The sequence below is a fragment of the Rhinoraja longicauda genome, chromosome 28 (genome assembly GCF_053455715.1).
Source record: "Rhinoraja longicauda isolate Sanriku21f chromosome 28, sRhiLon1.1, whole genome shotgun sequence".
NCBI classification, from domain to species: Eukaryota; Metazoa; Chordata; class Chondrichthyes; order Rajiformes; family Arhynchobatidae; genus Rhinoraja; species Rhinoraja longicauda.
Window position 1 is genome coordinate 27,666,282 of NC_135980.1, and position 487,595 is coordinate 28,153,876.

General features: G+C 42.2%; 12 protein-coding genes across 17 annotated transcripts; 7 read left to right on the forward strand and 5 right to left on the reverse strand.

Annotated features, from left to right (window-relative positions):
- Positions 1-3,214: 3,214 nt before the first annotated feature.
- On the forward strand, positions 3,215-19,493 carry r3hdm4 (R3H domain containing 4). Its single transcript, XM_078423680.1, has 8 exons — positions 3,215-3,387; positions 8,178-8,332; positions 10,548-10,663; positions 15,681-15,804; positions 17,195-17,280; positions 17,726-17,811; positions 18,201-18,256; positions 18,352-19,493. The coding sequence occupies exons 1-8, from the start codon at positions 3,332-3,334 to the stop codon at positions 18,453-18,455; spliced, it is 783 nt and encodes a 260-aa protein (XP_078279806.1). The 5' UTR covers positions 3,215-3,331; the 3' UTR covers positions 18,456-19,493.
- A 409-nt stretch (positions 19,494-19,902) lies between these two features.
- Positions 19,903-28,204, reverse strand: LOC144607091 (iron-sulfur cluster assembly 1 homolog, mitochondrial-like). The gene is made up of 4 exons (XM_078423681.1): positions 28,080-28,204; positions 26,221-26,274; positions 21,876-21,981; positions 19,903-21,536 (listed from the first exon to the last, which is right to left on the reverse strand). Exons 1-4 carry the CDS (start codon positions 28,158-28,160, stop codon positions 21,388-21,390), a joined length of 390 nt encoding a protein of 129 aa, XP_078279807.1. The 5' UTR covers positions 28,161-28,204; the 3' UTR covers positions 19,903-21,387.
- A 2,695-nt stretch (positions 28,205-30,899) lies between these two features.
- med16 (mediator complex subunit 16) lies at positions 30,900-55,543 on the forward strand. 2 transcript variants are annotated; one of them, XM_078424323.1, is made up of 14 exons: positions 30,900-31,192; positions 33,246-33,353; positions 34,698-34,867; positions 35,926-36,357; positions 39,980-40,085; positions 40,455-40,607; positions 41,723-41,934; positions 43,056-43,262; positions 43,944-44,154; positions 45,251-45,384; positions 47,994-48,186; positions 53,093-53,309; positions 54,068-54,151; positions 55,102-55,543. In XM_078424323.1, exons 1-14 carry the CDS (start codon positions 31,057-31,059, stop codon positions 55,226-55,228), a joined length of 2,490 nt encoding a protein of 829 aa, XP_078280449.1. In that variant the 5' UTR covers positions 30,900-31,056; the 3' UTR covers positions 55,229-55,543. The 2 variants fall into 2 exon arrangements, with proteins under 2 accessions (XP_078280449.1, XP_078280450.1); XM_078424324.1 differs by lacking the exons at positions 54,068-54,151; positions 55,102-55,543 and having other exon boundaries at positions 53,097-53,233.
- A 1,656-nt stretch (positions 55,544-57,199) lies between these two features.
- LOC144607286 (uncharacterized) lies at positions 57,200-70,926 on the reverse strand. Its single transcript, XM_078424014.1, has 9 exons — positions 70,586-70,926; positions 69,304-69,525; positions 68,619-68,863; positions 67,213-67,371; positions 63,343-63,445; positions 62,769-62,915; positions 58,837-59,031; positions 58,127-58,302; positions 57,200-57,827 (listed from the first exon to the last, which is right to left on the reverse strand). Exons 1-9 carry the CDS (start codon positions 70,806-70,808, stop codon positions 57,678-57,680), a joined length of 1,620 nt encoding a protein of 539 aa, XP_078280140.1. The 5' UTR covers positions 70,809-70,926; the 3' UTR covers positions 57,200-57,677.
- An 84,107-nt stretch (positions 70,927-155,033) lies between these two features.
- lonp1 (lon peptidase 1, mitochondrial) lies at positions 155,034-186,005 on the forward strand. 2 transcript variants are annotated; one of them, XM_078423999.1, is made up of 18 exons: positions 155,034-155,522; positions 158,334-158,422; positions 159,454-159,573; positions 160,275-160,512; positions 162,280-162,341; positions 163,471-163,600; positions 165,873-165,956; positions 166,375-166,595; positions 168,805-168,943; positions 171,611-171,789; positions 172,911-172,998; positions 173,275-173,397; positions 173,734-173,850; positions 174,628-174,768; positions 175,376-175,541; positions 177,239-177,447; positions 180,659-180,823; positions 181,504-186,004. In XM_078423999.1, the coding sequence occupies exons 1-18, from the start codon at positions 155,040-155,042 to the stop codon at positions 181,651-181,653; spliced, it is 2,904 nt and encodes a 967-aa protein (XP_078280125.1). In that variant the 5' UTR covers positions 155,034-155,039; the 3' UTR covers positions 181,654-186,004. The 2 variants fall into 2 exon arrangements, with proteins under 2 accessions (XP_078280125.1, XP_078280126.1); XM_078424000.1 differs by lacking the exon at positions 158,334-158,422 and having other exon boundaries at positions 155,396-155,522; positions 181,504-186,005.
- On the reverse strand, positions 185,322-190,436 carry rpl36 (ribosomal protein L36). 2 transcript variants are annotated; one of them, XM_078424001.1, is made up of 4 exons: positions 190,349-190,436; positions 187,789-187,883; positions 186,271-186,405; positions 185,322-185,454 (listed from the first exon to the last, which is right to left on the reverse strand). In XM_078424001.1, exons 2-4 carry the CDS (start codon positions 187,879-187,881, stop codon positions 185,365-185,367), a joined length of 318 nt encoding a protein of 105 aa, XP_078280127.1. In that variant the 5' UTR covers positions 187,882-187,883; positions 190,349-190,436; the 3' UTR covers positions 185,322-185,364. The 2 variants fall into 2 exon arrangements, with proteins under 2 accessions (XP_078280127.1, XP_078280128.1); XM_078424002.1 differs by having other exon boundaries at positions 190,345-190,393.
- A 14,033-nt stretch (positions 190,437-204,469) lies between these two features.
- lmnb2 (lamin B2) lies at positions 204,470-226,612 on the forward strand. The gene is made up of 11 exons (XM_078423603.1): positions 204,470-204,934; positions 214,201-214,357; positions 214,805-214,930; positions 215,780-215,953; positions 216,086-216,211; positions 216,653-216,873; positions 219,192-219,411; positions 219,716-219,823; positions 220,392-220,508; positions 222,522-222,611; positions 223,824-226,612. Exons 1-11 carry the CDS (start codon positions 204,585-204,587, stop codon positions 223,863-223,865), a joined length of 1,731 nt encoding a protein of 576 aa, XP_078279729.1. The 5' UTR covers positions 204,470-204,584; the 3' UTR covers positions 223,866-226,612.
- A 4,182-nt stretch (positions 226,613-230,794) lies between these two features.
- Positions 230,795-247,360, reverse strand: LOC144607311 (ras-related protein Rab-11B). The gene is made up of 5 exons (XM_078424060.1): positions 247,184-247,360; positions 238,167-238,362; positions 235,580-235,773; positions 233,949-234,029; positions 230,795-233,070 (listed from the first exon to the last, which is right to left on the reverse strand). The coding sequence occupies exons 1-5, from the start codon at positions 247,221-247,223 to the stop codon at positions 232,925-232,927; spliced, it is 657 nt and encodes a 218-aa protein (XP_078280186.1). The 5' UTR covers positions 247,224-247,360; the 3' UTR covers positions 230,795-232,924.
- A 285-nt stretch (positions 247,361-247,645) lies between these two features.
- On the forward strand, positions 247,646-284,303 carry marchf2 (membrane-associated ring finger (C3HC4) 2). The gene is made up of 6 exons (XM_078424082.1): positions 247,646-247,757; positions 262,812-262,941; positions 268,152-268,367; positions 272,944-273,139; positions 274,437-274,646; positions 277,797-284,303. The coding sequence occupies exons 3-6, from the start codon at positions 268,198-268,200 to the stop codon at positions 277,947-277,949; spliced, it is 729 nt and encodes a 242-aa protein (XP_078280208.1). The 5' UTR covers positions 247,646-247,757; positions 262,812-262,941; positions 268,152-268,197; the 3' UTR covers positions 277,950-284,303.
- A 2,238-nt stretch (positions 284,304-286,541) lies between these two features.
- On the reverse strand, positions 286,542-306,548 carry LOC144607408 (ras-related protein Rab-11B-like). Of its 2 annotated transcripts, XM_078424250.1 has the most exons (6): positions 306,373-306,548; positions 294,082-294,277; positions 291,670-291,863; positions 289,067-289,147; positions 287,114-287,303; positions 286,542-286,872 (listed from the first exon to the last, which is right to left on the reverse strand). In XM_078424250.1, exons 1-5 carry the CDS (start codon positions 306,410-306,412, stop codon positions 287,161-287,163), a joined length of 654 nt encoding a protein of 217 aa, XP_078280376.1. In that variant the 5' UTR covers positions 306,413-306,548; the 3' UTR covers positions 286,542-286,872; positions 287,114-287,160. The 2 variants fall into 2 exon arrangements, with proteins under 2 accessions (XP_078280376.1, XP_078280375.1); XM_078424249.1 differs by having other exon boundaries at positions 286,543-287,303.
- A 15,488-nt stretch (positions 306,549-322,036) lies between these two features.
- Positions 322,037-348,842, forward strand: LOC144607366 (myelin expression factor 2-like). Of its 2 annotated transcripts, XM_078424154.1 has the most exons (18): positions 322,037-322,213; positions 323,305-323,489; positions 328,387-328,439; positions 330,388-330,395; positions 332,235-332,328; positions 333,350-333,553; positions 335,145-335,298; positions 335,603-335,652; positions 336,231-336,291; positions 338,154-338,270; positions 340,331-340,384; positions 341,112-341,222; positions 341,799-341,861; positions 343,247-343,375; positions 344,087-344,149; positions 345,354-345,706; positions 346,933-346,984; positions 348,258-348,842. In XM_078424154.1, exons 1-18 carry the CDS (start codon positions 322,104-322,106, stop codon positions 348,419-348,421), a joined length of 2,025 nt encoding a protein of 674 aa, XP_078280280.1. In that variant the 5' UTR covers positions 322,037-322,103; the 3' UTR covers positions 348,422-348,842. The 2 variants fall into 2 exon arrangements, with proteins under 2 accessions (XP_078280280.1, XP_078280279.1); XM_078424153.1 differs by lacking the exons at positions 322,037-322,213; positions 323,305-323,489; positions 328,387-328,439 and having other exon boundaries at positions 328,842-330,395; positions 338,151-338,270.
- A 3,185-nt stretch (positions 348,843-352,027) lies between these two features.
- On the forward strand, positions 352,028-430,207 carry timm44 (translocase of inner mitochondrial membrane 44 homolog (yeast)). Its single transcript, XM_078423607.1, has 13 exons — positions 352,028-352,068; positions 364,518-364,625; positions 365,880-366,050; positions 366,131-366,211; positions 369,715-369,855; positions 380,734-380,873; positions 382,889-382,974; positions 383,086-383,178; positions 391,983-392,107; positions 402,007-402,057; positions 406,391-406,480; positions 418,499-418,609; positions 429,855-430,207. Exons 1-13 carry the CDS (start codon positions 352,039-352,041, stop codon positions 429,972-429,974), a joined length of 1,347 nt encoding a protein of 448 aa, XP_078279733.1. The 5' UTR covers positions 352,028-352,038; the 3' UTR covers positions 429,975-430,207.
- The last annotated feature ends 57,388 nt before the right edge of the window (positions 430,208-487,595 follow it).

Here is a 487,595-nt window from a genome sequence, read left to right on the forward strand (position 1 = left end):
CCTTTGTAGAAACGCACTTGGATCTGCAGCACGTCCCTTTGGTTAGTTATAGTGTAATTCCATCATCTGATTTATCGCTGCATATAAATAATTAAATGAGTATAGTTTAAGATATATAAAAGTTTAAAACCATTTCCAAATATTAAAACCACTACGAAAACATCAACAAAAACATATAAAAACTATAACTCGATAAAAACCTATAAATGTTCATGGTCCAATGGGTGGGAACTTGGTTAAATTGGATCTATCTATCTATCTATCTATCTATCTATCTATCTATCTATCTATCTATCTATCTATCTATCTATCTATCTATCTATCTATCTATCTATCTATCTGTCTATCTGTCTATCTGTCTATCTGTCTATCTGTCTCTCTGTCTCTCTGTCTCTCTGTCTCTCTGTCTGTGATCTTGTTTGTTTGGCTGAGGTTAGTTAGTTTGGCCGTTAACCGTGTCCGAAGCATCGTAAATTGGGGAGCATCTGTATTAGATCAACGGGCCCCAACTGCGCAGGGCGGAACCATTAGGTTCCCATTGTGACGTCGAACACGGCACGGTTGCAAGTGGAAAAGGGATTTATTAAAGTTGAATAACTTTTAAAATATAACAACCATTTGAACCGCAGGCCAATGGTGAGTAAGGTGGGCCTAAGATTGTTGCGCTATCGTGTACCGTTTTGGCTGTATTTCGGGAACAAATCTATCCACAAACCCACAAATATACAAGAAGAGAATTTTAGTAATATAAAATAATATAGATAGTAGATAGATGTTACGAGTAACCTAATCCAACACAAGGGGGCAGCAAAGTTGGGGCATGAAGTAAGATTTGAAAATCACAAAAGTTCTGATAATATCCTTAAAAACAATGCCAAAACTCTCTGGGGCTGTCTATCCAAGAAGGTTAAAAAGTAAAAGTTTGTATTATAAAAGCAAGTAGCTCTACCGTTAATAGAAATGTAGAAACATAGGTGCAGGAGTAGGCCATTTAGCCCTTCGAGCCAGCATCGTCATTTAATATGATCATTGCTGATCATCTAAAAATCAGTACCCCATTCCTGCTTTTTCCCCATATCCCTTGATTCCTTTAGCCCTAAGAGCTAAATCCAACTCTCGTGAAAACATCTGGGTGAATTGTGCTCCACTGCCTTCTGTGGCAGAGAATTCCACAGATTCATAACTCTCTGGATGAAAAAGTTTTTCTTTAAACCCTTCATATTCCTCAACCCTTCCCTCAAGTATACCATGACCTATGCCTACCTCAATATCAGTTACAGGTGGTGGAGATGCATCATCCACCCTGGGAGTCAAGATGTTATGAATTAAAACTAAGTCATCCAAAGCGGTTTGAGCAGCTGAGGTTCTGGCCAGCTCAAATGGGCTTAGGCCTGCCCATGGTGTCTGCATTCGTAACAGAGTGGTGCCCGCAGCATCCCTGCAAGGATATTTTTTTTACCACTCGTCATCCCACAGTTGTGGGTGCCCCACTAGAGACCTCCCCCATCGTGACTGTATACTGTTACTCATGCCAACAAAGGATTTCACTACACCCTGTGAATATGACACTAAACAAATCTAAATCTAATTATCCACATCAACCTAAAATGCTGCTGACTACTGAATATTTTCAGCATTTTTTTTAAACTTCAAAAATATGAGAACAAAATGGGATGGGAAGTTAGTGGGAAAACGTGTGCTTCATGATTGCCAAAGATTTGTTTGGCCATGTTGCATTTCTCTATTTACAGTATCTGCAGTTTTTTGATCTCCCATCTACCTCGTTGGAGACCATCAAACTATCATTAATCAGACTTTACCTTGCACTAAATGTCATTCCTTTTATTCTGCATCTGCACACTGTGGATGGCCTGATTGTAATCATGTATAATCTTTTTGCTGGCTGGATAGCACCAAAGAAAGCTTTTCACTGTACCTCGGCACACATGACAATAATAAACTAAACTAATCTTTGATTGCCATTACTTCATTCTTGTCAAGTCAACAACTCCCTAATCAACGGCACCACAGGGCACCTTCACCACAAGGGCTGCAACTGTTCAAGGTGCTCATGGTAACCTTCTCAATGGCAATTCCGAATGGGCAAAAGTGCTTATCTTTTGTTTGAAAACTTCAAATTTGTAACAAATTATTTCCAGAGGAGGTTTACGAAAATTATCCTGGGAATGACTGGATTAACATATGATGAGTGTTTGATGGCACTGGGCCACCATTCGCAGGAATTTATAAGGATGAGGGGGGGAACCTCGTTGAAACATATTGAATAGTGAACGGCCTGGATAGAGTGAAAGTGGAGAGGATGTTTCCACTAGTGGGAGGGTCTAGGACTAGAGACAATAGCCTCAGAATAAAAGGGCGTACCATTAGAAAGGAGACGTGGAGGAATTTCTTTAGTCAGGGGTTGGTGAATCTATGGAAGTCATTGGTATAGATGGCTGTGGGGGCCAGGTCAACGGCCTAGTTCTGCTCCTAAGAGTTATAAGTATTATAACTTATAAGTTACAAGTTTCCAATCTTCACCATTCTCCCAAGCCTACAATCTCCACCCCTTGTCGGGAGTGCCCTGTTTAATCATCAAACTCTTGGCTACATCTTTAAATTAGATGAATGATAGACACAAAGTAATGGAGTAACTTGGCGGCACGATGGCACAGCGGTAGAGTTGCTGCCACACGTCGCCAGAGACCCGGGTTTTTGATCCTGACCTCGGGTGCTCAGTCTGTGTGGAGTTTGCACGTTCTCTCCATGGCCGCCTCGTGGGTTTTCTCCGGGTGCTCCGGTTTCTCCCACATTCCAAAGATTCTCAAGAGGTTTGTAGGTTAATTGGCGTGGTATAAAATGTAAATTGTCCTTAGTGTGTGTGGGATAGTATTAGTGTGCGGGGTGGGGATCGCTGGTGGGCCGAAGGGCCTGTTACGGCGCTGCATCTCTGAACTAAAACGTTCCAGAGCTGCGGCTGCAGGGGGGGAGGGGGCAAATTCGACCTGACGATCAACGCAGCAAGTCCCAATGAGGTCGAGATCGACTTCAACTGCGCTCTCGTAATTTAGTCCGGATTAAAGGAGGTGTCCGGAAAACTGGGCCTGGATTGGAAGCCTGTCCACCCCAAACCCCCGCCGAGCGCCAGGATGACGTCACCACGCACGCAGCCGTCGACCGCGGATTACGTCACACGGCACCGTCCCCCCCATCCCACGTGACGCGGCGGGGGGCGGGAGTTGTGCGAAGGAGGCGATTGTCCGTTGTGGTCGCTCGTCGTCGTCGTCGCCGCGGTTCGAGGGGGTGGGGGCGGAAGAGCGGGAGAATCACGATGGTGATCGCGAACCGGAACGACGTGGCGGAGCCAGCCGACTCTGAGGACTACGTGTGAGTAAACCGTGCTTCGTCCTGTTGTCGGCGCCGCAGACGAGAGGCAGGGGGCGTGCTCCTGTGTGGAACGGTGGCTGGTTGACAGGGCGGGAGACTAATCCCAGCGCCAGCTGTCCGCCGGGGGATGATTGATGGCAGATCTGGACCAATCACATTGGACCAGAGGCGGGACCTAGGACTTGGACAGGACTCCTCTCCCTCTACTCCCACCCTCCAGGGAGGGGTGACTGCCAGCGACAAACAAGGGCAGGCACAAAAATGCAGTCACTCAGCAGGACAGGCAGCATCTCTGGTGAGAAGGAATGGGTGACCTTTCGGAGCGAGACCCTCCTTCAGACTGAGAGTCAGGGAAGAGGGGGAGACAGAGTTCGGGGAGGGTAAGGTGTGAAAACGAGACATCAGAGGGGGTGAAGCTCTTGGATGGACAATAGACAATAGGTGCAGGAGTGGGCCATTCGGCCCTTCGAGCCAGCATCACCATTCAATGTGATCATGGCTGATCATTCTCAATCAGTACCCCGTTCTGTTTCCACGAGTGGGAGAGTCTTGGACTAGAGGACGCAGCCTCAGAATTAAAGGACGTCCCTTTAGGAATTTCGTCAGTCAGAGGGTGGTAAATCTGTGGAATTCATTGCCACAGAATGCTGTGGAGGCCAAGTCAATGGATATTTTTAAGGCAGCGATAGATTCTTGATTACTACGGGTGTCAGGGGTAATGGGGAGAAGGCAGGAGAATGGGGTTAGGAGGGAGATTGAATGGCATAGTAGATGGGCCATATGGCCTAATTCTGCTCCTATCACTTATGACCATAAGACAGTATAATATCAAGGAAAATGTAGAATAGATCGTTGTTAGCTAGGAGAAGGTGACAACGAAGCTTCCAGAGATATAATTTAATCGAGGGACAGTCAGACTGGTCGGAGAACTAGGGAGGGATAGAGAGAGGGGAAGGCATGGGTTACATGAAGTTAGAGAAGTCAATATTGATACCGCTGCCGTGTAAGCTGCCCAAGCGAAATATGAGGTGCTGTTCCTCCAATTTGCGCTGGGCCTCACTCTGACAGTGGAGGAGGCCCAGGACAGAAAAGTCAGTGTAGGAATGGGAGGCGCTGTTAGGGTGTTTAGCAACTGGGAGTTCAGATAAACAAGGGCAGCATTTGTAGTTCCTTGGTCATTTACAGGCTGTTGATTGTGGGAGTTAGTTTTCAAAACATTTTCTGCTGGCACATTCCAAAGTCCCATGTTTCTTGCTGAAGTTTGCACTGGAGCTTGGATCAATTGCCATAGTGACATTCTGCAGAAAGAGCCAGTTTCTGGGTCTCCTGCACTGGAAGGGTGGGACCGATAAGAACGGAAGAATTCATATCATGATATGTTAATCCTGCACACAGAATCATCCGCCCTTTGCAGTGGATGTTAATGGATTAATATGTTGTATTGTACTCCAAATTAGCAACTTAATTGGGGGGGGGGGGACTGCCACCTTTACCAGAAAGGAGGTGAAAGCTGGTTTAAAGTTTTTTTTCCAAAATTGAAGCAAAGAGTGGAAATCTAAAGTAAAATATTGCATGATTAAAATACTTGGGGTAAGCACCATCTTTTAGAGAGGGAGACTGTTATAGTTTCAAATGCATTTTGTGACTTATTTTGTGTCTGAAGAAGGGTCTCGACCCGAAACGTCACCCATTCCTTCTCTCCCGAGATGCTGCCTGACCTGCTGAGTTACTCCAGCTTTTTGTGAATAAATCGATTTGTACCAGCATCTGCAGTTATTTTCTTATATATTGTGACTTATTTGATTTATTTGTTTTGGGAAGGATCTCTAGATGAAGGGTGCCATATAGTGCATATTGAAGTGGCAAGGAGTAAAATCTAAGAGTTTTCAGGTCTGCTTTTTTTCCTTTGAGCCTGCCAATTTATTTTTGTAAGGCATCCAAAGAGGTTTTCTTGCTAAATCCCTTTTGATGTCAGAAGGAATAAAAGGCATTTTTTCAGGGATGTCAACTGGGTGTACACCTCTTTCAAACTGGAACAATCAGGTCTTACAAATAATACAGCATGTTACAGAATGAACAAATACTTCTCATTTGTGAGTTTCTCAATGTAAAAGACAATTGGAAGTGTTTCAGATAAACTGAGAGCTTTTAGTTTTGCAACGTAATATTCAACAGGTTAAAATGGGGTAGACCTAAAAATACATTAAATCGTGGAGAAGAAGGGTCTTGACCCATTCCTTTTCTCCAGAGCTGCTGCCTGGCCTACTGAGTTACTCCAGCTTTTTGTGTCTATCTTCAGTATAAACCAGCACCTGCAGTTCCTTGTGTAAGAAGGAACTGCAGATGCTGGTTTAAACTGAAGATGGATACAAAATGCTGGAGTAACTCAGTGGGACTGGCAGCATCTCTGGAGAGAAGGAATTGGACTTCAGACTATGTCTATCTGCAGACTCTGTCTATTGGCATGGTATAAATGTAAATTGTCCTTGGTGTGTGTAGGATAGTGTTAGTGTGCGGGGATCACTGGGCCTGTTTCAGACTCTGTCTATCTGCAGTTCTTCAGAGTCTGTCTATCTGCAGTTCCTTCCTATACACATAAAATCATTTCATTTTGTCATGGTCTTTGTTGCAGTATCATTTTGTCTGGTGTACACCTACTATTCCTTTAATGTTGCTAACCTTGCAGGAGTAGGACATTTGGTCCTTAGTCCCTGTGCTGGTTGTTTTATTGTTCCCACAGCTCTATAAAGGTTTTTTGCTTCCAACGAGTGATGCTTCTGTGGGAATTTAAAAAAAACTGCTCAAAGCAGATCAATATAATTAATGAATGAGGAGATGCAGTTAGTAAACTTATTCGTGAAGTTATACACCTCCATGAAATCATTTAAAATTTTCCTGCCACGCAAAAAAGCTACTTTAACTTCAGTCTCTCGTCACGTAACAAATCTTTTGCACTTGGGACCAATATAGTCAATCTGTTCTGCACCATCTCCAAAGCCTTGACTTCCCAATGCCTGGTTTAGCGCAATAGTGTATCTGAGGCATCAACGATATTTTTAATCCATTTTACTTTTGAAAATTTGGATTGTATCAGCTGTCCTTTTCAGTCAATGTATTCCAGACAGTTTTCTGCATGTAATTATTGGAAAGGCCTTAATGTTGGTCCAACCTGCAAACTCCATCTCCATTTCTGTTTAATTGTGTGGCTAAACCAGAAGATTATCAAATGAACATTATTTGTCTTTAAGATGAACCATCCTTGCCTTCACCAAGACCATCTATTTCTACATCTACAGTATTGTCTCACTCTATCCTGCCTCAGTTTATTTGTTAACACCCTACTCCACCCCTTTCATTTCTAATTTCTTCTTCAGACTAATCTACCACAAACCTGCCTGATCTCCTTCGTTCAACCTTCTGTAAACTTGACATCAATCAAAACTCTGCAATTCACCTCCAATCTCTCACTCAAACCCTTTGCCAATTACTACAGTGCTTTATGACTCTGATCAAAGGACATCTTTTTTAATCCATCGTTGTTTTCAATCCCTCCATGAAAATTACAACCTCCCTCTTCCTGCAAGGTCTTCTAGACATATAAAGTTCCAGTTCTGCCTTCTTTAGCATTCACTTCATTTCAGATGGGTTTTTTCTTTAGCTGGCAAGGTGCCAAGCTGTAGAATTACTTCTCTAAACCTGTCTGCCTCAGTTTCCTTTGAGATGTTGCTGTCAATTGGTATCACATTTTGTTTGATAATGACCCGGCGAGGCAATATGGGTTCAAAGCAAAACATTATAATACATATGCAAGCTTTTGTTGCTTTACAAAGATTTAACATAACTTCCCTTGCTCACACTCAGCCTCTCTTATAGCCATAGGTCCCTTATGTTTTTATCACGCAGTGTTCTAAGCTTCACCTGTCAGCTTCACAGATTGTATACTCCAGGAAGTAAGTTTAACATTGCACCAAAGATAGACACAAAAAGCTGGAGTAACTCAGTGGGACAGGCAGCATCTCTGGAGAGAAGGAATGAGTGACGTTTCAGGTCGAGACCCTTCTTCAAGATTGCACCATTCAGTTTATATGGCCTCTTCTTGTGATATATCACTTTATGATTCTAAATTTTAACTGCCATGCCAACCTAGCCGAGTAGCCTACTGATGTCCTTCAGAAGGATGGCATTCTTCTTGTTGATAAATATATATTCATCGCCCCTGCAAAACTGAAATTATACGTTATATAACTGATCCAAGCCGTCAATAAATATCAATAATTAATTTTCCTTTTTTTTCTCTCTCTTCCATCTGCATTTCCTCAAACATCACCGTCCCATTATACTACAGTTCTTCCATGCAGCCTGAAACCCGACTGTTCACCAAGGCATACCATTCTGTACAGGTGCTTTTTAAAAAAAGATTTGGAATAATTAGTTTTCTCCTCGAGAATCTAGCCTTCCTTGATTGATTCTTAATAAGTAAAGAGGTGATAGGTTACGAGGAGTAGGGAGGAATATGGTTATAAGGTTACAGCCATGACATTATTGAAAGGCTGAGCAGGCTCAGGGGCCAAATGGTACGCCCAGTGCCAAATTCTTATGTTCCGTTTTTCTAATGGGAATGGTTCTTCGATGAGTTAAGAGATTTTGCCTTCTGGAAAGGAGGAAGTATCGAACCTCTGTACATTCCACACCACAGCTTGATGAACGACGCATCATGTGTAATTGCAAGTTGTGAAATAGATTTTAATTCTGCCCCAATTTAATTAATCTTTCCTTTTTAATATTCTCAGCTTGATTGAAGATTGCCTTCCTCCTCTGCAGTACTCTCCTGCAAAGCGTATATCACCTGCAAAACGCAAGCAATATTACATCAATCAAGCAATCCGTAACTCTGATCTCATTCCCAAGGCAAAAGGCAGAAAAAGTCTTAGGAGACTTGAGAACAGTAAGAAATAAACTTTAACAATGCACAATTTTCACTACACTTGTTTTATGTTGGGAGTAAGACTGACTTGAATGCAAACAAGTTGTTTTACTCAATTTCCAGATGCGGTTTGTGAGTAAATCCACTTCCTATTGTGCAAGATGACATAAAGTTCTATTTCCACAGCTGATGAAGCAAATGTAGTCACTTTGAAATACTGTCACATTTACATGTGGGCAATCCGATCAGTTAAAATGTCTACAGCATTGTTGAGAAACTTGGAGTTCTGTTTGCAGTTAAGAGATCAGGTCGACAGACCCTTTTCTTAAAGAGCAGACTGTGCTTAATCTGACCTGTCCTCCCGCTCGTTCCCTGTTCTTTTTCTGCAAGAGCCACAGTTACCAATTGCAGTTCTATGGTTCCAACTATGCTTGAGAACTGGATGTTGTAATTTTCCTTTGAGGTGGTATGGGGAATGAGTCGTGAAAAGACATCAGATGGTGGATCCTGATGCACTGGCAGCCTTTTATCAGCTTGTTGTTGTTGAAGGTCTTTATAGTTTTTAAATGTCTTTGATAAATCAGAGACATTTTAAAATGGGTCAAATAGATTTAAAAGTTTGAATTAGTTAAAATTTTAAGTTTATTTAAATAGCTAGTTTAAGCTACTAGAGATTAATTAAAATTGTAAAGTTAAAGAAAATAAAAATAAATAAACCATTTACATTTTTAAACATTTTTAGTACCCTCATTTTGATGTGTAAGTAAGTCTGAATGTGATCACACTTCTTTCAAAAGCCACCCTGATGTGAGGTTAACTGGCTCGGATCAAAGTGCACTCAGCTCAATATGTTTGTTCTCTGTGGGACTGCCAATATCTAAAGCCCTGGAAATCCCTTAGAAGTGCACACAACAGTTAGGTCTGAAGCTCTCCTCATATCTCTGCTACAAGAGGTGATCTCGGCTGGGTAAATGTTTGGGTTTTGCATTTGATTCTGCTACTCTGGGAACTCGGAGAGAGTTCTGTCAATCACAGATATGTGCAATTATCCAAAATGTACGAGTTTCTCATGTAGAGTTGGGTATCTGGTTAATTCTTTGTTGTATTCCTACTGCTCACTCTACGTACACTCACTTTCAGTCTCTCCTTTTCCACTTCCATATCTCTCTCCCTGTCTTTCCCTCCATCCTTCTCCCTTGCCTTGTTTCCTCATTTTCTTGCAGCATCCTCTATTGCTCCTCTACAAAAGGTATTTTGATACAAGTTTTGGAAACGATTGGCATTTTTTTGTGATTTTTTTTTTGCATTTTATTGGCAATACCTGTGATCACCATTTTTCTAGTTATAGTTTCAGCTGCTGTGATTGGGCTTGTTCCTAATAATTCAGCGATGGCCCTGTTCATCTGTTCAATGAGTGACTGGAAATAGGTCCTGAATTTGTAAATCCAAGCAAAAGATAAAACCTAATTTATTCATACAAATTTGTAATTCTGATTATGGATTATTCCATCTAAATTGTGATTGTGTATATAAACAGAAAATGTTAGAAATACAATGTGTGAAGAAGGGTCTCGACCCAAAACGTCATCCATTCATTCCTTCTCTCCAGAGATGATGCCTGTCCCACTGAATTACTCAAGCATTTTATGTTTCTCTTCAATATAATTGACTACTTGGCTTTCATAATGAGAGCATTGTGAATGGATACCAGGGATCTTTTTGCAATGTTGTCTGACAGGAATCAAGATAGGATGGTGTTATGATAGAGTTGCTGCCTTACAGCACCAGAGACCCAGGTTCGATCCTGAATACAGGTGCTGGCTGTGTGGAGTTTGTACGTTCTCCCTGTGACCGCGTGGGCATTCTCCGGGTGCTGCGGTTTCCTCCCACATTCCAAAGACGTGCGGGATTGTATGTTAATTGGCTTCTGTAAATTGCCCCCAGTGTGTAGGATACAAAAGTGGGAAAACAGAACTAGTGTATGGGGATCGTTGGTCGACGTGGGCTTGGTGGGCCGAAGGCCCTGTTTCATTACTGAATCTCTAAATTAAATTATAGCAACATTGAAGTTGGTAGATCGATATGAGAACCCTTCTTCAAGTCACTGTGAACACTGTTGCATAATCGTGGCTACAAAATCTAGTCCTTCATGATCACATTTGTAACAAATTGTGCTTTGTGTTATTCTGTTTGCACAGTGAAAGCCAAAATTTACTTTGATTCATTTACTTTATAGCTCATTATTTGATGAACCTTGTGGAGAAAGAGGAATGCGTCAAAGATGTAGACCAGGCAGATCCAGCTTCCCCAACAATTTTCACAGAGGCTTGTTGTAACGATGATTATATTGAGGTATTCCAATTTATTAACAATCCATGAATTTCGATTTAATTAAAAAGATTCACAATTAAAATGTGTTTGAATAAATGTGATTCTATTTTTCCAATTAATTCTGTGTTTTTCATTTAATGGGTCTAATGGAGATGGCATGTCATTCAGCTGTAAATGACTAATCTATATACTAAAACTCTTGTTTGTTTGTTCATGAACGACAGCCAATAGTGCGACAATTTTAGGCCCACCTAACTCACCGTCGTCCCTGTGGTACTAATGGAAGAAGTTTCTTTGAAATTAGTGTTATATTTTTTAAGTTATTCACATTTTAAAGTTTAAATCTATTTCCTAGGGAGGGAGGGGGTGGAGGGAGGGAGGGGGAGGAGGGAGGTTGAGGGGGATGGAGTGGGGGAGGGAGGGTGGGGGAGGGGGAGGCAGGAGGGGAGGGGGTGGAGGGAGGGAGGGGATGGAGGGAGAGGGGAAGGGGGAGAAGGGAGGGGGAGGGGGGGAGGAGAAGGTGCTGGACCAATGCAGGAGAGGTTTGGGCCCAACGGGTCCACTTGGTCTAGTAGTATATAGAATTCCTCAGGGCCTGGCCGAGCTCCAGTAGTCTCTGTACTTCATTGGTGGCCTTCTTTACATACAGGGTCGAATATGTGTATGTTTGCACAGTATTTATTGCCATTTATATGTCTTCTAATAGGGAATCAATGAATTCCCACATTCAGCAAGACTTGAAATGAGATGTGACAAATAACACTTGCACTCCATTGAGAAATGGTTTAACCACCAACTCTTGACATTCAGTGGCATCATCATTGCCAGCCCTTAACCCACATGTCTGGCGAGTTGCCATTTATGGGAAATGAATACAGTGCTTACAGTACAAGAAGAAATCAGAGGCTGACTCGTCTGAAGCCTCCTGACTTTACTCATCCTGACAAATTTTCACTGCAGAAACTCTCTTCCACTCCCCGCTCCCACCTCTCCCATCAGGCAAGAGGTACAGAATTATGAAAACACAATACCGCCAGATTCAGGAACAATTTCTTCCCAGCTGTTATCAGCAATTATCCTATCACCAACTTGAGAGCAGTCCTGAGCTACTATCCTTCTCACTGGAGATCCTCGGACTATCTTTAATCGGACTTTACTGGACTTTATTTTGCACTAAACATTATTCCCTTTATTCTGTATCTGTACACTGTGAACAGCTTGATTGTAATCATTTATAGTTTTTTCACTGACTGGATAGCATGCCACAAAAAAGTTTTTCACTGTATTTCAGTACACATGACAATAAACTAAACTAAACTAAGTAAGTGCTAATGGCTGCGTTCTGCAGCTGCGGCTCACCGGCAGTCTCTGGTTTTTTTTTGGTTTTTTTGTCATTGTCGTTGTTAAATGTACGTTTTGTTTTATTTTTAATTCTGTGTATGTAGGGGGGTGGTGGGGGGGTTGGGGGAAACCTTTTTTCAAATCTCCTCCTCAACGGAGATGCGACCTTTACTGTGTCGTATCTCCGTTCGCGCTATGGCCTAACATCGTGGAGTCGGCGGCCTCCAGCTGGGATCGACCTCAAAGACTCCGGTCGCAGGGCCTGGACTTACCATCTCGGAGGCTTCGGCCGTGGGCCCTGCAGACCGCAACATCGGGAGTTCGCAGGTCCCTGGCTGGCGACCTGCTTTTGGGAGCTCCAGCCGTAGCAGCTTCGACCGCCCCGAAGCGCGAGGTACGATCGACCCGCCCGCAGGCCCTTCATCGCCCTGCGTGGCTCGGCCGCAGCACTTTCCATCGCCCGGTGGGGGCTCGGGACTTTCATCGGCCTGCTTGGCTCGGCTTGGCCCTGGGACTTTCCATCGCCCGGTGGGGGCTCAGGACCTTCATCGGCCTGCTCGGCTCGGCCCTGGGACTTTCCATCGCCCGGTGGGGGCTTCAAAAAGTTGGGAGCCTTGATCACCTCGTGGCACCACGGGAGAAGAATGAGGAGGAGATAAGACTTTGCCTTCCATCACAGTGAGGGTGTGCCTAGAGCAATCACTGTGATGGCTGTTTGTGTAAAAAATTATATCTGTGTGTCTTGTGCTTTTTAATGTCTACTGCCGGACCCTGACGTGAGAGGACGCTGGCGTTGTGTATTCGCCGCTTTTCCGTCAGGATAATTTGTCTGTTTGTTTCTATGTTAATTGTTTTTGTAAAGCGCTTTGAGCATGTGATAAGGCGCTATATAAAATAAATGGATTATTATTATTAGTATTAAACTAAAGTGCCAATAGGATTATGATGCAATATGCCACATTTGTCAATGCAGCTCTAACATAACTCAAAAGGCTTGACTATTCAGGACAAAGCCTGCTTGCTTGATACCCTTCCCTCACCTTAAACATTCCCTCCATTCACCAACAGAACATGGGGTGGCTGCTCGATGAACAATTTATAAGATGCACTCTAGTAATTCGCCACGGTTTCTTTGAGAGAACTTCTCCAGCTTGTGCCCTGCATGGGGTGTGCAGATTGCTGGGAGAAATATGTAGGTACTCCACCAAGTCATGCCCATTGTGATGTGAAAATGTACTTCTGTTTCTTAACAGTATTTAAGTAAAAATCCTTTAAATTCCTACTTAGCAGCACCTTCCTGGGATTGTTCCTAGCACATGGACTGCACCAAATCAGAAAGGCATCTCACCAACTTCTAAAGGGTTGGAAGACACCGGGAATGGCATTAATCTTTTTTTTCATACTGCTACATTATGAAAGAAAAAGTAAACAATGACTCCTGTTTATGATGTCAAGTCAAATTGCCATCATTATGGATTTTGAAGATTCCTTATTTATTTTGTCAATTTTTTCTTGTGTGCTACTCAATCCTTAACATGACTCATGCATCAAAATTTTACATATGTAACTTTAGTTCTCAGACAACTGATATTGTGCAGTGTGAAATTGCTGTCTATCTGGAGCAGAGAACAACTAATGTGAAAACTTTCTTTTGGAATTTCATTTAACTTCTATAAATAACAACAAACAAGCTCTAAGAGGACCACTATCATCCGGGTGCTGAAAAAATAGCAAGGTGGCGTACCTTAATGACTACTGAACAGTGGTTCCAGCATCCACCATCATGATGTCCTTCGAGAGGCTGGTCATGGTGCACATTAACTCCAGCCTCCCATTCAGCCTTGATCCACTACATCTCAAGTACTGTCAAGTTTAAAGATCCATAGCAGATGCCACTTCCGTGGCCCAACTCTTATTATTAAAATCATCTGGATAACAAGGACACCTACATCAGACTCCTATTTGTTGACTATAGCTCTGGCTTCATACCATAATCCCCATCATACTCATCTCCAAACTCCCGGACCGAGGAAACAGCCTGCTCCATCTGCAACTGGACCCTCGACTTCCTGACCCATAAACCATAATCAGTGAGAATAGGCGATAAAATATCCTCCAAAATAATTCTCAATACCGGTGCCCCACAAGGCTGCATTCTCAGTTCCATTACCATACTCCCTTAACATTCATTATTGTGGACAAATTCTGCTCTAACTCTACATATAAGATTGCAGATTACACCATGGTAGTGGGCTGGATGTTGAACAATAATGAGATAAAATACAGGAAGGAGATAAAGAGCTTAGTAACATGATGTCAAGACAATAACCGCTTCCTCAATGTCAGGCAGATAAAGAACCTAGATATTGACTTCAGAAAACGAGGTAGTGTACATGCCCCAGTCAGCGTAAGTGTTGCAGAAATGAAGATGGTCGGGAGCTTCAGCAAAATATCACCAAGAAAGCACACCAATGGAAGTTCAGCATGTCTCCAATGACTTTTACCAACTTTTATAGGTGTACCTGTAAAACATTCTATTGGGATGCATCCCAATGTGCTCAGCTCATTAGCTCAATAAATTGCAGAGAATTGTAGATGTAGTCCAGTCCATCACACAAACCAATCAACTCCACCCATCAACTGCATCTACATTTCACGCTGCCTTGGGAAAGCAGCCAACACAATCAAGGACTACTTCATAGTAATTCCCTATTCTCCATTCTCCCATTGGGCAGAAGATACCAAAGTTTAAAAGCATGCCCACCAGATTCAAGAACTGTTTATTCCCTGCTATTATCAGATTACGGAATGATCTCATAAAATAAGGATGTAGCTCTGATCTCCCAACCTATTTCCTTTGGGCTTTTGCACTTTTTTTTATCTGCACAAGTTTCTATGTTGCTGTAATATTAAAATGTGACACTATATTCTGCACTCTGGTATCTTTCCCATTGCCATTCCTGTTATCATATCATATCATATATATATACAGCCGGAAACAGGCCTTTTTGGCCCACCAAGTCCGTGCCGCCCAGCGATCCCCGCACATTAACACTATCCTACACCCACTAGGTACAATTTTTACATTTACCCAGCCAATTAACCTACATACCTGTATGTCTGGAGTGTGGGAGGAAACCGAAGATCTCGGAGAAAACCCACGCAGGTCACGGGGAGAACGTACAAACTCCTTACAGTGCAGCACCCGTAGTCAGGATCGAACCTGAGTCTCCGGCGCTGCATTTGCTGTAAAGCAGCAACTCTACTGCTGCGCTACCGTGCGTATGGATTAATCATACTCGTTAGAAGTATGATTTGCCTGGAAAGCACACAAAATCTTTCAGTATATGTGATGATAATAAACCAATACCAATACAAGAATTTACCCATGCACCATAATAGTATTTCGGAAGAATTTTGAATTTAAGCTGGCCATCTGAAATTGTTGTCTGTGAAGAAGTATTCCAAGACCATATTACTTTTTAATCTAATGTTTGAAGAAGTATTCAGATGATTGTTCTTGTAAAACTCTGCCAGGATCTCCTCATTTGAGCAGAGATTTTACAATTTAATAGGTAATCACAAAGTTAAATGATATAAGCAATGACAGCCTTTTAGAATTGAATCACCTGTTAGATGATAACTGCGGTATCATGTACCTGGTAGATGTATTACACAATGGTGATTGTATTTTCAGATCTGGAGTGATTTCATGAACCGTTCTGGTGAAGAACAAGAGAAGTTTTTACATTATCTGGAGGAAGAGGCAAAGAAGAAGGGCAAAAGGAAAGCTTGCTCAAATTCTCAGGATACAAAAGAAGGTACGGAATTATCCTTAAGAATGGGAGGACCTTTCGGCCTTCCAAGTCTGCTCCGTCATATAATTAGTCTCATGGCAGATTTGCACTTCAACCTTCCTTTGATACCTCTAACTGGCAAATTGATTTAGGTCTTGAAAATTTAAATTTGCCTGTTATCTTGTCTTTTGGTGGAGAAATTCTTCCATATTTCTACTCTCAAATGTGCAGTCATACTTCCAGATTTCACCCTTGATGGCTCTGATCTTAATAATGCCCTTGTTTTTGACATCTGGTTTAGAAGTATTAGTTTCTCTATCATTATAAATTCCTTGAATAGATTGTGTCTCCATCCTCTCCTCAAGAGAATGTTACTGAATTATTTGACTGACTCTTATAACTTAATACTTTAGCCTCGGTATTATTCAGTTGAATTAATGCTGCACTTTTTTCAAGATCAATGCAGAACTGAATACATTACTCTCAGATGAAATATAATCAATGATCCATACAATTGAAGCAAAGTTCCCTCTTCTTTGCCCATCAACCCATTTATAATAGCCAGAAGCTCACACGCCATTAGAAAAACATATAACTCTTGGGTATTTTTTAAGTTATTTCTGTGCATGTAATTTTCTTGGATGTTCCAATTCCTGGTTTCTCACCATTTACAAAGCATCCCCCACTTTCAAATACTAGCCCCAATTTGTTGGTTTTGGCTGTTCTACAAATCTGTAATTTCACAACATCCTGCTCCTCACCACACCACTTACTTTGGCTCTGACCTCTTGACTTATCTCTAGATATACACATAATCCACTGCTGGATTATGCGGAAGGCACGCAGCATCATCAAGGACCACAGCCACCCAGCACGCAGGCTGTTCTCCTTGTTACCGTCAGGCAGACGATACAGGAGTATGGCTGCGCATACCACCAGACTTAAGAACAGTTTCTACCATCAGGCCATCAGGCTTCTGAACTCATAAACACATTTCAAATCATATATGTTGATTATTTTTAATATTGTCTTTTTATCTATTTTTAATATTGTCTTTTTACCTTATTAATGCCATTTATAAAAATCTTATTTATCCTTGGAATATTACTGCTGAGGTGACCCGTTGTCTTGTCAAATATATTTCATTGTACCGTTGACCCTGTGCCAACCTACATATGACAAATAAAATGTATTATTATTATTATTAAAACCTGAGGCACCAAGATACAGCTCCTGGGCAACATCATTTAACATATCCCACCATTCAACAATGTAGTCTTTCACATTTCTGTTTCCATCCACTCATCAATTTCGAATTGGTGCAGCAAGATTGCCTAACAATTTTACTCTGTAAAATAATGACATTGGTGCATAATTGTTTTGTTTCATATGTTTAAGTTATACTTTCTTACAGGGCACTCAAGTTGCACGGGAAAAGATTGTTTTCAGAGGATTGACCGAAGATTGCGCATTGCTCTAAGACGTCGTCAGATCCCCATGGTTAGCACTGCTGTTTAATCAGCTTTTAGTTTGTTGTGTAGCTGTTTAAAAGCATCCTAAAGGAGTATTTGCTAGAACATCCCATACGTTAAAAAAACCAGACAAATATTGATCTTAAAGATGAATTTTTCCTAATATTTTGCTAATTGTAGGGAAATATTTTTTCTTTTCTATGAAAGAAATATAATAATTTGCAATCATGATTGGATTGTCAGCACTTGAGTAACATTTTGTTTGAATGTAGAATACCTGCAGATTCCAATTGGCTTTTATTTCAGAGGCCCAGGTATAAAAGTAACTTTTCTATTTACATAATTCCTGCAAATTACATCATTTGCTAGCATCAGTGAGAAAATTATATGTTTTAAATGATCTTGGTTGAGGAAGCACATGTTTCAATTCCAGTGCTGTGATGAGCACAGTTTTGGACTTTTCCTTCATTCAGGGTACCGTAGAATTTTTGGAAGAGGAGTTGACTGGATTCTTTGCCATAAAACCACAATCTGTGTACAAGGCAATGCTGGAAAACAGGTAACATTATTTTTTTGAAAGAAGTCTGCTACTTCTTTTTAAAATACTCTCTTGGCATGCAACAAGGGCTTTATCTTTTACCCCTGTGCACCATATGGTGAAATATTTTGTTAATATAGGAAGAATAAAGATGGTTTGAAATAATTTACAAATGTATATAGTGTAAATACCGTCTTATTTTTGGTTGATACTCAGTTAAGCCATGGACTTGAAATGTTTATATATCAAAAGTGAACAAATTCATAAGCTTCTTCCTTGGATGGGAAGGAAAAGACTGGTTGAGAGTTCATTTATGGTTTATTTTGAAAGCTGCGCCAAGTATCTTTAGATAATTGTGAATATTTGCTAAGGAATCTGGAAAGTATGCCTTAAATGTTTTCCTCTTTCAGCTATGAGAGGTTGTTGCTTCATGCTCTGTGTCAGTATCTGGATCTCATCTCACAAAGTAAGTAAAATTCGTAACAGTTTAGTTATTATGGCTAGTTGGTATACTATTGAATCCTACGTGCATTCCAACCAATATTTGTGCATTTGTTACAGGTTCTGACTGCAATGGAAAAAGACAGACTGAGGTTAGCAACAAAAGCACAGATTTCCTACCCCCAGTACCACTATTATCTGTCTACCTGGAACAGCAGAGTTGATTGGTACAAAGTCTGTCCCTTTCTAGCTGATCCATAAATGTCGTGTGAACATAATCAGCTGCAGCCAAAAGACTTGTGTGAAAAACATTTTCCCTGTTGTTCAGTCACAAATCCATGGTTTCTGAATTAAAATATTAGTGTTTTTAACCGTAGTTTTGCACTTCTTGAAGATTCAAAAAAACATATTTCCCGCAAATTTATTTTGTTAGTCTTCCTAGTGTTTTCAAAATTGAAATTGCTTTCAGCAGATGTTTTGTGATTTGAATGTGCAATTGAATATTCTGATAATTTTAAATATTACAATTTTTGTTACCCATCCTATTTTCGCCCTGCCTTCTTATCAAAGTTGCCTTGCATTGTCTATTCCTTTAGTCCACATGTAAACCAGGAAGAATCCTCGTGTATGTGTTAAGAGCAATTCAGGAATTATAGCATCCTCATTATTGCCCTGGCTTTCACTTATTTAACTTCATACAGATCAGGGTTGGAAACTGATATTAGTTAGGGAATTACAGCATTAAGTGTGTTTTGTTTCGGAGATAAGGTTGCTGGAAAATTAGTTTTAAAATGTGTGTGTAGCAAATTTGGCTAAAGTTATGTGTAAGAAGGTTAGACATCGTGGAAAATAAATGAATTGACGTAGGATTTGATCTTATAAAGATTTGTTTTAAACTTTTACTTGTGAAAGATCTTATGATTTTGTGTGCATCTTTAAAGAAAAAAAGTTGGAATTAAATGGTATTGTGTTGATGGTATTTTGTGAATCGTGCTGTATGGATATTGTTACTCAGCCATGATTGAATGGCAGAGTAGACTTGATGGGCCGAATGGCCTAATTCTACTCCTATCACTTATGATGATATTGATACTTTGGAATACTTGCTTCACTTTACCATGGTATGAGATTACCAGAGGTTTTAAGAATGCTAAAGGCGATGCTATGTCTTATTTTATGGGGTCTGTGCTATTTAATAAAGTTTGTCAAAATAATAGGTGAAGCTTCAGTTTGATTTTTCCATTGTGTGGAATTTTACTTTATTTTCAATCTTCAATTTTTCTCTACTGCAATAAAAACGCCCTCTTAAAAATATCCTGTTTAAACAAACTGTTGTTTCTGTGGTTACTGGCGGCCAGAATAATTAGTCACAAATGTGCTATATTGTAACAAATCTTTACATCATTATTCATCTTCTGTTTACTTCTAGGCAAAGCTAGTTCACTTTTGCCTCATGCTACCTACAATCAACATTGCAAAATCAATTATAGTTGCTCAGACTTTGGAAGATATCAGTGCTGACTGACTCACAATATCTAGGGTGGTACAGGATAGAGTTGCTTTACAGAATACAGAATACAGAGCTACAGAGCTTTATTTGTCATTCGGTACCGAGGTACCGAACGAAATTACATTACAGCACCAGAGACCTGGGTTCGATCCCAACTACGGGTGCTATCTGTATGGAGTATATACGTTTTCTCCGAGATCTTTGGTTTCTTCCCACACTCCAAAGACGTACAGGTTTGTAGATTAATTGGCTTGTTATAAATGTAAAATTGTCCCTAGTGTGTGTAGGATAGTGTTAGTGTGTGAGGATCGCTGGTCGGTGCGGACTCTGGGCCAACGGGCCTGTTTATGCACTATCTCTAAGCTAAACAAAGAAAATCTACCTTGGGTGCATTTTCTGAAGGAATTATTTCATAATTAGATTGCATGCTCAGGGAGTAATGAAATTGGCAGCAAAGGTAATATATTTTTTAAGCTTAGGCAAGAACAGAAAGCATTGCTGACTTATCCATGCACCAGAAAACGAAGAGAGAACACAGGACTGAATTGACAATATACCAATATCTCCATGTTGCAGTTCATAGCTTGGATCCATAGCTTCTCAAAACAACCCTTTTTTATTTGTTAAGTAAATTCTCATTCCTTACAGAATATTAAGATACAACAATGTCAAATGTAGCTTCCAGATAACAAATTAAAATTTTATTGCAGATTATATTTCTATTAGATTACATATTTGAAATGTATGTAACATACCCATCAGCCACTTAGCTCAGAGTTAAATGTTCCATTTTATTTGACAGATGAGGTGGTTCTGAATATACAAATATTGATTTCTCTAACTTCAAGTAACCCTTGCAATCCCTGTCTGTCCCTCCCCCACCCTAGTCGTCCTGTTGAGTTCCACTTTCTGTATTAACTCATTAGTACTTATCCCACAGCCAACAAGGAACCATTGTGGGCTTCACATTTCATGATTATTGTTCCCTTCTGCATATCTTCCATTAATTTGCTCTAATTATCATCTATATCTCTCTTGTTCCCCTGACTCAGCCTGCAGAAGGGTCTCGACCCAAAACGTCACATATTCCTTTTCTCCAGAGCTGCTGCCTGACCCGCCGAGTTACTCCAGCTTTTTGTGTCTGTATTTGATATGAACTTCAAGGTTGTGCAATGTTTATAAATGATCAGCTGTGATTCTTGGAGAAAAGCACTTCCTAACTCAGATACAGTGCCTGTTTTGGAGGTGCTCAAAGATTTCCCCACCCCCATATTAAATTTAATATTTAGAATTTTTATACACTTTACCTCTGATTTAGCAAGATAGCAACAATAATCAAGTATTTACACATAGGATTTATATTTTATACAATTGTACAATTCAATTGAATACCTACAAATTAAAATCATATCAATAATACAAACACTCCCCAATGAAAATTGGGGACAACAAAGGAGCTTCAAGTAATAATGCAAGTCAAATTTGAGCGATGGGCACAAATATCAAAGATTTAAATTGTTACCCTTTCTCCACAATTTTAAGACATGATATCCAAAATTGAGAGTGTTAAACGCTCAACCACCTATCCATTTTTTTGTGAATTTCAGTTATCTATACAGTTCCACACAGCTTACAATGTACTTAACTTATACAGTAAAGCTTTCACCACATCCACATGTCCCCTTAATATTTGGGTTATTGAAAACAAATTCACTGGAGAGTTTAGATTCAATAAAATCCATCTCAGTTCCAAGCAGGGTTAACTGTGCTTTCTGATCAATGAACACACGTACACCTGTGAAGAAAACAAAAATTGATGAATAGACTGGATGGAAACAAGCTAGATTGTGTTATTTCCTATGTTAGACCAGTCACAAGTTTCACTGAAATTGCACAATAAATTTAAATCAGTTAAAAAAATCAACTGTTAATCAAAAGGTGGCGACTGAATCTCCCAAACTCAAATTTATTTATTACAATTATGTACCCTAATGCAAGGTACCTGTTCCCTCTTAGCAGGCCAAAATGAGGCAAATTAAGTCATAAATCTAACATGTAAAAGTACACTCCTAGCAAACAGAATTTTCAGTTAATTACGTGCAATATTAATCCACAGATTGCTGATATTCCATACCATCCTGATTTACTTCTTCATCAAATTTTCCCTTCTCCGTTGCATAGTCTATCACATATGAGAGTCCACTGCAGCCACGAGTACGGACTCCCACCTTCAAACCAACCTGAAGTACAAGAAACAAAAAAAAACAAAAAAACAAATGTAAATAAATGTATTATTAAGAAACAAAATGGTCTAATGGTATCAAAGCAATAAATACTTACAGAACAATTGTCAAAATGAAATCATAGAATGCAATTTAAAAGTTGCTGATTCTGATGACATTGTATGGTTTTATAAAATTAAGCACAGGAATATCATAAATGTTGATGGTTTATTCTACATTACAAGTTAGAAATATTTGCTGTAGGGTGGACCTATCATGTCCCTTTTTAAACATTTACAATCAAATAAGTACTTCTTGGAATGCCTTAACTCTTATAGTGGAACACATAAACACTGCAACTCTTCATAAATAGCAGGATGACACTGGCTAGATTATTTTTTAAGTAACTTAAAGTGAAGAATAAATATTCGCCAGAAACAATCATTCTCATGAAAAATAAATAATTCTCTTTTGAAAAAGAATGCCACAGAATCATTTGAGCTCAATTGAATAAAGAAGGCACTTCCAAAGTGCAAGACTCTCATAAAAATGGTACAAGAGTAACTTGCAATTTTTGTCCTGAGTCTCTTGGGTGAAATTTGAACCTACAAACTTATGACCTGTTGTTAGCATTACAATTTTAACTTTGACATTGAAAGTGACATTAGTGGAAGTGAACGAAGGTCTTAGTTTATAGTATCTAAGTTTTCCCATTTATCTTTGACAGAAAAAGTGATTTTCACTCCCTGGTTCACACTAGCATCAGCATGCGAGAGAATAAAAGATTGTTGACCAAAGGAAAAAAATCTCAATTTTGCAATGTAATTCAGTAGTAATCAAGAGTCACATTTGCCTGCAATGGAAAATGTAAAGAGAGGCTTCAACCTATAGAGGTTCACACAAAAACATACAACGCCAAGGACTTGCTGATTTTTTACATTTCTTATTCAAATAATAAATAGGTGGCACGGATTAAATTACTCAGCCCAAAAGCAAGAGAAAACTGAATAAACAAAATACTTGTAGGGAGGGGTTGACAAATTGGGAATATGAAGATGGAGTTAAAGGGGAAGCGAATACAGGAGAAATTGCAAAGGACTCTCGAATAAATGGGAAGGGAAGTTCTAGAAGGGATAAGAGAGCAAGGTCAGGGCCAATTGTGACCGGTGTGAGAGGGGAGGTGAATACTGAAGTTAAAGTGTTGTATTTAAATGCGCGAAGTATAAAAAATAAAGTGGATGAGCTTGAGGCTCAGTTAGACATTGGCAAGTATGATGTTGTGTGAATCACTGAGACATGGCTACAAGAGAACCAGGGCTGGGAACTGAATATTCAGGGGTACACAACGTATAGAAAAGACAGACAGGTGGGGAGAGGGGGTGGAGTCGCTCTGTTGGTAAGGAATGATATTCACTCCCTTGCAAGAGGTGACATAGAATCAGGAGATGTAGAATCAGTATGGATAGAAATGAGGAATGACTCTAATGGGAGTCATCTATAGGCCCCCAAACAGTAACCTCGACATATGGTGCAAGTTGAATCAGGAGCTAAAATTGGCATGTCGCAAATGTAATGCTACGGTGGTTATGGGAGATTTCAACATGCAGGTAGACTGGGAAAATCAGGTTGGTAATGGACACCAGGAAAGAGAGTTTGTGGAGTTGGATTCTTGGAACAACTTGTACTGGAGCCTACCATGGAGAAGGCAATTCTGGATTTAGTGTCGTGTAATGAACCTGATCTGATAAGGGGACTCGAGGTAAAAGAGCCATTAGGAGGCAGTGACCACAATATGATAAGTTTTACTCTACAAATTGAGAGGGAGAAGGGAAAATCGGAAGTGTCAGTATTATAGTATAGCAAAGGGGATTACAGAGGCATGAGGCAGGAGCTGGCCAAAATTGACTGGAAGGAGGCCCTAGCAGAGAAGACGGTGGAACAGCAATGGCAGGTATTCCTGGGAATAATGCAGAAGTTGCAGGATCAATTTATCCCAAAGAGGAGGAAAGATTCTAAGGGAAGTAAGAGGCACCCGTGGCTGACAAGGGAAGTCAAGGACAGCATAAAAATAAAAGAGAAGAAGTATAACATAGCAAAGAAGAGTGGGAAGCCAGAGGATTGGGACTCTTTTAAAGAGCAACAGAAGATAACTAAAAATGCAATACGGGGAGAAAAGATGAGGTACGAGGGTAAACTAGCCAATAATATAAAGGAGGATAGTAAAAGCTTTTTTAGGTATGTGAAGAGGAAAAAAATAGTCAAGGCAAATGTGGGTCCCTTGAAGACAGAAGCAGGGGAATTTATTATGGGGAACAAGGAAATGGCAGACGAGTTGAACCGGTACTTTGGATCTGTCTTCACTAAGGAAGATACAAACAATCTCCCAGATGTTCTAGTGGCCAGAGATCCTAGGGTGACGGAGGAATTGGAGGAAATCCACATTAGGCAGGAAAAAGTTTTGGGTAGACTGATGGGACTGAAGGCTGATAAATCCCCAGGGCCTGATGGTCTGCATCCCAGGGTACCTAAAGAGGTGGCTCGAGAAATTGTGGACGCATTGGTGATCATTTTCCAATGTTCTATAGATTCAGGGTCAGTTCCTGTGGATTGGAAGGTAGCTAATGTTATCCCACTTTTTAAGAAAGGAGGGAGAGAGAAAACAGGAAATTATAGAGCAGTTAGTCTGACATCAGTGGTGGGGAAGATGCTAGAGTCAATTATAAAAGACAAAATTGCGGAGCATTTGGATAGTAGTAACAGGATCGTTCCGAGACAGCATGGATTTACGAAGGGGAAATCATGCTTGACTAATCTTCTGGAATTTTTTGAGGATGTAACTAGGAAAATTGACAGGGGAGAGCCGGTGGATGTGGTGTACCTCGACTTTCAGAAAGCCTTCAACAAGGTCCCACATAGGAGATTGGTGGGCAAAATTAGAGCGCATGGTATTGGAGGTAGGGTACTGACATGGATAGAAAATTGGTTGACAGACAGAAAGCAAATAGTGGGGATAAATGGGTCCCTTTCAGAATGGCAGGCAGTGACTAGTGGGGTACCGCAAGGCTTGGTGCTGGGACCGCAGCTATTTACAATATACATCAATGACTTGGATGAAGGGATTAAAAGTACCATTAGCAAATTTGCAGATGATACAAAGCTGGGTGGCAGTGTGAACTGTGAGGAAGATGCTATGAGGTTGCAGGGTGACTTGGACAGGTTGTGTGAGTGGGCGGATGCATGGCAGATGCAGTTTAATGTGGATAAGTGTGAGGTTATCCACTTTGGTGGTAAGAATAAGAAGGCAGATTATTATCTGAATGGTGTCACGTTATGAAAAGGGGACGTACAACGAGATCTGGGTGTCCTAGTGCATCAGTCACTGAAAGGAAGCATGCAGGTACAGCAGGCAATGAAGAAAACCAATGGAATGTTGGCCTTCATAACAAGAGGAGTTGAGTATAGGAGCAAAGAGGTCCTTCTGCAGTTGTATAGGGCCCTAGTGAGACCGCACCTGGAGTACTGTGTGCAGTTTTGGTCTCCAAATTTGAGGAAGGATATTCTTGCTATTGAGGGCGTGCAGCATAGGTTTACTAGGTTAATTCCCGGAATGGCGGGACTGTCATATGTTGAAAGACTGGAGCGGCTAGGCTTGTATACACTGGAATTTAGAAGGATGAGAGGGGATCTTATCGAAACATATAAGATTATTAAGGGGTTGGACACTTTAGAGGCAGGAAACATGTTCCCAATGTTGGGGGAGTCCAGAACCAGGGGCCACAGTTTAAGAATAAGGGGTAGGCCATTTAGAACGGAGATGAGGAAAAGCTTTTTCAGTCAGAAAGTTGTAAATCTGTGGAATTCTCTGCCTCAGAAGGCAGTGGAGGCCAATTCTCTGAATGCATTCAAGAGAGAGCTAGATAGAGCTCTTAAGGATAGCGGAGTCAGGGGGTATGGGAAGAAGGCAGGAACGGGGTACTGATTGAGAATGATCACATTGAATGGTCTAACATGGTCCTGCGAAACAGATTCATTATTGTAACAGGAGGTGCTCTTCCACAGCTGGGCAGTTAAGACTACATGTACCACCAGTCAAGTACCACACCTGACCACTACAATCTCACCCACACATATACACAATCTACTCCTTCACAAAAGGATTTACAGTTAGTTTGTCATTGACATAATGAGGGGGAACAAACTGGACATTTTTCTATTTGGAATGCAAAATCTTATTTGATAAAATTCACTTTTACTTACACATTCTGGTCTCTCTTGCAGAAGATTTTTTATTCTGTTTACAGCCGACAAAGTCTGAAAATGAAAAATAAATGTATGGAGTCAAATGTTTCAGTAAAATATAGATTAGATAATATCAGTGTGGCATAGTGGTAGAGCTGCTGCTTTACAGCACCAAACACCTGGGTTTGATCCTGACTACCGGTGCTGTCTGTGTGGAGTTTGTACGTTCTCCCTGTGACCGTGTCGGTTTTCTCCGCTTTCCTCCACACTCCAAAGAAGTGCAGGTTTGTAGGTTAATTGGCCCTCTGTAAAACTGCCCCTAGCATTTAGGACAGAACTAGTGTACATGTGATCATTGGTCGGCATGGACTCAGTGAGTTGAAGGGCTTGTTCTCACACAGTCTCTCTAAACTAAAATCAAGATAGCATCAGTAAGGTCAGAAGAGACACAAAAAGCTGGAGTAACTCAGCAGGACATACAGCATCTGGAGAGGAGTCTGAAGAAAGATCTTAACCCAAAAAGTCACCCATTCCTCCTCTCCAGAGATGCCGCCTCTCCTGCTGAGTTACTCCAGATTTTTGTGTCTCTCTTTGGTTTAAACCAGCATCTGCAGTTCCTTCTTACACATCAGTAAGGTCAGTATGTATATCTATCCTTATTAGTCCTTAAAGTGGTGGTGGCGATGCTGAGCTACCTTGTTGAATCGCTGCAGTCCGTCTGTCCAGTAAACCTATTCGCACTATGCTCTCAGATTTGGAATTCCAGAATTTTAACGCAGTGACGAAAAAGGAAACATTTTTTCCAAGTCAGGATGATGTACAACTTAGAAGGGAACTTGCAGGCAGAGGTGTTTTCCATCCCACTGTACTTATCTTTCATGTTGGTAGAGGTTAAGGGTTGGGAGGTAACGTCAGAGCAGCTTTGGCAAGCAACTGCAGTGTATTTTATAAATAGTATAGACTGCAGCCTTCAAACTGAAACGTTGACCTTGTTTTCCTCCACACAAACGCAGCCTGATCTGATTATTAACAGCATATTGTATTTTTGCCACTCTAGCAGTAGACAATATCAATAGGTGCAGGAGTAGGCCATTTGGCCCTTCGAGCCAGCACCGCCATTCAATGTGATCATGGCTGATCATTCTCAATCAGTACCCCGTTCCTGCCTTCTCCCCATACCCCCTGACTCCGCTATCCTTAAGAGCTCTATCCAGCTCTCTCTTGAATGCATTCAGAGAATTGGCCTCCACTGCCTTCTGAGGCAGAGAATTCCACAGATTCACAACTCTCTGACTGAAAAAGTTTTTCCTCATCTCCGTTCTAAATGGCCTACCCCTTATTCTTAAACTGTGGCCCCTTGTTCTGGACTGCCCCCAACATTGGGAACATGTTTCCTGCCTCTAACGTGTCCAACCCCTTAATAATCATTTAGCTAAGATGATTTCAGTGTAGCAACATGCAATTACAGATGCTGATTTACCCAAAAAAGACATTTATTCACAAAATGCTGGAGTAACTCAGCCGGTCAGGCAGCATCTCGGGAGAGAAGGAATGGGTGACGTTTCGGGTCGAGACCCTTCTTCAGACTGAAGAAACGTCACCCATTCCTTCTCTCCTGAGATGCTGCCTGACCTGCTGAGTCACTCCAGCATTTTGTGAATAAATACCTTCGATTTGTACCGGCATCTGCAGTTATTTTCTTACACTACCCAAAAAAGACAAGTAGTGCTAGAGTGACTCAGTGGGTCAGGCAGCATCTCTGGAGGTGAACAGGAGACGGAGACGGAGACGTCCCTTCCTCAGATGATTTTTGGTCTACATTCTTCAGTTACATTTTAACAAAATGATTGGCGCTCAGGTGCCGCGTCCCGCCTTACCAGCAGCAGGGCGGCCCGGGTGGGCAGGCGCAGTCTCCGGGCGCTCACCGCCCTGACACTCGCCTTCACGGCCGCCGCCATCTTGTCCTTCCAATAACAACAACACGCCTCCCTCCGACAACAGCCCAACCTCCAACCACATGTCTCTGCTCTGCTCTGCACTGCACTGGCCGAGATGGAAGCCAATCGCACCCAGTGCCCGAGTCCACCACTAACACGGCGGGAGTTTCGATGCGAGCAGTTTAATCTGAGAAAACGTCGGGAATCCAAACATCATCTCAGGTGCAGGCTGCCCCGAGCGCAAATATCGCCTCAGCCAGGTAGTGCCCGAGTCCAAAACATCTCCTCAGGATGGTGGAGATGTGGGGGACCATTGGTGGAGATGTGGGGGACCATTGGTGGAGATGTGGGGGACCATTGGTGGAGATGTGGGGGACCATTGGTGGAGATGTGGGGGACCATTGGTGGAGATGTGGGGGACCATTGGTGGAGATGTGGGGGACCATTGGTGGAGATGTGGGGGACCATTGGTGGAGATGTGGGGGACCATTGGTGGAGATGTGGGGGACCATTGGTGGAGATGTGGGGGAACATTGGTGGAGATGTGGGGGACCATTGGTGGAGATGTGGGGGACCATTGGTGGAGATGTGGGGGACCATTGGTGGAGATGTGGGGGACCATTGGTGGAGATGTGGGGGACCATTGGTGGAGATGTGGGGGACCATTGGTGGAGATGTGGGGGACCATTGGTGGAGATGTGGGGGACCATTGGTGGAGATGTGGGGGACCATTGGTGGAGATGTGGGGGACCATTGGTGGAGATGTGGGGGACCATTGGTGGAGATGTGGGGGACCATTGGTGGAGATGTGGGGGACCATTGGTGGAGATGTGGCGGCCATTGATCTGTGGGCGTACGACTTGACCACCAGTGAAGCGTACCCCCCCGCAATGCTGCAGAAAGGATGGATGGAGACACCAAGAACTGCAGATGCTGGAATCCTGAGATTAATACAAGTCAAGTCAAGTCAATTTTATTTGTATATCACATTTAAAATCAACCCACGTTGACCAAAGTGCTGTACATCAGTTCAGGTACTAAGGACGAACATACAATGGCACACAAACATAACAGCACTTACATAAACAGTACACAGCGGTCCCTCAGAGGGCCTCAAACGCTAGGGAGTAGAAATAGGTTTTGAGCCTGGACTTAAAGGAGTCGATGGAGGGGGCAGTTCTGATGGTGAGAGGGATGCTGGAGTAACTCAGCGGGTTAGGCAGCACCTGAGGCGATGTGTGTAGGAAGCTGCCCGGCCTCAGGTATTGCCAGTTACAACAGCACTTTGTATCTATCTTCGTATAAACCAGCATCAGTAGTTCATTTCTACACACATCACCTTCGATGCTGCCTGGCTCTTGGAGTTACTCCAGCACTTTGTGTTTAGCTCTGGATTCCAGCATCTGCAGTTCCTGATGTCTGCATCCATTCTTTCTACAACATTGCGGGTGTTCACTGGTGGTCAAATCGCATGGCCACATCATAATGATCGTCTGATGTTCTCCCCATATCCCCGTCAACTGGCTCTCCCAGCGGTTTGCAGTTAGGACTTTAGAGCGCCTTAAGGGTGGCACAGCGGTAGAGTTGCTGCCTTGCAGTGCCAGAGACCCGGGTACGATTCTGACAACGGGTGCTGTCTACAGAGAGTTTGCCCCATGACTGCGTGGGTTTTCTATTCCTCTCATCATCTTGTACACTTCTATAAGATCACTCCTCATCCTCCTGCGCTCCGGCAGTCTTAGCCTTCCCAACCTCTTCCTATAGTTCAGGCCCTTGAGTTCTGGCAACATCCTCGTAAATTATATCTGCACTCTTTCCAGCTTTGACAACGCCCAAAACTGAACACAATACTCTAACTGCAGCCTCACCAACATCTTATACAACTGCAACAACAACATGATCTCTCAACTTCTATACTCAATACTCTGACTGATGAAGGCCAATGTGCCAAATGCCTTTTGACCACCCCATCTACTCGTGACGTCACCTTCAAAGAACCATGCACCTACATGCCAAGATCCCTCTGCTCTACAACACTTCCCTACAACTGTGTACCTGTACTCCTAGTTTGTACATTTGAGGATAAATAATCAGAAATGTAGAATAAAAATTGGACATGAATTAAGAGATCAACTAAATTCAGTCTGAAGAAGGGTCTCGACCCGAAACGTCACCCATTCCTTCTCTCCTGAGATGCTGCCTGACCTGCTGAGTGACTCCAGCATTTTGTGAAATAAACACCTTCGATTTGTACCAGCATCTGCAGTTATTTTCTTAAACTAAATTTGGAGTTGTAAGGATTTAGCAGTTTTCACTTTCTTGCAGAGATCAGCGTGTATCTGACAATAGGTGCAGGAGTAGGCCATTCGGCCCTTCGAGCCAGCACCACCATTCAATGTGATCATGGCTGATCATTCTCAATCAGCACCCCGTTCCTGCCTTCTCCCCGTACCCCCTGACTCCGCTATCCTTAAGAGCTCTATCTAGCTCTCTCTTGAATGCATTCAGAGAATTGGCCTCCACTGCCTTCTGAGGCAGTGAATCTGCAATTGAGGATATGGACACATCCTTTTAATTGGGCAACTCAACTTTTTAAAAGAACTAAAATTAACGGCATTGGAGAAAACAAACCTAATCCCACGTACAATGAAGGAGCAGCGTTTAGTAAAAGTTTAAATGGATTTTATTTTTAAATGCTGAATCCTGGCAGCTTCCCCTAGTGGTGGCGCATGCGCAGTGCTGGCCTGCCTCCTCGGGTAGAGAGGCGGCGGCGGCGGCGGCGGGTGGACTCCCCTCAGGCGGAGAGATGGCGGCCTAGCAGAGACTGACTGACTCCCGCCGAGTAGAGAGTCGGTGGCTGAGGTGCTGCACCTCCCTTCAGGCAGATAGATAGTCGGTGGCGGCGACGGCATCAAACATGGATGTGGCCTACGTCTGTGAATGGGACAAGCAGCCCAAGAGCAATTACTGCCCCTCCGTGCCACTCGTGTGCGCCTGGTCCTGCAGGAACCTGGTTGCCTTCACCACCGACCTGAAGAACGAGGAGGAGCAAGGTGGGGGCTGGGCCCGAGATCGCCGGCTGACAATCTTCCCAGCACCTTGTTGTGTCTCTTTTTTTGTAGCGCGGCATCTGCAGTTGCTTGTTTCTCACGTTTGCATGGAGTGTAGTGATGAAGTTTGCATGGAGTGATGAAGTTTGCATGGAGTGTAGTGATGAAGTTTGCATGGAGTGTAGTGATGAAGTTTGCATGGAGTGTAGTGATGAAGTTTGCATGGAGTGTAGTGATGAAGTTTGCATGGAGTGATGAAGTTTCACATTCTATTTATTCACAAAATGCTGGAGTAACTCAGCAGGTCAGGCAGCATCTCGGGAGAGAAGGAATGGGTGACGTTTCGGGGTCGAGACCCTTCTTCAGACACATTCTAGTTTACTACAAGGCAAGAGTTGTCCCGAAACGGAACAATGAAATTCTTACATGCAGCAGCACAAGAGATGTGTAAACACTGTACTGTGTTAGCACCATAATAGTTCATAAGTTGTAGGATCAGAATTAGGCCTTTCGGCCCATTAAGTCTACTCCGCCATCCAATCATGGCAGATTTATCTTTCCCTCTCAACCCCATTCTCCTGCCTTCTCCCCATAACCACTGATACCTTTACTAATGAGGAAAAACGTTTTCAGTCAGCGAGTTGTTAATCTGTGGAATTCTCTGCCTCAGAAGGCAGTGGAGGCCAATTCTCTGAATGCATTCAAGAGAGAGCTAGATAGAGCTCTTAAGGATAGCGGAGTCAGGGGGTATGGGGAGAAGACAGGAACAGGGTACTGATTGAGAATGATCAGCCATGATCACATTGAATGGTGGTGCTGGCTCGAAAGGCCGAATGGCCTCCTCCTGCACCTATTGTCTAATCAAGAATCTATCAATTTCCAGTAAACACGTTTAAAAATAAATGTTTGATAATAATTGAGTATACTGCAGCAATGTAATAAACAGCACCTTTCATTGAGTGGGAGGACTGCAGATTCAAATTCTGCTTCCAAGGACCTGACAAAATTAGTTTAGTGCTCAATAGTGCCACTGAAGAAGATGCTTTTTTTTCAGATAAGATGATTACGCTCTCTGAGATGGATGTGATGACATTTCTTCGTACATTAGATATTTGGACAGATTTGGAATGGGGGACAGAGGAACAGGCCAAATGCTTTAGAACATCGAACAATGCAGCACAGGAACAGGCCCTTTGGCCCACAATGTCTGTGCAGAACATGATGCCAGGTTAAACTAATCTCTGCCTTCATGTGATCCATAGTATTGCAAATGTATCTAAAGGCCACTATTGTATATTCCTTCATTACCATCCCTGGCAGCGAGTTCCAGACACCCACCACTCTTCAAAAAAAAAGTACCAACATGTGTCCTTTAACTTTTCCCCCTCTCACTTTAAGGCTACTCCCTCTAGTATTTGACATTTCCACCCTAGAAAAAAAAGGCTTTGATTGTCTACCCTATCTTTGACTCTCATCATTTTATATATTTCTACCAGGTCTCCCCGCAGCCTCTGGCGCTTTGGGCTTCCAATATGTGGTTTGCGATTTTAAATGTTCTCTTCTGCTATTTTAAGCTGACATTTTTATTAAACGTTGGTTAACTGAAATGAAATGATGTGTAGTATTGATATAAATAGTAAGTAGATTAATTAGTTGAAAAACTAAATATCAACTGAAGGGAAACCACTAACTGAATATATTAAATGGCATTTGATGTCGGTGGCAGGCCAGGTGATATGCTGTCAGCTGTGGGAGTTTGTAGTTTCTTTGGAATTACTCTCTTTTGATACTTGTTAAGTGGGAGTCAAGTTCTTACAAAGTGAACCATTTTAAGATTTCCAGCATCTGCAATTTTTCCCTTCCTAAATGAAGTCTATTTGGTCCTACTTAGAATACCTTGTATCTGCTGTCTGATGTGTTGTCTCTTCACACAGGTTATTTTTAAATAAAGGCTGAGTAAATTGAGAATTATTTAGAATGCGATCTAAGCAATATTCACTAAAATTCTTAGGTGCGGCTAAGCAATATTCTCTAAAATCCTGTTTTTTATTTACAGATCTTACTTATATGATTCACATTTTGGACACTGATCATCCTTGGGATGTTTACTCCATCAACTCTGGACACCATGAAGTTATTACCTCTCTTGAATGGGACCAATCTGGTAAAAGTTTGCTTATATGTGCAAGTGTCGGATGGGAATTAAAAAACATCAAGGGAAGTCTCCTCGGGTGCCACAAATAATAAATAAAGTCACAGGACAATAAACAGATTTAAAAAAATGTATTAATTGGTTATCTTCCCTGGAGATTACGTGACCCATGGTTACTGAAGGCCTTGAATAGAATAAATTAATAATTAAATTGTATTAATGACATTTGCAGCATGATGGACTTTCTCATTAGCTCTCATTCATTTCTAAGTGTGCCGGAAGATGAAACTCTTCAGCAGTGTCCTTGTTCATCACTTCTGGGTGTTCTTGTTCATCAGTCACTTAAAGTTAGCATGCAGTGAAGAAAGCTAACTTTATGGCCTTTATGACAAGAGGAGTTGAGTATAGGAGCAAAGAGGTCCTTCTGCAGTTGTACAGGGCCCTAGTGAAACCGCACCTGGAGTACTGTGTGCAGTTTTGGTCTCCAAATTTGAGGAAGGACATTCTTGCTATTGAGTGAGTGCAGCGTAGGTTCACTGGGTTAATTCCCAGAATGGCGGGACTGTTGTATGTTGAACGACTGGAGCAACTAGGCTTGTATATTTTTACAAGAATTTACAAGAATGAGAGGGATCTTATTGAAACAAGATTATTAAGGGATTGGACACGTTAGAGGCGGGAAACATGTTCCCAATGTTGGGGGAGACCAGAACCAAGGGCCACAGTTTAAGAATAAGAGGTAGGCCATTTAGAACGGAGATGAGGAAAAACTTTTTCAGTCAGAGAGTTGTAAATCTGTGGAATTGTCTGTCTCAGAAGGCAGTGGAGGCCAATTCTCTGGATGCTTTCAAGAGAGAGCTAGATAGAGCTCTTAATGATAGCAGAGTCAGGGGGTATGGGAAGAAGGCAGGAACGGGGTACTGATTGTGAATGATCAGCCATGATCACATTGAATGGCGGTGCTGGCTCGATGGGCCGAATGGCCTACTCCTGCACCTATTGTCTATTGTCTATAAATCAAAATATTAATGGGGGTTTTCTGGAACATGTTATGTGGTGAAGATTTAAAACACTTTATGGAAAGCATGCGTGTGTTTTTGCTATGCAGTGCAGAGGGGAAATATGTTTTTCTACATTTAAATTCTCACCTTGTATGAAAGTTTTTAAAGCATAAATTATGTGCATATTTCCTATGGATAACAAATAGATTTTTGACAGATTTATCTTTTGGAATGAATCTAAAAACAATGTACTCATTAGGAGTTTTCCCCCCCTAAATTACTGGGTTCTAAAGTGTATAATTTAGAAGTGATATATCTCCAAAAATATTTATTCCATCTGTTTTATATTTGTAAGGTTCTCGGCTGTTGTCGGCAGATGCTGATGGTCAAGTGAAATGTTGGAGCATGAATGATCACCTTGTAAATAGCTGGGACAGCATAGTCGGGAGCTCAGTGGATGGAGATCCTATTGTAGCCTTGTCGTGGCTGCACAATGGTGTCAAGTTGGCCTTGCATGTGGAAAAGGTTTGTGCTGTAATCTAAAACTTGAGTAACGTTTCAATTATTTGAAAATAATTAAATATGTTAATAGCTAAATCTGACACCTTTGTCCCTCACAGTACTATAGGAGTCTGTGGTGCTGACTAAGAGGTATATTGAATTAAGACAGACCAAATCTGTATGCTCAGTTTTCGTTTTCAATTGTGTGCAGTGATTCAGATTGACTTCATCCTCATTTCTTTCATTAGGTATTGTGCAGTGATCTAGAAAACTGATCAGTTTAAATGGCATATTATAGCTTTGTTTACATCCATGTTATGTGGTTATATTTAACTTTTCAGGCTGGTTTTCTATAAATTATGATGCAGTATCAAACTTGCCTGTGTGATACACATATGTATCACCCCAGGACAAAATTCATTTGGCAGCAAAGTGACATGGCTGGCAGAGCTGCTGCTCACAGCTCCAGAGATTTGGGTTCATTCCTGGCCTCGGGTGCTACCTGTGTGGAGTGTGCACGTTTTGTTTGTGCCTGTGTGAGTTTCCTGCCACATCCTAAAGCTGAGAGTTAGTTGGCCACTAAATTGCCCCTACAATGTAAGTAAATTGTTGCAACTGGGAGAACTGATGGGAATGTGGAATGAATATAATAGGTTAGGAAGGATTAATCTAAAAATGGGTGCTTGATGATTGGCGTGGACTTAGTGGATCGAAGAGCCTGTTTGTGTGCTCTGTCTCTAAATCTAAATCCTAAAATTCAAAGTTATTCCCCATTCTGGAAGTAAACAGATTTGAAATAAATGTAAACAGAAATGCAGGTACAATGCTTGCCTTTTACTTCAATTTTGGTGTAACTATCAATGATTCATTCCAAAACATTAACTTTAGTGGTTGCTTGAATTATAGCCATGAAACTAGTTGAAAATGCGGATGGTGTGCCCTGGATAGTACAAGCTCATTGGCATCCTATTCAACTTCTATTTCTGTGTTGCTTGATATTTTGTTGCCAGAATATTTTTAGCCAGTGGTTTGATAGCTTTAAGGATGATGTGCTTTCCTGTTTTCTTTCCCGTGCCTATCAGTCTGGAGCATCCAATTTTGGTGAGAAATTTTCCCGGGTGAAATTCTCCCCGTCGTTGACGCTGTTTGGAGGGAAACCCATGGAAGGCTGGATTGCAGTAACCATCAGTGGTCTAGTGACTGTGTCGTTATTGAAGCCCAGCGGACAGGTTCTCACTGCCACGGAAAGTTTATCACGGTTGAGGAGCAGAGTTGCCCTGGCAGACATTGCATTCACTGGAGGAGGAAATATTGTGGTGACCACGTCAGATGGCAGCAGCTCGTCACCTGTTCAGTTCTATAAGGTCTGTGTGAGCGTTGTTAATGAGAAGTGCAAAATTGATACGGAGCTTCTGCCATCACTCTTCATGCGCTGTACAACTGACACTGCTCGGAAGGAGAAATACCCAGCCGTCACTCACCTGAAGTTTTTAACAAGAGAAACCTCGGAGCAGGTAGGGGATTGAAGTTGTATTTCTCATTTCACTGCTCCTCTGCCATTTCTTAAATGTTGCCTCTAATGTCAAATGTTTGAACACAGTTTCCTTATGAAGTCAGGTGATGTTTCAAGTCAGAACCTTCCTTCAGACCTGAAATGTCACCCATCCTTTTTCTCCAGAGATGCTGCCTGACTGGTTGAGTTATTCCATCATTTTTTTGTGTATCCTCGATATAAACTAGCATCTGCATTTCCTTAGTGCACTTCCTTATGAAGTCAGTATTTTGGTTTGAAGCTTGCTTGTCATGTTGTCTCATCTTGTGCAGCATTCCTACACTGTTTTATGCACTGCGTGTTTAGCTGATGTTAGCGATTATATAAATTCTGTCATATATCTGAAGAAACTCTTACCAATAATATAAAACAGGATAGCAAGAGTTTCTTCAGATATATAAATAGTAAGAAAGAGGCAAGAGTGGATGTTGGATTGCTGGAGAATGATGCAGGAGCGCTTACTGCTGAAGCTCAAGTATTATGGAATTAGGAACAAAACATTTCTGTGGATTAAAGGATTTCTCACTGACCGTCTCCGGAGGGTTATAGTTAACGGTTATGCATCAACATGGAAACCAGCCCTCAGGGCACTGTATTGGGCCCGCACCTTTTTATCCTATTCATAAAACACATTATTGAAGTTGTTAAATCTACCACAAGACTGTTTGCAGACGATTGCATCTTATATAAAGCCATCAATTCTCAAGAGGATGAAACTTCTCTTTAGTCTGACCTCACAAGCCTTGTTAACTGGTCCCAAGAATGGGGCATGAGTTTTAATGCATCAAAATGTAAAGTGATGAGGGTGTCCAGGAAATGTAAACCAGGATCAGCAAAGTATTCACAAAATGCTGGAGTAACTCAGCAGGTCAGGCAGCATCTCGGGAGAGAAGGAATGGGTGACGTTTCGGGTCGAGACCCTTCTTCAGACTGATGTCGGGGAGCGGGACAAAGGAAGGATATAGGTGGAGACAGGAAGATAGAGGGAGATCTGGGAAGGATGAGGGGAAGGGAGGGACAGAGGAACTATCTAAAGTTGGAGAAGTCGATGTTCATACCGCTGGGCTACAAACTGCCCAGGCGAAATATGAGGCGCTGTTCCTCCAATTTCCGGCGGGCCTCACTATGGCACTGGAGGAGGCCCATGACAGAAAGGTCAGACTGGGAATGGGAGGGGGAGTTGAAGTGCTCGGCGACCGGGAGATCAGTTTGGTTAATGCGGACCGAGCGCAGGTGTTCAGCGAAGCGATCGCCGAGCCTGCTCTTGGTTTCGCCGATGTAAATAAGTTGACATCTAGAGCAGCGGATGCAATAGATGAGGTTGGAGGAGGTGCAGGTGAACCTTTGTCTCACCTGGAAAGACTGTTTGGGTCCTTGGATGGAGTTGAGGGGGGAGGTAAAGGGACAGGTGTTGCATCTCGTGCGGTTGCAGGGTAAAGTGCCCGGGGTTGGGGTGGTTTGGGTAGGAAGGGACGAGTGGACCAGGGAGTTACGGAGGGAACGGTCTCTGCGGAACGCAGAGAGGGGAGGGGATGGGAAGATATGGCCAGTGGTGGGGTCCTGTTGTAGGTGACGGAAATGTTGGTGGATGATATGTTGGATCCGCTGGCTGGTGGGGTGGAAGGTTCGGACCCAACCCGGACTACCGGCACCAACAGTCCATCTGCCACTTAATCCTGCCCTCAGCAAAGTATTCTATGCTTGGTGAAACCTTACAGGAGGTCACTGAAAACAAATATCTCTGTGTCCTTATGCAAAACAACCTGAAGTGGGATAAGCAGTCACATTATGCTGCAAACAAAGCCACGAAGATGCTCAACTTCGTCCAGAGAAACTTCCACCATTGTTGCAAAACTGTTAAAAAATAATTGAACCAAACAATAGTCCAACCGCACTTGGAGTATGCCTCCGCTGCTTGGAACCCCGGTACCAAGAAAAATAAAGATGTTCTTCAAAATGTTCAACGAAGTGTATGGCGACGTCAGACGACAATCCAGTGTAACCAAAATGCTCACTGACTTAAACTGAGACTCCCTTGAAACCAGATACCAGATGCTCAGATTGATTGTCCTTCACAAGATCGTCAACCAGGACATCGACCTCGATGCTGACTCATACGTCAAAGAGAAAACAAAAAGATTCAGAAGAAGCCACAGCAAGCTACTTGTAGTTCAACAACACACATCTACTCCCTACATCCAGTCTATTTTCCATGAAGCAATTTCCCTCTAGAATGCCCTCCCACAATCCTCTGTTGACATGCCCACCTACGCAACCTTCAACACCTCTATCCAGGCCCACAGATGGCAAAGCCCCTGCTGGACCAAACCCACCTCTTGTCAACTTCCAGTATAGTCCCTGGTGGACTCTTCGGAGGTGATGATTACAAGATGCAAGAAGTAATAATGGGGAATAAAGAAATGGCAGAGGAATTGAATAACTTTTTTGCATCGGTCTTCACAGTAGAAGGCACCAGCAACATGCCTGAAAATTCAAGAGTTAGGGAGTAGAAGTTAGTGGAGTGGCCGTTACTATGGAGAAGGTGCTTGGGAAACAAAGATCTGAAGGTGGATGTCACCTGGACCGGATGCACTGCAATCCAGGGTTCTGAAAGAGATGGCTTTAGAGATTGTAGACGCATAAGTAGTGATATTTCAAGAGTCAGGAGTGGTCCCAGATGATTGGAAAATTGTGCATATTACCCCGCTGTACAAGAAGGGAGCAAAGCAGGAGAGTGGAAACTATAGGCCAGTTAGTCTGATTTCAGTGATTGGTCCATTATAAAGGATGAGGTTATGGAGTACTTAGCAGTTCATGATAAAATAGGCCGAAGTCAGCCTATTTTGTATTTTGTAAATACTTGCATGTCTGGCGTTTGTATGTATGGTATTTTCTTATGATAGTTTTTTCATTCTAAACTGATGCTTCCATTTATCTATTCACAACCATGTAGCAACATAAGTCCAATCAGCTGACTCTTTCCATTCTGCAAAGATCTTCCTTGCCCATCTATTTCATCCTCAATGTTTTGCACTTCCAATCCCCAGTGCAGTGAATTTAAGATTATCATCATCAAATCTATCTGAGATCTATCACTGCAAGCTCTTCCAAATTTTTCACCCACTCTGCTTGTTTTTGGAGCTGCAGTCTTCTACATTAAATGAATAATCAAAGGGATAAATTCTATGCCCAAGCCAATCTCCCTCCCACTTATTTTGCTATCTCTACAATATGTTGAATATATTCTTCACTCAGGCTCTCAATCTCCGATGGCTGGATGGCACTTCCAATCATTTTCCCCTCTCTGAGAATGTTCGCAGTTAACAGTACTATAAGTCGTCTTCTCCAACTCATTAGTTGTATCAATAAAAGCCTCAAACCATTATCTTCAAACTGCTAGTATGCTGTGGCATTGGAAGCACTACAGAGACCAACAGGAGAACTGTAAGAGTTACAATACTGAGCTTCTCTGGGTGATGAGCAGTGGACTTCTCGGTTGACGTTTGTGAAATTTGATCAATGATAAGTTTTATTGTTGGCACAGCTAGATGTAAGAGTAATTTCCATGCTCTTGCCTCCTGCAGGTGTTGCTCTGTGCTTCCAGTCTGACGGGCAGCATCGTAGAATGCTGGTCGTTACGGAAGGAAGGCTTGCCAGTAAACAATATTTTTCAGCCAATTTCTCCCGTGGGTGAGTATGGAGGTGGCTGCTCTCAGTGGGACTTGATAGTTATAAATTGCAGACAGCTCAGATTAAGGTTTAATTTTCAGTTCTCTCTGGGTTATAATATTAAAGATATTCTCCATTTTTGTATGATGAGATTGAAAAAGGTTGGTGTTCTTGGGAATCTGGTATTGTTACACAAATCAATGCAAGTTAATGCCTGCTTAGGAATGTATAGGATTACACAAACAAATTTATTGTGTGTGAAATTGTATTACGAAGTGAATACATCGATAACAATTATAGTTAAATATGAAATGTTATTTGTGATTGGCTGTAGGATTTTTGTTTTCATTTAGTTTTCCCTTCCCTTAAGTGTGGTTTCTATTTTCTTAGGTGATAAACAGCCAAGCATCCTGAAGTGGAGGATTCTAAGTGCAACCAATGACCTAGATCGTGTAACAGCTGTGGGTTTACCCAAACTTCCCATCTCTCTTACCAGTAGTGATCTAAAGGTGGCAACAGACACCAAATTCTTTCCAGGCCTGGGTTAGTATTGTGCTTCATATGGAGTCCACTTTGGGGGACAAAAACATGAAACGTGTCTATCCTTGCTACTGTGATGTAAGGAGCCATTAAAAACAAATCACTGAACAGTGCTCTGCATCAGGCCACATTTCCCAGAGAGAGTGGAAAATCAGACTGATTGGAAAGTATCATCAGTAAGATAAAATTGGGGAATGCACAAAAAGCAGATTCAGCCTCCAGCTTGTCACCTACTGAATAAAATCACCAAAAATAGAATCAGTGAAAGATGTATGTATAAATTCTTATGGCCTCTTTTGGGGATTTACTTTGTTGTTCCATGGTGTTTGCTCAAAGGACCTTGTAAATCGAAAAGTCATTTAGATGATTTGGGTAGGATGGTTTCTCCTCATTGCACCTAACCTAGGCATTTGAGGAGAGCAGGGCATTTGAGGTGATTCTATTTTGCCATTTTTATTAAGTAGGTGACGGGTTGATGGCTGGATCTGCATGCTTTTTCAACCCCCAATTTTATCGTATTGATATTACTTTCCAATCGGTCTGACTTTCCACTCTCTCGGGGAAACATCTTGAAGCAGAGCACAGTTGAGAGAATTTTTTAATAGTTTCTTCCATCACTGGCGAGGATATACCCTTTCCATATAGAAACAAGGAACAGTAGATGCTGGTTTACACACAAAGTGATGTATCAAAGTGATGGAATAACTCAGCATGTCGGGCAGCATCTCTGGAGAACACGAATATAAAGAAGCGTCCTGACGCGAAATGTCACCTATCCATGTTCTCTGGAGATGCTGCCTGACCTGCTGAGTTACTCCAATACTTTGTGTCCTTATTTTGTTATTTTGTACCCCTTTCATTTTTTCCCCCTCCACTCCACTCCACTGTTAATGAATTCTCGTATGCATTTGGTTTATAGGTTATTTTCAGAACACTGAAGTGATTGCTTATTATTCTTTAGCTCATGGATTTGAAGTGACCGTTTACTCAGTCTATTGTCTTAAACAAGCATCTTGCCAAATAAGCTTGAACTATTGTTGTGATCATTGGGTTGTGAGAGTGCATTTGGGTCTGCTGTGGAGGATTGACTAAATTCTAGTTTTCCTTTCTATCTCTAGGCCTTGCATTAGCATTCCATGATGGAACTATTCACATTGTTCACAGGCTTTCGCTACAAACAATGGGAGTTTTCTACAGCATTCCCTCCCAACGACCAGCGGACGACCAGTCTATTAAGAGACAGCGTACAACTGCATCATCTGTGCACTTCAAAGCACTGCAGCTGTCCTTGACCTCATTGGCATTAGTTGGAATCGACAGCCAGGGAAAGGTAACAAATAAAATAAAAAGAAACCATTGTTAAATTATATTCTGTATTTAATGTAAGAAAATAACTGCAGATGCTGGTACAAATCGAAGGTATTTATTCACAAAATGCTGGAGTAACTCAGCAGGTCAGGTAGCATCTCAGGAGAGAAGGAATGGGCGACATTTCGGGTCGAGACCCTTCTTCAGAAGGGTCTCGACCCAAGCTGTCGCCCATTCCTTCTCTCCTGAGATGCTACCTGACCTGCTGAGTTACTGGAGCATTTTGTGAATAAATACCTTCGTTCAGTATTTAATAATACATTTAAGCAGATTTGTCTGTCCTTTCAGTTCTTTAACTTCAATGATGCAGCCAAAGTGCGAAAAACTGTATAAATATTTTCCTTCCCTCCCTTCCCATCCTTGCCATTTGTGGTCTGTTTATATTCCATCTTTCTCCTGCAATTGAACAGATTTTCTTGTATTAAAAAGATTGAAAATAACTTTGAAGTTTGTTTTCTTCAGGCTACTGTAACTGGACTAAATGTGCACTGCTTGTCTTCTACACTGCTCCCCAATTCCCCCCCCCCCCTCTTTAAAGGTAATGGTATAGGAAAATGTGCTGTATAAGGAACTAGGGGACATGAATATGGAGACAATAATGCAGTAGTTAAATTACTGGAAGAGCAGCCAGAGTTTTGACTGGTTTATCCAGATGTACAAGGTCAATTCAACCATGGCTGCTGGAGAATTCAACTTCAATCCGAAATCAAAAGTTAATTTCAGCAATGGTGCAATGCAACTTGCATGTGACTCATGACTCAAGAATGTGATTGATTATTAAGTGCCTCTCAGTTCACAAATCATCAGGGATGGCTGTTAAATGTTGGGATTTCCAGCATCATCCACATCCTTTAATTGAATTTATAATAATCACCAATTTATTGATTCCTTTTAGGATCTTGTTGCAGTTTGAATATTTAATTTGCATCTATCCAATCATAGCAATGTCAACATAACAGTAATTTAGCCACTGTGCCAGTGCAGTTTAATTTCTAACTCAGATAGTACATGTTTTCTAAAATGCAATGTTACTTACATTCTTATTGAAATCTTAAAGGTTGCCATTATTTTGTTCCCTCCTAGCTGAGCATGCTAAGGATCTCTCCTTCAATGGGTCACACGTTAGACATAAACACATCACTGCGTCATCTCCTTTTCCTATTGGAGTACTGTATGGTGACGGGTTTCGACTGGTGGGACATCCTTTTGCATGTACAACCTAACATGGTGCAAAACCTAGTGGAGAAACTACACGAGGAATATACACGCCAGGCTCAGGCTTTGCAACAGGTAAAGGTTCACTGGGGTGGCAGGGTGTGCATTTTTTATGTTTGATAATGTTCACTTGTTTTTATAATGTTTACTTGCTGCTCTTTTTCAGTTATTAGTTCAGAATGCAAGGCAAAAAGCTTGCGTGACTCAAGCTCACAAAATGGAAATTTTAACCTGGAGTATTGTGACATGGTGGAGTTTAGAATCTTTCTGACAGAAACCATCACTTGTAGTTGCTTCCAATTTATTAATGGCTTTAGTTGAGAAATTAATGACTGCAATTCTTTATGTTGGGATGCAGCTCAGTGGAAGAGCACAGGCTTTGCATGCATGAGGCCCCGGGTTCAATCCCCGGCATCTCCACACTGATGAAGATAATTTTAAACTGGATGGCTTGATTGTAATCGTGTATAGATTTGACTGGATAGCACACAACAAAAGCTTGTCATGGTACACATACAATCATAAACTAAACAAAAAAAATGCTAAATGCTTCTTGACATGTAAAGTGGTGTTGAACAAAGGATTTTATATGATCTGGCACCTTGCCTGCTAAAAATACTCGTCATTCAACTTGCCGTGAATGATAACATGGGAGAGCTATGGTTTTGTTCAATTTATTGTTCCCACTTTTGAGGTCTCAGAACTATTCTTTGTGGGCATGTGTTTAAATTGCTTCCACCCTTTCCCTTTATTAAGGTTCTGTCCACCCGAATAGTCGCCATGAAAGCATCTTTATGTAAGCTGTCAACAAGTACGTTGGCCAGAGCCTGTGATTTCCATGCAAAGCTGCTGCTGATTGCAATAGGTTCCACACTTAAATCACTTCTTCGACCACATTTGTTGAACACACCAGATAAAAGCCCTGGAGAGCGACTGACTGAGATCTGCTGTAAAAACACAGACACTGGTACGTATCCTATTTTGCACGTGGACCAAATGCAAATGCTTGAGGTGGCTGAATAACGCCTTCTGATTCTTCAGGTAGAGTGTTCTTGTGAAAATGTCAGTATGATACAGATTACTTAGTTGAAGGAATTGAGTTTTCCTTTCATTATTCCAACTGTGTTGGTTATGATACTCCATCTACACTTCACGATGCCAATGGAAGGCCACCAGCATAATCAAGGATCAGTCTCACCCCGGTTACTCCCTCTTCTTCACCTCTCCCATCAGGCAAGAGATACAGAAGTTTGAAAACGCATGCCTCCAGATTAGGGGACAGTTATTATCAGGCAACTGAACCATCCTATTACCAACGAGAGTGGGGTCCTGACCCCACATATACCTCATCGAGACCTTTGCACTATCTTTAATAATCAGACTTCATTGGACTTTATACTAAATGTTGCATCCTTTATTCTTTATCTGTCCACTGTGGATGGCTTGATTGTAATCATGTATAATCTTTTCTTTGACTGACTAGCATGTAACACAAAGCTTTTCACTCTACCTCCGTACACGTGACAATAATAAACTAAAATTCAACTGGTAGAGCTCCCTTGTTCTTTATTAAGTAGTGTTGTGGGGATCATTTACATCTATCCCAAGAGGCACGAATTTATTATATAAATTCATATATAATAGAAACAGAATTAGGCCCTTCGGCCCATCAAATCTACTGCGCCATTCAATCATGGCTGATCTATCTTCGCCTCTTAACCCCATTCTTCTGCCTTCTTCCCATAACCCCTGACACCCCTCATCCAAAATATAGCATCTTCAAGACGGCAGCAGTTCCTTAATTGTACACAGAAATACCGTGTAAATCTCTGCCATATTATTTCTCTAGTGCATTTTTATTTTTTAATGTGGATTACTTGCAATTATGCACATCCCTTTATGCTTGTCCTTTCTTAATTTAGTGACCAGAGAAAAAGATTTTTGACAGGAACATCAATGTATTTAACAAATGTTTATTTTTATTTAGTTATTGCTATTAAATCAGTATTTCAGTAATGTTAGTAAAGTGTCCAGTTGATTAACGATGTAATTTATACTTTCAGATATTGATAAAGTTATGATAAATTTAAAAACGGAAGAGTTTGTTCTGGATGCCTGGGTGTTGCAGTCCCTGCAGCAGCTCATTCAGTGGGTTGGAGACTTTGTGCTGTATCTGCTGGCTAGTCTGCCCAATCAGGTGAGTTTATTGTCACATGTACAGTGAAAAGCCTTTGTTGCATGTTAACCAGTCAGTGGAAAGACTATACATGATTACAATCATGTCATTAGCAGTGTACAGATACGTTATAAAGGGAATAACGTTTAGTGCAGTAAAGTCCGATTAAAGATGGTCCGAGGGTCTCCAGTGAGATAGATAGTAGCTCAGGACCACACTCTAGTTGTTGATAGGATGGTTCAGTTACCTGATAACAGCTGGGAAGAAATGTCCCTAAATGTGGAGGTATGCATTTTCACATTTCTTACCTCGTGTCTGATGGGAGAGGGGAGTCTAAATAGAAGCATGCTTACGATTTATTTTTACCATGTGGATGGTGTAGATATAGCAAAAAAGAGAACAATTTCTCCAAACTCTTTAGAAATCATCCTCTAAAGAATGAGCATATTACAAGGCTTTTAAAGTTGGCAACCTATTTCAGTGCATCAGCAATAATCTTGCAGAGTAATTTCAGTTTATTTTACAAGATGCTCAGTCTCTCATGTATCTATTTTCACAATATGAGGTATTTATGTTTTAAACCTTTGTACCTCGGTTTGGCACTGTTGTCAGGTAGAAAGTGGCCTTAACTTGTATATGGTGTAAAGATCTATTTGTCAGAACCTTGACACAACCTCCACAACTCATTCTGAAGAAGGGTCTCGACCTAAAACTTGTTCTCCAGAGATGCTGTCTGACTCGCTGAATTACTCCAGCGTGTCCTTTTTCTCCACAAACCAAGTATTGAATTGCAATGATGTATTACCCTCCAAGAAATAAGTTCCTTGTCATCTGTCTCTTAACTGGATAATTCCTTATTCTGAAAACCAGTTCCGTGGTTCTAGGTTCTCCTATGAATGGAAACATTTTCTCATCATTTACCCTGTCAGGACACCTCAATTTCGTTTCATTCACTAATTTCCTCTGTTCAAACTGAATAAGTATAATTCCAGGCTCTTTAGACAATCACTTGATCTGAGGAATCAGAGTAAACCATCTCTTAATCGCCTCCAATGCAATTAATGGGGCAAAGATGATCAACATTGTGTGTAATCATACTCATTCTCTCGTGCAGTAAAGGTCAACGTTACATTTACTTTCCTAATTACCTGTATGCCAACTTGAATCATGTTTGAGAACAATCAACCTAACAACAGTAGGTTCCATTTTTGACTTTTCCTGCAAAACGTGGATAACCTTGCATACTATACGCCATACTATATATATATATATATATATATATATATATATATATTCCCCATACTATACTCCATTTTGCTGTTTTTGCCCACTCGCTTTAACCAAATGAAAACAATGTTTAAAAACTTGGCAAATGAAGCAGCATCTGTGGAAAGAGAAGCAAGTTAATTTTTCAGAACAGGGGACAAAGAAAGTGAGTTGGTTTTAAACTGCAGCCAGAGTGAGGCACGAATGAATAGAAAAAAACAAATATGTCTGACAGGATGAAACCAGGGGCGTAGCTATTGGTAAAGCTGTATCATTGATGGGTTAATAAAGGAATTTGGAGAGAGGGAACACAAAGGAATATGTAAAAGCTGTGAAATGTAGCGCTACAGAAATTGCAAAGGGAGAGAGAATGAGTCAATACTACTGGTGAACGACTTGCAGCAGAACTGGCGAATTCAGATTCTGACAGACGAAGCATGAATTCTATTTCGAGTCCAAAAGGCATCTAATGCAAGATGAGTTGCTATACTGCGAGAGCATTGGATCATGTTATGCTGATGCATTATCCACTGACAGGAGTGGAATAGTCAACAATTAACTGAAAATTCAGGGTCACTCCTGGAGTCATTCAGTTTCTTGAATGTACAGGTGAATATATTTATAAACATTGAATGCTTTACACTAGATTGGAAGAATTATTTTACCTCAAAGGACAGATTGAGACCCTGGAGGTTGGAAAGGGAAGAGATAGAACGGCAGATGTTGCTTCTCCAATGGTTGCAGTGTGTTATTTTGTAGACAAAAAGCTGTTGGTACATAATACAATTCACGCGACACTTTGGCTGCTTTATGTCAATCTAGTGTTTAACTTTTTAGAGGTGCCAGTATGTATTACCAGCATGTACCATCATGAAAAGCACTGGTTATATGGAGCAGTGTTTTAAGAAGGAAAGTGGTTGTTGCTGGGGGAATTGGTGATTTAAAAATCACAATGGAATGGTTTCTGCATTAGTTGAAACAGAAGCGGTAGGATAAAGAAGTTGGGACTGTTGGTGGAATCTTGTTGAAGATGGCAGCAAATGCAAACTCTGTGTCCTCCTCCCCGTCCTTCTGCCTATCTTAGTATTAACAAACTTGGCTGTAATATATTAGGTTGCTTGAATTATGTCATTGAGTAGATTGTAAATAATTCGTGAAGCCCTATTAGTTGCCAATGTGAAAATAAATATCAAACTTGTCTAATTGGAAAAGACAGATACTTGGATCATCAAGTCAGCACAAATATTTACAGTATCAACAGTTGCTAACAATGTACTTTGAACAAATTTGTTTTCCCTTTGCAGCTTCACTTTTTAATATCATTCAGTGGATTTGTTTTGCTGATGGTCAATCTTCCCTTTCAGGGTTCTCCTGTTCGTCCAGGATTTAGTTTTCTCAGAGATGGAACCTCACTTGGCATGCTCAGAGAACTAATGGTGGTGATACGAATTTGGGGTCTGCTTAAACCTGGTTGTTTGCCAATATACACTGCTACATCAGACACCCAGGATAGCATGTCGCTGCTTTTCCGACTACTCACCAAACTCTGGCTCTGCTGTAAGTTCAAATCACATACCTTCATTCCGAAGTGAAAAACTTGTTTTGTTTCTTTAAGTATATAAATTTTAAAAATAGGCATCAGAAATATGGCATCAAGTTCAAGGATGTGCTCTCACCAAATTCCTATGCATTCCCCATATATGTTGATTCTCTGAGTCTCCCTGCCTTCAGTTTACGCACTAACTGCATATACAGCCCTTGGTGGAGAGAATTCTAAAGACTGACAATCCCTGTTTGATGGAGTGGGATGTACAAAATTATTACGACAGAGTAGATGTGAGGTTGTTTCTCCTGTTTGGATATATTTGACAGAAAACAGTAGGAATAAAGGGATGATTTTTGGTTTAGAAGCTGTGCTCAGTTGGGATGCTGCACCCCGAAACCCGAGCTCTCCTCAGACTTTAGACTCGTACAGCGCGAAATGTGCCCTTCTGCCCAACTCATCTGTGACAATCAAGATGTCTGAACTAGTCCCATTTACGTTCATTTGCCCCATATGCCTCTAAAATTTACTATTCGTGTAATACAATCCATTCTGCCCATTTTATCATTGCTTTTGGTCAGGAGAACCGGTATTAAATGTTGTATATCCATGATCGCTGAAGATAGGTGGCATGTTAGTGCTGCGGGTAGTGCAACCATCTCACCATTCCAGTGGCCTCGGCTTAATTCTGAGTTTGGTGCTGTCTGGATGGGGAATGATTTTACTTGTGTGTTCAGGTTTCCTCCCATATCCCAAAGATATCTTGGTGTTAGGTTGATTGCCTGTTGTAAATTGCCTCCAATTTAGGTGGGTTAGGGAGAGTTCATGGGTGTATGTGGGGAACAAATAGGTTAGAGGGTAATAAAAGGGGGAAGGGGATGACTGGCGTTGATAGAATGGATTGAGTGGTCTACGTTGTGAGGAAGTACAAAGCTAAGTGGCACTGAGAAATATGAGAATGATGCAGACAGGTTTCAGAGGAAGATAGACAGTTAAAGTAAATGTGCAAGGATATGCAAATGGAATTTATATGTGGAAATATGATCATCCACTTTCAGAGGTAGAATATTTTTTAAATGGTAAGAAATTGAAAGGTTTAAAAAATATATATTTAAAAAATAATATGGGTGCCCTCTTTATAAATTACTGAAGCTTAATGAGCAGATTCAGCAAGCATAAGAAAAAGCAAATTATGGCCTTTTGACCTTTATTAAAAGAGGTTTGAAGAAGAGAATGATGGCATTTTGTTACAGTTATAACTTTTCTGTTCTAGTACAGATGTAGTAGATTTCTTGATTACCAGAATACAGTACAGTATGTTCTAGCTGAGTAGGCAAAACAAAAAACTTTTAAAGTTACAAATAAAATATGAATGTTCACACACTTCTCGGCCAAAAAGAAACCCTGAGTTTGTATTTCCTCAAGTGGGTATTAATTTGCACAGCTCTCTTGAATTAATTGAGACTGTAACTCAGCACTGAAATTTAATCTGATCACTTGCGAATGAGGTGATACATTTGTCTGAGGGCTTGTAATAACTTTTCCTTTTGAATATTTCTTGTCGCATATCCTCAGTGGCTAATTCTTGAATGGTTCTTAAATTGGGATAATGCAGCACAGCAAATTTGGAATAATAATAAAAGAAGGCATGAAATACTTAGGGGTTAAAGTAGATAATAAGTTAAATAATCTGTATAAACTAAATTATAAACCACTAATTAAAAAAATTGAGGAGGACTTGAAGAAATGGATGAATCTTCCAATTACATTGCTAGGGAGAGTGAACTGTATTAAGATGAATATTTTTCCGAGGTTACAGTATTTATTCCAAAGAATTGAATAAAATTGTGAGAAATTTTCTTTGGAAAGGTAAAATGCCAAGAGTGTCTATGGAAAAATTAACATGGAAATTTGAATTAGGTGGACTGCAATTACCAAATTAAAAAAATTACTATCTGGCAGCACAAATGAGTTTTATTTCATCCTTTTGTCAAGAGGGTGGAAAAACAGCATGGGTTAAAATTGAAATGGATAAAATAAAAGAACTATGCCCAAAAGAATTTATCTATAAATGGGAAGCGAAGCTATTAGTTAAGGATCAAGAGTCACCTTTGCTAAAACATTTAATTAATATATTGTTGAAAACAGTTAAAGCTAATGATAAAAGATTTTTTCTAACAGCTAAAACTCCATTAGTAAAAAATAGATTACTGCCGTTTGCTTGGAATAATCAAATATTACAAGTCTGGGAACAGAAGGGTATTAAACATATGGGAGATTGCTACGAAGGAAATAATTTTTTGACATTTTCTCAATTGAGAAACAAATATCAAATTCCAGGGAATAGTATTTTTTTCTATTATCAATTACAATCTTTTTTAAGGGAAAAGTTAGGTAATTCAATGTTTTTATTTCAAATTAAAGGAATTGAATCCCTGATTCAGGGCAAGGGAACTAAAAAATTTATATCTTCAATGTATAAATTGTTACAAAAATCTAGTCCAAAGACAGGAATTCAAAAATCAAGACAAAGATGGGAAACAGATCTGAATATTAGCATTGATGAACCAAGTTGGGAAAGATTGTGTTTAGAAAGTATGAAAAATACTATTAATGTGAGATATAGTCTAGTATAATACAATTTTTTACATCAACTATATTTAACTCCGAAAAAATTAAACAATTTAAATCCAAATTTACCTGAAATTTGTTTTAGATGCAACCAGGATGTGGGTACTTTTTTACACTCCACATGGGCATGTCCTAAGGTAACTCCTTTTTGGAAAGACCTAAAAAACTTTTTGGAACAATTGATGAATAAGACCATACCATTGGATTCAAGGTTGTTTTTATTGGGAGATACTAAAGGAATATTACCAAGATTAATTTTAGATAAATATCAGGAAAGATTTCTCAAAATAGCAATAGCAAAAAAATGTGTGGCGGTCACTTGGAAAGATCACAATGAAATAAGAATTGCAAGTTGGTATGCAGAAATGCGTAGTTGTATCCCATTAGAAAAAGCTACTTATAATCTGAGAAATAAATATGATTTATTTTTGAAACTTTGGAACCCATTCACTTTAAAACTAGGATTAAGAATTGGAAATATTTAATTTTAGGATTGTTTTGATACCCCTAAAAAGAATTTAATAAGAAATTAGCCGAAAGTGTTTCCTTCTTGTCTCCAGGTTCCCTTCTTTCTTCTTTCTTTCTTTCTTTCCTTTTTTAAATTTTTATTTCTTCATCTTTCTTCTTCTCCTTTTTCCTCTTTTTTCTAACTGGGGGGTGGGTGGGGAGATAATACAGAACAATACAGGTATAATCAAATTTATAATGTAGGTACCATCGCGTACTATGAGTTCATACATGTATTTGTTTTGTTAAAATTTAAATAAAAATTTAAATTTTTTTTTTAAAACAATATTTCTTGTCGCATATCCTCAGTGGCTAATTCTTGAATGGTTCTTAAATTGGGATAATGCAGCACAGCAAATTTGGAATAATACTCTGTGCGGTGTCCTCTGGCCATCATTTCCATTTAGCCTAGATTGATTATGAGTGATATTTGATCTGACTGATCTGTATGAATGCTACGAATGAATATGGAGGCACAGGACAGACCACAGCAGAAACCTAAAAGACACAAAATGCTGGAGCAACTCAGTAGGACAGGCAGCATCTCTGGAGAGGAAACCTAATTGAACAGCAGAAACCTAATTGGTATGAATGTGGGAAACATTTGAAATGCAATAACTGATGGTTTTCAGAAAATGATAAGTCATATTGGCATAGAGTAGGAAATGTAATGCATGGATGTACTTAAATATGAAAAATGAAGCAGTTTATTGAATCTTTTTGTTTTTATTTGTATGGGGTTTTATGTGTTGTTGACAATTGGGATTGTCCATCCCACATTATCATATCATATCATATATATATACAGCCGGAAACAGGCCTTTTCGGCCCTCCAAGTCCGTGCCGCCCAGTGATCCCCGTACATTAACACTATCCTACACCCACTAGGGACAATTTTTACATTTTACATTTACCCAGCCAATTAACCTACATACCTGTACGTCTTTGGAGTGTGGGAGGAAACCGAAGATCTCGGAGAAAACCCACGCAGGTCACGGGGAGAACGTACAAACTCCTTACAGTGCAGCACCCGTAGTCAGGATCGAACCTGAGTCTCCGGCGCTGCATTCGCTGTAAAGCAGCAACTCTACCGCTGCGCTACCGTGAGAAATTGAAAGCTACCGTTAGCTCTTGAGAAATTAGTAGCAAATTACTCCTGGGACTGCCACATTCTCAGCAACGTACATGTTTTTGACAGTTTGTTCATTACTTATCTTTGCCTTTGCACTAGTCAGAAGAAAATATTTTATTGTCCGTTAACTTCCAAGCAGCTGATTACATCCTCGAATCCCAGAAATGCACATCATTTAGACCTCCACTTCACTCCTGTAGATTATTGGAGCCTTTTCAGTGAGAGCCCCTCACTGGTTAATGCCCTTTGTAGAGGGGAAATGAGAGACTAAATACCAACATTTTATGAGCACTGATTGAGATTGACTAATTATGGTTTTCTGAAGAAGTCACATTATTGGGAGAGAGTTGAAAACATAATGCGACGATGTACCTGCTGCTTCATATTTCATACTTAATTCCATTGAACCTTTTGTGATTTTTGCTGACTGTCATGCAATGATTTCCACTGATAGGATCTGCATGGATAACCACAAGCAAATTAAAATGGTGCTTCCCCTTTTCTAATATTTTTCATCTCAATTGTGACATCCATATTAAAGGTTTGTTTTGCATGTGTGGAGAACCAAAACTTGGTTGAGGTCAATAAGTTCATATAAATGTATAATATTTTTATAAATGTTAATGTTTCTCATCGACCATTTTTTCCAGGTAGAGATGAGAACCATATGACTGAACCCGATGACAATCTGATCGATGAATGTTGTCTGCTTCCCAGCCAGTTGCTGGTTCCCAGCATGGACTGGCTGCCAGTGAATGATGGAATTATTGGCAAGTTACAGAGCAAACAGCCACTAAAGCTGCAGTTTGGAAAGCCAGTCAGCGTGCCTAGCCACTTTGCAACCACACAGCTTGATATCTTTGCAAGGTAATTGGAAAATATTATTTACAGAGCGAATCCTACCCCATTCTGGCTATGTTGACTTTAATGTATTATCATCACAAATACCCATTGAAAGCTTTGATATTGTCAATTAATCAATATTGATTATATCATTAAAAATTAGCCAATGGTGTTAGTTTTGTGATGACTTTGGATATGTTAATTAGTTAATAGTGACTTCCATAGTTTTGGGAACTAGTTTAAATAATCTTCATTGCCTGGGAAAGAAGTGGCAACAGGTAGTAGCATTGATGTACGTTGCAGATTTTTGCATTGTAAACATTGCTCTCCATTCCAGTTGAGATCTATTCATTAAAGTCTGGGAAGAGGCATCCCAGTAGGTATGATTTCCATTTGCCTGTTCCACAATGTGACATTCTCTTAATCTTCCCTGTCCACAAATACTCATTCATAATGTTGTGGAGAAGTGGGTTTGAGGAGTAGTTATGGGGGAGGTGCAGCCTGCAAGGTTCCATAACTGAGTCTGTCTGACCCTAAAAATCTGATTGCATATCTGCAAGATATATATCAATCACCTTGGGTAAACTTTATACTAATGCAATCAGAATCGCTTTCACTTGTCAGCCTGGCCAACACATTGAAGCAGGAATAAATTTCCTTCATCCAATTGAATTGTGAAGTATGATTTAAAAAGTGGGGATGGGATAGGTAGACTATTACACCATCAATGTTCTACTTCATGTGAATGCAATTACTACACTATAATTTTACCTGATGTTCAGGTCACCTGGGTATCAGAAGATGGACAATTTAAGACGACTTAATTTAGGAGTGTGCCCAACAGAAGAAACCAAATCCTGCACCAGGTAAGCAAATAAATATAAAAGAAAAGAATCTTATTTGTGGAAGAGTTCAACTTGATCAGTGACAAATTGCAGATCACACTCAATCTCTGACAGATCAAAAACATGATGAAGGTTCTTATGTTAAAGTTGATAGCCAAGTTTGATCGGGTATGGAAAGTATTATAACTGCTTTCACTCGGGTTGGATTTGGATTGCCTGTATTAGTCGGGTTTAAAACGGGTTTTCATTTTGGTTAACCAAACGGACTTCTGGTGTGTCCATCAGTGATGCCCTCTCGGTCGGTGCCTTTCAAGCTGTCATTTTGCAAATAAACTGTGTTACAATTTGTAGATAGTATTTTTAAAATGGTCAAATGATCAGTCTTTATGGAACTGAATTAATTTGTATTCTTCACTCATTTGTGGTCAGGAATTTTCAGCCACCCCCTGCAGGACAATATTGAATTCAACAATTTCGGATAACCAGCCTTACCTGTTTGCTTTGGAACTGATCAGTTTAATTTAAGCTTATCTAGATGTAAAATCAACTCTTCTCTCCACAGATTCTGCTAAGTAGTTGCTGTATTGCCTTTTGTTTCAGCACTTCTGATAACTGCAACATTCTGCCCCTCTCAATTCCAGCAAGTTATTTTGATTTTCTTCTTTCTAACCGTCCTCAAACACCTCTCAGATGGCTCGGAAACCATTATATCACCTAGACAACCGTGGTCTGCACCCTATTACAGATATTGCCTCTGCGCTCGACACACCCCTCCCTGTCGCCGCAACTTAAAGCAGACTTGTTTTCTCACTAGATTGGGATTAGTGTAAATAGGGAACCTTGGTCGGCGTGGGTAAGCTGGGCCGAAGGGCCTGTCTCCATGCTGTATGACTGATGCTAGAACACCTTTTTATTATTCCATTCTCTCTAGATTTTTGTGTCTCTGATTAGATCTTCCATCTTTTAAATAGATGCGGATGCAACACCATGCTGAAATCACCAAACAAATCAACAGCGGTTAAACAGTGGGAACAACGGTGGATCAAGAACTGTCTATGTGGTGGACTATGGCGTAAATTCCCTATTAGTCTCGCCTGAACAACAGCAGTTAATTTGTACTGGTAATGAAGAAATACACAGCTGAAAATGTTCATTGAAAATTTACTGATTTGCAAAAGACACTGTATATATTGCTTATAATCTCAGTTCAAATTTTTTCTGAATGTTTTAATAGAATTTTTCAAGTAAATGGACTTATTTTCCATTCAGGGCTCAGATTTTTGTTTTACAGTTCACTTTGGTTTTCTCTTGTATCTTCTCCTGAGGTGATTGGACTCCAGGGTTTTGATGGATGGCAGCTGCTTTTTCTTCTCTTTGCCCAAGTTGTCCATTATTGATGCGCAGCCTGTCTCCTAGCCGTCTCGCTCGGGGTGTAGTATTTCATTAGAGTTTAATTTCTGTTCTTGCTCAAAGCTGCACATTGACTTTCAGTAGGCTTGAATTTGGAAACTAATAAGGTTTTGAAATGGTGCTATATTGTCGAATAGAATTATAGAGCTGTACAGCCCTTGGCCCACCTTGTCTACACTGACCTGGTTAGTATTCTGGACTTGTCCCATTTGCTTGACTTAGACACAAATCCCTCTAAACCCTTCCTACCCCTATCTGTCCAAATGTCTTTTAAAAGCCGTAATTGGATCTACTTCTGTAGCTTGAAGATAAACACAAAATTCTGGAGTAACTCAGTGGGACAAACAGCCCCCTGAATAGAAGGAATGTGTAACGTTTTGGGTCGAGACCCTTCTTCAGGCTCTACCCAAAACATCACCCATTTTGTGACTTTCAGCATTATGTGCCCTCCAGCATTTTGTGTCTACAGCTTCCTCTGGAAGCCCAGTCCAGATAGGAACTGAGTCGTATACCATCTGAGTGAAAAAGTTGCTCTTGAGGATCCTCTTAAATCTTTTTCCTCTCACCTGGAGCTTATGCCTTCTAGTTTTAAATTCTCAACTCCAGGTGAAAAAGGCTGAGCATTCACTTCACCCATGCCCCTCAGCCTCGTACACCAAAGAAAATAGTCCCAGCCTATCCAACCTCTAGAATTGTGAAATTCAAAAGATTTAGGAATTATTCCTTCACATTTTAATAAACAGTTAACTGCTTTTAGTATTTTGAAGAACAGCCCTATGTGGTTTTCATAACTATTATTTTGAATATCTCAACTATTATTTTTATTTATTAAAAATTTAATGTTTTTTCCTTCCATCTTCTTTAGTCCCTTGATCTTCCAGACTAGAGTAGCGGATACAATTATGACATTTGAATAGATATAGATGCCAGTTTTCCACCTAAATTACAAGCCTGTGGTCGAACATCCTGATTCACTCAACATCAGTCTCTAGTTACGGACTCTGGAAATGTACTCAATTATTCTGAAGGTTTTCAGTGAATGGTAATAGTACCTGCTTAGTCTCAGTCACTAAAGCATTCAGAAACTGTTGTTAATATAAATTCCTCAGATTTGCTCTATATTAATTAATGACAATGTCTTGTTCCAAACTACAGCTTTCTTGCAATTGCCACTAGCTCAGATTAAGATTCTATGTTATCCACATGAGCAAATCATACCTGTGGAAACAAAATTTATTCTGAAATCTGTTCGCTGTAAGTACTGCATGTTAGAAAACTAAGACTTTAATCTCCCATTACGAGTGCATTTATGCTGGTCAGTAATTTGAGTAACCCTCCTCCATCAAAAAGCCACACAATTACAAATTGATTTGGAAGTAAGTTTTCAGTTTGTGTACAGAACTGTACAAGTTGTTTGAACAGAGACAGATATGTTTTATAGTCCTGAGATTTGAAGTGTCTACAGTTACAAATACCAAGTACAGAACAGTTATAAACTGTTAAACTTCTAAGATTTCTCTCAAATTGTGGGGGGGGGGGGGGGGGGGGGAGCAGTATTCCAGTGATTTCATTTTGAATGTAGAAATAAGGAACTGCAGATGCTGGTTAATACACAAAAGAACACAAAGTGCTGGAGTAACACAGCAAATCAGACGGCACCTCTGGAGACCATGTATAGGTAACATTTCAGGTCGGAGAAGAAATAGGAGGGAATCCCTTTGTTTAATTTTGAATGTTGTTCATTCCTAGATCTCATGAATATACTTTCAATAGTCTACAAATAAGTGTAGGAGCATGTATAAGTTAGAGTTTGGTATAAAGTCAGAGGTAGAATGGGATTTAAAATTGTGCACTGGTGTAAATACAGGCTCCAGCACTGACGGTTGAATTAAAATACTTGAGCTGTTAATGATACAGCTAATCAAGTTATAAATATGATACAACTCTGAACTACCTCACAGCCAAATCTCAGCCAGTGAGATGTTGAATAGTTCCAGTAACATTTGCTGTTTTCAATCTAAAGAGCTGTAATAATATTATATTGGCTCTGCTGCTACAGCAAAAAAAAACAACAGGTTTTCAGTGATTAATAACTTGTTTACAACATATTTTGGGATTTGCATTTTCATCTATGTTGTTAAACTAACTTCCTGTACAAAGCAGTCGCTCCATACTCTTCAAAGTCTTGGCGAGCTACACACATGTGGTGGAAAGTGGAGAGACCTGCCAAAATGGATGCTCCTTTCCACGAAAGATACTTCCTGTTGGAAGGTGCAAGAACCTTCACCTATCAAAGGAGAGGAAGAAATATGTCAAAGGAGGGATACTGATATTTACAAATAACAGCATTTTGGAATGCATCTTAAAGGATTGACCTTTGACTTTTTAATTTAACTACAGTATACAAATATGCTTACAGTAAGTGACTAGCTGAAATAAATGCTGTTAAATAGCTTACAGTAGCTTACTTGCTTGGCACTTGCTGGAAGAATGATAATGTAATGAAATATAGCAGGAGGTCCAGAAATCATACATATCAAGGCACTGCACATTCCAGCATTTAAAGGGAAAATTACAGCAAGGCACCTTCTTTCCTGGTTTTACAAGGTCTGTCATCTCCTGTTGAATTCTCTCTCCCATGTTTCTGAACATCGTATTACCACCAGCGAGGACAATGTTGGCGTACATCTCATCGCAGGTCTCTTCTTTACAATGCTCAATCACAGAATGTGCCAATGAAGGCAAGTTCTGAATGTCCTTGCCTGAAATACAAGGGGATTGTACCAATAAGATGTAGTTTTTACAAATGCAAACACTAAAAATAACAGAAATGCTAGAAAGCAGATCAGGCCACATCTGTTGGAAGAGGAGACTCAATATTTCAGGTCAAAAATCCTCCCACATTTAATTTAGATTGTGTAAAAATACACAAGTCAAGCACATCTGAAAGCATAGCAGCAATTAATTTACCTTCTAATAAATGCTGCATATGGAATGGCTATGATCTGATAACTACCTGTATTACAGAGATGTGGTTACAAAGTAACCAGTACTGATTTTATACTTAAAGGGAAAGGAGCCTTGATTGGCCTCAACCATCATGATGGAGAATCAATCAACTGTATCTGAAAGCATAGCAGCAATTAATTTACCTTCTAATAAATGTTGCATGAGCCACAGGTACTCTATGCCCAGAGACCAACCAGTGTGACATTTGAGCTTCGAGTTGTTACAGAGTTAACAGTCCACAAACAAGGAAAAAACAGGATGAAATGGGGTCAAACATTCTCAGTTACCTATTAAAAATGGCTTGAACATGACTTCAGGACAGCTGAATTTCTGGTTTGTGATGATCATATTTTGCCCGTCTGGAAGCTCATATTCTTCCTTTATTGCATCTGGATTATTCTTGAAGTTCTGGAGCTCTGCTTCATAATCCAGGGCCACGTAGCAAAATTTCTCCTTGATATTTCTGATAATATCCAGGCCAGCTGAGGGGAAATAAAAATCACAAAATGTAAAAAAAAATGAAGCACCAATCAACTACAGGTTTAGTAGTAAATAGAAGGTAAAGATTTCTCAAAGCCAATGAGACATTTAGGCAGCGTTGCATGTCTAGTCTGAAGAAGGGTCCCGACACAAGACGTCACCTATCCATGTTCTCCAGAGATGCTGCCTGACCTGCAGTTCCTCGTTTCTATATCAGGCAGTTAGTGGTTGGTTCTTGGTCTAACTCCTCTTCCTCCACATTTCGCTTAGTTTTACTTAAATATCTTTAAAGTGACCTGCGTGGGTTTTCTGCGAGATCTTTGGTTTCCTCCCACACTCCAAAAACGTACAGGTTTGTAGGTTGGTTGGCTTGGTATAAATGTAAATTGTCCCTAGTGCGTGTAGGATAGTGTTAGTGTGGGGATTGCTGGTTGGTGCAGACTTGATGGGCTGAGTGGCCTGTTTCCGTGCAGTATCTCTAAATTAAAATAAACTGTTTAAAGAAACAAATCACTCCACTGACTCCATGCAACCCAGACAACATTAAGGCATGGGGTGATGTAATATTTTGATGATATAAGTGCAAGGCAATGGCCAGATACAATGGGAGAGGGTCCTGCCACTTACTCATTGATTCTCCACATCTATTCACCTGGAGTTCACCATTGACCAGAAACTCATCTAGAACAGCAGATAATATTAGTCACAGACTGGATATCTCCATGATAAGGGGCTCTCCATTTGCCATACAAAGCCATTTCAGCATCTATCACACTCCAAATAAACTTCGGAGTGCATTATTCCAAATACACTCCAAAGTATTCAAAGGTTCAAAGGTCTGTTTATTGTCACATGTACCAACTAAGGTACAGTGAAACTCGAATTAAGAGTGCAATCAAATCCTTCCTTGAATGCACAGATGCAAGGACATAGAAATAACCTGACAATTTAAAACTTGATTGGCACTTCATACAACCTAAATATCAATTCCCTCCACTGCTAGCACATTGTGGCTGCAGTGTGCACCATCTACAAAAATGCTGCAATTACTGCAACACCTTCTCAATGAGATGAAGGCACCTGATGCTTGTGAATATCAGCGCTCCAATGTTCCTCTCCAAGTTGACTTGTTCCTTTATGATCATGGGTTCCAGTCTGGAGCACTCTCCCTTACAGCAATATGTGAGCATCTTTATCTAGAAGACTGTCGTGATTCCAGTAGCCCATCACCACTTTTCAAATCAATCAGGGATTCCACGTTCTGAACAATGAATCAAAAATATTCCTCTCTCCATTATGCCATCCACCATCATAGTTTTGCCTATTAAGCTGTTTATATAATTTTGCATACCTTATGCGACTTCCTAAATTTGCTTTCTCTTCTGTTTTTGAAAATGCAACATTGAAATGGGAGCCCTTGGGACTCTATGCTAGTTCGCATTGCAATGCCATTCCCCAATGAATTTTCCCTCTAACCTATCCTCTCTACATTCCAATCAACTCCACCCCACAGTTTATTGCTTTCCTCTACCCGAGCAGCAATATAGATTGGACAGTTAATTTGTATCTGTAAGATGTGGTAAGAAATCCACAGGGTCACAGAGGGACATGCATGTTCCACAGAGACAGAATTGAACATCGAGAGCAAAACTGGACCGCTGACACTGAAGCACTAGCACTACACGCGCCTGTGCCACCCAAATAAATTGGTTCCTTCATCTAAATCAATATTGTTGAGGCCACAACACTGGGTCTCGAACCACATTAGATAAAATCAGTCAACCTGAAATGGACCCATTTATCGCTTCCCTCAGCTTCCCAATAGTTTACCAATACTCCAACCACATTAATATATTTTTGCAAATATACCCACTGGTTCCTGGTATCCTTTCTGCTAATTGCATCCTCAATTTAGATCACTAAAATAACAAATCAATTTTCCATTCTCATACAGGTTGATTTTACCTGATTTTATTACGACATTCTAAATATCCTACTATCTACACAGTAATTATTTCCAACGTTCCAAAAGGCAGATTGTGCACTACATGACTTGTAGTTTCCTGTTTTATTTGTCCTATTCTTTCCATTTATTGTTTCAATATTCACTGTGAAGTTCCAAAATTCTGCCAAATTGTGGACGATCACCACCAATGCTTCTGCTATCTGCGGAGCCACTTCCCTTAAAACCTTAGAATGTAGGCAGTCTACTAGTCCAGTAGATGTTAGCCTTCAATCAATTTAGTTTGGCTTATACATTTCTGCTAATAATAATGTAGGAAGGAACTGCAGATACTGGTTTACACCGAAGACTCCAAAGACGTACAGGTATGTAGGTTAATTGGCTGGGTAAATGTAAAAAAAAAAATTGTCCCTAGTGGGTGTAGGATAGTGTTAATGTACGGGGATTACTGGGCGGCACGGACTTGGAGGGCCGAAAAGGCCTGTTTCCGGCTGTATGTATATGATATGATATGATAGACACAAAATGCTGGAGTAAGTCAGCGGGACAGGCAGCATTTCTGGATAGTAGGAATTACTTCTATCCAGAGATGCTGCCTGTCTCGCTGAGTTACTCCAGCATTTTGCGTCTACAGCTAATAATAGCGATTGTTTCAAATTCCTTCTGTCTTTTTTATCTTTAATTTCTTCTTATTCTTTTGGTGTCTTCTACTGAAGAGAGGAGGGTGGCACAACAGGTAGTGCTACTGCCTTATAGTTTCAGGGACTGGGGGTTGATCTGACTGCCACTGATGAAGCAGATAAGATCATTGGGCCCATGTCATTGTGTTGAGGAACTCTTGCATTAAGTGGTAGAGCTGAGGCGATCAGCCTTGAACACTCGCAACCATCTTCCTTTCTGCTAGTCACACGAGCGTTTTCTCCTTGATGTTCTTCCCCGAGCCCATTGATAAATTTTATGAGGGTCGAACCTGCTGATTATTTCTGGCATTTTCTGTTTTATTTGAGAATTCCAGTACTTGACTTTTGGAAAGCTTGAGATTCAGCTGATAAACTTTATAGTTTCTGCTACTGAGGTCCCGATCTGCTAATAGCAGGTGGTGCAGGGAGAGGAGGCTTTCATTTGCAGCTAAATTACAGCCACATACAATTGGGCCATTTAGCTTGTTTATTCACTGTAATTTTTAAGTAATACAAGAAACTCCAATTAAAATAAAACAATTATCCCGTGCCAAATTGACTTCACCTTGGCCCATACTTCTCATGTTTTTAAGAGGACAAAGTGAATAACAAGGGAATGCAATATTAATTGACCCATTTTACGTCATAGTAGAGTTTGTTGTTTCATTGGACCCGACAGATGCATATTTGCCAATACACAAGGATACGCCAATGCATAAGAATAAGGGGTCGGCCATTTAGGACTGAGATGAGGAAAAACTTTTTCACCCAGAGTTGTGAATCTGTGGAATTCTCTGCCACAGAAGGCAGTGGAGGCCAATTCACTGGATGTTTTCAAGAGAGAGTTAGATTTAGCTCTTAGGGCTAAAGGAATCAAGGGATATGGGAAAAAAGCAGGAACGGGGTACTGATTTTGGATGATCAGCCATGATCCTATTGAATGGCGTTGCTGACTCGAAGGGCTGAATGGCCTACTCCTGCACCTATTTTTCTACGTTTCTAAGATATTTTCCGTCTGATAAATAAATCCTTGTCCTGTCATATACTGCTGTAAATGGACAGGTTGAGTTACCAACAATGGACGGTTGGTTACTACCTTTGGAGGTGAAAGACCAACTGTTGTTTTCAGCCAAGGATCTCATCAAATGTTCCGTCAGGTCCTCTCCTCCCAGGTACAAGCGCTGGGCGATGTTGTTCAAAGCACCTCCTTCAAAAATAGGCACCACATGTGTCACAGCAGATCCTTCAATCAGAAGGAAGAAAATTTGTTTTTACTGAAATAATTGTTTTATTAAATGTAGACGCATTGCATTGTTTTAAACTAAACACCCCCTAGCAAGACGTAAAACGCTTTTTACCTTTACATAGATGCTGGTAGACTCAGTGTGAATCTTGATAACTAAGTAAATCAGTAACAATGTAGTTAATTGTGTAAAAAAGGGCACACGGTGCTGGAGTACCTCAGCAAGTCAGGCAGCATCTCAGGACTACATGGATAAGTCAGAACCCTTCAGACAAAAATGTTGATTTTTTTTTTCCAGCCACCTGTCACTGATTGAGACCACACCTCCAAAAGGCATATCCTGCCTGAGGTACATAAGGCAGTCTGCACCCAAGTACAAAATAAATTACAGAAAAGTATCCCAATTCACTTGGTGAGAAGATGCTACCTGAATCAATGACTGTCCCAGTAACTCTGCCAGTGGAGTGTAAAGCCAGCACTGCCTGGATCCCCAGAAGTAGAGACGGAACTTGAAATGTTTCAAAAAGAATCTGTTTTTAGATAAACAAAATGCAACTCAGTTAGTTATAACCCTGGATGAAAGTAACTGAATAACTGCATTATTTTTCAATTTGGTAGCTAAAGTAATGTGGAAAATCAGCTCCCACAGCACCATCCTCGAGAGTGATGGGATGTGTGTGCATTTACAATCTTGGCAATAGTTTCAGAGGGAGAGAGGCAAACACAGTAAGAGAAAGTCACCTCAAGCTGATTGTCTGTCCAGTGCACATGAATTAATATGAGATGCAGGAATAGGAAATTATATATCCTGACGTGTTGTTAACAAGGAGGAGATATAGCAGGCCGTGAGGGCAAGAGTAAGAACTTAAGGATTTAGATTATGTGGTAAAATCACAACCGATTAAGTTTCCAGCATGTTATTCCAGCTAATTTGATTTTAAATTGTGAATCACAGGCTGTGAAGGTCAAAAGGTTTACTAATTGCCTGCATGTATATGCAAAGAGTAAATCAAACGTTCATGGGTGATTAGCCTTTATCTCAATGGGGATGAAAATAAAAGTGAAGGAATAATACCGACATTGTACAGAGCCTTGATCAAGGCACATTTGAAATGTAGAGAAGATGGACACGAAATCCTGGAGTAACTCAGTGGGTTAGGCAACATTTCAGGAGAAAAACAATAGGTGGCGTTTTGGGTGGGAACCCTTCTTCAGGCTTTTCAGACTCTGACAGGAGTTCTGCAACACCCTCTCTCACTGCTCCCTCTGTGATTCTTATTGCTCTCTGGCTCTACGACTACGTTTTAACCCGGACTCGCTGCCACAGCCACATTTTTTGCTCCACTTTGAAATATAGGTGATGTGGCATCAGGAACATTTAGTACAGGTCTGGTCTCCCTAACCAAGCAGGGTATATATTAGCGAATAAATATTGATCCAACAAAGAATCGCTAGATTGATTGATGGAATAGTGGAAATTGTCCTGCAAAGGGATTAAGCAGACTGGGCCATGCACTTTAAAGTCGAAGCATCCAAATTCGTTCGGGCTTGAAAGAATAGATACAAGGATGATGTTTCCCTGCTGTCGAGAGCCAGGGTCACCAGCACAATATAAGGGATCAGCCAAGAAGGAATTTCTTGACCCACAAGGTGGTTAATCCTTTGAATTCTCCACTCAAGAGGATTGTAGAGGCTCAATTACCAAGACAACTGAAGATACAGATTGATAGATTAGTCATAGAGTGATACAGTGTGGAAAAAGGCCCTTCGGCCCAACTTGCTCACATTGGCCAACATGTCCCAGCTACACTGGTCCCACCTGCCTTCGTTCGGTCCGTATCCTTCCAAACCTGTCCTATCCATGTACCTGTCTAACTGCTTCTTAAACATTGGGATAGTCCCAGCCTCCATTACCTCATCTGGCAGCTTGTTCCATACACCCACCACCCTTTGCGTGAAAAGGTTACCAATCAGATTCAATAGACAATAGGTGCAGGAGTAGGCCATTCAGCCCTTCGAGCCAGCACCGCCATTCAATGCGATCATGGCTGATCACTCTCAATCAGTACCCCGTTCCTGCCTTCTCCCCATACCCCCTCACTCCGCTATCCTTAAGAGCTCTATCCAGCTCTCTCTTGAAAGCATCCAACGAACTGGCCTCCACTGCCTTCTGAGGCAGAGAATTCCACACCTTCACCACTCTCTGACTGAAAAAGTTCTTCCTCATCTCCGTTCTAAATGGCCTACCCCTTATTCTTAAACTGTGGCCCCTTGTTCTGGACTCCCCCAACATTGGGAACATGTTTCCTGCCTCTAACGTGTCCAATCCCCTAATTATCTTATATGTTTCAATAAGATTCCCCTCATCCTTCTAAATTCCAGTGTATACAAGCCCAATCGCTCCAGCCTTTCAACATACGACAGTCCCGCCATTCCGGGAATTAACCTAGTGAACCTACGCTGCACGCCCTCCATAGCAAGAATATCCTTCCTCAAATTTGGAGACCAAAACTGCACACAGTGCTCCAGGTCCGGTCTCACCAGGGCCCGGTACAACTGTAGAAGGACCTCTTTGCTCCTATACTCAACTCCTCTTGTTACGAAGGCCAACATTCCATTGGCTTTCTTCACTGCCTGCTGTACCTGCATGCTTCCTTTCATTGACTGATGCACTAGGACACCCAGATCTTGTTGAACTCCCCCTCCTCCTAACTTGACACCATTCAGATAATAATCTGCCTTTCTATTCTTACTTCCAAAGTGAATAACCTCACACTTATCTACATTAAACTGCATCTGCCATGTATCCGCCCACTCACACAACCTGTCCAAGTCACCCTGCAGCCTTATTGCATCTTCCTCACAATTCACACTACCCCCCAGCTTAGTATCATCTGCAAATTTGCTAATGGTACTTTTAATCCCTTCGTCTAAGTCATTAATGTATATCGTAAATAGCTGGGGTCCCAGCACCGAACCTTGCGGTACCCCACTGGTCACTGCCTGCCATTCCGAAAGGGACCCATTTATCCCCACTCTTTGCTTTCTGTCTGTCAACCAATTTTCTATCCATGTCAGTACCCTACCCCCAATTCCTATTAAATCTTTTGCCCTTCACCTTAAATTAATTTTTTGCTCTGAGAGTAACCAAAGGAAATTAGGTTAGTACAGAAAAGTAGCATTTAGGTGAAAGATCATCCTCGTGTTATTAAATGGCAGAGCAAATATAGGAGCCAAATGGCTTACTCGTGTTCTATTTCTAATGCTACTGTACGATGTTCAGTTTTGGCAACAAAGTCCTCAGCAGGGTTAGAATGCTGATTCACCAAAATGTTAAGAGGACATGAGTTATTAAAAAATCGCATGTTCCCTTACATTTAGAATATTTACAATACAATACAATATATCTTTATTGGCATTGTACAGGGGTACAACGAGATTGGGAATGCGCCTCCCATACGATGCAATAATTTAATTAGCTAGTCAGTATTAATTTAAACAACCCAATGAAACAAATTGTAACAGTTTTAAAACAGAATAAAGTGCAAGTAGATCTGTGCCGGATCACTGTGCGATGTGACCATCCGGCTAAGCAGGACCGGTTCATAGCAGCTGGTGAGAATCTGGTGAGAGCTGGTGAGCACAGGGTGAGAATCTAATCAAACATTTTTAAATGATAAAGTTCAATTTTGTATGCATCAATTAAACATTCCTCAGCAGGCTGCCCAGAATGAGGATGCATTAGCATCCAATGGTCTGCCTCCAATATTATGTGAAATGAGGAAACTGTTTACAGACAGAAAATAGTGGAAATCTGAAGCTTACTTCCCCCAAAAGAATCTGGGCGTTGAGATAATCAAACATTTTACGATAGATTAATTAATTTTTGTTAGGTCAGGGTATCTCGGGCTGGGTCACTCAGGCAGGTAACTAAATGGGTGAACAAGCTCCAGGGTCTGAATGACTCTGTGAACGACATAATTCAAGGGCGGTGCCAAACAGTTGCTTCAATGAAAAGGAAAAAAAATGAGGAAAATGTTCCCGATTACTTTCTAGTCTATCATGTGGAGCTTTATTCCATAAATTTAATTTAAATAGTCGTATGGATTTTAAAATATGTTTCAAGCAAGACAACCTTTCTGGATTGGATCTCCATGCAAGTCTGAGGGGAAAGGGAAATGTTCCATCATCAGCACATAAGCATTCATACCAGATTTTAAGGATCTACTATATTCCAGAAGGGTTTAGAGATAACGTCCTTCTGTCCAGCTCATCTCAGCAGTAGCTGGCTAGTTACCTCAGTTGTTTTCTCCCTATTCTTCTGGGGATTGTTCGCAGGTTCCGTCATGACAACTGGATGGTTCTGAACGTCAAGACGTAGTTCGTTTTCAAATGTGTGCTCCCAGAGAACTTCCATTTCTGTCCAATGTGTAATCAGTCCATGCTGAATTGGATACTTCAATGAAACACAGTCAAACATTTGAATAGACGTCCACCTTCCACACTCCCCACAGCAATTGTTCAGCACTTCAATTCACTTGCTTGTACTTTACCAGTGAATTTGATATTTTTGGTAAATCTTTGGTTCTTTATGTTGAGAATTATAGTAGCTAGTTAATCAAACGTCCTTCACATTCTACATTCATGGACGAGCATAAATTAACCCCCCCCCATGGATGGGCAACATTGAAATATTGTATTTCAGGCGGTTCCCATTTGGCACAAGAGTACACCAGACACTTGCAGAGCAATGCAGTCAGTCCCCAAAGTCCCCATGTTTCCATAAAGTCCTGCAATTATTTCAACTACATATTTCTTCTGAAAATCATAGTTAAATCTATATCCACTGCACTTTCAGGCAGTGCCTTCTATGTTATGACCATTCATTGTGTATGTTTTCATTCATCTCATCACTAGATATCTTGTCAAGTGCTATAAATCAATTTCCCTCCTGGGATAAATAAAGTTCTATTCGTATCGTATCTATCTGTATCCTCTGGCCATTAAGTCCTCTTTTAATGGAAATAGATTTTCTCTTTTAAACTGGAAAGATTTTAAACTGGAACACTTATCAAACTTTCTTCTCAACTTCCTTTGCTCCAAGGAGCATAACCCCTTCTGTTGGTAACTACAATTTCGCATCCTTGGAACTACTGTACTAAAGTTTTCTGCAATTCCTTTTGGACTTACACATCCTTATTAAAGGACTTTCGGTCAGAAGGTGGTGAGTTTCTGTAGTCAGAGGGTGGTGACTATAACCCTTTTCTCCCACACCATGGCACATGGTTTAGGTAATGATCAGGAGACCGCATACTCCAACTCATTGACCCTGACCAAAGTCCCTTGAGCAGCCAATGCTTGCTGCAGATATCCAGTAATCACCGTTCAACACCATGAGGTCCGCCAATTCCCACACCTTGCAACTACAACACCTCGCACACAGGCCATCTCTTCAACTTAATTAGCTAATGTAGTACTCAATTTGTACCCAAACCAGCGTTCAAATTTCTTTTTTAACCATGATTTTGCATTAACTTCAAACAAGTTTGCATCCATGGATGACAATTTTTTTGATTCCGCTCAAATCTCCATGGTCACGTGAGATCACAAAGGGATCAAATTAAAATGGAAGGAAAATTGGGTAGGATAAGAGAAAAATTATGAAATATTATTAGTATTTTTATGCACAAGGTTTCTACTTACAATCAAGTGAAGAATGCTGCGTTTCCTTTGGGCTTCCTCTCCGACGTATGTGTCTCTCCCAGATGATCCAAAGATGTTCATTGTTGTGTTCTTTGGCCTTCCCACCACACTTGGGAAAACGAAAGCTGGAGAATGATTTCCTGAAAGTCCGGCTTTGATCAGCCCACTGCCATTATCGATTATAACCGGAGGGCCCAGGTCACTGGGCAAGCTACATGTGTCGATCACCTGTGGCAATGAACTATCTGGCAAGGAATTTGGATAATAAAAAGGTAACTAAGACATGAAATACCTGTGGTTGTTCATGGAAGAATCTAATGGTAATCCAATCAACATTAAATTCCACTCTGCTCATCCGTTACATTGAGATAAGAAAGTTTAAATGTAAGTGTAAAAGAACACACGGTAAAAACAAGCTGTCTTAGTTGAAAATAATGAAAAAATAAGAAGCCAAGCCTGAGCTCATCATGCTGCCAAATCTATGAAAACATGCTTAAACCTATGTATAATGGTTTGATTAATATTCTCGATATACATTGTGCTTATGAAGAGACACAGGCCACTTGAATAAGGAATGCAAGAAGGCATTATCCATAGCATCTTCAACAGATCGGTATAAGACAGAGAAAACTAAAAATAGTAATACCTTTTGTGTCAGATTTGATAACACGAACCCATTTCTCACCTTCATGTCTCATCAACAGGTCTTCCTCACAATGTAGCATCAGATTGTGCAGTTCAGAGTCGGGGGGTCTGGTTGCTTCTGTGTGTGTTGGATCACTCTCATCCTCCTGAACTATCACCGTAACCTTGCTGACTGATTGCTCCTGTACTGCAGAAACGGAGTCAATCTCCCTCACGGCACACTCCTCTTCTCCCAACGTCTTGTTATTAACGTTGCCGTTATCTGTTAATGAAAAATTATCACATGACAAAAGGAGGCTGAAAGATACGTGCAATACACTTCTTGATTTATGGTCTTTATCATCCAAGATCGATTGAAAAAATGATCGTAGAGTCCTCTATGGTCTAGTTGAACATATATGCTTTAGATAAGTTATGTAAATTAATATATATTATGGGAGGATGTCACATAATATTAAATGTTTAGGTTGATCAGAAGCATTGTAAATTATGCTCCCCCCCCCAAAAAAAACTGAATGTAGTAATTTGCAGCTATTTTGATGCTGAAGAGGATTTTGAGAATGTCACTCCATCAGCTGACACAACAAAAACACACAAAGTAAAACAAACTGCAGATGCTGGAAATCCAAAATGAAATCAGAAAATGCAGGAACAGATACTGTCCGACCTGCTGAATGCTTCTCACATTTTATGTTTGTACTTTGAAAATGCACACTGTAGTTAAATATTTCTTTATTATTTATGATTTAGGAGGCTACTATTTTAGTTTAGTTTATTGTCAGGTGTACTGAGGTACAGTGAAAAGCTTTTTTTGTTTATTTAGCCCATTGGGTACTATTTGAGTTTGTATTGGTACGAATTATTTGAATAATAAATACAACCAAATATCATATTCATTGTTGAGCAAAATTCCCAAGGAACAATTTTACAGAAGTCGATGAACCGACAAACCTGTACACGTCTTTGGAGTGTGAGAGGAAACCGGCGCACCCGGAGAAAACCCAGGCGGTCACAGGGAGAACGTGCAAACTCCGCACAGACAGCACCTGTTGTGAAGGCAGCAACTCTACAACTCTGGGCCGATTGTATGTGGGACCCAGCAAGTTAAGAGTTGTGATGAACAGTCAGTGCCCTGAAACATCGACTACCTTTCACTCTCCACCGGCGCTGCTCACCCGAGTGTTTCCATCAGTTTCGTTTATGTTTCAGATTTCCCACATCCCCAGTATTTCGCTTTGTCGCTCCACCTTTGAGCTATTTTGTCTCCAGGAGCAGGTTTAATTGTATAACCAGTGGTTTTCTGGCTCTGGCGTGACACTTACCGCGAGGGCTGGGGTCGGCGGTGCCCTGGGCCGGCGGTGACCGGGATTGACTGCACACTTCCCCGGTCTCCTCGTCCGCCCTCGCCCGGTTCCATGCCAAGCCCGGGTGGCCCGGGTTCGGAGCGGGAGGATGCAGTAGCGCCTGTGTCTGGTCATCTCCCACAGTGAGCGCGGGGGACGAGGCGCGGATCGTCTTGCCCTTGACACTGGAGGCGCAGCCCATCGCGCTTCACGCCTCGGCGCTCAGGAGGTTTCTGACCCCCAGTCCCGGGCTCCCGAGTCGGTGCACGAAGGTCTGTCCAAACCTCCCGTTGTACATCTCGAGAAGGGCAAAGAGGGTTGCAATTGGCGAGGCAGACCGAAGCGTGGCCGTTGCCAAGCTACATGGTTGCGGAGCGATGTGTTCAGGACAAAAACATACTTAAAGGGGCAAGGCTCGTTAATAAACCCTCGCAAGTTCACACCAATTATTTCCAAGTACAGATATATTTTTAGACAATTATATCGGTACATATAATGATGCAGATTAACCGGATTTAAACCAATATAAACAAATTGACGGAAAAAAAGAAACACTAAAATTAATAAAGATCCGAGTCCACGTTGCATTTTTATAACTTAGTATCATCAGTTTGTAATTCAATACATTCATGCGATTTGATGCTTCCCTTTCAGAGTCTTTTCAATGTAAGAGAACGGCGCTCGTTTGTTGCTCGTCTTGGTTCCTGGTTCAAAATATTCCAAATGGAATTTAAACTGGAGTTTCTTAATTGTTTGCAAACAAATGTATCAAACCACGGATCCTTTGAAAAAAAATGTTTCTCTAAAGTTCAAAGATGTTTATCATTTTACTTTTACACTTGAGATACATCGCGGAAACAGGCCAGTCGGCCCACCGAGTCCGCGCCGACCAGCGATCTGATCCTCCTACATAACTAAGGACAATTTTACAGAAGCCAATTAACCTACAAACCTGCGCGTCTTTGGAGTGTGGGAGGAAACCGGAGCACCTGGAGAAAGCCCACGCAGGTCACAGGGAGAACGTACAAACTCCGTACAGACAAGCACCCGTAGGCTGGATCGAACCCGGGTAACCTGCCTATCACATTCAGTATCCCTGAAATAAAACAGATGAAGATTTGTTCATTCGTTTTTGAACCACAATATCAGATTACATGGATGGGTACATGGATTGGATAGGGTTAGAGGGATATGGGCAAAACGCAGACAGGTGGGTCCAGTTGTAGATGGGACATGTTGTCGATTTGGGAAGTTGGGCCGAAGAGCCTGTTGCAACGCTGTATGACTGACTACTTGGACTGGTCTTGCTTGCTTTAGTAATTGGCGCCTTTATATGGACCGGTCGCTCCCCTGTGGGCTTGAAGGAAACTGAAGCTCTGTTTACCTGCATTCCTAATAATATATTATATTAGTGTATATTTATCGGTTGTGTTGTTGCATTAATGGTCCTGTAAAGCTGCAGCAAGTCTGAATTCCGTGGCTCGGTCTCCGGTGTATGAGACGATTGAACATTCTTGCCGGTTGTGTGGGTTCCCGGAAGGTTGATGATTCTGCAGGTCCCACATCAAGGGGCACTTGAGCTGGGAGCGTAGAGTTTGCGAGGTGAAGCTTTCCTTGCCAAGGAAGCGTACAGGATAGTGACTGATTTCCCAGTGCTCCTGCTATTCCACGCCACAACGCGGGCTGGGAGCAGGGTGCTTGTTACAGGAGTCATGAGCAACTCAATGGACAACGTGGGCAACCCAACAAAGCCATCAGAGTGGAAATAGGGCCTTAATGCTGGGAATTATAGAGGAGGGGGGGGGGGGGGGGGGGAGAAGATACTGATGTCGATTTGCTTATCCTACCACAGGATTTAGAGAATTTAGCAGAGGCACCATTTCTGTTGCACCCAATGCCTTATGACTTGTGACTTCTGCTACAGCAGCCCAAGCCCACATTTAAGAGATGCAAGATGGAGTCAAATTACCGGAGGCAGTTCCACAGTCCCTCTCAACTGATGCACTGAGGCTTCTGTAAGGTCACGAAAGGCCGTGCGTTGTGTTCAATGTTGCTCGTTGCATCTCTCCGCGGGAGAAAAGGAGGAAAGAAGATAAGATTTTATTGCCTTCCATCACAGTGGGTAATGGGGAGGAGCCGCTGTGGTGGATGTTTATGTCAGATTTTTATGTAGTTTTGTGTCTTGTTGCTTTTTGGTATGACCGTATGGCAAACCAAATTCCTCCTATGTTGCAATACATACTTGGCTAATAAATTACAATTATGATTATGATTTTCTCCACTCAGTTATGGATTTTCTGTTGGACCTTGGTCTAGAACTGTTTATTTTCCCTTGAAAAAGGCACTTGTTCAGAAAAATCAAACTGCAGATTCAAAGATCTTCGGTGATTGTTGAAAATCAGAATGAAAGCATCTGCATTGGTGAAAAATAAGGCAAAGATCAGTCATGTATGGAGTGTTGAACCAATGATTGTGGTGGGTGTGTCCGAGTTGTGATTGAAATGCATTGCAAGTCAGTATCAAAATGTATTTAAATAGCTGCAAAAGAGGGAGAAAATAAACACTTTGACAATCAATTCCTCATTTAAACTCGTGTGTTGATCTACAATAAAACATCCAAGAGTGATTTGACCAAATTAAACATAGGTTATTTAGTAGAAACAAAGACCCAACTGCAGATGCTGGTTAATACACAAAAGGGCACAAAGTGCTGGAGTAGCTCAGCAGGTGAGACAGCTTTTCTGCAGAACATGGATAGGTGGAGTTTTGGGTCGAGACTCTCCTTCAGACTGGAGAAGGTTCTCGACCTCAAAACGTCACTTATCCATCTTCTCCAGATATGCTGCCAGACCCACTGAGTTATTCCAGCACTTTGGGTCCTTTTGAGGTTATTTTAGTGATGGATTTAGTTCATTGGGCAGCAAGATCTTAATTTCTTTCATTTGACTATAAATTAAGTATTTTATACTGTACAGCAGCAATATATCAAATGATTTGATCTGCAAAAGTATTACTGAACACTTGAAACGAACAAGTTTCCACAGCGCAAATTTACTTTAAGTTACTTTAAGACACAGGCACAATGGAAATGGCAGCTTTTATTTGGGCACATTTGATTACGTGGAACATTCAACGATATTTTAAGGAGCTGCCAACACCAGATGTTTGTCAACAACCACTTCTTAGAGTAACGGACACAATACAACACCAACCACGATGGAGAGAGACCAACACATAACCAGCAGATGAGATCTCCAATACGAGGGAAAGTTGACCATTACTTTTATTAATCAATGAAGCATAACTCAAAAGGAGAAGAGGGCTGAGTAATTCATATTTTTGAAGACAAGGCATACAGGTAAAAAAGGCAAGGGAAAAAGGAGGCAGCAGAGCAGTGCTTCAGGGAAATTATGACATTGAGAACCAAATGAATGAGCAGGATACATCACACTATTGAGGATATTCTGTTTGCCAACAAATAGTGATGAGAAGATAGAGCTCCAAATCTGCAAGGAAATTATAGAGATGCGAAAGGAACTTTAGAACACTATTATTGGGTTTTCTATTACACCTAAATTATGCGAGTTAATAACTTAAATGATAAAGGGTTGGAATTGCCGTACTGGTGAGTAAGGCAAGGCAGCGCCTTTACCACCTCAGACAGTTGAAGAAATTTAGAGTCTCTCTGAGGATTATTCAGTGCTTCTACTCTGGGGCTGTAGAAAGCATCTTGTCCGGGAACATCACAATCTTGTTTGGGAACAGCTCTGCCCAGGACAGGAAGGCTCTGCGGAGAGTAGTGCGTTCGGCTGAACGCACTATGGGAACTACACTCGCCCCCCTGCAGGACCTATACATCAGGAGGTGCAGATCCAGAGCCAGCAACATTATGGGGGACCCCTACCACCCCAGCAACGGACTGTTCCAGCTGCTACGGTCAGTCAAACGCCTCCGCTGTCACGCTGTGAAAACAAAGAGGATGAGATGGAGTTTTTTCCCACAGGCCATCAGGACTGTCAACTCTCATATCACCAGGGACTAATTTAATTTACTGTATTAATTTATTTTTTGTGTAATTTATTTTTTTTCTATTCTGTTTTGTAGTTTAGCACAATCCGCAGGCATTGCCACTTTCATTTCACTCCACATCTTGTATATGTCTGTGACAAATAAACTTGACTTGACTTGAATTTTGAAATGTATTAAGGAGAATTTCCCTGATCAGTATAGTTTTTCTCAACCATGAAAGGTCTTGTCTGGGGAAAGCAATGGGACAAATAGAACACGTGTCAGTGACAGAACAACTAGGGAGCAGTGATGATTGGATCATAATGATTAAATTATCAGAGAGTAATTTAGGGCAGAGCTTCTTCATTTCAGGAACACCAACTACGATGAATCAATGAGGATCTGGTGAGGATAAAGTGAAACCAAAGATTGAAATCGAAAAATGGGTGGTGTTTAAAACAGACAATTCAGATAATTCTTGTAATTTACCCTGGCAAGAAACAAGGTTGCAGATGTGCTCCAAAATCACAGTAAGACCACTAGTTTTAAAATCTGCTAACAAATGTTTACATCCAGCATCGGCAGTAAAAAAATCTCAGAAACTTTAAAAATTATGGCACAGAAGAGCACATGCAGCCCATAGCACCAGTCGAACGAGAGCTACACATCTTTCAGAACAAGTTTTACAGCTTTGCAGATCAAGAGATATCCAATTACTCTTGAAACATGACAAGGGTTTCTACTTCTACCACCCTGTGAGACCACAAGAACCAGAGCCTGACCACCCCTTGGTGCATTAATTTCACTCTTCCCATTGATCATTTTTCAATCACTTTACATTTATTCATGTTACTTTTGACTCCTCTGCGGTGAAATAGGGCCTTCCAGCTTAATCCCCCCCCCCAATAACTTTAAGCACCCCAAAGTCTCATCTTACACTCTTGTGCTACCTCATGGCCACAACTGGCCAGTCTTGGCATCATGCTGGCAAATCTCCTTTGCACACTCACCAATGCAATAAAACATCTTTCTTACCTCCAGTCTCCTGCTCCTCAAGTCTGATGAAGGGCCTCGACCCGAAACGTCACCTAAACATTTTCTCCAGAGATGCTGCGTGTCCCGTTGAGCTATTCCAGCTTTTTTTGGTGCTTATCTTCGGTGTAAACCAGCATCTGTAGTTCCTTCTTACACAAAACATCTTTCTCTTGAATGATTGAAAAATTGACAAATTAAAAGAGCTACATGCTTCAGGATTATGGATCATGGTCATGGATCAATGGTAGAACGCTTCTCGGTATCAAATTGTACAAAAATAAAATTTCGGAATAAAATACATTTAATACTATGTCTGACGTTTTATTCTCTCTATAACTAACAGCGCTTAGATCGTGATCCGCGCACAACAAACGCAGCGAGGAAGTTCAGTTAATTGTTGACGGAGGGAATTTTCAATTAGTGCTTAGAATGCGTCGGTTCTTCCTTAGAATTTTTAATTGTTCATTTTCCGAATATTTCGTTATATTTTGGAACATTATCTCCCTGGAGACATTAGCATAAACATTGGTGTTATCTTAAGTAATTAACACGTTAAGTGTCTTTCTCGCTGAATTTAAAAAAAAAGTGGGCTCAAAATGCAGCGTTCGACAAGGTTTCAGAAGGAGGGCTTGTCACAAAGGTCTGGGCTCACTGGCCCCGGACAGCCGGCAGCCCAGTTCTCCTCGGCCTCGGCAACAAGGAGATACGTTCTACAGGAACACCAAGGTCGGATTTCTTTGGATTACACTCCTACATTTCTACAAGTCAACCCCTTTAACATTGATACTTTATCTTTTAGTTCCCCCTTTTCGAATTTTGCTCTTTTAAAAACTCAACAACTTTCACTTTCCTTCCACCCCCCCCATCTCCCAAGCGACCGTTTTAGGGTACGGTATAAACATCCACAAAGCATGCCCCTAATGTAACCACTGATGTTAAAGTGGAAAAGATTGTCATTTATAAAGCGCAGGGCTTATCACTCCCCTCCGCGCCTGTATGTTTCAAACAGTTGGACTGTCGGTGGAGTACATTCCAGGTGTACTGACAATGATAATGCAGTCGTTAATTTGAGCACAAACTTCAACAGAGGGCAGCATGGCGTCAGGGTTCGTCTTTATGAAACGCTGGAGGAATAAATACTGTTCAAAAAGGCCAAAGAGAGAAACAGGATGGGGTGGGAGAAATCTACTTGATCCTTTGAGCTTGTTGATTCATGATTAGTGTAGGAAGGAACTGCTGGATGCTAGTTTAAACCGAGAATAAGCTGGAGTAACTCAGTGGGACAGGCAGCGTCTCTGGAGAGAAGGAAAGAGTGATGTTTTGGGTGGAGACCCTTCTTCAGACTGTAATGATTAGGCCTTGACTGCCTCCATTGTAGAATATATCACTCCTTGGGTGAAGGCAATTCTCCGCATACCATTCCTGAATGGCTTACTCCATATCCTTGCGCGATGAGCCCCATTTTTGATTTTCCCAATATCAGGAACATCTCATCTATTTAGTCCCATCGGGATCTTGTTTCACCAAAGTACTTCTCACGCGCTCCCCAATCCAGGAAATATAAAGGGGTGTCTAAAAATAGAGGGTAAGAATGGAAGGCGAGAGTGAGGATGATCAGAGGGGTAAATATTTCATGCAAAGAGTGGTTGGTCTCTGGAATGAGTGGCCAGAGGAAAAAACAGCAACAACATTTACGAGGCAGGTGCTTGAATCAGCACGGCGCTGAGGGAAATGGAACTAATGCAGGCACGTGGGATTAGTGAAGATGGTCATATAGATGCAGTGGGCCAAAGGGTCTGTTCCTATGCTGTCCAATTCCATGCCTCTAAAAGCTCAATCATCTATATCTCTCTTCATAAGTTAATCCTCCCATCCCAAGAAATAGTCTGGCAAACCTTTGCTATATTCCTTCTATGCTTCCCAAGATAGAGGACAGAAACCGCCCAGTGCTCAAGGCGTGATCTCACCAAGGTGCTGCAGGTTTGCAGTAAGACATCCCTGAACCTAGTCAAACCATCTGCTGCATCTACTCACTTACAGCAACTGGTGAGCAAAGGCACTTATGCAGCCCACCTTTCCAAATATATTGCTCGTCAGATAATAACCTGCTTTCCTGTATTTGTAAATGCATCTACCACTCACTTGACCAGTCCAAATCACATTGGACCTCACTGCATCGTCCTCAGAACTCACACGTTCACCCTCTCACCCACACGCGCTTGCACAACTCGCACACACCTCACTCACGCCCCCATCCACCCACCCACCTCACTCGCGCCCCCACCTCACTCACGCCCCCACCCACCCACCTCACTCACGCCCCCACCCACCCACCTCACTCACGTCCCCACCCACCCACCTCACTCACGTCCCCACCCACCCACCTCACTCATGCCTATCCGGTTTTGCATGGTCCTGGCTTTTTTACAAAGTAATGTCACATGCTCATTTATATCTACCCAAGATAACAGAGAGTCTTGGTTTAGGATTGTGTTCATGAGACAGCACATTGACAGTGCAGCAATACTGTGAATGTTCTCTCCAACACAGGAGTACTCCCCTAGTGCTGCACTAGGTGTCAGACCAGGTCTGTGCTTGCTGGACTAGGATTTAAAAACACAACCTCCTGACTTAGTGTTATAAATACTACCAGCTGAGCTGCAGTCAACAATCCAGTGCAATACAGAAATAAATTCTGATATTATAGCAACCTATATCACAATCCCAGTGAAGGGCTATTAATGAATAATATTTTGATGTGCTTGTTTGGAGATGAATGTTGACCAAAACACCAGTGGAAATTCTTCCTCTGAAGGTGATGCCACATCATCTTTTACAATCCAACGAATAAATAAACTGAACCTCTATTTAACATCTCATTCACACTATGCTACCTTTCTGTACCCCCTCAGCAGTGTACTTATGGATCATCCGCAGTGAGCACTGGTAACCATAACCAGATTTGAAGATAGACACAAAATGCTGGAGTAACTCAGCGGGACAGTAGGCTCCCTGGAGAAAAGGAATGGGTGATGTTTCGGGTCAAGACCCTTCTTCAGACTGAAGTCTCCCTGTCCCGCTGAGTTACTCCAACATTTTGTGTCTATCTTCGATTTAAACCAGCATCTGCAGTTCCTTCCTATACATAACCAGATTTGAGTTTATTTTATTTTAGTGTCACGTTTACTGAGGAAACATTTTTGTTGCGTGTTATCTAGTCAGCAAAAAGACTATGCATGATTACAATCCAGCCATCCACAGAGTACCAATACAGGATAAAGGGTATAACGTTAAGTGCCAGACAAAGTCCAGTAAAGTCTAATTAAAGATCGTTCGAAGGTACTTTGATAGTTTGAAAATTTACAACTTTCGGGCAGGTTGGCCATACAATCTGAGCCAAGGCAATGTAATTGAATAACTAATGGCAAAAAGAAAATAAGATCATACGAGCATAAGATTTAGAGGCAGGTGTAGGCCACCTGGCTCCGAACCGTGTGCCACCTTTGATCACGATTTTCCTTCAAAACTCAGGAGATCAGCAGATCCTCAAGATTCATCAGCTTTCAAATTCACCAGCAATCTCCAACTATTGTATGAAATGGCATACCAAAGATCTTGCAAAGCATATTTTCAATAAAGGAATTTGAAAAAAATTAAGATATTGTTTAAAAAGTGATGAACTGGTAAAATTACATTGGTACATAAACAAAAATGAATGCACTGTGTGGGTAGTAGCAAGTCAAATAACCCAGGAACACCCCATCCAAATCCCCTACTAATATGCTGATTAAACCACTCATCTGGGTGGGCAAAAAAGTTCAATTATTGTAAAGTAGCAATCCAGATGGAATAAATTTATATCATCAACTATTTTCAGAATGATCTAAAGGATGAGCTCCTGCTTGATAGACTAATTGAAAAACAATGTCCATGGTGTTCTGTAATTTAGATTTTTGATCTTGTGGAGTTGTACGAAACAGAATCACAAAATGCGGTAGAATTTGTATCCTGAAAACCACCTTTAACTACCATGCTCAGTCTGACAAGTCCCACCTCTGAAATAGGGATGCTACATATTCTTATAGCGCAACAACATAAGATGTTGCTACCAAAGACCAAAGTGGGCGATGTGCCCAATCCAATGGCAATTCTGAAATGTGATTGGTTGAGCGGGAGAGCTCTAAAGGAACCGAACAGACTGCTCAGTAATGTTCAAAGAAGAGTCTATGGTGGTGATATTTTGCACGTGAATGTGACTTCTGATCCCACAAAAATAAATGGTCCTTTTGCTGGGATCCAAATATTCCGAAGACCTTCTGAATTAACATCACATCAACATGTGAACTGCTAGCTTGTCTGTACAAAGCAGCCTCTAGGTTTCCTCATTCAGGGAGATTCTTGACTAAGCTCATTCATTGCCCTTCAACTGCAGGAATCAAAGCCTGACTACAAAAACTATGAGCCGCTTTGTCGTGCCCGATATGGGCAATGTGAAATAACTGATAATCAGTACCTTTATGATACTGAACATGCAAAATAATAAACGGGAAGTATACAACAGCTGTGTGCAAAGTATAGACAAGTACCAGAAAATGCATACATTTTGGAATACACATGCAAGATATACACTGAGATATTTACGTATATTTCTGAGTCAAATTGAGAAAATTGTTCTATTGGAAAGTGAAAGCAAATTGACAAGTTTTTGTTCTTCACTTTTACAGGTTTCCATGTAGCACCGTGTGGTTGCCTGTACGACCCCAGAATACACAATATTGGAAGTAATGGAACTCACTGCGAATTGCCTCCTCGACTTGCTTCACCATTTTACGGTCAAAACTTCATTTTAAATACCGCAACAATTCCAACGCACCATGACTTTCAATACCTTTCCCCACTTTACTGTTCGCCACCTGATCACAACAGTAGCATTTACCAACCACCCCCCGTCTACTATCAACAAACTCCAATTTTACTTTCAGGAAGAAACCAAGTTTCATATTCTGGTCCATTATTTCCTATCAATAGTAAAACTCACGCATCTAATGTTCCTGCAAGGTTTCAGACTGAATTGCCAAATCATCAGATTCAATTGCAACAGCATAACCCAAGTCAAAACCCAAATGACCAGCCTTCAAAAGATTTGAAGTCCGAAGATGCAGGGAGTAAGGCAACCCCATTGCCCACAGATACAGCAGTTCATGAAGGTCTTTCCGATCAAATGACCTCAAACCTCAGCCCTACCACTACCGAAGAACAGGAAAAAACAAGATATATTGATTCTTCAACTTGTGATAAAACCCAGTTAAAGGACGATGAAGAACAAATGCTTGCTGCACTGGATGCAGTGAGTGAAGAGGAATTAAATGAGCTAATTGCCAATGAAAGAATAGCAAAAGGCAAAGATTCCACAAGTCCAATTACCAGTCCAGATGCATTGCCTGATGAAGTTTCATTAGAAGATGCCATGAAGATGTTTGATTGCATCCCTTTTCACAGTGCATCATTGAACAATTCACCTGTTGCAATGTCAGGAAAACTTTCCAATAGTGCAGATCTTAATGAATTCAGCACAGATATTGAGATCGGCCAGGAAAGTTCAGAAGAAAACATAGTTGAAAATGTCTCAGATGCCACGGAAATACCTTGGGATGAAATGTCAAGTCTGTCTCTGACGTTTGAAAGAAGCTTGGAAGACAACATGGGACTTTTGGCACTACCCAAGGAGTTGATGTCCCCTGATTACGAGGTCCCCGAGCTTGCAGATATCATCACGACCATGGACTACTTTTACAGCGTCAGTATTTACGATCTGTTCAATGATGAGTTATCAGACTGGAACCCACATGGGCCATTATTCAGCTCTGCAAAAGACAGCAGCTGCAACCCAGGCGTGAACACTTTACCAAAACCTGGAGAGTTATCTCCAGTAACGGACATTTCCACAAAAATTCTCGATTCAGTCAGAAAGGAAAAACGACATCCCGCAGACATGGTCTCACACCCTGTTTCCAAGAAGTGCAGGATTGCAGATTCTGCAGCTCTGGAAGCAGTTCAGGAGTTCTGTGCAGTCTCAATGTCTGCTACAATGAAGAAACGTCTAGGGATTGAAGACTAATGAACTTGGGATCAGACTGACTTTATATTTCAAAATTCACTCCAATACAATATTTAATTGTATATGTGCAAATAAAAGTTATTATAAATTATAAGGTTGATTCTTAATTAGTGGCAAGCAAAGAATGGCTTCTCCAATCACAGAAGTTAGAAAACAATGGCCAAGATCTTCTGTTGAGAGGTCAAAGCTGCTTCTCCAAGAACATCAAGGTATTTTTCATCTTTATAGGTGTTTTTTTTAAAAGATGTGTGATACCATATATATTGTTGATTGAAATGACTAAATTGAGACTTATCCATTTTCCAACTATTCAAAACTACCTCCTCTGGCAGTTCGTTACATATACCCAACATCCTTTGTGTGGAAAATGTTGCCCCTCAGGTTCCTACTAAATCTTTCCCCTCTCACCTTAAGCCTACGTCCTCTAGCTTCCCATAGCGAATGTCACATTAAGGTAACAAAAGCTGAATATTCCTATTAAAAATTTTCACCAATGGTACTAGAATGATTTCATACATTCAAGTTTAATAAAGCTTTGATTTGCAGGAAACACAAATAAGCTATAATTACAGCTAGACCAGCAGTAACTTGTCTCAGTTTCTACTACCGTTGACTGAAAAAAAAGGTAGTCTCTTGCAAGCCACACTCATACAGAAGGTTAAAATCTCCCTGTGCGAGTTAAATGCTGATTTAGAGAGAAATTTCTTAGAAGCTATAGCTACCATACTAATACGATACTGCTTTCCTGACACTTGAAGGTTGGAAGCTAGTTTTATGTTCTGTATCAACATATCTGCAGTTCAATTATTTATTAAAGTCATTTAAATGATATTTTTTGATAAACATTGATAATGTTGGATGTCAAACGTCCAAAAGATGTTCAGTGCATGATTAGGTGGTGGAAACTTGGTTAATTTTAGGTCTCGACAGGAAACGTCACCCATTCCTTCTCTCCAGCGATGCTGCCTGTCCCATTGAGTTACTCCAGCATTTTGTGTCTATCTTTAATTTTCCCTCATTCTCTGAGTCTGGATTAATCATCCTGCCAATACTGGAGTGTTTCAAGATCTACTGGGGTGTTTCAAGATCTACAAATTCAGCACAAAAGCTGGAAGTGAATCTTTATTCCAATTTAATCAGTTTTGCTTCAGATTTTTCTGTGCAAACATCAACGAGGTATGTGCGTGTGCACATAAACATGGAGGTATTTGTATGTGTTTTTTGTCTAAGGGTAAAGGTGGTCTAATCATTGCATCTTCTCTTAAAATGACATCTTCGTCTCCCCATCATGGAGAACTGTGACAATAGAAAGGGGCTACTAAAATTGCATTGTCAAATTTAAAGAATGGGGCCCAGCTGTAGAAAAGAGTAACGTTGACTTTTTAAATTTGGTGTGGACCACAATTTGCTAAAAACAAGAGAGTGAGCAGATGGCACATGATTGATTAAAGGTCTGGTTTCCACCCTCACCCTCCATCTGTAGAATGGTACCAACATCCAGCTCGATTCAATCTTAGGAGCTGGCCCACTGTAGGCTGCCAAATTTATTCAGTTTGGTTTATTGTCAAATGTACCAAGGTAGTGAAAAGCTTTTTTTGTTGCATGCTAACCAGTCAGCAGGAAGACAATACATGATTACATCCATTTACAGTGTATAGATACATAAGGGAATAACATTTAGTGCAAGGTAAAGCCAGCAAAGTCTGATCAAGGATAGTCTGAGGGTCACCAAACAGGTAGATAGTTCAGCACTGCTCTCTGGTTGTGGTAGGATGATTCAGTTGCCTGATAATAACTGGGAAGAAACTGTCCCCGAATCTGGTGGTGTGTATTTTCACACTTCTACACCTTTTGCCTGATGGGAGAGGGGAGAAGAGCGAGTGGCTAGGGTGTGACTCATCCTTGATTATGCTGCTGGCCTTGCCAAGACAGCACGAGGTATAAATTGAGTCAATAGAAGGGGGGTTGGTTTGTGGGATGGTCTGGGCTGCGTCCACAATTCACTGAACTTTCATAGAGTCTTGGGTGGAGCTATTCCCAACCATGCAGTGATGCATCCTGATAAACAGCTTTCTATGATGCATCTGCAGAACTTGGTGAGAGTTCGTAGGGGACATGCCAAACGTCCCAAGCCTTTTAAGGAAGTAGGGGCATTGGTGTGCTTTCTTGGTCATTGCTTCAATATGGGTGGTCCAGGAGAAGTTGTTGGTGATATTACTATCACTTCTTCGGCACCATCAATGGAAACTGGGGTATGTGTATTGCTTCACTTCCCGAAGTCTATCACTATTTCCTTTGTCTTGCTTACATTGAGATAACAACCTTTCTCTCAACACCAGGTTCTCAATCTCCTTCCTGTACTCAGTCTCATCATTATTTGATATCCAGCACGCAATGGTGGTGTTATCTGCGAATTAGATTTGTACATGGCTGCACAGTCGTGGGTGTACAAGGAGTAAAGTGGTCTGAGAAAACATCCTTGCAGAACCCGTGTTGGGGATTATTGTGGAGGATGATTTGTCCCCTATCCTCACTGATTGGGATCTGTTGGTCAGGAAGTCGAGGATCCCGTTGCAGAGATGAGTGCTGACACCAAGTCCCGCGAGTTTGGCGATAAGCTTGGATAGTACAATGGTATTAAAGGCAGAGCTGTAGTCTATGAATGGTATTAAAGGCAGAGCAGCAGTGTGTGAGCCCTAACACCCACTAACCTGTAGCTGACCCTTTAGCAGATCCACTATCCCGCACTCTCCAGATTGCCAACATCTTACACAGCTCATCCTCCCTTCCTCAGGCAGCTGTTACCATCTCTTCCAGCAGAATTTTCTGCACAGAGAATGGCGACTTGTGAAAGGAATCCACAATTTCCATTTTTAGGTTTTAGATGCATCATTTCCACCCCACCCTCACCGCCTTCCTTGTACTCATACTTGTCTACACAATTCACTTTTTTTTTTACAAAAGGTTGAATTGCAAAACTGCTTATCCTTCCAATTTATGAACCAATTCTCTAGGCGCAATGTTCAGACATCAGAGAATGATTAATATTAAATTAAATTGTTGGTTTGGATAGCAATTTGACAAGGTACAGTATTAAAATCTATAGGAGATAGCATATGTGTTTAGAACATATTGTTTTGAATTGTTGTCACCTTTAACAATTGGCACACTTCATCTTAAATACTGCTTTTTGATAAGGTTTAAAAAATTGAATTAAAAAAATATTTTTTAATTGGAGTTAGTGCATTAAGGTTCACGACTTGTCAATTATATTTCAGGAAGTGAGAGTTGAAGCTGGTTAATGCACTTTTTAGCTAAATTAAATGTTACACTCCTTGTAATTGAGAACATCTCTACATCTTTTAACCAAGGGAGTGTTGGATGTGGGTTTGCTCTTGGGTCTTGTTCGTTGGAATGCCCAGTGATTAGTATTTTAAACATACTTTTAGAGCAGTTGGAGGAAGTTCAGAAGTCAAACTGCCAGTTGATTAGTACGTATGAAAAGGTGATCTTGTGATTTAAAAATCACAATTTAAAACAAACATGATTTAAAACAAAATAGCTTTAATGTTTGATGAGAGCTTTTATCCTATATTGACGTATTAATGTTGGAACTAACAAACTGAATTAACAGATCAAATGAAAACTGCATTTGTAGTTAATGTACCACTGTTCCATACGCCACAGCGAATAATATTTTAGTAATTTACAATCAGCATAACACTTCAGTATGCAAATATTTATTCATAAATGGTATATTAATGCAGATCATCATCATAGCATGTTAATCATCAACCTCAAAAAATAATTGATCCACAGTGCTTCATTATATTATACACAATGACATTCCATATATAGTGATAGTTTACCCAACATTGTTACCCTAATTGCTGAGGAATTGCTTGGTGCTCTCCCACAGCAGAGGCACTCTGCAGCACATGTTATTTTAACATTAACATACTCTGGAAGAAAATAAGTGTCAAGTACAATACATGCAAAAGATATTTTGTACATAAACTAAAGTTCTTAGTGAACTACATTGCAAATCCATCATTCATTGTCAATGGACCATGGCAAATGTGGCCTTTAACAATTGAGCCTTGGCCTCAAGTCACCCTGACACATTAACTTCAAATACAAATCAGTGTCTAAGAACTATTCTCCCTCTTCCAATGCTATTATGAAAGCCTTTTGTACCATCTGGGCCAAAGGGAAGACGGATCAATCCAGGCGGAAGGCCTGTAGAACTATGAGACTTCCTTCCTGACTGCCTACACGTGGCCTGGGTGACCTCTAAAGACACAGATTTACAAGCAGCTAGCCTGCGCCGTTGCACCCAGGGACTTCCTGAACAATTCCCACTATCAGATGAGCAGTCATGGAATCTTTTGGTTGGCTCTGGATTTGTACTTGAATTTGACCAAAGCCCTTGTCCAAAATCTGTTAGGGGTGATGGATTATGATAAACTAAACCCCTATGAGGAATTGATGGGCTGTAATGAGACCTTGAAGCCAAGCATGGATTCAGCTTTTGACTATTGCCATCATGGACATCACAGATTTGGTGCTGCAGATACCTTTGGCCAAAGGCAGGTGGTGCAGCACCATCAGATTCTGAAGAACTGTACAAAGACTCTTCCATAGCAGATTGAATTTGCTCTCTTTTTGTTAGTCGTCTTGAAGGCTTTTTATAATTTGATTTTAAATCCTCCAATTCTTTTGTATCCATGTCACTGAGTTTTTTGGCACCTTTTCCTGTCAGTACGACAACCTTTATACTCTCACAGTTACAGTGGTGCCTTTGGCCAAGTTCTTCATAGGCCTTTCTGGCTCCTTCATGATTTTCATATTCAATCAAAACACAAACTTTGGTCCCAACCTCTGGATATTTCAATGTACATTTTTTCAATTCAGTTGGAATTTCCTTACCTGGCTGCAAGAGGCGGATTGAACTGATAGAACCATAAATAGAAAAAGTTTTCATTGCCATCTCCATGTCATTTATTGGAGCACGTTTTTCACCACCATCCTCTGGAGAATCCTTGCGAAAGTTCCATGCCAATATACGTTTACTTGACGGAAGCTTCAGGAGGGATTCCGGAACAGGGTTTCTTCGCCGAACTTTTGTCCCTTCTTGATTTATTTCCAGCAAATTGGAATAATTAAGAGCATAAGCCGTTACCTTCCAATCCTTCGTTAAGCTCTTGATCTACAAGGGAAACAATAAGTGTAACTTTTAAAATTGATGCAAAAATGATTGCAATGGATTCAAGTTTAAGTTCACAATTAAGGGTAAGATAGTGCAATTAAAGGGGTGTATATTGCACAGATTGTAAATACTACTCAGAGTTTTAAATGACAATTAGCTGAAGTGTATCAATGTGATTAATCTAAAAAAATCAAAAACACTGCTAAATATTCTTTACATGCAATCAAGATTGTCTTACATTCTTACACCCTTTAATTCCAAGTATTTATTATCCAGTGCCAAAGCACAAAAGCATCTCTGAACTATGTGTGGCCCACAACTTCTGTCTTAGTGCAGGCAGGACTCGCGGCACAGCATCAGTCTATTTCAGCTGCAGTCCACCAAAGATCAGAAACTCACTGAGAATTGAAAAGTGAAAAATAGACGATAGAGAAGAGTGTTAAAAAATTAGTCTTGGTTAAATTAAGCAAGAAACAAATAATAAACAAGTAAAGCAGCCACGCTTAAAGTGTTGATCCAAGAGCTTTGGATGTTAAGTTCTTATTCGAGTAAATAGAAGGAGGGCAGATCTGTACAGTTAAATGCACATTCTACACCATTGCAAATGGTTCGCAAACACTGGATAACAAAAAAGATGGAGAAAGAAATAGAAGATTCAGCAATTCGAGGCAGGGCGAATGCAGTTCCAAAATATTCCAGGAGAGGATGGATAGCCAGAAGTTGTGCTCAGCATTGGTCCCAATGAACATGGTAGAAGGATGAGATCTTGCAGACAGATTACAGGTAGCTCCAAAAATAAAAAATGATCAAGAAGTAGAAGCATAAAAAGATCTGTATTATTCCGTATCACATGCTAGCAAATTCAAGAAAGGTACAGATGCATATATTCATGTTGTGTGGCATTATTGCACTAATTGGGATAAAGAATCATGCAATTTCAAAACCAGGTACTTAGGAATTACAATGGTTCATCATCAGCAGAATTAAATTTTACCAAAATCTGTTAACTCATTGCCTGACACATCTCACTATCACAACAATCAAGCCAGTAATCAACCCTGTCTCAATGACAATGATATAGAGTACCAACAGGGCTATCTGAAATGAGTGCCCACCTGGCAAAGTTGCATACAAAAGTCAGCGAGATAGAGCTGAACAGTTCTACAACTAGACAGATGAAAGCCCTTAATAAAGAACTGATCAATGGTCATAAAGAGGAAAAATCCCACTCCAATGGTTGGAGTCACAACTTGCATTGACAGAGTTGGGAGCAGTAGTTCAGAGTCTATCATTCCCACAGGTCATTACTATAGAGTTTCTCAGAGCAGTGTCCCAACCCAAGTTACCACCAAGTTTCCATCATTAAAGGTCAGAACTGGGTTATGTGTGCATAGAGTTCAGTTCGATTTGTACTTAAAATGAAGAGTGTCACTGCATGCATGCAGCAGAACTAAAACATTTAATATGGAGACAGGATGCTGCAGATGCTGGAATTGAGGCAAAAGAATGGCTGATATTTAAATTGGCAAATGTCAATCTAGGATAGTCAGCATGGATTCAAGATAGTATCCAGCACAGCAAGTATCCTTTTGAGCAGGTGTCAATGTTTGTTGATGCGTGGCTGCATTTGATGCATAGCAAAACATTGACAAAAAATGGTAGATTATGATGCTTAGGTTTTGTTACATCCCAATGCCCTCAGCCATTTAAAAATATATGTTGAGACCTCAAATTTATTACAAGACTTTAAGCCACTGAGAAAGTCTTACCTTTTTGAAGGAGGTGAGAAGTTTGATGCTGATGTAGCCCAATTTATTCCTCTTCATGTGCTTTAGCAGAAAACAATCGGATGCCAAATTTTCATCAGACAGGTAAAATTCAACCTGGGATATTATTTGTTGAATCTTGTCAGAGTCAGGGGGAATCCATTTATTAGATTCAATGCAATCATCATTGGTATCACTTGGGTCATAAGAATTCCTGTACAAAAAAAAAGGAACAGGGTATTTCAAAGTGAAATCAGAGTCGATTTACAAATTTTATAAAAGCAAAAAATCTTTCCCTGTAGGATTTCAATGTTCTAGATCCTAATTTTTTTTCCAAATCTTTGAAAGAAATCATGGAGGATTTTTTAAAAAATTCATAACGGTTAAAAAAACCCATGTTAAGATTTCCCCATTCCACACTGAAATGCTCCATTAAACTGGTATTACCAAACTCTCAATTGTTCAAAATTTAATAACATACACGTTTGCACAATAATGATTCCTCTTTTCCTGCACTTCACAGTTATGGAAGGAAAAAAGGTGAAACTGTACACTTTGGCAGGAAAACTAAAAACTAAGTGGCGAGAGAGTGTTGGGCTCAGATGTAGATAAATCTTGGCAGTGTGACAATTCACTTAATGGTCAGTATGTAGTTACCCTCTGCACCATCTGACTGTTAAAGGAAGTCTCTCAAAGCACAGTGGCCATTACCAACTAAACACTGCAAAATTCTCAACTCATAGCAGGAGCTGCTAGGTTTATGTAATTAGGAAAACAGAACGTTACTGTTGGAGGAAAACTATGCTAGGGCATGATTGAAACCACATATAGAATACCATGTGGGTCTCTATTCAAGGAAGAGTACGAATTATGAAAGCTAAATACATTGCGTTCCTTCATCAGCAGGTATCATAGGGCTAAGTGAGCAGTGTTTTGACTGTTGGATATATTTGAATATTAATAACCAACCTCAAAAGGCCTCGCACACCACTTTAAGATGTAATTCACAGAATATTATGAAAAGGAAAATCCTACAATTAAAGAAGACAATTTGTTTCAGTTAAATGAATTAGGTAGATCCAGGGGTTACAATTTTAAGGCTAAATCTAACTTGCTATTCAGAAGCAATTCTCTTTTCCAAATAGTGGACCTTTGGAATTGGCTGCTAACATCAGCAGACAAACATTTGCTTGTGACTTCTACAAATGTTTCTTCCTGTGGCAAACAGTAGAGGGTTTTTGTTTCTCTCCACCACTTCAACAGCCATTCCTAGTTAGGGCATTATAATTGTGCAGGATAATCTAGACAACACACAAATAGGATGGTGGGTATGTGGAACGAGCTGCCAGAGGAGTTAGTTGAGGCAGGTGCTGTTACAATCTTTAAGAAACATTTAGACAGGTATATGGATAGGTTAGTTTTAGAGGGATATTGGCCAAATGCATTTAGGTTGGGCTGGTGTAGACAGGACATGTTGGTCGGCATGGACAAGTTGAGCTGAAGGGCCTGTTTCCACGCTGTATAATAGATCAAAATAACACAGATGGGGCTGGGGGGCATGAATCAGGCATGAAAAAAGTGAAGGTATTATAAGTGACCCCACTCTTCCATTTGAAAGGATGTTAAATGTCTGAGTTCCACTTACCGTTGGTTACCATCGCATTGGAGCTCTTCAACATCCTCACTGTTGGTTCTCTTCCGAAAGCTCAGTGCTTCCCCACTGACTTGCATTGGCAAACTACATTCAGGTGAAACTAAAGGAACCGAGGAATCCAAAGACATGGCAAAAACCTTGGAAACAAAAAGTCTATGGGAGGAAAAGAACATCAGGGGAGGTTCAAAGCTAACAAAAACAAAGTTCAGAATGAATGCAAATAGAGCAATGGGCATATCAAAGGTTTGACTTTAGACTTTACTTTAGAGATACAGCGTGGAAACAGGCCCTTCAGCCCACACTGACCAGCAAACACCCCGTACACTAGTTCTATTCTACACATCAGGGGCAATTTACAGAAGCCAATTAATCTACAAACCTGTGCCTCTTTGGAATGTAGGAGGAACCTGGAGCCCCCAGAGAAAACCCACACGGTCACAGGGAGAATGCACAAACTTCATACAGACAGCACCTGTAGTCAGAGTAGTCTCTGCGAAGCTGTAAGGCAACAGCCACTCTTTCTTAAAATTAAATATGCAGTTAAAAAAAGTGGGATGGATGCAAGACATTACAACTGCAGAAAACCAAGACAACAAAACATCACCTCGGTATCTTGAGGCCCAACAAGAATATAGCTGTGCAAAAGGCTCTTGGCAATAGAGAATATTGTCCAAGGATATTCCAAACTGCAGAATATCAAATTAATGCTAACTGTTTCACAATGGAAAAAAGTATAGCATGCAAATTCAAGAAGAAAAGGACAAATCACAAAACAAATATCAGAAGTAAAATAGGCTAGACAGAAACAGTATCATTCTCAAATTCAAACATGGTCTACCCTCTTTCTAGGCCATTAATTTCCTGCAGAAGTGAGTTTCAACAGGCTTCTAGATGGTGTATAATTTGTTAGTTTATTAGAGAAAAAAAAGTTGTTACATTATAAACCACAAATGCAGCCAAGAAAAAAAAACTAAGGTTAAATAACAAACATTTCTTAAAGATATTCAGTAATATTAAGATACTCAGTAAATGTAAAAAAAAACTCACCTTCATACCACACCCCTGGAACTATTGTCATAAGACAAATAACAAATGATTAGAGAAAAAACATTCAGGCCAGCAATTAAATACAAACATGCAAAGTGAATGCAGGTGTGAACAAATGCTTCCCCATACTGAATGTAACTTTTTACATTTATTGATTTTCTGAAAGTTCTTAGAGGGGGAAGAAAAAAAACTAATATTATACAAGAAAAAAGTCACTTTAAAATTGTTAAATCATTCCCAAGAAATCCAACAATCATCTTAATTTCAACCGCAGATCAAAACAATTCTTGAATTTTAATTAAAGAAGCAGAGTGGGAAAGAAGGAATACCCAACAAAGTCAAGAACATCAAACAGTGGAGTCTAATTAGGGCACAACTGAAAATTAGAACGAGGGAGGTGGGGTTCAGGTGCAAGCAATAGCAGCTAATTGTGCAGATTAAATCCCAATTAGTTTGCAGCCTATTACAGATGTCCACATTATTCTGCATTTAGTTGGTAATTCATCATTCTTCAGTAACATTGTTATCCATATACAAGAGACTAGTCAAAACTTACAAAAAATATCCAGTAAAAGACATCAGTTCCTGTTTTTTAGATGCTTTTCGACTGAATTTGCATCGCAGTGCAGGGTACATAAAACTTATGCATTCTATGGGCTTAAGAATGGTCACAACCCAAAATGCTGTCGTTCAAATCCTTCCACAGATGCTACCTGGCCTGCTGGGTTCCTCCAGCACTTTGTATTTTGTTCAGGATTCCAGCATCTGCAATTTCTTCTGCCAGTGTTCATCGTTGCTATGAAGATGTATTGGTCACCCTTTGTAATTGCTTTGCGCTCTGATTGATTCAACGGTGCAGCAAAGATACAAGCCCTTCAGCCCACTGTGCCCACACAATAGCGTCGATCACCTGTTCACAATAGTTCTATTTTATCCCACGTTCGCTTCTACTCCTTACACACTAAGGGCAACGTCCCAAGGCTAATTAACCTACCAACACACCCGTCTTTGGGATGAGGGAGAAACTGGAGCACAGGGAGCAAGCCCACATGGTCACGGGGAGACTGCAAATTTCACACAGACAGCACCCGCAGTCGGGAATGAATCCGGGTCTCCTAATATGAGGCAGCAGCTCTAATTGCCGCGTCAGTGTGCTGCCCCTGTATGATTTTGCACCTAAACAGACAAATAAACAGGTAAATCATTATAGACAAAAAAAGCTGGAGTAAATCAGCTGGAGAAAAGGAATGGGTGACGTTTTGGGTTGAAACCCTTCTACAGACCTGACCCGAAACGTCACCCATTCCTTATCTCCAGAGATGGTGACTGTCCCGCTGAGTTACTCCAGCTTTGTGTGTCTCTCTTCGGTTTAAACCAGCATCTGCAGTTCCTTCGTACACAGGTAAGTCATTATTATGGACCAAGCAGCCAGCATCATCAGAGACCCACACCTCTCTAACCACCCTCTCATTTCACTATTGCCATCGGGAATAAGGTATAGGAGCCTGAAAACTGTAACATCCAGGTTCAGGAGCAGCTTCTTCCCAAACATCAGACTATTAAACACCACAACCTCCAAATAAGCTCTGAATTACAAAGACCTGGGGACAAGTCTATATAGATACTGAACTTTTGTTTTGTTGTTATTATGGTGTTTACACAGTACTGCATTTACAATCTGTTGTGCTGCTGCAAGTGGGAATATTATTGTTCTGTTTTGGGACATGACAATAAAACACTCTTGATTATCTATTACATAGTTATTATACTGCCATGTCAGATGTTTTCAGCATTTTATGGTATTGGAAGTTTGATAAGATCAGGAAGTTGCACTATTTGGTAAGTGTTTTTATTTATATACGCTTTCTTTTACTCTACATTAGAAATGTACTCAAAGGTTATTCACCTTCATAAATTTTTTCAGACAATTTATAACATGAAAATTTTAATATTAATGTTTTATTGAATACAAGTATAGGATTATGCACCAAATGTTCTCAGATAACAATAACTGTCTAATTAGAATCAACAAGAATAGCCTTTTCTAAAGACACAGGTTAGAGAGGGCAGAGACTTGCAAAAACTTTACGAACATAAAACTTCTTACCAAATGGATATCAAACAAAATCTCAGGACATTTGCAATTCCATTTTTAAAACTTAGCTCCGATGTGCATTCATCGAAACAAATAACCAAAACATATTATTATAATTAATACCGAAATAAAAATTCCAAGCAGCATTTCTGAAGAATAAAGAGGGTCAGGATAAGCTCCGTATACAAACACGCTGAACATGGTGGAAAGTTCACAGAAGCTGAAAAAGAAGAGGAAGAAAAAAGGCAAAAGTGAAAATGTTTACTGCGGTTCTCCAGAATATGTATGCACGTGTTTTATAAATAAGCAGCATCTATAAAGATACATATTTTGCAAATTTATGATAGGAAATGAGAATTATATCCACAGAGGGCATTGGTGTTACACGAGCACACAGAAAGGTTTGTGGGCATGTTCTAAATTGAGGGAATCAGTCTAGCATAGGAGGCCGAGCAGGGCTATCTGAGAACGAATGAGTCATGGTTCCCAGGTGCTTAGCTCTTTTAATTAAGACAGTTTGATGATAGTGACACACTAATTGAATATTCAGGAAGCGTTGGCCTTTTCTATTAATGAGCAGTTTGAGGATCACATGTGGATCCCTTAGCATCAAATGCTTGCAAACTTCCCCTCCATGAACCTTCAGGAATCTCATCATCTGGGCACATCTGTGTTGCTCTCTGCGTGAGAGGAAACTGATGAGTTTGAGTGGTGAGCCTGGTGAAACTTAGCAAAGTGACATTTGGCAGACGTCAGGCTGCCTCTGCCTGGACTAATCAGGAGCTATGAAGTTCAGGGCCATTGTATACTTTATTTCCATGAACAGAGCTTGTCATGGAGGCATTGGTGGATGTTGGTGACCAGTTATTTAAAAAATCTTAGCATCTTGATATATTCTTTCTCAGGTATGTGGAGTCAGGAGAATTGCTCTTGGAAGGATAGATCTTCCTGGCCATAGCCCTTTCCTGGTCTTTCTTCAGCTTCCTCTGGCATTAACACCTTACGTTTCACACAGGACAAACTGAAGGACCTAACTCTAATCTAGAAATGACATTACATGATCAAATTTTTAGGCCTATGTTTTCTCAAACTAATTAACTATTATTTTGTAACTCAATATTTCAACAAGTGATTGTGATTCAAATGCACAAAAAACTCACCAAATATAGAACATTCTACTAAAATATCAGATAGCTTAAACTCACTTAATTCTTTTGGTATACCATCACTTGACTATAATGTATTTTACATATTGATAGCAGGTTGTAAATGCTGGAAATTTTAAATGAAAATAGAAATGCTGGAAATATTCAATATTTGGGAAGAGAGAAATATGTTGATAAAATATTGAGAAGTAACGTAGATTATTTCCAGAACAAGAAAAGCTGAGGTGACCAGTACTTTCTAAACATACCTGTATTCGTCGTTTACCACAATTGCCTTGAAAATATAAATCCCATTGCGTCTTGGAAAGAGGATTCGGTTACTGACCCCACCACCCATAATTTGGTATTCATCGAAAACACTTGCAGTTAGTGGTGGACCAGGTTTCATACAGCTATGGTAATTCTTCAAGTGAATGCAACAAAAGAGCGTTAGTTTAGCTTAGCCATTCATCCCTATGGAAAACAATTTCTCAATCATAATTCCTTTTTTTTCTCCAGAGGCATCTGGTAGACATGACCGGACACAATATGTTCATGTTCATAAGCCATAGGAGCAGAATTAGGCCATTCGGCCCATTGAGTCTATTCCTCCATTCAATCACGGCTGATCTATCGTTCCCTCTCAACCTCATTCTCCTGCCGTCTCCCCATAACCCTTGACATCTTACTAATCAAGAATCTGTCAATCTCCACCTTAAAACTACCCAATGACTTGGCCTCCACAGCCATCCGTGGCAATGAATTCCACCGATTCATCACCCTTGACTAAATAAATTCCTCCTCGTCTCCTTTCTAATGGTGTATCCTTTTATTCTGAGGCTATGCCCTCTGGTCCTGGACTTTCCCACTAGAGAAAACATCCTCTCTGTGTCCACTCTGTCCAGGCCTTTCACTATTCAAATAAGCAGGAATTTAACAATTGGCATTTATCAGAAGTAATTAAAGTTGTGGATGAAAATTACACACTGAGGAGGTTACTCTGAAAATGTGGATAATGTGAGAAATTTATCAGATATAACCGGTTAGTAACTGACTACCTTTGCATTCCACGCAGTGTGAGGATTTGGTTTGGACTGCTTGCTTAACATCTTTGTCCAGTTTTGTACTTCAGAGACACAATGAATTTCGTGTACATGAAGATCATAGCTGTAATCGTTTATCCCATTCACTTCAAACATTACATATTCCACTTCAACGTCCTCCACGAATTCACCAGAATACCACCTGAAACATTGAAAGTTAGGAGATTAACACCGGAGAATCTGATCAAGACTAAGTAAACTTGCTGCTTTTTGAAACTATTTACTGGACTGACAGATGAAACCTCAGTTTAATGTCAGAAAAACTGCATTGCAGCTGAACCTCCACAAAGCACTGAAATTTCATCTGAATTACATTCAAGTTGTAAGCTAGATTGAAACCATTAGCTTGCTAACTTGGCGTCACATTGTTATAACAATAAAAACTTGTTGAAATTCACATAATCAATCAATTCACATCAATCAATGATCGGTTTCTAGCACAATACTTTCTCCAGAAAGAAAATGCCTGTAACCATAATATTATGAAAAATGTCATAACCAAATCAATATCAAATCAATGGCATCAAATGTAATTACTGTTCTTGATATATCTCAGTTTTTCCTGAATTAGAAAGTACAGTGAACCCTGTATAACGGATTTTGGTTACAGCGGAAGGACCTCCTGCCTGGCAGGCCTGCCAACACCACCCCGGCCGGCACTGTCTCCCCAGCTGCTTCCAGGTCGAACCTACTGCCGCCACTGCCAGCCCACACAGCTTCCTCAGCTATTGCCAGGCCGTGCCTGCCACTGCCACAGCCAACTCTTACCTGCGCTCTGGCCTCCTGCCAGCCACGATCAATGACTCTGCCGATCCTCGCCTCTCCTCTGACCGCCAGCGGGCTGGGCTGTCAACTCACCTGGATTCCAGGCCCAGTTCCAGATGAAGAGTCTCAAGATGGGCTTGACCTGAAATGTCACCTATGTTCTCCAGAAATGCTGCCTGACCTGCTGAGTTACTCCAGCATTTTGTGTCCTATTTTGCATTAACCAGCATCTGCAGCTCTTTGTTTCTACTACTTATATTATGATACTCTATTAGTCAGTAATCCCTTACACGGTTATAGCAGACAATCGGCAATAATGTTTACTGTACTTCATTCTCCTTATAATATACTTAGCTAATTATCTCTTCCATGAGATTTTCCACAAACAAGTTGTAAAAAACTTACAGCTCAAGGTCTGGACTCCAAAAGGTTGCATAATATGCGACCAATGGGCATCCCAATGAAGCATAGTCATAGTGCACAACTAGATCTTCTTTTGCTATTCCATTTTGAAAAGGAAAAGAATCATAGAATTCCCTGAAATTTTAACAGATAAATAAGAATTTAAATAAAAAAATATTATCAGTCTTATACAACAGCAACATGACCTCCCAACTTCTATTCTCAATGCTCTGACTAATGATGGCCTGTGTGTCAAAAGCCTTTTTGACCACCCTATCTATCTTTACTACAGTATCACTTTCAATGAACTATGTACCTGTACTCCTAGATCCCTCTGCTCCTCAACACTCCTCAGAGCCCTACTGTTCACTGTGTAAGTTTTGCCTATGTTAGTGCTCCCAAAAGGCTCCCAAAATCGAGAACCAAAGGTGAGAGGGAAAGATTTAATAGGTACCTGAGGGGCAAATTCTTTTGCACAAAGGGTTGTAGGTATATGCAATAATCTGCAAGAGGAGGTTGTAGAGGCAGGTACTAACAAAAAGTTTAAGAAACATTTAGACAGGTACATGGATAGGATAGGTTTAGAAGAATATGGGCCAAATACACGCTGGTGGGACTAGTATAGATGGGGCATGTTGGTTGGCGTGGGCAAATTGGGCAAAAGGGCCTGTTTTGACACTGTATGACTCTATGACTGTCTGGAATATAGTGTACAGTGTTGGTTCCTTATTTAAGGAAGGATGATAATGTATGTTTTATAAACTAAGACTTGAAATGAGTGGGGTGACTTGAGGAATAGCAGGGCAGGCTAGGTTTTGATCTACTGAAATTTAGATGATTGAAAGTGGACAGAGACCTCTAAGATCTTAAAGGGTCTTCACAGGGTGGACGAAGAGGAATTGGGTCCAAAGTTTAAAATTGAGAAATTAGCAAGTTTTTCCTCTCAGCAGGTTGTGAATCTTTGGATCTCTCTTCCTCAAATGGTGGTGGAATTAGATCCTTTGAATATTTTTAATGTAGAGGTAAATAGATTTTTGTTAAATAATGGGTTGAAAGGTTATTGAGAGAGACTAGAATGTGGAGTTGGGGGTTATGTTCAGATCAGCCATAATATTATTGAATGACAGAGCAGTCTCAGAGGGCTGTGGCCAACTCCTGCTTTTAATTCGTATGATTATATGAATAATACCCAATACTCACTGTTTAATGACATACGTGTAATTATTCTGAAGCTCGAATGGGTCAAGTAACCCTTTGCTACATGCAGTCACTCTTCTATTTTGTAAAATAAAACAAAAAGAGAATTATTTTGTTCCTATTTTGTCATAAAACCTATTAATGTTAATAAAAATGTTACTACTATAAAGATAAAGCAATTTTTTCTTGGCTTTTCCGTTATTAGACTGGAATCTAGTGGCTTGACAAAATGGAGAAATTATTAGCAAATTTAACAGCCATTAATCCTAAAGAACTGTGGCAGGAATGAAATGGGTTAAAAGCTTTAAAAAGTACTTCTATATCTTGGATAAAAATTGTCTCTGTCTTTCTTTAAAAATGGTTTAGAGATATTTTTTAGCATTTTAAAAGCTAGAAAGAGGCTGGCAAAAAATAAGAACAGGCAACACAAAAGTCAAGAGAGGAAACTGAGTTAATTGGCAATAGATCTAGCAAAGTACATCCACACCCAATCATACTGACATGCTGCCATTTATGTTTTCCAAATAGAAACCAAGGTCCACGTGTGTCCATTTGTAATCCAGCCATAATCAGAACTGACCAGTTCTGACACAAAATTGAAAGGGTGAAATTGTTGAATCCTGATGCTGTAACTGCCTTGTCCTTGAGGTGCTGTTCCTCCAGCTTAAGTTGGACTTTTGGAAGAGGCTGAGGATAGAAAGGTCGGAATAGGAGTGGTTTGGAGAGTAAATGGAAACTCATATTTACCTGTGAAGACTAAATGGAGATGGTCTGCAGGATGGTCAACCAATCTGAGTTTATTGTTATAGTGTAGAAATGACCACATCATAAGCACTGAACTTAAGATAGTCTAAAAAATAATCAGTGTAGCTTCCAAGGTTGCATTTCCAGTGCTAGCTGCGACCACGAAAATTAAGCCCTTTTAAATAGTGTTCCTACCTCCTATGGAAAAATAGTTCATAAAGTCATAAGGGATAGTATAATGAGTCCATTGGCCCATCAAGTCTACTCCGGCATTCAATCATGGCTGATCTATCTCTCCCTCCTAACCCTATTCTCCTGCCTTCTACCCATAACATCTGACACCTGTACTAATCAAAAATCTATCTATCTCTGCCTTCAAAATATCCATTGATGGCCTCCACAGCCTGCTCTGGAAAAGAATTCCAGATTCACCACTCTCTGACTAAAGAAATGTTTCCTCATCTCCTTCCAAAAATAACGTCCTTTAATTCTGAGGCTCCGACCTCTAGTCCTAGACTCTCCCATGAGGGGAAACATCCTCTCCACATCCACTCTATCCAAGCCTTTCACTATTCTGTATGTTTCAATGAGGTCCCCCCTCATTCTTCTAAAGTCCAGCAGGTGCAGGCCAAGTGCCAACAAACGCTCATCATAGGTTAACCTAATCTAAGTAAACAACATCGATGACTCTCCTTTGTCTGTCTTGCTATTTACTTCTTCAAAGAATTCCAGCAAATTTGTCAAGCAAGACCCCCTCTTCACAAAGCCATGCTGACTTCAGCCTATTTTATTGTGAACTTCTAAGTACTCTGTAACATCATCCTTTATAATGGAGTCTAAAATCTTATCAACCAAAGTTAGACTAACTGGCCTATAGTTCCCGCTATTCTGCTTTACTCCCTCTTCTTGTGCAGCGGGGTAATATTGGTAATTTTCCATTCATCTGGGACCTCTCCTTTCTGTAGTGATTCGTGCATTCGTGTTAATGCTTCCACAATCTCTAAAGCCACCTATTTCCGAACCCTAGGGTGCAGTCCATCTGGTCCAGGTGGCTTACCCACCCTCAGTTGAACTGGGAATGCCCATTAACAGTGCTGTTCAAAATAAGATCAAACTTCTCAGGAATTCTCATTGATGTGAGCCCATGTATGACTAATGGAGAAATCTAATCAGGTGAAGGAGGGTGAAGTGTGACTGGAGATTAAAAAAACTGCTGAAGGAACTCAGCAGGTCAGGCAGCATCTGTGAAAGATTTGAAAATAACAAATAAAAACACGTCAATAAGAAGTCCCTGCACCATTTAAATGTGTTATGATGTTTAATCTTTGCTAGATTTGAATGAAAATAGATTCAATTAGCCCACAAAACTTGAGATTCTGATGTTAAGTCTTCCTCTGTTTCTTTCTTACAGATGCTACTTGACCTACTTAGCATTACCGTTTTTCTGGATTGAAAGCCATGCTTAGCAATTGGCAAATGTAATTCTGTAACCCATGTTCTTAAGCAACCCCAAAAGTCAGGGTGCTGACATGATACCTGTTTTATCTTTGAAACTGAGGCTAATCATTTTGGAGGACTAACAAAAAAAACTGCATTATATATGTTCTGATGTGATATTCATAAGTTCTAGGAGCAGAATTGGGCCATTCAGCCCTTCAAGTCTATGCCACCATTCAATCAGGGCTGATCTATCTTTCCCTCTTAACCCCTTTCTCCTGCTTTTGCCCCATAACCTTGACACCCTTACTAATCAAACTATATATATAAACTAAAAATCCCATATTACGCATTAAAAAATACTGAATACAATACAATACAATATATCTTTATTGTCATTGTACAGGGGTACAACGAGATTGGGAATGCGCCTCCCATACGATGCAATAAATGAATTAGCTAATCAGTATAAATTTATACAACCCAGTGAAACAAAATTAGAAACAGTTTTAAAAGAGTATAAAGTGCAAGTAGGTCTGTGCCGGATCACTGTGCGATGTGACCATCCGGCTCAGCAGGACCGGTTCATAGCAGCTATGGCCCTGGGGATGAAGCTGTTCCTGAGTCTGGAGGTGCGGCGTAGAAGGCCTTGTGGCGTCTGCCCGATGGTAGAATTTCGAACAGACTATTGCAGGGGTGTGAGGAGTCTTTGTGAATGATGGTGGCTTTTCTGAGGCATTCTATGTTGTAGATGTCCTCCAAGGCTGGTAGCTGTGTTCTGATAGTCTTCTGAGCTCTATGGACTACCCGCTGAAGAGCTCTCCTCTCTGCCTCCGTGCAGCTGAGGTACCACATAGGGATGCCATGCGTTAGGATGCTCTCTATGGTGCAGCGGTAGAAGGTCGTCAGCAGCTGTTGGGGCAGACCAGACTTTTTCAGTGTTCTCAGGTAGAACAGTCGTTGCTGCGCCTTCTTGACCAGTGCAGCGGTGTTAGTGGTTAATGTGAGATCCTCCGAAATGTGAGTGCCCAGAAACTTGAAGCTGGACACTCTCTCCATACTGTCCCCATTGATAAAGATTGGAGCGTATTCCCCGTTGTGTGATCTACGGAAGTTGATGATCAGCTCCTTGGTCTTGGAGGTGTTTAGGGACAGGTTTGATATTCCTTTAATTATTTTACAGTATGCACCAAACAAATTCATCTGTTGAATTGAAATAGTGTTGCTATGTTAAAATGTTCAAATACTTACTTGGATGCCTTTATCTCTTTGGTTGGGGGACATCCTATCACCAAGTATGTGGACTGCAAAAAAAAGATAAATTGTTCTGTAAAATGAGAGATGGATCAGTACTTATTTATAAGGCGCTGGTCACACCGCATTCAGAGTATTGTGAACAAGTTTGGGCCCCATATCTGAGGAAGGATGTGCTGAGGGTCCAGAGGAGGTTTACGAGAATGATCCCAGGAATGATGAGCGTTTGATGCCACTGGGCCTCTCCTCACTGGAGTTTAGAAGGATGAGGGGGGACTTCATTGAAACTTACCGAATAGTGAAAGGCCTGGATAGAGTGGAAGGGGAGAGGATGTTTCCACTAGTGAGAGAGTCTAGGACTAGAGGTCATAGCCCCAGAATCAAAGTACATTCCTTTAGGAAAGAGATGAGGAGGAATTTATTTAGCCAAAGGGGGTGAATCTGTGGAATTCATTGCCACAGAAGGCTGTGGCAGCCAAGTCAATGGATATTTTTAAGGCAGAGATAGATAGCTTCTTGATTAACATAGAAAATAGGTGCAGGAGTTGGCCAATCCTCTAAGAATTTTATATGTTTCTATAAGATCCCCTCTTACCCTTCTAAATTCCAGCGAATACAAGCCCAGTCGACCCATTCTTTCATCATATGTCAGTCTCGCCATCCCGGGAATTAACCTGGTGAACCTACTCCCTCAATAGCAATAATGTCCTTCCTCAAATTAGGAGACCAAAATTAGTGCAAAATCAGGGGGTATGGGGAGAAGGCAGGAGAATGGGGCTAAGGGGGAAAGATAGATCAGCCATGATTGAATGGCAGAGTAGACTTGATGGGCCGAATAGCCTAATTCTGCTCCTATTACTTATGAATTTATGAACTTATGCACAAATTCCTTGCAGAATTTGTTCATCTTTATAAATTAAACTGAATTTCAATTATTAAAACAGAGGGGGTGATCATGCTAGACTATACCCTTTACCCGGAACTATCAAACATAGGTACTTGCATTTCAGTTATCTCAGCCAAATGGGGAGGGCCTGTCCTGTTGGCCCTCTGTACCCATAAACCCAAGAGCGAGATCCAATGGAATAGTATTACTACAAAGCACCTGACAGCAGGCAAAGCTGAAGATGAGGCTTTGATGGGTGTGATTGTTGTCATTTTAAAAGTTGGTCAATGAGATTTCAGATCTATTTATAAAACCATGTATGATCCACTGTTGGAAGTGCATAAAAGAAATGCTTTAAACAGGCTCTTTGGTAAATATAGTGAAGTTGGATAGCAGGACACATTGACAGATTCCCCCCTTTTTTCTCTGATTAACTCCAGGACCCACATTAATCAGTGCTTCTGCATAAGTTCGAGACTTACTTTTTTGAGTATATGTGGGAAGGAACTGCAGATGCTGGTTTAAATTGAAAATAGACACAAAAAGCTGGAGTAACTCATCGGGTCAGGCAGCATCTCTGGAGAAAAGGAATGGGTGATGTTTCGGGTCGAGACTTCTTGAGACTGAGACTTACTTACCTTTTTGATGTTGTTAGACGCTGGTTTCGCTGGGAAGTCAAGGAGAGCATAAAAATAAAAGAGAAGTATAACATAGCAAAGAAGAGTGGGAAGCCAGAGGATTGGGACTTTTTTAAAGAGCAACAGAAGATAACTAAAAAGGCAATACGGGGAGAAAAGATGAGGTACGAGGGTAAGCTAGCCAATAATATAAAGGAGGATAGTAAAAGCTTTTTTAGGTATGTGAAGAGGAAAAAAATAGTCAAGGCAAATGTGGGTCCCTTGAAGACAGAAGCAGGGGAATTTATTATGGGGACAAAGAAATGGCAGATGAGTTGAACCGGTACTTTGGATCTGTCTTCACTAAGGAGGATACAAACAATCTCCCAGATGTTCTAGTGGCCAGAGATCCTAGGGTGACGGAGGAACTGAAGGAAATTCACATTAGGCAGGAAATTGTGTTGGGTAGACTGATGGGACTGAAGGCTGGTAAATCCCCAGGGCCTGATGGTCTGCATCCCAGGGTACTTAAGGAGGTGGCTCTGGAAATCGTGGACGCATTGGTGATCATTTTCCAATGTTCTATAGATTCAGGATCAGTTCCTGTGGATTCGAGGGTAGCTAATGTTATCCCACTTTTTAAGAAAGGAGGGAGAGAGAAAACGGGAAATTATAGACCAGTTAGTCTGACCTCAGTGGTGGGGAAAATGCTGGAGTCAATTATAAAAGACGAAATTGTGGAGCATTTGGATAGCAGTAACAGGATCGTTCCGAGTCAGCATGGATTTGCGAAGTGGAAATCATGCTTGACTAATCTTCTGGAATCTTTTGAGGATGTACCTAGGAAAATGGACAGGGGAGAGCCGGTGGATGTGGTGTACCTTGACTTTCAGAAAGCCTTCGACAAGGTTCCACATAGGAGATTAATGGGCAAAATTAGAGCACAAGATATTGGGAGTACGGTACTGACATGGATAGAAAATTGGTTGGCAGACAGAAAGCAAAGAGTGGGGATAAATGGGTCCCTTTCAGAATGGCAGGCAGTGACTAGTGGCGTACTGCAAGGCTCGGTGCTGGGATCGCAGCTATTTACAATATACATTAATGACTTGGATGAAGGGATTAAAAGTACCATTAGCAAATTTGCAGATGATACAAAGCTGGGTGGCAGTGTGAACTGTGAGGAAGATGCTATGAGGTTGCAGGGTGACTTGGACAGGTTGTGTGAGTGGGCGGATGCATGGCAGATGCAGTTTAATGTAGATAAGTGTGAGGTTATCCACTTTGGTAGTAAGAATAGGAAGGCAGATTATTATCTGAATGGTGCCAAGTTAGGAAAAGGGGACGTACAACGAGATCTGGGTGTCCTAGTGCATCAGTCACTGAAAGGAAGCATGCAGGTACAGCAGGCAGTGAAGATAGCCAATGGAATGTTGGCCTTCATAACAATAGGAGTTGAATATAGGAGCAAAGAGGTCCTGCAGTTGTACAGGGCCCTAGTGAGACCGCACCTGGAGTACTGTGTGCAGTTTTGGTCTCCAAATTTGAGGAAGGAAATTCTTGCTATTGAGGGCGTGCAGCGTAGGTTTACTAGGTTAATTTCCGGAATGGCGGGACTGTCATATGATGAAAGACTGGAGCGACTAGGCTTGTATACACTGGAATTTAGAAGGATGAGAGGGGATCTTATCGAAACATATAAGATTATTAAGAGGATGGACACGTTAGAGGCAGGAAACATGTTCCCAATGTTGGGGGAGTCCAAAACCAGGGGCCACAGTTTAAGAATAAGGGGTAGGCCATTTAGAACGGACATGAGGAAAAACCTTTTTCAGTCAGAGTTGTAAATCTGTGGAATTCTCTGCCTCAGAAGGCAGTGGAGGCCAATTCGCTGAATGCTTTCAAAAGAGAGCTAGATAGAGCTCTTTAGTGGAGTCAGGAGGTATGGGGAGAAGGCAGGAATGGGGTACTGATTGAGAATGATCAGCCATTATCACATTGAATGGTGGTGCTGGCTCGAAGGGCCGAATGGCCTACTCCTGCACCTTTTGTCTATTGTCTATTTAAGAGAATTATCTGTGAAGTAGATATGTAACTTTGTTGAGCAGAAACGTGTGTAAATGTACTGACAAAAGGACAAATACATTTCATGGTTCACTGTTCTGTTGAAGTTTTGGAATCTGTTCTGGATGAGAGTGATGCAGCTGATACAGCTGCTGCCTAACAACTCCACCATATCATGTGCCAGCAGTACTGTTTGTGCTTTCTTTCTGTGAGTATGATGTTTTACCCTTGGTGTTCTGGATTCTTCCAATGTTCCAAAGATGTGCAGATTGAGGATTGAATTGGGCTCTGTAAACGGTGAATGGTAAAGATCTGGGGACAGTTGATGGGAGTGATGGATGAATAAGGTGGTATCAGTGTAAATAGGTGCTTCATGGGTTTTTTATGTGAACAGAGTGGGCTGAAGGGCCTGTTTCTCTGCTTTGTGACTCACTATTTACCAAAGAGACTGTTTAAGCATTTTGTTTAGAAGCTCACTTTTGGGATTTGGCTCTCACTTGCATGTTCAGCATTTACTGCCCATCCCTAGTTACCCATGAGAATTCAATGGTGAACTACCTTCTTGAACATTAAAATCTTTCTTGGTATAGAACTTCAAGATTTAGACCCAGTGATGATACAGGAACTGCAATATAATTCCAAGTCAAGTGAGGAGTGAACTGGGGAGATTTCCTGTACTTCTGACGAATGGGTGATATGCCCCTCCGGTGAATTCCCAAAGGAGGTGAATGTATCATGAGTAGAGTCCTGGCAGCATCAGTAACAAGAGCAACAAGAGTCTGAAGAAGGGTCTCGACCCGAAATGTCACCCATTCCTTCTCTCACGAGATGCTGCCTGACCTGCTGAGTTACTCCAGCATTTTGTGAATAAATACCTTCGGTTTGTACCAGCATCTGCAGTTATTTTCTTATATTATAGCAACAAGAGCAGGATCCAGCTCCAAAGGCAGTGGCAATAGGCTGCGTGAGGTGGCAAAGGAAGAAACAAGGTGTGGGTGGGGGGATGGTGCCAAGGAGTATTTGACTGATGAAGTATTAACATGTTCAATTAACTTACTATTTCAGGCATGCTTCTGCAGACAACATCTTTATATAACATGTCCACGGTAATTGTCGAAAGTTCACTTGGGAACATCCTAAACAGAAAATGACATTGTACAATCATTGTTTTTTTCACACTAAATTAGACACTGAAATAGATTAAATCACACGCAATAGTTGACTATATTAACCTCATCACGGCTCAAATGCAGATGAGATTTTAGTTAGCCAATAAACTTTAATAAGCATAAGAAGATTTTATATCTTCAGGAATATATGTTCACATTCAAAAACTTACAAACCTACTTTCATCAGTGAATGACCATTTCCTGGTCTATACACTTCCCTCTTTAACTGGGCATAAAGGTATTAAGAGTATAAGATGGGACTCCCATCATTTAATGTGAGATACCCCTTGCCAGCACAGTGGTGCAGCTGGTAGAGCTACTGCCTCACAGCACCAGAGACCTGACTGCGGATATGTCTACGTGGAGTTTGCACGTTTTCCATGTAACTGCGTGGGTTTCCCCCGGTTGCTCGTCTACTTCCAGCTAGAGTCATACAGCATGGAAACAAGCGCTTCGTCCCAACTTGCCCACACCAACCAACATGCCACATCTACACTAGTCCTACCTGCCCACGCTTGGCCCATAACCCTCTGAACCTATCCTATCCAAATGTCTCTTAAATGTTCTGATCGTACCCTGACAAGTACTTCCTTCGACAGCTCGTTCCATATAACCACCATCCTTTGTGTAAAAAGTCCCTATTAAATCTTTTGGCCTTCTCCTTAAACCTATGTTTTCATTCCCCTACTCAATTTCCCTACTCTGCGTAAAATACTCTGTGTATTTTCCCGATCTATTCCTCTCACAATCTTGTACGCCAAGGTGTACCAGATGTGCCAAAGACGTGCAGGTTTTGTAGGTTAATAGGCCTCTGTAAATTACCCCTCGTGTGCAGGGAGTGGATGAGAAAGTGGGATAACATGAGACTAGTGTGATCAGGTGATCGATGGTCGAAGGGTTGACGTGGGTTGAAGGGTTATTTCCCATTCTGTATCTTTAAGTAAACTAAATTGTGGGAATGGTGAATTTTCCCTACTTTTTCAGATGCTTAATGTCATTTTTTTGTGCAGTAAAGCTCCTCTGGAGTTTAATAGAATATCTTCTTATAAAATCAAAGAGCAAATTGTTGTTAACAATATGAGGTTCTGTGAGATGAGGATAGTTACAGAGTGAGATAATAGATAAGGAGAATGCCAAAATGCACTTATGTGGGAAGAAAATCTGATCCAATATCATAGATGGATTAGAGCAGAAAGGGTCACTTCTAATACCAACTGACAAGCAATTTGCCTAAATTTGAAACTGAATCCAGAAGAATCACACAGCTAACAAATTTATGCTTTTAAGTATAGTCACATACAAACACCAGCTAAGTTGCACATATAGAACCTGCAAACAGCATTAAAATGATCCAGATTCTGGCAGAATTCTATGCCCTACTTTTAATCAATTTTTTACATATACCTTGGTATTTTTGTTACGAGTTTAGTTTAATATGTCATAAGACTGAGCATCATTATGCACTGAAATGTCAAGCTAATTTCTGGGTTCATATTTTTTAGTAGACCTGAACCTTCAGCTTTCTAATTTAGTGATGATAGGCAATTAATGATAGACATGTTGGCACTGTACATATATTTATGATCTTTCCCTCTTTCCCAATAGAAAGCGGTTTACTATCAAGAATGCTATCAAACATTCAGCATAAGGTTAAAATGTCAATATTAAAAAATGTCAATTAAAATGTTTATCTGCTGTTAATTTAATAATGGAGGTTTTATTTTGCTAATCCACAAGCCATGTAAGATTAAAAAAAATATTCAAGTAAAAATCTAAGATACCTTTCCATGAAATCATATTTTATTTTTCGAGTAACTGGAAGCAGATCCACAGATACATTCTAATTAGGAATAAAACAAACAATAATGAAGCAATCTATAACATGATAAAGTAATCGCTTAACATATTTTTAATCTGTTGAAACATTCTATTTTAACATTGGCAATGGCATTGGTAATATTAAAATGATAGTGAACTGCCTGGAATCCCTCTTATGGTTTTAAGTTGTTTCTTTAATAAACTTTCAGGACTAGAAGCTCTTTAGCAGCATTTTTTCATTATGATAAAGGTACAGACCCTGCTGCATTGAAAAATTCCTAAGAAGATTGTGTAAAATAAATAAAGTGTTAGACACACAGTGCTGGAGCAACTCAGCGGGTCAGGTAGAATCTCTGGAGAAAAAGGATGGATGACATTTCGGGCTGGGACCCTTCTTCAGACTGAAACGTCACCCATCCTTTTTCTTCAGAGATCTGCCTGACCCGCGGAGTTACTTCAGCACAATGTGTCTATCTTTGGTATAAACCAGCATCTGTAGATCTTTGTATCTACACTGCTTCTATAAAGTGTTGTTTGCCTAATTTGTTTAAAACCGCGCTGCTTCAATTTTAGCTGGCGTCAGCGAAAAACTTCAGTTGAATTTATTGCAGCAAATGATACTTAACAATAAGTCGAGACTTCATCAGTCAGTCCTTAAGGTACATGCAGCAATACCCACTAGTACATTTCCAGCCACTGAACACTACAGATTACATGGACATGGCTGCACCTGTATCGTAAGATGGACATGGTATGGCTGGTGATATGATATATCAGGAGATACATCCTGTGTGTAAAGGGATCATGCAGACCCTCCAGGGAAAATGGCAAGTTGCAATGGTCTCTATGAAAGGCAATGTTACCCGTGGTGCCGACCAGTGTCAAAAACCTCCCACAAGATTTACTATAGTGAACCCTCAGTATTTAAAGCTTCTTCATACTTAAACATGTTCACACTTTGCGCATACCTTTTCTTACAATACATTCAATCTCTCACATATAATAGCTGCTTCTGCCCCCTTTTTCCCTTTCGTTTATCTAACTTCACTTCTCTCCTTGTGCTCCTCTTTTCCGACTGCTTTGCATGAATCTCTCTTTGCTTCATGTCTCGGCTGCTCTGCATTCCTCTCCCAGTGCAGCAATTAAATTGTCTATGGCTCTCTCCCCTTTCATGCCTTACTCTGCAGCTCTGCTTCTCTCTCTCTCTTTATATATCCCTCATTCTCATTCTTCCCTTGGGGTTGAAGGAACAATATCCTGTACACAGCACCAATGGTTCCAACAAATGCAGCTGTGGCATTGGCAAGAGCCACACATTGTGTACTGGAGGTTGGAGTGAGCTGGAGTGGTGGAAGGTGATTATTGGTTGTGCAGCAGGGAGCTCAATGGTATTGCAGAGACCAGAGTTGGGGTCCATTGGGAAGGGTTGTGAAGGCCTTGGAAGTTGGATATTCTCACAAATCAAATTATATAATTTGCAATTCAGATTCTATAAAAGGTCAAAGGTGTTGGAGTAACCCAGCAGGTCAGGCAGCATCTCTGGAGAATGTGGATAGATGACGATTTGGGTGGAGACCCAATAATACTCATTCACTTCTCAAGATTTTATGAAGAAACTCTTAATGTCTTAATGTCCACTTGTCCTCTACATTCTCTCTGCCCATCGCTGGTATTCTGACTCTGTCTCTTACTCTCCCTGTATCAAGCAGTTTCTGTCCCTTACCCACATCCTGCAGACAGTAGAGTGAATGAGTGTGTGTGTGTGAGTGTGCACACGCATGTTTGAATATATACCATGGTAACAGGGCAGTATTTAATAGCATTGCATAATTCAGTTTAATATATTAAGCGAGTTCATGTTCATGCTCTAGGAGCAGAACTAGGACATTCGGCCCATCAAGTCTACTCTGCCATTCAATCAGGGCTGATCTATCTTTCCCTATCAACAACATTCTCCTGCCTTCGCCCCATAACCCCTGACATCATTACTAATCAAGAATCTGTCTATCTCCATTTCCATTTCCATTGACTTGGCCTCCACATCCTTCTCCACATCCAATGAATTCCACAGATTCACCGCCCTCTGACTAAAGAAATTCCTTCTCATCTCCTTTCTAAAGGAACATCCCTTTATTCTGAGGCTATGACCTCTGGTCCTCGACTCTCCCACTAGTGAAAACATCCCCTCCACATCCACTCTATCCAGGCCTTTTACTATTAGGCAAGTTTCAATGAGGTCCCCCCTCATCCTTCTAAACTCCAGCAAGTAGAGGCCCAGTGCCATCAAACGCTCATTATATGATAACCCACTCACTCTTGGGATCATTCTCGTAAACCTCCTCTGGACCCTCACTACGCCAGCACATCCCCAAAATTGCTCACAATGTATTGAAGAGAAAGTAAATATATTATCACTAACCATTGTGAGTATCCTGGAAAGATCAGATGTCTTTCCAAATTGCTGAACATCTGCTTTAAATGTCACTAAAAAAGGATCCGTTGCCATGATCTGAAAGTAAAACGATGTTTACGTAAGAGGAACAAATCACTTATGAATTTCAAAAATACCAAATTTTCACGTATTGAAGATTTATGACAGTAGACGATAGGTGCAGGAGTGGGCCATTTGGCCCATCGAGCCAGCACCACCATTCAATGTAATCATGGCTGATCATTCTCAATCAGTACCCCGTTCCTGCCTTCTCCCCATACCCCCTGACTCTGCTATCATTAAGAGCTCTATCTAGCTCTCTCTTGAATGCATTCAGAGAATTGGCCTCCACTGCCTTCTGAGGCAGAGACGTCCACAGATTTATAACTCTCTGACTGAAAAAGGTTTCCCTCCTCTCCGTTCTAAATGGCCTACCCCTTATTCTTAAATGTGGCCCCTGGTTCTGGACGCCCCTAACATTGGGAACATGTTTCCTGCCTCTAACGTGTCCAACCCTTTAATAATCTTATATGTTTCAATAAGATTCCCTCTCATCCTTCTAAATTCCAGTGTGTACAAGCCTAGTTGCTCCAGTCTTTCAACATACGACAGTCCCGCCATTCCGGGAATTAACCTAGTAAACCTACGCTGCATGCCTTCAATAGCAAGAACATCCTTCCTCAAATTTGGAGACCAAAACTGCACACAGTACTCCAGGTGTGGTCTCACTAGGGTCCTGTACAACTGCAGAAGGACCTCTTTGCTCCTATATTCAACTCCTCTTGTTGTGAAGGCCAACATTCCATTGGCTTTCTTCACTGCCTGCTGTACCTGCATGCTTCCTTTCAGTGACTGATGCACTAGGACACCCAGATCTGGTTGTACGTCCCCTTTTCCTAACTTGACACCATTCAGATAATAATCTGCCTTCCTATTCTTACCACCAAAGTGGATAACCTCACACTTATTCACATTAAACTGCATCTGCCATGCATCCGCCCACTCACACAACCTGCAACCTCATAGCATCTTCCTCACAGTTCACACTGCCACCCAGCTTTGTGTCATCTGCAAATTTGCTAATGTTACTTTTAATCCCTTCATCCAAGTCATTAATGTATATTGTAAATAGCTGCGGTCCCAGCACTGAGCCTTGCGCTACCTCACTAGTCACTGCCTGTCATTCGGAAAGGGACCCATTTATCCCCTCTTTGCTTTCTCTCTGCCAACCAATTTTTTAGGTACACTACATCCACCTGCTCTCCTCTGTCCATTTTCCTAGTTACATCCTCAAAAAAATCCAGAAGATTAGTCAAGCATGATTTCCCCATCGTAAATCCATGCTGACTCGGAACGATCCTGTTACTGCTATCCCAATGCTCCTCAATTTCGTCTTTTATAATTGACTGCAGCATCTTCCCCACCACTGATGTCAGACTAACTGGTCTATAATTTCCTGTTTTCTCTCTCCCTCCTTTCTTAAAAAGTCAAATCTGGCCAGCTCCTGCCTCATGCCTCTGTAATCCCCTTTGATATACTATAATACTGACACTTCCGATTTTCCCTTCTCCCTCTCAATTTGTAGATTAAAACTTATCATATTATGGTCTGCCTCCTAATGGCTCTTTTACCTTGTTCCCTTATGAAATCGGGTTCATTACACAACACTAAATCCAGAATTGCCTTCTCCCTGGTAGGCTCCAATACAAGCTGTTCTAAGAATCCATCTCGGAGGCACTCCACAAACTCCCTTTCCTGGGGTCCAGTACCAACCTGATTTTCCCAGGCTACTTGCATGTTGAAATCTCCCATAACCACCGTAGCATTACATTTGCAACATGCCAATTTTAACTCTTGGTTCAACTTGCAACCTATGTCACGGCTACTGTTTGGGGGCGTGTAGATAATTCCCATTAGGGACTTTTTACTCTTACAATTCCTTATTTCTATCCATACTGATTCTACATCTCCTGATTCTATGTCACCCCTTGCAAGGGGGTGAATATCATTCCTTACCAACAGAGCGACCCCACCCCTTGTGCCCACCTATCTGTCTTTTCGATAGGTCGTATACCCCTGAATATTCAGTTCCCAGCTCTGGTCCTCTTGTAGCCATGTCTCTGTAAGTCCCACAACATCATACTTGCCAATGTCTAACTGAGCCTCAAGCTCATCCACTTTATTTTTTATACTTCACGCATTTAAATACAACACTTTACCTTCGGTATTCACCTCCCCTCTCACACCGGTCACCATTGGCCCTGACCTTACTCTCTTATCCCATCTACAACTTTCGTTCCCATATATTCGAGTAATTGCACATGAAATTACTATTGCTGCTTTGCTTTGAGGAACCATTGTGTAACAGTTTAAACAGCATCATTGGGGAGGTGGGAGCTTTGGGAGGTACATTCCTCTTAATAAACATGAAAATGGTTATGGTTTTTGAGGCCCCAGGAACTCGCTGTGGGAGTTCTTAGAGCAATCTTCTAGGCCAAAACATTTTCAGCTTCTTCATCTTCTTCCCACCATATCCCACCGGGAATCACGGCGAGCCACACATGGTGAAAGGAATCCCCACAAGTTGCGGCCCATCCCAACGGCAGGCGTGGCTCGCACGCCGCTGAACCAAGATCCCGCCTGGTGAGGGAAGCCCGGAGGAGCCATGGCCGTATCCCAATGGCAGGCCTGGCTCGCCGGCCATGGAATCAGGAACTGCCCGGAGAGGGAAGCTGTAGAGAGGAGGATAGAGTGAGACGGCGGCGCACGCTGGACAAAGGTAAGAAGAACTTGGATTGTTTTCCCTTTTGGCCCTTCTAATCACCTGCTTGAGTTCAGTCCTCTTTTCTTCATGTTCCTTCAAAAGCCCTGATTCCATCTTCTTAAACCTTGTATGTGCTTCCTTTTTCTTTTTAACCAAATTTACAACCTCTTCCAAGGTTGATTTACTTTGCAATCCTTCTCCGTCCTCCTTACTGGAAAATGCCAGTTTTGAACTTTGATCAAATGGCCTTTAAATGACTCCCACATGTCAGATGCAGAATCATTCATTAATAGCTCCAAGCATACAGTCCCGAGCTCCTGCCTAATAACGTTGTAGTTTGTCTTAGTCCAATTTACTACCTTCCTGTAAGGTCCAGCCTCCTCCCTGTTCAAAACAATCTTAAAATTTACGGAGTTGTGATTACGATCACCAAAATGCTCTTGCACTGAAACACTAGCCACCTGGCTGGGCTCATTTACCAACAGGAGATCCTTATTCGGGTGGGACTATCCATACATTGTTTCAATAAATCCTCTTGGATACACCTCACAAATTCTGCCTGTCCAAACTGTTAGCACTGAGCCAATATCGGGAAAGTTAAAATCACCCACTGAGACAACCCTGTAACATTTAAAAGGCATTTTGACAGACAATGAATGGGCAAGGAATAGAGGGATATGGACCAAGTCCAGGCTGAAGGGATCCTGTGCTATGTTATTCTATGTTCAAGAGCACTTGCCGTGAAGAGTCCACCATTTCCCATCTTTGGCACATAATGAATCACGTAAAAGGAACTTTCGTTCATGTCTATATACTGGACTTTATTTTTATAAGGACTATAGAACCACTGAACCTGCAATAAAAAGAGAAAACCTTCTTTAGAAGTTCAATGAAATAGCAAGAGGTTACACCCGAGCAAATACCACACAATGAGACAGCGGAATCTCCAATTTTCTAAAGACAGTTGTCAAATGATTAATATCATGAAACAATAAAACAATTTGCATCTTGGCACAAGGCGAAAATGTTCAAGATTTAAATTTTATAATGGAATGACTACCTGTTGGTGTATTATAATTCCCATAAATTACTAAAACATGTTTCAAACAACATTGCATGCCTCAAGCACCTGTCCAGTCCCATTGCAGTATTGCAATGGCAGGGGAGATCTTAAATATTTTTGATTTGTCTTAAATTGCCAGTTAATTACCGAAATTTCATTGGCTTTGCTACACTAAAACAAAACATAAATTTGGGCGGCACAGTGGCATAGCAGTAAAGCTGCTGCCTTTCAGCGCCAGAGACCCGAGTTCGATCCTGACTACGGGTGCAGTCTGTACGGTGTTTGTACATTCTCCCTGTGACTGCATGGGTTTTCTCCGGGTGCTCCAGTTACCTCCCACACTCCAAAGACATGCAGGTTGTAGGTTAATTGGATTTGGTAAAAAATTGTAAATTGGCCCTAGTATGTAAGATAGTGTTAGTGTACGGGGTGAACACTGGTTAGCATGGACTTGGTGGGCCGAAGAGCCTGTTTCCATTCTGTATCTCTAAAGTCTAAATTCTATTGTGTAATGCAAGAAAGCACACGACATCTCTACTTCCTTAGAAGGCCACGGAAGTTTGGCATATCCCCTATAACCCTTACCAACATCAACAGATTCCCCACAGAAAACATTTGATCAGGATGCATTACAGCTTAGTTTAGGAACAGTCCATCCAAGACCACAAGAAATTGCAGTGAATTGTGGATCTTACACCAACCAATCTTCCTTCTATTGACTCCATACCCCACACTGCCTCTGCAAGGCCAGCAGCATAATCACGGAAGAGTCGCACCCTGGCCACTACCTCTTCTCCCCTCTCCCATCAGGCAAAAGGTATAGAAATGTGAAAACACACACCACCAGATTAGGGACAGTTTCTTCCCAGCTGTTATCAGGCAACTGAATCATTCTCCCACAACTTGAGAACAATGCTGAACTCTTTGGTAAACCCTTGAACTTGATCGTACGTTGCTGGCTTTACTTTGCATTAAACATTATTCCCTTATCATGCATCTATATACTGTAAATGACTCGATAGTAATCATATATTGTCTTTCTGCTGACTGGATAGCATGCAACAAAAGCTTTTCACTGTACCTGTACACATGACAATAAACCAAATGAAACAAAAAAAATCAGTCAAAAATTTGGTATTTTGGAAAACATGTTAATAATTATGTCAACATTCACCTAATTCACTAAAGTATTACGTATATCTATATTTTAGACTATTGTATTTTGCTTTTTTCTTGCAGTGTTTAAAACGTGTTGATTTTTTGAACATTTTCTGCCTTAAGCTCAAACAACCTAATTCACAAAGCCAAATCCACATATTTCTCTCTAAATTCACACTATTTCCCAATCTTGTGCCCTATTAATGATGCACATCATTTAATAAAAGATACATTCATACATATTAGTAGTCCAGATAGAGCAATAAGATCCTAAATTACTAATGATTTTTTTTCTGGAACACGTTATACATTTCTTTAAAGTTTAGGAACTAGAATACAAACCATGCATGGTCTCAGGTGTGACTCGAAATGCGTAATTTCCTGTTCGACCCCAATACTGCAGTGAAGAAAGTCGTAAATGTCTTGGAAGTAACCAGATTTGGGCTCGACTATGGTCAAATCTCTGGAATGGTCAAATAACAGCAACCCAAGAGGAACTTCTTTTAAATCTTTAATCTGTATGAATCAAGATATTTAGAAGTATCAATTATGTTACGTAAAAATGAGGCAGCAGATGTATTCATTTTGAAATTTTGATTTAAACAAAGAAGAAACTAAAACCCTCAAATCAGAATATAGAAAATTGATTTTTGTAATAGTAATGGCAGAAAAGAGTATATAACAGAATAAACGGCAACACTGAGGGGGAATGAATCAGATGGAGATTGTCATTCATGTGTGAATCCATTTCAAATAATTTGTTGTGTTATACCAGGGATTGAGAAATAGGACATCACATACAACATCAAAGAATTACCAATGGTATAATATGCTACTTGGTGATGGACATGCTAAGAAGTTGTTTTTGAAGCTCAAGGTAGATGCATGGACATTTGACATCGATGAGAAAGATTGAAAACTGCAGGAAAGGTGTAGTTTAGATCAATGGGAAACATATCTGAAGAGATGTTGCCTCTTTTAGAACTGCAAGAGAGTGCCATTAATATACAGTCCAGAGCATATCCTGTGTCGTTACTAATTTCATTTCATCTTCAAAGTGCCATTCAACATGTAAAAACACTGTTTCATTAGCTAACAGAGAAAGGTAGGCGGCAGTCAAAAAAGGTCATCTCATCCATATGCGACATGATGCCTTGATACTTCATGTCGTCTGGACTCATTGAGGATTTTCTCTTGTGTTGATAGATCATTCAACTGCCCCATCAGATGAGTTTGAGCTGATATTGGGACAGAACATGCACAAAGATGGCATTGGAGAATCCTGGCATGTTGTCTGTAAGGTACGATTTTATGAGCAAAATTATGACAGAATGTTGCTTGACTCATCTATGGGGCAGTTTTTCTAGTTTCGACAGCAATCCCTTGATGTATGTGGGGGAGAAACTGGCAAGGTAACTGATCTGGCAGTGACTTTACCATTTGAAAATTCAAGCCAAGGTGAATGTCTGGATATCCAATTAGTTTTATTCCTACTACATCTTCTGAAAATATTAGTGATCCAGATAAGTTTTTATATAACAATTTAATAGTTATGAGCTGACCATTATTGAAGAGAATATTTGTATTCCAAATTCCAGATACCTGTTTTCTTTCTGATGGGTTTATCTCTTTAAATGGACATTTATAACTGATACACAATTGTTACACTTTTTTAATGTTGGTTCCCAAAGTAAGATAGCCAATACATTACTCATGCCTATGTAGTTGGCTTTACATTGTTTTACACTGAATGAAATCACATCCAATATTTTTACAAAATTCTAAAAATTACTGCTCCCTGAAGACCCATTACTATCAGATCATCAATTAACCTTCACTCATTTACTGTACACAATACTAGATCTAAAATAGCCAGTTTCCTTTTAGTTTCTCAACATGATTTTAAAAAAACTGTGATAAAAGAACTTCTTGAATTCATTCTATACACCGCCTTCATTAACTTCATTAAAAAATACTGCAAAATATTTTTGATTTAATGTACTTTTCAAATAATTTTATCCCATAATTTAATCCAAACTGCTGCTGTTACTTAGCCTTCAGTTACTGAGTCTATCCTTTTCAAACAACTGCACTATCTTTAAGTTTTCAGTCTTATGGCTCAATGCCTAAAGCAAAAGGACATTGGAAAATAAAGGTCCACCTGTGCAATTTACTCTTTTGGGGGAGTCCAGAACCAGGGGTCACAGCTTAAGGATAAGGGGGAAGTCTTTTAGGACCGAGATGAGAAAACATTTCTTCACACAGAGAGTGGTGAGTATGTGGAATTCTCTGCCACAGAAGGTAGTTGAGGCCAGTTCATTGGCTATATTTAAGAGGGAATTAGATGTGGCCCTTTTTGCTAAAAGGATCAGGGGGTATGGAGAGAAGGCAGGTACAGGCTACTGAGCTGAATGATCAGCCATGATCATATTGAATGGCGGTGCAGGCTCGAAGGGCCGAATGGCCTACTCCTGCACCTATTTTCTATGTTTCTATGTTTCTATGTTTCTTTACGCCTTTGGATATGTTTGTCTAGACTTAGCGACTTGTCCACTTTTGAAGACACAGTACTCTCTGCGTTTTCCATTATTCACATTCTTCGTCAACGCCAATGCCTTTATGATTCCCACTTCGGAGAAGATAGATGCAAAGTATTCTTTCAAAATGTAATACAATTTATGCTTCAGCAATCGGGCGATTCTTTTCACTCTGAAAATATCTACTCTTTCCTTCCCAATGCTGATTTTCTTCACATATTTAATGAATAACTTGGGGTCTTCCTTCATTTTGCCTGTCATTTTTGTGTACTTGTTTTGTCTTTTTAAAATCCTTTATAATTTTACATTTTATATTGTAATTACTCTTTGACAAATTCCTGTAGTTGCTAAGATTTCCATCTTTTGCATGCTGTAGAAGCTGCGCTTGACACAGCACACTATTGTGATGAAATGTTCTTCAATTGCTTCAATCCCAGCCCAGTGCTTGGTACAATGGGGAGTCAATGGGTCATGACCAGGAAGTACAGAAGTCAGGCCTAAATAGACATCAGAAAAAAGTAAGTTCTCAATTCCTGGCTATTCAGTTTTTTGTAGGGGAGCTTACTTCAAGGTCAAGAGTCAAAATGGCAAATCCAGGACCAATATTTTACTCCATTCAGAAGAGATTAAATAAACAAGTACAGATGATGAAGTACCTCATAAAACCTGATGTGGATAGTAATTCAGATGCCATAGTGCTCAATCCAACAATACAGGGTGTCTCTCTCTAAAGTTGACTTCAACTAGACACCAGAAAACATATAAAATTCTTAAGGGAATAGGCTAGATGCAGGAACAATGTTTCCGATGTTGGGAGAGTCCAGAACCAGAACTGTGGGTCACAGTTTAAGAGTAAGGTGTAGGCCATTTTGGACTGAGATGAGGAAATACTTTTTCACCCAGAGAGTTGTGAATCTGTGGAATTCTCTGCCACAGAAGGCAGTGGAGGCCAATTCACTGGATGTATTCAAGAGAGAGCTCTTAGGGCTAATGGAATCAAGGGATATGGGGAGAAAGCAGGAACGGGGTACTGACTTTGGATGATGAGCCATGATCATATTGAATGGCGGTGCTGCCTCGAAGGGCCGAATGGCCCACTCCTGCACCTATTTTTTATGTTTTTATATTTCTATGTTTCTAACAATTCTTAATGGTAAAAGAATTTATAGTACATTCTTAAAAAATGCTGGGACATTAATTCATTCTCTGTTATATATAACAAATGAGCAATTGTGCCTGACGATGGCAATTGACTGACAATGTAGAGTCACTGTAGATAGAATTAAGGAATTGTAAAGGTAAGCAGACACTAATGGGAGTTATCTACAGACCCCCAAACAGTAGCCTGGATATAGGGTGCAAGTTGCAATAGGAGTTAAAATTGGCATGTAACAAAGGTAATGCCACTGTGGTTATGGGAGATTTCAATTTGCAGGTAGACTGGGAAAATCAAGTTGGTTCTGGACCCCAAGAAAGGGAGTTTGTAGAGCGCTCCGAGGTGGATTCTTAGAGCAGCTTGTACTGGAGCCTACCAGAGAGAAGGCAATTTTGGATTTAGTGTTGTCCAATGAACCAGATTTAACAAGGGAACTCAAGCTAAAGAATCCAAAGTGGAAGAAAGATTCTAATGGGCGTAAGAGACAACCGTGGCTGACAAGGGAAGTTAGGGATGGAATAAAACTAAAAGAAAAGGTGTATAACCAAGCAAAGAGTAGCGGGAAGCCAGAAGATTGGGAAACTTTCAAAGGACAACAGAACGTAACAAAAAGGGCAATCCGGGGTGAAAAGATGAAGTATGATGGTTAGCTAGCCAAGAATATAAAGGATATTAAAAGCTTCTTTAGGTATGTTAAGAGAAAAAGATTAGCAAAGATAAATGTGGGTCCCTTGAAGGCAGAAACAGGTGAAATTATTATGGGGAACAAGGAAATGGCAGAAGAGTTCAACAGGTACTTTGGATCTGTCTTCATGAAGGAAGATACAATCTCCCAGATGTACTAGAGCAGGGGTCTCCAGCCCGTCACGAGATTTTATCCGGCCCGCAGCAAGCTCTTAACACATTCCATGCGGCGGGCTGTAGGGGGATTGCATGGCAGGCGAGGTCACGATCCCTGATCCATACTGTTGCCACGCAACCCCTTCTGGATTGCAAGCGGTGAACTTCAGGTAAGCACTTACTATGGCTGCCATTGAAGAGTCGGGTCGCCGACCTCCAGCGCTCACTGCTTCTGCCCCTGCAGACCCTCCAGGCCCCTTGACTCGGGTTCTTCCCGCTGCTCCACCCAGCTCGCTCAACCCCGTCCTTTCCTCCTTCTCCTCCTCTTCTTCTCCCCCCGGTCGGCGGCTCTCTGCTTCTCGGCCTTGCTCTCCTGCCTCCCTTCCCGGCCGCGTTTCCCCTTCTCCCATCGGCTGGCCGGACGTCTTCCTGCATCCGCGGGCTTTGCAGCCCGGTTCCTCTTCCTCCGCTGGATCCTCCAGCTTCTTCCCCATTTCTTACAGCACAAAAATTGACTCTTTTGGTGTTTTTTTCAAGGTAAGAACGTACGTGTTGCATGTGTTACTAGTGCAATTGACATTTCTTTAGTTTTTCCTACGGCCCGCAAAAATGTGCCAAATATATAATGTGGCCCTCGTGCTGAAAAGTTTGGAGGCCCCTGTACTAGAGGACAGAGGATCTAGGGAGACAGAGAACTGAAAGAAATTTGCATTAGGCGAGAAATAGTATTGGGTAGACTGATGGGACTGGAGGATGATAAATCCCCAGGGCCTGATGGTCTGCATCCCAGGATACTCAAGGAGGTAGCTCTAGAAATCGTGGATGCATTGGCGATCATTTTTTAATGTTCTATAGATTCAGGATAAGTTCCTGTGGATTGAGGGTAGCTAATGTTATCCCACTAAGGAGCAAGAGAGAAAACAGGGAATTATAGTCCAGTCAGCCTGACATCGGTGGTGGGGAAGATGCTGGAGTCAATTAATAAAGAAGTAATAATGGGGCATTTGGATAACAGTAAAAGGATTGGTCCAAGTCAGCATGGATTTATGAAGGGGAAATCCTGCATGACTAATCTTCTAGAATTTTTTGAGGATGTGACAAGTAAAATGGATAAAGGAGAACCAGTGGATGTAGTGTATCTGGACTTTCAGAAAGCCTTTGATAAGGTCCCACACAGGAGATTAGTGGGCAAAATTAGAGCACAGAGTATTGGGGGTAGGATATTGACATGGATAGAGAATTGGTTGGCAGACAGGAAACAAAGAGTACGGGACCCTGCCAGAATGGCAGGCAATGGCGAGTGGAGTGCCGCAAGGCTCAGTGCTGGGGCTGCAACTATTTACAATGTATATTAATGATTTAGATGATGGAATTAAAAGTAAAACTAGCAAATTTGCAGATGACACAAAGCTGGGTGGCAGTGTGAACTGCGAAGGGGATGCTAGGAGGTTGCAGCGTGACTTGGACCGGTTGAGTGAGTGGGCAGATGCATGACAGATGTAGTATCACGTAGATAAATGTGAGGTTATCCACTTTGACAGCAAGAACAAGGAGGCAGATTATTATCTCATTGGTGTCAGATTTGGAGAAAGGGAAGTGCAACGAGACCTGAGTGCCCTTGCACACCAGTCACTGAAAGTAAACATGCAGGTACAGCAGGCAATGAAGAAAACTAATGGCATGTTGACATTCTTAACGAGAGGATTTGAGTATAGGAGTAAAGAGGTCCTTCTGCAGTTGTACAGGGCCCTGGTGAGACCTTCGTCTGGAGTATTGTGTGCAGTTTTGGTCCTCCAATTTGAGGAAGGACGTCCTTGCTATTGAAGCAGTGCAACGTGGGTCCGCGAAGTTAATCCCGGGATGGCGGGACTGTCATATGAGGAAAGATTGGAAAGATTCGGCTTGTATTCACTAAAATTTAGAAAGATGAGAGGGGATCTTATAGAAATGTATAAAATTATAAAAGGACTGGACAAGCTCGATGCAGGAAAAATGTTCCCAATGTTGGGGGAGTCCAGAACCAGGGGCCACAGTCTAAGAATAAAGGGGAGGCCATTTAAAACTGAGATGAGAAAAAACGTTGTCCCCCAGAGAGTTGTGAATTTGTGGAATTGTCTGCCACAGAAGGCGGTGGGGGCCAATTGACTGGATGAATTTAAAAGAGAGTTAGATAGAACTCTAGGGGATAGTGGAATCAAGGGATATGGGGAGAAGGCAGCCAGGGGTTACTGATTGTTGATGATCAGCCATGATCACAATGAATGGCGGTGCTGGCTCGAAGGGCCAATGGCCTCCACCTGCACCTATTTTCTGTTTCTGTTTCTATGCATTGTACTCCTATAATTCAGTTTCATTCATTTTATTGGCCAAAATTTTAGTCTTAAAAGACAACATTATTGCTTTCATACATTAGAATAGTGGCCGAAGATAGACCTCTGAAATCACATGCCTTTCAACATCTATATCAATGGCTGATGTGAAAGTGTAGAAATATAGCATCAAAGACCTTTGAATACTATGCTACGTGTGAAATAAACCTCTCATGTAGAATGTACAAATGGGAACTGTTTGGGCTAAAACCTTACAGAAAAATCATACTGAAAGGTCAAGCGGTAGGTAGTTAGGTGCAATCATTGACTGCCAACATCACAGTCGAGTCAAACGCTGGTACCAGGAAGCTATTGACTTATTATACTTCCCCTCAATAATTTTGCACCTATGTTGAGCTGTCCAAAATATATTTCTCCACCAATGGTCAGCATAGCAATCTCATCTTCATTATCTAAAATAGAAGATAGGTAATAAATTACTGCTTTTTATTTTCCTCTTTTTTCAGTCTGCTAAGAACAAAAAAGTTGAAAAACCCATATTCAGCATCATGAGACTTGTTGACGCATTAAAAAATCTAAGTTTTAAAACAAAATTATAAATTCAAGATGGATATATTTACATTTCAAATTTTAAAAAAATCACAGTATAGGAGATAGCTACATGGGTTCTCAAAGCTAACTCATCAATCCCATTTCCTCACTTACTTCCCTAACAGCAATATTTAAACCTCCATAACAAGTAGTCGTCAACATACAGAGCTTCCAAAGCTGAGCCACGAGGTCTGTAGATCATGGGCCAAAATATCTGACTTCATAGCACACTTATATTTTTGTGCTGTTGTTCAGCTGCTAACATTGCAAGGCCACGGGCAGATATTGCATGTCAATGCATGGTAGAAGCATTGCTGGGACATTGTAACTATGAGGGAATGGAGAAACTAGGATTTCTTTCTTTGGAACAGTGGGAGAATGATATATATAAAATGGAAGGCGCACGATAAAGTAATTAGGAAAGACCATTTTCTACCTTAGCTATGGAGTTGAAAACCAGGGGCATAGACTCAAAGTAACTGGCAAAGAAAGGGAGGAGACAAGAAGAACATTTTGTCCCAGTGGGTGGTACAGGGGTGGAATGCATTTGCTGGTAGAAATCTTCAATTCATTTAAATAATACATAGATATGCACTTGAAGATATGTTACCTACAGAGTTGGGACCTCGTGTGGGAAGGTGGGATTAAATAAAGTACACTTTTCACTGTGCTAAATGGCTAAATGGTTTCCTTCTGCGTTGTAATTTTTTTATGATGATATAATTCATCTTCACCAATCGACCAGTTGGAGATGCATTTTTCCATGACCACAGTGGTTGGAGATACCTTTGCACAATTCTGATTAAAAAAGTCTAATAATCACATGAAACACATTATTCACTATATGGCAAGACAAACATGCAAAATGGGATAGACTCGGAGCAGAATGGACAAATCAAAAATAGATATCCATAAGGCGTATGGACTACAGCAACTGTAGAAATATACACAATTTGAATCTGTAACCTCATAGCATGGCATATGCCTCAGGCTAAGGAAGGGGATCAACCGTACATTGATGAGGGGAAGACAAAGGAATTCCAGGAGTAGTACAAGGTCCATCTAAAAGTAAGGGGGCAACCTGCTGAAGCTACAAGACAGAACTTCAAGCATAACAGAAACCATACAACAGCACACAACAGACCAAGCTAAATAATCGTGCAGCCAATAAATCAAAGTTCCATAGTCCAGTCAATTTTTGATGGACAATTAATAAGCTCCAAGATCATCCTCCTCCTCAACAATGGTCAACCCAGCACTAAAATTGTAAAGACATAGCTAAAGCCCTCACAACAATGTTTCAAAAGAAGTACTGTAGAAGGTAGATGATCCATTCTGGATTCCTCTTCAAATCTAGAGCATGACAGAAGTCAAATCCATTCACTGCAAAAGATATCAAATCACGGAAAGTGCCAGATATGGCAGCAGTTATGGGACCAGACAATGTGCAGGTTATTGAGCTAAAAAGCTGAGCTTCCGAATTGGCAGAACCTCCAATCAAGCTGTTCCAATTGAGTTACACTGCCAGCATCTACCTGAAAATGTGGGTGATGTCCTGGATATATATAGCTAATTGCACCTCAACCAGGCTTTTCCCCAACATCAGCTAAATGATGGAAATTATTGTCAACACTGCTATTAAATGGCACTTAAATCACCAATAACTTCCTCAATAAAGCCTAGACACTCTGCTTTAGATCTTAGCACAGTCTTGTGATAAACATGACCAAAGAACCAAATTCCAGAGATGAGAGGATTCACTCGGGAGACCTGGTGAAACTAAAGTTAAGGAGCATTAAGTGGATATCACTGTGTAGGAAAATAACTGCAGATGCCGGTACAAATCGAAGGTATCACAAAATGCTGGAGTAACTCAGCAGGTCAGGCAGCATCTAGAAGAGAAGGAATAGGTAACTTTTCAGGTCGAGATCCTTCCTCAGACTGATGTCAGGGGGGCGGGACAAAGAAAGGATATAGGTGGAGACAGGAAGACAGTGGGTGAACTGGGAAGGGGGAGGGGAAGAGAGGGACAGAGGAACTAATTAAAGTTAGAGAAGTCAATGTTCTGTAAGCTGCCCAAGCGAAATATGAGGTGCTGTTCCTCCAATTTCCGGTGGGCCTCACTATGGCACTGGAGGAGGCCCATGACAGAAAGGTCAGACTGGGAGTGGGAGTTGAAGTGCTCAGCCACCGGGAGATCAGGTTGGTTAAGGCGGACTGAGCGAAGGTGTTGAGTGAAACGATCGCCGAGCCTGCTTTTGGTCTCGCCAATGTGGAGAAGTTGACATCTGGAACACCGGATACAATAGACGAGGTTGGAGGAGGTGCAGGTGAACCTGTCACACCTGGAAAGACTGTTTGGGTCCTTGTATGGAGTCGAGGGGGGAGGTAAAGGGACAGGTGTTGCATCTCCTGCAGTTGCAGGGGAAAGTGCCTGGGGAGGGGGTGGTTTGGGTACGAAGGGACGAGTGGACCAGGGAGTTACGGAGGGAAAGGTCTCTGCGGAATGCAGAAAGGGGAGGGGATGGGAGGATGTGGCCAGTAGTGGGATACCGTTGGAGGTGGATATCACTGATAGACATTGGAGTCATGCCTCACACAAAGGAAGATTGTTGTGGTTGGTGTAGGTTAATTATCTTATCCCAGCATATTACTGCAGGCATACCTCAGGCCATTGTTCTTGGCCCGTACATTTTCAGCTGCATCATCATTGATCGTTCTTTCATTGTGTCAGAATGAAGATGTTCACTGATGTTTACACAATGTGCAAAATCAGTCACTGTCAACTTGCATGGTTGCATGCTTTATGAGCTAGCTGTCGAGATCACGATTGCAAATTCAGTGCTGGCAGCTGTGAGAGCTTGCAATCAATCTATAGAAAATGCTGTGCTGAAATTAACACGTTTTGAGATTTCATAGGATACCCAACAGAGGTGTACTGTAAACAATGCTTCACATTATTTTAACTTAATCAGTCAAAAATGATATGTTAGATCAATTTGTCAATTTTAAGATACATACTGCAGATAACTTGCCGAATAATACGTTTCTGAACCATCAAGTTGTTCATTTGACCAGGCAAGTCATAATAAAGAATTGGAAATACATTCTGGCCTGCAAGATAGAATGGTTTAAGTCCTAAATTCCAATATTTATCACTCATTGGTTGGCATTTTAATCATTTAATTCCTGAACATGATTAGTTTCAATGAATCATTTCATGAAAAACAGCTCCCTCATCCCTTTCAACGGCTTACCATGGTTCGGAGAGAAAAGCAGCGTATGAATACTCCAGATGACAATGTGTCCTTGCATTCCCAATGGTTGTATAAAATAAGGGAAAAGATCACGACGATGCAAACTGAAAGGGTGTGCAGTGATGTTACTGTGCATTGAAAAGTACCTAAAATAAAACTAATAACAATTATAAATCTTTTACCTTGTTGCATAGAAAATTCCATCCCACGTCTAGTCAAATGTATTTCAACAACATTGGACTTTAATTAATTCCTCAAAATTTACACATATCACAGGGAGGTGCGGGGCGGAGTGTACATTGTGGCAGATAATTATGATACCATGTTTTGTTTTTTATAGGGTGGAAAACTAAAGATTACATCACAATAAACAAATCAAGTAATTGTACTTGTCTCAGTTTTCCACCCTTTTTAGAGACATAAGTCCCCTGGGTGCTAGAAATGATCATCAATGCCATAAAACAGTTTAAAACAGAAACCTAAAACAGTTTAAACATTCCTGTCAAAATCGTGCCAATTACAAGTTACTGCACTTCAAGAAACATTATTATAATTAAATAATAACAGTATTGAAAGGATACAAACATACCTGCCGGTTATCTCTTATTAATATTGATAATGACGATATTGTAGGGAAGATAAATACTCCTTCTAAAGTTCCCTGAGGATATAAAGTAATTAATTTTTACATTAGCGACTACTAAGTTTTATGATTAACACAACTGATGTACAAGATAAACAGAATTAAATAATACAAATTAAATAATACAATTGAATCCAGATATTTCCTCAGGTCCACTCACACATTAAAATCCACCAGTTCATTTCCTCAGCATTTATGATTGAAGGGATATGTGTAAAGATAACACCAGTCATTTGATGGATGAGAAATTATATTTATATCGATGTCCCACTCCCCCCCCAAAAATCTGAAAGTAAAACAGTGCAGATGTTGGAAAAATGAAACAAAACAAAACATGTTGCAGGTCAGCGGAGAGAAAAACAAAAGATAATTCTTCAGATGGATGATCTTCCTGGTTATCAATGTGAAACATTGATTTTGCTTCACTCTCCACTCCCAAATCACCAGTAGTGAATGGCTATGTCAGAATAAGCACTATTGTAAAATGGTAAAATAACATTATATTAAATGTTTACATTAATGAATGAGGAGCTAGATAGGATGGAAGATATAATACAAATCAATAAAGTAATCTTTTAAATTTGATTCAAACATCTTTGACATTTGAAAATGAAAACGTATTTCTCTCAGGATTAACATACCTGGAGTGGCAGTTCTGGCTCTATTTTTGAAAAATCCAAACCATCGTTGGTAGACAACCATATTGAAACTTCAGACATGTTGGCATCCTTATGATATGCAATCACTAAGGAACTTATAGACTGTGAAGGGACCAAAAGATTACTTTAAAATTCAGGTGTTAATATTGATTTCAGCAAGATGATAAATGTATATGAATCATGCACATGGCGCCTTTTTCTGTTAATATAAATATGGTATTAAGGAGCAGCAGAATTGGTAACATCTGTGGTAAGAGCTTTAGAGTTAAAGGCAAAAGATTTCAGATGAGCATAGTGCAGGCAGTTATCATAAGATCATAAGTGATAGGAGAAGAATTAGGTCATTCAGCCCATCAAGTCTACTCCACCATTCAATCATGACTGATCTATCTCTCCCTCCTAACCGCATTCACCTGCCTTCTTCCTACAACCTCTGACTCCCATACTAATCAAGAATCTATCTATTCCTTAAAAATATCCACTGACTTGGCCTCCACAGCCTTCTGTGGCAAATAATTCCACAGGTTCACCACCCTCTAACAAAAGAAATTTCTCCTCATCTCCTTCCTAAAAGAACACGCTTTCATTCTGAGGCTATGACCTCTAGTCCTAGACTCTCCCACTAGTGGAAACATCCTCTCCACATCCACTCTATCCAAACCTTTCACTATTCTGTACGTTTCAATGAGGTCTTCCTTCATCCTTCTAAACTCCAGCGAGTAAAGCCCCAGTGCTGTCAAACGCTCATCATATACGTTAACCTACTTGTTCCTGGGATCATTCTTGTAAACCTCCTTTGGTCCCTTTCCAGAGCCAATAGACAATAGACAATAGGTGCAGGAGTAGGCCATTCAGCCCTTCGAGCCAGCACCGCCATTCAATGCGATCATGGCTGATCACTATCAATCAGTACCCCGTTCCTGCCTTCTCCCCATACCCCCTCACTCCGCTATCCTTAAGAGCTCTATCCAGCTCTCTCTTGAAAGCATCCAACGAACTGGCCTCCACTGCCTTCTGAGGCAGAGAATTCCACACCTTCCTCAGATACGGTGCCCAAAATTATTCACAACATTCCAAATGCGACCTGACCAACGCCTTATAGAGCCTCAGCATTAAACCCCTGTTTTTGTATACCAGCCCTCTCAAAATAAATGCATTTGCTTTCTTTACTACCGATTCGACTTGCAGATTAACGTTTTGGGAATCCTGCACCAGTACTTCCAAGTCCCTTTACACCTCCAATTTCTGGATTCTATCTCCATTTAGAAAATAGTCTAAGCCTTTATTCCTACTACCAAAGTTCACAACTCCACACTTTGCTATGCTAAATTTCATCTGCTACTTCTCTGTCCACTCTCCCACTCTCTGTCTAAGTCCTTCTGCAGAGTCCCTGCTTTCTCTACACTACCTGTCCCTCCACCTATTTTCATATCATCCGCAAACTTGGCCACAAAGCCTTCAATCCCCTCATCCAAATTATTAATATACAACGTGAGCAGCAGTGACCCCAGCACCAAGCCCTGTGGAACTCTGCTAGTCATTGGCAGTCAACCAGAAAAAAAACCCTTTATTGCCACTCTTTGCCTTCTGCCATCCAGCCAATCTGCTATCCATGCTAGTACCTGCCTTTAATACCATGGACTCTCATCATCTTTAGCAGCCTCCCATGTGGCAGCTTATCAATGGCTTTCTGAAAATCTAGGTAAACAATATCTAATGGCTATCCTTTGTCTGTCCTGCTATTTACTTCTTCAAAGAATTCCAGCAAATTTGTCAGGCAACGCCTCCCCTTCACAAAGCCATGCTGACTTTGGCCTGTTTTGTTGTGAACTTCTAAGTACTCCTTAACCTCATCCATTATAATGGACTCTAAAATCTTACCAACCACCGAAGTCAGACTAACTGGCCTATAGTTCCCACTATTCTGCTTTGCTCCCTTTTTGTGCAGTGGAGTAAAATTGACAATTTTCTAATCATCTGGAACCACTCCTGACTCTAATGATTCTTGAAATATCTCTATCAATGCCTCCACAATCTCTAAAGCCACCTCTTTCAGAACCCTAGGGCGCAGTCCATCCGGTCCAGGAGACATATCCACTTTCAGCCTTTTCAGCTTCCCAAGTACCTTCTCCCTAGTAATAGCCACTCCACTAACTTCCACTCCCTGACTCTCTTGAATTTCAGGCATGTTGCTGGTGTCTTCCACAGTGAAGACTGATGCAAAAAAATTATTCAACTATGCCATTTCTTTATTCCCCATTATCACTGCTCCTGCATTATTTTCCAGCAGTCCAATGTCCACTCTTGCCACTTTCTTACTCTTTACATATCTGAAAAACCTCTTACTATTCTCTTTTATATTATTAGCTTGCTTACCTTCGGATTTCATCTTTTCTCCCCGTATTGCTTTTTTAGTTACCTTCTGTTTTTCTTTAACAGCTTCCCAATCCTCTGACTTCCCACTAATCTTTGCAACGTTATATGCCTTCTCTTTTAGTTTTTCCTGTCCTTGACTTCCCTTGTCAGCCATGGCCACCTTTTTCTCCCCCAAGAATCTTTCTTCCTCTTTGAAAAGAAAAGATCCTGCACCTTCCAAATTACTCCCATAAATTTCTGCCATTGCTGTTCCACTGTCATCACTGCTATGGTCCCTTTCCAGTCAACTTTGGCCAGCTCCTCCCTCATTCCTCTACAGTCCCATTAGCTCAGCTACAACACCGACACATCTGATTTCACCTTCTCCTTCTCAAATTGCAGATTATAACTTATCAAGTTGTGGTCACTACCTCCTAGTGGTTCCTTTACCTTGAGTTCTTTTTATCAAATCCGGCTCATTAAACAACAGAATTGCCATTACCCTGGTAGGCTCCACTATAAGAATCCATCTCGGAGGCACTCTACAAATTCCCTTTCTTGGGGACCAGCACCAACCTGATTTTCCCAGTCTACCTGCATATTGAAATCTATATCCTGGCTACTTTTGGGGGGGGGGGGGGGGGGGGGGGGGGGGCTGTAAATAATTCCCGTTAGGGTCTTTTAACCCTTACAATTTCTCAACTTTATCCAGTGACTCTACAATTCCTGAGCCTATGTCACCCCTCGCTAAGGACTGAATTTCATTACTTACCAAACGAGCTACTCCACCCCCTCTGCCCACCCGTCTGTCTTTCCGATAAAATATATAATTGTGAATATTCATCTCGCCGCTCCGATCCTATTACAGCCACATATATGTAATTCCACAACATCATACCTACCAATTTTGAACTGTGCTGCAAGCTCATCCTCTTTGTTTATTATACCACGTGCATTCAAAAACCACACCTTTAATTTGGTATTCTCCTCCCCTCTCACACCGGTTCCTGATTTTACCTGACCTTACTCTCTTATCCCTTCTTAAACTTTCCGTCCCATTAATTCCGGAGACTTATGTAACTTTTCCTGCACACTCTTTCCCTTTAACTCTACCATTACACTTCCTATTTGTTGATTCCCCCCCCCCCCCCCCAGTCGGTCCCAGTCGGGTTCAAGTGGAGTCCGTCCCGTTGGAACAGTTCCCTCCTTCCCCAATACTGGTACCAATGTCCCAGTTAGATAGAGCTCTAAGGGCTAGTGGAATCAAGGAATATGGAGAGAAGGCAGGCACAGGTTACTGATTGTAGATGATCAGCCATGATCACAATGAATGGCGGTGCTGGCTCGAAGGGCCAAATGGCCTCCTCCTGCACCTATTTTCTATGTTTATATGTTCCTATAAATTTAAACCCACTTCTTCCACACTAGTCTTTGAGCCATGCTCTATGCGTTGTGGAGGGAAGTGGCTTGGGAAGTTTGCCAATATGCCACATATTGGTAATGCAATCCCTGATGAGGTTTAATGTTCTTACAAACATAGCCATAGCAAGTAAATTTGAGTGGTCAATCACAGGCAGGTCTGCCTGAAACAATAACACATGGCTTGCCTAGAAACCCACAGTGGAGAGATGAATGTGCAGATAAACACATGCCATATCAATCTAATATCCTCATCGCTTCATCAAGTCTACATCAACTAACATGGAAACTGCTTTCTGCTTTAGTTGGCCAACCTCACTCTGAGTCAGAAGAAGCCCAATCCCCAATATAATTTAGATCATAAATAAGGATAAATGAGCAGGAGATAAAAAGTTGTTGGAGATGCCATTTTGCTGAGATGTTATACTTGAGCTTCTAATTGTAAGTAGGATGATTCATTTATCAATCTATTTTTGAGACCATACTATGTGTAAATTCACTTTCTTCCAGTGACTATTCATCCAAAGTAATTAATAAGTGAAGTTTTACAATAGTCTAAGGATGTGAGAGCACAATGTAAATGATTGCGGTTCTTGTTTTGCTTTGAGATGTTTTCTCTCTGTGGCACAGTGGCAGAGTTGCTGCCCTACAGCGCCAGAGACCCAGATTTGATCCTGACTGTGGGTGCTGTCTGTCTGGAGTTTGTACGTTCTCCCTGTGACCGCATGGGTTTTCTCTGGGTGCTCCAGTTTCCTCCCACACTCCAAAGATGTGCAGTTTTGTAGGTTAATTGGCTTCTGTAAATTGTCCTTAGTGTCTAGTGTACAGGTGATCATCGTCGGCACAGATTCGGTGGGCCGAAAAGGCCTGTTTCCACGTTGTATATGTAAACTAAACTAAAGTTATATGATGACATGAAGCAGTCAAAAATGTGATTAAATAGTACAGTAGGAAGGTACATGTAGGTGTGGGTGTATGTGGAAAGAGTCTCCCTTTGGGAATGGGCATGCATGGATAGGAGCAGAAAAGTATGATTTTGTGATGGAACAACTGTGATGGAAGGACAACTGTATCGGAGTTAAATTGTCATCTCACATTTTTTTGTAGTGGTCAGTGCCTCTATAGATTGTGTAGCAATTGGCAGCTCAATCGTCATCTCTTCCCAGCTTTTTGAGCCTTCCTCTTTTATGCATTAGGATCTCTCACTCCCGTCACTAAACCTGGGTAAATTCCAATGCCTTTTCACCATCCAGTTAGCCACAGCACAAGGAGCAGTGTGGTGTGGTTTGATCCTCACAGTAACTTTAAAGGCTGAATCCTTGTAAGTTAGCTGTAAAGCAAATTACCAGCAACACAGCAGGATTGATCTGCCCACTCTGGTCATGAGTGTCAATAAAAAAAAAATATTTCTTTAAGATTCATTTGTGGTGTTTCGGTAGTATCATGATTGAAAACTGCAATCCTAATGATGCAGCAAAATACCTTGGAGGTGAATTATGCACCAATGTTTATACACTCTTGGTGATTAATTTCTCAGCATTTCATTTTTCTATTATTTTGATTAAATTACATAATCTTACATTTTCCTACTTTATATCCATTCAGCTCATTCTTGCTGAATTGCTAAACTGTTTCTATCTCTTTGCAGACTTTGTTTCCTCAAATATTATTTGCTCCATATAGCTTGATGCCTTTAGCAAGCTTAGATACATTAGACTTTTCATTCCTGTCATGAAGAAAGCAATGAAATAGCTCTTATCAAATTCGCAAATGAGACCCTGGATGATTTTGACCATGGTAATTTGTCCTTCGTTCTTTGCAGCCAGTCTGTATGATTGATGTGATTGACCACATCTTCCTCTGCTCCATTGGTCAATTTGGTGGGACTTAATATAATGTTTAATTAAATTCTGATTGATATTGGTGATTATATGGCATGGTTGTAACATTCAGAAGTCAGTCACCAAACCCACATATCTTTGGGATGTACGAGGAAATCGGAGCTGCCAGAGATGACTCTGGCTGTCACAAGGAGAATACGTGCAAACTTCACACTGACAGCACCCACGGTCAGGATCGAACCAGGGTCTTTGGTGGTTTAAGGCAGTGGCTCTACCAACTACAAAATTGTGTTGTCCTTTATACAGTTATCTAGTCTCTCAGCCTTGGAATTCCCTCCCTCAGCATCTGTGCCTCTCTACTTGAATCTCTATTGAACCATGACTGGTCTTGAATCTCATTGACCATGACTTGGGTCATCATTTCAAAATGTCCTTATGTGTCTAAAAATTCCCATTATCTTTTATAAATTTCAGTGAAGTGCCTGAGGATGTTTTACATGTTGTATGTATTATATGTCCAAATTGATATGTTTAGAATAGCATCAAATAAACCAATCAAATAGTGTCCAACATGTACCTTACAAAAGCGGTCGTGATTGATACAGCACTGATTGGTTGTTATCCCATCTATGCTCACGTTTATACCTTAAAGAGATGAAGTATAAATTACTTAAGGTTTCTCTTGTAACAATAATGAGCAGATTAAAAATATATATTTTACCTCATATTTCTAAAACAAGGATTCTACAGTAATTAGAATCTAATCTAATTGAAATTAGATATTGGAGGAAGTAAAACAAACAAGATTACTTTTTGCTTTCCCATTTCGAATTTCAGTTCTACTCATTTCTGTGTCACTGACCATAGATATATTATAGAACAAATCTGAAACTATTCTCCCAGTTTTTACCAGTCATGATGAAGTTCACCCTCAGGGTATAAGTTATTCATACATTGTCAAAGTAACACACTTAACACTGTCCACCTTTTGCAGTAATCCACGATCTATTTTGTGAATGGTAGATATAGATTTTTCCACCGATTAGCATTGCTATATGGTCGTCCACAAATATTGCTGCTGTTAAAAGATAGTCTGGTCCCTGTGTAACAGAAAGATAACTGTTAAACAACGGGTTTTGCTACACATTCTTGGAACTAACAAAAAGTCAAAGATGTGCCACCACAATGGACATTCACCAACTGGGTTTTAAAGTTAAGAATGTCACCTTTTGGGATAAAAATTGGTTCCATAACACTGCTAGATTGGAAAATTTGAAAAATATGTACAAGCTTACATGATGAGCCTTTTTTCTCTTGATTTTAAAATGTAGAAACTTTGTTAGAGCAATAACAAAAAGACTTTCAATACAGAGGCAAGACACATTAGTTTGTCTTCTGAATCACTGTGTCTGGCAATATCTGCCAAAACTGTCCCAAGAGTTATGAAAATAGTCTTTTAAGGTTCAATTTAAACAAAGGTTTGGTGAATGACTTCAGATTGCTACAACCATGCCATATAATCATCAATATCAATCAGAATTTAATTTAACATTATGCATTTGATTGGATTACTTGAGTTTATTATTACTCTCACGTGTATCAAGGTACATGAAAAGTTATGTGTTGCATGCTATCCAGTCAGTGAAAAGACTACACATGCTGGCAATCAAGCCGTCCATAGTGTACTGATGCAGGATAAAGGGGATAACGCTTAGTGCAAGATAAAGTTCAGTAATGTCCAATTTAAAAAAGTCTGAGGGTCTCCAATGAGGCAGATAGTATGTCAGGGTCGCAATCTAGTTGGTGATAGGATGGTTCAGTTGCCCGTAACAGCTGGGAAGAAACTGTCCATGAATCTAGAGGCATGCGTTTCCACACTTCTGTACCTCTTCCTAATTGGAGAGGGGGGGAGAGGGAGTGACTGCGGTGAGACTCGTCCTTAATTATGCTGGAGGCCTTGCCGAGGCAGTGTGAAGTTTAGATGACTTCAATGGAAGGGAGGGTGGTTTGCATGATTGTCTGGGCTCCCTCCACAACTCTCCAACTGTAATTCCTTTAATTTAAAAAGCTCACCACTACCTTCTCAAATGAACTATAGGAGTGCCTTCAGCACTAGGACAATGGAAGGTTGAGGAGGTGGTTGACTACATTCTTGTACAGGGCATGTAGGAATGTGTGGAGAACAACTGTGATCCTTCACAATAACATCAGCAAAAATGTCTGCAACTTGAAGAACGGGAAATTAGAGTTGATAAATTAGAGTTTGTTCTTCATATAAAGACATGAAGTTCTGGAGTAACTCAACAGGTCAGGCAGCATCTCTGGAAACCATGGATAGGTGGCATATCGGGTTGGAACCTTTCTCCAGATATAATGCCTGACCTGCTGAGATGCTGCCTGACCCGTTCCAGCACTTTGTAAACCAGCATCTACAGTTCCTTATGTCTTCATTCTTCATGTACCATTATAGACCATTAAACTTGATATCTGTGGTAATAAATTTACTGGAGAGGATTCTGAGTGATAAAATATGCATATATTTGGACAGGCAGGGGTTGATTAGGGATAGCCAGCATGGTTTTCTAGGTGGTTGGTCGAGTGTCACAAATTTGATTATGTTTTTGACGAAGTAATCATGAAAGTTGACCAGGATAGGGCCATAGCCATAGCCTATATGATTTTCAAAAAAGGCTTTTAAAAAAGTTTTGCACAGTAAGCTGCTCTGGAAGGTTAGATCGCATGGGATCCAGGGAGAGTTAGCTAACTGGATACAGAATTGTTTTTGCAGCAGGAAGCAGAGGGTAGTTATGGACAGTTGTGACGTGACGTGAGAGGACGCTGGCGTTGTTTGTTCGCCGCTTCTCACCACTTCTATTTTTGGATTAATTTTGCCGTTTTTGAAAAGATTTTCTCAGCTTGAAAAAATCCCTCTGCTTAAACAAATCCTTCTGCTTGACCTGGTATCATCTGCCCAGCTCTTCCACCGCTGCCTCCGCACCCTTGGACTCCGCACCCTTGGACCTCTCACTCCTGTCTGTGCTCCTGTCTCTGCTGGCTTGGACTGCTCCCCTGTGGGTTACCTGACAGCTAGCGCTGCAGTCATCAACTCGCTAACGCTGACAGCTGCCTGGCTGCCTGCTTGCCTGGCTACCTCCTCTGCCTGCACGTCCTCAGCTCCCTATTAACCCTTAGGCTGCTCAGCTTCCTCGATCCTCATAGGCCTTGCTCTGGATCAGCCTGTTGTGCCTGCAGTGACTTTTTGATCTCTCTGGGCTCTATGCTCCTTCGCTCCTGCCTGGCATGGCACTGAAGTACTTGGCTGCGAGGCTGCTCCAGCTCAACAACCACTCCACTCCAACATGCATCTCTGCCATCATCAACCACGGTCTTCTACGACGACCCAAATACATCCACAGAGGCTCCGGTCACAAGTTTGTCTACTCCCAGAACGGTCACTCCATCCCTGCACTCTGGTCAGCTGAGCGGACTTCCACTCGTCGATTACGTCATCACAATAACGCACACGAGCGTGCCCTCTGTCTACAAGCCCTGGCTAAATCACCCGTGTCCATCCACACCACACAAAGCAACATGAAGCTCACTCTGCTCAACATCCGGTCCCTCAACAATAAAAGCCTCATTCTGAATGACTTCATCCTGGAAAATAAACTGGACTTCCTCTGTCTGACAGAAACCTGGCAACAACCTCTGGATTACCTCCCACTCAACCTCACTACACCCAACGGACACTCCTACATCAATAAACCACGCTCGGAAGGCCGAGGTGGTGGGATTGCCGTAATTCACCGACAGGACTTCAAGATCAACCTCATCTCCATCTCATCTGCTCCTTCATTTGAACACCTGGCTTTCAAACTCTCTGGCCACACAAAATTAGTCATGGCAGTTATCTACCGCCCTCCCAAACCACACCCATCATTCCTTTCTGACTTCTCTGACTTTCTGACCCAGTTCTGTTCTCTCTCCCCCTCAATCCTCCTCCTCGGTGATTTCAACATCCATATGGACTCCACTGACTCCACAATAACCGCTGACTTCACTGAAATACTCAACTGCTTTAACCTCACTCAACACGTCAATTTTCCCACCCATAACCGTGGACACATTCTGGACCTTGTCTGCTCCACTGGACTAAATCTACATCACCTCTCTGGCTCCGACCCCACCCTCTCTGATCACTTAGCCATCACCATGTCTGTCAACATTCCCACCCCAGCTCCAAAGCAAAAACGCAAAATCAACTTCCGCAAGCTGAACTCTGTTTCACCTACCTCGCTCTCATCCTCCCTCTCTGAAATAATGTCCGCCTCTCCCTTCGTTGACCTCCACAGTCCCTCTGACCTCACTGACTACTACAACCGCACTCTCTCCTCCTGCCTCGACCAGCTTGCACCTATAAAAACCAAAACAGTTTCCTTCACCCACTCTGCTCCCTGGTTTACCCCTGAACTCCGCGTGATGAAAACTCATGCCGCCAATTTGAAAGACTCCGCAACAAAACAGGTCTCACAATTCACTCCCAAGCCTACAAAGACCACATACAGCACTTTAATGTTCCCATCTTCCGTGCCCACTCCACCTACTACTCTCAAATAATTCACTCTGGCTCCGGAAACCCAAAAAACACTCTTCTCTACAATAAACAAACTCCTCAGCCCCCTGGACACCATCTCCCAATCATTCACAGTTGACAAATGCACCACTTTCCTTTCATTCTTCCAAAGCAAAATAGACAACATCTACAGCACCTTAACCACCAACGCACCTGCTCCCCCTCAAACCACTTGCCCCCCCTTATCCTGTCAGCCCCTGCCTCAGTTCTCCCCAATCTCCACCACCGACCTCTCTGACCTCTTCACAAGAATAAAAACTGCCACCTGCTCTCTGGACCCCATCCCCTCCAGCTTTGTCAAGGCCTGCCTTCCTGCTCTCTCTCCACTTATCACTGCAACAATAAACTCCTCCCTGTCCACTGGCATCGTCCCGCCATCCCTCAAAATCGCTGCTGTCACCCCCATTCTGAAAAAACCTGGTCTAAACCCTGACACCCCAAACAACTTCAGACCAATCTCCAACCTACCCTTTCTGTCCAAAGTTTTGGAACGTGCTGTAGCTTCCCAACTCAAATACCACCTCTTTACCAATAACCTGTATGAAACTTTCCAATCCGGATTCCGCTCAAACCACTGTACTGAAACTGCGCTCCTCAAAATCACAAACGACATTCTCCTCTCCTCCGACGCTGGCAACCTCAACATCCTCATCCTACTTGACCTCAGCGCCGCCTTTGACACCATAAATCACTCCATTCTCCTCACCCGACTTGAAACCTCCCTTAACATCACCGGCACAGCCCTATCCTGGTTCAAATCTTACCTGTCTGACAGATACCAGTTCATCTCCATTAACAACTGTAAATCCCCCACCGCTCCCCTCCCCCAAGGTGTCCCCCAAGGCTCAGTCCTTGGCCCCCTCCTCTTCATCCTCTACCTGTTCCCCCTTGGTCAATTAATCCGCCGTCATGGTCTCAACTTCCACTGCTTCGCCGATGATATCCAGCTCCTCATCTCCACCAAGTCAATCTCCCCCACCACACACTCTACACTGACAAACTGCATCACTGAAATAAAATCTTGGCTTCAATCAAACTTCCTCAAACTCAATTGCAACAAATCTGAAATCATCATCATTGGTCCAAAAACGCTCACCAAATCCACCCAAAACTTCATCCTCAACATTGATGGTCTCCCAGTATCCACCTCACCTCACATCCGGAATCTTGGAATCATCCTTGATCAAACCCTCTCCTTCGACAAACACATCAAACACATCACAAAGACAGCCTTCTTCCACCTCAAAAACATTGCCCGTCTCCGTCCATCCCTCTCCTCCACAGCTGCAGAAACCCTCATCCACGGCTTCATCACCTCCCGTCTGGACTACTGCAACAGCCTCCTCTATGGCGCACCCTCAAAAATCATCAATAAACTTCAATACATTCAAAACTCCGCTGCCCGTCTACTCACACACACCTCGATCCGTGACCATATCACCCCCGTCCTTTATAAACTCCACTGGCTCCCCATCCCCCAGAGAATCCAGTACAAAATCCTCCTCATAACCTACAAAGCCCTCCATAACCTGGCCCCATCTTACCTGACCGACCTCCTCCACAGGCACACTCCCACCTGCACCCTCCGCTCTGCCGCTGCCAATCTCCTATCCCCCCACATCCGGACCAAACTCAGATCCTGGGGGGACAGGGCTTTCTCCATCGCTGCTCCCACCCTATGGAACTCACTACCCCAAACCGTTAGAGACTCCTCCACACTCACCACATTCAAAACATCGCTGAAGTCTCACCTGTTCAGTACTGCCTTCAACCACTGAAGGTCACCTCACCTTCTGTCTCCTTTCTCTGTTCATTTATTTATTTACTTATTTATCTATTTATTCATTTCCCTATGTTCTCAAAATCTCTGTAAAGCGTCTTTGAGTATATGAAAAGCGCCATATAAATAAAATGCATTATTATTATTATTATAGTTGTATTTTGGACAGGAGGACTATGACTAGTGGTGTGTTTCAGAGATCGGTGCTGGGCCCATTGCTGTTTGTCATCTATATCAATGATTTGGATGAGAATAAAAATAAGTGGTATCTTAGATAGTGAAGATCGTTATCAGGAATAACAGAGGGATTTTGATCAGCTGGTGAATGGGCTGAAGAATGGTTCAGTGAGTTTAATTTGGTTGTGTAAGGTGTTGCATTTTAGACAATAGACAATAGGTGCAGGAGGAGGCCCTTCGAGCCAGCACCGCCATTCAATGTGATCATGGCTGATCATTCTCAATCAGTATCCTGTTCCTGCCTTCTCCCCATACCCCCTGACTCCGCTATCCTTAAGATCTCTATCCAGGGCTATATCTATTTTGGGAAGTTGCCCTGGAGTGTTGTAGAGCAGAAGAATATAGGAGCACAAGCACATATTTTGCTGAAGATTGCATCCAAGGTAGATAGGATGGTGAGGAAAGCTTTAGGCATATTGGTCTTCATTAGGCAAGGTATTGAGTTTTGAAATTGGGCCATTATGCTACAATTGTACAAGGGGCGGCACAGTGGCTGAGTTGCTGCCTTACAGCATCAGGGACCCAGGTTCAAAGCTGACAATGGGTGTTGTCTATATGGGGTTTGTGTGTTCTCCCTGTGCCCATGTGGGTTTCCTCCACATTTCAAAGTTATTTGGCTTCTGTTAATTGTCCCTAGTGTGTAGGATAGAATTAATATATGATCGTTGATCAGCATAGACTCGGTGGGCCAAAGGGCCTGTTTCCACGTTATATCTCTAAACTAAACATCATTGAGGCAGCGCTTGGAGTGTTGTGTTCAGTTTTGGTCAATCTGCTAGAGGAATGATGCCTTGATACTGGAAAAGAAGCAGAGAAGACTGACAAGGATGTTGCCAGAACTTGAGGGCTTGAGCTGTAAGGAAAGGTTGGGCATGCTACGTCTTTATTCCTTGGAGCACAGGAGGCTGAGGGATAATCTTATAGAGGAGTATAAAATCATGAGGGGGATAGATAGGGTGTCAGCACGGAGTATTTTTCCCAGGGTAGGGGAATCAAGAACTAAAGAGCATAGGTTTAAGGTGAGATAGGAAAGATTTAAGAACATGAGGGCAGCTTTTTAACATTGAGGATGGTGGGCAAATGGAATGAGTCGTCAGAGGAAGTAGCTGAGGCAGATACAATAACAACATTTGAAAGGCATTTGGACAAATATGTGGATAGGAAAAGTTTAGAGGGATATGAGCCACATGTGGGCAAATGTGATTAGCCTAGATGGGGTATCTTTGTTGGCACGAATGAGGTGGGCTGAAGGGCCTGTTTTCATGCTGTCCAATTTTTCTATTGGTAAGGTTTAACAAGTATTTTTATTCTTGTTATTCGTGTTAATTAAAGGATTACAAGAGAGTAGCATTCCTTAGAGAAATAAATGTTCTCTAGTGTATTAATTCAGAAGTACATCATGAATAACATTTACTTTTAAGATCATACAATACTTTTCCATTAATCAGCTTCTAACATACCAGAAATGCTTTGGGAAATGTAAGTGGATAGAGAGAGCTTTGAAACCCATTATTGGTCAAGAACACCATTCCCCTAGACATGAAACAAAAAAAAGTTTTTTTTTCAGTTATACATCTGTATTTGCACAGATTCAGGAAATGCACTGAAGATGTTTTAAAAAATATATAAACTTCAATCTTAAATGTAACAATGCATTGATTTGTCGAAAGCCTAGAGTTCACTTACAGAGACGGAAATTCCTCATTCACATGGGAAAAATTACTAAAATGAATTTTCTGGTTGGTAAGTTGATTATAACAATAAGTTTAATTAATGCTCAAAATTACACCTTAGGCAAAAACACCCACTTGCAAAGATGATATCACAAAATGCTGGAGTAACTCAGCGGGTGAGGCAGCATCTCTGGAGAAAAGGAACGGGTGACGTTTCGGGCTGAAACCCTTCTTCAGACTGATGTCAGGGGGGCGGGACAAAGAAAGGATATAGGTGGAGACAGGAAGACAGTGGGAGAACTGGGAAGGGGAGGGGAAGAGAGGGGCAGAGGAGCTGTCTAAAGTTAGAGAAGTCAATGTTCATACCACTGGGCTGTAAGCTGGCTAAGCGAAATATGAGGTGCTGTTCCTCCAATTTGCGGTGGGCCTCACTATGACACTGGAGGAGGCCCATGTCAGAAAGATCAGACTGGGAGTGGGAAGGGGAGTTGAAGTGCTCAGCCACCGGGAGATCAGGTTGGTTAAGGCGGACTGAGCGAAGGTGTTGTGCGGAACGATCGCTGAGCCTGCGTTTGGTCTTGCCGATGTAGAGAAGTTGACATCTGGAACAGTGGATACAATAGATGAGGTTGGAGGAGGTGCAGGTGAACCCCTTGCAAAGATAATATTTTAATGTGAATAAAACATACTCTATCTATAATATCAATTTATGAACTACCCTCTGCTGATTATTGGACATAGCTTAATGAGTGTTCTAGCTGTCGGAACATGTGAGACTGTGGATGGAATTACTTTACTTCATACGATAGGCCAGGTAAATAGCACCACACTCAGCAACGCCGTCACAGTCATCATGAGCCACAAGAGCCAAAAGCTCTTCCAACCCTTTACGTTGTAGTTATGAAAAATTAATGGAAGATGTAGGATGGGTGATAGGTGCAAAGTGCTGGAGTAACTCAGTGGGTCAGACATCTCTGGAGAAAAAGAATGGGGGACGTTTCGAGGCGGGACCCTTCTTCAGACGTCTGAAGAAGAGTCCCGACCCGAAACGTCGCCTATCCTTTTTCTCCAGAGATGTTGCCTGGCCTGCTGAGTTACCCCAGCACATTGTGTCTATCTTTGGTATAAACCAGCATCAGCAGTTCTTTGTTTCTACATGTAGGATGGGTATGCAGACACAAACTTGTAGTTAGAAAGTGGTGGTTACATTTAAAATGAAGTCAGACAATAGGAATATGAGAGGCACCATTTTTACTGTATGGCAGGTATATGGAACAAGCTGCCAGAGGAAATAGTTGAAGCAGGTTGAATAACAAGTTTAATAGACATTTCGACAGGTACATGGATAGCAAAGGTTTAGAGGGATTAATGTAGAACGTGGACAACGCAACAAACATCACAAAAACTTGACCGGTGTGGATCTCAAACAGAGCAGCTCAAATCAACATGTTCTCGTGCAACTTTCAAAGTCATCAGTCCATAAGGATGGCACAGTCATATAGCTGCTAGAGCTGTTGCCTCACAGCCCTGGAGTCCCGGGTTGGATCCTTGTGACTTTGTGGATTTCCTCTGGGTGCTCTGATTTCTCCCCATCCCAAAGACATGTGGATTAATAATAATAATATATTCCTTTATCCATCCCACATCGGGGAAATTTAGTGTTACAGCAGCAAAATGGATAGCAAGAGATCATTCATTACAAATAAATAAAAGATACATAAATTGTCATCAGTTTTCTGTGTGTTCTTAGCTGTTATTGTTGACTCGTCTGCTAGGAGCACTGCTGGTTATGCAGTCTCACAGCAGCGGGAAGGAAGGACCTCCTATATCTCTCCTTCACGCACTTGGGGTGAAGAAGTCTGTCACTGAAGGAGCTACTCAGTGCAGTGTCAGTGTCCTGCATGGGGTGGGAGTCGTTGTCCAGCAGCGATATTAGCTTTGCCATCATCCTCCTCTCTCCCACCGCCTGCACTAAGTCGAGGGGGCAACCCAGGACAGAGCTGGCCTACCTGACCAGCTTGTTGAGTCTCTTCCCTTCCACCACTGAGATGCTGCTGCTCCAGCAGACCACTCCATAGAAAATGGCCGATGCAACCACCGTGTTGTAGAAGGTCCTTAGGAGTGCCCTCTGCACTCTAAAGGACCTAAGTCTCCTTAGCAGATAAAGTCTGCTCTGGCCCTTTCTGTATTGCGCATTGGTGTTTTCAGTCCAGTCCAGTTTATTGTTGAGGTGGACACCCAGGTACTTATAAGAATCCACCCTCTCGATGTCCATTCCCTGGATGTTCACCGGTGTCGGGGGGACCTGGCTGCGCCTGCGGAAATCTACCACCATCTCCCTGGTTTTCCCCGCGTTGATCAGGAGGCGGTTCCGCTGGCACCAGTCCACAAACTCCTTGATCAGTTCTCTGTATGCCCTGTCCTCGTCGCCCGTGATGAGGCCGACGATGGCAGAGTCGTCAGAGAACTTCTGTAGATAGGAGTCTGCAGAGCTGTGCCTGAAGTCCGCAGTGTACAGGGTGAACAAGAATGGAGCTAGCACTGTTCCCTGCGGAACCCCAGTACTGCAGACCACCCTGTCCAAGACCAGGTCCTTTGTCCTCACATACTGTGGTCGGTTGGTGAGGTAGTCCAGAATCCAGGATGTGAGGTGGTGATTGCAGGTTATTTTGGCTCTGAAAGTTCCTCCCAATGTTTTGGGAGCATATGAGAAGTGGGATAACATAGAATTAGTATGGCTGATCGATGGTCGGCGTGGACTCAGTGACCTGTCTCCATGCTGTATCTCCAAAGTAAACTGAGCTTAAGTCAGAAAGCAACAATGCACATTATGTCTATCATGAAGAAGAGGGAGATTGTCCCACAATTTAGTGTGACAGACATCGATATTCTAATTCCTATGAAACATGTCAGGAGGTATGTGCTGTGTGTCTGTGAGGCCAAAAGACATGCCAAGGCCATCAGGGAAGGACTTAGTAGGAAGCGACTAGGATCATATTAACAAGGAATATGAATTGTTGTCTTGAGCAACAGAGCAATACAACAGGAGAGATTTCACTAGGTTTGCAAAGGTTATCGCAATGCTCTTCAATATTACCCCTTCAAACATGACAATGACAATTGCACACAATAATTTTCCTTACAGATCAAATCTATAAATTTTGGATAATAAAAACAATATTTAGTCGATCTTTCATCTCCCCCATTTAGGCTGAAACTTCTATACGTAGGATGGAGCTACAACTGCTATAAGTGCACAACTTAAAAATGTTTCCATTGATGGTTTGTATTATTTATATTAGGAAAAAATCAAGAATATTCACAATGTAATATTTCTGCTCCTTTTCTTATCAGACCTATAAGTTCTTACATTGTGTACAGCAAAATTATTCTAGCCTTACATTGCTCCAATATGGTGACCCACCAGGTACTAACGAAGTTAATGGCAGGCATATTAGTTCAAATGCCACTAGTGGATTATATCTAGCAACACAAGAATGCTTTCCAAATAATGAGTATATCATTATCCTGCAGCAATAAATGTAAAATAACTAGGACTGTTCCAAAATCTGTGCTTTAGTGCAGTCAATTGACATCCGATACCTAGTATATTCTTCTCACAAAATTCTTCTCATTTGATGATACCCTATATGTGGTTCGATGAAAGGTTGAAGGATATGAACAAGGTAACATAATTAGATGCAGTATCCATTCAACACTACCCCTACATTGAGGATTTATGTTTGTGCAGACTTAAAAGTTGCATGAGCACATCCAATGTGAAAAGAGCATAATAAGATTACTATATTATGGATAAAGAGTTCAATTCCATTCTATTTAGGAGCTTTTATCATGAATAGCCCATTACGTATCTTGGACTATTTGTTGTTGTAGAGACACTCCACTGAGGTGCCAAGAGAACACCAAGCATAAAAGTATCCGGTGGTCCCTATCTCCCAAATTCACTCCCTCAGGGTTAGAGCTGTCTCTGAAGATATCTGGCAGGAACACCTCCACCACTGAGGGATATAATTCAGGGACGGCTTTACCCCTGAGGTGATAGAACTTGGGAGTTGTCCAAATGGAGTTGTATGAGCTCTCAGGAAATATGACATTGACCCAAAGAAAGCCCTTGACATAAACGTATTTATAAGACTCTGAAGGAGGTCATCAGCCTATCAGTCCATGCCTGCTACCAGTAGTGCAATCCCAATTGCCCAATACTCCATCTCTTTCTTGTCCATATCCCTGCAATTTATTCACTGTCACACATGACCATCAATTCCACTTTAATTATTTTGCTGCTGGCCTACACAAAGGGATAATTTATGGTAGCTGGTTAATTTAGCAGCATATCTTTGAGATTTGGGAGAAAACCAGAGCCTGCAAAGAAAACCCACACAATCACAAAGGGAACAAGCAAATGCCGTACCCAGAGCACAAGAAGCCGGAATAGGACTGAGGACAGTGGAGCTATGAGGCAGCAGCATTAATTGAAGTGCTGCCATATAATGAATACTTTGGCAAGGTATGAAGAGCTTAGGGAATTGTGAGGTGAGCCTTGAGAGAAGCACAGATATTAGGAGCAGGAAATTGCCATAGAGCACTGAGCACGTTGATCGCTACATCCTGGGAATGACCCTGAATATCAAGTGAATTTTACTGGTGTGAAAAAGATTCAATTTTGGGCAAACCATATCTAGTACGACCCAAGTGCGTAAATGTTGAGCTTATGTTTTGGTCTACAGACTCTAGGATATACAGTAAATGCTGATGCTGAATGCCTCAAGAGGAATACAATAAGAGCAGGAACAAGACAATTGCAGTTAAAAGGGGTGAGAGAGACAGGAGAGTGTTAAAAAATAAATCCAATCTCCTGAAGGCAAAGATAGTTAGAAAAAAGAGGGCAAGCATGTATAAAAAGGGAGTAAGAAAGATTAACTCATTTATGAATATCTATGTAAATGATTCAATTTAGCTTCTTTTGTCTTGTCAGTTTGCATACTAATAAGTTTATGAAAATGAATATTTGTTTTAACTGTTTAGTGCCATAACATACAGTCAAATTCTGACTTTGATACTTCAAAATATGTTCTTACCTTATATAAAGAGCGATATTTCGGTTACAAGGATGAACAACTAACTCTTGATATGTAGGTGCAACTTGTATAATCATCTGTTCAAAAGTAAAATACACTCAATGTATAACAACACCGATATTATGCAAACTACCAAAATATCATCAGTAATAATATGTCATAATTTTAGTTTGCATATTTTAGGATCAAAAATTGTTTAATTTTAGGTATATTTTTATGGCTTAGTAATTCATACATCCTCAATATATAGCACAGAGACAAAGGATGTTAGGCTGCAGATCCAGCTAAATATGCAGGCAATGAACTAGGTAAGCATAAGCAAAATATATATTTTAATGCAACATTAGAAATTAGTCTTCAATTTCATACTCGGAAGCAAAGCAGCGAATAGTGGCCTAAATTAACCCAGCATTTATTACCATGTGTCATCAGGGTGCATTCTTTAAAATCGAGAAAGCCTACAGACCACTTAAACATAGCTGTAAAGCAGAGTTGCAATATTTTTCATAATATTAACCGCATAGAAATTGTTTACAAAGTGAGATGTTAACATATAGTCCACAATAAAATTTAAGTCCATTCTAGATGAATAGTTTAAAGTCACCTCAACAATAGCTTTAAAGGATATTATAAATATATATATTTATAACTTATGGGATGTAGGTCAGCATTTATGCTCTAAACTTGAATGACTTGAGAAGATGGTGTTTTAATTACTTAAATGTAAAAAAATTATTTAAATTTTCTAAAGGATTGAAGTTTATTTAATATGGAATGGCCAACTTTGAACGGTATTATCTGGTTGTTCCAAATGAGCTGCTGGGCATTGATGTGTCCTCAGATATTGATGGCGGGAGAGCTGGCAACGGTAACATGGAATGGAGATATTCATTACCTGGCACTTGTGACGCACCATTGTTTCTTCCCATTTATCATGTCGTGTCTGTCTTTTGTCCAAGTATTGATGCACAGATCCACAGATTATAGGATCTGTGCATCGATGGAATTTCATTATCTTAAACATTGCACAATCAGCAGTGAAATCAAGTTGAGTTTCTTGTCATATGCACTAGTACAATGAGGTACAGGTACAACAAAAAATCTTGCTTGTAACAGCATCACAAGCACATGGACGGAATCACACAAACACGTAAATTATACATAACAATCCTGCAAGACAGTCAAATAAGTGTGCAAAAGAAAGGACATTAATACAAAAAGATAATTTAAAAATAACAAGGTAGTGCAAGTCCTGTTGTTGATGTATGATGAGGATTATGCAGAAGCTGATAGTTGTTGGAAAGTAGCTGTTACTGAACCTGGTGGTGGACCTTCAGGCTTATGTACCTCCTGCACAGAGAACAAGGTATATCCCAGATGTTGGAAATCCTTGATGATAGATGCCGCCTTCTTGAGTGCCTCATGTAGATGTTAATCAGTGGTGGGGAGGCTCTGTCCGTGATAGACTGGGCAGAGTCCACCTTCATATTGTGGTGGAATATAATTCTCGTGCTGTTGATGTTATTTAAAAAAACATTCCACGACAAAGGAAGTTTGTGCACAGATATCTAAAAGCTGTAGATAGTGGAAATCTAAAATAAAACAGAAATTGCGAGAAATTCACAGTAGACGTCTTCACAGCTGAGAGATTATTCTCATTAATCCACTGTTGGTTTCCTCACTTCCTGCAGCAGAAATAGATGAAAGTTGTGTCCTTCGAGATTAAGCCAGCTTTGTTAAGAGATGGTGCTATCGAGACACTCTTGGTAATGCAAGTAAAATATATCCTTTATAGGTAAGTTTAGTCCTTATTATTCTCCATACTCATTTCTGGTGATGCTCAACATTGAAGAATATGGACACAAAAAGCTGGAGTAACTCAGCGGGTCAGGCAGCATCTCTGGAGAAACGGAATAGATGATGTTTTGGGTCGAGACCATTCTTCAGTCTGAGGAAACATCATCAATTCCTTGTTTCCAGAGATGCTGTCTGACCCGGTGAGTTACTTCGGCTTTTTGTGTCTATCTTCGGTTTAAACCAGCATTTGCAGTTCCTTCCTACACATTGAAGAGTGTGGATTAATTCGCTGAGGATGGACGGTAGTGGTAATCAGTAGGATTACAGTTAAGAGTCAGCCACAATATGATGGGTCAGATTAGATGGGGGAGGACTTCCTTCCTTCAAGGTGGCAAGTAAACTAAATAGGTTTATTCAACAGTCTGTAGTTGCAAATTCAATATTATTTTGTTGTTGTTACAGGTTTATTAAATATCCTAAGTCCTCATCATGTGATTCAAAGTCATGTTTTGGGATCATTAGTTCAGGTCTTGGATTACTAATCTATTCACATAGCAAAGATCTTAAATAACTAGTGATGTTTAGCATAAGACTCTATTCTCTTTTTCCTTTCAATGCCAATCGGCTATAAATTGTGATGACACTGTACGTCATTGTATGGTTGCATAACTAAGTGATAGGGCTGTTGCTGCAAGTACTTGCGGTGCCTTTCGTGGAATCCCAAAGTGATATCAGCACCAAAGCATCTTCATCTATTCTATTATAGTGCCATTCCACCTCCTAATTGACCTTTCATTCCCTTATTCTTGCTACCTTTCATGAGGTATTATCATTAATTAAGCCATTTAGATCCTCCTACCTGCTGCCCTACCACAGGCACCCCATTTTGTTCTCTCTTCCCCTTCCTCTTTCACTGCATCTTAAAACTTGCTTAGTAACAAATCTTAGTACGTTTACTTACATAATCGTTAATGGATGGAAATTCTTCACGGTTTAGAGAATAAATGAGTTTCAATTCGCTATTAAGAAAGCACATAAATCAATGACAATTTAACAACTATGGATTTGACAATCCAAAGCAAAATGGTTTATCACCTTTGTAGAGTTAATTATTTTGATGTCCTATACAACCAGAGAAATAGCACTTACTATTTGGCATTTCTGTTAATACACATAACAAAATAATCTATTTTTTGTGAATATTCCAGCAGTTGAAAATCTGCTGTTGATAACTACGTGTCTTGCTTCATTGGATAATTTAATTGAAATGAATGTCAGCTCATTTTAAAATGGTTTAATTTTGAATCATTGAATAAATATGAGGAAAGAGAATGGAAAAGGACAGCTGGAGATTGAGAAGGGAAACACAATGAGATGAGAGGATAGCAACTGGGCCATTAGGCTCTGAGTGTGGAAGCAGTGAAGAGGATGACTGGGTAAGGAGAGAGAGAAGGGGGAGGGGAAGGGAGAAAAGGGGTTGGGTGTTTAAAAAATAGAAAGAACGAGGGATTCAAGATCAAAGGAGAGTGGTAAATAAGGGTTAATAGTTGGGTGTAATGCAGAAGTGGAGGTTGGGTTGATTTCCTGAGGTGTAACACCATGCTCACTAACATCAAAGGAACTTTCAGTGAGCCAGACAGATGGTATACTAATCTATTGTCATCCAAAGTGCATTTCACATTTCTGTCAAGCAGACCTGATAATGTACATAGACGCAGAATGCTGGAGTATCTCAGCAGGATACGCAGCATTCCTGGAGAGAAGGAATGAGTGACGTTTCGGAGACCCTCCTTCAACCACTCCTTAGAAATCCACCCCCTTCATTTCCTGAGAGTGGGAATTGGAACAAAGTACAATTAGCATCGATGTTCCTTTGGGGGCGGGGGGGGGGATGAACAAACTCACAACATTGGGAGATTCTGATCACAAGAGGGTCCCCAACCTAATAAGGTGCCATGAGCTCTCAAAAGTTTTTGGTCTATCACTTACTTCCCTTCATAGTCAGGAGGGGGGGGGGGGGGGGAGTGTATGTAGGGCTATCAACGGCTATATCGCTTAGTACGTCCCCATCCTAAAGGATAGTTACTTGTCTCATATGACATTGATATAACATGCCGATTTCCCCAAAAGATCAGAGCAGAGGGGTAGAATTGCAGGAAGCTGCGGAGCGGCACGGTAGCGCAGCGGTAGAGTTGCTGCTTTACAGCGAATGCAGCGCCGGAGACTCAGGTTCGATCCTGACTACGGGTGCTGCACTGTAAGGAGTTTGTCCGTTCTCCCCGTGACCTGCGTGGGTTTTCCCCGAGATCTTCGGTTTCCTCCCACACTCCAAAGACGTACAGGTATGTAGGTTAATTGGCTGGGTAAATGTAAAAATTGTCCCTAGTGGGTGTAGGATAGTGTTAATGTACGGGGATCGCTGGGCGGCACGGACTTGGAGGGCCGAAAAGGCCTGTTTCCGGCTGTATATATATGATATGATATGATATGATATGATATCAACAGCACCTTAAAAGGAATGATGAGTGAGATAAAGACCTAATTGAGACTGATGTCCAGTTGTACATAGAGCAACCTGATTGAAAACAAAAGAAATAAGCTCAAAGGTTTCTGTCTTAATCTATTAAATAAAGTCAGATATCGATATGAAATCAGTGGTCGGTAGGGGTTTTCTGCACCGATCCAGTTACCCCATTCTAAATCAGCTTTTGATCTGAAATCGATCGATTGATTGATTTAATCAGACCTTTTTGGACTTTATCTTGCACTAACCCTTTGTACCCTTTATCTGTACGCTGTGGACGGCTTAATTGTGATCGTTTAGAGACTTTCCACGGACTGGTTAGCACAAAACAAAACAGCTTATCTCTGTACCTCGGTACACGTGACAAAAAACTAAAACTAAACTGTGTTTTCATTTGAGGCAAGTAAGCAAGGAGTTCCTTGTAAATCAGACCAGGCTGGTTATAAACCAAGTGAAATACACCATATAATACATTTCTTAAACATAAAAGGGAAAGAAATAGGACTTTTCCCCACCTACACTCACTGTTCGTGAAGGAAATGCTTAAATGAAGCATCTGAGCTAAAAGTAGAAGCGTTATTAAGGCCATACTCGTGTCTTAAAACTGTTTTCGAACGATAAACTATTGATCGGACTCCCGTTACTTGTCAGAACTCTTCATTAACCGCACCCGCTGGGCCCGTTTTGAGGAGTAACCGCCACGGGGATTGAGAAACCGCCGCGATTACTTCACTCATCCAAAATGGAGAGTATTGTTGTTGGCGTCGACGCCGCGCCTCGAGTCGCCCGCTGCTCCCAACCGCCATAACCGCACTGGCGCGCAACCGGGGTCCCGCGTGAGAGGGGGGGGGGAAGGAAGGGTAGGGGTGGAGGGGAGAGGGGTGGAAGTAAGGGGTGGAGGGGTAAGGGGTGGAGGGAAGAAGGGTAGAGGTGAGGGGTGGAGGTGAGGGGTGGAGAAGGGTAGAGGTGAGGGGTGGAGGGGTAAGGGGTAAGGGAGGGGTAAGGGGTAAGGGAGGGGTAAGGGAGGGGTAAGGGGTAAGTGAGGGGTGAGGGGTAAGGGGTAAGGGAGGGTTGGAGGGAAGAAGGGTAGAGGTGAGGGGGAGAGGGGTAGAGGTGAGGGGTGGCGGGAAGAAAGGTAGAGGTGAGGGGTAGAGGTGAGGGGTGGAGTGGAGAAGGGTAGAGGTGAGGGGTGGAGGGGAGAAAGGTAGAGGTGAGGGGTAGAGGTGAGGGGTGGAGTGGAGAAGGGTAGAGGTGAGGGGTGGAGGGGAGAAGGGTAGAGGTGAGGGGTGGAGGGAAGAAGGGTAGAAGTGAAGGGTGGAGGTGAGGGGTGGAGGGAAGAAGGGTAGAGGTGAGGGGTGGAGGGGAGAGGGGTAGTGAGGGGAGAAGGGTAGAGGTGAGGGGTGGAGGGAAGAAGGGTAGAGGTGAGGGGTGGAGGGGAGAGGGATAGAGGTGAGGGAGGGTTGGAGGGAAGAGGGAGATATGCAGGGTAGAGTTGCAGGTAGGGTACCCTCGATATGCAGGGCCAGGGTAGAGGAGAGTAGGGGGTGAGATTAAAGGGGTGGAGGTCGGAGGGAAGATAGGGTTAGGAACTGAGGTTAGAGGGAAGATAGGAGTTAAGGGGTGAGGTTAGAGGGAGAGTAGGGGTATGGAGTGATCTTACAGGGAGGGTAGGGTTAGGGAGTGAGGTTAGAAGGAAGGTAAGGTATGAGGTAAAAGGGAGAGTGGATAGTGAGTGAGGTTTGAGGGAGAGTAGGGATAGGGAGTTATGTTTTAGGAAGGGTAGGGATAGGGAGTGAGGTTAGAGGGAGAATAGTGTTAAGGGTGAGAGGTGAGAGGGATGGTATGGTTAGGGAGTGAGATTATAGGGAGGATTGGGTTAAGGATTGGGTGAGGTCAAATGAAGGTAAGGTTGGAGTGAGATGAGAGGGAGGGTGAGGTCATAGGGGTAAGGTCAGAGGGAGGGTAGGGATGGGGCTGAAGTCGAAAGGAGGTAGGGTTAGAGGGAGGGTAGGAGTGATTGAGAGAGGGCTGAGGTGGAGGTAGAGGAAGTATGTAAGTAGATAGTGGATGGGGAAGAGGAGGGGGCACAGCTAGGGTGGAATGAGGTTTGGGGTAGATGGAGGGTTGGGATGGATGGAGGAGCCGAGTGGGGTTACAAGTGCAGTTGAAGTCGACTGAGAAGAAGGGATGGAAGATAGAGATGACGAAATCTAGAAGACGGCTAGAGGTGAATGGAGGAAGAAATGGGGGCACGGTGTGGGTGGAGGAGAAGGGAGAAATGGAGTGAGAGTAGAGAGTGGAGGTCGTGAGAAGAAGGGAGTGGGGATAAAGGATAGTCAAGTTCGTGGGAGAGGAGGGAATGGGGCAGAGGGAATGGAGACTGGAAGGATGGAGGAAGTGGGAAGAGGGAAGGTAGGATGGAGTTGAATGAGTGGACTAAGTAAGTAGTAACAAGATGGTGGAGGAGAAGGGGAGAGTTTGAGGAAGGGAATATGTGTAGGAAGTGGGATGAGAGCATGGGATGGGGAAGGAGATGGAGTGATAGAGGAAGGGGTTCTGGGGAGGGAATTGGTCATCTCAGAACTCACAAATACAGAAGCAAATCATCCTAAATCTCAAGGCTCCACATAAAAGAGAAAGAGAGAGGTGGAAGGATTTATTGATTTATTATTGTCATGTCTACTGAGATGCTTGGAAAAACTATTTTGCGTGCTATTCAAGCAAATCATTCCACACCAGAATAAATCAGGAAGCGCAAAATAAAAATCAAAGACCTGAATATAGAGTTACAACAACAGAGAAAATGCAGATTTTTTTAAAATGGTGCACAACAAGGTGGTTTGGGAGATCAGGAATTCATTCTTAGTATATGAGAGGTCCGTTCAAGAGTATGATGACAGCAGGAAAGACGGTGTTCTTGAACCTGGTGGTACCTGATTTCAAGCTGCTGCCTGATGGGAGAAGGGAGAGAATGACAGGATGTGAGCAGTCCTTGATTATATCGGCTGCTTTCCAATGGCATTCACAACGCACTGGAATTTTTTGCGGTCCTGGGCAGAGGTGTGATAAAATTCTGGCTAGGACTTAACGGTCAGCCGTGAACACTATCAGCTCACCCTGGTCTTCAAAATTAATCAATACTTCCTTCACAATTGATGTCCTCAGTGGGAACTTCTGAGAACCAATGGACAAAATCTACCTGCTGAGGCCAATTAAGTTCTACCTAAAACATATTCCAAAACAGCATGTCTTTTTTGAAATGTAACATAGTTTCCCCTTGTACCCTCCAGTTACCATGGACCATAACTCTGGAATTCTTTCTTGAAAACTTCCCTCTTCTGCTCACACATGGTATGATTTGAATGTATAACACGCAAAACAAAGTTTTTCACAGTGTCTGTGTCTGACAATTATAAACCTGGAGAAGAAGTCTGAAGAAGGGTCTCGACACGAAATGTCACCCATTCCTTCTCTCCAGAGATGCTGCCTGTCCCGCTGAGTTACTCCAGCTTTTTGTGTCTATCTTCATTATAAACCTGGAACCTTTCATGCTCCCAATATACTGTCTGATCTACAGAATATGTCTAGGAAGGAACTGCAGATGCTGGTTTTCACCAAAGATAGACACAAAATGCAGTTGTAACTCAGCAGGACCGGCAGTATCTCGAGAAGGAATGGGTGAAGTTTCGAGTCGAGACACTTCAACTTTATTTTCTTTATTTATCCCCGGAGGGAAAATGGTTACAACTTCAGAGAAAGTGCAGATTTTAAAAAAAAAAGGTGCAAGAGCAAAGTAGTTGGAAGATCTTGAATTCATCCTACGCATTCAAGAGTTTGAAGAAGGGTCTCAACCCAAAACGTCACCTATTCCTTCTCCAGAGATCTTCTGCCGAATATATCTGTATTTTCCAGTATTTGCACTCCTATTTATAAAAATGGAGTGCCAATGTGCCAGAAACCCTCACCCATCCTTCTCACCAAAGCAGTATTCATTCATTATTCGTTCAAGAAGACTACACTACATTGGCCAACCCTGATTGGTTAGTGGCGCTCGCCGGAAGTGCCGTTTGGATGTTGCCGCAACGCATTGTGGGAGTTGAATGGGCTTCCAAGATGGCGGCGTACATGCGGCTCGGCTCCTTCAGTCGCTTGTGCGGTCGAGCCGTCAGGTCTCGATATCGCCCTTTCGTGGCAGTCCCCAACTATGCTCCAGTTGGGAACAAACCCGGCGCGGTTGCTACTTGTTTAACCAGGCGGTTGCATTCAGCTGCGGCCGAGCGTTTACTGGGCTGCAGTGGGTGCTGCACGGTAACCAGGGCGACAAGCGCGGCCCGCGGCAAGGGCAACCCCCCTGCTACTCGGTGCCAACAGACGAGAACCTTCCAGGACTTCAGTGAGAGGAGCGGCAGTGACTCGGCTCAGTCTGGGGACGATGGTGTGGAAGGCGGAGCTGGAGATGGTGGGGAAGGGTCTACGGGCATGGCTCCTACCATGACTGCGCTTTCTCCTATGATCGTGCCCGAAGTTTTCCCCAACGTCCCCTTGATCGCAGTCAGCAGGAATCCCGTGTTTCCCAGATTTATTAAAATTATTGAGGTAAGAAACCGGTGGCAGGCTATTCACAATAAAGTAGGACGCGTTTACGAAATACAAACAGGTAAACACAAAATGCTGGTGTGTCTCAGCGGGACAGGCAGCATATCTGGAGAGAAGGAATGGGTAACGTTTCGGTGATGGAATCGGGACCCTTCATACTCCAGAAATACAAACCTTCTGTTTAGAACTTTGGGAGCAGAATCTAGACCTATTGGGGTGGATGGGCGGTATCTCAGATAACGTGAGTCGTTCCTTGGATCGATCTATCTGGAATCACGTAGACGTATGCTATGGGTTATTTTGAAACGTCTAATGCTCCGAGGTGTAATTGGAGATTGGTGTGAAGATTTTTCATGTGTGAATGCACGACTTAAACTTAAGATCATGTGTAATTCCATATCAATATTATAAGTTCTTGATGTATGGTCAGTCAATTGTAATAGTTTTTGTAGCTAACAGCAAATGTAATTGCTACAAAAAGGCTGTAGATTTATTTGGTAAGGTGAGTATTTTGTTGTTTACCTGTCAATCCCCTTGAGTAGTTAGTGCAATTCTCTTATACCTCTGAGGTGATGGTATCTAGCAGTTCAATTAAATAGTTATTTCCAGGATTTGGACTTGGTATAAATGAGGGAATCACAGTACACCATTAGTTTCAATTTAGTTTATCAGTTTAGTTTACAGTCACGTGTACCGAGGTACAGTGAATTTTTTTTGTTGCACCCTATCCAGTCAGAAAGACTATACATGATTACATTCAAACCATGATGCTATGCCTTAGAGCAGAACTTGGAAGTGATGGTAATACCATGAGCCTGTTGTTCTTAGATAGACACAACTCTGGGGCAGGCAGCATCTCTGGCGAGAAGGAATGGGTGACGTTTCAGGTCGAGACCCTTCTTCAACCACTCCTTATTTATCCACCCCATTCATCCCCTGGGAGTAGGAATTAGAACAAAGCACAATTAGCATGCATGTTGCTTTGGGGGGAAATCAACAGACGCAACCGTGGGAGATTCTGATTATGGGTCGAGATCCTTCTTCAGACCCTTCAGTTCTTATGCTTCTGAGAGAGGATTTTGGTTTAGAAGAGACTGTTGAAGGAGACTTGGGAGAGTGTTGTAAAGCAATATGTGGATGGTAAGCATCACAGCCAGTCGTAGATGGAATTGGCTTCTAGGGCAATACCTTAAACTTAATCCGCTCTGGTTTGGTGGGTGCTGAGATGGCTAATGTGACTCTTCCACGAATGAGACAGAGCATAGCGGACTTCATTTGTAAAGTGGTCCACTCCTGCTACTTATTCATGACTCCCCTGTGTTCCTGATCCCCGAGGTTCTCTATGTCATTGTGCTTGTGCATAAAGGAAGTGATGAATTTCAGCATTGACATTTGCTTTCACTGAAAGATAGCATCTGAGGCTTTAGAAGTGGCCCTTGCTTTTCAGGGTCTTGGCAAGAACATTGATTATTGGATGACAGTTTAGTTGGTCATCTGGTTCGGTTGGTAGAGATGGATTAGTGAATTAGGTGCTAATCAAATAGGATGTCTTGTCCAGGGGTAAATTCAGTCTGCAAAAGGGTCTTGACTCAAAACGTCACCCATTCCTTCTCTCCAAAGATGCTGCCTGTCCTGCTGAGTTACTCCAGAATTTTGTTTATCTTCGGTTTAAACCAGCACCTGCAGTTCCTTCCTACACATATATTTTGTTTCTCAAGTGTTATTGAAGCTCGCATTCAAGAATGTGAAGAATATTTCACTTCACTCCTTGGGTGCATTTTAGATGGTAGCAAGGCCATGGGGAGTCATTGTTGATCATCATTCACTGTGAAACCATTCATGTGACCAGAGTATGTCTGTCACTGATGTTGACAGTCTGATGCAATACATGGTAAGACTTGCAGGAAATTGCATCAACTGTGCCATTAACAAGAAATTTTGGGAATTGATTGAATGTTCAGAATTAATTTGAGTTTGGGTGCAAGACCTTTTGTTAAAATGCTGTACTAGTCGATTAAAATATGCTGAGGACTTTCGCATAAGAAAACTCATTCTCCCTACAGCCTACTTGCTGTTGACTGGATGACTCATTCAAGGATCTTCATAATCCGTTTTCTTTGCTATTTGCGTAAAGCTAGAAGAGGTTAGCCTGTACGCTTAAATGAACAGTTCTTGTTTGCTTTTAAGCTGATTACTATTCTTCTGGAAAAATCATGAGGCAAATAAATGGAAGCTGGTGAGCATAAAATGCCGCTTGTATAATAGGAAATGTACAGAATTCAGGAATACAAGAACATGCAGGTAACTTGATTTGACTCAATTAAATGAGCAGAGATGAGTCTGTACTCAGATATCATTGATCGAGACAGCTATGCAGGTAAATATTACTCGGTGTAATAACATACTGGTTTGATCTTTGATCTGTGTGGTGTCCCTGACCTGTGTGCTCTTGATCACTTCTGGAGGGGGATCTAACGTAATGGGGGGATGGGATGGGCTCGAGAGGGAGAGAGAGAGAGAGAAAGAGGGGAGGGGAAGAGAGGGAAATGGGAGAATTGGACAGATTGGAATTTTTTCTGAAATTGATTTTGTGGAGCCATACCACAGCAAGGAGTGTGACAAATGCCTCTATAGTTCAAACTGATCCACATACTTGCCTTTTTTAATGTATATGGTAAGTATTATTCAAGTTTATATCAGTAAAATTAAAAATATATTATTTTCCTTTTGGGTTTAATTTTAAGGTCTTGGATTTTGGTATTTAAAGAAAAATGTCTACCAGAATAATATGAGTATTCGCTCCTTTTTTAGGTCAAAAACAAAAAATTAATGGAACTCCTTCGAAGGAAAGTGCGTTTGGCTCAGCCATATGCGGGTGTATTTCTTAAAAAAGATGACAAGTAAGCGATGTAACAGTTCTAGTAGACTGGCACTGAAATTGTAGGGCTATGGGTGGGGGGGGGGGGGGGGAAGCGAGCGAATAAAATTAATGGGGAATTTCTTTCACATATCTACACACTTAGAGGGGTTAATGACTTTTGTGTGCTAAATGATTCTAAAACTCTTCTAAGGAACCTAAAATATAGAAAATAAGTCATGGCCATTTGTGCAGCACCATTAATCTCTGAGCTCAGAAGGTCGGTATGAGTGAGCAGTGATGTCCAAAATGTTTTACGGTCAGCCTTGTGAATAGATATAGAAGTGTTTACAGAAGACGTATTATCTTTCTTCGGTTAAGGTCGAACGTTTTTTTTCTCTCCTCTTATTCTCTGCCCAAACTTTGCCCGAGGAGCTGGAAAACTTAATTTATTGCCAAAAATATTGTAGTCATTGCTGTGTTTTTCACTGCTCTTGACTCCCCAGAGGCTCAGACAGTTTAATCAGCAAATAATAGCTTGATAGATTTTAAGGACTCACATTTGCCCACTGACCTGTGTTCAGATGACTATATAAATGATTTCAATGCCTTGGACTAAAGGAAAAAAAAAATGCTGGAGTTGCTCAATGGGTTAGTTACCATCTACAGAGAGAGAATTGGTTAAAGTGATCTGTCATCAGAAGTGAAAATAATCAGTTTGACCTTGCATTCCTGCTCTCCAAGCAATTCCTCCTAGAAAGACTTCACTATAGATGGACAGTGAATGTGATGGAAATATGTTTAATCTCCACCATCCAACAAGTAGCCACCATCAGTGGGTAGACAACTTCAGGAGATAAAAGAAATTTGGCAAAGAAAATAAAGTTGCTTCCCTTATTCCTACTTCACTCAGTTTCCATCTCTTGATTTAAGATGAATGCAATTTTAAACATAGAGAAGATATTACCTTTATTCTTAATTTTTTATTGCAGCTCTTTTTAGGCCTTTAAAGATGGTACAAAATATAGTAATCTGTAAGAGTGATGTATTTTTTTTATTTCTACAAACTCACAGCAATGAATCTGATGTAGTTGAAAGCTTGGGTGAGATTTACCAGACAGGAACATTCGTTCAGATCCATGAGATGCAGGATTTAGGGGACAGATTGCGCATGATTGTAATGGGACACAGAAGGTAAGTTGGACATTGCGTTGAGTTACTTGATTTCTTGCTGCAAAATAAATGTAAGGTTTGCATTTTGCATAGTCTTTGTAATAGCCAAGGTTCTATAAACCCTGCAAGGTCAAGTACGTGAGTCATATTAGAATTTGTAATGCTCTTCGATTCATTAAACCAATTTGTATGGATTTTGTGATCAGTAATAATTTAGTTACTTGCCTCTGTAATATGTAGTGGTAACACATTACAAAATAAATTTAAAGTTTCGGCCAGAAGATTAAAAGCTGAAATAAAAACAGTAAATGCAAGTCAGGTAATACCGAAAAACATTCCCTATTTTGAAACATTTAAATTTGCTATTATCATTTGTTATCCTTTAGTCCATTTATGCAGCTCCCAATAGATTCTCCTTTTACTGTTTCATTTGAACTCCTAATCCCAGACAAGTATTCACAAGGAACTTAAATATACAGAGACCTTGATAATTACAATGCTCTGAAGCTCATTAAAATCAACAGACCACTGTTAAAATATTGCTTGGGATTTAAACCTACAACATTTTGACATAGAGGAAACAGTGTTGCCACTGAATTAAGTTTGCTGCCTTTAGTTTATTGGTTCGAGACTTCTATGGTTTTTTTTGTTCCCTCTGTTATTGTTTTTTTTACACTGTTGACTGGATTGAATCTAAAACATTTATTAATTTTGTCCCCCAGAATCCAGTTAACCAGGCAGCTGGAAGTAGAGGCCGATGAATCAGTGCCTGGGGAATTTGAGCAGAATCCGCAGAAAGCTCAGAGGAAACAAAAACTTGAGAAAATAGATGAAGCCAATGGCCAAAGTTCAGAGTTGTCAATAAATTTGGAGTCCCATCTACCGCCAATGGGTGAACTTTTAATGGTAGAGGTGGAAAATGTTGTTCATGAACACTTTCAGGTCACAGAAGAGATCAAAGTAAGTATAAAGGGAAAAGTTGAAGTGTCATATTCTCAAAATTTTGCTGCATTTTCTTCAGATATGTTACTTAACGTAAACACAGAAAATGCTGGAAATACTCAGATGGTGAAGCCACAGCCATGGAAAAAGAAACAAAGTCAACGTTTTAGTTCAAACCATTGTCCCAGAACTGGGAAGGACTCAAAAGCAGCTTGTTCAGCAGGAGGAGGATGGGGTAAAACAGGGGACTAGCTATAACAAGGTTATCTGGTCAATGACTGAATGGTAAGCAGTTAAAGAGCTTAGACAAAAGAAATTGCAAAATGGAAAGGAGGAAAATGTTTCTGGTAGGTCAGGCTGTGCATGTCCTCCATTCTCTCAAAAAATATCCAGCTCAGCTAATATCGCAGACGGATGATTAATACAGATGAAGAAATCATGTTAGCTGAAGTTATAGAATTGAATATTAAGTTCTAAAGGCTGCAATATGCCAGACAGAAGATGAGATGCTCTTTGTCAAGCTTCTTTAGACCTTGTAACGGTACAGGAGGCCACCGACTGATGGGTCGGAGTGAGAAGGAGAATTAAATTGGCAGGCAATGGACAAGGTTTCCCCTGTGGACTCAACACAAGTTCATGATGAGCAGTCACCCAACTCTGGTTAGGTTTATTATTGTCACGTGTACTGGGGTACAGTGAAAATCTTTGTTTTGCATGCTATCCAACAGATCTGACATACCATACATAAGTTGAAGCAGTTAAAGCTCGAGTACAACAGATAGAGCAAAGGGGAAGTTACAGAGTGCAGAAATCAGTTCTCAGCATTATAGTGCATCAGTTCCATAGCAAGGTCCAATGTTCTCAATGGGGTAGAGGTGAATCAAACGGTATGCTAGCTTATGGAAGGACTTTGAGCTACAGCAGGAAACAGGAAATTTGGCCCACCGAGTCTGCAGCAACCAGCGATCACCCCGTACACTAGCACTTCTTCTTTTGTGTCCATCATCTATGTTTCAAATGTTACATCACTGTCATCGTCCATCCTGAAAAGGATGCAAGCTTCCGGCGACAATCAGTGGGAACCATCACTTGCACAATAGACGGTGGCGATAGCAGAATTAGCTCAGGGCACTTCCAGTTTCCAGCCACGCGACGTGGACGCTTCTGCTATGGGGCTTACACTAGCACTATCATACACAATAGGGACGATTTTACCAAAGCAAATTAACCTACAAACCTGTATGTCTTTGGAGTGTGGGAGGAAACCTGAGCACTATTCTGTTCTCCAGTGGAATTTCCACCTCTCTCTTGCCCTATCCTCAGTGGTATCTCTTTCCCTTGTTTTTAAAGGTATGGCATGTGACTGACGATGTTCCCAGACATGTCCTCCAGCTCTACATTAAACAATTCCAAAATTATTTTGTCTATTTTCACCCTTGAACTGTTCCCATTAACTCATTGACCAAACAACCTTGTGGACAGCTTATCCCCACCCAGGTAGCTGATGTTGTCAGGGGTTATGGGGAGCAGTCAGGAACGGGGTACTGATTGAGAATGATCAGCCATGATCACATTGAATGGTGGTGCTGGCTCGAAGGGCCGAATGGCCTACTCCTGCACCTATTGTCTATTGTTGTGAGACAGCAGCTTTACTAGCCCATTGTGCTGCCCATTGAGACTTATTTAAATATTATTTTTTAAACGTACAATTTTTAAACTTTTCTAAATGGATTGAAAAACATTTCGTAACGATGAGCAAAAATTAACTGGCTTTTTATCAAACAGGCACTTACAGCGGAAATTGTGAAAACTATACGTGATATCATTGCCCTGAATCCACTTTACAGGTAATTGTTTGAACATTCTCTGTGTTCTTGCTGAACACCACAATTTAAAAATAATGGCTCTACCATTTACTGCACGGTAGCGCAGCGGTAGAGTTGCTGCTTTACAGCGAATGCAGCGCCGGAGACTCAGGTTCGATCCTGACTACAGGTGCTGCACTGTAAGGAGTTTGTACGTTCTCCCCGTGACCTGCGTGGGTTTTCTCCGAGATCTTCGGTTTCCTCCCACACTCCAAAGACGTACAGGTATGTAGGTTAATTGGCTGGGTAAATGTTAAAAATTTTTTGTCCCTAATGGGTGTAGGATAGTGTTAATGTACGGGGATCGCTGGGCGGCACGGACTTGGAGGGCCGAAAAGGCCTGTTTCCGGCTGTATATATATGATGATATGATGATGATGATGAAGTCCTACCCTGATATCAAAGTTGATATCAACAGAAAAGTCTGTGTGCACCATGCTATGTACAGCATGTAATCGTTCTGAGGAAGTTTAGAGAAATAATATGATGGTATGAGCAGCAGTGAACTTGATTTGCCTGTCAATTGCAGTGGGTGTTCTAATAGGATAAGCGTTTATTGGACTACTTGTAGACAACTTAAAGTTTAATTCTGGAAAAGGAGAACTTGTTTGTATCTCGTTCCCATTGTGTGATGGTGTTTTCAACTTGGATACTGAATTCCAGTATATATTTGATTCCTTGCTATATATAATATATTTTGTAGGAAAATAGTGTAGGAAAATAACTGCAGATGCTGGTTCAAATCGAAGGTAGACACAAAATGCTGGGGTAACTCAGCGGGTCAGGCAGCATCTCAGGAGAGAAGGAATGGGTGACGTTTCGGGTCGAGACCCATCTTCAGTCTGAAGAAGGGTCTCGACCGGAAACGTTACCCATTCCTTCTCTCCTGAGATGCTGCCTGACCCGCTGAGTTACTCCAGTGTTTTACGTCTACCTTGTGGGAAAATATGCTTCATTAATGATATGCTTCATTAATTTCAGCAACAGAAATTAATCAGTGCCTTTAACTTTAGGTACTTGAAGATCTTGTTATTGTTATTAGTGGGAATAGTTGTAGTTATAATGTTGTTGTTTGACACTACTTTAAATGCAATTTATTTTCTGTTCGTAGAGAGTCGGTGCTTCAGATGATGCAGGCAGGACAACGGGTAGTGGACAACCCGATCTATTTGAGTGACATGGGAGCTGCCCTCACGGGTGCAGAATCAAATGAGCTACAGGAGGTTCTGGAGGAGACCAATGTAAGATTCAGGTTGACCTGATATTTAAAACAAACCCATTTGGGGTTTTGCTTTCTCCCATATTATTTTTGTCACTACAAACAATGTATTGGACAAATTCACTGAGTGCATTGTAAATTGCAGTGTCTTTCTCACTGTCTCTTGGGATGGTGTTCTTTGCAAAACATAAAGCACAGCCTCCCATTTCAGATTTAGGCTCAAGACTGGAGTTCTTGACAATATGTTTAATTAATTGAGGCTGGGACTATCCCATTGTTTAAGAAACAGTTGGACAGGTACATGGATAGGACAGGTTTGGAGGGTTATGGAATAAGTTCCGGCAAGTGGGACTAGGGTAGATGGGACATTGTTGGCAGGTGTGAGCGAGTTGGTTCGAAGGGCCTGTTTCCATACTGTATCACTCTATGACTCTAATTCCTGTCTGTCTATGGCTGTCCATTTGCTCACTTCCCCTTTAGTAGGCTGCAATATTGACATTTTTTTTCTTAATGCTTATTGTTCAGGGAGCCTGTCAATTAAACTGAGTACTTCATTCTCCCGCACAGTAAAACTATTTCAGTTATTTCTACCTTGTAAGCTTAAAGGCCTTGTGATTTGTAGATCATTATGAACCTTTCTGGCTGATCTACCTAAAAAGAAATGATTGACCATGGTTGTTAATAAACTAACATCCATCCTGTTCCGTTTTTAGTTTAACTTTAGTTTAGTTTAGAGATACAGCGCGGAAACAGGCCCCTCGGCCTACTGATTCGGCACCGACCTGCGATCTCCGCACATTAACACTATCCTACACACACTAGGGACAATTTATATTTATACCAAGCCAACTAACTTACAAACCTGGACGTCTTTGGAGTGTGGGAGGAATTTGAAGATCTCGGACAAAACCTACGCAGGTCACGGGGAGAATGTACAAACTCCGTACAGACAGCACCTGTAGTCTGGATCGAACCCGGGTCTCCGGCGCTTTGAGGCAGCAACTCGATTGATGCGCCACCATATATCCCTTCAGAGCTGTTGGCTTCTATAGATTTTTTTACCCATGCTTAATATACCTTGAATTTAAATTTCATATTTTCATATTCAAGTTACAATGTATCCTTAAGGTGCCCATCTTTACATTCTCTCTTGATCTCTCCTGCACTAGTCATCCAGATATTTCCCCCCTCCCATGACCATGTTCATCCTAAACCTGAACGTTACCTTCTGGACTGGGCTTCTCTCCACATCCAAAATCCTTTCTACTACTTTACCTTTTCAAAAACATTTCAAGACATTTCCTGAATCGTAATGACAGATTTGACAATAGACAATAGGTGCAGGAGTAGGCCATTCGGCCCTTCGAGCCAGCACCGCCATTCAATGTGATCATGGCTGATCATTCTCAATCAGTACCCTGTTCCTGCCTTCTCCCCATACCCCCTGACTCCGCTATCCTTAAGAGCTCCATCTAGCACTCTCTTGAATACATTCAGAGAATTGGCCTCCACTGCCTTCTGAGGCAGAGAATTCCACAGATTTACAACTCTCTGACTGAAAAAGTTTTTCCTCATCTCTGTTCTAAATGACCTACCCCTTATTCTTAAACTGTGGCCCCTTGTTCTGGACTCCCCCAACATTGGGAACATGTTTCCTGCCCCTAACGTGTCCAACCCCTTAATAATCTTACATGTTTCGATAAGATCCCCTCTCATCCTTCTAAATTCCAGTATATACAAGCCTAGTCGCTCCAGTCTTTCAACATATGACAGTCCCGCCATTCCGGGAATTAACCTAGTAAACCTACGCTGCACTCCCTCAAATTTGGAGACCAAAACTGCACACAGTACTCCAGGTGCAGTCTCACTAGCGCCCTGTACAACTGCAGAAGGACCTCTTTGCTCCTGTACTCAACTCCTCTTGTTATGAAGGCCAACATTCCATTTGGCTTTTGTTTTTATTTATTCTGCTTCTATGCTGTTCCTATGCCCTTGTTCCCATGCTGCCACTAATTCAATGCCTCCAAGTCCCAATACAACATATAACTTAGGGTAATTTCAGATAATGTCGTTGTGAAGGATTTTTTTCTGAAACCCACAATATAAAAATATAAATGTCTAAAGAAGGGTCCCGACCTGAAATGTTACCTATCCATGCTCTCCTGAGATGCTGCCTGACCCGATTAGTTACTCCAGCATTCTGTCTTCTTTTGTAAACCAGCATCTGCAATTCCTTGTTTCTGTATGTAAAAAATAATGTGTTTGGGTGTTATCTCTTTTGTGTCTCTGTTTAGATTCCCAAACGACTCTACAAGGCACTGTCTCTGTTGAAAAAAGAGTATGAGTTGAGCAAACTGCAGCAACGTCTTGGAAGAGAGGTAATTAGACACATTATTGGTTCCTCTGTTTCACTGTTTTCTAATCTAATCTATTGTGGATTCTTGCCAGGTTTCAGCCAACTTGTGTCATCAAGTCCTTAACAAAGTGGACCTTATTTCTGTACAAATCACTAACCATTAGTCACTGAAATATCTCTAACCTGGTTTGTGTAATTCTTTCCCAATAATTTTCTGTTCCTTGCTCGGAAAGTTTAAATTCCTCTTCTTTGGTTAAAATCATGGAATTTGGTTAAGGCCGGAGATAGAAAATGTGGAAACCCTGGAACCCCTCTGTTTTTAAAAAACTTTTATAACATTGTTATATTAAAATATATAAATTACCTCGTGGGTGTAATGACTGTGCTTGGCTGCAAAGCTGACCGTTTGTATAAAGTTTAGTGGATTTGTTTACTCTTAGGTAGAAGAGAAAATCAAGCAGACTCATCGTAAGTATTTGCTACAAGAGCAGCTGAAGATTATTAAAAAAGAGCTGGGGCTGGAGAAAGAAGATAAAGATGCCATTGAGGAGAAGTTTCGAGAAAGGCTGAAGGAACTGATTATTCCAAAGCATGTCATGGATGTCATTAACGAGGAGCTGAGCAAACTCGGCTTGCTTGATAATCATTCCTCGGAGTTCAAGTGAGATTCCCGCAGAATTTTGCAAATTCATCTTTTCCAGCAGCAGATATCAAATGGTCCATTTAAGTAGGAAAGCTGCATTTCTTGAGCTTGGTATTGTTTGAATGGAAATTTGAAGTTTGAAAATGTTGAATCTGAAAGTGAAATTTGAAAATGAAAGTGTTGATGTTCAGAGTGATCCTGGAGTGCAAGACCAAAAATTACCTAAAAGTTCAACACAAATAGATATGGTGATAAAGAAGCTGTGTGGCATACTTGCCTTTATCGGTCATAGAGTATAAAAGTTGTAAATGTAGACAAAAGTGGCAAGTCATGTTGCTGCTGTATTAAACTTTGCTTAGTCCACATTTGGAATGTTGTGTGCAGTTATGGATGTTGCATTATAGGAAGGATAGAAACATAGAAAATAGGTGCAGGAGTAGGCCATTCGGCCCTTCGAGCCTGCACCGCCATTCAATATGATCATGGCTGATCATCCAACTCAGTATCCTGTACCTGCCTTCTCTCCATACCCCCTGATCCCTTTAGCCACAAGGGCCACATCTAACTCCCTCTTAAATATAGCCAATGAACTGGCCTCAACTACCTTCTGTGGCAGAGAATTCCACAGATTCACCACTCTCTGTTTGAAAAAAAACTTTCTCATCTCGGTCCTAAAAGACTTCCCCCTTATCCTTAAACTGTGACCCCTTGTTCTGGACTTCCCCAACATCGGAAACAATCTTCCTGCATCTAGCCTGTCCAACCCCTTAAGAATTTTGAAAGTTTCTATAAGATCCCCCCTCAATCTTCTAAATTCCAGCGAGTACAAGCCGAGTCTATCCAGTTACAAGCCGAGTCTATCCAGTTGTGGAGATTGAGAGGGAATAGTGCAAAAGAGGTTCACCAGGATGTCCCTGGATTAGAGAGTTAAGGACAGATTGTACAAATTGAATTGTTTTCTTTGGAGCGTCGGAGGATTGAGGGGTGATCTGTTAAAAGTATATTAAATTATGCAAGGTCTAGGTGGTCAGTCTTTTCGTCAGGGTGGAACTGCCAAATACTAACGGGTAAAGATTTAAGGTGAGAGTTTAGTTTTAGTTTGGTTTATTTTAGAGATACAGCGCGGAAACAGGCCCTTCGGCCCACCGAGTCCGCACCAACCAGCGATCTCCACACACTAACGCTATCCTACACACACTCGGGACAATTTTACATTTATACCAAGCTAATTTACCAACAAGTCTGTACATCTTTGGAGTGTGGGAGGAAACCAAGGTTCTCGGAGAAAACCCACGCAGGTCACGGGGAGACCGTAAAAATTCCGTACAGACAGCACCCGTAGTCGGGATCGAACCCTGGTGCTGGAAGGCATTAGATCTACCGCTATGCCACCCATGGTTGGAGAGGGAGAAAGTTCAAAGGAGATTTGTGAAGTTGTGTGAACTAGTTGGTAAATTGTTTACCATTTCATTTAGGGTTTGTAAATCACATTGCTATGTCAGCTTGATCTAATCACATTAAAATTGCTAGGAATTCCTTGCCCACCCTCGCTCAAATTTTGAGATCCAGTATCCTGTTTAATTGATGGTCCTATTTACCAATTCCTGGACATTGAGGTGAAAGACAGTAATGGAAATGTACTTTGTGGGGAAATAAAAAAATATACATATGGGCAGCTGAATGTGATTCGATAGTGACCAGATCATTCTTTCAAGATTATATTATGGCATTTAGTCTGCTTGCAGCTTTCCTGATTTTACATTGTAACTGTATTGTATGGCAGTTGAAATTTACTATTAATCATGACATTAGATCAGTTACAAATGCAAATTAATATTGCTTGTCAATTTGAATCTTCATTGCACTGTAATATAAATCTGTTTGTTGGAAGCTTGCAGAAGTGTTGTTCTCATCTTTATGTAACTTTTGATGCACTGTAGAAAGCTGGAAATTTTTCAAGATGTCAGTTTGTAAACTTTAGATTTGTGATTACAGTTTAAAGCCTTGGTGACACCAAGCTTAACTTTACAACAATTGGATTTCTGCTGTACATTATGCTGTATGAGGCTTCATTAATTACAACTCAATGCAATATTCAATTTAACAAGCTACAGTGTCTACTTAAAATTAAAAAAATCATAAAAATCTTGTCTTGTAATCAGAATCAAACAATTAAAAATGTCTTTGTGCCCTTGCTGACATTCTGTTTTCACTTCGCCTGCTTCAGTGTGACTCGAAATTACTTGGACTGGTTGACAACAATGCCTTGGGGAAAATGCAGTGAAGAAAATGTGGGTCTGAAACGTGCACGGGAGGTGCTGGAAGAAGATCATTATGGCATGGAAGAGGTCAAAGAACGCATCCTGGTATGAGAACTCTCCACGTTTGCTGATCGACCATATTTAGGGGTCAGTCATCTATGTGTAAATTACTTACAGATTTGTAGCCTGCTTTGATTTCACTCGAGCGACATAGACGCACATGGAAGAGCCAAATTGTTGATGCTGGAAAACTAAAATGGTAACCAAGAATGCTGGAAATTCACAGCATGTCAGGCAGCATTTGTGGAGAGAGCAGGAGAATTAGTGTTTCTGATCAATGACCTTTCATCAGATCTTCTCAAAGGCACACCCTGTTTCCCAATGGGGAAATAGGTGGATAAGTTGTCCAAGGCATTTTTCCCTTGGAGTTCAATGGTTCTTTGTTGTCACATGTACCGAGGTACAGTGAAATTTGATTTGCCATACAGTCATACAAAAAAAGCAACAAGATATATAATTACATAAAGATTAAACATAGACTTAAAACAGCCACCACAGCAGTGTGTGAGAATCCCATGGGCACACAGCATCAGTGGAGACCCACAGCCATCAGTTCAATGTCCAGGCCACACACACGCTCCTTCACCGTGATGTGACCAGAGTTGTAGCGACCGCTGTCACACTCTCTGCTGTCCCTGTCCGCCCAAAGAGTCAGAAAGCCGTCCACACTCGCACCGGACTCATGGAGCCATGTCCCTGCAAAACACCAAGATCACTGCACTCACGGCAATCCCTCCGAGTCCTCACCAGTGCATGCAGCACATCCATCTTCTTTTTTGGCGACCTCACATTCCCCACTGTGATGGAAGGCAAATAACTTATACATTATTTCCTCCTTTTCTCCTGCAGTCAAGGCAATCGAAACATCCGCAGCTCCCACAGTCGGCGATCGACGCCCCCGCATTGGGGAGATCGAGGCTCCCGCGATCGGGGCAGTCAAAGCTCCTGCGGTTGGAGCTCCCGAAGTCGATCCCTAACAAAGCGACTGCCAGCTCCACAATGTTACGGCCGCGGTGCGGACGAAGATACAATGAAAAAGTCACATCTCCGTCGAGGAAAGAGATAGAAAAGTTTCCCCTAACCCAACTGCGGATGTTTCGATCGCCCTGACCGTGTGAGGAAAGTCATGGAAGTTATAGACTTTGGTGGAGGCTGTTTGGGCTGTGACTTAGGGTTTGGATTTGGGATGTTCCAAATGTGACAAACCCAGATGATATATTTAACCATGGGTCAGCAGATTGCATTGTGTGCCTGCCTTCTGAGTTCAATTAGGCATCATCCTTTTATCACTTTGAATTACATTTAGGTTATATCAAGGAGAAGATCTGATTAGCTTTTTTTTTCTCGGTGCTACTGTTGCTGGAATTAAAATGAGTATTCAGATCATTGATTGAGCTCCTCATTTAACCTCAAGTGGATTTAAAAACAATACAATCCCCAGCCATTGCACTGTAGTTGTCCATGGATTGTCAATGATTAATGGCGTACAGATGCTTTTTTCAAGTAGCCTTGCCTCTTCTGGCTTTAGTCTGGGTAATACTTTAATCCTGATGCTGGACTGGTAGTGGAAGCCATGTGATATTGTTGCAGAAGTTGCTGAATATGGAGGGCAGGATTTTTTCAGGAGGGGAGAGGTTAGAGTGAGTCAAGGGAGTGGGCCGAATGGCCCACTCCTGCACCTATTGTCTATTGAGTGGAGAATTTGAGGTGGAATATGGTGAATATTTGCTGAATATGGATGTCTTTAACAATAATAATAATAATACATATATTTTATATAGCGCTTTTCAAGATACTCAAAGACGCTTTACAGAACAAACAAGACATAAAAACAAACAAACAAAAGATTTGTCCTGACGGAGAAGCGGCGAACAAACAGCGCCAGCGTCCTCTCACGTCAGGGTCCGGCAGTAGACAATAAAAAACACAAGACTCACAAATACAATTTAACACAAACAACCATCACCATGATTGCTCCAGGCACACCCTCACTGATGGAAGGCAAAAAAAAGTCTTATCTCCTCATTCTTCTCCCGCGGTCAGGCAGTCAAACTGCTGCCTCGAGGCGATCGAGGCTCCCGACTTTTGAAGCCCCCACCGTGCGATGGAAAGTCCCAGGCCGAGCCAAGCAGGCCGGTGAAGGTCCTAAGCCCCCACCGGGCAATGGAAAGTGCCGCGGCCGAGCCACGCAGGGCGATGAAGGGCCTGCGAACGGGTCGATCAAACCTCGCGCTTTGGGGCGGTTGAAGCTGCTACGGCTGAAGCTCCCGAAAACCGGTCGCCAGCCAGGGACCTGCGAGCTCCTGATGTTGCGGTCTGCAGGGCCCACGGCCGAAGCCTCCGAGATGGTAAGTCCAGGCCCTGCGACCGGAGTCTTCAAGGTCGATCCCAGCTGGAGGCCGCTGACTCCACAGTGTTAGGCCGTAGCGCGAACGGAGATACGACACGATAAAGGTCGCATCTCCGTTGAGGAGGAGATTAGAAAAAAAGGTTTCCACCTCCCCCCGCACATACAGAGCAAAAAATAAATCAAAACATACATTTAAACGGTAACAATAGACAAAGACAAAAAAAGACAGAGAGACTGCCGGTGAGCCGCAGCTGCAGGGCGCAGCTGCACAATGCTCTAAAAAAAACTTTCATTGGGATCGCATTTGGCTGTGGCGTATTTTTTGCTTGATTTTGTAACCTTCATCTTTTCTGTGCTTCCAGGAGTTTATTGCAGTTAGCCAACTGCGTGGTACTACACAAGGGAAGATTTTGTGCTTCTATGGCCCTCCTGGTGTCGGTAAAACCAGCATTGCTCGATCTATAGCTAAAGCATTGAACAGAGAATATTTTCGATTCAGTGTTGGAGGGATGACCGACGTGGCAGAAATCAAGGGTCACAGGTACTTTTGGCACCAGACTCCAACAATCCGAAGTTCTTCTTTTTAATGAAAAGGGCATGATAAATTAGACGAAAGACAATAGGTGCAGGAGTAAGCCATTCGGCCCTCCAACAATCCAGGAAAAATGGCTTGGCCTATCAAGCCTCTCCTTATAACTCAAACCCTTCAGATCCGGTAACATCCTGGAAAGTCACCTTTGTACCCTTTCCAGTTGAAGGACACCCTTCCTAGAGCAGTGTGACCGGAACTGTATATAGTACTCTTTATGTGGCCTTACCAATGTCTTGTACAGTGATACGGCGGCACGGTGGCGCAGCGGTAGAGTTGCTGCCTTACAGCGAATGCAGCGCCGGAGACTCAGGTTCAATCCTGACTACGGGCGCCGTTTGTACGGAGTTTGTACGTTCTCCGTGACCTGCGTTGGTTTTCTCCGAGATTTTCGGTTTCCTCCCACATGCCAAAGACGTACAGGTATGTAGGTTAATTGACTGCGTAAAAATTGTCCTTAGTGTGTGTAGGATAGTGTTAATGTGCGGGGATCGCTGGGCGGCGCGGCCTCGGTGGGCCGAAGGGCCTGTTTCTGCGCTGTATCTAAAATCTAAATCTAAAAAAACTTAACAGCCCAAGCTCTGCCAAAAGCCGCCTTCATCATCCTATAGGCATTTAATTTATTACGCGGAAACAGGCCCTTCTGCCCACTGAGTCCACGCCGACCAGCGATTCCCACACACTGACACTAGGGACAATTTGCAATTTTTGCCAAAGCTGATTAATTTACAAGCCTGCACGTCTTTGGAGTGTGGGAGGAAACTGACGATCCCAGAGAGAACCCACGCAGGACACGGGGAGAATGTACAAACACCATACAGATAGCACCCGTAGGCAGGATCAAACCCGGGTCTCCTGTGCTCTAAAGGTAGCAAATTTACCACTGTTGATTTGCCACCCAATTGAAGGAGGCCATTTTGACCCATTAAATCTATTTCAGAGTAATCATATTCTATCTGTAGCATGATTTATTTTTAACTGTACTTAATTCTCTCATTGGAATTAGTATGTGGTTCACAGTTATATTGGAAAATATTAATGGTTTTGATAACCTTTTTGTGTTTCTTATACAGGAGGACATACGTTGGAGCTATGCCTGGAAAAATCATTCAGTGTCTGAAGAAAACAAAGACTGAAAATCCATTGGTTCTTATCGATGAGGTAATGTTCCCTAAAATAGTTCCCTAATAATAATAGCTCTGAGATCCAACATCTGAAAGTTTTAAACCAGTGGCAATCAAAAATTCATTACAACTTTGGGGTATAAATTCCTTTTCATCTGTATTCAGAATTTCCAAGTATTCAATTGTTTTTTGTTATTTTTCAGTTGCAAAGGCAATATTTTCAGTATGTGATAGTATTATAGCTAGTTAAGTAGTGTGAAGAAATGTTACATTTCTGATCACACCAATCATTTATCCATTTATTTTTCTACAGATTGATAAAATTGGTCGTGGTTATCAAGGGGATCCATCTTCAGCTCTCCTGGAACTTCTCGATCCAGAACAGAATTTTAACTTTTTGGACCATTATCTTGACGTGCCAGTCGATTTGTCAAAGGTAGGTTTAGGCTTTCTTGCTCTTTCAGCTTTGCCATTCCAAAAACAAAATGGAAATTTTGTACATGCTGGAAAAATGGGAATAAATGCAAGGTGCCCGGTCTGGCCTAATGCAGCCTCCCACTCTGTGCCGCTGCCGGCTGCATCCATTCCACGTGCTCGGCACTAAGGCGTGGTTCTTTGGGGTTCATAGGGATTGGGCAGTTGCCGCTCAGGGTTGTCTCCGACTAGCTTACTCCTGTAATGCAGTGTTCAGCGAGAATTGGGACTCTTGGGATTGGAGGAAGAAAAGAGATTTACATATTCTTTCCAACGCTGTGTCTCTTAAATTTCATAGGTGCTATTCATTTGCACTGCTAACGTGACTGAAACAATTCCTGAACCACTCCGGGATCGAATGGAGATGATTAATATTTCTGGCTATGTAGCACAAGAGAAGCTTGCAATTGCTGAGGTAAATCTGTTCATTTTTAAGATAGCAAGAAAAAAAAGTTACATGTTTCTATAAAAATGAGGTGCATGTCATATTTCAAGGATTTGCATTGAACTGTGGACAGAGGGAGTCCTAATATTAATGGTACCCACGTTACGGGGAATGTAAGTGAAGACAATAGACAATATGTGCAGGAGTAGGCCGTTCGGCCCTTCTAGTCAGCACCACCATTCAATGTGATCATGGCTGATCATTCTCAATCAGTACCCCGTTCCTGCCTTCTCCCCATACCCCCTGACTCCGCTATCCTTAAGACGTTTATACATTCTCCCTGACCTGCATGGATTTTCTCTGGGATCTCCGATTTTCCTCCCATACTCCAAAGATGAACAGGTTTGGAGGTTAAATTGGCTTGGTATAATTGTAAATTGTCCCTTCTGTGTGTGGGATAGTGGAAGTGTGCGGGGATCGCTGGTCGGCGCGGGCTCTGTGAGCCAGAGGGCCTGTTTCCACACTGTACCTCTAAACTAACCTAAACTAAAATTTCATCTGTGTTCACATTTTAACTATTGTATTGAATTCTTTTAGCTTTTGGGGAACAGATTCATAAGTTTGAATCCTACTTCCATCTTTCAGCTATTAATGCATCCTTGCTATGCACAGATTAGCTTCTGTGTTATGTCTGCAGGAAATAAAACTGACTTTGCTGTTGTCTTTTACTCTTTGAAAAATCCTGATAACATAAGGAACTACGCAGATGCATGGCTTTAAGGTGATAACCCTGGATTCTTATTGCAGCGCTATCTCGTTCCTCAAGCAATGACTGGCTGTGGGCTGGATGATGAGAAGGCACAGATCACCCCTGAAGCGCTAAAGATTCTGATCAAACAGTACTGCAGGGAGAGTGGGGTTCGCAACCTGCAAAAACAAGTGGAAAAGGTAAGTGCATAATGATGAGTGATATAAACATTGCAACATGGAGGAGAACCAAAAGATGACATTGTACTTGCACGCGCATACAAAGTAACCCCAATCGTGATTAAAATTGAAATTCTTCAGACAAAGGGGTCTCGACCCGTTCCTTCTCTCCGGAGATGCTGCATGTCCTGCTGAGTTTCTCCAGCATTTTGTGTCTACCTTCGATTTAAACCAGCATCTGCAGTTCTTGCCCACACAGGAAGTTAAAATGCATCTCTCCATAAATGCAAATGCAAGTGGGTAAACATAGGTTTCTCTAGCAGCATTTTCAACCATATTCGTGGTCTTTCCCATTCCTATTTCTATGACCAACTTCAACATCTGAATTTTGTTTCCTGCCCTTCATGTGCAGAGGGGGATGCATATGGACAGCTAATGGAAATAAACCAGTGACCGACCGTGCTGTTGTCCTTTGGTCTGTTCAACTAGTGTGATTTTACATGAGATTTCTCCGAGTTAGTTTTTAACGGTTTTCATGCATTGCTTGCAATCACTTGCATTTCATTTTCCATTTAAATAATTTTGGTGGATCTCTGCAGGTACAAATGACATGATTACTTTTCTGCAGGTACTCCGCAAGGCTGCGTATAAGATCGTACATAAAGAGATGGACAAGGTAGTGGCAACACCAGAGAACCTCCATGATTTTGTTGGAAAACCCATCTTCACAGTGGACCGGATGTATGATGTCACCCCCTCAGGAGTTGTAATGGGTTTAGCTTGGACAGCTATGGGTGAGTGGATGAGCTTTGCAATTTTGAAATCATTCGCAATGAGGGCATAATGTATTCCTGCTAATTCTCAAATCTTCAGTGTTGTTTGTCTTTACCCCTGCTTCATCCCCTTTTCTGAGATACCACTGTGCACACTTATTACCTCCAGACCTCACTAAACGTGTATTTCTCCTGTCTTCTCTATTTCACACAATACGTCAGTCCAAATCTGAATCGTCCTTCAACCAAATTCACTAAATCCTTTAGAAATCGCTGCGCTGAGACGGAGGAGATGAGTAGGATTTTCTTCAGTGAGGGGATGGTGAATCTGTGGAATTCTTTGCCACAGAAGGCTGTGGATGCCAAGTTAATGGATATTTTTATGGCATAGATAGATAGTTGATTAGTACTGGTGTCCAGTTGTGTGGGGGAAGGCAGGAAAATAGGGTTAGGAGGGAGAGATAGATCAGCCATGATTGAATGACAGAGTAGACTTGAATGGCTGACTAAATGAAAATGGTTTCTGGACTACCGATAATTTTCTTAATTTTTTTTTTTATTGGTCTGAAGCAGGGTCTCGACCTGAAACATCACCTATTCATGTTCTCCAGGGATGCAAACTCCAGCATTTTGCGTCTGTTCTTTTGGTAATTTTCAACCATGGTCTGACCATTCCTTTTTCTCTAACCAGAGACACTGTAAATGGGGACCACCGCATATCTGGGGAACCATCTCTCAACGAAGGCAGATGTGGATGATAAAATTCATCACTGCTTTCAATGTCCCAGTACATCTTTTGTTTGCTTGACTTAAGGAAAAAAGTGTTTGAAGATCCGAACCTCAAAGTTTTACCTTAGTTTAGAAACACAACACAGAAACAGGCCCTTCAGCCCACTAGTTAATTGGCTTCGGTAAGTTACAAAAATTGTCGCTAGTGTGTAAGATTGTGTTAGTGTACGGGGTGATCGCTGGTCGGCGTGGACTCGGAGGGCCGATAGGCCTGTTTCCGCGCTGTATCTCCAAACTCCAAACTAAACTGAGTCTGCGCCGACCAGCGATTCCCGCATATGAACACTATCCTACACACACTAGGGACAATTTCCAAGTTTACTAAGCCAAATAAAAACATATGAAGCTGTACATCTTTGGAGTGTGGGAGGAAACCGGAGCTCCCGGGGAAACCCCACATAGGTCTCCACTGGTTCCAAGATATCTGTCCCATGACACCTCCAAGTGGAGAAAGATCATTCAAGATTGTATTGAGAACCTCAGCCATTTTCGGGGACACATTAGAAGCTCTGCGTAAGCAATGGAAAGATCACAATTCCTGCAATCAGAAGCCCAGAACCCATTTTGCCTAGGGGGAAGAGAGTTGTCCTTGATTTGAGCAGGAGGAGGTGGATTAGGGAATTGACACTTCCATTTCACAGTAACAAATATTGAATTAATACACGAAGACTTGTTGAAATCCTAGGAATCACACCTGAAAAGTTTATTAATTTCTAATATAATAACAGAAAATGCAAGAACTACTCAGCAGGCTCGGCAGTGTCGATGGAAAGAGGAACAGTTAGCAGCCTTTCATTGGAACTGATGCCGTCTGGCCTATCTTTACATAATTAGTCAAGAGGATCGAGAGAGAAAAAAAACAAATGCTGTTACCACTGCAGCAAAAGAAACTTCCTAACTTAATGGTGTACTTCATCATCTTCAATCAGGTGGTTCTACTCTCTTTGTGGAAACGTCTCTTCGTCGACCAAGAGCCAAAGACGATAAAGATGGTTCTCTTGAAGTGACTGGTCAGCTGGGAGATGTGATGAAGGAAAGTGCCAAAATTGCCTATACGTTTGCCAGGTCCTTTCTCATGCAGAAAGATCCTACCAATGATTTCCTGACTTACTCCCACATTCATCTCCATGTGCCTGAAGTAAGTGTTTAACTATCTTTGATGAACCAGTTGTCATTGTTTAGTCTGCAAGAGTATTTTATTGCATAAAAGTGGTCCCAATTGCATTAAATGTATCATTCTTTTAAGGTTTTAATTATGTAATATTTCCAACGAATAGCCAATTACCACAGCTTCATTATCTATATACTAAAACTCTCTTTTGTTATCTTGTTTGTGACAACTTCAGCCAAAACGGTACACGATAGCATGACAATTTTAGGCCCACCTTACTCACCATTGTCACTTTAATGATAATGCAAGTAGTTTCATTGAAATCGGTCTTATATTTTTAAAGTTATTCACATTTTAAAGTTTAAAAGGAGGGGAGGGGGGAGTGGGGGAGAAGGGAGGGGGGTTGAGGAGAGAGGGGGGGACGGGACAGGATGCTGCACCAATGCAGGAGAGGTTTGGGCCCAACGGGTCCACTTTGTCCAGTAACAACTAAATATACACAACTGCCAACAAGCCATTTTCTATTGAGTACAAAGTGCTGTAGTAACTCTTTGCAGAACATGGACTGGCGAAGAAGGGTTCCGGCCCGAAACATCACCTATCCATATTCTCCAGAGATGCTGTATGACCTGCTTAGTTACTTCAGCGCCAGTAGTTTGTAAACCAGCATCTGCAGTTCTTGTGTCTACATTTTATTGATGACATTTACTGTACACCAAATGAATGCATTGGCTAAATACACCATATCGCTGCTCTATATTAAATCAATTGGTCACTACTTTCACACAGCAGTGTTTTGGGTGGGACCGATGTAGTTATGCTTTTCCAATTATTGCAAAGCCATGATTTGCATGAATATTGATCAGTTACAATATTCATCTTGTATGAAAACTAAAGCTATAGAAAATGTAAACTTTTGCCTTATTTATGACTGAGCTGGTTTAACTTAAGGCAACCAGTGTTTGCCAAGTGTAGGCATCAAGTACCGCAAGGCTCGGTGCTGGGACCGCAGCTATTTACAATATACATTAATGACTTGGATGAAGGGATTAAAAGTACCATTAGCAAATTTGCAGATGATACAAAGCTGGGTGGTAGTGTGAACTGTGAGGAAGATGCTATGAGGTTGCAGGGTGACTTGGACAGGTTGTGTGAGTGGGCGGATGCATGGCAGATGCAGTTTAATGTGGGTAAGTGTGAGGTTATCCACTTTGGTGATAAGAATAGGAAGGCAGAGTATTATCTGAATGGTGTCAAGTTAGGAACAGGGGACGTACAACGAGATCTGGGTGTCCTAGTGCATCAGTCACTGAAAGGAAGCATGCAGGTACAGCAGGCAGTGAAGAAAGCCAATGGAATGTTGGCCTTCATAACAAGAGGAGTTGAGTATAGGAGCAAAGAGGTCCTTCTGCAGTTGTACAGGGCCCTAGTGAGACCGCACCTGGAATACTGTGTGCAGTTTTGGTCTCCAAATTTGAGGAAGGATATTCTTGCTATTGAGGGCGTGCAGCGTAGGTTTACTAGGTTAATTCCCGGAATGGCGGGACTTTCATATGTTGAAAGACTGGAGCGACTAGGCTTGTATACACTGGAATTTAGAAGGATGAGAGATCTTATCGAAACGTATAAGATTATTAAGGGGTTGGACACGTTAGAGGCAGGAAACATGTTCCCAATGTTGGGGGAGTCCAGAACAAGGGGCCACAGTTTAAGAATAAGGGGTAGGCCATTTAGAACTGAGATGAGGAAAAACGTTTTCAGTCAGAGAGTTGTGAATCTGTGGAATTCTCTGCCTCAGAAGGCAGTGGAGGCCAATTCTCTGAATGCATTCAAGAGAGAGCTGGATAGAGCTCTTAAGGATAGCGGAGTCAGGGGGTATGAGGAGAAGGCAGGAACGGGGTACTGATTGAGAATGATCAGCCATGATCACATTGAATGGCAGTGCTGGCTCGAAAGGCTGAATGGCCTCCTCCTGCACCTATTGTCTATCACTCAATTTTAGTTGCATTTAGCAAATTGCCATTTCTCGTAATTATTTTATATCTTTTTAAAAATCATCCTATTTGTCACATCATGTTATCACTTTGAAATATGAAGTTGGGTTCCAACGTTGGGAAGAAGTGATTATATACAGGTGGCGTGGAGAAAATATTGAAAACATTTATCTCCACTTCCCGCGTTTACAGTTAGCTGAGTATATACTGTTAATTTATACAATAAAATCTGTATCAGTGATCCATATTAATTAATTTTAACATGCATGAAATGAACGTTTAGTTGTCTTTATATTTGGATAAACAAAATAAGCAGCTTAATATGGACAGAAGGCAATGGAGGCTACTTCACTGGATGTGTTCAAGAGTGAGATCCATTTAGCTCTTGGGGCGAAGGGAATCAAGGGATATGGGAAAAAGCCGGAACGGGTGCTGATTTTGGATGATCAGCCATGATCATTTTGAATGGCGGTGCTAGCTTAAAGGACTGTATAGCCTACTCCTGCACCTATTTTCTATTTCTACATAGTCCTATGTTTACTGCAGCCTACAGTAAAACTCCAGTAATCCAGCATGCCTAGGACTTTGGTGCTGGACTAGATACTTTCTTTTACCCCCAGACTATTGGGTGGTTATATTAATACTCCACCGCACTCTATATTTACTTCATTTCAAATGATACCAACCGAACCCAGTGAGGTGAAAGTGTGAATGATCAGGGAATACAACAAATGATGAGCCAAATGCTGAACTACCGGGATTGCTGGCTAACAGATTTTCAGAGTTGTACAGTACGTGTACATAGTATTGTATATGATGAATGAGTTAGAAACATATAAAATAGGTGCAGGAGGCCATTCGGCCCTTCGAGCCAGCACCGCCATTCATTGTGATTATGGCTGATCGTCCACAATCAATAACCCGTGCCTGTCTTCTCCCCATATCCCTTGATTCCACTAGCCCCTAGAGCTCTATCTAACTCTCTTAAATCCATCCAGTGATTTGGCTTCCACTGCCCTCTGTGGCAGAGAATTCCACAAATTCACAACTCTCTGGGTGAAAAGGTTCCTTCTCACCTCAGTTTTAAATGGCCTCCCCTTTATTCTAAGACTGTGGCCCCTGGTTCTGGACTCCCCCAACATAGGGAACATTTTTCCTGCAATTAAAATGTTAAATTAATTAATTTAGTATCTGTGACACTGATTAAACCTAGCTTCTGATTACTGAATTGTTTGTTTCTCCAGGGCGCCACCCCCAAGGATGGTCCAAGTGCAGGCTGTACAATTGTAACCGCGTTGCTTTCTCTGGCAATGGATCAACCTGCAAGGCAAAATTTAGCCATGACTGGAGAAGTGTCATTAACTGGAAAAATCTTGCCTGTTGGTGGAATCAAGGAGAAGACCATCGCTGTAAGTTGCAATGAAACTTTGAGTTTAGTTTATTGTCACATGCACCGAGGTACAGTGAAAAGCTATTGCTGCATACTAACCAGTCAGCGGAAATACATGATTACAATCGAGTCATCCATTGTGTACAGATACATGATAAAGGGCATTGCATGTAGTGCAAGGTAAAGCCTGATTAAAGAGAGTCCAAGGGTCTTCAATGAGGTATATTGCTCAGGACTGCTCTCTAGTTGATAGAATGGTTCCGTTCTGAAAACAAAACTGCAGTCAATAAAACTGAGCTATTCCTTCATACAATTGGAACCAACATCCTAGGAGTGAAGTCAGAATTGCCCAGTTAATACACGTTACCTGCCTTATAAATGAATAATCAATTTAAATTCTACTTTAGTATTTGTCTGATTGTGAATCTCAAACATCCAGATCAATAACTACATTTAAAAGACATTTGGTCAGGTACATGGGACAAAAACTGACAAATGGGACAAGGATAGATTGTCTATTGCATCTTGCTCGGCATGAACGAGTTGGGCCAAAGTGCTGTATGAGTCTGTGCTCTATGATGATTTTCTTGATATAGATCAGTGTTTGCAAATGGATCTTAACATTTTAACTGTATAAATGTTCATACAAGTAATCCAGAGATGTGACTGACACTAAAATGTGTTTTCTTTTTCTTTTAGGCAAAGCGAGCTGGTGTTGATTGCATCATTTTCCCAATGGAAAACAAAAAAGATTTTTCTGATCTACCGAAGTTTATTACAGAGGGACTGGAGGTGCACTTTGCTGAACATTATCAGGATCTGTACCCTACCGTCTTTCCAAATAAATAAGATTACTGACCATTGAACAGATGAATGAACTGACTGCAAGACATTTCTGTGAATTGCCCTTTGTAGGAATACAGTCAGATGTTGTGTGCTGGTCCCATTACACTGATGGAGAACTTAAGACGGCAAAACAAATTGGGCATGAAGATATATGTAGTTATTTTACTGAAGTATTGTAACCAATCTTGACTTTGTAATGTCATTAATTTTATTAAGAGACTTGATTTAATAAACTTTTTCAGAATTATTCCCTAATTTTGAAATAATAAACTTGGGGCAATTGGCATCAGTGGGTTACAAATAAATCAACTGTGCAATAACCACATTTATTAGGTAGGTTTTACATTATCTCTTATGTATGCCAAGTTTATATCTTAGTATTACTGGATGGTTGAGAACATTTCAACAAGGTTCCCCATCTGCAAAGAGCTGTGATAGTGCTGCCTCATGTAAGGCACTATCATGTCTGTGATATCTTGGTCAAATTATTTTAAATATTCACTGGACCTTTAAGTCAAGGTGACTGGCATGTGGGTGGATAGAGCTCTTAAGGATAGCGGAGTCAGGGGGTATGGGGAGAAGGCAGGAACGGGGTACTGATTGAGAATGATCAGCCATGATCACATTGAATGGTGGTGCTGGCTCGAAGGGCCGAATGGCCTCCTCCTGCACCTATTGTCTATTGTCCATTCCAGATATAAACATTCTGAATGGTTTACTCTATTTTACTTTTTATTTAGACAGATACTGTCAATTGAGTGTTCTGCAATGTTGCTTGAACTACACAATTGACTCAGAATTACCTTATAGACATACTTCTATGTCTGAGAAATAAGGCACATTAGAATCTGTGTGCATTTTTTTCCCGTAAGTTTAATTTGTTTTTACATTCATTAATTTACTTGGCCTCCGATTTAATGATATGGTTGTCTAACTTTAAATTATCTTCATCGTTCAGAAGAATACAAATTGGATTGATTTATCAATCACTCCCTCCAACTACCATAATTGTATTTGTAAGTTCAACTATTTCATTTTCTAAACAAGCCAACTTGTGTCAGTATTCTGGATAAGTATGACTTCCACTCGTAAGAGGAAACATGATTATCAGGTGGTAAATAATGGCAGTTTTAAGATAATACCTCTACTGTTACAATACTTTGCTGGGGAATTTGGTGCTTTGTTTTAAACCAGACTGTTGTGGATAATTTTGGGGTCTTAATGGTCAATTTTCAGTATATTACTGGTCATTTTACTTGAGCATTAACTTTGTATTTCCAGGTATGTGAAATTAAAGATTTATGGAGTTGTCAATTGAAAATCAATGAGCTTTGTTGCTGAATCTCATTGTAAACACTGAGATGAAGCCAATGCTGGAGCTTAGCCACTTCTATTTTGTAAGGAATTTTTCAGTCTTGGAAGCCACAGGGCGAAGGCCTAGGGAAGGGGAGAATTGCATCAATTTGTATGATTTTAAATTGCTTCTATCGGAGGTTACAGGATGGAAGGAGGTTTTTTAACCATGTCATCTGTAGTATAGTTCTAAAGAGCAATCCAAATAATTCCTCTCCCTAAAATCTGCACTTTCCTTCCAGTCTCCATCTCCCTGTTGAATACTATAAGTGAATGTGCTCTGCTTTTTTTAAACGTCTTGATCACCCAATTCTGTATCCTCTTGTCAGTCATTTAGTCTCTTTCTGTTTACACATATTAAATAGTTTTCAAATTCCTTCCCAGCTTCGAGACATTTACCTTTTTGGAGTTCTATTTGTATCACTAACTGCATTTTCCTTGACAAATTGTCTTAACTGCATAAATGCTGGCATTTTCAAATTCGTGCAGGCCAATTGACGGCTAATTCTTTCCCTGGTTGTTTCTAGACGTAACTGACCTGTTTAACCTCAGCAACGAGTTATTTGGTCTAACCCTGCACCTTTGAACAAGAGTAACATTTCCAATGTTCTGAACTTCCGTACCATGTGTTTAAAGGGTTGTAGCCAAGGCCTCTACAATTTCCCCCCACCATCAACAACCTCACAGATATCAAACCTGGACCTAGTGATTTATCTGCCAAGTACAATTAACCTTATTCATACCACCTCTTAATTTTTAGTCCATTCAGAATCTCAACCAGAGCTTATCTTTGATAAAGCACCACTTTTAGTACCTCACCCATACCGTTATCTATTTTTTTTGCTCTAGGTATTAAGTGAATTGAGAGCTATGAGAATTGTCCAGATAAATGATCAGCTATGATCTTGATGCATGGAAAAAGTGGACACAAAGAACTCAATGGTCTCCTGCTATGTTTCAGTTTGCCCCGATGTCTTTCAAACCCAAGTTCACAAGTCTAAAATATTTTTTTTATTCCCTTACACTTGCTATCTGTCTCCTCATTCCTTCCCCACGGACATTTTTCTGTAATCAGTCTGGTTAATAATCTGACCCATTTCCTGCTGTGCTTTACTGTGGACATACAAGAGCTCAAGCTTCAATTGCCTACAGTTCCCTTTATGATCAATCCAAGCTTTGATTTTAGTTTTCCCAAGTCCACAAGTATTTTAACCCAATAAAATTACCCATTCTCTCTGCATATCATGGGGATGAGGCAGGAGAATGGGGTTAGGAGGAATCTAGAGGGAGAGCTTGATCAGCCATGATTGAATGGTGGAGTAGACTTGATGGGCCGAATGGCCTAATTCTGCTCCTATGACATAACTTCATGACTTGAAGTTTTGCACTGTATTTTCCATAACTGTTCTAAATGTCCAGTTGCCTCCTCTTAGTTCTTCTCCCATTGATTCTTGTTCCACTTGGCTTGGCTCATTTTCTAAAACCATCTCCAGCTATTGTACCTACCCCATTGTGTTCTAAACATACTAAAAAAACTCACCTCTCACTTCTATTCTATTGTCTGATTTGCATAGTTGGAATCCCACCCACCATCACTGGCATTTGGGCATCTCAAATCTGATTATATGACTTTTCCCCAAGTCAGCATAAAGAATAGTTCCAGTACTGAACAGATTGTGTCCTTGATACTATCTTCTCAACAGCATATTCTTCTTTTCCTTTTTTTGAACATCTTGTAACCAGTGCAATTTTTAAAAATTGGTCTGTTATTACCTCATTGTAATTTGCAGCACGCAAAACCTTGTTTTAATGATTGTGGTGTAAATTTATCTGAACCTATCCCATACTCTTAGGCTTTCCTGGCTAGACTTGTTTATTGTGATCTAACCATTTTCACACATTTTATCAGTGTCCCATTTCTAGCAAACATCCCTCAAAGACACTAGTCCCCACACTAACATACAAGGGTTGGTATTTATGGGTCCCACCTCCTCCAGTTAATCCAAATGTCCTAGGAATAAAACTCTTCTGTATTATTTATCCAGCAATGCATTTGTCCTTTCCTTATTTCTATACGTACTAGCACATTGTAACCTTGGGTCTTGCTGATGAATGCCCCAAACTCAGACAGTTCTAGAATTTATGGAAAAGCCAAAGAAAATTAGTTAGGGTAGAGTACACAGTGAGCCGGTACAGATTAAATGGGCCAAATTAACTCGTGAAAGGTAATACTGAAAATGAAAAGGCTACATAAAATATAAGAAATTATTTCGTGAAAAATTAGTCCAACTGTAAATTTAAAGCCGGTTATTCACAAGTTAACTTTTAAAATGGATTTTATTGGCAACAACTTGCTACAGATTAATCTTTCTTTGCTGCTGCCTTTCTCATTGCTGCTAATACATTGCTGAGTTCTTCCCTCTTCCTCTTGGCCCGAATATGGGTTCCAACCTAAAAGGAATGAATACATTTAAATGAATGTTTACACTGCACACACGAACAAAAGCTGTATCCTACCAGATCCTGTAACACACAATTTAAGTTGATAACATGACTACTACATGGTCAATGCTCTAGTTGTTACACAGCCTGCTGAACATTGTCTGCTTTTGTTTCAGATTTCCAGCATCTGTAATTTATTGTTTGGTGTATGTTGAGTACTGACAGCATTACATTTACCCACATAAACAATGCTGCATCTTGTAAGCCTACTCTGTCCATAGGCAACTCGACCTGTGCAGTTCTCTTAGGGTAAGTTAAAGAACAGTTCCAAACAACACCCGTCACAAATTATCCAGATTTCTTACACGTACATAGCATGCAACATACATGTAATTCACAGCCACAACAATTCACTCAAGTTGCTATCTGTGGGACACTTCCTATTTTGTGAATTTTGGAATAATGCAGCATAAAACAAACACCGAACTTTCTCCTAATTTACAACCAATTAAACTGAATTTTAAGTAATGCTACTGCGGCGCATTTCGTCAGATTGTTGAATCTGTCAGCAATAGAAAGACACTAAAGTATATTTAATATTTTCTTATTTCAGTATTAGGTTTAATAGTAAATGCAAGCTGTTGAATGATTTAACTGAGTACAGACAGGTTAAATACTGCAAGAATTGTTTGATGATACAGATGAAGTGCATGCAAACAGGTTAAGGGAATATTCAGATACAAGTTATATATGTAACGACCAGAATAAAGATTTAAGATTATGCATAAGGTCTGAAAATGAAATATTTGGCATGTTGTTACTTACCCTCTTTTTAATGAATTTGAGTGCACGCTTATCTTTAGAGACCTTCAGCAATTCCATTGCACGTTTCTCGTAAGGGGCAAAACCGCAGACCTCACGGATCAGATCTCGGACAAACTTGGTGTGCTTGGTCAGCCGCTGAGAAAGACAATTCAGGGAACGCATTCAATTCCAAGCCCACGAGTTATCAGTGTCTTTGTGGATATATTCCTGCCAACTCAACAGTTAGACAGTGCAGCATTTTTTATCGTGATTTTATTTTGGGTTATATGAAAAGGAAAGCCACATTTAAAGAGACAAAACACTGCAGATGCTAGAATCATGATCAAAAAGCAAACTGCTGGAGGAACTCGGGTCAGGCAGAAGGATCCCAACCCCAAAACAATGTCAGTCTAATTCCCTCTACAGATGCTGAGTTCCTCCAGCAGTTTGTTTTTTGCATCACCTTAAAAAACATATATATTTAATTTGTTGAGAGTATCTAACAGGGTAGATAAAGGGGAAATCATTGAATGTATTATATTTGGGTTTCTAAAACCTATTGACTGCGCCAAGTCGTGTAGAATGCACAGGTACTAGTGGGGTGGCCATTTTGGGAGAGCTTGTGTTGAAACACACGTGTCTAATGTGAAGTCAAGTGGTGAGGCTTTGGCTTATGAGGCTTCGGCGAGGAGGCTGAGCGGAGTGTACCAGCAAGATAAGGCAAGGTCTTCTTTGGTTGTGGAGAAATACGGAATTAATCACTAGAGATTAGGCAGAAGAATGGGTATCAAATCCCCAAAATTCACACCAGCCATGAATGAATTAACGGTATCACAAAATGCTGGAGTAACTTAGCGGGTCAGGCAGCATCTCTGGAGAGAAGGAATGGGTGACGTTTCGGGTAGAGACCCTTCTTCAGACTGATGTGAACTGCTGAATTAATTAAATATCAGAGCGAGCTGAAGAGCCATAAAGCACTTTCCTGTACTGTACATAGGTACATAGATGCACTAGCCCCTTAGAAAACAAATGCAGTTCTTAGAGGGCCCTTATTTTAAGACTACTCCGTTGTTTCGTTTCGTTGGGTTGCTGTTAATTACTTAAATTATTGCATCGTATGGGAGGCGCATTCCCAATCTCGTTGTACCCCTGGGTTCAATGACAATAAAGATATATTGTATTGTATTGTATTGTAGAGACACAGCATGGAAACAGACCCTTTGGCCCACTGAAACCGCGGCGACCAACAAACACCGACATGGTTTTATCCTGCACACTAGGGACAATTTACAGAAGCCAATTAACCTGTGGAATGTGGGGGGAAACCAGAGAAAACCCATGCGGCCGCAGAGAGAACGTTCAAACTCCGTACAGATAGCACCCGTCGTCAGGATCAAACCCGGGTACCTTTTGTTGTAAGGCAGCAGCTCTACCATTGTGCAGTTCTCAACGCATCAAGTGAAACAAGTTCTCAACACATCAAGTAAAACATTGGGCATTGAAATAAAACATGCAGCTACTGTACAAGTGGTTACTCACCCCGCGTCTGCGGCACTGCCTTGGGATGCTCTCATTCTTGGTCTTAGGGTGGCCTTTGTGGAGGCCAACTGCCATAGGATACCTGATTGCCATTTCTGTATAGAAATAGAGACATGTTTTTAAAAGTCATGCAAAATGATTGCATAAAGCTGACAAGTTCTACATCAATTTTAGTGACACATTAGCTGTGTCCTGCAAAATTCATGAAAGGAAATTGGTTTACTTGGAAATGAATGATTTCAAACACCTGTCTTATCTCTTAAATATCTTCTTTCTGTGATTTGCTGATAAATATGCAATGCAAACTCTTCACATATTTCAAATTAACTAAGACCCAAACCATATCTGCCTAACTTAAAAATGTAAGCATAAATCAAGTCTATTTCTTCTTAAGACTTATTTTTAAATTGTACCATCACTCCAGCTGCAACTCTGTTTAATTGCATCAACGCAAAGCATACTACAAACCAAAAGGTACAGCCTTATGGACAGGACAAACCAATTGATAAATCAAAGAGTCACAAAAAGCTGGAGTAAGTCAACGGGACAGGCAGCATCTCTGGAGAAAAGGAATGGGTGACGTTTCGGGTCGAGACCCTTCATGAGTTGCTTCACAACGGTCATGGCATTGGTCATCACTAGTTTCCTGGCCAATATGAACCCCTGAACCTGCATCTCTAAAGCTTATTATCTTGCCAGTATCACATTTCTGGAAACATGTTCTCCACATGACTGCTCATTTCCAATGATGGCACAGTAAAGGGATCCGATCCAAAACATTGCCCATCCATTCCCTTCACAGATGCTGCCCGACCCCACTTACTTCCTCCAGCACTTTATGATTTGGACTACATTTAACTAGCTGGTTGTAAATCTCTTTGTGGATGACCAGTACAAAACAAGTCTTCCTTTACTTAGAGACACATTAACAATACAATATAAACTTCATGTGGTAAAATTAGATATGAGGGAGGCTTGCATTTCAGCTGTTCATTTCATACTCCTTTAAGAAGCACCCAACAACAAATAGTTCTTATTTGTCCTATTGTACGATATCACTCACACCCCTTAAATTTTATATTATTCCTCAGATCAAAGTGAAAACAGGTTGAATCACATCTTCGGGGCATCCCAAAATGAAACATCAATCATTCTGAATACAACTGCTACTGAAATGTTAGAAACGGTCATTCAGGTCCCATGCACAGCAGTTGATTTTATTTTGTGATATTGGTGGATGGACAAAAATTCAACAGGTCACCTGGAGAAATAAAACCTTGAAAATAGAGTGAAATAGCCCTGTTAGTCCGAAAAGGGGTTCCGACCCTAAACATCATCTATCCATGTTCTGCAGAGATGTTAAATTACTCTGGCATTTTTGGTCTACCCTTTGTTGGGTACCCCAGCTTTGAATTAGGGCAAAGTCCTCAGCCTCTGGCTGCAAAATTGGAGATTAGACACAGCGCTACATTTATGTGTATGTGACAAATAAACGACTATTGACTATTGACTCAGCAGGTCTGGCAGTATCTCTGGAGCAAAGGAATAGGTAACGTTTCGGGCCAAGACCCTTCTTCAGACCTGGAACATTTGAGTCACCTATTCCTTTGCTCCAGAGATGCTGTCTGTCCCGCTGAGTTACTCCAGCATTTTCACACGAGTTTTTGGAGTAGAATTGGGCCATTCGGCCCATCGAGTCTACTCCACCATTGAATCGTGGTTGATCTCTGCCCCCTTATCCAATTTTCCTGCCTTCTCCTCATATTCAAAAGAGTTAGATAGAGCTCTGAGGGCTAGCGGAATCAAGGGGTATGGGGAGAAGGCAGGAACGGGGTACTGATTGTGGATGATCATGTCCCGCCCCCCTGACATCAGTCTGAAGGGTCTCGACCCGAAACGTCGCCCATTCCTTCTCTCCTGAGATGCTGCCTGACCCGCTGAGTTACTCCAGCATTTTGTGAATAAATACCTTCGATTTGTACCAGCATCTGCAGTTATTTTCTTACACATATTGAATGGCGATGCTGGCTCGAAGGGCCGAATGGCCTACTCCTGCACCTGTTGTCTATGTATAACCCGTGACATCGTGTGTTAACCTTCTGTGCAAATCAGCATCTGCAGTCCCTTCCTACACATTATAACCACAGAGCCGGGCCCGTCCAGCAGGTCACTTGTCAAACCGCCTCTCCCCGGGTACAGCTGTTTGGGGCAGTTTTACTGGAGTGAGACACACTACAGATGCACAATCCGCACTCCAGACCGCCCCGCGGGGCAAATCATCTGGTGCCTAGAAGAGTCGGCAACGGAGATAAAGTCATGAACTGGGCTTCATAAATGTGAAGGCGGGAGAGGGGAACGAGCAGCAGCCTCGCCCCCCCCCCCCCCCCCGGGCCGGGCACCACAGCAGCGCGCGGCTCCAGTACGTCGCTCATGCACCCAATAGTCTACCCAGACACCGGCCACAAGGCTGCTCTCCCCATCCCCACCCAGCAAGAGTCGCCCGGCCGGGGGATGGCGCGGATTACAACCCGATCTCATTTCCATCCACCTCCATACCTACTTGCGGATTATGGCGTCCACACCGGAAGGACTGCGGCAACGCGGGATGCTGGGACGCCGAGGCTGACGCGCCCTCTAGCGGCCGGCCGGGCAGGCGGGTGGGTGGAGCCGCGCCGCCATCTTGGGCTTGGCGCCTACTCTCCACTTGATGTCGTGAGTTTTCTCGAAGTTTCTGTTTGAAAAAAAATACTCCTTTTGGGTGGTTTTCGGATTATTTATATCTCGCATATCTATATCAACAATAAAAATGCCACTTTATTCAATCCTGCATCTATTCTCACACATGTTATTGTCCATTCCTGCTAATGAACGTTGAATTTTCCAATTTTAGGTAACTCCTCCTCCCCATTTCATGTGCCCCAGGATATACACCAATTTCTCTCACTAACCCGCCCCCACCTCCCATTTCCCTTCTCTGGTTTCACATGTCATTCTTCTCTGCTTATCTGACACCCTTTGTGCACCCTCTAAATTTTTCAACTGTTGTGTAATTCAAAATCCTCTCTCCAGATCTATATCATATCATATCATATATATGATATGTTTGGCATAATAGTCCAGTAACCCAAGCAACTGAAAAAGCAAAAAAAAAGAAACATTCAAAACTGGAATGTTAACATTCCAGTTTGAAGAGTCATAGATTGATACAGTGTGGAAACACGCCCTTCGGCCCAACTTACCCACATTGACCAACATGTCCCAGCTACACTAGTCCCACCTGCCTGCATTTGGTCTATATCCATCCAAACCCGTACCTGTCAACGTAGGGATAGTCTCAGCCTCAACTACCTCCCCTGGCAGCTTGTTCCATACATCCACCACCCTTTGTGTGAAAGTTTCCCCTCAGATTCCTATTAAATCTTTTCCCCTTCACCTTCAACCTATGTCCTCTGGTCCTCGATTCACTTACTCTGGGTGAGATTCCAGGTACATCTACCGATCTATTCCTCTCATGATTTTATACACCTCCATAAGATCACCTCATCTTCCTGCGCTCCAGGAAATAGAGTCCCAGCCTTCCACCTACTTTCTTTCCTCAGAAGAAACATTGTCTATCCATGTTCTCCAGACCGGCTGAGTTACTCCTGTACATTGTTTTTGTAAACTAGCTTTTGTAATTCCTGGTGTCGACAAAAAAATTTATTTTTCCTTTGTCCCACCCCCTTGACATCAGTCTGAAGAAGGGTCTCGACCCGAAACGTTACCCATTCCTTCTCTCCTGAGATGCTGCCTGACCTGCTGAGTTACTCCAGCATTTTGTGAATAAATACCAAAAAATTAATTGTACCTTCTTCCCAATGGTGGTGGCAAGATGAGAGCATGACCATAAACTTGTAGAATTTTACATTGTTTGAATATTATGTAGTTGTGTCTAAACTAAGGAAATTACAAAGGTATGAATTTACTGTCACTTCCAGTAATGCCAACTTTGAAGAAGTTGGATAAAGGGTCTTCTACTAAAACATTTTTTTCTCATATGCTACCTAACCGACTGCTTCCAGCATTTTCTATTTTAATTAAGATATGAGTAGCAGTTAAGTCCTCATATCTTAAATTGAAAAGTGTATGTATAGATTAAGGTGCAATTTGGTAAATTGGATCCAAAATTGGCTTGTTGATAGGAAATAAAAAAGTCAAGGCTGCAATGGACAGATAATAGCTCACATAATTTGCAACAAATGTATTCCTTTAAGGCACAAAAAGGAATAGTGCTCTGAACAAGGATCATTGCTGAATAATGATGGTGAATCGTTGGAACTTTCTACTCCTGATTTCTATGGCGACTGCATCATTGATTGCATTAAAAATAGAGGTTGATGAACTTCTGGATATTAAAGAAATACATAGGAATGTAGCTGTTGGTTTTGAGGTAGAAGATCACCCACGATCTTGATGAATACCGTAACAGCCTCAAGTGGCTGAGTGGCCTCCACTGCTGTTTCTCATGTAATATATTTTCTAAATAATGTATTAACGATTGTGCTAATCTCATATTAACGTCTCTGCAGAACAGAATAAAATGTAGTGATGCATTCCAATCTGCGGGTGTGCCATATTTGCTCTGTAGCTTAATATTTACCTTTTACTGAAATTTAAACCTTTGCCAAATCTGTTGTAACATGCCATGTAAATGCAAATAATTGTGGATTGAGCAATATAATGGCAGAGCAGATCAGAAGGCCGTCTGGCCTTTAAAAAAAATATTGTGGATATCTGGGCATTAATGGCAAGGCCACCTCTAACTGCCTTTGAAAAGGGGACGGTGAGCTGTTTTCTTAAATGTTACAACCTTCTGGTGATGGTACAGTTCTCTCAAAATGCTGCTGGGAAGGGAGTTCCAGGGCTTGGACCCAGTGATAATGAACAAATGGCAATATATTATCAAGTCATGATAAAAATATATAGCCGGGGCTGTTCAGGCATGCATAGAATGAAGTCATTACCCACGCATTCCATTCGAGACAGTGTAGGGGATATCAGATCAAGTTGCGCAGAGACTGCCCTTGTTAGGTATTTTCAGGGTAATTGGATTGTAATTACACTGGACTGGCCCCCAGGCTTATTTTTGAAACTTTAGTTACTCATCATATGGCACCAATACCTCCCCATTTTACTGATTTCGCATCTGACCCTGGCCTCCCTTCAAGTTTAGTCTCATGAATGAAGTCACGATCTCCGCATTCCCCACTGTCTTCACTCTCCCAACCTTTCTTGAGCCCAATCCTTCTTGCAGAACAATAGTCAATAGTCGTTTATTTGTCACGTACACATAAATGTGTAGTGAAATGAAACATTACCCGCAGTTCAACAATAAGACCAATAAGAATAATCAATAAAAATGCAATAACACACACAATCATAAACTAACACCAAACAAAAGAAACATCCATCACAGTGAGTCTCCTCCAGTCACCTCCTCACTGTGATGGAAGGCCACAATGTCTTTTTCTCTTCCCCTGCCGTCTTCTCCCGCGGTCAGGCTGTTGGAGTTGCCACATCGGGGCGGTCGTGGCTCCCGACATTGAAGCCCCCGCCGGACGGTGAAAGGTCCGCGGCGGGCCGATTCGGAGCGGGCGAAGACACTATCGCTGCCGCTGCCGGAGCTCCTGGTGTCGGCCCCCATCTAGGGGCCTGCGGGCTTCCGACGTCCACGCGGCCTGCGCCGGAGCCTCCGGAGACGAGTCGCAGCCGCTCCCACAGCCTCCGAAAGCGGCCAGTGCCGCAGGTGGTGAGTCCGGGCCGCGGGCTCTGCAAACCAGAGCCCCAGGTGGTCCCAGGTGCATGGCCGGTGGTAGGCCGCAGCGGGAACGGAGACACGACACAGAAACAAAGGTCGCGTCTCCGTTCGGGAGAGAGAATTTTACAGTTCCCGTTCCCTCCCACCCCCCACATAACATACAAACACTACACCATATTAAAACTACAATTCGTACAAAAACAACAAAAAACACAAAAGACAGACGGACTACAGGCAAGCCGCAGCTGCGAAGGCAGCGCTGGCTCCTCCCTAACAACGCCTCTTACCAATCCTTGATAACTTGTTCACCCACCCAACTCCAAGCCATCATTCTCAGCTTCTGACTCTGAATCTATCTCCTCCACTTACCCAGAAAAAAACACATTTTTGTACTTTCAATAGTGCCCCAATGTACAGAAATTCATAAGACCAGCCAAAGACAGAGATAGGTACTAGCATGCCACTGCTTGACCATCTCAGCAGATCAGGTCGCATCTGAGGAAAGAAACAGCTCAGACCCTTCTTTAAACCTTTTTCTCGAATGTCTTTCCTGATCTCATCATAAAGGTTTCAAAAAAGGCCAATTAACATAAACATTCATCTACTGTCATCCCAGCATTGTTAGAATTGTTACAGAATCAGAATGATCTGCACTTGATGATTGGTTTCAATGGCCTGACATTATCATTGCAAGTTACATTGTGAACAGGTTTTTTTAATCCCATTTTGAGAACTAGTTCTTGCTTTAATGAATATCTTCTATCTACCTAATTCTAGAATTCCTAAAATTTCTCTAACACCAAAAGTAACCTCAGCGATCAGTGACCATATTTCTACCAACATGACTGGATATACAGCAGCTTTGGGATCATGATGCTTCTTGATTCCTCTAGCCAAACAATATTAGTTAAGAACTTGTTTAGGCGTTTAACTTTTCATGGCCTCGGAAAATTCCAAAATACTTTATTGTCACCAAATTCTATTTTTGGAAATGGGATGCACTATTTTATACTATAAACTGTGAAAGGTAAAACTAGAGAAGAGGAATATTGAATCTTTCTTTATTATTAAGAAACCATTTAATTTTGTCAAACAAAAGATGAACAATTTCAGCAAAGGAAGTCAAGCGGGTAAAAATATAATACTTTTTCATTACCATGTCAAATACAAGTGATGTTAAAATGCAAACTGTGTAGGAAAATAACTGCAGATGCTGGTTCAAATTGAAGGCAGACACAAAATGCTGGAGTAACTCAGCGGGTCAGGCAGCATCTCAGGAGAGAAGGAATGGGTGACGTTTTGGGTCGGAGAAGGGTCTCAACCCAAAAAGTCACCCATTCCTTCTCTCCTGAGATACTGCCTGACCCGCTGAGTTACTCCAGCATTTTTTGCCAACTTTCAAAATGCAAACCAGTATTTTTGTATAGCAGGAAGCTTCCTCCCACCCCAAAATTCGAAACTGCAAACAAATTATTTAGTAGATTTACACAATTTCCATATGTAATATGCTATCCTTTGACAAATATAATTTGCAACTTTTTGCCAAGTCGTGTCCAACTGACACAGAAAATATGTACTCTGCCCACTAGGGGATGACAAGCACACTTTATGCAGATGAAAGAACCTCTTCAATAAATATTCCCTTTTTAGGAGAAACTGGCAAACAGACTTTGGAATTCAACAAGGTCACCATTTTCAAAGATTTAATGATTTAAAAACAAAGTGAGTTGTTGCAGCAGACATCCTACTTGAAATACCGTTTGACATGAATGTTTATATAATCCTATATTTTTTTCTATTTCTTTTCCTCTCATTATTTTCACTCCACCTCAGTGAAAAGAGTTGAACCTTGCTGCCACACGGGAGTTCCCGGATCCAGTGGCTCTTCTTCGCATTTGAATCTAAATACCGAGAAGGGTAGAGATTTGGAACAAAGACTAAGTGGGAAGGAGGGGAGGGGGGAGTTAATTGCAGTTAACTGACTATAGATATAAAAGAGGTATAAACAGTAAAAGGGAAAGGACGTTTTAAAGAAGACAGTAACTTCAGTCTGAAGAAGGGTCTCGACCTGAAACCTCACCCATTCCTTCTCTCCTCGATGCTGCCTGACCTGCTGAGTTACTCCCAGTATTTTGTGATACCTACAATAACTAAAGAAGTCAACAACTAGAGGACAAACAAGTAGTTCTGCTAAAACACAATAGTTGCTTTCCTATGAAACCTCCTCTCCTCTTATAGAAAATTGCATTATAAAAACAATTGTGTCAATGGGGGAAAGGGGTTAAGGGTTTACAATTACAAAATTACTTTTCTGCAGGATTTTCAAAAGTAAATGTCTTTTCAATAGCAATAAGTTGATTTTATTACTGCAAGCTAAAACCAGTATAGTTTAACAGACTATCATTGCACAAGTGTCAAAAGAAGTGATTGCTTGTTAATTTCTATGAACACCACAGGTTAAAGTAGCAGCAGTGTTCTTAAACGACAATGGTGTCTGATTACTACAAGGAGGTTGCAAGGTAACCAATCCCCTTCCTCGGGTTGTTTTTTTAAATCAGTGAACACATCAACGAAGCTTGGAGTTCAGCCTCAGAATATGTGTGAAAGGCACCTATACATTTCAGCTCAATGACTGAAATGGTTCCTGTAATGTAGGTTGTATAGTGTTCCATTTAATCCGCCCAGTTTTTTCCAATGGAAAACTTGTTGGAAGTGAAGTGCAGCACCGTGGCAATATAGAATGGGCAGCATGGTGACATTGTGATCAGTGCTGCAATTTCACAGATCCAGGGGCATAGAATCATTATAGTGGGGTGCTGTGTGCATGGAAATTGGGGGAAGAGGCTTATTTACAATTGAAACAAATGTATCCCATAAAATACAGTTTGAAGAGTTTGATATTCAGCAGTTTGATCATAGTTCAGAGGGAGATCCAAGGAAGTATCTTAGAAATGACATTTGGCCTCTAGATTTAAATTCTAGATGAAAGACATTCTGTGAAACATCAAGAAGTGAAAAAAACATGTCTTGATTTCATTTTCAAAGCCACAGTCTATTCAAAAAACAGAGTTTCTCAGTGAAGAGCTGACAAAAGTATTTTTCACCCACAAAGATGTAACAGATTGATAAATTGTGGTTTGCAGGCATGATTTAGTTCAGTGTTACTCATTAATTTGGTCATTCAGTGTCAGGGTGGCTCTTTATGTAGCATTCTTCTTTCCTTGATTACTTTTATGTGGACTGATAATAGAACTATCAGAACTATCATTGTACAGGAGCAAAGAAACAAGAATCAACACAACAATTATTACATTTAATTCATCACTGGCATAACAAAGGAATAAGCAGCCCAATTAACTAATGAACTACATAACTATTAAACTAACTTAAAATAAAACAGCAGAAAATGAAAGTAGTGATTTATGTGCAGGGTACTTTTTAAAGCTTGTTTTAGAGCTACTTTGCTAATGCTGGCAGCAACAAAAAAACCGACAGACACACCAGCAACCTTACAATGAGAATGTCATCCCTGGCACTTGAAACCCTGCAATACTCATTGGTTGAAAAAGATTCCCGTTTCCGTATTAGAAGGTCCTGTTTAAACCAAGTTAAAAGGACAAGAGCTTGGATGTGAAAGAAATAGTTACACAATGTAGTATTTGTGATGAAGATTCCATTTGATATGAATATTTAATCTCTGCTCAATCTAGCACAGCAGTGACGCTAATTCAATATATTGAAGATAGGCACAAAATGTGGGGTAACTCAGTGGGTCAGACAGCATCTCCGGAGAAAAGTAACAGGTGATGTTTCGGGAGACCCTTCTTCAGGACGTCACCTATTCCATTTCTCCAGAGATGCTATGTGACCAGCTGAGTTACTCCAGCTTTTTGTGTCTATCTTCGGTTTAAACCAGAATCTGCAGTTCCTTCCTAATATGTTGCAAGATTTGTACCATTTTACAACTGAACTGGAGCACCTAGTTCACTTTGATAGCTTTCGTAAAACGTCACTAATTTGGGACAGAGTCCAGGAAGATATTATTCATTCCCTGTATGCCCACATCTGATTCATAATTCAAAATTACCCAAAATGACTGGTAATGTATTTGCATTGAAAACAATCTCACCATTTAATTGCTTAATTTTTAGCTTGTTTTTCCATCGAGTCATTATCACTTTACACGATAGGTGCGAGAGGCCTGTATATGTTCCAATCCCAACATGCCATTAGAGAACTTAATTAATTTTGGAGGCAATAATTTATTATTTAAATTAATTGGTCATTCTGGAATTTGAAAAGATATTCTCAATGAGGATGAATTAAATACAATATTGCCATAAAAACTCCACCCCATAGATTACTAAAGTCAGGGAGGAAGTCACTCAACAATAATTATTCTGGCCTAATTTTATTACAGCTCAGAAGGCAGCCATTTGACCTATCAAGTCTGTGGCAGTTGTTTGTGGAGCAATCCAGCCATTCAAATAAAAAGATGCTGGAAATCTAAAACAAAAACAGAATGCTGGCCTCAGCTCGTCAGGCTACATCTGTGGGATGAGAAAAACGAGTCAGTCTGTCAGAACTGAGATTAGGTTGTTCCCTTTCCCTGTGACTCTGCAAATTATTTTAGTTTAGTTTAGAGACAAAGCGCGGAAACAGGCCCTTCGCCCCGGGTCCACGCCGAACAGTGATCCCGGCTCACTAACAGTATCCTACGCACACTAGGGACAATTTTTACATTTACCAAACCAATTAACCGAAGATCTTGGAGAAAACCCACACAGGTCACGGGGAGAACGTACAAACTCCGTACAGACAGCACCCGTAGTCAAGATCGAACCCGGGTCTCTGGCGCTGTAAGGCAGCAACTCTACCGCTGTACCACCGTGCTGCCTATTTGCACTAAGTATCCATTTAATTCCCTTTTTTAAAAATCCTATTGACTTGGTTTCAATTACATAGCTACACATTGAGTTCCTGATCATTATCACTCTTTCTCTGAGCATCTATGGTCTATTACTTTAAATGTGTGTCCCTTGTCATCAAATCACACAGTATCATTGACAGCTCTACTATGTGGGCATGTGTAAACCTACCATGTACTTGAACATCACATTTAAAAAAAACTCTCTTTTTATCCAAGGAGAACAAACAGTTTCTAAACTGCATCTGAATTCTTTTATCTCCAGATCCATTCTGGTTGGGATGAATTTTCTCTACAAACTCTAGGATCTTAAAATAAAGAACAAAATTGGATACAGTACTATGCTTGTGGCTTAAGTAGTATTTTCCAAAGGTTCAACGTGGCCTCTTTCCTTATACTATTTGCCTCTATCGGTGAAGCCCAGCATCTAATGTACTTTGCTGATCACCCTCTCAATATGCTCCGCAAAGATTTATAAACATATACATCTAACTTTCCGTTTTCTATCTTAAAGTAAAATAATTTTTAAATATTGTAAACCAACAATGCAGATTTTATTTAACTGCATTTAAACCCTTGCTCTAATTTGGAAAGCCGCAAATCAGCTGATTTTCACCATCCATTCAGCTACCTACTCTCATGATGTCACTTTGGATTTCTCCCATTTCTTTGGACACCTGGGGTGCTTCCCCACATTTAATTTCTTAGAGCCTCTTCTGATGTTCCCTTTACTTGCTAATTCAATTGCCTGAAAAGTTTATTCCAGAATTCTAAGGAGTCAGTGGGGTTACTGCAATTCTTTAAGGAAGCTTTGAGTACAACATTAATTTTGTTTTAAAGTTATAAAATAAATCAGAAAATGCTAGAAACATTCAGTGTGTCTTACAATGAGTCAACCCAAAATGTCAGCTCTGTTCCTCTTTCTACAGATACTGCCTGACCTATTGGATATTTTCAGCCTTTTGTTTTAATTTCAGTTTCGCAGCTTTTCCTTTAACCGTGATATTTTCCCCCATCCATGTTGCGTGATATTGACATTGGCACATCCTACCAGTGAATTTGGAGGATATTGCAGAAACATTGGTGGGGTTTTTTCAGTGCCATGAGATGCCTGCTATAGGTTGTCCAGGTCTGGGGGGTTTACAAGAGGAGAGCAGTTATTTCTACCCTCCAGACCAGAGCCATGTCTGAGGACTGGATTGTCAAATACCTCTATCCTTAATGGACTTCATTATTTTCACTCAGTTATGTTGGGTAGATCCCTTTATTCATAAGCCTTACACAGGCCTCCTGAAACAGACTATCTATTCCAAGTTATTGGAATTAAGAATATCAAGGCTATATATTGGAAACACAGGTGCTGTGTAAACTACCTATCCACTCGCCCACCGTATCAGCCATCTCCTGCCCCATTTTAATGCTATGCAGTTCTCATAATAGGCTCATAAGCCTCTTTAGAAGTCCTGTAATTGGAGTAAAAGCAACTGACAAGCGAGAGTATATAGAGAGATTAGTTTAACTACCTTTAAGTATTTTATAAGAAATACAGAAAGGAACATTCAAAATTTAGATAGGACACTAGGCAACACCTCCTTTCTACCCTGCACAAAATTACCAAACTCCTGCCTTTACTACTTCATTCAAAGTTTAGAAAAAAACATATATTCATGAGTTGCACGCACATCGCCCAATTACTAACTCGCCTCGACTGAAAATAATTATAATCTATTCAGGAAATGTTATTACCAATCAGCGCATTAAGTGCCAATAGCAAACAACCTTTTCACTCTTGACTAAAACCAAAAAACTAATTTAAAGCACTAAATTAAATTCTAAATGCAAAACAAAATACTACGCAGATGGTGGTGAACTTCCTTTCCTTTCTCATCACACGATCTGCTTCTCACAATGGTATTGTCAGAGGAGATCATCTCACGACTCTTGTGTTAGCTTCTTTCACCAAATGGCATCCATCAAATTGTGTGACATTACTGTTATGTGAAATGGGATGAATTCAGAACCAATCTGGCAACTCAGAACAGATCAGTGGGCACTAGAAATGTATTCTACTGTAATCTGTAACATGACCAAACGTTTCCTTCCCCAACAAGGGTGTCTACGCTCTTGTCTTATCGGATCTTATCAAAACGTATAAAATTATTAAGGGGTTGGACACGTTAGAGGGGGCGTGGCTGCGTTCTGCAGCTGCGGCTCACCGGCAGTGTCTCTGTCTTTTTTTTTGTTTTTGTCTTTGTTATCGTTTAAATGTTTCTTTTGATTTATTTTTAGCTCTGTATATGTGGGGGGTGGTGGGGGGGGTGGGGGAAACCTTTTTTCCCAACCTCCTCCTCAACGGAGATGCGACCTTCACCGTGCCGTATCTCCGTTTGCGCTATGGCCTAACACCGTGGAGTCGGCGGCCTCTAGCTGGGATCGACCTTGAAGACTCCGGTCGCAGGGCCTGGACTTACCATCTTGGAGGCTTCGGCCGTGGGCCCTGCAGACCGCCACATCTGGAGTTCGCAGGTCCCTGGCTGGCGACTGGCTTTCGGGAGCTCCAGCCGTAGCAGCTTCGACCGCCCCGGAGCGTGAGGTTTGATCGACCCGCTCGCAGGCCCTTCATCGCCCTGCGTGGCCTGGCCGCGGCACTTTCCATCCCCCAGTGGGGGCTCAGGATCTTCATCGGCCTGCTCGACTCGGCCCTGGGGCCTTCCATCGCCCGGTGGGGGCTTCAAAAGTCAGGAGCCTCGATCGCCTTGTGGCACCACGGGAGAAGAATGAGGAGGAGATAAGACTTTTCTTTGCCTTCCATCACAGTGAGGGTGTGCCTGGAGCAATCACTGTGATGGCTGTATGTGTTAAAAATTGTAATTGTGTGTCTTGTGTTCTTTATTGTCTACTGCCGGACCCTGACCTGAAAGGACGCTGGCGCTATTTGTTCGCCGCTTCTCCGTCAGGACAGTTCGTCTTTTTGTTTTTATGTCTTGACTGTTTTTGTAAAGCGTCTTTGAGCATCTGGAAAAGCGCTATAAAAAATAAATGTTTATTATTATTATTATTATTATTATAGAGGCACGAAACATGTTCCCAATGTTGGGGGAGACCAGAACCAAGGGCCACAGTTTAAGAATAAGGGGTAGGCCATTTAGAATGGAGATGAGGAAAAACTTTTTCAGTCAGAGAATTGTAAATCTGTGGAATTTTCTGTCTCAGAAGGCCGTGGAGGCCAATTCTCTGGATGCTTTCATGAGAGAGCTAGATAGAGCTCTTAATGATAGCGGAGTCAGGGGGTATGGGGAGAAGGCAGGAACGGGGTACTGATTGTGAATGATCAGCCATGATCACATTGAATGGCGGTGCTGGCTCGAAGGGCCGAATGGCCTACTCCTGCAAAAAAAAAAAAATAATAAATTTTAAAAAGGGGCATTGTCTTTGCTGAGTCCACATTGTCAATATCCTGTGGGTCAACATAACTGAATTTGCCACTTAAATACGGTGTCTACAAGAGCATTCCAAAAGCTCTGTATTGTGTCTTTCTCATTCTTCAATGTCAGAGCAACACTCTTACTCTCAGAGGTAGACACAAAATGCTGGAGTAACTCAGCGGGTCAGGCAGCATCTCTGGAGAGAAGGAACGGGTGATGTTTCGGGTCGAGAACCTTCTTCAGACTGATGTCAGGGGAGCAGGCGGGACAAAGATAGGATGTAGTAGGAGATAGGAAGACGAGTGGGAGAACTAGGAAGGGGAGGGGAAAGAGAGGGACAGTGGAACTATCTGAAATTAGTCAATGTTCATAATGCAGGGGTGTAAATTGCCCAAGCGAAATATGAGATGCTGTTTCTCCAATTTGCGCTGGGCCTCACTATGACAATTGGAGGGGCCCCAGGACAGAAAGGTCAGATTGGGAATGGAGGAGGAGTTGAAGTGCTAAGCCAACGGGAGATCAGGTTGGTTAAGGCAGACTGAGCGAAGGTGTTGAGTGAAACGGTCGCCAAGCCTGCGTTTGGTCTCGCCTATGTAGAGAAGTTGACATCTGGAACAGTGGATACAATGGATAAGGTTGGAGGAGGTGCAGGTGAACCTCTGCCTCACCTGGAAAGACTGTTTGGGTCCTTGGATGGAGTCGAGGGGGGAGGTAAAGGGACAGGTGTTGCATCTCCTATGGTTGCAGGGGAAAGTACCAGGGGAGGGGGTGGATTGTTCGACATACCCCACAAAGAGGCAGGCATAGCTGGGACCCATGCGAGTGCCCAGCCTCAGATTTGGAGGAAGTGGGAGGAGTCAAAGGAGAAGTTGTTGAGGGAGACAGGAGACAGACTAGTGACCGACATCTACTACTAACCTCAGCCACTACAAACTTTAAAATAATGGTAGGTGTCTTTGGTCGCAATTTTTTTTGCATATATATGTATCTGTGTGTTTTGCATTTATGGGCCTGTTAAGCTGTTGCAAGTAAGAATTTCATTGTTCCGTTGTCAGTACATATGACAATTAAACCGCTCTCGATTGTTGATGTCCTTCTGCTATCTGTATGGCCATTGGAAGGATGTGATGGATCCTTTGTCAGGGTGTCCTTTTGCCTGCCTGGGTGCAGCTCCAACAACACAGAATAAATTAGCCACTTGATCAAGTGCATGGTGTGTACCATTGACAATTTCTATAGCCAAGGAGAACTAAAGTGGCAGGCACATAGGCACACCTCGATCTGCAGTTTCTGCTTCAAGTTGTTATTATTTCTGGTTTGGGAAATATATTATCCCTTCTTCATTAAATTACAATGGAGGGAGTTAACTACATCGTTGAGGTGTTTTGGTAAATCTGCAGCAGGCTCCTGTGTCTGGGTAGATTGGACATAGTGGGCTGATTTAAATTATTGTTGTGCATTGAACAATAATAAGAAATTGGAAAATATGTGAGGAAGTTGTGTGCAAAGGAGAGGAATTAGGCACATGGAAATACTGCAAACCAGGAGGGAAAACTAATTTAAGACATTTAACTGTCAAGATAATTTCTTAATGCTTTTATCTTTCTTTACAGAAAAAAACATGTTTGTTTATAAAATAAAGCGAGCTAAAGCAACCTTAAACTATACAATATATATTAAATGAGAATGATTGAATGCCTATTTTTCTTTTCATATCTTCCAACCAGCACAGATGTAGTCTGCATTTAGCGAGATGCCTGTGTGGCGCAAACTTTTTTTTAGATCTGCAGATTATAAATCAAGTACCATGGAGAATTAAACTTCTTAAGGCGAATTTGGAAGAAATGTGTAATAGTACCTGGATGTAAAATGAATTTCGTCTCTGCGTAGGAAAGGAGATGTTTTCGAAATGTATGGATTTAAAAGTGAAAACTCTGTATTACAGAGAGGTGGTGGGACATGTCTGCAGTCAATGACATTTTCTCCAGGGGTATGATTGTTATTGTTATTGTTTTCGTTTTTCTCTCTCTCTCCCCATACATGGTTTCGTATCCTAATCTGATAATGACTTTGCCAACTGCTCTCTTATTGACAGCTTCCCTCCCTCAGACTGTTCGCAGTTCCTCCGGCGGCGCCAAAATTTAAAAATCGCGCCCGTTGCTGAAGGAACCGCCGCCCGGAGGCGGGGCGGCACGTGACTGACAGATAACCGTTAGCCACTGGGCCAATCGGCTCTGTTGGCGGGCAACAGGAGCGGCGCCCTGCCCCCGGACAAAGGGCGCTGGCGTTTGTAGTCCACAAGCTATTGAACCTTTCCACACAATGTATTAAAGAATATACCGTAACGAACAAATGCACTTGGTATTGCTTTATTTATAAATCTACCACCGTGCACTTGTGGTGGAGGAAACCGATTGCTCACCCCCTGATGAAATGTTTATAAAGGCGGGATGTGTCGGACTACAAGTCCCGGCAGGCATTGTGTTTCCTTCGGCGAGGCCCACATGAGAACGGCGCCATTTTCTAGTTCATTGAATAAAAGGAGTTTAGTGGCGGTGCGAGTTGCTGACCGGTACGCGTCCGAGCTTATAATTAAATAGGTAAATACCGGTGATCTGTAAGGGGGAAGGAAAAAAAATATTTTGCCATGTCAGCTACTCCGGCACAGAAACCGTCCCGGGCCAGTGCGGCCCAAACGCCTCTGAGCCCGAATCGGATCACTCGCATTCAGGAAAAAGAGGAGCTGAAGAATCTCAATGACCGCCTGGCTACCTACATCGACAAAGTGCGCTCGCTGGAGTGCGAGAATAGCGTGCTGCAGCTGAAAATCTCCGAGAAGGAAGAGGTAACAACCAGGGAGTTGACCGGCATTAAGTCCATCTATGAGGCGGAGTTGGCGGACGCCCGGAGGTTGCTGGACGAGACGGCCCGCGAAAAGGCGAAGTTGCAGATTGATTTGGGCAAGACCAGAACAGAACTGGATGAGCTGACCAAAAAGTAAAGTACTTTGTTCATTGTCAAGTGGGCTGACAGCTTGTACAATTAATCCACGTGTGTATTTTAAAAAGATATACATCTTTGCTGTATTTAGACTAGATAGTACGGTGAGTGGGGTGGATCATGACCAACTTTAAGTGTATAGTTGTTTAATTCCCTGTGCATTTTTCGAGGACTCTCCCCCATTTTTACCTGTTTCCAATTATTTTAAGAATGAGCGGCCCCTTTTTGCCTTAAAAGAAACGCTGTTGACATTATTGGTTTAACATGTCATCCTAACTAAATTCACTCATCAAAGTTTTCCCCCAATCCGGTAGCAATGTTTTACCAGTTGTGGTATAGTTTGCAACACTTTACGCAAGTGTTTGTTGATCTGCTTTTATCTGCTTGGTTAAGTGTGTAATGTTTTTATTTTCTCGTATCTGTGTACCGTGAATCGAGTGACAGATTTGGCTAGTTGCCCTTAATGCTTGATTGCAATTTCTCCATTAGACAATTATCTATGTTACTTAGTACTTTTGTTGGTGATTATCTAACTAGGTTTCCTGCCTTTAGCCATAGCTTTAATTTCGTCTCTTGAAGTTACGGATCGGCACGACGAGCGGCGATATTATTCGGACGTAGAGATTTCCACAGAATTCCCTCTCCCATTCACAGCCGCCTTAAGTAGCTGATCTTTAGCCCTGTGTCGTCCTAACAGGGAACATTGAGTTTTCCAGCTACCTGCCGGTTGCCTCTGCGTGTAATATTATTTCTTAAGTATCCATGAGAACATAATACGAATGGCCACTTGCAAATCTTTCTGCGATACTGATCATGCATGGTTAAAAGTTCACTGAAAAGTCAAGCGTGCAACACTGAAACGTGAATATCTTTTCTGTCATTTAATATTTTGTGGTGAGGTATCTATCACACAGACACTCGAATATTTTACCATGAAGAAAAATATTTCTAGGATGCAACAGTATTACAATGAACGCTTGTTTTTATGATGGTAAGCGATGAAACCATGCCTGTTATTACGCTGGATTCAGGACTTGTAAAGTGGTCACTTTGTCATGCAGATGTCTAAGCATTTCAATTTGATGTTTTTTTTAATGCATCTGGTCGGTACTTGGGCTGCAATGAAGGAGTGCCTTTTGCTACAAAGCCTGTAAAATGGGGGGGGGGGGTCCAAAGGCTAGTTGTTTTTTGGTTCATGGATATTTACCCTCGTGAATTACTGATTTCAAATGTTTAGAGGACAAGCAGAAATTTTCTGCCTATTAGTGTATGAGGTGATGTGTTGAATTCTGGTCTTACATGTATAATTGGCTTCAACTGAAGTTGATTCCCCAAGCAAATTAGTGTTTTGCTTCTGAACACGTGGAATTGATTTTTGGCTTGGTGTATTTTTTCTCCTTGTCGTTTGTGGTGTTAGGATAAGTCAACAATTTTAAACAATCATTTTCTCTGGCTATTCTAATATTCGGATTTGTTGTAGCCAAGGTGATCCACGGTCAAATGGGATATCCAAATCTTCACAGTGCTTTTAAGAGAACGCATAACCAAAAAGACCTGTAGTTTGGTTGAATGTCATGGGTTTTGGCTAAGTGGTGTTTTTGCAAATATTTCAAAAAGCTTTACTTCACAGGATTGGCGACATGTCTGCCCTATTAAAGAAACATTAAGAGGCGGACTCTCAGGGTGTGGCTAGAAACTCGAAATTAACAAAAGCTGAATTTAGTCGCGTTGGCAAAGAGAACAAAATATATGGTCTATTCTGCATGGTGATCCACGGATTACTTTAAACTTTTGGGCTGTAACTTCGGGATTTTATTCCTGTAAATTCCTGCAGTTACATTGCTAAAAATGTAACTTATGTTCCAATGGCAGGTGCATTTAAAATTCCTCCTTTAGAAAATAGAAATTTGGATTGGTGAAATTTAGACAAATATTGGCGTTTTGTGCGGAAACCCAAATATTTGTCTATCCTCCAATGGTACTGTAATCCGCGAGGAGGCCTGAATGCACTTGGAAGGATAAATGTCATAAGGTGTTATGCGCAAACGATTTTACCTTGTATTTCTAATCAATATTTTTGGGCGTTAAACCCTGTGCGATTTCATTTTTTATAGAACGATTTAATTGTATTTGTCTTATACATGGAATAAGACTTTATGAAGGTATAGCTCCTTCGTTGCAGTGGCTATTGGTGGGGTTTGTGGAATCTGCTTCGGTGGGTTATTACTCAAAATGGCGATATAATTTCATTTCCATTGTTGAGGCACATGCATCTGTTCTGCTCGAAGGAGCTATGGATTTTAATTTCACCATATGATAATACCATTCACATTTGGAGATAGAGCGGTTGTTTTATTGTCAAATGTAGTTAAAACTGTTTCTATGGCTCTTTTGGCCACCCAGACGCATCCCTTCATTTCGCAGAACCAGGCTGGGGCTCGATCTTAATGTGTATCGTCGACGCCTTATCCTTTGTGCTCCTGATCTGACGCTGAATAACGATTGATCCCACCCAAAATTTACGCGCTGGATTGAACAATGGACAACTCGGGTTCACGACTTAAACTGTCTGTACACTCGGTTTTATCGAGACCAGTTTGAGTCAAATTTACGGAACCTTACTCGAGTTCCATCAAAAAGCTGTATGCTGGTTTTGCGTTCGATCACGACGATGTTTTTAGAAAAATCAAATTGCCGCGCCCATCGATCGGGATTTTAATTTTATTTTGAAATGGGAATGCAAGACTCAATTGGTAAGGCGAGATGGAAAATCAGTTTGTCAGAATAATAACTTCATACGTGGCATAGTTTCTTTAAAACGTCCGCCTTGCATTTCGAAAAGACCCCACCGTACATATGAAACCCATTTCCTTTTGAATACCCATTTTTTATGCCATCTGTGCTTTGACTGGTGTGTGGTTATGATGTCAGGGAGATCACGCTATTTCAGGAAGCGACGTGAAAAGCGGTTCAGCCTTGCTTTTTCTGATTTGGTAGGTGGGGTGCGATGGAAGAACCTGTACAAAATGTTAGTGCTTGATCGTCAGAATACTATTGTGCTCAGAGTAACAAGTTTTAAAGAAAATTAGGGTTGCATCTGTTAACTGCGCTTCGAACCCGAATTGCAATGCAGAGCACGTTCGATTGGTTGGAGCTGTTCCACATGTTTTTTGAGTTACGAGCTTTAGAGGATCAGCCAATAAACAGATGGATTCACTTTCCTGCCGTTGGTTTCTTCCAAAGGGAGGGTACTGATCTGCGAGTAGTGATGAGACTGGATAGTTTGAACGAGAAGGGAGGGAACTCTTACTGGTGTCTGGTATATAAATTTCAGCTCAATTTGGCTCGTCATTAGGTTACCAGATTTGGGTGCAAGTTGCTGTACTCTCACTGCGTGCTCTAGATTTAGCCCTCAAAGGTGGTGATTTGTTTTTATCGGTGTTGAAAAACGGGGTTTTGAGAAATGCAAGTTCAGAAGGTTTTGTTAAACATATCCTTTTTATTGGAAATGAAGGATCTGCAAAACATGTCTATAATCCACTTGAAATAAAAGATTTTGGGTGCATTTAATTAAGCTGGTATATATCTATAATGACAATCTAAGCAAAGCTAGCAATGGTGTCTGTTTTGGCACAATGCCTAGCACTAAGTTTGTTCTAAACCTGTTAAACTCCACTGGTGACCCTAAACTAAATTGGTATTGAAGTTTCTCAAGAGCTAAATATTTGATCTCCTTAATATGTACAAATACACAAGGTGAGCCATGCAAATGTAGAAAAGGAAGTAAAAATAGAATACTTGTGGATACTTTTTAAAATTATTTCATAAGTGGGTGTAGATTTTTAATAAAAACACAAAGCAGGTGGAAATATGCTGCCTAACATTGGGTTTTTATCGCATAAGAATACATGAGCAGGAGTAGCCGCTTAAGTCTCCCTCAGACTAGGTGAATTTGAAAATAAGGAGACTAAAATTGACTCCCGATGTGACCTCGCCAAAATCCTATGTAATTGTAACAGTACTTTCCACTTTTTAAACACTATCTTTTATCCTATTGAAAACCAATTCTTAACCATTTATCTCCAATGAGTTCAGGTCTATAATCCTTTGTCACAGGAATGTTTTTTTGCAATAATGAATTATTAAGATGGCACCCAGTATTACTTGGAAGGTTGTTTTGGACGCCTGAGTGAGATGTGGGGCCGTCAAAATCCCAGTAATTTGTCTGCTCTCCAGCAGCCTTTATTTTTATTAACTTGAGAGTCAAGAAAACTTGATTGCCAAAGAAGTTAGCCTGATTGGAAAATGTTGATACAAGATATTAACAAAGCCGATATTTTGGGTTCGTCCCTAAAAGCCTACCGTGAATTACAGTCCACCGCTTTGAATGAATGAACATTGTGGGGGGGGGGGGGTCCATCTTTCTAACCCATGTCAATAATGTTTCAGATTATGGTATCATGAGGTTTGATGGTAATGTTTTCAGTCGGTGCCCTTTGACTAGAAATTGATCTGTAATGTTTACTAATTTGATTTCTCCTCTTGTGCTCTATTTCTTATTAGATCCACCACACACCTACTTATCCCATCATGCATTGCCTAACCTGTGTGTGTGTGTGTATATATATATACTCTACATGTAAGCATTTGGGAGTCTGGTTTGATGCATTTGCTGGCTCGTTAACACTTGTGTCTCCATTTTGCAAATCCTATCTAAAGATTCTCCATCCAGGCCACCAGTAGTGTTTTTAAAAACAACATTTAAAATCTAGTCTGCAGTAAAATCTAAGATTATGGCAGATCCTCTACTTTAGTGCCACGTTCCAGCCTATCTCCCTATGTTCTTTGATTTCCTTGAATCGACAATCTCAGATCTGAATGAACACTGACTGATACGGCAAAACCCTCACAAAAGGAATTTGAAAGGTTCATTGTCCTTTTAGTAAAACTTCTCATCTCAGTCCTAAATTGTCTACCTGATCAACAGCTGTATCCCTTAATCGTCCCCCCTCGTCAGGGAGGATAAAATGTCTTCACTGCAACTGGTCTATTCAAGGCCAGCAATTTTTGTATTGCTTTATTGGTATTGAAAACAATGATATACCTTTCTCAGAGAATAGTCTCAGTCTACTTGTGCTTTGTTAAATCCAGCTATTGCCTATTATCAAACAATTGTTTTCTTCCTTCTTCCGTCTTGGGGTAAGGAGACCAAAACTACTTGCTACCGGTGCCATCTCATCTGAACAATTGTGGTCAATTCATATCATATCATATCATATATATACAGCCGGAAACAGGTCTTTTCGGCCCTCCAAGTCCGTGCCGCCCAGCGATCCCCGTACATTAACACTATCCTACACCCACTAGGGACAATTTTTACATTTACCCAGCCAATTAACCTACAAACCTGTACGTCTTTGGAGTGTGGGAGGAAACCGAAGATCTCGGAGAAAACCCACGCAGGTCACGGGGAGAACGTACAAACTCCTTACAGTGCAGCACCCGTCAAATTCAAAGTCTTTTTTTTCTCCTTCATTATTGCTTGGTGCACTCGCATGTTATATTTCATTTGCTACGTTGTTGCCCATGAATTGTCTGTGTCCATATGCCCTCAAGCTTCCATTTTTCTCTGTACTTGCATTTCACTTAGTTCAATATTGTCAATAAACCTGGAAATGTGACAATTGATCCGATCATACATGTAATCTGGAAGGCTATCATAGAAAACATAGAAAATAGGTGCAGGAGTAGGCCATTCGGCCCTTCAAGCCTGCACCGCCATTCAATATGATCATGGCTGATCATCCAACTCAGTATCCTGTACCTGCCTTCTCTCCATACCCCCTAATCCCTTTAGAGACAAGGGCCACATCTAACTCCCTCTTAAATATAGCCAATGAACTGGCCTCAACTACCTTCTGTGGCAGAGAATTCCACAGATTCACCACTCTCTGTGTGAAAAAAAAACGTTCTCATCTCGGTCCTAAAAGACTTCCCCCTTATCCTTAAACTGTGACCCCTTGTTCTGGACTTCCCCAAACATCGGGAACAATCTTCCTGCATCTAGCCTGTCCAACCCCTTAAGAATTTTGTAAGTTTCTATAAGATCCCCCATCAATCTTCTAAATTCCAGCGAGTACAAGCCGAGTCTATCCAGTCTTTCTTCATATGAAAGTCCTGCCATCCCAGGAATCAATCTGGTGAACCTTCTCTGTACTCCCTCTATGGCAAGAATTTCTTTCCTCAGATTAGGAGACCAAAACTGTACGCAATACTCCAGGTGTGGTCCTTTAAACTCTTTGTATTATATTGCTCCTCCTTGTACTTTAGCTTAGAGATGCAGCATGGAATCAGGCCCTTCAGCCCACTGATCAGCGATCCCTGCACATTAACACTCCTACACACACTAGGGACAATTTAAATTTATATCAAGCCAATTAACCTACAAACCTGTACGTGTTTGGAGTGTGGGAGGAAACCAAATGTCTCGCAGAAACCCCACGCGGTCATGGGGAGAACGTACAAACTCCGTACAGACAGCACCTGTAGTTGGGATCGAACCCGGGTCTCTGGCACTGTAAGGCAGCAATTCTACCTCTTGCACCCATGCAGAACTCACTGACTTTATACACTTCACCTCCAATTTCCACCCTGCCCTTAAATATACCTGGACTATCTCTGACATCTCCCTCCCGTTTCTGGACCTCACCATCTCCATCACAGGAGAAAAACTAGTGACGGACATTTATTACAAGCCCACCGACTCGCACAGCTATCTGGACTACACTTCTTCCCACCCGGTCCCCTGCAAAAAGTCTATCCCCTACTCCCAATTCCTCCGTCTACGCCGCATCTGCGCCCGGGATGAGGTGTTTCAGACTAGGGCTTCCGAGATGTCCTCGTTTTTCAGATGTCCCCTCCTCCATTATAGATGAGGCTCTCACTAGGGTCTCTTCTACATCCCGCAGCTCCGCTCTTGCTCCCCATCCCCCCACTCGCAACAAGGACAGGATCCCCCTCGTTCTCACCTTCCACCCCACCAGCCAGCGGATCCAACATATCATCCACCAACATTTCCGTCACCTACAACAGGACCCCACCACTGGCCATATCTTCCCATCCCCTCCCCTCTCTGCGTTCCGCAGAGACCGTTCCCTCCGCAACTCCCTGGTCCACTCGTCCCTTCCTACCCAAACCACCCTAACCCCGGGCACTTTCCCTTGCAACCGCACGAGATGCAACACCTGTCCCTTTACCTCCCCCCTCAACTCCATCAAAGGACCCAAACATTCTTTCCAGGTGAGACAGAGGTTCACCTGCACCTCCTCCAACCTCATCTATTGCATCCGCTGCTCTAGATGTCAACTTATCTATATCGGCGAAACCAAGCGCAGGCTCGGCGATCGCTTCGCTGAACACCTGCGCTCGGTCCGCATTAACGCAACTGATCTCCCGGTGGCCCAGCACTTTAACTCCCCCTCCCATTCCCAGTCTGACCTCTCTGTCATGGGCCTCCTCCAGTGCCATAGTGAGGCCCGCCGGAAATTGGAGGAGCAGCACCTCATATTTCGCCTGGGCAGTTTGCAGCCCGGTGGTATGAACGTCGACTTCTCCAACTTCAGATAGCTCCTCTGTCCCTACCTTCCCCTCCTCCTTCCCAGAGCTCCCTCTATCTTCCTGTCTCCACCTATATCCTTCCTTTGTCCCACCCCCGACATCAGTCTGAAGAAGGGTCTCGACCCGAAACGTCACCCATTCCTTCTCTCCCGTGATGCTGCCTGACCTGCTGAGTTACTCCAGCATTTTGTGAATAAATCGATTTGTACCAGCATCTGCAGTTATTTTCTTATAATTCTACTGCTGTGTCGCCCTAAGCGTCCTGCCCAAATCTTATTAATTTCAGTTATTTTAATTTTCATTGGCTATGTTGCCTGTCAATTCAGCATTCTCAAAATTTGTCTGACTATTCACTGCTTCCATATTTTGTCCTCTACAGTTTAAAATTGATGTCCCATCGCCATAAACCTCCTGGTGGCTCAGCACTTCAACTCCCCCTCCCATTCCCAATCCGACCTTCCTGTCCTGGGCCTCCTCCATTGTCAGAGTGCGGCCTAACACAAATTGGAGGAACAGCACCTCATTTTTCGCTTGGGTACTTTACACCCCAGCGGTATGAACATGGACTTCTCTAACTTCAGATAGCCCTTGCTTTCTTGCTCTCCATCCCCTTCCCAGTTCTCCCACTAGTCTTATTGTCTCTGACTACATTCTATCTTTGTCCCGTCCCCTCCCCTGACATCAGTCTGAAGAAGGGTCTCGACCCAAAAAGTCACCTTTTCCTTCTCGCCATAGATCCTGCCTGTCCCGTTGAGTTACTCCAACATTTTGTTTACCATAAACCAATGTTGTAGGAAGGAACTGCAGATGCTGGTTTAAACTGAAGATAGACACAAAATGCTGGAGTAACTCAGTGGGACAGGCAGCATCTGTGGATAGAAGGAATGGGTGATGTTTCGGGTCGAGACCCTTCAGTATCTCGAACCGAAAAGTCACCCATTCCTTCTATCCAAAGATGCTGCCTGTCCTGCTGAGTTACACCAGCATTTTGTGTCCATCTTCACCATAAACCTATGTTCTGGTTATGAATAAGGATATACGTTGTGATCTTGGTATTGTTCAGTACAGGATGGACATGAGGGAGTGGGGGGAGGGGGGAGAGCGAAGTTTTGTTGGAACTTCTGATTCTTTGGCAATTTTTCATTTATGAAGTTTAGATTAACCAGCATTGCAGTTCCAGTTAGGGAAACGTGACTTGCATGACCCCTACTGGAAGAAACCAGTCTAACACCAATTACTTTTTTCACCGATCTGGCCTAATTGATGAATTTCTTTACTGATCATTTGGAGAATTTGTAATTATTTCATTATGATTGCATCTTTCTTTCTGAAAATATTGAGATGATTTAAATATTTCTGTAAAGTTCAACTTGTGTACAATAGTTAAAAATTGCACATCTTAATCGGTTGGAATTTTTGTACTCATTAAAAACTGAATGGGTTGCTATTGCATTAACAAGCATTGCTTCTGTATAGATGGTTGAAATTTGCATAAACCCAATTTTTATGTGAATCTAGATTAAAATTGGAGTGTTTACATGCATTCATTTTAAGAATAAAATGCTGCCTTCTATTTGTGACCAATATTTTCAGTATTTAAGACTGGTTGTAATTACATTGATTGAAATTTGTTTGTTTTCCTTCAGTTACAAGAAGAAAGATAGTGACCTGATATCGGCTCTTGCTCGGTTGAAAGATTTACAATTGACCTATCACAAAAATGAAGCTGCACTTAACTCTGCTCTTAGTGAAAATAATCGTTTGGAAGCAGAGATGGAAGACTTGCAGTCACAGCTTGCTAAGGTAAAGTGATATGGTTGAGTGCTTCCCTATTTACAAAAGATGGGTGTCATCTGCAAATAGTTTTCATCTATATATGCTTGTTAGACATGTAGTGGTGAACGTTAGTTTGGTTGTATAAAGAGCTCAACCGTTCCATGTTATCCCCCATTAAATAATATTGCTGGAGTGCACCAATCTCCTCGTACTCTATTTTTTTCCTTTTCAAATCTAATAAGTGTACTTAAGAGTGATGAAAAACAAATTTAAGTCTGGTTAAAGTCTCGCATTGACTTTCCAGTGTGGCATCTTGGATGATTGAAAGAGCACAGTACAATTATATTTTTCTCCAACTTGTTTTGGAATACCCTTTATCATATTTGAAGTTAATTGCATGATATAATAATCGCATCGGGAATTTATTTTGTACACATTTAACAGTACCCTTATTTTTCTTGTATTTTAATGTAGGCAGAAAGCTCTCTGGCTGCTGCCAAAAAACAATTGGAAGGAGAGACGCTGATGCGAGTTGATCTGGAGAATCAGTGTCAGAGCCTGAAGGAGGAACTAGCATTCAGGAAAAATGTGTTTGAAGAGGTATGATTATTTGGGTTGTTTTATTAATTGCTAATACGATAACATTTTCCAAAATATCAAATATTGCATTCTGCAAATCTACAGTATTACCAAGTAAATTCACCCTTATGAGAGTCGGAAGCTGTTCCTTCCATGTTAGAACTTGCATATCGTGCAGTAGAAATCAGTCTTATTTTTCCAATATCCTGAAATTTCAATACCCCATGACTGGTTAGCACACGACAAAATCTTTTCACTGTACATCGGTACACATGACAATAAATAAACTAACAGGTTGAAAGATTTTGATTTGGTCTACTACTGCAAAAATAAAGCTGCACTTAAAAGCCAATATGGAAGCAGAAATGGACGACTTGGAAGCTTACATTTTTCCTTGCGTTGAGCCACTGAACAGCATTTGCTGTCCCTTCTAACCAATGTGTTTTCACCTATTGAATATCAATTCAACTAAATTCCTTGGTGCAGTAAAACTCAGTTAATCTAATATATTGGGTAATAATGCTCTAACACTCTTTAATCTGATGTTAAACAGTAGTAGAATAATAGATTTTGTAGTCGCCTAGATAAATATAAAGGGAATGTGCCCAGAGAACCAGCTGAGTTCATGGAGTGCGGCAACCAAGAGCCCAGAAAATGGATGGGGAGAGCTGTGATCATTATTTGGTGCCGGGTGATGAACCATCAAGTTTTCCAGTGGGTTATCAGAATTTGGCCAGAATTTGGCAGATTAGTAGCATGTGCAGTTGTAAAAATTAAAATTCCAATTGATCTCTTATTTTATATGCCCTTCAGTTCACATTGTATTGAGTATGAGCCCAGGCAATACTATCGTTAATCTTTTTAATGTAGGAAGTGCGTGAGACTAGGAAGAGACATGACCGTCGAATTGTGGAGGTGGATTCTGGGGGGCAAAGAATCGACTACGAATCCAAACTGGCAGATGCTCTTCATGACCTGCGAAAGCAGCATGAAGGTCAAGTGAAACAGTACAAAGATGACATGGAACACACTTTCCATGCCAAGGTAACAATATGTTGAAATGAAATTGAATGTTACAGTTGGACCATTGAACTCAAAACTACTTTATTTGCAAAAATTGTGTTATTTATAGGTTAGTTGTTAATTTTCTTTGTGCCTTTTCTTAAACTTTTATAGTTGGAGAATGCTAAATTAACATCTGATAGAAATGACAAAGCTATTGGAGCAGCACGGGAAGAGTTGCAGGAGGCATATCATAGGATTGAAAGTCTCAATTATCAACTTGGAGTCTTGCAGAAACAGGTAATCATTTTACCCACTTGCACTCTGATCATGTTTTGGCAAGGGGCGATGTTCATGGTAGTTAGAAAATCAAATGTTGTGTTTGTCATTTGGTTTATTCTGAAAAGATTTCATTTACTGCCCATCCCTCAGAAGGTAGTAGATTCTTCTGAATAATTTAACTGGCTTTAAATCCTATTCTAAGCACTCAGTTGTGCAATGATAAATTAAAGTATTGTGCATCCCAACCTGGACAATGTTCCCCTAAATATTTCACCCTATTCAAGGTCTCGTCTAATGCATTACCAGTGAATCTTACATATTTCTGTTGGCGGACTAATTGATCCATAATTACTTGTCTGTTTAATGCTATTTGAAGGCGAGCATTTTGTAGCAGTCTTGTGATAATTACATTCAGTATGGTGACTTTGTTTTCATGGCCCTAATCACCTTCCATTGTAGTCTGCTGCTTCTGAGGCCAGAGTTCGGGAGCTAGAAGATCTGCTTGCAAGTGACCGTGATAAGTTCCGTAAGATGCTGGAGGGAAAAGACCAGGAAATGGCTGAGCTGAGGGATCGCATGGAGATGCAGCTGCAGGAATACGAGGACCTCCTTGATGTCAAACTGGCCCTTGACATGGAAATTCAAGCCTATCGCAAACTTTTGGAAAGTGAAGAAGAAAGGTATGCTGCAGCTAAAATATGCTTGCTACTGTTCTTTAAATTGCACATCACTGATCTCATCTTATTTGGAAGTTTTTTTCTTCCCCTTGTAGTGTTTAAGTTTTTGTATTTATGATTTACTATATTAAAAAGCAGCTACTGGTTGTTTATAAAATAACTGAAATAAGCTGGTAAAGATGTGTTGAGGAAACTGGTGGAGGCAAGATCTGAAGAAGTGAGTTTAAGTAAGAATGTGTTCAAAAGAGCTCTGGTGTAATTTGGATGCAATCGAGAGGGCATGGGTGTGAGCAAGAGAAAATGGAATCAGAATGAAATGATTAGGTCAGTATTTGATTAGAAATGAAGTTTAAACAGGGTGGTGGGAAGATGAAAAGGTGTTTGGGAAGGATTTCAAAAATATGATGTCTAAACTGCTGAAGGTATTGCCATAATAAATGTCCAAGGATGGCACGAATTAGGGAAGTTGAGCCGAAGGCTGTTTCTATGTTCTATGACTGAAAAGCACAATAATCATTCAGAACAGGCTGCGCAACAGATACAACAGACTGTATCTTTACTTCTTGCTTACCCCCGCCTCCTCAGACTCCTCGATAAAGACTCAAACTTGCCCTCCACACAACACAGCTGCTCTGTTACATCTTTCCTTCCTTTAATTAGCTGCTCAATTAGCCAATTTGGATGTTCCAACCAATAAATGAGCCTCCTTTTTCAAAGCTCACTCTGACCTGAAATTGACTTCAATTGAAACTGAATTGATGTTTCAAGTTGAAGATCTGAGTTACCTTTATTGTCATTCAAAATAAATTGAACGGAAATCATTTGGTACGTAGCCACAATAGTACAGCGTAAAAGACACAAGACACACAATTTTAACACAAGCGTCCATCACAGTGACTCCTCCAGACACCCCCTCACTGATGGAAGGCAAGAACATTTCTTCTCTCTTCCCCCATGCTTCTCTCACGGACAGATAGTTCGACTTCTGCCGAGGCTCCCGACTCGCGCAGCCCCCGCAAGGAGATGGAATGTAATGGAGGTGTAGGTAGAGAATTTCAACGCTTTGGTATCTAGATAAGCACCTGAATTGCTTGAAAGCATAGATTATGAACCAGATGCTGATAAATGGGATTAGGGTAATGGGATTTGACATTTGGGTGGACATGTTGGGCTGAAGACTGTTTCTACACCCTGTCTCTGTGGTATGTTCTGTAGAATAAATTATTCCCAAGATTTGGCTGAATGCAAATGTTCCCATGATATATTTCATAGGGGTTGTCTTTGCTGTCGTGGTCAATATTCAGCCCTCCATCAATATGACTAACATAATTGGTCACAATCTAACTTTTGTTTGTTGGACTGTGAGCATCTTGGGTTGCCAATTTTCCTACATTACAACAATGACAATGCCTGCTTTGGTATAACCTAGGCCATAAAGGATATTGTATAGATAGATGCCAAGAAGAAAACTGCTAATTTATACAATTCATTTTTGTACCAAAAATCTTTGCTGCCAACATCACATGTTGACAAGCAGAAAGAGCCGCTTAGAAATTAGGGTTCATATCTTTCAAAAACATCTAATTTTAAACTTTATGTGGGTAAAATGTGATCCAGCCATATTTGGTTGCCACGGGTCATTATTAGCTCCTTGGACATGACAGTAGTAGTCAGGTAGCTGGCATTGCAAGAGTCACAACAAAAATAATTGGAGATGCAGGTAAAAGTAGTTAACAAAATTGGCAGACACTGGGAAAAATAACAAGAAGCTGACTAGTTGATTTGTGTTTCGAAAGGAGATTCATAAGGGCTTTGGAAGAAAATTCTTCTTAGTGTGGTCAGAAAGAATTGGTTTGCAATATATTGAAGGGTGGGTCTAGTGAGGACAATAAATGTTGTGACCCACCAGCAGAATCTCAGATACATTGAGTGGATTGAGGCTGGTCCCCAACTGGAATTGGCAGGAGGCAGAGAAAATGCATTATTTTTTTAATCAGAGTTGTGCTTTCCCAATCACATTGTCCCAACATGCTTTTACTAACATACTAAACCCAGGTTTTTAATGATAGAATGTGGAGGCAGTGATGTTAAGTTGCATCTTGTTTGTTTGGGTGTCTTTTATATTAATGGCAGTACATTAATGCATATCTTTACTCCATGGGAGGAGAGCACAAATGCAGATAAGTGGTATGTTTGTAACTTTCCAAGACTGTGCATGTGCTGGGAAAAAGGACCCCAAGACGATTGAAAAAGTACATATAAATAATACGATCCATTTGAGGAAGATGAATGCATTTAAAATGATTTGTTTTTGTTCATAGGTTGAAGCTGTCTCCGAGTCCTTCCACCAAGATTACTGTGTCCCGTGCTACATCTAGCAGCGCTGTTCATACATCTCGTTCCAAACGAAAGCGTGTAGAAATCGAAGAGCCCAGAGAAAGCAGTCAAGTGAAGGAAACACACTCAAGCGATGGTTTTATCAGTATTGAGCCAATTGATCTTGAGGGAAAATTTGTTTGTCTTAGCAATGATTCTGAGAAGGTGAGGACCCAGAAAATGTGCCTGCTTCGTTTTGTTCAATTTGTCTTCCTTTGAGTTGGCACCTGGCACAAAGTTTATTTGAATTGTGTAACAGCAACTGGAGTCTTGAATTTGTGACGATCTGTCTGAGGACTTGTGGCCATGTGAAAGCTGGAAGAGCCATTATCATATCTTTTGTCATTGGGTGTAAAGTTGTTTATTATTAGAGGGTGTTTTTATCATCTGAGCAAGCTCTTTAGAAAATGGCCTGATGGGTGTTCTCTATCTGGCTATTTATAATATACGTTATTGCCTTTGCCTGTAGGATCAGCCACTTGGAGGATGGCGACTGAAGAGGCAAATTGGAGATGGGGAGGAAATAGTCTACAAGTTCACTCCCAAATACACTCTGAAGGCTGGACAGAAAGTCAAAGTGAGTTACACATTGTGCATTACACATCCTGACTGATTCGCTGGGATTTATTGTCTCTTTTTACACTTGTCATTTTTGATCTGACATGTTTTGAAAATCAAAGTTGAGCTTTGGATGGACTTTAGAGAAAAGATTATAACTAGTGTTTGTTTTTAAGAGCCTCCAGCTTGTATCTCAGTACGTGGCCACTGTTACATATGCCATAGGGACAGTTTAAAAGGCTTCTGCAAGTTGAGTTAGATCTTGGCATTGTTAATTTTGAGCTGCTTTGGAGTGATAATGGCAACAATACCAAAGTAGGTTAACTGAATCTCTTTAGGAATTGTTTCAGCTGAACCTTTTGGCTGATGACAAATAATTGAAGCTGGGACTTGTGCTGGAGTTGGGGGGGTTTGGACAATGTTTGCTCATCTAACTGAGCGCATTACTTTTGCAGTTTGCTTAACTAATTATCTTGCTATTGGTGGTAATTTCATTGCCCAGTCACTGAATACCGAAGGGTCTTACAAATATGTCATGGCATGGCACAGAGTGAATGATCTTCTTTGCTGTACTTTTTTCTGCCTAGATTTGGAGTGCAGATGCCGGCAAAGCCCACAGCCCTCCTACTGACCTTCTGTGGAAGACTCAGAGTTGGGGCACCGGGGACGACATCAAGACTGTCCTTTTCAACTCTGATGGCGAGGTATGGCTTAAATTCACAGTATCTAACATTGGTAAATTGTGACGTGATCACAGTTTACAGAAACGTGTTTCCTGTTATAGGGAAGACATAGAATTTTAGGTTTTGCGGGAATAAATTATGTTTTAAAAAAGGGTAACATAGTCATTAGTTGCAACATCTATAACGCTTCCTTGGTTTACCTGTGTCAGTCACCTGACTGCTCCCAGCACCATCACAGCTGGTTTATCACATACCACACCATATAAAACTAATAGAATCATAGAGGTTCAACATGGAAACAGCCCACTGAGTCCATCCCAGATATCAGCTAGTCGTTTTCATTAACAATTTAATTTCATCTGATCCATTGGTTGTGGAATTGTTTGGCTCTGTTGTACAATGTTTTATTTGCATATTATGTAATCACTAGGTTGTAGCCCCATGGACAATCCTCATGTTTTTCACCAGAATTGTCAATGAACCTGGCTTTGATGGAAATGCTGGGATCAATGCATCTGCACAGGACTAGTTAGGAAATGTCTAGGTTTGTCCCAGTGTTGACTAGTTCAGCAGCCAAGTCCTTTGTGGTTTTATCAGTGAAGCCTTCAGGTTTTCTTCTGAAAGTATTATTGAATCGTATATGATCTTTGCCAAAATGGAAGTATTGTGCTCGTTTAGTATGCTTGTTTTACTGGCTATTTTAACAAACTGAATTTGAGTTTCCCCACCTACAATGGGGAGATTCAAATTTCTTATCATTTGTCTAATAACTTAACTTTAATCACTTGTGGAACTTCAATCCCAATGTCTCTTGAAGAACCTACAAGCTATATCAATATTAGGATGTGTAGGAAAGAACTGCAGATGCTGGTTTAAATTGAAGGTAGACAATGCTGGAGTAACTCAGCGGGACAGGCAACATCTCTGGAGAGAAGGAATGGGTGACGTTTTGGGTGGAGACCCTTCAGACTTGAGTCAACTTGTTTGAAATTCCTGCTTGCAGTTTGTCACTGAACACAGTGGAAGTATTTTTGCAATAAATCAGTCCAGAAAACCCAATGGAACATCGAGACCCTTCTTCAGACTTGAGTTTGAAGGAGGGTCTCGACCCAAAACGTCACCCATTCCTTCTCTCCAGAGATGCTGCCTGTCCCGCTGAGTTACTCCACCATTTTGTGTCTACCTTCAATATTAGGATGCCTGGGCCTGCTGTCTGCTGTTCCTTTAAATGTATCTTGTCTCCCAACCTATTTCTAAATATGATTTCTAATCTTCCCGTGGCTTGATTCAAAATGAAAATTCTATGGTTATATTCCATTGTGGTTTCCTGACTGATTTATTGCAAGAATACTTTCACTGTTCACAGTGACAAACTGCAAGTGGGAATTTCAAACAAGTTGCCAATCTAAATGGAACAGTAAAAGACATTTGTAGCTCTCGGTGTATGTCAGCTTGCATTGCAAAACTAGGGTACATATAATTAAATATTTTGGGGAATACAATCCATTTTCCTTTTAAGACTTTAAATACAATGCTGGAAATACCAATGCAGGTTGACATTTTGGGTTGATGGCCTTCATTTAAAACTGGCAAAAAAAGAGTGTTTTGTTATAAGTAGCTTGACTGTTAATGCGTATAATTAAGCGTCATTATTTTTAAAAACAGTGCTTGAAATGGTAGCATCTATGAACAGATGACTAGGATTTCAGTTTAATCTTTGTCAGAATAGATAAGACACATTGCTATCTTTTGAAAATTAAAGGAAGTTGAATTTATGTAGAATTGCAAATCACTGGTAAAGGCTTGGGGTTTATTGCATTTCATCACTGAAATGGCATGTGGTGGAAATCCTGTTTCCACATGGTATACCCATTTCTGATCTTGAGCCATAAAATGGCTCAAGTCATTGAGTTTTTAAGAATGAATGGATGTACCACCTACACTACTCTTGGCAATTATCTGCAAAAAATTATCATTAATTTTAAAATTACTTTAGAAATATTTTGGACACCAATGAATGTGTTTCTTAAACAGGAAGTTGCAGTGAGAAGTCTCCAAAAATCTTACCATGAAGAGTTGGAGGAGGAACCAGAGTATGGAGAGGAAGACCTTTTCCATCAACAGGTACAGTATGGATTCTTTGTTTTGGCATTAGTTTAATGCTTTACTTTCAGAAGTATTTATGAATGGTGCTTGTCTGAGGTTGGTCACTAACTTCAACAATCACATCCAGAGATGCTGCCGAAACTGGCCCTTTGGCCCAACTTATTCATGCCAGCCAAGATGCCCCATCTACTCTTTCCTAAGAGTAGATCAGTCTTTGCCTTCTCCCTTCTGGGTTCTCTACAAATTGCCTGAGAAATTGCCTGTACACACTTAATAAATTCCACCACTTGGCACTATGACGGTCCCAGTCTATACTGGGAAGGTTAAGATCCCCTACTAGGACAACCATGTTAGTTTTGTAGCCGCCCGCAATCTTGTGGCATAATTGTTCTAGCTCCTGTTGACTATTTGGAGCCTATAATACACCCAACAAGGTGTTCCCTTTATTTCTAAGTTCCACCATATTGCTTCACTGGACAACCATCAGTAATGTAATCTCCAACTACTGCCGTTACATTCTCTTTAATCGATAAAGCAACACCTGCTTCTTCTCCCTCCCCCCCCCCCAATCTCTATCTCTCCTGTAACACCTGTACCCTGGAACATTAATCTGCCAGCCCTGTCCGCCTCATAGCCAGCTTTCTGTAAAGGCTGCAACATCCCATCTGCACACCTTGAGTCCATCCTGCACACCCATCAAGCCTCTTGTATTAAGATAAATGTAATTCAATCCAACAGTCCTTCCCTGCCATGCTCCTGCCTATTTACACTGAACATTATCATCACCTTCGATATCAACTGCCAGCCTCTCACCTGCCCCCCCCCCCCCCCCCCCCAACTGCCTCCTGCCAATCTAGTTTAAGCACACTCGCGAAGCACAAGCAGACCTGCCTGCCAGAATATTGGTTCCCCTCCAGTTCAGGTGCAACCCATCCCTCGTACAGGGCACCATTGCCCCAGAAGAGATCCCAATGGTCAAAATCTTCAGCCATGTGCTCATCTGTGCATCTACCTTTTGCATGTCCCAACATGGCCACTCCCAATTGGCCGCCCCGCTGCACCTTGGCGGGAAATTTTGTCTGGATTAAAGGAGGTGCTGGACCACCATTTGCGGATAAGCGGTGGGGGACCGGTACATGAATTACTGGCTAGGCTTGAGAAATGATTTGAAATGGTTTTAAATGTTAGTTGTTTGTAATGGAAAAAAATGACCACTTTGTTTTATTTCAGGGTGACCCAAGGACCACATCTCGTCAATGTGCAGTGATGTGATCATCAAAAATGTACCTTTTTCTTCCCGGTGGAGGGATTATTTTATCCTGATTTACTTTGTCCAGGGCCACTGAGAAATATTTTTGTACGCGATATTTTCTTTAAACATTTGAGATCATTCAGTTTTAGTATTTTGATCCATTGTTTTATTTTGTAAACCGGAGTTCTGAAGGGGTTTTTAAAAGGTCATTTAACACCGCAAAGTGGTGGTCAAGAGACATTATCAATTTTATGTGGACAGGGAGGGAGACTATCAACAACTTATCCAAATGGCCTCAGTCTATATTAGTTGTGTATAGATTGAGATTTGGGTTCAGTATATCTAGGGCTTAGCCGTAGCACTGCATCACGCCCTGTGTTAATCAGAATTTGGTTATTCTGCAGTTTTTCAAACCCAAAGGGTTGTTGTAAAAACTCCACCAAATTGGTGTTCACCTCGTACCCAAACAAAATTATTGTTAGTGGTACGAAACTCCTTCATAACTGCAGGTGGAGCATTCTGAACTCCAATGCAGAAGTCTCAGGTGTTTTGAAGAAATGGGCTATAAAGATTTCTACTTTGATTCTGCCCTAAAATACTGTGTTTGGCTATTTTGTACAAAACTGCTGCATGCGATTGTAAAATTTGTGTAATGGAAAGGAGGCTAACCTTTTTGGGCGTTGCATTCATTGAACTGTCAATGGGAGACAAATTAATTTTAATTGGATGAATTACACAATCGTGCATTTATTGAATGGAATTGTAAATATTACATGAAAAACAGCAGAATATACCAAGCTATTTTAACAAAAGTTCATTCATCAGCGCTGCACATAATTTTTTTTGTTATTTTAAATTGTGTACTTAGTGTCAAAATCCCATTATTTAAGTTAGTATTTGGATTCCCACTTGCTAATGCAATTTGGGTATATTTACTGGCTGGTGTATCAATATTTTGGATGGTGGCTTATGGAAGTTTGATTTTTCTTTGTTGCTGATGGCTGTTTAGGACTAAACTGACGGTGATTTGTAGTAGAAGCTTGCTTGTTTTAGAGGCTTGTTTAGATTGACCTTTAGGTAAAAGTAACTGGGCTTGGGAACATGTTTTTGCAGCACTGGAACAGATTAAAATTGAACTTGAGGACAGTTTACCCAGCAGTTGCAGTAGCTGCCTTAATTTGCTCTGTTTAATTTCAGTTTTAATCATCTGACATCATTAGTCAACAATGTAAAATACTACCAAAAGGGATTTTCATATCATGGCACATTTCCCCTAAACCAGAGTGTTCCTTCGTAACTGAGGTTTTCAAAAAGAAATTACGTGGAAATCTCCAGCAATAAAACTATGCTAAAGAGATCTGCAGCCAACTCTTGAATATTCATTATTGTATCACTGTGTTAAATATGTGTTTTTGGAGTGGGGAGCAGTTAAAATAATAATCATGTTGCTTGTATTGCCCACCCCACCCCTTTTGATTTTATGTATCGTATATATGGTTAAATAACAAATTTTATGCTTCTATGCTTATGAGCTTTTAAAATTGTTTCTCAGATGATTTTTAAGTAAGTTGAACACCTAATAATAAGGAATATTGAGATTGAATAATGGAGTTCCTTTTGAATCCATAAGTTTTATTTGGTTAAGTTTCCTAAATTTGTCATTAATTAGAATTATGTAATGTGAAATTGCCCTCCAATAGAAGTGCTCAGACTATAGCCTGGGAAACAATGTTTAAAAATATACTTTTACTTTTATATTAAGCTTATTTGAACCATAGTGGATGGTCCTAAAAATCATGTGCACATTAACTGTTTTTAAATGATCAATTTACTGGTGAAATCATGATATACATTGCCGGGATTATTTTCCTTTGATCTTTTTAAAAGGTTGCATTACAAGGTTTCTGGTGTTTCCCTTGTAAAATCAAACACTTTCCACTGATTAAAAAGAAATCCACAAAGCAAATGTGAATTTCAGTTTTTAAAATTTTGGAGTTTTCATTAAAGCAAACCAAATCATTGCTCTCTTCCACTGGTGTATGTATGTCTACACCCAATCTCCCATCTGGTGCACCCTATAAAAGTGTTCCTAATAGCTTTCAACATATAATCAAACTAACATCAATGACTTGGGTAAGAAAGCTGCAGAAGAGCAAGGGAATTAAGATTCTAAAGGAACTGATTTGCCACTATTGAAAATGTAAAACCTGAACTTGCTACTAGTCCTTATTTGGAAATGATGTTGAATTACATAATTCAACTGTATGGCTAATTTAAAATTTTGAGCCAGGGAATAAAATAATGTGAACAAAGCCATTTCTGCCTGTAATTATCACATGACCAGATTATATGTAGCTGGCGATATAGTGATTTGTTGTGGAGGGGGTTTCATTTATACATTTGATACTACTACTTTGGCTTCACCATTTGCATCAGGACCTGACGCTGTTTCTGGAAAGAGGCACGAAAGTATGAACTACTTTCAATGATCTATTGCTCCATAGAAACACTGTACTGAACATAATCTATAAAATTATAATCTTTGTTTTAAAGATCTGAACAAACTTCATCTTGCCCGTGTAGTACAAATATTTTGATTGTCCATAAAAATACATTTGCATTTGATACCTATATTGAGTTGGAGAATGTAAACATTCTTGGATACGCTAAGAAGCTAGACACTATCACCGAGGTGTTTTGCTGTATGGAGATGACATGCCAAAAAGCAAATGTTCTGTAACTTGTAAACTTTTTATAACTGGAAATTTTATGAACATTCAATAAATATGGTTTTACATATTAAATTGGTTTAAAGCATGTTTGTTTTTCTTGCATGAGCTTCTATAAGCATGAATACCTGTGAAGTGTTAGCAAGGACTGTTGAGGTTATTTTGAAGGTAGCGGAATCAGTTTTTAGGTTGAACATCAACGCACTCAATTTTCACTTACTCCTTTCACTCCATTATAAGAGGGTTTTCTTAACTAGTAATAAGGAACTGCAGATTCTGGTTTACAAAAAAGACAAAGTGCTGGAGTAACTTAGGTCAGGCAGTATCTCTGGAGAACATGGATAGGCAACGTTTTGGGTCGGGATACACCTTCATGCCACTCTGTGCCAAAATGCCACATCTATGTTCTCTGGAGATGGAAACAAAATACTGGAGTAACTCAGCGGGACAGACTGCATCTCTGGAGAGAAGGAATAGGTGACGTTTTGGGTCAAGACCCTTCATATGCTGTCTGACCCACTGAGTTGCTCCAGCACCACGTAGATTTTTAAAAAACTTTGGCTTGGCATAGTGGTGTATCTCAACTTGGCTTAATGGTAGATCTCAACTCTTGGGAGTCAAAAGATTATTGAAGTCCAATTTGAGCATTTAATTTGAACTTTTAGTGCTGCCCTACAGTGATATTCTCATAAAGGATTGCATTAGAATATTTAATATTGATGGATGCAAAGTTGGAAATTGGGTCTCTGTGTCCTGTACTTTTCCTGTATTTATTTCACCATATGATAACTTGTATATTCCTGTTAGTACTTTAAGAAAATAACTGCAGATGCTGGTATAAATCGATTTATTCACAAAATGCTGGAGTAACTCAGCAGGTCAGGCAGCATCTCGGGAGAGAAGGAATGGGTGACGTTTCGGGTCGAGACCCTTCTTCAGACCCTGTTAGTACTTTGTTTGCATTTTAAAGTAATACCTTGGAATAGACCAAGCACGTGGCTGTAAAAATGTAAATGCAAATAAAATTTACTTTTTATACCAGGGAAAATTTCACCTTCATACTAGGGAATTCTTGCACTGAAATTTGGATTCCATGTAACAGTATAAATGACACGAGCATGGGAATTTTTGACTGGGTGGAAGTCAATACGTCATCCAAATTGTTCTTGTGATGCATTTACCTTTGGAATAATAGTTTTAGAGTTCTGCTTTTGGACATTGGTTTGTGTTTCATCTCTGGCACTTTATTTTTAGTGCAGACTTGGCACTGTCTTGACTTGAGGCTTGCATTAATGGGTTGAGACATTCCAGTTTTAAGAATGTTAACTGGAATTGGAGAACAACACTATTCTTTGGGACATATTAGAGTCATATAGCACCAAAATGCCTTTTTGATCCACCATGGACCAAGTAAATGTCTGAAGAAGGGTGCTGACCCAAAAGGCCACCCATCCTTTTTCTCCAAAAATGCTGTCTGACCCATTGAATTACTCCAGCACTTTGTCTATCTTTGGTATAAATCAGCATCTGCAGTTCTCGATGATTCTACATGATTATATTAATCCTGTTCACCATGGCGATTGGATATTAAATGGTTGAGAGAATCTGTCTTGGCCATCCTATTGGGCATTGCCTTTATAGGTTTATTCCACTTCCTGGATGAAAATGTTTCTCTGATTTCCTCTCAACATCTTGCCCTAAACATATACCCTCTTCAAATGCCCTTTGGGGCAAAATTTACTCTTAGTAGACGGTGGAAATGCTTTTGGGTGTCAGAAGACGAGTCACTCAACACAGGATACTGACAAGGTCTCTTGCAGGATGTTGATCGATAAGGTATTGGGGGTCATTAAACCTGTGATTGAGTTAGTGATTGAATGCAAAAAAAATTATCTGGCAAAGATACATGCCTTTATTTCTCACATTTTGCTGGTTTTGACCATGGCTGAAAGAAAATGCTACTTATGTACTTATTCCCAAATAAATTTGCAATTTGATTTGCTAAAATTAGATTAAAAAAAATTCAATCATTGCTTTGCTTTTCAGTTGCTGTCCTAATTATTTTACTCGTATCCAACCTTTGTCCTGACTGAATCCTTGGAAGGTGCACATCTTACAGCTTAAACTTAGTCAAGTGGCTGTACTCTATAGAATTTGAGTGTTTCATTTAGACTATGCAGTAACAATCCATGCCCTAATACTATCCTATCACACACTAGGGACAATATCTAAGTCAATTGTGTGTCAGGATCAGTTCCTGTGGATTGGAGGGTAGCTAATGTCCCACTTTTTAAGAAAGGAGCGAGAGAGAAAACGGGAAATTATAGACCAGTTAGTCTGACATCAGTGGTGGGGAAGATGCTGGAGTCAATTATAAAAGACGAAATTGTGGAGCATTTGGATAGTAGTGTCAAGTCAAGTTTATTTGTCACATACACAATGTGCAGTGAAATGAAAGTGGCAATGCCTGCGGATTGTGCACAAAAAGAATTGCAGTCACAGCATATAAATAAAGTTAATAAGTTACTATAGTGTAGACAAAAATGTAGTCTCTGGGGTTATAAAAGTTGACAGTTCTGATGGCCTGTGGGGTGATGGCGTTTGCCTGACCGTAGCATCTGGAACAGTCCGTTACTGGGGTCCTTCATAATCTTGCTTGCTCTGGAACTGCACCTCCTGATGTATAGGTCCTGCAGGGGGACGAGTGTAGTTCCCATGGTGCGTTCTGCTGAACGCACTACTCTCTGCAGGGCCATCCTGTCCTGGGCAGAGCTGTTCCCAAACCAGACTGTAATGTTGCTGGACAGGATGCTCTCTACAGCCCCAGAGTAGAAGCAATGAAGGATCCTCAGAGACACTGAATTTCCTCAGCTGTCTGAGGTGGTAAGGGCGCTGCTTTGCCTTACCCACCAGTGCGGCAATGTGTGTTGCCCCTGTCAGATCCTCTGTGATGCGGACTCCCAAGTATTTAAAACTGCTCACCCTATCCACAGTAGACCCATTTATCTCCAGTGGCGTGTACGCCCTTGGATGTTTAGCCCTGACTCGGAACAGGATTGTTCCGAGTCAGCATGGATTTACGAAGGGGAAATCATGCTTGACTAATCTGGAATTCTTTGAGGATGTAACCAGGAAAATTGACAGGGGAGAGCCGGTGGATGTGGTGTACCTCGACTTTCAGAAAGCCTTTGACAAGATTCCACATAGGAGATTAGTGGGCAAAATTAGAGCACATGGTATTGGAGGTAGGGTACTGACATGGATAGAAAATTGGTTGACAGACAGAAAGCAAAGAGTGGGGATAAATGGGTCCCTTTCAGAATGGTAGGCAGTAACTAGTGGGGTACTGCAAGGCTCGGTGTTGGGACTGCAGCTATTTACAATATACATTAATGACGGATGAAGGGATTAAAAGTACCATTAGCAAATTTGCAGATGATACAAAGCTGGGTGGTAGTGTGAACTGAGGAAGATGCTATGAGGTTGCAGGGTGACTTGGACAGGTTGTGTGAATGGGCGGATGCATGGCAGATGCAGTTTCATGTGGATAAGTGTGAGGTTATCCACTTTGGTGGTAAGAATAGGAAGGCAGAGTATTATCTGAATGGTGTCAAGTTAGGAACAGGGGACGTACAACGAGATCTGGGTGTCCTAGTGCATCAGTCACTGAAAGGAAGCATGCAGGTACAGCAGGCAGTGAAGAAAGCCAATGGAATGTTGGCCTTCATAACAAGAGGAGTTGAGTATAGGAGCAAAGAGGTCCTGCAATTGTACAGGGCCCTAGTGAGACCGCACCTGGAGTACTGTGTGCAGTTTTGGTCTCCAAATTTGAGGAAGGATATTCTTGCTATTGAGGGCGTGCAGCGTAGGTTTACTAGGTTAATTCCCGGAATGGCGGGACTATCATATGTTGAAAGACGAGCGACTAGGCTTATATACACTGGAATTTAGAAGGATGAGAGGAGATCTTATCGAAACGTATAAGATTATTAAGGGGTTGGACACGTTAGAGGCAGAAAACATGTTCCCAATGTTGGGGGAGTCCAGAACAAGGGGCCACAGTTTAAGAATAAGTGGTAGGCCATTTAGAACTGAGATGAAGAAAAACTTTTTCAGTCTGAGAGTTGTGAATCTGGAATTCTCTGCCTCAGAAGGCAGTGGAGGCCAATTCTCTGAATGCAGTCAAGAGAGAGCTGGATAGAGCTCTTAAGGATAGCGGAGTCAGGGGGTATGGGGAGAAGGCAGGAACGGGGTACTGATTGAGAATGATCAGCCATGATCACATTGAATGGCAGTGCTGGCTCGAAGGGCCGAATGGCCTCCTCCTGCACCTATTGTCTATTGAGTATGGGAGGAAACTGGAGCACAGGCACAGGATATACAAACTACAGACAGCACCTGTAATTGGTATCGATCACTGGTGCTGTAACTCTACCACCATGCCACCCAATTAGGAGTGGAAGAAGATAACATGCTTGAAGGTGAAACTTAGGGTAGAGATGGTTACCAAGAATTAAGAGGGATCTTGATCAGCTGGGCAAGAGGAATGCCAAATGGATTTTAATTCAGATAAGTGAAGTGTTGCAACATGGGAAGTCAGGGCTTAACAGTGAATGGGAAAGTGTTGTAGAGCAGTGCTACTTCTCCAGGATAGACACTTGTGATTTATGGTACGCTGCAGGGAATCAGTGCTTTAAAGCACATCAAGTCATAGAGGCCTAAATATAGAAAGTGGAAGCCACAAAGTTGGGAACAGATTACATTTTATTCTACAACCCCACTGTTCACCACAGTGTAATGCACATTGCTTCAATTGCTATGGACTCATCAGCCCCAAGTGCTCAGTTGTGTTTCCATGACACACAAAGCATGAAAAGTACTCCCCATATTGGCACACTCAAGTCAATTCATTGCATTTTGCTGGCACCAGCATGCCAGGGTTATCAAAGTTAATGCTTTCTAAATGGATTTTTTTTTCCAACCAACATTTCAAACTGAACAAGTACAAGCACTTTCTGGGAGAACTGCACTTTTAAAAAACAGTATGAAGAATTGCAGTAGGTTCTGAAATGACTTCAGTTATGCCCTTGAATTAATTTAAACTCAGTCTAATTTGTGGTGCAGTAACAAAGACACTCACAGAAAAGTTTGGCAACATGTTTATCCACATACATAATAACCATGCACAATCAAGTGACAATACATATTTACAAAATGGTTGTACTTAACAGAATACAGGGCCTATTAATGCCATGGAAGTAACTGTGTCCTCCATCATTAAGAATCATTTGTTCCAATGTGTCAGTCACAGGCAATTTTTTTTCAGGCTGGGGAAAAAGGCAAGGGGCAATGGGGAAGTGGTATTGAAATGGCCAGCATTCACCACACGGGTGACATTTTAATGTTTGGAAACTCCACCATTTAAATACAGACTACGGTAGTCCTTTACAGGAAGTCCTAATAATATGCAATGGCATTGCAAACAACACTGCAGGGAGTCAATATGGTCAATCGAGTATTCTTTTTAGATGCAACCGAAGACAAACCAAAAATCAACCAAATATGAAACATGTGCATGATTTGAAACTGTCCAAATCCAACTGGAAACTGCTTTCTTCCAAAACAATAAACTTCTCATTCAATCCCAATGTCAAGAAGTTTAATTTCTCCACACTTGACCAGGCAATGCAAGCTGGGATTGGCGACAGGCTTTGTGGATATTTACATGCTTCAGGAATGTCAGCTTTTAATGTACTCAGCTATTAACTAATCAGGGCAAAGCAGCACTCTAGGTTGTGTGGTTACATTAAGATGCAGCAGATAGACCACAATTTAGTTATAATTAATAGATCTCGTTACCAATAGCTGCATGGAATAGGAAAAGAGTTTTCCTTTGTGAAGATTCAAAGCAGAAGATATAAATACTTTGACAGGATATAAAGGCCTCCATAGCTATAAAAAAAGTGTTCCACAGTTTGAACATATTGCAGTCTGGATGTTTTCATACCGAAACTCTCAATGACAGAAGCATAAATATGCACAAGCTCAAATTTGCAAAAGAAATATCTAAAAGGGGCATGTGTTTCTTTTGTCTTTTAAAAAAAATATGTACATAAAGTATTGCTCAACATAGTCTTGAATGTTTTCATAATTACAAGCAAAGAATAGATGCACATGCAATGTAGTCACATTAAAAGGGATATTCTGTCTGCAAAAAGGAATGTGAATTCTACTGTTATAACTTTTGGACAGGATTTCATCAATCACAGGACAAGACAGAAGCAATTACAACACTGCAATGCACAGCCAAGAAAGAGTTGGGATTTGGGGAGGGACATAGCTTAAGTAAATCACATATTCTGGCAACACTGCAGTTTATTAGATTTCTGCCCATCAGTTGTTGGTGGTACACTGATATCTACGACGTTGTTACCAGGCGATTCATCGTGAGCCGATCGATCAGAAATCTGCTTCTGTGAAACTATGCGGTAAATTTCTGGTTTAAAAAAGAGAAAAGGGAACTTTATAACCAAGATATTTAACTCTACAGTCCAAAGTTGAGGTACTTATTTTCTTAGTCATAATCTGCTCTTGATTTCTCAAACCTTGAGAGATTTATTTTGTTGAAATTTAAAGAAAACACAAATGCAATTAAATACGTATTCTTACAGAAATATATACCCGTCAAGTCCATGTAACACCCGAGTTATAAAACTCGTCCCTTTCTACCATACAATTGCTGTGACAAGCAAATAATAGACCTCGATCACACTTGTGAGCAAAGCCTCATTTAATTGGAGCACTTTCCCTGCTAATATAATTATCCTCTGACACATAGATTTCAATTAATTATACCTATAGGACTAATGTTACAATTCTATTCTTTGGTGCAGTGTCATATTAGAACATGGCAGAGATTCATTCTGCAGTAAGCCTTGCTTAGAACTAGAATAAAACTAAGGCAGATACAGCTTGAATTGGGACATGATTTGTTCCCCGGCACCATGGTTTCCTCTGCTAACCTAAAGGAGTGGGGTGGGTGTTGGGGGCAAGATATGGCATCGTAGAGACTCTCACGCAGAAATACTTTTCTTGAACTCTTGGACATACCAAATTACTATGAGTTGAAGTTTTACTGAAGTGTGAATTGTAGTAAAGTAGGGACAGTCAGGAAATCTGCATAATTAGATGAAATACAAGATATTTTGTATTCATTTAGTGCTATCATTGTTCTATAATTAATGAGTTAATGCTGAGCCATTACAAGTATAGGTCAGCGAACTTAAATTTGAGCTTATTTTACTTTAGCTTGTGGAAATCTAAAATGATGGAGCTAACAGCAGGCCAATAGTTTAAAGAGGTTTATTACATTACCTGTAAGAATATTTTTAAATGCTTCCTCTACATTCGTTGAATCCAGTGCAGATGTTTCAATAAATGAAAGATTGTTCTTTTCTAAAAAAAGAAATATTTTGTGAGCAAAAGGCAGAGAACTTTTAATGGTAGATTTGGAGCAGCAATTTGGACATCCTTGGGTGATTTTCATAAAAATCCTATAAATAAACCTTTCAGCTTGTTGCACCCAATCTAATAATAATAATAATCATGGCCAGTCCTCAACTTTGTAATTCATAACACCTCAGTTCCTTATCAGCTTTCACTACTGTTTATGTCGCCAGATAGAAATCCAGGAAAGCATATACATCTTGAAATAGTTTCAGCTGCATATTTAAGGGTTTTTGTACTGAAGGAGCCTCTGCATAACTTCACTTTTCAAAATAGTTTCACAGCAGACTAATAATTTTTCATTCTAGCCTCCCACACATTTTGCATCTCCCCTGAACATCTGCTAATTCTCCCCATTTTTAATCCTGTCGCCTTGATGCCCAATATTCTCATCCTTATTTATAAATTTGCCCTGTTTTATATCACCTGCAAACGCTAAACTTCAGCCAGCTCCTGACAGAGACAAGGTCTTGAAGAGCATTACTTTAATCTGAACTGCAGCTCAAGACAAGCGAGCCTAACTCACCAGCCTGACATTACATTTGAAAAGGACCACAATAAACTGATACTAATATCTAAAAATCATGGGCATTCAGGAGAACAAGGTTAGAGCAATCATTACAACAATCATGCTTATGGAAAAAGTGTTTAAAAACTTTAATTGACATGTTGCTAGCAACTACATCAACACAGTATAGAAATGTAGTGTTTAACCAATTTTGTAGTACTAAATCAAAATACCATATCCTAATGGAATCTTTAATTGTACATCAGAGATTCTATTGTGCACTTGAATGCTGAATGATTCAATAGCCATTACCTAAAGCTGTAAATGTGCTCTGTAAATGCTGAATAAATCCCAGGGATCTAATCAGTGATTAGTAGTTCTTTTTGAAAGTACACTAGCTGGCTGTGCATTAATTGCCACTTTATTATTCTATTCATAAAAATTAAAGTTACACTATCAAATAGATGCTAAATTGTTAATAGATTAGCATTAGAAATTGTAATATGATATTGCTTTAAAAAATCTTGAGCTACTTAAGCGCTCATTGGGTCTTGATTGTTGAGCCCCCTCTCTCCCATGAAGACAAATTAACACTGGAATACAACTCCATAAATATTGGTTCTGCATTGGCACAGCAACATTGTGTAAGTTCTTCAAGCATCTCTTCTGCCTGACCCACTGAGTTACTCTAGCATTTTATGTATTTCTTTGGCATAAACCAACATCAGCAGTTCTGTGTCATTACCTAGGTGCTGGCAGCTTACTTCACCCTGAAAACATTCATCCATGCAGGGAGGCATCATTGGACAAAGATGATGAATCCAGATTCTATTATTTTATTCATTGGGCAAGTAGTGGCATCACATTTCAGTGTTAACCTATTACAATTAACTTAAAATTATCCTCCCAAATTTATAATTACTGTACTTTTAATCAAGTAAAACACATCACATAAATAGCCAAGCGTGTTATGGTCATGTACAACACCTACCTGCAAAGGCCCGTGCCTCATCCGTGGGCACAGCTCGGAGATGACGTAGGTCACTCTTGTTCCCAACCAGCATGATAACAATATTGTTGTCAGCATGGTCTCGTAATTCCTTCAGCCACCGCTCGACATTCTCGTACGTAAGATGCTTGGCAATATCATACACCAGCAGGGCACCTACAGCTCCACGGTAGTACCTGAGAACACACACGCGCAGCCCAGATAGTATCAGTCATTTATGCTCACCCGATATTGCCAGCACCCTTGCATTCCGTGGCACATGGTGAATTCTATGTGTAGTCAGCATCGATGATTAGAAAGCTCTTGCTAATGAGTTACTCAGTGATGGTGGTATGGTGATGGACACAGGAGGGTGCATGGAAAAGTAAGAGAGAGAAACTGTTCTTGAGGTTTGCACTTAGGTTTGATGCAGGTCATATTCCAGAGAGAAGTCACAGAGGCCAGGTAACTTCTCGGTGGTACAAAAAACAGCTTTAACAATGTTAGTCTTGATCCTTTCCCATTTGTCTTTCAACTTGCACTTAATTCTGGGGATGACCAAAGGTTCTAAATTTGGACAAAAACAATTTAAAAGCATATGCAAGATTAGGGAATATGAAGTCAGACAAGGCCTTTGAGAAATAAAGCAAACAGGAAAAAACTCAAGCAGGCCACTAGAAGGGCCAAAAGGGGCCATAAAATGTTATTGGCACGTCAGATTAAATAAAATCCCAAGGCTTTTACATGTACATTAAAAACAAGATTAACAGGGAGAATATAGATCCATTCAAGGTATAGGAGAGAATTTATATTTGGAGTCAGTGGATGTAGGCCAGGTAGTAACAAGTAGCTTGCATTTGTATTTACCAAAGAGAAGGTTGTGAAGAACAACTTGATCAGTGCAGGGTCTACTAATATGCTAAGGCGGTTTGAGATCAAACAGGTGGTGTTGGGTTTCTTAAAAAGCATTGGATAAATCCCCAGGGCCTGATGGGATCCATTGGGAGGCAAAACAGTGACTGCAATGGCCTTGAAGATGACCTTTGCAACCTCACTAGCCACAGAGAGTAGCCAGAGATGCTCCTTTAAGAGAAGTAGAGATAATCCAGGAAATTATAGGCCAATACACCTTGCTGTCAGTTGGTAAGGAAACTTGAGGATTCTTAGGGATAGGATGTACTCACATTTGGAAGGGAATGGGATAATAAAGGAGAATCAGCATGGCTTTGTCCATGGAAGGTCATGTCTTATTAACTTGAATTCTTTGAACAGGTGACAAAGGTGATTGATGAGGATAGGGTAATGCATGATGCCTGCATGGATTTTTGTAAGGATTTTGATAAAGTCCCTCATGGTGGGTTGATTCAGAAGATTGAGATGCATGGAATCCATGGTGACTTAGATTCAGAACGGACTTATGGAAGACAGAGGGTAGTGGTGCAAGGGTGAAATTCTGGCTAAAGGTCTGAGACCAGTGATGTTTTGCAGAGCCCAATATATCATTGACATAAATGTAGATGAGTTGGCTCGGAAGTTAGCAGACACCAAAACTGGAGGAGTTGTGGTCATTGAGGAAGGCTGTCATAACAGGATCTATATATCAATCCCACAGATCCCTGAAAACACGAGTAAAGTGGCAAAGGTGCAAATGGTAAAACTAAGCCATATACAGTATTCAAAGGAGGCAATGGAATTCAAGAGCGTGGAAGTCATGTTGCATGAAACTTTGGTTAGGCCACCTATGGAGCATTGTGTGTAGATCTGGTTGCCTCATTATGGAAAGGATGTGGCGGTTTTGGAGAGGGTGCAGAAGGGGTTTACCAGAACGTTGTCTGAATTGGAGGGTAATAACTATAAAAAGAGGCGGAACAAATTTGGATTGTTTTTTTCTGAAGCATCAGAAGTCGAGGAGAGTAGTGTATAAAATTATGGGAGTCATAGTTCAGGCAGTCTGTCAGAACCCTTTTCCTCCAGGGTAAAAATATCAAAGACTAAAGGGCATTGCTTTAAAGTCAGAGCAAGAAGTTTAAAGAATATGTACAGGGGATTTTTTTTGTTTTGAACACAGAGTGGAGGGTGTCTGGATGCGCTGCCAGGTGTAGTGATGGGAACAGATGTTAGGGGCATTTAAGATAGCTACGTAGATATGTTGGTTAATGGAGGGATATGGATCACGTGCAAGTAGAGGAGATTAGTTTCACTTCATGTTTGGCATAGATATTGTGGGGTGAAGGCAGCATCTTGTCCACTGTCCTGTTCCAGGTTATAATTCCTTTGTAGAAACAGTTTCTGTTTTGTTCATTATCTTAATGCGCAACTATCTTTACTTTTGAACCAGTGCTTTCTAATTTCCAGAGATGATTTGTACTTCCATCAGCTTTCTAAATAACACATTTGGTGGCTAACAAAATCATTTACTGATTCTTGATAGAGGCAGCCCTGAGAGCCCTGACGCCCTACCTTGACTGATCCATTATTTCTCAGTGCCAGAAAATTATATACATCTTAACCTGTTCTCCTTAGAATGTGCATACATCTGGTTACTTTATAATTGCTATTAATTATCTACATTTAGAAATGAAATGCTTACGCTGAAGTGATGGCACGGTATCGCTCCTGCCCAGCCGTGTCCCAGATCTGTGCTTTAATTGTCTTTCCATCCACCTGGATACTCCTGGTGGCAAACTCCACTCCAATGGTGCTTTTACTTTCCAGATTAAACTCATTACGCGTGAACCTTGACAAGAGGTTGCTCTTTCCAACCCCTGAATCGCCAATCAGCACAACTGGAAGAGAGAGAGCACATCAAACATTTAGCTGCTGTTATTCAGTAAGGAAAAGGCTATTCGTCCCAGCTTGTTACACATCCTGAATTTTCTTTCACTCAGTATTTGTCCCGAACCTCAGATGGTGAAGTCGGCAAATCACACTTAAGCAAGCAGTTAAGGGCACGAGTGACTGAGCAATATCTTCACTGCTTCTGACAGTATGGTCATGTATTCACACTTCCCAACTGAAATGTTTGCTGAAGTTTAAACATGATTGCCTCCACAGATGCTGCTTGATCTGCCAGGTTCCTCCATGGTTTTGATGTTGCTCAGAATAGAGCATCTGCAGTCCGTTGGCTCCATAACTCAAAACATTCTTAGCGCCAGGTCTGCACAGCATAGAAACAGGCCCTTCGGATCACCTTGTCCATGCCAACCAAGTTTTCATACTGGACTACTAGCTCTTGCCTGGATTTGGCCTATATCCCTCTAAACTCTTCCTATCCACATAACTCTACAAATGTTGATTAAAAGTCATAATTGCATTCATTACCATATATTCCTCTGGCAGCTCATTCCAAATACAGACTACCATCTGAGAGAGAAGGTTGCCCGCGGCCCCTCTTAAATCTCTTAACTTTCACCTTAAGCCCACGCCCTCTAGGTTTTGAATCCTCTACCCTGAGAAAAAGACTCAGCTTTCACTCTATCCATGCCCTTCATGATCTGTTACATCTCAAAACATAACTCCCCTCAGCCTCTATGTGACAAAGAAAAACATCCCAGCTTATCCAACCTTCCTCCAATACTTAAGTCTACAATCCCAAGTAACGTCCTCTTATTTCCGAATAGTGAATCCTTTATGCCTCCTTTCCAAATTAATTCATTCTTCCTACAGCTGGGTGACCAGAACTGAATACAGTACTTCAAGTGTGGTCCCACAATAACTGGTACAGCTGCATCCTGACGTCTCTATTTTTGTACGCAATCCCCTTCCCAATGATTGTAGGAAGGAACTGCAGATCCTGGTTTAAATCGAAGATCGACAAATGTTGGAGTAACTCAGTGGGACAGGCAGCATCTGTGAATAGAAGGAATGGGTGACGTTTTGGTTCGAGACTCTTGTTCAGATTGAAGTCTGAACGTCACGCATTCCTTCTATCCAGAGATGCTGCCTGTCCCACTGAGTTACTCCAGCATTTTGTGTCACCCTTCCCAATGAATTGTGCCAAATGTCTTCACCACACTGTCCACTGACTCACCACTTTTTGGAACCATGTACCTATGCTCCCACATCACTGTTCTACAATGTTCTCTAGGGTATATATGTAACAAACAGCAGCGGACCCTGCACTGACTGCCTGGGCACTCCACTGGTAACAGGCCAATCAGAAAACAACCTAGCAATCGGCCAAATAGCCCTCCACTCCTTCATCCAAGCCAAATTTGAAACCAATTGACTGATTAAGCTCACAGGGCTGCAGTACCCTGGCTTATTGTTGCTGCCCTTCTTAAATAACAGTACAACATTAGCCACCCTCCTGTCTTTCTGAACTTCACCCGATGTCAAAGGTAGTGGAAATATCTCTGCAGAACAATCTCATACATAACTAGTTTTAATAGTATGGATCGTTGTTTATTCCACCACAAGTCCTCAAAAACTGAAATATGAAATGCTTTACAAATTAACATTCAACACTTGCAACCTTTTTCACAAAGCGTGTTACAGACCTCCCAACATTTGATTTTACAAATTCAAAAATTTGATGTCCAAATTCAGAACTTTACATCAAAATTCATAATATGGCGCATAATGCAACTTTTCAGCAAAAAAAAGTATGCACACCAAATGCACGTACACATTGCGCTACATTCACATGTGAAAAATGACTGTTTTTCCAACAGTCTGTAGTTCTTGGACTACAGGTACAATGTCAGGCCTATCATGAGTATATTCTACTAGTATAGAAAGGTTATTGAACAGAAATAGTTTTTACAACAATGAAAAATTTGTTTTGCTTTGTTTTTTTTTATTTTGCTTTTTCCTTACACATCCCATTTCTCTTGATATTTAATAAAAGAACAATGGTCATAAAATGTATGACTAAGTTATGAAGAAAACGTTTCATTTAAAAAACTGCACATACCTAATTTAATTGAAGACATACTTGCTCCAGTGGTCTTCAACTGCAAATGGTCCATGTCCCCACCCCCCTTACTCCCCCCCACCCCACCCCCCTTACTCCCCCCCACCCCTCCTCCTCCCTTCATCCACCCCCCACTCCCTCCTCCCACTCCACTCCTCCCCCATCCCCTCTCAACATCAACGGGCCTCACGCTCCGCAGCGAGGCGAGAAGCCAGCGGCAGGGCGAGGGACGAGGGGAAGGGCGAGACCAGCGGCGAGAGGCGAGGCCCGGCCAGCGGCGAGAGGCCGGGCCAGCGGCGAGAGGCCGGGCCAGCGGCGAGAGGCCGGGCCAGCGGCGAGAGGCCGGGCCAGCGGCGAGAGGCCGGGCCAGCGGCGAGAGGCCGGGCCAGCGGCGAGTGGCGACGCCGGGCCAGCGGCGAGAGGCGAGGCCGGGCCAGCGGCGAGAGGCGAGGCCGGGCCAGCAGCGAGGCCGGGCCAGCGGCGAGAGGCGAGGCCGGGCCAGCGGCGAGGCCGGGCCAGCGGCGAGGCCGGGCCAGCGGAGAGAGGCCGGGCCAGCGGAGAGAGGCGAGGCCGGGCCAGCGGCGAGAGGCGAGGCCGGGCCAGCGGCGAGAGGCGAGGCCGGGCCAGCGGCGAGAGGCGAGGCCGGGCCAGCGGCGAGAGGCGAGGCCGGGCCAGCGGCGAGAGGCGAGGCCGGGCCAGCGGCGAGAGGCGAGGCCGGGCCAGCGGCGAGGGGCGGGGCATGTGTTTTGCGGTAAAATGTGAGGCGAATTGAGACTGGCGGAAATGAAATAAGAAAGCGGAAACTTTCCGCCAAATTCGGAAGGGTTGGGAGGTCTGGTGGTATGTACAGTATATACAATGAGCTGCCAGAGGAGATGTTTGAGGCAGGTACTATAGCAACATTTAAAAGGCATTTGGACAGGTACATGAATAGGAAAAGTTTAGAGTAAGTGGGGTATCTTGGTCGACATGGGCCAAAGAGCTTGTTTCAGCGCTGTATGATTATTACTCTATGACTGAAGTAATTTGTGAATGGGGTATGTATATGTAGCCCAGCGCAATACTGATTAGGTCATTGATGTATTCAGAACAAGTCTAAATAAAACAGGATATAGCCTGCAATAATCCGGATGGTGGCAAAAAATACAAGCAAAAAGGAACATATAATAATGCAGCATAAAACCTAAAGTTATGCAAAGTTTACAATTACTAGTCTAATCTTTATAGTTTGCTAGATATGTCTCCACATTTGAAAGTTAAATTTGATTTCAATAATGAAATTTTACTGCTGCAGATCAATATTTAATGTATATTTATAATCAAAACCACATACTGGTTTTAGCACAGAACAAAATCATACTATTATGACAAGTATACATTTAAGTTTCAGAAAGCAATTGTTTATCCGCAATAAGAAATGTATTATAATCCAAATCTGACTGAGCATGAAAACCATATCTAATCAAACTCAGTCAGGGCCGGGACCTTATCTGCACACATCATACGAGCCCAAAGTCTGTTTTGAATCAGGTAGTCAACTATATTTTTTAACAAATGTCACATCTAAAGCAGATTTGTTGCTGCAGAAATTCCAAGTATTTTCTTGGTTATAAGAAAATATGAAAGAGCAGGAATTGGTCTAATCCCCAGAGCTCCAGCATTCAAGATTATGACAGATTGTTTACCTCAGCACTACTTTCCTTTGTCAACTCCATATCCTCAGGAGAAAATAGCAACTGAAGGATTAGTTCCTCCACGACAAATAAAATACAATGTCATTTTCCTCCTCTCTAAATCTATACTGAAACAAGTACCTGCACCAATTTCTTTGTTCTTTTCCCAGTATTTTAAAAAGCATGGAATTTATTAACTAGCTCAGTATCTCAATTTTTAAGTGCTCTTATTGATGTTACAGCACCTTTTAAATTGGTCAAATAAAACTAGTCTTTTATCCCCTTAGTTCTGTAGTGAATATTGGGGTCAGCTCATTACTTCATCATACTGACTAAATATGAATATGCTGGAGAATGGCTTTTTACTGCAATACTATATGATCCTACTCATTATAAGCAAAATGAAACATTTTGTTTAAGGGAAATCCCTTGAAGTGTTGAAAAACTCAAATAAAATTAGTAGTTCTTGGTTTACACAAGCTATTTTTGGATTCCAGTTTTAACCTACTTTGCTGTTTGATTGGGGAGCAGGATATGGATCATGAATGCACTGCAAGGACTTGGTAGGTAAGAATGTTGAAAGCTGTTTTCAAAAATTAAGTTGCTGGGGTGGCAAGAATGAAAATAATACAAGTATATACTTGACAAGGCAAATATTACTAATTCATGCTGTTCCGCTGAACCTGTAAATGTTCTTGAATGTGGGATGGCAAATTCCAATAGGTAGACTTCAAATTGATAGCATAGAAAAGGGTTTACAAAGTTAGCAAAATTATCAAGGACCCTCATGTAACTGGAAACTCATACTGCCAAGCACAACTATGTCTGGAATTCCAGATTGTCTTTTCAAAAGAGAATATCATGAAAATGTATTGGTGTCGGAAACGGCTCACATAAAAACAGGTTATGGTGTTTGAGATATTCAACATTAGACTTTAGAGATATAACGTGGAAATAGGCACTTCAGCCAACCAAGTCCGTGCCGACCTGCGATCACCCCATACACTAGATCTATCCTACACTAAGGACTATTTACAATTTTACCAAAGAAAATTAACCCACAAACCTGTATGTCTTTGGAGTGTGGGAGGAACCCGGAACACCCGGAGAAAACCCACACGGCCACAGGGAGAATGTACAAACTCCGTACTGACAGCACACATAGTCAGGATTGAACGCGAGTCTCTGGCGCTGTAAGGCAGCAACTCTACCGCTGCACCACTGTGTTGCCCCAATTAATGGAATTCATTCCTGTAAACCTCTTTTAAATTTACAGATCTTACATTTCCACATTCTTTTTAAAAAAACATCAATTTTTCACATTATCAATTTCTCTCTGATTCTGCAATAGAATCAGGTGATACAGATATTACAAGTAGTTAGAAATTATACAAGTTTACATAGGTTGTTTCCATGAGAGGTTAATTTGAAAGCAAGAATCTATTGGTCACCAGGAAACTATATTTCATCTCAACTTCACTTGCGCAACAGAACCAACAATTACTTCTTTGTACTAGTTTATTTCTGATGAGAGGGTGATATATTAGCACAAATTTACTGGTTCTTCGGGATAATAATCATTCTTGCATTTCCTTGGAAGGTTTACATAATATTCAATTAATTTCACAATTTCTTAGAATATGAAGCAAACCATTCCAGTACTCAGCATTCAGCAACATTCATTTGTAGCCCAAAAATGACAAGCAATGTTCATGCCAGATAAAGACATCTCCAATAAGATAGTCTAAAATTATACTTGCCATTCAACATGCATTAAGTCCCCTATTAGTGGCCAGGAATTCAACTATAGCAGCCGCACATTACTGTGGTAAGAACAGGTCCGTAGCTGGGTATTTAGCAGTTTGTGATTCACTTAATAAAGCTTTTCCACTTTCTACAAGAAAGTTGGTGTGCTAAAGTTTTCTTCTTCTGTCGTGAAAGAGGGCAGTTTCAACTGCACAAGCTTGACATCAGAGGACAACACATCCTACACTCTTAATGATAGTGGAGTCAGGGGGTATGGGGAGAGGGTAGGAACGGGGTACTGATTGTGGATGATCAGCCACGATCACATTGAATGGCTCGAGGGGGCCTACTCCTGCACCTATTGTCTACCTGAATGGAAATCCACCAACCATGCTAAACATTCACAGCATTTGCAAAAGGCACTGCAGTTATTTCCCCATGAGTTATCATTTATGTCTGAAATTAGTACATTGATAAATAGACATATTAGGAGTATTCATAATGTATTAGAAGCTAGGTTAGGAGCTTTAGGATACCATGGAACATTCCTTAAGCATGTTTTTCCCCCCATTTAAGCCCCAAATCTGTAAATTTGTGTGCATTTGATCTTCCATTACATATTATTCAAACATTTTCTCCAAACGTGCAACATGGTCAAATGCAATTATCCAAGAAGCTGGACAACCATTTTTTAAAATAAAAATTCCATTGTTCTTAGTACAAAACAATTAAACTTTTAAAGCAGAACAGACAAATAGACCCATCTTGGATCCCCCTCCCCCTTTTTGATCTTGTCAATGTTTGACAAATAGAATTATCAACATGAACAAATCATAACAGGGAACTCATGAAATATAACCCAACAAAGATTTGATTTGTCCTTTTGCATACCTTTCATTCATTTTTTTAAATGTACCTTTTCACGTCTCTCATTTTCCTCTTCCCTTACTCTCTCAGTCTGAAGAAGGGTGCAGACTCGAAATGTCACCTATTCCTTTTCTCACGAGATGTTGCCTGACCTGCTGAGTTACTCTAGCATTTTGTGTCCATCCTTGGTGTAAACTAGCATTTGCAGTTCCTTCCAACACAAAGCTTTTTATCTGTTCAAAGTGCAGTTGCTACCCTTGTATGGTACATGAAGACTCGAGAAAAAGTTGGCCTGTCCCCAGATGAAAAGAGTTGCATTTGTTGAATAGCCACATGTAACAATTGCGCCCTATAGTAATTAATGCCTCCTGTTGAACCCCTTTGGGTGAATTGAAAAGCATTCATTACTATAGGGCGCAATTGTTACATGTGGCTATTCAACAAATGCAACTCTTTTCATCTGGGGACAGGCCAATTTTTTCTCGAGTCTTCAGGTACCATACATTGTGGCCTTCACACTTTTTACATCAACAGAAAAAAACCTCAAGATTGCTTTTAATGTCACAGTTTTGAGAATTAAAGCAATGCAATTATGTCTCTCTGAACCCACACATAATTACAAAAGTCTGAAAAAGGGAGAACTTTTTCAGTCAGAGAGTGGTGAAGGTGTGGAATTCTCTGCCTCAAAAGGCAGTGGAGGCCAGTTCGTTGGATGCTTTCAAGAGAGAGCTGGATAGAGCTCTTAAGGATAGCGGAGTGAGGGGGTATGGGGAGAAGGCAGGAACGGGGTACTGATTGAGAGTGATCAGCCATGATCGCATTGAATGGCGGTGCTGGCTCGAAGGGCTGAATGGCCTACTCCTGCACCTATTGTCTATTGTCTATTGAAACGTCACACATTCCTTCTCTCCAGAGATGCTGCCTGCCCGCTGAGTTACTCCAGAATTTTGCATCTACCTAACACTATTAACAAAACAGTTGAAATGTCAGGAGCTCCTTATTTCAAGTTGGAGCTTTAACTTGTTACTAATTAGTTCAGTCAAAAGTTACCTCCAGCCATTCACAGGTACCTCCAGACATACAACTTGCATAAATGAAGATAAGCTAAGGTATCTAAAAAGAAAAGTGAACACTACATCAAGCAAGCAACCATTTGTGGACAGATTTTTTTTCTTTTCATAATAGCCACGGGGCCAAGGTGAGTGGCACCCTCTCCCCTTCCCTGTCCCCCCTCTATGAGGAATGGGCCCAACGGGTCCACTTGGTCTAGTAATAGTTAAAAGTCTTAGTTAAAATGGCAAAACGTTATTTTTAGCATATTTAAAACACTGAACCTACTTAACATTAATGCAAGGTATCACAAAATGCTGGAGTAACTCAGCAGGTCAGGCAGCATCTCTGGAGAGAAGGAATGGGACTGACCTGTTGAGTTACTTATTCCAGCATTTTGTGATACCTTCGATTTGTACCTAACATTAATGCAAAATCATTGTAGAGATCCAACTTTAAATTGTCATAGGGTTAAACCATTTCTATCCCAATTGAGGACACAAGGCCACGAGAAAGGAAACACATACAAAAAGAGTTGATTTTTGTTAGGGTGCAAAGTAAAGAGAAAGGTGGTGCAGTAAAACAGATAAAAAGCTGAAAAATAAATTCTGAAATATCTAGCAAAAAAACAGATCAGTTACATGGAAGGCAATTGATGTCATCGCGCATGCTTTGTGTATTGGCACCAATGTTGTACTTTGAAAAAACTGTCTTGATCCTGTAACAGGGCAGTGTATTTCATGCTACATTTGCCAAGTGACAGTTACAGCCTAACATTCAGCTGAATTATAATACTTCGTCCTCACGTTGCTGATAAGTTTTCATACAACCATCATGTTTTACAGAAATCCTACTTCAACATCATATGGCCACATAGTGCGGGGCAGGAGGGAGTCGTGCAATGAGTAGATGATGAAAAAAGTTACAAATTCATACTTATGCGGAAGATACATGAAACCATTCCCAAGAAAGTCTTACACCTACAGAAAATAACATCTTAATTTGTAAGAAAAAATAATTCCAATGTTATTGCGTAATTAAACTGCAATGAAGTCAAAACTGAATTACATCTGCAGATGATAAATCAGCTGCCAATAGTTTATTTGTTGCAGACTTCAGGTATTTGGTTGGAGAGGGATTTTTTCCTCTAGGTTAGAGATCCTGCGGTCAGCACTTCCTCATTCCTTTCTGATCGCAAGTTAACAACCGTCTACTGAGAAATTTTTAAAAAGTCGTCCACTATGAAGGAGTTTTTTTTGGTACCTTTCACCCAGGTTGAAGGCTCAAAGCCTGAGGCCTACCTCTAATTGCGAATAAAACAGTCCGTATATTTAAAAAATCCATTCATTCACATACCTTTAAAGAGGTAATCGTACTCATCATCTCTAGCTCCCATGTTAGCGTCAATTTAACCAGCTTCCACCAAAGCAAAAAAAAAAAAGGCTGCAACAACCGCAAAAAGCAAAACCCCTTCCTTTTTTTTTTTCGGCCGAGCCTCAAGCCCAACCCCTCAGCGGACAGCCGGAAGTCCAGCTCAGCCCGCCCACCGCCGCGGTGAGTGGCAGCGCGAAGGACCAATCAGAGACCGTCCCGTCTCAATCTGCCATTGCTATCGTGACCGCACCCGTGTTTGATTGGTCGAGATCAACCCCTGGTCCCGCCTTCTATCACATTCGCTCCAAATGATTGGTCGTTCCACCTATCAATTGGGGAGAATCTGGTCACTGGTTGTGTAGATCGCCTGTCATTCACGGTCACCGTCCTGGCAAACCCCTACCGGCGCGGATTCGCCCCGCCTCCTCCCCTCCCCTCAGTCCAGGAAGAGTCGTGCGCATCGTAGATGGTCGTGTAGAGGCGATGGGCCAAATGAAAGGTTGAGCCGCTCCCCGGGCATCCACACCCCCCTACCGAAGAAGGCGCTAACTCTGAGGTAACGCAAAACAAATGGCAGGCCATCGTATTTTAAAAATAAATACGGTGGCACGGTGCGGCGGCGTGCGTCATAATCACGGGATTGGGTTTATTTGGTGGTTAAAATGTCTCCTCAAACGGTCATTTAATCAGGCCTCCCTGTGAACTGTCAGACGGTTTGCAGCTTGACACTTCTGCAAGGATCCTCCTGTGACAACTCGGGGGGGGGGGGAAACTAGCCAAATTCTTCAGTGGTTTGATTAATTGATAAACTCCAAGATAAATCTGTTTTCTGACAAAAGTCTGTGCGTCTCGAATAATGTTCCAGGTGAGTTGTCAAATCTGAAATCTTTGGGTATGAGACAGGCTTGTTGACTGAAAACCAACTCACTGACCCAACGTAGTGTCAAAGTTCACTTTGACTGAACACTCCTGGATTAATATCCTACTGGAAAGTCTACCAGAAGTGAGTAATGGTATCACAGTGACATGTTTTTTCTTTGTTAGTGGTTGATCACTTCTGAGACAAGATAAGATTTTCTATTATTTTACTCACTACCTTATGCGATTGAAACTCGAACATGTACATAAGAAAAAGCAGGCAGGAGAATGTGGTTGAGAGGGAAAGCTAATTCAGCCATGATTGACTGGTGGAGTCGACTCCATCGGTTGACTGGCCTAATTCTGTTCCTATGATTTATGAACTTATGGGGTTGAGATAGAAAAATAGATCAACCATGAATAAATGGTGGAGCAGACTCGATGGGCCGAATGGACCTATTTTTCTACTACATCTTAAGTTCATCACAAAATGAAAAACGTAAGAAACTGTAGGTGCTCAAATCTATGAAAGCAGAAAGTAGTGGAAACGCCGGTTAAAGCAGAATCTGTGGAGAGAGAAATTTGGAATGACTTGTTTTCACTACATAATTGAGGACAGTGAATGACAGTTATAAGGTTTGCTCTTGTAATATATTGATGAAGTTCAGCTCAGGTCACGGATATATTTGGTAAATAATTTTCTGGCAAGTAGGTAAAAGAAGGATATTATTTATTTGCTTTTTGAAAGTGTAATATGTATTTTTATACATAACAATAATGTATGTATAAAAATGTACTTGGTTGAAGGGGATTTGTGTAAGCTACTTTGTTTTGCTTTTCCTTTTTGGTACTTGGTTTGGAATGGTTAGTGTCTCTTGTTGCATACTTTCCTTTTACTGGGAATGATCATTTGATTTATGGACCTTTTCTGAGTTTTCAAGAGAATATAGCTATATAATTAGGTTGTGAAATATGCAACTTTTTTCTTTGTTTTGTTTTAGCAAAAGGGTTGACTTTGAAAGTGTTATGGAGAATTGGAAAGTGAGTAAAAATGTAATTGAAATGTATTCATAGATTAAAAAGATAATTGAGATTTATTAAAATGAATAAATTTCACTGAAATTTATTAAGAGTTAATGAGTGGCTGAAGGCTGCTGTGCACTCAGTTATTCATCTGTTTAGCATTAATTATCTTGAGAATTTTTTTATGACTTGGCAATGTCATGAAAGTAAAGCCTTTGGAACTTCACGTGTAATACTTGTTTAATGCTTGTAGGACTATAAAATATACTTTAACTTTCTTATTTGATAAGAAATAAGATTTGGTGGCTTCTTAAAACAAGTTGAATAGTAATCAAGGACACATTTTTCCATTAGCAACTAGAGGAAATGCATTTAAGAGAATTGGTAGAACAAATGTGGAGATGAGAGATATCTGAAATGCATTGCCGGACAAGTGGTGAAAGAATTATGACTTATAGAATTAAACATAGACTTGGAAAAGGAATAATTACCAGGGCCACAGAGAGAGAGAACGAGGCAATGGGAGAAATTCAATAACTCTTTCTGAAGAGCGGGAAAGAGTATAGTGGGCCAAATAACTGCCTCTATTCTTTAGAATGCTATGATTAAATTCTATAATTATTTTGTATGAGAAACTTCATAATCATTCATGAATAAAAATATTATTGTTTGAAAGTTAGAACAAAACTGTTCAGCTTTATTAAACTTACAAATAGAAGAAAAAATTACGGTCCTAGAGGTGTAGTTAATAATTAAAATACCAATGACTGCTTCAATGATGCCAATATGCAATTGAATTTTTGTCAATTTTGTGTTGTGATTTCTTTTTAAAGGAAATTAGTATTTTTCTAAAATTCTTAACTTTAAGAATAACCACATTTGCTATTTGCACCTGTTCAGAAACACACACTGTAAGTCTTAAAGTTATGGGAATAATTGTTTGGTTCTTACCAAATAGGTGTTGTGTGGAAAAATAAAATGGATAAATAAGTTCATGTCTAGGAAACCAGTTTAGCTTTCAGATTTAAAAATCTGTGCATTGTTTAAGATGTATATAATGATCAGAATGTACAAGCATAATAACAAATTAACCTCGCACAATTGAGGAGAAGTTGTAACTCGCCACAAATCTCAATTATTCTTTTTCTTTTGTTGAATATGAATCTCTTCATTGGTAATTTTAATGCATATTTTAAAATATCTCAAGATTTGTCATTATTCAATATTCTTTCCCAAATGCGACTGTGGTGTGAACTGATATTAGCCTTAAACCCGCTGTCCCCGGCTGCTCTATACAAATGGGCTTTTAGTTGGATAAAAGTTATATTTTTTTGGTACAACCATTCTGGGATTTTTTCTAGACTGAATCCTAGAATGTGTGTTGATTCTTGGCCTAACTCTAAACAAAAAATGTGTAGGAAAGAACTGCAGATGCTGTTTTAAATCGAAGGTAGACACAAAATGCTGGAGTAGCTCAGCTGAACAGGCATCTCTGGAGAGAAGGAATGGGTGTCGTTTTCAGAAGGGTCTCAACCCGAAACATCACCCATTCCTTCTCTCCAGAGATGCTGCCTGTCCCGCTGAGTTACTCCAGCATTTTGTGTCTAAACAAAAAATGTTACATTGCCAGCAAGCCTGCAGTGTTTCCCCATATTGTGGCTTTGGTAAGCCTAATGTAATAAAATAAGTGAGTTGCAACAGGGAAAGGATACAGAAATTTACTTTTTACTTAACTTTTCAAGGTCAAGGTTTCAAGGTCAGTTTATTGTCACATGTACCAATTATGGTACAGTGAAATTGCATCAAATATTGCAAGTAAAGGCTGTGGTGCTTATCCTATCTGCAACTTAAATGATTTAAAAAATGTAACTAGTTTGCTTCAAACAAATACTTAACGGTCAAATAAATCCAGAATGTCAATTTCATGATAGTGTGAGAGTTATACAGAATGGAACAAGCCCTTTGGCCCAACCAGCCATGCATACCAAGATGTCCATCCGAGCTGTCCCATTTGCGTGCATTATACAATACAGAATACAGAGCTTTATTTGTCATTCGGTACCGAGGTACCGAACGAAATTACATTGCAGTCACACACAAAAAAAAAGAACACAAGACACATGACCCCAACACAAACATCCATCACAGTGACTCCAAACACCCCCTCACTGTGATGGAGGCCACAAAACTTCCACTCTCTTCCCCACGCCCACGGACAGACAGCTCGTCCCCGACCGACCCGCACAGTCCCCGTAAGGGGATGGAAGTCCCCGCGGCCCACATCCCTCTAACCCTTGGTTTTATCTTGCCAAGAGAAATACCTCGCATTTGTCCAAATTAAATCCCAACTGCCATTCTTTGGCCCACTTCCCTAGTTCACCTGGATTCTATTATAAACTCTAATAACCGTCTTCACCACTAATTTTAGGATAGATGACAAAGAATCATGGACCCAGCACTGATTTGTGGCAGCACACCACTGGTGATCGGTTTCAATCTGAATAACAACCCTTTACCCACACTCCTTCCACCAAGCCAGTTTTGATTCCAATTGCCTCGCTCATCCTAGATGCCATGTGATTAACCTTCCAGGCTAGCCTACCATGTGGGGCCTTGTTATAATCCACAAAGATCTTGCTAAAATCCATGAAGAAAACGTCTCTACCGCTCTGCCCTCGGCAATCCTCTTCATCGCCTCTTTTTTTTTTTAACGATGTGATCATGAATAAGCTACATATTCACAAACTTTTGGAGAGAACATGGTGGACACTTGTGTCTCATTTCTTCCTCAACTCTATTCTGAAGAAATTTGAACAAATGATGGTTGATCTATTAATTCGATAGCTGCACCGTGAGTGTCACAAGTACAGTCAAAATAATGGTGCATACATTTTTCCCCCCTCATTCAGCTTTTGGGAAATGGAAAGAACAAAGAACAACTTTGATTTATGTAAGGGTGTGTAGGAAGGGACTGCAGATGCTGATTTAAACCGAAGATAGACACAAAAGGCTGGGGTAACTCAGCGGGACAGGCAGTATCTCTGGAGAGAAGATGTGGGTGACATTTCAGGTTGAGACTCTTCTTCAGCCACATTTACAACTTTGATTTATGTGTGAGGTGGTTGGAGACACTTGTTTGTAATGGATGAACTCTTCGAAGCAGCGATTGGATGTCAGCAATATTTGGAGCTCTGGAGGAAATTGCTGTTGTAAGCAAAATTTAAGGACAAATTACTACTTTCACTAGACACCTGGCTTATAGCAACTCCACTAGATTCCCTAGATCAGAATGTGAACAAAACTGTAAACGTAGCTGAAAAATAATATAATTTCTCAATTTTAATCTTGTATTTTCCTTCATCATTCCAAGTCTGGACTATTGACTCAATAAAACAGTCATTCCTTCCACAAGATGAAAAAAAAAATTGCTTTTCTCTATAAATTGTTGTTCAATTATAGTTCCATGCTCATCTTTTCTTGATTTTGATGTATTTAAAAAAAAATTTGCAAAAGAAAACAAGGGAGTTGACGAGAAAGATCTGATCTGCTTTTGGGAAGGGTTTGATATTTAAGCTGTATGACTTTTTTTTTTAGAGATACAGTGCGGAAACAGGCCCTTCGGCCCACCCAGTCCGCGCCGCCCAGCGATCCCCGCACATTAACACTATCTTACACAAACTAGGAACAATTTTTACATTTTTACCCAGTCAATTAACCTACATACATACCTGTACGTCTTTGGAGTGTGGGAGGAAACCGAAGATCTCGGAGAAAACCCACGCAGGTCACGGGGAGAACGTACAAACTCCGTACAGACGGCGCCCGTAGTCAGGATCGAACCTGAGTCTCCAGCGCTGCATTTGCTGTAAGGCAACAACTCTACCGCCGCGCCGTGATTTGTAAACCTCTATTTGTCAAAAATAGTGGTGACATTTTTACCACTATTTGCATACTAACATAAAACGGAATATTGGCATTAGATATGAAGATTATTGTACAAGAAAATAACTGCAGATGCTGGTACAAATCGATTTATTCACAAAAAGCTGGAGTAACTCAGCAGGTCAGGCAGCATCTCGGGAGAGAAGGAATGGGTGACGTTTCGGGTCGAGACCCTTATTGTGTTAGTTTGGACAATATTTTCTCCAGTTCAGTTGTATTTGCATTGAAGGATTTTCTCAAATTCTGATATCGCTTTCAAATAATATTCTGAAACCTCGACTCACTTAGTATTCAGTTTGTGTTCCCAGGAACAGGAGTGCTAATGGAATTGGCATTAAAAGAGATCATTATGGGAATGATGCATGAAAAGCGAGATGAGTTATTGGCAGTTCTATTGTGCCAAGACCCTGGTTGAAGCACTGTTCTCTGCTGCCGCTCCTGCAAGAACTATATTGTTAAAGTTGAAACTACCTGGTTAAATAGTCCAAAGAAGGGCCCTGACTTGAAACGTTACCTATCCATGTTTTCCAGAGATGCTGCCTGACCTGCTGAGTTACTCCAGAAATTTATGTCCTTTTACATTGTTAAAGTGATTGCTTCACACTGTGATTTGATGTACAGTGAACTACGAAAGCCATATGCAAGGCCTGACTGTGAGGGTATTGTATATATTGCAATTAGGGTGCTGAGATATCGGGTTTAGGGCTGCACCTGGGCATGCATGACATGTCCAGGCCATTGCTGGGGATTGGTAGAAACAACTTTTTATGTTTACAACCCAGCAGGATCCTACAGTCTCTCTCATCATCTCCTATTAGGTGTGTAGGAAACTGCTGTCTGCATATCTCTTTGCCAAAAGGAGGAAATCAGTAGATGTGATTAGATTTAACAGTTGGTAATGACGAGTCTGTAAAAACTCTCAACACATGGAACAGGTGCTGCCAGTTCCTAACAGCCCCGAGTCGCCCATCTCTGCCGAGCAGCTGCACTGTGCACTTCAGCCCACAGTATTTCATGATTTGATTCTAGACCACCCCTTCAACTAAGCCAAGATCACACAACCTGGAATTTCTTTCTAAAACCATCTGCCTAAACAATTTTGGCATTTACTTTCACAAGCCTCTTAACAGCTTTTGTTTAATATTATGTTTTGAATAAACAGAACCATCACCTTTCTTTCCTTGTGCCTGGTATTCATTTACTTCCTGTGTCATTTAAAGTATTCATGAGAAGAGGCAGACAGTCTAAGTTCTCACTTAAAAGAGGGAAAGAAAGGAATCATCTTACTCCAATATTATGCACTGAGAATTTTGCCTGCCAGTTGGCATACAAAGACTTCTACATGTATGTAATAGATGTTCTTTTGCTCTTTTGTGTCTAACTTCTGTGTTTGATGTATGAAGTGAAGTTAAAAATAGAATAAGCTAAATCAAAGGGATAAAGAATGTAGAGTACAAACATAGTATTGAAAATGGAAAGTAGATTTATAGATCTCTGGAAAGATTACATTTCAAGTATTCATACTTCAGGATTTGGTCTGCTGTGGGGACAATGCATAATATAAATAATAGAATCATAATCATAATTTATTAGCCAAGTATGTTTTGCAACATATGAGGAATTTGGTTTGCCACACAATCATACCAAAAAAGCAACAAGACACACGACTACATAAAAATTTGACATAAACATCCACCACAGCGGCTCCTCCATATTCCCCACTGTGATGGAAGGGAATAAAGTCTTATCTTCTCCCCCCCCTTTCCTCCCATGGCCGGGGGAGTCGAACCATCTGCAGCCGGCGATCGAGTTCCCACATCGGGGCGGTCTAACCTCCGCATCAGTACGGTCGAAACTCCTGTGGCTTGGAGTTCCCGAAATCGGTCAGGGACCGCGAGCTTCACGATGTTAAAGCGCGCAGCCCCCGCAGGTTGGAGCACCAAAGGCCGACCCCTGGCAAAGGGATCGCCCGCGCCAAGATGTTAAAGTCCGCAGGCTCCGCGGTTTTGGAGCTCTGGAAGTCCCAAACAAGATGCCGCCAACTCCACGATGTTCGGCCGCAGTGCGGACGGAGATACGACATGGAAAAAGTCGCATCTCCGTCGAGGAAAGAGATAAAAAATGTTTCCCCCACCGCCACCCCCCACAAACACAAAAACTAAAGATAAGCTAAAACATACATTTTACGCAAACTAAAAACACAAAGAATGAAAAAGACGAAGACAGACCATTGGCGAGGCAGCCATCATGCGGTGCCCCCTGGTGGTATCATAGACTACCATTCTATCCGTCAAGTAGTTCCTATTTTGGTCTCTGAATGATCTTCAGACTTCAGTTGTCCTATTTTTGAAAAAAATAAATTATTTAAAAATATATGATTCTATTTGTAAGAAAAATATGTCCAAGATGTAATGCAAGCAGAATTTGTTAAGTCACGCAGGATTTGTGATACGAGTTATTCTAACACAATAACTTCCTGTGTAATGATGGTAGTAATTTTCCTCTCCTGCAGTCAGTTAGGATGTTGCAATTGCATGCAAAATTAAATGTATGCAAAATAAAATTGAGTTGCACAGTTTTCAGATTGGTTGGGGGGTGGTGGGAAGAGAGAGGGATGGTGGGAAGAGATATATAACTTGAATCCCCAATCTATGATTTTGGAACTTTGTTTTATGTTGTGTTTTTATTATTTATTTCCAGTTCGTCCCAAAACAGTTCATAAGGAATGGTTGGCTCTAGGATTCAGCACCAGGTGAACCTTGGTGCAGAATCTAAGGCAGATTCCAAAATGTAAATGGAGAGGAGAATCTCAGCAAGGTTTTGTTCTCAGTTGGACGCCTTGTGTAGTCCTATGTCACAGCACAGTCAAAAAATGGCTGTCAGAGCTCAACCAGTAAGTGTGGGACATCTATGTTCATGCAGCAGTCCCAACATTTGCCACCACTATTGACAAATGCTGGCAGTCCTACAGGAGCTATCAACCTGGCTAGCTCAATCAATTGGAATATGTGCTCCAGGCCAGCAGATTAAAACAACGCATACTCCTGATAAGTAACTACCATGCACAAGCTCCAACAGAATAATGAAAAATGAAAGACAGCAACTTACCAAGTTTTGGGTGGAGAACAGTGCATGTTTTCTTGCGTGAGTCACTGTTCTCAGCAATTAATCTGGGCATCAAAATTGTTATTTGCAATTTCTGGATGAAGCCCAAGAAGATGTAATAAAATGTGATACCAAACTTAACTGGTATTTTCATATCTTCAAATGAATCATTTTGAGGAATAGTATGAAGTAATTGAAGGCTTTACAATATGATTAATGTGAAAGCAGTTTTCATGATTAGATGTGTTATCCTAATCAAAATGATGGTATCCCTGATCTATTGGGAGAGATCTGTGGTCAATGCAATGAGGAGAGGTGGGTAATGCCCATGATCAATGAACTGCAGACAAACCCAGAAATAGGAGCATAAATCCAATGGGTTTAATCCATGGATCTTATGATTCAGGGTGAAGGATCTACAAATATCTGCCATAAATTGTGGTTATGTTTAAATAAATATGTGAGTAGAATATATTTACCTGAATTTTGGTACAGCTTATTTAATCAAATGTGTGTCTAATGTTTTAAGACAGCTGTATGCCTGTGACTGGGCTGGTGGTTTCTATCAGGCAATACTGTGCTTGGCAAAGTGGATGTGGTACCATTTTAGTACAGTAATTTACAATGAATAATTTATATTAATCTGCACATTTCAATTGCGCCTTAAACCTTTTGCATCTGATCTCATTTGGGGATCAGAAGGTTCAATAAATACCTTAAAGGAACCTGAAGAAATTTAACAACTGAGCTATTGATTGAGCATTGTTCTTAAATAATTTATACATTTTTGTGGGATTTGGTGTTCTTTTCCCCTTTTTTGAATTATAACACAGCAGAAGTGGTTTGGTTAACTGCCAGTGTATGGTGATGTGCTAAATGTTTACGGAGTATAGTGCAGAAGAAAATATCATTCAAATGACAACAAAAATAAACATAAATAGAATATCAAACAGTAGACAGGAAGCAGTCATGTGTACTGTTCCATAATCTAAGGAACTCGCATCTGACATTTCCAGTCTTTTTAAAAAGATCAATGTATCCTCAAGTGAATTATTAACTTTCCAGAAAAAGGTTGCTTCGAGATTATTTTCTTTGTGATGAATACAGGCACATGCGAGCACACATTTGATCAAATAAATAAACCTGTATATGTTTCTTGCTTTGTTTAAAATAAAATAAATGGAGTGGGTGTTTTCTGAGTTACACTATGGTACCAGATAGATCAGTTTATTCACTGGTCTTTGAATCAGATACTTTCAGACACTGATAATGTGCTGCAGTTTTTCTTTGTCTGCCATGAGATTGCCCAGCTTCATTCTTTTGATTATCATTCTGCGTCTCCTCGTGCAAGTCTGCTTTTCTTTGTTTGGAGGGATAAGAATACAGTCAGATGTGTCTGATGGTATCCCATGAATGAATCATTTACTATTACTCACTGATGAGGCTGTAGAGAATCAGTCATTTTTTGAGATGGGTAAAGTAAAAAATAACCTGCTGGCCAGTCAGATTAATGCATATTTGTTTTTTTTAAATGGGATTCATAGAGTTTGATTGCTGATATATTTTCTCCTTTTTTATTGTGACTGTGGATGGATGTTAATTGTCCGGTACATACTGTGAAGAGCCAAAGGGAAAGTTTAGGTTCCAGATCGCTGTTTTTTGATGTAGGGGCTGATGTAAATATGTTTTCAGAGATGGTTTAAAATGTCCAAATCAAGTAGGAATGGAGTTAATTGAATTTTGATTAAATCAGAAACAGTATGTTTAATAAGGGAGGCGGAGAAAATGGAAGAAACATCTGCTTAGGGAGAAATTTCCACAGAATTGCAGCCAAGTTATCTGAAAACATAGTGAGTGGTTGAAGGGAAAGGCCTGATATTTGTTTTGTGGTGATGGAAATTGAGGCGAGACGGGAGGTTCAATATCGTGGTGGAATCATAAAAGAGTTTAAACACAACAGGAATTTTAAATTTGTGCTCCCCAGATGAGGAATCTAGGTGGGAGGCGGGCAGATAGGGTAGCGACCAGATACAGTGAAGCTTTGCTGTGAATTAAGAGATTGTGAATGGAAATTGGGTGGCAATTGAGCAAATAAGCATGCTGGTTAAGTTACTGGATATGTCCCCATGGATCTGAACTTTTGATGTGGCAAAATGACTGCCAATCCCAAAATTTAAATGAAGTAGATTTAACAGGCACCTTATAGTAATGGTGACTAAGAAACTTCTGCTTTGTTTAAAAATCCCATTGTGTTGACGAACATCTTTCAAGAAATTAAATTGTGAATTCTTATTAAATCTAGCTATTTGTGACTCTGGAACTATTATAATGTGGTTGACTTGTAACTGACCCTGAATGACCAAGCAAGCCACTTGTGTTCAGGGGCCTTCGTGGAAAACCAGTGAATTCTGACTATTCATGTTCCATGAATGATTCAATTTTGGATATATTCTGGCAAAAGGCTGATCAGCTGGAATTTGAATGGAGTTGTAATGAAAGGAAGTTCTATAGGCATGTAAGTAGGTTTTGATGATGTGACTGGTCAGAGACAGATCAGAATCATAAGACGTAGAAGAGAATGTTAAGAGGTTAACCACAAATGTAAGTAGGGCTTTATGGACAGATTAGAAAGACTGAATTCAGAAGAGTGGGAAATCAGAATAGGATAAGATCAAAATAACAAATATGAAGAACTGGGAAGACGGGATAGATGAGAGTTCCAGAGAAAAATTTGGACTTGATTTCTCGTAGATGATGGGAGTTTCAAGCAGCGATAGAAATGAAATGAGTCATAGTCATACGGCAAAGAAACAGGCCCTTCAGGCCAACTAGTCCATGCCGACCAAGATGCGGAAAAATTAGAAAAAACACCTGTTTGAGTCCCAACTGCCCACAATTTATCCATGTATCTGTCCAAATCTATATATGAAAACTCTCGTTTGTTTGTTTGTTTCCTGAACTACAGCCTAAATGGTACATGATAGCGCGACAATTTTAGGCCCACCTTACTCGCCGTCGTCCCTTTGGTGCTAATGGAAGACGTTTAATTGAAATCGGTGTTATATTTTTTAAGTTATTCACATTTTAAAGTTTAAATCTATTTCCTACTGAGCGAGGGAGGGAGGGGGGAGGAGGGACGACAAAGGAGGTTGAGGGGGAGAGGAGTAGGGGGGAGGAGAGGGGAGGAGGGAGGGGAGGAGGGGGGGAGAGAGTGCTGCACCAATGCAGGAGAGGTTCGGGTCCACTTGGTCTAGTGTCTTTTAAATGTTCTAGTACCTGCCCCAACTACCTCCACTGGCAGCCTATTGCATATACCCATCACCCTCTGTGTGAAACAGTTGCTCCTCAAGTTCCCATTAAATCTTCACCTTCTCACCTAAACCAATGTCCTCTGGTTCATTTCCCCAACTCTTACTCTGGGTAAAAGATTCTGTGCATTCAGCCTAACTATTCCTCTCATGATTTTATACTCCTCTACAAGGTCGCCCCTCATGGTATGAGTTGCTTGAAAGAGATTAAGTTGAATTAGTAGTGAGGCTGGATCACGGCCACGCTAAGTAGATAGTGTAAGTATAGCTGACTTCTTAATTTTGCATCAGCACCTACGATGTAGTATAAAATGCAACTATTTTTTAAGTATTACATTCTGCCTCCAATGTTGTAACTCCCCAATTTTGAGACGCCTACATTACACTGATGTTGAGTTAACTTTTTCAAAATCCTCAGAGATTTTTAAGCATGTATTGCAATCTCCTCCATATGTACACGTGGCTGAACAATTTATCCACAGTATCCAACTGGGTGTTTTCCCCAGTGTAACAAATATTTTTTTTCTCTTTATGATGCCAGAAATCTGCTATTGTTGAAGATTCCAGCTGAAATCTGTTTTGGTTTTTATAAAGTCCCTTGTTGTAATGTTAGTTTATGTAACAGCCACAAAAAAATATCAGGTTAGCATCTGGAGAAATGAATGTCTCTTAATCTTAAAGATGAGATGAAATGGAACATAAATTCAGTATGGATGGTATCACATAACAAGTGATTGCTTTGTACTGCTTTAGGGTTGTTAAAATCTTGGCCTTGAATGAATAACAATTAGTTATATCTGAGCAGAATGCAATATTTGTGAATTTTTTGGTCGACTGTTGTGATTATATCGAGGTAATGCCAGACTAAGATGCTGATAAATGTATGCAGATCCTTGAAATGCTGGATGCAAAATGCAACCCAGTCTCCTCTTGGAAATAACCCATTTGTCTAAACTCGGAGGGCTTAGGGACTCTCAATCTTGTGTAAGGATGCAGGTGTAATTTAATAAACTGAGACTGGTCTTGAAAATCATTTGCTCCCAAATGTTGTCAGCTATTGGCTCAGCAAAAAAGAAGAAGCATTTTGTTTTCCCAAATTCTTCCTTTTATGAGAAGTGGTGAACCCAAAGGAAAAGGTGTGTTGGATTTTGCACAGCTCTTAGGCACTGAGTCACTCAGCTGCAGCATTAGAACGTAAACCTTTGAAGGAGCTTGTGTAATTTGAGTGCACAGCACAAACAAAAAGGTACAGGGTTGGTCATTCATGCAAAATTATATGGGGAGGTAGGATAGATATAGAACTATTTCATCCCCTTATTGATTATAATCTAAAGATTGCACAAGAGGACATCGAGGAGGTCTGGGATTTTTTTTGCTGGGAGTGCCCAAAAGGTATCTCAAGTTACAGCCAGATGCACTTTGAGCTCAATTCCAGATTGAAATATGGAGCAATGCAGAAAGAATTGTTATGACCTTAAACTATGAAGTTGAGCGCTCGACACCCTCTGCTTGCTACGAAGAGGTGCTGTTGTCTTTTGCAGCGCCATGTTCACTGAGACTCCATAACACACTCATACACACACTTAAGAGACACACAGACATTTCTTTCCTCTCAATCTCCACTCTTTCTCCTCCTCCCTGGTTTTCACAGATATTCAAACGTCGAGCAGAGAGTTGGTGAGTAGCCATTTTGAAAGGAGAGAAGCATTAAATTAGTACTTTTGTAACTGCTTTCATCGAGGAGAACGACATGGAGGACAGTGAGATTAGTATGGAGAATACTAATATGCAGAGATTCTTGGACATTGGATATACTTGCATTTGGAAGGGGATAGGTCAATTAAGGATAGTTGGCATGGCTTTGCACACGCCAGGTTGTGTCTCACTAACTTGATTTAGTTTTTTGAGGAGGTGATCAATGTGGATGTTGTCTACATGGATTTCAGTAAGGCATTTGATGAAGTCCCCCATAGTAGGCTGATCCAGAAGATTAAGATGCACGGGATTAGCAGTGACATGATTGAATGGATTCAGAACTGGCTTACTTATAGAAGACATAGGGTGGAGGTGGAATGACAACATCCAGGCTGGAGTGATTAGTGCAGATGACACCAAGATTGCTGAGGCCATGGACTGTGAGGAAGGCTGTCAAAGTATACAGCAGAATATGGATCGGCTACAGAAATGGGCAGAGAAATCGCAGATGGAGTTTAATCCCAGCTATTGTGAGGTATTGCTATGTGGGAGGTCAAATGTAAAGGGAATATATACATTTAATGGTATTACCCTTATCAACCTTGATGTACAGAGGGATCTTGGGGCCCAAGTCTGAAACTCCCTGAAAGTGGCAAAGCAAGTAGATAGAGTGGTAAAGAAAGGATTTGGTATGCTTGACTTCATAGGTCAGGGGATTGAGTATAAGAGTCAGGAAGTTATGATGCAGCTTTATAGAACTTTGGTTAGGCCACATCTGGAGTATTACATGCAGTTCTGGTTACCCAATACAGGAAGGATGTGAAAGCTTTGGAAAGGGTGCAGAGGAGGTTTACCAGAATGATGCCTGGATTAGGTAGTATTAACAACAGGGAAAGGTTGGACAGACTTGGATTGATTTCTCTGGAAAGCAAGGGTTGCGGGGAGACCTAATAAAGTAGATAAAATTATGGGAGGATAGATAAGATAGAGTGTCAGAACCTTTTTCATAGGATGGAAAAATCAAATACTAAAGGGCATAGCTTTAAGGTGAGAGGAGCAAAGTTTAAAGGAGATGTGCGGGGCAGGTTTTGTTTACATAGAGGGTGATGAGTGCCTGGAAAGTGCTGCCTGGCCAGTGGTTTTGGTAGATACGATAGTGGGATTTCAGAACATTTTGGATAAGTGTATGGAAATGCAGGGATTGAAACAATATAGATTATGTATAAGAATTAAGCTCGGCAACATATCCTTGTGCTGTACTGTTCAATGTTCCATATACGTATGCCTACACTCTCAAAGACCTGGACATTTATCAAGTAAGCCAAACATGCCAGGAGTCCACCTTACTAACTTTATCTCGCAAGCCAAGATTGCAAGGAATAGGTAACCGTCCCTCCAGAGAGTAAGGATCCTCTTGGGCTCAGACACTTCCTGTTCTGGAGAAGATGTGCTCACCTGCTTGAACGGTATTGGGTAGTTAAACTGATGCACCAAGATCACCTGAGAAGGTACGCAATAATTATGGTATAAAAGGTAAACTCCTGTCCTTCCTCCTCCACCTCCCTGATTCCCTTCTTGAAATCATGCTCTAAATGATTCTGCATATGAGTTGGACTTTTTCTGCAAAGGATTTGTATAATCACTATTGATTCGCTTTTCTTTTTGGTGTTACCTTGCAGGTTCCCTAGAGGGAAGATCACCACCACGACAATAAGAAATAAATGCTGTGGAGGAGCAGGAGCTTAAAAATGATGAGCCTCTGGATGATATGGTGTCAAAAGGGCACCCTGCTCATTGCTTCAATCCCTGGTAAGTGCAGCTCGGATACAATGAAGGTAGAAGGTAGTTTAGAGACGATTTGTTTTGAGGAGAGATGTATGGCACTCCAAAAAAAGATTCGGAGGTTTGTACAGTGAAATGCTTAGAGATTTTCCAGCCTGTCAGAGCAAATATTTATGATTACTAAAGACATGGCAGAATTCAACCCTTTTACATCTTGCAGGAAGTCCTCATTTTTGCACTGGAGTTGAGGTGCACCTCTACACCAGCCTTCATTGTTATTACAGCAGGTATACGTATTCAAGGATGGCACGGTGGCTCAGAGGTAGAGTTGCTGCGTTACAGCGCCAGAGACCCAGGTTCGATCCTGACGACAGGTGCTGTCTGTATGGAGTTTGTACGTTCTCCTCGTGACGGCATGGGTTTTCCCCCGGTGCTCCGGTTTCCTCCTACATTCCAAAGATGTACTGGTTTTTAGGTTAATTAGCTTCGGTAAGATTGTAAATTGTCCCGAGTGTGGAGATAGTGTGCGGGGATTGCTGGTGGGCACAGACACAGTGGGCTCAGGGGGGCCTGTTGCGCGCTGTATCTCTAAACTAAAAATACCTGGTTTCCGCTTCCATGGAAGCACAGGCTTGAGGTCATCATAGCTCTGCGATCAGTAAGCCAGTTGCAAATCAATCTCCACTGCAAGCAGATTGCTGTTCTCCAAAGGGGAGAGATGGCTCGATTGCTGTCATGTGAGCAGACAGCTGTTTTGCGCGAGTTGTTTGTTGGAGCTGGCAGTAGTCTGATCCGGTACAATCTGGGTCATGTTGTTTATCCTGTGGTCCAGGAGTCCTAAAGCAACAAGGAGCCATTTCCAAACTGACAGAGGTAGTAACATTAAAATGTTGAATGCATGGCAAATAATTAGATTGAAGTAATGGATCTCAACTCATGGGGCATCTCGACTTAGGGGTCTGGAATTGGGGAGTTGTTCTGCTGGTATCCAGTGTGAAGAACAATTTGTAGACATATACCGATCCAGAAAACCATCTAGTATGTTGAGGAATCAAATGGAAAATGGATTGTAATTGATTCCATAGCATTGTACTTTTTAAAAAAAGGACAAATTAATTGTTTTGCCCAGTTGCAGCTGTATAAAATGTTGGTTAGGCCACACTTTGAATATTGTATGCAATTCTGGTTGTTGAGTTACAGGAAGGATGTGGAGGCTTTGGAGAGGGTGCAGTAGTGGTTCACCAAAATGTTGCCTGGTGAGAGAGTATTAGTTATAAGCAGAGGTTGAACAAACTTGGATTGTTTTCTATGGATCATCGGAGCCCAAGGGGAGAAGTGATAGATGTTTATAAAATTATGGCAGATGTACGGTAGCTAGTCAGAGTCCTTTTTCCCCAGAGTAGAAATGTCAAATGGTAGATTGCATGGCTAATAGGTGAGAGAGGAAAAGTTTAAAAGAGATGTATGAGACAAGTTTATATGGTCAGGGTGGTACATAAACTTTATACACCTGGATACACCTGAACATCAGCCATGATCACAATGAATGGCGGTGCTGGCTCGAAGGGCCAAATGGCCTCCTCCTGCACCTATTTTCTATGTTTCTATATTTTCTATGTAACTTACTGTCAGTTGTGGTGATGGAAGCAAATATGATAGTGACATTTAATGGGCATTTAGACATGCATATGAAAGTGCAAGGAATGGAGAGATGTGGATTATATGTAGCTAGATGGAGTTAATTAAATTTGATATCATGGTCAGCACAGACATGGGCTGAAGGGCTTATTAATGTGCTGTTATATGTTCTATATAATTAAAATGCCATTGGAGAAGATAGATCAGGAAAGTTATATTAACAAATGCAAGAGTAGAGAAGCAATGGCCAACACTTGTGTAATATCTCCATAGTTGGCAACAACTACATATCCTTTTAAAGCACAAGCCTATTAAAAAAAAAGTGGTTAAACTGCGTAACAAGAAAAGTTAAAGATTGTGTCACCCTGTTTCCAAGAAGTGCAATAAATTTGAGAACTTAAATTTCATAATTCAGCAAAAGAGGACCACGAAATTGATAGGGAAATGAGAAGTAGATTACATCAATAATATTGCAAGAAGCACAAATGCAGACTGAAAGAGCTTTCATATCCAGTTAAAAAGAAAAAGATCAGCAAAAGTTAGTCACAAAGACGTGCATAACAGAAACAGATCTTTTGCCCACTTAGTCTGTCTGACCATTAACCATACATTTACCCGAGTCCTACATTAATTCCATGTTTCATTTTCCCACACACTCATTAATTCTCTCCAGACTCGCCCACATGCTAGGGCCAATGTACAGTGGTGAAATAACCGACCAACATTTGGTATGTGACAGGAACTCAAGCATCCAGAGAAAACTAACACAGGGAGAACCTGCAAGCTCCTCGCAAACGGTATTCAAGGTCAAAATTGAGGCCAAGTCTCTGAGACTGCGAAGCAGCAGATTTACAAACTGCACCATTGTCATGTTAATGTAGTTTACGTGTAGACGAGGTAGAGGCAATGCGTTGCTGTTTTCATTAAAAAGAGTTTCAAAGTTCTGAAATGGCAGTGATGATCCAGAGAAAAATCAGCGATGGTTAGTAACAGAATGAACTTCCACCTTACAAAGTGAGCTGCAGCAGAGTGCATAAGTTGCAGGTGAGAGTGAATTGCTCTGTACATTGTGCAGCAAAGAGCGTTACATTAAACATATTTGTGAGTGAACAACACCTGGTGAGCTTTGCATAAGGTCAATGAATTCACTCGGTAATGCTGAAAAACAAGGATTAACATCTTTAGCTGCACATCCAGCGTTGGAAACAACACACATGACTCATGTTGGTAAGTGCCCGGTTGAACTTGCAATATGATTGAAATTTTAGGGCAGTGAGTAATCATTGGCAATCTTGTCTCATTCCTCCTCTGTCTACACAGATGTTGAAGTCATTGTTAAATCAGCCACGTATTCTTGGACTTTCCAATCATGAGGCACTGTGTTGAAAGACTTAAGAATCAGTATCATATGTGTATGTTTGTTCCCTCGCCTAACAGATAATCATCGTCTGTCCCAGTATTGCTCATACAAAGTTTGCCCCTCTGATTACCTAAAGGATTTATAATGCATCAGATATGTATATGGCAAGGAAATGAAGAACTATTCATTCTAGTGGGATTCATTAGTAGTTATAAATTTAGTGGCAAATTATAAACTGAAATAAGGTACTCTTCTAGCAATCAGACGAACTAGAGTTGTGTTCAAAACTCACAATAGCAATCATGGAAATTAAATTCAGTTCATTCAATAAAATCTAGATTTAAAAAAATAATTATCTGTAATAGTAATTATAAAGCTGCTGCATTAGTATAAACACACATCTGGTTCACCAATCTCCTAGGGAGAGCATTTGGCTATCCTTCTCCTGTCTGATCCGTGTGTTGCAGACCCAACAGCATTGTGGCTGACTCTTAACTGCCGACCAAAATAGGCTAGCAAGGCATTTAGTTAGTGCTCTGTCAGGAGGGGCAATAAATGCAGGTCTTGTAACTGGTTCCCTATATAATCCATAAAGAATTAAAAATAAAACCTGAATCCACTGGATAGAAACTGGAGCAACTTGCATACATACAACTTACAAACATGCACTTTAAACAGAAGTCTAGACTCCAGATTATGATTAATTTCTTTAATGTAATTATTGGAGTCACGTCTTTTATTCTAATTTCCCAATCAACGTCAGTCGTCTTGCTCCTAACGTCCTTGTAATGGGCTATTTAAATGTTCTAATTTAAGACCTAGTAACAATGCTCTTGAAACTTAATGACACTCTGTGAAATTATGATTGCTCATTTTCAAATGATCTTTTAATATGATTTATTAACCCTGTCTTGCTACACAGGACAAGATCTAAAATAGTTTTTCATCAGTGATCTTTGACACATTTTTATAGAAGAATTTTGTGCATTTTATTACTCTTGCCAATTTAGTGTTTCAGAATATAACAAGATTAAAACCTTTCTCCTAATAATATTGCATTACCCTCGTTGAACTCTTGTTTAATCTGATCAATTTTAGAAGATTATTGAAATTTTATTTTCCATCGGTGTCAATTTTACATTTGCCTTTATTGCAAGATATGGATTTACAATATTTAATGTGCTGAAGGAGAGCAGATCAACTGAATTCTAAAATGACGTTTAGTACTGTTAATATGAACTATAGTTTGACATGGTTTCAAGGCTGGACAAGGTAAATGTCCTGTACAAATGACAGTTAATATAGAAGATGGATAAGTGTGTGGAATAAACTCATCGTCTCCAAAGATAACATAATCATTGCCAGTTAATATATCGGTAAACAAAGCTATTGAATGGAATGAGAGAAATAGACTAGTGTACTTGATCTTTGACAATAGACAAATTTGGTACCAATGTAATGTAGAAAGAGAGAGAAATCAAAAGAGGAGTTGCTCAGGATGATAACAGGTCAGTAGGTGGGGGGTGTTAAGTGGAGTGGAACTGGCTGGATCTATGTGCGAGAAAGAAATTGAGTCTTTGACTTTTTAATGATTACACAGTGTTTACTTTAGAGACACAGTGTGGAAACAGGCCCCTTGGCCCTCCAAGTCCGCGCCAACCAGCTAGTACACTAGTTCTATCCTACACTCTCGGGACAATTTGCAGAAGCCAATTCATTGACAAGCCCACACATCTTTGGAATGTGGGAGGAAACTTGAGCACCTGGAGAAAACCCATGTCGTCACAAAGAGAATATGCGAACTCAGTACAGAGCGCATGAGTGGGCAGGGTCAAACGTGGGTCTGTGGCGCTGAAGTGTAGCAACTCTACTGCTGCGCCACTGTGTCACCCAGTGATAGGACAGAATTGTAAACTCCAATCATTCTCCTCTTATCCAAGTCAGCATTAAGGAAGTGAAGTCACTTCCAAGGGTATTTCCAAAAAAAAATTGTTTTATCTTGGGTGGTTTTGCCTTTAATAACCACACAATTACTCTTTCTCATTTGGAGGGCTCAAAAGACTCTCAAACTAACAGGGCCAATATGGATGTTCCAGGAGATTCTTTTTCATTTTTATAATGGTAATGATTTCCTCTTATTGAAGTCTGCGCTATTAATGTTAACGTGGTTTGTGATTGGGGAAGAAGAATGTGGCTTAAATCAATTGAAGGCACCAACATTTTCAATTTTGTTTTTCAGACGCATGAATGTGGCAGTCTGTCGTTGGTAGTATCAACTCGTTGCCATGACAACAGGTGACTGCTGTCATCTCCCTGGATCTCTCTGTGATTGTACCGCTGCCTTTTCCAAGACGGTAGCACCAGCTGATGCTGGTCGGCCTCCGTACATCACGCAAGTGACAGCAAAAAATGGCCGTCTCCTGTCGACTGTCGTGAAGCCCCTCGGTACACAAAGGTAAGTGATAGTGAGCCGCCAGTAAATGGGAGCGTATTTCTGTTTGTTCTCGCCATTTCAAGGCATGACAGAAGCAGCATTATCGATATCATCGGCATTGTCCTTTCCTGCCTGGAACTTCTTTCTTTGCAGTTTACATTAATACAGTATGTCTGCTGAGATTTTATGGCAAACCAGCAATAACTGTGCTATAAAAACAAAGCATGCTGGAAACTCTCAGCAGGTCAGGCAGTGTCTGTGGAAGGGAAAAGTAGAGTTAAGTTTCAAATTGAAGATCCTTCTTTGGAACCGAATCTGAAGAAGGGTCTTGACCCGAAACTTCACCTATTCCTTTTCTCCAGAGATGCGTCTGGCCCGCTGAGTTACTCCAGGTTTTTGTGTCTATCTTCAATAGAAAAAAAAAAGAGTTAGCTTTCCAGTTACAACTAGAAAGCTAGTTGTAACAACTGGAAAACTAGTTGTGACTCATTCCAAAATTACTTCCATTGAGAAAATGGGATGAGAGTAAGCCACCAGGCCCCTTAAGCCTCCCCCACATTCAATCTGGTAACAGTTGATAATGTTGGTTTCCAGTCCTTACAGAGAAGGTGGAAGGATTGATAAGATAACAGAAATGTCTACTACAGGGGCAGGATAGGTTTGGTGTTGGGAAGGGTTGTTAAGGGGAAATTAGAGAATGACAAAAAATAAATTGCGTTGCCAATGAAGAGGGGGGAAAAATTGAGCCAATATCACACACAGATGAAAAGTGGCTATTTCTGACATAGACAGAGAAAGCAAATTTTTGGAAAATGACAACATTCAAGGTTGAATCCTGAAGGGTGCATTGTTCCCAGGCAGAAGATGGGATACCATTCCTCGAGCTTGCATCGGGCCTCGTTATAACAGTATCAGTTGGACACAGATAGATAGAACACGAGTGGGCTGGAGAATTAAAGTGGCCACCCAGCTGCATATGGTTTATTTGATGTAGAGGAGATCACATTGCAATGACCAAATGTCGTGCACTGGAATGGTGGAATAACCAATGGATTGTTGTTTTACCTGACAAGACTTTGAGTGTACCTGAATGGTGGGAATGGAGGAAGTGAAGGAACAGGCGTTTTCTCTACCGTGGTTGCATAGGAAAATGCAGTTGGATATGAAGTGATTGATGAGGATGATAATATACCAAAGAGTGGCAACAGGGACAGTTCCTTTAAAATGCCAAAAGAGGCCAGGAGGGGAAGATGTGGCTAGTGGGAGAACCTTTGTTGGAACTGACATATTACAAAGGATGATCTGTTGAATACAGAAGATGGTGAGAACAGTGGGTGAAAGAGGACAGGCAGGAAATAGATAAGATAAGGTCAATGCCTCCGTGCACAATGGCTGAGGGGAAGCTATGTTTGGGGGAAAAAAGACATTACAGAGGCCCCTTGTGGAAAGCCTCATTGTTGGATCAAATACAATGGAGAGAATGGAATGGAGTCCTTACAGAAGACACGTTTTTTCTTCTAACTCAAGCAAGACCAAACTTTGTGTGTTAAGACCAAAATTATCATTCCAATTAAAGCGCTGGACAGGCACTGGCTCAGTCTCCATCAGGTGCATTTTATAGCTGGCTAGTAGGAGGTGTTTAGTATTCAACTGCATCATTTATTTTATGAAGATGTCATGAATTTCTTTTGGCTTGTACAAACGCTGCAGCTCATATTGAACTCTGAATGGAGTGGGGATCAAACGTTCACACTCAAATTTATCAGCTGTATTCCTTTATAATTAAAAGTGTAACAGGCGGCACAGTGGCGCAGCGATAAAGTTTTGCTGCCAGAGTCCTGAGTTTGATCCTGACAAATGGGTGCTGTCTGTACGGAGTTTGTACGTTCTCCCCGTGACCGCGTGGGTTTTCTCTGGGATCTCTGATTTCCTCCCACGCTCCAAAGACGTACAGGTTAGCAGGCTAATTGGCTAGTGTGTAGGATAATAATAATAATAAAAATTTTATTAAGCAGACTCATGGTCCATTAGAATACACATACAGTACACAGTATATACATATAAAATTAAATTAAATTAGAAAAGGCAACAATACCAATGTTTCCACATAGGTGACAGGTATCTCACGGCACTGAAACCAGGATTTACCAGCAGCACAATGATGGAATTCTGAGAACCATTCAATCGGCATATAAATTTAAACATGAGATTCCTCAACAGGGCATGAAACGTATTGACTCCTGCACTACAAAACAGTTCACTTGCACTGCACCACCTTGGCTTTCTAAGCAATATGCGCATGCAGTCATTATAGGCAACCTTAAGTTTATGGATGCTTGACTTATTAAACTTTATCCACAAAGGAGCAGTGTAAAGAGGAGTACAGTACGCTCTAAACAGGTTTATCTTGACATTTCCTGAGCACCAGTGGAATTTCCTAACCAACATGTTAGCTTGTGCATACAACATGCGGCGCTGTCTATACATGTCCTCATCATCAGACATTTGATCTGTGATGACATGTCCCAGATACTTAGCTTTACAGCAGACAGATAGAACCTGCCCTGACAGGTAAAATGATGGGAAGACTAGATCTTTGTCCCCTTTTACTTTACAAATCATGACAACGCTTTTTTGCATTGTATTTCACGTCAAATTGGACACCATACTCAGAGCATATATTCAACATCTGCTGAAACCCAGCACTGCTAGGAGAAAAAACCGCCAGATCATCGGCATACATAAGATGGTTTACCAGGGTGTTACCAATCATACATCCTGTTTTACAGCCTCTAAGCTGGTCAGATAAATCATTCATGTACACATTAAAGAGGGCTGGTGAAAGTAGCCCCCCCTGGCGAACCCCATTACCAACACCAAATGGTACAGAGACTGCATTACCCCATTTGACCTGCATGCTCTGGTTGGCGTACCAATATGCCAGGACCCTAATTATACTGTTAGGCACTCCTCTTTGACTCAGTTTTTGGAACAGCTTATGATGGTTGACTCGATCAAAAGCTTTAGAGGCATCAATAAAACCAATTAACACAGAGGAATTCTGCCTTCTGTACATTTCAACCATTTCCTTCAGGGCATAGATACATAAATCAGTACCATGCTTAGCCTTGAAGCCAAACTGGTTGTCTGTAGTACCCAAATAAAAACATAATCTATCTAATAAAATTCTTTCCAGGACTTTGGATAACACACTGGCTAGAGCAATCGGTCTGTAATTATCCAAGCTCCCCACTTTGCCCGCTTTGTCCTTGATGACAGGCACCAGAGTAACGGACAACATGGAGTCCGGTAACAGACCATGATTCATAAGGCCAGTAAAACAGATTGCAAGAAGGGCAGCAACCCTCGGGCTTGCAAGTTTGAGGTGCTCTGCAGTGATCTGATCTAAGCCGCTAGCTTTGTTATCAGCTAGCTGTGTGATTGCTTGATAGACCTTATTGGCTGTGATTCCCACTTTGTCACTGTTGGCAATGTTGCCCACTTTGTAGGGATCACTTTTAATACAATTGAATAGCTCAGAGTACAATTGAAGGAGCTCCTGAGACTCCTTCTATGGTACATGGTAACGATGTACTGCCTCTGTTCAGAGCTCTCACCTCCTTCCAGAAGCCAGTAACATCGTTACCAAGGAGCTTATCAGCCATAGAGTCTGCTCTCATTAATTGTTCGTGTTTGCTGATATAACGAACTGCATATTTATACCGAGCATTACTAAGCTTTTTGTGATCCAGGACAGGCCCCTCTCTGGGCCTACCTGCCAGGACCCAAGCCTTAAAGGCATCCTTAGCTTCAGCATGATGAGCAGCCACATGTTTATTCCACCCTGGCTTAATGCTGTGTCTTTTATCAGAGTGAGTAAAGCATGGCCTACTAGCTTCATACACAGCACCCACAATAAAATTATACATAGCACAGAGGATAGTGTTAATGTATGGGGTGATCACTGGTTGGTGCGGACTCGGTGGGCCCAAGGGCCTGTTTTCATGCTGTATCTCTAAAGGCCCGCTCAGATGTTAAGTCCATGCCCCCACGGGGGCTCAAAGTTAGTCCCAGGCAAGACCTCCAGCTCCGTGATGTTAGGCCGCAGAGCCACCGGAGATGCGATCCAGAAAGCAATCGCATCTCCGGCAAGGTAAGAGATTGAAAAAAGGTTTCCCCCGACCCCCTCCCCCACCCCCACATAAAACAAACCAAAGAACATTTATACACACTTTTAAAACTTACCAAAAATTTAAAAAAGAGTTTGAAAGGTACAGACAGACTGTAGGTGAGGCAGCCATTGTGCGGCGCCCCCTGGTGGTGGGGGCCTATACACCTGCACGTCCTTGGAGTGTGGGAGGAAACCGGAGCACCCGGAGAAAGCCCATGTGGTCACGGGGAGAATGTACAACAGACAGCACCCCTAGTCAGGATCAAACATGGGTCTCTGGTGCTGTAAGGCAGCAACTCTACCGCTGCACCACCCTTGCTTAACTCTTTAGTACGTTACTGCCATTTGTGCCTTAGAAGACAAATGGCCTTCATAAAAAGCATGCAATACAGCACGTCTTAGTGAAATGTACCTGTTTACTTTCAGTGATGGACCAATTTGCCGGATATGTCATGAGGGCAACAACCTGGAAGGTTTACTGTCACCTTGTGGTTGCACGGGAACGCTCGGGGCCGTTCACAAAACCTGCCTGGAACGGTGGCTTTCATCTTCCAATACCAGTTACTGTGAACTGTGCCAGACTGAGTTTCTGATTGAGCGTAAGCCTCGACCTTTGAGGGAGGTAGGTGTGGGAAAATGATGATGTGATGCATTATAGTATCAGCATTTCAAATGTTTTTATTGCTGATTTTACTGTGGATTCAAATTTGATTGTACATTACATTTTTGAGAGGTTTTATGAAGCATATCAGACTTTAAAGGACTAAATAAAAATAATGGTAGCAGGCAGGGCAGTGGTTTAACACTTTCCCCACTCATTAAACCCGATTAGCAAGGTCACACTTTAGAGGTGATGATTTAATTATCTTGTTTGGATGGAAACTATATCATCGTACCACAACCAAAGAGCAGTGCTTAACTACTATCTACCTCTTTGGTGACCGTCGGACTATCCTTGATTGGACTTTGCTGGCTTTACCTTGCACTAAACGTTATTCCTTTATCATGTATCTTCTGTACACTGTAAATGGCTCGATTGTTATCATGTATTGTCTTTCTATTGACTGGATAGCACGCAACACGAGCTTTTCACTGTACCGCAGTACACATGACAATAAACTAAAAGAGAAAGGACCAATGTATAGTCTAGAGGAATACTAATTTTACTCCAACAATACTACTTGAGGTGGATTTTTTAAAATAAGTCCACAACACCAATCTGTAGGCTTTACATTTAAATAAAATGGTGCAAGGGTATTTCATGGGCAAGTGGAAATTCTATCGTTTATCTCCTCCTTACATGGTCTAAACCACTGAACTTCAATTACTCAGTCCTCTTGAAATGCATGTCTTCAGATATGTGGCTATGATGCTCATTTTAAAAGGAATCGTGTTGATTGAAAGCAGACAGCTATAGGTAATAGAGGTTGTCAGATATTACAAAGAAGGCTTCTTCAGCTTTTTACCTGTGGCAAAATCATTAACTCATAAACAACAGATTTATGTTTTTCTTTCGGAATGCCGATTGAAGCTTTCCTTCAATCACCCTAATTATTACCCAAGAACTTTTTTTATTAAAAAAAAATGCTTTTGCTGTCAGTAATGACTGAAGAGGTGTGAATCTGTGGAATTCTCTGCCACAGAAAGAAGTGGGGACCAATTCACTGGATGTTTTCAAGAGAGAGTTAGATTTAGCTCTGAGGGCTAAAGGGATATGGGGAGAAAGCAGGAACGGGGTACTGATTTTGGATGATCAGTCATGATCATATTGAATGGCGGTGCTGGCTCGAAGGGCTGAATGGCCTACTCGTGCACCTATTTTCTATGTTTCTGTGAAAGTTGCCTAACAAACCAAGAATGTTGTATGTGACTTGGGTTTGCCCATATTTAATAGGTGATGATTTTCTTGTGTTTTTCAGTGGCTGAGAGATCCAGGTCCAAGGAATGAGAAGAGGACATTATTTTGTGACATGATTTGCTTTCTGTTCATCACTCCTTTGGCAGCAATCTCTGGCTGGCTCTGCTTGCGAGGGGCACAGGATCATCTACAATTCAACAGCCGCCTAGAGGCAGTTGGCCTTATTGCACTCACTGTGGCACTTTTTACCATCTATGTCCTGTGGACACTGGTAAGCAGGAGTTGGATAAGGTGAAACGTTACTGCATCATTCCATAGTAGCTTGCTTCATTTCATCCGCTTTAATCCTTAGATTCCTGCCAGGTTAAAGGAAATAATTTCTCCCTTTCTCAGCTTTGCGTGTTTATGCTAAATACTCAGTCGTACAATGATTCTGAAGTATCATTCATAAACTATCATTCATTCATTATTTTAATATCTTTCTTACGGAACTAAACATCCATTTTTGTTTATATTTTTAAAAGTCTGTTTTCCTTCCCCATGTAACACATTTTGGTGAGTGAATCAACAGGAAATCTTTTTAAAAAAAGAATAAATTCCAGTTGCAAGAAATTCAGCATTTCAAAATGCACCTATAAAATACCAAATGGTTGGACAAAATATAAGACTCTTTTAGAGCCATCGAGTTGTACAGCACAGAAATGGGCCAATTCGTCCAAGTTGACCGTGATGCCTATCTATGCTAAATCTTTTTCCTGCATTTGACCCGTATCCCTATACTAATGCCCATGTTACCTTTCCGATACTCCAATGAGGATAAACCCAGCCTATCTGTTGCTGCTTGTAATTCCAGGTACCATTCAAGAGAGAGCTAGATAGAGCTCTTAAGGATAGCGGAGTCAGGGGGTATGGGGAGAAGGCAGGAACGGGGTACTGATTGAGAATGATCAGCCATGATCACATTGAATGGTGGTGCTGGCTCGAAGGGCCGAATGGCCTACTCCTGCACCTATTGTCCATTGAATCTATTTTGCACTTTTTCTAATGCTACCACTTACTTCCTGTGTGGGAGGAAACGGCAGATATTGGTTTACACCGAAGATAGACACAAAATGCCAGGGTAACTCAGCAGGACAGGCAGCATCTCTGGATAGAAGGAATGGGTGACGTTTTGGGTCGAGACCCTTCTTCAGACTGAGTCTGAAGAAGGGTCTCGACCCAAAACATCATCCATTCCTTCTATCCAGTCATCCTTCCTGTAGTGTGGTAACCAGAACTGTACACAATACTCCCAAGTGCAGTCAGACTAATGTTTTATGCAACTGTAAAAATGACATCCTGACTCTTATGCTCAGTATCTTGGCCCACAAGGACAACCATGCCAAATGCTCTCTTCACTACGCTGTCCATCTGTATCGCCATTTTCAGAGGGCTTTGAGCTTGCATCCCAAGTTCCCTCTGTATACCAAGACTCCTGAAGTACCAGCTGTTTACTATAGTTGTCCTGTTCGTATTTGACGTTCCAAAGTGCATAACCTGACAAGTGACACCTGTCACAACTCTGCCCAACTTTCCAACAGATCTATCTACCTCTGCACCCTTTAACAGATGCCTTTGCTGTCTGTCACTCTTACCAATTTTTATGTCATCAACTGAGTTAGTAAGTAGCGTACCTACATTCTCATCCAAGTTGTGTATATGTATGATAAACACCAATGATCCCAGCACTGATCCCTGTGGTGCACTGTTGGTTACAGAATCCAGTTAGAAAAAAACACCCTTGACCACGACCCTCTACCTCTTAGATTGATTGAAAGATACTGTATGGAAATGGGCCCTTCAGCCCACCAAGTCCAGGGTGACCATCGATCACCCGTTCACGCTAGTTCTATGTTATCTCGTGTTCGCATCCACTTCCTACCCACTTACAACTTAAAAATGCCAATTAATCTACAAACCCGCCTATCTCCCAACCAAAGATAGACACAAAGTGCTGGAGTAACTCGGCGAGCCAGGCAGCATCTCTGGAGAAAAAAGGCAGGTGGCATTTCAGGTCAGAACCCTTCTTCAGACTGCTTCAGACCAGTCTGAAGAAAGGTTCTGCATCAAAACCTCACCCATCCTTTTTTCTCCAGAGATGCTGCCAGACCCGCTAAGTTACTCCAGCACTTTGTGTCTATCTTCGGTATAAAGCAGCATCAGCAGTTCCTTCCCACACACATCATCTCCCAGCCAATTTTGGTTCCAATTTGTTAAAACATCCTCCATTCTATCTGTCCTACATTGCTTTCAAATAGCTTTAATTGCTGGAATCTGTGTTGCTGTGATCACATGCGGATCTTGAAGTTTTGAAGTTGCTTAGCGAATTGTGTTGCCTCTTCTTGGCAATCAGCAGAAAACCATTTTGTGATTTTGCTCCACCATAGCCCCTGGCACAGCTGCTGCTGGGATTTCATTCCATCTCCAGTGCCTCTCTATCCAAAGCGTTCTGTGGTCATTTATCTCTGAATGATCTGATAGAATGCTGGGAAATATGCTCGAAGAAATATGAAAATCAAGATGACACCGTGTTTTCAAATTGGGGTCTGCTGCAAAGTAAAAATAACAAAGCAGCACCAGTCACTGAGAAATGGGTAATAAAAAGAACCGAGCAGTAGTAGACACGGTTCAACGAGCAATTTATATCTTGAATCTGCTTTACTTTTCAGTAAGTTTACTTTGAAAATCAAGCTTGGGTCACCACTTCAAGCCTAATCAGCGATTTTAATTTTAGTATTCTTTTAACCTAGTTTTTGGGGAGGGGAAAAAATATATAGTTGCTATAGTGAGGATTAATGGCATGATCCTTTCTGAATTCTATGAGAATTCTATAAATTAAATGCGAATTCTAAATTGCTGAGGTGACTCTTTAGAGCAAGGTGCATATTTAATGAGACTCATAAAATACATTGACAGACACGGACTGATAAGTGCTGAAAATACTCGGTGGATCAGGCAGCACCTGTAGAAAAGTAGTGAAAGGTCATTGACCTGAAATGTTAGCTCTGCTTTTCATCCACAGATGCTGCCTGACCAGGAAAGAATCTCCAACATTTTATTCTTATTTTAGATTTCCTGCATCTCTAATTTCTTTTTGTATGTTCACTTAATGGATCTAGATCAGCACAGACAAACTTAGAAGTGCATCCTTTGATGGATTGATCCAAACTAAAAATATAATCATAAAATTAATCGGGTTAATCTTGTGGACAATCACGGATATAACCATTGTCTGAGCACCATTTCTAAATATCTGGTTTGCACTAATAATACAAATCAGAAGCGTCTGCAAAGAAAGTGCAGGCTACAGAAAGTAGCGGAGCAAGAGAGGGAAACAAAAGCGATATTTGTAAGATTGATACATGTTGATTTTTGTCCAAAGGTTTCATTCCGCTATCATTGCCAGCTCTACTCAGAATGGCGAAGGACAAACCAAAAAGTCCAACTGGTGACTGCAGACCATAGGAATATCACTCAACACACTCTCCTCTCTTCAAAGCTTGTGAGGAAAGATTCCAGTGAAACAATTGTGTGAATTCACCAACACAACGAATCATAAAATCCACACGTCCTTGAAATGTGCTTTTTAACTCCAGCAAGGAATGACAGAACAACAATTTAGACGAACACATGCAAGAGGCTAATTTAATTTGCGACACTCTCAGGAGCCAGTATATATGCAGCCAACATCTAAATGCAAACCCAATGAAGAGTAGGGTTCAGAAACTTTATCTCTACTCAATTGGACAGTAATTATTTTCCCATTGTAAGGTTGAAATTTATGGAATGGAACAGTTGAAGTTTGAAATGCGACAATCAATTGTTGGAACATGTATAAAAATGACTTGAGGTTAAAATGTGTTGATCTGCATTTGTTATGAACTAGAGGCAGCATAAGATGTGCCCTCATCATTGCACAGGAACCAGTTATTGGGTCTGTCAGCACTAACCTGCATGGGTCTGGAGATCTTTATTTCTTGTGAAAATTGTTTATAAATAAAACGACAAAGCAGAGATCCAATCTCTGGAGGAAATTGTCCCGCTGAGTTACCTCCAGCATTTTGTGATCGAGCCCCCTGGAGGAAATTGGGAAAGTTAAATGCAGATGCAAAGGTGAATTATACGTATTTGAAATTTCCATATTTAAATAAAATGCAAAGTGAAGTGTTCTTTTACTTGTACACAGGATCGAATGCTTATCTTGTGCATCAGTGAGTTGTGTAGAACTGATATCACAGATTTGGTGCATAATAACACTAAAATGGCATTGGATTTTGGGAAGCTTTTTTTTTGTTTGGTTAAATGACACTATTGAACACCCAAAAATCTGCATGTTTTAAAAAATCACGTTTTGTGATGCATTTAGTAACACTGCAGTCAGCTTCCTATGCTCTTGGCCACAGTGCATAATCAGAAAAGCTCACTTAATGGTATAACTTTTGAGGTTAACTTTGCAATATTCAAGCAGAATAATGTTTTCCTAATGGGAGTAGAGGAAGTAAAGCAGTTCATAGTGGATAATTGGACCTACGGTACTCATGAATGGCCTCAAGGGAGGAAGGTGTGCAAGACAGTTGTTCAAGACACACTTTTTGTATAATAGAAAATGTGAACATTGGGTTACAAATTAATTTTATTTGGCTTGGGTTTTGGTACAGAATGAGTTAGGGAACGAATAGATTTCACCCGCTGATTTTTCTTTCTGTTTCGTGGATGAACTACAGGGCTTTTTACTGCTTTTTATATTGAAACCGGGCCATAATCGTGTCTTCTGCATCTTCCATTATGTTCTTCCATAATGGTGAGTCAGATGGCGAAAGAACACTATATAGTTTATGAATGATTACTACAGAGGCTTGTCTTAAAAAGTCAACAAACATACCACTTATTATTTTTAATGTGGGTTTTTTCATAGAATATTTGATGTACATTTTGAATATTTTAGTGCAATTCCAAAATTATCTAAAGTTTAAATGTGTTTAGGGAGACTGAAAAATATTAATTTAGTTTAACATTTGTCATTTATTCTCTCTTCGATCTCAGATCTGAACTTGATGGCAGCGTACTAATAAACCCTATTAGTTTATGCACAGCTCCATAACACAGTTGACCCTTCCAATACAGGGGGGTGGGATAAGGTTATGAACATTCCTAGCAAAGAGGCTGTATCACAATATTCCGATACCTGAATCCGTGATGACTGCGCATGCATCAAAAATGAATCCCAAACTTTTGGGAAGCGAGTTGTAAATTCTGTAAGGTCGAATTTCCACAACGTGAATGAGCGAAACATGAGAGTCACCTGTATTCTGTGTATCCCATTTCATGTTTGTCCCTGTGTTTGTGAATTGTCTGTATTTAGAGCAAGTTCACATATAGAAAGGTAAACTATAATTCGGCCCAGCATAAAACACAGTCTATATGAGTTGGTGAACCCTCATTATAGAGCCCACATCCCACCCCCCAGTTATCTTAGCCAACCTGGTGATCGCCCTCCCTAAAATATTAAGTATATGCATTTATGAACCTATCAGCTTAAAGCACTTGCACAAGGGAAAGTATTAAATAAGAGGAAGTGTTAAAGAAGAGAAAAAACTATCAGTGCTGTTGAAAATGCACTTTCAGGTTTTTAGCATTATGGTCTTGCTACATTTCTAAAATGTAATCTTGTAACCTATCCAAAACACAAGCCTGATTTTATTTTAATGCAAGTTGGCAAATTATGAATTGTTCCTGTGGTTCCTGTGTTTTGAGAGTTTATGATAGAATGTAATGTGGGCCTACAAAAAAAAACTTTTTTGATTTGGAACTTCTGTTTGTGCACCTATTTATAGCTTCAGAAAATTTAAATAGGTCTTCTCATATTCTTTGGCTATCCTAAACCACTTCACAGCCACAACCATTGGGTTATTTTTTTGTGGCAGAGATTTACCACTCTTATTATCAAAGTGAATGGGCAATTTTTCTCAACGGGATGTATAAACAGAAATTTGGGGGGAAAAAGACAAGCATTTAGGTGGAATAGAAAAGAAAGTATTGGCTAAAAAATTGTGACTGCTACCCGTTTCTTTAAGATGTGTACCAGAACCGATAGTTAAAGTCTTGGTTTATTTTATCATCTAAGCAACAGCACCACTGACTGTATTACATCCAGTCAGTATTGCATTGGAAGTGGCAGACTAGAATGTAGATTCAAGTCAGGGGTTAGGGAGGGGTGGGGAATACTTCGCCATTTAAACTTGACTCTTGAGTTGAGATGTAGCACCTGACTCAAACAAATATTTCCGTAAGAGAATTTCGCAATCTTCTGCTTTTTCGAACGGATCCTTTTAATTTGAACTAATTTAGTATATGAATAAAATCAAGTTATCAACTTTGGAAAAAGAACTAATCCATGATTTTGTTATGTGTCCGAATTTGAAGTGTTGGTAGAAACCTGCCCTGTTGAATGAAATATCAACCGTGAAAGATGCAGTGGTGTGCAGCAGCCTTTTCTCCAGTCATGTACAGAATCCTAGCATTGTAATCTGGTGATGGGTTTATTTTGAACATTTCAGGCTTGAAAAGCTGTTGTTTTTGCCTGCTGGCTCAAGGAATTTTGCTGACTTGTAACGTGACTATCTTGTTGTAGGTACTCTATTTATAAGCATCTGACTGAGTTTGGACTTTGTTTTAAACTGGAGAATTAACTTGAGTTTATTTTTATTTTCACATGTTGCATTACCTGTTGATACACTTGCCACCTTGCGTTTTGATTTGCTTTAATTCCCTTTTCTCTCAGTAATTGCTATGAAGTGATCAAACATGTTTTATTTCACAGTTTTTATAAAATTGCATCCATATGTGCCAGAGATGGAAAAAGGTTTTTTAATTAATGCAGAAAATTGCAAAATATGACCATGTAGGTCCCCATTGAATCTTCTAATTGTTAACCCTAAAAGTGGAAAGGAATTTTGTTTCAGATGCAGTTTATTTACATTTGATCTGCACTTTTAAAAAATAGTTAATCCCTGTCCAAAGCCAGTTTGCAAAATATATATTTGCATGAATCACTGTTCTTGTTCCCTTTCTTATTAATAGAATTAACAAATGAATTAAGTTTAATTTTGTATTGTGTTTGGAGGTGTAGTGAGTTAGATGGTCTGACTTAATATAACTGGTTGAAAGTGAAGTTGGCAGAAATGTAAGAACTATAACGGTATGGGGAAATTAAGGTGAAAATGATGAATAATTTCCTGCCATGATACTAGGAAAATAAGCAGCAATAGGCCACCTTTAGAAAGGTGGCCAGTGATGACATACCAAGAAGGAAGGGGTCTCAATTAAGGTTCCTCCTCCTGATCAGTATGTCCTGACTACTGTTGATGAATGCACATTTATTGATATCGCATGTAAAAAAGAATGAGCTTTTTTACAGTGCAAGAGATGGGCTTTTTTTCAACAAGATAATCCCATATTTACTTTATGAATGATAGCTGTGTGACATAGCATCAGAGATTGGCCACCAAGCTTGGAGCCCTTACCCCAGCCAGGTTTAGCCGCAGGAGAGTTGGGGAGAGTTTAATTTTCCATTGTTTAAATACTAACCCTTGAAGAAACTGATCTATTTTGATCAATTATCAAGAATTTCAAAAATATAATAACAATGACCAAAGTGGCTTTGTGGCAAACATCACTTTCAAAATTGTAGAAATCTGGTTGAGATGTGGTCACAGTAGTTGCACAAAGTTTCGGTTGTTTGATTTGAGAAACAGTTGTTAAAGCTAAAGTACAGTTTCTTTGTGAGAATGGAACAGAACTCTAATTTTACAGAAAAAAATAACCATTTTACTTTTAAGATCCTCCTTATCTAATATCTTTTTGATTATTTATTCAAAGTTTTAAAGCTTAATTGATGCACAGATGTTTATGCCAGTATTTTTTAAACTACATTTATCCCCAGAACCCTGGTCATTATACTGTTAAATGGGTAATATTAGTGCAGACAGTTCCATTCGCTCTTTCTCGATTACTTCCATTTATTGATTGGTTATCAATCCAAAAAAAATTGCCGCTCTCGATCTTGGTATAATTCTTTATTTTGATGTGTCAATTTACCTCTCTAATCTGTTAATATTCAGACTCATTGGAGGAAGGTCTGGATTTAATTTTATGAATTTTATAATGCACTGTAAAGTGATACATTTTGTGAACTTGGCTATTGGAATATTTCTTAAAACTAGAAATTTCCAAGGACTAGAATAGGAGATGTAACGTGTTTACAACAATTATATATACTTTTGTTAAAATAATTCTACATTATCGAGAGCAAGATTATAAACACAGATTAATGGAGCCATGTGCTATTTTGGCATCTTTGGATTTTAAATTAATTCTATTATGTACACCTAATTGATTTATCTGTGCCATTTTTCTTATTTCTTAGTATCCCAGAAAATAGGATTGATTTCTAAAAGGACTCGGTCGGCATCTGGCTGAACCATGTGGACCAAGAATTTTAGGTCCCACCACTTGCTGAATCATTTATGCGAAATTAAGAACTGCCAATACCTGAAATAAAAACAGAAATTGCTAGGAACACTCAGCAGAACTGGCCAAGGGTTATCGACCTAAAACGCTTTTCTTTCCACAGATGCTGCCTGACTGCTTCTAACATTGCTGTTTTTGTTATAGGCTTCTAGCGTCCCTGCTTTTTAAGTCTCAATGTCTAAATTGAAAAAGAGCAGTTACTGAGTTTCTTGCTTCTTAACACTGTCCCTGCTGGTGTTGCACAAGTATAAACATTGTCTGGCTCAGTTCTGTAATGATCAAACAATGGGCTAAAAGCCACTGTAGGGCTCTTGTGTCTAATAAATAATGGCTAATTGAATAAAATGTGGGAAGAACATTATACAAACAGAAAGTTAAATCACAGAGAAATAATTGAAGTATGAGGTGAAATTTTTAATACGATCTTTTACCTTTAAAGCTCCTTTGAATTTGCACAAAGAGAAGAAATCATTAGCAAGAATCTCTCATTGGGGAGTTGTTTGTATTTTAGCCCAAACGCTATGATGCACTGAATTTTAATTCCAATACAAAGTTTTGGTCATTGATCTTTGAAAAAAAAAAGTCCCGCTTACATTAATCTACGATGTATCAAACTAGTTCTCTTCTATAATGTATGTATCATTTTGATGTATCAAAATAGTACCTGTCATATTTTAGGAAACCGAAGGCATTTTAAAATTCAGTACTTAGGTGGGCTTTTGTTAGTTCCGTTGTATGAGGACAAGACTGGCAATTGGAGGGTGCCTAAAAATCCTCCCTAAACCTGAAGTGTTTTATGGGGACACTCTAAAATTACTTGAACAGAATACAGCTCTTGTGTGTACTGATTTAGTGTTGGATAACATTTTGTCTTTGTGGGAGTAAATTCCAGTTAAGGATTGAAACTGTTCAGTAATTGTTTCTCCTCTTTGGACCATCTCTTGAAAAAGTTGAAAAACAGCTTACTATAATAACACTTTAACTTATGCAAAAGTGGTTCATCCATTTATTTCAAGATGTTTGATTTTGAGTTATGTTTTTGAAAAGACTGTACCAAGCTCTTTACTGAAAGGATTTTTTGCATGGAAATGGTTGAGGTTTTCAACACCTCATCAATAGTAAAGTTCCTGTGGTTTTTTTGTCCAAATGGTAGTTAATTGCTCTATACATTGTTAATGTCATTATTCTTTGAATGTATAATGTTTAACTATCTCGTTTGGAGTTGCTTTATATTGTAAATATATATCCAGTCATTGTATTCTCTTTATCACAATTATTATATACCTTTGGCTGATTTGTCTTCATTCCATTTTATAAATAAGATACTTGTACTCGCAATTCAATTTAGAACCTTGAATAAACCTTATCCAGACACCATTCTGTTGTTGAGTTTCTTCTTACTGTAACTTTGTTAAAATGTAAACATATATAAAATTTATGTATTTTGTTATTAAAGCTGCACAAACATATATAAAGTACACAACAAAGTCCTGTAAACCAAAAGTGTTTTTTTTTTAGATTTAGATTTTTTAGATTTAAAGATGCAGCGCGGAAACAGGCCCTTCGGCCCACCGAGTCCGCGCCGCCCAGTGATCCCCGCACACTAACACTATCCTACACACACTAGGGACAATTTTTACATTTACCCAGTCAATTAACCTACATACCTGTACGTCTTTGGAGTGTGGGAGGAAACCGAAGATCTCAGAGAAAACCCATGCAGGTCACGGGGAGAACGTACAAACTCCGTACAGACGGCGCCCGTAGTCAGGATCAAACCTGAGTCTCCGGCGCTGCATTCGCTGTAAGGCAGCAACTCTACCGCTGCGCCACTGTGCCGCAAATTTTAAACTTGCCATGCATTGTTGCCAGCTCGATCAATAGTTGGAATGCTGGATATTCCTCTGAGGTAACCGAATTAGAATTGGGGGTGAAAGTAATTCTCCTGATTTGTTCTGTCTCCGCCTGGATAGAGTACACACGGCGACTAACTGGCAAACATTTTGCTGGATAGACACAAAGTCTCTCAGGCCCTTGGCAGGTCAGGCTCTTAATCAGTCCCAACCTGAAACGTCACCCAGCCTTTTTCTCCAGACATGCTGCCAGACCCGCTGAGTTACTCTTGGACTTCGCATCTATCTCTGGCATAAACCTGCATCTGCAGTTCCTCGTTTCTAAAAAAAGATATTGTTGGGTTTGGCACTGACTCCTGTTTACTTGGCCTGTCTGGAAGTGCATTTGTAAACAGCCCATTTGGTTCACATGTCAGAGAGCAAACATTCTGTGGGGGGGAAACACAAAGTACTGATGGGACTCAGCTGGTCAGGCAGCACCTGTGGACGGAATGGACAGGTGACATTTTGGGTCCATCATTTTTGTTGAACAGAATAGACAGATTAATTGGGTGGTAATCGCCAAATTGGATTTGTCCTTTTTTATTAGAGAGGGCACACCTGGGAAGTTTTCCATATTGTCAGGTAGATTGTAACAATATTGGAGAAACATGGTTTGCAGCACACAATGCTCTGGCGTGCAAGTCTTCAATAATGATGCCAGAATGTTCCCTGGGCCCAGAGGCTTTGCAGTATCCACTGTTCTCATCTACTTCTTTATCACGGAGTGAATCAAATTGGCTGAAGACTGGCTTGTTTGAAAGTGAGATCTCTGGATGAACACTGGTAGAAATGCCTCTTTTTTTTTTCCGCACTTGCCTGCTGAGCTCCAATCATTGTTCATGGTTTTGTTCTCTCGGTACTCTTTAACCAAAACTACTCCCCTTTACACACTCATCTTCCAATGCAAATATAACCTGGGCTTCTCTGCAATAGAGATATTTGAATGTGGAGTATTTAAGAGAAAGCCTCTGAGGCTGGGGAAAGGTAATGTAGGGTTTAGTGCACATGCTGGTTTCCATCATTTCCCAAGGGTATCGTGCACCTACTTCACTGATACTAGCCCACTTTTTACTCCACTTACAATCAGTAACAATTTTATAGTCACACAAATCTTCCTGAATTTGTTACTCAGCATCCTGTCTGAAGAAGGGTCTCAACCCGAAACGTCACCCATTCCTTCTCACCAGAGATGCTGCCTGGCCCGCTGAGTTACTCCAGCTTTTTGTGTCTTTCTTCAGTTTAAACCAGCATCTGTAGTTTCTTCTTCCACATCCTGTCTTGTAATATCTCTCCAAACTTTTTTTAATTAAGCATCCTTCTCTTCAGATGTGCTGCTATCCTCTCCTAGTTTCAGAGATACAGCATAGAAACAGACCCTTTGGCCCACCGAGTCCACGCCAACCAGCAATCACCCGTACACTAGTTCAATCCTATACTCGGGACATTCTACAGAGGCCAATTAACCTACAAATCTGCACATCTTTGGGATATGAGAGGCAACTGGAGCCCCTGGAGGAAACCCACGTGGTCACAGGTAGAACTGCATCCTCTGTGCAGACATCACCCATAGTCAGGATTGAACCTTGGTCTTTGGTGCTGTGAGGCAGCAACTCTACCGCTGTGCTGCTGCACCTAGTCCTCCTCCTCTTCCACTTTGAAACCCGTTGCCCTACAACAACACTGTCTGTAGAAATATAATCCCAATGCATGATTTAGTCTCTCGTAAAGCAGGTTGTTTATTAATAAATAAATACAGGAACAGGCTGAAAGACATTGCTAAAATTTAACCACATTTATTTTTAAATTGTATTTACTATAAAAGGGCAGGTATTCTTTTGTAGAACAAATATTTCATCTCTGGTTAAATATTTTCTCTTGAATCACTTTGGACTGGAATTGAATTTGTCCAGAATTGGTGCAGGGTTCTGCTGTGCATCCAGATCCATTTGGAACTGGAATGAGATGATATGAAGATCACATCCGCGAGGCCTTTGGAAACAGCAGACTTGCAAGGCATTCCTTCCATCAGAGGCCCTGGAATGCCAAGGATATCCTTATCAGTTTGCCTCGGCCTTTATTCTCAGCCGAGAATGAGAGGTTAGTTAAAACGGGATTGAATTAGTGGCAGCTTGGCTTAAGGCCTTGGGTAAAGGGAGCTTGAGATTTTACCTGTATGTTTTAAGCAATTATTTGCTGCCTATGGTAACAGCAACAACAAAAAAATCCAACAAAAGCTTAAATCATTCAGTGCATTGGACTGAAGTATTCCACTTACAATAATGGACAGACGGGTGAGAATCACAGCAGAACAAAATCTCACGGTTACATGTTCTGACAACATGCCAGTTTACTTGATTTCTGCCCATCACTTGTTGGGGGGACATCAATCTCAACCACGTCACTGCCAGGTGTCTCGTGTGCCATCCGGTCTGAGATTTGTTTCTGGGAAACAATGCGATAAATTTCTGGAGAAAAAAAATTTAATAAAAGTTACGCTGATCCCAACTCTCCATCTAATTATTTTCTGGTCCCTCGCAAGATACTATCACCCTATCATTTTGTCTGTATAACAATAAGTCACATTCCGCCATGGAGCCAGACCTCCCATTTCACGTCACAGAAACTTAAACTCATCCAAAATGATGGTCCCCTCAGCCAAATTCACACCAAATTATTTTCACAAATTAATCCCATGGTCACTACATTTTTGGTCACTTCTCTGATCCTGAGCAACTGAGCCCAATTGTAACACCTCCATAAACACCCAGCCAAGATCAACTCAGAGTTGATCAGGGTAAAGACTCAAGAATTCTGCACCACCCTCTCCCGCTGCTCCCCATTGGCGATTCCTCCTGCTCTCCAGCTCTAGAACAAATCATTGTCCATTTCCTTGATCATCGTCTGCTTTGATCTGTCCTTTTCACACCTTACACTTTGTCTTTGTACCCTTCCATATCTCCAGTTTCCTTCTCCCATGACTCTCAGTCTGAAGAAGGGTCTTGACCTGAAACATCACCTATTCCTTCTGCCTGTCCCGCTGAGTTACTCCAGCATTTTGTGTCTAAGGGTAAAGAAAACTTACCCGGCACTACATTCCCGGGTAAAGAAAATTTTCACAGCAAGGGCGTTCATCGTTTAAATTCCTCTCCTCTGTGCTATAACACAGAGCATTGCAGCCTCACTAACACTGTTGGGATTGTCTGTTTTTCACTGGTTTATGATTTAACTAATCTGCTAAAGCTCAAAAATGCATTTGTGAATAGGCTTTTGTGGGGAAAACCACCAACTAATTTAATGGGCTCAATAGTCAGCAGGTTGTGCAAAATTCTTTACTTCACTGCATTTCCTTTCTCTGCTTTTTGTTGCTGGCTTGACATCTCCAACATACTTCAGAGTTTGCCATTCAGCTGCTGGAAAGGAATAAACTAATAGAAAATAGACAATAGGTGCAGGAGGAGGCCATTCGGCCCTTCGAGCCAGCACCGCCATTCAATGTGATCATGGCTGATCATTCTCAATCAGTACCCCGTTCCTGCCTTCTCCCCATACCCCCTGACTCCGCTATCCTTAAGAGCTCTATCTAGCTCTCTCTTGAATGCATTCAGAGAATTGGCCTCCACTGCCTTCTGAGGCAGAGAATTCCACAGATTCACAACTCTCTGACTGAAAAAGTTTGTCCTCATCTCAGTTCTAAATGGCCTACCCCTTATTCTTTGGTAATCTACAGAAAATAAACAAAATCAGTCTGTTTCTTGAACATCCTAACCACACGCATCAATGAGGTGATGCAAAAGTTTTATATTGTGACAGTACGACGCGAGGTTCCAAGCAGTAACCCAGAGAGATGCTTGGTGTTTGGGTACCTTCCTGCTTCTCGATTATATTACATTTCTCAATGAGATTGGATTGAGTGGTCCACAAAGACGTGGTGTGACTTAAAACTACATTTCTAGACATTGCTGGTTTATAATTTGAGTTAAGACTGAAATTCTGATCTCGAAAATTGGTAACAGCAACATCATGGACCCTCAATAATCTGGTAATGGAGACATTGATGGTACAAAGCAGTGTAAGGAATAGCTTGCTTTTTCTATTTTAACCTCCAAACCAATTGACCTGTTTACTTCTGATTTCAGATTTACAGCTTCCTATTTTATCCTATTTCTTTTTTGTTTAGTTCACAGCGTAGATACATTTATTCAGATGTGGGCCGCCTTTTGGGTTTTACCTGTTAAAATATTTTGGAAAGCCTCCTCCACATTAGTTGAGTCCAAGGCAGATGTTTCAATAAATGAAAGCGAGTTCTTTTCTACATCAAAAGAGAACAGAGGAACCATCCGTAATCACAAGAAACCCCATGTGAACAAGAAACAATTCAATTCTTACCCATGTGAAACACAGAGTTCAATAAAGCTCCAGGAAGGATTCATTTGTGCAGAATTTGTCAGTGTAACTGGTATTTCAGAAAAAAAGGTAATTTAGAGTGAAAGTTGATTTTGTTATATCATGTGAATTTCCTATTTGCTTTGGATGTTATTGTAGAATTGTTGCAATAAAACATTAGAAATTAAGGGAGAAAGTAGAGATGGCACGGTGGCGCAGCAGTAGAGTTACTAGTTATATATTGATAGTTATAAATAGAAGTTTTGATAGATGTATGCTACCATTACATAATATATATGTGTGCAAGAGAGATGTGTATTGAAGTTATGATACATGTGCTAACAGTTTACATAAAACAACAAGAGAATGAGATGATTTTTAAAATATATTTTAAAATTGTTACCATCACTTCTACATGAATCTGACTTCTGAAGGAAAATGACCAGCAGCTGCAAATCAGAGAAACTTCCAGCAGGGACAGTAAATATCAACATTATATCCCTCAAACAGTGATTTAAAAGGACCAACCAATAATTCAAAGTGCACCTTGACTATTAATGTCACGATATTGATTAAAACTACCTTTTAAAAGACACAGTCAAAACCTTATGGAGACCAGCCATCTCATATCTCCCCAGAATTAGGTGAGATCTTATGCAAATGTGTTCCTGTTAATGTAGGGTCTAATTTTCAAATCTTTTTTTAGGTTTGTTCCATGATATGAACACAAAATGCATATTGCAAAAGGGATAAATGTTTTTTTAAATCATTTAATTATCACTTGCCGATCCAAACACCCGGGATTCATTGGATGTAGTGTTTGAGCAATTATGTATGTTCTCCTGGAAGTGTTATAAGCCCTGCAAGGCACAGATACTGTGTGTCACATTAACTCCTTAATATTGTGCATTTCTGGACAAATTTGAAATGTGTAATATGGGTAAGGAATGGAGAGGAGGTTTACAGTGCTGCCTCAGGTGAAGGAGGACAAAGAGAAAGCTTATATGGAAATACCGTGATAATTCCAGAGAGTTAATAGAATGAAAGAATGAAATAAAACTCAAATCATAATTAAATGAACTTGGTTAAGGGGTCAGTCAAGGAGCCTATCTGCTTGACCCCAGTAAAACCTTCTGAGTTCCCAGAAAGCTAGAAAAAATATATATTTTTAAATTTAATAAATGAATGATTCAGCATGTATAAAAGCTGTGGCAGCATGTCAGTAATGCAGGTGTAATGTTACGTGGCTCAGTGCCAGAGGTTGGTGCTGCTGCCACAGAGCTTAGACGACCTAGGTTTGATTCTGACTTTGCACATTCTCCCAATGACCACGTGGGTTTCCCTGAAGTGCTCTGCTTCATTCCATAACCCAAAGATGTGCAATAAGTTAATTAGTCACTATCAATTACCCCTAGTGTGGATAAGTGGCAGATAATTAATACTGTACAGGCAACTTGTGACACACAGTATCTGTGCCTTGCAGGGCTTATAACACTTCCAGGAGAACATACATACTTCCTCAAACACTACATCCAATGAATCCCGGGTGTTTGGATCGGCAAGTGATAATTAAATGATTTAAAAACATTTATCCCTTTCGCAATATGCATATAAATGGGCGAACAAGATTGTTCAGAGAGCATGCAACACCTGTCCCTTTACCTCCCCCCTCAACTCCATCAAAGGACCCAAACATTCTTTCCAGGTGAGACAGAGGTTCACCTGCACCTCCTCCAACCTCATCTATTGCATCCGCTGCTCTAGATGTCAACTTATCTATATCGGCGAAACCAAGCGCAGGCTCGGCGATCGCTTCGCTGAACACCTGCGCTCGGTCCGCATTAACGCAACTGATCTCCCGGTGGCCCAGCACTTTAACTCCCCCTCCCATTCCTAGTCTGACCTCTCTGTCATGGGCCTCCTCCAGTGCCATGGTGAGGCCCGCCGGAAGTTGGAGGAGCAGCACCTCATATTTCGCCTGGGCAGTTTGCGGCCCGGTGGTATGAACGTCGACTTCTCCAACTTCAGATAGCTCCTCTGTCCCTCCCTTCCCCTCCTCCTTCCCAGATCTCCCTCTATCTTCCTGTCTCCACCTATATCCTTCCTTTGTCCCACCCCCGACATCAGTCTGAAGAAGGGTCTCGACCCGAAACGTCACCCATTCCTTCTCTCCCGAGATGCTGCCTGACCTGCTGAGTTACTCCAGCATTTTGTGAATAAATCGATTTGTACCAGCATCTGCAGTTATTTTCTTATATATTGTTCAGAGAGCAGATGGGCTGAATGGCTTCTTTCTACATTATAAGATAATGAGAAATACTAATACCCAAAGTGGAGAGAAAGAGGAAGTAGCAAATAAATGAGATGGATCCACTAAAATGCACCAACATCTCCCCTGCCTCTGAGCAAGGAATGGTTTTGGGAGTTTCCAGCTACCACATGGCTCACCAGCAAACGCCCATGCCTCATCCGTGGGCACAGCTCGGAGATGACGGAGGTCGCTCTTGTTCCCAACCAGCATGATGACGATATTGTTGTCGCCGTGGTCACGTAATTCCTTCAGCCACCGCTCGACATTCTCGTACGTTAGATGTTTGGCAATGTCGTACACCAGCAGGGCACCCACAGCTCCACGGTAGTACCTGAGAACACACACGCGCGCAACCCAGATAGTATCAGCCCTCAGTGTGCTCACGTGCTGAAACCCGCAGGTTACATGCTGACGATGAAAGAGGCAAATAAAGTACCCCCCTGACATCAGTCTGAAGAAGGGTCTCGACCCGAAACGTCACCCATTCCTTCTCTCCCGAGATGCTGCCTGACCTGCTGAGTTACTCCAGCATTTTGTGAATAAATACCTTCGATTTGTACCAGTATCTGCAGTTATCTTCTTATACTATTGTAGATACAAAGCATTGCAGATGTTGTTTTACAAAAAAAAGATACAAAGTGCTGGAGTACCTCAGTGGATCAGAAGGGTCTCGACCCAAAACGTTGCCTCTACATATCCTCCAGAGATGTTGGCTGACCTGCTGAATTACTCAAGCACTTTGTGTCCACATTGTTAAATTTGTCTCTGATGCTATTCATCCATCCATGTAGGAAATGAATAGTTCAATGCCTGGCCAATTGTATTCAGCTGAACTTGGGCAAAGGCAGAAGGAATGCTAAATTATCCCTGGATCTCCATAGCTAGGGAGAATTAATACCTCGTCATTGGAAAGCAGGGTTAAACTATAGATGCTGGTGTGTGTGAGCAGTGTTGCATCTGGCATTTAAATAGATTTTTTAGATTTAGAAATACAGCGCGGAAACAGGCCCTTCGGCCCACCGGGTCCGCGCCGCCCAGCGATCCCCGCACATTAACACTATCCTACACACGCTAGGGACAATTTTTTACATTTACCCAGCCAATTAACTTACATACCTGTACGTCTTTGGAGTGTGGGAGGAAACCGAAGATCTCGGAGAAAACCCACGCTGGTCACGGGGAGAACGTACAAACTCCGTACAGACGGCGCCCGTAGTCAGGATCGAACCTGAGTCTCCGGTGCTGCATTCGCTGTAAGGCAGCAACTCTACCGCTGCGCCACCGTGCCGACTTTTGACATTGAGTTCCAAACACAATGAACACACTGAATGTAACGGAGAATACTTGGAATGGCAGAAGACTTCATCTCAGAACCTGTATCCCAGCCTAAGACATTAGCCAGAATCTTTTACCCCAGCAACAAACAATTTGCTGGAGGAACTCTGAGGGTCAATCAGCAGCTGTGGGGTGGAAAGGAACTGTTGATGGTTTGGGTTGAAACCGTGCTTCTCCTCACCTGTGCTTAATTGCCTAGCAATGTGGATGATATGGTAAAACTATTTCCCCTTGCCATTCAATGCTATTCCAGTGGCAACATCCGTGAATCACCATTAAATAGAACCAATAAATAGAATTAATTGCTGTGGCTGCTGGAGCACATTGGAGGCAGGGTACTCAGGACTTTACAAAGGCAATTCTTCATCTACAGGACACAAGTCAGCATTGTGGAAATGGTGCTCATTTCACATAAACATTTCACGCACCACACACAGTTCCATCCGCTTGGTCGGGCAGGCTCAGCAATCGTTTCGCTGAACACCTCCGCTCAGTCCGCCTAAACCTACTTGATCTCCCGGTTGCTAAACACTTTAACTTCCCCTCCCATTCCCACACTGACCTCTCTGTCCTGGGCCTCCTCAATTGTCAGTGAGGCCCAGTGCAAATTGGAGGAAGAACACCTCATATTTCACTAGGGCAGCTTACACCCCAACGGTATGAGTATTGACTTCTCTAACATCAAGTAACCCTTGCTTTCTCTCTCTCTCTCTCCATCCCTCCCCCTTCCCAGTTCTCCGATCAGTCTGACTGTCCCCGATTACATCTTGTCTCTGCTTTGTTGTCACCTTCTCCTAGCTTCAATGATCTGTTCTACATTTCCCTTGAGCTCATCACTTTTGATGTCTCGTTTTCACACCTGACCCATCCTTATCTCTATGTCTCCCTCTCCCCTGATTTTCAGTCTCAAGAATGGTCTCGACCCGAAACGCCACCCATTCCTTCTATCCAGAGATGCTCCCTGTCCCGCTGAGTTACTCCAGCATTTTGTGTTTATCTTCAATGTACTGCATCTGCAGTTCCTTCTTGCACATAGAGTCCATTGCTTCATCTTGCACCAAAGACAAATCCCACCTTATTCATGCCAGTGTTCTCCAGTTTTCCAGAAATATATTGGGAAGCTTGTTAATAATTGTGGAAACAGTGCAGGCCTTGGCCTTGTTAGAGAAGAAGACAAAGGGGTAGAAAGAAAATGAACAAGTAGAAGGTCTTACGCTGAAGTGATGGCACGGTATCGCTCCTGCCCGGCCGTGTCCCAGATCTGTGCTTTAATTGTCTTTCCATCCACCTGGATACTCCTGGTGGCAAACTCCACTCCAATGGTGCTTTTACTTTCCAGATTAAACTCATTACGCGTGAACCTTGACAAGAGGTTGCTCTTTCCAACCCCAGAATCACCAATCAGCACAACTGGAAAAGAAATAGTTTGAAGCCATTAGTACTTCAGAGTGAAATATTGGAGTAAATCTATGGTTGATTGTGTGATTCACAGCTGCACAGTCCTCTGATCACCCTACATGGGGTCGGTTTGTTGGGGCTGATAGCCTCCTTTTCATCTCTAACCTTTGTCCATGCATCTGCTAATAAAAAAAAGACCTTCACCCACATCCATCTATCTCGTGAGGAAAGACACAAAGTACTGGGGTAACCGTAAACCAGCATCTGCAGATCTATCATTTCCCAGCCTGTCTCCATCCCATCTCTTTTCCAGCTTTCTCCCTCCCTACTATAATCAGTCTGAAGAAGGATCCTGATCCTAAACATCCCCTATCCATGTCCTCCAGAGATGCTGCCTTACCCACTGAGTTACTCCAGCACTTTGTGTTCTACTCATTATTCTGCTGCAGTTGTACAGGGCATTGGTGAGACCACACCTGGAGTATTGCGTACAGTTTTGGTCTCCTAATCTGAGGAAAGACATTCTTGCCATAGAGGGAGTACAGAGAAGGTTCACCAGATTGATCCCTGGGATGGCAGGACTTTCATATGAAGAAAGACTGGATAGACTCGGCTTGTACTCGCTGGAATTTAGAAGATTGAGGGGGGATCTTATAGAAACTTACAAAATTCTTAAGGGGTTGGACAGGCTAGATGCAGGAAGATTGTTCCCGATGTTGGGGAAGTCCAGAACAAGGGGTCACAGTTTAAAGATAAGGGGGAAGTCTTTTAGGACCGAGATGAGAAAGGTTTTTTTCACACAGAGAGTGGTGAATCTGTGGAATTCTCTGCCACAGAAGGTAGTTGAGGCCAGTTCATTGGCTATATTTAAGAGGGAGTTAGATGTGGTCCTTGTGGCTAAAGGGATCAGGGGGTATGGAGAGAAGGCAGGTACGGGATACTGACTTGGATGATCAGCCATGATCATATTGAATGGCGGTGCGTACAGGCTCGAAGGGCCGAATGGCCTACTCCTGCACCTATTTTCTATGTTTCTATTCCAGAATCTACAGTTCCGCGAGTCTCCACCTCCCAGTACCAAGGTTGTGTTTGCAGAACCTTTTTTTTTTAAATTGTCCCACTTTTTCTTCCTTTACCCAGCAAGAGAACAAGCCAGACGGCTCAGTGTTGGCACTTCCGAATAACTCACCCCTTGTACCACTCTGATCCGTTCTGCATAAAGAACTGTTGATCAACCTGCAATTTTATCCTAAACCTCCAATATCCAAAGTTACTCTCACCCCTTTCTGTGCTTGCATACTCCGTATTCCAATTTATTTCCTTCTTCACTTAGAAAAACTAACTCGTGCTCGGAGCAATTCCCCTTCAAAGTTAGTTCTTACTGGAATACGTGTTTCCAGGGTACTGTCTCTTAGTAGGGTACTCATTCTGGCAGATAGACACAAAATTCTGGAGTAACTCAGCAGGTCAGGCAGCATCTCAGGAGAGAAGGAATGGGTGACGTTTCGGGTCGAGACCCTTCTTCAGACTGATGTCAGGGGGGCGGGACAAAGGAAGGATAGAGGTGGAGACAGGAAGACAGTGGGAGATCTGGGAAGGGGGAGGGGAAGAGAGGGACAGAGGAACTATCTAAAGTTGGAGAAGTCAATGTTCATACTGGGTGCTGTCACTGGAATACAGGCTCTGTGGTGTGAGCTCCTCTTGGGCATTTGTTCACCGTATGCTGATTTTCACTGGCACAAAGGTTCCCAGATGCTGTCTGTCACGAGGAAACAGTCTGAAGAAGGATCTCGACCCGAAACGCCACCCATTCCTTCTCTCCAGAGATGCTGCCTGTCTCGCTGTTACTCCGGCTTTTTGAGTCTATCTTCGGTTTAAACCAGCATCTGCAGTTCCTTTCTAACGATTCCTCTGTCGACTACCCAGTTGCTGAGACAGATTACAACAGACTCAGAGTACTGAGTCCCACTGGGGTATAGATTGGATTGGAATGCCTGAGTCTAAGCATGAGGAAATGTGAAAGGAAAAGGTTTTTTTTAAGAATGTGTATGTTAAAATAATGGGCAGTCATGAATGACTTCTAAAGATGTTGACACAGCTCCAGGGAGATAAAAAGGAAACTGCAATACCACAGTCAGCCTGGGATTAACTGATAACATCATAAAGGAAGGCTGGCCAGTCAGAACTCTACCTCCATCCTGTCAGAGATCACAATGTGCCTGCTATAGATTACTGGTGCTGTTTATTTACGTGTAGGGCAGGAAATATAACAGCAGTGTGATTAGAAAGTTGCACAACAACAACTTTTTTTAGTTGTCAGCGTTTTATCCCAGAATAGTTAAAATGTGGAACTTTCTAGCAGAGAAAGTAATTGAGATGAAGTGTATAGATATATTTCGTGGGAAAGTAAATAAACACGAGGGGAAAAAGGAAATGAAAGATATGATGATGGGATCAGATGGAGTTTTATGATCCATGTATTAACATAAACATTGGTCCAAATCCAAGTATCTTTTTGTTGCAGATTTAAAATAAATGTCAAATGAATTGCACTTATGGCCTATTTATACCCTTCCTTGTTTTCACCTCAACTCAGGGTCATTGATATAAATGTACTGCCCCTATCCCCATCTCAAAGTGCCATGAGATAATGTGGAGTAGAATGTGCAGCAAAAGCAGAGCCCTTTGGGCATCTCCACCTTCAACTATTCAGGCCTATCAGTTTAATGAGTGAGCTCCCAAGTATAATCATGCATTACACCATGGAGTGGTCACCACCATCTCCGAGAGGTAATTAAATATTCAAGATTGCGCCCAGGAATGAAATTAGTTTCTTCTTCTTCTTCTTCTTAAGCCCTTGGCTCCTCTAGGGAGCATAGGCCATTGACAAATGTCAAGTCAAAGTCAAAGTCAAAGTCAATTTTATTGTCAATCCTCAGCCAGTTTACACAGACAGAAAATCGAAATACCGTTTCCCACAATCCCGAGGAACAAAGTGCATAAAACTAAGTTAAAATTAAAAAGGCACAGCAAACAACAATCAACATAAAATATAAAATATAGTCACTTCAAATGCGTTAAATTTTTTTAAAAAAAGTGTCTGGTGCTGGATGTGCGTGTGTGTGGGGTGTTAAAGTCCAGGTCCAATAGGGGCAGGGGAGAGAGGAGGAAGGGAGGGGAGAGAGTTCAGCATCCTGACAGCCTGGTGGAAAAAACTGTTCTTTAGTCGGGTGGTGCTTGACCTCAGGCTGCGAAACCTTCTCCCTGAAGGCAGGAGGGTGAAGAGGCTGTTGGAGGGGTGGGAGGGGTCACCCACAATGCTCAATGCTTTGCGGGTGAGGCGGGTGGTGTAAAGGACCAGGAGTGTTGGGAGTGAGGCGCCAGTGATCCTCTCAGCAGTGTTCACTATGCGCTGCAGGGTCTTGCGGCTGGAGGCTGTGCAGCTGCCGAACCACACAGTGATGCAGCTGCTGAGGATGCTCTCGATGGCGTCTCGGTAAAAAGTGTACATGATGGGTGTGGGGGCTCCCGCTCTCTTCAGTTTGCGGAGGAAGTAGAGGCGCTGCTGGGCTTTCTTGGCGATGGACGTGATGTTGTTGCTCCAGGAGAGATCCTCGGTGATGTTCACCCCCAGGAATTTGGTGCTGCTCACCTGCTCCACAGCAGCACCATTGATGGTCAGTTGGCGTTGGCGTTTCTTTCAAGATCTCTCCAGTTGAGCCCACTCCCAGACATTTCTGCCTGGACACCTCTTCTCCAGATGTTCCTCGGGCGACCTCTTTTCCTTTTTCCTTGGGGGGTTCCATTTCAGGGCCTGCCGGGTGATGTTTATGGCAGGTTTTCTGAGGGTGTGTCCAATCCAACTCCATTTTCTCTTTCGAATTTTTTAAGTCAATGGGATCCTGGCTTGTTCTTTTCCACAGGTAATGAAGTTAGTTTGGGCACCAAATATTTGGGCACAAATTTAGAATCCTAAATTGTTCCATTTCAAATTAAAACAGAAAATGCTGGGAAAGCTCAGCTGCTGTGAAAAGGGATAGACACAGTAATTCAACTCAACTTGGAGTAACTCCAGTAACTTGGAGTAACTCAAGCGGGCCAGCCAGCTTCTCTGGAGAAAAAGGATGGGTGGTGTTTTGGGTTGGGACCCTTCTTCAGAAATATAGTCTGTGGAAAGGGAAAGAGTTAACATTTTGTCAGAACTGGCAAAACGATACAACTTTCCATGGTCCTTCCACCACCTCTCGATAGGAGAGATAGTGGGGGAGGGATCTGTGGAACAAAGGGCAAGTCAAAAATGGCTTAAGAGGACAATTACCAGCAGGTTAAAAGATTCTTGGTCCACAACCTTACTGCTAACAACACACACACTGTTAATGGCACGGTTGTGGACCAGATTTATACGAGCAGGTGAAAAGAAACTGAGGTAACATGATATAAAAATGGAAAATGCTGGAAAAACTCTGCAGGTCAGAAGCATCAATGGGAAGAGAAGCAGTGAATATTTCAGCTCCGCTCCTTCATCAGACCAGGAAACAGAGAAATAAGTTGGTCTAAGCAGCAGTGAAGGTGGGGGGAATAAAGGAATTTCTCTGATCATATCATATCATATCATATATATACAGCAGGAAACAGGCCTTTTCGGCCCTCCAAGTCCGTGCCGCCCAGTGATCCCCGTACATTAACACTATCCTACACCCACTAGGGACAATTTTAAAAAAAACATTTACCCAGCCAATTAACCTACATACCTGTACGTCTTTGGAGTGTGGGAGGAAACCGAAGATCTCGGAGAAAACCCACGCAGGTCACGGGGAGAACGTACAAACTCCTTACAGTGCAGCACCCATAGTCAGGATCGAACCTGAGTCTCCGGCGCTGCATTCGCTGTAAAGCAGCAACTCTACCGCTGCGCTACCGTGCCGCCCAAGGGAAGTGATGTTTCAATGTGAAGTTCCAAATGAATTTCTGGAGCACCATTAAAAAATATATATATAAAATAACCCATAAACATATTTTAGGTTGATGAAAAAAAATTGAGGAAATATGCAGCTGGCCTCGTATCATCTGGGAAAGAAAAGCAGATTCATGTTTCAGCTGGGCATTTTTAGTAAGATTGTGATTGGAATTGCTATAGTGGAACTGCCATGAATTCAGATCCTGTGCGCAGGATTAGAATAATGTGCCTAAATTGCAAAGTGTTGCAGAGCAACTCTTCTGTTGCTCAAAGTTTTGGTTTGGCTCAGAAACAATTTCTGGTTTTCAGTTAATCTCTATAGTTCTGAGCAAATCAATAGTAGTTTCATTGCCACGCGTCTGATGGTTGCTCATCAGCAAACACATAGCACAGAGCCAGTTTCCTGACAGCAGTACCAGAAGATGTTAGAAAAACCACAAAACTTTTAGCGCTTGATCTCTCACCCAATGCCCACACTGAAGGGAAGAAGTGGAAGAGAATATTACACATGAAATGGTTAACATGTTGAAACTGATTACAACATGGTGGTGCTGACATTTACAACAGCAAGTTCAAGTGAGAGGGAAATTCATCCATTTTAGGCTTTGACTGAAATATTCTGCACCTCATCTGTCTAACCTCTACCCGTACGATCTCTAGAACTCCCAGGATTCTGCCACTCATCTAACTTACCCAGAGACCATTGTCGATATCACAGCTATTTAACTGTAGAAAGTAGGCATGAATTAATACCTCTGAAGGTGGTGAGGAAGGAGATATTGTAGATCAAGTCAAGTCAAGTTTATTTGTCACATACACGATGTGCAGTGAAATGAAAGTGGCAATGCCTGAGGATTGTGCAACAAAAAAAAAAAGAATTACAGTTACAACATATAAATTAAAGTTAATAAAGAGAAGACAAAATTTAGTCCCTGGAGTTATAAAAGTTAACAGTCCTGATGGCCTGTGGGAAGAAACTCCGTCTCATCCTCTCCGTTTTCACAGCGTGACAGCGGAGGCGTTTGCCTGACCGTAGCAGCTGGAACAGTCTGTTGCTGGGGTGGCAGGGGTCCCTCATAATCTTGCTTGCTCTCGATCTACACCCCCTGATGTATAGGTCCTGCAGGGGGGCGAGTGTAGTTCCCATGGTGCGTTCTGCCGAACGTACTACTCTCTGCAGGGCCTTCCTGTCCTGGGCTGAGCTGTTCCCAAACCAGACTGTGATGTTGCCGGACAGGATGCTCTCTACAGCCCCAGAGTAGAAGCAATGAAGGATCCTCAGAGACACTCTGAATTTCCTCAGCTGTCTAAGGTGGTAAAGGCGCTGCTTTGCCTTACCCACCAGTGTGGCAATGTGTGTTGCCCTCTTTGATGTGGACTCCCAAATATTTAAAACTGCTCACCCTATCCACAGTAGACCCATTTATATCCAGTGGCGTGTACGTCCTTGGATGTTGAGCCCTTCTAAAGTCCACAGTCAGCTCCTTAGTTTTTTTGACATTCAAGAGGAGGCTATTGTCCTGACACCAGAGTGCCAGATCAGCCACCTCCTCCCGGTAGGCCTTCTCATCGTTGTCGGAGATCCGGCCCACCACCACAGTGTCATCAGCAAACTTGATGATGGAGTTTGAGCTGAACCTGGCCACACAGTCATGTGTGTACAGGGAGTACAGTAGGGGGCTAAGGACGCAACCCTGGGGGGATCCTATGTTCAGGGTGAGGGGGCTAGATGTGTGTTCTCCCATCCTGACCACTTGGGGTCTGGCCGTGAGAAAGTCCAGGACCCAGGCACGCAGAGGGGTGCTAAGCCCCAGTTCCAGCAGCTTCTCAGCCAGTCTGGTGGGAACTATGGTATTGAAAGCTGAACTAAAGTCCCTGAACAGCATCCTCACATAGCCCCCCTTCTGGTTGTCCAGATGAGAGAGAGCGGTGTGCAGAACCTGGGAGACCGCATCATCCGTGGGCCTGTTTGGACGATATGTGAACTGCAGTGGGTCCATGTTGCGAGGAAGGAGGGCACAGATGTGCTTCTTGATTAGTCTCTCGAAGCATTTCATGAGGCCCACCGGTCGGTAGTCATTTAAACAAGCTGGAGAGGCATTCCAGGTCAGAATTGTCCAAACTTCATTGCCTGCCATTTTAATTTGCAATTCCATTCCTACTTTGACATATCTGTCTGCGACCTCCTGCCCTCTTAGTTTCATTTCCGCAATGTGCAGCTTTTGATTTTCACCAGCTGCATCTTGTCTTCCAGGAATGCTAAACCTGAGGAAGTTCTGTTCCTTCAGATACAATTCCTGTCCTTCAATTTCTTCTCTTCCCACCATCCTCGTACACAATCCTTCCATTTCAAGCTGCAATTCACATGCACATTTTCCTGCCCAGTATAATGCATTCAACATCACATGATTTCCAGCACGTTCCAGTTCCAGAAACCATGCACAGATTGAATGCCTGCTTTGCAAAGCACCTACGTTCAATCCACAGAGGTTGCTCAGGGAGTTCAAGGAGGAAATTTCAGAAATGTTGACCATAATCTAAGATGGTGTCAAAGCCATGTGACTCTTTGTGTGTAGGTCCCAGAAGTGGATCATTCATTACAATCACTCTACTTTTTTAAATCTTTATTTCCTTTATCCTGTATCTGTACACTATGGACAACTTGATTGTAATCAGGTAGAGTATTTTCACTGACTGGGTTGCACGCAACAAAAAGGCTTTACATTGAACCTCGGTACACATGTCAATTATAAACTAAACTGCATTAATCTTCCAAACATCGTCCCCTGCCACTTTAAATCTCTGCTCCATTCCCATCTATCAGCAGCTTGAGGAGCAGCATTTTGCTCTCTTTCACATTGCACACATTACAGCCATTCAGTCCCAAGACTGAACTCAAGAGTTTTAGGTAACCTGCTTTCTCGGTTTGTTTCAGAACTGGTCAATTCTGCTAATGGTTACCCATCTGCATAATTGGCTCAGTCAGGACAGTTATATCATTGAAGGAAATGTTGATAGGTAAGCAAAAGAGCTTGGGTTGCAGATGAAACTTAACACTGAGAAATGTGGTTATATTATGGAAGGAAGAATGAAGTCATATACAGTTTGGAATTGTAAAATTGGTAAATTAGAGAGATCTGGAGGTATGTGTACATTCTTCATTGAAAGAGATTAGGTAGTTAGAAACATAGATGGGATATTAGGCCTTATTTATAAATAGGTTACAAAAACAAATTAAAAACCTTTGTTAAACACAGGTTTGGGCACAACTGGTGTACTATAACCTGTTCTAGATTCTGCACTTTGAGAATGATGCAAAGATTTTACAGTAGATACTGAGAGAAACCTATTAAAACAATTCCAGGAATGAGGCACTTAACTGTGGAGATAAATTGAAGAAGGTGGATTTATTACTTTGGAACAAAGGTGGTTGTGGAGAATCTAAATAAGTATTTAACGACATGAAAGGTTTAGACAGGTGGACAAACTACTCTCACAGGTAAAAAAAATCAACAACCAGAGAGACTTGGGATCAAGGTGATTTGCGATGATTCTCTTCTAATTCTGTTGCCATAATATTTACCCATGCAACAATCTTACATCTGTCAATCTTGTTGTAGACACAACCTCCTATTACAGTGTAGGAACACAATAAATAGGAGCAGGTGTCAGCCATATCACCCCTTGAGCTTGGTCCACTATTCATTTAGATTTGAATTGCTGATCTTAGCCTTAACCTTACTTTCCTGCCTTTCCCCCTCAAAATTGGACTCCCCGACACATCAAAAATCTCTCCATATTGCCCTTGAACATATGCATTATTCAACCTCACAGGTAACTTGGTATTGTAAACAAATTTGGCTATAATGCATCATTAAAAAATCAGTCTGAAGAAGGGTCTCGGCCCAAAAAGTCACCCATTCGTTCTATCCAGAGATGTCGCCTGTCTCGCTGAGTTACTCCAGCATTTTGTGTCTATCTTCAGTGTAAACCAGCATCTGCAGTTCCTTCCTACACATTAAAAATAAATCATGTATGTGGCGCACTTTTATAAATTGTTCTCTGAAAATTTAGTGTAAATGACCTAAATACACTCATGGTGTGGCACTTCAGCTTTTTAAACTCACAGTTCCTCTAATTAGAGGGAAGCCACTGTATTTTAATCAGCTCTTACGTCAACACTACCAAAGTTCCTGTCAAATTTGCTGAATAAATTTCTGCATTTCTATTAATATAATAAATGTCAATGTCATGTTGACTTGCATTTTCTGTATTTTAATTTCCATAGTTTTGATGGACCAACTTGTCATAATTTCAGAGTTGAATTACTCAGTAGCCGATGCAGCTTATCAGGACAATTTAAAAATAATACTTGAGTGGGCAGTGAAGTGGGGGGGGGGGAATCTTTAACCTTTTTCACCAGGTGGATAGGGCGAACAAAAGTGGTTTGGAAGTTTGTTTTATTTTATATCATGTCTGATTTTCTTTTCTTATGAGGCCAAGTTAACACAAAGTATCTGACAATGGAGCAGAGTGTTAATTTCTGCACTAGTTTCACAGTGAAACATAAACAGAGACTGGTTTCAACTGACTTCAGATGCAAAGCCCTGATCCTTTCTGCAGGACACAGATTCCATTTTGCTGCAGTTAGTTATGCCCAGATTCCATCTGACCAATGTTACATTAATTTCTGTTCAAAATAAATTAAAATCTGGAAATGCTGGAAAGATTTAACAAATAAGGCTGAATCTGTAGAGACAAATATACTCCTGGTTGTTGATCTTTCATCAGTCAGTCCAAAGTGAAACAACTTCACACCAATACTGCAGTTGTAGTGTAAATCCAGTTTCTTTTGTGGGGTATACTGTTCAAATGCCAAACAGCCATTTTTGTTTCTTGAGATACCTTACATGAATCCCGTATAAATCTGAGCTATCCAGTGGGAATTTCCACCATTTTGTCGCAGAAACAGATTTCCAGTAAATTCCCTCTTTTTTAAAAAAAAGCTTGGGCAGGTAGAAATAAAGCACTCCATTCCATCCCTGGGTTCCAGCTACCCCTACCAACTTCTACACATGCGCCGTAGAAAGCATTTTATCGGCAGTATTATAGCATGGTTTTGGAACTGCTCTATCCACTGTAGGAATTGCATAGAATTGTGGACGTAGCCCAGACCATCATGTGAGCCAACCTCCCTTTCATTGGCTCCATCTACACTTCACGTTACCTTGGCCACCAGCATAATCAAGACATGTCTCACTCACCCTGATCACTCCCTCTTCTTCCCTCTGCATACCTCCAGATTCAGGGACAATTTCTTCCCAGCTGTCTTCAGACAACTGAACAGCCCTTTCACCAGCTAGTGCGGGCCTGACTTCCCATCTATCTAATTAGAGACGTTTGAGCCATCTTTAATCGCACTTTATCTTGCACTAAGTATACCCTTTATCCTGTATACAGTTGGATGGCTTGATAGTACTGTGGACTATACTGTGGATGGCTTGATAGTAATCTTGTACAGTCTTTTCGTTGACAGGATAGCACACAATCAAAAGGCTGTTCACTGTACCACTCTACACGTGACAATAATAAACTAAACTAATAAACATTAAAACAACTTACCATCAGCCCAGTTAGTTTGCGGCATCCATAAGGACAATGTGTTGCATTTGAGGATTTGGGCATTTTCAAAAACAGGCAGGTTTTTGGGGAGCAATTTAAATAGCATCAACACATTGCATCACACACATTCCCGGAATGGCGGGATTGTCGTATGTTGAAAGGCTGGAGCAATTAGGCTTGTATACACTGGAATTTAGAATGAGGGGGGATCTTATTGAAACATATAAGATAATTAGGGGATTGTTCACATTAGAGGCAGGAAACATGTTCCCAATGTTGGGGGAGTCCAGAACAAGGGGCCACAGTTTAAGAATAAGGGGTAGGCCATTTAGAACGGAGATGAGGAAGAACATTTTCAGTCAGAGAGTGGTGAAGGTGTGGAATTCTCTGCCTCAGAAGGCAGTGGAGGCCAGTTCGTTGGATGCTTTCAAGAGAGAGCTGGATAGAGCTCTTAAGGATAGCGGAGTGAGGGGGTATGGGGAGAAGGCAGGAACGGGGTACTGATTGAGAGTGATCAGCCATGATCGCATTGAATGGCGGTGCTGGCTCGAAGGGCTGAATGGCCTACTCCTGCACCTATTGTCTATTGTCAAATAAAACTAATAGCATGGGATTTTTAAAACCATGTGCTGGTGCCAAGGGAATATATTTCAAAGCAAGATATGATAATTTAGGTCAAATACCTCAGTCTATTTGAAGCTGAGCCTTACAATTCAGTTTACTTCATTCCAGGGCCATTAATCAGGATGGTCCCTGAAGGTCCACTTAAAAAGCAAGAGATTGAGGGAAAGGAGAGGGAAGATGGGGTACCAGGCCAGGCATATTTAAGAATCCATGGGATGATTTTAAAAATAAAATGAGGACTTGGGGATGGAGCTATGAACAAAACATACAAGGCTTCAGCATTTTCAATTAGAATCTGGGGCCTTGGCGATTTTGCAACAGTCCACATCTCACACACTTTACAATTCACGCTTGGAAAGTGTAGACCAAAGACCACGGGAGCCCGAGGTCCATAAAACCCATTGTGCAACGAGACGGGTGTTTCAAATGTAGACGCATGTTAATTTTTTTAATGTTAAAACAGAACAACCAGCAAAGAAAGGCATTGGAATTGTCGAAAAACAAATCATTTAGCAGTCGATGCCTTTTGAATATAAATCATTGATTAAATCCGCAAGGCAAGGGAAGGGAACAACACCAGACCCCACCCACCCCACCCAACCCACCCACCAGCATTCATGCAACCTCAGACATCTGGATATGCAGTGGAAAGGGCACATTGATAAAAACATTGGGGGTGGGTGGGTGGAGGGGGGGGTGGTTATGTCCCAAGGATTTTGCAGAGGTCGACGATTATTCATCCGTTAATTCACACTCTGCGGCTCATGGAGATCACACACACACACACACACACACACAGACACACAGTGGCGCTGGTGGGAGAGAGTATCCGACGGCGGTGGGGGAGACCTCCATAAGGACTGGGGTTTAAAGGAGGGGGGGACAATGGTGTTAACAATCTCACCTTTGAACAAATAATCGTATTCGTCCTCTCGGCTCCCCATCTCACTCGGCTCTGCGCAACGGGGTGAAGAAATGACCAAAGATCCTGTGTGTGGTGTGGTGTGGTGTGTTGTGTTGGATAGGAAGCCGAGACCTTCCGGGATCGAGCAGCAGGAGGAGCGAGTGACACATTTAAAGCTGTACTATTCTCCACCCACTTACGATGCGGTAACCATACATCACGGGGGTGATATTGGCAGGGCAATAATGGGCACTGTACCAGCAATTTCCAGCCCTGGGAATCGTACCGAGACTGTTTCACAAATCACACTGAATGGAGCTAACCTTTGGTTATTGGATGGTGGTGGGTCAGTAGTATAAACTATCCGCTTTGGAGACAAGATGTTGCCAAAGCCTGCCACCTTTGCGGGTTGGAAGAGTCTGTGTACCACGTGTACATGGAGTGTGTGAGGTTGCAGCCCCCTGTTCCAATATCTAAAGGGGCTGCTCCTTGCTTTTTGGCTGCACTTCTCACCCACCATCCTCATCTTTGGACACCCTGTGCGTAGGGGAGAGGGTAGGGGGGCCGAAGATGTCCTGGTTGGGTTGCTCCTGGGCCTGGCCAAACTGGCCATCCGCGACTCACGGCGCCAAGCGGAAGAGGGCTCTGCCCGAGCCGGCTGCCTGCCCCTTTTCCGGGGTTACATCCGCGCCCGGGTGGTGTTGGAGAGGGACCGCGCGCTGTCCACGGGCACCCTGGGGGGTTTCCGGGACCGCTGGGCACCGCGGGGGATTGGATGTATCCTGGATGGGGATTGTAATATAATTGTATAATAGTTTCAATTGGTATATTTGTTTGTATAGTATTCTGGTGGTGGGTTCTGTTTTGCTTTTATTGTATTGTATATATTATTTTAATAAATATTTTTGATTTTAAAAAAAATGTTGTCAAAGGTTAGGAAGTTCCTGGGGATTTTGCACACGTAACAGTGACTTCTGCTCCCCACCTCGATGGCGATACCCCAAGAGTATGACAAATCCATAGGATCTTAGAGTTACCATATGATGAACTAGGTTAACGTACAACTAATTTTTGACTGCTCTGGGTCTGTGCTCGCTGGAGTTTGGAAGGTCGAGGGGGTCCTCATTGGAACTTACTGAATACTGATAGTCCTGGCTGGAGTGGATGTAGAGAGGATGTTTCCACTGATGGAAGTGTCTGGAACCAATGGGCACTTTCTCAGAATAAAAGGTACTCTAGAAAGGAGATGAGAAGGAATTTCTTTAATCAGGGGGTGGTCAGTCTAATAATAATAATAATACATTTTATTTGTCACATGTAGGTTGGCACAGGGTCAACAGTACAATGAAATGTATTTGACAAGACAATGGGTCACCTCAGCAGTAATATTCCAGGGGTAAATAAAATTTAAAAAATGACATTAGTAAGGTAAAAAGACAATATTAAAAATAGGTAAAAAGACAATATTAAAAATGAATTTATTGCCATAGATGGCTGTGGAAGCCAAGTCTTTGGCTATTTTTAAAGCAACGATTGACAGGTTCTTGATCAGTAAGGGTGTCAAAGGTTACAGGGAATGGGGTTGAAATGGAAAGATAGATTAGCCATGATTGAATACCACAGTATACATGATGGGTCAAATGGCCTAATTGTGCTCCTATGACTTATGAACATATCTTCTTAAACTTTGCCGATATCCTGGCATCAACTTCTCTAAGTGGATAGTTTCAGTTTATTATTGTCACGTGTACCAAAGTACAGTGAAAAGCTTTTGTTTGCTTGCTATCCAGTCAAATACTATACGTGATTACAATCAAACCCTCCACAGTGCACAGATAATGGATAGAGGGTACAACATTTAGTGCGATAAAGTCAGATTGAAGATTGTTCAAAGGACCCCAATGAGGTACAGGGGAGGTCAGGGCCTTGCTCCAGCTGATGAGGGGACCATTTAGTTTCCTGATTTCTCCGGCGCATCTATACAGGTTGGTGAGGGTTGTTGGGAACATGCTGAACTTCCTCAGCCTTCTAAGGAAGTAGAAGTGTGCTTTCTTGGTCATAACTTCGATATGGCTGGTCTCGGACAAATTGCTGGTGATATATATTACTCATAACTTGGCTTTTGACCATCTCTTTTGACCGTTATTTTATTGCAGGACAGCACAGTGGCGCAGCAGTAGAGTTGCTGTCTTACAGTGCCAGAGATCCAGGTTCGATCTTGACTATGAGTGCTATCTGTATGGACTTTGCACATTGTCCCTGTGACCACATGGGTTTTCTCCAGGTGCTCCGGTTTCCTCCCACACTCCAAAGACGTGCAGGTTTGTAGGTTAATTGGCCTCTGTAAAATTGCCCCGAGTGTGTAGGATGCAAATTTGGAATAACGAAGAACTAGTATGTGGGTGATCGTTGGTCAGCATGGACTCGGTGGGCCGAAAGGCCTGTTCCCAGGTTGTATCTCTAAACTAAACTTTGGCGCCAAGACCGACTTAAAAACATCCTCATGAGGGAAGGTGAGCAGTCGTAAGTAGTTGTGCATTTAGGCACAAATGAGTATAAGAAAATAACTGCAGATGCAGGTACAAATCGAAGGTATTTATTCATAAAATGCTGGAGTAACTCAGCAGGTCAGGCAGCATCTCAGGAGAGAAGGAATGGGTGTTGTTTCGGGTCGAGACCCTTCTTCAGAATGATGTCAGGGGGGCGGGACAAAGGAAGGATATAGGTGGAGACAGGAAGATAGAGGGAGATCTGGGAAGGAGGAGGGGAAGAGAGGGGGAAGAAGGGGAAGAAGGTTCTGCAGCGTGAGTGTAGAGAACTAGGTAGGAGTCTGGAAAGCAGGACATCTAGGGTGGTTATCTCTGGGTTGCTTCCAGTACCTCGTGCCAGTGAGTGAAGGAACAGGGAGATAGGGGATCTGAATGTGTGGCTGAGAAGTTCGTGCAGGGGGCAGGGATTTAGATTTCTAGATCACTGGAATCTCTTCTGGGGCAGGAGTGACCTGAACCAAAGGGACAGGTTGCACCTTAATTGGAAGGGGATTAACATTCAGGCAGGCAGGTTTGCTAGTGCGACCCGGGTGGGTTTAAACTAAAAAGTGGGGGGATGGACGTGTATCCATGCAGCTAACGGGAAAGAGAATGTAGGAAAGGTCACGTTTAAACTAACAGGGCAGGGAGATGGGACCCAATGCAAGGAGACAGAGGGCCATAAAAGGAGGACAGAAGTAAAAGGTAGAAGGGAGATAAGAAAAACTAACCTGAAAGCTTTGTGCCTTAATGCGAGGAGCATTCGAAATAAGGTGGATGAATTGAATGCGCAGTTAATAGTTAAGGGATATGATATAGTTGGAATTATGGAGACATGGCTCCAGGATGACCAAGGCTGGGAGCTAAACATGCAGGGGTATTCGATATTCAGGAAGGATAGACAGAAAGGAAGAGGAGGTGGGGTGGCATTGCTGGTTAAAGAGATTAATGCAATAGCAAGGAGACATTAGCTTGAATACTGTAGAATCGGTATGGGTAGAACTGCGAAATAGCCAAGGGCAGAAAACGCATATTGGAGTGGTATATAGACCACCAAACAGCAGTAGGGAGATTGGGGATAGCATCAAGCAGGAAATTAGGGATGCGTGTAGCAAAGGTACAGCGGTTATAATGGGTAACTTTAATCTACATATAGATTGGGCCAACCAAATTGGTAACAATGCTGAGGAGGAGCATTTCCTGGAATGGAAACGGGATGGGTTTTTTAAACCAATATGTAGAGGAACCGACTAGAGGGCAGGCTATCCTAGACTGGGTATAGTGCAATGAGGAAGGAATAGTTAATGATCTTGTTGTGCAAGGCCCCTTGGGCAACAGTGACCATTATATGGTGGAATTCTGTATTAGGATGGAGAGTGACACGGTTAATTCAGAGACTAGGGTCCTGAACTTGAATAAAGGAGACTTTGAAGGTATGAGACGGGAATTGGTTAGGATAGACTGACAAATTATACTTAATGGGTTGACAGTGGGAATGCAATGGCGAAGATTTAAAGACCGCATGGATGAACTCCAGAAATTGTTCATCCCTGTCTGGTAAAAAAATAAAACTGGGAAGGCGGCTCAACCGTGGCTTACGAGGGAAGTCAAGGATAGTGTTAAAGCCGAGGAAGAGGCATATAAATTGGCCTGAAAAAGCGGCAAACTAGAAGACTGGGAGAAATTTAGAACTCAACAGAGTACAAAGGAGTTAATTAAGAGGGGGAAAAAGAGCATGAAAGAAAGCTTGCAGGGAAGATAAAAAACTGACTGTAAAGGTTTTTTTAGGTATGTAAAAAGGAAAAGATTAGTGAAGAGGAATGTAGGTCCCTTACAGTCAGAGGCAGGTGAATTTATATTGGTAAACAAGGAAATAAAGAAATGGCAGAACAGTTAAATGAGTACTTTGGTTCTGTCTTCACTAATGATGACACAAACGATCTCCTGGAAATACTTGGGGACCCGAGGAGGAACTGAACGGAAAAGTCAGAAAATGGTGTTAGGTAAATTGTTGGGACTGAAGGCAGATAAATCCGCAGGGCCTGACGGTCTGCATCCCAGAGTACTCAAGGAGGTGGCCCTAGAAATCGTGGATGCATTGGTGATCATTTTCCAGTGTTCTCTCGACTCTGGATCAGTTCCTGTGGACTGGAGGGTAGCCTATGTAACTCCACTTTTTAAGAAAGGAGGGAGAGTAAATGGGGAATTATAAACCAGTTAGCCTTACACCGATAGTGGGGAAGATGCTGGAGTTGATTATTAAAGATGTTATAGCAGCGCATTTGGAAAGTAGTGATAGGATCGGTTAAAGTCAGCATGGATTTATGAAGGGGAAATCATGCTTGACTAATCTTTTGGAATTTTTTGAGGATGTAACACGTAGAATGGATAAGGGAGAGCAAGTGGATGTGATGTATCTGGACTTTCAAAAAGCCTTTGACAAGGTCCCACACAAGAGATTAGTGTGCAAAATTGGAGCACATGGTATTGGGGGTAGGCGATTGACATGGATAGAGTTATTCACAAAATGCTGGAGTAACTCAGCAGGTCAGGCAGCATCCCGGGAGAGAAGGAATGGGTGACGTTTCGGGTTGAGACCCTTCTTCAGACTGATGTCGGGGGTGGGACAAAGGAAGGATATAGGTGGAGACAGGAAGATAGAGGGAGATCTGGGAAGGAGGAGGGGAAGGGAGGGACAGAGGAGCTATCTGAAGTTGGGGCAGGAGAAATCACAGAGGGGGAGCAGCGAGAGAGCATGTTACTGAACTCTCGTGGGCAGGAGAAATCACAGAGGGGGAGCAGCGAGAGAGCATGTTACTGAACTCTCGTGGGCAGGAGAAATCACAGAGGGGGAGCAGCGAGAGAGCATGTTACTGAACTCTCGTGGGCAGGAGAAATCACAGAGGGGGAGCAGCGAGAGAGCATGTTACTGAACTCTCGTGGGCAGGAGAAATCACAGAGGGGGAGCAGCGAGAGAGCATGTTGGGCAGGAGAAATCACAGAGGAACTGGTTGGCAGACAGGAAGTAAAGAGTAGGAATTAACGGGTCCTTTTCAGAATGGCAGTCAGTGACTGGTGGGGTGCAGCAAAGGCTCGGCGCTGGGACATGTTGTTTACAATATATATTAATGATTTAGACAAGGGAATTAAATGTAACATCTCCAAGTTTGCGGAAGACGCAAAGCTGGGTGGCAGTGTGAGCTGCGAGGAGGATGCTATGAGGCTGCAGGGTAACTTGGATAGGTGAATGGGCAGAAGCATGTCAGATGCAGTACAATGTGGATAAATGGGAGGTTATCCACTTTGGTGGCAAGATTAGGAGAGGTGCAGCAAAACCTGGGTGTGCTTGTACATCAGTCACTGAAAGTAAGCATGCATGTGCAGCAGGCAATGAAGAAAGCCAATGGCAAGTTGGCCTTCATTGCGAGAGGATTTGAGTTTAGGAGCAAGGAGGTCCTACTGCAGTTGTACAGGGCCCTGGTGAGACTGCACCTGGAGTATTGTGTGCAATTTTGGTCTCCTAATTTGAGGAAGGACATTCTTGTTATAGAGGGAGTGCAGCGTAGGTGCACCAGGTTAATTCCCGGGATGGCGGGACTGACGTATGATGAAAGAATGGATCGACTGGGCTTGTATTCGCTGGAATTTAGAAGGATGAGAGGGGATCTTATAGAAACATACAAAATTCTTAAAAGATTGGACATGGTAGGTGCAGGAAGAAAGTTCCCGATGTTGGGGGAGTCCAGAACCAGATGTCAAAGTTTAAGAATAAGGGGTAGACCATTTAGGAATGAGAAGAGGAATGCAAGGGTTACCTGAAGTTAGAGAAATCAAAATTAAGACGGAGGTTGACAGATTCTTGATTAGTAAGGGTGCCAGGGGTTGTGGGTAGAAGGCAGAGGGTTAAGAGGGGGAGATAGATCAACCATGATTGAATGGAGTTGACTTGATAGGCCGAAAGGCCTAATTCTTCTCGTATCACTTATGAATGTTCACACACATACCAAACATAGTATGGATGTGCAGGATGCTGGTTTACAACAACTGGAGATGCTGGTTTACACTGAAGATAGACACAAAATGCCAGAGTAACTCAGTGGAATAGACAGCATCTCTGGTGAGAATGGGTGACGTTTCCGGTCCAGACATTTCTTCAGACTGTTGTGTCATGTATGTTACCAGTCTCAAAATCCTCAGATATATCCTGCCTTAAAGGAAGGAAGCAACTCCGGGATAATTCTAAAGATATAGACACAAAATGCTGGCGTAACTCAGTGGGACAGGTAGCATCTCTTGAGCGAAGGAATGGGCGACGTTTCGGGTTTAGACCTTTCTTCAGACTTAATTCTACCTAAGGGAAGCCTGGTTTGCTCTTGTCAGTAGACTGCACGTGAATCATCCTACCACAACCAGTGAGCAGTGCTGAACTATCTATCTCTTTGGTGACCCTCGGACTACCCTTGATTGGCCTTTGCTGGCTTTACCTTGTACCAAACGTTATTTGCTTATAATTGTTATGTTCAGCACGGCATAAAGATATAGTACACTCACACGTTCATTGCCTGAATCGCGCCAGCCTTTATTTACCCAGCATTCTTGGCTAATAAGGAACACCCACTCATTAACATGGCACATGAATATGCATGAATACATTACACTGCTCTCCCTTTTTTAAAGTATTAAATCCAAGTACTCAGTTACAATTTTGATGTTGCGATACTTGATTCGAGATGCTTTCGAGTGCCTTCGAGATGGATTCTTAGAACAGCTTATACTGGAGCCTACCAGGGTAGAAGGCAATTCTGGATTTAGTGTTGTGTAATGATCCTGATCTGATAAGGGGACTAGAGGTAAAAGAGCCATTAGGAGGCAGTGATCACAACATGATAAGTTTTACTCTGCAAATGGAAAGGCAGAAGGGAAAATCGGAAGTGTCAGTATTACAGTATAGCAAAGGGGATTACAGAGGCATGAGGCAGGAGCTGGCCAAAATTGACTGGAAGGAGGCCCTAGCAGAGAAGACGGTAGAACAGCAATGGCAGGTATTCCTGGGAATAATGCAGAGGTTGCAGGATCAAATTATCCCAAAGAGGCGGAAAGACTCTAAGGGGAGTAAGGCTGACAAGGGAGGTCAAGGACAGCATAAAAATTAAGGAGAGGAAGTATAACATAGCAAAGAAGAGTGGGAAGACAGAGGATTGGGACTCTTTTAAAGAGCAACAAAAGTTAACTAAAAAGGCAATACGGGGAGAAAAGATGAGTTACGAGGGTAAACTAGCCAATAATATAAAGGAGGATAGCAAAAGTTTTTTTAGGTACGTGAAGAGGAAAAAAATAGTCAAGGCAAATGTGGGTCCCTTGAAGACAGAAACAGGGGAATTTATTATGGGGAACAAAGAAATGGCAGACGAGTTAAACCGTTACTTTGGATCTGTCTTCACTGAGGAAGATACACACAATCTCCCAAATGTTCTCGGGGCCGGAGAACTGAAGGAAATCCACCTTAGGCAGGAAATTGTTTTGGGTAGACTGATGGGACTGAAGGCTGATAAATCCCCAGGGCCTGATGGTCTGCATCCCAGGGTACTTAAGGAGGTGGCTCAGAAATAGTGGAAGCATTGGAGATAATTTTTCAATGTTCTATAGATTCAGGATCAGTTCCTGTGGATTGGAGGATAGCAAATGTTATCCCACTTTTTAAGAAAGGAGGGAGAGAGAAAACGCGTAATTATAGACCAGTTAGTCTGACATCAGTGGTGGGGAAGATGCTGGAGTCAATTATAAAAGACGAAATTGCTGAGCATTTGGATAGCAGTAACAGGATCATTCCGAATCAGCATGGATTTACGAAGGGGAAATCATGCTTGACAAATCTACTGGAATTTTTTGAGGATGTAACTAGGCAAATTGACAGGGGAGAGTCAGTGGATGTGGTGTGCCTCGACTTTCAGAAAGCCTTCGACAAGGTCCCACAAAGGAGATTAGTGGGCAAAATTAGAGCACATGGTATTGGGGGTAGGGTACTGACATGGATAGAAAATTGGTTGACAGACAGAAAGCAAAGAGTGGGGATAAATGGGTCCCTTTCGGAATGGCAGGCAGTGACCAGTGGGGTACCGCAAGGTTCGGTGCTGGGGCCCCAGCTATTTACGACATACATTAATGACTTAGATGAAGGGATTAAAAGTACCATTAGCAAATTTGCAGATGATACTAAGCTGGGGGGTAGTGTGAATTGTGAGGAAGATGCAATAAGGCTGCAGGGTGACTTGGACAGGTTGTGTGAGTGGGCGGATACATGGCAGATGCAGTTTAATGTAGATAAGTGTGAGGTTATTCACTTTGGAAGTAAGAATAGAAAGGCAGATTATTATCTGAATGGTGTCAAGTTAGGAAGAGGGGATGTTCAACGAGATCTGGGTGTCCTAGTGCATCAGTCACTGAAAGGAAGCATGCAGGTACAGCAGGCAGTGAAGAAAGCCAATGGAATGTTGGCCTTCATAACAAGAGGAGTTGAGTATAGGAGCAAAGAGGTCCTTCTACAGTTGTACCGGGCCCTGGTGAGACCGCACCTGGAGTACTGTGTGCAGTTTTGGTCTCCAAATTTGAGGAAGGATATTCTTGCTATGGAGGGCGTGCAGCGTAGGTTCACTAGGTTAATTCCCGGAATGGCGGGACTGTCGTATGTTGAAAGGCTGGAGCAATTAGGATTGTATACACTGGAATTTAGAAGGATGAGGGGGGATCTTATTGAAACATATAAGATAATTAGGGGATTGGACACATTAGAGGCAGGAAACATGTTCCCAATGTTGGGGGAGTCCAGAACAAGGGGCCACAGTTTAAGAATAAGGGGTAGGCCATTTAGAATGGAGATGAGGAAGAACTTTTTCAGTCAGAGAGTGGTGAAGGTGTGGAATTCTCTGCCTCAGAAGGCAGTGGAGGCCAGTTCGTTGGATGCTTTCAAGAGAGAGCTGGATAGAGCTCTTAAGGATAGCGGAGTGAGGGGGTATGGGGAGAAGGCAGGAACGGGGTACTGATTGAGAGTGATCAGCCATGATCGCATTGAATGGCGGTGTTGGTTCGAAGGGCTGAATGGCCTACTCCTGCACCTATTGTCTATTGATTTAAACCAATACTTTTACCATATTTACAAAATTTCAAATGATAAACATAACACATTTATTTTACATATTCACACATTTTTGTTTTACTTGTGGAGTGAGTTATCTAACTTACAAATTTAACCTAATTACTGGTTTGCGGTTCCTGCCTGATCGTCTAACAGTAACAGGTGCAACAGGCGTAACAGATGTACATGTAGACTCAACTGTTGGCTTGTTTGGCTCTATTTTAGTACACTGACCTTGACCAGAGAAGTCTGTTTCTTTATCTGTACTAACTGAAGTTTGTGTATCAACCACATTAGTCTTTTCTAACTCACTTACAGATGAATACTCAGGGATTAGGAATTCATGCTCAGTTTTTGGTTCATCTTTGGCTGGAATCATTTGATCCACATGAACACTTTTGATCTTGTCTCCAACATCCACTAAGTATCTTTTTGTTCCACACACTTCCACTGTTTTCCCAACATTCCATTTGTCTCGACTGGACTTGTTGGGAGGACTGAGAACACGAACTTGCTCATCTGGCTTGAAGTTCCTCTCCTTTTTGTGGAAGTCAAAGTGCCGTTTTTGACTTAACTGTTTTTGCTCAACTCTCGAGGCCAAATTGGGTTGAACTAGACTTAGGCGTATTCTTAGCCTTCTCTTCATCAACAGTTCTGCAGGTGAATAATCCGTAGTTGTGTGTGGAGTGGTTCTGTACTTCAGCAAGAAACTAGCCAAACGATGTTTCATGCTGAGCTTTGAACTACCCTGCAAAACCTGTTTGTTGAGAGCCTCTTTGACCACTCTAACGGACCTTTCTGCCGCCCCATTGGAGGTTGGATGGTATGGGGGAACAAGTGTGTGTTTTACCCCGTTACACTGCATGAACTCTTTGAACTGTTCTGAACAAAACTGAGGTCCGTTATCAGAAACAAGTTCTTCTGGTAAACCATGACATGCAAACATCGATCTCAACTCATCTATAGTACGCTCAGCAGTAGTGCTTGATTGACCCCATATGCATAGCCTCAATCCATTTGGAATGACTATCTACTAGTACCAGAAAATTATCATTACCCTTTTCACAAAAGTCTACATGAACTCTGTGAAACGGTCTACTTGGCCATGACCAGGGTTGCAGTGGTGTTTTTGGTGGTTTACTCTGGCAATTTTGACACACGCTACATTTGCTCACGAGTGACTCAATGTCACTGTCTATACCAGGCCAATACACAAAGCTTCTAGCAATTGACTTCATGCATACTATGCCAGGATGTTCGGCATGAAGTTCGTACATAATCTTGTTTCTTAAAGACTCTGGTACAACCACTCTTTAACCCCACTTTATGCATCCCTGCTCACATGATAATTCATGTCGTCGATTATAGAAAGGCATCAGTTCCGAGTTTGATCCACTCTCGATTTCAGTCCAACCACTCAATGTCTGTTCATAGACACTCTTCAGCACAGTGTCCTTCTCTGTTTCAGCTGCAATTTCTGTTGCAGTCACTGGAAAGTCTTCATCTACGACTTGCAGTGTGTAGATTGAGTTCTCGCTTCCCACATCAGAGTTCTCATGGGACAATCGGGACAACGCATCTGCCACTGCATTGCACTTGGAGCTTCTGTACTCCACCTTGTAGTCATACTGGGACAACAGAATTGCCCAGCGCTGCATCCTTGATGCCGCCATGGAAGGTATAGCTGACTTGGGACCAAGTATCGTTAGTAGTGGTTTGTGATCAGTCACAAGGGTGACTGCAATTGCTTCAACTTTCGCCTTCAGGGCACAGTCCATTGGAATCTACTTTGAGTCCAAGGTAGATCACCTCTGATTGTGCAAATGCACATTTGATCTTTCGTAGTTTGACGTAGTGGCAGTTCAGTCGTGTGAGAACTTGCTCGAGTATTTCCAGATGTTCTTCCATGCCCACTGTGAATATCAGTAGATCATCTTGCTTGCACACACAGTGCGGAATGCCTTGCAGCATTTTGTCCATGACGGACTGAAAGATTTTCGGGGAAGATTTCACACCATAGGGCAGCTTTGTATATGAATACAAGCCCTCATGTGTGTTGATGGTCAAGCACTGCTGACTTTCTTTGTCAACATTGAGTTGGGCATAAGCGTGAGACAAATCCAGCTTAGTGAAGACTCTTGCTCCGCTAAGTTCTGCGTACAGATCCTGCGAGGTTGGCAAAGGATACTGTTCGTCGTCAATAGCTTGGTTGATTGTGACTTTGTAGTCACCGCATAGTCAAACTGTTTTGTCAGCCTTGGGTACAGCCACAATTGGCGTTGCCCAGTTGCTCTGGTCTGTCTTCACGAGTACTCCATTCCACTCCAACCTGTTGAGTTCTTCCTCCACTTGTTGCTTTAGCGTATATGGTACTGGTCTTGGTCGACAATACACAGGTCTCACATCTTGCTTCAGTCGAATGTGTGCAGAGTACCCTGTTATTCCCGTGTAACTATCAGCAAATATTTCAGCATGTTTGCTTACAACATTTTCAAGATGTGATTTGGACACATCGACGCTGGAAATGTTCTTCCAGTCTAATTTTATTTTACTCAGCCGATCCTTTCCAAGGAGGGTTGGTTTATTTCTGTAGCTGGCCACTATGATGGGCAGTGTTATTGACTGGCCATTACACTGAACTTTACAATTCATTTGTCCGCACGTCTCCAAGGCTTCACCAGAGTAGGTTCTCAGCTTGACCTTGCTCTCGGACAATGGTGTCTGTGAGAACTTTGTTTCGTACAGGTCTTTGCTCATGACCGATCAGTCTGCTGTCGTATCAATACACATATCAATTAACTGTTCATTAACCAATAGTTTAATTCGAAAGTCCCTGTCTTGGCTGGTTATAGGCTTATTGACATCAGTTGCATGAACGATGTACAACCCAAGTTCATTGTCATCTGGGTTACTCTAAATTGTGAACTCTTTTCTGGTGTTGTCGCATGTTCCCCACTTTAAGCTTGGCTCGACATGCTGAGGCGATATGGCCTTTCTTCTGGCTGTTATAGCACTTAGCTGTTTTGAACTGACAGGATTGGGATGGGTGATTACCGTTGCAACGATAACAACTGGCTGCACTCGGCTCCCCGCCATACTTCGGTTTCAGTTTAGCCCCTTTTGGTTTGGCCATAGGCGCTGCTTTGTGTGTGTAAATGGCCACTGCAGTATGTGGTGAACGAAACTCGCAAGCATTCTTTGATGCCATCTCCATTGTAGTAGCAATCCTGCATGCTATCTCAAATGTAAGATCAGGAGTGCTCATGAGTCTGGACTGAATTCGTTCGTCCACTGACCACAAACAAATCTGTCGCGTAATGCGCGTTCGAGAAAGGTTCCAAAGTTACAGTGCAACCTTAAGTTTTTCAAGGCAACAATGTACTGATTGTCTCATTTTGCTTCTGGTTTCTCGTGCCGAATTTGTGGCCCATCTTTTGCCTTTATGGGCGCAAGGATATTCACGAGTGTGCCGTACACTTCAGGTCCGATCTCTGTGAGCAGAATCGCTTTCATGTGTTCACGAACGGCCTTATTTGTTGCAGCCACTACCTCTCCTTCACCACTAGTCTCCGTGAGTATAAGAAAAAAACTGCAGATGCTGGTACAAATCGAAGGTATTTATTCACAAAATGCTGGAGTAACTCAGCAGGTCAGGCAGCATCTCGGGAAAGAAGGAATGGGTGACATTTCGGGTCGAGACCCTTCTTCAGACTCCGTCTAGTCTCCGTGATGTTGTTTGCCATGAAGAACATGTTCGCTCTTTCCATATAGGAACTGAACGGCTCTCTACTTTTGTCAAAGATGCCCAGGCTTCCGATGTAGCCCGTGGACGCTGCCATTTTGTCCCTCTCTTTTTTATTAAACAAAGGAACGAGGAAAGTTTTTTTTTTGCACAAGCTCAGATTTCCTGCCTGTTCTGGTGTAGCAAAGCACCTAAAACTTAGCAGTACAAAAGCTATGCTAGCTATGCAAAACAAACTCATTCTCCTCCACAATCCCGTCCTCGTCGCCAATTTTGTTATGTTCAGCACGGCATAAAGATAAAGTACACTCACACTTTCATTGCCTGAATCGCGCCAGCCTTTATTTACCCAGCATTCTCGGCTAATAAGGAACACCCACTCATTAACATGGCACATGAATATGCATGAATACATTACAATCATGTATCTATCTATAAACTGTAAATGGTTCGATTGTTCTTGTATCTTATGGTCATCACTTCCGAAGATTCCACCAGGGACAATGCTGGAAGTATCCTACACCCACTAGAGACCATTTTTACATTTACTAAGCCAATTAACCTACAAACCAATACGTCTTTTGAGTGTGGGAGGAAACCAAAGATCTTAGAGAAAACCCAGAGAACATACAAACTCCGTACAGACAGCACCCGTAGTCAGGATCGAACCCGGGTCTCCAGCGCCGCTGCATTCACTGTAAGGCAGCAACTCTACCGCTGCGCCACCTTGACCATGCGTTGTCTTTCAGCAGACTGGTTAGTTCGCAACAAAGGCTTTTCACTGTACCTCGGTACACATGACAATAAACTGAGCTGAACTGACTGCGTGGTGGTGGTGCAATAAACAATAGGTGCAGGAGGAGGCCATTTGGCCCTTCGAGCCAGCACCGCCATTCAATGTGATCATGGCTGATCATTCTCAATCAGTACCCCGTTCCTGCCTTCTCCCCATACCCCCTGACTCCCCATACCCCCGGCTAGTTTCTTGCTGAAGTACAGAACCACTCCACACACAACTACGGATTATTCACCTGCAGAACTGTTGATGAAGAGAAGGCTAAGAATACGCCTAAGTCTAGTTCAACCCAATTTGGCCTCGAGAGTTGAGCAAAAACAGTTAAGTCAAAAACGGCACTTTGACTTCCACAAAAAGGAGAGGAACTTCAAGCCAGATGAGCAAGTTCGTGTTCTCAGTCCTCCCAACAAGTCCAGTCGAGACAAATGGAATGTTGGGAAAACAGTGGAAGTGTGTGGAACAAAAAGATACTTAGTGGATGTTGGAGACAAGATCAAAAGTGTTCATGTGGATCAAATGATTCCAGCCAAAGATGAACCAAAAACTGAGCATGAATTCCTAATCCCTGAGTATTCATCTGAAAGTGAGTTAGAAAAGACTAATGTGGTTGATACACAAACTTCAGTTAGTACAGATAAAGAAACAGACTTCTCTGGTCAAGGTCAGTGTACTAAAATAGAGCCAAACAAGCCAACAGTTGAGTCTACATGTACATCTGTTACGCCTGTTGCACCTGTTACTGTTAGACGATCAGGCAGGAACCGCAAACCAGTAATTAGGTTAAATTTGTAAGTTAGATAACTCACTCCACAAGTAAAACAAAAATGTGTGAATATGTAAAATAAATGTGTTATGTTTATCATTTGAAATTTTGTAAATATGGTAAAAGTATTGGTTTAAATCAATAGACAATAGGTGCAGGAGTAGGCCATTCAGCCCTTCGAGCCAGCACCGCCATTCAATGCGATCATGGCTGATCACTCTCAATCAGTACCCCGTTCCTGCCTTCTCCCCATACCCCCTCACTCCGCTATCCTTAAGAGCTCTATCCAGCTCTCTCTTGAAAGCATCCAACGAACTGGCCTCCACTGCCTTCTGAGGCAGAGAATTCCACACCTTCACCACTCTCTGACTGAAAAAGTTCTTCATCATCTCCGTTCTAAATGGCCTACCCCTTATTCTTAAACTGTGGCCCCTTGTTCTGGACTCCCCCAACATTGGGAACATGTTTCCTGCCTCTAACGTGTCCAACCCCTTAATAATCTTATATGTTTCGATAAGATCTCCTCTCATCCTTCTACTGTGGAATCCACACCTGGTGGTATCTCAGGTGGAGAGCCAGACGGACGCCCGTGTGATGGACGACGCGGCGGTTTGGCGCCCAAAACCCCACCCAGTGTGGCGTCACGTGGGTGACGGCGGGGCGGGGAGAGGCGGGGCTTGCGGCAATACCCAGGATCCTTCACGCGTCACTACGCAGCGGCCATTTGCACTTGAGCAGACAGGCGCCCGTTTAGCCGTTTCACTGCATCCATGGCGGATTTGGAGCTCACGTCCCAGGAGCCGGCGATCACAAACCTCGAGCTGGAGGAGAAGCAAGAGGAGAATATCCCGATCGGCGGCGAGGAGGATCCGAACCAGAGGTGCGGGGGTGTGAGGGAGTTTTGGCTGGGAGAAAGCCGTGTGTCTATGGCAACGCAGTAGGCTTCAACCGGCCTGTAGGCCGTGGCCTGCGCGCCGAACAAAAGGGCGGCGCGGCCACCGCGGAGTACGCCGCAGGCAGGCCTTCGGAGCCGGAGAAATTGTCTATTTTATTCCTGATGGGCTTGGTATTGGAAACAAATAAATTGGGGATCGCCTAAAGGATTTAGCTTTGTATATTTATTTGATAGTCTAAGACGTTAAGAATATTTTATTTTTTGCGCGCTTTTAGTCCAGATTATCGAGGCATATCTACTTTTTAAACAATTAAATATAGCTCCATTTCTTCCTTACTAATGTTACTGCTTTATTCTTTGTCCTATCGTTTCTTATTTTTTGCCTCAAAATTCTCGCCTAAACCAAGATGTTCCACCACACGCAAAAAGTTATGTTTTTAGCATTCAATTTGCGTTTCTTGGTCGATCGTCCGTTTCTAAATCCCCAATTCGGTGCGTGTTCACTTTCCACACAAATACTAGCACACGATCTATGTTCAACTTGGTGACTTGTGCCTTTTCGCACTCTATCCCTACACATCTCTCTCGTTGGAATCCATCTAATTCACACTCTATTTACAGCCATTCCACCACATCAAGACTGGTATATTTTCTCGCCCTCCCAAGGAGCATTGTTGTCTCCTTTCCCACTGCAAAACATCCTCCACTCACCTTTCTTTCTCTGAGCTGTTTCCATTCAAACATGCCTATTCCCCACACTGGGTATAAAATCCTTGAATCTTGTCATGGATTGTCAATCAGTCAATATTTTAAAGATAATTCAACTTTTCTATTTAAATATAATGTCAAAAAACCTTTTATCAAAAAAACCTTTATACACCATGAATGGCTCGATTGTAATCAGATATTGTCATTCTGCTGACTGGTTGGCACGCAACAAAAGCCTTTCACTCTACCTCAGTACATGGGACAATAATACATGAACCTAAACTTTTTATAAACATTTTTGAGGCTGGCTGGAGCTGTACCTAAGCATGTAAATTGAATTATTAACATTGAAACTCATTTCTTTACAGTGAAACAAATGAAGCTCCAGTTAAGAATGATAAAAATGATAAGCTAAAAGAAAAAAGCAGCAAGCGTGGAGGAAACCGTTTTGAGCCTTATTCAACAAACCGAAATGCAAGATTCCGGGTTTTTGTGAGCAATATTCCATTTGAAATGAAATGGCAGACCCTTAAAGATTTAATGAGAGAGAAAGGTAAAGTCAGGTGTAATTGTGCTCATTGGAAATTAAACTACCTTTGAGTGCGCTTCATTGATAAATATGATACGTACTAACTAAACTTGTTTTCACCTTCAATTCCTGGTGCCAAGTATGGATCATCTTGAAGAATAGCCTTTTCTACTGAAGAAATGACGCGCAGAATTTTGATTGAAGAATTTTTAATTACATGTCTCTTCACAGCAATTCTGAAGTATATTTGAACAAAATTGATATAATATTATTGGTGGCAAATGATTTGGGATCAGGAGTATGTGACCTGATGAGCCAAGCCTCCTCTGCCATTGTGTAAAATCATTACAAATCTTGTTATCATTTCACTATTTCGGAAGGGCAGAACAGGATTTTGAGTTGAATTTGTATTGTCACTGAAAGTTTAGGATTTTCCAAAAGGGAAGGAATGATCTGGTCAAACATCAATACTTTTAGTAGTGTGGACCCAGATTTGTAGGCCATACTTGTAATAGTATGATGCATGTTCTCCTGTTTTTATCTGAGTGCTCCTGTCACAGTTACTATGATTGAGGGAGAGCGTGGAAACCAGATGTCATCACTGTTGTGTGAGCAGACCAATTTCTTAGCCATGAAGGAATACTCATTAACTTCTCGCATTTCTTCTGCATGGATTTGCATTTAATAAACAATTTGTACTCTTGGTATAAATTAGATGCAAAATTTGCTGTAGTCTTTTACCAGTCAGGAAAGATTTAGAGCTCTGGCCAATAGTAATTAGTTGAGTGATTGAGAATTTGTCATTGAAATCAGGGACCACAATGTTTGAGTTTTAAGGACTGCTGCCCTAAATTGGCTGCAGTTTTCCCCAATGTAGTAAACAACTCTGAGGTACCTTCCAATGCTTCAATTTTGGATGTGTACAGCAATTTTATGTCAAATATTTTTGTGAGTACAGAAAATCTTGATGTTTCTGTATAAATGTAACTACCATGAGAAAATTACATGCAATACTTTACAGAAAATACTCAAACGTCAATAGAGCTCAAACTGTTCTAATGTTTTTATTTGCGCATTGTAATGCCAGCATGACATAACTCTTGGAAACATGAAAGAAAACGGGTGAAGCATGACAATCAGTATCTGCAGAGAAGACGCATCTATGAGACTGTCCTGTTTCTTCAACCACGCATTCTGTTACTTTTTGTGTTCAATATCATTTAGTTATGAAGGTGCACACCTGAAATCATGTCCTGACTTAACACCTGACAGTTGGTGTTTTTAAGTTAAGAGAGTTTGATATCTTTGTTGCATGTAATGCCCTATACTATGCCACTTACTGTTCAATAAGTGTTTGGATAGAACCACAATTTTGCAATCTTGTTTCAATGCCATTGGGCTAGATTGTGGTTTGCGTATTGTGCGTTGAAAGTGAGCTGTGGCAAACCTGGATAGAAGCCTTCAAGAATTGAATCGCGACCACTCACTTGGCACGCAAAATGACTACTTGTGCATATATTGCAGCAAGATGCAATTTAAAAATCTTACTAGCATTCCACAATTAATTTTTATTGTTTAAGACTGGCTGTATAAAAGAAATACTGGAAATAACCCCCAGGACTCTGAATTTTTTTTCCCCCCATTACTTTGGGGAAATAATGTGGAGTTGAGAGAGACGTTTCCACTTTTTAAGAAGTTAGTCCTTTAAAGAACATTTCACAATGGTCTTTGTACTGTCACACACACATGGCTGTACCCTTTTAGAGCATTTTTATGTCCTTAATCAATAGCGGTTGGAATGCTGGTGTTGGATTGTAACTCCAGAATAAGTATATTGTGGTATGGCTTGGGATTTTCAATCCTGTAAGTGCAAACTCCATGAAGGCTGTGTTATGAAATTGTTAGGGATAGATTATATTGGAAGAAATCGCATCCTATGTCTGTTAGAATGTTCAAAGTTGATTGGTTGGGATCTTTTATCCTACAAAAGTTAATTCTTAATCCCCATTAACAGCAAACCCAGATTTGATCATATCAGTTGGATCAGTGGTGGCAAAGTGCTTTTCACTGTAACTTTATTGTTAAAAGTATCATTACTTTAAGAATAAACTGGCTATACATCCTTAATTACGTGATTGTTTTGCACATTTGGAGTTTTGTTAACTTGTAACTTTTCTGAAACAATAGCAATGCTGAAGAAAATATTTTGTCTTTTTTTCAATTGAGTTGAAGGTCAGTGAGAAATGCCAGCATTTCGTAAGTTCGCAAATTTGGTAAGGAGTTGGTGTGTTATATACAAAGTGATGCATTGAATGCTTGGTAACTTGACTAGCCTGACACAATGGATATTGTCTTTAAATTGGTGAAGACTTGTTTTAGATCTGAACATCTGAAACGGTTTGAAATTAAGTTGGACAAATCTCTGAGCATATGTCCTTAAATTGAGGGAAAATCATGGAAACATATGGCTCATTAAGGTATGAGTTATCACTACAGCAAGAAGTTTAATTAGATATAAAACAGCATTACTGCATCCATACAAGAGACATACAATTTCTATTGTCTCCTCTACTGCAACCACACTTTTTTCCCTCTGTCCCACCAACCCAATTAACATCTGATCTTTCACACAAGAGGTAGATAGTGTACGTTTACTAAATTGTGGACAGAAGTTCCATTTACTAGATTCTGCAAAGTTTTCTGCTATAGCTTTTTAAAAAATCTATAAATTAATTGCCTAAGTTTTGGTATCAATTCTATTGTCCTCCGATCATCTGATTCACTTGACTGGAAAGCCATTCTTGATAAACTTTCCTAGAGATTGATATTCAATTGTGTGTTCAGTATCTGAGTGAAAAAGGATTATTGGTCTTTCAGAACAGAAGTGAACAGTCCACCATGGTGCATGCTGCTGCTGCTGAATAGGACTACTTGATGTTCCCAGTATTTAGTAGTCTGACAGGAAAGAAACATCAGCAGACATTGTTTTACATGTGAAACCACTAAGTGTCATTTTTAGGTTTGTGTATACTCCTGCCTTTCTTGATGTAGTGATGGCTTCAAGCGGTAAGACTCAAAAGTTGGTGGTTTAAAATTAGTGTAATACTGGGAATGTGCCCATGCAGATTCACATGTCTTTGGTTTTGTAGAATATTGACGATGTCTTTAAATGATTTAGATAGTAGAATGCTGGGATTATTGTGGTACAGGTGTGTAGGGAACCAAACTCGGTATTCAGCCTAAATGTAGTCTTTGTGTTGCACTAAGCCAAGTTAAGAACAGTTAAAACTCACTGCCCAGGGCAGAAGAGTTATAAAGTACAAGCAGTTCTCTTTAAGAGCAAGTTTTACCCCACACATTTTCTAAGAAGAGAAATATTTCAATTTTTTAAATCTTTACTGCATTGTGGTGCGGAGTGGGATTTAGTTTGAGACCCTGCTCCACTATATTGGTACAAGTACAATAATTATAGGTGTTTATCAAAAGGAAAGTGAAATTGAAGGAAAGTCACTGCAGGAAATGTTTTGCTATTTAATGCCCAAATACTCTTTGCACCAAACATTCAGAGGAAAAAAAGCCTTTGGCTTATATGGATACCATCCTAAGTAGCCAACTCTACCATCATAATATCATGAGCTATTTATTCTTGCTTCTACCTCTTTCGCCTGCTCTCCTCACTCCATGTTAAGTTCTGTCTCTTTTAAGAGTGACAAACATTGCATGTGTAATAATGAATTCACTACCAACAAAATTATGCCACACAATAGTGACCCAGTTGCTGAAAATATACTGTGCGCAGTATCTCAATTGGGTGTACAATGTAGAGAACGCAAATTACTTATTCCAACTTTTAAAATTTGCACATCAGAATTCTCGTCTAGCACAAAAAGAAAAAATCCCATCTCGTCTGTCTTAAACAGAAGAAACCCTGACTTAGTACCAATTGTTTGAACAATTGAACTTAAAGTTTGATTGTAGCAATGTTTCATCTCCTGTGAGTTGTTTTTTTCTGCACGAGCAAAAGTTTGGCTCCTTTTTTTGTTAGAATAGCAATTTTGAACTATAACAAAATTGGAAAATATTTTAATCCTGTGGAGCAAAGGAAAAAAAAATCACTTGAGTGTTAGCTATGGGGTTAGAGGTAAAGGACATTGATGACAGCAAACATGAAACTTCAGCTTGCTATTAACGAGGACTGACTGTTAAAATTGTCTTGGCTGATGGCTTAGTGTTTTGTATATGTAAATGGATACTAGTCATGTAGTAGGTGGGAACTCAAGATCAGATCTAATTTGGTTTTTAAAAAAAAGAACTTGGTCATATAATGGTTTGATTCATTCACAGTTGATTAACCGGTACATGGTGATCTTAACTGAAGCAGACTCTGCTGCTTTTGGTGGTTGCTGGTGGGGATGTCACAATATATAATGCAATAGCTTGTTTAATAATATTATAAATCTTAATTTGTAGAATGTTTATGGTTTTCATGTTTGATTTTTTGATCACTTTGTTTTGTAATTTAATTGGTTGTGGTCCAGGGAGAGAGGAAGATGTGAATTTTGCATATTATAACGTGACATCCTTATTGGCTGGGAACACTTGAGAAGAGCTCCAGTTTGGGAAGTACATGTTCAGTACACTGGGTAGATGTAAAAGGGCTGTTGTATGTAACATTGTTAGTAACTGGTAACAATGATTTTAAGGGTTGTGGTTTAATATGACCATTCTAGGTTGGGTTAGACTTGGGATCACTGCACACCTGTACATAGCATAGTAAGAAGGTTTAGGAATGTGGAATGATATTCTGGGCTTTTAGAGGGCTCAGGTTACTACATAACGTTGTCAATGTTTTTGCTGAATTCCAATTGTTTTCTTGGCTTTTCTCCTTCCGTGTATGTTTCGTCTGGGATCTGGTTTGTAGTTGGTGAGGTTACTTACGTGGAGCTCTTTATGGATGCGGATGGAAAGTCGAGGGTAAGTGATAAAGAATGAGTTCTTCTGTGGTTTCATTGCAAATGTAAAATACACAGGATATGGAATACTGGAAGTGGGCCTTGTTAGACTTTGAAATTTGAAGCTTAGAAATGTGGATGTGGCTAGGTGGGGTGGGGGGGAGAGAAGAGGATGTGAATAAAGTTATAGATTATAGCAGGCATATTTGGTGCTATTTTGTCAAAGTTAATCTAATTGGTGAATTTTAATATTTTTGTTGTCTTTGACATGGGTGTCCATGTTTTTTCAAAAGTACATGAAAATGTTGTACAGTATGTTAAGTAGTCAGAAGTTTATGCATTGGATTTCGTTTTTTTCTCAGCCCCACACTTGCTCCTGTGCCTCCTGAACGCAGTGACCAGTAGGATACAATTTTGTTGATGCTGACACTGATCTGGTGCATGCCAAAATTGTACACAAGTACACCTTAAAGAACCAGCCATTTGATTGGGAAGCATCACGATGGAGTCTGAAACAGGCATTGTATCATGACTACACTTTTCAGCTGGGATTGCTCTAGTTATCAGGAATTAACTACTTTTTTCTGAACTTTTTTGACACAATCCCCTCAATATTGCTCCTCTAGTTCAGTTCAACACTGATCAGAATCTGGGCTTTCATGTCTGTATGGCTTAGTATTGTGCCATATTCACCTTTTTACCCACCACAGTGTATGTGGTTTGTGTACCATACTGATCTTGTAATTCTAGGTTTGATTTCATCCTTTGTATGCTTTCATAGAAGACCCCTGTGCATTAATATGTAATGTGAATGAATTATCCAAAATGTTGGTTCTTGCCCTCTGATACAGGCATTTGATTTGATGCTTTGCTATAGATTGAGATTAGAGGATGTTCACTTAGTAAAAATAATGTCAAAAAATAAACTTTACCAAATATATCTGCTATATAACTTAACCAAGCAATTGTTCAGGGGTAGTAAATATTTTTGTCTTTCCTAAAGCTATGCCAGCCAGGGTTGTAATTGTCAAAAGGGGGAGAATATTTTGATTCTTAATGGTGTTAAACATTGTAAAGGACGTTGAGTAAGTTGTCAATGGAAATGTGAAAGTGGATGGATTTTAGAAGCATGGTTGAAGTGATTAAGTTGCTGTAAGGTTTCTGAAAAACATGTAGATTTATTTTGGTCAGCTTAATGGTATAGGGCTGCCACGCTAGTAGCGTTCTCCCTATACTATCCAAAGTGGGTGAAGTCTTGGAATAATTTTAAAAGAATGTTAGTTTGACAAGATGTAATCTGGAATTTTTGTGTACAGTTCCCATATTGAAATAGCTTCTGGGTTTAGATGGGGGAAAAACTACAACAAGATTATTTTATTTCAATCGGTAATTTTATACACACCATACTGCATTTGCTCTCTGAATTTACCCACAGGTCCTAGTAAGTTGCAGGTTGGAATGGTCAAAGAGCCTGGCAGTGAACCATGATTTATTTTTAGAGAGATCATTTAGCATCTCGCTTTCTGAACTGCATGCAAATATTAGCATGTGACCTACACTCGGACCTCTAGAATCAACCGCTGGTTTCTTTAAAGAGTGGCCTGTGGCAGTCACTTTACAAGATTCCAGCTCTGAGTGGTGATGTCCAACTTCTGCTTGGTATGTCCCACTTGCTATTCCCAATGTTGGGAATTCAATAGGGTTGTATCGGTTCTCTGGAACCTCTGTTCCTTGTACATTGTTACTGGCTCATGATCCTTCATTTGCACTATACCATGCAAGGACAAATTTTTAGAGGGTAATGTATAATACAAACAGTTAGAGGACTGATACTTAATCATAAATGGGGAAAACATTGTACTTCCCCTGAAATGTAAATATAGCTATTTCAATTTTGGTACTGACCTCAATATTCTTTATCTAATTTTTACATTTTCTTCTTCTTTACATGCTATCACCTATGACCAAAGGGATGTGGGTAAGTTTCCTTACTGTTCACTAAAATTCTGTTTTGGGGTTAGATTAAGTATTAGCTACTGTGTTCCAGATAACAGGGATACTCACCAGTTTATTCCATATTTTGTGCGAGTGCATTTGAACGATGTGGGGGGTGGGTGGTGGTTGGCTTCGATTAGTCACCACATTCCCGTTTTTATGATATCTAGTGTTAGTGCTTATTCATTGATTGCTGCCTAAATTGCATGTTTATATAGACATTGCATATGGGTGTGATTTGGGCTTTGTTATGAAGCTCCCAGTATATAATTCATCAGTAGATGTGATTTGATGTGAATGGGGATTTGGCAGATGTGAAAGCAACAGATATCCTTGGAAGTGTAATCTTAACATAGCGTGGTGAGTAACTTGGCTTCAGAAATAGAATTCTGCTGGACAAGGTACTGGAATCTAGATCAAAACAAACTGCTGGAAGAACTTTGGGTCAAGCAGCATCTATAGAGGCAAAAGGATGGCTGTCATGTTGGGTCACAACCTGTGTAAAGATTGAGATTTGAGGGTAGATGTGCATTATAGAAGGACAGTACAGAGACTGGTAGGTGGAAGGATGATGGGTAGATGCAACCAGGTAGGTAAGGGGCAGGAAGGGTGAATCATGGGAGAAGAAACCTGGGTGGATGGGTGTATGTGTGATGGGCAGCAGGAACTAGGTGGGATAGGGCAATGGGTCTAGTTAATGAGGGGGGGAAGAATGGAAAATATAACATAAAGGAGGGAGAAGCTGAGTGAGACTGGGAAAGGAACAGGGAGTATGGCTTATTTGAAATCGCAAAATTCAACGCTCACTCGATTGGGTTACAACTTAACTTTAATTTTCCTTTTTGGTTTAATGTTTCTTAAGTTCGAACAGAAACCCACCACCAGTCACATCTTCCTCCCTAGTTTTCCACTTTCTGCAAGATCCACTTTCTTCATGACTGGTTTGCTTGTCCTTTCTTGACTCCCCTGACCCCTCCCCCCATCCCACTTCACATTCCTCAGCAACTGTAGGGAGATGCAACACCTGTCCCTTCACTTCCTCTGTCCCCATTATCCAAAGACCTAAGCAGCTCTTTCAGGCTACGCAATGGCTTGCGTGCACTTACCTCAACCTCATCTATTCCATTCAGTGCTGTGATGTGACTGATAATTTTGTAAAGACATCTGAGCTTTCAGTTACAAGCCTTGCAACTCTCCATTCCATATCAATCTGTCTGTCCTCTGCCTTCTTCACTACCAAGATGAGGCCACACATTAGCAGTACACCACCTCATGCCTTTCTTGGGTAACATTGGATAATATTCAATGAATATTGAATTATCTAATTTTGGGTTTGTTAACTCAATCCATCCCAGTTCTCTCTCCTTTTGTTCATCTTTTCCATTTCCTCTCAAATCGCTCTCTCCTGCCTTGTTCCCTTTTCCTTCATCCGTGTCTCTAACCACCTGGATTTCCCCCTTGGTTTACTTTTGCTATCTTCTGGACCTCCTTTGTCATCATGTTTCACCAATGACCTTCCAGCCTCTGTCTCACCCCTTCCTATAACTTCTACCTAATGGCTATCTTCTACACACTCTTGATGCAGGGTAACCAACCAAAACGTTGACCATCCCTTGGCCTTCATAAATGCTGCTTGATCTGCGTGTATTTTTTTTAACCAGGTTTTTTTGTGGAAAAGAGACTACTGCATATTGTATTAGAGCAAGACTGGGGTAAAAACCACTGCATTAACAGGCAGTGATGGGATGAAAGGTTGGCTGGATGTACAATTTCAAGCCAAAGTATTAACTGGAGGGAATTGTGTAATGTACATTTCTTTTAGTGTTGTGGAGTTCAAAAGTGAAGAAAATATGAAGAAGGCTGTGGAGGTTATGGACAAGCAGAGTTTTAGCGGAAGACCTCTTAAAGTAAAAGAGGTAAGACAAATTAATTATGCAGTAGATTGATTAACTTTTCATTTATTTCAGAGAAACCTATGCTGTTTACCTGTTCTACCCAAAATGAGCCAATCATTGGAACCTTTAACTCATTGCTTGGAAACTATTAGCCATTCTTATGTGCAGAATAGTACTCCAGAATATCTATTTATTTATTTGCCTTAATTATCAATTTCATGCAAATATAGTAATATATCTCAAGGCCATGGTGGTCTAAAATTACATAACAATCTGTTAATTGTCTATCTTTTAGATGAATAATGGGTGGCGCCACCAGCACTGGCTGCCTCACCAACAGTCTCTCTGTCCTTCTGTTTTTGGTATTTTAAGTATGTGTTAAAAGTATGTTTTAGCGTTCCTTGGTTTGTTTTATGTGGGGGGGTTGGGGGAAACTTTTTTCAGTCTCTTACTTTGATGGAGATGCAATTTTTCCCCCCGTATCGTATCTCCGTCCCCACTGCGGCCTAACATCGAGGAGTTGGCGGCCTTTCCTGGAGACTGGCCTGGCGCTACATGTCGCGGGCGCGGAGTTTAACATCGCGGTGCTTGCGATCCTTTGCCGAAGATCGACTGTGGAGAGCTCCAACCGCGGGGCCTGTGGACTTTAACATCGTGAAGCCCGCGGTAAGAGGCTGACTCGGGAGCTCCATGCCGCAGAGAGTTTTCAACTGTCCCGACGCGGGAGTTTCGATCATCCCGACGCGAGGGCTTCGGACCGTCAGCTGCGGCGACTGTGGATGATTTGACAGCTCCGACCGTGGGTGAACAAGAGGAAGATGATTGAACTTTATTACCTTCCATCATTGAGGAATGTGGAATCCGCTGTGGTGGATGTTTATGTTAAAGCTTATTTTATTTCATGTGGCTGCATTGCTTTTCACTTCGTATGGCTGAATGGTAACTCAAATTTCACTGTACCTTAATTGGTACATGTGACAATAAATTGATCTTAATCTTGAATATTGACAGTATTTATATCTGGAATTGTAACTTTGTGTAGGATCTTGACGGTGAACATGCAAGACGGATGATGCAGAAGTTTGGTGGCTTTGACAGGATGGGTATGGGTGGTGGTGGTGGTGGTGTTGGTGGTGGTCCTGGAATGAATATCCCTCCTGCTCTCATGAATAATACAAATGTCCCAAGGGAAGTCCTCAACGCTCTACAAGCTGGCAGACTTGGAAGCACCATCTTCATTGTTAACGTGAGTTTATAACTACTATGAAAATCTGCTAAAATAAATTGTAGGTACAAACATTAGTAAAATGAATTTTAGAAATGATTAGCCTTAAGCGAAATGTGTGTACAGAAGTTAAAGCAGAATTGGTTATTTCACATAACTTAAGCACAATGCAGTAAAATGATCAGAAGAAAAAGTCACTTTGTGATTACATTTTGGAAATGGTAGAGTAAAATATAGATTGTAATTAACACTAACATAAAAACAGTAATCTATCTTTTAAAAATGTTGCATGTAATTTGAAATGTTTGTGAATACATTTTGGGAGGCCTGATTATTTACTAAAGTGTGATTATTGGCTTTCTTTATCATTAAATAGATCATTTCCATATGGCATAAGATTTTCAGGTTACTTTCATTAAGCTAGTTTGTGAAAGGTTGACATGGTTTCCTTTGTGGCTGAGGTGGGAGCATAATCAATCTGACATCAGATTCATATCATATATATATATACAGCGCATATTTCAAAATTGTATACATTTTAAAGATTCTGTTAACATTGATATTGATTTGCTGTCTGCATGAAAACTGAGCCATGGAAGATGTGTAGATTCCTACACAGTAGGAATTTGCGGGGAAAATTTGCTGCCTTTATTGTCTTCATAGTTTAAGCACCTAATTTTAAAAAGATATGTCGGTATATTGCATATACTGTACTAACAATGAAAATTTAAAAGCAGATGATTATATATTGTTAACTTGTACCAAGCTGTTAAAGGTTGAGTTTTAAAAATTGATGTATGCGTTAGAATCTAGGGAACTTTTAGTCACATAGGTTTTGGCTGTTGACTGAAAAATGACATTGGCTAAATTGTATCAAATTCTTGTGGCATTTCAATATCATTTATTTTTCAGTCAAACTCATCCTCTCACTTTGAGTTTCTACTAAAATGAAATCAGAATTGGCTTAAGTCATTGTGATGTTTGGGGATAAAAGCTGCATCATTAATTTGGTTTCGTATTCTGCTTCTATAATACTGAACCCTACTCAGTGAAACCTTCGCGAATGTGTTGTTTAATTTTGCCAATAATCTTTGTTTTAGTTTTGCTGGTGAGCAAACAAAAATCTTGTTTTTGATATTTAGATTCCATCCAGAGTTAGATAGAGTTCTATGGGCTAGTGGAATCAAGGGATATGGGGAGAAGGCAGGCACAGGTTACTGATTTGTGGATGATCACAATGAATGGCAGTGCTGGCTCGAAGGGCCAAATGGCGGCCTCCTGCACCTATTTTCTAAGTTTCATAATTAAAATATGCATATCTTAATTATACATACTGAAAATTTAAATGTTGATATATAAAATGTCAAATTACACCATCCTCAACTCCCCCCTCCGGTAAATTCCCATTTAATGTTTATATAATATTTTCAGAGTATTGTGCTCTAGTCAATATTTAATAACTATTTGCAATTAGCAGCTAAAAGTCATGACAATTCCCTCTGTTTGTCTTCACATGCTTTGCTAAGGGATTGAAAACTGATCTAGGTGGGAAATGTGCAATTTATAGAGTGCCTACAGAGGGGTATAATAATGTCATGATATATTTTTACAGCTTGATTTCAAAGTGGGATGGAAGAAGTTGAAAGAGGTTTTCTCCATGGCGGGCAATGTGGTACGGGCTGATATTGTGGAAGACAAAGATGGAAAGAGTCGTGGAATGGGCACAGTAACCTTTGAGCGTCCAATTGAATCAGTTCAAGCTCTTTGTATCCTTTATGAATCAAAATGGGTCATCAGTTGATCAGATTTGTTAGGGTTTTAGAAGGGCATCATTTGAAATGATTTTAATAACGTGTTCTGCTTTCCCATTAATGATTTCTCTAAAGAAATATCTTTGCGCTGCAATCTCAGTTCACGGGGTCTCAATTCTAGGCCAAGGAACAAACAGTCTTTTGTACAACTGAATCTTTATTTTTAGCAAAGGTTCTCATTTTGGAAATCCTTTTTGGTAAAACCAGAGTTTTCTCAAGGCATATTTAAAATGTTGAAGATTCCTTAATTGTTTTCCAGCAATGTTCAATGGACAGCTTTTGTTTGATAGACCAATGCATATTAAAATGGTAAGTTTGATTGTGTATGAATAGAAATGATTAATTTTGTTTTTCACAGTATTGATATTAGACCTGAATTTTGGGTTATCAAGGTTGTTTTTAAAACACCACTGATTAATAATTAATTTAAACAAAATTAACCATGGTTCTTGATGTTTGATTTCATTTTATTCTTTGTTTTCAAACCCAAGGGGTTAAATTTGCTTGTAAAAACTTGATGGACTTTGGTAAACTGAAGTGTTGCAATTAGGCTTGCTCCTTGCCTTGGCTGATCTCGGATGTACAACATATAAGGAACAACTGGTCCAATTTATCTGTATTAAGAAGCTGCAATTTTGTTTACAAAAATCCTGGCTTGTGGAAACAATTAGTTGTGCTTTATAATGGGTTTTACTGAGTTGGGCAGATCAGCATAGTTCAGTAGTTAATTCCTGATCATATAGCAGCACTGTCCTGTGTGGCAAGACTGCATACATGGATTCTGGCAGTTGAATCCATTTCGATTTATTGTTTCATCTGAATTAAATGCTGGCAAAACCACTTCTTGTTATAATTGATTTCTTAATTTGACACTTTTTTCCCTACAGGATGACAAGTCAATGCCCAAGAATAACTTCTATGCTGCAGATCGTTCTGCGCAACTTCCTAGTATGTAATGTTTTTTTATGTATGCCATAACTGTGATTTTAGTATGTTCAGCTGCGAACAAGCTAAACAATGAGTTTTTAAATATATATAAAAATTGCAACTTATAAACAGTTTCTTCAATTAGGCCATAGCTGAAAACAAAGCAAAATGACCCATCCTGTCACTATGTTCCTTCAAATATTCCCACTCCCGTAATATTGGCATGTCTTACTCAGGTCAATCTTGGAAGTGATTTCATAGAGACGCCCATCGTGTCTGCCAAACACGATGCCATATTAAACTAATCCTTTCTGCCTGCATACAATCCATATTCTTTCATCATTCCATCCCAACATATTTATGTGCGTAACTGAAGGTCTTTTAAACGCCTCCATTGTATCTGCTTTAACCACCACCCATGGGAACATGTTCAAGGCACCTTTCACTCCATGTTCATATATAACATTGCTCCACATATCTCAAACATTCCCTCTCACCTTAAGGCCATGTCCATCTGGGGAAAATATTCTGACCGTCTAGCTTATCTACATCTCTTGTAATTTTATGAACTTCCCTCGGGTCTCCCCTCCACCTCTGTCAGTCCTCTTCATTGCTAATAATCGAGGGAGAATACTGGTAAACCTTGTCTGCACCTTGTCTGTGGCCTCCAGAATTGCTCACGATACTCCAAATGCAGTTGAACCAAAGTTTTGTAGAGTTTTCAGACAAATATTTTAAAATAATTTCTTTGCTAGCTTAAAATCTTCTGTCTAATTCTGTTTATGGCCATTTAATTTTAACCACTCCAGTGGACCATTTCTGCATTTCATTGAATCTTTGTGCATTTAAAATGCCTGTGATAGTGCCTAAATTTTGTTATCTCTATCAAAGTATATCAACTAAAGAACTTAACAGAATGAGTTTAGTGGGGTGATAGCTCTAGTATCTTGCATTGCCGCACTTGAGATTATAGTGATTTTTTAATTGAGATCTTGGTTGGATGTAATCCTTGCATGTGTTGATTCATTCTTAATATAATGATCATGACTGAATTGAACATGTCTGTAATTCGGTGTACAGTAATTTGGACATAAATGGGGTGCACATCAAAGGATTTACAAAGACTGGCTCTATCCAAACGCTTGAGTGCAATAACTGAAGTTGTGTTGTGACATATTCCAGCATATACTTCACCTTCAAGGAGAAAGTGTGCAATTGGGCTTAAAATGGTCCCATTCTAAAATGGTCCCATTGCCCTAAGCTAAAGGGACTAATTTGCAGGGTAAGAAGAAAATGAACAAAATAATGTAGACTGAATTCCAAATCTTAGTTTAAATTTTAAACATTAGGATCACTTTTTAAATGTTTGCAATTATGAAACACCAGTTAATGTGAAATTGGGAAAAATAGAATCTCTTAATTAGCAAATGCTGTTAGTGGTCATTTACGCCTCATCCATACAAAAAAGTCATCGATAATCCAATGTGTCAATGTTCTTGGGCAATGCGATTAGTAATTTAGTGAAAAACGATTTGGCAAAATGTATCGGAGAAGGTGCTTGGATCTTATACGTCAGCAAAGCTGTAAAAGATGTTGCAGCAAAGAATTTAAAATGTATTAATTAAACATGTTTAAGTCAAATGCTGCTACTTAAGACGTGATTTGGCAAATATTAAACATACAGATTTTAAGTATTGGGAATCATGTAAGTAATAGAATTTGCATTCTTGCTAACAGCAGAATATCCTAATACAGTTGTGCTGTTATTAGTTTACATTTGTAATACTTAGATCTGATGGTTAAGATTTCCATAAGATTAGTCAGTTCTTGTATATATTTTTTTGGAAAATAAATGTTGTTTGTTTTTTTTAAACCAAATGTAGAGGGACTTGGTGGCATTGGCATGGGCCTGGGACCAGGTGGCCAGCCTATTGATGCCAGAGAAATTAATACAGGAATGGGAAATGCTCGACCGAGGGACATGGGTCCCGGAATGGGAGGTAAGAACAATAGTTTAAGTTTGTAGAGGTAATTGAAATTGAACATGGTGCTGATCTTTTTGAACCTTTTAAAATGGATAGGTATGATTTTAAAAAAAAAAAAAACTACTTGTCATTCCTGAGACATACTGTTACATTATGGGAAGTGGAGAATTGGGTGGGACAAATTTGTAATTCTATAAGCGTGCCTATACACAAAGCTGAAAGGGTAGGCCAAGAATAACGTGTTCTGCAGTCTCTACAACATCACCAGGGCTACTCTTGCCTAACACCCAAGGGTCCATCGAAGATAGACACAAAACGCTGGAGTAACAGGCAGCATCTCTGGAGAGAAGGGATGGGTAACATTTCGGGTCAAGACCCTTCTTCAGCCGCAAGTCACAACTTTGAATTATTTTTGTTGTGTGACGTGGTTGGAGATGCTTTTTTGTAATGGATGGACCCTTCGAAGCAGAGATTGGATGTCAGCAATATTTGGAGCTCTGGAGAAAATTGCTATTGTAAGCAAAATTTAAGGACAAGTGACTACTTTCACTAAACACCTGGCTTATAACAACTCCACTGGATTCCCTAGATCAGAATTTCTACAAAACTAGACATAGCTGAAAAATAATATAATTTCTCAATTTTAATCTTGTTAAACGTATTTTCCTTCATCATTGCAAGTCCAGACTATTGACTCAATAAAACAGTCATTCCTTCCACACGATGACACAAAGTAATTTGCTTTTCTCGACCCGAAGCGTTACCCATTCCTTCTCCAGAGATGCTGCCTGTACTGCTAAGTTATTCCAGCATTTTGCGTCTATCTTCGATTTAAACCAGCATCTGTAGTTCCTTCCTACACGCAAGGGTCCATAATCTGCAGACTGATTTTGACAAAAAATCAATGCACACCTTAATCAAAAATAATTCCAAGTGATCAGATACGGTGTTGCTTCGTGATCCAGCTATATTTTAACACTTGTGAATCTGTAGTCGAATGTGCTATTTCATGGGTTGTTAATTTTCACTAAAGGATCAAATTTGATTTGACTTTCACATGTATGATTTCCTTGTTCTGCTCTTTTATGTTAAATTACAGCTCCATTTGATCTAGTGGTGCTCCTTCAAACCTCTTCCAGGTGGGCTTTCACCTCTCCTCATGAGGGGCCTAAAATGTAATATGGCATTAGCGATATTATCCAAGGATATAATAAATCTTCCGGTTTAACTTCCCATATTGCTTTAATAATAGTCTTAATGTCATAGTCATGCGTCATGGAAACTGAAGATGTTTATCCAGCTAGCCCCATTTCTCTCCAAACATTTTTCTATCCGTGTTCAGGTTCAATTGTCTTTTTAACATTGTAAATGTACCTGCCTCTGGCAGCTCATTCCATGTACCCACCACTTTTCTGTTTGGGGGAAAATGTTGCCCTTTGGGTCCTTTTTAAATCTTTCTCCCCACCCCGCTTTAAATCTGTTCTATAGTTTTGGCTGTGTTTGGCTAGGATGCCCTGTTTCCTAGGAACTGCAAAAATGAGGCATTTGGATAAGTTGTAGTACAGAAGTGAAACATCAGTCCAAGTCCAATGTTTGCAACGGGGTAGAAGCAAGTTAGCAGTATCCAAACTTATGGAAGGACTGTTCAGAAGTCTGACGGGGTGGGGGGGGGGCTGTTCCTGAGTCTGGTGCTGGTCTTCAAGTCCAATGGAAGCAGGGTTGAAGGAATGAGTGGGGTGGGACAAGTCTCTGATACTGTTGGCTGTTCTCCAAGGCAGTGTGAGGTGTAGGTGGAGTCAGTGGTGCAGAGTCTGGTCTGTGTGATCAACTGAGCTATATCCATAGCTGCATTTTTTTTGCAGCCATTGTAGATCTGCCGAATTCCCTCGAATCTCCTGTGGAAGAGTGCCTTCTTGGCTGTCGTACAAATTAGTTGTGTTTTTGTAGTTTTTCTTTGGGGCCAAATTAAATTTTTTGGGCGGTCTTTTTTAAATAGATCTTTACTGTAAAATGAGTAAACCTTTAAAAACATTACATTTTCACTGGTCATTCGAATCTTTCTACCTTCTTGACAGGCATGGGAATGGATGGAATGGGATTCGGAGGAATGAACCGTATGGGAGGAGGCGGTAAGTGTCCTTGTACCAAAGGGATAACTGGTTTGATCTGGAAATCTGAAATAGTTAACTGGCAAAATTTTGTAGAGTGTGCACGAATACATGCAGATATTAAGAGAAATTCCGTAGGTCTGTGCTTCAATCATTTTAAATAACCTGAGATTGATATGCATTTTGTAGTTAATAGCACCCAATTTATCAAAGCTGCCACTGAGCAATTTAAACGTGAATTACATGTAGAGCTCGTGTCACAACTGGTTGATTTGATTTAGAATATAACCTTTTAATCTGTTAGTCTATGTTTTATGACATTGTTCAAACCCCATTTAAAACCAGTTTTCACCATTTCATTTGATATATTATGTAATGTGTTTTCAGCATCTAATTGTAACACTTTGAATTTGTGTGTTTCGCTTTAAGGAATAACTATTATTCTTTAGTTTGTCTTCTTGGCCTTGTACTGTGGTGACCTATCTGTATCTAATCCTCTTTCTTCATGTTCAATTGTTAATCAGTTGGATTTGTATTTTGTGATGTCTATTTTTTAACCCCATAAGCAAATTAATGGAGATGCAGGAATTTGTATCTTGACATTGGGCTGCGATTGGTGTTTTTTTTAAATCGATTTGTAGGCCTACTGTGAACAATACTAGAGGTAGCCTACTGTTTGCTAAATTATTAATGCTGTATAATAATCCAAAGCCTAAAAAAATTGTTAAAATTTGGCCCTAACTTTCAGGCATGGATGGTCCATTTGGTGGTGGTGGTGGTGGTGGCGGAGGAGGTGGGATGGACAGGATGGATAACATGGGGAGATTTGGCCCAGGAATGAACATGGGGAGAATGGGAGGTAAGAATTTTAGTGTATTAATTTGAATTTTGAGCAAAGTAAAGTTCCTTTTTACCTGGCTATGCTGGCCAGTAAGGATTATAAGCAGAAGAGATGTGAAGTTGCCATCTAACCATTAATGCTTCAAATGGCACAGCAGGGTCCTGTCCATCCTGATGCTTTGGGGAAGTTTTTTTCCCAGAATCCTTTTTGCAGATTTTGAAGCTTGCCCATCAGGTCGTAGGAGAGTAAATTTAGGATATGATTATCATAATTGGAAGATGTCTGATGTGAAAGGGGTTACCACTGGTGGGTTTTAATCCATCCTTCAACTTTGAGTTTAGCTTCCAGCAGTCGGTTTTTATTTATGAGCCAGAGCTCTGGTGTGTTACCTTGACCAGCAATGAAATAGGATTCTCACTGGAGATTGCCATTAAATTCCTGACCAAGTGATCCTGTATGTGAGGCTCTGTAATGGTGAATAACTCCATCTCGGGGCTGAGAGATCATGGACAAGTTCGGACTCTTGCCCATAATATAAATTTGAATATTTTGAATAAGCCTCCAATGCACGTCTTCATGTAACTTTCTGCCCAGGATCAGGAGGAATGGATGATTACAGAGGAGCTGGTGGAGGAGGAATGGGTGGTGGCATGGGAGGTAAGTTGAACTAAGCTACAAAATATGTAAAATATACATTTATTGATATCGTCGCAGCAGACATGGAATTTGTATACAAACACTGAGCTGGTGGTTAGTCTGATGCAATTGACCTCTAACTAATTACATCTTGATATAGAAGACTGACTAAACACTTGTTCATGTGTTAAATAGTGAGTCTACGCTATGTCCAAGTGTATGAAGAAGAGCTGTTTTTTAGGTGTAATGTATTTGAAGAGATGTGTCAAATATTGCAGCATGGTTTACCATAGCTCTACTTCCAAAACAATTGCATGAGATTTAATTTGATAGTTTCTCCTACACTTAAATTCATGCAGTAGTAAAACCTTTTTAAATTAGTTGGTGGGGGTGTGATTCATCACAGCTTAATTAGGAATTCTAATTCGATCAGTTTTAGGAGCCCTGAAGCAACTTGCTACCTTGGCTGAGATCACCTATTTCTCCTCCATGCTTTTACTTTTATGTGGCACACTAGGGACTTTGGTGCTGGGTGGCAAATTTTCAAGATTATTGGATGTCACTATTAATCCCCCAATGATTAATTTAATTTTAAAGATATTATGCAGCATTATAAATTCTACTGTGAACTTGGTATTTCTTGGGGGAGTGGAGGGACTAATCAAACTTGGGTGACTGAGGAAACTGCCTGCTGAACCAGGTATTGGGCCATCAGGATTTCCAAATGATTGAATGGTGGATTCTCAGAGATTTGCTGTACTTGGAAAGCTCTCAAAATCTATTGCAAACTTACAAATAAACTAGATTTAACAAATGTATAAAGGTTTGGGTTAATAACATGTGTACTGAGAGGACCTTAATGTATGATAGGGAAATCGTTAAGGCTTGAATATTAATATACAGTTGCATTTATTTGTAGATGCACATAACTAAGGGCTAGCTGGGATAACAATATTGGTGTTACAAGGGATTCTATGATGGGCCTTGAATGTATAAGATGAATTAGTAATTTTTGGGTGTGAAAAATGAGAAAATTGATGTGGTACCAACTTATGTTGAAAGGATACTGATTTAACAATAGGCCTTTTGCCTGGATATAATGTTAAATGAACAAGCTGGTATATAGTAATGTATATCTTCTAACCCATTATAGTTACCAGAAAGCACTGGAGTTGAAATAAAAACACCATACTGGAAACACTCAGGAGGCCAGCATAATCAACAGTGCCTTTGACTTGAAATGTTAAGTCTTTCCACACATGCTGCCTGGTTTGTTTTGCGCTTCCAGCATTTTCTGTTTTTGTTTCAGATTTCCAGCATCTGCAGTTTTATTTTCCAGTACAGAGGTTGATGATTAAAAAAGTGTACACTTTCACCTGATTATCATTTTTTAAAACTTATTACAGATATGTACCAAGGCGGAATGTACGGGCCTGGCAGCGGTGGAGGAATGGGTGGCAGTGGCTTTGAGCGAGACTTTGGCAGAAATGATATGGGGATGTCACGCGGTTATGGCGATTCTTTTGGAGGAATGGGTAAGTTGCATTCTTTGCAAAGCAGTGCAGATACTTTAAGGTTTAATTGTAACATGCACCCTTGAACGTGCTTATAGTATCAGGCCTGTTCTGAAAATCCAGCCCAAAATTGTTTAAATTCATTTGTAGCACCTGTTATAAGGTCTATGTTTTCTAACTCTGCATTAAACACTCATTTCTTTTTAATTGCATACATTCAAATTGCTGAGGGAAATAATTCTTTGCTTCAACAGTTTAAATAATGCTTTGTTATAAATACCCTTAAATTACTTTAAACCACATTTACTTTCGTTGTCACCTTTAATTTCTGCTTTTGTACACATAACTTGCATAACACATAATTACACACAACTGTTAGATTTCTGAAAACTTGCCATTGAGATTTTACAGATTTTTACCATGAGTGAAGTTGGGTCACTTAGATGCTTGAATTTATCTGATTCTTGCAGGTCACATCTATTGCATAAGTTATGCAGTATTGTGATACTTATATTTAATTATCTAAAACCTCTACCTGACTCTTGATTAGATTCCCAATTTTAGATGCATTGATTTGATTTAAAAAAAAAAAGAAATCTGGCAGTTCCAGGTCAAAGTAAACTTGTGGGATATTTCCAACATAAATCTTGTAGATTTTAAACTACAAATAGGTTCCTAAAGTAGCACTTAATTTGGAATAGTGTACTTAATTCAATTTCATAATCTATTTAGCTGGCGGAATGAGCGCTGGTGGTGGAATGGCTGCTGGTACGCCAGGCATGGCATCTGGAATGGGTAAGAACATTTGTGGAATTTGTTTGTTATGTATTCAAGAGAGATTTAGATACAACTCTTGGGGCTAATGGAATCAATGGATATGGGGAGAAAGCAGGAATGGGGCACTGATTTTGGATGATCAGCCATGATCATATTGAATGATGGTGCTGGCTCGAAGTGCCAAATGCTCTACTCTTGCACCTATTTTCTCTTTGAAAATTCAAACTAGGTATGCAGCTATATGGTTTGGTCCCCTTAATATTAGTATTGCAAATATTGTGATATGGGTTGTGTAAAATAAAAATTATGCAAGTCCAAGTGTTTTTCCAGGCTTCTATTTCAGCCAAAGAAGGGCTTGTGATCTCTGATTTAAAAAATACCTTGAATTGAAGTAATTTGGATGCCAGTAGCAGGTCAGGATGGTGATTGAAATCCTGTAGGAGATTTTATTTGAACTATGCAGTTAACATTTTTGACAAATGTTATGCCATCAAGCAGAGTTGTAGATGTTGGCTTGGGTGCAGAATTAAAACCTGACCCCTTTCCTGATCTGAAGTGAATTATGGTGACTTTTGCCAAGAAACCCTCATACATACTGTGAAATCATTTGGTGCAGGTTGAGTCACCCCGACATTTAAAATCAGATTCTACAACTCATGATCACGAGTTTGTTTCTAAAGATCCAGCAACTTCCAGTCTAAGGACGAAGATTCTGCCCACCGCCGACAAAGTTGACTCGTTTTGAACCCGATGAGCTAATTGTAACATATTGGGTTAGACACAAAATGCTGGAGTAACTCAGCAGACAGGCAGCATCTCTGGAGAGAAGGAATTGGTGATGTTTTGGGGTCAAGACCATCCTCACATTGGGGTTGACTTCTGTAGTCTGGCTCTAAAGTACAGTATTTGTGGTGCATTGATGATTGATTTTCTGCTTTGTTATGGATTGATGTTACACGTTTGCAGGAATTAGTGATCTCATTATATTCTTGTGAAATGCTAGAATTCAGGGTGTGAAATGTCAAATTATGTAGTTACATTCATCTTCCACTTGGTGGAACTTCAAGCTCCAAAAACCTAAAGGTTTCCATTTGGATCCCAACAGTATAACTTTGCTTCATCCTGACATTTTGTGGCCCAAATCATTTAAGATCAGACATTTACACCCTAATTCCCTTTTCAAATTAAGTTTTATCCTGTTAACGTGTTTTTCCTTTTTTAGGTATTGGAATGGGTGCAATGAATAAAATGGGTGGAGGTATTGGTATGGATAACATGGATCGCATGGGACCCGGTATGGATCGTGCTGGTCTGGGAATGGACAGGATTGGATCCAATATGCCTTCTGGGATGACATCAAATATTGATCGCATGGGAGCTGGAATGGAATGGATGGGCCAGAGTGCTGAAAGAATGGGTGGTGGTATGGATCGCATGGGTGCTGGAATGGGCGGAGGTTTCGACAAGTCCACAGATATGGATCGTAATCGTTTCAGTGGGAACTATGGAGGTTCCATGGGCAGTGCTGCAGGAAATATTAATTCAAGGAGAATCTGTCAAATATTTGTTCGAAATGTGAGTATTTTGTTCATTTTTAAGAATGTTGAATGTAACAATGGTAAAGAAGCTTGTTTCAGAAGTGTAACTTGGTCAGATTAGAAAATTATAAAGTGCTTTAAAGGTGGAGAAGGGCGAAGAGAGATTTATCTTTTGGAAATAGGTTTTTAATAAATTGACTACCTGGTATCTCGTGGGTTTCGGCACTCCTATCCAACCCAACATGAAGTCTTTTAAAATAAATTACGTACCTATCCTCTTCACCAAGTCAATGGCTTCTATTTATTGGTTCACTTCTGTATGTTATGTTTCACCCAGATCCATATCTAAATTATCTTTCCTCCATCTCTTCACCACCACCCCAGTGATTTATACAAAAAGGCCAGTAATTCCTGGTCTGCTAGTTTTATCTGTCCAATTTGAACAGGAATGTGAAATCACTATTTTTCAAGTGTGATCCACTTTCACTGCACATGCTCACATGCTTAAAGCAGCACTTGAAGGCTCGGGAACAAGTAGTCTTGCTAACTGCTGTTCTATTTGCTTCCCACCCTGCAATACATGCAGTGCTGAACCCCTTGACTTAATTTTCTCCCATTTCCTCATTATTCTCTGAGATCTCCTGCACTTCTGGACAAGCCTGCCTGAATTCCAAGCCACAGTTTGATCTCTTGTTCCCAGCAACACACCCCCATATTCTCAGGCATGCTTTAGCTTTCTATACCTTTGGCCCTATTAGTGTTTCATCAACATGCTTCACTTCATTCCCAGTTACACATTTGGCCCCTAGTTATAGATACATAGCCTCAAAATGTTGCTTTGTTGGCTTTCATTTGAGTCACTTAATTTCAGAACTGTAATCTTTATAGTAGTGAATCAAGAAGGTTCTATTAAATACTTCAGCATTTCCCACCTTACTGACTTTAGCACAATCACTGCCCATTCATTGTTGGGATAATTAAAGCCTCCCATTATCACAATGCTTGACACTTGCATTTCTCTGTAATTTCCATGTTAATTTTCTCCTATCTCCTTCCCTTTATAAAAATGGAACCAGATGTCATGTAGCACTTTTATTTCCCCAAGTTTGTAAAGTGTATATAAAATTAGATGAGATATTCTGACTAGTCTGATGTTGGGACCCTTTTCCAAACTTTTCATTGTTCAAGTTATGTGGTAAAATCAAGGGCAAGCTGTACAAACTCATTTATTTTTCTTCCCTCCTTTCTGTTTATTTTCTTTAGCTCCCATATGACATCACTTGGCAAATGCTGAAAGACAAATTCAGTGAATTTGGTAAGATCATTGATTTTTAATTTAAAAAATACAGTGACCTTGTGGGAAATCAGTTAATTGAATAACCCCTTTTAATTCACCCTCAACTGATAAACTTGAGAGGGATTCAACTTGGGTTCTCCTGATTTAGGAGACTCGAAGTGTCTATAATCTGATGGATTGGTGGAGGTTATCGCAAGTGTCAATATTAGTTTTTGTACTAAATCCAAAGTGTTTCGTTTCAACAAATTGCCCAAGTGGTGCCTATTTGACAAAAAGTCAGTCAAAATATTTGAACTCTCGATTCACTCCAGAAACTCTCGGTTCACTGAGAAACCTGATTGCTAAATTGAAGTTCTTTTCATGAGAAAAGACAGTAACTAAGTGGGTCAGGCAGCATCTCTAGAGGACGTGAATAGATGCTGTTTTGGGTCAGGACTCTTCAGAGTGATTGTGGTAGGGCAAGAAAGCCGGCAGGGAAGTGGGGGCAGGACAAAACTAAGCAAATGATAGCTGAATACAGGTGAAGGGGGATGGGGGGTTGATTTGACAGATGGTAGGACAAAGGCCAGAGATGAAATGGCAAAAGGCTGTTAAATAATAAGATAAGAGGCGTAAAATGTAAAACCTCTTGAAGGGAATGAGTAAACATAGAAAATGGGTGCAGGAGTAGGCCATTCAGCTCTTTGAGCCAGCACTGCATTCAATATAATCATGGCCGATTATCCAAAATCAGCACCCCGTTCCTTCTTTCTCCCCATATCCCTTAATTCCGTTAGCCCCATGAGCTATATCTAATGCTCTTGAATACATCCAATGAATTGGCCTCCACTGCCTTCTGTGGCAGAGAATTCCAGATTCACCACTCTGGGTGAAAGAGTTTTTCCTCATCTCAGTCCCAAATGGCCTATCTGTCTCCTAAACTGTGACCCCTGGTTCTGGACCTTCCCAACATGGGGAACATTTTTCCTGCATCTCGCCTGTCCAATTCCTTAAGAATTTTGCATGTTTTTATCAGATCCCCTCTCATCCTAAATTCCAGTAAATACAAGCCCAACCGACCCATTCTTTCATATGCCAGCCCCACCATCCCGGGAATTAATCTGGTGAACTACGCTTTCCTCAAATTAGGAGACTAAACCTGCACGCAATACTCTAGGTGTGGTCGTACCAGGGCCCTGTACAACTGCAGTAGGATCTCCTATGCTCAAATACTCGCGCAATGAAGGTCATTTGCTTTCTTCACTGCCTGCTGTATTGACCCTGTTACTTATGTTTTATTTTTTAAATCTAGGATACGTACATTATGCAGACATCAAGATGGAAAATGGCAAGTCAAAGGGCTGTGGTGTGGTTCGTTTTGAGAGTCCAGATTCTGCCGAGCGTGCCTGCAGGATGATGAATGGAATCCGACTTTATGGCAGAGAAATTGATGTTCGACTTGATAGAAATGTTTAAAATCCATTTTTAGTAGAATTTTAAAGACCAAACAAAACTCCCTTTTTAGTGTTTTTTTTTGTTCCATTCATAAAAGAATTGAATGGACAGTTTAACAATGTGCACATTGCATTTTGTTTTTTTAGGTGAAAATACACATTTGCTTCTGTATTAGTGATTCATTAATAAATGTGATTTGAGGAAAATTTGAGTTTTGTGATTTTACATTTTAGTACAAATTAAATGTAGAAGTTCCTGCCAAGTACTTTGCAGTAGTTAATGAGTGTATATTTTGAAGTGCATCACATTTAAACTTTACACTAATTGAAGTCTTCACAGTTAAATTTGTACAGCACGTTTAAATTCCAATTACGATGTCTTTAAAATCTATAACTTTTGGCATCAATTATAGGATTCATGATCTTTAAAAATAAATTCTGTTCAGCTACATCTTGTATGATGCGAGTGATGTTTGTATTTTTATTTTCTTTTGCTGTTAGAATTTATTAAGTGGGGTTTTGAATAGAGATAGAGAGCTTGCTCTAATCCAAAATCAGTGTGGGAACAGGCCACAGAGTGCAGTGGTTCCAATACACAGTGGCTCGAAACTACCTTTGAGGAACGCTGGCAGGTTGATAGGTTTAATTTTAGGTTGACAGCATGCATGGATAGTGTAAATTATATATTTGGTACTTTAAGGCAATGCTGAGATTAAACTGATTTTCTCACTGCAACAGTACCTCTAATATACAGTTATGGCATAAAAACTGGTGTATTCTGAGGGTACTAGAGTCAGTGGGCTCAATTTTGAAGCATTTTTATTTCTTTAGATATTGGGAACCTTTCCTTGTGTTTCTGCAAAATAACTTATTTTAGAAGCAGGCATCCACTCAACACTGAAATGTCTGCTTACCAATGTGGGGAATATTGTTGGGGATTGGTAGCACCTGCTCCATTTGTTTCCTCACTTCCTTTTGATTGTGATGGAAAGAGCTAATGCCCCATGCTTACCAGCATGGTAAACTCAACAGTGGTCGCTGGATATTGAACGTGTTACTGCAGAGAAATCTCTTAGCTATGGGGAATTACAGCAATGAAGGAGACGCAGTGAGATTATATCCAATCAGAGATGAGAGAATAGGATCCAATATGATCCATCAACATGTGCAGTCGTTCAGAAACACACTGCCAGTCAGAATGTAACAATTACAATGATTACCATGGCATTTTTGGTACCAGCCTTAATGAGCAAGACTAGGACATGGGCAATTTATTGCTGTGGGAATGTCAACAGGGAATATAATATTCGTGCCTTTATTGTATTGTGATTCCTTCTAGCACCAATTCCTTTAATGCTTGCTTTATCGGAAAATATTTTGACTAAAAACAAAAGATAATGGAAACTCGGTATCTCTGGAGAAAGGAACAGAGTTCTGACTGCAATTTATCTGAACCTGGAGACGTAGAACCACCTGCTGGAATCTTGGGTAAAACACAAAGTGTAGTCTAGGGTCCCAACACAATGTCGCAGATCCACATCCTCCACAGATGCTTCCTGACCCGCTGAGTTACTCCAGCACTGTGTTTTATCATCGGGACCTGGTCAATTTTGTTTCCCTGCCACCATTAAATAGATCTCATCTTTGTGTATACACCCTTTCAAAGCTTTCTGACATTTGAAAGCATTAGAGTAATGCAGTTAGTAGATATAATAGTTGAGTGGCATATCTTTCATGGTTTCACATTAGTTCCGTGCATGAACAAACGATCCACCAAAACATCACCAATCAATATTCCTCAGAGATGTGACCTGCTGAGTTACTCCAGCACTCTTATATTGCAGTTCCAGCACTTAGTGTCTTTTTTTGTAAAGCAGCATCTGCAGCGCCTTATGTATAATCCAGGATACGCATCCTGGATGAGTTTCATTAGTCATTCCCTTTTCTGCCCCTTCCCATCAGGCAAGAGATACAGCAGTCAGAAAACTCATAGCTCCAGTTTCTTCACAGATGTTATCAGGTAACGGAACCATCCTACCAACAGAACAGTCCTGAGTCACCATCTACCTCATTGGAGACACTCAGACTATCTTTAATTTGACTTTATCTGGCACTAAACTTTATTCCCTTTATTATCCTGTATTTGTACATTGGTTTTACAGGTGAGGCAGAGGTTCAATTGCTTTTTCAGGTGAGGTAATGGTTCACTTGCACCTCCTCCAACCTCATTTACTGTATCCACTTGCAGGGGTGGATTCCTATATATCGGTGAGACCAAGCGCAGGCTCGGCGATAGTTTTGCTGAAAAACCTCAGCTCAGTCCAACTAAATCTACCTGATGTCCCGGTTGTGAAACACTTTAACTCCTCCACCCATTCCAACAATGACCTTTCTGTCTTGGGCCTCCTCCATTGTCAGAGTGAGGCGCAGCGCAGATTGGGGGAACAGCACCTTACATTTTCGCTTGGGCAGCTTACACCCCAACTGTATGAATATTTACTTCTCTAACTTCATAGAAACAGAAAATTGATGCAGGAGTAGGCCTTTAGGCCCAGTACCGCCATTCAATTTGATCATGGCTGATCATCCAAAATTAGTACCCCATTCTGGCTTTCCCCCCCCCCCATCTCCCTTGATTCCTTTAGCCCCAAGAGCTAAATCTAACTCTGGAAAACAAGTGACCCTTGCCTTCCCTCCATCCCCTTTCTAGTTCGCCGACCGGTCTGACTGTCCTTGATTACACATTTTATCTCTGTATGCTTCGTTGTCAGCTTCTCGTAGCTAACAATGATTACATTTTCTCAAGTTCTCCACCCCCTTTGATGTCTCCTCACACCTAACACTTCCTTACCGGTACCCGTAAAAGGACCACATCACCCCGATTCAGGCCTCTCCACTGGCTCCCATTACGGTACAGAATCGACTTCAAGCTCCTATTCACATACAACGCCCTAAACGGGCTTGCCCCCCCCCCCCCCCCACCATATCAAAAATCTTCTAACCCACCACTCTTTCTCCAGGTCCCTCAGGTTGGCTGACTTGGGGCTACTCACTATCCCGCGGTCTAGGCTTAAGCTCAGGGGTGACCGCGCTTTTGCGGTTGCAGCTCCTAGACTGTGGAACAGCTTCCCTCTCCCCATCAGAACTGCCCCCTCCATAGGCTCAAAACCTATTTCTACTCCCTAGCGTTTGAGGCCCTCTGAGGGGGCGCTGTGAATTGTTTATGTAAATGCTGTTATGTTTGTGTGCCATTGCATGTTCGTTTTTAGTACCTGAACTGATGGTACAGCACTTTTTGTCAACGTGGGTTGTTTTTAAATGTGCTATACAAATAAAATTGACTTGACTTGACTTATCTCTGTATCTCCCTCTCCCCTGATTCTCGGTCTGAAGAAGGGTCTCGACGCGACCCATCACCCATTCCTTCTCTCCAGAGAATGCTGCCTGGCCCGCTGGGGTTACTCCAGGCATTTCGCGTCGAGACATCTGCAGCTCCACGTGTCTCTTGGTTGTTGCAACATTGAAAGGTTTGGCGCCAACCCGTGACGTCACGCCGAATTCGGACACGCCCCCACCCCATCCTCTGCCGACGTCACGCGCGCGCGTCATTTCCGCTTTGGAAGGTCATTCGTCGGTAAGATGGCGGCGTCCGGGAGCCGCAGCTACCGGGTAAGAGAGAACGTGGTTCCAGCCCTCCCCTCCCCGGGCAGCGAGCTGCTGCTGCAGCCGCCGCCACAAACCAGCGCCCACCGGCAGCGCGCATTCCCCACCCGCACAGGCTCCCAACGTGGGGGCCGGTGTGATGTGATGGCAGGCAAGGCCAGCAGCAGTGCCAGGGTGGTCTGTATCTCCATCTTGACGCGTCATCACCATCACTGCTGGTCGGGCTGAGAGAATGTGTAGGAAAGAACTGCAGATACCGGTTTAAATCCAAGGTAGACACAAAATGCTGGAGACAGTAAGGGTCAACAGTCTGAAGAAGGGTCTCGACCCGAAAATGTCACCCATTCCTTCTCTCCTGAGATGCTGCCTGACCCGCTGAGTTACTCCAGCATTTTGTGAATAAATACCTTCGATTTGTACCAGCATCTGCAGTTATTTTCTTACAAATGCTGGAGTAATGTCAGCGGGTCAGGCAGCATCTCTGGAGAGAAGGAATGGGTGACGTTTTTGGGTCGAGACTCTTCTCGATCCAAGGTAGACACAAAATGCTGGAGTAACAACAGCGGGTCAGACAGCATCTCTGCTGGAGAGAAGGAATGGGCGACATTTTCGGGTCGAGACTCTTCTCGATCGGGAAATGTCACCCATTCCTTCTCTCCAGAGATGCTGCCAGTCCCGCTGAGTTACTCCAGCATTTTGTGCCTATTGTCGGCCAGAGAGATACGGCAAGGAGCAAAGTCAGAGAGCCGTGCGCTTTTCTCGGTACGGGTCTGAACATCACAACCAGAGAGTGGCTCACTTCCATTCTAGAGCCCAGACCATCTGCTGTCTCGGTCATAGAGTGATACGGCGTGGAAACAGGCCCAACTTGCCCACACCGACCAACATGCCCCATCTACAGTAGTCCGACCTGGCCCATATCCCTCTAAACCTGTCCGAGCCATGTACGTGTCTAATTGTTCTTAAACATTGTGCTTGTCCCTGCCTCAACTGCCTCCTCTGGCAGCTCGATCATACACCCACCACTTTTTGTGTGGAAAAATGTTACTCCTCAGATTCCGATTAAATCTTTTCTCCTTAAACCAATGTCCTCTGGTTCTCGATTCTCCCTCTCTGGGCAAAAGACTCTGCGTCCATCCGATCTATTCCTCTCATGTTTTTATACACGGTGGCTGTGTGTTTATCGGTGTGGGTTAGAACATCACCAATGAACACTTCCATTCCAAGGCCCAGACCATTTACTGTCTCAATCGTAGAAACAGGTCCATCAGCCCATCTTGCCCAACTGACCAACATGTCCCATCTACACTAGTCCTACCAGCCTGCATTTTGCCCATATCCCTCAGTTCGGGTCACTGTTGGTATCAGTCCTCGCATCGGAAAGATAAATGGCCCATGTTAGCCTGCAGGATCAAACATCCTACCGATTCGATAACTGCATACAAACATCAAGAGAGTCATATTGTATAGGATTGCACTTGTGAAATCAGCTCTTTCTAATTTAATCAAGCGTACTCACCCAGCATTTCAACAAAGTACTTTGGGGTTAATTTTGCTGGCAAGTTGGTTCATGCATTTTTCAAAGTAGCCTATATTGACCATTGGTTGGACATTTTGATCAGCAGGAAGAACTGTGGTGTGAAGGCCAGTGGTATGCAATCACTTTTCCTTCAGTTTAGTTTAGGGATACAGCTTGGAAACAGGCTACAAGAAATTTGTGATTTGCATTGGCGACCATTAACTTGGGCACAATTGGTATCCAAATTGGAGTAGTTGATTAATTTAATTGTTCAGGAAAATCTGGGATCTATTCTATCTGAAATACTCTTGTGTTATTTATTGAAACAGAAATTTGTAACTAATAACCATTCTTCCCAAGTTTTAGAGATATCCATATATGGTAACTTTTTACCTTCAAGAAACTCTGGAAATATGGTCATAAGGAATAGGAGTAGAATTAGGCCCATTAAGTCTACTCCACCATTCAATCATGGCCGATCTATCTCTCTCTCCTAACCCCATTCTCCTGCCTTCTCCCCTTGGCCTCTGACACCCATACTAATCAAGAATCTATCTATCTCTGCCTTAAAATTATCCACTGACTTTGCTTCTACAGCTTTCTGTGGCAAATAATTCCACAGATTCACCACCCTCTGACTAAAGACATTTCTACTCATCTCCTTCCTAAAAGAACATCCTTTAATTCTGAGGCTGTGACCTCTAGCCCTAGACTCTCCCACTAGTGGAAACATCCTCTCCACATCCACTCTATCCAAGCCTTTCACTATTCGGTACGTTTCCATGAGCTCAACCTCATCCTTCTAAACTCCAGCGAGTACAGGCCCAGTTCCGACAAATGCTCATCATAGGTTAACCTACTCATTCCTGGGATCATTCTTGTAAACCTTCTCTGGACCCTTTCCAGAGTCTGCACATTCTCTTGGATGTGGAAACATCCTCAGGTTCCTATTAAATAGTTTCCATTTAAACCTATGCTCTTTGGTTCGCAATTCTCCCTCTCTGCGATGTTCAGACCCATACCAAAATATTTGTTGCGTGGAGACCTTTTGGCCATGAGGGCCATTCACGAATTGCAAAGGGAAGCTTCTGTCTGCGCACGGGCTAATTCTGAATTATAGCTCTAATGTGTAGCAAAATAATTCCTAGTGTGCATCAACTTATTGTACTGAGTTCCAGAGTAATACATTTGATGGTTTATTTTAAAGATACAGTGTGAGCACAAGCCCTTTGGCCCACAGAATCCACGATAACCATTGATCACTTATTCACACTGGTTCCATGTTATCTCACCAGATTGAAAACCCTATTTTAGCAAGAGTTATTTCGTAATAGAGAATGGGCAATAAAGTTTAAAAATTCTGTTTGTCTTTGAGTTGGGCTCACGATCCCCTATTGTCGAATTTAGAGTCAAAGAGAACAGATGCAGACTTTTTGGCTCAAAATGACCAAGCTATTAAAAACTTTCTGCATCCCATTTACTGGTATGATCCAAGGCGTTCTATACCTCAGCCATTAGGGAAAAGATTCCCACTATTGACCCCATCCATGCCCGTGTCATGTACATTTATCAGTGCTCCCCTCAATCAACCTCCTCTGCTCCATAAAAAACAAACCCAGTCTCCCCTCATAAATGCAAAGCTCCATTCAAGACAGCATTCTAATGGTACTCTCGATATTAATTGACAGAACTAGCTCAAGGAACTGTGTAACTTGCTCTTGCTCTTAATTTACATGTCGGTGTGTATTTTCCTTTGGTGCCGATTTTGATATCACCTGCAATTTTTTTTTTACTACCCTTTTGTTACTCATACCGTATGTTATGACCTTTTGTCCTTTGTACATCTCCCAGTCACCTAAATCTTTGTTAAAGTTTGCAATTTTATCCCCCTTGAAGGGAACTCTTCTTTTGTGTTTATCTCGTAGATGCATAACAAATGCCAAGTTTGCTGTCTGTGCATGTGTGTCATTGCTTTAAAGTTAGCCTAGAATAGAACTAGTGCGAATGAGTGATTTCTGGTTGGCATAGACTCAGTGATCTGAACTAGATGATTAATTTCTCCCAATCTGCAACAGTACATTACAAGTTTAGATATGATGTAGTGTTTTTTGTGGTTGTGTGTTATGTGGGGGGGGGGGGGGATCTGTAAAATTGTCTCTTCCGAACGGAGACCCAACCTTTGTCTTCTGGGTCATATCTCCGTTCCCGCTGCGGCCTACCATCGGCCAAGCACCTAGAGCTGGCGGCCTCCACCGGACTTACCATCTGCGGATCTGGCTGCCTTCGGAGGCTGTGGTGGCGCTGCGGAAGCGGCTGCGACTCGCATCCGGAGGCTTCTTCGGCCGTGGGCCACGTGGATATCGGAAGCTCGCAGGCCCTGCCCTGGGTGGGGGCCGACATCGGGAGCTCCGACAGAGTCTTCGCCCGCCCCGAATCGCGAGGCTTGGGTCGGCCCGCCGCGGACCTTTCACCGTCCGGCGCGGCCTGGAACGTGGCAACTTCAACAGCCTGACCGTGGGAGAAGACGGCAGGGGAAGAGAAAAGACATTCTGGCCTTCCATCACAGTGAGGAGGTGACTGGAGGAGACTCACTGTGATGGATATTTCATTTTGTTTGGTGTTGGTTTATGATTTATGTGTATGTGACAAATAAAATTGACTATTGACTTTAATCATCGTGCAGCTTTCACCAATATCTCTAATTGAGCTTGGGGATATGCAACTATTAGAATAAATGAAGTAAAAAGAAACACGCCAACTTAAATGCAGCCATGCCTTCGCACTATAGAACATAGAAGAGTACAGCACAGGAACAGGCCCTTCGTCACACAATGTCTGTGTCAATCATGATGCCAAGTTAATCTCTGCCACTACATGGTCCATATCGTTCCATTCCTTGCAAATCTGCGTACCTATCTAAAAGCCTCTTAAACGTCACTGTTTTATATCTGCTTCCCCCAGGCAGCGCGTTCTGGGCACCCACCACTCTCTGTGTACAAGAAAAACTGGCCCCACACATCTCCTTTAAACCTTCTCCCTCTGACCTTAAAGTGATGCCCTCTACTATTTGACGATAAAGATTCTGACCGTCTATTTGTCTATGTCTCATAATTTTATATAGTTCTCCTCAACCTCTGACACTAGCTAATACCATCGAATCCAGGCAGCGTTCTGGTAAATGTCTTTTGCACCCTTTCCAAGGCCAAAATCATTCTTCCTGTAAAGGGGTGACCAGAATATTTTTAAGACGGAGATTTTTCAGATTTTTGATTAGTAAAGGTGTCATGGATTATGGGGCGAAGGCAGGGGAATGGGGTTGACAGGGAAAGAGATCAGCCACGATTGAATGGTGAGTAGACTTGATGGGCCGAATGGCCTTATTCTGCTCCCTGAACGCATGAACTACACACAATATTCCAACCAAAGTTTTTAAAAGTTGTAACACAACGTCCTGACTCTTGTACTCAGTGCCTCGATATTTTAAGGCAAGCAAACCATACACCTTCATAACCATTCTTGTGTTGCCACTTTCAGAGATTTAGGATTTAGGCACCAAGATCCCTCTCTACATCAATGTTGTTCAGCGTCTGGCCAAAGAACAGTGTTCTTTCCCCTTGCATTTGATTTCTCAAGGGGCAACACTTCACACTTGTTCAGATTAAACTGCATCTGCCTTTTCTCTGCTTTATCTGTAAATGATCTAAATCACGATGTATCTTTTGACAGCCTTCCTCACTGTCTGCAACTCCATCAATTCTGGGTTTTTTCCCACCAAATTACCAACCAACATCTACATTTACACTCATATTGTTTATATATCACAACCAATAGAGGTTCTTGTACAATAGGTCTCGACCCAAAACGTCACCCATTCCTTCTCTCCCGAGATGCTGCCTGACCTGCTGAGTTACTCCAGCATTTTGTGAATAAAAACCTTCGAGAGGTTTTTGTACAGATCTCTTCGGAACACCACTGGTCACAGACCACCAGCCAGAATAACACCCTTCCACCACAACCCTCTGTCTTCTATGGGTAAGCCAAAATCCAAACTACTAAATCACCAAGGATCTAATGCATCCGCTTACCCAGAAGGGACTTCATCAAATGCCTGACTAAAACCCATGTAGACAGCATCCACTGCCATATCATTCACATTGGTCATTGGTCACCTCTTCAAAAACCTCAGTTAAATTAGTAAGACATGACTTGCCGCAACAAAGTGGTGAAGGCAAGCATGCCACCTTACTGCACATCTCATCAGGCCCTGGGGGATTTATCAATTTTAATGGGTTTCAAGAGTCCCACATGTTCTCAAACTGCCATATTATAATTCCCCCACTGATCTCACTATCATCCATGGCACGTGGCAAGGTACTAGCAATGAATAGATGGTAGAAGATTGGCTGACTGTCAAAAGAGTGTGAAATTAAGGAGCCGTTTCTGGTTGCCTGCCAGTGACTAGTGACGCTTGCAGGGGGCGTTGTTGGGTCTGCCACTTTTCACGTTAAATGTTAAACTGGATGATGGAATTGATTACCTTGTGGCTAAGTTTGCAGATGATACAAATATAGGTGCGGGGCAGGTAGTTTTGGGGAAGTATGGAGTCTGCAGAATGACTTGGACAGGTTGGGAGAGTGGGCAAAAAAGTGGCAGATGTATAATACAGCATAGCAAATTGCATGGTTATGCACTTTGGTAGAAGGAATATGGGCACAAACTATTTTCTAAATGGGGAGAGGATTCAGTAATCAGAGGTGCAAAGGGACTAATGAGTGCTGGTGCAGGATTCCCAAAAAGTAAATTTGCAGGTTGAGTCGGTAATAAGGAAGGCAAAAGCAATGTTAGCATTGGTTTCGAGAAGGTTAGAATATAAAAGCAAGGATGTAATGCTGAGGCTTTTGGAGGCGCTGGTCAGACTGCATTTGAAATACTGTGAGCAGTTTTGGGCCCCCATATCTGAGGAAGGATGTGCTGGCGTTGGAGAGGGTCCAGAGGAGGTTATTTATTTCACAAAATGCTGGAGTAACTCAGCAGGTCGGGCAGCATCTCAGGAGAGAAGGAATGGGTGACGTTTCGGGTCGAGACCCTTCTTCAGACTGATGTCAGGTGGACGGTCCAGAGGAGGTTTGTGAGAATGATCCTGGGGATAATTGGGTTAACATATGGGGAGTGTTTGATGGCTCTGAGCCTGTGCTGGCTGGAGTTTAGAAAGATGAGGGGAGGTCTCATTGAACCCTACCGAATAATGAAAGACCAAGATAGAGTGGATGTGGAGGGAATGATTCCAGTAGCGGGTGAGTCTAGGACCAGAGGGCACAGCCTCGGAATAAAATAACCTCGCTTCAGAATGGAGATGAGGAATTTCATTAGCAAATGGATGGTGAATCTGTGGAATTCATTGCCACAGATGGCTGCGGAGGCCAAGTCATTGGGTATTTTTAAAGTGGAGATAGATAGGTTCTCGATTAGTAAGGGCGTCAAAGGTTGCGGTGAAAAGTCAGGAGAATGGGGTTGAGAGGGAAGAATAGACCAGCCATGATTGAAGGGCAGAGATGTCTCGATTGGCTGAGCAGCCTAATTCTGCACCTATACTCTTTTCCTTGTGGAATACAGATGCAAAGTAGTTTAGTTCGTTGCCAACGTCCTCTGACACCTAGCACATAGTACCCTCCTTTATCTTAGAGTGGCCCTCCCTTCTCCCTAGTTATCCTCTTGTTTGTTCTGTATTTATAAAAAGCCTTGGGATTTTCTTTAGTCCTACATAAAGAAACATACTTCTTTCCTCTGGTCGGTAAACATTGTTATCATTGAACTCTCAGTAAGCAACATAATGAAACATTGCTGGTTCATTAAATAAGCCTTTATTCCTCCAAAAATTATATATATCCTTCCTGTTTTGGAGTATTGCAGATACTTCAGTGCAGTGGAAAACAAGACGAAGTGCTGGAGTAACTTCGCAGGTCAGGCAGCATGTATGGAAAACATGGTTAGGTGAAGTTTCGAGTTGCGACCCTTCATCAGAATGATTCACGCTATGATTCATGCTAATTCAGTTTGCAGAAGAGTCCCGATCCGAAAAATCGCCTATCCGTGTTCTCCAGAGATGCTGCCTGACCCGCTGAGTTACTCCAGCACTTTGTGACTTTATATTTATAAACTGGCACTTGCAGTTCCTTTTGTCTACCTAATTGTAGTTGCCCATTCTTGATCTTAAACAATATGATTTAATAAGTATTGTAATGCATATAAGACAAGGAAGCGTTACCACCAAACCTGATCATGACCTTGTTTGATGTTCACAAAAATGCATTTTGGATGTCAGTTGGATATCTCCGCACTTGATTTCTGATAAGAAGACTTGTTTCATGCTCATTGAACAGAGCAATTCAGTTCTGACTCAATTGGTATGAAGTTGACTTTCTAGGCAATGAGGATGCCACAATGCTGTTAAAATATATTTTAGTCATGCAGCACAGAAACATACCCTCTGGTCCAACACATCCACGATGCCTCATCTAAGCTGGTCCCATTTGCCTGCGTTTGGCCCATATCCCTCTAAATCTTCGTAGAAATGAGGAACTGCACATACTTGTTTACAAAAAAAGACACGGAAGAGCTGGAGTGACCCATTGAGGTACTCCAGCACTTTCTGCCCCTTCTGAATCTTTTCTATCCATGTACCATGTACCTGTCCAAGTGTCTTTTATGTGGAGTGTTAATTAGAGTGAGTCACAACTAATAGATTTAATGAAAAGTGACGTTTTCACAGGGCATGCTGAAAGCTGAACGGTTTGAAAGGTTAAAATGTCTTTGAGAAGTGCAGTGTTTCATCACGCCATGTTATTTTGTCTCTTGATGAACTTGGTGAGATCTTGAAAGTAAATATGTTATTGAAAAATTCAGAGCAGTCGCGCAGTCCTGAAGAATTCGATTTTCTGTCAACGTTTTGGCATCTGGCCATCTCGCCTAGTCTTCCAAATTCATTAGTGTCAATTACATTCAGTTGTGGTCAGCCATGTCCACTATGACATTGATGAATGATACAGGTTTAAGGGCAGGATGACGACAACATTTGATTATACTATTACATAGAAACATAGAAACATAGAAAATAGGTGCAGGAGTAGGCCATTCGGCCCTTCGAGCCTGCACCGCCATTCAATATGATCATGGCTGATCATCCAGCTCAGTAACCTGTACCTGCCTTCTCTCCATACCCCCTGATCCCTTTAGCAAAAAGGGCCACATCTAACTCCCTCTTAAATATAGCCAATGAACTGGCCTCAACTACCTTCTGTGGCAGAGAATTCCACAGATTCAGCACTCTCTGTGAAGAAATGTTTTCTCATCTCGGTCCTAAAAGACTTCCCCCTTATCCTTAAGCTGTGACCCCTTGTTCTGGACTCCCCCAACATCGGGAACAATCTTCCCGCATCTAGCCTCTCCAACCCCTTAAGAATTTTATATGTTTCTATAAGATCCCCCTCAGTCTTCTAAATTCCAGCGAGTACAAGCCTAGTCTATCCAGTCTTTCTTCATATGAAAGTCCCAGGGATCAATCTAGTGAACCTTCTCTGTACTCCCTCCAAGGCAAGAACGTCTTTCCTCAGATTAGGAGCCCAAAACTGCACACAATACTCCAGGTGCGGTCTCACCAAGGCCCTGTACAACTGCAGTAGAACCTCCCTGCTCCTAAACTCAAATCCTCTTGCTATGAATGCCAACATACCATTCGCTTTCTTCATTACAATAAAATAAAATAAATTCTCTTCAGCAAAAGGATTATATTTGTTTTTTTTTTAAATAGCTGGAACAAACGATGAAAAGGCTTCAACATATATTAGGCTGCCAGGGAATAAGACCCCATTTTCAAAATTAAGACGCCATAAATGGATCATAACAATTTAACTTTGGGGTCATTAATGGAAGTACAAAGCATTGTCAGCCTGCCCATGTAAGAAAATATTATTTCTGGAATAGTACCACTGGAAATGTTAACCTGTAATGCAGTTGTTAATGCACTTGATATATATTTGCAGTTTCTTAAGGTTTTATTCCAATTTTTGAACATTTATGATTTCCTCCTCTGCATGTTTTTAGGGATGATTTCACTGCAATTGTAGGTGGTGATGTTTTCATTTAGTACTTGGTTCCAGTGGTAGTACACCACCATATCTTTTATTTTAATTTTTATCAGAGCATTTAACCTAAGATTCTAGTGAAAATTCTAACCATTATAGCAGAGAGCACAGTCAGCAATCTCTGCCTCTACATATAGCATTCTCTTCTACTCCACCAAATACAGTTGAGCTGGATAGTAATCATTGGTAATATCGTATCATTTATCTCATCAAAAATCAGATTGCTTGGTTAAAATTCAAGATTCAAGATTCAAGATAGCTTTATTGTCATCCAAATTGGACGAAAATAGCTCACAACCCAGAACCAGTGAGGGGATCGCGTGCCATTTACAAAATCCTCACCGCAGGATTTGATTTCCTCTGAATGATCTTTTGTTTGTTTGGTTGATAACCCAAATATGTGGTGAGCTTTTTTAGAGTGGAATACTGCAGCAAAATCTCCATAATCTTCATAATCACTTGGACTCTATTTGCCATTGTTGATCTTAGATAAATCCTTTAATCACTGAAAGGTGGACACAAAATGCTGGAGTAACTCAGCGGGTAAGGCAGCATCTCGGGAGAGAAGGAATGTGGGACGTTTCGGGTCCAGACTGAAGAAGGGTCTCGACCCGAAACATCACCCATTCCTTCTCTTCCTGAGATGCTGCCTGACCCGTTGAGTTACTCCAGCATTTTGTGTCTACCTTCGATTTAAACCAGCACCTGCAGTTTTCCCACACTTCTAATCATTGGATCTGGCCTCAAATCCCTATAATGAGAGGAAGAAATATTAATGCTCATCATCACTAACCAGCCATTCCAGTTTATTTTATTAATGTGTGGCCTAGATTGTTTCAGCTTTGGTTGTGGTATTCGCCATTTAATATCAGAGCTTATTTGAATAATTACCATTTGAGTAATTTCAAAACCATAGAGAATAGGCCAAATAAATTGGAACTTAAAGATAGGCGCAAAGTGCTGGAGTAACTCAGCGAGTCAGACAGCATCTCTGGAGAAAAAGGATGGGTGATGTTTCGGGTCCAGTGGTGGGGTCCTGACATCACATCACCCATCCGTTTTCTCCAGAGATACTGCCTAACCTGCTGAGTTACGCCAACACTTTGTGTCTATCTTTGGTATAAACCAGCATCTGTAGTTCTTTGTTTCTACAAATTGGAAATTAAGTTGTTCTTTCAAGTCTGAAGAAGGATCCCGACCTGAAACGCCATCTATCCTTTTTCTCCAGAGGTGTTGCATGACCCGCTGAGTTACTCCTGCATTTTGTTACTCCTGCATCTTTGGTATAAACCAGCATCTGCAGTTCTTTGTTTCTACAAAGTTGGACGGACTTTTGAGTGATTTGTAATGTGACTATCCTTGCTGTTTGGGTAGGCTTATGTGGTTATCTGTGGAATTCTCTGCCTCAGAAGGCAGTGGAGGGCAATTCTCTGAATGCATTCAAGAGAGAGCTGGATAGAGCTCTTAAGGCTAGCGTAGTCCGGGGGAATGGGGAGAAGGCAGGAACGGGGTACTGATTGAGAATGATCAGCCATGATCACATTGAATGGCGGTGCTGGCTCGAAGGGCTGAATGGCCTCCTCCTGCACCTATTGTCTATTGCAGGATCAAGCTCTGCATTGTAAAAGAACAGTCTATTTTAACATAACTAAAAACAATGAAAAAACACTGCAAGCCACAATGTACAGATATTTAATGTTCTAGAAACAAATTGTCAGGAAATGAAATGTGTTTCTAACTTATCTGAGTTGGCAGTAGAATGTTTAGTTACAAAATAGTTGCTGCATTTCTCTGCAGAATAAGGGTAATCGAAACTAATGATAATTCAATTGCAAAGCTTTGGATACATTTTAGCATCATAAGAATATGTGTGCCTTCTTTAAGTTTGTCTTGCATTTCCAAGGTTCATTTATTGGGACACTTCCTCCATAGTAAACACAGCGGAAGTAGGAGTTTCCCCAGTGTCATAAGGTCATAAGTGATCGGAGCAGAATTAGGCCATTTGGCCCATCAGTTCTACTCCGCCATTCAATCATGGCTGATCTATCTCTCCCTCCTCACCCCATTCGCCTGCCTTCTCCCCCTTGACACCCGTACTAATCAAGAATCTATCTATCTCTGCCTTAAAAATATCCACTGACTTGGCCTCCACTGTGGCAAAGAATTCAACAGATTCACCACCCTCTGGCTCAAGAAATTCCTCCTCATCTTCCTTTAATTCCTTTAATTCTGAGATTGTAACCTCTGGTCCTAGACTCTCCCACCAGTGGAAACATCCCCTCCACATCCACTCTATCCAAGCCTTTCACTAATCGGTAAGTTCTCAGAAAGTATTCAGTGCTCAGTCCATTTGGAATTCTCCGTACATTTTTCCTAAACTGCAGAAAAACCCCGTGTTAATTCTTGCATCCTCTTTTAATAAATGTAGTAAAAATGATCTGTAGATGCTGGGAAGAGCATAATGTAATGCTGGAGAACAAAATGTTGGAGTAACTCAGCGGGTCAGGCAGCAACTCTGGAGAAAATGGACAGGTGACTGAAGAAGGGTCCTGACCCGAAACGTCACAGATTCATTTTCTCCGTAGATGCTGCCTGACCCGCTGAGTTACTCCAGCATTTTGTATCTATATTATGCTCTTTTGTGTGATAAAACAGTTTCCATGGGTTTTTTTTCACGTGATAATGATTAGAAATCTAGTAATTCAATAAAAGTTAAATACTTCTGGGTGTCTTGAGGGATATAAGATGCTGTAAAATGAAACCACTCATTTTTATTATAAATCTTTTATTTGCAGATATGTCTATCAACAAGTATTAAGCTATTATCCACAAGATCTCAAGTCCCAGTGCACAACAGAACACGGATTTACAGGATATGCAATCGTTCTGCAGAGCAGTGTCAGGTAATGTAAACATTGAAACCAAAGAAAGGAGATGTAATAAAATTAATTACATCTTGTATAAAAAAATTGGTCATGCTGGGCAAATGGCCAGTGTCCCAATAGCTCACTTGGAATATACTGTATAGAAAAACCTAGCCACGCCTTTGGTATTACGAGTAATGGGTTGTCTCTCACCTGTTCTCTTTCTTGCTGCACCAATTTGATGCCTTATTTGCACCGAAGACTCCACGAGTCATAACCTTGAACCAGTGAGGTGCTTACTTGCCATTTACAAACTCTTAATCTCAGTTCCCTTTACAATTGCTAATGCTTTTGCCTCTTCCACGGTAGGAGTGCCAGATTGGAAGCACGAGCCCATATATCTCGTTGAGCTTGTTCCAGTACTTTGTTTGATACGGTCTGTTCTGTGCCTCTAGTTACCAATTTTCCATCTTTAAACCTTCATAACCTTGTTTTAAGAAGGGTCTCGACCCAAAATGTCACCCATTCCTTCTCTCTAGAGTTGCTGCCTGTCCCGCTGAGTTACTCCAGCATTTTGTGTCTACCATCGATTTAAACCAGCATCTGCAGTTCTTTCCTACACATAGCCTTGTTTTATAATCCATCTTGAAAATCGCAACCGATTCAAACTCCTAACAGCTTCTTTTTGGGAAATAATAATTCCATTACCCGCATTCTTAATTTGAAAGGATACTTTCATTACATTTTTAAAGTGCCCAGTTTTTAAGATGGTGCCTTATTCTGGATTCTCCCCTCCAGCTGAAACATCGGCTTTATATTCTCTCTCTCCAACACTATTGCCACTTTAATTTAATTAGATGGATCTGCAAAATTCTAAATTCAAGCCAATATATGTTTGGGTTATGCATCTGCTCTCAGAATTTAATCCTTGGTATTATTCTGATAATCTCTGTGTACATTGCCAAAACCAGATGAAATTTCAGAGTTTAAACAAGACTATGGTAGTTCAGTAGAAGATTTTCCTCCACTATATTGATTATTTGCCAGTGCATTATTAATCTTGCCCCTGCTGACGATGAGATATTATTGGTAATATCCAATATATGAATGGATTCTCAAATGACAGTCTTCATATCAGTCCCATGTTCTTTAGCCATCTCCACACCATCCCTGTGCCTTTAAGAGAAGCAAATGAGAGATGGATGCCATCTGTGGCAAGACTGAGTGTCCAAGCTGATTGTCCAAAAAGCTAAGGCTACGGAGTTTGTTTGAAATGTTCTCATTTCTTTACAGGTTCGAAGTTACACGTCAGAAGGGAGAAGGGGTTTTCTCGGTGGTTTATTAGACAATATCAAACAAGAACTAGCAAAAAACAAAGAAATGAAAGATAGTATTAAGAAATTTCGAGACGAAGCAAAAAGGTTAGAAGAATCAGAAGCTTTACAAAGAGCAAGGAAAAAATATGTAAGTTAAAAAAAAAAATCTTCATATGTTAGGCACGGTCATAAATTTTACTGTGATTAAGTATTGTTTATTTTTTTCAGAAAACTATTGAATCTGAAACAGCAAAAACCTCAGAAGTTTTAAAGAAAAAACTGGAAGAGTTTTCAGAAACAGTAAAAGAGGTGAGTTTAGCTGATGATCTAACTGACAATATCGGAGAACTGTTTTCAAAGTTGGCAATTTTCTCAATTACTGCTTCTCAACTGTAAAAGTTTACAGCACAAGTTCTGTTTTATCAGGTAGCATGGCGCCGATACCACTAGTTTTTCTTGTCTTACATCCAATGGCATATCATGCTGCATCTTGACTCTTGCCAATTCCAAGTTATGGGAACATAGGAGCAGGCAGTTAGCCATTTAAGTTCTTCAGACTATAACTTAATTCTATCAGATGATGGCTAATCTGGGATCTAAATCTCCAAATCCAATCTTGTTGATAGAAAAAATCATCAGCCTCAATTTTAAAATGAACAATTGATGTACCATTAGTTGCCATTTGCAGAAGCAAGTTACAAATTTTGACCACCTTCTTCCTGTGACTGTGTTTCCTTCTTCCTGTGACTGTGTTTCCTACTGTGTTGGCTGAAAGACCAACTTCCAATTTCTAAACCATGATCTTTAGCGTAGATACTTCAACCAGCATAAATAATATCTCGCTGTGCCCAAGAGAAGGCATTTTATTAAATGAAATTATAAGATTTAAAAACACAACTAATCACTGTATCATCTTACTCCACTTCAAATACTAGCCCAAAATATTTATTCATTTAATGTCTTTGGCTTATTTTCACTTTGACTTTATTTTCAAGTGTCCACTTTTGCAATTATTTAGAAATCTGTCGCAAGAGGTCAAAAGCCCGGGACATTAATTTATAAGTAATTATTGGAAAGATTAGAAGGGATTTCAATGGAATTTATTCTCAACAAAAGATTGCTGCCTGGAAAGTAGAGGTGGAAACTTTCATGATGTTTAAGTAGCACAGGGTTATGGGCCAAGCCTAGGCAGGTCAGACTAGTGTAGATGGGACATGATAGTCGGTGTGAGCAAGTTGGGCCGAAGGGCCTGTTTCCACGCTGTATGACTCTATGACTCTTGTATGTGCAGTTGAAGAACCACGACCTTGATTCATGATCTAAAGGCCTGTGTTGTAAGGTAGCATTGGAATGGGTAGTTTATTTTTGACTGTTGCAGATGTGATAGACCAGATTTCTACCTGTTCATTTTCTGAGCCTCTGTTGCCCTTTATATCTCTCCTAGTCGGCAGGATCCATTTAAGTTTTTACTTTGAAGGTAGACACAAAATGCTGGAGTAACTCAGCGGGACAGGCAGCAACTCTGGAGAGAAGGAATGGGTGACGTTTCGGGTCGAGACCCTCCTTCAGACTTCTGAGTCTGAAGATGGGTCTCGACCCGAAACATCACCCATCCCTTCTCTCCAGAGATGCTGCCTGTCCTGCTGAGTTACTCCAGCATTTTGTGTCTACCTTCGATTTAAACCAGCATCTGCAGTTCTTTCCTACACATGTTTTTACTTTACGTATGCACTAGTTTTATCTCTTATCATCCATTCAAGTCGATCTTATCTTGTCCTTAAAGGATAGAAGTTGGTTTTAAACTTTAACAGATTTGCCCCGTGTACCGTGAGGATCCTGTATTTCATTCTTTTGAAACTAGGCTGATTTAAATGTGCAACAGAGTAAACCATCGCAATAGTGGACTGGGGGGGGGGAATGGTGTCCGTTTTGCCGATTGTCCACCATAACTGAGCGAGGGGTGTAAAGTTTAACCCAAAGCCGGGAGGGAAGAAACGCAGCGTCATGGGAGGGGGGAGGGTTAAACAAGTGGGAATTCACAGGCCAGGGAGCCACAGAGCCCCCGGCCCCGCACGCGGTGCGCCCGGGACGGGCTCGGTACTCACGCCCCCTTCATGCTGCTCGCTCTCTCCGCTCCCCCCAAACTGTAGCTCCTGCCACGGAAGTGGGTAACTGACGGAAGTGGGGAGAAGGCGGTGCGATGGGAGCTCTGGTCCGCTCAAAGATACTGGAGGAGCCAGATGGACCACTCCGTCGAAACCGCCCATGCTGAAGTGTAGCACGCAAAGGAGAGTAATGTCCGCCATTTTAGTAGGCAAATCCCGCTGTTCGTTATGCCTCTCGCAGTGTAATCAGTGTTTTGGGGGAACAGTATGTGTGATGATACCATTAAAATGCAGAATATATCTCGTCTATCGATTCACAGATTTTTGTTATTTTTCTTTTAAAATATTCCTGCGAGTTTCTGCCTACTAAAATGGCGCTATGACATACTACGGATTTTAGGGTCGAGTGGTCTATCTTGCTCTGCTGTATTATCTTTGGGTCCGCCATAACCAAAATTTGCAATATAGAGGTCCGTTATTGCGAGGGTTTACTGTATTAGTAGTTCATTTCAAATATCTCCTTTTCGAGCGCTATGTTGAATTCAAGTATATTATGGCATTTATATAAAGGATCACTCGCCTTTGGGCTGTTAACTACATAAAACCTGTTAATGGGACAAATGGCCTAATTTCTGCAGAATTGCTCGGTATCAGCGTTGAAAGTCAGGAAACCTATGCAAAGCAGAGGTCCCTAATTTCCATTCAGCTGATTGCCTAGGATTTCCTGCGTGTGTTCTGATGTTGAACACTCCATCGCCCCTCCCAGCAGCATTTCCCTGGGAACTCAGACGCACACACAACATTCAACCATTCCAAAGGGGGAAACATGCTTTTTCTTGCTTTAATTGAAGGAGTGTTTATCGCTAAAAGTATTGAATAACTAAAGCACATAAAACAGCAGAAAGTCTTTTCTTGTAAACCCTCCAGTCCCCGTAACATCTCGTGAATCTTTTCTGTGCCCTTGCAGCTTAATGACATCCTTCTTTTAGTTATGCGACCAAAACTGCACGCAATACTCTGTATGGTTTCTTCAACGTCTTGTACAGCTATAAACTGACGTCCCAACTCCTGTACGCCATGTCCTGACTGATGAAGGAAAGCATGCCAAACACCTTTTTTGCCATCCTGTGCTGCCACTTTCATGGAACTATGTACTTGCATCCTTAGGTTTCTCATTTTATAATACTCTCCAGGACCCTGCCATTTACTCTATCCAAGCCTTTCACTATTCGATACGTTTCAATGACGTTCCCCCTTATTCTTCTTAATTCCAGTGAGTCCAGGCCCAGTGCTGTCAAACGCTCATCATAAGTAAACTCACTCATTCCTGGGATCATTCTTGTAAACCCTCTCCAGGGCCAGCACATCCTTCCTCAGATATGATGCCCAAACTTGCTCACAATGCACCAAATGCGGCCTGACCAGTGCCTTATTGAGCCTCAGCATTGCATCCCTGTTTTTGTATTCTAGCCCTCTGGAAATAAATGCTAGCATTGCGTTTGCCTTCTTTTTTGAGACCAGTAAAGTGAACACAGAGCTTTCAGCACCTGCAGAACCGTACCTCTGCAGGCGCCAGCACTGGGAAGAGAATTAATCTGCCCGATTCACATGTGTCTGACGTTAGTGGAGTTTGACTCTTTACCTCATGAGCTTTTGAAGGTTGTTGATTATCATACGTTTACTCGCGTGTTCTTTTCTCCACCACAGAGCCTCGATGAAGTTGGTAAATCTGATATCGGTAAAAAAATCAGGGAAGGAGTGGAAGAAGCAGCAAAACAGTCTGCAGAAACTGTCAGCAGGAGTGGGGAGAAAATTGGGAAAACCACTGCTTTCAAAGCTATTTCTCAGGTAAATAACACCAGTTACAGCAAATTGCTGCAATGAATCTGTTGACTGCAAGATACACCCGTGTTCAAAATTGCGCTCAACATAGAAACATAGAAAATAGGTGCAGGAGTAGGCCACTCGGCCTTTCGAGCCAGCACCGCCATTCAATATGATCATGGCTGATCATCCAAAATCAGTACCCCGTTCCTGCTTCCTCCCCATATCCCTTGATTCCGTTAGCCCTAAGAGCTAAATCTAACTCTCTCTTCAATACATCATAGAATTTATACATTATAGAATTTATTTATATAAAATGAAATTTAAGTCATGTAGGTTAACTGTATATATGTTAATAGTAGGAAACTGCGTGGGTTTCCTCCGGTTGCAGGAGAATGGGGTTAGGAGGGAGAGATAGACCAGCCTTGATTGGTGTAGAATGGCCTAATTCTGCTCCTATCACTTATGACCTTATAGTATTTGATAGGAACCACAGAAAAGGACGTTCCTAAATTCCAATCTTGATGATTTTTTATTTTTTATTTTTTATTTTTTGAAAAGCATATGTACAAATAGAAATAAGAAAAAACACATTTGTTACAAAGTTCTTACATAGCTTCAATTTTTAAATTTTTGAAGAGAGAAAGTAAAAATAAAAATAAAAAACTATAAACTTGGGGAGAGAGAATAAGAGGGTTAATAAAAAAATAAAAAAAGGATCTAACAATAAAAATTAAAGGGAGTAGATCCGGGAGACAATAACCACAGTTGTACATCCAACCCCTAACTCAAGTTTCAACTTTTAATTTAAATTTTTTTATTTTAGTCCTGTGCCAAACCTATTTACTTTTCTAAAAATTCAATAAATGGAGACCATATTTTTAAAAACAACTCAGGTTTGTCGATTAAGGCAAACCTTATTTTTTCCAAATGCAGGGTCTCTGTCATTTCCGTAGTCCACATTTTAATTGTGGGGGTTATTGGTTTTTTCCAAAATTTAAGTATTAATTTTTTCGCAGTTATTAGACTGTAATCAAGAAAATGTACCTGACTTACTGTAAAATTTGAGTTATGTTCTGATAATCCTAATATAATTAATTTTGGGTCCATATCTAATTTTTTATTAATAACTTTAGAAACTATTTTAAAAATCTCCAACCAGAAGTTTTGCATTTTTATACAAGTTACGAAAATATGAGTTAAATTAGCTTCTTGAAATTGACATTTATCACAAATAGGAGAGATACTAGGAAAAATCCTATTTAATTTCGTCTTCGAATAATGTAATCTATGTATTATTTTAAATTGTATTAAGGAATGTCTAGTATTCAATGAACATTGAAGTATATGTTGTAAGCTTTCATCCCATATATCTTGCATTATAAATTGATTCAATTCGTCCTCCCATGCTCGTCTATAAGATTCTGATGACGGAATGTCAGTGTCAAGGAGAGTATTATAAATAAAGGATATTAATTTATTTGAATTATAATATCGATTCAGGCATACATCAAGTGTTTCTGGACCTCTAAACTTATATTCTTGCATGTGTGATTTTACATAATCTCTAAGTTGTAAATATCTAAAATAATTATTAACATGTAATCCGTACTTCTGCTGTAACTCCTGAAACGAAAGAAAAGTTCCCTTATGATAAAGATCTCCCACCCTTTTGATTCCATAACTTTTCCATTGAGCAAAGCCTCTATGTAAGACAGACGGTTTAAAAGAAGGATTATTCGCAATAGGAAGGAAAACAGATAATTTACTCAATTTTAACGTAAGCTTTAATTGTTTCCAGGTACGGATAACACTATGTATAATGGGATTACCTCCATATGTTTTTTTATTTAAATTTATTGGAGCTAAGAGGATCGCACCAATATCGAATGGTAAACATTCCTCTTTCTCCATCTTTAACCAATCCGGTTGTTGATCAGAATCATCCAACCAGCAGGTTATATTTTTAATATTAACCGCCCAATAATAAAATAAAAAGTTAGGTAAAGCAATTCCTCCATTAATTTTAGACTTACATAAGTGTCTTTTATTTATTCTATGAGTCTTGTAGTCCCAAATAAAATTAGTGACAATTGAATCAATTTAAAAAAAAAACTTTTTTGGAAGATAGATCGGAATTGCTTGAAATAAATATAGTAGCTGTGGAAGAAAGATCATCTTTATAGCATTACTACGACCAACTAATGATATAGGAAGTGTTTTCCAAAATTGGATATTTCTGTGTAATTTAGCAAGTAAAGGAGGAAAATTTGATTTAAATAAAGAAGTATATTTCCTAGTCACGTAAATTCCAAGATATTTAAACTTTTCATAGGCAATTTTAAAAGGAAATTGTTGAAGTATGGCCGGATTATGCTCCATTATTGGCATAATTTCACTTTTATACCAGTTAATTCTATAACCTGAAAATGAACCAAATTGAGTTATGAGATTTAATAAATTCGGAATGCTAATTTCTGGCTTTGTAATATATATTAATACATCATCCGCATATAAAGAAATTTTATTGGTTGTATGTTTAGTGTTGTAGCCATGAATATCTGAATTTGATCTAATACTCTCAGCAAGTGGTTCTATAATAAGGGCAAATAAAAGTGGTGATAGTGGACATCCTTGTCTACAACCCCTAGCTAAATGAAATTTAGATGACAGCATTTGATTAGTTAATATTCTAGCTGTTGGGGATGTATATAAAAGTTTCACCCATGCACAAAAATTTTCACCTAGTTGAAATTTTTCCATCACTGAGAAAAGATAGGGCCATTCTACTTGATCAAATGCTTTTTCAGCATCTAGCGAGATGATTGCTAAATCTTCATTTAATAGTCTATTTGAATAAATTATATTAAACAAGCATCTCAAGTTGAAAAATGAATATCGTTTAGCTATAAAGCCTGATTGATCGGGGTGTATCAATTTGTCTATAACTAGACTTAATCTCTGAGCTAAAATTTTCGCTAATATCTTCTGATCAGTATTTAAAAGAGCTATCGCCCTATATGAACCAGGGTCTTCAGAATCCTTATCTTTTTTAGGAATGAGGATTATTGTTGATTCAGTCAGAGTTTGTGGCAATCTCTGTTGTTTAAAGGCGTGACTATATACAGTTTGCAAACGTGGAGAGATCAAACCACTAAATTTTTTATAAAATTCATTATTTAAGCCATCAGGGCCAGGAGTCTTCCCATTTTTCATGGATTTAATAGTCTCTTCAACGTCCAGTAAATTTCTATCACTCACATTCAAACCAGGAAGATTACATTCCTGCAAAAACTTTTGCATCTGCGCAGAAGTATCTGTTATTTTTGATGAATATAATGACTGATAAAATTGCAAAAATCTCTGATTAATATCCTTAGGTAGTTTAAGCAAATCTCCATTTTCTGATCTAATTTTATGAATTGTAGAATCATCTTCTAATTTACGGAGTTGACGTGCTAGCAATTTCTGTGGTTTATCTCCAAATTCAAAATGTTTTTGTTTAGTATATTGAAAAAGCCTTAAAATATGAGCTGAAAGGATATAATTTAACTTATATTTGAGAACTGCAATTTTATTATGTATTTCAATAGAGGGAGCGATGGCATTTGTTATGTCTAACTGTCTTATCTGACTTTCCAGGTCATTCTGTTCAGCTCGGTTCTTCTTGTTTTGAGACGCTTGAAAAGCAATAATACATCCTCTCACAAACGCTTTAAATGTTTCCCAAAGCAGGGACGCAGATGTTTCAGGAAGGTCATATGCGTTAAAAAAAATCTCAAATTGCGATTTAAGATAGTCATAACATGCTTTTTCATTTAAGATTTGCGGATTAAATCTCCAATTAGTCTGTTTCCCCGTTACTCCTTGGAGTTTTACCCTAAATGTTAAAGGGGCATGATCGGATATAATAATATTATGATATTTCGAATTATACGTATAAGGAATAAGTTTGGAGTCCACCAAGAAATAATCAATTCTTGAATAAGTTTTATGCACAGGTGAATAAAATGAATACTCTCGGCCTGAAGGATTATCAATCCTCCAAACATCTTTTATATTTGCATTATTTATATAAGAGTTTAATAATTCACACGACTTGGATTTTGTTTTCCTTTGAGTTGAAGATCTATCCAAATAAGGATCTAATGTACAATTTAAATCTCCTCCAATTATCAAGTTATATTGTCCAAATTCTGGAATGGTATTAAATATTTTTTTAAAAAATAACGGATTATCAAAATTTGGTGCGTAGACATTCACCAATATCAATTTTGTAGAATATAGTTCTCCCACTAATATAACATATCTACCTTCAGTGTCGACTATAGAGGAAGTATTTATAAATGGTATACCCTTACGAATTAAAATAGCAACACCTCTTGATTTAAAGGGAAACGATGAGTGAAATACTTTATCAATCCATTTGCCTTTCAGTCTATTATGTGCTACATTTTTTAGATGAGTTTCCTGAAGGAACATTATGTCTGCATCAATAGATTTTAAATGTGAAAGTACTTTACCTCTTTTAATTGATTCATTAACACTCTTGACATTCCAACTACAAAATGTAATACCTTTAACCCCTGTTTTCCTAATAGAATCTTGCATCTTAACCGATAAATGGTCTATAATAAGGATATTCTTGCTATGGAGGGCGTGCAGCGTAGGTTCACTAGATTAATTCCCGGAATGGCGGGACTGTCGTATGTTGAAAGGCTGGAGCGATTGGGCTTGTATACACTGGAATTTAGAAGGATGAGGGGGGATCTTATTGAAACATATAAGATAATTAGGGGATTGGACACATTAGAGGCAGATAACATGTTCCCAATGTTGGGGGAGTCCAGAACAAGGGGCCACAGTTTGAGAATAAGGGGTAGGCCATTTAGAACGGAGATGAGGAAGAACTTTTTCAGTCAGAGGGTGGTGAAGGTGTGGAATTCTCTGCCTCAGAAGGCAGTGGAGGCCAGTTCGTTGGATGCTTTCAAGAGAGAGCTGGATAGAGCTCTTAAGGATAGCGGAGTGAGGGGGTATGGGGAGAAGGCAGGAACGGGGTACTGATTGATAGTGATCAGCCATGATCGCATTGAATGGCGGTGCTGGCTCGAAGGGCTGAATGGCCTACTCCTGCACCTATTGTCTATTGTCTATTGTCTATTGTCTATAATAAAGCAAATGGTCTGGCACCCGGACTACAACATTTTTCTTGAATGAGGGGTGGATGATCTTTTGTACAGCGTAGAGTGCCTCCCGGAAATATCTCCCAAAAGTATATAATTTCTGAAAAATGACATGATAATAAAAGTTAAATCTAAAAAAAAAATCAATATATAAAAGGTTAAAAGAGTGCAGGAAAAAAGAAGAGACAACTAAAACTACAACTACAATTAGTGCAGTTAGTGTTAGCCACCCTAAGGTGGCAAAAAATCTAAGGACTTCCGTGAGATGTAAAAAAAAATTAATACTAGCTCCGTTTTTTAACACAGTTATTATTTGTTTTTTTTTATTTTTAAAAAGAGAGATAAACGGGGCGGGCCCGAAACTAATTAGTCTATAATAAATCGATTTTTCTATCTAAAGTGTATTAATTAAGTATTCAAAGTAAGGTTTACATAAATCAAATATTACTTATACTTCTTATTAGTGATGATTAATAAAAATATATATGTTTTTTAATTAATAATTATTAGTTACGGTTAATATACGTATAGTATATACACTAAACTTAAATCTTTGAATTTTAATATTTTTAAAGTCCAATCAGATGTCTGCCAATTAAGATAGCCGTGAAATCATAATCAAGCCTTCAGCGACCTTTCGATCTCCCGAGCAAATTCCAGTGCTTTATTATGGTCAGTAAAAAAGGATTCATTTTGATTGTAGGTCACTCGGAGTTTTGCTGGATACAACATACCAAATCTTGATGATTTAGGCAGTGTTCGAGTTAAAACAAACACATCACTATCCTGGATTAAGAAATAAAAAAGTATTTCCCTTAATCCAGTATATTGAAATATTAATGTTTATACCAACACTGCCTAAATCGTCCAGAATGGAATTTAGGAACTTCGCATTCTGTGGTTCCCTTCCTTGTCGAGTGGTTCAGTACACATTGTGCACCAGGGGGCACTGATGCTCTCTTGAATTGCAAGATTCAATTTTCATTTTGAACCGTCGAGCTAATGTTTAAGATGCTGTTTCTTGAAATTATTCCTAAACTTCACCGCTGTGTGGTTTAAATCTATTCTTTGCTAATCATTTGTTGGGTGTGCCTTGTGTTGATATATTTGTTGCCACACCAAGGACAAGTTCTTGTGACTCTAAGTGGAGATAGATGTGTCGAAGCACATGCTCAGTTGAGGGGTTAATAATGTAGCTGTTTCGTTGCTGTGAAAGTGTGCTCTCAACATCGAGCACGAGATGGTGATGGAAACCTTCAATTTGATGTGTGTAGGAAGGAACTGCAGATGTTGGTTTACACCAAAGATAAACACAAAATGCTGGAGTAACTCAGCGGGTCAGGCAGCATCTCTGGGTAGAAGGAATGGATAATGTTTCGGGTCGAGACCCTTCTTCAGACCTGAAGGTGTCGACCCAAAACATCACCCATTCCTTCTACCCAGAGATGCTGCCTGTCCCGCTGAGTTACTCCAGCATTTTGTGTCTGTCTTCAATTTGATTTGCATCTCCTTGGTGCATCTTGTGAAATTGTTGTGTAGCCTCCTTCTCCTTCTCCTTCCACCACCATCGTTAAAAAGCACAACTTCCTGGGATATGGGTTCCAGAATTGACAACTCCAAAAGAAGCAATTTCAATTTGTAAAGTACCTTTAAAGTAGCAATATGACCTACAGCACCATGCAGACATGTCTCAATTTAGGCAGCAGCATTAGAGCTGTGGCTCCAGCTTCTATCCTGAACTCAAGTATGATATTCTCCTGCTTTAGAACATGTTAACACACAAAGCTGAAGAATAATCGCTGTGATAAAACAGCGCTGGTGAAATACTGTGGAATCGGGCTCAATATATGGAAAGGACAAGTTTGGAGGGATATGGACCAAGCGCAGGCAGGCGGGACTAGTGTAGCTGGGACATGTTGGCCGGTGTGGGCAAGTTGGGCCGAAGGGCCTGTTTCCACACTGTATCACTCCATGACTTTATGACTCTGTATTGTCACTGTGTAAACAAAATCCTGGCAATTGCATTAAACAGAAAATAAATGGGATTTTCGCCTGGGCCAAGGACAATTTATTTTCCCTGCATTTTTCAGTAGGTGAACACAAATTCCTGCTTCAATCAAAGGCAAAAACTGGGAAGGTCTAATTATCCAGCAGCGAATTCACCCTGACATTGGTGCGTTGATCTTTCCTGTTTGAGCTTTTTAGCTATGCAACATTTTTTTGTTTATTATAAGAAATCATCTTTAGTATTCAGTTGACTGGGGCTGTGGGCTCTTAGAAAGGAATGAAGTCTATTTAAACTAGGATTACCTTCCACAGATACAGAAGTAATGACTTCTTGACTTTACATACCACTTTATGGCTTCTGTAGAAAATCAGAGTAGTCATTGGTTTGTGCAGCCGCAGGTGTTCAGGGGAATTGGTCATTAATGGTTTAGCCAAGGTCGTCGAAAAATCTGCCAATCACACAGAAGTAGTTTCTGTGGAAGAAGAGATTGATTCATTGAAATAACGTGCTGAGATTTGGTGCAATATTTTTTCTTACTGCGAGTGAAGTTGACTTGCATCACTGATGCTGCCTGACCCGCTGAGTTACTCCAGCATTTTGTGTCTATCTTCGGTGTAAGCCAGAATCTACCCCTCCTTCCTGCACATAATTTCTGTCTGGAATCAAGTAGCTGTTAGTCTGGACATTTTGGGTAAACTGTAATGTGGATAAAGGTAATGCACAATCCAGATTGAGTGCAAAAGCAAATTACCACAACCCAAAGCTATCAGCAAAATAAATTAAAATTTTGCAACCATCTGATAGACTTTAGACTTTAGAGATACAGCATGGAAACAGGCCCTGTGGCCCATCAGGTCCGCGCCGACCAGCGGTCACCTTATACACACCCACACACTAGGGACAATTTACAATTTTACCAAAGCCAATGAACCTAAAAAAACTGTATATCTTTGGAGTGTGGGGGGAAACCGAAGAAAGCCCGCGTGGTCACAGGGAGAATGTACAAACTCCTGGCACACAACGTCCATAGTCAGGATTGAACCTGGGTCTCCGGCGCTGTAAGGCAGCAGCTCTACTGCTGCTCCATGGTGCTGCCCAGTTTTCATTCTTTACCCCATCGCTTCAGCTGAGGCAGTGTTCCAGAAATGAAAGTGACAGTGAGACTTTACAACAGTGCTCGCTGTTCCAGTGTGCGCTTTGTCATATTTGTGCGGCTGCTCCTTCGAAAATCACACCAAAGATGTTGAGGCAAGTAAATCAGAATAAGTCTCACAGGAAACATGAGTGCTGGGACATTAATAGCCTCTGAGAATCATTACTGTTATCTGAGTTGGCTTGAGTATCAATGCCTGGATTTGCAGTACTTATGGAAATTGGGAATTGAGTCACATAGTCAGAAGTTGGCCATCCTGGGAAAAGTACCTGGGCAGGCAAAAGTAAATGGAAATTCGGTTCAGCTATTATATTTAAACCAAGGGCGTTTTAGAGGTCTTTATGGTGCAACAGTTTTGAAATCATTTGCTGTAATACTCATACAGTGTGATTGATGTTTGTCCAAGTGTTGGAGCAACATTTAAAGAAGAAAAATATTGCATGAATATGCAAAAATGTTATTGAAACGGAATCCTTCTAATGATTTTTTATTCACTTGTGCACATTTCTTAAAGTCAATAAGCATTACAGAATTAAACACACTGATGCTGCTTGCCTCTTGGGGAACAATGCAGTGTACAAAGACACCATCTGACAAGGAGGCTAAATAACTGAAGAGAGACATTAGACACATTAAGACAGAATTGATTTTGTAACGCTTTGTTCCGTCTCCTGGAGGCAATTGACTTGCATGGGATCGTGCTTCTGTAGGAACTCGTGACACACAATTACTTCACTCGTCGCCATTCATCATGCTCACTTCAAGTTTCATTAATGTGTTCAAAAACGGGCAAACCACACTTGTCCGGTTCACTCGGATATTGACTTAAATATTCCAGAATCTCGGGTCAGCAACCAGTTATCGGAGTAGTTACTAATTTTCTTTCCCTTTTGTGAGCCCAAGGGGACCGCAGGCAATTGACCTTCTCCTGTTTTAGATTCATGAACTGATCACTTGGTTCAGAAAATAAATAAATTGATATCTATTATGAAACACATTTTTGAAAAAGCTGTGATGGAGTTTTGAATTATTTACTGTGAGACGGTGCATTGGAGCATCTGCTTACACTCCAAATCTAACTCATTAATGTGCAATGAGAACAGGCAAGGGATCACCTGATGCATTCATGTCATTTATTTAAAAAACAGTTTGCAAGCACGGAGGAAGAAACCTTCGTCGACATTCTAATCCTTGAGTAGAGCAAGAATGATTTGAAACTTTCTTACAAATGGTGCAATTTCATTCCACAATGTCATAAATATCACAATTCATCACCCAGGACAAGGGGCCACAGTTTAAGAATAAGGGGTAGGCCATTTAAAACTGAGATGAGCAAAAACCTTTTCAGTCAGAGTTGTGAATCTATGGAATTCTCTGCCTCAGAAGGCAGTGGAGGCCAATTCTCTGAATGCATTCAAGAGAGAGCTAGATAGAGCTCTTAAGGATAGCGGAGTCAGGGGGTATGGGGAGAAGGCAGGAACGGGGTGCTGATTGAGAATGATCAGCCATGATCACATTGAATGGCGGTGCTGGCTCGAAGGGCCGAATGGCCTACTCCTGCACCTATTGTCTATTGTCTATCACTAAATAATAGTACAGAATCTCATAGTATAGTATCAAATTGTTAGATAGAGCTCTAGGGGCTGGTGGAATCAAGGGATATGGGGAGAAGGCAGGCACAGGTTACTGATTGTGGATGATCAGCCATGATCACAATGAATGGCGGTGCTGGCTCGAAGGACCAAATGGCCTCCTCCTGCACCTATTTTCTATGTTTCTAAATATTGTTTCTTGAGCTACCTGAAGGTTTGTGTGCTCATATTCAGCCACGGACTTCAATAGTTTCTCACTGAATGTGATGCATCGGAGCAGAAGAAGGATTGTTTGGAATTTTGACTTTACAATATAAGTACGACTGACGTATGGGTTGGACAAAGCCTGGGTGCATTTAATTGCTGAGGGTGAGGCTAATATAGTTTCTTATCATGCACACTGAGGTACAGTGAAAAGCTATTTTGGTGCATGCTATCCAGTCAGCGGAAAGACTGGACATGATTCGCCCACAGAGTACAAATACAGGATAAAGGAAGTAATGTTTAGTGCAAGATAAAGTCCAGTGAAGTAAAGTCCGATTAAAGATAGTCTGAGGGTCTCCAATGAAGTAAATGATAGGTCAGGTTGGTGATAGTTGATCTCTAGTTGGTGATAGGATCCAACTAGAGAGCGATCGTGACCTCTCATCTACCTACCATCTACCTCATTGGAGACTCTTGGTGTATCTTTAATGCAACTGGTCCAGTTTGCTCTACTCTTGTGCCCTGCTACTGTGTTGTCACTTCTCCACATTTAATATCATTAATTTAGGTAAAACGTTGGTAAACCCAGATAACAAGGCACATAATGCCTGTTGATGCCTTGTTTTCTTATGCTGCTATTTTTATTTATTGATAAGACTAGAAGGGAGGGATATGACATGGAAAATTGTGACAATGAGATGTCTGTTTTTCTGTTCTGATTCTTTCGCACTGTCGTCAGTTGTACTCCTTTGCTTCCTGCAGAGTGTTGAATCTGTGAAGAAGGAACTCGATGAGAGTGTCCTTGGACAGAGTGGGACGTACCGGCCACCTTCATTGCTGAGGAAAAGAAGTGACTTTACAAAAGATAAAGCCAAGGAGGAAAAAATATTTGAACCAGATGAGTATGTGATGCTTTGCTTTTCAGGCAGCTAGTTGTCTCCCTTTATCTCCTGAAGATTTTAACCATGTGAAGCTCAACCTTTGGCAACTCATCCATGTGATCATTCTTAAAGTTTGAGCCACGAAAATTTGAACAACCCTTTCACTCGCACCACAAAACAAAATCACCAGCTTTTATAAACCTCGTCAGTTCAGTTCAGTTTAGTTTATTGTCACGTGTACCGAGCGAGGTACAGTGAAAAGCTTTATGTCGCGTGCTCACCAGTGAGCAGAAAGACAATACATAATTACAATCGATCCGTCTACAGTGTATAGATTTTTTCCTACACATATACTGTATCGATACATGATAAGGGAATCAGGTTTAGTGCAAGGTAAAACCAGCAAAGTCCGATCAAGGATAGTCCAAGGGTCATCAAAGAGGTAGATAGTAGTTCAGCACTGCTCTCTGGTTGTGGTAGGATAATTCAGTTGTCATATCAGCCCTGCATCTTAAGTATAGGAGAGGAGTGCAGCCTCTTAGCAAAAGGATTGGGAGTAGGGATGAGGGTGAACTAGGAGATCCGTGGGGAAGACTGAAGGGCAGCACGGTGGTGCAGCGGTCGAGTTGCTGCCTTACAGCGAATGCAGCACCGGAGACTCGGGTTCGATCCTGACTACGGGTGCTGTACTGTACGGAGTTTGTACGTTCTCCCCGTAACCTGCGTGGGTTTTCTCCGAGATCTTCGGTTTCCTCCGACACTCCAAAGACGTGCAGGTTTGTAGGTTAATTGGCTGGGCAAATGTAAAAATTGTCCCTAGTGGGTGTAGGATAGTGTTAATGTGCGGGGATCGCTGGGCGGTGCGGACCCGATGGGCCGAAGGGCCTATTTCTGCGCTGTATCTCTAAATCTAAATCTAAAGATTTCTGAGTTTTTTTTAAATGGGTTATAAATAGGGAAGAGCAGGTAGGTTTCATTATCATTCCCAACAAAAGCACTGTGATTAAAAGAATGGTTGCGAACAGTGGATCAAGGTTTTCAGATGACCTGAAACTTGGAAACATAGCGACTGATAAAGATCTTAACAACTGACGTCAGAAGGTGAAGTGGGGAAACATGTGGCAAATAAAATTTAACAAAGCTGATGATGTGATGCATTTTGGAAGAATTAATGAGAGTTGCAATATAATCTCAGTAATATGGATTGAGTGTGGCAATTGCACAAAATGGGTGTTTATGTACAGCGATCTTTGAAGATTGTATCGTAGGAGGAAATCAATGACCATATATCAAAGTGGAGGTGATAATGATGAAAGGAAAAGCAAATATAGCCATTGTGGATTTTACTTGTAATCCTGAACACAGCAGACACAAATATTTGTGATCATTAGATGCCAAGGGCTCATTAGAAAAAATGGCAAGGAAGGCTGGGCCAGCAGTTTGTGTCGGAACTCCTAAAGGAAGCGAACTGCCTCTATTACAGAAAGCAGCTGTACGGTCAATGGATTATTAATTCAAAATATTCTTTTGTTTAACTGAACTGACATTCAGCAAACCAATGCGTAGGAAGGAAATGCAGGTGCTGATTTAAACCGAAGATGGCCACAAAATGCTGGAGTAACTCAGCGGGACAGGCAGCATCTGTGGAGGGAAGGAATAGGTGACGTTTCGGGTCGAGACCCTTCTTCAAACATTCACCCATTCCTTCTCTCCAGAGATGCTGACTGTCCTGCTGAGTTACTCCGGCATTTGTGTCTTCCTTCAGCAAACCATTGCTCAGGATCAAAGGGCAGCATTCTTAATGCTGTGGCCACCTGGTTACACTGACTAGCGTCCGGCTGAAATCAGCGAGTTCAGCACAGGTTCGCACCTACACATTGCAACCTTGTAAAACCTTAACCCTAATCCTTTCAACCTACACTGTGCAACTTCACAGAGACTTTTATAAATCAATCCATCCCAATTGTGAATAGTTTATTTGTCATCGTTAACCACACTCCAAATAAAAGTGTTAAATGTTAATGATTCTTTTACAGAGAAGCGATGGGAATTGTGCTGCACAAAGACTCAAAATGGTACCAGCAGTGGAAGGAATTCAAGGATAATAACGTTGTCTTTAACAGTTAAGACCAATTTCTTTGTGTTCACTTATTTTCTCCTGGCATTATTTAGATTTATCAAGCTATCAGTTACTTACAGCGATATAAATGTAATGTTATCTCTTCCCTTATAGGGTTCTTTGAAATAAAAATGAGATACGATGAAAGTGATAACACTTTTGTTAGAGCATCGCGAGCCTTAACTGACAAAGTGTCTGATTTGATAGGTAAGTGAGATGTGTGAGCTATCTCTGGTGTGGAGGTGGGAGCTGAAAGAAATACATCAGTACTAGAGATTTCAAAACTAAAGGTCCTTGTCTGAGATCAACAAGGAAGACCGTACCAGACTATAGGGCGCACAGAGGTAGAGCTGCTGCTCTGGAAATCCAGGGTTTAATCCTGACCTTGGGTGCTGTCTGTGTAGATTTTGCACATTCTCCCTTTGATTGTGTGGGTTTTGTCCAGATACTCCAGTTTCAGCCCACATCCCAAAGATGTTTTGGGAATGTATATTAATTGGCCACTGTAATACACTGTAAAAGTAGACACAAAATGTTGGAGTAAGTCAGCGGGCCAGGCAGCATCTCTGGAGAGAAGGAATGGGTGACTTTTCGGGTCGAGACCCTTCTTCAGACTGATCAGTCTCGACCAGAAACGTCACCCATTCCTTCTCCCCAGAGATGCTGCCTGACCCGCTGAGTTACTCCAGCATTTTGTGTCTACCTTCGATGTAAACCAGCACCTGAAGTTATTTCCTATGCAAAATGCCCCTAGTGTAAGGGTATCGATGCAAAAGTGCGATAAGGTAGAACTCGTGTGAATGGGCGATCAATTGTTGGCATGGACTCGAAGGGATGAAGGCATGTTTTATCTCTAAACTGAACTAAATGTGTAGCAATTATTCTCAAAACACCAGAATGCAATAACATTTATCTTGGAATTTGCAACCTTCATTCCCCTCCATTACATCATCTCCTAGTAGTAGATACTTAAATAGTTTGCCGTTTCTATTAAGATACCATTTTATCTGGAAAATGGATAAAAATAGACAGGAGAGGTGACTGAAGAAATGGTTTTGGTGGTAGATTTCAGGCAGGATTTTGAAGTTAGAAATTAGAGAATGCATCTGAGAACTATTTTAATGTAAGAAAATAACTGCAGATGCTGGTACAAATCGAAGGTATTTATTTCACAAAATGCTGGCGTAACTCAGCAGGTCAGGCACCATCTCAGGGCAGAAGGAATGGGTGACGTTTCGGGTTGAGACCCTTCTTCAGACTGAGAACTATTTTAGTTTCACTTCAGTTTATTGTCACGTGACCGACATACAGTGAAAAGCTTTTTGTTGTGTGCTAACCGGTCAGCAAAAAGACAACACATGATTACAATCGATTGATTTACAGTGTATAGAGATACCTGATAAGGGAAAAAACGTTTAGTGCATGGTAAAGCCAGCAAAGTCCGATCAAGGATTGTCAGAGGGCCATCAAATAGGTAGATAGTAGTTCAGCACTGTCCTCTGGTTGTGGTAGGATGATTCAGTTTCTTGATAACAGCTGGAAAGAAACCGTCCCCGATTCTGGTAGTGTGTGTATTTACACTTCTATACCTTTTGCCCGATGGGAGAGGGGAGAAGAGGGAGTGGACAGGGTGCGACTGGTCCTTGATTATGCTAGCGTGAGGTACAAATGGAGTCAACATAAGGGAGGTTGGTTTGTGTGATGGTCTGGGCTGCATCCAATTTCTTGCGGTCTTGGATGGAGCTGTTTGCAAACCAAGCTGTGGTGCATCCTGATAAAATGCTTTCTGTGGTGCATCTGTAGAAGTTGGTGAGAGTTGTAGGGGACGTGCTAAACTTCCTAAGCCTTCTAAGGAAGTAGAGGCGCTGGTGTGCTTTCTTGGTCGTTGCTTCAGTCGGGACCTATGTTGTAGATATAGCAGGGGGCGTTGACAGAAAGTGCTTTGGGAGCTGGGAGAGATGTTTGAGTATGGATAAGTGATCCTGAAGTTGATGTTTTTTGAATGAGGGGTTGGTGATTATTGAGAAAATTAATGCCAAAGTTGTGCAGGTAAGTTGCAGTTAATATATCTTTTGATAGGTTGCTGTAGGATGGAATTTAATAGGCTGAAGTGGAAAATATGGGGGAAGCTTGAGTTCTTCTTCTTGCGTTTGAGGCAGCAGAAATTATGTAACGCCCTCCAGGCGCTGTAGCCAGTGCATTGTGCTGTTTTCGAGGGCCGTGAGGTCTACCCCTCCACCAAGCTTGAGTTGAGAGTGAACAACCACACGTGTCTGCCTTTACAAAGCACTGTATAAGTCTGTTTATCGTGATCGGTATCGTGCCCAAGGCCATGTCACAAGTCCTTAAATAAATTCCAGAACAAGGGGTCTCAGTTTAAGGATAAGGGGGAAGTCTTTTAGGACCGAAATGAGAAAGTTTTTTTTCACACAGAGAGTGGTGAATCTGTGGAATTCTCTGCCACAGAAGGTAGTTGAGGCCAGTTCATTGGCTATATTTAAGAGGGAGTTAGATGTGGCCCTTGTGGCTAAAGGGATCAGGGGTATATGGAGAGAAGGCAGGTACAGGATACTGAGTTGGATGATCAGCCATGATCATATTGAATGGCGGTGCAGGCTCGAAGGGCCGAATGGCCTACCCCTGCACCTATTTTCTATGTTTCTATAATATTATGCCAGGGATGAAAAGTTTGAGATGATGCCATACTTAACTTTGTGCCGTGTTATCTAATGGGCAATTGAGTAAAGAGCCCAGCGAATGACTTGGTGGAATACTCCACCAATTACACCCTTGCATTCATCCAAATTCATGAAACAAAACTGAATTAAGCTTTTATCGACACGTTGATTGAGCTGAAGCAGTTCTGAAGACTGAGATGCCTTAACCAGAAAGGAAGGTCTGACGCACTTAACACTGTGACTGGAGTCCTAATATGGAACAATCTTTAGCATACTTTATTAGGTCTTTCCCTTGACATTTTCCACCACTTATAGACAATAGGTGCAGGAGTAAGCCATTCGGCCCTTCGAGCCAGCACCGCCATTCAATGTGATCATGGCTGATCATTCACAATCAGTACCCCGTTCCTGCCTTCTCCCCATACCCCCTGACTCCGCTATCGTAAAGAGCTCTATCCAGCTCTCTCTTGAAAGCATCCAGAGAATTGGCTTCCACTGCCTTCTGAGGCAGAGAATTCCACAGATTTACAACTCTCTGACTAAAAAAGTTTTTCCTCATCTCCATTCTAAATGACCTACCCCATATTCCTAAACTGTGGCCCCTGGTTCTGGACTCCCCCAACATTGGGAACATTTTTCCTGCCTCTAATGTGTCCAATCCCTTAATAATCTTATATGTTTCAATAAGATCCCCTCTCATCCTTCTAAATTCCAGCGTGTACAAGCCTAGTCGCTCCAGTCTATTAACATACGACAGTCCCGCCATTCCGGAAATTAACCTAGTGAACCTACGCTGCACGCCCTCAATAGCAAGAACATCTTTCCTCAAATTTGGAGACCAAAACTGCACACAGTACTCCAGGTGCAGTCTCACTAGAGCCCTGTACAACTGCAGAAGGACTTCTTTGCTCCTATACTCAACTCCTCTTGTCATAAAGGCCAACATGCCATTGGCTTTCTTCACTGCCTGCTGTACCTGCATGCTAACTTTAAGTGACTGATGAACAAGGACACCCAGATCTCTTTGTACTTCCCCATTTCCTAACCATTCAGATAAAAATCTGCCTTCCTGTTCTTTCCACCAAAGTGGATAACCTCACTTTGTCATACAGTAGTCGTTTTCTTCATCTGCTGGCCTGGTGTATATTAATGGTTGTTTCTAGTGTCCCATCAAGACGTTTTTCAACAACATTGGATAAAGAAAGGATTTGTTTTGTTGAAGTGACATGTGTTTCACTGTCTGCTGTTTCTTTCAATCATCTTTTTTATAGTCCATTGGTTGCCACTTGATACTGTTTGCTTTTGTTTCTCCAATGTTCTCTCTTTCCCCTCTGTCCATCCATCCGGTGTTCTGCTATTCTACTGATTATTTCACCCTGCTACACATTACTTGCTCTTAGTGTTCACAAACTTCAGCCAGCTTGCAACCCTGTGCCAACATCACTATGTCCTGATTTCCTCTGTAGGAGATTGGTGGACAAAATTAGAGCACATGGTATTGGAGGTAGGGTACTGACATGGATAGAAAGTTGGTTGACAGACAGAAAGCAAAGAGTGGGGATAAATGGGTCCCTTTCAGAATGGCAGGCAGTGACTAGTGGGGTACTGCAAGGCTCGGTGTTGGGACCGCAGCTATTTACAATATACATCAATGACTTGGATGAAGGGATTAAAAGTACCATTAGCAAATTTGACGATGATACAAAGCTAGGTGGCAGTGTGAACTGTGAGGAAGATGGTATGAGGTTGCAGGGTGACTTGGACAGGTTGTGTGAGTGGGCGGATGCATGGCAGATGCAGTTTAATGTAGATAAGTGTGAGGTTATCCACTTTGGTGGTAAGAATAGGAAGGCAGATTATTATCTGAATGGTGTCAAGTTAGGAAAGGGGGATGTACAACGTGATCTGGGTGTCTTAGTGCATCAGTCACTGAAAGGAAGCATGCAGGTACAGCAGGCAGTGAAGAAAGCCAATGGAATGTTGGCCTTCATAACAAGAGGAGTTGAGTATAGGAGCAGAGGTCCTTCTGCAGTTGTACAGGGCCCTAGTGAGACTGCACCTGGAGTACTGTGTGCAGTTTTGGTCTCCAAATTTGAGGAAGGATATTCTTGCTATTGAGGGCGTGCAGCGTAGGTTTACTAGGTTAATTCCCGGAATGGCGGGACTGTCATATGTTGAAAGACTGGAGCGACTAGGTTTGTATACACTGGAATTTAGAAGGATGAGAGGGGATCTTATCGAAACATATAAAATTATTAAGGGGTTGGACACGTTAGAGGCAGGAAACATGTTCCCAATGTTGGGGGAGTCCAGAACCAGGGGCCACAGTTTAAGAATAAGGGGTAGGCCATTTAGAACAGAGATGAGGAAAAACTTTTTTAGTCAGAGAGTTGTGAATCTGTGGAATTCTCTGCATCAGAGGGCAGTGGAGGCCAATTCTCTGAATACATTCAAGAGAGAGCTAGATAGAGCTCTTAAGGATAGCGGAGTCAGGGGGTATGGGGAGAAGGCAGGAACGGGGTACTGATTGAGAATGATCAGCCATGATCACATTGAATGGCGGTGCTGGCTCGAAGGGCCGAATGGCCTTCTCCTGCACCTATTTTCTATTGTCTATTGTCTATTGTAGATTGATAGCAGTTCTCAATCATCATTTACATCCTCTTCCCTTCAGTGAATTTACCTTTAGTGCTTCATTAATTAATATTCATGATATCGTTGTTTCCCTTATCAATTAAAGTTCTCACTTCCGTGTTTTGTTTAGTTTAGAGATACAGCGTGGAAACGGGCGCTTCGGGTCACCGAGTCCGACCTGCGATCCCCGCACACTAACGCTATCCTACACATACTAGGGACAATTTACAATTTTTAGCAAGCCAATTAATCTACAAACCTGTACATCTTTGGATTGTGGGAGGAAACCGTTGCTTCCGGAGAAAACCCACACAGGTCTCGGGGAGAAATTCCATACAGACAGCACCTGTAGTCAGGATCAAATCCGGGTCTCTGGCACTGTCAGGTAGCAGCTCTACCGCTGCGCCACCTCGCTTCCCACTTCTTCAGAATGCTTCCAAGAAGCTTTGCCTCTTCCCCTGTGCCAAACAACTTTTACTTTTTCTTATTTTCATGTAAACACTGCTTACATAGGGAAACTGCTCTTCCACATTTTGTACATCCACGTCAATGATTCAGTCACTGAATGAACTCTGGGAATTACCAGTGAGTCTATAATTTCCTTTTTAATTCTCGCACCATGTCAAAAGTTTCTAAAGTAATTATCTTTCACTGGCAGATTGTTCTCTCATTTACTTTCCCTCACCTTTAAATCCATAGGATTTTTTTGTTCCAATGTTTTAGCACTCCGTCAGTTGGATTCCTCTTGCTGGTGAAATAAATCTTTTGTAATCCGTTTGGATGATCTCCACTTCCCCATTACTACAAACTAAGCTGCATAATTCTGTATAATCAGCAAATGTAGTTTTATTGTAGTTAATAAAGAATGAAAATAAGCGCCTGAGAAATTAGTCTCCGAGGAATTCTGAGTCAGCATTGCATTACGTGAGTCACTTCAAATTAATGGGACTCGAAAATGCATTGACGGAATGTCTATATTTTGTCATTCAGAAGCGGAAAGGAATATTTTGTTTACGGATGGTGCGATATAAGATGTGATAAGGTGGTGTGTTATGGGTGGCACGGTGGCGCAGCTGTAGAGTTGATGCCTTACAGCACCAGTGATCCAGTTTCGATCCTGACTATGGGTGCTGTGTGGCTATTCCCAGGGCGCTCTGGTTTCCTCCTACGCGACAAGGACGTACAGGTTTGTAGGTTCATTGGCTTCGGTACAAGTGTAAATTGTCCCCAGTGTTTAGGATAGTGCTAGCATAAAGGGATCACTGGTCGGCGCGGACTCAGAAGGCCTATTTCCACGCTGTATCTCTAAACAATACTAAACTAAACTAAATAACATCTTGAAATTCACAACTTTAAGTTGACATGAACATCCTGGAGTTAGAGATTAACTCTGTGACGTACATTTTCACTCTTGCTCACGGTTCCCATTGCCCCTTCTATGAAGTGGTTGTGCAAGTCCTAGGAAAACATAATGATACACAACTGAGCTACCCTCCAGCAACGTGACTGGAAAGTAGTATTCATGAGGAATGACTGCTGAGGTGGACTGTTGTGTAAAACTGTCCCAGTGTTACTTCGGAGAGTTCATAAGTCATTGGAACAGAATTAGACCATTCGGCCCATCGAGTCTACTCCGCCATTCAATCATGGCTGTTGTACCTTTCACTCTCAACCCTATTCTCCTGCCTTCTCCCCATAACCCTGGACACCCTTACAATTAGAAGAAGAAGGATGTTTGTAGTTCACTGTGTCAAATAGTTGTCCTGGAGAGTGTAGGACCAGAGGCCACAGCCTCAGAATAAAAGGACGTACCTTTAAAAAGGAGATGAGAAGGAATTTCTTTAGTCAGAGTGTGGTGAATGTGTGGAATTTGTTGCCACAGGCAGCTGTGGAGGCCGTCAACGGATAATTTTAAGGCGGAGATAGATTGATTTTTGACTAGTAAGGGTTTCAGGGGTTATGGGGCGAAGGCAGGAGAATGGGGGTTGAGAGGGAACGATAGATCAGCCAGGATTGAATGGAGGAGTAGACTTGATGGGCTGATTGGCCTAATTCTGCTCCTACAACTTATGAATAGTTAAACCAGTCCTCAAGCAGTTAACTTCACAGCTGAAGCCTTGGTCTTGCATCATCTTCGCATAAAAGTTTGGTTTACTCACATTATTTTGTGCTTTCTGAGAATTTATTTCTCCTTTCCTGCTTGTGACCTTTTAAAAGACATGTCCCTGCTGTGCCACTTTATTTGTGTGTTATTACCCACCAGCTTTAAAAATGATGTAGTCTCAACCCAGCCCTTCCCTTTGATAGCTCCTGGTGTTTAGCGTGATTAATCAGCAGACAGGCTTCATTCCAGAATCGAGTGCTGCTTCATTTAATCTTGCAATGATTGAATGTGTATATATTTTAAAATGCTTACATTATATTAACCTCTCGAGAAGACCAAGCTAAGTAAAAAAAAAAAAAATCCAAAAAAAAATCATCTGTTTTAATTCTGCAGGCTAGTGGTTGTTACCACTGATGAGTGGAGGGACATGGCCACGTTCATAAGGTATAGGAGCAGGATTAGGCCATTTGGCCCATCAAGTCTACTTCGTCATTCATTCAAGGTTGATCTGTCCTTCCCACTCAACTCCATGCACCTGCCTTCTCCCCATAACCCCTGACACCCTTACTAATCAAGAAGCTGTCAATTTCTGCCTTAAAACACCCATTGATTTGTCCTCCACAGCTGTCTGTGGCAATGAATTCCACAGATTCGCCACCCCCTGACTAAAGAAATTCCTCCTCATCTCCTTTCTAAAGGCATGTCCTTTGATTCTGAGGCGATTGCCTCTGGTCCTAGACTCTCCTACTAGTGGAAACATCCTCTCCATATCCACTCTATCCAGCCATTTCACTGTTTGGTAAGTTTCAATGAGGTCCCCCCCCCCTCAAGCACAAGCCCAGTGCCATCAAACGCTCATCGTTTGTTACCCCAATCATTCTCGTAAACCTCCTCTGGACCCGCTCCAACACCAGCACATCCTTCCTCAGAAATGACGGAGGGAGTGTGGTCAAGCTTGTGATTCATCCTCAACCCCTTTGTTTCTGGGTTCTGTCATTAAAAATAACCAGCCTTAATTCTTGGGCATTATATACCCTTGAGGGCTGACTACTAAATATATAATTACTTCCAAATATAATGAAGGTATCACAAAATGCTGGAGTAACTCAGCAGGTCAGGCTGCATCTAGGAGAGAGGGAATGGGTGACGTTTCGGGTCAAGACCCGAAACGTCACCCATTCCCTCTCTCCTAGATGCTGCCTGACCTGCTGAGTTACTCCAGCATTTTGTGATACCTTCGATTTGTACCAGCATCTGCAGTTATTTTCCAAATATAATGAGGATACCAATGAGATTATTTATCCATTCGTTTTGAATCAGCCCATGCTGTGTTGGATAGAACTAGTGTACGGGAGTAATAGTTGGTCGGCATGGACTCGGTGGGCCGAAGGGCCGGTTCCATGCTGCATCTCTAAACTAAACAAAAAACAAAAATTTCAAATATGTCTGGAGATGAAGCTGTGTGACATCTTGCTTTTGCCTTGTAGTTCTTGAAAGGTTGCAGTCGAGCCATCTGTGCTCATTTGCTCGATTTAGAAATAATCTTGTTTTGATCAAGTGAATCTTTGCTGATTTTGAGTTTGTTCTTTTCCCAGGGGGGCTGTTTTCTAAGACTGAAATGTCAGAGGTGCTGACAGAGATTCTGAAAGTGGACCCCAGCTTTGATAAAGACACGTTTCTAAAGCAGTGTGAGAGGGACATTATTCCCAATGTTCTGGAGGTACCTGAAGACATTTCATTTATTGTTTATAACTAGGAGGGTTAGGAGGGTGACTCTGCAGAAAATGTAATAAGAATTATAAAAGATCAGTAAATTAAAATGTAGAAATGTTATGACACTGAATATCACTCGGGCACTTTCTTACTTTGTTTTTTTTTTACACCAAATATTTTTATTTTTCATATGTCATTAATTTTATTTAATATTGCCCTAATGGTTATGAGTATATTGCTCCTTAACAGTCACAGAACCACACAACATGGAAATAGGCCCTTTGGCCCAATTTGTCTATGCTGAGCAAATTGGCATTCTGGGCTAGGCCCATTTGCCTGCAATAGAGTCATATCCTCTGGCCTATGGAGCAGCATCCATCATGGTCCTGACCCAAATGGATGTACTTGATTCCTGGTATGTAGCAATGTAGCTGATTTTAGCAAGAGAATGACTGGATGTAAAAAATACCCAACCAGTGCCTGATGCCTCAGTCAGTACTTGTTGGTTGTTTTTTTAAGTCAGTCACATCCCGCTGTTCTCACAAAGTACCCTGAACACACTTTGATTTATTCCTGTAATTAGAATAAAATCTCCTGTGATTAATGCTGTACTTTTCCGACAAGCACCTATTGATTCTTCTATTATACTTTGTGTGGTTATTGCTTGTACACCACTCACAGACGCAAATTCATGCCGTTACTATTTCTCGGCTCCACCCGTACAGCCTCTGCAATCTGGTTTCCTGAACCGGGATTATCCATCTTCATGGTACTAAGACTATAATTAATTAACAGCTACTCCTCTACCTCTTGCTAGCTTTCCGTCCTGTCTAAATATACTTTGGGCGTCATAATGATGCCGCGGTAGAGTTGCTGCCTCGCAGCGAAAGAGATCCGGGTTCGATCCGGACTAAAGGGGTGTTGTCCGTACGGAATTTGTACATTCTCCCTGTGACCAGATTGCAAAGACAACCAGGTTTGTAGGTTAATTGGCTTCAGTAAACAAAATTGTAAAAAGTCCCTAGTGTATAAGATAGCGCTGGTGTACAGGGTGACCGCTGGTCGGCGCGGTCTCGGTGAGCTGAAGGGTCTGTTACTGCGCTGTATGTATGTTTGTCTAAAGATAACTTTCAGAGTTCAGATCCAAATCTTTGCCACCTTGCACCCATATCTTTGCAGTGACTGTCAGATCATATTTATTTTATAATTAATAATAATAATAATAATAATGCATTTTATTTATATAGCGCTTTTCATATACTCAAAGACGCTTTACAGAGATTTAGAGAACATAGGGAAATGAATAAATAGATAAATAAGTAAATAAGTAAACGAACAGAGAAAGGAGACAGAAGGTGAGGTGACCTTCAGTGGTTGAAGGCAGTACTGAACAGGTGAGACTTCAGCGATGTTTTGAATGTGGTGAGTGTGGAGGAGTCTCTAACGGTTTGGGGTAGTGAGTTCCATAGGGTGGGAGCAGCGATGGAGAAAGCCCTGTCCCCCCAGGATCTGAGTTTGGTCCGGATGTGGGGGGATAGGAGATTGGCAGCAGCAGAGCGGAGGGTGCAGGTGGGAGTGTGCCTGTGGAGGAGGTCGGTCAGGTAGGATGGGGCCAGGTTATGGAGGGCTTTGTAGGTTATGAGGAGGATTTTGTACTGGATTCTCTGGGGCATGGGGAGCCAGTGGAGTTTGTAAAGGACGGGGTTTGTAATTGTGCTCTTTCATGTGCAGGTGCATAAATGCTACATGCTTGTTGATAAAGAGCCTTTCGATTTTGTTCTTTTATTATTTTTATAACATTTAGCCTTACCAACTGAATTAGATTCATGCTCTCCATCACTTCCTGTTGTAGTATGTTAATCACTGTCCATTTTAATATGTTTCTCTTTAGCCTTGACTTGATCTTTGGTTTATATCATCTTCATTTGTCTCTACTAGTTAATTTAAAATCTCTATTTCCCTAGCTATGTGACTTATTTGGATACTGGTCCCAGCATGGTTCATGTCTAGACATTCCTAAAGGTACAATTCCCACTCCCAGTGCCCCTTGAATTGAAACCCACTTCTACCGTCAGTCTTTGAGACACATTTTTTTATTTCTCCTGTGTGCGTTGTTCAGGTAAATATCCAGAGGTTATTATCTATAGTTTATCTTAGAGATACAGCATGGAAACAGGCCCTTTGGCCCACCAAGTCCGCGCCGACCTGCAATCACCCATGCATTAGTTCCATTCTACACACCAGGGACAATTTCCAGAAGCCAATTAACCTACAAACCTGCACGTCTTTGGAATGCAGGAGGAAACTGGAGCAAGATCACAGGGAGAATGTACAAACTCCGTCCAAACAGTACCCTTGGTCAGGATTAATCCCGGGTCTCTGTCGCTGTGAGGCAGCAACTTTACCGGGCCGCCCAGTAAACTAAACTAAACATGCTTCAAGTGTTAATAACTAAATTAATTCAAATGATTAGTTATTTTCTGTTTTATGTATTTTATTACCTTGCCCCCTAAACATTAGAGAGTGAAGAGGCCCACTTACCAGACAAACACCAAACATTATTTCGCCAAATCCTGTACTGAGAGCTTGTAAGCAAGGATTTATCGACAAGACTCTTTAGCTCTTCAGCGATTAGTCCGACTTTCCAGCTGATGTCTGCATTGAGCCATTGTTACTGCCCCTGCTCCATGTTGCTATCCACAACCTCCCACAAAGCTGCTTTGTTGAAACTACGCTGTGCTTTAGGGGCCTCAGTTGTAATCACCGGAGCTGAAATTGTCAAAATTCAATTGACTGGCCTCTAACAATAACAGTGGGATTCCCAATTACAATGGAGCTACCTTCCAAGGTTGCTCGGCTACCTAAACTGAAAACCACAGCTAAAAAACAGTAAGTGAAAAGAATCATTCTACAAAATAACTCGATGCAAACTTTTGCAAGCAATGTTCGGAAGTTCCAAACGTAAAATCTAATAGAAAGGGAAAGTGCTGAAAACACTTAACCGGTCAGGGGAGCATCGATGCGAAGAGAAACAGAGTTAATGTTTCTGAGAAGCATCTTTGACCTGAAACATTAATTCTCTTTCTCTTTGCACATGTGCTGCCTGACCTGCTACGTGTTTGCAGCATTATCCATTTTTATTTCAGACTTCCAGCACCATCAGATTTTATTTTTGTTGACGGCTGGGTTTTTTTTGTTGTAAATTCCATTTGGGATCATAAGATGTCAAAAATATAATATATTTTCCAAGACAATGCATTGCAGAAGTCACTCATTCTCGATTACAGTGACCCAGGACACACAGAATAAAGGCAAGTTAACGTTATTTCAAAATTTTCTCATTGGATGTGGACAATGCTGGAAAGGTCCACGTTTAGTGCCCGTTCATTAATGGTCCCGAGCAGATTCTCCCTAAGTGATGAACACACTCCAAGAATTGGGGAAGCTCAGTCTTCCCGGGCAGGAAATATGTTGAGGCAGGAGCAAGGCAGTCAATCGGCAGAAAGGCCTGGTGTTTTGCCTCGTGGGAGCTCACTTGTTCAGCTCGCCCCTAGAAAATTGGCGGAGCAATTGCAATGTGGTGAGAACATTGATTCCCCGCTGCCTGTGCATTGCAATGATTAACGAGGGCAACCGGAGCAAATTGCACCATGATAGGCTGCAATGCTGTAACCTCTTAGGAAGAATGAAATTAATCTACGCCCCTGGGGGTGGGTGGGGGGGGGTGCAGAGGGACTGCACTGAGAAGAGGAATCTGACCTGTGAAAATGAGGACTGGCACCACATGAAAGAGAGTGCTCCAGGGCTTTCCAAAGCTGCAAAATTTGTCCTTGGCAGAGGAGTTGGAACGGTAGAAACAAAGAACAGCAGACACTCGTTTATGCCAGAGATAGACACAAAGTGCTGGAGTAACTCAGTGGATCAGGCAGCATCTCTGGAGAAAAGGAAGAGGTGACGTTTCGGGTCGGGATCCTTCTTCTGACTCTCAAGAGGGTCATTTACCATGCATGCTCCGATTGCTGCCTTTGAGGCTGTTGGTTATTTATGTGATAGGACTTTGTGGGATTCCACAAAGTGTTCGGTGCTCAATAGATTCCTCAATAGATTCCTAGGTTTGTAGTGATAACATGATCGCATGGGGCAACGCTGGTGCAGCGGTAAAATACAGGGCCAGACACCCGGGTTCAATCCTGACTACGGGCGCTGTTTGTATGGAGTTTGCACGTTCTCCCTGTGACTGCGTGCATTTTCTCCAGGTGCTCCGATTTAACTCCCACACTCCAAGGACGTGCAGGTTTGTTGGTTAATTAGCTTCTGTAAATTGTCCCTAGTGTGTAAGATAGAACTAGTGTGCGGGTGATGGCTGGCCGGCACAGACACAGTGGGCCGAAGGGCCTGTTTCCACGCTGTATCTCAAATGTAAACTAATGTAATGTAAAAATGTATGTGATGAGAGAGAGTGGCTGTGGCTTCATGGTGTCAATTTGTTGACCTACCCTAGGATCACAGCATTTATTTCCAACCTTTGCCTCTTGTCATTTTGTCTGTCACCCACCTAGCCTAGAACTCCACTGTTCACAGGCTGGTAATGGATTCTTATAATAATAATAATAATAATAATAATCCATTTATTTTATATAGCGCCTTATCACATGCTCAAAGCGCTTTACAAAACCAATTAACATAGAAACAAACAGACAAACTATCCTGACGGAAAAGCGGCGAATACTCAACGCCAGCGTCCTCTCACGTCAGGGTCCGGCAGTAGACATTAAAAAGCACAAGACACACAGATATAATTTTTTACACAAAACAGCCATCACAGTGATTGCTCTAGGCATACCCTCACTGTGATGGAAGGCAAAGTCTTATCTCCTCCTCATTCTTCTCCCGTGGTGCCACGAGGTGATCGAGGCTCCCAACTTTTTGAACTTATAGTTTTGTGTACCAAGATACCGAAAACGGCTTGTGTTTGCATGCTATCCAGTCATATTAAATCATACTACACATGAGTACAATCAGGCCAAACACAAGTTCAACAGGTAGCGCAAAGAGGAAAGTACAGAATATTGTTTTATAGTGTTATAAGAAAATAACTGCAGATGCTGGTACAAATCGATTTATTCACAAAATGCTGGAGTAACTCAGCAGGTCAGGCAGCATCTCGGGAGAGAAGGAATGGGTGACGTTTCGGGTCGAGACCCTTCTAGTGTTGTCGTGTTACTGTGACAGAGAAAAATTGCTGCCTCATATGTCCGGAATGAGGTCGGTTGGTAGATCAGGACTGCACCTTAGCTTATGGGAGGACTGTTCAGTAGTCTGATAACAGAGGGGAAGAAGCTATTCCTGAGTTGGTAGGAATTGTTGGAGACATACCAAACCTCATTAGTCTGCTGAGGAAGTCGAGGAGTTACTCTGCTTTTTGCTGTAGCTTCAATGTGGTTGTCCCAGGACAAATTGTTGGTGATATTTAAGCCTGGGTACTTGAAGCTCTTGACAGGTCCACTTTGGCACCATTGATGCTGATTGGGGCATGTATTGCACCACGCTTTCTGAAGTCGATAACTTGCTTCTTCGCCTTGCTGACATTGAGGGAGAAGTTATTGACACCATGTTACAAAGGTCTCTATTTCCTTCCGGTCACTCCGTTTCATGATTTTTTGAGATCCGACCCACTACATCTGCAAACTTATAGACAGAGTTAGAGCTCAATTCGGTCACATATTCGTGAGTGTTTGGGAAGTACAGTAGGGAGCTAAGAACACATCTTCGAGAATTATCATGGAGGTTGTTTTGTCGCCTATCCTCACTGATTGTGATCACATGTCGGATCCTGTAATCTGTCGGATTCCTTCACAACTCAGAGCTGCTTGAAATAGCCCTCCAAGAGGCGGCACGGTGGCGCAGCGGTAGAGTTGCTGCCTGATAGAGACCCGTGTTCGATCCTGACCATGGGTGCTGTCTGTACTGAGTTTGTACGTTCTCCCCGCGACCTGCGTGGGTTTTCTCCTGGTGCTCCGGTTTTGAAGGACTTGTGTACTTATCCATGGCCTGTCACTTTGGCTTTACCAGTAAACTGTAATTGTTTTCCTTTAATTCCTAGTTGTAAATGTTTTATTTGCGTAATAAACAAAAGCAGTTACAGAAGAATCCAGAGATGGCCTCTTCAAGGTTCATGCATTTTAGATCATAAGATATACTAGACTAAGTGGACCCGTTGGGCCCAAACCTCTCCTGCATTTTTGCAGCACCCTCTCCTCCCTCCCCTCCCCCTTCCCCCCTCCCTCCACCCTCCCTCTTCCCCTCCCCCCACTCTATCCCCCTCAACCCCTCTTATCCTCCCTCCCTCCCTAGGAGATGGATTTAATCTTTAAAATATGAATAACTTAAAAAATATAACACCGATTTCAATGAAACTTCTTCCATTAGTACCACAGTGAGTAAGGTGGGCCTAAAATTGTCGCGCTATCGTGTACCGTTTTGGCTGTAGTTCAGGAACAAACAAACGAGAGTTTTAATATATAGGTTTCAGTCAATTTTGTGTGAGATGAAGATAAATCTTGTCTACTTTCTAAATGATGTAACAGTTATTTGGGTGTTAAAAGGCAGCTGGGTGAAAATTATAAAGAACTCTGGGTAAGTTGTGCTAGATTGCACGATTCAGGGAGGGAGCAGAGACGGTAAAAAATTTACGTTGATCACATAGAAATTTAAATGGTGGAATTCTGTGGTGAAGCTGTTGTAAAAACCCTGCAAGTTCCTTTGAAAATGCATTCCAGGAGTATCCTTTTTCCTTCATTTTACATTTCCAAAGCATTTTTCTTTCCAAGGGCCAATTTTCTACTTATCCCACGGGACACTTTCTTTACAAATAGTATCTTATGAAACAATTCTTGAAAATCCATATAAAGCAAAACATCCATTACATTTTTATCATTGTTTAATTTCCTTTTTAAAATCTGTGCTGCACTTTTATGGAGACTAAATGTATCCATTAAAAGCTATAAATTATTTGGTTGCTCCTCAAAGGTGATACTTGTGCTCGAGGCAGGTTTCATTTCTGTCCAGCAAACACACCAACTGGAGCATCTGCAAGATAATTATTAATGTCATTGAGCTGCAGTGGCATCAATATGTACATGAGCCAAAACATTATGACCACTGACAGGTGAAATGAATAACATTGATTAACTTGTTACAATGGCACCTGTCAAGGGGTGGGATATATTAGGCAGCAAGTGAACAGTCAGTTCTGGAAGTTGATGTGATGGATGCAGGAGAAATGGGCAGGAGTAAAGACCTGAGCGACTTTGACAAGGGCCAAATTGCTATGGCTGAACAACTGGGTCAGAGCATCTCTGAAACGGCAAAGCTTGTGGGGTGCTGCTAAAGGATCTGCTGCTAATGTTTTGGTGCCAGATACCACCGGAGACCTTCAGGGTGTCTTGTAGAGTCCATGCCTCGGCGGGTCGGCGCTGTTTTGGCGTCACACGGAGGGCCAACAGCATATTAAGCAGGTGGTCATAATATTTTGGCTCGTCAGTGTATATGTACACTGAATGTACATTGAATATGTAGATTGAGGTGGATTTGAGGCCATATATCTGTTTTCATGTTCCTTATTGAACGCTAGGTTAATCAAAGTTCACATTTATTTGTCAGTTTGTACCTTGCTTTCTTGTACAATTATATTCCTCCCACTTGAAATTTGTGCAGAATTATGTGTGATGTTTTTCAACTGAAGGAGAGTAAACAAATAAAATGTGAACATAAAGTTCAGTTTACTGTCACGTGTACCGAGCGAGGTACATGAAAAGGGAATAATGTTTAGTGCAAGATAAAGCCAGAAAGGTCCGATCACAGATAGTCCGAGGGTATCCAAATGAGGTGGATAGTATAAGAAAATAACTGCAGATGCTGGTACAAATCGATTTATTCACAAAATGCTGGAGTAACTCAGCAGGTCAGGCAGCATCTCGGGAGAGAAGGAATGGGTGACGTTTCGGGTCGAGACCCTTCTTCAGACTGATGTCGGGGGTGGGACAAAGGAATTGGAGGAGCAGCACCTCATATTTAGCCTGGGCAGTTTGCGGCCCGGTGGTATGAACGTCGACTTATCATCTTATCATATATATACAGTCGGAAACAGGCCTTTTCGGCCCACCAAGTCCGTGCCGCCCAGCGATCCCCGCACATTAACATTATCCTACACCCACTAGGGACAATTTTTACATTTACCCAGCCAATTAACCTACATACCTGTACGTCTTTGGAGTGTGGGAGGAAACCGAAGATCTCGGAGAAAACCCACGCAGGTCACGGGGGGAACGTACAAACTCCTTACAGTGCAGCACCCGTAGTCAGAATCGAACCTGAGTCTCCGGCGCTGCATTCGCTGTAAAGCAGCAACTCTACCGCTGCGCTACCGTGCCGCTCTCCAACTTCAGATAGCTCCTCTGTCGTCGACTTCTCCAACTTCAGATAGTAGTTCAAGACTGCTTTCTAGTTGTGGTAGGATGGTTCAGTTCAAGGCTGAAGTTGGCAGAATCATATATAAAAATATTCTTTGCCACAAAGGCTATGGAGGCCAGGTCAATGGATATTTTTACGGCAGAGATAGTTTCTTGATTAGTACGGGTGTCAGGGATTATGGGGAGAAGGCAGGAGAATGGGGTTAGGAGGGAGAGATAGATCAGCCATGATTGAAAGGCGGAGTAGACTTGATGGGCCAAATGGCCTAACTCTGCTCCTATCACTTATGACCTTAAAATAAGCAGAAATGTGAGCACCCTCATTTTCTTTGAATCATTGGGTGATTTATGTAGAAAAGTGTAGCATTTTGGAATGACCAGCAGATTGGAGATACCAAGTGGTGCCCTTTGTTAACCTCAGGGGCACTGTCACTATTATTTTTATTGCTGCCTGGAAGTCATTCTCAAGTTTTCTATTTTTATTTTGATATAAATAAAAATGTTTGCACTGTGAAGTTATTTGGGAACAATTGTCTGTGCGTATTTTAGTCAGGCTGCTGGGGCTGTGATTGTACACCATTTCCCTTCCTGATGCTTCACAATTCTTGATTAAAAACAGAAATGCTGGAAAAAATTAGCAGGTCAGGCAACACCTGTCAAAGAGAGACGCAAAATGCTGGAGTAACTCAGCGGGACAGACAGATTCTCTTGAAAGAAGCAATGGGTGACTTTTCGGGTCGAGATCCTCCTTCAGACTGAGTCAGGGGAGAGGGAGATACAGAGACAATAAGGAAGTGTAAGGTGTGAAGACGAGACAAAGGAGGTGGTGATCAGGGAAAATGTAGAATAGATCATTGTTAGCTAGGAGAAGATAACAACAAAACAAACACAGATAAAATGTAATCGCGGACAGTGAGACTGGTCGAAGAACAGGGAAGAGGAGAGGGGATGGAGAACAAGGGTTACTTGAAGTTAGAGAAGTCACCCATTTCTTCTATCCAGAGATGCTGCCTGTTCCGCTGAGTTACTCCAGCATTTTGTGTCTGTCTTCGGTTTAAACTAGAATCTGCAGTTCCTTCCTACACACCTGTCAAAGAGAAACTTAACATTTCAGGTCAAATTCCACTTCCCTTTCCACAGATACGCACTGTTGCCAATATTTTATACTCTATTTTAAAAATCCCATCATCTGCGTTTCTTAATTATTTTCCTTTACATTTATGAGATCAGTGAGCAGTATATATGGATGACAACATAATAACAGAACATAGAACAGTACAGCACAGTATAGACATAATCTTCAAATACAGATCAGAAATTTGAGATCATTTATTGGAGCAGATGTTCCAGGTCTGATTGCATTGATTTTACTAATTGAGTAACTCTTAATATTGATGCAATGAGAATATAACCGGAAATCTCTTTTGTCTTGCAGGCTATGATGAGAGGTGAACTCGATGTTTTGAAGGATTGGTGTTATGAAGCGGTACGTATGTTAGTCAACCAAACCCCTTTTGTGCTATATAATAAGAAGGAACTGTAGATGCTGGCTTATACCAAAGAATGTGGTGGAGTTACTCACGTGGGCCAGGCAGCATCTCTGGAGAAAGTGGATAGGTGACGTTTCGGGTCTTTTTAGGACTAGGTGACATTTTGGGTTGGGTCCCGTATCCATTTTATCCAAAGATGTTGCCTGACCCCCCTGAGTAACTTCACCACTTTCTTTGGTATAAACCAGCATCTACAGTTACTGCAACAATTTGTGTCTATCCCTTTTGTTACACACACACACACACTTGTTCAACAATACAAATCAGAAGAGGTTAATGATTTAATCCTTGATTCAACCGATCATAACTGTGACAACAGAAAGGGTTCCTCAATTGACTCCATAAGAAGTGAAAAATCAGACAAACACCCTTCCAACCCAGGATCACGGACGGTGACTCCCTGTAATGTGGATGTTGTTTGAGAAAGGGAATTAGACTTGGCGGTGCGCTCCTCTTTGTGAATGACCAGTCTCGATGCACTTGGCCAAGGTACCAGAATGCCAGTCGAGACAAATGTTAATGGGAGTCACTTTTTTGGCTGCCTGCCACTGTAACTTTCTCTTTTTTTTCCTAATCAGATGTGCAGCACTTTGGTCAACGTGTGTTGTTTTTAAATGTGCTATACAAATAAAATTGACTTGACTTGACTTGACTTTCAGTAGGGGTGAAGAGGAGAGAGGATTTTTTTAAAAAGCATGTAAGGCTTTAGTTATTTATCCCATATTTGGAATGTTTATGAAGATTTATTTTTAGTGCAATGGTACTTGAGTTGTTAGCTGATGCATATCATCAATTGAATGCAGTTTTGTGTGAACGTAAAACCTGAAATACAGTTGGCACAATGAGCTTGTCAATTGTGAATCATTTTTGCTAACAAGATGCATGTTTCTGGTCCCTGCGGAGAGAGGAACTGTTCTGTGCTTTCGAGAGTGAGCCTGTTGTAAGAGAGGCAGTGATTACTTCTTGATAGCAAGTTGGTCTCTAAGGGATTTTGACATTTAAGATCACGCATCACCGTAGGTTGGGACTGCGCGATGGGATTTGATAATGAGCACAATAGGAGGAAATGCTTCAAAGTAATTTACTTTTTACAGCTCATTTACGGTTACTCGACACTGAAACTCTGGAATATGCATTTATATCCTCGTAATTAATTGGCTTGAGTTGTTCAATTGTCGCTGGTCTGTTGTTAGGGATTATTTAGGGAAACTGATCAAATGGTGTTTTCAAAAAAAAAATTTGGAGTTTTAAAAATCAGGTTATTTTAAAATTTGAAACTAAACTAAACTTTTTCTTCTGTGGGAGAGTCTGAAGAAGGGTCTCGACCCAAAAGGTCAGCTATTCCTTCTCTCCCGAGATGCTGCAAGACCCGCTGAGTTACTCCAGCATTTTGTGTTTACCTTAAACTTTTTCGTCAATGTGAGCAGTGAAAATGCAAGAAAACAAAATGTTGCGTTCATATCATATAATATAACCATATAACCATATAACAACTACAGCACGGAAACAGGCCCGTTCGGCCCTACCAGTCCACGCCGACCACTCTCCCTGACCTAGTCTCATCTACCTGCACTCAGACCATAACCCTCCAATCCCCTCCCATCCATATAATAAAATCGAGCCAGCCTCCACCACATCCACCGGAAGCCCATTCCATACAGCCACCACCCTCTGAGTAAAGAAGTTACCCCTCATGTTACCCCTAAACTTTTGTCCCTCAATTCTGAAGCTATGTCCCCTTGTTGGAATCTTCCCCACTCTCAAAGGGAAAAGCCTACCCACGTCAACTCTGTCCGTCCCTCTCAAAATTTAAAAAACCTCTATCAAGTCCCCCCTCAACCTTCTACGCTCCAAAGAATAAAGACCCAACCTGCTCAACCTCTCTCTGTAGCTTAAGTGCTGAAACCCAGGCAACATTCTAGTAAATCTCCTCTGTACCCTCTCCATTTTGTCGACATCCTTCCTATAATTTGGCGACCAGAACTGCACACCATACTCCAGATTCGGCCTCACCAATGCCCTGTACAATTTTAACATTACATCCCAACTTCTATACTCGATGCTCTGATTTATAAAGGCAAGCATACCAAACGCCTTCTTCACCACCCTATCCATATCATGCCTTTCATTTTGTTCATCAAATTTCAACGTCTTTTACAGCAATGGCTTTCTTCTGAGGCACTGCGGGGAGGGGGGCTGCAATTATATTTGAAGATATGAACAGCCAATTTGTTACAATAAAGTCTCACAAAAAGAAATGGGTAAATACATTTACTAGTCTGTCTTAGGGTAAAGAATTGATCTGATGAGTTATTGCTTGAGAAAGCTACATCGACCAACTCTACCAACTAGAATGTCCCTGTGGTAGACCTACTTATCATCTCAGCATTTCACCCAATCTCCCAATGGCATCTAACTAGGTACATCCCTCCACGTCGACAAAGCTGCCTTTTCACCGTGTAGTCTGAATTTCGGGTCTCGGCCCCAAAGGTCACCCATTCCTTCTCTCCAGAGATGCTGCCTGTCCTGCTGAGTTACTCCAGCATTTTGTGTCTATCTTCACTGTAATCATAGATCCCTCCTCACCATTTTCTTTGTACTTTGATTCCCCCCCCCCCCCCCCCCCCCAGAAATTCAATCAGTTGTTAGGTTTCCTGAGAAAATATGTGGATTTGTCACCATGTCAAGTTCAGGTCTGGTGGGGCATTGATTCTTCCTCTTCCACAACCATCACCAATTCCGTACATATTTTAATTCCACATCCTGCAACTGATACGATGCTGGCCTTCAGTCAACCAACAATCATCAGCTAATCTGTCATTTTTGCTCTGTTGTCCTGCTCTGTCTAAGACAGAACAGGTCAACTGAGCAAAAAAAGACGGATTAGTTGACATTGAGGTGGTAATCCTTCATGGCCAACACTTAAACCTTGACAACCCGAAAGCAAACTGACCTCTTGGTTTGCACCTGGTCGAGGGAGGGCAGGAGATGAACGATTCGGAGCGGATGTCTCAGTGTGCACCTTTAAGCTTGCCAAAAATGATGGGAAGCAAAGAAGTAGAAAGACATTGAAACATTACTGTTGTATCACACACTGCTGCTGCGTCAATTGAATAGCATGCCATCCATCTGCATGTCTTTTATCACTTTTCCCTGCCTAATGGGGTGTGGAATAATTTAATTTTATTCAACAGAAACAATAAATCTGCAACCATGTAAATAGCACAACTAACCACTGATAACACTTGGGGTGTGACTGAATCCATTCTCGCTGACATTTATGGGTTCTGCTTTTCCCATGACTGAATAGAGAATAAACAGACAAATTGTGTTACAGACTGCAAGCGGGGAATGGCATTGAGGGTGAGTGGTGTCGACAACGGTCTGAGTTATATCAGGAGCAGAATGGTTCCCTTTACGTTTTGCTGTCATGCTGATAGACACGAGGAATTGTGGGAAATGAGGGAAGGGATATTTTACTGACACATGAATAAAACCTTATGCCTAAAGTGTGAATGCTTGATAATGCAAAAACTGTTGGAAGCCTTAGCCTTCATTTAATTCAGGTTATTAGCAGGTCTAGTAATATTTAATGCTGACACTGAGTACTTGATACTTGAATGATACAGTTACATACACCGATCAGCCAAAATATTATGACCTGACGAGCCAAAACATTATGACCACCTACCTAACATGCTGTTGGTCCTCCGTGTGCAGCCCCGCACTGTGTATTGTGACACATTCCTCCCGTGACCACCATTAAAATTTTCTGTGACTTGTGCCACAGTCGACCTTCTGTCGGTTCGGACCAGGCGGGATAGCCTTCGTTGCCCTCGCGCATCGATGAGCCTTGGGCGCCCAACACCCTGTTGCCGGTTTGTAGTATGTCCCTCCTCGGACCACTGTCGGTAGGTACTCACCACTGCTGACCGGGAGCACCCCACAAGCCTTGCCATTTCAGAGATGCTCTGACTCAGTCGTCTGGCCATAACAATTTGGCCCTTGTCAAAGTCGCTCAGGTCTTTACTCCTGCCCATTTCTCCATCATCCAACACATCAACTTCAAGAACTGACTGTTCACTTGCTGCCTAATAAATCCCACCCCTTGACAGGTGCCATTGTAACAAGATAATCAATGTTATTCACTTCACCTGTCAGTGGTCATAATGTTTTGGCTGATCGGTGTATATTTGTGTGTGTGTGTCTAGAGAGTTAAATGGATTGATATGTAACAATAACCATTGCTTTTCTTTTTCTTACATACAGACTTACAGCCAGCTTGCACAACCCATTCAACAAGCCAAGGCGATGAACCTTCAGTTCCGATCCAAAATACTTGACATTGACAATATTGATGTAAGTTCCTGGCTTCATTAGCAATCTCTACCAGCACACTGTGCAGCAGTAGATCCATTCAGTATCGTGTAGCTTGCATCAACATTTTGCTGTTGGTGATCTGTGATCTGGTTATTGGATTTCTGGAATAAAAAGTATTTAATTTTGCTGTACAAAATCATGAGAGGGATAGATCGGGTAGACGTACAGAGTCTCTTGCCCAGAGTAGGGGAATCGAGAACCAGAGGACATGGGTTTCAGGTGAGGGGAGGGGGGGGGGGGGGATTTAATAGGAACCCGAGGGGTAACTTTTTCACGCAAGGACTGATAGGTGTATGGGATGAGCTGCTGGAGGAGGCACTTGAGGCAGGTACAATCGCAACGTTTAAGGAACAATTGGGCAGGTGCATGGATAGGACAGCTTTAGATTTTTAGATTTAGATTTAGAGATACAGCGCAGAAACAGGCCCTTCGGCCCACCGGGTCCGCGCCGCCCAGCAATCCCCGCACATTAACACTATCCTACACCCACTAGGGACAATTTTTACATTTGCCCAGCCAATTAACCTACAAACCTGTACGTCTTTGGAGTGTGGGAGAAAACCGAAGATCTCAGAGAAAACCCACGCAGGTCACGGGGAGAACGTACAAACTCCGTACAGGCGGCACCCGTAGTCAGGACCGAACCTGAGTCTCCGGCGCTGCATTCGCTGTAAGGCAGCAACTCTACCGCTGCGCCACCGTGCCTTTAGAAGGATGTGAACCAAATGAAGCAGGTGGGACTAGTGTAGATGGGACATATTGGCAGGTGTGGACAAGTTGGGCCGAAGGGCCTGGATTCCACGCTGTAAGACCAGATGACTCTATGACCAAACTATAATTTCTCTCAGTTATAATTTTATTATAACAAAGGGAGACAATTTGGGAAATACGAAACAGGTGATTTAGCTCCCAAAATAAAATCATAGCAGATTATTGCATGGGAGCTGAGTTACAAGTCAGTGAAGGGGTGCATTCAACTAAATCTCTCAATGCACCTCTCTTAGTCAATCTGTAGACCATCACTGAATTAATATAAACTGCCACCGTTTGTAAGATTTATTCCGAAAATCCCGTTTGTGTCCTTGAGATTAGGCAATTGAGGTCATTTGTCATTGTCATCACAACACAAATAGCAGATAGGGATTGGGTCACAATGTATGATGGCTGTTAAATTATTTCTGTCACTGGGCTGCTGATATTTATTACTTCAAGACAGTTGACTCGGGATCATCCCCAGCTGCCTGTGACAAGACAGTAAAATGATTTCCAGGAGTCAGGCTTCACCAGCACTGAAGTGACTGTGCATAGTAATTGAAAGTCAGACCCATTTTAAATGAATAACAAGCACGCCCTCCACCGAATACTTGGGCGCTCTGTGGCCGTAAAGCATACAATCTTTAATTGAATACTTGGACGTAGAGACCGGCAATATATTCTGGACTTAATTGAAAACATTTCAGTGGTGAATCTGTGGAATTCATTGCCTCAGAAGGCTGTGGAGGCCAAGTCAGTGGACATTTTTACGGCAGAGATAGATTCTTGATTAGTGCGGGTGTCAGAGGTTATGGGGAGAAGGCAGGAGAATGGGGTTAGGAGGGAGAGATAGATCAGCCATGATTGAATGGCGGAGTAGACTTCATGGGCCGAATGGCCTAATTCTACTCCTATCACTTATGACCGTATGAATATGAATAACTTTTCATCTAATATTTGGGGTAGCACGGTGGCGCAGCGGTAAAGTTGTTGCCTTACAGAGCTTGTGGCGTCGGAGACCCGGGTTCGATCCCAACTACGGGTGCTGTCTGTACAGAGTTTGTACTTTCTCCCCGTGACCGCCTGGGGTTTCTCCGAGATCTTCGGTTTCCTCCCACACTCCAAAGACGGACAGGTTTGTAGGTTAATTGGCTTGGTATAAGTGTGAATTGTCCCTAGTTTGTGTAGGATGGTGTTAATGCGCAAGGATAGCTGGTGGGCACGGACCCGGTGGGCTGAAGGGCCTGTTTCCGCGCTGTATCTCATTTGTTAATTGAGTTTCTGAATGTACCTTGACCATATTCTAAGTATTTGATCATTGGGCAACCAAATGCTCAGCTACATTTACTAAATCTTCAGTCATGCCTTAACTGAATGTCCGACACATGATTTGAATTTTCCCCTGTTTGGAAAACAGTCTCTGATCATTATCTGACGTCTTTTGAAAGAAAGGTATTGGTGCACATTTATCTGATTGTGCTGTCATGGTGTTGTGATAGATTTTTTTTAAACCACAGTAAAGCTTGAGAAAAAGAAGAAAGAGAACATCCATATAAATGAAAGGAATAGTAAAGTAATGGTAGACACAAGGAACTGCAGATGCTGGCTTGCAACAAAAAAAAAGATACAGAGTGCTGGAGTAACTCAGCGGGTCCGGCAGCATCCCTGGAGAATATGGACAGGCGATGTTTTGGGTTGGGAGCCTTCTTCCGACTGGGGTTATAGTGGGGGGAGAAAGCTGGAAGAGAGGTGAGGGTGGGACAAAGCCTGGCAAGTGATAGGTGGAAGATAGACACAAAACGCTGGAGTAACTCAGCGGGTCAGGCAGTATCTCCGGAGAAAAGGAATAGGTGACGTCACGGGTCGAGACCCTTCTTCAGACTGGATACAAATGAGGGGGCGATTTAGTTGGCTGATGGTTGGACAATGGCAATAGACAATAGGTGCAGGAGTAGGTCATTCGGCCCTTCGAGCCAGCACCACCATTCAATGTGATCATGGCTGATCATTTTCAATCAGTACCCCGTTCCTGCCTTCTCCCCTGACTGCGCTATCCTTAAGAGCTCTATCTAGCTCTCTCTTGAATGCATTCAGAGAATTGGCCTCCACTGCCTTCTGAGGCAGAGAATTCCACAGATTTACAACTCTGACTGAAAAAGTTTTTCCTCGTCTCCGTTCTAAATGGCCTACCCCTTATTCTAAAACTGTGGCCCCTGGTTCTTGAATCCCCCAACATTGGGAACATGTTTCCTGCCTCTAGCGTGTCCAACCCCTCAATATGTTTTGATAAGATCCCCTCTCATCCTTCTAAATTCCAGTGTATACAAGCCTGGTCGCTCCAGTCTTTCAACATACGACAGTCCCGCCATTCCGGGAATTAACCCAGTAAACCTACGCTGCACGCCCTCAATAGCCAGAGATGAAAAGACAACGAGTGTGAAATAAGGATCAAAGAAATGTGAAATGTGAAGCCAGAGGAAGGAATACTTTGAAGATGGAGGGAATGGGAAAGAGAGAAATGGGTGCATGCCCAGGTGGGACACAGGGAAGAGAGGGGGTAGACGGGGTGGGGAATTAATTATCTGAAATTGGAGGATTCAATGTTCCTGGCTTCAGTTTGAAAAGTACCACAGCAGAATATAAGGTTCGGTTTGTAAAGTAATGATGATGTGTAAACCTGAATTTTTAAAAATCTGGTCAGTCAGCGAGCGGAGGGAAATGAACAGCCGACGTTAGAGGTCGGGACCCTTCATGTGGATGGAGCACAAACAACCCATCAGATTGTGTAGGAAGGAACTGCAGATGCTGGTTTAAACCGAAGATAGACACAAAAAGCTGGAGTAACTCAGTGGGACAGGTGGCATCTCTGGAGAGAAGGAATGGGTGACATTTCGGGTCAAGACCCTTCTCCAGTCTGAAGAGTTACTCCAGCTTTTTGTGTCTATCTTCAATCCATCAGATTGTTTGCTGGTCCAGATTCCAGGATCTATAGCCCCTTGTCCCTCCCTTATGTACACAGAGTTGGAAAGCTTGATTAACAGGGTCTTAATTGCAATTAGAATGAGAGCAAGAGAATTATATTTGTTTATTGTACGTGCTAGTTGTCTTGTAAATACATGACCAGTAAGTGGTTTTTGGTTATTTAATTCTTCCAGTGTTTTAACTCAATATTTCTAACGTAGTGTTTTCAAGATTAAACCAGATGCTGTCTCTCCAGAGTACATTCTGTCTTGAAAAACATTCTTGCCAAACCTTTAGACTCGTATAGCAGTGCAATTTAAAAGGGCAGAATAGACAGGACTTTAGACAAACCGGCAATACAAGGTGAAAATGTTATGATTAAGAAAAGGCATTGTATGCAGAAATGTGGAATTAGAGGAATAATTCAGGATGTTAATAGTAAAATAAACAAGGAATTTAGAAGATAGACACAAAATGTTGGAGTAACTCAGCGGGACTGGCAGTCTGAAGAAGGATCTCGACCCGAAACGTCACCCATTCCTTCTCTCTGGAGATGCTGCCTGACCCGCTGAGTTACTGCGGCATTTTGTGTCTATCTTTGATTTAAACCAGCATCTGCAGATCTTTCCTACACAAGGAATGTAGAAGAATGGCTTGAAAGAAAAAGAATTAGATGCATGAATTAAACTGCATTATATTTGGCAACAAAAAAAAGGCAATAAAAAGCATCTGCAGATGCTGGTTTACACCAAAGATAGGCAGAGAATGCTGGAGTAACTCAGCAGGTCAGGCAGCATCTCTGGAGAAAATGGAGATGCTGCCTGACCCGCTGAGTTACTGCAGCATTTTGTGTCTATCTTAAGAAAGAAAATAGGATTTTGCTCTAACTGGCTAAACAAGGACTCAAATTTATGAAAAGGATGTTTTTCAGCCCTTCATGTCTGTGTTAGTGACAGCTCTTTATTTATGCTGCCTACTTTAACAGCATTTGTTGATTGATTGGTGCTTGCATCCTGATTTTACTTTTGTTTGGAACGGTTTTTTGATCGACTACTTCCTGCATTTACTAAAATGGATGAACAGAATTCTCCGTACTCTTTCTTTTTTTTCTCCCTTCTACATTTTCAAAGGCAGGTTCCTTTTTATTAAAGCAAACTTGCCACTTGCCCTTTGGAGGCTCCCAGCTCATTTGATCTCTCTTAAGGGCAAAAAAGAGGAATCCTCTCCTGTCTGTCTGGCATGGAAGCTCTCAAGCTGTCTGTTGGATATGTGTCTCAGAGTGGTTTTCTCCCCCCCCCCCCCCCATCCTCCCCACATGACTACGCCAAGTGTTTTGCTTTCTCTATCTTCCACTAACAGCCTCGGCAAGGCCAGCAGCATAATCAAGGACGAGTCACACCCTTGCCACCCCCTCTTCTCCCCTCTCCCATCAGGCAAAAAGGTGCAGAAGTGTGAAAACGCACACCTCCAGATTCAGGGACAATTTCTTCCCAGCTGTTATCAGGCAATTGAACCATCCTACCACAAACAGAGAGTAGTGCTGAACTACTGTCTACCTCGGACTATCCTTGACCGGACTTTGCTGGCTTTACCTAGCACTAAACGTTATTCCCTTATCATGTATCTATACACCATAAGTGAATTGATTGTAATCATGTGTTGGGGAAAAAAAACTGCAGATGCTGGTTCTCCCACTAGTCCTCCTGTCTCCGACTACATCCCATCTTTGTCCCGCCCCCTCCCCTGACATCAGTCTAAAGAAGGGTCTCGACCCAAAACATCACCCATTCCTTCTCTCCTGAGATGCTGCCCGAGCCGCTGAGTTACTCCAGCATTGTGTGTCTACCTTTGATTGTGATCATGTACTGTCTTTCTGTTGACTGGTTAGCGCCCAACAAAAGCTTTTCACTGTACCTCGACACACGTGCCAATAAACGAAACTTCTCGCATACGGGAAGTAATTTTATTTATAAAATGAGCTGCAGAAGATGAATGTCAATGTTATTCTTACACCATCTTGTCTGAGGTAGATAAGTTGATTATTTTTGCTACAGAGCGGCCGATGAGATTGAGAAAATTAAGATTCCTGATTTACTTTCTGAGGTGACTTTTATTCAGTTTAGCGGTCACATTTCTCTTTTAATCTTCTTAATGGCCAATTTCCCCTAGGTGCTTTGAATTAATGCTTTGCTTTAAAAGTGCTTTGGGAGGAAGCCTTAAAGGAATTTATCCATCTAGATTCAACCTTGAAGGCAGTGTCAAGAACTTACGGCGATCCAAAAGAACGAGGTGGTGGTTTCTGCAGGACATCATTCACTGCGATGTGGCCCCTCCAGTACCCCACCCCCATCCGCCACGTTAGAACCCCCTTCCGTTGACTCCATCTTTGCTCTGCCTCAGCAAGGCCACCAGCATAACCAAGGACCAGTCTCACCCCGGCGCCTCCCTTCTCCCCTCTTCCATCAGGCAAGAGGTATAGAAGTTTGAAAACGCATACCTCCAGATTCAGGGACAGTTTCTTACCAGCTGTTATCAGGCAACTGAACCATCCTATCAACAACTGGAGAGCGGTCCAGAGCTGCTATCTACTTAATTGGAGACCCTCGGACTATGTTTAATTGAACTTTACTGGACTTGCACTAGATGTTTTTCCCTGCAACATGTATCTGTACACTGTGAATGGCTTGATTGTAATCAAGTATAGACTTTCTACTTATTCACAAAATGCTGGAGTAACTCAAGAAGGGTCTCGACCCGAAACGTCACCCGTTCCTTCTCTCCCGAGATGCTGCCTGACCTGCTGAGTTACTCCAGCATTTTGTGAATAAATCGATTTGTACCAGCATCTGCAGTTATTTTCTTATAGACTTTCTACTGACTGGTTAGTATGCAACAAAAAGCTTTTCACTGTGCCTCGGCACATGTGACAATAGACTAAGCTAACTAACTAACTAACTAGAAGTTGGCACCCAAAATTTTGTTTACATTATGTCCGTGTACCATAGATTTGCCACGGGAATGAAGCCAAGTAAAAATAAATTTTAGAAGAAAGCATTAAGGCCAAGGGTACTCAACTGATAAAGTACAATCTGCAGAAAATCAGAAGTTAGTTCTTCAACATTGAAGAGAGGGTCTTTCAGCAGAATAACCGACCTAGATTTATGCAGATAATTTGCACTTGTACCCAAACCTGCTCAGTATGTGGAGCCTTACTCGTTTTTGGTTTCAAATCTTCAGTATTTTTAGTGTTTTGCTTTTTATTTAGTAACCATATTGAAGTAAGGGGCTGAGAGCATCATGTCAGATTAATTGTATATAAGAGCTCATTGTTAATTAACGGTTTTAAAGTGATTGCAGTTTTCCCAGTGCCTTTTTTAAACCCTGGCTTACTGTGCACGATTAAGATCAATCAGAAGTTTACTCAGTATATAATTGTCCTTTGACTTTATTGTCTTTATTTTGTTCACTTAATTGTTTCCCTCCTGGTGACAAACCTACTCTGTGGCTGAAAATAGTTTCCCTCTCCTTCTGCCACTTTCACCCTCCATAAACAATTTAGCTCACTAAATCTTACACATTCTGGATTATTTATCCTCAAATTCTTCTCTCTTAATTAAACATAAATGTTTCATTCTTCTTTCAGAGTACAAATTGCTGACAGTCCAAGTTATGTCAGCTTCCCCTTTCAAAGGCAATGATACCCTGCAGCACTGTGTGCCAAATACTAGTCGGTGCTTCAGAGTAATATCTTTTGCAGATTAATAATATCACTCAATGGTTCAAAGGTGCTATATTGTCACGTGTGCAAAGTGCAAACGCACAGTGAAATTATTTTAGTTTAGAGATACAGTGCGGAAACAGGCCCTTTGGCCCACGGGTCCGCGCCGACCAGCGATCCCCGCACATTAGCACTATCCTACACCCACTAGGGACTATTTTTACATTTACCAAGCCAATTAACCTACAAACCTGTACGTCTTTATTTTCTTACAAACAGTCCAGTAGTCTCACTACACTGTCCCCGAATAGCTATTGTACAGAGATAGTCTACTGAGCCCACTTGCAAGAGGTGCCATGTTTTCGCGCCATTTTCCAAGTTAAGTCCGCGCTCTAGTTGTTATGAGGGGTGCCCGGTCCAGGCGAGCCCCAGACCGCTATGGGCCTCCAGCCGTCGCCTTCCTTGGTCGACCAGCCTTGGTCGACCAGCAACCAACGTCCCTCTCCTTGCCCGTCCACCTTTGTACCCCGGGGGTGTCTCCTGCAGCTGTCCTCAAGGACCTCTCCTCTCCAGCCTGCCTCGACCCTCTCCCGCCGCGTCCGTCGTCGAGGCCGCCGGCCTCATCCTCCCGCTCTCTGGTCTTCGGGGGACGGGCAGCGGCAGCTCGGTGGCTCCCCCTGCAGGCCGTGGTCCGCTCAGTGACTCCCCCTGCAGGCCACGATCCGCCGGGTCCTCCGAGCGCGGGCCGACTCAGCACTTCCCCCTGCAAGCCACGGTACGCCACAGTCTTGCGTCCAGCCACCGTCTATGCCGGCCACCTTTCCTGCAACTTTTTCCAGACTTACAACGGTCCAGGAACCCAATGTTCTTCCAACTCTTCCTATTTGTTTCACACTACCATGAGTGCCTTCATCTCGCCTGTCGTTAAGCTTTGAAGTTGCCTTTCTTTTAAACTTCTCAATCTCCCCACTCTCAAGAAGCTATGTAAATGCTATCTCTATGTCAAAGTATTTTGCCACCTAATTTCTCCTCTTTTAGCTCAGTGTCAAATGTTATCTAATTTGACACTTATGAAACGCCTTGAGGCATATTGTTACATCAGAGTCCTCCATAAATGCAAGTTCTTCCTCTGCACTGAAACATTACATTTCAGCTGCATGGTGGTATAACAGTAGAGTTACTGCCTCACAGTGCCAGGGACCCGGGTTCGATCCTGACTCGGTGGACAGAAGGGTCTGTTTCCACGCTGTATCTCTAAAGTCTAACTAAGTTTCTGTAAAGTATCAGTGATTGTTAATTGTGAAGACTGAGTTTTAATGGACACAAGTCTAAAAAACAAAGACACTTGGGAAATAATAGTGTGGAGTGCATCTTCCGAGAAAAGCATTCATCCTGAAATCAGTATTGCATTCGCTATTTTACGCAGACCCACCATGGCATTCTTGATTTGCAACAGCAAAAGACCCTGCAAAAAATGTTTGGTTCCATACAGGACTTTAACCTGGATTTGAGCTTGGCACTGGAAGGAAACAATGAGCAGGAGGTTGTTCTTCACTTTTCTTCTTCATAAATATGGCTTATTGAGCAGAAAGGAAACATTTGCAAACATCCAGCTGTGATGAAAGAGTTTCCAGTGCTCAGCAGTTTATTTGACAGTCACTTTCCAAACATTCTTTGCATCCAAGTCACGACAATAAAAACATGATCACAGCATTCATCTGTGATAATGAGCCTGCTGTGACATCTCCTGCTGATAAAGACGCTCTTATCAAATATTCTAAAATGTTTTGCAGCCAAATTTCAGTAAATCGTTGCTTTATCAATTTGCGAGTTATTGTGGGTTTTGAGTGAGTTGTCTGCAGTGGCTCGATGTTACGACTGTCAATATGACCTTCAGTAAACCTCCTGAGGTGTTCCCTGCATGTCATGCTCTTAATATTAATAAGAATGTGCTGACGAAACAGCATGAATACTGAACCCATATTGGTGAGAATTATATGGCCAAGAGAAATGGATTTTGTCCACAAAGGAAAATGTAAACGTCTGAAATGGGCAGAGTGTTCTAAAAGTGTACTGCTTCATCGGTATCTGAGAAATGATAGATTACTACTGTAAATAGTTTTCTGTTGAAATGCATTGTATTTTTCAAAAATGTCACCTTGGATTACTGCTTGCGTTCAACTGGGTTCAGGTTCCTTCTCGTACATTACATGGTCCAGAGCAATATATAGTCAGAACTCATAAAGATTCATCTACACAGACTTGCACTAAAAAAAAACACGAAAGTATGAATTGGAAAGGATGGATTGTTTTGCTGGAATGAACTGAATAAACTTAGTATTCCAAGTTAAAATTGACCAAAGGTAAACAGATCTTTAACATTACATTTACAATCAAAAGATAATGATACTGCCTTACGTGAGTAATATAAAAAGTCCATTCATCACTGTGATCATCATAATCATACTTTATTAGCCAAGTATGTTTTGCAACATACGAGGAATTTCATGTGCCATACAGTTATACCAATAAAAAGCAACAGAACACACAAAATACATTTTAAACAATAGACAATAGGTGCAGGAGGAGGCCATTCAGCCCTTCGAGCCAGCACCGCCATTCAATGTGATCATGGCTGATCATTCTCAATCAGTACCCCGTTCCTGCCTTCTCCCCATACCCCCCGACTCCGTTATCCTTAAGAGCTCTATCTAGCTCTCTCTTGAATGCATTCAGAGAATTGGCCTCCACTGCCTTCTGAGGCAGAGAATTCCACAGATTCACAACTCTCTGACTGAAAAAGTTTTTCCTCATCTCAGTTCTAAATGGCCTACCCCTTATTCTTAAACTGTGGCCCCTTGTTCTGGACTCCCCCAACATTGGGAACATGTTTCCTGACTCTAACGTGTCCAACTCCTTAATAATCTTATACGTTTCGATAAGATCCCCTCTCATCCTTCTAAATCCCAGTGTATACAAGCCTAGTCGCTTTAACATGAACATCCACCACAGTGACTCCTCCACATTCCGCACTGTGATGGAAGGCGAAAAAAAGTTCCATCTTCTTCCCTTCTTTGTTCTCCCGCGGTCGGGGGCCTCGAGCCTTCCGTTGACGGGACGATCTTTCCCCCTTAGCCGGAGGTTGGGCCCTCCGTGTCGGGGCGATCAAGCTCCAGCATCACGGGGGGGGGGGGGGAAGAAGAAGGAATAGATCACGGCTATCCACAGTGGGTTCCAAGAGTTGCGGGTGTTTCATTGTCATCTGTCCCAGGCTGAAGAATGAAATTCTTACTTGCAGCAGCACTACAGAATATTGTAAACATAGTACTCTGTAAACAATAATAATAAACGGGAAGAAAATAGTGTTAGGAGATGGGAAAATGTAGTTTAAAGAGATGAGGATGGGGTTGGCAGGAAGCTGGTTGGATGAAGAGGAACCACACACAAGATGTGAATTTAAATGCAAGGTACTTGAAGACATTTAATGGAGACAAAAAATGCTGGGGTAACTCAGTGGGCCAGGCAGCATCTATGGAGAGAAGGAATGGGTGACGTTTCAGGTCGAGACCCTTCTTCAGTTTTTTTCCTACACATGAAGACATCTAATGACACTTTTTATTTTTAACCTTCTTGGAATTATCTCCAGGATGCCCAGTCCATGTTTTATCCCCAGCAGTGTTCCATCCTGCAATCTGGATTCATTAGACATTTAGATTTTATTTTACTCATTTTCCGCTGATGCTGCTTGGAAAGTAGTTTCCACACAGAGTCACTGCTCTCCAACAAGTGTGACCTATGGACAATGAACATCAGCAGCCAGTGTCTCCTTCATAGGCCAAACCATAATTTCATTAAATTATAGGAGCAGAATCAGGCCATTCGGCCCATCAAGTCTACTCCGCCATTCGATCATAACTGTTCGATCTTTCCCTCTCAACCCCGTTCTCCTGCCTTCTCCCCATAACCCCTGACACACGTACTAGTCAGGAAATCCTCCCATTATTTGACAGCTCAATGCAGTTATCAGCTGGTACCCTTACGGAGACCCTTACAGATTTATTCTCCCTTTTGTTTCCTGACCCACATGCTAATTGAGGTACTCCCTGATAAAGTAGAAGTCTGCTAACTCGACGCAGACTTGGAATTCCATCTGAAACTTCTGGCTGATGTGACTAAACGCCTCATTGCACGCGGTTGAGATAGCAATAAATTAGAGAGGTGCTATTGGAATCACATTGTAACGAGTGCATCCTGACCTGTACGGTGTGCAGCACACAGTGTTATGCTTTATAATCACTGAAGAAGAACCTCATTCGGTGCACTGATTGATTCACTCCGTACAGGTATCACCACAGTGCAACTGTGTTTCATGCTACATAACTGCAGCAGCCATTCCAACTAACCTCTGTAAACTGATGATTGAATTGAACTGTCAGGGGGTCCTTCCTTGCAAAGTGTTGATGATTTGTCGGTCTGTGGGAGTGAGTGTTCCATTCTGACTCGCTGATCTGTTTTTTTTTTTTGATGGTGTTCTTTGTGACTGACCCGTTTCTCTTTGCTTGCAGCTGGCAATGGGGAAAATGATGGAGCAGGGACCTGTTCTAATCATCACCTTCCAGGCTCAGTTAGTCATGGTGATCAAGAACTACAAAGGAGAGGTGGTGGAGGGTGACCCGGTATGTACACTTAGTCTCTGAAATCATAGAAGTGACGAGTGTCGTGCAAATTTCATCTTTGCCCAGGATCCATTAGTGACCCTGTTGCATCTTGTAAAATGGGGTTTCTATAACTTGCGTGTGAGTACATTTCCTCAGGGGGACAGTCATACTGGTCGGAGAACTAGGGAGGGGGAGGGATGGAGAGAGAGGGAAGACGAGGGTTATTTGAAGTTGGAGATGTCAATATTCATACCGCTGGGGTGTAAGCTGCTGAAGCGAAATATGAGGTCATGTTCCTCCAATTTGCACTGGGGCTCACTCTGACAGTGGAGAAGGCCCAGGACAGAAAGGTCAGTGTGGGAATGGGAGGAGGAGTTAAAGTGTTTAGTAACCGGGAGATCAGGTAGGTTTAGGCGGACTGAGTGTTAATCTCGGTTGCGATTCCTTCCCTCTCAACTTTAGTAGGCCATATTGACAATCAGTGGGTCGACGTTAACACAAAAAAAATGGGCTGGGCACCAGATTCTTGGGCAGTACCTTAAAGGTGAGAGAAGGGGAAAGAATCACAAGTCACGCTTTCACCTTGAAAGCCTCCGAGACGGAAAGATGTTGATGTTATATAAATAAACTAAGGAAACTGGGAACAGCAGTGATGAACGGATCCTCGCACAAAGAGATGTCTGAGATCTCAAACAGATGAAGGTGACACCAGCTGTGGTCTCTCACAATCAAGATTTATTTGTCATTTGCACATCACATACGAACTGGAACGATGAAAATCGTGCTCGTTGCAGCTTTACAGGCACATTAATTATTAATTATTATTCAACATTATCCTTATTTCTTCTCTAGTTTTACCCATTATTTTTCCCTTTGATTTCTAATTATTTGTCAGAGGAAGCAGTCTCTTCATACTCCTACTGTTATCATTCTGGATACCAGGTTTATGATTCCCAATCATCCATCATACTATTCTGCACCGAGAAGGAATTTTTGTCCAAAGAACCAGGTTCTTGCGTTTGGTTGGGGTTTGAAGCTACTGCACTTCGAATTAGAGCGCTGGTCAATGAGTCATTCGGAGTTGTGTAGGAAGGAACTTTAGATGCTGCTTTACACCGAAGAAAGACACAAAATGCTGGAGTAACTCAGTGGGACAGGCAGCATCTCTGGAGAGAAGGAATTCCTTCTATCCAGAGATGCAGCCTGTTTGACTGAGTTACTCCAGCATTTTGAGTCATTGGTAATTTGGTTTAGTTTAGAGACACAGCGCGGAAACAGGCCCTTCGGCCCACTGAGTCCACGCCGACCAGCGATCCCCGCACATTAACTCTATCTTCAAACCCGGGTCTCCGGCGCTGTAAGGCAGCAACTCTACCGCTGCGCCCATCAGTAGTTCTACTGTTATTCCAAAAGTGAGAAATAAGGTGCAGAAATGCACTGGAACATCTTGAAAATGATTTCATTGATCTTGTGGAAGGATCTGACCTGTAGAACTGTGCGTGCTGTTTTTAAATTGTAATTTATCTGGCCAATCTAGTACAAAAATGCATATAAAGTACAGTACTCTCAGTACTCTCTGTACATCAATCGCTTAAATCAAACAAGAAGTAGAGTCTTTAATGATAACGTTATTGGCATCAAAAACCAGAGGACATTGGTTAAAAGTGAGGGAGGGGAAAGATGTAAAATGAACCTGAGGGGCAATTTTTTTAACATAAAGGGTGGTATGTATAAGGAATGAGCTGCCAGAGAAGGTAGTTGGGGCAGGTGCTATCACAACGTCTAAGAAACATCTGGACAGGTACATGGATAGGATGTGTTTAGAAGGATATGGGCTAAACTCAGGCAGGTGGGACTAGTGTAGATGGAGCACATTGGTCAGCATGGGCAAGTTGGGCTTTAGGGTCTGTTTCCACGCTGTGTAATGACTGTGACATTAAAGGTTGCCAATTATCATAACTGAAGTAGTCTGTGCAATTTTAGGCAGAAATGAATGTGCTTACTTGTTTGTGTGTACCTGGTTAAAGTGAGCCTTTTACTCTTGAACCTTTTCACTGTCTACAAGGTGCAAGTTAGGAAACATAGAAACATAGAAAATAGGTGCAGGAGTAGGCCATTCGGCCCTTCGAGCCTGCACCGCCATTCAATATGATCATGGCTGATCATCCAACTCAGTATCCCGTACCTGCCTTCTCTCCATACCCCCTGATCCCTTTAGCCACAAGGGCCACATCTAACTCCCTCTTAAATATAGCCAATGAACTGGTCTCAACTACCTTCTGTGGCAGAGAATTCCACAGATTCACCACTCTCTGTGTGAAAAAAACCGTTCTCATCTCGGTCCTAAAAGACTTCCCCCTTATCCTTAAACTGTGACCCCTTGTTCTGGACTTCCCCAACATCGGGAACAATCTTCCTGCATCTAGCCTGTCCAGCCCCTTAAATTTTTTGTAAGTTTCTATAAGATCCCCCCTCAATCTTCTAAATTCCAGCGAGTACAAGCCGAGTCTATCCAGTCTTTCTTCATATGAAAGTCCTGCCATCCCAGGAATCAATCTGGTGAACCTTCTCTGTACTCCCTCTATGGCAAGAATGTCTTTCCTCAGATTAGGAGACCAAAACTGTACGCAATACTCCAGGTGTGGTCACACCAATGCCCTGTGCAACTGCAGCAGAACCTCCCTGCTCCTATACTCAAATCCCCTCGCTATGAATGCCAACATACCATTCGCTTTCTTCACTGCCTGCTGCACCTGCATGAGTGAGATCAAGTCCTCTCCAAAATAATCTAGAGGTTTAATTATCATTGCTTTGGGAATGGAACAATGAAATTCTTGTTTGCTGCAGCTTTGCAGGCACATTAATGCAACAACTCATTAAATTACCGTACAATAATCAATAATACAATAACATCACTCATATTAGATAATAGTGCAAACTGAAGTACGTGCTGCAACCTAAACAACGTCCACACTAGATTATTGTTGAGGTAGGATTGTGGTTAGGGTTGTGCAGTGCAGTTCAGGAGCCTGATGGTTGATGGGAAGAAGCCGTCTTAGAAACATAGAAAAATAGGTGAGCCATTCGGCCCTTCGAGCCAGCACCGCCATTCAATGTGATCATGGCTGATCATCCAAAATCAGTACCCCGTTCCTGCTTTTTCCCCATATCCTTTGATTCCTTTAGCCCTGAGAGCTAAATCTAACTCTCTCTTGAACCTGGAGGTCAGGGGTCTCAGGTTCCGGTACCACCTTCCTGATGACAGAGTGAACAGATGAGAGAGTGGCCAGGGTCATGAGGAATAGGAGTAGAATTAGGCCATTTGGCCCATCAAGTCTACTCCGTTATTCAATCATGGCTGATCTATCTTGACCTCCTAACCCCATTCTCCTGCCTTCTCCCGATAACCTTTGACACCTGTACTAATCAAGAATCTATCCATCTCTGCCGTAAAAAAATATTCACTGATTTGGCCTCCACAGCCTTCTTGGACAATGAATTCCACAGATTCACCACCCTCTGACTAAAGAAATTTCTCCTCATCTCCTTCCTAAAAGAACGTCCTTTAATTCTGAGGCTATGACCTCAAGTTCTAGACTCTCCCATTAATGGAAACATTAGGGTGGTGTGGGTCTTTGATATTAGCTGATTAGATATCAGCCTTATTGAGGCAGCACTTCCTTGTAGATCCCTTCGAAGATGGAGAGGCTCATACCCGTGATGTTCCACCCACTTTCTGCAGCCTCCTTCAGCTTTGGGTGTTCGAGTTACCAAACCAAGCTGTGATACAACCAGGCGAGATGCTCTCTACCGTACATCTGTCGAAGTTCAATCGGGTATTGCGAACTTCCTCAATCTTCTGAGGAATTAGAGGCCTTGATGTGCTTCCGTTGTGATTGCATCAATGTGCTGGGGCCCAGGACAGATCTTCAGAGATATGCACGCCCAGGAAGTTGAGTAGTTGACTCCCAACTATTAACTTGATTTGAACGTTAAAACAATAAATATATTAAATTTGTGGGAAAAAAATGTGCGGTGACTAAAACTTGGTCCCTTTCCCATTTATTCTTCTTTTAAATGAATGGGTATGGTGTTGATTGGTGCTGTCAGTTCAGGTTGAGTCGCCCGGAAAGCCACTGGGAATCGCCATAGTACTTTACCCTTCTTCTGGACTCTGAGGAACCCAGCTTTGGCAATGCAGAGCGCCAGTTGCCAGAAGCCTTGGGACTTCACGTTTGCGTGAACCGTACTTGGGAATCAAGGTCATGCTGGTTAGGAAATGACAGCATCTATCTCCCTTCGAAAACTTGCCATCAGTCTGAAAGAACCAACAAAGGTTCACCTCTGTGGATTTTGAAATCGTTTTATGCAAGTCCAAACCAAATAAATAACTATCTGCATCCATCTTTTCCATAAGACATTTATAGTCTGTGCTTACATTTTTGGGGGCAAGTAATTATGTGCTGTAATTACACCGGCAACCTAGTGGAGGCACTGCAGCCCCATCAATGGCAGGGAAATGGTGGATAACAATGTGGCAAGTCTGCACCAGTTTCATTTACAACCCCCCTCCTGATGGGGGTCTGGGGATGGGGACAGGGAGGAGAGGCAGCTGAGGGTTTACATTCCCACAGTCTGTTTTCTGTATCTCAAATTATTGGGTAGTTTGGAGATACACCGCAGAAATTGGCCCCTTCGGCCCACCGAGTCCGCGCCGACCAGCGATCCCGTACATTAACACTATCCTACACTCTCTAGGGACTATTTACAATTTTACCAAGCCAATTAGCCTACAAACCTGTACGTCTTTGGAGTGTGGGAGGAAACCGGAGATCTCGGAGAAAACCCACGCAGGTCACGGGGAGAACATACAAACTCCGTACAGACCAGCACCCATAGTCGGGATCGAACCCAAGTCTCTGGCGCTGTAAGGCAGCAGCTCTACCACCGTGCCCAAGTGATTTGTAGGATTTTGTGCATTCTGTAAGGACGTAATAATATCAGTTACCAGAACGGCCATAACGTAGGGCTCACCTGTGTGGAGATGTGACATTATAAACTAATTCTAAAAGTTAATTTAAATTTGGGACTAATTCATACCTGCACTTCGTGATCTTGTTTCCTCCTCCTAGTTTGCCAGTTAACTGCCCGGGTGAAAGACCGTGCAAGATTAGGTTTTAAACTACTTTTTTTGCTGCACAATGATCATGTTTTACATTGTTTTAATAATGTTGACATGAGTTTATCTTCTAACTAGTGTCTATTTGGAAAAAGCTTGTTAAAGAATAATTGATATTTAGTTTAAGGTTGAATAATAGTGCAAATGTACAAATTTATAACTTCACATATAAAATCCGAAGACAGAATTGCCATTAGACATTTATTTTGTGTACTGCAAATGCAAATAATAACTTTTCGGTTAATTAATATCATATCATATCATATATATACAGCCGGAAACAGGCCTTTTCGGCCCTCCAAGTCCGTGCCGCCCAGCGATCCCCGTACATTAACACTATCCTACACCCACTAGGGACAATTTGTTTTATTTTTACATTTACCCAGCCAATTAACCTACATACCTGTACGTCTTTGGAGTGTGGGAGGAAACCGAAGATCTCGGAGAAAACCCACGCAGGTCACGGGGAGAACGTACAAACTCCTTACAGTGCAGCACCCGTAGTCAGGATCGAACCTGAGTCTCCGGCGCTGCATTCGCTGTAAAGCAGCAACTCTACCGCTGCGCTACCGTGCCGCCCATATCAATATATCAATATTAAAAATTAAAAGAAAAATTATTAAAAATTAGCACTCAGTTTCACAGCAGCAGTATATAAAACGATAAGACAGTAAAAAGAACTGCCATCAGACATTTTATTTTCCATTTTGTGTACTGCAAGTGCAAATAACTAATTTTCAGTTGATTTCTGTATTGCAAGTGTAACATTTGGGACAATTCAGAAGATGGATGGGTTTAAGGTGAAAGATATTTAGGTTTAAGGTGAAGGGGAAAAGATTTCGCAGTAATCTGAGGGGTAACTTTTTCCACACAAAGGGTGGTGGGTGTATGGAACAAGCTGCCAGAGGAGGTAGTTGAGGCAGGAACTATCCCAACATTTAAGAAACCGTTGGACAGGTACATGGATAGGACTGGTTTGGAGGGATATGGACCAAGCGCAGGCAGGTGGGACTAGTGTAGCTGGGACATGTTGGCCGATGTGGGCAAGTTGGGCCGAAGGGCCTGTTTCCACGCTGTATCACTCTATGATTTTTTACATTTTAGAGATGACTATGGACTTAAAAAGCAATTAAAGTTGCAGATGCTGGAAATGTAGATTCAAAGTGCGAGAAATACTGATCAGGGCAGGCAGCATGTATAGAGAGAAGAATAGGTGTTTTTGATGGGGGATCATTGGTTCTTCCCCCCCCCCCCCCCCTTCTGTTGCTGCTAAACTGAGCATTTTCTTCTTTATACATATTCCATAAGATGTTCTATTCTGTCATGAAGAGAACATAGTAAGTATCTTTTTGCAATCGTTGGGCTGGAATTTTTTTATCACCTGTCACTTAAAGGTTTTGATGATGCAATTGCTGTAAGTAAGCACTCCCTGAGGCCAATCAGACCGCAAATGGATCGATTGTAATCATGTATACACTAGATGGATTGATCAATTGCATTGTCTTTCTGCTGACTGGTTAACACGTAACAAAAGCTTTTCACTGCACCTCGGTACACCTGACAATAAACTAAACTGAACTGAACGGAATCAGAGGACGGCAACCATCGTAACAACATTTTTTATCACTTTCTTTGGTAGTCAAATTAATTTATCTTTCAGCTGCAACAAACTACGCTACTTTCGAGAATGTTGGTTCAGAACTTTTTACGCGCACTTCCTTTTGAGTGAGAGATGTGCGTCTTCACTCTCTATCTTAACACAGACTAATTGTGCATGTCCTCCAGCCATTTTGAATGGAAAGTAAAACACTGGAGTTGTCAAGTTCTTAACTGATCTTTCCATGAACACCCACAGCTTTAGCTTCACCCTATTCATTCACCTTTTAATGAACTCAATACCCTACATCGGTCAGCCCCGTACAACTTTAAAGAAACACAGCTTCACATTAGCAGCAGAATAATACATTGCACATTATAAACAGGGCTTGAGGTTTTAGACTTTCATTGCTAATAATTGAAAACAAAATATCCCATTTAGATAGACACAAAAAGCACTGGAGTAACTCAGTGGGACAGGCAGCATCCCTGGAGAGAAGGAATGGGTGACATTTTGGGTCAAGACCCTTCTTCAGACCGACCCAAAATGTCACCTATTCCTTCACTCCGGAGATGCTGCCTGTCCCGCTGAGTTACTCCAGCTTTTTGTGTCTATCCTCGGTTTAAACCAGCATCTGCAGTTCCTTCCTACACATATCCCACTTAGAACTAACTTTATCGAAAGTCTGTCTTTATTTTTTCATGTTAATAACATTCGGTGGTAATTCATTTATAATATTAACCATGCAATTTGCTTTCAGGATGTGATTTTGAAAATGCAGGTGTTATCCTTGGACTGTTGACTAATGTTTGTGGACTAGAAATAGAATTCTCTAGTCAGTGATTTGACTTGGTAACTCAAGATGGGAATCCAATAAAACTCTTATTTGCAAGAACATGGATAGCAGTACAACTTTGAATGTGCGGGATTGATTTATTGTCATTTCTTTGCAACTAATAACCACAAATACATAATTTTTGATTTTTAAATAGAAACCGAGCTGAAAAAAAAAAGAAATCTACAAGCCCTCTCTACCTCCCCTCACATCCGGAATCTTGGAATCATCTTTGATCAAACCCTCTCCTTCGACAAACACATCAAACACATCACAAAGACAGCCTTCTTCCACCTCAAAAACATTGCCCGTCTCCGTCCATCCCTCTCCTCCACAGCTGCAGAAACCCTCATCCTCGCCTTCATCACCTCCCGTCTGGACTACTGCAACAGCCTCCTCTATGGCACACCCTCAAAAATCATCAGTAAACTTCAATACATTCAAAACTCCGCTGCCCGTCTACTCACCCACACCCCGATCCGTGACCATATCACCCCCGTCCTTTACAAACTCCACTGGCTCCCCATCCCCCAGAGAATCCAGTACAAAATCCTCCTCATAACCTACAAAGCCCTCCATAACCTGGCACCATCCTACCTGACCGACCTCCTCCACAGGCACACTCCCACCTGCACCCTCCGCTCTGCTGCTGCCAATCTCCTATCCCCTCACATCCGGACCAAACTCAGATCCTGGGGGGACAGGGCTTTCTCCATCGCTGCTCCCACCCTATGGAACTCACTACCCCAAACCGTTAGAGACTCCTCCACACTCACCACATTCAAAACATCACTGAAGTCTCACCTGTTCAGTACTGCCTTCAACCACTGAAGGTCACCTCACCTTCTGTCTCCTTTCTCTGTTCGTTTACTTATTTACTTATTTATCTATTTATTCATTTCCCTATGTTCTCTAAATCTCTGTAAAGCGTCTTTGAGTATATGAAAAGCGCTATATAAATGTAATGCATTATTATTATTATTATTAAAAGCATATTGTTTGATTGAGCTGTACCATGTGGGATTCAACATGTTGACAAACAAGTTCAGTGTAGTTTATTGTCACGTGTACCGAGGTACAGTGAAAAGCTTTGCGTGCTGACCAGTCAGCGGACAGACAATACATGATTACAATCGAGCCATTTACTGTGTACAGATACATGATAAGGGAATAACGATTAGTGCAAGGTAAAGCCAGCAAAGTCCGATCAAAGAAAGCACGAGGGTCACGAATGAGGTAGATTCAGGACTGCTCTCTTGTTGTGGAATGATGCAGTTGCCTGATAACAGCTGGGAAAGAACTGTCCCTGAATCTGGAGGTGTAATAGTATAGGGACGTTTATACAAGGAAATTAATATAATTGTGGAAATGCTATTATAAAAAAAGATATTTAGGTTTAAGGTGAAGGGCAAAAGATTTAATGGGGGTTTGAGGGCTAAATTTTGCACACAAAGGGTGGTGTGTGTATGGGACAAGATGCCAGGGGAGGTAGTTGAGACTGGGACTATCCCAACGTTTAAGAAACAATTAGGCTGGTAGGAATGGGAATAGGAATACTTTATTGTCACATGTGACTAGGCACAGTGAGATTCTTTGCCTCCAGACACAATGTACACATATAGCAGCCACCTTCGGCACCGGTACATGGATAGGACAGGTTTGGAGGGATATGGACCAAACACAGGCCGATGGGAATAGTGTAGCTGGGACATATTGGCCAGTGTGGGCAAGTTGGACCATAGGGCCTGTTTCCATGCTCTATGACTCTGACTCAATGACTATATACCCTAGACATATGTTCCTAAATTATGGGAGCAGAATTAGGCCATTCAGCCCATCAAGTCTACTCTGCCATTCAATCAGGGCTGATCTACCTTTCCCTCTCAGCCCCATTCTCCAGTCTTCTACCCACCCCCCCGACCCCCATACTAATCAAGAATCTGTCCATCTCCGCCTTAAAAATATCCATTGACAGCCTCTGTGGCAATGAATTCCACAGATTCTCCACCCTCTGAGTAAAGGAATTCCTCCTTATCTCCTTTCTATGGGTGTATCCTTTAATTCTGAGGCTATGGCCTCTAGTCCTGGACTCTCCCACTAGTGGAAGCATCCTCTCCACATCCACTCTATCCAGGCCTTTCACTATTCAGTAAGTTTCAATCAGGCCCCCCTGTTCCTTCTAAACTCCAGTCATATGCTGATGTCCAAAATACTTTTGATACCTTTAGCAACTTGCTATGGAGGGCGTGCAGCGTAGGTTCACTAGGTTAATTCCCGGAATGGCGGGACTGTCGTATGTTGAAAGGCTGGAGCGATTGGGCTTGTATACACTGGAATTTAGAAGGATGAGGGGGGATCTTATTGAAACATATAAGATAATTAGGGGATTGGACACATTAGAGGCAGGAAACATGTTCCCAATGTTGGGGGAGTCCAGAACAAGGGGCCACAGTTTAAGAATAAGGGGTAGGCCATTTAGAACGGAGATGAGGAAGAACTTTTTCAGTCAGAGAGTGGTGAAGGTGTGGAATTCTCTGCCTCAGAAGGCAGTGGAGGCCAGTTCGTTGGATGCTTTCAAGAGAGAGCTGGATAGAGCTCTTAAGGATAGCGGAATGAGGGGGTATGGGGAGAAGGCAGGAACGGGGTACTGATTGAGAGTGATCAGCCATGATCGCATTGAATGGCGGTGCTGGCTCGAAGGGCTGAATGGCCTACTCCTGCACCTATTGTCTATTGTCTATTGTCTATTGAGCTTAAATTAATGAATTTAAAAATTGATTTTCAATGTGTTGTTCGGAGAAGTTGGATTAGAGTACAAAGCTGACTGCCAGAATGGTGATAGACATGTGGAAGCTATTTACATTTGTTGAATTTTTTTTTAAAAATCAAAAAAAAATCAAGAACAGTTATAGGCATCAATGAAATTAGTTAGAATTCACCTGATATTTTGATTTGAACGTGTTTGTTATAATTTATAAATGTTTTAAAATAATTATGAGTAGTTTCAAAGCGTTTTCTGGAAGCCTGTGATTTTTCAGTAATTGAAGAGGAGGGTACTTTGATTTAATTTACATTGCAGTAGATAGGATGTCTGCTTTAGGACTGCTGTGTCAACCTTTAATATTAGATTAGTCTTCTCTTAAAAGGGCACTATTGATGGAGTCATTTCAAGATCGTATACGAGGTTCCATTTATGTTCCTCTTTCACTCGGATGTCATTAAATTAGCAAATTGGATGAGATTTTAGATTTAGATTTAGAGATACAGCGCAGAAACAGGCCCTTCGGCCCACCGGGTCCGCGCCGCCCAGCGATCCCCGCACATTAACACTATCCTACACCCACTAGGGACAATTTTTACATTTGCCCAGCCAATTAACCTACATACCTGCACGTCTTTGGAGTGTGGGAGGAAACCGAAGATCTCGGAGAAAACCCACGCAGGTCACGGGGAGAACGTACAAACTCCGTACAGACGGCGCCCGTAGTCAGGATCGCACCTGAGTCTCCGGCGCTGCATTCGCTGTAAGGCAGCAACTCTACCGCTGCGCCACCGTGCCGCCCGTGAGCTTTGATGCTGTAATGTTTTTGCCGTGTGCCCTGAACTCATGTCTTTCTTTCTGTCCCTGCTCCCCTCTGTGTCTCCCTCCCAGGACAAAGTATTGAGGATGCTTTACGTGTGGGCTCTTTGTAGAGATCAAGATGAGCTGAATCCGTACGCGGCCTGGAGGCTTCTGGATATTTCGGCGTCAAGCTCGGAACAGATCCTTTAAGGGAAGGGTCGAGTTCTCCGGATTCTGGCCTAGTTCTGACGTGAACTTATCTCTGGGTCTCCATCACAAAGTGACCAGCATGTTGTCTGAGCCGGCAGAGCCTTAAGACTCTAGGTGCTAACGTGTCAAAAAGACTGAGGAGGTTTAGATGCCATGGTCGACCGTGTATGAACAGACGGGGGGTAGAAGTGAAGCCTGGCTGCTGTCTTGTAAATAATTTATATTAAATAAACAGTGGGATTGGTATTTTCTACCAACACGATCAGAGTACGTGTCTTTTTAAAAAACTTGTTACATCTTTGCCTCTGCACTCCACAATGTTCACAGCCAAGATCATGGTCGGATGGTAGACACAAAAAGCTGGAGTAACTCAATGGGTCAGGCAGCATCTCTGGAGAAAAGGAATAGGTGACGTTTTGGGGTCGAGACCCTTATTCAGACTGAGGGTTAGAGGAGAGGGATAGAAACATAGAAACATAGAAGCAGGAGTAGGCCATTCGGCCCTTCGAGCCTGCACCGCCATTCAATATGATCATGGCTGATCATCCAACTCAGTATCCCGTACCTGCCCTCTCTCCATACCCCCTGATCCCTTTCGCCACAAGGGCCACATCTAACTCTCTCTTAAATATAGCCAATGAACTGGCCTCAACTACCTTCTGTGGCAGAGAATTCCACAGATTCACCACACTCTGTGTGAAAAAAAACTTTCTCATCTCGGTCCTAAAAGACTTCCCCCTTATCCTTAAACTGTGACCCCTTGTTCTGGACTTCCCCAACATCGGGAACAATCTTCCTGCATCTAGCCTGTCCAACCCCTTAAGAATTTTGTAAGTTTCTATAAGATCCCCCCTCAATCTTCTAAATTCCAGCGAGTACAAGCCGAGTCTATCAGTCTTTCATCATATGATACTTGGGACATGGAAACCTACAGAACAAATCAGACCTTGCCCGATGACCCAGGGGAGGAGGGACCCACAATGGTCCTCATTGAAACATACAGAATAGTGAAAGGCTTAGATAGAGTGGATGTGGAGAGGATGTTTCTAGGAGAGTCTAGGACTAGAGGTCATAGCCTCAGAATTCATGGATGTTTTTTTAGGAAGGAGATGGATACATTTCTTTAGTCAGGGTGGTGAATCTGTGGAACTCTTTGCCACAGAAGGCTGTGGAGGCCAAGTCAGTGGATATTTTTTAAGGCAGAGATAGATAGATTCTTGATTAGTACGGGTGTCCGAGGTTATGGGGTGAAGGCAGGAGAATGGGGTTAGGAGGGAGAGATAGATTGAATGGCGGAGTAGACTTGATGGGCCGAATGGCCTTATTTTGCTCCTATCACTTATGATGTTATGAATGTGAAATTCAGATGGTTGTATTGGGGGCAAGAAAAATATTCACAGACGGAGTTGACAGGGCAAATTAAGATGAAGGGATGTGTGGTATCCCACAGCTATAACAGAGCAACTCCTCAATTTTCTTTAAATAAATGTCATTGAAATTTAAATCTGCCAGCTCATTATTTATCCTAAAATTAACTTTCGGAGCATTTGTGACAATAAAAAGCAGCTGACTCCATGGAAAAACTGTGCAAATATAGACTTTTGTTATCACCTAGCTGGTGGTGTTGAAGATGGGATTAGTCACCTTCCAAGCCTGTTCCAGTTCAAGCTTGTGAAAAATGCTAGTGCATTCTGCACAATAAAAGGACAAATCCCACTGGAGCATTGTCAGGTACTTGTACACAGCCCACCAGGAAGGTGATGGAAGAAGGGTCTCGACCCAAAACGTCATCTATTCAATAGACAATAGGTGCAGGAGGAGGCCATTCAGCCTTTCGAGCCAGCACCGCCATTCATTGTGATCATGGCTAATCATTCTCAATCAGTACCCCGTTCCTGCCTTCTCCCCATACCCCCTGACTGCTATCCTTAAGAGCTCTATCTATTCCTTTTCTCCAGAGGTGCTGTCGGACCTGCTGAGTTACTCCAGCTTTTTGTGTCAATCTTAGGCGAGTCCAGAACCAGGGTCCACAGTCTAAGAATAAAGGAGAGGCCTTTTAAAACTGAGGTGAGAACAAACTTTTTCACCCAGAGAGTTGTGAATTTGTGGAATTCTCTGCCACAGAGGGCAGTGGAGGCAAATTCACTGGATGAATTTAAAAGAGAGTTAGATAGAGCTCTAGGGGCAAGTGGGGTCAAGGGATATGGGCAGGCCCAGGTTACTGATTGTGGATGATCAGCCATGATCACAATGAATGGCAGTGGTGCTGGCTTGAAGGGCCAAATGGCCTCTTCCTGCACCTATTTTCTATGTGTTGGAAGAGGTCAGGTTTGGACAAGGTTGTATGGTCCGGGCAGTCTATTCTGATCTTAATGCTCCACTAGATTTATCGACTAAACTGAACCATGTAACCCTCTCCCCTGTCATTAATGTGCTTGCCCCAGCTCCCCCCTTGAATGGATCGGTATTATGAATGGATCGGCTTTGAAGGTTGTTCTGCGATTCCTGTTGGAGTTTTGTTGTCTATCTTGCATTGATGGTAGGTAGACACAGACATCACCTTGGTGTTCCTTCCACGCTCACAGATGTTCTACATCTGGAAACAATCGTGCAAATTCAGTAAAGCAAAGCACAATAACAAGCCAGTTAAGTCAGAGGGGTGGGGGAGAGAATCGGTGGGGGTGGGGGGGGGGGGGAGAAGTTCATGAGTGGAGTTCACCTAGTTTTACTCCTGCATTACTGTCAAAATTATGGAAGTAAAATCATCCACGGCATCATTGAAGTTAAAACAGAAATTACTCGTGACATTTGTGTCTCGATTGAAAAGGTCATGCGAGCCTGAGAAAGTTCCAGACATTATTAGCACTTAATTTATAAAAAGATATATAATATAATAGATGCAGGATGAAAAGTCTGCCGGGCGAGATGGTCGGTAGTCATTGGATCAGGTTGCTAGGCAACCAAATAGGAAAGAGACACACAAGATGCTTTAGTATCTCAGCGGGTCAGACAGTATCTCTGGAGAGAAGGAATGGGTGACGTTTCGTGTCGAGACCCTTCGTCAGACTGAGAGTCAGGGGAAAGGGATTCGAGAGATACATACAGTAGTAGGTGATATAGAGCGGTATTGAACAAATGAAAGAGATGCAAAGAGTAATGGTCAAGAAATTGTGGAGCCCACAATGATCCCTTGTTGGTCACGAGCTTGGTGATAACGAGTTATACAGACAGTGAAACTCAACAGGACTCAAACTGAACAACAAACTCAATGGTGAAACTAGTACTGTAAGAAAATAACTGCAGATGCTGGTACAAATCGAAGGTATTTATTCAGAAAATGCTGGAGTAACTCAGCAGGTCAGGCAGCATCTCAGGAGAGAAGGAATGGGTGACGTTTCGGGTCGAGACCCTTCTTCAGACTGAAGTGAAACTAGTACGATGACTAGGGTAGGGGAAGGACGGAGGGAGGGGATGTGCAAATTATAGACTATCATTGCCACCTAGCTTGTAGTGTTGATTGAATTTGTCACCTCCCATGCCTGGCTGTCCCACTTCATTGACGATGTCCAGTTATGCTCATTGCCATTAAGAGAAACATTTTCGCTGCGTCCACTTTACCAGCGCCTTCCGCAATGTTAAGGACCTTGATTAGGTAACTTCTCAAAAGAAGAAGGGTCTCGACCCAAAACGCCACCCATTCCTGCTCTCCAGAGATGCTGCCTGCCCTGCTGAGTTACTCCAGCATTTTGTATCTCTTCTCAGAAGAAGATACCCATTCTGTTCCTCTTTCCCTGATCGGTATGACCTCGCATCATTCTGGCAATCCTCTCGTGTGGCTCCATATCCTTTTCATAAGAGGCTAAGCAGAACTGCAACATTCTGCATGGGGGTTATTAAGGTTTGATGCAGGTTTCTCATTCCTACTTTAAAAAAAAAATATATATATATATTTTAAATGGTTTTTTTTTTTTAATTAATTTTTTTTTAAAGCATATGTACAAATAATAATAAACGACAAACTGGTTATAGAGTTCTTACATAGCTTCAATTTTTAAATTTTTAAAGAAAAAATAAAGATGAAAAGAGGCTGGAAAAAAAGACTATAAACTAATAGAGAGAGAGCAAAGAAAAAGAGAATTACTAACATAAAGATTATGGGGATAGATCCGGGAGTTAATGAGTATAGTTGTACATCCACCCTAAACTCAAGTTTTAACTTTAGTTTTAAATTTTAGTTTTGTGACAAACCCATTTACTTTTTTAAAAACTCAATAAATGGAGACCATATTTTAAAAAATAGATCTGGTTTGTCAATTATTTTTACCAAATGCAAGGTCTCGGTCATTTCCGTAATCCACATTTTAATTGTGGGGGTTACTGTTTTTTTCCAAAATTTAAGTTCCTACTTTTTGACTTTATATCTCTGTTTTATTTGAGGCATTGCTGAAGTCCGGTTTATTTTGGTGATTGGCGTGTTTGTACTGAGATCCTTCTGTCCCTCTCAAGGTTTGCGCCATTCGAATTATGAGCGACCTCCCTATTCTTTAGACTTTAGTGATACATCGTGGAAACAGGCCATTTGGCCCACCGAAAGACCACGCCGACCTCCGATTATCCCGTACACCAGCACTATCCTGCACTAGAGGGACGATTTACAATTTACAGAAGCCAATTAACCTACAAACCTGTACGTCTGTGGAGTGTGGAAGGAAACTGGAGCAGCAGGAGAAAACCCAATGGTCACAGGGAGAACGTACAAACTCCGTATAGACAAGCACCCCTAGTCAGGGTTGAGTTTGGGTCTCGGGTATCGTAAGGTAGCAACTCTACCGCTGCGCCAATGTGCTGCCTAAATTCTTCCTATCAGTCATCTGGCCTCTTATGATTACTCACCAATGTTCCCCTAAGGCAGGGGTGTCAAACTCATTTTCACCTCGGGCCACATCAGCATTATGGTTGCCCTCAAAGGGCCGGTTGTAACTGTAAGACTGTATAAATGTAACTAATCTTTAACATATTGTTAAATAACTGTCTGCATTTGATTATTATTTATTGAAATGAACAAATATTGTACATGCATTAACATAAATGTAAAAATGTATGTAAGCACATTGACAAGTTCCTCGTAGGGTTTCCATTGCGACCTGGGGAAATCGCGTTTTTTCTTTAAAATAAATTGTCTCTTAAAAAAAGAAAAAGAATCTCAATGGGGGGGGGGGGAGGAGGGGAGGTGGAGAGTGGAGGGGTGGGTGAGGAAGGGAAAGGGGAGAGGGAGTCTCTCACACCGTCCTGCCAGCGGCCATCTTCTTTCTCCTTCACTGTGGTGCCGTGCTCCTCCAGGGGAGGGGGAGCGCAATTAAAGGCGGTACAGGGAAGGGGAGAGGGTGTGACCGAGGAGCCTTGGACCCAAAGCCTTTCCTGTATTGGTGTAGCATCCTCAACCCCCCTACTCAATCCCCCTTATCCCTCCTCTCCCTACCCCCCACTCTTCCATCTTCCCTGACCCCCACTGTCCCCTTTCTCCCCAACCCCCACTCTCTCATCCCCCACCAACACCCCCTCTTCCCTCCCACCCCTGCTGTCCCCTTCCCCCCACCCCTCCTCCCTACCTGCACTCTTCCCTCCTCCCCACCCCACCCTCCTCCCCAGTAGCACTCTCCCTCCCACCCCCACTCGCACTCTCCTCCACCCCCCATTCCACCACTCTCTCCTCCCCCACCCCCCCATTCTCTCCTCCCCAGCCCCACTCTCACGCCCCACTCTCTCCTCCCCAGCCCCACTCTCTCCTCCACCCCTCCTCACCCACCCCCGCCTCCCCACTCTCTCCTCACCCCCTCCCACCCCTACCCTCCCCTCCACCCACTCGCCCCACCTGCATTCTCACCGTCCTCCTCCCCCCCACTCTCCCCCACCCCCACTGTCCCCCTTCCCCCCTACCCCCCACTCTCTTCCCCCCACCACCACCCCTTCCCCCCACACTCCCTCTCTCCTCCCCCCACCCCCCCCTCCTGTCCCCTTCCCCATCACCCACCTTTACCTCCCTCCCCCACTCTCTCCCCCCACTCTCCCCTTTTCCCTGACCCTCACAGTCCCCCTTCCCTCCCACCCCCACTCTCTCTTCCCCCCATCACCACCCCCCACACCCCCTCTCCTCCCCCTCCTCCCCCACCCCCTCTCCCTCCTACCCACCCCCTTCACCCCCTCCTCCCCCTTCAATACCCTTGCGTCAATGGGATCCAATTTGTAGTGTGAGTTTTCAACTTTGAGGATTGTCAACCTTTTCCATACCTGCTTATATCATCAATACATCTTATCAATATTACCACAATCTCACATACAGTATCACTGCACTGATAGCATCCTCTACAGTAAAGTAAAATGCACGACAGTTATTATAGGAAAGAACTGCAGATGCTGGTGTACACTGAAGATGGACACAAAATGCTGGAGTAACTCAGCGGGACAGGCAGCATCTCTGGAGAGAAGGAATGGGTGACTTTTCGAGTCAAGACTCTGCTTCAGACTGAAGATGGTGATCGCTGGTCGGCGCGGACTCGGTGGACCGAAGGGCCTGTTTCCGTGCTGTATCTCTAAATTAAACTTAACCTCATCGAAGGAATCACAAAATGCTGGAGCTCCTCAGCAGGTCAGGCAGCATCTAGGAGAGAGGGAATGGGTGACGTTTCGGGTCGAGACCCTTCTTCAGACTGATGTCAGGGGGTCGGGACAAAGGAAGGATATAGGTGGAGACTGGAAGATAGAAGGAGATCTGGGAAGGGGGAGGGGAAGGGAGGGACAGAGGAACTATCTAAAGTTGGAGAAGTCGATGTTCATACCACTGGGCTGCAAGCTGCTCAGGCGAAATATGAGGTGCTGTTCCTCCAATTTCCGGTGGGCCTCACTATGGCACTGGAGGAGGCCCATGACAGAAAGGTCAGACTGGGAGTGGGAGGGGGAGTTGAAGTGCTCGGCCACCAGGAGACCAATTTGGCCAACGTGGACCGAGCGCAGGTGTTGAGCGAAGCGATCGCCGAGCCTGCGCTTGGTTTCGCCGATGTAAATAAGTTGACATCTGGAGCAGCGGATGCAATAGATGAGGTTGGAGGAGGTGCAGGTGAACCTCTGTCTCACCTGGAAAGACTGGTTGGGTCCTTGGATGGAGTTGAGGAGGGAGGTAAAGGGACAGGTGTTGCATCTCGTGCGGTTGCAGGGGAAAGTGCCCGGGGATGAGGTGGAAACTGGGAAGGGGGAGGGGAAGAGAGGGGAACTGAACCTCATGTTCATTGTTCCCGAACATGATCTGCCTGCTCAACTTCACCTCCCAGACTTTGACCCATCACTCCTCCTGCTTCACAGGATTGGAAACATCTTCATCAGATAACTCCTTGGATGCACATTGCAGGAACTAATTCACTTCTTTCAGTTGCCATCCCAACACGTATTAGGATAATTGAAATCACTCTTGCATTATCAACACTGAAAGCTCTTATTCTGCAACACTGACAGCTTTACTAAAGATAGATATAAAATACCCTGCATCTTTCCATAACTTAAGTGCAAATGTTCTCCTCCGTATCTTTCCCATTGTTTGTTGATCTGCTATGGCATAAACCCCATTAATGTGACAGCCCTGGTATTTTTCTTTAATCCAGCCTAATAGATTCAAACTAATGAATTCGACTAAATCATCTTTCCAGTGCTTCAATATGGGCTGATATTACATAGAAACATAGAAAACAGGTGCAGGAGTAGGCCATTCGGCCCTTCGAGCCAACACCGCCATTCAATATGATCACGGCTGAACATCCAAAATCAGTACCCCGTTCCTGCTTTTTTCCCCATTTCCCTTGATTCCATTAGCCCTAAGAACTAAATCTAACTCTCTCTTTAAACATCCAGTGATTTGGCCTCCACTGCCTTCTGTGGCAGAGAATTCCATAGATTCATCACTCTCTTGGAGAAAAAAAAATCTCATCTCAGTCCTAAATGGCCTACCCCTTATTCTTCAACTGTGACCCTAAATCTCCCTTATTGATGCTACATTTCTTCTATCTTCTAGCGGAGTCAGGGGGTATGGGGAGAAGGCAGGAACGGGGTACTGATTGAGAATGATCAGCCATGATCACATTGAATGGCGGTGCGTACAGGCTCGAAGGGCCGAATGGCCTCCTCCTGCACCTATTGTCTATCTTTATCTAAGTGCAATGCAGTGGTGCAGCTGTGAGAGCTGCTGCCTCACTGCGTCAGAGACCCGGGTTTGATCCTGACCTTGTGTGGCGTCTGTGTGGAATCTACACATTCTCCCTGTGACCGCCAGGGATTCCACACCGCGTCGCAAATACGGGCGGGTTTGACGATAAATTGCCCCGTGCGTGTGGGGAGTGGACGCGGAAAGTGGGAAAACACACAACTGGTGCAAACGGGTGATCGATAATCGGTGTGGACTCGGTGTGTTGAGGAGGTGTGTTGCAAAGAACTGCAGATGCTGGTTTAAACCGAAGACAGACACAAAAATGCAGGAGTAACTCAGCGGGACAGGAAGAAGGGTCTTGATCCGACCGTCGCCCATGCCTTCTCTCCAGAGACGCTGCCTGGCCCACTGAGTTACTCCGGCATTTTGTGTCTATCTTTGGTGTGTTGAGGAGCCAGTTTCCAAGATCTACCTCTAAGCAAAACTAAACTAAATGGAAAGCATACGGTAGTCAATCTGTGGGATTCGAAACGTATAAGATTATTAAGGGGTTGGACACGTTAGAGGCAGGAAACATGTTCCCAATGTCGGGGGAGTCCAGAACAAGGGGCCACAGTTTAAGAATAAGGGGTAGGCCATTTAGAACTGAGATGAAGAAAAACTTTTTCAGTCAGAGAGCTGTGAATCTGTGGAATTCTCTGCCTCAGAAGGCAGTGGAGGCCAATTCTCTGAATGCATTCAAGAGAGAGCTAGATAGAGCTCTTAAGGATAGCGGAGTCAGGGGGTATGGGGAGAAGGCAGGAAACGAAACTCCAGCTTTCAATATGCTGATTGAGAATGATCAGCCATGATCATATTGAATGGCGGTGCTGGCTCGAGGGGCGAATGGCCTCCTCCTGCACCTATTGTCTATTGTCTATTGAATACTTTGCCACAGAAGGCTGTAGAGGCCAAGTCAGTGGATATTTTTAAGGCAGAGATAGATTGATTTTTGATTAGTACAGATGTCAGAGGTTATGGGGACAAGGCACAAAAAGCTGGAGTAACTCAGCGGGACAGAGAGACGGAGAGAAGGAATGGGTGATGTTTCGGGTCGAGACCCTTCTTCAGACTGATGTCAGGGGAGGGGCGGGTCAGAGATAGAATGTAGTCGGAGACAGTACGACTGGTGGGAGAACTGGGAAGGGGGAGGGGATGGAGAGAGAGGGAAAGCAAGGGCTACTTGAAGTTGGAGAAGCCATTATTTCAGAATTGCTTTTGGCCCTGTTCCATTTCTCATCTGCCCCAATGAATTGAAGGTTGTAAAAAAGTGGTACTAATCAAAAAAGCAGTAATGGAAAATCTTATGACAAAGTTGTTAAGTATCTCTAATAAGAAAAAAGACTAAGTTATTAGTTGACAGGATTGATTTGTGATACCATCTTTTGTTAGGATGTTGTTCTGCCTCCAGTTTTGTTAGGATGTTCCTGCTTTTTAATTATATGGAAATTAATGTGAAGCAGCCACATCGATTCTGGCTGGGTCACTAGGACAAATTTAATCCTCGATCCTAATTAGACAGCCCATAATCTTTCCATTCTGTGTCTATATCTGGATATTATAGTGCAGTGAAATACTTGTATCGGGAGGAACTGCAGATGCTGTTTTACACCGAAGATAGACACAAAGCTGGAGTAACTCAGCGGGTCAGGCAGCATCTCTGGAGAAAAGGAATAGGTGACGTTTCGGATCAGGAGGCCTCAAAGCGTCACCTATTCCTTTTCTCCAGTGATGCTGTCTGACCCGCTGAGTTACTCCAGCTTTGTGCCTGTCTTCGGTTTAAGGCAGCATCTGCAGTTCCTCCCGATACAAGTATTTCACTGCACCTTGACACACATGATAATAAAGAAATCATTGAACCATTGAACCCAAGGAAGATGGGTTGTTGTACTGTATTTCAGAATCCCCCTTGGAATTGGAGCTGTGCTTGTAACCAGGACTTGCAATGGTGTTATCCAGGGATCTTGGGTAGCGTACCATTTTACACTCTGGGAAGTTCATGTTATCCATAGCTCCCAGAATAGATTTTGCTAAAAGCTGCAAGATGATGCCTTTCGTTTTTAGAGGTTCAGCGCGGAAACAGTCCCTTCGGCCCACTGGGTCCGCACCGACCAGCGATCCCCGCACGTTATCACTACCCTACACACATGAGGGACAATTTACACTTATATCAAGCCAAACCTGAGCGTCTTTGGAGCGTGGGAGGAAACCGAAGATCTCGGGCAGAGCGTACAAACGCCGTGCAGACAGCACCCGTAGTCGGGATCGAACCCGGGTCTCTGGCGCTGTAAGGCAGCAACTCTACCGCTGAGCCACCTAGCAGGGAGTCCTAAATTGGGCCTCATAATTGTGCAATACATATAAAGTCTGAAGTAGAAATAAGGAACTACAGATGCTGTTTTTTACCAAAGATATACACAAAGTGCTGGAGTAACTCAGCGGGTCGGACAGCATCTCTGGAGGGGAAAAGGGTGGCCGACATTTTGGAAGAGGACCCTTCTACAGACTGGGGGGAGGTGGCCTATTCTTAGATCAGCGTTTTTCTAACTTTATCTTTGATTGAAAAGATATGGGGCTGACGTTGTCGACCTCCCCGTGGTGAGCCCTGACAACTGACCTCAGTCAGCGGAACGACAACTAACAGAGATAGCAGAAGCAACTTCATAACTTCTGCTGCCTCAAACGCAAGAAGAAGATTGAAAAGATATGATGTTTCCTTTGAAGGAAAAGAATGCGGCGGTCAATCAGAACTTTGTGAGCAATCTCTGTTCAAAGTTGCCAAAAGGGAAATGAAAAACATATAAATGACTAGTTCCCTCTCACTCATCATTTACCAAAAAATCATTTTAAAAAAGTCGTTTGGAACCTAAAGAATTGTTTCAGGAAGATTGACACAAAATGCTGGAGTAACTCAGTGGGACAGGCCGCATCTCCAGAGAGAAGGAATGGGTGACGTTTCGGGTCGAGACCCTTCTAACTTTTAGTGACCCGAAATGTCACCCATTCCTTCTCTCCAGAGATGCTGCCTGTCCTGTTGAGTTACTCCAGCATTTTATGTCTATCTTCGGTCTAAACCAACATCTGCAGTTCCTTCTTACATGATTGTTTCAGAAAGTGCAGCGTAGGTTCACCAGGTTAATCCCTGGGATGGCGGGACTGTCATATGAGGAAAGATTGGAAAGACTGGGTTTGTATTCACTAGAGTTTAGAAGGATGAGAGGGGATCTTATAGAGACGTATAAAACGATAAAAGGACTGGAAAAATGCAGGAAAAATGTTCCCAATGTTGGGGGAGTCCAGAACCAAGGGACGCAGTCTAAGAATAAAGGGGAAGCCATTTAAAACTGAGGTGAGAAGAAACTTTTTCACCCAGAGAGTTGTGAATTTGTGGAATTCTCTGCCACAGAGGGCAGTGGAAGCCAATTCGCTGGATGAATTTAAAAGAGAGTTAGATAGAGCTCTCGGGGCTAGCGGAATCAAGGGATGTGGGGAGAAGGCAGGCACGGGTTACTGATTGTGGATGATCAGCCATGATCACAATGAATGGCGGTGCTGGCTCGAAGGACCGAATGGCCTCCTCCTGCACCTATTTTCTATGTCTCTATGAGTGGTACAGGCAAGTTGGGCCGAGGGGCCTGTTTCCACGCTGTGTGACTTGATGGCTCTCAGACACATCCCCTTCTTACAGAGCAGCAAGAACGGTGCGTTTGGAACAAGTTTGCGGTGGGGGCCGGTGTCCCTGACCTGCAGCCTCCAAGAATCCTGAACAACCACCGTTTAAGAATAAGGGGTCGGCCATTTAGAACGGAGACGAGGAAAAACTTTTCCAGTCAGAGAGTTGTGAATCTGTGGAATTCTCTGCCTCAGAAGGCAGTGGAGGCCAATTCCCTGAATGCATTCAAGAGAGAGCTGGATAGAGCTCTTAAGGATAGCGGAGTCAGGGGGTATGGGGAGAAGGCAGGGACGGGGTACTGATTGTGGATGATCAGCCATGATCACATTGAATGGCGGTGCTGGCTCGAAGGCCGAATGGCCTACTCCTGCACCTATTGTCCATTGTCTATTGTCCATTATCCTGCTGCTGAATTTTGGTATTCAAATTCTGAACACCGAACCTCAGAATCTGAGGGGAACATCTTGATCTCCACACGCCGACTAGTGTAATTGAAAAGTCCTGCCGATGCACACAGACTCTATCCTGAAGTTTAATTTTAATGAGACTTTTTGCTAAATTAAGTATTGAATATTGTCGGCAGTTGGAGTAAGTCACAAGCTTTATATCGCTGATGAGGTTATTTATTTATTACAGCGAGAAAGGCCATTCAGGCCATCATGTCCATGCCAGCTCCTAGCAAAGCAATCTCATGAGTGCCATCCCACTCACAATTCCCCCCCCCACCCCCCAACCCGAAACGTCACCTATCCTTTTTGCTCCAGAGATGTTGCCTGACCCCGCCGAGATACTCTAGCACTTTGTGTCTCTCACCCCTCACCCTTTGTTGTCTGAGGAGAATATGCCCAGCCTTTCAAATCTCCCCTTACAAACAGTGCCCTCCAATCCAGGCACCATTCCAGTGAATCTCATGGTCATAAGTCATAGGAGCAGAATTAGGCCATTCAGCCCATCGAGTCTAAGGGGTTGGACACATTAGAGGCAGGAAACATGTTCCCAATGTTGGGGGAGTCCAGAACCAGGGGCCACTGTTTATGAATAAGTGGTAGGCCATTTAAAACTGAGATGAGGAAAAACTTTTTCAGTCAGAGAGTTGTGAATCTGTGGAATTCTCTGCCTCAGAAGGCAGTGGAGGCCAATTCTCTGGATGCTTTCAAGAGAGAGCTAGATAGAGCTCTTAAAGATAGCAGAGTCAGGGGGTATGGGGAGAAGGCAGGAACGGGGTACTGATTGTGAATGATCAGCCATGATCACATTAAATGGTGATGCTGGCTCAAAGGGCCGAATGGCCTACTCCTGCACCTATTGTCTATTGTTTATTGTCTATTGATCACAATGAATGGCAGTGCTGGCTTGAAGGACCAAATGGCCTCCTCCTGTACCTATTTTCTATGTCTCTACAGGCTTCACTATCCTACACACTAGGGACAATTTTACGACTTACCGAAGCCAATTAACTTACAAGCCGTGTACGTGTTTGAGATGTGGGAGGAAACCGGAGCACCCGGAGAAAACCCACGCCATCACAGGGAGAACGTGTAAACTCCATACAGACAGCACCCATCGTCAGGATCGAGCACGGGTCTCTGAGCCATGTAAGGGAGCAACTCTACCGCTGCGCCACCGTGCCGCGCTGATCCCACCGTGCCGCACTGCTCCCACCGTGCCGCGCTGATCCCACCGTGCCGCACTGCTCCCACCGTGCCGCACTGCTCCCACCGTGCCGCACTGCTCCCACCGTGCCGCCCTGATCTCACCGTGCCGCACTGCTCCCACCGTGCCGCCCTGATCTCACCGTGCCGCACTGCTCCCACCGTGCCGCCCTGATCTCACCGTGCCGCACTGCTCCCACCGTGCCGCCCTGATCTCACCGTGCCGCACTGCTCCCACCGTGCCGCACTGCTCCCACCGTGCCGCCCTGATCTCACCGTGCCGCACTGCTCCCACCGTGCCGCACTGCTCCCACCGTGCCGCCCTGATCTCACCGTGCCGCCCTGATCTCACCGTGCCGCACTGCTCCCACCGTGCCGCCCTGATCCCACCGTGCCGCACTGCTCCCACCGTGCCGCACTGCTCCCACCGTGCCATGCTGATCCCACCGTGCCGCGCTGATCCCACCGTGCCGCGCTGATCCCACCATCAGGTGGTGCATAATTACACAACAACAAATAAAAATGCCTTGCGCTGTCTGGAATTACAATGGAAATTTTTACCTAACCTATCAATAAAATACCATTTGTGGCCAGACATGATTAATACATGAGATGATCTTCCACTTATCTGCGGCGCGCCTACGAGTGTTTTGCAGGGTTGGATATTCTACCTTCAAAATGTTTTAAGAACAAAGAGCTAAGGGCAGCACAGTGGCTCAGTGGCTCAGTGGTAGAGCTGCTGCCTTACGTCAACAGAGGCCCTGATTCAGTCCTGACTACAAGTGCTGTCTGTACGGAAGTTATACGTTCTCTATGTGACTGCGTGGGTTTTCTCCAGGTGCTCTGGATTCCTCCCACACTCCAAAGACGTGCACGTCTGCAGGTTAATTGGCTTGGTATAATTGTAAATTGTCCCTGGTGTGTGTCGGACAGTGTTAGCGTGCGGGGATTGCTGGTCGGTGCGGACTCGGTGGGCCGAAGGGCCTGTTTCCGCGCTGTATCTCTAAACTAAACTAAGCTTTGACCTGAAGTCGCTATTCGATTCCTTTGGCTCTGTACATGGTCCTGGGTTTCCACTCAGCTGGGATTATCCACAGCACCTCTCAACTTCTGGACAGGTACATGGATATTATGGGTTTAGAGAACTCGAGGGCCTGACCTGTAGAGAGAGGTTGAGCAGGCTAGGACTCTATTCCTTGGAGCACAGGAGGATGAGGGGTGATCTTATAGAGGTGTACAAGATCATGAGAGGAATAGATTGGGTAGATGCACAGTCTTTTGCCCAGAGTAGCAGAATCAAGAACCAAAGGACATAGGCTTAAGGTGAGGGGGGAAAGATTTAGTAGGAACCTGAGGGATAACATTTTTACACAAAGGGTGGTGGGCGATTGGAACAAGCTGCCGGAGGAGGTAGTTGAGGCAGGTACTATCACAATGTTTAAAAGACTTTTAGACAAGTGCATGGATAGGACAGGTTTAGAGGAATATGGGCCAAGTGCAGGCAAGTGGGACTAGTGTAGATGGTACATGTTTGTCGGCATGGGCAAGTTGGGCCACAAGGCGCGTTTCTTTCCACGCTGTAAGTCTCCACGACTCTATGATTTGTACATCCCTTCTCGTATGATATGTTACTGCCACTGAGGGTCTCGACCCGACACGCCCACCCATTCCTTCTCTCCAGAGATGCTGCCTGTCCTTACTGAGTCACTCCAGCATTTTTGTGTCTACCTTCGTTGCAAACCAGCATCTGCATGTTCCCAATCGTGCGTGCGTGCGTGGGGGAACGCGTTGAACGATATCTGCATTTAGTGCCTGACGTCGGGAACGTTTGCGATGCATGCCTGTGGTAGCAAGCGGAGAAGCGATTTACAATTCCACAGTCGTGTGGACATGGACGTAGACACTCAGCGCACCGAAATAACCAACGGAGAGTGCTTCATCGCCATGGCAGCCACAGGTGTTGCTCTCGGCCTTGTGGGGTTGCCATGGAAACACTCTGTTCCATTCCGAATCAGTCCACTGGCGGAAGACCAGAAAGCTTGCAGAGTGAAAGCCAGTGGGCACGGGTGGCACAGCGGGTAGAGGCACTGCCTCACAACGCCGGAGACCCGGGTTCGATCCCAACCACGGGCGCTGTCTGCACGGAGTTTGAACGTTCTCCCCGTGACCGCGTGGGTTTGCTCCGGGTGCTCCGGTTTCATAGATACTTAAAAAATAGGTGAAGGAGGAGGCCATTCGGCCCTTCGAGCCAGCACCGCCATTCAATGTGATCATGGCTGATCATTCTCAATCAGTACCCCGTTCCTGCCTTCTCCCCATGCCCCCTGACTCCGCTATCCTTAAGAGCTCTATCTAGCTCTCTCTTGAATGCATTCAGAGAATTGGCCTCCACTGCCTTCTGAAGCAGAGAATTCCACAGATTCACAACTCTCTGACTGAAAAAGTTTTTCCTCATCTCAGTTCTAAATGGCCTACCCCTTATTCTTAAACTGTGTGTGGCCCCTTGTTCTGGACTCCCCCAACATTGGGAACATGTTTCCTGCCTCTAACGTGTCCAACCCCTTAATAATCTTCTACGTTTCGATAAGATTTCCTCTCATCCTTCTAAATTCCAGTGTATACAAGCCTAGTCGCTCCAGTCTTTCAACATATGACAGTCCCGCCATACCGGGAATTAACCTAGTAAACCTACGCTGCACGCCCTCAATGTGATCATGGATGATCATCCACAATCAGTACCCCGTTCCTGCCTTCTCCCCTATACCCCTTGATTCCGCTAGCCCCCAGAGCTCTATCTAACTCTCTTTTGAACGCATCCAGTGAATCGGCCTCCACTGCCTTTTGAGACAGAGAATTCCACAGATTCACAACTCTCTGGGTGATTCCACAAATTCACCCCCACACTCCAAAGACGTGCAGGTTTGTAGGTTAATTGTCTTGTGTAAATTGTCCGTTAGATGTAGGATAGAACGATTTTACAGCAATCGCTGGTCTCGGAGGGCTTGGGGGCCTGTTTCCTCGTTGTATCTCTAAACTCTAAACTACCGGATTCAGGAGTGGCTTTTAGTGCACAGTGTTACGAGGCACTATTCCAAAGAAGCACTGCCATTTTGTAAATGTGAACTATATGGATAACAGATTCCTTAGAGATCAGGAGGATGAGGGGTGATTGTAGAGAGGCGTATAAGATCATGAGGGGAATAGATATGGTGAATGCACAGAATCTTTTACTCAGACTAGAGGAATGAAGAAACGTAGAAACATCGAAACATAGAAAATAGGTGCAGGAGTAGGCCATTCGGCCCTTCGAGCCTGCACCGCCATTCAATATGATCATGGCTGATCATCCAACCCAGTATCCTGTACCTGCCTTCTCTCCATACCCCCTGATCCCTTTAGCCACAAGGGCCACATCTAACTCCCTCTTAAATATAGCCAATGAACTGGCCTCAACGACCTTCTGTGGCAGAGAATTCCACAGATTCACCACTCTCTGTGTGAAAAGAACCAGGGGACATACGTTTAAGGTGAGAGGGGAAAGATTTAATAAGAACCTGAGGGGCAATTTTTTCACATAAAGGGTGGTGGGTGTATGGAATGAACTGCCAGAGGAGGTAGTTAATGCAGGTACATCTAAAAAGGCATTTGGACAGGCATCTGTAGTCAGGATCGAACCCCTACTCTCTGGCGCTGTGAGGCAGCAGCTCTACTGCTGTGCCACCATGCAGCCTGGACAGAAAAGGTTTAGAGGGATATGAGCCAAACGTGGGCAAGTGGGATTTGGGTGTAGGTGGGGCATGGGCAAGTTGGGTCGAAGGGCTTGTTTCTGTGCTGTATCTCTACGACTCTAACTGTAGCAACTGTGTAAGAATGGGAACAATCACGCTCTGAAGTCCATGTCGGACTGTTCTGATATGAGTACGGTTTGGCTGGTGGCGTTGGCAGGGTTAGTTCTGAACTGGACACATCAGACAGGGGCTCTATCTTTAAACCTCATCCATTCCCCCCCAGGCACACCGTTTCCCCGTTTACAATAATACTTTACTTCCTCTCCCCATTTCAAAGGGAATCATTTCTTTTCAAAAAATTTTTTGAAAGTCAGTTAGTTATCAGATCGTGAACAGCTTTTTGCAATTAAATGTCAACTTTATCTTTTGCTCGCAGTTTCTGATGGTTATGTGGGATATCTAACGATTACGGGCGGGACGGCACGGTGGCGCAGCGGTAGAGTTGCTGCCTTTTACAGCGCCAGAGACCCGGGTTCGATCCTGTCACCCCGGGCGGCCGCCATTGGTGGAGCGGGAGTACTTGGCCGCTGGCTGGGTCAGGTCACGTGGGGCGCGGGGCGGTGACGTCACCTTGTCCCGTATTTGGGAGTGAGGAAGTTGGCAACCCTAGCTCTCCCTGACACCCGGGATTAAAGCCGACCGTGTAAAGCATTAAGCAACCGGTCCTAAGACCCAATGGTCCAAAGAATCATCTTTCATAGGAGGAGGGAGGTTTCTTGACGTCCGCGATGACATTAATCTCTCAGTCTGAAGCTGGAGATCAAAGTGTTTTTAACGTAAAGCATTGGTTGAGTCATGGAGCGTTACAGTGTGGAAACAGGCCCTTTGGCCCAACTTACCCACACTGACCAACATGTCCCATCCACACTCAGTCCAAAGAAGCCGAAACATCACCTATTCCTTCTCTCCAGAGATGCTGCCCGACCCACTGAGTTACTCCAGCATTTTGTGTCTGTCCCCATCTACACTAGTCCCTCCTGCCCACATCCTGCACCTATTGTCTATTGTCTATCCCTCTAAACCTTTCCTCTCCATACACCTGTCCAAATGTCTCTTAAATGTTATGATAGCACAAAATGTTATGAAGGTACCTGCGTAATTGAAGGGTATGAGTTGACAATTAATGTCTTCTGTCCGCCTTTACGAATGAAAAGGGCTGATTGTAGCAACAGTGAGCGTGACAAAAATAGTGAAAGAGGAAATAATGAAGAGGTTTAGACACGTTGTCAGGCCCAAGTGAAATGAGGAAGAAAGTAGCAGAAGATGAACACAAAAAGCTGGAGTAACTCAGCGGGACGTGCAGCATCTCCGGAGAGAAGGAATGGGTGACGTTTCGGGTCGAGACCTTTTCTTCAGACCCGAGGCCGAGACGTCACCCATTCCTTCTCTCCAGAGATGCTGCCTGTCCCGCTGAGTTACTCCAGCTTTTTTTTTGTGTCTGTCTTCGGTTTAAACCGGCATCTGCAGTTCCTTCCTGCACAAGAAAGTAACAAGACTCTGGTTGTTGTTCTGAAGGGTCCCGACCCGAAACGGCACCTATCCATGCTCTCCTGAGATGCTGCCTGATCTGCTGAGTTACTCCAGCATTTTGTGTCTATCTCAGGTACCTTGGTTGTGCTGTTTAAAGAGGAAGAGGGAAGACCAGGTCACTTCAGGCCAGTCAGTCAGCATCATTAGTGTGCCTAACATCGCAAATCCACACGTTTCTGTGAGTGTGTGATTTTTTTGTTGTTATTTTGCTTAAGAAAATGGAAGTGATTATTTAAGAAAAAGGTTTAGTTCAGTGTAGTTTATTGTCACGCGTACCGAGGTACAGTGAAAAGCTTTTGTTGCGTGCTAACCAGTCAGCGGAAAGACAATAGATGATTACAATCGAGCCAGAAACAGGCCCTTCGGCCCACCGATTCCGCACCGACCAGCGATCCCCGCACACTAACACTATCCTGCACACACTAGGGACAATTTACAATTTTACCGAAGCCAATTAACCTACAAACCTGTACGTATTGGAGTGTGGGAGGAAACCGGAGCACCCGGAGAAAACCCACGCGGTCATGGGGTGAACGTACAAACTCCGTACAGACAGCAACTCTAGTCAGAATTGGACCCGAGTCTCTGGCGCTGTCAGGCAGCAACTCTACCTCTGCGCCACCGTGCTGGCCTCGTGTTTAACGTTTAGTGGTGTTTAATAAATAGCCTGATGGTTGTAGGGAAGAGGCTGGTCCTGAAACCTAAACGTTACGGCTTTCAGGCTCTCGTACCAGCTTCCCCTCAACGTTTCCCTCCCGACACAGGGTCCTGTGGCCAATGCAGCCTCCAGCGCCCTCCCGGACAAAGCTTACTTGTATTTTATTCCCGACGTGCATTCCCTCAACTCATTTTCTGGGTGAGGAAACCCTCGTAGTCCGCAATCCCGGAGATTGCCTTTGGAAACACTGATAGATGTGCTGGAGATTTTATAATGACTGCAGAGGTGGCTCACTTTGGTGATGGGTATTTTTAGTTTAGTAGATTAACCGTGGACAACGCTGCGGCCCTAGCCCCGACTCATCACTCCGTTGATTTATGAAATAGTAATTACTGTGAGAGGTGGAGGTATCACTTCCACAAGGTCGTCGTTTCTTCGTCTGATGATGCCAGAGAGGAAGGCTAATCCCACACTGTGGCGAAGAACTGGCGGATCTGCAGTGACTAGTGAAGATCCATCTTCAGGCTTGGATGAAAGAGCTGGTTGAAGTAGAGTGAAAATAGTCCCAGCCACATATCAAAGGACATTGAGGGCAGTAGTATAAGAAAATAACTGCAGATGCTGGTACAAATCGAAGGTGTTTATTCACAACTGTTGGAGTAACTCAGCAGGTCAGGCAGCATCTCAGGAGAGAAGGAATGGGTGACGTTTCGGGTCGAGACCCTTCTTCAGATTGATGTCAGGGGGGCGGGACAAAGGAAGGATATAGGTGGAGACAGGAAGATAGAGGGAGATCTGGGAAGGAGGAGGGGAAGGGAGGGACAGAGGAGCTATCTAAAGTTGGAGAAGTCGACGTTCATACCACTGGGCTGCAAACTGCCCAGGCGAAATATGAGGTGCTGTTCCTCCAATTTCCGTTGGGCCTCACTATGGCACTGGAGGAGGCCCATGACAGAAAGGTCAGACTGGGAATGGGAGGGGGAGTTGAAGTGCTCGGCCACCAGGAGATCAGTTTGGTCAATGCGGACCGAGCGTAGGTGTTGAGCGAAGCGATCGCCGAGCCTGCGCTTGGTTTCGCCGATGTAAAGAAGTTGACATCCAGAGCAGCGGATGCAATAGATGAGGTTGGAGGAGGTGCAGGTGAACCTCTGTCTCACCTGGAAAGACTGTTTGGGTCCTTGGATGGAGTTGAGGGGGGAGGTAAAGGGACAGGTGTTGCATTAGAATGCTTCAGTGTGCTATTTATTACAATTGCTGTTTAGTTTAGTTTAGTTTAGTTTAGTTTAGTTTAGTTTAGTTTAGTTTAGAGATACTGAACTATGTTTAGCATCTCTAATCACAGTTTAGTTTGCGTTGAGGGGGATTTAAATTTAATTCAAATGAGGGAATTTAAATTACTTTACTATTCTCTGGACCAGAATCATGGAATTTTGCAGTTCTGACCTCGCCATTTGAAGAACCATTGGGAGAGGTAGGGTGGGTTAGCCTAGCGGTAGAGCGGTAGAGTCCCCGGTTCGATCCTGACCACGGGTGCTGTCTGCATGTTGGAGATGTTATCAGGTCTCCCCGAAACCTTTGTTATTCCAGAGAAAAGAATCCAGCCTTTCCCTGCAGCGAACACCCTCCAATCCAGGCATCATTCTGGTAAACCTTCTCTGCACTCTTTCCAAAGCTTCCATATGGCAGAGTCACAGAGTCATACAGCGCGGAAACAGGCCCCTCGGCCCAACTTGCCCATGCTGACCCACAAAGCCACCTTGCCTGCTTTTGGCCAATATCCCTCTAAACCTATCCTCTCCATGAACCTTGAGTTTAGTTCTTAGTTTAGAGGTGCAATGTTAAAACATGGCCTTCCTCCTACTGTGTCCGCGCCGACCAGCGATCCCCACACACTCACAGTAGAGATGTAGGAAAATAACTGCAGATGCTGGTTCAAATCGAAGGTAGACACAAAATGCTGGAGTAACTCAGCGGGTCAGGCAGCATCTCAGGAGAGACGGAGTGTAGTTGCGTGTCTTGTTGCTTTTTTGGCATGACTGTATGGCAAATCAAATTCCTTGTATGTTTTTGCATTCTTGGCTAATAAATTAATTACGATACGATACAAATCTCTGCGTAGGAAGGAAGTGCAGATGCAGGTTTACACCGAAGATAGACACAAAATGCCGGAGTAACTCAACGGGACAGGCAGCATCTCTAGTTAGAAGGAATGGGTGATGTTTCGGGTCGAGACCCTTCTTCAGACTGATCTGTATCTGCATCAGCACTCTGCAAACGTGTCTGTACGTTGCGAATGGCTCAATTGTAATCGTGTATTGTCTTTCCGCTAGCTGGATAGCACGCAACAAAACTGAACAGATCTCCAAATGCGCCGTGCAATCCAGCTAAAACACAAGGAGACATTCGCTAAGTAGCACCCTGTCAGATGGAGACATGTCTGTACACTGATCGTGACTGAGAATGATTCAGATAAACGCTCAGAGTGAGGCACCACCCACATCAGTCAGATTTGGCATTGTTGTGTTATGTTGGCCAGAGTGAATGTCACCCCACGAGAAAGGCTTGCTTTGTGTTCTCGCGTTGCCAAGGCAACAAAGGGGAAGAATTAACTACCACCGGTTACTTTGCTTCACAATAAATCAACGACGCTTTGCGGAGGCAGCTGGAGAGGGCAAGGCAGCCCAGCGCAGGGACAATCTGCTCACCGATTTGTCCTCTCCTACATCCGCTCGGCACTAAATCCTCCGATACTTGACACGACCAATCTTTAAACCTCCTCCACCTCTCTTCCTCCTTGCCCATCCACTGAATAAGACCTTCGAAGAGAAAACAATATCACTCGAACACCCAGAGAGTCGTGTATCCATGGAGTTCTCTGCCACAGAAGGCAATGGAGGCCGATTCACTGGATGTTTTCAAGAGAGAGTTAGAATTAGCTCTCAGGGCTAATGGAATCGAGGGATATGGGGAGGAGGCAGGAACGGGGTATTGATTTTGGATGATCAGCCTTGATCATATTGAATGGGGGTGCTGTCTCGAAGGGCCGAATGGCCTACCCCTGCACCTAGTTTCTATGTTTCTATGTCTATCAACAACAATCATACAATTTATTGTGTAGGAAGGAACTGCAGGTGCCGGTTTAAACCGAAGATAGACACAAAATGCCGGAGTAACTCAGCGGGACAGGCAGCATCTCTGAAGAGAAGGCATGGGTGATGTTTCAGGTCGAGACCCTTCTTCAGACAATTTAGACTGAAAGTTTAACCAATTCAATTAGATTAATAGCATGGGTAGGAAAAAGACTGCAGATGCTGGTTTAAATCGAAGGTAGACACAAAATGCTGGAGTAACTCAGCGGGTCAGGCAGCATCACTGGAGAGAAGGAATGGGTGACGATTCGGGTCGAGACCCTTCTTCGGACCGAGAATCAGGGGAGAGGGGGAGAAAAGGAAAGGGTAAGGTGTGAAAACGAGAGATCAGAGGGGATGAGGTCAAGGAAAACGTACAAAAGATCATTATTAGTGAGGAGAAGGTGACTACGAAGCATTCAGACTGTAATGGTGTATCCTTATTGTTTTGATGTGTTTATGCTTTATTCTTAATTGTTAACTATGTTTGTGTTGTCATTTGTGCGCGGAGCACCAAGGCACATTCCTTGTGTATGCATATACTTGGCCAATAAACTTACTCATTCATTCATACAGAGGTAAAATTGAATCCGGGGGACAGTCAGACTAGTCGGAAAATTAAGAAGGAGGAGGGATGGAGAGAGAGGGAAAGAAAGCAAGGGTTACTTGAAATTGGATAAATCAATGTTCATACCGCTGGGGTGGAAGATACCCAAGCGAAATATGAGGTGCAGTTCCTCCAATCACTCCAAAGACGTACAGGTATGTTGGTTAATTGTCTGGGCAAATGTAAAAAAAAAAAAAATTGTCCCTAGTGTGTGTAGGATAGTGTTAATGTGTGGGGTTAGTGTGCGGACCCGGTGGGCCGAAGGGCCTGTTTCCGCGCTGTATCTCTAAATCTAAATCTAATTTGCGCTGGGCCTCACTCTGACAATGGAGGAGGCCCAGGACAGAAGGGTCAGTGAGGGAATGGGAGGGGGTGTTGAAGTGTTTAGCAACCAGGAGATGGGGGTAGGACCAGGCGGACTGAGCGGAGGTGTTCGCTATTGTATCACAGCTCAGTGTGTCTGAAAAATGCTGCCTCGGTTGGGGAAATAAAACTCGTTTTCATTTCAAGGACAGATTTTTTGGAAGTATTTATGAGTCCATTGTCTGACGCTGCATTCCTGGTGAGGATAAACTCACGGAGGGAGTTTGCTGCATTAAATCTACCCACCGCAGTTAAAACTCAGCAATTCTTTTGGAAACGTAATGTGAACGACAAAGGCCAATGTGATGTGTGTTAATGATATATATATATATATATATAATCTTCCTTGCAGAAATTCTGGAAAATCAAGATTTGATTTGGAATGTATGGAGTTTTGTTTAGAGATAGGGCCTGGAAACAGGCTCCTCGGCCCACCTGGTCCACGCCGACTAACGATCACCCCATCAGTCTGAAGAAGGGTCTCGACCCAAAACGTCACCCATTCCTTCTCTCCAGAGATGCTGCCCGTCCTGCTGAGTTACTCCGGCATTTTGTGCCTACCTTCTCTTTACTTTTGTTGATTGTTGGGACATGGGAAGAAAGGAAAACATTGGGAGGAATTCAAAGGGGTGGCGGAGAGAAGGTGCAAACTCGGCACAGACAGCACCTGGGCTGGCGACTGTACCTGGGCACCTGCTACCTACTAACCTTTGATGTTATACAGGTGAACAAGATCATGAGGGGAATAGATCAGGCAAACTAGCAGTGTTTTATCTAGAATAGAAGAATCAAGAACTAGAGGACATAGGTTTAAGGTGATGGGGGGGGGGGGGGGAAGATTTAATAGGGACCTGAGAGGTAACTTTTTTTCACAAAGGGTGGTGGAATGAGCTACCAGATCCCTCCCCCACTCCCCCACCTCCTCCAACCTCATCTATTGCATCCGCTGCTCTAGATGCCAACTTCTTTACATCGGCGAAACCAAACGCAGGCTCGGTGATCGTTTCGCTCAACACCTTCGCTCAGTCCGCCTTAACCAACCTGATCTCCAGGTGGCTGAGCACTTCAACTCCCCCTCGTACTCCCAGTCTGACCTTTCTGTCATGGGCCTTCTCCAGTGCCATAGTGAGGCCCACCGGAAATTGGAGGAACAGCACCTCATATTTCGCTTGGGCAGCTTGCAGCCCAGCGGTATGATCATTGACTTCTCCAACTTTAGATTGTTCCTCTGTCCCTCTCTTCCCCTCCCCCTTCCCAGTTCTCCCTCTATCTTCCTGTCTCCACCTATATCCTTCCTTTGCCCCGCCCCCCTGACATCAGTCTGAAGACGGGTCTCGACCCGAAACGTCACCCATTCCTTCTCTCCTGAGATGCTGCCTGACCTGCTGAGTTACTCCAGCATTTTGTGAATAAATGCCAGAGGAGGTACGATTGCAATGTTTAAGAGACATTTGCACAGATACATGAACAGCACAGGTTTAGAGGGTTATAGGCAAAGCGCTTGTAGGTGGGACTCTCCTAGACGGGGCATGTTGGTCGGCATGGGCAGGTTGGGCCGAAGGGCCTGTTTCCGCACTGTATGAGCCTGTGACTCTAAACATCCTCTAACCCAACTGATGCCTGATTTCCACCTCATTTGAGACCCTTCTTCAGACGGCACCTGGGCTCAGGCACCACCCTTTGTGTGAAAAGAGGTTACCCCTCGGGTAACTCTGACGAAGGGTCTCGACCCGAAACATCACCCATTCCTTCTCTCCAGAGATGCCGCCTGTCCCGCTGGGTTACTCCAGCATGTTGTGCTTATCTTCGGTGTAAACCAGTATCTGCAGTTCCTTTCTGCACATTTTGTCCGCTCCACTGCGAAATGTCAACTCAAGTCAAGTCAAGTTTATTTGTCACATCTACTTTGAAGAAGTTCTCCTCCACTCTCCACCCAGAGCTGTGCACCACCCTCTCTCGTTGCTCCCCCCTCCCCCTTGTGATCTGTTGTTTTCACACCTTACCCTTCCATATCTCTGGTCTCCCTCTCCCCTGACTCTCGACCCGCCTCGACCCGAAACGTCGCCCATTCCTTCTCTCCGGAGATGCCGCCTGCCCCGCTGAATCACTCCGCCATTTTCGTGCCTCTCTTGTGCCTGACTTTAATCGCCACTTTTTCCAACTCTCCGCCCTGGTTTCACACAAGGGCGGCTGTTCCCGTTGAATTTTCAGCAGCATTCCTTTCTCAGCATCCCAGCATCGAATGGTTACAAGGTAATGGGCTCATAGGAACATAGAAAATAGGTGTAGGAGTAGGCCATTCGACCCTTCGAGCCTGCACCGCAAGGATGGATCTTGCCTCAGGATGGAAGCATCACTGATCCTGATTGACCTCTGTAAAAACGGCCCTGCAGATCTCCTTCTTGTCAGATTTACTTTATCCCCCCCCCTCCCGATCGCACCCCTGGTTTAGCTGGGAGGCACTCAGAATAATTCATGATCCCTTCTCACTTTCGAAGCACCGAGCGACGCACCAAAGTGAATCCTCATTAAACAAACTACGGACGTCTCTTCTGCTCAGAGCCAATGTCGTTGCCTCCTGCATCACGATCCAACACGAGTTTACACGCACGCTGTCAAGCGTTAAAGAGAATGGGGGGTGAGGAAGAGCAGAGAAATAAGTAAATATTGAACATCATAGGAAGGAACTGCAGATAGAAACATAGAAAATAGGTGCAGAAGTAAAAGGTTATTAATAATAATTAATATATTCCTTTATTCGTCCCACACCGGGGACATTTACACCCTCGAAAGTTACCCCTTGGATTCCTATTAAATCTTTTCCCCTTCACCTTGAACCTATGTCCTCTAGTCCTCAATTCCCCTACTCTGGGCAAGAGGCTCTGTGAATCTACCCGATCTATTCCTCTCATGATTTTGTACACCTCTATAAGATCACCCCTCATCCCCCAGCGCTCCATGGAATAGAGACCCAGCCTGCTCAACCTCACACCCTCTAGTCCTGGCAACATCCTCGTAAATCTTTTCTGAACCGTTTCGAGCTTGACAATATCTTTCCCAAAACATGGCGGTCTCACCAACATCTTATACAACTGCAACATGACCTCCCAACTTCTCTCCTCAATACTCTGATTGATGAAGGCCAAAATGCCCAATCCCTTTTTGACTACCTGCGACTCGACATTCAAGGAACCATGCACTCCTAGATCCCTCTGCTCTACAACACTACCCAGAGGCCTACCATTTACTGTGATTAAAAATACTTGGAAAATATCAACGAGGTTGGACAAAATCAACATGGATTTGAAAGGGAAATGGTGTTTGATATACACCGATCAGCCAAAACATTATGACCACTGACAGGTGAAGTGAATAACATTGATTATCTTGTTGCAATGGCACCTGTCAAGGGGTGGGATATATTAGGCAGCAAGTGAACAGTCAGTTCTTGAAGTTGATGTGTTGGATGCAGGAGAAATGGGCAGGAGTAAAGACCTGAGTCACTTTGACAAGGGCCAAATTGTTATGGCCAGACGACTGGGTCAGAGCATCTCTGAAAGGGCAAGGCTTGTGGGGTGCTCCCGGTCAGCAGTGGTGAGTACCTGCCGACAGTGGTCCGAGGAGGGACAAACCACAAACCGGCGACAGGCAGGGTGTTGGGTGCCCAAGTCTCATCGATGCGCGAGGGCAACGAAGGCTATCCCGTCTGGTCCGAACCGACAGAAGGTCGACTGCGGGACAAGTCACAGAAAATTTTAACGGTGGTCACGGGAGGAATGTGTCACAATACACAGTGCATTGTACCCTGCTGCGTATGGGGCTGCACACGGAGGACCAACAGCATATTGGGCAGGTGGTCATAATGTTTTGGCTCATCAGGTCATAATGTTTTGGCTGATCGGTGCATCTACTTGTGAAAGGTACAGACCAAGGAGAGGTGTGTATAACCTTGCTCCAGTGTCCCGACTCTCTCACTCAATGCTCCTTATGTTCGGTAATTTAACTCCTTGGCCTTGTTCAAGACCCTGAATTCTCGCAAAATAATTTTTGTCAGAAAAAAACCACGTTTGCACATTTTTATTTCCCTTGTTCAGCTTTTTTGGAAATGGACTTCCTGAGTGAAAGAGTTGGCCATGGATTTCTGTACTTTGCTGCAGGGTTTACAAAGTTGTTTGATTCTGTTTTGCCTTAGAAACATTTGATACGTTTATGATTATTTATTTTGTTTAAAATTATGCAAAGCTGCCGGAGGAGGTAGTCGAGCCAGGGACTATCGCAATGTTCAAGAAAGAATCATGTGTAGGAAGGAACTGCAGATGCTGGTTTAAACCGAAGACAGGCACAAAAGGCCGGCGTAACTCAGCGGGTCAGGCAGCATCTCTGGAGAGAAGGAATGGGTGACGATTCGGGTCGAGACCCATCCTCAGACTGGTTAGGGAGAAGGGAAATGAGAAGGATAAGAAACAGTTGGGCAGGTTCATGGATAGTAGACACAAAATGCTGGAGTAACTCAGTAGGTCAGGCAGCATCTCGGGAGAGAAGGAATGGGTGACGTTTCGGGTCGAAACATCACCCATTCCTTCTCTCCTGAGATGCTGCCTGACCCGCTGAGTTACTCCAGCAGTTTGTGTCTTCCCTCGTTCCTGCTTTTCCCCCAAATCCCTTGATTCCCTTAGCCCGAAGAGCTATATCTAACTCATGGCTGATCTATCTCCCCCTCCTAACCCCATTCTCCTGCCTTCTCCCCGTAACCCCTGACACCAGGCCACGATGCTTCAGGAAGTGAAGTGACAATTGTTTCTCAGGTGTGATTCACCTCGTTGAGACTCTGGGAACCCATTAATAGCTCATAAATCTCATCGACAACGAACATCACAGCAACGCCACTGACTCCCCATCATTCAGGGCGGCACGGTGGCACAGCGGTAGAGTTGCTGCCTCACAGCGCCAGAGACCCATTCCTTCTCTCCCGAGATGCTGCCTGACCCGCTGAGTTACTCCAGCATTTTGTGTCTATCTTGGGTGTAAAACCAGCATCTGCAACTCCTTGCCATGCTGCGGAGTTCCTCCTTCACTCTGTGTCTGCCTCTGTAATGGTATTTGCTGGGCCCTCAGTGTGTCCAGTCTCCCACTTGTCCCAGGCTGGTTTTGGTCTGTCTGCTAATACACATAACAAAGGACGGGCATTTTCACCACCTCGGGGTGCATTCGGGAGGAGTGCAGCCTTTGGAAAAGTGCTTCCTGAAGCCGTTCCTGTAACGGTGAGGAAATGAGAACATTTGGCCGAGAGTCAGCTGGGCTGTAATCCGCCTGTAACAACAGTTTTGGTGTTGCTGGATGAAGACCAGACATTGCATCAAAAGACGTTCCTTTAGGAAACGTAGAAACATAGAAATTAGGTGCAGGGGTAGGCCATTTCGACCCTTCGAGCCAGCACCGCCATTCAATATGATCATGGCTGATCGTCCAGAATCAGTACCCTGTTCCTGCTTTCTCCCCAAATCCCTTGATTCCGTTAGCCCTAAGAGCGCTATCTAATTCTCTCTTGAATGCATCCAGTGAATCGGCCTCCATTGCCTTCTGAAGCAGAGAATTCCACAGATTCACAACTCTCTGGGTGAATTTTTTTTTCCTCATCTCAGTCCTAAATGGCCCACCCCTTATTCTTAGACTGTGACCCCTGGTTCTGGACTCCCCCAATAGACAATAGACAATAGACAATAGACAATAGATGCAGGAATAGGCCATTCGGCCCTTCGAGCCAGGACCGCCATTCAATGTGATCATGGCTGATCATTCTCAATCAGCACCCCGTTCCTGCCTTCTCCCCATACCCCCTGACTCCGCTATCCTTAAGAGCTCTATCTAGCTCTTTCTTGAATGCGTTGAGAATTGGCCTCCACTGTCTTTTGAGGCAGAGAATTCCACAGATTCACAACTCTCTGACTAAAAAGGTTTTTCCTCATCTCCGTTCTAAATGGCCCACCCCTTATTCTTAAACTGTGACCCCCTGGTTCTGGACTCCCCCAACATCGGGAACATTTCCCCTGCATCTAGCCTGTCCAATCCCTTAAGAATTTTATATGTTTCTATAAAATCCCCTCTCATCCTTCTAAACTTCAGTGAATATAAGCCCAGTCGACCCATTCTTTCATCCTATATGGAAGGAAATGAGGAGGAAATGAGGAGGATGAGGGTGGTGAATCTGTGGAATCTGTGTAATTCTTTGCCACAGACGGCTGTGGAGGCCAAGTCAGTGGGTATTTTTAAGGCAGAGATAGATAGAAGGATCTCGACCCGAAACATCACCCATTCCTTCCCTCAAGAGATGCTGCCTGTCCCGCTGAGTTACTCCAGCATTTTGTGTCTATCTTCGGGTTTAAACCAGCATCTGCAGTTCCTTCCTAAGATAAATAGATTGTTGAATGGTCGGGGTGTCAGTGGTCATGGGGAGATGGCAGGAGAATGGAGGGTTGAGAAGGAAAAATAGATCAGCCATGATTCAATGGTGGAGTAGACTCGATGGGCTGAATGGCCTAATTCTGCTCCTATCACTTATGAACTTATGAAATTCCAAGCAACATCCATGCAGGTAGGTTTTTCATACAACCAGAAGTATTTATTCACAAAATGCTGGAGTAACTCAGCGGGTCAGGCAGCATCTCAGGAGAGAAGGAATGGGTGACGTTTCGGGTCGAGACCCAAAGGGTCCCGACCTGAAACGTCACCCATTCCCTCTCTTCCGAGATGCTGCCTGACCCGCTGAGTTACTCCAGCATTTTGTGAAATAAATACCTTCGATTTGTACCAGCGTCTGCAGTTATTTTCTTACACTTTCGTACATCCAGTGCTGGTATCTTGACTAGATCTTTGGACGACAACTTAATTTTCAGTCCGTTATATTTTTAATTAATTTATTAGCTGAGAAAAACAATACTGCAACTTTTGATCACTGAGATATTTTACAGTACATTTTTTTGCCTACTCAAGTGTTCCACAGTGGGGCAGATTAACAGCTATTTGAAGATTATTAGTTTTTATTGCAGAGGATAGTTCTGTGCCTTCATGGTGTCGAGATTGCTTGGTCAGCTACTGTGATTATCACCAGCTCCTTGACGCCTACTCTTTAGACTATGTGAATCTGAGAAAGTGGCCACCTCCACAAGATACAGGGAGCTTCTGAAATGTGTAGTCGGAAGGAACTGCAGATGCTGGTTTAAACCGAAGTCATACACAAAATGCTGGAGCAACTCAGCGGGTCAGGCGGCAGCATCTCTGGAGAGAATGGATGGGCGACGTTTCGGGTCGAGACCCTTCCTCAGACTAGAGTCAGTGGAAAGGGAAACGAGAGGTATAGACAGTGATGTAGAGAGATGGAGAAGAAATGAGTGAAAGATATGCAAAAAAGTAGCAATTATAAAGGACACGGGCCATTGTTAGTTGTGTGCTAGATGAGAACGAGAAGCTGGTGCGACTTGGGTGGGGGGAGGGATGGAGAGGGAGGGAATGCCGGGGTTACCTGAAGTTAGAGAAATCAATATTCATAACATTGGGTTGTAAGCTGCCCAAGCGAAATATGAGATGCTGTTCCTCCAATTTGCGTTTAGCCTCACTCTGACAATGGAGGAGGCCTAGGACAGAAAGGTCAGTGTGGGAATGGGAAGGGGAATAGACAATAGACAATAGACAATAGACAATAGGTGCAGGAGTAAGCCATTTGGCCCTTCGAGCCAGCACCACCATTCAATGTGATCAGGGATTAAAGTGTTTGGCAATCGGGAGATCAGGTAGGTCTAGGCGGACTGAGCGAAGGTGTTCAGTGAAACGATCGCCCAGATTTGGAGGGTTATGGGCCAAACGCGGGCAGGCGGGACAAGTGTAGATAGGGCATGTTGGCCAGTATGAGCAAGTTGGGCCGAAGGGCCTGTTTCCACACTGTATCTCTCTATGGCTCTACTTCATTCTGCCCCTCACCCTCTCTCTGGTTTCCTGTGCTTGCGTCACAACTCTCCCTCCCCCCGCCCCCAACCTCCACCCCCCCACCCCCTCACCATTTAACATTGGCCCACTATGTGAACCCTCCTCTTTCTACAACCAGAGCTTGTCGTGTTGTTTTCCTCTGCGTTAGTCTGTATCAGGCATGTGTTTGCCGACTTCGCCTCTCCAGCTTCAGAGTGTGAACTTCAGCACAGAGACTGGCCATTCGGCCCGTGGGGTCCATGCTGACCATCAACCACCCGTTCTCCTGCCCTCGTTACCATCCTCCCCACCTGTTTAATTTATTTTTGGGCTTGGTGTTTTACAGTTAGAGGTGTTTAATTGTTGTTGCAACCATTACCACAGGGATACGGTCAGAGGGGGTGGCTGTCTTTCCATTGAATGATCTAGCAATGAGTCCCACCCCGCATTCATTACTGCCGGCGCCGCGGGAAGGTTCAGTTTAGTTTGGAGACACAGCGCGGACACAGGCCCTTCGACCCACTGAGTCCGTGCCGACCTGCGATCCCCTCACACTAACACCACCCCACACAACACACTAGGGGACAATTTTACATTTTACATTTACACCAAGCCAATCAACCTGCATACCTGCACGTCATTGGAGTGTGGGGGGAAACCGAAGATCTCGGAGAAAACCCACGCAGGTCACGGGGAGAACGTACAAACTCTGTACAGACAGCGCCCGTGGTCAGGATCGAACCCGGGTCTCTAGCGCTGTAAGGCAGCAGCTCTACCGCTGCACCACCGTGCCGCCCCGCAGGTAGTGCAGAGTCTGCAGGCGAGGGTAAGGCACGCACTAACACACTACTCGATTTCCATTCTGGAGAATGCAGGTAACTCCACGCCCTCTCCTGTACCACCTCCATGAAGTGTGATGTGTTTACAGAATGCTTGACTCCCCCCATCGCTTTGCTCCCCCATATCTCTGATTCCCCATTGTTGGACGTGACTTTTGTTGGCTGGGTCCAATATTCTAAAACATTACAAGCTCTATCTGTCTGCTTATCCACTTGGGTTAAATCCAAGTTTAATACAACCATAAATAAGACACAGAGTGCTGGAGTAACTCAGCAGGTCAGGCAGCATCTCTGGAGAACATGGATAGGTGACGTTTCACAAAATGCTGGAGTAACTCAGCGGGTCAAGCTGCAACTGTGGAGAACATGGATAGGTGACGTTTCGGGTCGGGACCCTTCTGCAGACTTGAATAAGGTTCAATGAAGTTGAAGATGTTCCCCGACCCGAAACGTCACCTGTCCATGTTTTCCAGGGATGATGCCTGACCCGCTGGGTTACTCCAGCACTTTGTGTTTTTACTTTGTAAATCAGCATCTACAGTTCCTTGACTCTACCACTTAAAAACACCCACCTGTTTAACAACGTTTTAACCCTTTCAGATACCCTCTTTATCGGCTCAAGGTGAGTTTTGTGTCCGTGCTCGCCTGCATGAAGCATCTGGGAATACTTAATGCAGGCTAAATACAAAGTGCTTTTGTAAATGCAGATAATTGCTCTGATTTTTGGTGCAGTGAGACATTCAAACATCACGTGTCGTGACTCGCGAAGAACGTTTTAATTAAAGTTTTTTAATCCTAATGAACACACTGCTGCTTACACAGAGTTCAGTTAATTTACATATTCCCCATCAGCTCTTGGTTTTTCACCAACACAAGTTGAGGAAAAAAATTCAGGAGAGAACTCGAGTCGGAAAAAAGGGCGCAGAAGTCGTTGGTGAGACTTTTAGAATTTAGAATACTGTGTTCAGTTCTGGGCACCATGTTATAGGAAAGATGTCGTCAAGCTTGTAAGGGTTTGGAAAAGATTTACGAGGATATTGCCAGGACTAGAGGGTCTGAGCAACAGTGGAAGGTTAAACAGGCTAGGACCTTATTCCTTGGAGCGCAGGAGGAGGAGGAGGAGGGGGGGTGGTCTTATAGAGGAGTACAAGATCATACGAGGAATAGATCGGGTAGACGCACAAGAGTCTATTGCCCAGAGTGGGGGAGTCGAGAATCAGAGGACAAAGGTTTAAGATGAGGGGGGGGGGGGAAAGATTTCATAGGAATCTGAGGGGTAACTTTTTACACAAAGAGTGGTGGATGTATGGAATCAACTGCTGGAGGAGGTAATTGAGGTAGGGACTATCGCAACGTTTAAGAAACATTTGGACAGGTACATGGATAGGACAAGTTTGGAGGGATATGGGCCAAACGCAGGCAGGTGGGACTAGTATAGATGGGGCATGTTGGTTAGTGTGGGTAAGTTTAGATTTAGATTTAGATTTAGAGATACAGCGCGGAAACAGGCCCTTCGGCTCACCGAGTCCGCGCCGCCCAGCGATCCCCGCACACTAACATTATCCTACACACACTTTTTTTACATTTACCCAGTCAATTAACCTACATACCTGTATGTCTTTGGAGTGTGGGAGGAAACCGAAGATCTCGGAGAAAACCCACACAGGTCACGGGGAGAACGTACAAACACCGTACAGACGGCGCCCGTAGTCAGGATCGAACCTGAGTCTCCGGTGCTGCATTCGCGGTAAGGCAGCAATTCTACCACTGCGCCAATGTGCCGCAGTTGGGCTGAAGGGCCTGTTTCCACACTGTATGACTCTGTGACTCACTCGAGTCACTTCTTCCCAGCTGTTGTCAGGTAACTGAACCATGCTATCAACAACTGGAGAGCGGTCTTGAGCTACTATCTACGTCATTGGAGCGGAGTCCCTCAGTCTACCTTCAATAGGACTTTCCTGGACTTTATCTTGCACTAGACATGAATCCCTTTATCAAGTATCTGTACACGGTGGATGGCTCGATTGCAACAATGAATAGTGTTTCCGATGACTGGACAGCACGCAACAGTACAGGTGATTAGTGCGGGTGTCAGGGGTTATGGGGAGAAGGCAGGAGAATGGGGTTAGGAGGGAGAGATAGATCAGCCATGATTGAACGGCGGAGCAGACTTGTTTGGCCGAATGGCCTAATTCTGCTCCTATAAACTTATGACTTTACCACAAAAGCTTTTCACTGTACCTCGGTACACATGACAATAAACTCAAACTAAACTAAACTCAAGACATTTCCTTTGACTGATCCATGTTTCTCAATCTTTGTGCCTTTCTCCCACGGTAAAAAAAAACGAGGATTTATGACCTTAATTAGTGTAATGGTGGACTCAAAGGCAATGCTTCTCCTATTGCTTATGTCCTTGTTTTAAAAAAAACCCCACTGGGACTTAAAAAAATAAATCAAGTTATTGGATATGAAAACATCAGGAGTCGATGAAACGGTCGCTCGGAGGCAAGCAGTTTGGCATCTTGTGTAGGTCTCTGGTACCTGAAACCGACTCGAAAATAAATGTCAATCAGCACTTCAGACAGAATAGGCTAACAAAGATATAAGGACTGAAGGGCCGACCTCAAGAAGTGTTTACAGAAGCAGCCGGCTCTGCCCTTGAGGCAAGGACACTGCTTTCAATAAGGAACAGGGAGGGAGACGGTGATAGATTTGGAGCTTTGAAGTGCTTTGCCATTTGGGCCAGTGAACATATTCTTCTCTCCGTGGGACAGGGAGGGCAGCGAGGACAGACAGACAGACAGCGAGTCTCTCCCTCGACATAGATTACCACATCAGAATGGTAGGCAGTAACTAGTGGCGTACCGCAAGGCTTTTTGCTGGGACCGCAGCTATTTACAACATACATTAATGACTTGGATGAAGGGATTAAAAGTACCATTAGCAAATTTGCAGTTGATACAAAGCTGGGTGGTAGCGTGAACTGTGAGGAAGATGCTATGAGGTTGCAGGGTGACTTGGACAGGTTGTGTGAGTGGGCGGATGCATGGCAGATGCAGTTTCATGTGGATAAGTGTGAGGTTATCAAGATTCAAGATTCAAGATTCAAGATAGCTTTATTTGTCATCCAATATTGGACGAAATTCAGTCACCGACAGTCACCGACAGTCCAACAATAAAAGCATTAAATAGGCACTAAAATTACACAACCCCAAAAACACACAAAAAAAGAAACATCCATCAAAGAAACATCCATCACAGTGAGTCTCCTCCAGTCCTCTCCTCACTGCGATGGAAGGCCACAATGTCTTTCCCTTCCCCTGCCGTCTTCTCCCGCGGTCAGGTTGTTGTGGTTGGAGGCCGCGCCGGACGGTCCGCAGCGGGCCGAGCCTAAGGCGAGTCGCAGCCGCTCCCGCAGCCTCCGAAGACGGCCGGCTCCGCCGATGATAAGTCCGATCCGGGGCGGGCGAACACGCTGCTGCTGTTGCTGCACGTCGGCGCGGTCGTGGCTCCCGACATTGAAGCCCCCGCCCAGCAGAGAAATATCCCGCGGCATATCTTAGGCCGCGCCGGACGGTGAAATGTCCGCGACCCAAGCCCCGCGATCCGGGGCGGGCGAACCCGCTGGTGGTAAGAATAGGAAGGCAGAGTATTGTCTGAATGGTGTCAAGTTAGGAACAGGGGACGTACAACGAGATCTGGGTGTCCTAGTGCATCAGTCACTGAAAGGAAGCATGCAGGTACAGCAGGCAGTGAAGAAAGCCAATGGAATGTTGGCCTTCATAACAAGAGGAGTTGAGTATAGGAGCAAAGAGGTCCTTCTGCACTTGTACAGGGCCCTAGTGAGACCGCACCTGGAGTACTGTGTGCAGTTTTGGTCTCCAAATATGAGGAAGGATATTCTTGCTATTGAGGGAGTGCAGCGTAGGTTCACTAGGTTAATTCCCGGAATGGCGGGACTATCATATGTTGAAAGAATGGAGCGACTAGGCTTGTATACACTGGAATTTAGAAGGATGAGAGGAGATCTTATCGAAACGTATAAGATTATTAAGGGGTTGGACACGTTAGAGGCAGGAAACATGTTCCCAATGTTGGGGGAGTCCAGAACAAGGGGCCACAGTTTAAGAATAAGGGGTAGGCCATTTAGAACTGAGATGAGGAAAAACTTTTTCAGTCAGAGAGTTGTGAATCTGTGGAATTCTCTGCCTCAGAAGGCAGTGGAGGCCAATTCTCTGAATGCATTCAAGAGAGAGCTGGATAGAGCTCTTAAGGATAGCGGAGTCAGGGGGTATGGGGAGAAGGCAGGAACGGGGTACTGATTGAGAATGATCAGCCATGATCACATTGAATGGCGGTGCTGGCTCGAAGGGCCGAATGGCCTCCTCCTGCACCTATTGTCTATTGTCTATTGTCTATCTACACCAAACCCAAACCTGCAGTTGTACAGGGTCCAAGTGAAACCGCACCTGGAGTACTGAGTGCTGTTTTGGTCTCCAAATATGAGAAAGGATATTCTGCTATTGAGGGCGTGCAGCGTAGGTTTACTAGGTTAATTCCCGGAATGGCGGGACTGTCATATGTTGAAAGACTGGAGCGACTAGGCTTGTATACATTGGAATTTAGAAGGATGAGAGGGGATCTTATCGAAACATATAAATTTATTAAGGGGTTGGACACGTTAGAGGCAGGAAACATGTTCCCAATGTTGGGGGAGTCCAGAACAAGGGGCCACAGTTTAAGAATAAGGGGTAGGCCATTTAGAATGGAGACGAGGAAAAACCTTTTCAGTCAGAGAGTTGTAAATCTGTGGAATTCTCTGCCTCAGAAGGCAGTGGAGGCCAAGTCTCTGAATACATTCAAGAGAGAGCTAGATAGAGCTCTTAAGGATAGCGGAGTCAGGGGGTATGTGGAGAAGGCAGGAACGGGGTACTGATTGAGAATGATCAGCCATGATCACATTGAGTGGTGGTGCTGGCTTGAAGGGCCGAATGGCCTCCTCCTGCACCTATTGTCTATTGTCTATTGTCTATGAGGAGTAGACGAGGGCATTCGATTCAATTTGAGATAGCAGCCGTCAAGGCAGATATGTATAACAATTCATTCTTCCCTCGCACAATTAAAGCATGAAATAGTCTCCAACCTACTATAGTTATTCAACCAGACGCAACTAAACATAAGGCAGCTCTTCTCCAAGAACCCCATCTTGCTCAAGTCCATACTCCGCCACCTCCAGTTTAAATTCCATTTGGAATACTTTGGAGGACAAAGGACCAAGAACCAAGGTAGGGAGGGGGATATGGGCCAAATGTGGGAAAATGGGACCAGCTTGGATGGGGCTTCCTGGTGGGCATGGACAGGCCGGGGTGTTACCGTGCCGCGTGACTCTGTAGTGACTCTACCGCTGCTCCACTGGGTTTGCTGAGCTATTTTCAGTCGGTGTTTTCGATGGATGATGGCACCAGATCAAAACGCAGCGGAGAGCCTTAGGTTAATACCCGGCAGGTCGGGCAGCATCCGTGGACAGAGAAGCAGGGTTAACATGGGCGGCAAGGCTGGGGTTGGGCGCGGGGGCTTGCTGAATGTCAACATTTTGTCAACACAGCAAGTACGTGGAAGAATCGGCCTCTTAAGTTGTGCTGGGGAATCATTTAGAACATTCTTGTCTGTGCTAATTAGCGATGGTTTCTGTCAGTGGGATTGTCTTGACAGTCACTAACAGTTAAAAACCACTGCCGTGTGATAAAACCCAGAGTTTATTGCTTGCGACTGCCAGTGCTGGAGAGACATTCATCTCTGAAACCCAGTCTGTTTGTGGCACGGAACCTTCTCATTCCTGATAGGCGATTGTTTTTCATCTGCAATGTTTGTGACAGTGACGTTCGCTGGGAGTACTAAAGATCGACGGACAAAAGGAGATGGAAATGTCACGGCGTTCGGCATTTCTAATATTTTGCTTGAGTTTTCTGAGCTTTCACCAGCCGGGCCACGAGTCCAGAGCCACGTCGATTATTCAGTTCCGTTTAGTTCTGGAGATACAGCGCGGGAAACAGGTCCTTCGGCCCACCGGTCCCGTGCCGACCGGCAGATCACCACGTACACTCGCTCTGTCCTACACACCATGGGACAATTTACAATCAACCGACAAACCTGCACGTCTTTGGAGTGTGGGAGGAAACTGGAGCCCCTCACCAACATCTTATGCGACTGTAACATGACCTCCCAACATCGCCTAACTCAGTGCTCTGACTGATGAAGGCCAACAGGCCAAAAGCCTTATCTACCCGTGATGCCACTTGTCAACAAACGATGTACCTTCTCAGCACCTGTTACTCCCGGGCCCCGCATTAAACAACAGCTCCGCCTCCCAGGAGAATATTTGCACGCAGCGTTTATTCAATGACTAAAAATGTTGTTTGAAGTATAAAACCCTTCCAAAATGTTTTTTTGTCGCTTGGAGCTGAACCTTGTAAATGTGCCACCTAGAGTAGTTGCCATGGTGCACCTTACGACAGAGTGATGCAGCAACACTTCAACACACTTGAATCTCCACCTCCCACGCACACGGGCATACAAACAAACACGCATACACACACACACTTACACGCACGCACACACACGTGCAATCAAACACGTACACACACACACACACACGGGCACACACGTTCACGCACACACACACGGATGCACACATACACTAACACGCACACACACATGGATACACGCACGCACATGCACATACAATCAAACACGTACACACACACACACACACACACACACACACACACACACACACACACACACACACACACACACATGGACACACACATACACGCACGCACACACATACAATCAAACACGTACACACAAACACATGGACACACATGTACACGCACGCACACACGCACGCACGGACGCACACATACACTAACGTGCACATACACTCACGGACACACACATATACGCAAGCACACACACACACGGACGCGCACATACACTAATGCGCACACACACACACACGGATACACACGTACAGGCACGCACACACACACACACACACAGAAACAGGTACACACGAGTAAACTCACTCACCAATACTCCAACTCAAACATACACCCACTCCATGGAGTTAACACGTTTATGCATGTTCTACATGTACGGGCATAAACACCGACAAACATACACACACACACACACATGCTCACAGGCAAACGAACACGCCTACTCAGAGAAAATTGCCAGTACATGCATTCACACATGTTCTCAGGGAGCTGAGGTGGAATTTCTTTAGCCAGACAGTGGTGAATCTGTGGAATTCAATAAACGAAACAGCTGTGGAGGCCAAGTCAATGGGAAAAACCTTTTCACTCAGAGAGTTGTGAATCTGTGGAATTCTCTGCCTCAGAAGGCAGTGGGGGCCAATTCTCTGGATGCTTTCAAGAGAGAGTTAGATAGAGCTCTTAAAAGATAGCAGAGTCAAGGGATACGGGGAGAAGGCAGGAACATGGTACTGATTGTGGATGATCAGCCATGATCACAGTGATGGCGGTGCTGGCTTGAAGGGCCTAATGGCCTACTCCTGCACCTATTGTCTATGGTCCATGTCTATGCTATTTTTAAAGTAGAGGCTGACAGATTCTAGATTCGTAAGGGTGTCAAAGGTTAGGGGGAGAAGGCAGGAGAATGGGGTTGAGAGGGAAAGATGGCAGAGTCGACCCGATGCGATGAATGGCCTAAGTCTGCTCCTATAACTTCTGGTCAATGGTCTAATGGTCTAAGAGCATTCAACATTCACACAATCAAACACAGACTCCTATTCATGCTCATTGTTGTCTTTTCATCAGTCTCTTGCAGTTGTGTCTGGTCGAGTGAGGTGTGGGTAGGGTTGCCAACTTCCTCACTCCCAAATACGGGACAAGGTGACGTCACCGCCCCGCGCCCCACGTGACCTCACCCAGCCAGCGGCCACGTGCTTCCGCTCCACCAATGGCGGCCGCCCGGCCTGATCGGCCTGTTTCCACGCTGTATCTCTAAAACTAAAGTAAACTAACTCACCAGCAGGGCAGCTGAAGGACGTATCTGTGCATTTGTGTAGGAAGGAACTGCAGGTGCTGGTTTAAACCGAAGATAGACACAAAAAACAGTTTAAGAATAAGGGGTAGGTCATTTAGAACGGAGATGAGGAAAAACTTTTTCAGTCAGAGAGTTGTGAATCTGTGGAATTCTCTGCCTCAGAAGGCAGTGGAGGCCAATTCTCTGAATGCATTCAAGAGAGAGCTAGATAGAGCTCTTAAGGATAGCGGAGTCAGGGGGTATGGGGAGAACGAAGGAACGGGGTACTGATTGAGAATGATCAGCCATGATCACATTGAATGGCGGTGCTGGCTCGAAGGGCCGAATGGCCTCCTCCTGCACCTATTGTCTATTGTCTATTGTCTAAAAAGCTGGAGTAACTCAACGGGTCAGGCAGCATCTCTGGAAAAAAGGAGTAGGTGACGTTTCGGGTCGAGACCCTTCTTCAGACTGAGATTTAGGGAAAATGGAAACAAGAGATATAGGCGGTGATGTCGAGAGGTATAGAACAAATGAATGAAAGATATGCAAAAAAAAATAACAATGATAAAGGAAACAGGCCATTGTTAGCTGTGGGCTGGGTGAAAATGAGTTACAGACAACGAGACTCAACAAGACAACTTTGAAGCCGGTATGACTTGGGTGGGGAGGGATGGAGGGAGGGATGGAGGGAGGGATGGAGGGAGGGATGGAGGGAGGGATGGAGGGAGGGATGGAGGGAGGGATGGATGGAGGGATGGAGGGAGGGGGAAAGCAGGGGTTACTTAATTGTTCATTTGGTTGGTTTTGTGCTGGTGTGTGAGGGGAAATCAAAGTCAAAATTCTTGAATAATTATTTCTTGGTTAGTTTCTCCTCTCCGTTCTAAATTTCAACTCAGTTTAATTAAGCCGATCTGATGTCTGATTGCATATTAATCAGCGATTATTCATCTCTTCCACTTTGTGATAAATGATTCATAAATGTATGGCAACAAGCAGGAGGGAGAGATTTACTATGCCTCGCACTACATTGCATTGTGATCCTGCACATCCCCGGTAGTCTCGTCTTCTCAGCTCCTCTGGGTGCAGCAGCTAGTCTGAAGAAGGGTCTCGACTGGAATCGTCATCCATTCCTTCTCTCCAGAGATGCTGCCTGTCCCGCTAAGTTACTCCAGGCCTATTGTCTATTGTCTTCATCACCTAGAGTTAGCCTACACATTAGCCTTCCTACACATGGCTAACTTGGTTTTGCCAGTTCTCCAGCGCATTGTCTACTTACCTCCATGCTTTCAAAGGTGCATCTGCTTTCTGTGTTGGCGTCTTGTCTTTACTAAAACTGCTTGAGAAGAGGGAGCTGTTGTTTAGTGTGTATGTGTGTGTGTGTGTGTGTGTGTGCGTGTCTATGTGTGTGTGTGCCTGTGTGTGCGTGTCTATGTGTGTGTGTGTCTGTGTGTGCGTGTCTATGTGTGTGTGTCTGTGTGCGCGTGTCTATGTGTGTGTGTCTGTGTGTGCGTGTCTATGTGTGTGTGTGTGCGTGTGTGCGTGTCTATGTGTGTGTGTCTGTGTGTGCGTGTCTATGTGTGTGTGTGTGTGCGTGTGTGCGTGTGTGTGTGTGTGTGTGCGTGTGTGTGCGTGTGTGTGTGTGTCCGACACTTCAGGGTATTGTTCGACGTTATACTCAAAATGTTGGAGTAACTCAGCAGGTCAGGCAGCATCTCTGGAGAGAGGGAATGGGTGACGTTTCGGGTCGAGATACTGCTTGAGAGTGAGCGTCAGGGGAAAGGGAAACGAGAGATATAGACGGTGATTTCGATCTCGATTTAGAGATACAGCGCGGAAACAGTCCCTTTGGCCCACCAAGTCCGCGCCGCCCAGCGATCCCCGCACATTAACACTATCCTACACCCACTAGGGACAATTTTTACATTTGCCCAGTCAATTAACCTACAAACCTGCACGTCTTTGGAGTGTGGGAGGAAACCGAAGACCTCGGAGAAAACCCACGCAGGTCACGGGGAGAACGTACAAACTCCGTACAGACGGCGCCCGTAGTCGGGATCGAACCTGAGTCTCCGGCGCTGCATTCGCTGTAAGGCAGCAACTCTACCGCTGCGCCACTGTGCCGTGATATAGAGAGATAGAGAACAAATGAATGAAAGATATGCACAAAAGTATCGATAATAAAGGAAACAAGCCATTGTTCGCTGTTTTTGCGAGGTGAAAACTAGTTACAGACAATGAGACTCAACAAGACGACGTTGAAGCTTGCCAACAATGAACTGTTTCCATTATCAATCTATCTTCGGTTAAAACCATCATCTGCAGTTCCTTCCAACACATATCGTTCGGCGAGAGGGCTTTAGGTTTTGTTTCGTTCGTGTTGAGCTGCTAGTTGAGCTCAGTGACTGGTGCCACAGCAGATATGAAGTAACTTCAGCAGATAAATATTTCTAAAGGAAAATCTCAATTCTGTCCCACTTCCTGCCCTGCAGATGCTCTGTGTTGCTAGGATACAGAAATATTTCTTTTGCATCTTTGATGAAATGTAATAAAATGATAAGGTACTTAGGAACGTAGTGAAAAGGTGTGAGCCTAGGAGCAGGGTGGGCAGATTGCAAACATATTTTAATTAACTCTTCCTGATTTAATTAATATAATGTGATTCATGATGCATAATTCCACGTTAGAAATGGGAGCATTTAATGAATGTTGGCAATGATTTAATGCTTAAAATAAAGAACATTAAGTTATTGTACCTGGGATTCAGTTCAAAATCCTCAAAACCAATTAATAGAGAAAATAAGATTTGGATCACTTTCCCAAAACGCTCCGTTGACTATAAATTGTCTAAAGAAGTCCACGCTTGAGCTAATTTTACAGGTGTTGAGCAGATGTTTTCAGCTTGTGGAATGGAAGATGACATCCAGCCAGTGACTGCATTGGATCCCATAGGTGGCTCCATTTTAAAAGATCGACACACTGGAATTTAGAAGGATGAGAGGGGATCTCATCGAAACGTATAAGATTATTAAGGGGTTGGACACGTTAGAGGCAGGAAACATGTTCCCAATGTTGGGGGAGTCCAGAACCAGGGGCCACAGTTTAAGAATAAGGGGTAGGCCAATTAGAACGGAGATGAGGAAAAACTTTTTCAGTCAGAGAGTTGTGAATCTGTGGAATTCTCTGCCTCAGAAGGCAGTGGAGGCCAGTTCTCTGAATGCAATCAAGAGAGAGTTAGATAGAGCTCTTAAGGATAGCGGAGTCAGGGGGTATGGGGAGAAGGCAGGAACGGGGTACAGATTGAGAATGATCAGCCTTGACCACATTGAATGGCGGTGCTGGCTCGAAGGGCCGAATGGCCTACTCCTGCACCTATTGTCTATTGTCTAAAAGTGCTGGAGTAACTCAGCGGGTCAGGCAGCACCTCTGGAGAATATGTGGATGGGCGACATTTCAGGTTGGGACTAGGGTTGCCAACTGTCCCGTATTAGCCGGGCTAAATTAGCTTGTCCAGTACGGGACCGCCCTTGTCCCGTATTAGTAGGGGTTGCCCAATTTCCTCACTCCCAAAGGAGGGACAAAGGGTGACATCACCGCCCCGCCATTGGTGAAGCGGGAGCACGTGGCTGCTGGCTGGGTGAGGTCACGTGGGGCGCGGGCCGGTGACGTCACCCTGTTTAGATTTTTTTTTTAGAGATACAGCACAGAAACAGGCCCTTCGGCCCACCCGGTCCGCGCCGCCCAGCGATCCCCGCACACCAACACTAGTCCTACATCCACTAGGGACAATTTTTACATTTACCCAGCCAATTAACCTACATACCTGTACGTCTTTGGAGTGTGGGAGGAAACCGAAGATCTCGGAGAAAACCCACGCAGGTCACGGGGAGAACGTACAAACTCCGTACAGACGGCGCCCGTAGCCAGGATCGAACCTGAGTCTCCGGCGCTGCATTCGCTGTAAGGCAGCAACTCTACCGCTGCGCCACCGCTTTGTCCCGTATTTGTGAGTGAGGAAGTTGGCAACCCTAGTTGGGGCCCATCTCCAAACTCCAAAGGTGCTCTGTTTAGTTCAGTTTGGTGATTCAGCGTGGAAACAAGCCTGTTCTTAGAGCTGCTGCTTTGATCTGTGCCACCTCCTCCATTATATACGTAAGTACTTAGAGATACAACACGGAAACAGGCCCTTCGGCCCACTTAGTCCATGCCGACCATCGATCCCCCGTCCACACTAGATTAATGTTATCCCACTTTCGCATCCACTCCGTACAGACGAGGGACAATTTACAGAGGCCAATTAACCCACAAACCCGCACATCCTTTGGAGTGATTAGTGACGGGTGTCGGGGGTTACGGGGAGAAGGCAGGAGAATGGGGTTAGGGGGGAAGAGATGGATAGATCAGCCACGATTGAATGGCGGAGTAGACTTGATGGGCCGATTGGCCTAATTCTGCTCCCAGCACTTGTGACCTTATATGTGTGTGGGAGAGGAATCCGGAGCGCCCGGAGAAGTCCCACCAGGTCACGGGGAGAGCGTGCAAACTCCACGCAGCCAGCACCCGTGGTCAGGATCGAGCCCAAGTCCCTGGCGCTGTGAGGCAGTGGCTCTACCAGCTGCACCACCGTGCCGTTCCCACTCTTACCCCCAACATAGCAGAGATGTGCAGATCGGGTCGGTTGAGTGACCACTGCAGCTGGCTCCTGGGCCAGGGGGGAGTGCAGAATCTGGAGAGGGTCATGGGGAAAGTGAAGGTAGGAATTAGTGGAGGATTACTGTGGATGGTCAGTGTGGACCCAGGCGGATAACTCCCAATTAATCACCCCAGCAACGGACTGTTCCAGCTGCTACGGTCAGGCAAACGCCTCCGCTGTGAAAACAGAGAGGATGAGACGGAGTTTCTTCCCACCGGCCATCAGGACTGTTAACTCTCATATCACCAGGGACTCATTTAATTTACTGTATTAATTTATTTTCTGTGCTAAAAAAATGTAGTTCAGCACAATGTAGTTTGTAGTTTGGCACAATCCGCAGGCCTTGCCACTTTCATTTCACTGCACATCTTGTATATGTACGTGGCAAATAAACTTGACTTGACTTGACTTGAGAACGGCCCATTTTGGTGCTGTGTGATTCAGGAACAATTTCTTCCCTGCTGAGGACAGGCACAAAAAGCTGGAGTAACCCAGCGGGTCAGGCAGCATCTCTGGGGAAAAGGAATCGGTGACGTTTCGGGTCGAGACCCTTCTTCAGACTGAGAAGGGTCTCGTCCTGAAACGTCACCCATTCCTTCTATCCAGCATTGCTGCCCACCCCTGTCCCGCTAAATTACTTCAGCATATTTTGTGTCTGTAATCGTGTATTGTCTTTCTGCTGACTGGCAACTAAAGTTTATCACTGTACCTCGGTACACGTGACAATAAACTAACTTAACTAAACATCACTCTGAAGAAGGGTCTGGACCTGAAACATCACCCATTCCTTCTCTCCAGAGATGCTGCCTGTCCCGCTGAGTTACTCCAGCTTTTTGTGTCTATCTTTGATTTAAACCAGCATCTGCAGTTCTTTCCTAAACTAAATTAAACACACTGTATACTCTATGCCATCCATATACTTAGTAAGTAGTATGTTCTTGCTTGATGTTTCAGGCGGTGAGTTCCACTCTCTCATCGGCCTCTGAGTGTAAACACTTTCCCATAACTCCCAATTAATCACTCTACTAATTACTTTAAATGTCTGTCTTTGGCCAATGATCACCTCTTTGCTGAGGAGAAGAGTTTCTTCCAAAGTACGTAAGAAAATAACTGCAGATGCTGGAACAAATCGAAGGTATTTATTCACAAAATGCTGGAGTAACTCAGCAGGTCAGGCAGCATCTCGGGAGAGAAGGAATGGGTGACATTTCGGGTCGAGACCCTTCTTCAGACTCCAAAGTACTGTCTCTGCCCTTTGTAATGAACAGCCCTGATATGTCCAGTCTCTCCTCGTTGTTCAATTTGTCCATCATTGACAACATCTTCCTCTGTCTCCCTTGTGCTTCCCAATTAGTGCCTGCACATCCTTTCTGTCGTACGGTGACCTGGACTACAAGCAATGGTATAGTTGTGGCCGAACCTGTCTTCTGTGGAATTCTTGAAATGACTTCTCTGCTCTTAAATTCTATGACAACCAATGGGTCATATGTTTAGTTTATTGTCATGCGTACCGAGGTACAGTGAAAAGCTTTGTAGTTTAGTTTAGTTTAGAGATGCAGCGCCGGAATCTGGCCCTTCGGCCCACCGAGCCCGCGCCGACCAGTGATCCCCGCACACCAACACTATCCTACACACACGGGGGACAATTTACACACACGCACCAAGCCAATTAACCTACAAACCTGCACGTCTTTGGAGTGTGGGAGGAAACCGAAGATCTCGTAGAAAACTCACGCGGGGAGAACGTACAAACTCCGTGCAGACGGCGCACGTGGTCGGGATCGAACCCGGGTCTCCGGCGCTGCAAGCGCTGTGAGGCGGCAACGCTACCGCTGCGCCACCGTGCCGTGGCTGGATCTGCCTTCTGTGGAACTCTTGCAAGACTCCTTCTCCGCTCTTAAATTCCGTGAGGGCCAACGAGCCATAGAGACTTGATGTTGGTTTAGTTTGCTGTCACGTGTACCGAGGTACAGTGCAAAGCCTTTGTTGCGTGCTAACCAGTCGGCATAAAGACAATACGTGATTTGTGCGGGAGGGTGGCAGCAGAGAACCGGGTAGACACGCGATGCTGGAGTAACTCAGCGGGTCTTGCAGCATCTTGGGAGAGGAGGAATGGGTGACGTTTCAGGTCGAGACCATTGTTCAGAACCAGTATCTGCACTTCCTTCCTGAACTCTATGTGTGTTAGACAATAGACAATAGACAATAGGTGAAGGAGGAGGCCATTCAGCCCTTCGAGCCAGCACCGCCATTCAATGCGATCATGGCTGATCACTCTCAATCAGTACCCCGTTCCTGCCTTCTCCCCATACCCCCTCACTCCGCTATCCTTAAGAGCTCTATCCAGCTGTCTCTTGAAAGCATCCAACGAACTGGCCTCCACTGCCTTCTGAGGCAGAGAATTCCACACCTTCACCACTCTCTGACTGAAAATGTTCTTCCTCATCTCCGTTCTAAATGGCCTACCCCTTATTCTTAAACTGTGGCCCGTTGTTCTGGACTCCCCCAACATTGGGAACATGTTTCCTGCCTCTAATGTGTCCAATCCCCTAATCATCTTATATGTTTCAATAAGATCCCCCCTAATCCTTCTAAATTCCAGTGTATACAAGCCTAATCGCTCCAGCCTTTCAACATACGACAGTCCCGCCATTCCGGGAATTAACCTAGTGAACCTACGCTGCACGCCCTCAATAGCAAGAATATCCTTCCTCAAATTTGGAGACCAAAACTGCACACAGTACTCCAGGTGCGGTCTCACCAGGGCCCGGTACAACTGTAGAAGGACCTCTTTGCTCCTATACTCATCCTGAGTTGGGTTCAAGAGGGTTGGACAGGCTAGATGCAGGAAGATTGTTCCCGATGTTGGGGAAGTCCAGAACGAGGGGTCACAGTTTAAGGATAAGGGGGAAGTCTTTTAGGACCGAGATGAGAACGTTTTTTTTCACACAGAGAGTGGTGAATCTGTGGAATTCTCTGCCACAGAAGGTAGTTGAGGCCAGTTTGTTGGCTATATTTAAGAGGGAGTTAGATGTGGCCCTTGTGGCTAAAGGGATCAGGGGGTATGGAGAGAAGGCAGGTACAGGATACTGAGTTGGATGATCAGCCATGATCATATTGAATGGCGGTGCAGGCTCGAAGGGCCAAATGGCCTACTCCTGCACCTATTTGCTATGTTTCTATGTTTCTCTGTCGGAGGGCAACACAAGGACCTGTCGATTGGCACACTCCCGGAGCACAATGATTTAGTCAGATGGGGACCTGGCATCTTGCTGGCTCAGAGTCCCCTGCCTTCTATATTTTTAGTGCGTTGGTTAGCATGCTGATCTCATCTGAGAAACGCTGCTACCCCACAGAGATGCTAATGACATCAGTAAATTTGGCTTCTCCAGGAATGTTAACAAGTGTGCTTAAAATAGAGCGTAGATGGGGAAGAACATGTCATGCAGACAGTGAAGTGCTGATTGAGCAATTAGCAGGTGAGACTGAACTGTCCTTCACTTCTATTTATATCCAAAGTTTATGTACAATTTGGTTCTGCTTTATAAAAAAGGGATATCGACTTTACTCGAGACTCTAGGCCCTTCGGCTCACCCAACCCACGCCGCCCAGTGGTCACCCCGTACACCAACACTATCCTGCACATCAAGGACAATTTACAATTTTTATTGAAGCCATTAACCTGCAAACAATAGACAATAGACAATAGGTGCAGGAGGAGGCCATTCGGCCCTTCGGCCCTTCGGCCCTTCGAGCCAGCACCGCCATTCAATGTGATCATGGCTGATCATTCTCAATCAGTGCCCCGTTCCTGCCTTCTCCCCATACCCCCTGACTCCGCTATCCTTAAGAGCTCTATCTAGCTCTCTCTTGAATGCATTCAGAGAATTGGCCTCCACTGCCTTCTGAGGCAGAGAATTCCACAGATTCACAACTCTCTGACTGAAAAAGCTTTTCCTCATCTCCGTTCTAAATGGCCTACCCCTTATTCTTAAACTGTGGCCCCTGGTTCTGGACTCCCCCAACATTGGGAACATGTTTCCTGCCTCTAACGTGTCCAACCCCTTAATAATCTTATACGTTTCGATAAGATCTCCTCTCATCCTTCTAAATTCCAGTGTATACAAGCCTAGTCGCTCCAGCCTTTCAACATATGACAGTCCCGCCATTCCGGGAATTAACCTAGTAAACCTACGCTGCACGCCCTCAATAGCAAGAATATCCTTCCTCAAATTTGGAGACCAAAACTGCACGTCTTTGTAGTTCATAAGTTCACAAGTTCTAGGAGCAGAATTAGGCCATTCGGCCCCATCAGGTCTACTCCGCCTTTCAATTGTGGCTGTTCTATCTTTCCCTCTCAACCCCATTCTCCGACCTTTTCCCCATAACCCCTGACACCCGTACTGATCAAGAATCTGCCCATATCCGCCTTGAAAATGTCCATTGACTTGGCCTCCACTGCAGGAGAACTGTGGAGCGTGGGAGGAAACCGGAGCGCCCGGAGAAAACCCACGGGGTCACAGGGAGCATGTACAAACTCCGTACAGACAGCACCCGTAGCAGGACAGGCAGCATCTCTGGAGAGAAGGAATGGGTGACGTTTTGGGTCGAGACCCTTCTTCAGACTACGTTTCATTCCTCCTCTCCAGAGATGCTGCCTGACCTGCTAAGTTACTCCACCATTTTGTGCCTATCTTCAGTGTAAACCAGCATCTGCGGGGAAAAAAAATCTTCACTCAAAGGGGTGTGAACTTTTGCAGTTCCCTGTTCTGGAGGCACAGCCAGTGAATGCAATCACAGTAGGGATCTCCGGATTTCTGGATATTCATCGAATCAGGAATATCGAGATGGTGGGGGGTTGCAGGATAGTGCCTGAGCATTTGACGACACTGGGCCTATACTTGCTGGAGTTTAGAAGGATGAGGGAGGACCTCATTGAAACTTACCGAATAGTGAACAGACCTGGATAGGGTGGACGTGGAGAGTCTAGGACCAGAGGGCACAGCCTCAGAATAAAAGGATGTACCTTTAGAAAGGAGATGAGGAGGAATTTGTTTACCCGGAGGGCGGTGAATCTGTGGAATTCGGGTCATTGGGTATTTTTAAGGCGGAGATTGGCTGGTTCTGGATTAATAAGGGAGTCTGGGGTTATGGGGAGAAGGCAGGAGAATGGGGTTGAGACTGAAAGGTAGATCAGCCACGATTGAACAAGCGGAGTAGACTCGATGGGCCGAATGGCCTAACGCTGCTCCTATCATTTATGAACTAAGAGGTTCCATCAACATCTGAACTGGGGCTGCAACCTCCATGGGTTGAATGACTTCCTTCTGCTGCTGTTTCTTCTGTTTCTTTGCTGTACACAATACTTTGGGCATAAACAGGGGGGGGGGGAGTTAATCGTTCCTCTTCACTCTCTAAGTGTTCCATAAATGCTTTCCTGTCTAAGTAATATTCTTATATTTCTCAGCTCTATTTTAAGCACACTTGTGAACACGTTGCCGAGCAAATACTTGCAAATGCTAATTTACCGATGTCAAAGAACAGGCATCTAGTCCCAACAACCTTTTATTTTCTTTTTAATCAAAAAATGTATTCAATTATTAAAAAATAATATTTACAATACAATAAAACAAAACGGAACCAACCACCAGAACACAAGGCAAACAAATATACTAAATTAACTGCTATACAACTATCGTACACGCCTTGTCCAGGATCATTCTACCCCCTCACCGCGGTGCCCAGCGGTCCCGGAAATCCCCCAGGGTGCCCGTGGGCAGCGCGCGGTCCATCTCCAACACCACCCGGGCGCGGACGGACGTAACCCCGGAAAAGGGGCAGGCAGCCGGCTCGGGAAGAGCCCTCTGGCGCCGTGACTTGCAGGATGGCCATCTTGGCCAGGCCCAGGAGCAACCCCAACCCAACCAGGACATCTTCAGCCCCACCCTCTCCCCTACGCACAGGGGTGTCCAACGATGAGGATGGTGGGTACCCAACAAGGCGGCACGGTGGCGCAGCGGTAGAGTCGCCGTCTTACGGCGAATGCAGCGCCAGAGACTCAGGTTCGATCCTGACTACGGGCGCCGTCTGTACGGAGTTTGTACGTTCTCCCCGTGACCTGCGTGGGTTTTCTCCGAGATCTACGGTTTCCTCCCACACTCCAAAGACGTGCAGGTATGTAGGTTAATTGGCTGGGCAAATGTAAAAATTGTCCCCAGTGGGTGTAGGATAGTGTTAGTGTGCGGGGATCGCTGGGCGGCGCGGACTCGGTGGGCCGAAGGGCCTGTTTCTGCGCTGTATCTCTAAATCTAAAAATCCAACAAGTTTGGTAATGAAGTCGGTAAAATGCAAAGCCTTCCAACCTGTTGGACAGAGCTTTATTGCTGCCCTGCGCAACACTTCCTTCACAACGTAGCTTTAGTTTTAAAGATACAGCACGGAAACAGGCCCTTCGGCCCAATGAGTCCACGACGACCATCGATCGCCCCATTCACACTGTGTTCTCCCATTTTCACATCCACTCCCTACACGCGAGGGACACTTTACAGAAGCCAATCGACCTACAAACCCGGTGGAGTTGCTGCCTCACAGCACCAGAAACCCGGGTTCGATCCCGACTACGGTGCTGTCTGTACAGAGTTTGTACGTTCTCCCTGTGACTGCGTGGGTTTTCTCCAGGTGCTCCTGTTTCCTCCAAAGACGTACAGGTCGGAGGTTAATCGGCTTCTGTAAATTGCCCCTCGTGTGTAGCATAGTGCTAGGGCGTAGGGGATCGCTGGTCGGCGCGGACTCGGTGGGCCGAAGGGCCTGTTTCAGCGCTGTATCTCTAAAGTCTAAAGTTTCACTATGCATAAGCACTTAGATAGGCCTTAGATAAGCATCTCAGATACAGTACACGTGCACAGCAGTAGTACATGTGAGAGGGTACACAGAATCGCCAGATTTGGTCCTTCCTTTGTCCCGCCCCCCTGACATCAGTCTGAAGAAGGGTCTCGACCCGAAACGTCACCCATTCCTTCTCTCCTGAGATGCTGCCTGACCCGCTGAGTTACTCCAGCATTTTGTGAATAAATATGGTACCATATTTAAGTTGCCGTCGCTATAGGTGTAGAGTTCTTAACCTGACCGTGAAGGGAATGTATGCCTGTGAACTGGTTTAGTTTAGTTTGGGGATACAGCGCGGAAACAGGCCCCATGACCCACCGAGTCCGCGCCGACCAGCGATCCCCGCACATTAACACTATCCTACACACACTAGGGACAATTTTTACATTTACCCAGTCAATTAACCTACATACCTGCACGTCTTTGGAGTGTGGGAGGAAACCGGAGCGCCCGGTGAAAACCCACGCAGGACACAGGGAGAACGTTCAAACTCCACACAGACAGCACTCGAATAACATGTAATGAGCGTTTGATGGCACTGGGCCTGCACTCGCTGGAGTTTAGAAGGATGATGGGTTTAATGACCTTAATGAAACTTACTGAATAGTGAAAGGCTTGGAGAGAGTGGATGTGGAGAGGATGTTTCCACCAGTGGGAGAGTCTAGGACTAGAGGTCATAGTCTTAGAAATAAAGGACGTTCCTTTAGGAAGAATGGGAGGAGGAATTTCTTTAGTCAGAGGGTGGTGAATCTGTGGGATTCTTTGCCACAGAAGGCTGTGGAGGCCAAGTCAGTGGATATTTTTAAGGCAGAGCCAGATAACTTCCTGAGTAGTGCAAGTGTCAGGGGAGAAGGCAGGAGAATGGGGTTAGGAGGGAGAGATAGATCAGCCATGATTGAATGGCGTTAGCAGACTCGATGGGGCCGAATGGCCTAATTCCGCTCCTATCACTTATGACTGTATGAATTATCACCCTGATGTTCTTTTGTCGCTCACAGATGTGGAAACAATCGTGCAAATTCAGTAAAGCAAAGCACAATACAAGCCAGTTAAGTCAGAGGGGTGGGGGAGAGAATCGGTGGAGGTGGGGTGGGGGTGGGGGGGGGGGGAGAAGTTCATGAGTGGAGTTCACCTAGTTTTACTCCTGCATTTACTGTCAAAATTATGGAAGTAAAATCATCCACGGCATCATTAAAGTTAAAACAGAAAATACTCTGACACTTGTGTCTCGACGGAAAAGACTCGTGTAAGTCTGAGAAAGTTCCAGACATTATTAGCACTTAATTTATAAAGAGATCAATAATATAACAGATGCAAGATGAGAAATCTGCCGGATGAGATGGTCGGTGGTCATTGGATCGGGTTGCTAGGCAATCAAATAGGAAAGGGACACACAAGATGCTGGAGTATCTCAGCGGGTCAGACAGCATCTCTGGAGAGAAGGAATGGGTGACGATTCGGGTCGAGACCCTTCTTCGGACTGGTGTCAGGGGAGGGAGCGGGACAGAGATAGAATGTGGTCGGAGACAGTGAGACTGGTGGGAGAACTGGGAAGGGGGGAGGGGATGGAGAGAGAGGGAAAGCAAAGGGTTACTTGAGTCAATTTAAACGGTGATAGAGAGATGTCGAACAAATGAATGAGAGAGATGCGGAAAAGTAACAATGATAAAGTGAACGGGCCATTTGTTGGTCGTGGGTTTAACAGGAAAGCTGCCCTCTGTGCGTGCCTGCCTCAAAGGTAGTCCAACTGTTGTCAGTTACCAGCAGCAAGCACACCACATGGGAGCCATCTGGGCTAGAACACATAGACCAATGCGTTCAGTCTGGTCAGCAGATTGGGATGTCTCACTGACACTCTCTCCAAAACGTTGCAAAGTGAGGATATCCACTCGACTGGACATTACAGTCATATGACTTTCATATGAAGAAAGACTGGATAGACTCGGCTTGTACTCGCTGGAATTTAGAAGATTGTGGGGGGATCTTATAGAAACTTACAAAATTCTTAAGGGGTTGGACAGGCTAGATGCAGGAAGATTGTTCCCGATGTTGGGGAAGTCCAGAACAAGGGGTCACAGTTTAAGGATAAGGGGGAAGTCTTTTAGGACCGAGATGAGAAAGTTTTTTTTCACACAGAGAGTGGTGAGTCTGTGGAATTCTCTGCCACAGAAGGTAGTTGAGGCCAGTTCATTGGCTATAATTAAGAGGGAGTTAGATGTGGCCCTTGTGGCTAAAGGGATCAGGGGGTATGGAGAGAAGGCAGGTACGGGATACTGAGTTGGATGATCAGCCATGATCATATTGAATGGCGGTGCAGGCTCGAAGGGCCGAATGGCCTACTCCTGCACCTATTTTCTATGTTTCTATGTTTCTACAGGTGCTCCGGGTTGTGTAGGAAAATAACTGCAGATGGTGGTTTAAATCGAAGGTATCACAAAACGCTGGAGTAACTCAGTGGGTCAGGCAGCATCTCTGCCAGAGAGAAGGAATGTGTGACGTTTCGGGTCGAGACCCTTCTTCAGACTGATTACAGGTGCTCCCCGGATTACGATGCTTCGACTTACGATATTTCGACTTGGCGATGGTGCAAACGGCCGCGACCAGCCGCTCGCTTCCGGCCGCGTGATCAGGTGCATTCAATGCATTTCGACGTACGATATGTTCAGTTTACGATGGGTTTCTCAGGAACGTGAGCCCATCGTAAGTTGAGGAGCACCTGTATTTGCATTATTTGCATGTCTATCCCACCCGCTCCCCTGACATCAGTCTGATGAACGGGTCTCAACCCGAAACGTCACCCGTGCCTTCTCTCCGGAGATGCTGCCTGACCCGCTGAGTTACTCCAGCATTTTGTGTCTACCTATTATTTGCAGAGAGTCTTACAGCATGGAAACCTGCCCAACATGTCCCATCTACACTTGTACCACCTGCCTGCGTTTGGCCCAAATCCCTCCACACCTGCCCTGCACACGTACCTGTCCAAATGTGGAGGGAGGAACTGCAGGCGCTGGTTTACACCAAAGATAGACACAAAATGCTGGAGTAACTCAGTGGGTCGGGTAGCATTTTGGGATAAAGGAAGAGGTGATGTTTCGGATCTGACGAAGGGTCTTGACCCAAAACGTTACCTATTCCTTTTCTCCAAAGATGCTGACTGACCCGCTGAGTTACTCTGGTATTTGGTGTCTATCTTAAATGTTTCTTTAATGTTGCATTTGTACCTGACTCAACTAACTCCTCCAGGAGTTCGTTCCATACACCCACCACCCTTTGTGTGAAAAAGTCACATCTCCAGTTCCTATTAAACCTTTCCCCCCTCGCCTTAAAACTTTGTCTTCTGTTACTCGATTTTCCTACTCTGGGCAAGAGACTCTGTGCATCTACCCGATCTATTCCTCTCATGATTTTATACACAAACACTCAAACAGAGGTATTGTGACAGGGAAGTTGGCAACCCCACTCGATGGGTCGCGCTGCATCTCTAAAGTCTAAAGTCACGGTAGCGCAGCGGTAGAGTTGCTGCTTTACAGCGAATGCAGCGCCGGAGACTCAGGTTCGATCCTGACTACGGGTGCTGCACTGTAAGGAGTTTGTACGTTCTCCCCGTGACCTGCGTGGGTTTTCTCCGAGACCTTCGGTTTCCTCCCACACTCCAAAGACGTACAGGTATGTAGGTTAATTGGCTGGGTAAATGTAAAAAAAATAAAAAAATAAATAAAAAAAATTGTCCCTAGTGGGTGTAGGATAGTGTTAATGTACGGGGATCGCTGGGTGGCACGGACTTGGAGGGCCGAAAAGGCCTGTTTCCGGCTGTATATATATGATATGATATATATATATATATAAACATTTCTAATGAAAGTAAAATCAAATTCAATTGCAAGTGACTGAACACCTCGGGGTTGGGGCAGGGAACAACAGTCGGATCAGAGCTTGTTTCGAGGCACCAGCTGGTGTAAACAAATTGATGGTCTCGGTGGTATCTCCCCGTTTAGCTAATCGAAGCTGTGGGACTCGTTTTTAATTAGAGTGTCACGCGCCGCCACGGTGGGAGAGGCGCTGGCAGCGTGTTCCGCAATTAGAACTGTCTGCCGTAAGATGCTGACAGTCTCGGCTTGTGCCTCGCGACCACAGGTTCCGTCTGGGCCCTCCCGTGTCCGCGGCGTGCCGGCGTGCCGCCCTGTGGGCTCCTTCAAAGGGTTCACACGGTCATAAACCGTAGGAACAGAATTACGGCCGCTCGGCCCGTCTTAGGATAAAGGGGAGGCCATTTAAAACTGAGGTGAGAAGGAACTTTTTCACCCAGAGAGTTGCGGATATGTGGAATTCTCTGCCACAGAGGGCAGTGGAGGCCAAATCACCGAATGGATTTAAGAGAGAGTTAGATAGAGCTCCGGGGGCTGTGACAATGAGTTCCACAGATTCACCGCCCTCTGACTGAAGAAATTCTTCCTCCTCCTCCCCCATCGAAAGGTACGTCCTGTAGGGACATACGGATTAGCGGGGGGGGGGTCTCGAACCCTCGGTTGGGCTAACGAGTCACGAGATGCAGGAGCGCGAGGTATAGTTGTGTCTGGCGCCCAGCTGGAGAGATGAGATTAGATTGCATTGGCTAGTCAAGTAGTGTGTGTCCAAAGTAAGCAGTTGCAGTTTGTTATGGTTACCTACGAATAAAGACCTTTGAACAATAACGCTCGTTTTGGACTCACTACATTCCTCTGTTTTCTGAGGCTGTGACCTCTAGTCCTAGACTCTCCCACCAGTGGAAACGTCCACTCCACATCCACTCTATCCAAGCCTTGCACTATTCGGTAAGCCTCAATGTGGTCCCTCCTCATCCTTCTAAACTCCAGCAAGTACAGGCCCAGTGCCGACAAACGCTCATCATATGTTAACCCATTGTGGTGCTAATGTGGTGGCAGAACGTATACAAAGCCTAAAGGTAGAGGCATGGAATGCAGCAGTGATTACACCTGAGGTTTAGAAACGTCATTGACTATATTGCAATGTGCACCCATCAGCACCCATCAGCGCAACAGAAAATGTAATCTACTGTCAACTAAGTTAGATTTTAGTTTTAGTTGTAGAGATATAGCGCGGAAACAGGCCCTTCGGCCCACCGGGTCCGCGCCGCCCAGCGATCCCCGCACATTAACACTATCCTACACACACTAGGGACAATTTTACATTTGTACCAAGTCAATTAACCTACGTACCTGTACGTCTTTGGAGTGTGGGAGGAAACCGAAGATCTCGAAGAAAACCTACGCAGGTCACGGGGAGAACGTACAAACTTCGTACAGACGGCGCCCGTAGTCGGGATCGAACCTGAGTCTCCGGCGCTGCATTCGCTGTAAGGCAGCAACTCTACCGCTGCGCCACCGTACTGCCCTTAATGTGAAGGTCTGGATGGAGAGGCTGTGGAGAGGATGTTTCCACTAGTGGGAGAGTCTAGGACTAGAGGCCACAGCCTCATAAAAGAAGGACGTACCTTTAGAAAGGAGACGAGCAGGAATTTCTTTAGTCAGAGGGTGGTGAATCTGTGGAATTCACTGCCACAG

Excerpts from the sequence above, each read along its gene's own strand:
- rpl36 (XM_078424001.1), bottom strand. The coding sequence starts at position 187,881 with ATGGCAATCAGGTATCCTATGGCAGTTGGCCTCCACAAAGGCCACCCT. Across the intron at positions 186,406-187,788 it reads GGCAGTGCCGCAGACGCGGG|CGGCTGACCAAGCACACCAA; the intron begins GTGAGTAACCAC and ends TGTCTTTCTCAG. Across the intron at positions 185,455-186,270 it reads TCAAATTCATTAAAAAGAGG|GTTGGAACCCATATTCGGGC; the intron begins GTAAGTAACAAC and ends CATTCCTTTTAG.
- lmnb2 (XM_078423603.1), top strand. The coding sequence starts at position 204,585 with ATGTCAGCTACTCCGGCACAGAAACCGTCCCGGGCCAGTGCGGCCCAA. Across the intron at positions 204,935-214,200 it reads CTGGATGAGCTGACCAAAAA|TTACAAGAAGAAAGATAGTG; the intron begins GTAAAGTACTTT and ends GTTTTCCTTCAG. Across the intron at positions 215,954-216,085 it reads AACACACTTTCCATGCCAAG|TTGGAGAATGCTAAATTAAC; the intron begins GTAACAATATGT and ends AAACTTTTATAG.
- marchf2 (XM_078424082.1), top strand. The coding sequence starts at position 268,198 with ATGACAACAGGTGACTGCTGTCATCTCCCTGGATCTCTCTGTGATTGT. Across the intron at positions 268,368-272,943 it reads AAGCCCCTCGGTACACAAAG|TGATGGACCAATTTGCCGGA; the intron begins GTAAGTGATAGT and ends GTTTACTTTCAG. Across the intron at positions 273,140-274,436 it reads AGCCTCGACCTTTGAGGGAG|TGGCTGAGAGATCCAGGTCC; the intron begins GTAGGTGTGGGA and ends TGTGTTTTTCAG.
- r3hdm4 (XM_078423680.1), top strand. The coding sequence starts at position 3,332 with ATGGTGATCGCGAACCGGAACGACGTGGCGGAGCCAGCCGACTCTGAG. Across the intron at positions 15,805-17,194 it reads TTCTCAGGATACAAAAGAAG|GGCACTCAAGTTGCACGGGA; the intron begins GTACGGAATTAT and ends ACTTTCTTACAG. Across the intron at positions 17,281-17,725 it reads GACGTCGTCAGATCCCCATG|GGTACCGTAGAATTTTTGGA; the intron begins GTTAGCACTGCT and ends TCCTTCATTCAG.
- LOC144607286 (XM_078424014.1), bottom strand. The coding sequence starts at position 70,808 with ATGGGCTGCGCCTCCAGTGTCAAGGGCAAGACGATCCGCGCCTCGTCC. Across the intron at positions 67,372-68,618 it reads GCAGCATTCTTCACTTGATT|TATCCAATTCAGCATGGACT; the intron begins GTAAGTAGAAAC and ends GTTTCATTGAAG. Across the intron at positions 59,032-62,768 it reads TTGGTCTTTCACCTCCAAAG|CTGGCCTGGATATTATCAGA; the intron begins GTAGTAACCAAC and ends ATTTCCCCTCAG.
- LOC144607311 (XM_078424060.1), bottom strand. The coding sequence starts at position 247,223 with ATGGGAGCTAGAGATGATGAGTACGATTACCTCTTTAAAG. Across the intron at positions 235,774-238,166 it reads TACCGTGCCATCACTTCAGC|GTACTACCGTGGAGCTGTAG; the intron begins GTAAGCATTTCA and ends GTGTGTTCTCAG. Across the intron at positions 234,030-235,579 it reads TGAGGCACGGGCCTTTGCAG|AAAAGAACAATCTTTCATTT; the intron begins GTAGGTGTTGTA and ends TTCTTTTTTTAG.
- LOC144607408 (XM_078424250.1), bottom strand. The coding sequence starts at position 306,412 with ATGGGGAGCCGAGAGGACGAATACGATTATTTGTTCAAAG. Across the intron at positions 291,864-294,081 it reads TACCGTGCCATCACTTCAGC|GTACTACCGTGGAGCTGTGG; the intron begins GTAAGACCTTCT and ends GTGTGTTCTCAG. Across the intron at positions 289,148-291,669 it reads TGAGGCATGGGCGTTTGCTG|AAAAGAACTCGCTTTCATTT; the intron begins GTGAGCCATGTG and ends CTTTTGATGTAG.
- lonp1 (XM_078423999.1), top strand. The coding sequence starts at position 155,040 with ATGGCGGCGTACATGCGGCTCGGCTCCTTCAGTCGCTTGTGCGGTCGA. Across the intron at positions 160,513-162,279 it reads AGGTCACAGAAGAGATCAAA|GCACTTACAGCGGAAATTGT; the intron begins GTAAGTATAAAG and ends TTTATCAAACAG. Across the intron at positions 166,596-168,804 it reads AATCATTCCTCGGAGTTCAA|TGTGACTCGAAATTACTTGG; the intron begins GTGAGATTCCCG and ends CGCCTGCTTCAG.
- med16 (XM_078424323.1), top strand. The coding sequence starts at position 31,057 with ATGGATGTGGCCTACGTCTGTGAATGGGACAAGCAGCCCAAGAGCAAT. Across the intron at positions 33,354-34,697 it reads TCTTGAATGGGACCAATCTG|GTTCTCGGCTGTTGTCGGCA; the intron begins GTAAAAGTTTGC and ends TATATTTGTAAG. Across the intron at positions 43,263-43,943 it reads AGGCTCAGGCTTTGCAACAG|GTTCTGTCCACCCGAATAGT; the intron begins GTAAAGGTTCAC and ends CCCTTTATTAAG.
- LOC144607366 (XM_078424154.1), top strand. The coding sequence starts at position 322,104 with ATGGCGGATTTGGAGCTCACGTCCCAGGAGCCGGCGATCACAAACCTC. Across the intron at positions 338,271-340,330 it reads CATGGGTCCCGGAATGGGAG|GCATGGGAATGGATGGAATG; the intron begins GTAAGAACAATA and ends CCTTCTTGACAG. Across the intron at positions 343,376-344,086 it reads CGATTCTTTTGGAGGAATGG|CTGGCGGAATGAGCGCTGGT; the intron begins GTAAGTTGCATT and ends TAATCTATTTAG.
- LOC144607091 (XM_078423681.1), bottom strand. The coding sequence starts at position 28,160 with ATGGCGGCGGCCGTGAAGGCGAGTGTCAGGGCGGTGAGCGCCCGGAGA. Across the intron at positions 26,275-28,079 it reads CCCGGGCCGCCCTGCTGCTG|ACTTTGTCGGCTGTAAACAG; the intron begins GTAAGGCGGGAC and ends TTTCATTTTCAG. Across the intron at positions 21,982-26,220 it reads TGCAAGAGAGACCAGAATGT|GTTGGTTTGAAGGTGGGAGT; the intron begins GTAAGTAAAAGT and ends CTTGTACTTCAG.
- timm44 (XM_078423607.1), top strand. The coding sequence starts at position 352,039 with ATGGCGGCGTCCGGGAGCCGCAGCTACCGG. Across the intron at positions 352,069-364,517 it reads CCGGGAGCCGCAGCTACCGG|ATATGTCTATCAACAAGTAT; the intron begins GTAAGAGAGAAC and ends TTTTATTTGCAG. Across the intron at positions 383,179-391,982 it reads CAAAGTGTCTGATTTGATAG|GGGGGCTGTTTTCTAAGACT; the intron begins GTAAGTGAGATG and ends TTCTTTTCCCAG.